General features: G+C 41.6%; 8 protein-coding genes and 1 non-coding gene across 18 annotated transcripts; 3 read left to right on the top strand and 6 right to left on the bottom strand.

Annotated features, from left to right (window-relative positions):
• Positions 1-9,680: 9,680 nt before the first annotated feature.
• Positions 9,681-14,391, bottom strand: RTL5 (retrotransposon Gag like 5). The gene is made up of 2 exons (XM_044235752.1): positions 10,737-14,391; positions 9,681-10,282 (listed from the first exon to the last, which is right to left on the bottom strand). The coding sequence occupies exon 1, from the start codon at positions 14,069-14,071 to the stop codon at positions 12,386-12,388; it is 1,686 nt and encodes a 561-aa protein (XP_044091687.1). The 5' UTR covers positions 14,072-14,391; the 3' UTR covers positions 9,681-10,282; positions 10,737-12,385.
• A 245-nt stretch (positions 14,392-14,636) lies between these two features.
• NHSL2 (NHS like 2) lies at positions 14,637-35,997 on the top strand (the record flags this gene model as incomplete). The annotated part of the gene is made up of 7 exons (XM_044235751.1): positions 14,637-14,796; positions 17,854-17,981; positions 18,287-18,482; positions 20,179-20,310; positions 21,525-23,852; positions 25,572-25,704; positions 26,654-35,997. Coding segments are annotated over 7 exons (3,402 nt in total), but the record flags the coding sequence as incomplete, so codon positions are not given.
• Positions 35,998-64,004: 28,007 nt separating this feature from the next.
• Positions 64,005-117,340, top strand: PIN4 (peptidylprolyl cis/trans isomerase, NIMA-interacting 4). Of its 2 annotated transcripts, none has more exons than XM_044234465.1 (4): positions 64,005-64,180; positions 66,490-66,563; positions 71,806-71,925; positions 117,251-117,340. In XM_044234465.1, exons 1-4 carry the CDS (start codon positions 64,138-64,140, stop codon positions 117,338-117,340), a joined length of 327 nt encoding a protein of 108 aa, XP_044090400.1. In that variant the 5' UTR covers positions 64,005-64,137. The 2 variants fall into 2 exon arrangements, with proteins under 2 accessions (XP_044090400.1, XP_044090399.1); XM_044234464.1 differs by lacking the exon at positions 117,251-117,340 and adding an exon at positions 72,538-72,715 and having other exon boundaries at positions 64,010-64,180.
• On the bottom strand, positions 77,740-103,134 carry ERCC6L (ERCC excision repair 6 like, spindle assembly checkpoint helicase). Its single transcript, XM_044234463.1, has 3 exons — positions 103,068-103,134; positions 97,677-97,822; positions 77,740-82,369 (listed from the first exon to the last, which is right to left on the bottom strand). The coding sequence occupies exons 2-3, from the start codon at positions 97,742-97,744 to the stop codon at positions 78,730-78,732; spliced, it is 3,708 nt and encodes a 1,235-aa protein (XP_044090398.1). The 5' UTR covers positions 97,745-97,822; positions 103,068-103,134; the 3' UTR covers positions 77,740-78,729.
• Positions 117,341-126,363: 9,023 nt separating the features above from the next.
• RPS4X (ribosomal protein S4 X-linked) lies at positions 126,364-131,883 on the bottom strand. Its single transcript, XM_044234937.1, has 7 exons — positions 131,816-131,883; positions 130,519-130,596; positions 129,863-130,043; positions 129,395-129,492; positions 127,924-128,095; positions 127,076-127,233; positions 126,364-126,530 (listed from the first exon to the last, which is right to left on the bottom strand). Exons 1-7 carry the CDS (start codon positions 131,816-131,818, stop codon positions 126,429-126,431), a joined length of 792 nt encoding a protein of 263 aa, XP_044090872.1. The 5' UTR covers positions 131,819-131,883; the 3' UTR covers positions 126,364-126,428.
• Positions 131,884-155,226: 23,343 nt separating this feature from the next.
• On the bottom strand, positions 155,227-160,652 carry CITED1 (Cbp/p300 interacting transactivator with Glu/Asp rich carboxy-terminal domain 1). Of its 4 annotated transcripts, none has more exons than XM_044234601.1 (3): positions 160,499-160,652; positions 156,442-156,566; positions 155,227-155,861 (listed from the first exon to the last, which is right to left on the bottom strand). In XM_044234601.1, exons 2-3 carry the CDS (start codon positions 156,499-156,501, stop codon positions 155,307-155,309), a joined length of 615 nt encoding a protein of 204 aa, XP_044090536.1. In that variant the 5' UTR covers positions 156,502-156,566; positions 160,499-160,652; the 3' UTR covers positions 155,227-155,306. The 4 variants fall into 4 exon arrangements, with proteins under 4 accessions (XP_044090536.1, XP_044090537.1, XP_044090538.1 ...); XM_044234602.1 differs by lacking the exon at positions 160,499-160,652 and adding an exon at positions 159,968-160,048; XM_044234603.1 differs by lacking the exon at positions 160,499-160,652 and adding an exon at positions 159,318-159,395.
• A 21,486-nt stretch (positions 160,653-182,138) lies between these two features.
• HDAC8 (histone deacetylase 8) lies at positions 182,139-403,672 on the bottom strand. Of its 2 annotated transcripts, XM_044234952.1 has the most exons (11): positions 402,996-403,639; positions 402,437-402,489; positions 399,439-399,569; positions 397,736-397,877; positions 340,961-341,073; positions 337,055-337,132; positions 336,347-336,455; positions 313,546-313,718; positions 310,939-311,033; positions 209,414-209,519; positions 182,139-182,702 (listed from the first exon to the last, which is right to left on the bottom strand). In XM_044234952.1, the coding sequence occupies exons 1-11, from the start codon at positions 403,218-403,220 to the stop codon at positions 182,680-182,682; spliced, it is 1,248 nt and encodes a 415-aa protein (XP_044090887.1). In that variant the 5' UTR covers positions 403,221-403,639; the 3' UTR covers positions 182,139-182,679. The 2 variants fall into 2 exon arrangements, with proteins under 2 accessions (XP_044090887.1, XP_044090888.1); XM_044234953.1 differs by lacking the exons at positions 182,139-182,702; positions 209,414-209,519 and adding an exon at positions 308,106-309,001 and having other exon boundaries at positions 402,996-403,672.
• Positions 284,612-284,718, top strand: LOC122897785. Its single transcript, XR_006382627.1, has one exon. It is a non-coding gene; the product is annotated as a U6 spliceosomal RNA (small nuclear RNA).
• Positions 403,673-410,382: 6,710 nt separating the features above from the next.
• Positions 410,383-552,814, bottom strand: PHKA1 (phosphorylase kinase regulatory subunit alpha 1). 5 transcript variants are annotated; one of them, XM_044236021.1, is made up of 33 exons: positions 552,403-552,814; positions 551,436-551,594; positions 544,228-544,275; positions 542,227-542,395; positions 521,557-521,639; positions 518,680-518,760; positions 508,858-508,956; positions 507,719-507,865; positions 506,699-506,752; positions 504,662-504,784; positions 500,673-500,768; positions 499,652-499,759; positions 497,671-497,749; positions 485,644-485,778; positions 462,970-463,079; positions 461,851-461,995; positions 448,113-448,191; positions 445,594-445,760; positions 442,959-443,135; positions 441,254-441,345; positions 440,602-440,741; positions 430,065-430,221; positions 428,770-428,849; positions 427,443-427,521; positions 427,203-427,332; positions 421,911-422,012; positions 420,880-420,995; positions 420,708-420,746; positions 419,036-419,086; positions 416,366-416,536; positions 414,180-414,233; positions 412,093-412,293; positions 410,383-410,888 (listed from the first exon to the last, which is right to left on the bottom strand). In XM_044236021.1, exons 1-33 carry the CDS (start codon positions 552,478-552,480, stop codon positions 410,715-410,717), a joined length of 3,723 nt encoding a protein of 1,240 aa, XP_044091956.1. In that variant the 5' UTR covers positions 552,481-552,814; the 3' UTR covers positions 410,383-410,714. The 5 variants fall into 5 exon arrangements, with proteins under 5 accessions (XP_044091956.1, XP_044091959.1, XP_044091957.1 ...); XM_044236024.1 differs by lacking the exon at positions 442,959-443,135; XM_044236022.1 differs by lacking the exon at positions 420,708-420,746 and having other exon boundaries at positions 552,403-552,813.
• Positions 552,815-576,716: the final 23,902 nt, after the last annotated feature.

Here is a 576,716-nt window from a genome sequence, read left to right as displayed (position 1 = left end):
CTTGGGTATATGCCTAGGAGTGGAAGTGCTGGGTCTTGGGACAATTCCATATTCAAATACATCGGGGAACTGACATTTTCCAAAGCAACCGCACCATGTCACATCCCCACCAGCAATGTGAGAGAGTACCAGTGTCTCCACGTCCTCATCAACATCAGTCTGACTCTTTGATTCTAGCCATCACAGCGGGCGTGAAGTGGGATCGTGTTGTGCTTCTTGTTTGCATTTTCTGAATGACTGCCAATGTTGATCATCTTTTTATTTGTTTGTGGGCCATTTGTAAATCTTCGGAGAAACCTCCTTTGCCCATTTTTTAATTGGGCTCTTTGTCTTTTTATTATTGCTTTGTAAGCTGTGTTTATATGCTCTAGATACAAGTCTCTATGTCATTCTGTAGGTTGTCCTTTTGCGTTTTTCTTGGTGTTGTTTGTAACACAATTTTGTTAAATTTTGATGAGTTCCAATTTATCTATTATTTTCTTTTGTTGCTTGTGCTATTAGTGTCATATCAATGAAATCATTGCCTAATTTGGGGTCTCAAAGATTTACATGTATATTTCCTTCTAAGTTTTATAATTTTAGCTGTCACGTATAAGTCTTTGATCCATTTTGAGTTTAATTTTGTATGAGTGTGAATAAACTTCAACTTCATTCTTTTGTGTGGGGAAATCCAGTTGTCACAGCACCACTTGTTGAAAAGACAGTTCTTTCTTCTTTGAATGGACTTGATACCCTTGTCAAAAACCAATTGGCAATAGATGTGTAAGTTTATTTCTGGACTCTCAATTGTGTTTCATTGATCTATATGTCCATCCTTATGCTATTAACACACCAGTTGGATTACTGTAGTTTGTATAACTTTATTTATTTATTTTTAAAGATTTTATTTATTTATTTGACAGAGAGAGAGGGAGATCACAAGTAGGCAGAGAGGCAGGCAGAGAGAGAGGGAAGCAGGCTCACTGCTGAGCAGAGGGCCCTAAATGGGGCTTGATCCCAGGACCCTGGGATCATGACCTGAGCCGAAGGCAAAGGCTTAACCCACTGAGCCACCCAGGTGCTCCTGTATAACTTTATTTAAAGATTTTATTTATTTATTTGACAGACAGAGATCACAAGTAGGCAGAGAGGCAGGCAGAAAGAGAGTGTGGGAGAAGCAGGCTCCCCACTGAGCAGAGAGCCCTAAGTGGGGCTTGATCCTAGGACCCTGGGATCATGACCTGAGCCGAAGGCAAAGGCTTTAACCTACTGAGCCACCCAGGCACCCCAAGTTCCATCTGTATAACATTTTGAAATCAGGAAGTGTGGGAGTCCTCCAACTTTGTTCTTTTTCAAGATTATATTGGCCATCCTGGGCCCCTTGGATTTCATATAAATTTTGGTATCATCTTGTCGATTTCTACAAAGCATCTAGCTGGACTTCTGATAGGGATTTTATTGACTCTGTGGATCATTTGGGGGAGTATTGCCATCTTAACAATATTAAGGATTTCCACCCATGACAATGGGATATCTTTCCACTTGTTTCAGTCTTCCTTAATCTCTTTCAACATGTTTTGTAAGTTTTCAGTGTACGAGTCTTGTACCCCTTTTGTTTAATTTATTCTAAGTGTTTTATTCTTTTGATGATATCTTAAATAATTTTCCTAATTTATTTCAGATTGTTTATTGCAAATGTATAGCAATAAAAATTTTTATATTGTGGGTTGGCTGTGTGGCACAGTCGCTTTTAAGTGTCTGACTCTTGGCTTTAGCTTAGGCTGTGATCTAAGTATGGTGAGATCAAGCCCTGCATGGGGATCCATGCTCAGCATGGAGTCTGCTTATGACTCTCTCTCTCCCTCTCCCTCTGCCCCAGCCCCCTGTGCTCGCTCTCTCTCTCTCAAATAAATAAATAAAATCATTAAAAAATTTATATTGACTTCATATCCTGTAACCTTGTTGAACACAGTTATTAACTCTGTCTTCTAGCAGATTCTTTAGGATTTCTATATATAAGATCATGTCATCTGTGCAGATAATTTATTTCTTTCTTTGCAATCTTCCCAATGCCTTCTCATTCTTTTTCTTATCAAGTTGCTCTAGCTATAACCTCCAGTACCATATTGAGTAGAAGTGGTGAGAGTGGACACCCTTGTCTTATTCCTGATTTTGGAGGGGAAGAGCTTCTAGGGTTTCACCATTATGATGCTATTGTGGGTTTTTCATAGATGCTTTTTGTCAGTTTGAGGAAGTTCCTTTCTATTACTAATGTGTTGAGTGTTTTGGTTTTCTTTTTTCATTTTTATCATAAAAGGGTGTTGGATTTTGTCAAATCCCTTTTCTCTGTCTATTGAGGTAATTATGTTTCTGTTTTTTATTGTACTGATATGCTGTATTTCATCAATTGATTTTCAGATGTTATTGCTTTCCTGGGATAAATCATATTGGCCATGGTTTATGATCTTCTTTATCTATTGCTAGATTTGGTTTGCTAGTGTTTTGTTGAAGAATTTTGTGGTCATATTTATAAGAGATATTGGTCTGTAGTTTTCATTTCCTGTGATGTTTTTGTCCAGTTTGGGTATCAGGGTAACATTGACCTCATAATGAGTTGAGAAGTGTTAGACTATGAATGAGTTTGTGAAGAATTGATGTTAATTCTTCTTTCAGTTTTTGGTAGACTTCACAAAAGAAGTCATATGTATCTGAACTTTTCTTTGAAGGTAGTTTTTTTTTTTAGATTTTATTTATTTATTGAGAGAGAGAGAGAGAGAGTGAGCAGTCACAAGACAGTCACAAGTAGACTCCACGCTGAATATGAAGCCCTACAGGGGCCACGATCTCAAAACCCTGGGATCACGACCTGAGCTGAAATCAAGAGTCAGAGGCTTAACCGACTGAACTACCCAGGTACCCTTCTTTGTGGGTAGTTTTTTTTTTTTAAGATTTTGTTTATTTGAGAGAGAGAGAGAGACAGAGTATGAGAGAGAGATCATGAGCAGGAGGGAAGGGCAGAGGGAGAAGCAGACTCCTTACTGAGCAGGGACCCTGGGATCATGACCTGAGCTGAAGGCAGCTACTTAACTGACTGAGCCACTCAAGGAACATTTTGTGGGTAGTTTTGATTACTAATTCAAGCTCTTTACTTATTATAGATTTATTTGGAATTTCTATTTATTCTTCAGGCATTTTCAATAGTTGTTGTCTTTCTAGAAATATATGCATTTCATCTAAGTTACATAATTTGTCGTACAGTTGTTCATAGTTATTCTTTAAAATCCTTTAGATTTCCAGTTTGACTGTAATGTCCCCTCTGTCATTTCCGATTTTAGTAGCTGAGGTCTTCTTTCCTTTATTCTTAGTCAATCTGGCTACCCAAAGATCTTTTGTATCTTCATTTGGTCCTCAGTCTCCTTCTGCCTTGACCAACTGAAGAACATACTCATATTTCTTTTATAGTAAATTTAAGTCTTCTTCACATTCCAGTATATGAAGCTCTCAGCCTGCCCCCTGTCCCCAAAGCATACTGTTCTATTCCCTTGAATAACTGAGGTAGATTCTTTTTTTTTTTTAAACTGGCTTCTTTATTAGCCAATGGCTGTAGTTCATAAGGCTATCATAATTTGACCCTCTCACTTTGGAAAATGAGCTGCAGCCTTTTAATGCACATGGCCATTGACCAAGTGTTGCTAATTTCTGAGTACATATCAGGGCCCAGGGAAGAGAAGAAGGCAGCAGACCCTGGCCAGCGGGGACCCCCAAGCAAGGTACTGTGAGTAGGCTTGGGGCCTGGTTTTTCTGAACAGTGCTCTCGTCGAGTCTTGAATGGGAATAGAAGCAAGTTAAAAAGGCAGAAGCCTACTGCTGTTCTGACCATTTGTCTCCTTGGCCACAGCGCCCAGGACTGTGCTGCCGTGATTGGCGTGGACTCAGCTGACAGGTGGCAAAGTCAGGAAGTCAGGGGGAAAAAAAGCATTTGGTATTTTGGGAAAGTGTCGATTCTGACTGTTGTTCTGGGATTCACGGCACAGTTCGTTGTTTTTCCCCTTCCTCTCTGTGAGCCCTAAAGCCTGGCCGGGATGCTAGGGCAGAAGAATCCATGAGCTCAGAAAATGTCTTGGGGCTTATTAAATAGCCACTGAAAGATTATTTCCAGTCTAATGAGATATCTGTGTGTGCAAGTGGGTCCAAATCATAAAATGGAACAAAACCCACCAAGATTTCACTGGTAAGGAAGTGGCCACAGATCAAGTCTTTGGGATGAGTGTGTGGTGAGCTTTAAACTCGAACCAAGTGTGACAGCCTTGGCCCCACCCTGGGCTGCTGATTTAGGACCAAGAGGAAAAGGGAGCTGCCAGACTTCATGATTTCTGTAAACACTTCTTGCAAGACACACATTGTCTTTCTGCCAGCCCGCAGCTTCTCCTCATGACTGACAGTCCAGGCATTATTTTTTCCTCTGATGTCCGAGGGCAGGGCTCCTTAACTTGAGCTCCATGCCCCTCAAAGGGCCGCGTGGAGAGAATTTAGGGGACATCTATGAACTCGGATGGGAAAACTATTTGATCTTTTTTTCCCCCACTAAGCTCAAACGGAAATTTAGCATTTCCTCAAATTTGGAGTGTGGGCAACAAGCCATAATAGTATTAGCATTATCTGTTACTTTAGTGCCGATAGAAATCACAAACATCATGTCACATTACAGTCATATCTCCAAAAAAAGCTATTTATGCTCGTCATCTCTTCGAAACTTCTACCTCTAGCCATGCCACTAACTCTTGATTTGATGCCTTATTAAAGCAGTCGTATAGCTCAACCACAATTTCTTAAAAACATTTTAGAACTGTTTCAGTATGATTGGTTTCCCTTGTAATTCCATGTATTTTATTTTATGCACCTGAACACATTCTCCTGAAGAGCGGCTTCACCAAACTGCTGAGAGAGATCTTTGACTTGAAAGAGATTAAGGCCCCTGCCCTGGATCTTGGCGCTCTCCTGCTCTGCTGGCCTCGTGTTACTGGAGGGTTCATAGCACTTGCATGCTAGTGCTATGGCATTGTGCAAGTTAGACTATCCATGCCATTTCTTTTTTTTTAAATTATTATTTATTTATTTGAGAGAGAGAGAGTGCACGAGCGCATGCGCAGGGAAGGGGGTCAGTGGGAGAGGGAGAAGCAGGCTTCCCGCTGAGCCGAGCAGGGAGCCCAATGCTGGGCTCCATTCCGGGCCCCAATCCCAGGCCCCTGGCATGATGATCTCAGCTGAAGGAAGACACTTGACCGACTGAGCCACCCAGGCGCCCCCATTTCCAAGCCATTTCTTAACCCGCCAAATGGGGACTAAGAACACTACCTACTTTAGATGGTTGTTGTAATCATTCAGTGAGATAATAAGTGGAAAGCACTTAGTCCCCAAGAAGTAATAAGTGCTAATAAGTATTAGCAATTTTTATTGTTGTTGGTTCATATCAATTATTTTGCCAGTGTATACTATTAGTATTTCTAATTTCAGAAAATGGAAATGGGAAATGAGGTGAAATAACCAACCCACGGATATCCAACAAGGAAGTGGCAGAGCCAGGGTTCAAAGGCAGATCTGTGTGATCCTCAAGGCCAGTGGAGGCTCCTCTCCACCACACCGCTGAGAGGGAGCGAGATGGGGGCCACCAATAGGTGGTCAGTTGGGAATGAACAACAAGCTTTGCAAACACTTGCTTTCTCTTACTCAACTCGTTCCAACTGTCCGCACATCCAGCTTGATTGGGATGTGGGGGAACACAGTGCTTGCCTACCCTCAGCCCTCAGCCAGAACTCTCCTAAGAGACCAGTACTCCTTCCAAAGTCTACCTCCAAGGTAGCCCCCACTTGCAAGGGGGATGAGTGCATGTTCTCACACTAAACAGCGAGCAACCTCGCAGCAACAAATCTACTTGGGATTGTGAACCAGCCTCCACTCCCAGCTGGAACTTGAGCTTCACAGAAGGGTCGGGGGCAGGGAGGCAAGGGAAGGCTCAGAAGGGCAAGAGTTTGTGTGGGAAGCGAAGGCAGCTTTGTGGCAGAGGTGGGCTTTGAGCTGAGAAGATAGCCAGTTGGAGTGGGGCCAGGAGTGCTGATGAATTCTTAAGGCAGAGAGTATACAGCGTGCAAAGTCCCGGAGGCATGAAAGGGCCTGGTACATAAGGAAAGAAGAGAGTGTAACTCAGGATGTCTGGAGTTTGAACTGAATGTAAGAGGGAAGAATGATGCCATGGGTAGTTTACGACCAAGCAATGAAGAGTGCCGGAATCAGATCCCCAAGTCTTCCAATAGAGGAAGGAGATCCCTTGAAAAGTTTTTGAATAGGAGCACCAGGACCAGATTTGTGTGTTCAAAGAACCATGCCCACCCACCCCTGAAGTGTATGGGAAGGTGGATTGATTAGAAGTGGGTAGAGACTACTAGAAGTTGGTGAGACTGGCTGGGAGGCTACCTCAGTAATCCAAGTGAGAAATGAGGAGAGGCTGCACTGTGGGAGAGAAGTCTGGAACTTCTGGACATTCTCTCTGGTTCTTGTGTCCATGGTTAAGTGGTGAGAAACAGGTAGAACTGCAATTGCTGGGGGGCACTTGCCCTCCTCATGTTTGGTTTGTGTGTTTGTTGGGGGGGGTCTCATGAAACAGGGCTTCCTTAGAACAGAGGACAATTGCCATGAATTCACACTCTGACACCTTCCCCTTGAGCCTCTTTCTCCTGTTAACAGCCCACAGCAAGAGCAAAATAAAAAATCAGGACCCTACTTTCTGGCACCGCTGTCTCAGGGGAATCGCTGAGGTGAGGCCTCTTCTCCCCCCCCACCCCCGCTTGGGGTGACAGGCAGGAAGGGGCGAGAGGACGTCAGGAGCAAGTCAGAGCCTGAGCTCTGTCAAAGGAAATATCCACCCTCCCGGAGCTTTTCAGCAGACTGTTTTCTTCCAAGTACGTCCCACTGTTACCATGACAACTGAGATCCCTGGGCTTTGTGTTTCTGTGTCTATTGAATCCCCAGGGAGAAGTGGCCTGCTGAGCTTTCTCTCCTCTCCTCAGGATACAGGAAGTGCTAGCCAGAGGTGGAGCCTCCCAGCCCCATTTAGGGGGTAATCTCTTGCTTCCTTAATGCCCGTCATACCTGGGGAGAGGCCAAGGCTCCACACGAGTCAGTTCTGGTGGTCAATGTTAAAGGCTTAGGCTCCAGTGAACCAGATTTCTCAAGGCTCGAATTCTGCATCCATCCTACAGCACATCTCTTTCAAATGTGCAGTCTGAGGTCACCTGAGTGACTTAGTGGGTAGAGCGTCTGGTTTCTGCTCAGGTCATGATCCCAGGGTCCTGGGATCAAGCCCCGCATCGGGGGCTCTCTGCTCTCCCCTTCCTCCTGTTTGTGCGCTCCTTCTCTCTCTCTCAAATGAACAAATAAATAAAATCTTTAAAAAAAAATACAATCTCCAGAAGGGCGAGCTCACACCAGACCATGGCACACGCTGGGGGACTGTTGCACAAATATTTCGTGATCACTTACTATGGGCTAGTACAGGATCTCCAGGCTGGTTTCTGCTCCAGGGAGCTCTAAGAGAAGGCTCAAAACCAAACTGGCCATTAAATGTTGCCTGGGATAGTTGTCCCCAAGGCTCTTTTCTGCAGGAGGCTAGGCATTACCATTACATTAACATTGCCTAGGGAGCTTTTTAGAAATAGAAATTCCTAGAGATTCTGATTCCATCACTGAGGGCATGAGTGAGTGGAGGGTAGAGGTGAAGAGTTCTGGGTATCCAGCCGCTGGAGCTCACAGTCCAAGTCAAATGAGTGACCTTGAGCTGCCATTTCCTCATAGAATGAATGATGGAACAGTGGGGCCTGCTTTACAGGCAGCAAGATGCTCTCTGCCTTCTTCCACACCTTGGCAACAGGGTTTTTAAAAATTTTAATCCAGCAGCCCATTTATTCACTCAAGCTATGCATCAAGCTAGGTTTGAGATCCTACTGTGTACCCAGACTTGTGCTGGGCACAAGGGACCCCTCAGTCACTAGACAAATGAGGAAGCTGTGGCCTGAATAGGAATGGGATTCATGCAAGTCCCAAAATGAGTCCGTGGCAGGGCCGATAAGGAATCCTGGGCTCTTTCCCCTACACTCACAGGGCTTGTGGCTGCAGGGGTATGGAGCAAGTCTTCCCCTATTCTTATTTCCCCCCACCTGCTCTGATGGGCCACGACACAATCTGGGCTCACCTATCCCTACTTGTGATGGCATGAGAAATTCTGGGGGTGCTAGAGACCTTATCTGGCCCCCTGAGGCTGAATGGGCAGCCCCAGGGCTGACTGAGGCAGCCCAGGGTGCCACAGCCCTGTCTCTCCCCCAGAAGGGGCAGTCAGCCACACACTCACACATACTGCCTTATAGTCAGCACCTTACTCTGCAGAACTTTCCCTGCTGGGCAGAGCTCGCCACCCAGCTGGTTCTCGCAGAGGCCCCCTAGAGACAGTGCCCCGATGCATAGATCTGGCTGCTTTGGCAAAGACCCAGTGTCCAGTCAGGTTGAGACCTGAGCTCCTCAGCGTGCTTCCTTGGAATCAGCATGGCGTTATTAGAGGTGAGAAGGTATGGTTTTGGGAGTCACAGAGGCCCAAGTCCCTGCATGGAACCTAATATCGCTGAGATTCAGATCCTTCAGCTCTCAAAGAAGACACATTAACCTGCTGTACTGGCTTGTGGGAATGAAATGAGATTTGTTGTCGAAAGTGCCTGCTACATGCTGGCTCCTCGCTCCCTCCATGCCTTCCTCTGTCTTAAAGGGGCGAAGCAGATGTGCTTCTGAAACAGGGCTTTGTTTCTCACTGTGCTCTGAAAGCAGGGGAGGCCGTGGGACCGAGAGAGTGGAGGCAAAGAGCTCTGACTAATGGGCGGCTGTGGAGCTATGGGAAGGCCACTAGCCCCTATAAACCTTGGGCCTGTGACTGCCCCCCTCTAAGCCTTTGTTCCCTCATCTGTAGGAGGAAAAGACAGCGGTTGTGAGGTGCCCGGTGTTAACACTGGTACCTGGGAGGGGGCTTAGTAACATTCCCACCCACTGTCCCAGGGCTGGGTGTGGGGGAATTCCAATTCATAGCTGGGAAACCTTAGCAAATCCAAGAAGGGGATTCAGTTTCTTCTGACCCCAGAGTCTTGGAGGAGCAGTGAAATCTTGCTGGGAGGGAGGGTCTGTGTGTGAACTGCTCTGGGCAAGCGGATTCAAGAATCGGCAGCCGCCAGCCCGGTTATGTCCGGTAGCACCACCTAGTGCCCCAAAGTGGAAGGGCCCCCCCGCCTCACTGGCCCTGGCCTCCCACCCTCCCTTCAATGTCGCACGCCTGTGTGTGCGTGCGTGTGCATGTGCATGTGTGCGTGTGTGTGTGTGCTGGCGGCCAGGAGAGGTGCCATTATAGGGTGATAGGACCAGGGGAGAACTAATGCTATTTTACAAGATAACTAGTCTTTTTACCTCCCTCCCTCCCAACAACTGCCATCCCCAAGTGCGCAGGACTCTCTGCAGGTCCCTGGGGCCTGGCTGGGCCTTAGCTTCCTCATCTGAAGACTGCAAGGCTTCGGGCTAGGGCTGATTCAGGCAAGGTGCCTGGGAAATGATCTCTGATGCCTACTAAGTGCCCACCTATGTCTGTTTGCTCAATAATCCGGAGAGACACGGTCTTTACACACCCTTTATATTTTTATTGAGGAGAAAGCTTTAGCATACAGAACAATTTCTTATCTTCACAACACAGTAATGCAACAATAACACAATAACGATAACACATTTGTTTCAAACGGGTTTCCTCCCGAGTCTCTGGGAATCCTTGGGCTGCCTTTGTACCCCTGCATGCATTTCCCTCCCCACCCCCACCCCCCACCCCACCCTTCTTTCAACCCAAGAAAGCACCCAAAGCCCATAGTTCCTCTTACAGCTCTTGTGGCTGTTACGTCACAACAAATATTAAAGATCTAGGAAAGGTGGGGCAAGAGGGTTAAAGGGAAGCCCAAGGCCCCCTGCCACCAAAGGGCCAGAAACCAGCTCACTGCTCATCAGCTCTTTCCCTGGCTGAGGCTACAGGGGCTCAGGGTGAGAGGCACCACGGGAACAGCAGGGCCTATGCCGAAAGGGTCCCTGGAGGTAGGGGTGCAAGGCACCTGTCCTTTGCACTTCTCCGGCAGGGATGCAGGCAGCAGGCCCAGCGCATCGACTGTCAGCAAACAGGATCCACAGCCTAGAAGGATAGCCGTTCCCATTCTGGAACTCTCTCCTGAGGAAACAGCTGAAAAACAGACAAAATTTTCTTTACACGGTTGTTGACTCCTATACTGGCAGGAATGGAGAAAACCAGGCAATTAAAACGTCCAACAAATTAGGAGACTGCTTAAATAAATTATTCAGTATGCATGACTGCATAGGTGGCAGCCATTTTAAATCCTGCTGATCAAGAGCTTACAGCATGATCTCAGCTTTGAAAAGACAGAGGGAGAACATGCTAGAAAGGCATCAAAGTGTTAACAGCACTTGCGTTCGTGTGGCCAGATTCTGAATGCCTGGGGGTGTTCGGTCCTTAACAGTTTTCTCTATTTTCCAAAATTTCTGTTATGATTATCTGTTACATTTCCTCCTTGGAGGAGAGGAAAGCCTTTTTAAAAGGCAGCAACAGGTTCTAGGAACCCGGCTCCCTGAATTCCCCAGGCTGCCAAGGGTGTTATAAAGCAAAAAGGGCTTCTTACCTCCTACTGACGAATAGAGACCTCACCAGAAACCAGCCGGAGGACTGGGTTTCTCTGTGACTCCTCTTCCTCCAGCTCCTTCCGCTTGTCTCCAGGCTCAAAATCTTAAGGCTGTGCTGAGGTTCTATGTCAGACTCCAGTGAGGAACAGAAGCATAATTTACTCTGTTTTCTTCCCTCAGGCCACAGACACTGTGGCTGCACTCGCCCAGCTGCCAGGCACTGCGCACGAAGCTCAGTGCTAAGGGCAGTTCAGGCCAGCAGTGGATCTGGCTGGTATTCTGGGTCCAGAGTGACATAGTATTTATTTTTCACTGCTGAAGCAGTGTTTTCTGGACCCAAGAGAAGCAGCAGGATTCTTGGCGGTGGGGGGGCGCTGGGTTTGTACCCAGAAGTCCTAGGAGTTACTAGGAGGCAGTCACCCTCTTAAGCCTCATTGTCTACTCAAAGCCCGGCACCTGGCCATGGCTTGGCCCCCATGTGAGAAACAGGAGGACGTCCCAGCTGCAAGGCTGGAGACAGAACCTTCCTCTCTCCTCTCAGAACCAAGGAATCCTTGAAGTCGAAGTTAAAGAGCAGGCCTCAGGCCCTCTCTCTCTCTTTGGCAGTCCAGGAAAGAAAGGCCAGTTGGGCCTCCTCTGGTACCTCAAGGATGGTGAGTCTCCTGCAAAGACCTTTGGCTGGGGGCTGCAGTCCAAGGCCTGGTCAGGGAAGGAGACCACTGTCCCTAAGGAAAGAGTCACTCCCTACAATTTCAAGCTGAGTTGTTGCTGCTGCTTCGTCCTCCTCCTCCTTCCATCCTCCTCTCCCCACTCCTCCCCCGCCCCTCCTCCACCCTTTGGGCAACATGGAGAGAAGGGTTAGAGCCTGTAACCTTGGGCTCTGTCTCCTGGGGATGCCTGGGAAGGCAGTGTGGTAAGAGGAGAGGGTCCCAGACTTGGTGAGTGGGTCCAAGGGCCCTGATACAGGAGTCTGTAGGGAGGAGGAACCAGCTTGCTGGGTCAGTCAAGAGCAGATCTCGGCCATGTTGTCCATTTGACATATGGTTTTGTGCATGCTCACTGGGCTGGATGTAGGGTTCTCTTCAGGGCCCTTCTGCGGGACGGGGGACTTGAAGCCAGCATCGGCTTTTCGTACGTCTCTTGATACCATCCTGCTCTCCTTCAATTATATTGTAAGTGGCCTCAGTGGCTTTAGGAGTTCGCTTTAGCGAACTGGGGGCAGTTCAGTGAGGCATTGGGTGAAGTCCTGGTGAGCCAGTCCGAGGATAAAACCGTAGAACACAGGGTGAATAAACGCAGGAGAGGTGAGGGTTAGGACAACTAGAGGGGTATTACAAGAGGGTGACCAGTTCTTTTATGGGAACAGGCCCAGAACCCTGCTCTCTAGCTTGTTGCAAGACTGAGCAGAGTGTGCTCCAAGAGGACAGCTATTGGTGACCCCTTCTTTCTCAGGTGGCCTTGCTTGGACACGGGTCCCTCTCTGGTCATGGCTGCAAGACGAACTGGAGTTCTGCAGGTCTTCTGTGGGCTCTACAGGTCTGGAACTCCCTCAAGTACTGGTCAGCAAATAGGGCAGGTGTGGCAGCGATAGCAGGGGCAGGGGACGCTGTCGAAGGGTGTGTTCTGCACGGCGAGCTCGCCCTGGCGCTCACACGCGAATTCGGCCACGTGCGGCCCGGTGGCCCCCCTGTCGGGGAGTGAGGCGGAACAGCACAGGCGGGCGTCTTCGAACTTGGCGTTGCCCCAGGCGACCTGCGCGGCGAATCAGCGGGGGCGAGCTGTAGAACGGCGAATTAGTGCCCGGAAGGCCCTCCAGAAGCGGGACGCGATTCTGGTTCCTCCTCCGGCTGGGCTGAATGATGGGAGGCGATGCGTCTAGGAAATTCTCATGGTAGTAGCCAGTGGTCTGAGATGAAGCATGGGCGACAGTTGGCTCCATCTCCATCATCTCATCCATGTCATCGTCTTGGGTCTCATCCTCGGACTCCGGTTCTGGCTCCTGGTCCCCATCCTGGTCGGCGTCGGGGTCTGGCTGCGGGACCGGGCACACAAAATCGCCCTTATTCTCTTCATCCTTGACTGTCTCCACGTCCACCTCCTCGTCCACCTCCTCGTCCTCTTCGTCCTCCTCCTCTTCCTTCTCTTCCAGTTTCTTTCTCATCTCCTCCATCTGCTTCTTCCGCATCTCTTCCTGCTTCTTCCTCCTCTCCTCCTCCTCCCTTGTCTCCTCCTGAACAGCTCTCACGCGCCTCCGCTGCTCCCTGTCGTAAAGCCTGCGCTTGCGTGTCTCTTCATCTTCGTCACTGTGGAAATCTTCATCATCAGTGTCTGCGTTGGGGTCCGCAGCGAAAGGGAAGAAGATGTTGCGGACCCCGGGGAGTGGGATTGGCTTGGGCACGCGCACTTTTCTTTCTATTTCCACGCATTCGAGAATCAGCTCGTCCAGGTCGGCCATTTCAGTTGACCATAAGAGCTCCTTGCGGAAGAATTCCGACAGGCCTTTAAGGAATTGGTTTTGAAGGCGGCAGTCATCCCAAGACAAGAACTGGGCCAGGAACTGAAAAGCATCTGCATAGCTGCCTAGGGTACAGTGCCCCTGCTTGAGCTTGCGGATGGCCTTTTTAGCCACGCTTGGGGGGATGGGGCCGCAGAATTCCTTGCGGATCTCATCCAGGAAGCGTGGGAAGTTGGCACGCAGGGGGCTTCCCTCCCGAGTGACAGAGATGGCCCAGTTCTTGGCTTGGCCAGCGAAAAAGGTGATCAGAAAGGCCACCCGCTCAGCGCCCCCGGGGAAATGATCCTCGTGGTCCGCTATAAAGGTCTCTAGCTTCATCAGGAACTCGGCCAGGTAGACCGGGTCGCCCGAGAAGGGCTCTAACTCCGGCCGCTCCAGAGGCGGCAGAGGAGGCTGCGCGGGCTGCTCCTTGGCTGGGGGCGGGGGCAGCGCCGGCGGGGGCGGAATGGCCCGCGGGGGAGGGTCGACGGGCGCGTCTGAGGTACCGCAATCTTGGATCACGCTAATCAACAGCTCGTCAGAGGCGTACTCGGGCTCTGCGCGAGGGGGAGGCCAACACAGGAAAGGCAGATCCCCCTCGGGAACTGCGTCGATCTCGCTGAGCGGGAAGTCAAAGTTCTCCTCGGCAAGGACGGGCACCACCGGCACTGGCCAGCGGATGTAGCTCGACACATTGCCCCGCAAGGAATTAACCTCGGCTAGGGCTCTGCCGAGCTGAAGGCCCAAATTGGCATTCTCCCCGCGAAGGGCATTTAATTCTTCTCGCAGGGCCACGTTCGCCATGCGCAGGCTGTTTAGATTTCCTGCGGCCTCGGACATTAGGAGTAGCTCAGGGGCCCTGGGTCTGAGGGCGGGGGCGCGGGTGGGGGTGGGGAGCTGGAGGCCGCTACAGGAGGCTGAAATGCCGCGGTGGGGCGCGTGCGGGGGGAGGGGACCGAAGTGTCGCGGCTGGGCGCGGGAGAGGCCGAGCCACACCCACTGGGGCGAGCACGGAGGGTGGGCGCTCGGGCCGGAGGGCCCAGCGGCTCAGCCCGGGGCGCTTTACCTCGTCCCGGTGATCAGAGAGGGCGGGCGGCGGCGGGAGCCGGGAGGCGCTGAGGACGCGGGCGGTAGGCAGCAGGCGGCAGGCGGCAGGCGGCGGCGGGGCGGGCGGAGGCTGGCGGAGCAGGAGGGAGTGGACTGCGGCAGGATCTGTCGAGGAAAAATCTTGCGGCTGGCGAGTCCCCGCCTTTTAAACGCAGCCTCGCACCGCCCCCCCCCGCCCCCGGCAGGGCGGGGCTTAGGGAACCGCGGGCGCCCACTGGCCACCGCGCGCCGCCCCCCCCCCGGCCCCTCACCCCCCCACCGGCCCCCAGCCTGCGCCTCTCACTGACTCTCTCCTTCCCTAGCTGCAGCTAACTCGGGTCGGGAAAATGCGACAGCGACTGCCCACTCGAGGTCGTCATGGCGACAGCCAGTGAACGTGTTCCTCTCCTCGGGCAGGCCCCCGAGTGTAGAGGAGCTGCTTCGAGAGGCGCAGCTCAATCTCCAGAGCCTGTTGCAAGGTACTGAGAGGGAGGGGGGCTGCGGCCGGAGCCCACAGGCGAGATGCGCAGCGGCTGGAGGGAGGCGAAGAAGAAAGAGGACAGGGACCAGCAAGAGGAAAAAAAAAAGAGAGAGAGAGAACAGTTTAAACCCCACTGAAAAACAAAAAACCACACATATATCCCCATCTTTTTACCTTCCAGACTAAATGATTCGAGAGGGCTCAATTTCTCGAGCTGTTGACTCTCCACCACTCCCCCCACTCCACCCCCACCCCTTTATTTTTTGGTTCAGGAGGCCACGAGGGAGAAAAGGGAAGAGGCAGAAGCAGGGCAGTGGTCAAGCCACTTACAAAGGGAGCCGGGGGAGAAATTCCCACAGGGTGGGCTCACAGACCTTCTAGACCCTCTCTTGCCATGTTGCTCATGCCTTTGGAATCCTGGCACCCAAGGACAATGAAGGCATCTGCAGGGTCTCCCCCCCCTCGGGGCTTCACCCATTCTGCTCTTGCCACAACCTGTCCATGTATCTCCTGGGGAGCAACTGCCTCATGAGAGTAAGCCCGACTTTCAGTTGGTTGAGCTTGAGCGACCAACTGTTGATCTCAGAGTAGGTTTTTATCTCAGAATTGTGGGTTCAGTCCCTGCGTTGGGTTCCATGTTGGGCGTGAAGCCTACTTTAAAAAAAAAAGTAAGCCCAATACACAACACCCAGAGGTCTCCTCATCCCCAATTTGCAGCCCAGTGTCTTTGGAGTATACAGAGGAGCATGCTGTACAAAAAGCTGGGTCCACATGACCTGGACAAACAGCCCTGTCATGGTGCCTGAGCAGTCAGACTGCGTGCACTGGGCAGAGTGAGAAAATCCAATCTCTGAAATCAGACAGAGCTAGAATCTCATTCCCATCCCTCACCTAACTAGCTGTGGGACATTATGCAGATTACCTAAAGCTTCCGATGAATCAGTCATCTTTAAAGTGAGATTCCAGTTTCCCATGTGGTACACAGTTTTGTGAGAATTAAAAGTGGTATGTCACTTGCTCAGTAAGAGTATCTTGCAGCTGGAGAGACCCCGATAAGATGCACTGTCAACTCCCAATACGTGTCCTTTGGAACACAGGCTTAGCTGGGCACCGTATTAAAGTTAACACCAAAGAGAGAACAGTGTGGTCGCTGATAGGACCTTACAATGTGAAAACCATACACATTGAACGGAGGGATTAAGGCAACGTAAGTGGCAAAGAGATTAAAACTCAGTGCTGTGAAAGAGACAACTGGGGTTTTACAGTACCTGGACAGAGGTTACAAGGGCCGTGCATATGTCAAAATTCACTGAGCTGTGCACTGAAGTTGTTTGTACACCTTACTGTAGGTAAGTTATATCTCCATGAAGTAATGAATACAAATAAAATCTCAGTTGTAGTCACAAACTCCATAGTCACAAACTCGCTGTCCCACTGAGGCCTCTCTTCCAGACCCAGAAGCCCTTCCTCCATGTCTTCCAACTTCCAGTCCTTACACTTTCTTCACAGTTCTCTTCTTGCCTCATTCAAAACGCTTTAACACTACTTCTACACTTTGCTCATTCCCTTCACCAGTGTTCCTGCGAGCCATCTTGGGCCATCCAGCTCCAGAGGACTTATATAGTTCTGAACTGCTTTTTCTATCATTTGTTCATTCATTAACTCATTCACCTACTGGTACTGGGCTTATCGTCCGTCCACCTAACCTGACCGACCAAGCTTCTCGACAGAGAGAATCACATCTCTTAGTACCCTCGTGTTTCCAGAAGCACCCGGCACAGAGCTGGATTCCCCAAGAGGTGCTCAGTAGGCATTTGTTGAGTGAACATTAAGTGCGAAAAGAAGTCTTGTCAGCTCTTGTTTACCCATACCAATGAAGGTCAACTCTTATGGAGAGTAGAAAATGGTAGGTGGGCCACCCAACTGGACTCTAGCCCAAACCCTCGCCTCCCTTGCCAGGGCAGTGGTAACCTTAGAGAAGCAAGATTTCAAAGGACACCACGAGCCTTGTGTTCAGATAAGAGAGGAGCTGCCATGCAGAAAAGGAGTCAGTGTGCTCTATGTTGCCACCATGGCAGATTTGGGACCAGTGGGTGGAGGAAACATGGAGGGAGGCAGATTTCACCTCGAGATAAGGAAGAGCTTTCCTGCCACAGCCCCAACTGTCCTTGGATGGAATGAGCTGCCTTGGGAGGACGGCAGCTCCCCTTCTCTGCGGGTCTGTGTGGAGGCTGAAGAAGCATCTAAAAGGGCTATTGAGGAGGAACTCTGAGCCCAGAATGGGGTGTTGAACCAGAGGACTTTGGAGGCCCCTCAGCCTCCAAGTTTCTATGAGTCTTAAAGTCTTTGTTCAGATGAGCAGAGAGCCCCACCCCCATTGGTTCTTTGCTCTCTCGTGTTCTTCATTTACTCATCGAACTCATCACTTCAGTGAAGGCCATTCAAACCCTGTGCATCCCTCTTATTCGCTGGCGATGCCCCTCAACTTCTCCTTCCTTCTCTGCCACTACCTCTGCCTTCCCTCTCCCTCACCTAAGCTCCCCTGGACCTGACAACCACCCACAGTGGGACGAAGGTGCAGGGAACCAGGCCCTCGGAAGCTCAGCTGAGAGTTCTTGAGACCCAAGGGAGCACTGCATGTTGGACTTCCCAGTGCAGATTTCTTCATGCTTCCGACAGGTCTTTTCCCTGGTAGGCCTGCAGAAACCCTGAGGAGCTGCAGGGCTTCAGAGAGAGGATAAAGGACCAAGAGGTGTCTGCACCCTGAGCCTCTCCTCCAAGTCAAGCACCTAAGGTGGGGACCATCAAGACACAGGCTTGGTCACAGAACCAGCGCAACTCGACTCGACCAACTTTTCTCCTCAGCCCTTGTAGTCCTGGAGAGTAGGCATTTTTCCGTTTCCAAAGCCAGAGGCTCAGACACCGGGCCAAACCACAAAGAAACAAGGCAAGTCAGGCCGGGCAGCTAGAGCAGGAGCCCCAGCTTGCGGTCCTCTCCCAGCCCAGTGCTTGGCCGTGGCCCCCTAGAGTGTGTATCCACTGTGCTATTTTTCAGAAGAATATGAGGAACAGTACTCGGAGGCCAGACTTCTGGGGCAGACCTTCCGCTCTGCTGATGAGGCCCCTGAGCCCACTCCTAGCCCAAGGCCTCAGGCGGGCAGGCGTCTGGAGTTTGTATCGATGGTGAGTTGCCTCTTCCCCCACCTGTGAGAGCCAGCAGGGCAGAGCTCTCTCTGCGCTCATTGATGGGGGACCTCGAGCCGCGCACCTTACCCACCGGAAGCTGCTGCTCACCTCTCCTCACCAGCACAGCTACCCTGAGGCCCTGCCGAGAGGGGCCCTAACCAGCAGGTGTCTGACCTGGCATCCCGTCCACACTTCCCTGCCTCCCAGACGAAGCCTCTAACCACCCTGTCTAGATAGCCATCCCATGGGCATGGCTCATCTCGTCGGGAGCACACCCTTCCCATCACCTTCTTTCCCAACAGCCTACAAAATGGCAGCTGAGCGAGGATGAGACCACCACCCAGGGTGTGAGGGCCCCTGAGGCCTCCCTGAGCCTGTTGACCACAGCCGACAAGCAAGCTGCCTGGAATAGCCCCTCCCCTCTGCCCATCCTAGAGGAAAAGCGGTGGCTTCAGCCTTGCTCCACGCACTCTGACATTGTGCCCATCAACATCTCCGGTAGAGTCGATCAGCACCACCTCCGTTTGCTTCCCTCCATGCCAACTACAGACCATCCTCTCCAAATGCACTGGGACTGGGGGAGGGAGCGAGACTTTTCTCCGCTGCTGGCTCACCCTGAACTGTCAAGGTCATGGCTCTTGCGGGAAGAGGGGGGCAATGGAGGCATGCAGGCGAGGGGGGCTCTGGCTGCTCTTTCTTCACTCTCTCCTGGCACTGCCACACTAACCGAGCCCATTTGATAGCAAATTCCTCTTAACAGAAAACGCTAGGACTCTGTGAACGCGTGTGCTCTTTGGAATGTCCATGGGAATTTCAAGTTTGTGAGTTAGGTTTGGTTTGGCAAGAGAGAACTTCTTGTGCCGGAGGCAAGGTTTGTAGCACACAGATAGGAGTCGGAGTGGAAGTGGGAGGTTTGTGGTGCTGGCATTCAAAGGGAGGCTCCCACCTGGGCCACAGAGCCAGGGCCTCGGGGCATGTTCAGTAGCCACTTGGTCTGCCAGGGAGGTGGGAATCCTCACCTTGTGCAGCAAGTGTTTGAGAAGGGAAGTATTGGAAAGAGACCAAGGCAAATGCGGCTGAGCTGGCTGTGGCTTTGGGAGCCCAGGGCACCCTAGACCATGCCCATTATTAACTCATGTTCCACACTCCACCAACTGTACGTGGAAGAGGAGGAGGGTCAGTCATGTCAGAAGGAGCTAGGGCCAATGACCTGATGACGGGAAGCCCTCCTAACTTGAAGGGACCAGAGGCCCCCTGGAAGCCAGCACTGGTCCGTGGTATGCTGGAGAAAGCTGCTGAAGGCCATGAGGGCAGGTCTGGCTCCGTGTGGTAGCACTCCATGAATATGGGGTCATCGGGCACCCCCGGCATCCTCTTGGCAGGCAAATCAGAGGCAGAGCCCAGAGCCTAGGGAGATGTGCCAAGGGGAGTGAAGGTCTGGAAGAGAGACTCATGAAGGGAAGGCAGGCACTTTGTCTCTCAACTTCCACCTCACTCTCAATGAGCCTGGCCCTGAGTTTTGCCCGCAGGCCGCTTGCTGGGGGCAGGGTGGACAGTGGGTACAAATGCAGCCATGGGGCTGAGAGGGCAGGGTCTGGTGAGCCCGCTGCCACAGCGGAATGAGGGACAGCACGGAGGGCAGGGGGTGGGTGGGGAGCAGTGTGCCTCACCCCACCCTTGCCCCAGAAATTCCCCTGGAGAAAAGACTGACCCCGGGTTTCAGGAGAAATAGATCTCAATCGCTACACAGGAGTGAACATTGATAAGATGTGATCAGGTGACTGGAGGACAGCCTGTCGGGCAGCTTCCTGGCTGGTGGGGGACAAGTGGGGCAGCTTTTTGGAAGCCCTGTCCTTACTGGCCCATACAAAGGCTTTCTTTGAGAAATGATTACAATCAAGCAACATCTAGTCTCAACCTGTCTCTCTACACCTGTGGTTCTCACCCCGGGCTGTACATCTAAATGATCAGTCACCCGGGAAGTTCCAGAAAAATGCTCCTGCCGGGGCCCTACAGCCAGAGATTTAAGTGTCCTTGATGAGGTTGAGGTCCGAGGGTTTCAAAAGCTGCTCAGTTGGTTCTCTGTTCATGCTCATTGCTACCGCCATCACCCCTCCTGTGTGCCTCAGACCGATTTCCACTGCGCTGTAAACAGAAACCAGGATGCACCCAAGTGTCTTTATTTTGGCTACAGGGCAGCAGTTTGATAAACACGCAAGTTTGCGACACTCGTTGTTTAACACAGAGACAGCCGTGAACCCCAAATCCACCCTGAGGCGGAGGCGGACCATTATTGGATTCTCTAACTTTTCCCAGCGAGACCAAGGTGACCCCATCACAGCTGATGCCCCAGACCTTTCCACTTTTCCCTTCCACCAGCCCTGCCACCCAGGAGTAATTCAGTGTGTGTGGGGGGGGGGGTTGGGGGGGCTTTGGATGTCCTAAAAAAAAAAAAAGCAGATGTGGTAATTAAGGATAACGAAGGGCCCTTTGTCAAGGGCATCAACTGAGTATGGAAAACAGGCCTCCCAGGCTGGTAAATTCATTATGTTATTGCCTCCCATTCTACATGGAATAGAGGCACATGTGTCAGGTTTAGGCAGATGGATCAAGGCAGGAACCACTGCAAAAAGCATTCTCTTAACAGAGCATTACTACCACTAAATGGAAGCCAGCCAAGGGGTGTAGACCAGAGAGATATGGATGCAAGTCCCGGCCTCTCCACTTAATAAAACTATGAGGCCTTGTCCAATCTTCAAAACCCCTCTGAGCTTCAGCGCCTTCGTCTGTACAGTAATACCAAGCTGGCAGAGCCGTCACGCGGATTAGAGTTGTTACATGTAATCGGCCTGCTGTGTGCCTGCTACATGGTGGGTGTCGAGCAAATGGTGGCTGCTCTTATACATTTATTATAGTCATAGGAGCAGCAATGATGTGACAGTAATGATTGTTGTAGATGAGAACATCTTTGGGGACTTTGGACATCACAGTGGTTTCCCCGCATCTGTGGTCACCCTAACTCTTTTGTATAGGGGTAAAGCTAGAAAGTGCCAGGTGCCAAAAATGCAACCAGGCTCTGAACTTGCCAGCTGTGGCCTACTCCAGGTTCATTGCCAGGGCTGCAAGTCCCACACGCTGTCCTTTGGCAGTTCTACAGCCCCTACTCTCGTCTCAGGAGAGAGTGAGCACTGAGATCTGGGACGGTTCATGAGCCTGGGCCGAAAGCTCCGGGGGGTGGGGGAAAGCCCCAGGTAGCCCCACACGCCATTTGAGCTCCCAAAAGGAATAATTAAAGCCAGCAAGGCCTTGGCAGGATCCTGGATAATTCAAGGGCAGGCACCCCGTGACTCACTGTGTGTGGTGATGGGCAAGGACCCAACTTCCCCAGCATCCTCATGTAGGGAGAGGAAGAACCAAGGAATCCCGACCAAGCTGTTGGCAGATGCTTCTTGGCAGAGCCTTGGTGCTCCTGTCTCGAGAGGACGACCTCGAGGGGGATCCCCGGCGGCAGGACTCACTCTCTGTGTTTACCTTCTCCAGGTCACAGCAGCAGGCTGGCAGGCGGCGTGGCCCGTGCCACCACCTCGGACATCAGGCCCAGTCATTCTGCCCCAGAAGGTGTGCATGGAAGAGTTGCAGTCGGCCAGGAAGCGCAGTTCCCAAATCTCACCTCCCCAGTACTAAGGAGTCCTTCTAGTGAGCCGGAAGAACCTCTCCAGGTGTGCAGTGCCACAAACCGCCCCGGCATGGAGAGCGTGGGAATGGTGTACAGCGTCCCCAGTTCTTGCAACGGGCCAACAGAATCGACGTTCTCTGCTTCCTGGAAGGGAGATACTCTTACCTACATGACTCCAAGCACTGCCAGCCAGAGCAGTCGAGTCGGCGAACACGGAATAAATCCTTCCTCAGGCAATGCTTGGGTCTCTCTGCACTCGCTGCCCCCTTCGGTTCCTAAGGAGGCCACTGCCCTCTTGGTCACTCGTGATAACCCTGCAGGATGCAGCGGGTCGGCTGTCTACTCCGAGCACCCTTCTCAACGACAGCAAGCGTCTGAGCGACCCTCCAAGATGGGCCTTCTCACTAGTGGTACCTCGAGGCTGGAGATGGGCCCACCGGGGGCCAGCAGGTTCCGGGAGCGGTCGCTGTCTGTGCCCACAGACTCAGGCACTGTGGAGGTGGCCTACGAGGAGGAGCAGAAGGCCAGCGAGGCTTGTGCCCTGCCTTGTGTCAGTACGAGTTCTGAGGGCAGTAACAGTGCCGACAACATCGCCTCCCTCAGTGCCCAGCAGGAGGCCCAGCACAGAAGGCAGAGATCCAAGAGTATCTCGCTCAGGAAGGCCAAGAAGAAGCCTTCCCCACCCATGCGCAGCGTCTCGCTGGTCAAAGATGAGCTGGCCCTCTTGCCAGAAGGTGGGTCAGCACTGCCCAAGGACCAGAGGCCCAGGAGCCTCTGCCTCTCCTTGGAACACCAAGGACGTCACTTGTCCCACCCTGATGCTCAGGGTCACCCAGCTGCGCCAACTTTCAAAGATCCGGAAGGTCCACAATTCTCCCACCACTGGTATCTCACTGACTGGAAGTGTGGCGACACCTACCAGTCCTTATCTAGCTCCAGCACCGCCACTGGCACCACAGTCATCGAGTGCAGCCAAGTTCAGGGCAGCTCAGAGTCTCTCGCCTCCCCTTCCACGTCCAGAGCCACAACACCATCTCAGCTCTCCATCGAGGTAGAGGCCAGGGAAGTATCCTCCCCTGGAAGGCCCACTGGGCTGATGTCACCCTCCAGTGGCTACTCCAGCCAGTCAGAGACCCCGACGCCCACTGTGTCCCTGTCCTTGACCCTGGGCCACCTGCCGCCTCTGAGTGGCGGCGTCCGGGTGCGTCCGGTGGTCCCTGAGAGGAAGTCGTCACTCCCCGCAACCTCGCCTATGGAGAAAATGTCCAAGTCACGGCTGTCATTTGACCTGCCGCTCACCTCTTCCACCAACCTGGATCTGTCTGGGATGAGCATCTCCATCAGAGGCAAAACCAAGGTGAGCCGGCATCACTCAGATACGAATTTTGGGGCCAAGCTGGCCCAGAAGACGAGCCCCAACCAGCCTGTTATGCCTATGGTCACTCAGTCGGACCTCCGTTCCGTGCGTCTGAGGTCTGTCAGCAAGTCTGAGCTGGAAGATGACGTGGAGAGCCCTGACTATGCTGAGGACCCCGCCGCGGAAGTCTTCACCTTGCCCGAGAGGAAGATGAAACCTCCCATAGCCGAGAAGCCCCCCGTGGCCCGAAGGCCTCTGAGCTTGGTCCATAAGCCACCATCTGTCCCCGAGGAGTGCCCACTCATCTCGCCGACCTTGGCTATGACTCCCAAGAGCTCAGCTCAACCCACACAGCCACTCCCTCCCGACATCTACACGGTGGTGCGGAAACCAAAGCCCTCCAGTTTCCCCGAAGGCAAAAGCCCCAGGGAGACGCCAGCGCCCTCCTCTCTCGCTCTCACACCTTTTGCCAGTTCCTCTGGTGCTTTCTTCTCAGGAACACAGCAACCTCCCCAGGGCATGATGGAGGATGGGGGCCCCAAGGCGAGAGCCCTGCCTGAAAGAATCAGCTTCCAGAGCCAGGAGGAAGTGGAGAGAAAGAAAGGCAAGATCCCGCCTCCCGTTCCCAAAAAGCCCAGCGTGCTGTACCTGCCTCTCACCTCACCCACGGCTCATATGGAGGCATACGGGGCCGAGCTGAGGCTGCCTCTCAGCCCCATCATCACCCTGCAGGAAGAGGCCAAGGGTCCTCCCACCAGTGACCACCTGCAGTCCCCTGGTACGAGGACGACTTCACCACTGCTGGCTGAAGGTGAAAGGGAGGCCAGTCCTCTAGGTTAGTAAACTGTCTGCTGGCTTTTCCTTTCAATCCCAGGCAAGATGAGAGTGAGCACAGAGTGCCGAGACAGGAGCAAATGTCCCTGCCCCCAGTAATGATCCTGAGTCCCGGACAAGTGGGTCAGTATGAGGCATCTCTTGAGAGTTGGGGTTCTTCCAAAGAGACCTCGCTAGCCCTTGGGATCAGGAGTGACCCAGGAAGGGGTGGATCTCCAAGGCCCAGTTTGGGCCAGTCCACCCTGGAACCCCCAGGACTGAGCGAATACAATCAAACTAGGTCTTCGCACCCTAGGACCTTTGGAGTCCATCTGTCTGGTCAGGCGCACATCCCCCGCCCTGGGAACTCTCTCTCTGCTTCACTGGACAGCACTTTCCGCTAGCCACACTCATTTCAGTTTCACGCACAGGACTCAGTACGCTCCCAGACTGCCATCCGGTGCCACTGCCGGCTTGCAGGCCTCTGAAAACAATGGCATAGGTTTCCAGCGGCACCCTTTCTTAGTGCTTTCTAGAGGAAAGGGAGCTCACTTGCTTGGATTCTTTGAGGCTGGCGCTTCCCAGGACACTAAAACTAGGCTAGATAATCTTTCTCATCCTTTTCTGAGGTCGTTGTTTCATGTCCCCTTTTTGCTTCAGTTGTGGTCAAATACACATAACTTGAAATTTACCATCTTCACCACGTTTTAAGCATTCACCTCAGTACCGTTGGGTACATTCTCAATGTTGGGCCACCATGACCGCCCTCCCTCTCCAGAGCGCTCTTCATCTTGCAACACTGAAGTCTGTACGCACTAAACAATAACTCACCACTCTTCCGTCCCCCTAGCCCCTGGCAACCAGTCTTCTACTTTCTGTCTCTATGAATCTGACTCTCTCTAGGGAGCTCATGTAAGTGGAATCACATCGCACTGGTCTTTTGTGGACGGCCTATTTCACTTAATAGATTGTCCTCCACACCCATCCGTGTTTCTCATCCTTTTTTGAACCCGTAACACCAAACATCAAAATCTTATCACCTTCCTGGGGCGCCTGGGTGGCTCGTCAGTTAGGCGTCCAACCTTGGTTTCTGTTCGGGTCATGATCCTGAGAGGTCGGGGTGCTGGGATCAAGCCCCACATTGCATCATCGGGCTCCTTGCTCAGCGCAGAGTCTGCTTGTCCCCCTCTGTCTGCCTCTGTTCCTACCCCCATGCTCGCTTGCTCTCTCAGATAAATAAGTAAAATTTTAAAAAAATCTTATGACCTTTTGTAAGCTGATTTGGGCTTTCAGCACAAGTTAAATCACACAGACTAGAACAGGCAAACAAGTCAAAGCCACAGGTAATTTTAGATTATGCTTTGTCAAACTCCACAGGCTGCTCTGAGATTCAGCTCGGCCCCACTCCCACCTACTGCTTGAATCATTGCTTTAGATTACTCTCAGCTTCTTGATTTTTGAAAAATGATGCATTCAAAGCAAGAGAATGCTCAGGGAACCTGTTGTAATGGAAAAGGCATGAGAAAACAAGGACCCATGCTGATCTTCACTGGTCAGGCCACCTTGGCCAAACACTAACCTCTGGAACATTGTGTTCCTCAGCGAAATGGAGACATTAAGGGTCTCTGCCCAACAGCCCTTTTGGAGTTGCTTTGAACATCGAATGAGATTCATATGAGAATGTGCTTTGTCCTAACTCTTGTGGTCGAAGTATTTAATTCCTTCTGGTTCTTGTGCCTAGGGAGCTCTGTGGAACCGAGCACTGCAGAAAAAAGTGTCATTAGTGATAAAACAGCCGAATGGATCGCCGAAGATGACGATGATGTGTTTGTGGCTTCACGCACAACGGAAGATTTGTTTACTGTGATACACAGGTCGAGACCCATTTTCTTAATTCTTATTGGAAATGCCTACCCTTTTGAGACCTCTAAGCAGCCATGAGCACTGAAAGCTGGAGACTAAGTTCAGATACTCACATGTGGCAATGGCAGTCTGAGGCCTCGCAGATGCAATTTGCTGACATCTTTGGGTGAAGTGGAGGAGGGGCGCGGGAAGGGAGGACCAGGTGCCGAGTGAGAGGCCTCTCGTCTCCTAGCAACAGCACGGCCTATTGTGGCTCCATCTGCTCTCTCGCAGCTCTGTCTACAGACAGAGACATTTAACCCTTCACAGCCTTCGTTGTACCAAACAAATCTTAGCAAGAAGTGCTGTGGGGATGGGGTGGCTGGGTGATGGACACTGGGGAGGGTATGTGCTGTGGTGAGAGCTGTGAATTGTGTAAGATGGATGAATCCCAGACCTGTACCCCTGAAGCAAATAATACATTCTATGTCAATAAAAAATAATTTAAAAGGAGAAGTGCAGTGGGGCACCGAGCCGGGTATCAGAGCACGAATGGAGGTGAAGGGGGACCGGATAGGGACCCTCTCTTCTTGGACAAGGGCAAAGAGCAAGGGCTTGCTGGTGAGAAAAACTAGAAAGATCCCAGTTCCCAGAGGTGCAGGAGCATCAGTTCCCTCAGGCTGTCTTGAATCAGAGTCACTGAGCAAATAGCCTTGACTCCTTAAATTCTCCCTTGGTCCCAGAGCCCTGCAGGCCCTCCAGCTGTGGGCACTGAAAGGAGGGTAGAGCCAGGGAGCCAGACAGCGGACTCTGAGGACTTAGCAGTGAGAGAGAGAGGGAGAAAGCTGGTCAGTGCAACTGCTCACGCGGCTGCTGTGTAGAAGCTTCCAGATCATGTCACTGGCCTTTGTGAAGTTATATGAGGCATTAGGAAACATCTGCCGCATTGAATTCACTCAAAGAAAACTTTTTCTTATTTAGGTCCAAAAGAAAGCTGCTTGGCTGGAAAGAGCCTGGGGAGACCTTTGCAGGCGGCAGCAGACCAAGCTCCCATTCACCAGGGAAGAATCCAGCTGATTCTCCAGTCAGTGAGTCAGCTGCCTCTGCGGGGTCAAGCGGCAGTGCTAACCTGGATGCTGGCAGAAACGACGAATTCAAGGCCTTGCTGCAGAAAAAGGGGAGCAAGGCAACCCCAAAGTCCCGGCCCTCAGCAGCCGAACTGCTGAAGACCACTAACCCACTGGCTCGGAGAATTATTGCACAATTTTCAAAAGACTACGAAACCACCGATAACCCCAGTACCTAAGGCCAGGGTTCAGCAAACAGTTTAGTCACTAAACTTGAGTAGACGAAGGGGAAGAGAAAGGGTTTTAGAAAGGAGTCATGGAAATAACAAAAGAGCTTACATGTCCTTTCCATCCATTCACCCTCTGGACCGCAGGAGAGAGGCCACTAGATTTAAAGCTAAAATCATCAGGCACTTTAATCACCTTCGGACATTTTGCATTTTCACACTTAATAATCTTGCCGTTACTGACTACCGATTTTCTCCTTCTTTCCCCCCAGTGCTGTGCCCTGAGGAGAAATTCTGAGGCGCAAGAGCACCTGCGCCATCTTTTCGGTCACTGACCGAGCTGCTCTGACCCTGACTTTTGTCACCAAGGAGCACAGTGTGAGGGCCAACCGGTGCTGCCAAAGCTGGGGGTCGTGGGGTGCCGTTGCCGATGATTCACTTTTGGGGCAAGGCCTTGCTGGCCCCGGGTGGAGAAGCAGAAAGACTCTGAGGCCTCTTCAACCACAGTCAAGCTGTCTGCACCCCGCCCCCCAGAGAGCTTTGGGGGTGTACACTTATTTCGGCATGGGGTTGATTGGCTGGCTTTTGTCACGCAAAATATGAATGTGACTCTGTCTTGAAATTCATGCCTTTTTCAGTTTGATTGTCTACACGGAGAACAGGGTGATGAGTTTCGATGAACCTGTAGCCCCTCCCCCCACCCCTTTAGCTAGGAAAAGTCAGGACTGAGTTCCTTTGGGTGAACCAAGTTCAGCTCCCAAAAGAGGCAGCCATGTGTTCTCTCAGATCCAGCCAAGGCGACTCGCGCGTGCGCCTTGAGATTCTTCAAGTGTCTGTCAACAAGGATAGCTAGGATCGGTGCCCAGCTCATGCTGCATTCTAAGAACCCTCGTTTCATTTGCATATAACCTTCATTACAGGAAGTAATTAGCTGAAGGAACAGCGTCATCAAAGTCTCAAGGAGGAGAGAAAGTAAGTGTAACTTGTCCACCTCCATTCAGTTTAGACTGTGGTGTGTGGTTGCTTTTGTTCTGGTTAAAGGAAGTCTTACTCTGTTCCAAAACTAAGAATGTATGGACTAAAAAAAGGATATATCCCAAACCTAAAAGGCTGCCTTGCAAGTTGCTGTGGCCCATAACGCCAAAAAAAGGGCTATCTTTTTTTTTTTTTTTTTTTTGCCATTTATGTTCCACCATGTGACCAACTTCCAATTAACTATGCTGTGGGGGAGTAGAGGGGTTGGAGGAAATAGGATGCTGACAGAGCCCCAGAACAATCCCTGTGACACCCCCCCACACACAACACACACACAAGCTTATAGGCACTTGTCAGTTCAATTTTCTAAGCAGGGCAAGAGGAGTGATTCATTTGATTTTCATATGTCTGGTTGCTGGGAGTTTGGGGGGAAAAAAACAGACAACGCATTAAACAAAAACTGGCTGACCATTAATGGAGGGTTAATTGTCCATATTCCCAAGAAGGGAAAAGCAAAGTCAAATGAAATTGTAGCCTGCTTCCTGGACCCCTTCCTCCTTCACTACCGCCATCCCCCCGCCCCAAACGGATTCATTGGCCAACCTCCTGGAGGAGGCAGAAAGTGCCCCAGAGACAAACAGTTCTTGATTTTGATAGGCCGCCTCGCTCACCAATGAGAAGCAAGCTCTTAGCTCCACAGCTCACACTCTAGCAGACTGAGCAGCTGAAAATCTACACTGAGAGCTGAGGAGACTTGGGCCTCTTGCTTAGAAGCCTTAGGCCTAGGCCCTTGGTTGGTACAGTTCTGAATTCTAGACTTCTGAGTACAGGGCAGGCTCACCAACTTCTTCGCAATCTGCACTTGCCCTTGGTTTAGGCAGAGCCGCTTAAAATAATAAGCAGCGAGTACCCAGTTGCTTTCAAAAACATCCCAACTATTTGGTTTGAAGGTCCTGATCAAATTTCAGAGGGGTTGCCTGACATAAAATAGACTCATTCCTGGCCTGAATTTATATATGGACGCCACACTTGGTCTGCCCCAGCCTCAGAATTCCAAAAGATGGAAACATTTTCCTCTGTAGGGAAATGAAGGGGTGTTTGTGCCTTGGCCTAACAAAAGTGTAATGCTGCCAGGGCCTTCTCCTTGGGAACGACTTTGAACAGCTGAACTCAAGCTGAATATGAGACTCACATAGTATAGGATTTGTTACATCTGCTGGTTTTTCTGGAAGCTTCTCGTTTGCTACTTCTAAGCGGGTTTTGCCTCTCCCCTCACCTTGCTATTCCTGATGGTTTCCCCAAAACAGTCTAAAGCTGAATGCCCAGATGCCATTATGTTTTAACATAAAGTCTTGCTTTCCTCTGCAGCAGTCTGTATACCTGTATATGGGATTCTTAGAACGTCTTCTGCATCATTATTATGGCCCTCAAATGCCCAGTGGCGTTTTCATTAGCACAGGAGGATTTGGGGTAGTGATGGTGTGGCTAGAGGGAACACCAAGGACTAGAAATATTCCTTTACTATTTTGCAGCAGGGGACCTAATCCCAAACAAACCACCAAACTGTAGACCTTGTTAGTCCATGAGGGCCATAACATCAAACATCTTCCTGCTCTTAACAGTCAACCTGTTTCACGCCCGTGATTATCGTAACACCAACTCGCTCTCTCCCACCGCCGCCCATAGCCCAGTGTTCGCTGTCTTGTACACCTACTCTGCTAAGACTGGAGAAGACAGGCTGAAAGCCCCTCCAGGGAGGCTTTCAGAGAACCTCTTCCTGCCACTGTTACTTGTGTAGATAATAACGATAACAAGTGAAGTGAAGTTGACCCCAAGAGGTCAGCTTCCAATTCAAGTTGTTTCCATCCTTCTTGCTTGCTCTGATTCCAGCCAATAGCAGCAGGTGGCTCTGCTGACTGACCTCAGTCTAGTCACGAGTAGAGGGAGTCATGCCCAGGATTGGTTAATGGGTAGCTAGGAGTGCTTTGCTCTAGGTGGGCATGTTTGTGATTCAAATGTTGAGGGGAGATAGCAAGCCATTCTTGGTACAACAGGAAGTCTTGCTAGTGCCTCCTCTCCTTTGCCTGCCTTATCTCTTGCCTGGCTCCCTCCCACCCCAGCCCAAACTTGTCCCTCAGTCCCAACTCCCATGACCTGCCTATAGCGTACACTTTGAGGAGGCGGGACCACAGGCAGCGAAAGAGTTTGCATTAGCCTTATGACCAGAAGTCGACCAGTTAGTCGGAAGGCATTACCTCGAGTGTGCAAAGATGGAGGAAATTCTACAAGGCTTACAATGTGCATTTCATCAGATATCCATCTTAATTAACTCTCTAGACGACACAGATCAGCTCGCAATCCCACTGTACCTATCTGTCTGAGCAGATGTGTCCATGCACCTGCCCTCTTCCTCACAAACCATCCTGAGAAAAGATGAGTTCATGGCCAGGGCTCTCTGGTCCTCACCAGGGCAGCCTTCCATCCTCACCAAGTGTATCAATGCAGTAGCAAGCTTTCACTTTAACCGGATCTGCCAGGGCCAGGACCAGAGTGACGTGAATGAGGTGCCTACTCTCGGGAGCGCGCACATGCCTTACCCTCGTCCCAGCCCTGCACTTTGCACTCTATAAATATCGGTTTATCTACTGTCCGTGCACAAGTGTGGTTCCATCGACGACTCCCTATCTGCCGTTGAACCAAATATTTTATTACCATTTCTTTTCCCATTTCTCTCAACCTTTGTATGCCTGTATGTCAAAGAGCCTTCAGTATGATCAGAAAACATGGTTGATTCCGAAGCAACCTGCTCTGAGTGGCAAGTTAGCCCCCATTTCGGTAGGGATGCAGACAGGGGCTGCCCTTCAGCAAGATGGTGAATGAGTTGGAGGCCTGCCACTGGGACGCTCTCTGTCCTCTTTCTGGTCCATGTTCCCCAGACCTTGGTTCCCAGCACCAACTCTCCTGAGTGCCTCCTCATTTGTTCTTCTCACTCAGAAAACCATGCTCTCAGGAAAGGGATGAAGTCCTTTACTATGACATTGTAAGGCTTAATGCTACCTTTTTTGAGGGTCACTTGCATTGTAACAGGGGAAAAGCCTTAAGCCAAAGGAATTGAAGTTCTACTTGTAGAATGTTAGGCACCAGTTAGTTGCCAAAGTGTATTTTTCACCACGGAAAGGCCGAATTCCCTGACAGCTAACTCCAGAATATAGAAAATACCTTAGTCTCCTGGAATTATTTCATTACATTGCCGGTGGTTGGGTATAGAGTCCTGATCCCCAGAGCTGTCCTCTTGGACAAGGGACAAAGGGACCACATCTACCAAGAGGCTCTCGGAAAAGGCTCCTGAAAGCCATGGAGAAGGCTGAGATTCTTCATATTGTACAGTGACATTTTGACACAAATAGAAGTCCTACGAATCATTTTAGTGAAAGAACACAAGGAGTTAGAGTTTGTGAGACTGTGTCCTGCTCGTGAAAGGTGAAACTGTCCAGTCAATGTCTGATCGATGTCGGTTGCCCAGTGTTGGTGGTGATTATTAAACTTCCTGGAGGTACAATGTTACTGAAATCAAGCCTCTGCTTCCCCTACCCTTATTTATGTTTTGTGCTATCACTTACGCTTGGTGTGAGAAAGACCAGATCTCTGCCAGGGCATGCAGTCCCTCCAAAGCCTTTGCCTGTGTTTCAGCCGTAAGTCACAAAGATACTAGCAATTTAAGAGGACAAGAGAGTAGGAAAGAGGTACAAACAGCTGCCTTCATCAAAGGACAACAAGAATTGTAATTTAAACAATGATGTGAAATGAAGTCCTAGAATATTCTGAAACATAGGAATATAGTAGTAAATGGTTAGAGACAAATATTTGAGGCGCTTTTAATAAGTGTAGCAAAAACACATTGGCATAAGTAATGGGTTGTGTGAAATGCGTGTATATGTTTGCTCAGCAAAGCCCAAAACCGAGCATGATCTCAGAACTAGCAGCAGCAGCAGCCCTGGGATGTGTGCCTGCGTATGTGTGTGTTCGCACGCGCGTTGTGTTTATTCCAGTGATGTTACTTCTTCATGCCCCTGAATCCCTAGCACTCCGACTGTCCAGATGGTTCCAGCCTTTCCTGTCGTTTCTGCTGTCATTAGAGTGATCCGTATCTGGCCAAGTGATGTACATTGTCGTGTTGGTCGGGTGTACATTTATTTGGTATTAAGAAATGATCAGACTGAATCAACTACTTGCTTACCCTGCAAAGCCTTTGATTTGACTTAGCTGGGACATCTGGCCTGTTTGGGGTTTAATTTTTTTTTTGTAATTCACGAATAGGAAAAAGGAAGAAGTGTTCTATTTGTTTGGTATTGCCGACCCTTAAACACCCATCTTCACCGTGGTGGCTGTTCTCGACGAGGCTCTGATTTTAAGATTTTTGTCTACGTAGTGGAATTGGATATCAACAGATCCACCGACAAAATCTGAACTGGAACAACCAGTTAACCCCTCTCAGCTTCTCCTTCAAGCCAAGCTTTATAGGAACTTATTCCCTACGTGGTGTTCAGCTTTTTATTTTTTAACGTCCAGTTTTGTAAGATGTTATGCATGCGGACGCAGCACTGTGCTCATTGTAGAAGTCGCCCCAAACGCATTTTCAACTCCATATGCCTGATGGTGAAGAAGTATCAATCTGTGTGTTCTTACCTCTCCCGATCAACTGTAAATGACAAATCTTTTCATTAATTTTTAAAATGAGATATATTTACTCTGGCTAGTAGTTAAAATTTTCTTCTTTTTATTATATTTCAGTGCTACTGTTTTCTACTCATTCCAAAGCTTACCTTGGGGAATATTTCTTATTTCTAAGTTGTTGTATTGCTCTGATTTTTATATTTATCTGTAATCCTGGAATGTTAGAACTGAAAGGGACCAACCTCTCATTTTACACATGAGGCCCAGAAAGGTCAAATAACTTACACAAGGTCATGTATACAGTAGCAGGGTCTGGCCTCAATCCCAGGTCTCCTGTCTCTGGGGCCAGTGTGTTTGCGTTTAAAACACTGCATTTAGAGATGACCCACAGCTGGCTTCTACTTTTACAACATATGAATTTCCCGGATAGTTAAGTGAATTAATTATCTATGCTTTAATGGAAAATGCTCAAGATTTCTTTAGTTGAATCGAAGACAAATCTCATTTTCAATTTAGGAACATTCATTTCCCCTCCAAATTCAATATAGGTTCCCTACTTTGTATATGTTTTCCCTAAGAGATGTTTGAAAATGAATTTTTGTAGATCAAATTCCACTTTTTGGTAAAAAAGTCTCTTATGTGGGGGAATCCTCTGGTGACTTCTTTTGAAAAACAAAGAGTCCAATGTCCCCTAATGTCTCTACTTCTTTTTAGTGTGAACTTTTATAATTGGTATTTACTTAAAGTGGGGAAAACCAACATAGGCTTTCCTAGAATCTACTTTATCCTTCCCTTCTTAAACTTTATGAGGTACTTTCAGGCGGTAAGATGCTCATGAAGTCTTTAGTTGCGTTCTAGAAACTTCACCTAGCTTGATGTTATGTCAGTCCCTGGGCTCAAACTCCATCTCCATCTTATCGGAAAATAATAGAATTCCATAATCAATACTGAGCTCTGCATGCACTCTTTTCTGAAACATTCTTTGCCCAGTGTGACTCTCTCTTTGCCTATTCTTGGGCTTTCTTTTATGGCTCATGCATACCTTATTATTCGTGGACCTGCAGGTGGTGTCCCTTTAGAGCCCTGCCAGTCAGTTGGAGTGGTATTTCCAGTTATTTCCATTGTTCCCTTGTTTCTACTGGACCTCCTATGGTTTCTATTTTCAGGAATGCTCAGAGATTAGTGGGATCTCAACCCGAAGGGTTGACACACTTTTTTGGTAAGGGGCCAGAGAGTAAGTATTTTAGGTTTTGGGGGGCCACACGTGGGCTTGCTGCCTTCCCATCTAATTACTACACTGTCACACCAGTCGGCACAGAAGTGGGTGGAGGAGGGCCGCGTATGTCAACCCATGAATCTTTAGAAGGGTGCTCTTCATCATGGTGTCTCTCTCTCTCTCTCTCTCTCTCTGTGTCTCTCTCTCTCAGTGACTACCTTGGTGTAGAAAGCCTCATTCATTTTCCCAGACCTCCTGTCCTAGTTATCCAATGTGCCTCTACTTCCTCAAGTTTAGGGTAAACTGGCAGGGAAGAATGGATTTCTGAGTTTTCTTATTTCTTTTGTCCCATTACCAGTCTCCCAAACTGTGACCGGGCACCCCTGCCCTGGGTCATCTGGCCTGCCCTGCCCTATATTACCATTGTGGGTTTAGGGCTGTCTCTGGAAAGTCTGGTGGCCCAGGTCGTGAGGATCCAATCCAGTCTACAATTTCCTAGGAAAATCACCAGCCCTCTTGGTCCCCATGGCTGTTTTTAAAACCCAGAATGTCCGTGTGTCCATTTTCTATTAATTCCATTTGGATCTGTTCTATACTTAGGCCCAGCAAGAAAACCAACAAGGTATAGAAAGTATTCTGCTCCCACAGTGTTTACCTGCCTCAACCCCTTGCCTCTTGGGCCCCCAGTCCCAAGGGGGGATGGACTCCTTGGGAAACCCGGTGCCTCCCCCCACCCGGCCCCCAGCAAACATGTGACACACCACTGCCTCCTGTTTTCTGAACCTTTAAAAGGATTCCTAGGGGTGCCTGGCTGACTCAGTTGGTAGAGCATACGACTCTTGATCTTGGGGTTGTGAGTTCAAGCCCCTTACTGGGCCTAGAATTTACTTTAAAAAAGAAGAAGGAGGAGGAGAAGAAGAAGATTCCCTAAAGCTTCTTCACAACTCTCTCCATCTCAGGCCCATCTCTACCTCTCATGCTACTTGGAAGTCTAAACCTCAGATTCACATTTTCCCATTTGCTCACATAAGCCTTGAGGGGCATGAATGAGGAAGGCGTGTGCCTCTGCATGTGAGCATAGTTTCTCCACTGGGACTGTGAAGGCCCTGTTGACTAATTCTCTCTCTGTCTCTCTCTCTTTCTCTTTCATACACACGCACACATACGCACACACACACCATTGTGCACAAGCACACACTCCATCCAGTGTTCTCATCAGGTCTCTGGTCCAGCTCTACGTCTGGTCAATGAGAAGGGGATTGTTGGGGCTCCAGTGGCATTTCCCTTTTTCTTGTCTTTTGAACACTTCTTTCTGCTTCTCTCAGGAAGCCATTAGAAGAAACTCGTCTGTGACAATTGTGGACAGGCTGACATACAGAGTGCTAGGACTTTCATTCAATAGGCACTCGGTCACTCAGACATACCTCTGAGGCTGCAGTTTTTCCTATCGAAGCAAATTGCTTTTTAGGACCTTTCTACTTGTTTCCTGTCGTTTGAGCCCAGGGATCTCCCCCATTACTAGAAACTAAATTCCTAAAAAGTCAGAGGCATGAGCTAGTACCTTTCAGGATCTCCCTATGTGAAAGCATCTGCAAAACAGTTTCTTCCCACCTTTGGTTTTAGATTGCCAGACTGAGGAGGGGAACCATGCTTATACCTTGATCTCTAAGGCAGCAAAAGAACTATGCACCTGCCGAAAGCAAAATAAGGAAGGATTGACTGGTCCTACTGTGCATAGTCAGGAGACAGACTTTTGTCAGGTCCACATGCAGTGCTTACTAAATGCCAACAACGCACTTAAGAAAAATAAGGGAGGCTGGAATTTACAGACCAATGTCCTAAACTGGAAGGTGGAGATAAGGCCATTCCCCCAGTGAAGAGACAGTGTCCCTGGATAAAAATTTCAGGAAGCTGCAGAAACTAGGAGAGATCATCATCCCAGTCTTTTTTAGAATTCTAACACACAGTGGAAGGAAGCCCTCTGCGGGGAGATCAGACAAAGGTTTTTTCTTGTCTTTCTTTTCTTTTTCTTTTCCTTTCTTTTCTATCTTTCTCTCTTTCTTTTAAGCATTCCATACTGGCTTGCTACCAGCCATTGAAGCGTATTCTTTATATAGCTAGAGCTGTTTGTGTCTTCTCAAAATAAATTGTTTCTGTTCAAAATCATTTTCTGTCTCACCCTCTGGTTTTCATTGTAGCAGTGATGCCTTTATTCAGACACTAAGCCGAGGTCGTGAGCCTCTGTCACTGACCACACAAGTGTGGGACCCCCACACAGGGGGTTTGATTCTCACAGACCCCTGAGAGCCCAGAGCCAATAATGCAGGACATGGTGTCTCGCAGGTACCTTGCCCACCCAGCAGTGAACCTAAGCTACACTGGCAGGTAATTCATGTTCGAGGACTTCATCTCAGGGATTTGAATACAACCGCTTATGGCCTGCAGACAAGGTGAGGTTCTGGTGAAGTGGGCAGCCGTTTCCAAGCTCCCGGAAGGAGGAGGTTGCCATGGCAACTGTGCTTAGGGCACGCACTCTCTCTTTGTTCTCTGGCTTGATGAAGCTATTCAACAGGGCAGAGAAGAGGAGTCTGGGCTGGGAGCAAAAAAAAGAAAAAAAGAAAAAAAGAAAAGAAAAGAAACAAAACAAAAAACCCACGAACCAGATGTAGCCCCCGTCACTTCCCATCACCATCCCTCAAAAACAGTCAGATCCCACCCTGCAGGTAGCGACAGCTGAATTTCAGGGTCAACTTGCATCTGAAAGGAGCTTTGCTGTCTGCTCCCCACTGGCCCGTGCATGTAAAGTCAAGGCCCTTGCAGCCCGCATCCTTGTCTCTTCAGGCCCTGCGTTATTAGCTCATGCCCTTGACAATACCAGGCTGTTCTTCCAAAAAGACACAACAGAGCTGGAAACAATCTAGAAGGTGCACAAGGGAAGGGGGAGGAAGGGCAAGGCAACTCTCAGACCATGGCAGATGTTAGGATTTAAGATAAAGGTCAGAGACAGGCTGGCTTGAGGTGGGCCTCGTGGCAAGCAGTACCTCAGTGGACCCTGTGGTTCCAAGTCAAGTGATCACCCTGGCAGGGTCGGGGCCCCCTTGAGCTACCAGACCATGAATTGGGAAAGCTTTTAGGGACTGACCCACACTGACCAAACTCACAAAAGACATGTCAAAGGCAGGATATGGTATATTAATTTACCAAGAAGAGAACACACTTTTAAAGCAGAGGTTGTGGGGGCACCCTCCTGGCTCAGTCAGTAGAGCACATGACTGCATCTTGAGCCTGTAAGTTTGAGCTGCACGTTGGGTGCAGAGATTGCTTCAAAAGAAAATAAAATCTTGAGACGCCTGGATTGCTCAGTCGGTTAAGCGTCCGACTCTTGATCCCAGCTCAGGTCTTGAGCTCAGGGTCATGAGTTCAGGCCATACCCAGTGTGGATCCCACTTTTTTAAAAAATTAAACAAACAAATAAAATCTTGAAAAAATAAAATAATACAGCACAGGTCATAAACAGGAGGCCTGCAGGCTGGATTGAGCTCCCATACACTGTCTGGAGTACACTATGTTCTTTTTCAAAAATTTTTAAAGATCTTATTGATTTTATTTGAGAAAGAGAGCGAGAGAATGGGTGTGTGCACGCAAGTGTGTGCATGCGAGTGTGGGGAGGGGCAGAGGGCAAGTGCATGCGAGTGGGGGGAGGAGCAGAGTCTCCGGCAGACTCCCTGCTCAGTGCAGAGTCCCACATGGGGCTTGATCCTACCACTCAGATCATGACCGGAGCTGAAACCAAAAGTCATATGCTTAACAGACTGGGCCACCCAGGCGCCCCTCCTTGTTTTTCAATTTTTGAAAATGTAGGTGGGACACAATTTTTCCACTTTACCTAGTTCCCCACCACTCCCTGTTGTAGTAAATCCAACCAGCTTCATCCACATATACTGCCTGCTATGGCCCTGAAGGCATGTGAGCCTGTGAACCTTGCATCAAGGCATAGCTGTGGGTTGGGGTGCCCCCAGGAAGCACTCTGGGGTGGAATTTGGTGAGCAGGATATTTATTAGGGAATGCCCCGGGGATCGACATCTGTGGGAGAGAGGGAAGGCAACAGGCTTCAGTAGAAGGAGGAAAGGGTGGCAATGTGGTGACCACAGAGCCCTCGGCTGACTTGATGGCGAGCTCGGGTATCACACTGACCCATCAGAGCTGTCCCGCCCTGGGCCAAAGGGAGGCCTTCATACATAGCCCTACTCCAGTGACTGGCTGTGGGCCGCCTGACCAAGGGCCTGACCTCGGGTGAGGTGACCCTCTCTAGCTGAGGTGATCTCCAGGGGAGCTGATGGCTAAAGAAAGGTTTTTGCCGACCGCACTCCCGGCAGCCCGAGAAACAAGTCTGCCCTTGAAGGGAGACCTGGGCCGCAAGGCTCTATGTCCATCACAGGTGTCTCTCCCAGAAACGGGGCCAATTAAACACAAGTTCTTATTTTCCGACTCCCACTCCTTACCTCAGACAAGAGTACAGTTCATGGGATGAGGTTTGTAGCTTTCTTAAGTTGGAGTCACCTGTTGACTGTTGGAGAGCCTTAATTGGACTTCGGGTTTTCCCAAGCCTCATTAATGCCTGGTAACAAACCCTCTCCAAGGACATGTCACCTGTGCTATTAAGTAAGCCAATCCATCATAAAATGCCAGGAATAAAATGGCACTGGCATGTATCAAGCACCCACAATGGGCCAGGCGTTGTGTGCTCCTCCGTCCAGTCAGCAGGACTGTCACGAGCTCCGTCTATGTGCCCAGCAGAGCCCTAGGCGCTGAGGGCCAAATCGTGACCAACAGACATCACACCCAACCTCACAGAGCTTGCTGTCCAACAGGGCCATGGCTGAGACTAGTTCACTGGGTAGTCCCGGGGACCGGGACCAACGGGCCTCATGGTCCTATTATCTAGGAGTCACCACCCTGGAAATGAATGCCTCTGGTCATCTCTTTTCTTTTTAAAAAGATTTTATTTATTTTTATTTATTTGAGAGAGAGAGAGAGAGAGCATGAGCATAAGCGGGGATGTGGGGGGGCAGGGACAGAGGGAGAGGGAGAAGCAGGCTCGCCACTGAGCAGGGACCCCGACGTGGGGCTCAATCCCATGACCCTGGGATCAGGACCTGAGCCAAAGGCAGACGCTTAAATGACTGAGCCCCCCAGCGGCCTCTGGTCATCTCTTTCAGTACTTCCTTCACATTGTTCTAAGCTTCTGCTCTGCTACTCAACTTTCCACTCCTCCCCTCCCGTTCTTTTCACCTGGGCCCACTAGAACCCCAATTCTAGAGATTAATAGCCCTACAATCCAGACAGAAGGCCCCACTTTACCTTCTTTAACTGAAAACTGGATCACTCTTGAGAACTCCATTTCTCCTGTAGGCCTCTCCTCAGAGATCCTTCCCGTCCTCCCCACCACCCACAAGTACGTTTGCATCTGGTGCTGGAGTGGGTCCCTTCCTTACTCCCCACCGCTGCAACTTTCAGACTGTAGTTGCTGAATTTCTCAGTCTGTCATCCCACTTCTAGACTTGCCAAAATCTGGGACCACTTGAATATTCATGTAAGAGCCCCATTGTAAATCCCTGACTTCTCTTTTCTTTGGCCTACTCATCTCTGATGACCTCCTTTTCTGCGCCAATCACCCACTCGCAGGGTCACAAATGGACCTCGTTATCCCCCAGAATTGCCATCTCACTGACATCTTAACTTTAATCTCCCACTACCTCACACCTTCTTAACTCTCTCTCTCATTCAATTACATTACACTGTCGAATTTCACGAGACCTCTAATAGCTTCATTCATTCATTCATTCATTCAATATTCAGTAGGCTTCTACCACAAACAAGGCAGCAAATACTGGGGATACAGTTTTGAATGGGATAAATGTAATCCCTGCTCTCGTGGAGATCAGCCTACTGCTCCATTATCTCTCAGCCCTTGTCTGTCTTTTAACTTCTTCACCAGTTAGTTCAGCTCTAGCATTTTGACCACTCTCTTGCAAACATCCTCAACTACTTTTGTTCTGTTGTCCTTCCACCCCTCTGCCAGACACAACCCCACCTGGATCAATCCAATTGTCCACAGTCTCTGCTCCTACATCCAGGCTGCTGGAGAAGACACTGGTTCTCCTACTAAAAAGGGGCCTGCAGCTCTACTAAAAAAAAAAAAAAAATCCTTCTCTGGTTCCATGATCATCCTTCTTTCCTATTCATCACAACTTCAAACTCCATTCTCTTCAGACTCAAAGCCCTCCACTAGCACCTCCCCCTGCTACTTCTCTGGGAAATGACTTCTCAGTGGAAGTAGAAACCATCAGACAGGAATTCCATTACTGTCCTAACAGCAAATCCGCTATCCCATCTGTATGTGCATGCTTCCTTATCCCTTCTCTACCTCCAACTTCTCCTTTCCAATGAACATTTATTCAACAAATACTAATTAAGCACGTACTGTGTGACAGACACTGTGTTAGGAGCTCGGACTATAATGGTAAGCAAAACAGTCAAGGCTCTTGACTTTCAGGTGCATACATTCCAACATGAGGGAACAGACAACGTGTTAATAAACTAACAAGATCATTTTAGGCTATTGGGGAAATACAGTCAAATGTTATGATAGAAAGTGATATGAGAGAACTATTTTGAATATGGTGGTCCAGGAAGGCATTTCTCAGGAGGTGACTTTTGAGCTGAGGAGAATGAAGTTATGTTTTGGACACATTAAGTTTGAGATTCCTATTAGTTATAGAGCTGGAAATATCGAGTAAATAATAGGTTATACCTGGAGCTAAGGTGAGAGGTCAGAGCTAGATATATAGATCTAAGAGCCATAAGCATATAGGCATGTTTTATGCCTTGGTGCCAGATAAGCTCACCTACGGAGAGAGTGTAGATAGAGGAGAGAATTGAGGCAGAGATGTAGGGCCCCCGAAAACTTGGAAGCTGGGTAGAAAAGGGAGTCAGCAAAGAGAATTGAGACAGAGCAGAAGGAGAACACCTAGAGAATGTGGCATCATGAAAGTAAACAAGAAAGGTTTTCCAAGAAGGAAGGAGTGATCAGCTGTGTCCGGTGCTGCTGAGAGATCAAGTAATACGAGGACTGACATGTAACCACTGGGCTGTCGGATGGGTGAGGAAGGTAGTTTCAGCAGAGTTGCAAAATGGAACCTCAGCTGGAGCTAGTTGGATAGAGAATGGAAAGAGAGGGAGTGAAAAGAATGATGACCGACCAGCCTTTGGAGAGTTTTTGCTGTGAAGGAAGGCACAGCAATAGGAGCATTATTTGGTGGGGGAGACAAAGTGGAAAGAGTATTTTTGAGGATGAGAGAGATGGGTGCTCATTGGTATACCGATAGAAATCATCTGAGAGCAAGGAACTATTGATGAAGCAGAAGCCCTTGAAAAGATAAGGGCTCCTGGGTGGCTCAGTCATTAAGCATCTGTCTTCGACTCAGGTCATGATCCCTGGGTCCTGGGATCAAGCCCAGGGTAGGGCACCCTGCTAAGTGGGGAGTCTGCTTCTCCCTCTCCAGCTGCCCCTCTCTCTGCTCATGTTCTCTCTCTCTCTCTCTCTCTCTCTTCAAATTTTAAAAAAAAGTGAGAGGGGCGCCTGGGTGGCTCAGTGGATTAAAGCCTCTGCCTTCGGCTCAGGTCATGATCCCAGGGTCCTGAGATCGAGCTCTGCATCGGGCTCTCTGCCCTGCAGAAAGCCTGCTTCCCTCTCTCTCTGCCTGCCTCTCTGCCTACTTGTGATCTCTGTCTGTCAAATAAATAAATAAACTCCTTTTTTTAAAAAAAAAAAAGTGAGAGTGAGTAATATCCTGAACATAGGAGGAAGGATTGGATGACTTTTTATAGGTGTAAGGGACATTTTCTCCATAGAAACAGGACAGAAGGCAGAGTGTTTGGGCACAGAAGCAAGTATAGGACTGCTGCAGATGTTGGAGCCTGGGAAAGTTCATTTCTGGCTGCTTCTAATTTCTCAGCGAAATAGGAAGAAAAGTCACCAGCTGAGATGGTATAGACTTCTTGGGGAAGGAGGTCTCTTTCTCTCTCTGGAAATAATGAAGCAATGTGGAGGTCCATGAGTTGTCCCAGGGGATTCTTTTCTCCTAACTCCTTCTGGTTAGAACAAAAACTGATCCACATCTTTCCATCTGAAAAATCACTCTTCCTGGACCTCACATCCCTTTCCAGCTACCGTCCGGTGCCTCATCATCTCTTCTCTTTAAGACTAACATCATACCGGGTGCCCAGGTGGCTCAGCTGTTAAGCCTCTGACTTGGCTCAGGTCACGATCTCGGGGTCCTGGGATCGAGCCCTGCATTAGGTTCCCTGCTTGGCAGGGAGTCTGCTTCTCCCTCTCCCACCCCCCTGCTTGTGTTCCCTCTCTTGCTGTGTCTATCTCTAATAAAGAAATAAAATCTTTAAAAAAAAAAAAGACTAACACCATAAAGTAATTGTCAGCACTGACCACATGCCTCTCACCACTTTCTCTGATCTGATGTCTGCCTCCATCCCTATACTAGGTCTGCTGTCCTGAGAACCACCAAAAATCTCTGTGTCAAAAAAATCCAGTGAGGCTTTTGATCCTTATCTTGTATCGTTGAAGCACTTGGTACTATTGATCACTGCCTCCTTCCCCCAAAGCCTCTTCTTTTGACCTCCTTGACGCCACACTCTTCTGGGCTCCCCTCTCATTTATCTGACAACTCCTTCACAATTTCTTTTGCTTTGCCCTCCACTCTTCCTTTAAGTACTGGACTCCTCAGGCCCGTGTTCTAGGTATTCTCTCCTTTTCCTTTGCAAGCTTTCCCTGTAGTGTCATCCACTTCTACTGCTCCTCTCCCTGTTTCCTACCTAGGTGAATCGTATCACCACCCACTCATTTGGCAGAAACCAGAGGCCTGGGCATCTCCCCAGATGTCTCCTTCTCTGCAACATCCAATACACTCTGCCGATTCTGCCATGTGAATTTCTCTTGTATCCCTTTATGCTTTGTTTGACTTGTTGCCGTAGGAGCTCAGTAAATGTTGAGAACCCTATCATCCTATTTCATTTATTTCACATGATAAAAAAGGAGCCTCATACCATACTAAGAAATATCTCCAGATAGATAAAAATCTAAATATGAACAGCAAAGATATAAGACAGGAGAATATCCTCATGACCTTGGAGCAGAGAAAGATTTCTTAAACAGGACACAAAACCACTAACTATAAAGGAAAAGTGTTAAAATTCAGCTCCTTTAAAACTAGGAGACCATTTATAGAGTGAAAAGGCTAGCCACAACAAAGTAAAGATATTTGCCATGCACATAACCAACACAGAACTAGTATTCAGAATCCACAAAGAACTCCTACAAATTATAACAAAAAGACAGTGAACTTAATAAAAAATGGGCAAGAGACTTACATGGGTTTGTGGTAAAAGAAGAAATCTAAATATCCAGTAAGCATGGAACGATGCTTAGTCCCATCTATCAACAGGGACATGAGGAATGAGGGAGGATGGATTACAAAGGGGCAGAGGGAAACTTTCTGGTGTGATGGTTGTGTTCATTATCTCGGTTTCTGGTTTTACAGATGTTTACCCATCAAGCTGTCACTCTAAATATGTGCAATTTGTTGTACATCAATTATAGCTCAACAAAGCTGCAACGCACATGCACACATGATGACATACCATTTCGTACCCCCAAACTGGCAAAACATTTTTAAGCCTGGCAGTAACTAGTGTTGAGGAAGACATGAAGGAACAGAAACTGATAGGATGCCGATGGCCATCTAAATTGATTTCAACCACTTCGGAAAACAGTTTGTGTTTATCTGTTAAAGCTGAAGACACACATTTCCCAGGACCCAGCAATTCCACTCCTAGCTATTTAACCTAGACAAATGTGTACATCTTTTCCAAAAGAGATATAGGAGATTCACAGCACATCCCACATAACCGGACAGTCCATCAAGAGGAGAATGGGCAAACTGCGGGATTCTTCCTCTTTTTATTTTTTGAGAGAGAAGGGTGGGGAACATGTGCATGCAACTGGGAAAGGGGTCAGAGAGAGAGAGAATCTTAAACAGGCTCCACACCTAGCTCAGAGCTTGAGCTCATGACCCTGGGATCATGACCAGAGCCAAAATCAAGAGTCTACCGCTCAATTGACTGAGCCACCCAGGTGCCCCCAAACTGTGGGATCCTGTACAGCAAAAGCAATTAAACGACAGCACTTGTAACAACATGTGTGGAGCATGGGAATATAAAGTTGAGCAAAAGAAGGAAGATGCAAAGGAACACATACAGGATGGTTCCGTTTGTATGAATGCAAAAGCCAAGAAACGAAATTCTTCCTTAGGGATGCAGAGGTAGGTGGTGAAACAATAAAGGAAAGCCAGGAGATTGTTATCCTAAATGTTAAGAGAGTGGCTCCTTGGACGTGGAAGTGGCAGCTGCAATTGGTGAAGACACAGGGGAGGATTCTCTGGTATGGGCAAAGTTCTATTTTTGGACCTGGGCGGTGGTCACACTTGTGCGCACTTGTAACTATTTTTACAAGTCTACCAGCTGTCCATTTGTCTGAAGCACTTTTCTTCATGTGTCTATGTCCTATTTCACACCAAGAACATTTTTTAAAGACCCGGGACACAAGGGTGAGTTACACCAAGTTTACGGGAAGGGCTGAAAGAAAAGGAGTCTAGGAAAAAGACCGCAGGCAGCCAATCAAGAGAGAAGCAGCTCCCAGATTTCCAAAGAGGGTGGACAACAGCTCCAACCCTCACCCAGCCCCACTCTGCCCGACACATCGGAGCGGGGCTGGGAGCCGCCAGCCTGTGTCCTTGCAGCCGTAGCAGGAATATGCTCGCGCAAGAGAAAACTGAGCGAAGGCACAAACAGATGAGAATAAATACTATTAGAAGGCAAACATATGGGAAAATGTCTACTCTTCCTTAATGAGCAAAGACATACAAAATTTTAAAACCTGAATGGCCATTTTTTGCCTATTATAGTAGCTGAAATTGAGGGGAGGCGGAAGAAATTACAATATGTCAGGCTGAAAGAGTACCAAATTGATGCCTGGTTACTGGAGACTCATGCTATGAATAAATGCCATCCCTTTAAAATAAAATCTGGCAATATGCATCAGGAAATTTCACATGATCATACCATTTTACTCGTAATCCTACTTCTGGGAATCTATGCTAGGAAAATTATGCAAAGGAAGGAAAAGTCTCTATGAATGAGTCTGGAAGTGACTCAAGCATCCCTCAACAAGTAAACCATTGAAAAGCAACTTTGAGTCCCGCTAAGCAAAAATCATAATTATGATAATGGGGAAGGAAGGAAACTAACACTTACTGAATGATACTTTTTGACAGGTACTCTATCTATTAGGTGTATTACTCTATTTAGTTTAATACAATCACCTCCGGAGTCTTTGTACTGTTTCTTACATTTAACCATAGACAAACTAATAAATAAAATCTTTTTTAAAAGTTGGGGAGTTCCTGGATGCTGCAGTCATTAAGTGTCTGCCTTTGGCTCGGGTCATGATCCTGGGGTCCTGGGATCAAGCCCCGCATGGGGCTCCCTGCTTGGCAGGAAGCCTGCTTCTCCCTCTCCCACTCCCCCTGCTTGTGTTCCCTTTCTTGCTGTGTCTCTCTCTGTCAAATAAATAAATAAAAATATTTTTTTAAATTAAAAAATAAACAGAGAAACTGAAGCTCAGAGGAATGACACAACTTGCCAAAGATCATACAGTTGTGGGTAGAAGAACCAAGATTTGAGTACACATCTGTCTGAATAATAAGCCTCTGTAATTTTCACTCCATTACACTGCAATGTGAAAAAAAAATACCTCTACTGGAATTTCTTGAAGTATTTTGAATTATGAATAGGTTTTCTTTTTTTAATACCAGACATAAAAGGTTTCTTTACCCCTGGATTTCTCAGAGCTTTTATCACGCTTTCACTCATTCAACCAGTAATTACTGGGTGTGTCAGACACTTAGGTGTTGGGGATACACCAATGAAACCGAAAGACAAGATCCCTGCCCTCATGAAGCTTATATTCCAGTCAGCTGAGGCAAAATGCAAATAAATATCCCCTAAGTTACCCCAGATTGCAGCAGAATTAACAGGGTGACATGATAGATGGGCACTGGGAGGGGAGCTAGTCCAGATGGGTTGACTGATGGCAGAAGGTTCCTCTGCGGTGACTTTCGAACGGAGGCCTCAACAGGCCTGCAGAGAGACTCTTCCAGGCAGGGGGACAGCAAATGCAAAGACCCCGAGGAGGGAGAGAGTTTGCTGTTTTCAAGGAATCGAGAGGAGCACAGCATGGCTGGGGAATCCGGAGTGAAACCCAGGGACCACACTGAGGAATTTGGATTCTATTCTAAGAGCAAAGGAAAGCCATTGGTGGGTTTTAGGAGGGTCACTGACATGCTTCAATTAAAAAAATTTTTTTTTACTCTGGCTGCTCTGTGGCTAATAGATTGAAGCAACAACGAAGGCAGGAGACCAATGAGGAGACTGCTGACCAGGGAGAAGACTGCTAAAGCAAGCTAACCGGGGAGAACAGTGGCTTGGCCCTGGGTGGTGACTGCGAAGATGGGGAGAAGCAGAAGGATTTGGGTTAGATTTTGAATATTGAGCCAACTGGACTGGCTGGTGAATGGGAAATGGGTGATAAGTGAAAGAGAGGAATCCAGAACAATTCCTAGGTCTTGGGTTTCAGCAGTGTGTGGATGGTGGTGGGATGGTAAAGATTTGAGGAAGAGAGGGTTTGAGAGGGACAGAGGACTGAGTGGTTATGAAATCTGATGTATATGAAATCTGAGTTGCCCATAGGACATACAAGTGGTGATGCCGGGTGGATTGGCAGTTCAGGGCTGGGGAGAAATTTGGGAGTCCTTGGAACCTCAATGGTTTAAAGCCCTGAAACCAGATGAGTTTCCCTAAGGAGAAGAGAAGAGGACCCAGGATGAGCCCTCGGGCTCTCCAATGCTCAGGCGGCCAGTAGAGAAGGAAAACCCCAGATGGGCAATGGAGTTGTGGACTGCCAAGAGGAGGGCTCTTACGTGCAGTGTTCCCAGGCCTTCCTGACCATGGAACCTGTTTGTCGTGAGGCAGCTTGTACTCATCAAAGCACAAGGAGATGCTGGCTTCTGCTACAGCGAGTGGAAAGGCAGGCTACAAAATGGTATGCAATTTATGATTGCAACCATGTACACCCCGGACAGAACATGCCTGGCATATGTGCTCAATAAGTATTCCTTGAATAAATTAATGAATGAAAAGGAATATGCATATGGACAAAAGCCACAACATGACCGCTACCAGGGAATAAACAAAAATGACAGTAGTTGCTAGTTCCGAGATATGTCTAGAGATAGCTTTTCCAACTTGTCTGCAATGTTTCGTTGCCTATTTTTTCCTAATGGTGTTTTGCCAATTCCGTGCCTCCATCTGTCTCTGCTGCATTCAGGGATACTATTCCCAGACACTCTATAGAAATCCACTCTGCCTGTGTGCTCTTGCTCGTTTTGAAATCCTTGACACCATTCTTGGACTGTTTAATTCCAATTCCATTCAGTTCCAGTAACAAATATTTACTGAATCATCTCCAGCCTAAAGACATGGTATATATGAGGCCTGGCTTTCATGTTGCTCACGCTCTAAAGGGAGATGGATCTGCAAACCTTACTCAAAATCCATTTCTCCTCTAGTCCTCTGTAGTCCACTGTAGTCTTCTTCAGTCTATCCCTGGACTTTTTTTTAAGATTTTATTTATTCATTTGACAGAGAGAGAGAGAGAGAGCACAAGCTAGGGAGCGGCAGGGAGAGAGAGAGGGAGAGGGAAAGCAGGCTCCCCGATGAGCAAGGAGCTGGATATGGGCTTGATCCCAAGACCCTGGGATCATGACCCGAGCCAAAGGCAGACATTCAACAGAAGGAGCCACCCAAGTGCCCCATCCCTGAACTTTGACCCCTATTTGTTCATGCTTTCATGCTTCCAAATCAGTCCCCTCTACCTTCCAGCTGTAGTCTTACCCCTGCCCCTCCAACTAGCCCACTGAAGAACCCACTCAAGGTAAATAAGCCCCATTGGCAAATATCTGGAATAAAAGATTACAATGGAGTTTCCACCACAAAGTGATTCCTTTGAGTTCCTGTGTAAACTGTCTTTATGGACATTTGCTCATTGTTGTTAAACATGTCTCTGTGTGTGTGACTGTTGCTTCTCTGTTTTTGGAAGGACTCCTAAGGATTTTCATAGGTTTTGCTAAGAGAAGCCACCTTTATTTTTATTTTTTTAAGATTTTATTTATTTATTTGACACAGAGAGACAGCAAGAGAGGGAACACAAGCAGGGAGAGTGGGAGAGGGAGAAGCAGGCTCCTCGTTGAGCAGGGAGCCTGATGCGGGGCTTGATTCCAGGACTCTGGGATCATGACCTGAAGTGAAGGCAGAGATTGAACCCCCTGAGCCACCCAGGCACCCCTAGAAGGCACCTTTGCCCTGTACACCTCACCTTCCAGCCGGATGTCATCACATAGAGCTTTGAATACGTGAATTGATACATTTTACCGAAAAAGGAAAAAAACACTGGCTCATGCAAACATAATAGTTGCTTACATTGGTTGAGAGTGTGTCAAGCATTGTTCCTAAGGGCTTTGTTCAAATTCATGATTTAATGCTCCCAACACCCAGTGAGGAAGATATTAGTGGTACCCTGTTTTACAGAGGAGGTCCAGAAATGTTAAGTAACTCACCGGTGATGTCACAGCTAGTAGGTGACAAAACTGGGATTCATACCCAGACAGTTGGGTTCCAATGTTACCCTTACTGTAGTCACTACAAACTTACTCACGTATATGGATACATCATACATCACCTTCTATGTTGTTTTAAGTCCATTAACATGGATTACTATCTGGTCCATAGGAGTCTCTTAAAGCAGACCGAGCAGATGTTCACCTCATTAAGTTAGAAGGGGCAACACTTTGAGACACTACAATGACCTCCTCGACCACGTGAACTTACATCCTTTTTGGAGCAAGAGTTTTGTTGAGGTTACAAGAGAGTAATGGGTCTAACATGGCTAAAACAGCTACTATCTCGGAACATTTTAGCTGTAATCCTAATCTCAAAGGGAAAAAGCCCCCCAAAGGCCTATAATTCATTTACTTTGCTTAAGAAATGTCGTTTCAGCAGAGCAAAGACTACCACTTGGGAACCTTTCCATGGCACTGTTCCCTAAGCCAATTTAGTATCAGACCAGAGGCCTTGGATGGAATCCAAAGGAGGTTTATTTCTGAAGTAATAAGATACCCTTGCTAGATGGCAACTTCCCTTCCTGAGGCAGTTTTATAGTCTGGATACAGAGAAGAAAGTTTTATAGGAAAATCTTGTTATACTATTAGCTAATTAAGTGATCAAGGCACTTCTTTCAAGAATAACAAGTCAGTTGGGACGCTTGGGTGGCTCAGTGGGTTAAGCCTCTGCTTTCGGCTCAGGTCATGGTCCCAGAGTCCTGGGATCAAGCCCCACATCGGGTTCTCCGCTCCACGGGGAATCTGCTTCCTCCTCTCTCTCTCTCTCTCTCTGCCTGCCTCTCTGACTACGTGTGACCTCTGTCTGTCAAATAAATAAATAAAATCTTAAAAAAAAAAAGAATAACAAGTCAGTGAAGAAAAACAGGTACCCTTACGCAGGATCAACGGGAGTATTGGTTGGTCTTCCCTCTTTGGAAAAAAGTTTGACGATTAACTATGCAAAACTTGAAGTTCAAAATCCTTTGTCCTGACTGTTCTGTGTGTGGGAATCTATACTAAAGATATCTCACATCTGTGCATGATATACATTCAAGATGTACATCACAGCACTGTTTGTCATAACAAGAGACCAGAAATAATCTCTTAAGTGTCAATCAGTAGGAAACGAGTTAGATAAATTATGATATAGCCATGTAATGAAATTCTATGCAGCCATTAAAAAAAAGAGAACTATTGGGGCACCTGGGTGGCTCAGGGGGTTAAGCCTCTGCCTTCGGCTCAGGTCATAATCTCAGGGTCTTGGGATCAAGCCCTGAATCAGGCTCTCTGCTCAGCGGGAAGCCTGTTCCTCCTGCCCCTCTGCCTGCCTCTCTGCCTACTTGTGATCTGTCTGTCAAATAAATAAATAAAATATTTTAAAATAATTTTTTAAAAAGAGAACTATTCATACAGTGGACTACTACCAGCAATTGAAAAAGAAACAAACTGCTGTTACCACTCACAAGGAAGTCAGATATACAGAGGAATGCCTACTACATGCTTCCATCTCACAACTTCCAAGCTCACAACTTAACTTCCCTTTCTGGCCAAGATGGAGTAATAGGGGCTAGATTTGTCTTCTGGTCTGAAATAACAACAACAAAAGTAGACTATATGGAACTTTGAATTACGGTTTTCAAGAGACTGGACGTCAGTAGATGAAAAAGAGCAAATCTCGGAGATCCCTGAGGGACCGGAAACAAACTAGGCGAGCCCTGCAACTGCCTGGGCTTCCTACTACAGGAAAGGCTCCAGGAGACGATGCAGGGAGGGGGAACCCAATTAGAGCCCAGTGGACATTCCGAGTTGAGTAAATGGGGCTGAGAGTCCAGGAAGACCGAAGCAGCTAGAATCAGCCGGATGGCATTCCGAGAGGAAGGCACTTCATGGGAAGAGAGAACCTCAGAAATCTGGAAGGAGGATTTCCTCAAGTATTCAGATGAGTACTAATTCATTTGAAGGAAACTGCCTAAAAAGAACAGAGACAAAAATTGCCGGAGCTCACCTAGGGTGATAAGTAGATGATGTTCTTCTCAAATAAGAGTTGAAAACCCCTAACTTGTGGGGAATTCATTAGAGTCCTTGGAAGGCTATTGCCTCAGTAGTGGGGTCAAATTAGATCTAGAATGAAGTCTGTTATGAGCCTCACTTAGCAAAACTTGAAAATGAACCTCAGGTGCACCTTGGGTGACTTGGTGGGTTAAGCATCTGACTCTTGGTTTTGGCTCAGGACATGATCTTGTGGTCGTGGGATCAAGCCCCCCACCCGACTCTGAGCTCAGCGTGGAGTCTGCTTGTATTTCTTTCCTTCTCCCTCTCACTCTCGCTCTCTCTCTCTCAAATAAATAAATAAATAAACAATATCTTTAAAATAAAATAAAATGGGGCCCCTGGGTGTCTCTGTTGTTAAGCATCTGCCTTCGGCTCGGGTCATGATCCCAGGGTTCTGGGATTCAGTCCTGCATTGGGCTCCCTGCTCAGCAGGGAGCTTGCTTCTCTCTCTCCCTCAGCCTCTCCACCTGCTCGTGCTCTCTCTCTCTCTTCTTCTCAAATAAATAAACAAAATCTTATAAAATAAAATAAAATGAGCCTCAAAGGAATCAAAATGTTTCCAAGTAACTTAACTGCATCCCAGAATAAAGCTCAAGAATCCTTATAGGAATACAAAAATCTAGCACACACAACATAAAATTCACAATGCCTGGCATCTGATCAAGTGATAACATCCGATCAAATGATAAGTAATTCTGTGTAAGGCAGAATTGCAAAACGGGCCCCCAAGACTTCCTGACCTAATCCCAATAACTGTGAAGATGGTCTGATAATGTGCCCATAATTATGTTAAGTTTGAAGACAAAAGCCATTTGGGGGATGTAATTAAGAATACTAATCTGTTGATTTTGAATTTATCAAAAGGGAGATTATCCTGGTGGGTCCAATCTAATCACTGAGATCATAAAAGCAGAGTGTTCTCAGGGTGCCTGCTGGCTCAGTGGGTTAAAGCCTCTGCCTTCCGCTCAGGTCATGATCTCAGGGTCCTGGAATCGAGTTCCGCATCGGACTCTCTGCTCAGCGGGGAGCCTGCTTGCCTCTCTCTCTCTCTCTGCCTGCCTCTCTGCCTACTTGTGATCTCTCTCCGTCAAATAAATAAATATAAACTTTAAAAAAAAAAGCAGAGTGTTCTCTCTAGCTGGTAGTAGAGGAGGAACTGAGAGAGATTCCAAATGTGAGAAGGATTCAGCACACCGTTACTAACTTGAAAATGGAAAGAGCCAATTGTCCAGGGATGAAAGTGGCCCCAAGAGACTGAGAGTGGCCCAAGGCTGTCAGCCAACAAGAAAACAGGTACCTCAGTCCTACAAGTGCCAAGAAATCACTTGAATGGGCTGGGAAGCAGATTCTTTTCCAGAGGCTCCAGATAAGAGCCCAGACCAGCTGACTGCTTGGTTTTCAGTCTTATGAGACCCTAAGTGGAAAATCCAGTCAAACCTACCCAGACTTCTGACCTATAACACTGTGAGATTATACATAAGTATTGTTGCTTTTAAAGTGCTAAGTTTATAATAATTTGTGATTAAAAAAAAAAACTAATACAGGGGCGCCTGGGTGGCTCAGATGGTTAAGTGTCTGCTTTCAGCTCAGGTTATGATCCTGGGGTCCTGGGATTGAGCCTCATGTCAGGCTCCCTGTTCAGCAGAGAGCCTGCTTCTCCCTTTGCCTCTGACTCTCCTGCTTGTGCTCTCTTTCTCTCTCAAATGAACAAATAGAATATTTAAAATAAAAAATTAAAAAAAAAACTAATACATCACGTAAAGTTGCAAAAAAACAACCCACAGAGGAAGAAAAATCAACCAATATAAACAGAAAGAACCAGATGATATATTTAATACACAGGGATGTTAAAACTGCTATTAAAAATATCTTTCAGGGGCGCCTGGGTGGCTCAGTCTGTTAAACGTTCAACTCTTGGCTTCAGCTCAGGTCATGATCTCAGAGTCCTGAGATCCAGAGTCAGGCTCTGAACTCAGCAGTGAGTCTGCTTCTCTCCCTCTCCCTCTGCCCTTCCCCCAGCTCACATGCCCTCTCCTTCTCTCTAAAACAAATAAATCTTTAAAACAATATATTTCATATACTCAAGAAGACAGAAGAAAGAATAGCATAATAAGAAGAGAAATAAGTATTTTAAAGTACCCAGATAAAATTTCCTATAAATAACTGAGATGAAAATTATATTATGTGAAAATAACAGAGGATTTAATACTGCAAAAGACAAGATTGGTGAACTTGAAAACAGATAAAGTAAACTTCAGAGGGAAAAATTATTACCAAGGACAAAGAGGGAAATTACATAATGATAAAAGAGTCAGAGAAGTGGTGTCAACAAAACGGCTATGAAGGCAATTCCAAATGTCCATCCCTCCACAGAAACCTCAAAAAAAGAAGCAGAAACTGTTAGAATCAACTTTGTCAGAACTCTGGAAAATAGTTTTACAGCAACTAAGCAAATGCTGAATCAAGAAAGAGGAAACTTGGGATGCTTGAGTGGCTCAGTTGGTTAAGCATTTGCCTTTGGCTTGGGTCCTGATCCTAAGGTCCAGGGACCGAGTCCTGCATCAGGCTTCTTGTTTGGTGGGGAGCCTGCTTCTCCCTCTCCCTCTGCCTGCCCCATGCCTTGCTTGGGCCCTCTCTCTGACAAATAAATAAATAAAATCATTAAAAAAGAGGAAATATAAAAATGGTAAGAAAACTTTCTGGCTTTGCCCTTGCCCCACTCCTTCCCTGGCTGGGTGTTGGTGTTGAAGATGACACTCTAACCTGTGCTGTGTGGCCCTGCTCCCTGGTTTCAGAAGGAGTAGAGAAAACCTCATTTGAAATTTATTTTGTTTGTTCTAAGCTGTCTGGGGACTAGCTAAAGGACTGACTGAAAATGCTTATTTCTGGGTTGCCTGGGTGGCTCAGTGGGTTAAGCCTCTGCCTTTGGTTTAGGTTGTGATTCCAAGGTCTTGGGATCGAGCCCCGTGTCAGGCTCTCTGCTCAGCAGGAAGCCTCCTTCTCCCTCTCCCACTCCCCCTGCTTGTATTCTCTCTCTTGCTGTGTTTCTCTCTCTGGTCAAATAAATAAAATCTTTTTTTAAGAAAAGATCTGAAAAGACTCTAAAGGTTTCATTTCTGGGTGATCTCAAAGCTCAGTGTGAGCAGTAAGTAAAGGCTACGATGGAGTTGCAAATGGTCTGCCTAAAAATTGAAAGAGTGATCCTGTACAGAGCCAATCCACAAATACTAGGGAAGGAGCTATCTGCTTGTTTGTCTTACTTCCTGATATTCAAGGAAACCTGTTAAAATACTGGTGCACACAAGCTAAAGGAACAGAGAATTCAAGAACCCCACAAGAGGAATACAGTCTTTCCAAAAATAGTTTGGAAAAGTAGCTCAATGAATGGATAACTATAGCCTTCAACAATCAAGAACAGCAAAGCCCAAAGAAGGACAAGAATCTGGTTTCCAGAGTTTCCACATTATAATATCCAAACATCCAATTTCAACCAAAAACTACCAGGCAAACAAGGAAATAGGAAAGTATAGCCTAGTCAAATATAAAATAAACTGAGAGAGATTGTGCACAATATCCAAGTATTAGACTTAATGGACAAAGACTTTGAAACAACTCTCTTAAATATCTTCAAAGAGCTTAGGGAAACCATGAACAAAGAACTGAAGGAAACCAGAAAAATTTTGTATGAACAAAGTAAGAATATCAATAAGGAAACAAAAATTTAAAAATGATGTTTAAAAAATTATAAAAAGGAACAATTAGAAATCTGGAGCTGAAAGTACATGATGGTCTATATAGAAAATCACAAGAAGTCTATGAAACAAAAACCAAAAACAACAACAACAAAAAACTCCAACATCCTAGAACTAATAAATGAGTTCAGCAAGGTTGCAGTATACCAGATCAACATAGAAAAGTCAATTGTGGGGCACCTGGGTGGCTCAGTCGATAAAGCATCTAACTCTTGGTTTTGGCTCAGGTCATGACTTCAGGATCATGATCGAGCCCTGTATCAGGCTCCACACCTATGGAACCTGCTTAAGGTTCTCTCTCTTTCCCTCTCCCTCTGCCCCTCCACCTCCCCCATCCCTGCTCAAGTGCTTGGTCTCTCCCTCTCTCTCCCTTTCTCAATAAATAAAAGAAAATAAAAAGAAAAAACTCAAGTGTATTTCTAAATATTAGAAATGTACATGTGAGGGGGGACCTGGGTGGCTCAGTGGGTTAAGCATCTGCCTTGGGCTCAGGTCATGATCCAAGTGTCTTGGGATCAAGCCCTACATCAGGCTCCCAGCTCAGCCTCTCCCTCTGCCTGCCGCTCCCCCTGCTTGTGCTCGTTCTCTCTCTCTCTCTCACTTCTCTCTCTCTCTGTATGTCTTTAAAAAATGGACAATATCATCCACAATCACTCAAAGAAAATACATAGATATAAACCTAAGAAAACATGTAAAGGACTTGTACACTGAAACTACAAAATACTGATAGAAGAAATCAAAGATTTAACTACATGGAGAGATATACTGTGCTCATGTATTGCAGGACTCAATACAGTAATGATATCAGTTCTCCCCAAAAGATTATACAGGTTTTACAACATTTCTATCAAAATCTCAGCAATATTTTTTGTTGATACAGACAAGATTATTCTAGAATGTATATGGAAAGGTACAAAGAACTAGAACAGCTAAAACAATTTTGAAAAAGAAGAGGGGCACCTGGGTGGCTCAGTCGGTTAAGTGTCTGCCTTTGGCACAGGTCATGATCTCAGGGTCCTGGGATCGAGTCCCATATTGGGCTCCCTGCTCAGAGGGGAGCCTGCTTTTCCCTCTCCTCTTCTTCTCCCTGCTGCTCCCCCTACTTGTGCTTGCTCACTCTCTCTCTGTGTCAAATAAATAAATAAAATATATTTTTTTATTTTTTAAAAGATTTTATTTACTTATTTGACAGAGAGAGATCACAAGTAGGCAGAGCAGCAGGTAGAGAGAGAGGAGGAAGCAGGATTCCTGCTGAGCAGAGATCCCAACTCGGGGCTCGATCCCAGGACTTTGGCATCATGACCTGAGCCGAAGCCAGAGGCTTAACCCACTGAGCCACCTGGGCACCCCAATAAATAAAATATTTTTTAAAAAAGAATAAAGTGGGAGGAATCACTGTATCCAACTTTAAGACTTAGTCTGTAGCTACACTAATCAAGACTGCATAATACTGTGTGATATTGTGGAAGGATAGACACATAGACCAATGGAATAGAATAGAGAATATAGAACAGACTCACACAAGTACAGACAACTGGTTATTATTAACAGAAGTGCAAAAGCAATATAATGAAGGATAATGCTTTCACTAAAAGAGGCTGGGGCAATTGGACATCTATAGGCAGAAAAGAATGGACTTCAATCTAAACCTCACATTTGCCACAAAAATGAACTCAAATGGATCATAGATTTCAGTGTAAAACATAAAACTATAATACCTTTAAAAAATGAATTAGGAGGGGCACCTGGGTGGCTCAGTTGGTTAAGCGACTGCCTTCAGTTCAGGTCATGATCCCTGGGTCCTGGGATCGGCCCTACATGGTGCTTCCTGCTCAGCGGGGAGCCTGCTTCTCTCTCTCCCTCTGCCTGCAGCTCCCCCTGCTTGTGCTTGCTCTTTTTCTCTCTTTATCTCTCTGACAAACAAATAAGTAAATATTTTTTTAAAGAAATGAAATAGGAGAAAATCTTTGGGATCTAAGGCTTGATAAAGAGTTCTGAGACATAACATAAATAATCTATAAAAGAAAAAACATTAAGGACTTTTTCTCTGGAAATAAAAACCCTCTAAAGAGGATGAAAAAATAAGCTCAGAGACTGGGAGAAAATATTTGCAAACTACATATCCGACAAAGTACTTATATTTAGCATATATAAAGAGCTCCTGAAACTCAACAATAACAAAAAATCCAATCAGAAACTGGAAAAAAAAAACCACATGTTTCACTGAAGAGCATATACAGACAGCAAATTAACACATGAAAAGATGTTTAACGTCGTTAGCCATCAGGGAAATGTACATTAAAGCCACAATGAGGTATTAGTACACACCTATCCAAATAGGTAAAATAAAACATTGTGGCAAATTGAAATGCTGGTGATTAGGCAGAGAAAGATCACCCATACATTTCTGGTAGGAATATGAAATGGTACAGCCACTCTAAAAAAGGGCATGGCAATCTCTTAAAAAACTCAACATGCTTACCATGCATCTCAGCAATAACACTCTTGGAAACTATCCTAAAGAAATGAAAACTTGCATTCACCTAAAAACCTGTATCTTCACTAAGATCAACTCTTCTGCACAGCAAAGGAAACAGTCAACAAAACTAAAAGGGAACCTATGGAGTGAGAGAAAATACTTGGAAATAACATATGAGATAAAGAGCTAGTATCCAAGATCTATAAAGAATTTATCAAACTCAACCCCCCAAAACCAAATAATCCAGTCAAGAAATGGACAGAAGGGGCGCCTGGATGGCTCAGTGGGTTAAGCCACTGCCTTCGGCTCAGGTCGTGATCTCAGGGTCCTGGGATCGAGTCCCACATCGGGCTTTCTCTCGGCAGGGAGCCTGCTTCCCTCTCTCTCTCTGCCTGCCTCTCTACTTGTGATCTCTGTCTGCCAAATAAACAAAATCTTAAAAAAAAATCTAAAAAAAAAAAGAGAAATGGACAGAAGACATGAACAGACATTTCTCTAAAGAAGACATACAAATGGCCGATGGACCCATGAAAAAGTGCTCAACATCACTTGGCATCAGGGAAATACAAATCAAAACTGCCATGAGACATCACCTCACACCAATCAGAATGGCTAAAATTAACAAGTCAGGAAATGACAGATGCTGGCGAGGATGCAGAGAAAGAGGAACCCTCCTACACTGTTGGTGGGAATGCAAGCTGGTGCAGCCACTCTGGAAAATAGCATGGAGGTTCCTCAAAAAAGCTGAAAATAGAGCTACCCTATGACCCAGCAATTGCACTACTGGGTATTTACCCTAAAGATACAAATGTAGTGATCCAAAGGGGCATGTGCATCCCAATGTTTATAGCAGCAATCCACAATAGCCAAACTATGGAAAGAGCCCAGATGTCCACTGACAGATGAATGGATAAAGAAGATGTGGTATAGGGCGCCTGGGTGGCTCAGTGGGTTAAGCCTCTGTCTTCGGCTCAGGTCGTGATCTCGGGGTCCTGGGATCGAGCCCCGCATCGGGCTCTCTGCTTGGCGGGGAGCCTGCTTCCCCCTTTATCTCTGTCTGCCTCTCTGCCTACTTGTGATCTCTCTCTCTATCTCTGTCAAATACATAAATAAAATCTTAAAAAATAAAAGAAAATCTGGTGTATATATACACAATGGAATACCACTCAGCCATCAGAAAGAATGAGTACTTACCTTTTACATCAATGTGGATGGAACTGGAAGGTATTAGGCTGAGTGAAATAAGTCAATCAGAGAAAGACAATTATATGCCTTCACTCACATGAAGAATATAAGAAACAGCACAGAGGGGGAAGGGAGGGGAAAACTGAATGGAAAAAAAGCAGAGAGGGAGACAAACCATGAGAGAATCTTAAGTACAGGAAAGAAAGAGGGCTGCTGGAGGGAAGGTGGGTGGGGGGATGGGGTCACTGGGTGATGGGCATTAAGGAGGGCACATGATGTGATAAGCACTGGGTGTTGTATGCAACTGATGAATTACTGACCTCTACCTCTAAAACTAATGATGTACTCTATGTTGGCTAATTGAATTTAAATTTTAAAAAGAAAAAAAAGAAAATCTGGTTTACAAATGTTGATAGCCACTTTGTTTACAATATCTCCCAAATGGAAACAACCCAAAGGTTTTTCAACGAGTGAATGGTGAAACAAACCGATCCATCTATGGCATGGTCTCTTACTGAAAATCATACAAATACTGGAGATAAGCGTAGGGTGGTTTGGCAGCGGAAGGAGGGAAGTGCCTAGCTCATCCTGGGAGAATTAGAGAAGAGAGGGAAGACTTCCAGGAGGAACTGGCCCCTGAGCATGGTCTTGAGAGGTAAATAAAAGTTAACTAGGTAAGAAATGGGGGAAGAGTGTTCCAGGAAGACAGAACACCATGTGCAAAGGCGTGAAGTCTTCAGAGAGCACCATACATTTGAGGGCCTGCAAATGGCACCTCCATATGGTTGAAGCCCCCTGGAATAAGAGATGAGGCTGCAGTTGTCAGCAGAAAGGACCTTAGGTCTCCAGGCTAAGGAGCCTCTCAGACCGCAGGGAGCCACTAAAGGGTCTTCACTGGGGGGAAATGAGTGTCAGACCTGTGTTTCTGAGAGCTCTCTGCCAGACACCGGGGAGCAGAGCTCGGAGGGGATGAGACCGACGGCTGAGAGACTACACATGGAGTCTTTTCCAATGGTCTGGAGAATGTGCAAAAGGCTGTGGCAGGGGGGCGAGGGCAAGAGATGCCTGGTGAATCTCCACAGAGTATTCGCTGTTCACTGTACAGCAATGAGGGGCAGGGAGATGAGCTGTTCAGAAGGCAGAACCCATAAGACACGGAGACATGTTTCTGAGGGGGAGGACAGAGAAGACCTCTTCCCCACTGTTCCCCTCTTACCGCCTTGGCTATAGTGCTTTGCCCACTGGCCCCCACCCACACCGTATTCCTTCTTGCCTCTGTGTTTCTGGGCTTGGGAGGTCCAGTAGGCAGAGGTGATCACCTTCTAGACTACTCAGAACAAACACACTGATGCATAAACCAGAGGTGAATTGATTTCTGTATGGCGGAGGCATAACTTGGCCCTGGCACCTCCTGGGCGGAGTGCCCCCTTGGAAGGCATCAGGTGTCTGGGAAACTGACTTGAACATGCACTCAAAACAAAGGGAACCAGGTGTTTCTTGGGCTTTGCGTAGGGGAAGGCAAAGCCTAGGGCAGTGGCATCATGCCAGAACAACGGACTAGCTTGGATGTAAGACAGATCTGAGTTCAGAGCCCAGCCCTGCCCCAGTCCCCAGATGTGCAACCTTGCACACATCTCTTAACTCCTCTGAGCCTGTTTCTTCAGCTCTCAAATGGCAACAGGGAGTCTCTGCAAATAAGACTGTTGTGAAAACAGGGGTGCCCAGCTGCCTCTGCTGGTAGAGCGGGCAATTCTTGATCTTGGGGTTGTGAGTTTGAGCCCCACGCTGGGGAGAGAGAGTACTTAAAAATAAAACCCTGAAACAAAAGACTGTTGTGAAAACTCAAGGAGATAACAAAGGGAAAGAACCTGGCTCATGCTATGTATGCCACTTGCATTACTTGTTTTCCACTGTCTCAAATGAACGCTGCCTCAGAAAAAAAGGAAAAAATTCACCTCACAGGATATCGGAATATTAATGTACTCCAGCAACTGCAGCTCTCACTTAGATAATGCTGGGCGGGGGGAACCTGGGTGACTCAATCATTAACCGTCTGCCTTTGGCTCAGGTCATGATCTCAGGGTCCTGGGGTAGAGCCCCACATTGGGCTACTTTCTTGGCGGTAAGCCTGCTTCTCCCTCTCCCACTCCCCCTGCTTCTCCTCACTGTGTCTCTCCCTGTCACATAAATAAATAAAATCTTTAAAAAAAAAAAAGGACAATGCTGGACAAACACAGATGGAATCTTCTTCGCTGAAGCCCTTTTATATTTTTACTTACTTATTTCTTTTAGAGAGAGAGAGAGAGTGCGCATGAGCCTGAGCAAGGGGAAGAGGGACAGAAGGGGAAGGAGAATCCTAAGCAGGCTCCACACCCAGCACAGAGTCTGATTCAGCAATCGATCTCACGACCCTGAAATCATGACCTGAGCCGAAATCCAGAATCGGAAGTTCAACCAACTGAGCCACCCAGGTACCCCTGAAACTCCCTTTTAAAAACCAGTTGTTCAAAGTTTCATTATCTCCTGCCACACATGTTAACAATGGCAAGAGGAGGATTAGAAAGGTCTTTGGCCATCGGCTGTGCTCAGGAGACACATCCATCCCATGGGCAATATACTTGCACCCACTGGCCACGATGGGTGGCTACTTTTGCAGGTGGCTGATCTCATCCACCATGTACTGATTTTCCTTGCTTTCAGTGACCTTTTTCTACCCTTGTCCCCAGAAGCTGGGGCCCAGAGCTCTCCATGGATTGACACCTCTGAATGGGATCAACAAGATCTCTGTGCTCTGTTGCTTTAAGCACCCCCTTTTAACCTTTGTTGGGGAGGGGGCTCTAGGATGGAAAAGAAATTGCAGCCCTTGGCTGTGGAGCAGATAGGGCAGGACAGGGAGTCTCAGTCAAGGTTTATGAACTGTCCTGGGCAGAGGGCTGTCAGCTTCCCCTTCCCCATTTTCCTTGTTTAAGAAATATGTAGAAGAATCAGTCTGAGGAGATAATTAATAGAAAATACAACTGGCAGCTGTTCCTGGCTCTGACTCACTGTGCACACTCCCGCAGTCGTTACCATGGTTTCAAGGCTGAAGTTTTCTCCCCTCTGCCCCCCTGCCCGCTCTTATGTTCATTTGTCACTCCGCTCCACAGACTCCTCCACAGTTGGCCTCCACAGGCTGGTGCAGACTTAACCCTATAGAGAAGCTAGCTTTTTTGGGGTGTTTATTTTACAAATAATGTTTATTGCTCTCTTTTTTTCTTGAATAAAATAAAAATGCAGGCCAATGGATATAAACAGAATCTAACATAAACAGAAAAAAAAAGGAAGGTAGGCACAAACTCACATTCCAGACAGAACACTTAAATCATTTTAAAGATGTATTTATTTTAGAGAGAGAGAGCAAGAATGGGAGAGATGTGGGGCAGGGGGAGAGAGAAGCTCTCTCCAGGCTCTGTGCTGAGCGGGAAGCCCAACATGGGGCTCGATCCCACCACCCTGAGATCATGACCTGAGCCAAAACCAAGAGTCAGATACTTAACTGACTGTATTACCCAGGTGCCCAAAGAATTTTTTTAAAGATTTAATTTTTTAAAATCATTTTTAATTTAAATTCAATTAGTTAACATGCAAATGTATTATTTGTTTCAGGGTACAGGTCTGTGATCCATCAGTCTTATATAATACCCAGTGCTTGTTACAACACATACGCTCCCCAATGTCCATCACCCAGTTACCCCATCCGCCACCCCCTTCAGCAACCCAGTTTATTTCCTGAGGTTAAGAGTCTCTTATGGTTTGTCCCCCTCTAAAGACTTAGTTTTTAAGTAATCTCAACACCCAACTTGGGGCTCAAACCCACAACTCTGAGATCAATAATCGCATGCTCCACAGACTGAGCCAGCCAGTCACCCCGAACACTGAAGATTTTATCGTATTTCCTTCCCCATCTTTTTGTGACGCATACTGCATAGTTGAGATTGTACATGATTTTGAATCTGACTGTCCTATAGTGCTTTTGACCTTGAAACCCCCCCAGCAGGCCTATGTCCATCCTCTTCTTTGAAATGCTAGTCTCTAGGTACTGCTTTGGGTAAGTTCAGCCACTTAGAGGCTTGCTTGTTATTATCGCTGCTGTTATCTGCTGGAACACGCAGAGCTCTCACAATGTTCCAGGCACTAAGCTTCTGTCAGGTGCATCTGCCATTTAATGCTGGCTCTTCACTGGGAACTGAACTCTGCTTCATTCCCCCTCTTCATGCCATAACCAGTGGTCACAGGAAAGGCTGTTACTGTGGAAAACCAGAAGTAAAGGGGCTTCCTGGGCTTCTTCCCTGTGGATAAGCTGATGAACATGAGGCCACACTGTTGCTGCCGAAACCCAACCCCCACCTTCCAGCTGAACTTGAAAAGTCAGTATATGGGCAGGATTCACCTCGGAAGTGGAGGACCAATGATCCTCTCAGCACTGGATGCGTTTCCCATCGTTGATCACCCCCAAATGGAAACAAGGAGTGCCCGAGATGTCTTGTGTCCAAATGCCACAGCAGGGGGCTGCTTGTTATGTATGAGTTGGGGGTGGGCACAGTCTCAAAAATGCCTGATCCTTTGGGGTGGGAATGAAGCATCCCAAGCGCAGCAAGGCTGTATCCAAAAACTAAACTCTGAACTGGAGGACCTGTATATTCTGGCCGGCAGTGGCAAACTACCAGCAGGGTAGCTTAAGATGGCAAGGGACAGCCATCTTATGGATTAAAGAAAAGGCCCCGACCTTACATACAAATTGGGAGAAGAGGGTTTGCAGGTAAGGGAAGAAAGTGTGAGGACACAAATTCGAAACTCATTCATCCTCAGCTAACATTCTATGAGTTAGTCATTGGTTTATGTGCTTTACAAATTTGAACTTGTTTAATTCTCTTAACATCCTGTAAGTAGGTACTATTATCAACGACTCCATTTTACAGATGATGAAACTGAGCCAAAGAGGGATGAGGTAATTTCCTCAAGGTCACAGAGCTAGTAGCCAGATGGTGGCGCAGGGATTGGAGGTGAGGCGGGCTGGCTCCAGAATGCATGCTTTTAAGCATAAAAGCTGCACCATTACAGAAATTTGGGAAAACACACAGAAACACACACAACCTGTACTAGCACCACTGGTCCCATTTTGCTGGATAGCCTTCCTGTCTTTCATATGCACGCTTTCTCTTTTTCAGAAAAATGTACCCTATTTCATAGCTTGGTCTGTAACCTTCCTTAAGGCCATTTCCTGTGTCTCTACAGACAGCTTTACACTCGTTATTTTAAATGGCGCATATCCTTTTGTGTGGTTGAGACATTATTTAAGCAATACCCTATGGAGAGACATTTAGCCTGCTCGCAATTTTTCCTCCATGACAAGAGGCAGAGGGGTAATAGCCTTTTTAAATAAAACTACCTTTTAAATCCAATCACCTACAAACGCAGACTAAAATTTCAAAATGAAAAAACCGCAACGGAGGGCAGGTCTGTGCGTGGGAGGAAGAGAAAAGAGGGAGCCGCCACTGCGGTTCTTCCTCTCTTCCCTTTGTCTGGAGGCCCCACGGGATTGGCTAGAGCCGGCGCCAAGGGACTGCAGAGGCCCGCGCCATCCACTACGCACGCGTAGAGGAGCCGGCCGAGAAGTCGGGGAGCATGGGAGCAGGCGCAAATGAGTGCGCGCGACAGAAAAAACAACAACAACAAAAAACCGCATAGGCGGGGTTTCCCGCCCCTTGCTCTACCTTTGGCTCCGCCCACCCATGACCCAAACTTCTTATTGGTCAGCCATCATCAGCTCCGCTGGTCCGAGGGTCCAAGGACCGCGTCTGCCCCAGAATATGCCTGCTTCCAGGGCCGCAGCAAAAGCGGTCCGTTTGGGTGCCGTTTTCAGGCATGTGTTCCGGACATGCCCGTGGGGCCTGAAGGGGCTTTGTGCGGCAAACGAAGACTTTGAGGGTTCTGCCGCAAGTTCCGAAGATGCCGCCCAAGGGGAAAAGTGGTTCCGGGAAAGGGGGGAAAGGTAGAGCGGCTGGAGCAACCAGAGATAATGGGGTCGGGTGAGGAGGAGCTCGCAGACCGGCGACTCCCGGGGTCCGGGACGGGGGCAGCTGGTGGCCAGTGACTAGAAGAGGGTTGACCGGGAAATGAGAAGTTGGAGGCAATCAGTGCGGACTTCTTTGGAAAGCCTTAATTGAAAAAAGCATAAAAATTGGGTGGTAGATAGGGGAGGACAGAGAATGAAGAGAAAGTTCTGTTTGTTTCTTCAGAATGGAGAAAACCTGAGAGTGAGGCTGACGTGAAGGATCCAGTAGAGTTAGGGAGGTAAGGGTTTAGAGGAGTGAGATTTGAGAAAATAGGGTCCAGGACAGAGGTGGAGAAGTTGATCTTTGAATAGGAGCAAGGTCACGTTATGCTTGAGGTCATAGGGAAAGAGACGAGGATGGGCATGGTGGTGGTAACGGGGGCCGAAGTGGGGGTGGAGTTGGTCGGGTATCATGATTAATGGCTTCAATTTCTTATTAAAGTGGAAGGCAACAGTAATTTTGTAAACTGAGGGGCAGGGACTGAGTGGGGTTCTTGAGAGTGGTAAAGGTTTGGAGTGGCCATTGGGGGTGATGGGAAAGGGAACAAAACACTAATAAAAGGATCAGCCCTCAAGGCTGAGCGCCTAAGGTTGGAAGCCCATGAATTTGTAGAAGACACAATCTACATAGTCTTGATTTACCTGGTAACCAGCAACTGCCATAATATAGGATTGAAAAGAGCTAGATGGAGCCCTGAGCCAAGGTTGAGGGTTTGTTGGACTATAAAAGAATAGCAAAACAAAGTAATTAAGGGTGCCAATGGAAACACAAATGATCAAGCATGGGGTCCAGAAATTTCATAGTCTAGGAGAACATAGCAGGATAAAGGTACAGAAGTGGGGAGTGCTTTCTGTGAAGCCCAAGAGCCAGGGTTGTGGGAGTAAGGCATGAGAAGACCGGAAGAACATGAAATTGTAGGCAGCGACTGAACTATTAGTTTTTGGTGGCATGGTTCCATCGTGTGCTCTTGGGAGCAGGTGGCCCAGTGTAGAAGGCATGGACATTCAGGAGGGAGGTCCTAGAGTGTGAAGTTAGGCTATTGGATGGTTCCTCAGCATAGGTGGTTAGGTCATTCAAGGTGATGACGAGAGTGAGGGTGGAAAGGAATCCTGAAACTGCTGTTAGAATCCTCAGTCGGAGGGAGTGAGGTGGCAGTCAATTGGCAGCATCCAGCAGGGGAGAGGATGGGATGACCGGAAGCCATCATCATTCAAGAGTGAACATACAGCAAACCCACTTAAAATTTTGGTGTAGTAAAACTCCTTTGGCAGTAAGATGTTCTTAGGTGTTTGGTGGTTGGTGTTTTGGGTTTTCAGTTTAGTTGGATATTGAACAACTGTTGTGTGCCAGGTACTTTGCTAGGCATTGGAGATACTCAGACAAGGAACATGAAGTCTCTTGATTAAAAACTTTTCAGTGGCTCCCTTTTCTAGGATAAATTCCAGGTTCCTTAGTGGGATTCATGTGCCCCAGCTCTCAGCCCCTCCCCTGGACTAATCTCATAACGCTCCCACCTCAGATTGGGCTTCATCCGTAATTTCTGACACATCCCGCATTGTTCCACCACCCTGTGTTGTCCCTCATCCTTGTCCTTTCTTCCTTTGGTCAGCTTCTGCTCATCCAGAAAACCTTCCCTGGGTGGCCGAAATGGCCCTCTATGCTTCTACAGCCTTCTGTCCATAGATTGTAGGTCATTCTCCTAAAGTGATCTGTTTACATGTGTCTTCCCCAGTAGACTATGAGGTCCCTGAAGGAAGGTACCATGGCTTTTTCATCTTTGTATCCCCAGTGTCTGGAACTTAGTAGTTATTTAGGAAATGTTTATTGAACCAAATATTTAATCCAGCAATAGTTCTTACGAACATCAGCCCCTAACAGTAAGTACGCTGCTATGAACACAGAAGTTGGCTTATTCGACATCTTACAACAGCTCAGGGATTTGCTCTTAGTGGGCAGGATTTCAAATTGGGTCCAGAGAATCTGGATTGGGCTTTTGGCACTCTCGTTCACCCATCAGCACACTCACTTGTCTATCCCTTTCCCATGAAGGGTTTCTGTAAGGCACACATTTCTTGTTTTAAGAGAGGTGAGTCACAGACGAGTTCAGCCACATGTAGTAGGGTGTCTGGCAAAGGGCCCTTTTGAAGTGTGGTGCTATGATGGATTATCGGCTCCTATTGTCTTGGCTCTTTGTGTAAGTATCAAGATGCATTTTAAATGGGTACCTGTGATCTCTTCTCTAAAGGGGGAGCAGCCTCTGGGAGTGACAGTTCTGACAAGAAGGCTCAGGGTCCCAAAGGTGGTGGCAGTGCGGTAAAGGTGAGTCACTCGTTCCTTTTTCTTTAATGTTGAATATCAATAACATATATACACATGTTACTTTGGAATCCAGGAAAGGAAAAAGACAGTATGCTGAACTCATTCTAAGAGGCTAGCCTAATACGGCTATAGGATCTATATAACATAAAATTGGAAGATAGGGACCAGTCTCATGTATGCAAGGTAATTCCTTTTAAGCGTTTTCTCAAACATCCCACATTTCTTCATACTTTGTATTGCTTCTTGAAATGTACACTTCATACATTTTAAGAAATGATAGAGTATTAACAACACAAGAAACAATACAAAGTACGAAGAAAATAAGTAAGTGAATGACCTCTCTGAAGAAAATGATATTTTATAAAACCAAGGGCTTAGATAAACAGGCAAAGGCACAGGTGTCCTCAGAAAGCTCCCCCACGGGTAAGCTACAGGCCAGGGCCCTGACCATGAAAACCGGGGTGGGAGAATAATTACAAATCATTACTTGAAGTACTTGACCCCATCTCAGAGGAGTGTCTGCCCTGGGAAAATACAGTCTGTGAACAACCATACTGCTTTGTGCTATGCAGCAAGGCAATATCCATATTTCTGTCAGTACATGGGATCCTATACTTGGGTTTATTCATTCAGTAAGGATTTAGTGACAACCGCCTGTCCACCAAGCAGTGTCCAAAGTTCCGGGTATGTGTAAAAACAGGAGGTAAGAGACGGTTTCTGTTGTCACACGGCAGCTGGAGCAGTGAGGTAAGGAATACATTTCATTGTGCAGTAAGTGCCGTAGTGCATTTACATCCTATAAATCCAGCCAGATGTGCAGCCAGAGAGAGGAATATAGTGTGAGCCGTTCTACTTACGTTTCTACTGCGTGAACCAGGAGTAGAGATGGGAGATGTGAATCTTCTTTTCCATAGTTGATCTCTGGTCTCGTATGAGCATCCAGTTATGTGAAGTGGGATTCTGGCATCCGAAGATAGGTTTTCATGAAGCATGTTCCCTAAAAACCAACCAAGTACTTCATCTGGTTTTCAGCTGAAGAAGCGGTCATTATTGCCATGGGTTGGAGAGACGGATTCTGTTGGGTTTAATGAGGGCTGACGTGTTGCTGTCCAGTAGGGCATCTTCATAAGAGATGTCATAGGGTAATTTTAGCCATGTGCAGTTTTCACCTCACATGCTGACTTTTCCAAGCACCTGGCCTAGAGATTGCTCTACTGCATATGAATTTCAAGAGGTTCCTTGCCCTTTCTGGAAAAAAAATAAGTTCAGTGTGGCTGTGCATGAGGTATGTGGAAAGAAGTGATATGTAATCAGAGCTAAATTCTCTTGTTAACAGACAATTTTAGACTCACCGTTGTTAAAACAAAACAAAAACTGTGTACCTTTTACCCTATTTCCCCAATGGTGGCATCCTACGTCAGACTCTAGAACAATAGTACAACCAGGAAATTGACATTGATGCAGTAAAGATATTGAACATTTCCATCACCCCAAGGATCCTTCTTGTTGCCCTTTGATAGCCATGCCCACGTCCCTCACCTACCTTCCCTCCATCCTTCACCCCTGACAGCAACTAATCTGTTCTTTCTGTTTATAATTTCACAAATGTTACATGAATGGAGTGATGCAGTATGTAACCCTCCGGCTTTTTCTGCTGTCAGTGTAATCCTCTGGAGAGCTCTTTCAAGTTGTTTTATGTACCAGTAGTCTGTTCCTTTCTATGGCTGCGTAGTGTGCCATATGATGCAGTGTGTCAGATTATATGGAACGGATGTGCCATATAATGTTTAACTGTTCATCTTCCAGAGGACATCTGGGTTGTTCCCAGTGTTTGTAAAGGTCCCAGCCGGGAGGGGACCCTGGAATCCTCCTGCCTTTCAGGGGCTGTGCTCCTTCCACATCCTGCCCTTCTGCTTTCAGCCCCCTTCTGAGCCCACACCCTGCCCTTTCTCTGTAGAGCTGTACAGATTCTGAAATCTACCCGCTGAACAGCTTCCGTCCTTTCCCTTCACTTCCTGCCTCCCCCAATCTTGTTCTCTTCTTCTCTGCGTGCAGACCTCAAGCCCTCAAGCCCACCTACTCTCCCCACCTTCTCCCCAGCTTCGTGTCTATTGTCCAAGCCCCATGTGTCCTGTGAGCTGGAAATTAGATCAGAGAGCTTGACCACTGGGTCTGGGAGCCCCGACTCTTTTTCCTTGTGGTCATCTGCTGCATCCACCTGCCAAACTACAACTTGGGATCAGTCCAGTGGTCTGCTTCCCTCACCTTTAAGCCCAGAGGTGCTGGACCCTGCCGGAGAGTCACACAGGCTCGGGAATTGGGACCCCTCCACACTCCTGGTCTCTGATCTTCCATGCCCTCAGTTCTGCGCAGTGATCTTTTGCCGCTCACCTGCAGCCACCCACTACCCTGCTCTAGTCAGTCAGCAGATAACCGTCCAGTGGTTCTGAACTCCAGTGTATGTTGGATTCCTCTACTCAGCTTCTAAAACTACCAGTGCCTGGGGTCCCACCCCAGACTGGCTGCCTCAGAATCTCCAGGTGCTGGGGCCTGGACCTTGATGGATTTTTTTAGCAGCGCTGAGGATGGTTCTGACGTGCTGCCAGGATTGAGAAACACCGATCAGTCTCACAGGATTGGTGTGAGGAATTCATGCGAGAACGCACAGAAAGTGCTTTGCACAGTACCCAGCAAATACTAACTTGTAAATATTGTTAAATTTTCACACAAAAATGGAAACCAGACCTGTCGACAGGAACTCAGTGGCCTTCCAGGCTCCTCCCAACAGTTCTCTTCACCCATACCTTCCTCTGCTGTCTTCTCAGCTTTTTTCCTCTAAGGCCAGTGAATTTTCAAGCAGTTCTCTGAATGCCACACAGGCTCCTTCATTAGCTCCATGCTCTTTTGTTGCTATGTCTTAAGCCTTTCCCTCTTTACTGCGTCTTTCCCTTTATTCTGAGATTATGCCCAGGGACCTTAAAAATAGATACATGTCTGTGACCTTTCTCTCCTAAGAGCCCTTTCTCCTTTTCTGACTTAGCTGGGGGAGACTGCCCCCCCACACCTCCCATTACTTCCTTCATCTGCCTGCCACAGTCTGGCTTCTCCACTTTCTGCTCTTCTGAAACTGCTTTTGCTAAAGTCATCGATCACTCAGTGCTAAATTGATTTACTTCTTCCCTGATCACTCCGCAGCATTGAAGCCTGTTGGCCATTTCCTTCTTGAAACCGTCTTTTGCGGGGTGCCTGGGTGGCTCAGCAGGTTGAGCTTTTGCCTTCAGATCAGGATCCCAGGGGTCTGGGATCGAGTCCCGCATCGGGCTCCCTACTCAGTGGGGAGCCTGCTTCTCCCAGTCTCTCTTCCCGCCCCTCCCCCTGCTTGTGCTCTCTTGCTTTCAAATAAACAGATAAATAAATAAAATTTGAAAAAAGAAAGAAGTGTCTTTTGCCTTGGTTTTGTTAACATGCCTTTCCTGCCCATCTGGCCTTTCCTTTGTGCTTTGCTGTATTGATCAGCTTTCTTGGCTTATGGCTTAAATGTCCATATTCTCCAAGGATGTCTTTAGCTCGCCGTTTCTCCTCTTCTCATTTTGTGTAGCCTTCCTGGGTCGTCTCCTCACCTCCTGTAGTGTCCACATACTACCTCTACGCTGATCACTTCCAGGTCCTCTCTAGGGGTTGGCTCTCTCCAAGATGCTGTCCTCCACAGTTGCCAGTCACTCAGTCACATTGCAGAGCCCACAGGTACCATGGACTCGGTATGTCTAATCTGTCAGGCTGTCCAGATTAGAATACTTGTTTATTCATTTATGACATGTTGGGTGGTACCCTTCTCTGTGATCATCCATGCTGTCATTCAGTGTCCAGCAACTGAACCAACCAGAAGGTTGCTTTGTGAGTATGGAACCATAAAGAAGGAAGCATTCTCGAAGCGGTTGTAGCTAGGCCAAGCTGAGGTCTGATGAACCATCCTTGTTTCCTAACACGTATCTCTCCAGTGTCCAGACGGTCTCTGTCTTCCTGGACAGTACTGGGCACATTCTATAGAAGTCTGCCTCTCTGAGCCCTGCCTTTTGACAGATTCTTTCCTGTGTAGCTCCTCCAGTCAGGAAGTACTCCTTTGAGCCTAGAATCCCCTTGCCCCAATTTTAGGAGTCGGACCCTGAGGCCAACCATAATTTGCTTGTCTCTGCATTTATAAGGGAGAGAGCTCTATCCCCCAACCTGGTGTATCATTTACAGTAGGAAGCCATGGATTATCGTGTTTGAATGAGAAATTGGGAATCCTGCAGAACAGCTCCCTTGACAAAATCATTTCTAAAGATAGAGTGTTGTGTTTTTTTGTTTTTGTTTTTGTTTTTGTTTTTGTTTTTGTTTTAAAAAAAAACAGACAACATGGCTTTGGGGCGCCTGGGTGGCTCCGTGGGTTAAAGCCTCTGCCTTCGGCTCAGGTCATGATCCCAGGTCCTGGGATTGAGCCCCGCATCGGGCTCTCTGCTCAGTGGGGGGCCTGCTTCCTCCTCTCTCTCTCTGCCTGCCTCTCCACTTACTTGGTCTCAGTCTGTCAAATAAATAAATAAAATCTTTAAAAAAAAAAGAATAAAAAAAACATGGCTTTATGTAAACATAGGTCAAATTTAAATACTTCTTTAGGGATGAGTATTGTTAATCAACATACAATTCTTTTTCAAAGTGCCGAATTGTGAGGCTTTATACATTGGACCTCTTTTGGTAAAAAAGGATTTCCTAGTGGGTTTTTTAATGTCTTCCCCCACTCTGATGAAGTAATGGCTAACCTTTATTGAGTACTAACTGTGTTATCTCAGTCTTCACTACCCTTTGAGAACACGAAGGAACTATTATTATCTTGGGGCACAAACAGGGAAACACTTGGAGGTTTAAGAAGGTGCCTACAATCATACAGCAGAGCTGGGATTTGACTCGAGGGCCCGAGCTTTCAACCCTTACATCTCTTCCTGTTAACATTGAAGTACATGGTAAAGATGGGAGCTTCCCCCAGCCCAGTGCCCACTTACCATCTCAGTCAGAGTTCCGAGATAGTGTCTTGACATGAGAAATGGGTTTGTGGCTGTCATTCAACTGAGCAGACTGCCAGGATTCTGTTGCTGTGAACCTGATGTATGTTTTCGAGAATGTGGGTAATCCAGACGTGACTGCTGTACATTGAGAAAGGGGATCATTTGGATCTCCCAGACTATGTGAACATACTTTCTCTTTGCAGGTTAGACACATTCTGTGTGAAAAACATGGGAAAATCATGGAAGCCATGGAAAAGTTAAAGTCTGGAATGAGATTCAATGAAGTGGCCACACAGTATAGTGAAGATAAAGCCAGGCAAGGGGTATGGTGCTGTTGTCATTTAAAATGATCTCTCCCCGGGGCGCCTGGGTGGCACAGTCACTTAAGCGTCTGACTCTTGGTTTCAGCTCAGGTCGTGATCTTGGGGTCCTGGGATTGAGCCCCGCGTCAGGCTCTGTGCTTAGTGCAGAGTCTGCTTGAGATTCACCCTCTGCCCCTCCTGCTTGTGCATGCTCTCTCTCAAATAAATCAATAAATCTTTAAAAAAAATCTCTCCCCCATGGAGGATACACAGCAGTAGGGATTATTTATGTTCTGCCATTAATTTTAGCCATATCTTGGCTTAAAGTTCTTACAAAGCAGAAATGTGCGACTTGTGAACCGTTGTGTACAGGTTACCTGTGTCTAAAACTAGGCATTACCAAATGGGCACAGCTAACAGACACCCAGCAACGTTGTGAGTGTGTATTGTGTTCAGTCCGGGGTTGGATCTCTTCCACCCCTTTGTCCTTGGTGAGCCCACTTCTTTGCACTCCAGGTGAGCGAACCTAGGAACCTTACTATTCGTTTTGGGAAATTCTCAAGGTACGGTAGTACAGTAGAACTGTTTCCTCTTTGGGGCCACCTGACCTCACATATCTTTTGGGTTTTTCAGGGCGACTTGGGTTGGATGACCAGAGGTTCCATGGTGGGACCATTTCAAGAAGCAGCATTTGCCTTGCCTATAAGTGGGCTGGATAAGCCTGTGTTTACAGACCCTCCAGTTAAGACAAAATTTGGATATCATATTATTATGGTTGAAGGGAGAAAATAAAATTATACAAAAGACTGAATGTGTTTTATACGTTCTGTTTGTTTCTTTAAAAGGTGTTGAGTAATCCTTGTATTTTATGAACTTTGTCATTATGGCTTTGTAGGCACAAAACAGGTGCAGAAGGGTTAGCGTACACTGTAGCAGGTGTTCTCACAGGGGCGCCTGGCTGGCTCAGTCGGTAGAACATGTGACTCGATCTCAGGGTTGTGACTTCGAGCCCCACACTGAGCATAGAGTTTACTTAATAATTAAAAAAAAAAGATGAGTCAAGCAGACTCCTTTTAACCTGTAGTCTCTTCCCTCCCACAACTACTCTCTCTTGGTTCTCAGTATATCCTATAAGTTAATTTAAAAACCATCTCTAGGGGTGCCTGGGTGGCTCAGTGGGTTAAAGTGTCTGTCTTCTGCTCAGGTCATGATCTCAGGGTCCTGGGATTGAGCCCTGCATTGTGCTCTCTGCTCAGTGGGGAGCCTGCTTCCTCCTCTCTATCTACTTGTGATCTATCTCTCTCTGTCAAATAAATGGATGAATCTTCAAAAAAAAAAATCTCTAGGGGAGCCAAATACTAGTTCACACTATTCACACGTTGAGTTGGATATCAAATAGATGGATTAGCATATGAAAATCAAAATAAGTTCCTAGATACTTGTTTTCCAAATTAGCCAATTTGGATTTGCCAGGACAGTGATTCGCTCCTTTGTCTTCATACTATACACTATATAATGGCCATTCAATATGAACTCTTTTATTTAATTTTTTAAAAGATTTTATTTATTTATTTGAGTGAGAGTACACAAGCAGCGGGGAGAGGAAGAAGCAGGCTCCCTGCTGAGCTGGGAGACCGACACAGGGCTCGATCACAGGACCCTAGGATCATGACCTGAGCCAAAGGCAGATGCTTAATCAACTGAGCCATCCAGGCGCCCCTGAATTTTTTTTTAAAGATTTTATTTATTTATTTGACAGAGATCACAAGTAGGCAGAGAGGCAGGCAGAGAGAGAGGGGGAAGCAGGCTCCCCACTGAGCAGAAAGCCTGATGTGGGACTTGATCCCAGGACCCCGGGACCATGACCTGAGCTGAAGGCAGAAGCTTTAACCTACTGAGCCACCCAGGTGCCCCTGAACTCTTTTTTTTTTAATGAACTCTTCTTTTTAAAATTTTTTTATTTAAATTCAGTTTAGTTAACATATAGTATATTAGTTTCAGGGGTAGGGTGTAGTGACTGACTCATCAGTTGCATGTAACACCCAGGGCTCATTCCATCAGGTGCCCTCCTTAATGCCCACCACCCACTAACCCCATCATCCTACCCTCCTCCCCTAAAGCAATTCTCAATTTGTTTCCCATAGTTAAGACTCTCTTATGGTTTGCCTCCCTCTCTGCTTTTATCTTACGTTTTCCTTCCCTTCCCCCGTTTTTCTTAAATTGCACGTATGAGTGAAATCATTATGAAATCTTCTTTTTAAACAAGCCTTTCCTGAAGGAAAGAGCAATCAGTTCTACCAGTTGTTTGTACTAGACTAAGCAGCCAGTGTTCTGTGTATCTGCATTTTTAAATTTTACAGTGCCATATTTATGACCTACAAAAGAGTACAAGTAATATTATAAATACTAGACTGCTTCAAAAATAAAATTTTGCCGGGCGCCTGGGTGGCTCAGTGGGTTAAGCCGCTGCCTTCAGCTCAGGTCATGATCTCAGGGTCCTGGGATCGAGTCCCACATCGGGCTCCCTGCTCAGCAGGGAGCCTGCTTCCTCCTCTCTCTCTCTGCCTGCCTCTCTGCCTACTTGTGATCTCTCTCTGTCAAATAAATAAATAAAATCTTTAAAAATATATATAAATTTAAAAAAATAAATAAAAAATAAAATTTTGCCAGGGGTGCTTGCATGGCTGTCAGTCAAACATCCAGCTCTTGATCTCAGCTGAGATTTCAGTCTCAGGGTCCTGAGTTCAAGCCCTGTGTTAGCCTCCACACTAGCCCACCTAAAAGAAATAAAATAAAACTTGTTTTTAAATAAAATAAAACTTGGCCAATACCACATGTGATTCTTTACAGTGATTTTTTTTTAGAGATTTATTTATTTGACAAAAAGAGATCACAAGTAGGCAGAGAGGCAGGCAGAGAGAGGGGGAAGCAGGCTCCCTGCTGAGCAGAGAGCCCGATGCGGGGCTTGATCCCAGGACCCTGAGCCAAAGGCAGAAGCTTAACCCATTGAGCCACCCAGGCGCCCCAACAGTGATTCCTTTAACACACTGTTCTCCTTTAGCTGCATTTGACATGTAAGTTTCTAATTTTAGAGGAGTTTCTGGGCATCTCCAGAAGGTTATACATAACTCTGTGAGATTTTCCCCACCAAGGCGACTAACAAACAGATGCACCAGTCCCGGAGTACAGATAAACTGGTATGATACTGAGACATGTTCAAAACAGTAGGCATAAGATGATGAAATGGTTTTAAAAACCCCATTCAAAACCGTGTCTCTAAATAAGGGCCGTAAATTCTGAAATCCTTATATGCATGAGACATGATCTAGTTGGCATCCTTTTCTCAGGACATTGGTTTACCCAGGATACTAAGTAAATGCCTTTTGCATAGGTGTCACTGACAAAAAGAAGCCAGAGTGCTGGAAAGGTAAAGTAGAAAAAGCAAACTAATTTGTGGCATGGAGAAAGAAAGAGTTGAGCAGGAATGGGTCTCTGACAGCAAGCAAACCCTTGGGAAGTTAACTTTGAACTGGCAACTAAGGTTCTAAAACATGCATTCAGTCCTGCTTTAAAACTGCATCTTTTTCATGAAGTTTGATGCTTAATGAACCAACTTCATTCAGGGTAAAATAATTGCAAATTAAATCCAAAAATGTGATCTTGCTTTTTACCCATGAGATTGGCAAAGTTCAAAACATTTAACATATTGTTGGCAAGAGCATGAGGGAATAGGTCTTCGTGTTGTAGAAATGTACATCATAACCTCTATGGAGAACAGTTTGGTAATACCTATCAAAATTATAAATACACCCCTTGACCCAGAAACTCCATTGCTAAGAATTTATCTGTAGGTATAATCATATGTATAAAAGGTACAAGGATATTCATCAAGTGTCCGTTGGAAATAAACTGAAGATCCATCAATAAATGATAAATGATATACCCATTCAATAAGATATACAGCTGTGTTAAAAATTAACAACTATGACGCAGAACAGGGTGTATAGTGTACTATCATTTGGGTAAAAACCTATATATACATATGTGTACTTGTGCTTGTCCATACATAGTGGGTCCTTGGGAGTAGCAATCCAGAACTGGGGGGCTGGGGTAGGTAAGAGACTTTATCTCATACCCTTGGATCAGGGCTCTTCATCTCTTTTGTGCCATGGAGCCCTTAGGCAGTTTGCCTTCTCAAAGTTGCTTTTGAGTAAAGTAGGGGCGCCTGAGGGGCTCAGTTGGTTAAATGTCTGCCTTTGGCTCAGGTCATGATCTCAGGGTCCTGGGATCTAGCCCCACATCAGGCTTGCTGCTCGGCAGGGATCCTGCTTCTCTCTGTGCCTGCCACTCCTGCTTTTGCTCTGTCAAATAAGTAAAATCTTAAAAAAAAATAAAATACGTAGGATTACAAAAGATACCAATTATACTGAAACAGTAATCTAAACACAGTTGACCCTTGAACACAGATTTGAACTGTGTGGGTTCACTTACACAGATTGGGGTTTTTTTAAAATATTTTACTTATTCATTTGAGAGGGAGAACTAGAGCATCAGAGGCAGAGGGAGAGGCAGATTCCCCGCGGGGCAGGGAGCCCAACATGGGGCCCAATCTCAGGACCCTGAGATGGTGACCCAAGCCAAAGGCAGACGCTTAACCATCTGAGCCACCCAGGCGCCCTGTTTTGTTTTTTTCTTTGACAAACATAGTGTAGTACTATAAATGTATTTTCCTTATGACTTCCTTAACTTTTTCTCTAGCTTACTTTATTGTAGGAACACAATATATAATACAGATAACATGAAAAATACATTATTCAACTGTTTGTGTTATCAGCAAGGCTTGAGGTCAATAGTAGGCTACTAGTAGTTAATTTTTGAGGCATCAAAAGTTGTATGTAGGGGCACCTGGGTGGCTCAGTGGGTTGAGCCTCTGCCTTCAGCTCAGGTCATGATCCCAGAGTCCTGGGATTAAGCCCCACATCGGGCTATCTGCTCCGTGGGGAGTTTGCTTCCCTCCACCCCCCACCCCGCCTGCCTCTCTGCCTATTTGTGATCTCTGTCAAATAAATAAATAAATAAAATTTTAAAAAAAAGTTGTATGTAGATTTTCTACTGTGTGGAGAGGTTGATACTGCTGACACCCCCGTTGTTGAAGGGTTAACTGTAGTTTCTAAACTTTTTATATACAATTCATATATTTATTGATCGACTTTTAAAGATTTTATTTGACAGCAAGATAGAGCCAGAGAGCACAGTAGGAGGAATGGCAGAGGGATAAGGAGAAGCAGGCTCCCTGCCTAGGGAGCTCGATGTGGGGCTTGATCCCAGGACCCTGGGACTATGACCTGAGCCAAAGGCAGATGCTTAACTGAGCCACCACGGCGCCCCCAACTAATACATTTAAATTATATATATATATCTCATCTCAGCAAAAAAGATATGTGTGTATATATATATATATGTGTGTATATATACATACATATATATACACACACATATATATATGACACATTTTCCTGAGTTCTGTGTGCTATTCTAGCAAATTACTGAATCTGAAGTACAGTCAGGGGAGTCCTCAATTTGTAGCCATCCTGGACGGAAGTATGGATGACAGGGGGACCCAGTACTAGCAACTGGCATCAGAAGCAAGGGCAGTTTTATGAGAGTGAGCCTTTAAACCTGTGGAATCTGACCCTAACTCCAGGTAGTGTCCAAACTGAGTCGGACTGTGGGACATCCAGTGGCTCTCTGCAGAGAACCAGAGAGGCTGTTTGGTTTGGAAAACCTCCACCGATTTGGGGTCTGAAGTGTCGTCAGTAAAAACAGCTCAGTACATTCAGTGCAGTAAAGACAGTTTATTATAATGTTCCACTAGGTAACACATGGTTTAAAGAAGAAATCCATTTCACTCCCTGCTATGTGATCTTGGGTGGGTCACAGCCACATTGAGCCTTAGTTTCCTCAACTAAATCAATGTAAATGCCACTGTCAAACTCAAAGGATGATGGCGAGGATTAAACAAGAAACCCGTGTAGAGTACCCAGTACACAGGAGGTACCCCACAAATGCTAGTTCCGGGTCTTGAGTACGGGGTGCAGAGTGCTACACTGGGCTGGGGTTTCTGAGAGGCAACCAAACTCCTTCTCAGACCACCACCCAAAGACACAATGCACTGGCCTGGGACAGAGCACAGTTGGTGGTGAGTGAAGAATGGCGAAGTTGACGGCAAAGTGACTCCAGAGTAGGGTGCCAGGGAGAACAGAGCCTAGCCCCAGGGACCCGAGCCCAGCCTTCTGCTGTATGGGCATGAAATAGCACGGTAATAAGCCAGTCTTAGATTTAGAATTCTAGTAAGCTCCTGCTTCAACTCAGGAACTTCTGTATGCCTTTGCTTGTGCCATCTCAGCGAAAGAAAGTGAATGGAAAAGGAAACACTTGAGGAGAATAACTTTACTGTTCTTATCTGGACAGAAGGGACCCCTTCCAAAATAAAATTAAGAATAGCCAGAATAACTTCACAAAAACTTTTCTAGATATAACGGAGTTGAGTGTATCGAGTGTGTCTAAAAGAAAAAGGTTAAGACTGTTCAAGGAAAGTGGTATTAACCTAGTGTTCAGAATTCCAGAATGTATGTATGGAACGGGGGAGGTAGGAACGAGTACAGGGTAAAGGCTGAATGTACAGAACAGTTAAAAAAAACAAAACCTTGCTTTTCAAGACCTCTCTCACCTCAAGCCTAAATGCTTCATGCTCCCCAAGACCCCAGTCACAGGAATGCACGCATTCACACTCAGCATTTCACTTTACCAACATACAGGTTAGTCTCAGGTTTTATTGAGTTGCTTATACAAACTTAACGTCATGAGCATGACTTCCGGGTCGGCACTTTTTATGTCAAGCGCTTTCACGAAGCAGTTTAGGGCCTCCTGTATTTGCCCACGCTCTTTCAGTTCTTTCCCACGGACTACAAGAGTCTCGTAGTCAGTCCCAGACTCTGCTGCCTCCTTCTGGGGAGAATCACGCGACTGCCCACTGGACAAAGGCTCGGGGTCACCAGGAGGGCTAGTTAACCGGCTGGACTCGTTCTCTGAAGGCAGCGTTTCACCAGGAGGCCCTTCTGTGCTCTCTGAGGCTTCGCCACTGCTCTCCTCTGCTCCTTCCTTGGAATCACCTGCTGCAGCCTCTGTTCCACTGCTGCTGTCAGGCTCTTCCTCCATATCCTCCACGTGATCTAAAACCACATTGACAAGAGACCTCCTAGAAGCCAGGGATCGTCTAGGGTGGAGGGACTTACTTACACTATCAGGGATGTTTGGTGAGAAGAACCTTCCTGAGGGACTGATGTCACTTTTGGGAGTCGAAGCATCGAACTGTTTCATAGGTAAGAACAGAAAGGGAGAGGTGGTGAGTGCATCTGTGCTTGAAGTATCTTTAAAAGTATTGTCTTCATCTTCACCATCTGAAATGATCCTTCTGGCTTTCCTTCTGCCTCTCACGTTACCCACTACTTCTTCCGGCTCGTCATCGGTCTCCAAAAGATCCACACTGAGATGTGCTTTGTCCCACTCAAGCTCTGCCTGAGAATGTGCTGCAGAACCACACAAGCTCTTTTCGTCCTCAGCGTGCTGCGAAGACTGCCTGGAAAGATTTTGTCTGCTGTCTGCAGAGTCTTCTAAAAAAAGATTGAAATCACATGCATACTGTGATGAGGAGGCTATACGTTCCTCTTCCAACTTGGTCACATTTGCTTGAGTGTCCTGCAGCACACTGTGGGATGCTGACAAGTCGCCATTGGCTCTTCTGATTACAGATGTGTTAGGTTCTGTTTGACTTTCAAGGGTCATGGGACTCACGGGCCAGAGGTTGCAGTGTGGTAATGTCTCAGCAGCGTTTGGTTGCTTTGGATCTGGTCCCAGATCAGCTCCAACTGCTTTGCTCGGTGTTAAGTTAAAATCTCCCAGAGGGTTCTCTTGCAGCGTCCCCCGTGTTGGCCCCTCTCGCAATGCCTCCGTTTGTAGAATCATTCCCAACGAGTTGGTCCAGATTTCATCTACACTCCCATAACCCTCAGGTAAAGCAGCTACAGAACCAGCATCGGATGTCCTTTCGGGGGGGTGACTACCGTCTTGTGAGACGGTAACATTCATCTTTATACTGGAGATGTCTTGATTCTCACTCTCTTCAGGCAGATCATCAATGATGACACTCGCCATTTGGGAACTGATTTCTTCTTCCTGGGTATGATAAGTGGGTAGAAGTAGTGAGTGTCGAGGCTGCAGTTTATTCAGTTCAGGGCATTTATTCTTCATTTGAGAAGGGAAGAGGGGTTCTGTCAGCCAAGTCCCCTCATTTCCAGCTCTTTGTCTTCCGGTTAAAAGCTCTATATTTTGAGACTCTAATTCCACAAGGAACTGAGCTTTCTGAACCCTTTGTTGAATATAGTGGGATTCTTCAATCATGTCGAGCTCTTCTTTAACAGACAGATCACGTGTGTACATCAAGTCATGGTCTGAGATTCCAGCTATCCCCAAAGAGTGCAGGTAGGCAATATGTTCATCCAGTATCTTATCAGATCTCCTCTGGGCAGCATGCAAAGATTGAAGCTGCAGCTGGGTTGCAGAGTGCTGAAAATCCTCAATGGTGAAGAGCTCTCTTAATTCTTGTTTCGTAAAATACCGGAAAGGGTTCTTCTTGTCGCCAGTAGTTTGCCTTATTAGTGAGTCCTTGAAAACCTGTCTTCTGTATATTTTTTCCTCTACAGTCCCACAAGTAATCAGCCTATAAACTACAACATTTTCCTTTTGGCCAATTCGGTAGACTCTGTCCACAGCTTGAGCGTCAGTTGCAGGATTCCAGCTCGGGTCAAAAATGACCACTCTGGTTGCTGCAGTCAGTGTTAAGCCAACACCACCTACCTGAGTGGTAAGCAGAAAAACAGAGTACTCTCTATTTTGCTGGAATAAGTTAATTCTTTTTTCTCGTTCCACAAGATGAGTAACTGTCCCATCGAGTCGCAGTATCTTAAAGTGCCGATTCTTTAGCAGGTGTTCGATGATGTTCAGAATCTGTCTTGACTGGGAAAACACCAGAGTTTGATGCCCTTCATCTCGCAGTCGCTTCAGCAGCTCTATCAGAAATATCATTTTTCCAGATTCTTCCATCAGTGCATCATCAGTTATCTGATCAATGTGGCCCACATCTGAGGAATCTTCCCCTTCATTTTCACCTTGAACAGAGAATTGCACAGACCCTAAATTCAACAAATGACAAGCCCGTGCAGAGAGCAGCCTAGGATGATCACACAGCTTCTTTAAGACACCTAGCTCAGCCAGGGGTGAGCGTGTCTCCATTAATAGCTCCTTGATATGATCTAGAGACACAAATTTCCTGTATATTTCTTCTTGTAAAGGCACAAGACGTATCCAAATAATAAAGTCATTTTTCCTGGAAAGAGAGGGCATTTCACAAATGGCACCAACATCTGGATTCTCTGCACTAAGTCTGACCTCTGGGGTGCTTGACTTTTTCTTTTGTACCTCTTCTTTTGTCCTCCTGAGAAAATAGGGTTTTATGATTGCCATCAAGTTTTCAGATATTTTAAATCCTAAGGCTTTTTCCCCTGGGGTAGCATCCTTCTCGCGTGCTCTCGTAATAGGATTTTCATACTCCATCTTAAAAGTTTTTAATGTTCCTAGCAGGGACCCTTGACAAGCAAAATCAAACAGGGACCACAGTTCTTGTAAATTATTCTGGATTGGGGTTCCTGTGAGGAGGATGCGATTCCTGGCAGGGACAGCGCGAGCACATATCGCTGACTTAGTGGATGAGGTTTTTATTTTATGTGCTTCGTCAAGGATGACATAGTCCCACACAAACTCTTGGCCATTCAAGCTTGAAAGCTGCTGCCAGTTATTGATTAGCATTTGGTACGTGGTGATAATGACACCATTCCTTTGCTGAATCCGACTGAGGTTTCTGGTACGTTCATCCTTACTCGGACCGTGAAAGGTTTTGACTCTCATTCCTGGAGTCCACTTAACAAACTCTTTTATCCATGTGCTAATGAGATTAGTTGGCATAATGAGCAGCACGTGATTCACAAGTGTAGCATCAAACATACCAGAAAGGAAAGCAATGATTTGAACAGTCTTCCCTAATCCCATATCATCTGCTAAGATGCCTCCTTTTCTTCCATCCCTATATAGGCTATAGAGGAAAGCTACACCTTCCTTCTGGTGCTCAAATAGTTGGTTGTGCAGTTCTCGATAAAGCAGCAGGCCAGAGTTGCACACATCTGTGAATTCATCATCTCCATGTTCTGCCAACTCCTCCAAGGCTTCCTGTATTTTTTGGATTCTGCTCATCACCTTTTCATTGGGGAAAATGTCCTTTGCCAAATTGAAAAGTTTAAAAGCTTCTTCCAGATCCCCATTCTTAGTTGCTTCTTTGGCCTCTTTCACATATCTGTTTAAAAAAAGGTAAATAAAAGATATAGATAAAGATATAGGGAGAGAGAGATTAGAGAGGAAGAAACAGATTGAACATTCAATCTAAGAACACTTTAGGGTCCATTTTGGAATCAGAACTGCAGTTGGGCTTTTAATATCCTCAATTCAGGATGGGAAAGATTAGCACAGAAGATGCCAATGAAAGCTGACATCACTTAAGACACACACCCACCAGACACCGCCAGCAACAACTTCAGGCACTGCTTGTGAGAAACGTATGTGCAAAGGTTATTGGTTCCATGGTATTTAAGAAAAAATGCCACCCATAATAAGTATGGAGTGATATTTTCTTGTAAAATCAAGCAGCCAACCCAAATCGTGGGAGCATGGAAACGGGAAAGATACCTGGGCACTCATTTCTCAGTCCTTATTTCTCCGGACCTCTGGGATACATTTGACAATCAAGATCATTCCCTCAAAATTCCCTCCTTCCACTGGATTCCTCTAGATTCCTCCTGGTTTCCTCCCCCATCACTGGCCATTTCTTCTGTGTCCTTGGGCTCCTATTCTTCCAATAGGCCTGGCCCTTCTCATCCTTTTACTTTCTCTTCTGGCTTTCCACCCCCACCTAATGTGCTCATGAAATCACTCTCCCCATTCCAGGGCTTGCCCACAAACACTAGTCTAGACCCACATTCCAGCTGCCTTCCAGACATCTCCACTTAAAAACATCTCAGAGGTACCTCAAGTTCAATTAATCCCAAATTAAACTCATTATTTCCCCTCTAAAAACATGTGCCCCCACCATTTATGTGGTAGTAAGTTGACACTACCATCAACTTAGATGTACAAGCTAGAAATCTGAAGATCATCCTTGACTCTAATTCACATGAGTCATCCTTAACCCCTCCCCTCTTTTAATCACCCCCTCCCACAGCCAAACAATCCCCAAACCCTACTAACTTTATCTCCCAAGTATAACCTGTGCCTCCATCTCCACTACTACTACTGTCGTTCAAGTCACCATCACCTCTGACCTGGGTAATGGCAACTTCCTATCACTGATCTCTGTACATCCACTCTTGGCCCCTCTAATGCATTCTCTATACAGCAGACAGTGATACTGTCTTAAAATGTAAAAGAAATCATGTCACTCCTCTGCTGAAAATTCTCCAGTGGTTTATAGTGAACTGATGCTGAAAGGATACCAAAATAATTCACTGAGGAAAGAATAGTCTTTTTGACCAATTATCATGTGCAAAAGGATGAAACTGGTTCCCTACCTCACACCATACACAAAAATTAATTCAAAATGGATCAAAGATCTAAATATAAGAGCTAAAACTACAAAGACCATAGAAGAAAATATTGGCATAAATCTTTTCAACCTTGTATTTGGCAATGCTTTCTTAGATATGATGCCAAACACACAAGGAACCAGAAGAAAAATAAATTGGGCTTCACCAAATGAAAAACTTGTGTTTCAAAGGATACCATCAAGAAAGTGAAGACAGGGGCGCCTGGGTGGCTCAGTGGGTTAAGCCGCTGCCTTCGGCTCAGGTCATGATCTCAGGGTCCTGGGATTGAGCCCCGCATCGGGCTCTCTGTTCTGCGGGGGGAGCCTGCTTCCTCCTCTCTGCCTGCCTCTCTGCCTACTTGTGATCTCTGTCTATCAAATAAATAAATAAATAAATAAAATCTTTAAAAAAAAAAAAAGTGAAGACAACCCAAAGATTGGGAGAAATATTTTTGAATCATGTATCTGATAAAGGATTTAGACCTACAACATATAAAGAAATCTTACAACTCAATAATTAAAAGACAATTAACACAAGGGCATCTTGGGTGGCTCAGCTGGTTAAATAACTGACTCTTGATTTTTGGCTCAGGTCATGATCTCAGGGTGGTGAGATGGAGCCCTGTGGCAGGCTCAGCAGGGAGTCTGAGATTCTTTCTCCCTTGGCCCCTCCCCCACTCATGCACACACACTCTCTAAAATAAATAAATCTTTTTAAAAAGACAACACAATTTAAAAATGGGCAAAGGATCTGAATAGACATTTCTCCAAAGAAGATCTACAAATGGCTAATAAGCATAACATAATGCTCAACATCATTAGTCATCAGAGAAATGCAAACCAAAACCACAATGAAATATCCACTTTATGCCCATGAGGATGACTAGAATAAAAAGGCAAGGAAATACCAAGTTAGTGACAATGTGGAAAAATTGGAACTCTCATGATGCTGTTGGCGGGAATGTAAAATGGTACAACTGCTTTGGAAATCAGTTTGTCAGTTCCTCAAAAAAGTTATACATGGAGGAACACCTCAGTGGTTCAGTGGGCTAAGTGTCTGCCTTCAGCTCAGGTCATGATCCCAGGGTTGAGTCCCACATTGGGCTCCTTGCTCAGCAGGGAGTTTGCTTGTCCCTCTCCCCATAACTCATGCTAATGTTCTCCCTCTCTCTCTCTCTCTCAAATACATAAATAAATAAATAAGAACTGAATAATTAAGTAAATGAATGGTGGATAGTGGAAGCCAGGCTTCTCACCTGTTAGAAAGGAGAAGCAAGAGGAGACAGAATGATCCATGTGGTAATGGATCAGAGTTAGAGACATCAGTATAAACCCAGGTTTTAACACAGAAACAGATGGTTACACGGAGAATATTTACAGTGGTCTATATACAGAGATTAGTATACACATGTATTTCCTTGCTGTCAGGTGAGAGGGCCTAGAAGCATGGAAACCCCAGTAGCAACAAGTGCGCCTAGTACCCAGATCTTGTTTTGTTTTTTTTTTAAGCTTTTATTTATTTATTTGACAGAGAAAGACACAGTGAGAAAGGGAACACAAGCAGGGGGAGGGGGAGAAGGAGAAGCAGGCCTCCTGCCGAGCAGAGAGCCCAGGACCCCGGGATGATAACCTTAGCTGAAAGCAGACGCTTAATGATTGAGCCACCTGGGGCACCCCCAGATCTTGGTTTCTAATACCATTCTCCAATAAAAGAACGTGGGCTCCTTGGAAAAAGGACCTGGGCTGATTGTAGGACTGTGGCAGGAAATATGTCAGAAGAGCCTGGGGCATCTTGTAGGGTCAGAAAGTGAGGAAGTGCTCAAACAACCCCCCACAATGATGTAAGTCTGGCAGAGACACAGGAGCCAAATGAAAGCACTCCCAGTGGTCAGAGCTGGAATAACCTGAGCAACAAAATAAAGTAGTATTCGATTAGAACCCAAAATATAAAATAAATGAATCCACAGTGTTAAAAATGAGTGAACAAAAAAAGAGACAAATCTCTGCCCTTAGGGAGATGAAGCATGACTCCTATTCCTTAAATTTGTCCTGCATACTAACATCCTCCCAAAAAGCACAGAGTGGGGGCGCCTGGGGGGCTCAGTCGGTGAAGTGTCTGCCTTCGGCATGATCCGGGGTCGTGGGATTGAATCCCGCATCCGGCTCTCTGCTCAGCGGGGAGCCTGCTTCTCCCTCTCCCTGCCCCTCTCCCTCCTTGTGCGCTGTCTCTAACAAATAAATAAAATCTTTAAAAACAAAAAAGATAGTGTGGAAAGTTATGGTGGGGCGGGGGGGGGGGGGAAGGGCACAACAAGTACCTTTAAAGAGAAATCTGGCAAAAAGTAACTCAGCCCAGTGATTACAGTCAACATCAACAATCATCTATCCCATTAACAGTATGTGCCCCTGATAACAATTTGATGAGAAGGGCACTTTATTTCTGTAGTCTTTGCCCACAAAACCAAAAACCCCAGTCTAATCATGACAAACAACGACAAATCCCAATTGACAGAACATTCTAGAAATACCTAACCAACAGTCCTCAAAACTGTCAAGGTCATCAAAAACAAAGTCCAAGAATCTGTCACAGACAAGAACCTAAGGAGACAGATGACTGAACGTAAAGTGGTGTCTTAGATAGGATGCTGGAATGGAAAAAGGACTTACATGAAACTATGGAACTCTAAAATGATGGGTTTAGTTAATAATAATGTATTGGTATTGGTTCACTGACTGTGATTACTGTACCATACTAATGTGAGATGTTAACAAGAGGGTAAACTGGGTGTGGGCTACGTGAGAACCCTCTGCACTTTACCTGGAATATTTCTGCAAATCTAAAACTACTCTAAAATTACCTTTACTGGGGTGCCTGGGTGACTCAGGGGGTTAAAGCCTCTGCCTTCGGCTCAGGTCATGATCCCAAAGTCCTGGGATCGAGCCCCGCATTGGGCTCTCAGCTCGGCAGGGAGCCTGCTTCCCTTCCTCTCTCTCTGCCTGCTTGTGATCTCTCTCTCTCTCTGTCAAATAAAATCTTAAAAAAAAAGAAATTTAAAAAAATTTTAAAAATTACCTTTACTTGGGGCAATCTGAGTGGCTCCATCAGTTAAATGTCTGCCTTCGGCTCAGGGCATGATCCCAGGGTCCTGGGATTGAGCCCCGCATCAGGCTCCCTGCTCAGAGGGGAGCCTCCTTCTCCCTCTGCCTGGCACTCACCCTGCTTGTGCGCTCTCTCTCTCTCTAACAAACAAATAAATAAATAAATAAAATATTTTTAAAACATAAATAAAATTACCCTTACTTAAGCCCCCCTCCCCACCAATCTATCTGTGTTATCTGCCTGAACTTGAGAGTAGGGATAGGGATCAGGTTTTAGAGCACTCAGGGAAAGCCAAGTGAATGAAAGAGGAAGAGGAGGAAAAGAGAAAGAAAAGAGCTTGCTGGCTGCCAAGACTCTGCTATTCCTTCTGTGGCAGGTCAGCTGCCCACCTCCCCAACTCTGCTGGGCTACAGAAATAAGTTACATTCCCTATTCTCTGCTCTTGAACCTGAGGGCATAGCGGTAACCACTGGACTCCTCCATGTTGGTGCCAGCCCCTGAACTTGTTCTCTGCTCTCCCTTTCCTCCCGGCCCTTCCCACCTGCTGGGTGCCTTCACCTGGCCAACCGGTCTTCTGGCTTGTTTGTGGTTCAGAGCTTGAAGGAGAAAATATGTCATTTTTTATTACTATTAGATTGTTTCCAAATCCCTCAACTGGTAACCTACGCAGTATCCTGAACCCCTGTGTAGGCTGGGCCTCTAACCCCAGCCAGACCTCCTCCCCAGAAAGTCAAGCACTGCCCATGAACCCCAACTCTGGGCCTGACTCTCCAAAATCATACACCAACCTTTTAAATGGCAACTGTCTGCCTAGACTTCTTACCACCAGCCTAAGACTCCTATTGCTGGGCTCTACCCATTCTCTGGCATTCCCACATTTGTCAACCTTCTGCCTGAAACACAGAAGGTGCCTATTACCACCACTTTCTGATTGCACCGAACCCGTCAGCCAAGCTGCTTCACAGTCCCTGTTCCACTGGAGTTCGTGGGTCTAATACAACATCTCAGCTCTTCCCCTCTACCCTGTCTGCTCCACCAATGAAGTCAGACCCAGGACAGTATTCTTACCCTATAATGGAACTGGTGGGGGGATGAAATCTGCCTATTACAGCATCACCCTGGATATCTGGTTATTTACAAGACTACAGTGTTTTCTGTAATACAGTTTGATTTAGCCACTCAGCCTCTGATCACTTCCATTTTTCAAGGCTTGAAAGAAAGAATGTCATTTTCTACTGCTAATGCAATCATGTGTCCATCTCTAACACACAGGATGCCTAATGATCTGGAGTACTTAACACTTCATGGGATCAAATTTTTTCTTCTCCAGAATCACTCCCCTGTTCTTCTTGGGCATGGCTGGAGAGAAGCCAGGCCTGCTTGGGAGCCAAGGGGACAAGGGAAGAGTAACCAGTTCAGGAGAAAGAAACTCCTCTCAAGCAGAACAAGGAGAAAAACAGTGCCAGAGTATGGAAGAAGGCCAGTTTTTATTTTCATTTACCAACTTCCTAACTACTTAAAGGTCACTTAACACATGAGGTTCCGATATGTTAAAGAACTACTGAGATGCAAAACTGTCAACCCAACTGTCATTGTCCCTACAATAAAACAAAATCTTTATATTTTCATGAGTATACCTGAAATTACATCCCTAGAACATGATTCCCTTTAAGGATCATTTTAAAGGATATACAGAAAGATTATATAGAGTCAAATACCAGGTTCTGGAGGGTCCTTCGGAACATTCCCTATGATATTATTCTGGAATATGATGGGATATGGAACCGAATGCAAAGACCCAAACCCAGTAAAACTTTGCTTCACATGCAAAGCAACTGAAGTTGTTCTTTTTTTTAAGACTTTATTTATTTATTTAATAGAGAGAGAAACAGTGAGAGAGTGAACAAAAGCAGAGGGAGTGGGAGAGGGAGAAGCAGGCTACCCACTCAGCAGGTAGCTTGATGTGGGGTTCGATCCCAGGACCCTGGGATCATGACCTGAGCCAAAGGCAGACTCTTAATGACTGAGCCACCCGGGCACCTCTGAAGTTGCTCTTTGTTTTCTAACCTATCTAACTTGGATTTTTATGGGATCTCTCCTGATTTTTAAATGGTAACCAATGCATAAGTTTTGTGTTTTAAGATTTTATTTATTTATTTGACAGAGATCACAAGTAGGCAGAAAGCAGGCAGAGAGAGAGGGGGAAGCAGGCTCCCCATTGAGCAGAGAGCCTGATGTGGGGCTCAATCCCAGGACCCTGGGATCACAACCTGAGCTGAAGGCAGAGGTTTAACCCACTGAGCCACCTAGGAAGCCCCACCGATGCATAAGTTTTAAAAACACTGGGCACAGGGTGCCTAGGTGGCTCAGTCAGTTAAGTGTCTGCCTTTGGCTCAAGTCATGATCCTGGGTCCTGGGGTCAAGTCCCACCTTGGGTTCCCTGCTCATCGGAGAGTCTGCTTCTCCCTCTGCTTCTGCCACTCACTTTCCACTTGTGCTCTCTCTCTCAAATAAATAAATAAAATATTAAAAAGAAAAAACACTGGGCAAAACAAATAAAACTTATCTCTGAACATGGCTCATGGGCTGCCACTTTGTGACCTCTGGCTTATTTTAGCTAGAAGTGCCATTGGCTTTGGCTGGTTCTCTCCAAATGCTTCCTCCTAAAAAATAGTAGGCCTGTGGCTCTTTGGATAGGAGCCTACACAAGATTTGGTTTGGAGCTTAACATTGTCCTTCTAGGGCACCTGGGTAGCTCAATTTGTTGAGCGTCTGCCTTTGGTTCAGGTCATGATCCCAAGGACCTGGGATCAAGTCCCTCATTGGGCTCCTTGCTTGGCAGGGAGTCTGCTTCTCCCTCTGCCCTTCCCCCTGCTTGTGCTTTCTCTCTCTCCCGCAAAATACGGATAAATAAAATCTTAAAACAAGCAAATAAAAACAAGACTGTCCATCTACATATTCTGTTTCACCTATAAGACCAATCACTTAAAGAGAGTTTCCTATAAAGTAAAACCTTTTATATAGTAGTTTTTACTATAGAAAAAGGTTTTCTATAGTATTCATTATCTGTGTCACTAGCTTTGGATTCCACAGATGAGAACTATCTGGACCAAACCACATGGTCCCAAAGAGATCCAAGATTCTCTGTGCTCTTTCAGGTCCTTTATATCCTGCCATACAGAGACTGCAAACAGGCAGGGAAAGCAAGACTGATTTCCAAGTGCGTAAAGGCAAGCAGGGATCTAGTCCCGCTCTTCTGTTACTCAGACCTGAAAATTTTGGTTGAACGGGGCAAATATGCTTCTGCCAGAATACACAGGAAGACAGCATCCTCTTACATGTTAACATGCCCTCAGAAAGCAGCTGAACTTGCTGGCTAATTACTCTGGAAAAAAACAGCTAATTAATAATTATGTCAAAACCAAAATTATCTTATTTTTCTGGCCCAGCAGATGTGCTTTGGCACCCAGATGGATCATACTAGCCAATGGTCCTCAGCAGGAAATGGCTTCATCATTTGGAAGAGCATTTGGAGGCTCACATCCTGACCGGCCCTTTCAGATAATCTAACTAAAAATGAAAAATTCTCCAGGAACAATAGTATGTTCTTTTCAAGGAGGGACAGACCTTCAGTACTTCTAGTCCCCAGACTACCAGCCCAAGGTTATCTGGTTAACCACTGCATTGTAGTGCAAAACTCTGGGGCTTCAAGCAAGTACTTATTCCAGAATTTGAACAAACCTGGGCTTGTTTGGAAAGAAGTCCTGAACCCTCAAGTCTGTCTTCAATTCACCTTCAGGCCACCTCAGTGGGAAAGCAGACAAGACCTTCCATTAAGATGAAAACAAAAATCTAAAAACCATTACCTAGGTGATGGTTGCAATAATAATTCATTATATTGAATTTTTGTTTTATACATTTTCCTATATATATCTGGTATTTCAGAACGAGAGTTGTACAATGTTACTTGCCAAAATACAACTGAATTTGAATATTGATCTCATATCTTGCAAAAGTGCTGAACTCGCTTATTTGCTCTTATTTTTCTTTTGTGGATCCATTAGGGCTTTCTACATAAAAGTTCATGTCATCTGCGAATATAGATAGTTTTATTTCTTTCTTTCCAATCTGGATGCCTTTTATTCCTTTTTCTGGCCTGTTTGCCCTGGATACAACATCTATTATAATGTTGAATTATAATGTTGAATAGAAGTGGCGAGAGCAGACATCCTGTCTTGTTCCTGACATAAGGATGGAAAGCTCTCAGTCTTTTACCATTGCTAGCTTCGAGTTTCTGGAGACACCTTTGATTAGACTGAGGAAATTATTTTTGTATTCCTAGTTTGTTGAGTTTTTATTAAAGGGTGTTATATTTTCTTTTTTTTAAGATTTTATTTTTGATTTGAGAGACATGGAGGGTGGGAGGTGGGGGGAGAGTGAGTTCGTATATGAGCAGAGGGAGATAGAGAAGGAGACTTCCTGCTGAGCAGAGAGCCCCACACGGGGCTTGATCCCGGAGTCCCGGAATCATGACCTGAGCCGAAGACAGACATTTAACCAGCGAAGCCACCCAGGGTACCCCCCAAATATAGCACCCCGCCAGGTGCTATATTTTCTCAAATGCTTTTTCATCACCCATTGAGAAGAACATATGGCTTTGTCCCTTAGTTCTGGACAAGTTTGCTCCACCTACTATAAAGCGAAGAGTCAGGTAAACAGTTGGATACAGTTCAGAAGAGGTCAGGACTACAGAAAAAAATGTGAAAATTCTCAGCATAAAGATGGGATTTAAAGCCATGAACTTGTATCAGATCACCAATGGAAGGAATATAATTATAAAACAAAGGAATATAGTTACAAAACAACAAAACGTGGTACTCCAAACAACACTGCAGCAATAAAAACATTTACAGAAGAATTACGGCTCATGAATACAAAAGCAATGATTAAGTTAGAAAATCATCACTTTGCGGTGCCTGGGTGGCTCAGCTGGTTAAATGAGTGCCTTTGGCTCAGGTCATGATCCCCAAGTCTCAGAATCAAGTCCCGCATAGGGCTCCCAGCTCCATGGGGAGTCTGCTTCTCCCTCTGACCTTCCCCCTTCTCATGCTCTCTCTCTCTCAAATAAATAAAGAAAGAAAATCACCACTTTGTAATTTCTAATGAAATAACTCATTAGGGCAATGATTATCAATGGATGAAAAGTTAATGGGGAATGGAGTGACCACAGGATGCCAAAGTATCCCCAACATAGCATTTATTCATCATAAGGGGGGAATGCAGCTTTGCAAAGGACCAATCAGCCTGTGACCACCTGAAACCACCGACCTATCTTAATATTACTAAAAGTAGGGATCTCCGACATTATATGCTTCCCGATACGAAGCAATAAGTACACAGCCTCACCTTTGAAATATTCATTCCAAAAATATTGACCCTTTTTTTCCCCTCCAGAACTGCTTTTTTTAAATTTTATTTATTTATTTGACAGACAGAGATCACAAGCAGACACAGAGGCAGGCAGAGAGAGAGGGGAGAAAGCAGGCTCCCCGCTGAGCAGAGAGCCCGACGCGGGGCTCGATCCCAGGACTCTGGGATCATGACCTGAGCCGAAGGCAGCGGCTTAACACACTGAGCCACCCAGGCGCCCCCAGAACTGCTTTTAAAAGTTTGTCGTAAGGTAGAATTGATGATGCAACATTCTATTAGTTTCAGGTGCAAAACCTAATGACTCAGTATTTGGATATATTGTGAAATCATCACCACAATAAGTCTCGTTAATGTCCATCACATAGATAATTATAGAATTTGTCTTCTTGTGAGAACTTTTAAGATTTAGCAACTTTCAACTATGCAATACAGTGTTATTAACTACAGTTATATGATTAACTATATAACCATGCGATATATTACATATCCATTACTTATTAATTTTATAACTGGATATCTGTACCTTTCACTCCCTTCCCCCATTTTGCCCATCCTCTGGACCTCCATCTCTGGCAATCACCAATCTGTTCTCTGTATCTATGAGCTTGTGGTTTTTTTTTTTTTTTAAGATTCCACATACAAGTGAGATCATATGGTATTTGTCTTTCTGTCTTACTTTACTTAGCATAATGGCCTCAAGGTCCATCCGTGTAGTCACAAATGGCAAAATTTTATTCTTGTTTTAGTGCTGAATAATATTTGTGTGTGTGTGTGTGTGTGTGTGTGCGTGTGTGTGCGCACGTGTGTAGAGCACATTCCTTTATCCATTCCATCCAGCCTTTAAATTTAAATTACAGGAGAGAGGGGCGCCTGGGTGGCTCAGTGGGTTAACCCTCTGCCTTCGGCTCAGGTCATAATCTCAGGGTCCTGGGATCCAGCCCCATGGCGGGCTCTCTGCTCAGCGGGGAGCCTGCTTCACCCCCCTCTCTTTGCCTGCCTGCCTGCCTACTTGTGATCTGTCTGTTAAATAAATAAAATATTTAATAAACAAACAAATAAATAAATAATAAATTACAGGAGGCAGAAGAACAAGCTAATGACATTACAAGGTATTCATAAGACTAATTCAAATCATTGGCATAGAAATAAAAAATAGAAATATAAATTTAAAAAGTCAGTGGGATACCTGGGTGGTTCTGTCGGCTAAGCGTCTGCCTTCGGCTCAGGTCATGATCCCAGGGTCCTGGGATGGAGCCTCACATCAGGCTCCCTGCTCAGTGGGAAGCCTGCTTCTCCCTCTGCCTGCCGCAACCCCTACTTGTGCTCCCGCTCACCTGCTTGCTCCCTCTCTCTCACAAATAAATAAATTAAACTAAAAAAAAGAGAATTTGAAGGATGGAGTGCTGTGATGTCTGAGAATTTATTTTTGTAAGATTTTATTTATTTATTTGATAGCGAGAGAGCACAAGCACCCAGGCACCCCAAGAATTTACTTTAAAGTACATTAGACCAAAAGAAGTGATGCTGTGAGGAGGAATTAGCAGAATCTGAGAAGCAGCAACCTGTAAGGTAAGAAGAAAATCATAAGAATCAGGGGTCCTAGAAGCCAAAGGAATCAAGCATTTCATGGAGAAGTGAGCAACACTGTCAAATACTGCTAGTAAATCAAGGAAGATGAGGATTACGCAGTGACCATTCAATTTATGAACTCATTAGTGACCTTGACAAAATCAGTTTGAGTAGAGTGAGAGAAGAAAGTGGGTGACAGAGAATTGAGAAAGAGAGCAGTGGATGGGTGACGGCAAGAGAGTATGGCCAACAGAGTACAAACAAATGGGTGACAGAGAGAGTGACAAAGGCAGTGAGTGAGAGACAAAAGGTGGGCAACATAAGACAGAGGGCAGGTGACAGAGATAAACAGAAGGCGCATGACTCCACCGGTCATATTTTATTGCTTCTCAGTTCCAAATTCACCCCTCAATACCTGTTCTGGGATAACGGACAGAACTCCTTTAAGCAGCTCCCCTGTACAGCGAACACGATGTTCATCTTTCTCAGTAGAGGGCGCCTGAGGGACGCTGCAGGAGGAAGGGGCTGTCCTCCATATGCCAGCTGCAGCAGCACAGTGGGCCACGGGGTAGCCCGCGACTGCAGGCCCAGAATACACGGTCCCTCCATGACCCTGACACCTCCACCTGGCCTGGCGATAACCTTCTTGCAGCCCTCTCACATGGACACCAGCTCCCCCAGCAGCCTGCCTGTGCCTTGCACCCCCACCTCCCCTGCCCATACACACCAAGACTTGCTGATGGCCCACTCACCACCTGCATTCCAGAAGGTTGCTTCCTGCAGGGCCGGGGAACGCAGACTAACTCTGGCCTGGGCCAGCCAGAGCACTGTTCTACAGTACAGTGGGCTGAACGACACTTTCTCCCATGAGGTCTGAACCTCAGCCTTGGGGTGGGGGAGCCCCTTCCAAGTTTGTCCTGCCTTGGGCATGCTCCCTTAGCCCAAGGACACCATAGAGAGTTTCCTTATTTCTTACAGTCACTCATTTATTCGTTTAAGATTCTATATATTGAAATGCCTGTTTTAATATGCTGTCTGGTTTCTACCTCCTGACTGGACCCAGAACTGAAAGCAAAAGAGGGCATGTGAGAATGAAAAGAGTGGGTGACAGAAAGAAAGTAGATGACAGGGATAAGGGGGGGTAACAGAATGGGTAAAAGACAGAGGTAGAGAGTGGATAATAGAGATCATGGGTGACAGAGGAAGGGGGAAGGCACAACAGTGGGGAGGATGACAGAAACAGAAAGAGGGTGGGATGGCAGAGAGAGTAAGTGGATGAGACAAAAGGGACAACAGTATGGGCAGGTAGATAATAGTGTCGATAGAAGGTGACAGGAGAGAAGGGGGCAACAGAAAGATGTGGTGGGTGACAGAGAGACAATGGGAAAGAGGGAGCCAGAAAATACGAGTGTCAGAGAGGGAGACTGAGTGACAAAGGTGGGTGATACAGAAGGAAAGGTAATGGGTAACAGAAAGAGACAGTACAGAAATGGGGAGAGGGGGAAGGAGGTGGCAGGGGGCATCACCAAGGGAGAGGATGACTGACACTGAGAGTATGTGACAGAGTCACTGTGTATGGCAGAAGATGAAGGTATGTCAAAGGGGACACATGTATGCAGACAGTGTGTGAGAGCAAGTTTCAAAGTTTTCTTTCATCTCTTAGGCAGGAGGGGCAGAGAGCTGAGGACAGAGGGACAGCAAAGGAAAAGATGAGAGAGGGAGGAGGACAGGCAGAAAGACTGTGAGAGGAGTGTGCCAAGGACAATGAGGGGTAAAGAAGGTAGAGAAGGCGATGCTTTGTGCAAGGGGCTCTCAGCATCAGGCAGATTTGGAAGAGGACAGGAGAGACTGAGAAAAAAAATAGGAGAAATAAAAGAGAGATTGTGAGGTGATGGGTCATGAAAGATAGAGAGGCTATGAGGGCAAAGTGAGACTGTGAGAGCAGAAGATGATGACTGTGGGGCACCCAGTGGCTCAGTCAGGAAAGAGCACATGAGAGTAAGTAAGAGACAGGTGCCCATGTGGGAGGTGGTGTCAGAAAATTAGTGCACTGACTAGCTGGGGGTTGGGGGAAAGGAATGAAGGGAGCTGAAGGGCTTGATCCTTATTATTTCCCCCTTTTCCAAATTGAGTCTCAGAACAGTTAATTGATTCATTTGAGGTTTCCCAGCTAGCAAGTGGCAGAGCCATCATTTGAACCCCAAATGGCCTAGCTCTAAAGCTAGTACTCTACCACACCACACTGCCTCACTGTTTCCCCCAAATCTTCTTTAAAGAAGTCTTGTAACACAGTCCAAAGATATGATTTGACTCCTCTGTAAGGAAACCTTTTCGCTTTTAACAGTCTTAAAGCATACATTTATTGAAAGGGAGACAGAACTGTTTCACTGTCCCAATGTGTTTCTTTGTACCACATTAAAATTGAAAACTTCTGTGCATCAAAGGACACTACTAACAGAGTGAAAAGGCAACCTAAAAATGGGAGAAAATATCTGTAAGCCATTTATCTGATAAGGAGTTAGTATCCAGAATATATAAAGAAAAAACAACCCACCTGACTAAAAAATGGGCAAAGGACTTGAATGGACATTTCTGCAAAGTCATACAAATGGCCAATAAGTGCATGAAAAGATGCTCAACATCACTAATCCTTAGAGAAATGCAAAAAAAAAAAATCCCAATGAGCTACCACTTCATTATCATTAGAATGGCTAGTAACAACCACAACAAAACCAGAATAGAACAAGTGTAGATATTGGAACACGTGTACACTGTTGGAGGGAATGTAAAAAGGTGCAGCCACAATAAAAGACCCTAAAAAAGTTAAAAATAGAATTACCACTGATCCAGCAATCTCACTTCTGGCTAGATCTCCAAAAGAACTGAAAGCAGGATCTCTAAGGGATATTTGCACCCCACGTTCAAAGCAGCTGTTCATAACAGTCAAGAGATGAAAGCAACACAAGTGTCCGGCACGGATAAATGGATAAAGAAAATGTGACTTGTGCATACAAGGAAATATTATTCAGTCCTGAAAAGGAAGGAAATTCTGTCACAGACACAGTATGGATGAACCTTGGTGAAATTATGCTATGTGAAATAAACCAGTCCCCAAAAGACAAATATCATATGATTCCACTTGTAGGCGGTCCCTAGAGTCAAATTCAAGGGGACAGAAAGTAGAACGATGTTTACCAGGCCCCAGAGAGCAGGGAGTTAGAAGTTAACAGGCAGTTTTAGTTTTGCCAGATGAAGAGTTCTGGAGATGGATGGGTGATGATTTAACAACAGTACTAATGTATCTAATACCACTGAACTGTATGCTTAAGAACGGTGACGACGGTAAATTTGACGTTGTGTCTGCTTTATCGCAACTTTAAAAAAAAGGTTTAAATCTCATTCGCACATCACCCCACCCCCACCCTTAGCCATATGGTGAACGTTCACTCATTCTTCAACACCAACGTCTCCTCCTCTTGTGGAGCCGTAGTTGGCCACTTCCTCCTTTACCCTTACTATGCCTTGCCCATTATACCTCTTGCAGCACTTATCAAATATTATAGCGATTGTTGGTTTACTTATCCCTTTCCACTACCAAATGATAAACAATATGGGGGGCAGGGTCAATGTTCTACTGATCTGTGTAACCCCCAGGCCTGGTGTTTGTACTGTAACGAGTCGAGAAAGGCTTGATGGGTGGAACTTCTGGCTTTTAAGAGTGCTATTTGGCAAAACAAAAAAGGGGGGGGGCATCGGGAGGCTACCCAGGCTTTCTATTTAGAAATCTGAACAAATTCCCACGCCCTACTCGGGGAACGCGAGGGCGCGTCTCACCAGGCTCCAGGCCGCTGGGAGGGTCCGAGGGCTTCCCACCCCAACTCCCGGCCGGGGCCTGCGAGCTAGACCCGCCCAGCGGCGCAGACATACCTCTGGTAAAGGGCGGCCTGCTCTGGAGTTAAGGCCGCAGCTTCCACAAACCGTCCAGACGCCTCCATGACCCCCGGGTTGAGTTCCAGGTAAATCAGCAGGCAATTGAATTTCGCTCGCTCCCGCCCTACGCATGCGCTGTGCGCCTGGAGGGGGAAGGCGAAACCAACTGTCGGCCTCCGAGCAGGCCAATCCGCAGCGCTGCGCTCGCGCCAAAGCCTGAGCCCGCCCACGAAGGTCGCGCGCCTGCGCCTATGCTTCCTGGAACTCAGAGGTGGTCGCGGCCCCAGCGGAGAGGTTTGGAGTTGTGTCCTCTAGTCTCTCGCGTTTTTAGTCCAATACAAACCGTGCTTCTGCACATTTGTGCGTGTGCTGTCCTCGTGAGGGAAAATGCCTGATATGATCGCAGTCATTTTAGTGGCCCCCAGAGACCTTCTCCATACCCTGCTCCCCCAAATAGCCTTCATTCCATGCTCTCCATTGCCTGGCGGGGCGCACGCTTTGAAGTCAAACACCCTGGGAGCCATGGTCTCCGTGACTTAAAACTCACACTGAAGGTCTTCAAGAGCCAAGCCAAAGTTCTTATTTAAGAAATTAGTAGTGCCCCAGGGTCCTGGGATCGGGTCCCGCATCGGGCTCTCTGCTCGGCGGAGAGCCTGCTTTCTCCTCTCTCTCTGCCTGCCTCTCTGCCTCCTTGTGATTTCTGTCTGTCAAATAATAAATAAATAAATCTTAAAAAAAAAAAAGAAAAAGAAATTAGTAGTGCAAGGGGCGCCTGGATGGCTGAGTGAGTTAATGCCTCTGCCGTTGGCTCAGGTCATGATCCCAGAGTCCTGGGATCGAGCATCCGGCTTTCTGCTTGGTGGGGAGCCTGCTTCCTCCTCTCTCTGCCTGCCTCTCTGCCTACTTCTCCCTACTTGTGATTTCTCTCTCTCTCTCTCTCTCTCTCTGTCAAATAAATAAATAAATAAATAAATCTTTTAAAAAAAGAAAGAAATTAGTAGTGCTGTAACTTACACATGGTCACCATTTCTTTAGAAGCTCCAACTAGGATGCAGTCATTTTGAAACAGAGCTCAGAGCCTGGGGCAGGAAACCCTATAACTGAGTTTAAGTGGTGTCCTGGGGGGATCCTAAATAGCAGGTTGTGAGCCCACAAATATTGCCCTTCTTATACTGATAAAAACATGGACACTGTGATTCTTCAAACATTAACATTCAGTGTTTGAAAACTCACCTATTGACCCAGTCATGCCCACCCCAAGTCCAGAAGACTTTAAGCTTTTTTAAATTTTGTATATCATTGGGAGTTTAAAAAGAGAGCTTCTAAAAAGAGAATATGGGCTATTTTCCTGTTTCACGTTACCTTACGGCATATTTTCATATGGCGTTAAGCCTTCTGTTAAGAGGAGTTTCCGTTAAAGGAAAGAAAGAAAAGGAAAAGAAAAGAACAAAGAAAAAAGTGGGGTTTTAGTATACTATTCTCCCCATTTTCAGACATGAAAACTGACTTTGCCTAAGTTTTCAGAGCTGGGAAACGGCAGAGCCACAATTCAGTACCAGGTCTATATGGACAAAAATCAGTGCTCACTCACCGTGTCCACTGCCTATTGCTGGAAAGAAATGGACAGAGTGGGAAATGAGGTTGATGAGGCAGTGGGAAGTAGGTTTGTGAGAGAGCTTGTTTACCCTGTTGAGGGGTTTGAATCACTTCTTTTCCTGGAGGCAAGTTTGGATAGGGGTGGGTGGAGCATGTAGGTGCACTGGGTACCCAAAGTATGAGTGTGATTAGAAGAAGGGCTGGTGGGGAGAATTCCATAGAAAGGGGAAAAAAAAGAGATGGGAGCATGAAAATCTTCATCACCAGTCCAGGGAAGTCTATCTCCAGTTGTCCTTTGGCTCAGTGTCCACCATCATCGCTTATATATCCTTGGAACAGATGAGAACTCAAAATGAAGCAGAGCGAAACCCTGATTACTGTCTTAGGCAGCTGCCCTTCTGTGGGCTGTGGAGAAAAGCTAGAAGGAACTCCCTTAGGAGCCAGGCTAGCCCCTCCCTGCTTCTCATCTGTCAGTCATCTCCAAAGGCTCTGAATATTAGGAAGAAAGGACCAACCTTCCAGCTTGCCTGCCCTTAGGCTTCTGGATTTTCTCCGTGCCATTTTCACACAGCCAGAGGACTTCCCCTTCTTTAAACCCACTAAGTCCTCCAACCTTCTTTCCCTCTCCCTCAGTCCCACAGTCACTTCCTTTGGACCCTTCTCACTGCCTTCCAGAGTCCCAGCTCTCACCAGGGGGTGCCAATGACCCAGGAAACTCACCACCCTGGACTCCTAGTCCTCCTTTGTAAAAGGTCACATACATTCACAGACCGGAAAAAAGCAAGACGGTGGGGGAGGATTTAGAGTGGATAAATGGAGAAAATGAAGGAGAATCAAAATAATAGTTACTACTATAACAGGCCCTGTTCAAAGCACTAAACTTACATTAATTCTCTTGGCTGTTCCTCATTTCACATCAACCCCAGAGTGACGGTTCCCATTCCCCCAGCAACTCTCAAGGGGATGGAGTTTAAAAAGCCTTCCCTAATTATTGTTATTTGTTTAAGTGTGATAATGGTATTATATTTTTGAAGCCCTTACCTGCTAGAGAAACATAATGGAGTATTTTCAGATAAAATTAGATGACATCTGGAGTTTATATTAAAATACTCCAGGTGGGAGAAAAATGAGAGGAGGAAAGATGAGCAATGAGTGGCAAAATGTTGATAATTGTTGAAGCTTGTTACAGAGGTTCATTATCCTCTTCTCCCTACTCTGCCTGTTTGAAATTTTCCATACTAAAAATATTTTTAAAACTTTGCTATCTAATCTGCAAATAACACTGAGCCACCTGTACTCAAAGACCGGAAATAAGATAATGAGGGAGAGTTCAGAATGGGTAAATGGAGGGAGGGATGGGGCAGAATCAGAACAATAGCTATTACTAATATAACATTTCAGTGCCAAGCCTTGTTTCTACACAGTTTACATATATTACGTCTTTCCAGCCTCACAACAACCTTGTTCGGTAGTGTATGCTATTATTACCCACCCTTTATAATAAGGAAACTGAGGCACAGTAAGATAGAATAACATATACAAGTGTACACTGCTTGTGGGTGGTAAAGCTGGGTTCCAAACCCAGCACTCTGGTTTTTGGCTTTTTGATTCTTTTTTTTTTTAAGATTTTATTTTATTTATTTATTTATTTAAGAAAGAGAATGCTCAAGCGTGCAGGGGAAGGGCAGAAGGGGAGGGGCAGTGGAAGAGGGACAAACAGACTACCTCCTGAGTGGGGAGCCTGACGTGGGGCTCAACGTGAGTCAAAACCAAGAGTCAGACACCCAACAGACTGAGCCACCCAGGGGTTCCTTGACACTTTGCTGTTAAACATGATGCAAGTTAGATGTAGAAAGCAGATGATGGGTGAAGATAAGGGCTCATTCACCCATGTACTTATTCATCCATTTAATAGATATGTATTGAGTCTTCACAAGATGGCCAGGCAAGCATCTGGGTGCCAGGGATACAGTAGTGAGCAAAACAGACTTGTTCTTGCTGTGAAAGAGTTTGGAGTTTGATGGGATTGGGGGGTGGTGCTTGAAATAATGATCATGCAGGCATGTGGAAAATTACAAACCACGATGAGGGCACAGAAGGAGAGCTCCAGGGAGTTCTGAGAGCATATGATGAAGTACCTGGCCCAGTCTGAAAGGGCTGAGAAGGTCTTTCTTTCTTTCTTTTTTTTTTTTTTTAAGATTTTTATTTATTTATTTATTTGTCAGAGAGAGAGAACACGAGCAGATAGAGAGGCAGGCAGAGAGAGAGAGAGAAGCAGGCTCCCGAGCAGACTGCCGAGCAAGGAGCCCGATCCCAGGACACTGGGATCATGACCTGAGCCGAAGGCAGCTGCTTAACCAACTGAGCCACCCAGGCATCCCAAGAAGGTCTTTCTGAGGAAGTAACATTTGAGCTGAGAGCTAAAGGATAAGGAGGAATTAATGGGACAAAAAAAGGGAAGGGAAAAGCATTTCAGGCAGAGCGAAGAGCGCAACCAAAGGCCCTGGAGCAGGAGAGAGCTCGATACACATGAAGAACTGGAGAGGCTAAGGCGGTGGGAGCAAAGCCTAGAAAGCTAGAGTTGGAAGGGCTTTTTGAAGTCCAGTGCAATGTCACAGGTGAGAGAAGTGCCCCTGGGAAAGAATGATCCAAAGTCACACCCTGAATCAGTGGCAGAAACAGGACTCAACCTAGGTTTCTTGACCTCCAGCCCAGTGCTCTTTTCCAGCACAGATCATGGCTTTCCTGCATATAAGGAGAAGGGAGGTAAACTGGGTGTCAGCACAACATTGCTCACTGGGACAGAGAGTGGCAGAGAGTGTTTTTGGAGATAGGTATAAATAAGCAAATGAAGTCTTCATGGGCAAGGAGACCAAGGGTGAGTGAGTTTGGAGCCAAAGAAGAGGGAAGTAATTTAGAAACAGGAAGAATTTAATGTGTGACTCCCAGATCCCTAATTAGGCTTTTCTCCCGCTATTTCTAGCAAGGGTTCTAAAGTGGATGGGATTTGTGGGGGGAGGGTTGGAGAAGAGTACTGAGGCTGAGGTCCTTGGCCCCTCATTTGAGGGGAGGGGAGGATGCTCCGGCTCAGCGGCCCAGCTGCGAGTCATCTCCAGCTCTGCCAGCAGGGGGAGCTGGAAACCGAGCTTCCTAAGAATGGCGGCTGGCTTGGCTGGCGGCTGGCCTGGCCCCCCGCCTGGAGAAATCTTCATGGAAGCTAGTCAAGTCAGTCCAACATGCTGTGGAAATGACAGGAACTGAGGGGAAAGAGGGAGCCAAGAGTTGGGATTATCCACAGGGTCTTTGCACTAAATTGCAGTCTTTGGTAAGTGCCTTCTGAACCTGCCTCCTGGGGTTTCAGGAGAAGCAGGCAGGCACCTAAGGGTAGAGAATCATTTGACAGGAGAAAGCTGCTGCATGAAACATGGCCTTCTAACACTCCTTTTGGACTACATCATCCATTCCCCAAACCTCACAGTTCTGTCTCTAACCTCATCCTTTTCCTGAGTCTCAGACCTAAATGGCCAACTGGCTGCAGGGACGTATCTTCCCAGAAGCTTAAACTCGACATGGCACTGAACTCATCTCCCACCCTCCCCGAGTCTTGTTCCCTCAGTATCCCTCATTTCCGTGAACAGCACTGCCACCACCACCCCCAAATCATTCAAGTCAGAAACTGGGAGGCATCTTTTCAGATCCTGTTGGCTCTACCTCCAAAATATAACCAAAACCCAAACACTTCCCTTCATCTCCTCTGTCACCGTTCTGGTCTATGGCATGGTCATCACTCACCTGGCTCACTGCAATAGCTTCTTGACTTTCTCCTTGCTTTTCTTTGTGCCCGCTCCCCACTGTTTCTGCACCCAGAAACCAGAGTGATCTTCCAAAGACCGATCTGATCATGTCATGGCACTGTCTAAACCCTTTGAAGCCTCCTCCTTGCCCTCCAAATCAAGTCCTGCCTCCTCACCGTGGCTTTCAAGGCCTTCCAAATCTGGCTCCTGACTGCTTCTCCAGCCTTATGACTCAATTTTCCACAGCCGCTAAGCATGTGCGCACGCGCACTCACACACACACACAGACACACACACACACACACACACCACTCGTCTCAAACTGAAGCACTTCCACTTAAATCTTGCTTTGCGTGCTGTTTCCTCTGCCCAGACTTTCTTCCCTTCCTTTTTGTCTCACTATCTCCTCTTCACTGCTTGCCTCTCAGCTCAAGTTTTCCAGGGCCCTTCCATAATCCTTCCCAACAGTCATCCTCTGGGACACAATGTGATTCACCCTGCTTTTATCATTGGATTAGTCCTCAGAATGTGGCTGCCCGGTTACCTCTGGCTCACCCATGATCACGTGAGCTCTGTGAAGGACCCATCAGTCTTTTCTACTTTATAACTTCACAGAGCTTAGCCCGGTACCTACATATAGTAGCCAATAAGGAATACTTTTGGATGGATGATGAATGTGTGGATGGACGAACTTGTCCATTTCCTGGTCTCAAAGGAGAGCAATAGACACCATGTTGGAGGGCTATAGTGAGGTCATGGGTAGGAGTAATAGATCAAAAGCAATAGTGGGGACCAGGAACCAAAGAAGGGAGGAGGTCCAAGCCTGCCTATCCCAGCCACACTTCTTGCCAGCACTGACTCTTTCTTATACCCGCCTCAGGAAGGACTCAGAAATAGCACAGAGCGATCTGAGTTACACCCAGGAATGGGATACTCCTTTCTATTCTCTTCCCAAATCTCGTGCTGGGAGAAAGCCACCCATGTCTGGCTGTGAAATGAATGGGCTCCAGCCAGTGCCTAGTGTTGGTGGATTCTCCAGATGCCCCATGCCCACTCATTCCTCACGTCAAAAGCATTTCTGGAAGCTCCCATGAGTTCCTCCTCAGCTCCCGCACCTTCTTCCTGCAGCCACAGAGAAAGGCTCCCTACGCAGCATGGGCGCCTATCCAAAAAGCTGAAGTCAAGGCTTCTCCCTGATGTCAGCCCAAGAAGGGATCCCTGGGGGCCCCTAATCTTAACCTCTGTGGTCCTTTGCCCTTCCTCCTTGGTACTACCTGAGGCAGGAAATAAAATCTACAAGCTCTTGAGGGGAGGATGGAGGTTTACATTTTTCTACAGCCCTTCAAAGGCCTTGGCCCCCTGCCTAGATGTGAGTCAGGAACTGTATGTCCCAGAGAATTGGCTTCCCAGCCATCTGCTCTGAGCTTAAAGAGCCTAGGGGCCCTCATTGGATGCTCTGTTCAAATTAGCCAAGAAGGGCAGGGTGAGGACAACAGAGCAGGCGGGATCTTGGCCAGTCTAGGCCTCCTAGACTGTGTGTGGAGGAAAGGGGCAGATATGTGACACCAGGGCACAGTGAGGGCATGGCAAGTCCCCAAGCAGAGAGCACCTCTCACAGCCCAGCCACACTGCTCCCAGAGCCAAGCCTTCCCAGCTCCCCTTTCGAGGGAACTCATGGCTTTGTGAACACCTACTTTATGCTGGCCCACAACAAGCAAGAAATTACTGTTCTCCTTTACCAGTCACAGGAACCAAGGCTCAAAAGGGTTAACTGCTTTACACAAAGTCGCACAGCAGGTACGCCTCAGATTCAAAGAGAGCAAGACCAGGACCAGGGCATCAACTCCCAGACCCTTGGTAAATGGTTGCCAAGGCTACTAGAGAATGATTCTCCCTTTCAGTGAGCAGGTAGGCAGTCTGAGGACAAAGGCGGGGAAGGGATACAGAAAGTCACACTCCTTCTATGCCTAGGACATAGCTTGTTCCATCCAGGAGAAAACATGTCTTTAACCCTTTAACGTACATTATATCCGCTAGTAAGAATGGGTCAGTTTCATACATGGAAAATTTTAGGTTGGAGACAATGAAAGACTTACTTAAGGTCTCACATCAGAGAGTAAGAGATAAATGAATCAATCCGAGAAACCAGACAGATCCACTGCAGGAAGCCTGATGAGGCATCCCTCAGTCCCCAAATCCCCTCAGCCCTGTACATTCACAGGATTGAAGAACCAAGCACCAGGCATAGTTGCCCGGGGTGGGGGACACATTTGGCGACTCACAGAAATAGGGAACCCCTGGGTGCCTGGGTGGTTCAGTCAGCTAAACGTCTGTCTTCAGCTCAGGTCATGATACCGGGGTCCTGGGATTGAGCCCCGCATTGGGCTCCCTGCTCAGCATGGAATCTGCTTCTCCTTCTCGCTCGGCCCTTCTCCCTGCTCATGCTTACTCTCTCTTGCTCACTCTCTCTCAAGTAAATTAATAAAATCTTAAAAAGAAAGAAAGAAAGAAAGACCGACCTTCTGGGGCTGATCTTTAGCGTACCAGGGGTTTTCAACCCTAGATTCATGTTAGAGTCACTGGGGATCTTTTAAATAATAATTGTGTTTGCGATATATGTATCCAATAAAGGAAGAGTATCCAGAATATATACAGAGCATTGACAAATCAATAATAAAATGACAACCTAAAAAATACAGGCGAAAGATAAGAACAGACACCACATGGGAGAGGATATATGAATGATGGATAAGCACATGAAAAGATGACCAACATAGTCATTAGGGAAATGCAGTTTAAAACCACAGTAAGAGGGTGGCTCAGTGGGTTAAGCCTCTGCTTTCGGCTCAGGTCATGGTCTCAGGGTCCTGGAATCAAGCCCCACGTCAGCCTCTCTACTCAGCGGGAAGCCTGCTTCTCCCTCTCTCTCTCTGCCTGCTTCTCTGCCTACTTGTGATCTGTCTCTCTGTCAAATAAATAAATAAAATCTTAAAAAAAAATAAAACCACAGTGAGGGATGTCTGCCTGGCTCAGTGGGTTAAGCCTCTGCCTTCGGCTAGGGTCATGATCCCAGGGTTCTGAGATCCACCGAAGTCAGGCTCCCTGCTGAGCAGGGAGTCTGCTTCTCCCTCTGCCACTGCCCCTGCTTGGGCTCTCTCTCCCTGTGTCAAATAAATAAAATCTTTAAAAAGAAAAAAAAAGACAGACAATACAAAGTATTGGCAAGGTTGTGGAACAACTGTAACTCTCATATTTTGTTGGTGAGAGTGCAAATTGGCACAAGAATTTTGGAAAACACAGTCTCAAGCAAGTTCCACATAAATCCAGCAATTTCACCCCCAAAGAAATGAATGCACGTGCCTATGGAAAGATTGGGATGACACAAATATCTCTGGATGGGTGAATGGCTAAACAAACTGGTGTGTCCACACAAGGGAATACCCTTCAGCAATGGAAGGGACTACTACTGAGCAGTGCAACAACTTGGATAGATCTCAAAGGTATTGTGCTACAGGAAAGAAGACGATCTCAAAATGTCACATACAGCTCAATTCCACTTATATGTAGTTCAAGAACAATCAGAATGAATCTATGGTAGAAATAAAAATGGTGGGTTCCTCTGGCAGGGGTGGGGGCATTGACTGGGATGGTGGAAATGGTCTGTTTTTACTGGGGCGATGGATACACACTGCCCACAGTTACCACAATTCGTTGAACTGTATACTTAAGACCTACACATTTTACTACGTGTACATTATGCCTTAATTTAAAATGTCCAGCTCTTAACTATAGAAAACAAACCATGGGTTGCTGGAGGGGAGGAGGTGTGGGGATGGGATAATTGGGTGATGGGCATTAAGGAGGGCACGTGATGTGATGAGCACTGGGTGTGACACGCAACTGATGAATTATTGAACAGTACATCTGAAACGTACTGATGTCCTCTATGTTGGCTAGTTGAATTTAAATACTAAATATATAGTTAAAAATAAAATAGATGGACCATTAAAAATAAACAAAGAAACAAACAGACAAATAAAATACCATGTCCTGGTCTACCTCTAACTAATTAAATCAAAATCTCTAGAGGCGGGGCCTGGGCAAGGACCTTTTTTAAATCTCCCCAAGGGACACTCATGTGCAGCTGGTCAGAGAAACATTGATTAATATTACCACGATCTTTCCCTAGCAACAGACTCTTTCAGCCTCCTGTGTCATGGAGACGTTTCAAAGGTGCCCATCGAAAAGAGTCCATCCTAGGATCAGCAGCAGAGGTAGGCAAGTGGGATAGGTGAGCGGGTGTAGACACTTGCCACATGTCTCAGAAGATGTTTCATATCAATCCATAAAAACACTGCATTTCACACTTTGAAATGGCTAAAGTAGTGAATGTACTGTTTTGTGACTTTCATCTCAATTCAAAAGATAAAAAAATTCAAGACCTTCCTAAGTTTATTTACTTATTTATTTTTAAAAGATTTTATTTATTTGACAGAGAGAGACACAGTGAGAGAGGGAACACAACCAGGGGGAGTAAGAGAGGGAGAAACAGGCTTCCCCCCAAGCAGGGAGCCTGATGTGGGGCTCAAACCCAGGACACGGGGCTCGATTCCAGGACCTGGATATCATGACCTGATCTGAAGGCAGACGCTTAATGACTGAGCCACCCAGGTGCTCCAAGAGCTTCCTTAGTTTTAATGGCTACATATATTCTACTATGAGAGCATACTTTAATTTCTTCGACCAGTCCCCTGTTGGTGGATATTTTTCCAGTCTGCTACTACAAATATCCTGGTACATGCATTCCTGTGAATATGTGTGAATGTATCTGTAGGATGATTTCCTAAAGGTGGAATTGTTGGGGTCAAAGAGTAGGTGTCTTTCTCATTTGGACAGAAACTGCTAAATTGTCTTCCGTAAAGGATGGGCGAGCTTCTGTTCCCATCAGCAAAGTACCAGAATGCCTGTTTCCCCACACCCTTGCTGACAATGGTTTCTTAACCTTTAGATCTTCGCCCTTCTGCTTCTTAAAAAGTCATACCTCATAGTTTTATTTTCATTTCCCCTTAGAGTAGGTCTTCACTGAGACCAGTCAAGTGGAGAACAAGCATGTCATTTTGGGTGTAGAGAGGGAGGCAGTTACCCGTTCTAGCATAGGGTTAGCTTTGAACAAGTCACCAAGAATCCCAAGAATGCTTTCCTGAGTATCAAGGACTCCCAAAGGTCTCTCTTAGGTCCAGACCTCTCACTCAAGCACCGGCCTCCTATATCAAGGCCTCCCTGATATCTCTTACTGAACACACCCAGAAGTATGGGTTCCCAATCCACCTTCCAACCTGAGCTGCTCCAGTCTTTCCCATCTCTGTGAATGGCACCACCATACACTGAGTTGCTGAAGCCCCAAATCTAGAAACTAGGAACGTCGTCTCTTCTCTGTCCCTCACCCAACCCATCGCCAAGCCTTTCAGGCTCTATCTTCAAAATACATCCTGAATCTCTCCGCTTTTCCCCACCCAACTGTAAGCACCCAAGTCTAAGCCACCTGGCATTTGCCAGTGACTTCCTAATGGGCCTCCCTATTCCCATTCTTGTCTCCCAGTCCGTTTTTCTTATTAAGGTAATTAAATCCATTCTTCAATCAGCAGCCAGTAACCTTTTTTAAAAAATAGAAACCAGATCACATCATTCCTTTGCTTAAGACCTTTCCTGAGTCCACAGTGCCCTGAAAATACCATCCAAACTCCCTATGGCGCCCTGCAAGTCCCTAGCGCTCACAAGGGTCCAAATCCCATCCTGTTAGTTCATTTCACCTCAACCGCATGGGCTTTCACTCTCTTCTTCAAACAACCAAGGCCATTTCCACCACAGGGGCTTTGCATTTGCTGTTCCCTCTGCCGGGAACATTTTCTCCTAAAATCTTAGCAAGGCTGGCTCCTTCTTAGCCTCCAGATCTCAGCTCTCTCTCCTGTGAGACCTTTCCTGACCCATCCTCTCTAAAGTAGCTACCCCACCTCCCTCATCCTGTTTATGTCCTTTGGAGCCCTTACCAGTATTGAGACGTTTCTCCTTCCTCTGTTTACTTCCACATTGTCTGTTCCCCTCCAGAACATTAGCTCCATGTTTGTATCTCCAATACCCACACTAGTTCTGAGGCACAGTAGGTGCTTAAAAAATATTTGGAAGGAATGAACTGTTCGGTAGTGCTTTCTTGTTTTCAAAGCCTCCTCCTGCTCTCCGATTTAAAGAGGGAGGAGGCCATCAGAGAAGGAAGGGTTGTTTTTCAACACCAAGAAGGGAACAAAACTGATTTTAAGTACTCGGGGTCCACATCTCTCCAAATAATTAGCAAAAAAAAAAAAAAAAAAGTCTAACCAAAGCTCTCCTTGGAAACACTGGGGAGCCTCCTTTGAATTATCGTGTCTCATTGCAAGCAATAAAACAGCCTTCTTTTGTCAATATTCTCTGCTTCAGATTTGTCACTAATTCCAGCTGGCCTCCTCCCAGCCAATCTGAATGACCGAAATGCAGAGTGAATACAATTTAATCAGCGGCTCGGCCCCCGCGGGATGAGCTGGCGGTGTCTCTGTGGGCCTCGTCGCTAAAAGGTATTCCAGGGGCAGTGATTTTTGCACCGAATAAAGGCGGTCCAGCAGGAACCCCGCTCCTGCGGCGGGGGAATCTGGCAGGCACTGAGGCAGGGCGGGGGCGAGGCGGGCGAGGCGGGCGAGGCGGGCGGGCGAAGCGGGCGGGCTGCAGAAAGGCGGGAGACGAGCAGGAAGGAAGACAATGCACACGCACGAAGGGTCGTAGTACAAACTGTTCCGGCCATGATCTCCTTTCTGCCCCCAACGACGGCCTCGGGGCGGGTTCCTCTTGCCCTAGGACCACGGGGAAACTGAGGCTCTGAGGGCCCTGCCTGCTATCTCAGTGCCCGCCTCATCTCCTACGGTCCGTGAGCCCGGCGGCGCCGGGGCCGTTGCTATGGCATCTCTGGAGTGTCACAAGTGCCCAGGAAGCATACAAATCGACCTGCGTGAGACATAGCCCTGTGCAAAACAACTTCCAATTTACTCGCAATAATTACCACCCCCAGATAATCGCCTGTACCCAGGCGGGCGAGGAGGGCTTGGAGGGGGAAGGGAGGCAAGAGGCAAGGGAGGCAAGAGGTGAGGGGGGAAGGAGAAGGGGGGGAAGCACCAGGCCAGCGGCGGCTGCCCTGCCAAGGGTTTTGAGGGAAGGGTAGGGGGAGAAGAGAGGTGGTCTTCCTGAATTCGGCACTGAGAAAGCGCTCTGTTCTGAGTGGTTCTGGAAACTTGCATGGTCTTCTGGATGGATCCTCTCAGGGCATTGCATTCAGTAGGTACTGGGCACTCCAGTGGTGGGAATTTTGCCTGGCATTGGGGATGCAAAGGCCAGTTCTTGCAGTGGAGGCTCACAGAGTCCTGGAAGCCAAAAATAAAATAAGATAAAATAAAATAAGGCAGCGAGATATGCAAACATGGTGCAATTATAAGGGCCATCATTCATTCAACATGTATTTATTAAGTACCTACACTATGCCATGCACAGCAGTGAACAAAACAGACAAAACTCCTGCCCTCATGAAGTTTCCATTGGAGTGGAAAGAGACAACAACTTTGTAAAAGATAAATAAAAGTAAACCGTTAGTTGGTGTATTTGGGTCCTCTAGAGAAACAGAACTGATAGGGTGTGTATAAACACCTAAAGAAATTTCCTGTGAGGAATTACTTCATACGGTTTGGGAGGCTGGCTAGTCTGGGATATGCAGTGGGTGAGCTGGAGACCCAGGGGAGCCAATGCTGGAAGCTTCCGTCTGAATCCCAAGACAGGAGAATAACATCCCAGCTCCAAGACAGTCAGGCAGAAAGAATTCTTTCTTACTCAATCTTGTATTGTATTCAGGCCTTCAATGGACTGGGGGGAAGCCCACGCACACTGGGGACAGCGATCTGCTTTTCTCCATGTACAGATTCAAATGTTAATGGCATGCAGAAACATCCAGACATAATAGTTAATGAAATATCTGCCCCCCAACCCCTCCCGCCTGTCAAGTTGACACAGAAAACGAACCATCACAACCTGGTGATGAGAGGCGTGGCCATAGTTGCTGACAAGTGAAAAATAAGACAGGAGAGTAGGAATAGAAAGTGTTGGTGGGCTGGGGGTTGCCACTTTAAAGGAGGCGATGGAGAAAGTCTCACAGAGAAAGTATCATTAGAATGAAGTCTTCAGAGAAGTGAGGCAGGGGTTCCTGGATGGCTCGGTGGGTTAAGCGTCTGCCTTTGGCTCAGGTCCTGGCCTCAGCATTCTGGGATCTGATGGGAGCCCCCGCAGAGGCTCCCTGCTCAGTGGGGAGGCCTCTCCCTCTGCCCCCACCCCGCTTGTGCTCTCTCTCAAATAAATAAATACAATCTTTAAAAAATAACAAATTAAAAAAAGGAAAGAAAGAAATCAGGCAGCAAGCCATGCGGATTTCCAAAATCTTCCAGGCAGAAGGAAGAGTAGGTGCAAAGGCACTGAGGCAAGAGCCTGTCTGGTGTGTCGGAGGTACAGTGGTGGTGAGTCCAGGCTACCTGGAGCAGAGTAAGCAAAGTCTCGACAGCAAGGAAAGAGGCAGTGACAGAACACGCGGGCCACGTGGGCCAACATGAGGATGGATACTACCAGTGAAGGGAGAGCCATTGCTGGATTTTGAGGTGGAGACCCAGGATTTGCACTTATGTTTCAGTAGGATCCCGCCAGCTTCTGAGTAATGAATAGACCGTGTGTGCAGGAAGGGTGGTGAGGGTCAAGGGTGAAGCAGGCACACTGCTAGGGGCTATTCTATTGCGGCAATCCAGGTGAAAGGTGATGGGAGCTTAGACCAGGGTGGCCCTGTGGAGATGATAAGAAGTGGTGAATTCTGGGTATATTTTGCAGGTAGATCCAATGGGATTTGCTGACGGATCAGAATGTGGTGGGGTGAAGAGAGAGAAGGGGCACCTGGGTGGCTCCGTGGATTAACCATCTGCCTTCAGCTGGGTCATGATTGCAGGGTCCTGGGGTTGAGCCCTATGTTGGGCTCCCTGCTCGGTGGGGAGTAAGCTTCACCCTCTCCCTCTGCCCCCCTCCATGGCTTGTGCTCTTTCTCTCTCTCTCTCTCAAATAAATAAATAAAATCTTTAAAAAAGAAAAGAGACGAGTCAGAGACGATCAAGAGGGAACATGTCTTGGGACAGGTATCAAGGTATGAACTGGAGAGAGTTCAAGTGCATGGGGACTGAGGAGTTAAATTGAGCTCCCCCCACCCCCATCCTTTTCTGCTGTATGACCTTGGGCGAGTTGCTTGCCATCTCTGAACCCAGGTTCCCTCTCCTGCAGAAACTTACAGGGCTGTTTTGAAGATTTAACGAGGGGAGGGATATAAAACCCCAGGTTCCATGGCTGGCACAGAGTAGGTGCTCCCTGAGCAATTGCCCCCTTGTCCCTCTCTTTCTGAGGAAGTTGGAGAAGCTTCAAAGTAGAACCAAGATTAGGGACCGTAAAGGATGAGTGCTGTTTTGTTGGGGGTAGATCCTGGATGCCTCAGTCTGTAGGGCCTTTGACTCTTGATCTCAGGGACCGTGAGTTCAAGCCCCACGTTGGGGGAAGAGTTAACTTAAAAAAAATTAGAGGGGCGAAAGGGCTCATTCTTCATAACAAGTGGGACATGGGGAATGAAGCCATTGGCCAGGCAGGCCTTAGTGGAAGTCCTGGGGTGAGGAAAGCTGCAGGAAGACAGGGAGCACTGGAGCATGGAGAAAGTATAAGGGAAAGAAAGTCGTGTGCAAAGAAAGGGGATGGTGTGTGTGGGGGTGGGAGGCCGGCCTCCAGCCTCCCTGGTTCTGCCTTAGGCCAGCCCTGGCTCAGAGGACTTTTGAAACCTTCTCAGTTACCGGACGAATTTGGCCGTAACTATGGCATACAAATTCCCAGCTCCGCGAGGGGTTGACTGAGCTCTGTGCTATGAGGAGTCACATAACAAACATCTGGCTTGGCTACCGGCCAAGACAGGGGACCCCCACCCCCACCCCGCCGCCGCCACCAACTCTGGCCATACACACACTGATTGCAAACATATGGCCCCCAAGGAGGGGACTTTCCAAAAGGCCTCAAGAGCCATCTTTCCCTTTGCCTAGGGCCCCTTACTGCCTTACTTCTTGCATGAAAGCACGAATTCCTCTTCCATGGGACAAATAAGCCCATCCCCAGGACCTGGCACCCCCAACCCCCAGAACCATGAACCATCCAATCTCCTCACTTCATGGGAGGCTCTGACAACATCTGCCTGGGTTCCCATCCAGTCCCATGCCTGTTCTTGATCTCTCTGAGCCTTATTTTCCACCTCCACAGAGAAGGATATAAATGACACTTCTTTGCAGGCTTGATGAAAGGCTCTAATGGGATTATCAGAGACTGTGACTCAGAGGCATTAAGTACTGAGAAGAGCGGATTGACCCCCGCCCCCGACTCCACACTTAATGCTACCAATTATCATTAGGTGATTCAGAGGAAAAATTGTACCAAATGTAAAAAGGGGAAGAAAGTCCAACCAAGTTCTGATTTTTCCTGTGATGACTACTTTGATGGAGACCTTTGAAATATCAACTGTCATATGCTTTCTCCCAACACTTTTGTTGTTGTTCCTGCTTTTTGAATGCCCTCAGCATGTTTATTGAGCAACTGGGCCCTGGAGAATATGGATTTGGAAACGGTAATAGGTCAGACACATTCTTCTTGGCCAGGAGCAGGGAACATTCAATAGCGTTTACTACCTGCCAGGGAATGTTCTAGGTCATTTTATCCTCCAAATAGACCCTGTGAGGTTGGTATAATTATTATCCTCCTTTTATAGATGGGAGAGGTAAGACTCAGGGGAGTGAAGTGACTTGCCTACCATTAAACAGAGGGCAAATGCTGCTGGTCAAGGTCTTGTCCACAGGCAGTCTTGCTGCAAAGGCCCTATGCTCCGCTACAATGCTATACCGTCTCTTCAAGCTGTTGGATCAAACCCTGTGAGATCCTCATATCCCAAGGGGAATGGGGATCAGCTGAGGGAATGGCATTGGCTCTCAGCAGCCCTCACCCTGGGTAGAGAGGCAGCCCCAAACCCTCATCCTCACTGAAAACTACACGAGGGCTCAAATCGGCAATGGGGCTGCCCAGCGACTCTCTTTGGGGAGGCATCTCTAAGTCCCAACTCTGTCTCAGGCATACCACCTTTCTCCTCCCAGGAGAGCAAGCAGACCCTCCACAGTGCCTTCTGGAGGCTTTTCACTCCTCCCCCAAACAGTGGTGCTCATCTGCCCTCACCTTTCTCACCCTGCGCACCTGGGGGACCTCATCCCTCCATGACTGGAATCACCTTCTTTATCCTTGGCGCTTGGTCCAGATCCCTTCTCTGAATTCTCAAACCATCTCTCTGACTTTGTGTCTCTCGTGGATCTAGTGCTCCACCTGCAGTGTGAACTCAGTGGGTGTCTTCTTCCTCAGAACCTTCTCCTCCTTCTGTGTCCCTGTTCTTGAGGAACGGCTCTGCCATTTATCCACCTCTTCAGCCAGAACCCCGGGAGTCATCCTCAAGTTTTCTTTGCCTTCGCTGCCCACATCCCATCAGGCACCAGGGCCTGTCAATGTTACCTCCTACCTATCTCGTGAATCTGCTCCCTTCTCTCCATCCCCACCGCCACCTCCCCAGTGCAAGCCACAACCATCAGAGAGATGAAGTAAAAGGCAAAAGCCTTCTCCCTGCACCCCCTGCTCCCCTGCCTCTATTCTCCCCCTTCCAATCCATCCTTCACCCCGCAGCCAGGGTGACGGTGAGTTCTTTTCTAATTTAATTTTATTTTAGATTTTATCTATTTATTTGGGACAGAGAGAGAGCGCACACATACTAGCAGGGAGAGGGGCAGAGAGAGAAGCAGGGTCCCACTGAGCAGGAACCCCATGTGGGGCTCCATCCCAGGACCCTGGGATCATGACCCGAGCTGAAGGCAGATGCTTCACCAACTGAGCCACCCAGGCACTCCCCAGGGTGAATTCTTTAAAACTCAACTTAACACAATAATTGACATTAACAAAAACCCAGAGCTCTTTGATTTCTTTATTTTTATGAGGATTAAGTTGACATTCCTATACAGCCCTGATGCAGCACTGTGCTATTAAGCAAGCCATTTTCCAGGATGGGCTCTGGAGTTTATATTAAACTTCAGTCCTGATGCTAAACCAGCTAGTGTGACTTTTGGTCCACTCTTCACCTCTCTGACCTGCAATTCTCTCACTTGCTTGGTAGGACAGAACAGTTCCTAGGCAGGAGGATGGTTGTGAGGGTGTGAGTCCCATGCTGAGCTCTGTGCCCCACACAGAGGTGCATGAATCAGTCACTGATGGTCAGATCAGAGAAGTATAAAGTCATCCGTACCAGCCATATACACTATTACTGATTTAATCAACTAATGATTAATAATCATTGTTCATGACATCATGGCTCTTGTTAAATTGTACTATACATTATGATTATATTAAGTTGGCTTTTATGATTATCTCTCCAGCTGCACTTCTCCCAACCCCCCCACCTCTCTTCCCTTTCTTTTTGTTGTCACATACTTCGACCCACCCAATCCCCCAGTTTTCTCACTCTGTCTCCCTGTTAAATTTTTCTCTCCCCACCCTGATTCCTCCAACCTCTTTTTGTATTGCTAAGTCCTTTCAGGATCAGTTCAGGCATTGATTTCTCTGGGCAGCCTGCCCAGACCCTCCCAAGACCACTGAAGATGGCTCTTCCATTGGCCTGCGGAGCACCTGCCCTCCCTTTTTAGAGCCTCTGTCATACTGTATGTGTCAGTCTATCTGCAGTTCTGCCTTCCACGGTTTCAGTGACCCAAGGCTGCCCGTGGTCCAGAAGCAGATGGTCCTCCTAACAGCATCAGAAGGTCAATAGCAGCTTAACGCTATGTCAAGGTGCTTACGTCACTCACCTCATTTCGTTTCATCATGCAGGCATTTTATCATCTCACATCATCACAAGAAGAGTGAGTCCAGTACAAGAAGATATTTTGGGAGACAGAGACCGCATTCACATAATATTCATTGCAGAATATTTCCGTAATTGTTCTATTTATTCATTGTTGTTAATCTCTTACTATTTCTTTATGAATTAAACTTTATCATAGGTACATGCAGATAAGGAGGGAATAGGGATGGATGCCTGGGTGGCTCAGTTGAATGTCTGCCTTTGGCTCAGGTCATGATCCCGGGGTTCTGGGATAGAGCCCCGCATCAGGCCCCTTGCTCAGTGGGGAGCCTGCTTCTCCCTCTTCCTGCCTTCCCCTGCTTGTACTCTCTCTCTCTCTCTCTCTCTGTCTCTCTCTCTCACTCTCTGACAAATAAATAAAAATCTTTAAGAAAGAAAAGTTAAGGAGGGACTGCTGTATTTCTTGTCACACTCCTGTAATTAGGCTGTCAGTTTGCTGAGGAGCTCTGTGTCTTATTCACCATTACATACCATGCTCTTAGCACCGCTGGGCACAGAGTAGTTGTCTAATAAATGTTTGCTGAAGTCTGTCTGCATGCCCCCCTCATTAGCCACACCCCCTAACTCCCTTCATGGGGTCCAAGGCCCTGAGCCAAAACTCTTCAGAGCTAAAAGCTGCTACCTGAGAACACAGAATCAGAATGAACCAAAGCAGGTGGTTTAACCAACTGGTCACTGCAAGAACTTTCTGTCTCTGCCCTAGGGGTATTTCTCTCCTTGGGTTCATAGCCATCTCATGCTCTGTGGGCTTGGTGAAGGTATGGGTATTAATGTGTGTGGGCGGGGGAGAGATTTAGGACAAGTTGATTCATCTCAAAAATGAAGTTCAAATGCAATGAACTTCATTTCTGTCATCTTTAAAATGAGGACTAAGGTCCATCTGGTGGGGTCATCATGGAGATTTATTGAGGTAATACATGGAGGTGCTTTGTAAACTGTACAAGACCACATGTGGCGCTCGATGATGATCACGCACAGAAAATGTGTTGCTCTTTGGCTCAAGTCTTTTCAAGACCCCATGGACACAAGGGGCCTCCTGCTTATACAGCATTATCGTTAACAATCAGGTTACAACTGATTGACATTATCACTTTCTTTATATTTGGCAGATCTCCAGCCTGTGGCAACACGCTGATCACCATAGAGACCTGAGAAGTGCCCTCGCCTCACTGGTACCACATTTACAAACCAACCCTTAAAGTGGATTATTTTGTAGATGGCTGCTTTCATCTATTCAATGTTGATTCTATTAGTTCTAATTTCAGAGGGTGACATTTTCTGACCTTGTCCCCTTAAGCACAAGCAAAAACTTTGGCTTCCTTTTTTTTGGAAGTGAAAAATATATAGTGTGCTTGGGGAAACAGTGAGGAAACAAGACAGATGGAGGGGGGAGGGTTTGTAGGGGAACTGCGGGATATACCTCTTCCTCATTTGTTCATTCATTTGTTCAGCACCCACAACACGCTAGTAACTGGGCTAGATAGTAGGGATTACAGTGGGGAACAAGATTAACCTTGTGGACCTCACAAACTCTTGAGGGAGACAGACAATTAAATAGACAATTTTTTAAATCAACATACAATGTATTATTAGCCCCAGGGGTACAGGTCTGTGAATCACCAGTCTTACACAATTCACAGCACTCCCCATAGCACATACCCTCCCCAATGTCCATCACACAGCCACCCATTCCCCCCTACCCCATCCAGTAACCCTCAGTTTGTTTCCTGAGGGTTATGGTTTGTCTCCCTTTCTGGTCCCATCTTGTTACATTTTTCCCTCTCTTCCCTCCATGACCCCCCTGCCCTGCCTCTCAAATTCCTCTTATCAGAGAGATCATATGATAATTATTAAATAGACAATTTTTTTAAGTAAGCTCTATGCCCAATGTGGGGCTTGACCTCACAACCCTGAGATCAAGAGTCACGTGCTCCATCGACTAAGCCAGCCAGGTCCCCCTAAATAGGCCATTTTAATACACCGAGGTAGAATCTAGGATGGGAAGAACAGAGAAATGGAGTGCTGAGGGCACTTCCCAGCAGTTTCCCAGAGGAAACAATACCTCAATTGAGACCTGAAGGACGGCCGAGAGTGGAAGAAGTTCCTGGAAGAAAAAAGGGTCAAAAGGATATGAAAGAGAGGGGCACCTGGGAGGCTCAGTTGGTTAAGTGTCTGACTCTTTTCAGCTCAAGTCATGATCTCAGAGTTGTGAGATGGAGTCCCATGTCAGGCTTCGCGGTCAGTGCAGTGTCTGCTTGAGATTCTCTCTCTCCCTCTCCCTCTGCCCCTCCCACTGCTCATGCTCTCTAAATAGATAGACAGATAGATAGACAGATATCTTTAAAAAAGAGAATATGAAGAGAGATGGAAACAATGTAAATTTGAAGGCCTGAGAGAAAATCAGGGACTATAGAAACAGAAGCACTATGGGGGTGGGAGGGAGAAAAAAAGGATGAATTCTAAAAACAAGCTAAATTAGGGGTACCTGGGTGGCTCAGTTGTTATGCGTCTGCCTTCAGCTCAGGTCATGATCCTGTGGTCCTGGGATGGAGGTCCGCAGCCGGCTCCCTGCTCAGCAAGAAGCCTACTTCTCCTTCTCCCACTCCCCCTGCTTGTGTTCCCTCTCTCTCAGTGTCTCTCTCTGTCAAATAAATAAAACAAAATCTTAAAAAATAAAAAAAATTAAAAACAAGCTAAGTTTGAGATGTTTGGGGATCTTCCAAGAGGAAGACTATGAGGGTCTGATGGTCCAAGAAATAAGTTGTGGTGATTAGGGACCTGGGAATTGGGAGATACTGTGTTGTTCTATCGAGAAAATAGCTTAGGACCACAATGGAGATGGCTTGCAAGGATAGCCCAAGGAATCTGGACCTGAGTCTATAGGCAGTGCTTTTTGTTTTTTTAGAATTAAAATATTGTATTTATTACTTATTTGAGAGAGCATGTGCAAGAGAGAGCACACACAAACAGGGGGAGTAGCAAACTCCCCACTGAGCAAGGAGCCCGATGGTGGGACTTGATCCCAGCACTCTGGGATCATGACCTGGGGTGAAGGCAGACACTTAACCAACTGAGCCACCCAGGTACCCATAGGCAATGCTTTCGAACAAGAGGTTTTGAAGAGGAAGTGACACAATTCAAGCTAGGGTCTAGGAACTGGGCTGCAGTGTGTGGCGGAGAGACTTGGGTGGGAGGAGAGGAAGTTGCCCATGGCACAGGTAGCTGAGAGGATGGAGAAGGAGGGTATGTGTAAGGGGTGGTGGGGAGCACACTCAACAGGACCAGTGCAGCCAGCTGGGTCTTCTGGCATGACCCACATGGTGTGCTGGCTCATACCAGCTCCTGAGAGCTGACTGTTACATTTTCAGGACTTTTCTGAGCCATATGTTAAAAACAGACACTGTTAGAAATGTAAAAAATATAAATATTTAAGCTATATTTAAATGTTAATATATAAACTTAGAATTCAGCAAATTCTATTAAATGCAAAAGTAATAAATAAATACTAAATGCTTATTACTTCCTAATCATTTTACATTTTACTATTACCTTGATGAACTCGAGATTATTTATGCCTATTGTATATACTTTGTGGAAATGCTATAGAATGGGGGGCTGCTGCTCATCTCCACCCAGCTCCCTGTTCAGTGACATCACAGTGGTAGCTTGAAACTGGCAAACGCTATGCTCAGGACTTGAGGGTTTGTTTTGCTGATGGTCTAGAGTTAAGGAAGCAAAGGAGAAAATGTTAAAATACAGATTAAACTTCAAGCGCATTGTATCTTGTAGCCAATACATTAGGACTAGTACAAAAAATTAAGGAGATATTCTCTCCGCATTTGGGAACTATTATCTGAGTCAGCAAAGAAGTTGCTCACGTCGTTGACAAATGAATGACGTTCTTATGAATGTCTTTGTTGTTTCACTTTTGTCTCATGTGTTAACACAGACCGAAATATTTGTCAGAACTACATTTCTTAGTCGATAGTAACTGTAATCGTAGATTGATATGGCTATAAGAAGTTGGCAAAGATCAAAGAAAGCAATCTGTGAGACCCAGCTGGTTATAGTTATATGGAATGCATAATGAAGAGAATTGCCTATTTCATTATTATTTGCAAATTGTGTTATACATCCTTTGTATCAGTGAAACATCATAAACCTGTGTACATGTATATGTACACATTTTTTTAGAGAGTTGGCTGTTAACATTTACAAGCACACCAGTGATTTTTATACCTGTTCATGGTTGCTAGAACAGCTAGGAAAAATGTAAGAGTATATCCCTAGGAAAACCCCAGGAATAAACTGAAAAACTGTTGGCTCTTGGAAAGTTTCTTCTTTCTGTTGTTGTTAAACAATGTTTGTTCTCTTGAGAACATTTCTGTTATTATTATTTATTGTTTAAATAGTATAACATTCTCAAGGTCCCTGGGTGGCTCAGTGGGTTAAGCATCTGCCTTCGGCTCAGGTCATGATCGAGCCCCACACTGGGCTCCTTGCTCAGCAGGGAGCCTGCTTCTCCTCTGCCCGTCACTCCCCCTGCCTGTGCTCTCTTTCTCTGACAAATAAATAAAATCTTTAAAAAAAAAGAAATATTCCAATATTATTTGGGGTGGCAGACATCATACTATTTATTTGTTCCTTTATAAGTTTATTGTGAGAAATGTCAAACATACACGGAAGTAGAACTAGTAAAATGAATCCCATGTAATCACTGCCCAACTTCAACATTATTAGTATATGGTCAATCTTGTTTACTTGGTCTTCCTCACTCACTAGATTATTTTTTTTTAATATTTATTTATTTATTTGACAGAGAGAGAGAGAGAGAGAGAGATCACAAGTAGGCAGAGAGGGAGGGGGAAGCAGGATCCCTGCTGAGTAGAGAGCCTGATTCGGGGCTCGATCCCAGGACCCTGAGATCACGACCTGAGCGGAAGGCAGAGGCTTAACCCACTGAGCCACCCAGGCGCCCCTCACTAGATTATTTTAAAGCAAGTTCCAGATGCTTGTCATTTCTTCTACAAATACTTCAGTATGTATCTCTGGAAAAGTTTTCATGATTATCTCACAAAAAATTAACAATAATTTCTAAATATCACCAAATATGGATTCAGGATATATTCTGAAGGTAGAACCAACAGGATTTTCTAATAAAATTACATGTGGCATGTGAGAAAGGGAGATGAATCAAGACATGTCCAAAGTGTTTGGCTTAGGTAATTGGTTAAGACAGTTTGCCATGACCTGAGATGGGGAAGACTATGGATAGAACTGATTGGAGTGGATCAGGAGGCAGTCAGAAGGATATCATTCTTTCTGTAAAGTCTGGTTTAGAGCAGGAACACGGGATTGAGATATCAAAAAAATCAAGATGACTCTCTGGGCGCCTGGGTGGCTCAGTTGGTTAAGCAGCTGCTTCAGCTCAGGTTCTGATCTCAGGGGCCTGGGATTGAGTCCGGTATTCCGGCATCCTGCTCAGTGGGGAGCCTGATCCTCCCCACCCCCCCCTCTTACTTTCCCTCTTGCTCTCTCTCTCTCTCTCTCTCTCTCAAATAAATAAATAACATCTTACAAAAAATCAAGATGACTTTTTGTAAACTATTAAGTACTACATAAATCCTAGTTGTTTGTAATCTATTTGTTCTCTTTAATTAATTAATTTATTTGACAGAGAGAGACACAGCGAGAGAGGGAACACAAGCAGGGGGAGTGGGTAAGGGAGAAGCAGATTTTCTGCTGAGAAGGGAGCCTGATGTGGATCCCAGGACCTGGAGATCAGGACCTGACCTGAAGGCAGATGCTTAACAACTGAATCACTCAGGTGCCCTGTATTTTTCTTGTTCTCAAAGCTGTGCTGTACTGTTCTCTGACTGAAGCATGAGGCCCAGCCCACTGAAGGCAGAAGGGAAGTAAGCCAAATCCAGTAAAGGTCTGTTTGTCTCAGTCAGTTTCATCTCAATAACCATTTGTCTGCCTCCCAGTTGAAATGATCTCTAAGTTTCCCTCCAGCTCTAAGATTTTATGAATCAAACCGGAAGCCTTAGGAAGGCCTACAAAGACATGAGCCATTTTATTTGGAAATCTGTAGCTCAGTCTTATGATCTTCGGGCTGCTTTAGCGAAGTATACCCATACGACCTGGTTGTTAGGATGGAAATCTTTCCCACATCAGGGCCAGTTGCTAATACAAAAAAAAATTCCTGTGCTACTTTAACAAATAAAAAACAAAACACATTTAAAATGTTGTTTGCTTAAGCACAGTGAAGAGAAACAATCAGCAAAACTAAAAGCCAACCTATGGGGTGGGAGATAATTGCAAATGACTTATCCAATAAATGACTAGTACCCAAAATATGTAAAGAACTTATACAACTCAACACCCAACAACCAAATAATCCATTTACGAAATGGGCAGAAGACATGGACAGACGTTCCTCCAAAGACATCCAGATGGCCAATAGATACATGAAAAGATGTTCATCATCACTCACCATCACTTACCATCACTCACCAGCATGGAAATGCAAATCAAAACTACAATGAGCTATCACCTCACACCTGTCAGAATGGTGGAAACCAACAAGACAAGAAACAATAGATGGTGGTGAGGATGTGAGGAAAAAGGAAGCCTCGCGCACTGTGGGTGGGAATGCAAGCTGGTGCAGCCACTCTGGAAAACAGTATGGAGGTTCCTCAAAAAGTTAAAAATAGGGGCACCTGGGTGGCTCAGTGGGTTAAGCCTCTGCCTTCGGCTCAGGTCATTGTCTCAGGGTCCTGGGATGGAGCCCCACATCGGGCTCTCTGCTCAGCAGGGAACCTGCTTCCCCCACCCCCGTCTGCCTACTTGTGACCTCTCTCTCTGTCAAATAAATAGATTTAAAAAAACTTAAAAAAAATAGAACTACCTTATGACCCAGAGATTGAACTCCTGGGTCTTGATCCAAAAAATACAAAAGCGCTAATTCAAAGTGATATATGCAGCCCTAGTTTATAGCAGGATTATTTATAATAACCAAGTTGTGGAAGCAGCCGAAGTGTCCATGGATTGATGAATGGATAAAGATGTGGTGTATATACACAATAGAATATTATTCAGCCATAAGAAAAGAATGAAATCTTGCCATTTGCAACGATGTGGGTGGAGCTAGAGTGTATCATGCTAAGCAGTTTAAGTCAGAGAAAAACAAATACCATGATTTGACTCATATGTGGAATTTAAGAAACAAATGAGGAAAGGGAAAAAAATAAGAGAGACAAACCAAGAAACAGACTCTTAACTTTAGAGAACAAACTGCTGGCTACCAGAGGGGAGGTGGGGGTGGGGTTGGGGGAAACAGGTGATGGGGATTAAGGAGCACACTTGTGATAAGCAGCAGGTACCATGTGGAATTGTCGAATCACTAGATTGTACATCTGAAACTAATATAACTCTGGTAACTCATATTAACTGGAATTAAAAACCTGACAGAAATCAACTTATATGTAGAGACATTAAAAAAAAAAAAAAGGATGCGAGGGGACTGCAGCCAAACACTCCAGTTCCTCTGTTGTGCAAGATGGCTGGGCGATGAGGCAGCTAGGAAACCCCTGCGCGGGTGGAAAGAACCAACTGGGAGGCCTCTCACTCCCCGCGTTTGCTTTGGTTCCTTAGCTAACATTCAAATCACTTCCATCATCTGCTGGGCTGAGACTTAGAGCGGCCTCGGGGCAGTGAGCCAGAGGGGCGGCAAGAGAACCCACCAGACTTAGGGACTCCTGCCCTTGGGCCTTTCGCTGTCTCCCTGGCTCATTTTTCAAGAGGCACCTTAAGATTACTTCTGGCCTGGCTCATCAGAACTGCCTGTCCTGCTGAGCTCCGCTCCTGACAAGACAACCACACTGAAGAAACAGGTCTGGCAAGCCCACTTGCACAGCATTCCCTGATGTGCTTTGGTTGGACCCTGTCCTCGCAGAAATCCCCTTTCACCTGCTTAAGCTGAGGTCTTGAGGCCCCGGGTTTGACTGCTCTCAAGCCCCAGCCAGTGGTGCTCTGGAGTCTGCAGTATGAAAGGCAGAGAAGCCCTGTGGGGCCAAATCGGCTTGGGAGATTCCTGGGCCGTACCTCTTTTAGCTGAGTGATTAGTTCGTGCCCTGTTCTGTTGACAAGATCGTTATTCTGCTGTTATTCTGCGGCTCCTGACTCCAGGCCCAGGATCCAGTCCCCGGGGATCAGGGTGGGGGTGGGGGGCTAAGACACCGCAAGCCACAGATGTTCAGCAGGCCTCCTTCTCTGTCGGACCACACATCTGGGCACCAGGGAGGACCATTCCCCATGCCCAGTGTTAACGTGCAAAGTGACCTTACCCAGGCTCATCACGCCTCAGATAAAGATGTCTAAAACGGTTTTGACCCCCAAACCTGTCACGGTGGGATCATTTAGTAAGCTTGAGAGGTCGCTGCAACAAGCTGTTAAATAAAAGTGATGGTGAGACAGAGCAGGATCTATAGTATAGTGGTTCAGAACACAGGCAATTTTGCTCCCCAAGAGGGAGCTGTGTCTGGAGTCATTCTGGGATCACAACTGGGAAGAACCGGAAGGCATGCTCTAACGCCCGGTAGTCAGAGGCCAGGGGTGTGGTCTGACATACCACAATCCATGGGACAGCCACCCCCAGGTTACCTGGGCCAACAGTATAAAAGTTGGTAAGCCCTGCTATAGGAGGTAAAGGTGGTTTTTGTTTTTGGAAGGCATGTCTTATAGGGGAACAGGAAGAGAGCTAGCCCCTTGTAGGGAGGGAAACAATCAAAAGAGTGGTAGGCAGGGGGGGCACGTGGGTGGCTCAGTCGTTAAGTGTCTGCCTTTGGCTCAGGTCATGATCCCGGGGTCCTGGGATTCAAGCCCGAATTGGGCTCCCTGCTCAGCAGGAAGCCTGCTGCTCTCTCCCACTCCCCCTGCTTGTGCTCTCCCTGCCTTCCTGCCAAATAAATAAAATATTGGGGGAAAAAATGGTGGGCAGGGCACCTGGTTGGCTCAATTGGTTAAACCAGCTCAGGCTCATGATCCTAGGATCCTGGGACTGGGCCCCAGGGCGGCCTCTGTGCTCGGTAGGGACTCAGAATTTGCTTCTTCAACCTCTGCCCCACCTCTAACATAAATCTTAAAAGATTGGTAGGCAAGGGGCACCTGGATGGTTGCTGTTGGTTGAGCAACTGACTTGGTTTTGGCTCGTCATGATCTCAGGGTCAGGAGACGGAGCCAGGTATTGGACTTTGTGCTCAGCTGCGAGTCTGTCAGAGACTCCTCTCCCTCCACTCCTCCCCTTCTAAAAATTTATCTTAAAAAAGGATTGAGAGGCAAGCCGGACAGGACCCTATACACTCCAGGGAGCAGAACAAGTTGCCTTTCTACAGGATAGTTTTTACAGTCCCCTGGGGAATGGAGGGGAGGACTGCAGTGGCAGCTGGAGACATTAGATTAAGTCCAAGGAAGTGCTCTTATCAAGAGCCTGCGCACTTAGCACTGTGTCCACATCTGGAGATTTCCACCCTGGGTGAGATCAATCTGGGCAAGAATGGGAAAAAGATGAGCCAGTGCAATGAAGACCAGAGGAAGGAGGGCACGGATTATTATTTTTTTAAAGATTTTATTTATTTGAGAGAGAACACGAGAGGGGAGAGGTCAGCAGGAGCAGCAGACTCTCTGAGCAGGGAGCCTGATGCGGTACTTGATCCTGGAACTCCAGATCACGAGCTGAGCAAAAGGCAGTTGCTTAACCAACTGAGCCACGCAGGGGCCCTGATTATTTTTTTTTCAGTGAAGAATCAGTAGAACAGATGAGTTCTCGGCCAACAGTCTGGGCCCTCCTGGCTCTCCCGGCTCCTGGGTTAGTTGCTGCTCCTTCTTTGACAAGACCTTTGTGTTCTCCCTCCTATCACCTGGAGTCCAGTCTAAAAAAAGATAAAGGGGGGGCTGGGTGGCTCAGTGGCTTAAGCGTCTGCCTTTAGCTCATGTCATGATCCCGGGGATTGAGCCCCATGTCAAGCTCCCTGCTCTGTGGGGTGTCTGCTTCTCCTTCTCCCTCCCTGTCTCTCATGAATAAATATCTTAGCCATGTATCACAGAATGCCTAAGCCTGCCTGAGGAGTCAATGTACTCTACAAGCTGTAAATCAAACAGGAGGCAACTATAAATGAACACAAAACCCCAACCCAAACCACAACAAACACCAAAGAGACAATTTATCGTGCTGTATGACCTTTAATTAGGTATAAAGACTTCCAATCACGTCACCTAGGGACCATTCTACCCGCTGCTCTGTTTGGCCGCCAGTCTCTTGTCTCTCTCTTCAGCAATGGTGAGGCGGATACCCTTTCCACGGGGAAGAGAAATCCATGGTTTGTTGCCCTGCGGGAGAAGACAAGGAGCATTACAAGCCACCACACACTAACTCCCACTGGCAGCTTGGCACACACCGCACCTGTCATCTCATTTAAAGAAACAGGCCTGAGCGCCTTTAGCAACAGCCAGGTAGTCTTAAGACATTCAGATGCCCATTCGGCAGAAACATCCACTGCCTGGGCTGCAGGCATCACCCTATTAAACCTGCTGCCCAAACAGATGCAAACTACAGAACCCTTCGTAGTTAATGATTTACAATTACGGAAGCAGGTCCAAGGTGGACTACTAGCACCACCCCCATCCAGCCCCACAGGTGCAAATTAAAGAACCTAAGTATAAGGCATATTCACTCCATCACTGGCACTTTTCACCAAGCAAGGTGATCAGGATTCTGTGATACTGCAAGAGCCCAGGTTGGCCCTGGCCCCGCACTGTGCTGAGCTGAGCCCTACCCCGGAACAGGCTCTCCACTAGGATCAGCAGAGGTGGCTGGGAGCCAGGCGCTGCACTCCCAGTGGTCCCTGCATCTGGGCAGGGAAACCCAGACTTACTTTGCCAATAACAAAAATGTTGGAGAGTCGGGTGGCAAAGCTGTTGCCATTGGCATCTTTCACGTGAACCACATCAAACGAACCAGGGTGTCTCTCTCTGTTGGTGATCACACCAATTCTTCCCAGGTTAGCACCCCCAGTCACCATACACAGATTACCTGGGGAGAAGAAGTAATCTGCTTAGAGCCTGGCACCATGCCAACGCATAACCCGATGTGACAAATGACAAGAGACAGCTTTAAGACAAAATTAGTCATTTTTCCCATTTTAATTTATTCTCTGGATAGATTAGCCAAGCAAGGACTCTCAGGGTTCTCTTCGGATTTACCCCACCCCTCTCCCTCACACCTGAAGATCCGCCCAGAATATTCCAAGCATTAGGGCCTCTCTGGAAGTGAACATACTATACTACACGAATCTGGCTGTCTGTTTCTGCCCTCCGCCCAAGGGAAACCTGTTCAACCCCTCACAGCTCCCCAAGGCCGCCACTCCTCCCATTCAGAACATATCCCATCAGCACCAAGCCATGCTGAAATGACACACCATGAAGTTCTACACATTGCTTGCCCATTTCTTCAAATGTCACGAGTTGCCCCTTCCCCATCCCTTATTACATCAAAAAACCTCCAGCTCTGGTTGCTAATTAGGTCTACATCAGAACCTAAGAGGGTTCAAAACAAAACCAAACCCTGTACCCTAGCCACAGTGCAAATCCTAATGCTTGATTACATTCCTGAGAGAGAGAGAGAGGAAACAACAAGAGTAATGAACAGCTCTTATACCCATGCTTTAAAGGAAATGCCCAGACAAAATAAAGAGAACATCCAGGTAGCACTGAGGCTGCTTACCAGTGTCAAACTTGATGAAATCAGTAATCTTTCCAGTTTCCAAATCAATCTGAATGGTGTCATTGACCTTGATGAGGGGATCAGGATAGCGGATGGTGCGAGCATCGTGAGTCACCAGATGGGGGATGCCTTTTGTCCCCACAAAGATCTTTCTCACTTTGCACAACTTGTACTGGAAACACAAGTTTACCACATTTAGTTTGGCTTACATGCACCACGCTCCACAATGTAGCAAACAGTAATTTCGAAACCCCAAGTCACCGTGTTAGAAATGCAATCAGCAGTTAAAGGCAACAGCCCTACACAGGAACTGCTGGTTTCTCAAAGTACAGAGCGGTGTCTTGGACTTGACTTCCTACCCCCTGTAAATTTCTTTTGTGCTGTCCCTCTCTAAGGTAGTCTTCTTCCTGTTTGGGCTTTTCCTTGTACCACACTTGTTCAAGTACAAGGGATCAAAGGCTCTACAACCTCCTAATTCACCAACAGGGGGACTCCTTCAGTGCATGGGCTGATCACCCTTCTTTCCAGAGGCTGTTTCAGCCTCAGAGGTGACCTGAATTTTCCCCTCCAACTTACCTGCATCAGCCCCCTAACAAGCGCCTCTGGGCAGCTCTTTCTTTCACACAATTGAGTTTTGTCTCACCAACTTCAATTGCATTACCAGTTCCCCTAATCAACAAACATTTCACGCAAGGCATTTGGACCTTGGACTTTCGCTCCCTGACCTTCCGCAAGTAAATCAAATCACCTTGATGCCACTGGACATACCACCCAGCCTGCTGAGAACAAGGCAGCTAAGGCAATTAGGAACTGAATCATCCAATTGAATTAACCTTCATTTATAGCCAGTAATTCAAGGGGCCTTAAACTTTTGTGTAAAACCACTACAACAAACTGGATTAAATAATCAATGTCTATAATCTTTTTTAGGGGAACTATCTCAAACAAATGCCTGAAGGATGACCAGTCTCCTCCATTAACACCTTTCCTTTCCCCCAGAGTAAAGCTAGAGCCACAAATGGAGACATGACAAAGGGCCAATCAGATTGGACAAATATTGGTTTTCTGGTCCTTTGTACTTAAAAGGACCCATACTTTAGGTACTTATAAATCTTAGAAATCACTCTCCTTGCCTCTACAAGACAACCTGGAAGCCACTGTTAAACTAGAAAATTTTTTCTGCCATAAAATAAAACGATCTTTGAAGGTGTTAACTTCAAATGAGGATCAATTATTAGCTATCCAGCGACAAACTGTAATGCCACTCTTAGCAGGACTTTTAATAACATGACACAAACTGCACACACAACAGAACCCCATCCAACTTAACTGGCTATTTTCAGGTATACCTGAAGTTAAGTAATCTTTATCTACCTCACTGCAATGGACCAGGCCCACATACTCACTGCAGGCTCTCACTTAGAACCAAGTCACTTTCTGAATGAAGACCCAGCTTGTTTGGAACGCTCACCTTGGCCTCCTCGAGTGTAATCCGATGAACAGCAAAGCGACCCTTGGTATCATAGATCAGACGGAAATTCTCTCCGGTCTTGTCAATGCTGATGACATCTGACATCAGAACAGCAACTAAGGTTACTATACAGCTCCACTACCTCATGCCGAGTAACCACCACACCACTAGAAAAACCACCCTATGCTTCCCATTTCAAATTCGAACAAGAACTCCTGAGACCAATGATGACAGCTAGCCAATCTATTAATGTTTCAAAACCCTGTTTTCAGGACATGCAAATTTGAGAAATGATTCATGACTCTTTACAGCCCTACGCTAGGTTAGTAACGAAACGGAAGGACAAGGTCATGCTTTACTTCCATGACTGATTAAAAAAGCCCACCAATATTCAATATGACCGCCATTTTGGAGAGGAAGAGAAAACCAAAAGGAGCCAGCACGAAGCGCCCACCACCAACCACTTACCCATAAAACCAGCAGGGTATGTTATATCAGTTCGGACCTTGCCATCAATCTTAATAAAACGCTGCATACAGATCTTCTTTACTTCATCTCCTGTTAGGGCATACTTAAGTCTGTTCCTTAAGAAAATGATGAGAGGGAGACACTCTCTCAGCTTATGGGGACCAGTAGATGGGCGAGGAGCCTGTAAGATGATTTAAAATTAGCTTAAACGTATGTTGGGATTCACTCAAAGCCACTTCCTACGTCCTGAAATCCATTAAAATAGACACCAAGTCTGTTCACCAGCCCCAGAATTTGGGTAAACAAGAGGTGTTCAAAACTTGTAAAACTATTCCAAACCAAAAAGCTTTACAGCATCTTTCCCTTTCAGAGGTCCAGGCCCATTAGGAACATTTGAGTTTGGAGTCCACATAAATGTACTATTGTATATGGAATGAATGAAGCAGCGCTACTAAGAGGCGGAGTGCACTTAGGTAGCAGAATACTTTCAAAAACAGGACGACAAGAACACTCTACCCATAATCCTGTGCCCAAATAATTTACAGATGAAAGTAATCAGGGATGCCTGGTACATAAAGCAGTATAAAACAGGTTCCCTGAATGTGCCTCTTAAGGTACTTACAATTTATCATATATGCTCACAATAGGATACTTACGAACACACCAGTCAGTTTATCCAGCATCCAATGCTTTGGAGCTGCTACACGCTTCAGATGTTTCTTGGGACCACGAGCCTGAAGGAGAATTTCAGGGTTTTAGATTTCATTGCCGTTAAAACGGTTACAAGTTGTTTCAAGAACAGCTTACCAATTCTCTTAACTTCTTCAAAGAACTCAGTCTCCTGCTGCCTCTCCAGCAAAATGTGTGGTTAGAAAGTGTGGGGCCAGTGACAAAATGCACAGAAGCAAAAACGTAGTTATGTAGCAAATACTATAGGTTCCATCGACTTCAACTGCCCCCCTCCGCTGGACAGAGATTAGGAATTACTGTCTTTGCGGAGGGTTCTAAGTATTTTCAAAGTTACCGCTTAAAAGCACGCCCACTTTGGGGCACCTGGGTGGCTCAACGGGTTAAGCCTCTGCCTTCAGCTCAGGTCATGATCCCAGGGTCCTGGGATAGAGCTCCACATCGGGCTCTTTGCTCAGCAGGGAGCCTGCTTCCCCCTCTCCATCTGCCTGCTCTCTGCCTACTTGTGATCTGTCAAATAAATATATACATAAATAAAATCTTAAAAAAGCGTGCCCCCTTCTTGAGGCTATCCCCCCCCCACCTCCAGAAAGCCTTTCTGGCAAAATGGACAAGGGTTGGACATTGTGGCACGGGGCGAGCCGGCAACAGAAATGGGCAAGAGTTCAATCTGTGCTGCTACTCTGTTACATAGCAAAGTTTTCCCAACTTCACCACCTGGTTACAAAGTGTCTGGTGCATGCAACAGTCACCTGCTCTAAGCAAAACCACGTGCTGAGAGCTGCTCTCTCGTACTAAAGGGCACAAGGTGAGAACTGCTTTCACTTTAAAATGCGGAAGCATGTTAACGTCGTGTACACATGCTTACTAGCCACACTACGTCAAGTCAGGCCGTGCCAAAATTAAATAAATAAATGCATAAATAACAGCGACTAAGAAAATGCTTCTTGGCCTGGCTTACCCAGCACCCACCCGCCCCGGACCCATCATCCATCCCCCCACTCCGCCCCGGCCGGAGATGCGATGCGTGGTCGGGCAGGCATCTTGGCCAGGCCAGACACCGAGGCCTTCCCGCCAGCGGCACCTATCTCCCCCTTCCTCCGGCACCGCAGTTCGCTCTCGAGCCCGCCTGGACCAATCCGCAGGTCGCAGTGCCTTCGCCTTCCCCCGACTACCCCCTGCGGGGACCCCGGAGCTCCGGGTAGCCCCAGCTCTGGAAGGATGGAAGCTGATGGACCCCGAGAGCTCGCGAAGAAACCTCCTTACCATGGCTGCGCTAGGAACGAAAAGAGAACCGCCTTCTTCCGGTACCCGAGAAAAGAGGGTCGGAGGCTGCGCGCGACGGAGCCGCAAACGCTCCGCCCAGTTCCGCCCTTTCCCAGAGCACCCGGATTCTATCTTGCCACCTGCTGGTGGGAGGTCATAGGGTCGAAGCTTGGGCGATTTTCTCTCTCTCTGGCCTCCGCTGCAACCAATATTTGCTGAGCGCCTCGGGTGCGCTGTGATTTAGTGTTAGCTGCTGGAAATACAAGATGAGCTAGACATGGTCCCTTCCTTCAAGGACAGGGCAGAGTGAGGCTAAATGAAGTCCCACGTACAAGAGATTGTAAAATCAGTAGAACGTATTTTTTTTTCTTAACATATAATGTATTGTTAAAAGGGTGCAGGTCTATGATTCATCAGTCTGGGTATTCTCAGCAGAATGCGTTTTAATAGATATTTAATATTAATTCTGAAATATATTTTGTTTGTCCTTTTTTCCGAGTTCCCTTGAGCCAGCCAAGCTTCCCATCCTGTAAATTGGGAAGAACCAACATTTTTTTAAAAAAGACATTTATTAGAGAGAGAGAGAGAAAACGCACCAGAGCAGGGGGAGGAACAGAGGGAGAGGGGAGAGAGAACCCCGAGCAGACTGGAGGCTGAGTGTGTAGCCCAGGGAGGGGCTCCATCCCATGACGCTGAGATCTTGACCTGAACAGAAATCTGAGCCACCCAGGTGCCCCCAGAGAGACCCAACATTTTTATTCTCTCTTGCTTCTCCCAGATCGCTTAGGTGGTGGAGTGTAGGGGGGCAGGAGGGTAGGATCCTTGCTAGAACCTTGGCACCCTGCCCCTAACTTCCTATAGCACACTTTTGCTACTTACCATGAAGTCTTAGGGAAGAGAGGAGACATGAGAGACCATCTGGTTATCTTACCAAAACTTAGATCTAATCATACTACTTTCCTACTTTGAAACTGCCCTTGGCCCTCCTGCCTGGTCTCTCAGGTCTCACCGCCTGTCACCTGCCCCTGACTGCCCCTGGACACTCATCGCTCCCTTCCCCCACCCTAAACCTCAAAGCTTAAGCCACTCCAAACTATTTACCACTCTCAGAAAGCTGCCTCTTTCAAGCGTCCTGACTGTGGACCTGATGATTCCTCAGCCTGGACCTGCCATGGGAACAGCCCACTCCCCTTTTCTGGGTATCTAGTCCCACTCCTCAGCCTCAGGGATACCTAACAACTCAAGTCCTTCTGGCTCTGTGAGCCCACAGGCCCCGCAGGCACAGTCAATCCCACATTCCTCTGCCTCAGAGCCCTTTGTTCAAACACGGAGAAAGCACATTGCACATTGCGGTGTAATGAGTAGTGAGTGTCCTCGTCTGTCCTTCACTAGACTGTGAGCATCTCCATGATCCCCATAACAGAGACTGCCCTAATTCATCTGGTCAGGCCCTTTGCCACCTAACAGAGAGCTTGATGCTGTGTCCAGCACTTGTGGTAAATACGTGTTGAATGAATAAATTGAGTCAACAGCCCACTCATTCTACCAAGACTTACTATATTACCCCTCAAGAGTATCCAGCCTGTGCCTAAACTCCTCCCACAATGGGGTCAAGCTCATTACTCAGGAGGTCCTGCTTTATGTGTCTCTACACCGCCCCCCCCCCACTTTACTCCTCAGCAGTCTGCAAAGGTGCAAGAGAGGAAAAAATTTTTGGCTCTTCTCAACCAGACAGTGCTGACTAGGAGGGCAGGGACTCCTCTTTATCTGAAACCAGGCCCACAGTGAAGCATGCTATAAATGATTATTGGAAAGGAGGGACAATGGACTGGAGGTGGGAATTAGAGAGTGAAGGTGATAAGACAATGAATGGTCGGGGAATTCTGAGATTTTCCGTCTGAGGTCATTGCGGGAGATGGTGGTACAGTGAACAGAAATGACGGGATTTGATTCGGGAGTGAGGAACAACCATGGGACTTGCAGCCAGAGAGGGTAGGAGAAATGGGGGCTAGAGCTGCAGAGTTTACTTAGTCAAGATCCCACAGCCAGTTAGGGGTGGGGGTGGGGTGAGGAGCTGGTGTCTTGCCTCCCAGGTCAGTGGTTTGTTTACTTTTGTACCACAGCTTGTCCAAGACTTCAGGGAATCCAAGTACCTTTTTCAGTATACATGTTTTTTTTCCTCTGTCAATTTGTATTTATGCACAAAGACATTCTATCAACAACGAGGGGAATTTGCAAAGAGCTTAAGAAAATCACAAACAGTACCTCCCCAAACACCCTAAATACATCATCTGTATTCATTTGTTCCTTTTCCTCTTCTCATTCTGATCAGTTTGTGTGCGTGCATACTTCTACATAATTTTAGTCCTAGCATACAGACCATTTTGTATTCTGCTTTTATTATATAATAAACACTTTCTGAGTTGCTACATAATCTTCATAATTAGTATTTTAACAGCTGCATCATATTCCGTTAAATGGCTGTCCCGTAATTAATAAAAGTTCTCTATTGTTGAACATTAAGTTTTTTGCACTTTTTCTGTATTATGAATGCTGCTGTAGTGAGCCGTTTTCCTTCATAAGCTTTTTCCTTCTGTCGAATGACTTTTTAAATTTAAATTTTTGTTTTTGTTCTTTGTTTTTTTGTGGGGTTATTTGGGTTTTTTTTGTTTTAAATATTTTATTTATTTATTTGGCAGAGAGAGACACGGCGAGAGAGGAAACACAAGCAGGGGGAGTGGGAGAGGGAGAAGCAGGCTTCCTGCTGAGCAGGGAGCCAGATGCGGGTCTCGATCCCACGGTCCTGGGATCTTGATCTGAGCCGAAGGCAGATGCTTAACGACTGAGCCACCCAGGTGCCCCTAATTTTAATTTTTGAATGATTTCTTTAGAAGAAATCCATTTCTTCACCCAATATTTACTGAGCGCCTACTCCGTGTCAACCTCAGTATTACCAACCAGGGAGGCAGAGATGATTAAGATCTCGTTCCCTTCTTCGGCTTGCAAGGAATTCCCATTACAATGGGAGAGGCCAGCTGGGAGGAGGGGGCAGAAAACTAGGAGAAGCTCACCAGAGAAAAGATGGTGGAGAGGCAGTCTGGAGGACAGAGGGCCGCTAAACCTTAAGAATCTTGGACTTTAGCCTGTAGGTATACAATGGGTGGGGGTACATTGAAAGATTTGAAGGATAACACAGAATCAGCTTCGTATTTTATAAAGATAACTCCCACGGCTCCCTGTAGAATGGCTTGAAGGAAGTGTCAGTGCCTTGGAGGAGATGGGTCAGGGTTATTTCAACAATACAAGCAAGAAACAGCAGGTGAGACCCACATCTGTGACTATGGGGGTGGGGGAAGAGGCAGATTCAAAAGACATTGAAGATGGAGTATTGGCAGGAGCTGATGGAAAAGATGAATGTGCAGGAGTGAGGGACAAAGAGGCAATTAGGATGACTCCCAGGTCTCTGGCTTGGTGACTCAGTGGTGCATTCACTGAGAAAAAGGAGGAGGCGTTCTTGCTTTGAGTGAGATGCACAGCTGAGGAGGGGGCCATCAGATCAGAGATGTCTTATAGGCTGAGGTCTGCAGGTGCACAGTCTGTGCTGGGGACTCACATTTGGAAGAACAGGTGCGTCTGGGCTCAGCCCATGAGAGTGGTTGGCAGTAACCGCTGGAGAAGGAGCACTATGTTAAGAGTCACTTTGCAGTCATGTATGCATATTGCCAAAAACCTTTTTCCGAAGATCCTTTCAATTATACTATCCTCGTGGCAGCCTGGTAATTACTTATTCTTAATTTTCACTAATGTGATTGTTTTAATTTGCACTTAAAAAACCACTTGTGAGGGTGAACATTTTGCCGTATGCGTACTTACCCAGTCCATTTCCTCTTGTGTGAAGTATCTCTACCCATTTATCTTTGGGGGACGTGTTGTGTTTGTCTGATCGATTTGCAAGAGTGCTTTATGAAACCTGGAAGTTCATTTTCTGTCATATTTGAGGCAGATATTTTTACCATTTGGTTATTTTCCTTTGGGTTACATTTTTCTGTGTACATTTTTCTGTTTCAAAATTTTATAGAACTCAATCTATTGATCTTTTCTCTTGCAATTTCTTCCTGTCAATTCAAAGCTTAGAAGGTTACCATCAGTTCAAAGATCTGCTAAATACTCAATTCTGTTTAACAGCATATATTTAATTCTGTTATCAGCCTGGGGTTGATAAAGACAAACAGAAAAAAGAAAAAGAAAAATTCCATTTTCCCCAAACGGCTAACCAATTTTCTCACTACAGTGTATTGAATTATCTTTCTCTGCTCTGTTGTGTTCTAAGAACTGACTTAGCATTAAATGAAATCGCACAGTGCATGGTTCTATTTCTTTAAGTGTGGGCTTGGGAAGTGGAGTCTATGGTAAGGAGAGAACTGAGACATATGAATCCCCAAGTATCCTGTCCCAGGTTACCAGAGGGAAAGGACGTGTATGAGTGGTTCATGGTCATAAGTGATGCTATGAGTGGAGTAGTCCAAACCCCTGCCTCCCTGTCTTAAAGAGTAGCCCTTCATGGCTTATGTTCCCCGATCCACTAATTGTCAGCAACCAATGAGCCAGCACTGTCTTCTCTTCCATTTCTCACACTGCTGGGACATAGTGAGGCAGAGTGGAAAGAGCACAGTTTGGATCTGTCTCTGTGTGCGCATGAACAAGTGGTTTCACTTCTCTGAACATCAGGTTACTGATCAGAAAATAAGGATAACAATCCTTACTCTTTAGTTGGTTGTAAGGATCAGGGACAGTGTGTCAAGTTCACAGAACATAGTAGTGACTCAGTCAGTGAATTCGTACTCCAATTCTCTCCTGACTACTCCTGGCTACTCCCTTAAACTTATTTTTAAAACAGCTTTATTGAGGGATAATTGACACACAATAAAGCACACATATCTAAACTACATGGTGTGGGGGTGCCCAGGTGGCACAGTTGGTTAAGCATCGAACTCTTGGTTTCCGCTCGGGTTGTGATCTCAGGGTCATGATCCTAGGGTCGTGAGATCAAGGCCCTCATGGGGCTCTGTGCTCAGTGTGGAGTCTGATTGGGGTTCCATCTCCCTCTCCTGTCCCTCCCGCTTGTGCGCACTCTCTCTTGGAAATAAATCTAAATAAAAAATAAATGTATTTATTTATTTCAGAGAGAGAGAGAATGCAAACACAGGAGCGGGAGTATAGGGTGAGGGATGGTAGGAGGAGCAGGAGGAGAAGCAGACTCCCCACTGAGCAGAAAGCCCCATGAGGGGCTCAATCCCACAACCCCAGGATCATGAACCAAGCCAAAGGCAGATGCTTAACTGACTGAGCCACCTAGGTGCCCCAATAAATAAATTAAAAAATATATATACAGTTTGACACATTTTTTTAAAGATTTTATTTATTTGACAGACAGAGATCACAAGTAGGCAGAGAGGCAGGGAGAGAAACAGGGGGAAGCAGACTCCCCGCTGAGCAGAGAGCCCAATGCGGAGCTCAGCCCCAGGACCCTGAGGCCAGGACCTGAGGTGAAGGCAGAGGGCTTAACCCACTGAGCCACCCAGGGGCCCCAGTAGTTTATCGTTTTTATTGCTGGATAGTAGTTCATTGTGTGGTAAACCACAATGAGCTCATCCATTCACCTATGGATAGACATTTGGGTTGTTTCCAGTTTTGGCCTGTGAACATTTCCACACAAGTATTTTTATTTTCAAATATTTTCATTTCTCTTGGCAAATACCTATAATTGGAATGGCTAAAATCATATAGGAAATGCATATTTCACTTTTTAAAAAAAACGCCAGACAGTTTTCCAAAGTGGTTATAGTATTTTACATTGCCATGAGCAGTTATGGGAGTTCCAGTTGCTCCACATGTTAAGGTCAGTCTTTTTAATTTATTTACTTTTATTGTGGTAAAATATACACAACATAAAATTTACCATCTTCACCATTTAAATTTTTTTTAATTTTAATTTTAATTTATTTTATTTTTTAAAAAGATTTTACTTATTTATTCATGAGAGAGAGACAGAGTGCATAAGCTGGCAGAGAGGCAGAGGGAGAGGGAGAAAGACTCCCTGCTGAGCAGGGAGCCCAATGTGGGGCACCATCCCAGAATCCCAGGAACATGACCTGAGCTGAAGGCGACTCTTCACTGAATGAGCCACCCAGGCAACCCCATTTTGGCCATTTTTAAGTGTAAAATTAAGTGGTATTAAGTATGTTCATGATGTTGTACAGCCATCACCACTATTCATTTCCGGAATTTTTTTTGTCTTTCTGAACAGAAACTCTGAATGCATTAAACAATTGTTCCCCTTGCCCTTCTGCCCTCAGCCCCTGGTAACCTCTTTCAACGTTCTGCCTCTATGTGAATTTGCTTATTCTAGGTATCTTATGTAAGCGGAATTATATGCTCTTTGTTCTTTTCCATCTGGCCTATTTTACTTAGAGTGTTTTCAAGGTTCATCCATGTTGTAGCATGTCTCATATTTTCATTCTTTTTTTTTAAAGATTTTATTTATTTATTTGACAGAGAGAGATCACAAGTAGGCAGAGAGGCAGGCAGAGAGAGAGAGAGGAGGGAGCAGGCTCCCTGCTGAGCAGAGAGCCCGACGCGGGACTCGATCCCAGGACCCTGAGATCATGACCTGAGCCAAAGGCAGCAGCTTAACCCACTGAGCCACCCAGGCGCCCATATTTTCATTCTTTTTAAAGTCTGAATAATATTCCATTTCAGGTATACACTGCAGTTAGTTTATCTATTTATCTGTTGATGGACATTTGGGTCTCTTCCACCTTTTGGCTATTGTGAGTGTTGCTGCAATGAACACGGGTGTACAGGTATCTGTTTAAGTCACTTCTTTCATTTCTTTTGGCGCTCTGCCTGGAAGTGAAATTGTTGGACCAAATGGTAATTCTCCACTTAACTTTTGAGGAATTGCCAAATTATTTTCCACAGTGGCTGCACCATTTTCCACTCCCAGCAGCAATGGGCAAGGATTCCAAATCTCTCTGTCTTCACCAACACCTATTAGTTTCCATTAAAAAAAAAATAGACATTCTAATTGGTAAGAAGTGGTATCTCATGATGGTTTTGATTTGCTTTCCCCTAATGATTAGTGATGTTGAGCATCTTTTCATGTGCTCATTGGCCATTTGTATACCTTCTTTGGGGAGATGTCTATGCAAATCCTTTACCTATTTTTGGATTGGGCTGTTAGTTTTGTTGCTGTTGAGCTGTAAAAGTTATATATGTATTCTGAATACTTATAGGTCTATGATTTGCAAATATATTCCCCCATTCTGTGGGTTGTCTTTTCACAGTCCTGAGTCCTTTGATACACAAATATTTTTAATTTTGGTGGAGTACACTTATCTGTTTTTTCTTTTGTTGCCTATGAAGGCCAATCTTAATAATTTTGGCCATTCTAATAATGTATAATGGTATATCATTGTGGTTTTATTTTGTCTTTCCCTGATAGCTAATGATGGACATCTTTCCATGTGCTTCTTTGCCATCCAAATATCAGCTCAAATGTTTTGTCTATTTCTCAAACTTGAGTTATTTTCTTATTGCATTTAAGTGTTCTTTATATATTCTGGATGAAAATCCTTTATTAGCTATGTGATTTGCAAATATTTTCTTCAAGTTTGCAGTTTGTCTTTTATTATTTTTAAAATATTTTATTTATTTAATTGACACACAGAGAGAGACAGAGAGAGGGAACACGAGCAGGGGGAGTGAGAGAGAGAAGAAGGCTTCCCATCAAGCAGAAAGCCTGATGAGGGGCTCCATCCCAGGACCCTGGGATCATAACCTGAGCCGAAGGCAGACGCTTAAGGACTGAGCCACCCAGGTGCCCCTGTCTTTTTTTTTAAATTTTTATTTATTTATTTGAAAGATCACAAGTAGGCAGAGAGGCAGGCAGAGAGAGAGGAAGCAGGCTCCCTGCTGAGCAGACAGCCTGATGCGGGGCTCGATCCCAGGACCCCGAGACCACGACCCACTACGAAGGCAGAGGCTTTAACCCACTGAGCCACCCAGGCGCCCCATGTCTTTTTTTTTTTTTTAAGAGATTTATTTACTTATTTGAGAGAGAATGAGAGCATGTGTGTGATCAGGGGGAGGGGCAAAGGGAGAGGGAGGGAATCCTCAGGCAGACTCCCTGCTAAGCACAGAGCCCAATGCGAGAGCTCAATCCCAGGACCCTGAGATCACCACCTGAGCTGAAGTCAAGAGCTGGACACTCAACAGACCAAGCCACAGAGGCACCCCCAGCTTTTCATTTTTTTAAACAGTATCTTTCAAAAAGCCAAAGTATTTAATTATGATGAAGCCCAGTTTATCAGTTGTTTTTTCTTGTATGGATTATGCTTTTGGTATTGTATCTAAGAAATCTTTGTCTAACCTAAAATCATATACATCTTCTCCTACTATTTCTTCTAGAACTTTAATAGTTCTAGATTTTACATTTAGGTTCATGATCCATTTTGTGTTAATTATTGCTTATGGATATCGAAATGTTTTAGGATTTGTTGAAAAGATAATTCCTTTTGGCCACTTCTGGCTACTTCCTCATGAAACTTAAAAAAAAAAATCCTTCTAATCATATAAGTTGCAGATGAATATATTCTCCTTATAAAATATAAAATAATAATTTTTGACCACTTTTACATTCCATCTTGCTTCTCCCAACACTCCCCGCCGGATAGCAACTCTAACAACATCAATTTGAAGTTTATCCTTCCAGATATTTTTCTACATATGGATACACATACACACATATACACACACATACAATATTGTATGCTTTGTTTTGTTTAGATATGCTCATAGTGTATGTATCATTCTGAGCTAGCTTTTTGGTACATGACAACACTTCTCAGAGATCTTTCCATGCTAGAATAGAGCTCTATTTTATTTTCTTTAGCTGATTCATAGTATCCCATAGGATCACTATAACTTACTTTGTTTCATCATTGCTTACTTTTTTAGAGGGGCTGTGCAGAGGGAGAGGGAAAGAGAGAATCCCAAGCAGGCTTCATGCCTGGTGCATGAGCCTGACACCAGGCTTGATGTCACTGAGATCATGACCTGAGCCCAAATCAAGGGTCAGATGCTTAACCGACTGAGCCACCCAGGCACCCTGTACCATTGCTTTATTGATGGATATTTAGGTAGTTTAGCTTAAAAATTTTTAAAAAGATTTTATTTATTTGAGAGAGAACTAGACTGAGAATGAGAGAGAGAAAGAGAGAGAGAGAGAGAGAGAATAAGCAGGGGGGAGGGGCAGAGGGAGAGGAGAAGGAGACTCGCCCTGAGCAGGGAGCCTGACAAGGGACTCAATCCCAGGACCCTGGGATCATGACATGAGCTAAAGGCAGACGCTTAGTTGACTCAGCCGCCCAAGTGCACCTATCTTTAAATTTTTCGATTAAATTAAAAAAATTAGGTAGTTACAATTTTTTTTTCTACTGCTATAAAGAATGTTGTAGACGAACATCTCTAAATCTGCTTTTGGTACCCCTGTGTTTCCCTAGGTAGATACTGAGAGGTAGAATTTATTCAACAAATACCTATATAGCACTTACTATGTGCTAAGCGCTGTTCTAAATGCTTTACATGTATGGACTCCTTTATTTATTTATTTATTTGAGAATACAAGCAGGGGGAAGTGGTAGAGGGAGAAGCAGGCTCCCCCAGGAGCAGGGAACCCGATGTGGGACTCCATCCCAGGACGCTGGGATCATGACCTGAACAGAAGGCAGACACTTAACGACTGAGCCACCCAGGTGCCCCGGTATTTTTAATTTTAAAATACTTGCCAATTGGCCTCCAAGGGGGCTGTATGGATTGCACTCCCACCAGAGTATATGAGAACATTCCTGTCCCTTTGCCCTTACTAACACTTAAAACTTTAAAAATAGCCGTTTTCTCATTACCAACAACGTCTAACAACAACTAATATTTTTGAACACTATGTTCTAGCACTGTACTAAATACTCTATATGTTTTCTCCTCTTTGGCCTCATTGTGATTTACTTTCTCTTAGAGTACAATCTCTGCTGATACACATTAATTGGTGTGTTTGTTTACTGCCCCTCTCCCCGCCCCCACCCCGCCCAGGATGCCTGCTCTATGAGGACAAAGATTTTGTCTCTTTTGGTCAATGCTATCTATCTTCAACACCTGGAACTAAATGTTCGTTGACTGACTGACTGACTGAGTACATGAATGGAAACTTTTATGCCAGAGGAAATCAAGGCTGAGTGAGATGACACCTCTTACCCCAACTCCCACTAGCACACAGTGGAGCTGGGTTTAGAAGACAATCTAATTCCATTGTCAGTGCTCATGACACTTTAGCGCCCTGTGATCTCTTTTCCATTTCTATAATTATGTTATTTCACAGATGTTACATGTGTGGAATCATGAAGTATATATCTTATAGACTGGCTGTTTTTCACTCAACATCATTTCCTTGATGTTCATTCAAGTTGTTCATTTTTTTTTTTTAATAGCTGAATAGTATCCCGTGGTAGGGATGTACCACTGTTTGCTTAACCCATTGAAGCACATCTTAGTGGTTTCCAGTTTGGATCTTTTAGGAAGCAAGCTGCTGAGAATGTTTGTGTATAGGTTTGTGTGAACATAAATTTTCATTTTTCTGAGGCAAATAAATGCCAAGAGTGCAATTGCTGGGTTGTATGGTAAGTTTACTTTGATTTAAAGTGCCATATTCTAGGCCACAGTGGCCGAACCATTTCATAGCCTCACCAGCAATATGTGAGTGATCCAGTTTCTCTGCATCCTTGTCAGAATCTGGTATTGTCACTGTTTTTTATTTTAGCCATTCTGATATGAGTGTGTATCTCCTTGTAGTCTTTTTTTAAAAAAAAGATTTTACTAATTTATTTGATATATATATATAGAGAGAGAGTGCATGAGTGGGGTGAAGGGCAGAGGGAGAAACAGACTCCCAGCTGAGTGGGGAGCCTGATGTGGCATCATGACCTGAGCTGAAAGCAGCTGCTTAACCGACTGACCCACCTAGGCACCCCACTCCTTGTAGTTTTCATTTACCTTTCCCTAATAGCCCAGTGATGTTGACCACCTTTTCATGTGCTTATTTGCCATCTGAATATTGTTTTTAGTGAAATACCTCTCCATGTCTTTTGCCTATGTTCTAATTGGATCCTTTGTCATTTTACTGTTGAGTTTGGAGAATTTTTTTACATACACTGGTTTTGAGAGTGCTTGAAGTATTCTAGATACTAATCCTTTGTCAGGCATATGGTTTGGAAGTATTTTCTTTCAGTCTGTAGTTCGTATTTTCATCCTTTGTACCTAGGCTTTCAGAGAGCACAAGATTGTAAATATCACAAAGTTGAATGTATCCATTTTTCCTTTTCTAGATAATGCCTTTGGTGTCAAGTCTAAGAATTCTGCACCTAGCCCTAGGTTTTGAGGATTTTCTTCTAAAACTTCTTAGTTTGTTTTATAACTAAATCAGTTATCATTTGGAGTTAATTTTTGTATATGATATGAACTTTAGGGTTTTTTTGTTTTGATTTGTTTTGTTTTGCCTATGGATGTCCAGTTGCTCCAGCAGCATTCTTTGAGAAGGCTATCCCTCCTCTTTTAAATTGCTTTGGAAACTTTGCCAAAAATAATTTGGTCCTATTTGTGTGAGTCCATTTCTGGATTCTCCATTCTGTTCCATTGACCTGTTCTCCTTCGGCCACCATCACTATCTTAATTGTTGTAGCTATATTGTAAGCTTTAACATTGATTAGAGTAATTCTTCCCACTTTCTTCTTCATTTTTTAAAAAAAGATTTATTTATTTATTTATTTGACAGAGAGAGAGAGTGAAAGAGGGAACACAAGCAGGGGGAGTGGGAGAGAGAGAAGCAGGCTTCCCCCTGAGCAGGGAGCCCCATGCGGGGCTCTATCCCAGGACCCTGGGATTATGACCTGAGTAGAAGGCAGATGCTTAACGACTGAGCCACCCAGGCGCCCCCCACTTTATTCTTCTTTATCAAATTGTTTTGGCCACTCCAGTTCCTCGGCCTTTCCATATAAACTTTGGAATAAGCACAAATATGTCTACAAAAACTTGCTGCGATTTTGGTAGAAATTGCATTAAATTTATAGAATCATTTAAGTGCTCTATGCTTTCTTTCATCAGCATTTTGTAATTTTCAGATGCAGATCCTGACCAGGATTTATAGTAAGTGTGTGTATATATATATTTATGTATATTTGCATATAAATATATATGTATACATACATATATATATGTATATTTAGTGATGATATATGGTATCATGTCTGAGATTTTGGTTTCCATATACATTACATATATCATATATATATTATATATTTCAGTTTCCACATTTAGATATAAATGTGATTGCTTTTTGTCTGTTGATCTTACTGCCTTTGGACTTCTTGAGCCCATTTATTCATTCTAGGAGTGGCTTTGTAGATTCCTTGGTATTTGCTATTGGACAATCATGCCATGTGCAAATAGGAAAAATTTTCTTTCTTTGTTTCTGATCTATTTTTTATTTTTTTCTTGCCTTACCATAGCGAGTAGGACTCCCAGTGCTATGCTGAATAAGAATAATGAATGTATATCCTTGTCTTGGTCCCCGTCCTAGAGAGAAAGCAGTTTTTCTCCAGTAAGTATGATGCTAGCTGTCGGGCTTTTTGAAGATGCTCTTTATGAGTTTGAGGAAATTCCCATCTATTCCTAGTGTACTGAGAGGTTGTTGTTGTTGTTTTAATCATGATTTGCTCTTGGAGTTTTGCCAAATGCTTTTTCTGCTTTACCTGGTATGATCATATATTTTTTTCTTCTTTACTTTGTTGACATGGTAAATCATTGTTGATTGAGGTTAAATTTTTGTTTAGAAAATCAGAGATATTGGTCTGTAATTTTCCTCTTTTGTGTATTGCCTTTGTCTGATTTTGATATCAGAGTGTTACTTGGGAGGTGTTTCCTCCTCGTATTTTCTGGAAGATGTTGTGTAAAATTGGTGTCGATTCCTCTTTGAACATGTCATAAAATTCTCTAGTAGAAAAAATCTGGGCCTAAAGATTTCTCTTTAGCTCTTTAATTATACAAATTCAATCTCTTTAATGGCTGTGGGACCATTCAGATGAGCCTATTTCATCTTGATAGGGCTCTGGTAGTTTGTGGGTTTTGAGGAATTGGTCCATTTCTTCTACATTGAATTTAGGAGCGTGTAGTTATTTGCACTATTCTCTTCTTATTCCTTTAATAGCTGCAGAACCAGTAGTGCCATCCTCTGTTTCATTCCTGATATTGGTAATCTGTGTTTTCTCTCTTTTTATTTGTGTCAGTCTTGCTCGAGTTTTGTCAATTTTATTGACTCTTTTCTGAAGAACCAGCTTTTTGTTTCATTGATTTTTCTCCATTGTTTTTCTGTTTTCAATTCCATTGATTGCTGCTTCCATCTTTATTTCCTTCTGTTTCCTTGGTTTGGGGTTTATTTTGCTCTTCTTTTTCTTGGTTCCTGAGGTAGGAATTCAGACCATTGGTTTGAGACCTTTTGTCTCTTTCTAATGTGAACATTTAATGCCAGACATTTCCCTCTCTGCTTTTGCTGGCATCCTGCAAAGTTTGATATGTCATATTCTCATTTCCATTCAGTTCAATATATTTTTAAAAAATTTCCTTTTGTGGGGGGCGCCTGAATGGCACAGTCAGTTGGGCATCTGACTCTTGGTTTCAGCTCAGGTCTTGCTCTCAGGGTCATGAGATCTAGCCCCATGTCGGGCTCCACCCTCAGTGGGGAGTCTGCTTGCGATTCTCTCTCCCTCTCCCTCTGTCCCTCCCCTTCTCTAAAATGAATAAGTAAATCTTAAAATAAAATAAAAATTTCCTTTTTGAACCAAAGATTATTTAGAACTATGCTGTTTAGCTTCCAAGTGTTTAGAGATTCTCCTGTTATCTTTAGGTTATATTGACTACTGGTTTGATTCCATTGTTGCCAGAGAACATAATCTGTATGACTTCGGTTCCTTTCCATTCCTTAAAGTTTGGGTTTTTTTTTTAAGATTTTATTTGTTTATTTGACAGACATAGATCACAAGTAGGCAGAGAGGCAGGCAGAGAGAGAGGTGGGTGGGTGGGGGTGGGGTGAGGTGGGGCAGGCCCCCTGCTGAGCAGAGGGCCCGATGTGGGGCTCAATCCCAGGACCCTGGGATCATGACCTGAGCCAAAGGCAGAGGCTTTAACCCACTGAGCCACCCAGGCGCCCTGCCTTAAAGTTTGTTTTTTAACCCAGAATATGGCCTGTCTTGGTCAGTGTTCCCTGAGTATTTGAAAAGAATATGTATTCTTCCGTTGTTGGGTGAAGTGTTTTATAAATGTCAATTAGATCCTCTTCGTTGATGGTACTGTTGAATATTCCTATAACTTTGCTGAATTTGTCTAGTTGTTCTATCAGTTGCAGAGAGGAGATGTTGAACTGTGCAACTGTAATCACAGATCTGTTTTGCCATGCAGTGCTCTCAGTTTTTGCTTTGTGTATTTTTTTTAAGTAGGCTCCATGCACAGCATAGAGTCCAGTGCAGGACTTGAACTCTTAACCCTGAGATCAAGACCTGAGTTGAGATCAAGAATCAGCCACTTAACCGACTGAGCCACCCAGGTGCTCCTGTTTCCTGTATTTGGCAGCTTTGTTGTTGGTGCATACACATTTAGGATTGTCATGTCTTCTTGGTAACTTGATCCTTTTACCATTATGTGATGTCCCTCTTTGTGCCTAGTAATCTTCTTTGCTCTGAAGTCTCCTTTATCTACTATTAATATAACCATTTCTGCTTTTAAAAAAATTACTGTTTACATGGTATATCTTTTTTAAAAAATTATTCTTCTACTTTCAGCCTACCTTGATTGCTATGTTTGAAGTGAGTTTCCTGAAGACAGGGTGTAGTTGAGTTGTGTGTGTGCTTTTTAAAAATCCATTCTACTTATCTCTCTCTTTTGAGAGAGAGAGGGAGAGAGAGGGAGAGAAGTAGGCTCCATGTCCAGCGTGGAACTGACACAGGGCTCAATCCCACAACCCTGAGATCATGACCTGAGCGGAAATCAAGAGTCGGTCTCCTAACAGACTGAGCCACCCAGTCACCCCTATTTATCTCTTTCTTTTAATTGATTTATGTAGTCCACTTATGTTTAAGGTTAATTACTGATATCTCATGGCTTAAGTCTGCCATTTTGTTACTTGTTTTCTGTTTCTCATGCTTTTGTTTCTTTTTGCTTGCTTACCTGTGAGTTACTTGAACATATTTTAGAGTACCATTTGGATTTATTTTTAATGATTCTGTGTATACTGCTTTGTACAGTTTTCTTAGTGTTTGCCCTAAGTAGTATCGTATACATAACAACAGTTACTGCGGCTTACTGCTGTTCAAGTGAGCTCAGATTGACTAAATTCTATTGATCTGCCTTCAGGTTCACTGATTCTATCCTCTGTCACCTCCACTCTATTATTGAATCTATCCAGTGAAGTTTTTACTTCAGTTATTTTTCTTTCATTCTCTAATTTCCACTTCGCTCCTTTTATAACTTCTGTTTTTTTGTTGAGATTTAAAATTTATTTCAAATGAATCTGTAATTGTTTGTTGAAGTATTTTTATGATGGCTGCTTTAAAACCTTTGTCAGTAACTCTAGTATCTGATTTACATTGGTGTTGGTGTCAGTCGATTGGTTGGTGTCTTTTCTCATTTAAATGGTGATTTTCCTGGCTTTTGTTATGATGAGTGATTTTCTGTTGCATTGTAGACGTTTTGGTTGAGTTAGGAGACTCTTGATCCTGGTTCAATCTTCTACTTTAGTAGGCAGTCACCCTGTTTAGGTTTAGCATGTATGTTCTGGTTTATTTCTATGGGTTGTAGTTCCAGTGACCATTTAGTTTTTCAAACACTTACCGTGCTGTTTCTTGGTCTGCTTCATTTTTCTGTTGTCCCTGGGGGCTCCTGCTCAATCCTTGCCTGTGCTGTCTGCAGGGGGAGAAGGTGCTTCCCTGAGCTGCTTGTTTTTTGCTGGGTGATCTTCTGGAGGGACAGGAAGGTTGTTGAAGCCACTGGTGGCTGGATTTCCTTATGCCCCTGGGTAGAGGGTAGGGAGATACCGGGCTTTGTTGCTGCTACTGCTGCAGGCAAGTTAGGCTGCCTGGGGGTGTCCTAGTTCTGGAGTGGGGACTAAGACAGCCCAAGGCTATTGCTGCAAGCAGACTGGACCACCTTCTGGGACTTTGGTTGTGGAGCAAGGACTTTGATCCTCGTAGTAGGTTTCCAGTCCGTGTGTGTGTGTGTGTGTGTGTGTGTGTGTGTGTGTAACTGTTGGTTTGGTGGTTTTGGCTTCTTTGGCACCCAGTTTTCCAGTCCGTGTGTGTGTGTGTGTGTGTGTGTGTGTGTGTGTGTAACGGTTTGGTGGTTTTGGCTTCTTTGGCACCCAGTCCAGGGGAATACACACACACACACATACATATATGTACTTATATACATATATACACACATATACATATATACGTGTATATGTATACACATATACACATACACATATGCATATACACACATATATGTATACATATATATACACATATACATATGATAAAAGGAAAACCGAGGAGGCAGATAGTAACTAGACTTATCATGGTGACCACTTTGTAATGTATATAAGTGTCAAATGCCTATGTTGTACACCTGAAACTATTATTATTTTGCATGCCAACCATATCTCAATAAAAATATATTCTCTCAGGGTGACTGGGTGGCTCAGTAGGTGAAGCAGCTGCCTTTGGCTCAGGTCATGATCTCAGCGCCCTGGGACTGAGCCCCGAATTGGGCTCTCTGCTCAGCAGGGAGCCTGCTTCTCCCTCTCCTCCTGCTTGTGCTCTGTCTTGCTATCTCTGTCACTATCTCTATCTTCCTCTCAAATAAATAAATAAAACCTAAACACACACACACACACACATTTCTTTTATTTATTTATTTAAATGATTTAAAGATTTTAAAAATTTATTTATTTGAGAGAGAGAGAGAGAGAGCATGAGCAGAGGCAGTGGCAGGCAAAGGGAGAGGGAGAAGCAGACTCCCTGCTGCTGCAGGACTTGATCCCAGGACCCTGGGGTTATGACCTGAGACGAAGGCAGACGCTTAGCCATCTCAGCCACCCAGGCGCCCCTGAAATACATTTCTTTTAGTATGAGTGCATTTGAGCATCTTCTGATCAGTTTTGAAGCCATTTTAATTTTTTTTTGTATTTTTTGACTTTATTTGCTCATTTTTATATTGGCTGGTGGTGTTTGAGGTATTGATTTGTAAGAAATGTTCTCATATTCAGTGTGAGTAGCAGATATTTTCCTCAGCTTATTGTTTATCTTTGGATTTTGCCTTTTTTACAGTAATTTTTGCCATAAAGTTTTAAAAAATGTGGTTGAATATGTCAATCTCTTCCATAGCCTCTGAGTTCCTCTTGATTTCAATACTTTCCTTTTATTTATTTATTTATTTATTTAAAAAGATTTTATTTATTTATTTGACAGAGAGAGATTACATGTAGGCAGAGAGGCAGGCAGAGAGAAAGAGGAGGAAACAGGCTCCCTGCTGAGCAGAGAGCCCGATGTGGGACTTGATCCCAGGACCCTGGGATCATGACCTGAGCTGAAGGCAGTGGATTAACCCACTGAGCCACCCAGGCGTCCCTCAATACTTTCCTTTTAAATCCCCTCATATTTTCTTCTAGTTCTTTTATGGTTTCATTTTTGAATTTTTAAATTTTCGGTTTATCTGGAACTCATTTTGGTGTATATTGTGAGGGAGAATATCCAGTTGTTCCAAAGCATTTATTGAACAGTCCACCACTTCCCGTCTCGTTTGAAATGCTATTTTGAAAAAAATTGATAAAACACACACAACATAAAATTTACCATCTTAACCGTCTTTGAAGTATATAGTTCAGTAGTGTTAAGTTATTTACATTGTTGTGCAACAGATTTCTAGAACTTTCTTATCTTGCAAAAGTGAAACTCTTTGAACAACAACTCCCCATTGAAATGCTACCTTTTCATCATAGACTGATTTCCTGTCTTTGTCACTTTTTGCCAACCACTGAACAGCTTTTTAGCATTACCATAATTCCAATCTGTCATGCACACTGTGCCTGATTCATTTTCCTCATGCAAGTTCTGACCACAACACTCTCTCGTTCAAAACCTTCAGAGGCCCTTCCTGATCCCGCAATTGAAATTAAGCCCCCATTCCACTTTCGCAGGGCCTCTCTACTTTTTCTTCCTGTCATGTCTCATGGTTTGTAGTTTCAATGATCTGTGTGATTATTTGATGTCTATCTCCTTGCTAAACTTCAAGCTTCAAGAGAGCAAGGGCCATATGCTCACCACATATTCCTGGTACTTAGCGTTTTCCTGGCCCACAGTAGGTGGTGGTCAGTCCATGTTTGTGGAATGAGAGCTTCCCCTTGGCTTCTGGAATAAAGTAGAAACAACTGCAAGATCTGATTTTTTTAAAAAGACTATTTATTTATTTGAGAGAGAGTGAGAGAGCAGAAGCAAGGGAAGTGGCAGTGGGAGAGGGAGATGCAAACTCCCCACTGAGTAGGGAGCCTGACACGGGGCTCGATCCCAGGACCCTGAGATTATGACCTGAGCCCAAGGCAGACACTTAACCGACTGAGCCACCCAGGCACCCCTCTTTTTTTTTTAAGATTTCATTTATTAGGGGGGCACCTGGGTGCCTCAGTGGGTTAAGCTTCTGCTTTTGGCTCAGGTCATGATCCCAGGGTCCTGGGATCGAGCCCCGCATCAGACTCTCTGCTCAGCGGGGAGTCTGCTTCCCCCTCCCCCTCTTCCTACTGCTCTGCCTACTTGTGATTTCTCTCTCTATCAAATAAATAAATAAAATCTTTAAAAAAAAAGATTTTATTTATTGGGGCACCTGGGTGGCTCAGTGGGCTAAAGCCTCTGCTTTCAGCTCAGGTCATGATCCCAGGGTCCTGGGTTCAAGCCCCGCATCGGGCTCTCTCCTTAGCAGGGAGCCTGCTTCCTCCTCTTTCTCTGCCTGCCTCTCTGCCTACTTATGATCTCTGTCAAATAAATAAAATCTTTAAAAAAAAAGATTTTGGGGCGCCTGGGTGGCTCAGTGGGTTAGGCCGCTGCCTTCGGCTCAGGTCATGATCTCGGGGTCCTGGGATCGAGTCCCGCATCGGGCTCTCTGCTCGGCGGGGAGCCTGCTTCCCTCTCTCTCTCTCTCTCTCTGCCTGCCTCTCCATCTACTTGTGATTTCTCTCTGTCAAATAAATAAATAATAAATAAAATCTTTAAAAAAAGATTTTATTTATTTATTTGAGAGAGATAGGGAGAGAGAACACGAGCAGGGGTGGGGGGCTGGGTTGGGGGTGGGGCAGGATGAGAGTGAGATGCAGACTTCCCGCTAAATGGGGAGCCCCACACGGGGCTCAAACTCAGGATCCTGGGATCATGACCTGAACCAGAGGCAGACACTTAACCAACTGTGCCACCCAGGCGCCCCTGCAAGATCTGATTCTAACTTACCTTCTCTCAGTCCTCTGCCCTTCAAGGAAGTCAAACTGCTGAACTCGCTGCCCTTCCTGAAAGAGCCGCAGGCTTTCTAGTGCTTGGTTCTGGTTTATACCATGCCTTGATTTTATCTTATTTGTACTTCACTTTCTCCCTCTGCCCGAAGGCCATGCCTTCCCCTCAGTCCCCCACAGCATTACTGCCTTATGGAAATCCAATTTATCCTTCAAGACTATGGCTGTCTCCGCCACTGGACTGTGAGTTCCTTGACAGTGGCGACAGGGTCCCACTAATCTGCCCTTAGCAATTAGCAATTAACAACACAGCTCCTGGATTCCAGGGGGCGCTCATGGCCACAGAGTTCCATCTGCTTCCAGGCTGCGGGCTCCTTGGGGGTAGGCAGTGTTCCTTATTGGTGAGCCTCTTGGAGCCTCTGGGAACCTTGCTTCCTGACCCCCCAGGGCAAGACTTAGAGCTGGCCTCAGGAGCCTTCTTGTAACCTACTTAATGTGTCTGGTTGTGTTGGGAGAGGCTTGGACAGGAAGTGGTGGAGCAAGGGCAGAACCTTACCTGCCTTTCCCCAGCTGTGCCCTTGACATTCCCTCACTTCTTTTTTTTTAATGTAGGTTTTATTTATTTATTTGACAGAAAGAGACACAGTGAGAGAGGGAACACAAGCAGGGAGAGCTGGAGAGGAAGAAGCAGGCTCCCCACTGAGCAGGGAGCCTGATGTGGGGCTGTACCCCAGGACCCTGAGATCATGACCTGAGCTGAAGGCAGCCGCTTAATGATTGAGCCACCAAAGCACCCCAACATTCCCTAACTTCTGCCCCTTCTCCAGCAATAAACAATTACTGCCTTGTGCCCCTCCCCCCCTCACCTGAGCTGAGCCCTGGCTCTCCCTAGAGGATGCTCCCTGCTTCTTCCTCCCTCCAGGCTCTCTAGAGGAGGCTGCCCAGTTGGCCACAGTTCCGGCCGGCCCCCTGGCACTGGGATACAGGATTGCCACATCCAAGTTCCTGTTCTCCCACCTCCACCATGCCTTGTCTAGGGATGTCCAGACTATTCCCTGCCACTACGTGCTTCCTGACAGCACCCCTGTCACCTCCACAATTCTAAGGCAGCCCCTCCCCCTCACAGAAGCATTAGCCCCCGGCTTGGGCTTCTCCCTACCCCAAGAGCTGCTAGCATCCTGGAGGCACAAGAGCTCACAGAGGTCAGGGGTAGCAAGCTGAGGCCCATGTGCAGGATCCATCCCGCTAACTTATTTTGTTTGTCCAGAATCGTGTTTTGTAAAGACCCCAGTAGGGGAAGGACCTCAAACTCTCCAGACTTTTAGGGGTTAGGTTCTGCCATTCTGCTTTAGAGTCATCCCTGAGGCCACCCTGACCCTAGAGCTGTCCAGATTCTGAAATCTGCCTGCCGACCACAGGATCCCTCCTTCCTCTTCACTTCCTGCCTCCCCTTTTCCTGTTCTATTCTCCGCACGCAGACCTCCAAGCCCTCAATCCTGCCCTGTTCTCCCAGGCTTCTGTTCCTCTCTTTGTTTTCCTACCCCTGCCTCATGGGTCATTTGAGAATCCCACGTCTCCTTGTTGGAAGCATTAGATTAATCTAACCATCCAACTTCAGTGGGAGCATCCTGAAAATAAAAGTGGGTTCAGGGCACCAGGGTGGTTCAGTTGTTGAGCAGCTGTATTCGGCTCAGGTCATGATCCCAGGGTCCTGGGATTGAGCCCCGTGTTGGGCTCCCTGCTCAGCGGGAAGCCTGCTTCTCCCTCTCCCATGCCCCCTGCTTGTGTTCCCTCTTTTGCTGTGTCTCTCTCTGTCAAATAAATAAATGAAATCTTAAAAAAGAAAGTGGGTTCATTCTTTGCTCTCCTACAAAATTTGAGATTCTTCCCCAGACACAGGGCCGAGGTACTAAAGATACAGACACTCCTCGCCTGGTGTTGAAGGCCCCATGCACTCTGCCCCTTGCAAACTTCCTCTGCATTGTCTCCTGCCAAAGTCCTATCACCCCTGAACTTGTAGCCATCACAGCCCCTTTCGATAACTTGTACCTGCACAACAGTTTTTTCCCCTTGCTCATTCTTTCCCTGGCTGACCTTAGTCTGGTTTTAAAACCTGATTGTTTCTAAGGGTAGATATGTCTTCATGTAAAGGCACAGAGCAAGGTGATCAGGATTGAGGGAGAGAATTGGTCAAAGGGGACTTTGGCCTTATCTGTCAAGTTTCAACTTGCACAGGGTGATTATATCATGTATTTATTACTCGTGAGATAGGAAAATAAATGAATGAAACAGTTCAATACCAGGAAGGTTTCCCCAGACTTCCCAGGCAGATGGAGCTGTTTCCTTTTCTGGGATCAAATACCACTTTCCCAGTGTTATAGCAAATATTGTGTTTTATGGTAATTTGTTGGTGCCTTTCTCATTCTAGATGGTGAACATCCCCTCAAATGGAGAAACTTTATGTCATTCATCCTCCCAGTGTCTAGCAGAGTGCCTGGCCCAGAGCAGGTGCCCTGGGAGTGTGGAACCCAAGGCACTGCTTCCACCAGTGGGGAGCGCTTTGAACACACTTGCTATGGGAAAGGCCTGACACTAGTCCTGAGAAATTGATTCACTTTTACCATATCCAAGGAGGTCTTTAGGGGTCTGAAACATGGGTAGAGGGGCCCCCAGGCTCTCGGGTTGGGCCAACACGGGGATGGGGCCTGGCACCCCCAAGGCCAGGATCCAATTCAGTGCTACTGCCTTGTCACTTGTCACTTGGCATGCTTTCTTTTTTTTTTTTTTTAAGATTGTTTATTTATTTGAGGGAGAGAGAGAGAGCACAAGCAGGGGGAGTAGCAGGCAGGAGAGGGAGAAGCAGGCTCCCCATTGAGCAAGGAACCTGATAGAGAACTCAATCCCAGGAGCCCAGGATCATGACCTGAGCTGAAGGCAGAAGCCCCACCGACTGAGCCTTCCAGTCACTCCACTTGGTATGCTTCTGAAGCCACTGCCTAAGAGCAAGGGCTATGTTGCTCAACGTTGAACTTGTCAAGCCCAGCCCTAATCTGTATCTCTAAGAGGAAGAGGCCAGCTTCAAGGAACAGACTATCCCCATACCGGCTGGGCCAGGAAGCCCAGAGGCAGGAGGACACTCACGCCAGCTATGTGTCCCGGGCTTGGAGGGAAGGGTTGAACAACTGTCTGGGGGACTTAAAGAAGGCACCTAGAATCCCAGTGTAATCATGGGAATCTGCTACTTCTGCAATTTTCCAGAGAAATCTGAACTCCCAAGTCATAGGATGCTTCTTAGGTCCCATCTCTGGCCCAAGGGCAACAGGGCAAAGGAGTGGCCTTAATGGTTAGATTAGACAGGGGCCTAGAGAGTGGGTAGGGTGGCTTTTAGAGTTTTAGATGGGTACCATGTGGCCAGGGCAACCCTTCAGGCTTGGATGGGCCGGTGGCAAGGAGGCCGTGGAAGGGTCTGAATGAGTCTTTCATCTGAGACTGCCTCCCACCAGTGCCCATATTCAACCTTGACTAGGACAGCATTTCTGGGGTCTTAGGGTGGTGAGGACAGCTACTTGGGCCCCTGGAGAGATTAAGGGCAGTGGCGGTGGCAGGCGGAATTTGGTGAGCCGTCCCCTTTGTGCCTCCCCATTCCTTGCACCCCATCCAGCTCCTTCCTGGCTAGCCACGCATAACCCCACTGTGGGCCTCCGAACAGCTAGAGGTAATGCCAGACCGTGCCGCACACCTTTAGATCTCAAGGAAGAACGCCTTCAGCCGGCCCAACTCTCTGTAAGTAACTTTTATTTTTTATTTACAACAGAATCGGTGGCTTTGTTCCTCCATCTTTAGGGACAGTGAGCATCATCAGCAGCCAGATGGAAAGTCCGCAGTGAAGTCAAACTCATTCTGCCCCAGCCACAGCTCCGGAAGCTCATTGGCTCGGTCCAGTCCCAGTTCCACCACCAGCGACATCAGCACCTCCTCATCCACGGGGTCCGAGTCGATGATAGCAGGGCTCTGGGCACCGGTAGAAGGAGAGAGTGATCCCGCCCCTCCCGCCTGAGCCCCAAAGCCCCAGTTTTGTAGGGGCCCTGCCTCCCCGGGTTGGCCCGGAGTGGCGGCAGCAGCGGCGGCGGCGGCGGCGGCGGCGGCCATCCCATGATACTGGCTATTAAGTTTCTGCAGCTGCATACTGGCCAGCAGATGTGGGGCAGGGTGCAGGTTGAAGGGTGGGGGTTTAGTGGGAGGGGTGGCAGTAGGAGAGCCTATTGGAGATGGCGATCCCGAGGAGCTAGTGGGAGCCCCACTGGCCTTGCTTCCGTTCGAGGCTACCCCAGGGTAGTGCAGGATGGCCACTGCTTTGCGGTCTTTTGTGCCCAGGTTAGAGTAGGCCAGCGAGCTCATCTCAGGGTTGGCATCCTACAAGACAGAGAGAGGCACAGCTTGGCATCCCCATTGCCGGTGGCCTGTCACCATTCATTGGGCTCAGGAAAAGCCCCTGCATGCCCTTCCTCTGGGGCTAGTGGTGGGGAGAGAGCAACAAGGGCCCCCTGGCAAGTTAGGCTCCCAGCTCGAGTGTCCTCTTGCTACCACCATCCTGAGCACTGAGCTCAGACCCAAGTGCTCGGTGCTGGGTGTCCATTGTCCTAAGTGGGTCCATGGCTTTCATCTCTCTCCCCCTGAACCTTCCTTCATGTCACCATTCTGAAAAGGGCACCTCATTGGCTCTCTTCTCGGCCTCACAGCAATCTCTTCAAAGGAGCAGCCTTGTGCCGCTTCTGCTTCTCTGTTCCCTTCTCTGCCATCTTTCCACACCTCGGTGGGTTCAAGTTGACCACACTGAGGCAGAAGCTATTCTCATTCTCCCCTGAGAAAGCCCTGCTATCTCCTCTCTGCTAAAGGACACTAGATACTGTGCATGGGAGGGCCCTTCACAGGGGCCAGACCAGGCTGTCTTTCCGTGCCTCAGTGTCCCCATCTGCAAGATGGCAGAAGTTACCTCCTTCACAGGTGAGGTGCCACCCTTGACATCGAGTGCAGGCCTTGACATAGTTGGCATTTCAGAGCCTTGGCAGAAGTTGGATAAATTGGTGGGAGATGATGCTGTCAGCTGGAGCTTTTGTGCTGTATGTGAGGAAAAAGAAGTTACAAGGACAAAGGCTTTAGTGATCGAGAGAGCACTAGCAAATCCCAAAGCTGGGCAACTCCACACAGCTACAACGCAAGGATGATAATGGGGTTAGGCCCAAGACCAGAAACCACCTGAACAGAGGCAGGAGATCAAGCTAGAACATTTGCCTGAGGCAGGAAAGGGGCTTGATTTAGCTAGGTGCTGCCCCCATCACCAAGAGGGCATACCTGCAACTGTTTCCTAATGCGAGTGACTTCAGAGCCTCAAGTGTGTGCATGAGGTGCACTGTTTCTGATACTTAGGTCAGAGATGTCCCTGAGCAAGTAGCACACTTTCTCAATGGGCCACTGGTACCCAGGCTGGGGACCTGGGGCTCCACTGAGCTTGGGAGAAAGTGGGAAGGACTGAGGGCAAGGAAGACCTGGAAAGCTGGCTGCCTTAGCCTGGGGAAGGAATGAGTCCCCGAAGCTAAGGTCATGGGGCTCCAGAGCCCTGCTTCTAGCACGGTGTGAGAGAAAGCCAGCCGATCGGGGTGGTCTTGGGGCATGAAGGCAGCCAGAGAGCAGCTAGGAATGTCTCATCTGCCTCCATGCCTCCCAGACAACCTGGGCAGCGCCAGACTTTCCCAGGATATCTGCTCTGAGCCCAGCCACACCCGTCTGTGGTGACAGGTGGGAATGATTCTTCCTGGAGGGAAACTGAGGCACAGAGATTCAGTGGCTTTCCCATCAGGTAGCTGTGGTTCTGGGAGCAGGATCTTGTACTCCTATATCCACATGCCTCACCTGACCCCTGGGGCCAAGTCATCATACAGGGAATGATTCAAATGGCTCCTGAAGAAATGATTCCCTAGCTCAAGTGCCAAAGGATAGGGGATGGGGGGGGTAAAAGGGTGCCCCAAACCAGAAAACTAAACATCTCTGAAAAATCTCAAGTTATTTTCCTGGAAGCTTGTTTTTGTTGTTGTTGTTGTTTAAGCCCTCTATATTCTGGCCTTCATGATGAATTAGAGATGTAAAATTTCATTTTTATAAATACCTCTTAGCCTAGAGATTCTTCAGGGCCTTAAAAAAAAAGGATCTCTAATCTGTCCACAAGGTTTGAATTCTCCACACCTCGTTGTTCCCTGTGGTCATTAGAAATCTGTTCAGATACTTCTAGAAAGTGACCGCTCACTACCTCTCTTTCTCATCGCCATTTATATGGGAGGGAGGCAAGAAAAACAGAGAAGGGAAGAAGGGGGTGGGGAGAAAACACGAGAAAATCATTCTCTGGGTTTGCCACTGCTGCTTGATTGGGAAGCCCTGTTTCTTCTCTGAGGCAACCCGAGAATATTTCAAGCCAGTGATCACAAGACAAGGAGTCTAATCCATGTCATCTTCAAGAGCTCAGCACCGTTGGTATCAAGCAATTTCATGTCCAAACAAAAATGTTTGGCGGGGGGGGGGGGCTGTCCATCTTTTCCCTTTCCTATCCAGCCTCCCTTTCTTCTGCTACTAGGTACCCGAATGTACAAAAGAAAAAACAACAGCAGGAACAACAATAATTAAAAGAAATGGGGGTGGGGGGGCAAAGTAGGGAAAAAAAAGAGAAAAAAAGTATCTCTGTTCTGATATCAGTTCCTGGGGAAGACCAATTTTACCATGTCTCCCCCTTCAGGCTGGAAGCTCCCCTAGGCGGGACCCTGCTTGCATTCTGATCTGTGGCTTCCCATCCCAGCCACTTCTCCACCACCCGTCCTGATCCCCGGCCTGGGTCTGGGCTCAGTGGGCGCTCAGTAAGTGTTACTGAATCCGTCTGAAGAGGCGACAGCATTTCCATCGGGATCCCTGCCCCTGCTTCCCCGAGTTTCGGTCCCCATTCTGCCACCCAACCCATTCGAAGGCAAAACTTGACAGCGCGGACACGTCCCAGCCCGCTATCTGAGCTGCGAGCTGACCACCGCGCAACCACTGCGAGAGGCGGCTGGACAAACCCAGAGCAACAAGTGCCTCCGCGCCCGCTGGTGCCTCGCGAGCCCGGCCACCAGTTCCCGGTCCCTACGCCCTCCCTTCTCTACAGATCTTCCCAAGGGCCAGCAGCCCCCTCCCGCCCAGATGGGGGTGGAGAGGGGAGGGGAAGAAGAGAAGGGAGAGGCAGGTAGGGGGCCGCGTCTTTGACCTGTTGGGGGACCAAAAGTTAAAATGGCACCAACCGGATGGCTCCATCTCGATTGCTATTTTCTCACTCAGAAGGAGAAATTTAAAAATCCAAACAGTACTGCGGCTTGGCTTGGACGCGCTCTAACCAGACCAGTCAGTTTCGCCACCTGAAAACTAAAGGCCCGTTGTTTGCGGACGGCTCGGCTGCCCTCCTCGCCGCATCCCAGGTGGATCTGCGGGAGTTGGGGGCGGCTGGGAGCATCCCTGCACGGTGGGCGCCAGCACCCAGGCCACCAGGGCCCCGTCTGCTTCCGCAAGTGCTGTTATCAGGAACCGAACGCAGAAACTGAATGGGCAGGCGGGGAGGGGCGCGGGGTCTCGGCCTCGGCTGCGAGTTTGGGGCTCCGCGGTCTTAACGCGCGCGGGGGCGCACTCAGCGCCAGCGGCGCCCACTCCCGCGCCTCACGACACTTACTGAGCGCCCTCTGAGCTACCCGACGCGGCCGCGGGCTGAGTCTACCCCCTAGCCACGCCGCCCGGAGTCAGTGCTATAAGCCCGGTACGAGAAGAGTGAGAGAGGCCCGGAGAGGTTCGGTAACTTGCCCAAGGTCACAGCGCTAGAAAGTGGCGGAGCCGGGATTCGCAGCCAGGTCTGTTTGACTCCAAGTCCGGCGCTCCGCGAAGCAGAGACTCAGTGCGCGGCCCGGCCCCGCGGCCCTCATTTATAGGGAGAGGGGTGTGTGCGTGGGTGTGCGTGGGTGTGTGGGCGTGCGTGTGGGGGAGAGTAAAGGTCGGCTGGGTAGAAGAGGCAAGTTGCCCAAATTCGCTAACTTCCATCCCGCAATTGGCTGAACTCGGCCCCCAAAGCCCCTCTCGTCTCCAGTCCCCGAAGGAAACCTGAGCTTTGTGCAGCCCCGGAGTCGGAGCGTCCAGATGCGGTCCGGGCGATTAGCAAAGTCGGTGGAAGCCAAGCTGGAGAAAGCGCGGGCGCGGGGAGAAAAGGTGCTGCGGTCTCCCCGGGAGAAGCGGGCGCCTGGCCCGGCTGGCCGGCAGGCGGGCGCGCTTGCGAGCGAACGGGCTCGCTGGCGGGCGGGCGGCGGCCCCTCTGCCCCCAGCAGAACAGCTTTCAAACAGAAAACAAGTCCCCCAGAGCCCCCCGGCCCGCCCGGCCGCCGCCCGCTCCCCACACCCGCTCGGCTGGAGTCCCTGGCCCCGCCGACCAGCCCAGCGCCCTGCCCGCCGGCCCGGCTTACCTCTGCGAAGCCGCCCGCCCTGGAGAGAGGGAAGCGCGGAGCCCGGTGAGCCGCGGGCGAAGCGGCGGAGCCCCCAGCCCCCTGCACGCACGCCGCCACCACCGCCGCGAGCCGGTCGCGCTCAGTGCCACCCGACCCCGGGGCGCCTGGGTAAAGCCCGCACCGCCGCGCCGCCGCCGCACCGCACCGTGCCGCGCCAAGCAGCCCCGGCCCGCGCCCGTGCCCGCCAGCCCGCCCGCCCGCAGCTTCGGCGCCTGACTCCGGGGCGGTGGCGGTGGCGGCCGCCGCGCTCCCTTCCCGGCGCCGGGGACCCGGTTCTCAATTCCCCATTGCCGCCCGGAGAGCCCTGACGCACACGCACGCAGCAGCAGGCTAGACTCGGCTAGGAATCCCAGGAAGGACAGACCCTTTCCCCCCTTTTTTTTCCCCTCTCCCCCCAATTTCCACGTCTTTATAACCGGCTTAGGGCATTATTAGCACATGTCCTGGCTCGTGGGCGAGTTGACGGCAAAATCTGAACTGGATACTCACCGAGGGCCAGAGCGGGTGCTGTGCCTTCCGCAGCCCTCTTCCTCCTCGCCGGGAACGACCCCTCGCGGGCAGGCTGCGGGCGGGCAGCCGGGCGGAGCGAGCCTCCTCTCGGCAGCTCAGCGGTGCCCCTTCTGCAGCTGTGCCGCTGGGAACATTTTATAGCGGCGGCTGGCGTGTGTGGCCCTTTAAAGGCGCTCAAGCTGGTGCAGTCACCGCGGATCGTGTGAAAGCGAAGGGCCGGCTGGGGAACGGAGTCCGAGCGGCCCCGCGGGTCCGGCCGCGCCGGGGACCGTCCGCGGTTCCCGGGGTGGAGCTGGCGGGCTCAGGCCGTGGGCGCTCTGAGCCTGAGCCCCAGGCCGACGCCTGCGCTTCTAAAGCGGCGGGGGGCGCGTGCCCGGGACCCGGTCTCTCCCCACCGCCCTGCATGGACTTGCCCAATAAATTCCACTTAGCAATTTCGCTGAGGCGAGGGAGAGCTGTTAGTGTCTGTTTTCTGACCTAAATCTTGCCGGGTGGCCAGAACAGGCTTCAGGGGGCTGGGGGTGGTGGTGGTGGTGGAGAGCCAGAGAAGCTCAGGGAATGGCCCGGGGGAGGGGGGCGCACACGGGACGGGGCTAGTGCCAGCGGGGCAAGATTGGAGTTTTTTGCAGAGCTTTCTCGGAGCCTGTTTGCCCCCTTTGGACCGCACCATCTTGTTGAAGGGCTGAGGCTGGGAGTCCCTTTCCCCTTCAAAGTCCCCGGATTCCGGGCAGAGCCTGTCCCGCAGCGGCGGCTTCCCTTGAAGGCCAGAGCAGGGGTTGAGTTCGAGGGATTCACTCTTGTGGTCATCCCAGGCAGGAGGCTGGCGGGATGAGACGCTGTAATATGCTGCTCGTCGGGACCCTGGGGCCAGGTGCAGCTCAGGAGGCAGCCCAAAAACCAAGAACCGGCAGCCTGGTTCGAAGAGCTTGCCCCGGAGCCCGAGGGGGAATTCCTTCTGCCTTCCCATGATGTCAGGTTATGTTATTACAATTATATAATCATTCCCATCTAGCAGGAATAACATTTTGCATTTGGAGCATGTACTTCTCAGGTTGGGATACTATCTTACAGATGTTTAAGGGAAAGAGGTCTGCTTCCTCTCCTTCATGTTCGCGTTCCTTGTGGCCAGCAAGCTCCCGTCTCACCTCTTACAGGAAGGCCACCAGGATTGTCGCCCTCTACCAAACTCCCTTTTTTGACCCCTTTCAGCAACTACTCATTTTACACTGTTTATAAAACAAGCTCTTAAAAAAGAAAAAAGTACCGATGTTAAGAAAAAAGAGGGGAGGGAATGTCATGAAGTCATTTCCACTATGTATGTGTTCTGTCTTCTTAATTGGATTTGAAGACCTAAAGGTCTTTTTCTTTTTTCCTTCTTTCTTTTTTTTTTCTTCCTTCCTTCCTTCCTCTCCTCCCCCACCCCCTTCTCCCTGAGCGCTCTGCATTTGCTCTTTGAACAAAGTTCTGTTTGTTGACGGACTAACCGGCTTACTGACAAAAAGATGAGGAGCAAACGGAGGGAAGGGGACGGATCAAGGCCCTTCCTTAACACCTGGAGTATGCTCAGGGCGTGCTCTGATCTCCAGCTAAACCCCTCCCCCCCAAAAAGCTGGCTTGCGGGGCTCCATTCCTTCTCCTCACCTTACCTCAACACAAACCCCAGTAACAGCCCCCGTGCCCCCAAAACCATTTCTCAGTTTGCCCAGAGGTCGGGGGTCGTGTGCCCAGTTTGCCTCCGATAAAAGGTGGGATCTGTCGGAACCCTAAAACCCTACAGAGTTTGCCTGTGAAATACACCCTCAAGCCACCTTGGTGTTTGCCTGAGGTGAGCGACCCTTAGGCTTTCGAATTGTGTGCTGCTAATTTGGCCCTTCGACCTACACTCCCCCTCCGCCCCCTCTCGGTGGCGGGTCTGGAAACAACGGCAGCTGCTCCGCTGCAGGCTCCCGATCCTGGAGGTGTCGGATCCGCCCTCCATCTATTGGATGGTTCCCAGGCCAATTGTTAGAAAGAGGCATATGTTCATCTCGGCTTCTGGAGTGTCTCCGGAGCAGTTGCTCAACAGCCAGCCCCCTCCCCCATCCGGACCATTGAAGGGCAGGAAAAAGGAGCGCCCTCCGCCACAATTCTCTGTGCCCACATGCCAGAGAGGGTCTCCCCACTGGTGACTTCCTGTCATCTCCGCTGTCCACCTCCTGGGGAGCGGGAAAGAGAGGTGCTTCAAGCACTCAGTTGTGGAGCACAAAAGCCACCTCTTTCCTTTTGGGGGAGATGGGAGAGGAGGTTAGTTGCAGAGGCAGGGAGAGAGCAAAGGAGATATTTGCATCTAGCTGCAAATTTGCCCCGGATCACAGACTTCCTAGTCTGCTGCAGCCCAGCTCAGAGCTCTCCGCTGAACTCTTATCTCCAACTTGGCAACTAGATCGCGATCTCGGGAGGCAAGGAGAGGACAAGGATGGTTACCCAACAAGAACACTCTGTGTTCCAGCATTGGGCCTAGCACGTTCTCATCCATCATCTCATTTAATTCCCACGACCGACGGGCGAGGTAGGGTTTACCAAAGGTGAAAGGGAGTCCCAGAAATATGTCCAAGTTCACACAGCCCAGAGGCTGGGTGTTTGAATTTGGGTCAGGCTGACTGCAGAGTCCTTCCTCCCACCCTTACACCTTGCTGGCCTGGAGGCAAAGGTTGCCTTCTAGACTGGCAGTCAAGAATACATGTTAAGGGGTCAGTTCACTTGGAATTAAATTCCTACACTGCCATTTACTAGCTGTATGATCTCAGGCCAAGTGGCTTCACTTTTTGGGCCTCAGTTTTCCTGTCTGTTAAATGGGGATAATAATGATAGCAACTCTACAGCTTTATTGCAAGGATCCAGGGAAAAGCTTAGCCTAGCTGGTGCCTGCTGTGTAGTAAGCTGTCAACAAATGTTGTTATAGTGCCTTCTCATTTTTTTCCTTTTGCCTCCTAGCCCTGTCTCAGCTCATACTCTTCAGTTTCAATAAGACTGACTCATTAACTTAAAAAGCCAGGCTGAGGGGCTCCTGGGTGGTTCAGTGGGTTAAAGCCTCTGCCTTCGGCTTGGGTCATGATCTCGCGGTCCTGGGATCGAGCTGCATCGGGCTTTCTGCTCAGCGGGGAGCCTGCTTCCCTTCCTCTCTCTCTCTCTCTCTCTTTGCCTGCCTATCTGCCTACTTGTGATCTCTGTCAAATAAATAAAATCTTTAAAAAAAAAGCCAGGCTGAGAGGGGATGAAGGGGGTCTATAAACTCAGGAAGGGTTGGGAGATGAAAATGCAGATTTGTTCTCAAAATTCCATCCCATGGAACCCAGGGCTCTCTGAGCTATATGAGAGGAATAAATTAATGACCAATAAAAGAAGATGACTTTTTACAGGACAGCTGGTAAAAACATATAGCGTGGTCTCCAGAAACAGATACTCAGTATGCGTGTAGAAAATTTAAAAAGCACATCTTTGTTCAAGAATGTTGGGGCACCTGGGTGGCTCAGTGGGTTAGAGCCTCTGCCTTTGGCTCAGGTCATAGAGAAGATATGGTATAGATAGATATACAGTGGGATATTACTTAGTCATAAACGAGAATGAAACCTTGCCACTGGAGACAACACAGAAGGATGTAGAGGATATGATGCTAAATGAACTAAGTCAGACAGAAACAAATACTACATGATTTCACTTTATGTGGAACCTAAAAACCAAACCAAATGAACAAATAAAAAACCCAGAAACAGACTCACAAACACAGAGAACAAACTGGCCAGAGGCGAGAGGATAGGGGGATGGATGAACCAGGTGAAGGGGATTAAGACATGATCTCGTGACCTGCCAGGTGTCCTGCCTTGGAGCCTGCAAGATCGGGCTCTCTGCTCAGTGGGGAGCCTGCACCCCTCCCCACTCTCTCTGCCTGCCTCTCTGCTTGCTTGTGATCTGTCTGTCAAATAAATAAATAAAATCTTTTAAAAAAAAAGAATGTTCGGAGCACAATTATTTATAATAGTGAAAAATAAAAAGCAATCTAAATGTCCATGGTAAGAACGTACTTTAGTACCTTGACACACACAAACAATCCTGATTTCTAAAACTCTTTTATTCATGGGAAAATGTTCATAACAAAAAAAATACTGGGTACAAAGTTGCATAAATATGATGCCAAGTTGCAATGAGCACAAAGAATAGAAAATTGAATACTATGTTTCCAACCATGTATGAATATGGGTAATGAAGCAATGGTCAGGAAAACACCAAACCAACAAGAGGGTCAGTAGGGTGGTAGGATTATGAGTGATTTTTTTCCCTCTTTTTTCCATGTTATGCAACATGATGATATTTTTCTTATAATTAAATATAAATTTATAGTTAATGAACTGCATACATAGTACGCTCCCACTTTTGTTAAAATTACATGTGCATAAAAGAGTTGGAAGTAAATACACCAAAATGTTAACAGTGATTATAATTGAGTAATGGAATTATGGGTGATATTTTTCTTTTTCCTTTTTAAAAATTTTCTGCAATATGATTATGTTATTTTCTTGCAATTAAAACAGATTCCTAATTTGAAAAGTGCATGATCAGTACGATCCCACTTGTGTTAAAAGTATGTATATTAGTTGAAAAAAATGGGGAGGAAATACATTAAAGTATTAACAGGTTTTATATTGGAGGTAAAAGATTATGGATAATTTCCATCTTTTCTTCACTTTTCTGTAATATGATTTTATACACTTATAGTTTAAATGAAGTGACACCTACAAATGGTACATACGGTAGGGTCCCACGTTTACTCAAAATGTGTATCTATAATGTATATATACATGTATATACATATATATGCATAGAATAATTAATGGACTACTCGACATGTTACCTGTGGGTGGTGTGGTTATGGGTGATTTTTATTTTCTCCTTTGTATATATATTATTTCTTCTGCATTTTCCAAGTTTTCTACAGTTATCATGTATTTTGTAATTGAGGAAAAAGTAAAAAGCAGTTCAATACTGAATTCTTTATGGAAACAAAAGGCATTTCTGGGATTTATTCTAGAATATTCCAGTGGGGATGGGGGTGAGGTTGGTGGGGATATAAATAAAATAAGATAATAATTGTTGAAGATGGCACATGGGGCTTCATTGCAATGCTTCCTTGTACATGTCTACAAATGTTTACTTGTCGGTGTTTCCATTTTACAGAAAAACTGAGATTCCAAGAGATGAAATCACTTGCCCTCAGTTGAAGAACTGGGAAGTGAGAGTGGGCTTGACCTGGTGCCCCTAATTCCAAGCCCAGGGCTCATCACCACATCCCAGTAGCTTCTTCTTTTTAATAATTAAAAATAATTAACATTTTGTCTGGTTCTAAATGTCATAATTGTTCCCTGCATGGAATTTGGAAATAACAGAAAAGCACCAGGAGGAAAACATAATAACCTAACCACATCATAGTTAACCCTTTGGTGTCTGGCCATGCAGAATTTATCTGTGTGGCCTCTTATTCCAGAGGTGACGAGTGGGGCAAGCATGTTCTCTGTAAGAGTGGTGAGTCACTCCTAATTGGCTAGTGAGTGAAGCTGGGGCCCTTCCAGTGGGGGGGGGAGGTGGCTCAGGAGATCCTAGCTACTCCCCTCCCATTCTTCTCTCATGCCCTCTTCAGATACTGTCATCTGGACCAGAGTTTCTTCCTACATCTTTCCTCCCCTGCCCCCCTATGATCTCAAGGAGTAGAATTCCCTCTGGGGAAATCTGGGTGGCCCTTCTCCCCTTATTCCATCCGGAGACCCTGTCCAGAAGCTCCCATGGGACCCTGAGAGTCTGCATCCACACCTTGTGCCATTGTGCCTCCATTTCCCCATCTGGAAGATGCTAGTGAGAATAGCAGACTGGTCGGCCTCTGCCAGGGAGTGATGAGCTAACGTCTGTAGAGCTTTCCAGCCCCTTAGAGCAAGGTGCCGGGAGGCTCCCCAGCTCTGCACAGCGCTTGCCTGCCTCTGCCAGCCTGAGTGAGTGCCTGGGCCTGGCCGCCCCTGGGAGGGAGTGGCCACATTCCTCCGCCCCAGGCCAGCGGGCTTGGAGAGGCAATGGCTTCTGCTCCTGTGTTACCAAAAAAAAAAAAAAAAAAAAAAATAGGAGGAGGACTGAAAAGAAGAGGAGATGAAGAAGATGAGGGGGGAGGACAAGATTAGTAATGGGAGAAAGGGCCTTGGGAAACGAACACTGAGAAGAGCAGAGATAACAGTCATCCTTGGGCACTCCAATCAGCCTTGTAGACCATAGCCTTGGTTTCCTGTGTACACAAGGGGGTGGGGGAGGCTTTGGAAAAGGCCAAGAATTGGGTCCAGTTGAACTGATTCCCTACTTGATTTCCTGTTATTTATACATAATGGAAAAACCGCAAATATACAAACAAGTCCGGCCACCCAGCTGCGTACATCCTTGGGGACTTGGCTTCACGGCTCTGTACCCACTCCAGCCCCTGGGGGGATGTCATTCTAGGATGTAGACCTTCGAGGATTTGACTTCACAAGAATCCGAGGAAACCGACACTATGATCCCCACTTTAGAAAGAACATTGAGGCACAGAGAGATGAAATTACAAGGCCAAGATCACCAAGCTGGGATTCACAGCCAGCTCTGACTCACTCTAAAGGCCAAACTCTCCCAGCGAGGCTACCTGCTTAACTGTCACTCTGTTTCTCTGCTTTCCACTCTTCTAGAAGGGCTCCTCTCTCTCTCCCAAGGCAGTAAATGAGCACTGTGTGTAGCCAGAAGGCATGCATGGCTCAGACTGAGGGAGAGACCCGGAACAAGTTGCCCATGTAGGCGCTGTCGCAGGAATTTCCATTGTGAGGGGCAGGGTGGTATGGGACTGCAGCCTGGGAATGGCCAGGACAACTGCAAGAAGCAGTACTCAGGGAAGAGCACCGGGTTCAAAGGTGGGGAGGGAGAAAAGCGCTGGTATAGGGGAGGAGGAGAAGCAGCCAGGTCGGCCAGGCCCTGGGCTATTCGGGTGTCAGCAGTGAAGCGAGAGGCCTTGGGAAGGTGTGAGGGTTTGTGGGGGAAAAGAAACTCTGCTTTAGCATGTTTAGTTTAAGCTTGTTGGCAGAACATCCAAGTGGAAATAGTTTGCGCACAGCCAGGAATATAGGACTGGAAAGAAAGTGTGAGGTTGTGTCAGAAAGAGCAATCGGCAGAATGACTTTCAGCCAAACTGTGGAGAACTTTCCTTTGCCTCCCTCCACTGGCACAGAGAGGGGCTTTCTCTCCTAGAGGGCCTGGGACACTGGTTTTTCACCACAGTTCTCCCTTCCTCTCCCCCCGCCGCAGCCCCTCCAACCCAGCACCACCATGGACACATGCTTCAGATCCCTAAAGGGCAGTGGGAGAGGATCTCAGTCCATAAATTCCCCCACACCAGGGAGTGACAGGGGCCTCATTTCACTTTGCTGAATACATTTTGGCCAGGCCTGAAGCATGCCAGGCCCTCCTTAGTTTCACTTCAGCTTCTAGAACAAGCCTTTGGGGGCTTGTTTGCTCTCCCTTTTCAGCCACCCGCACCCGCCACTCGGCCTAGTGGTGTCTCTCAGCTTACTTCATCCTTAAAAAGGTGAAGCCATTTTGGTCTGGCCCTGTTCCCTGCACCATCAGGCTGAAACTGCTCCTCTTACCTGAGCCCTGAGGTGATGTAGCAGCCACTTGGTCCCCAATCTCATCTCCAGACCAGGAACACTTCTTTGTGTTCACCTCTCTGGGGCGCCCGGGCCTTGCCCTCCCAACCTCCCAATCCCATCGCATCAGACACCTAGATGTCCATCCATGGACCCCGGTGTCCCTCCAGTCAGAGCCCCTGCTTGGGTGGGAAAGTCTCCCAGCTTGAATCGCTAGCCCTGTGGCCTCTGTTGGCCCTTAACCCAAGGTCTGGGGTTGGCTCATACAAACATTGCTGTGGACTCATTGACGTGGTTAGGATTCATTTCGTGTGTATAACCCGGGAGCCTGGAAATAGTTCCTTGGGTCCCTGCAGCCACGAACACTTGTCCCCCTGGGGATCATTGGTCAGAGCTGGAGACAGATGGAGGATCAGAGTACCTCAGGTACTGCAGATGCTGCCACTGGCTGTGAGGAGAGGCCCGCAAGCCCAGGGACCCAAAATGTGTCCCCTGCCTCGCTGCAGAGACGGCGACCCTCAGCTGGCACAGACGGTCTCCTCATGCTAATCACAGAGAGGCATCTCCTCTGGGAGGCCTCATTAGAAACAGGGGCTGCTTTCTCTGGGATTGACACGGCCCTCACCCCAGGGCACATGGCTTTCCCAGAGGCACACAAGCGAGCTGAATTTCAGGTGTCCCCGTTTGGGGGCACGACTCGCACAAACACACTTGGAGGCCCAACAGGGAGAAGAGTCCACATCACCACAGGATCTGACTTCCCTGTGGCAGCCCAATGCTCCAAAGAATGCCACCTCTGAGGAGGCTTAGCTTTTGCGCCCCGCCCCCACCAAGCTCTGATGAAAAGCATCGAGGGTAATGCTTCCTGAACGCTTAGTAGGTGATAGACCCTCACTGTCCTCAGTGTCCCACCCTTCTTGCATCTAATCCCCACTACACCCTGACATGGGAGGTGAGTCCTAGTCTTACCTCACTCCTATTTTGCCCTTAGGGAAATTGAGGCACAGAGATATTGGGCAGCTTGCTAACAGGCCACATCTTGTATGTTCTGGGCTGAGGATTCAAACCAGGCCCAGTGGTGCCACAGCCTGCAGTTGACCACTGGGCCTCACAGCCTCCTAAGAACAATGCCCTCTGGGAGCTGCCCCTTATTGTTCAGAAAAGCCTCTCCTGCCCCCTGAGCAAGGTGATTCTCCTCGTTTCCCCTTACCTGTTTATCTCTCCCTTTCCTGCTCCCTCGCCAACCCCCACCCCCAAGTGTCTTGCCTTCCCTCACAACTGAATATCAGAGCCGGTGGGGACCCCCGCATCTGGACCTCTCACTGTTATGGAGGTGGGAGCTGGCGCTGTGTCGTCACCTGGATAAAGTGGGGGGCAGGGAGAGAAAGACAGTCTGCGAAGCACAGAATGTATTCAATGGAGGGAGAAAGAAAAAAAATGAATGAGAGAGAGAGCGAGCGAGAGAGAAAGAGCACGAGAGTGAGCATCCGGGAAGAAAAAAAGGCTAGGAAAAGAAATCAAATGAGAAAGAAAAAGGCCCAAAGTGAGGTGAAGGCGTAAGTGACCAGCCATCTGGAAGCAGCACCGAGCTTGGCGGGGATGTGTGTTTGTGAAGCAGGGGAGCTAGACCGACAGGTGCGAGAGCCCAGCTGCTGCCAGCCAAGAACCTTCTGGGCCCAGCGCCCAACCAGAAAGAAGGCATGGCCCCTGCAAGAGACTTCTCCAGGGGGGCTTTTGGCTAAGGGAATAGAAGAGAGCTGCCCTGTCCTATGAGCCAGGCAGACCCTCAGTGGGCCCAGTGGGGCTTGCCCCTGAAGAGCTCCTGAGAAGCCGGCAAGCAGCAGATTCCCACAGCCTCTGCTTTCATGTTTTGTGCATTTTCTTCAAACTTCTCCCAGGTGTTACCTTCGGAGTCTCAAAAGTGGATGATTCCCTGCCATATTTGAATCTTAGGCTGCCTGGCCCCATCCTTGCCTGAGGGGGTGAGTAAATGCTGACTCGCGCTGCCGTGGGCCCGAACACACAGTAGGGCTAGGTAGGGAAGCGGAAATGGCAGCTGAGACCCCGCTGGCCATCCTCCCATCCAATTTAAGGTAGGGCCTACTCTGATGTAGAGAACGTGGGGCTCTGCCCTCAGATCAACCTCAGTTCGAGCCCCAGGGCTGCCCCTTCCTTGCTGTGTGACCTTGGCCAAGTGACTTGAGCTCATCAGCCTCAGTTTCCTCAGATGTGAAGTGGGGAAAAAAAGAATACCTACCTCATGAGGCTGTGCCAGGGCTGAATGAGATAATGTCTGTGGCTATAAACTCTGAAGGGCTGTACACATGTGAGTAATTACTCTTCCTTGACCTCTGTTCCCTGCTGCTTGGGGGATAGAGTCAGCCTTCCAATCTGAGTTCAGTTCCAAGCCTGACTTCACCTCCTTGAGGGCCATAAACGTGAGCTGAGGCCTTGCTGACCAGAACAGCCCCCTGCTCTGGTCAGCCAGGCCCCAGATGGAATGAAGGTGCTCCTTTGGTCCTCAAAGAGTCCCCAGGATGGTAGTGGAGATAGAAAAACAGACACTAATAAGATGAAGTGGGAGGTTGGAGGAGGTAACATCTGAGCTGAGAGCTGGCATTCACCAGGTGTTGGGGACAGTATGTGCAGAGGAACGATGGGTACCAGGAGAACGGCACAGTAGGGTTTGGGGAGGTACTGGGAGCCACATTTGGAGGGCACGGTAAGAAATTCAGCCCTGATATTGTGCTCACTGTCAGTGACCTGGGAAGACATACATGGTACAGTGTGTTATTCATTCAAGGCTCATTTCTTCGACCTTCTCCATCCGCCTTCCACCCCCACCTGCAAGCAGTCAGGCTGAGTCCTAAGCTTCCAGGAGAGTGCGCAGCCCTCTCCCCTGATCTCAGCCAAATAAGGTACTCAATCGATTCCCTGTCCTCTGCTCCCCGCACCCCAGCTTCCCAAGTTCGGTTATGATAGCTCTGTTCACCGGTTACTCAGGCCAACAACCTTGCCTTCATCTTTTCTTCCAATCTCACCTCGTGTCCTCCCAAGCAGCAAAATCTTTGAGCTCTCTCAAATACATCCAGGATCCAAAACACTCCTTACAGCTTTCACAGCCACCGCTCTGGGTCAAGTGGCTGTCATCTCTTCCCTAGGTCAATGCCACTGCCTCCTGACTGGTCTCTTGGATCCCCACTCCTCTACAGACTCTTCCCCACACAGCAGCCCGAGGGACACAGTCCTTCGCTGCTTAGCGAGCCTCCAGTGGCTCTTCATCCATCCCACACATAGGGGCAGAAGCCAAAGTCCCTTCAGCGGCCTGTGTGACTTGGTCCCTCTTCTCCACATTGTTTTCTTCCCCCTCCCTTTCATTCCCTCAGCTTTATTTTATTTTATTTTTTTAAAGATTTTATTTATTTTTTTAAGAGAGTGAAAGAGAGAGAGACACACACACACAGAGAGAGAAAACAGACAGGCAGAGGGGCAGAGGGAGAGGGAGAAGCAGGCTCCCTGCTGAGCAGGGAGCCCAATGCAGGGGTGGGGGGCTCCATCCTAGGATCCTGACCTGAGCCAAAGGCAGATGCTTAACTGACTGCGCCACACTGCCGCCAGTCATTACCTCAGCTTTAGGCACACTGGCCTCCCTGTCTCTAGGATTCAACTAGGTGGTTCCTGTCTCGACTCTGCATTTGCTCTTCCCTCTGCCTAGAACACTCTTTCCTGGATAGCCGTAGGACTTGGCAGCTCCCTCTATTTAGGTCACCTCCTCAAACAGGTCTTCCCTGGGCACCCTGTCTGAAATAGCAATCCCAGGGGACCCTGGGGGGCCTCAGTTGGTGAAGTGTCTGCCCTCAGCTCAGGTCATGATCCTAGGGTTCTAGGATCGAGTCCCGACTCCGCCTTCCTTCTCAATGCAGAGTCTGCTTCTCCGTCTCTGCTCCTCCTTCCACTTGTGTGCTCTCATTCTGTGTGTGTGTCTCTCTCTCAAATAGAATAAAATAAATAAAATAACGACCCCATTGTATCCACAGCTACCTCTCTTGATTTTCCTCCATAGCACTGATCACTGCTTGTTGTGTTATATTTATTACTCGTCTCCCTGCCCAGAATGCCCAGTCCATGAGGATAGGGATTTCTGTGGTTTGTTCACTTTTGTATCCCTGGTGACTAGTGCATTGCCTGGCACATAGCAGGCCATCAATAAATACGCGCCGGGGGAAGGATAGGCTGAACCCAACAGCCAAGCTTCTGGACCTGGGAGAGAGATGTTGCAGGAGAGACAGGCGAGAGATGGCGCAGAGATGTGCCAAATGGGCTCAGGAGTGGACCACAAAACAGTTTCTGTGGAATATTCCTCGAAGGAAAAAATATACGAGCAAAAACCAGATGGAGGGCGGTAGAGGAAAGCTCAGTAACTCTTGAAAGGAGGGGTAGGGTGGGAAGGCTGGAGATTTTTCTTTCCCTCCAACCTTCTAGGATCATATCATGGAGCTGACTGGAAACTTCAGAGAGGCAGTCCAGCCTGGCAATAAAGCCAGGAGGGGGCACCGAGTGGGGCCACCAGCTTGGCAAATGAGTGAGCCAGAGAGACCTGGTGTAGGCCTTGAGAAGTGACATCTGTCCCCACAGGATACAGCTCTAATTTGGGTAGTTTCTCTTCTGCTTGGGTTCATTTACACACACGTAGATATCATTCCCAGGCCCTAGATCAACCCTCATTCTCGCTGATTCTGCTTTATCGCCATTTCCAACTCATATAAACCCATCCCTTCCATGATGCTGCCAGCGTGATTCCCAACAGCACATTTCTTTTCTTTTTTAAAAGATTTTCTTTTTAAAGCAATCTCTACACTCAACATGGGGCTCGAACTCACAACCTCAAGAACGAGAGTTCCATGCTCTACTGACTGAGCCAGCCAAGCGCCCCTGCTCTAAAGGAAAAGGCATTTGGGTGACTTCTTGGGGAAGATAGAATTGCACTGAATGTCTAGAGCTAGCCTGGGCCCCTGGGAGAACCAGGAGAAGCTTATGGTCTCTGCTTTCCCTTTAAATCCTCACAACATTGACTGAGTCCTATTATGTGCCATTCAGAAGTGCTGACATCAAGAGGTGGGAAAGGTCTCGAATGTAGTGAAAAAGACCCAAGCTCATGAAGATTTACCCTTGTGTTTTCTCAGAGTTTTATGGCGTTTGCTCTTGCATTTAGGTTTATGATCCATTTTGAGTTGATTTTTGTATTTGGTATGATGTAGGTATCCAACTTTATTCTTTTGTGTTGGAAATTCAGTTGTCCCAATACTCTTTGTTGAAGAGACTATTGTTTTCCCCACAGAAATGGATTTGGCACCCTTGTCCAAAATCATTTGGCCATAGACACGTTGGTTTATTTCTCTACTCTCAAATTCTGTTGCACTGATCTATATGTCTATACTCAATGCCAGTAATACACTGTTTGGATTACTGTGGCTTTGTAGTAAGCTTTGAAATTAGAAAGTAAAAAAAAAGAAAAAGAAAAAGAAATTAGAAAGTGTGGAAACTCCAGCTTAGTTCTTTTCTAAGACCGTTTTGGCTATTCAGGGTCCCTTGAGATTCCATATGAATTTCAAGATAGATTTTTCTATGTCTGCAAAAAGTCATCAGAATTGCGCTGAATCTGTGGATCACTCTGGGCAGTATCAACACCGTAGCAAGATGAAGTCTTCCCACCCATGAGCACAAGTGTCTTTCCATTTATTTGTGGCTTCTTTGACTTCTTTTTATTTATATATTTATTTTAAAATATTTATTTATTTTTCAGAGAGAGAAGGAGAGAGCATAAGCAGGGGGAACAGCAAGCAGAGGGAGAAACAGGCTCCCCACTGAGCAGGGAGCCTAATGCAGGACTTGATCCCTGGGATCGTGACCTGAGCCAAAGGCAGATGCTTAACTGACTGAGCCACCCAGGCATCCTTTCTTTAATTTCTTTAAGCAACATTTTTCAGGCTTTGGTATGCAAGTCCTTCACCACTGTGGTTGAATTTATTCCTAAGTATTTTATTCTTTTGAGTGCTATTGTGAATAAAATTATTTCCTTCATTTCCTTTTCAGATTGTTCACTGATAATAGAAACACAGCTGATTTTTTTGTCTGTTAAACTTGTACCCTACACTTTTGCTGAATTTGTCTATTAGCTCTAGTAGTTTTTTTTTTAATTTTATTTATTTGAGAGAGGGAGAGAGAGAGAGCAAGAGAGAGCGAGAGAGAGAAAGGAATTTTTCCCGGTTTTGTCCACAGATATGGTACATAGTGGGTGCTCAAGAAATATTTATGGAATAAATGAAAAAAAGCCTGGAAAGATAAACACTGACCTCTAATAGTGGTTCTTGCTGAGACATGGGGTTATGAAGGAGCCATTATCTCCATCGTTTGAATGTTTTTACCGCAAAAATATATTGCAAAAAAAAATTCTATCACACACACACACACACACACACGCACACACACGCGCGCGCGCGCACGCATTAACACACACACTCCCACTGTTTTTCTTACCAAGTAAATGGTAAGGAGAAAGGCATTGTGGGTCAAGGGAGGAAGGCTTTAGGACTCCAATTGAGGTAAACAGAGGCTTCTCATAGAGAGCCATTCTGGAACGGGACCTCAGCTGGCTCATTTCTCTTGTGCAGTAGCTGTGTGATCTTTTTAAAACACAAATCTCATCAGGCCACTCTAGCTTAAAACTCTCTGATGGCTCCCTCACCTGCAGGATCTAGTCTGGCCTCCCCTGCCTGGCATAGGAGGCCCTTTATGATCTGGCTCCTGCTACTTTTCCTCCTCTCACTCATGAATGTTATTTCACCTTTTTATGATAGAAATTTAAAAAAAAGAAATTTAAAAACACACGAGAGCAGAGAGAATGGTATATTCGACATTGATGTGTCCATTAAATCAACTTTGATCATTAACAATGGTTTTCAAATTTTGTTTTGTTCACGTCCACCGACCACTCACTGCCATATGCGTGCACCTTTCCCCCTTTTGGAGTATTTTTAAATAAGCTGCAGATATATTATTTCACCTGTAAATACTCCACTGTGAATCTCTAACAGACAAGGACTTAAATATATATATTACTATCATGCTGTTACTGCACTTAACAAGATTGTCAATAATTTCTCTTCTACGGGCCTCTCTCTTTTAAGAAAATCTTTATTACTGAAATAGACTTGACATGTCATGTTATATTAGTTTTGGGTGTACAACATAGCTATTAGACAATTCTATACATTACTCAATGCTCGCCATAATAGGGATGGTTACCATCTGTTGCCATGCAATGTTATAACAGTATCACTGACTCTGTTTCCTAGGCTGTGCTTTTCATCTCTGTGACTTATTTTATACCTGGAAGTCTGTATCTCTTAATCCCCTTCACCTATTTCCCCATCCCCTCACCCCCTTCCCCTGTGGCAACTACCAGGTTGTTCTCTGTATCTATGAGACTGTTTCTGTTTTTCCTTTGTTTGTTTGTTTAGATCCCATATATAAGGGAGATCATATGGTATTTGTCTTTCTCTGACTCATATCACTCAACATAACACCCTCTAAGATCCATCCAGGCTGTGGCAAATGCAAGATCACACTCTTTTTTATGGCTGAGTAACATTCCATTACACACACACACACACACACACACACACACACACACACACCACATCTTTATCCATTCACCCATCAGTGGACGCTTTGGGCTGCTTCCATAGCTTGGCTATTGTGAGTAATGTTGCAATAGACATAGGGGCGCATACATCTTTTCAAATTAATGTTTCCGTTTTCTTTGGGTACATACCCAACGTGGAATTACTGGATCATAGGGTAGTTCTATTTTTAACATTTTGAGGCACCTCCATACTGTTTTCCATAGTGGCTGCACCGGTGGACATGCCCACTCACAGTGCATGAAAGCTACCCCCTTTTTAAAATATAAATATCCTCCCCAACACGTGTTATTTGTTGTCTTTTTGATACTTGCCATTTTGGCTGCCATGAGGTGATAACTCATTGTGGTTTTGATTTACAAATAATTTCTTACCATCACCTAGTCCATGCTCAAATTTCTCCTATTGTCTTTTTAAAAATAGATTTTTAAAAAGATTTTATTTATTTGACAGCAGGAGAGATAGTGAGAGAGCACACAAGCAGGGGCAGCAGCAGAAGCAGAGGGAGAAGCTGATTCCCCGTTGAGCAGGGAGCCCGATGTGAGACTGGATCCCAGGATCCGGGGATCATGACCTGAACCGAAGGCAGATGCCCAACTGACTGAGCTGTGCAGGGGCCCCTCTCCTGTTGTCCTAAAGACACCTTTTTACAATTGGTTTGCTCGAATACTGCTTAATAGTCTGTGTTCCAACAACACTAAAGTGCTTGTCACCTCCCTAAATTTTATGTGCCTCTGCCTGGCGTGCCTTCCCCGGGCCCCTGGCCTTAGAATAGCTTGAGTGTCATCACCTCTCTGTGGTCTTCATGATTGCCACAGTCTGGATCACCTTTCTCTCCTCTGTGCCCCGTAATACCCGGGATAAAAGGCACTGCTTTCTCTGTACATTGTTTCTCCTTTCCATAGCTGTGTATTGAGAATTACCATAGTATCACGCTGGGCCCTGGGGATACAACGATGAAACTGACAAAGTTCCCACCCTCCTAGCATGTGTGTAGGAATAAATAAAAAATGAGTAAGAAAATGATAAATGGTATGCTTATTATATTATTATTATTATTATTATTGTTTTGGAATAGAGAGGGCAGTGTGGCTACAATAGATGAGGTGGCTGGTGTATTTTACTGAGGTAGTAACATGTGGCTGAAGACGGAATTCGAGGGAGCCAGTCTGGGGAAGACTGTGGGCATTCCAGGCAGAAGGACAGGCATGCACAGAGACCCTGAGGTGAAGGGTCCCTGTCTTGAAAAGCTCTATTTATGTTTGTCTTTACCTCTGCATCTGTAGCTCTCATCCTTTTGGGGAATCATATCCCTCCTTCCCTGCTTGAGTGGACACCTGAGTGGCTCAGTCCTTTAGGTTCTCAGCTCTGGATTTCAGCTCAGGTCGTGGTCTCCAGGTCGTGGTCTTGGGGTCATGGGATGGAGCCCAGCCCAGAGTCTGCCTGGGATTCTCCCTCTCACTCTCTGCCCCTTACTCTGCTCATGGGTGTTCTCTCTGTCAAATAAAATAAATAAATGAAATCTTAAAGCAACAACAACAAACAATCCTTGGGTGTTGAAAATCTGAAAATGAGCTCTAGCTCCTGGCCCCGAAGAATGTGCAAATGCACAGACCAACAAATTTGCAACCTATTTCCCTATAATTCCTACAGGCAGGGAATTTCAGGAAGATTTCCTGCCCAGACTGGGTTCACCTTCAGGGCAGAAACATACCTCTGATATCTAAAATGTGTGCTACAGTGTGCTTTCCTTCATTGTCTTTCTGATCCCTTGAAACTTCCCCACGCTGTTGGCACAGTATCCTCATTTGATAGATGGAGATATGCCTCGGAGGCGGTGTGTTACTTGGCCGAAGTCACACAGCCCAAGAATGACAGGGAGGGAACTTAAACCCAGGCACTCTGAAGGGGAAGGCACTGCCAGGTCAGCTTGGGGCCCATCACTGAGCAGGAGGTTTAGAGTCTTGTCCCGAGCAAAGGCTGGGGAGAAAGAGCTGCTGGAACTTTCTGTGAGGGGCTTAGAGATGTCAAAACCTGCTCTGTCTAGGTAACTGCTTTCCTTCTTGCCCTTCCTTTTCCTTGTCCTCCTCTTCTTCCTCCTTCCTTTTTTTTTTTTTTTTTTGTTGAATGACGATATTTGATTTTCTTATAAAGAAGTCTTTCTGCCTTAGAAAGACTCTTTTAAATATAGAATTGGAAATATACTTCTCTCTCTGGGACAGCTCACAATGAATAACAGCAGAGGCAGATCCACACCCCAACCCCCAACCCCAAAGGGAACCTGGCTTGGGATTTTTCCATTGGCTTTTTAAAAAGATTATTTATTTACTTTTTTTGGACCAGGTAATGCATTCACACGGTTCAAAAATCAAAAGGTACAAAAAGGAACACAGTGCAAGTCTCTCTCATTCCCCTGCCACCTGCCACCTGGTTTCCTTGCCTGGAGGCAACCGAGGTGCCCTACTTTCTTGTGTATCTTTCCAAAGATGCCTTATGCAAATATAGGCATATCCAATACATACACACGTGCATATATATACACATAAATAAATGCATACATGCATATATATGTAATTTCTTTCTTTAAATGGTTATTTTCTTAACCCTTGAGTTGCAGACACAGACTATACTCTTCTGTCTCTTGTCTCTCTACCCCTGTGCATGCCTCAGAGAGTGGAGACCACAGGGATCCTGGGAACCCAGGGTTTTCCTCAGTTTCCAGGCCCATTTTCATGGCAACCCCTGCCCCTGCACCCCTTGCCCACCACACTTTAGACTCTTTTCAAAGTCTTTCCACCTGTGAGAATTCGCCAAGCATTCACAATGGCCCATGCACTGTATGAACTATTTGCCCCACTTTACCCAGAAGGAAACAGACCCAGAAAAAGTCGAGTAACTTGCTGAAAAGTGCACTACTGATGTCCTTGTGCGGCAAGGGCCGGGGAACAGTGTGGGGCTCGGTCCAGCTTGGACTTTGGAAGCCAGAAGAAAGTTGTTTACTCTAAAGTCACAGTTTAAAAATATTTCGGTGGCACTAGGTGTGGGGCCGTGGAAAAAAAGATAAAAAAAAAGGGAAGGGAATTCGCAGTTTCAGCGGGGCTCGCTTCCTGGCTCTGCCACTTACGACCCGGTAAGGTACTTCGTGGTTTGTAGCCTCAGTTTGCCCATCTAGAAAGTGGGGATGATAATATCCACCCAGGGGGGTGGAGAGGGACATAATATAAGAGAGAGCCATTTGTAAAATGGGGCCTATTCCGAAGCTTGCTTTGCATCATCATCATCATCATTATTATTATTATTATTGCCGCTCCTTGTGGGGGGCGTTTCCTGAAGGGAAGACAGGCTCACACCGGGGTGCAAAGCTGACCCGCCTACAAGTCACAAACCTAAAAAAGACCTTTTCTGGCCTAGTGAATTGTAAATCAGGAGCCCTCCAGCCTGACCAGTCTTCCTTGCCAGCTCGGAACCTCCGGGGTGGTTAGAACAGCCCCAGGGCCTGAGCACAGACTATTCCTCAGTGGGCGTCTCGAATTTACTTTGATCTGAAACTTTCCCTGCAGATCAATTCTTTTTTTTTTTAAGTTTATTTTTCCAATTATAAAACTAGAATGTGCTGACGAGAGAAAATTTGGAAAATATTGAAAAGGAAAAGGGACAAATATGAAACCAATCCTTACACCTTCCTCCTCCGGAGAAGCCCACTTTGGTAAATATTTTGGTGTATTTCTTTCAAGTCTTTTTTACCCTTAGGCACTTATGATAATTTTTTAGCAGAACAATTCTTTCTTCCTTTATTTTTTCTTTTACAGCTTTACTGAGGTAAAATTGTTATACTCAAAGCGGTAAATAATTAAATGTGTAAAATTCAGGGCGATTGGGTGGCTCAAATGTTTGAGCGTCTGCCTTTGGCTCAGGTCATGATCTCTGGGTCCTGGGATGGAGCCCCAAGTTGGGCTCCCAGCTCGGCGGGAAGTCTGCTTCTCTCTCTCCCTCTGCCTCTCCCCTTGCTTGTGCCCTCTCTCAAATGAATAAATAAAAGATCTTTTTTTTTTTTTTTTTTTTTGCTCTGGCAGAAAGTTTTATTTATTTTTTTTCCAATTTATTTATTTTCAGAAAAACAGTATTCATTATTTTTTCACCACACCCAGTGCTCCATGCAAGCTGTGCCCTCTATAATACCCACCACCTGGTACCCCAACCTCCCACCCCCCCGCCACTTCAAACCCCTCAGACTGTTTTTCAGAGTCCATAAAAGATCTTTTAAACAATGTGTGTAATTTGATGACTTCAGACTGTACGCAGTAACTCAGTCTGTCTGGCTGGTTTTGCGAATGCTGTGCCCACCTTTGGGTATTTCTTTCTTTTTTTAAAAAAAGATTTTATTTATTTATTTGACAGAGACAGCGAGGGAGCACAAGCAGGCAGAGCAGCAGAGGGAGAGGGAGAAGAAGGCTCTCCACTGAGCAGGGAGCCCAATGTGGGACTTGATTCCAGGACCCTGGGTTCACGACTTGAGCCCAAGGCAGTAGCTTAATCAACTGAACCACCCAGGCACCCCTGAACCTACTTTTCAAAAAGATTTTATTTTGAAGTGATCTCTGTGCCCAAGGTGGGGCTCAAACTCACAACCTCGAGATTATGAGGTTACGAGTCATTCGCTCACGACTGAGCCGAACAGGGCCCCAGGCCTACTCCTCAACAAGAATTAAGTGAAAAGGAATCCTGAAGGCCATTGAGGTGGTGCACTCTCAGGAACAGGCCAGGCCCTTGGGAGGCCCTGCAGGGGTGGGTTCTAGAACTTGCTCTGGTGCACTTGGTGGCACTGGCTGTCCAGTGGGTAAAAGGTCCTTTTCATTCAGGTCCGTTCTCCTTGTGAAAGGAAACTGGAGCACTAGCATGTTCCATTTTACTGGGAACACCAGCATGTTCCTCTTGGGGCCAAGGCCTTTACAGGAATTTGGAGTGATGGCTTTGGAGGTGGAGACCCTAGAGAGGATTGGAATAGGGGAGACTGCAACCGGCCGGACCAAGCAAGCCTGTGAGACAACAAACCTTGCTGGGTGGTCTCTCATAGGCTAGGAATTTGGAATTCTTGGTTTGCCTTCCTTGGCCTCCCCCACACCCACCTGCCCCATTCAGTGCCCTCCCCCTCTTCTATTTTTTCAAATCCCCCTTATTTTTGATATAAGTAAAACTTCCCTTAAGCTGAGAATGTATAATTAGAATAGCGGGCATTTGGAGTGACTGGTATTCCTAGCCAACCAGGGGCCCCAATGTTGTTTAATAAAAGCTTGGCTATTCCCATCCCGGATATGGTCAAGGCTTTTTCCACTCCCTTCTGCGGAATGCCCATTCCCCCTCTGAGGCCTGGAGAGCTACAACTCACCCTAGGAGGCCTGGCTCAAATATCACCCCCTTTGAAACGCTCCAGGATGCTGTTCTGGCTGGGCGAGTTGCCTTTTCCTAGATGCTCCCCCCAACTCTGGATTCATGTTGGTAGCAGGGTGAGAAATTGGTTGGGATCTGGATCTTCCCTTCCTTTGTCCTGTTTGGGAGTTCCTAGATGGCTAGGATGGGGCTGTGTCCTTGTCTCCTATCTCAGTCCCAGGAGTTGGAGGGGCTTTTCATAAATATTCGGGGAATCAAGTGATCAGATCACAATGTTTCACTGTCCTTACTGCTTCCTCATCTCACTGGTTATTCCCTGTCCCCATTTTGCCACCTTCTCTTCCTCCACCCCCAGATGGCAGTAACAACTGGGTCCCTTTTTTGTCAAGTGCACTGATCATCTACATTCAATGGGGGCAAGTATCCTTGCTATCCATCAAAATGCCTCTCCTTAGATCCACAGGCCACCTACCCTTCCTGTCCCTGACTCTCTCCGCAGGGAGGGGAGAGCTCCTCCCCAGTGTGTGGGGGTACACTCTCCTTTGTTGCAGTGCCTGTATTCCCATGAGGCCTGGATGGGCCCCAGCACAGGATGGAGCTTGGCCACATGTCACCAGGACTTAGCAGGGACACACTAGTTCCTTTGTGAGGAAGGGGTGGTGGTGGGATGAAGTGGGATGGGGGTGGGGCTTCATGGGGGATCCAGTGCTCGGAGAGCTTCCCAGGCAGGTCCCCAACAAACCATGCAAGCAGCAGTGTTATCCTTGATACTTCGGTGAGAGGAAATGTTCCCAACTGTGAGTGCTCTACGGGGCACAGTACAATGAGGACAATGGGACAAAGAGGTAGGTTTTCAAAGATTTTATTAAAAAACAAAATAGATCCACAACCCTAAAAACAACACAGGTAGATTTCTTCCCACCTCCCGGTCTACTTATCAGTTCCCCTCCCCTAAGACTCCATGTGGATGGTCCTGAGGCCCAAACCCTGCCTCTGGGCTCCCCCCACCCCGCAAACCAGTGACCAAAGCATCACGCTTTTCTCCAGCGCCTGATGTTTCCTTTAAGAAAATAAAAATACCCCCTCCCTGACTTGCTTAAAAATAATTTTCGAAGATTAAAAACGGCATTTGTGTGTTTTTTAAAAATAAACACTTTAAATGCTGGAAATCTCTTTCTTCCCCTAGGCCTAGCTGAGGCCTCTGGGGTGCCTGCCTTCCTCACCCCAGGAGGCCAGCTGCCACTTGGTGCCCCTTGGAAATTTTCAGGAAGTAATTTCTTCCAAATTTCCCCTGCAGTCACAAATTCCACACGCTGCTCGCATAAACACGCTGTCTTCATTACAAGCACTGCTCCTTGGCTCTGGAAACCTGATCTCTTTTTGTCAACTAGACCACATGCTTCAGATTCCCTGCAAACAGGAGAGAAAACAAAATTCAAATTCAGGTAACATATGTGAATTATACCTCAATAAAGCTGTTTTTTTTTTTTTTTAAAAAAAGGACTTGCATTTTGGGGCTTGTTCTCTTGCTGCTCCTGGGAACCCAGAGACCTCAACATATGAACAAGCCCAGGCTAGCCTGCTGTATGGTGGGAGACATACGGCTCAGTTACCCTGGCAACTGCCAGTTACCCACTGGATGAGTGAGTGAGGCCTTTGGCAGCCAGCTGGTGGCAGAACCAGGTGGGCGAACCCAGCCAAAGCCAGCAGAAGAACCGCCTGGCTGAGCCCAGCCCAACTGCCAATCCACAGAGTCATGAGCTAAACAAATGATTATTTTAGGCCTCACGCTTGTGGTGCACATGGGCACACCCCCCCACCCCCAACACAGTCAACTTCTTAGACTTCACACTTCACTAACTGTGTCAAATCTTCGTCCACCTTCCTCAAACTTTCTTCCTGGCTTAGCTGTGCACAACCCTCCTAGCATTTTCTCTTGTGACCACATATGAAGTATGAACTGGGGGCTTTTGCCTGCCCTTGGGCCAAAGAGTTTTTCAGGGAAAAGGGAGCACCTGCAATCCTACAGATCTGAGCTCCACGAATGAAAGATGTGCTCACTTGGTCTCTTTCTCCCTGCCTCACTTGCCCAAGCAACACTGGGCTCTACACCCTGTTGACAACTTGTCCTCTGAATCAGGAAGAATGCACCATGAGGGCAGGGACCCAGGCTGTCTTGTGTTTTCGCTGATTGCCAAAGTCTAGCACAGGGCCTCACACACAGCAGGTGCTCAATAAATGGCTGCATACATGGAGGGAGGAAGGAAAGGAAAAAAGCAATCAGCACCCACTTGCCTATCTAGTCTTACTTATTTGTTTACTTAGAGTTTATTTATTTATTTTAGTAATAAAGTTTATTTCTTTCTTTTGTCATCTCAACACCCAACAGGGGGCTTGAACTCAGAACCCTGAGATCAAGAGTTGTATGTTTTTTTGACTGAGCCAGCCAGGTGGCCTAGTTTTAATTTTAATTTTAAATTAACATGCAGGAAAATTGATTTGTATGTGCAGGTCTATGATTTTTTAATAAATGTGTAGATTCATGATACAGAACAGTCCCATTACATGCCTCCAAAATTCCCTGTGTTAGCCCTTGGCAGTCACATCCTCTCCTTTGCTTCTTACCACCTGGCAATCACTGACCTATTCTCATCACTCTAAGTGTTGCCTTTTTGAAAATGTCATATGAGTGGAATAAAAAAAAAGTGTATAACCTCTTGTGACTGGCTTTTTTTCATGCAGCACAATGCCTGGGTGTGTCATGAAAACTTTCATGTGTATCAACAGCTTATTCCTTTTTTGGGGGGGGTGGTACTTAACTTTTTAATTTTTAAATTATCATAGATTTATAGGAAGTTGCAAAACAATGTCAAGAGGTACCCTTCATCCTGTTTCTCTGAGTGGCAACATCTTTTATAATGATTATTTGATATAAAACCCAGGAAACTGACATTGGTACAACATCACAGACCACATTTGAATTTCATCAGTTTTACACACACACACACTCGTGTGTGTGCATATGTGTCTGTGTCTGTAAATGTATAGTTCTCTACAGTTTTATCACATGTAGGTTTGCATAATCCCCTTCACAAGAAGATACAGAACTTCTTCTGTCACCATAAAGAGTTCCCTCCTGCTACCTTGTTACGGTAATTCCCCTCTAATCTCTAACCCCTAACAACCATTACTCTGGTCCTTGGTTTTATAATTTTGTATATAACCTTTTGAGATTGGCTTTCTTCATTCAGCATATTGCCCTGAAGATCCATCCAAGTTGTCATACGTTAAGTTCACTCTTTTTTTTTTTTTTTACCACAAGAGTAGGATTCCATGGTCTGGATGCACCAGAGTGGGTTTAACCATTCACGAACTGAAGGGTATCTGGGTCGTTTCCAGTTTGGGGCTATTACACAGAAAGCTGCTGTGAACATCTGTGTACAAGTTTTTGCATGAACATAGCATTTGTTTCTCTGGGATAAATACCCAAGAGTGCAGTTGCTGGATTATATGGTAGCTGCACGTTTGGTTTGAAAACTGTCAAACTGTTTTCCAGAGTGGTCATACCATTTTGCATTTCCACCAGTGATGTATGAGGGATCTAGTTTCTCAGCAAGTTTTTCCTTTTTTTTTTTTTTAAAAGAGATTTATTTATTTATTTGAGACAGAGACAGAGACAGAGAGCATGAGCAAGAGGAGAAGGAGTAGCAGAGGTAGAGAGAGTATCCACAAGCAGACTCTCTGCTGAGTGCAAAGCCCAACAATGCGGGGCTCGATCTTGGGACCCTGAGGTCATGACCTGAGCTGAAACCAAGGTGAGCTGCTTAACTGACTGAGCCACCCAGGCCGCCCATTTCTCAGCATTTTTGTCAGCATTTGGTGGTGTCACTAGTTTTTATTTTGGCCATTCTTATAGGTGTGTAGAGATCTCTCACTGTGGTCTCCATTTGCATTTTCCTAATGGCCAATGATGTTGAACATCTTTTCATGGGCTTATTTGCTATCTATATATCCTCCCCATGTCTTTTGTTAACTGGATTTTTTTTTATTACAGTTGAGTTTGGAGAGTTCTTTATATATTCTAGATACAAAGCTGCTGTTAGAGATATGATTTGCAAATATTTTCTCTCAATATGTGACTTGTCCTTTCATTCTCTTAACTCTTGCAAAACAAAAGTTAATTTTGTGGATCATGTCTTTGCTGTTTTAAAGCCTGAAACTCATTGTCTCTGGACAGTCTTTTATTCTTCACCTCCTAGTTCAAGCCTCCTCCACATCTAATGAGTTGCCAAGCCTAATCTCCAGATGCCTCGCAACTCTGCCCTCTCCTTCCTGTTCCACTGTCTCAAACTTAGTCACATCTCTCATTAGTCAGATCACTGGTGCTCCTGCCTCTGGAGTTGTCCCCCACACAATCGCAAGCTATGATCACATGCATTCCCTGCTCCCAAAATCCTTCAGCAGCTCCTCACTACCTACAAATGAAGTCCAATCCCTTAGCTTAAGGGTGCCCCATCCACACTTTCCCATTTCCATGGGGGCCTTTGCAACAATACGTTGCCTCTGCTAAGGAAAATCTACAGAGGATCCTGATGCTGAAGCTAGGGGTCCTTCTGACTCTCCATGTAGCCAGAGCTTGACAATAAATGAGTGATTTCATGGATAAACAAAATTCCACGTCCAAGTATTCCAAACACACATGTTCACAGAAAGGAAAGGTGGGTGCTGTACCCTTTGTTGCTCTGTCTCACTCTCCAGTTACATTTGGAGGCAATTAAGAAAAACAACAGAAATAATTTCCGCCAAAAGTTGATGATGAGCAATATTGAGTTTGGGTAACAATAAAAATGTAAGCTTAAATAATGCCTATTGTTTCCCCCTCACGTCTAGCTTTTCCAACAGTGGGTGGCAGCCTGAGAAAATTCTAAAGGCCGGCATGGTCTGGAGCCTGGGGAGACACAGAGTACAGACCAGAGGAGGAAAACACAAATGTTTATAGAGGCCAAGAATGCACTGTATGTGAGTCAAGCGGATTAGGGGCAAGACGTATGGAGCCTTCTTGAGCCTTTATTCTTTTTCTTATTTTGAGTCATGACATGAGTATAAGAAATAGTTCCCTTTTTTCTTAATTCTATTACAAAAGAAAACAAAACCAAAGCAGTGTAAATGAGATGACAAATGAAAATTCACACTTGGGGGCACCTGGGTGGCTCAATGGATTAAGCATCTGCCTTCAGCTCAGGTCATGATCTCAGGGTCCTGGGCTCTAGGTCCATATCGGGTTCTCTGCTCAGCAGGGAACCTGCTTCTCCCTCTCTCTCTCTGCCTGCCTCTCTGCCTACTTGTGATTTTTCTCTCTCTGTCAAATAAATAAATAAAATATTAAAAAAAAGGAAAAAAAAGGAAGTTCACACTTGGCCTAGGGTAGAATATACAAGAGGGAACAGTGGGGCTTGTGGCACAGAGGATGGCAGGAGTTCACGAAAAGGGCAGCAGCGACCTAGTCCCAGACACTGACTACTGTGCAGGAAGGTAGGCCCAGTGTGACCAGATCTTTCCATTTTCCAAGAGAAGGCAGAGATTTCCATTTGTGTGCAAAGTTTCCACCATCTTAAATGCGGATAACTGCTTCACACTTTTTAAAGATATCAATATATGAGGCCAAGTGAAACAATTTTGGAGGCAAGATGTGGCTCATGGGCTCCAGGGCTGTGATCTCTGGGACAGTTCTGACTTAGACCTCAACATCCTCAAATATCCTGGTTTGGACAATACATTGTATCATCATCCTACCTCTGGTGTATAAGAAGGAGTATCGAATTGGGACTCAGGAGGCCAGCGTTCTATTGATTCATCGACTGACTGACTGACTCATTTGTTCAATAAACATTTATGGACTAACTATTCTTTGCCAGGTACTAGGTGCTGGAGAGCGCTGTCTTTAGTCCTTTTTTTTTTTTTTTTTGAGTTAATAGACTTTATTTTTAGAGCAGCTTTAGATTTACAGAAAAACCGAGCAGAAAGCACCAAGACTTCTCAAATCCTCCTGCCTCTTGCCTCCCCTGGCAGGCGGTGTCCACCCTATTATCAACATTTTGCCTTAGCATGGTACATTTGTTTTAGGTGATGAATGAATATGGACATGATTATTAAGTAAAAGTCCATAGTTTGTATTTGGTTTCACTCTTAAGTGTTGTACAATTCTATGAGTTTTGACAAGTGTAGAATTCACCATTACACCTATTCATGCCTTCCTTCCTTTCCCCAAAGCCCTGGCACCCGCTGACCTATCTTTCTAGTTTTGCCTATTTGAGAATGTCCTATGGGTGGTATCATAGAGTACTCAGCCTTTACAGACTGTCTTCCTTGACTTAGCAATACGTGCTTAAGTTTCCTCCTTGTCTTTTTGTAGCTTGAGAGTTCATTTGTGTTTGTGCTGAAAAATATTCCATTGTCTGGCTACACCATTGTGTGTTTATCTGTTTGCTTACTGAAGGACAACTTGGATGCTTCCAGGTTTTGGCAATTATTAATAAAGGGGACATAAATATTCATATGCAGGTTTTTGGGTGGACATGAGTTTTCAACTTATTTGAGTAAAGAGCAAGGAGTATAGTACAGTTGCTGGATCATATGTTAAAACTCTGGAAGAACCTTCCACTTGTCTTCCAAAGTGGTCATACCATTTGGTATTCCCACCAGTAATGAATGAGAGTTCCTATTGTCCCACATCCTTGCCAGCATTTGGCATTATCAGTGTTCTGGTTTTTAGGTATTCCAATAGACATACAGTGATAGCTCATTGTTTTAATTTGCAAGTCCACCCACTTCCCTCCATCCTTCACTGCTATAAGCTTACTCCAAACCACTACCACCCTTTGTGTGGACAGCTTTAATAGTCTCAAAATTGGTATCCCTGTTTCTATCCTTGTCCCCTACAACCTATTTTCTACATAGCAGCCAGAGTGTCTAGTTAAGACTTAGGTCAGAGCAGATCACTCTTCTGTTCAAAATCCTCTATGGCTGCTAATCACACCTGGAATCAAATCCAGTTGCCAAGCCCTGCAGGTTCTGGTGCCTGTCTCATGTATCCTACCAACCACCCCTCCTGCTTAATCTGTTCTAGCCACATGGGGCTTCTTCTTCTTTTTTTTTTTTAAGATTTTATTTATTTATTTGACACAGAGAGACACTCACCCATATGCAGCAAGAGAGGGAACACAAGCAGGCTTCCTGTCGATCAGAGAGCCCAACATGGGGCTCCATCCCAGGACCCCGGCATCATGACCTGAGCCGAAGGCAGATGCTTAACAACTGAGCCACCCAGACGCCCCTCATGGGGCTTCTTTTTGTTGCTAGAACACATGAGTCATTTTTCCTCCACAGGGCTTCCTCCGCTGTTTGCACTTGCTGTTCCTTCTGCCTGGAATGCTCTGTCCCTGGATATTCCCATTTCTTTCTTTCTTTCTTTCTTTCTTTTTTTAAAGATTTTATTCATATTTGACAAAGAGAGATAGTGAGAGAGGGAACACAAGCAGGGGGAGCTGGAGAGGGAGAAGCAGGCTTCCTGCCAAGTGAGGAGCCCCATGCAGGCCTCGATCCCAGGACCCTGGGATCATGACCTGAACCGAAGGCAGATGCTTAATGACTGAGCCACCCAGGTACCCTGGACATTCCCATTTCTGACTCTTCTCATTCGGGTCTCAATTCAAAAATTATATCTGAGAGGCCTTATGACTGCCCCCATCTATGTGGCCACCTCTCCACTCTCCTGCCATCACTTTCTGTCACGCTATCCTGTTTTATTTCCTCCCATGCACTCAGCACGCTGAAAACATCTTGTGTATTGATTTTGATTGTGTTTGTATCCCTTCACAAGCCCTGTGAGGGAACCCTTGTCTGTCTTGTTCATCACTCTACCGTAAGCACCCTCGACAGTTCCTGGTACATGCCAGGTGCCCCAAAAATATTCATTAAAGAAATGGACATCTGTGGAGCTATAGAAGCCGCAGATAAAGCACTTCCCCATTCAGTTCACAGAGGCTTAAAGCTTGGTCATTGCTCTTAAGGCTGTTATAAATGTGGTTGAGGTGAGCCAACATAGGCTTAAAAAGGAAGTGTCCATGCCACCAGGCTAAGTGGCAAATGAGTTCTGAAGACAAGCAGTGTCATGGAAGTTTGGAGGAATGCTAAGGAACCCCAGTGCCCTTGAAGGCTGAGTGGCACCACAGAGGAACAAAGAAGTAAATTTAGGGCTGTTGAAAAGTGTTTCCCAAACTTCCACTGTATGGGTGCCCATTTCAGGAATGCTGTCCTATCTACTTAACATCTGTATTGATAGTAACAATATTTTTCTTTGTATCATTTCACTTTTAAAATTTTAATACTGGGGCGCCTGGGTGGCTCAGTTGGTTAAACGCCTGCTTTCAGCTCAGGTCATGATCCCAGGATCCTGGGATGGAGCGGGGGTCAGGTTCCCTGCTCAGTGGGGAGTCTGCTTCTCTCTCTCCCTCTGCTTGCCGCTCCCTCTACTTGTGCACTCTCTCTCTGTGTCAAATAAATAAATAAAATCTTCAACAAAATTTTAATACCTTTTTGGGTCTCATCTATCCTAAGTAGTAGTAGGTAATCATCATCATCAAAAACAGACTCAATGTGCTTAGTACATTTTGTTTTATTTTTTAAAAGATTTTATTTACTTATTTGAGAGACAGAAATAAAAAGAAATACAGAGAGAGCACGAGTGGGGGGAGGGGCAGAGGGAGAAGCAGGCTCCCCTCTGAGCAGGGAGCCTGACACAGATGTGGGGCTCTATTCCAGACCCCCTGGATCATGACCTAAGCCGAAGGCAGACGCTTAACCGAGGAAGCCACCCAGGTGTCCCTGTTTGGTATATTTTAAAATATCCACTAAAATGAATACAACTATTAAAATGAAAAATATCTTTGTGTCACCTCAAATTGTCTCTCACCCCAAGGGGCAGGAGGCACATTTTGAGAAAAATCACTGCAGGGATTGCTCTGGGACAGCTGGTGCCCAGGCTTCTCTGCTGATTCTAGTATCTGCGAATCTTGGACTGTGCCCTCCCCAACTCTGCCATCCAGTTCCCTCAACCCAATCTGGTCCCCCATCTCTGTCCCTTCATTTCATAAGCCTTTACTGTTGTCTGCATTGGGCAGGGCCCTGTGCTGGGTGCTGAGGTCACAGGGGGAGAGCAAAACATAGTTCTTGCCCTCAAGAAGTTCTCAGTCTAGTTGGAAAGGCATATATACAGACAAACACATCATAGTCCATAACAAGGTGACAAAATACCAGTCTGTGCAGAGAGCTCAGGACATACAAAGAGGGTGTGGAGGGCTTCACAGAGGAGGCAGCATCTTTAAGGGCAAAGGGGGAGAGAATGTTCTAGACACAACTAGATATACAAAGGCAACTGCAAAGTTTTCGTGGCCAGAGCACAGGATGATGGGTCAGGGAAAAGGGCAATGAGGTTGGAGAGGTGGCCAGAGGTCAGGCCATCAAGGACCTAGAAGGCCATGGCCTTATCCTAGAGGCCATAGGGAGCTGATGAATGATTTTAAGATGGGGAGGAGGCCCATGTAGCTTGATCTAGGGCTAGAGCAAGTTTTCTAGTTGCTGCCCCCTCACAACCATGTTTGGGGGTGGATCTCACCCTCTACCTGGGAACAATGGCAGAACAAAAGATTTCTGTGAAGCCTTGGGCATGTGCTGATATGGAAGGCTGATTCAATTTTAGCTCTTAATTGTCAACTGTATTGCTTGCCTTGGAATGTAGATCCCTCCTGTCATCAGAAAGCCTTTCAATGACAATTAAGTATAACCACCAATTACCACTTGTCTGCTACTGACCTGAATTAGAACCTGAGGCTGTGGATTAATCCCACCAAACTTCTGGCATTTACAGGATATCTGCACTTAAAGGATATTACCCTGATGGCTAGGGTGCTCCAGTCTTAGCTTGCAAGGGACTACTGCAATCTCAAACAGAATCGAAGCAATTTCTAAAATAGCTTATGATTCATTTTTTTCTCCCCTCCTGTGCCTAAATCTGCTGGCTCCATGTGGAGGGATAGGCACAAGTAACTGTAGAGGTGACATCACAGGAGTGGGCTGCTTGTCTGCCAGCCAGCCTGTGGAGCCTGGCCTGGAGTGGCTTATCTGCTGGGCAATCCCTCCCAGCCGTTTTGAAGTCACAGTTCCAGGTTCCTTGGTCCATGTGCTTTCTCCATATTTCTTTTTCAGACAAGAATTCTGGGCCGGGAAATCCAGGATAATGGGAATAGCAGTGGCAGGAAGAATAATACAGCCTTACATCTGTATAATGCTTTAGAGTTGTGAAATCCATTTGCTCCATTTTGCTCCACCCAAACACCAGTGGGAAATGGAAGCTGGGATTTTAGTCCTGAACTGGAGATAAATCCTCCTTCTCTTGCACAAAGGAGGTAAATGCTAACATTCCCCATTTGCTTCAGGGCCCATCATGATTAGGCCTTGGATACCACCAGAAGGTCAGAGAGACTCCTTTCTGTGTTTAGGTGCTTCCTGTAAGATATATTTTCCAGCACAAATTGCCTGGCAGGCACAATCTATTAACTATGCCATCCTGATTGAGCCAGCAAGTAGTGCCAGTCTCAGCACTGCCAACTCCTTCTGTACACCCTGGTTTACAGTCCCAATGGTCCCAGAGACCTTTACTAGAGCCAAAGGCATGGCTGTTAACTGTGGAGCCCTGAAGGTAGGGTGTGTCATGAACATCTGGAAGTGCCAACAGCTGCCAGAGCAGCTCAAGGGTCTGTGAAAGGAAAAAGTGGAATCCGAGTCATATTAGCCACTACTGCGGATCCTGAGGTGAAGGGCCATCGAGCCCAGATACGAACAGCTGAGGCACAGGGTGAATGGATTCTTTCCTTGAAGGAGCCGGAAAGATAGTTCTGCATGGATCTCATGTTTGCTCTGTGATGTTCCAACACCCGGTCCCAGCATAGTTTGTTGCCCCCAGTGCTCAACTGCTACACTCAGCATGAAAAGTCTCACAGCCTAGCTTCCCTCCCCTGATCCTCCCCAGCATCATGGCTGCCAAGCTGGAGACTAAACCGGCGACATACTCTTGCTGGGCCGCCCCGGTTTTAGATTAGATTTCAGTGTTGCGCGCATGCGCACGTGTGCGTGCGACGCCTGTGGTTGGAGTGAGCCACAGGCACTCATGAGTATTGCAAGAGTGGCGGGTAATCCTGCTGTTGCTGCTGTAGGCGCTGCTGCCATCGCCACCGCGCCGCGAATTCAGGATGATCCAGTGCAAGACATAAATGCTGGTCAGTGCCACGAAAACGTCATCTTCGTAAACCTAGATGCTGTACTCAGGCCATTCTGTCGGAAATCTTGGCGGGGTATAAAAGTGACCCTTTTGAAAGTTGAATCTGTAAACTTATATGTGGAAAGTGACTGGCAGAACAGAACATCATCACCTCCAAAGCAGAGAGGCCTCCCAGAACTTGTTTTCCAGCTCATGGGGGATATGTGCGCCTATGAAAATAGATTAAGGATCACTGCTTCGGCCTCTTTTAGAGATGTGAATAAAAAATCTTGGCTTGGGATTGCCTCCTCTCTGGTTGACTGATTTTTCAATTGATTTGTATTTATTAGCTAATGAAATTAAAGTTGTAAAAATGATAACAGAAACACAATAAATCTCCCCCACAACTGGCTGTTTCTATGTCACTATGGTACATTCCTCACTTTGATTACTTCAAAGTCTATTATTTTGTTCTCAATTATTCTGTTTTTCTGGCACTGGAGAAAATCAATTTGTTTTATTTTCTCTTATTCATGCACTCAATTATGCTCTTCGGGCACATTTAATCACTTTGATGTTTTCATTTTATGGCCCGTCTCTAGGCACTTCAGCTGCATTGCTGCCAACGGGCAAGCAGGACTAATTTGCATGTCACAATAGACTTGAAATTCTAACTCAATTTCGAAATCTTTATGAAATCTCCCTCCAAAATATGCTTGGAGCTGCAAAGAGGCAGAAGGATGTGGGTAAACCAGAAGCCTATAAAGATGCTTTCCTTTCTCAAAACACCGAGAGCTCTTTGGTGGCCTGACTGGAGCTTGGGGATGTCCTGGTCCAGGTGTAGCAGAGGAGTCTACAGGATGGGATGTCTGTAGAGCTTCCGCTGGGACTCTGTGGTGAGAATCCTGCAAAGACTGCCCCTCAGCATCAAGGCCTGGGAGGCTGGGCCTGCTTACTCTGGCATAAAACGCCTATCAGCACTGCTGGATTTGGCAGCTGTGCTAAAGACAGCACCTGAATCTCAGTTGGTTAAAGGGCCTCCGGGTAGACTGAGGGAATTGTCAACAGTAAGGCATTCCAGAACTCTGAGTGTTTTACCTTATTTTCTCTAATAAGTTCTTTTTTAAAAAAAAAAAAATAGAAAAATGCAGTTTATTTTATTTTATATATTTTTTAACATTTCAAGTTTTTATTTATATTCTAGTTAGTCAACATACAGTGTAATATTAGTTTCAGTAGTAAAATTTAGTAGTTCATCACTTACCTATAATAGCTAGTGCTGATCACTACAAGTGCCCTCCTAATCTCCATGACCCATTTAGCCCATCCCCCACCCACCTCCTGCCATTGGCCCTCAGTTGTTCTCTGTAGTTAAGAGTATCTTCTCTAGAGGTGCCTGGGTGGCTCAGTGGGTTAAGCCTCTGCCTTCAGCTCAAGTCATGATCTCAGGGTTTTGGGATAGAGCCCCACATCTGGCTCTCCCCTCAGCAGGGAGCCTGCTTCCTCCTGCCTCTCTGCCTACTTGTGATCTCTCTGTCAAGTAAATAAATAAAATCTTAAAAAAAAGAGTATCTTCTCTAGTAAGTTCTAACCTCCTTTCTGATCCCTGATTATTTTAGAGCTAACAGCTGGAGGGGAATAAGTGATATAATTGCTTTAGGCATGTACTTTGGACAAACAGGAAAAAAAAGCTTAATTAAACACATTAGAGGCCTCCAAGTATTCTTCAAAATTTCTTGGTTTGGGGGCATCTGGGTGGCTCAGTGGGTTAAGCCTCTGCCTTCGGCTCGGGTCATGATCTCAGGGTCCTGGGATCAAGCCCAGCATCTGCTCCACCCCCCCCCCCCCGCCTGCCTCTCTGTCTACTTGTGATCTCTGTCTGTTAAGTAAATGAATAAAGTCTTTAAAAATATTTCTTGGTTTGTTGTATACTGAAACCAGCAACTCCATCAGGAAGAAGGAAAATTCCATATTTCCTCTTCTAAACCTTGGGCATGACCTTCAATTTCTCAGGTGGAATTCCAGCTCCCTTCCTTGTTCTGTGACCTTGTACAAGCTAATCAACCTCCCTAAGCCTCATCTGTTGAATGGAGCTAATAACATTATCTACCCCAGAGACAGACTTGCTTCCCAAACTTCAATACTGCCAAGAAATTTGTCATATTTATATACCACTTATGTGGAAACCTCTCTCATACCAACTCTGTTTTTTTTTTAAAAAGTTAAGTTTATCCTAAGCAATGATATCTGTGAAATCCTCAGATTTTGATGTGACAGTTATATTTCTTTCCAATACACACTAAAACATACACGGCTGACCCTTGAACAGCATGGTTTGAACAGCATCGGTCACTTATACATGGATTTTCTACAGTATAGTACTGTAAAAATATTTCCTCTTTCTTATGATTTTTGTAATACCATTTTTTCTCTACCTTACTTTATTGTAAGAATACAAAAACACTAGTTCAAAGGGATACATGCACCCCTATGTTTATAGCAGCATTATTTACAATAGCCAAGCTATGGAAGCAGCCCAAGTGTCCAGTGATTGATGAATGGATAAAGAAGATGTGGTATATATATACAATGGAATATTATTCAACCACAAAAAACAATGAAATTGGTGCCTGAGTGGCTCAGTCAGTTAAGTGTCTGTCTTCAACTCTGATCCCAGGGTCCTGGGAAGGAGTTCTACATTAGGCTCCTTACTCAGCTTCTCCTTCTGCCTCCCCCCACTTGTGTTCTCTCTCACACACACAAATAAATAAATAAAACCTTAAAAAAAAAAGTATTACCATTTGCAACAATGTGGATAAAGCTAGAGAGTGTGATGCTAAGCAAAGTAAGCCAGAGAAAGACAAATACCATATGATTTCACTCATATGTGGAATTTAAGAAAGAAAAGAAATGAGCAAAGGAAAAAAAAGAGAGAAACCAAGAAACAGATAGTTAATTATAGATAACAAACTCATGGTTACCAGAGGGAAGGTGGTGGGGGGATGGGTTAAATAAGTGATGGGGATTAAGGAGTACACTTGTGATGAGCACTGGGTGATGTATGGAACTATTAAATCACTAAATCGTATACCTGAAACTAATATAACACTGTATGTTAACTAATGGGAATTAAAATAAAAACTTAAAGAAAAAAGAATATAGTACACAAATACATATACAAAATGTGTGTTAATTGTTTATGTTTCAGTAAGTTTTCTGTCAACAGTAGGTTATTAGTAAAGTTTTGGAGGATTTAAAAGTTATATGCATTTGTGTCCACCCAGGGACACCAAAAAACAAAGACAAAAATTTAAAAGGACCCAAACAAACAAAAGTTATATGTAGATTTTTCAAGTGTGTAGGGTGTTAGTGCCCCTAACTGTCACATTGTTCAAGGGTCAACTGTACAGCAAACATACCAAATTAATTCCTGCCTTAAGGTCTTTGATCTTGCTCTTCTCTTTATCTAGAATGTTTTTCACCCCAATTTTTGCAAAGCTCCTATCCTTACTTCATTAAGCTCTATTCCCAAATGTCACCTCCTCAGGGAAGGCTTTACTGACCATTTACCTAAAATAGCACCCCACTGGAATTTATCAGTAACCAACCTTAAATATTTATTTGTTTATTGTCTATCTTCCTCACTAAAATGTAAGCTTCATGATGGGCAAGGCCTATACCTGTCCTATTTACATCTCTATCAGCAGTGCCTAGAATAGTGCCTGGCACATATTAACACCAAATATGTATTTGCTGAGTGTATGAAACATTAAAATAAAAAATTAGCAGTAACCAGGCTCCCCTTCCACCAGAGAAAGCAGAGTGGAAAGCCAGAACTTTTATCCCTGTTCAATGGCAAGGAAGTTTACCCACTGCTATCAGTAGAGACCACATGGGGGGCAGTAACAAGGTTCCACTCCCATTTCCAGCCAGGGTGGCATCAGTGGAGTTCTAATGGGCAACCTGAATTTCCACTCTTGCCCAGCAGTAAGGAGGTGCCCCACCTCCCTCCAGGCTGTCTATGGCAGCTCAGTGGGGAACCTAGACTTTTATCCCTACTTGGAAGTAATGGGGTGATGCTCCCTCCTCTACCATCATGATGTCAGAGGAAATCTGCTAAAATGGAAGATTTAAGGAAGATACAGATATTGTAAAAAAAAATCTAAAAATTACAATAGAAAGTCACTTATACCAAGAAACAGGAAACTATGAACTCAAATGGGAAAAAGACAACAGATGTCAACATAGCAATGACATAGATCTTGGAAATGCCAGACAAGGAGTTTAAAGAGGCCATCATAAAAATATTTCACTGAGCAATTCTGAACATGCTTGAAAAAAAAAATAAGTCTCAGCAAAGAAACAAAAGAAATAAAGAAAAACTAAATGGAAATTTTAGAACTGAAAAATACAAGTAAAATAAAAAACTCAATAGATGGGCTCCACAGCAGAGTGGAGGGAGGTGGGAGAGGTAAAATCAGTAAACTGGAATATAGAACAACAGAAATTGTCCAATTTGAACAAAAGACAAAAAATCGTCCTGGAAAATGAGAAGAACCTCATGGACCATGTGGAACTACAATATAAGATCTAACATTCATGGGGCATCTGGGTGGCTAAGTTGGTTAAGGATCTGACTCTTGGTTTCAGCTCAGGTCATGATCTCAGGGTGTGAGATTGAGCCCTGTGTCTGGCTCTGCAATCTGTGGGGAGTCTGCTTGAGATTATCTCCCTCTCCCTTTGCCCCTCCCCCTACTCTCTGTCTCTCTGTTTCTCTTTTTCTCAAATAAGTAAATAAATAAATCTTAAAAAAAAAAACCCACCCAAACAAACAGGATCAAGATTCATGTCACCGAAGTCCCAGAGGGCAATGAGAAAGAGGATGGGACTGAAAATGAACTACTTTTTTAAAAAATTAATCAATTAATTAGAGAGAGAGTGCACAAGTAAGCATAGCAGCAGAGGGAGAAGCAGGCTCCCTGCTGAGCACAGAGCCTGAGATGGGGCTTGAATCTAGAACTCTGGGATAATGACCTGAGCTGAAGGCAGATGCTCAAATGATGGAGCCACCCAGGTGCCCCTGAAAAAGAATTTCAAGAAATAATGGCTAAAGATTTCCCAGATTTGGCAAAAGATATAAGCCTACAGATTCAAGAATATGACTGAACTCCAAACTGGATAAATCTAAAGAAATCCACACCAAGTCCTATCATAATCAAATTCCTAAAAAATAAAAAATTAAAAAAAAAAACGGGGGAAAAACTATAAAAACAATTCTGGAAAGCAGCAAAAACAGAAACAAAGTCTACAAGGGAAAGATAATTCAAATGACTGGTTTTCTCATCAAAAACCATGAAGGCCAGAAGGATGGTAAGATATTTTTCAGGTGGTGTAAGGAAGTAACTGTCAACACAAAATTCTAAGTCTACGAAAATATTTCTCAGGAATGAAGGGGAAATAAAGATATTCTCAAAGGAAGGAAAATTAAGGGAATCTGTTGCTGCCAGACCTACACTAACAGAATAGCTAAAGGAAGTTTTTGCAATGGAAGAGTAATAATAAAAGAAGGAATCTTGGAACATCAGGAAGGAAGAAAGAAAATGGAAAGAGTAAAAATATGAATAAATATAAACATACTAGGGTTTTCCCCCTCCTCTTCAGTTTTTTAAATTATGTTTAATGATTGAACCAGAAATGATAACACTGATGTAGTTGTAATGTATGTAGAGGAAATACTTAAGGCAATTATATTATAAATGGGAGAGGGGAAAGGACTTAGAGGTAGGTATGTTTTCTAAACTTCGTTCTAACTGGTAAAATGTTGATACTAGCAGACTGTGGTAAGTTAGGCACATATAATATATATCCAAAGACAGCACTAAAATGCCTACACAGGGGTGCCTGCGTGGATCAGTGGGTTAAGCCGCTGCCTTCGGCTCAGGTCATGATCTCAGGGTCCTGCGATCGAGCCCCGCATCGGAATCTCTGCTCAGCAGGGAGCCTGCTTCCTCCTCTCTCTCTGCCTGCCTCTCTGCCTACTTGTGATCTCTGTCAAATAAATAAATAAATAAAATCTTAAAAAAATAAAATAAAAAGCCTACACAGAGAGATACAAACAAAACCACTAAGGATGAATCAAAATGAAAATTGAACAGAGGTATAAGTTAGCAACAGTAAAGGATGAAGAAGAAAACATAGAAGGAACAAAGGGAACACAGAGAAAACAAAACATAAAGGGGCACCTAGGTGGCTCAGTCAGTTAAGCAGCTGCCTTTGGCTCAGGTCAGGATCCCAGGGTCCTGGGATTGAGCCCCACATGGGGCTCCCTGCTAGGTGGAGAGCCTGCTTCTCCCTTTCTCTCTGCCTGCTGCTCTGCCTACTTGTGCTCTCTCTGCAGCTCTCTAATAAATAAATAAAATCTTAAAAAAAACATAAAATGGCAGATTTAGTCCCTAACATATCAAAACTACATTGAGTATAAATGATCTAAATACATTAGTTAAAAGACAAAGATTGGAAGGGTGACTAAAAAAGTGATCCAACTATATGCTGTTTCTAAGAAGCTCATTTCAAATATGATATTAGCACGTTGAAAATAAAAGGATCAAAAATACATGCCATGCAAACATTAATAAAAGAAAGCAGGAGTGGCTATATTCATATCAGATAGAGTAGACTTCAGAGCAAAGAAAATTACCATGGACAGAAAGGGACATTACAAAATGGTGAAAGGGTCAATCGACCAAAAAGATATAGCAACCCAAAATGTATATGTGCCAAACAACAGAGCTTCAGAATACATGAAGCAGAAGCCGATAGCGTTATAAGGAGAAATAGGTTCACAATTAGAACTGGAGACTTCTCAATATCCCTCTCTCAGCAACTGATGATAGAATAAGACAGAAAATGACAAAGGATACAGAAGAACTCTACAATGCTACCAGCCAATAGGATCTAATCGACACTGATAGAACATTCCATGAAACGACAACAGAATACACCTTCTTTTCTAGCACTCACAGAACATATATCAAAATAGACCATATACTGGGCCATAAAAAACCCCAACAGCTGAACAAAATTGAAATTATAAAGCACATGTTTTCTGACTACAGTGGTATCAAAGTAGAAATGAAAAACTTCCTGAAAAAGAAATCTCCAGGCCCAGATGGTCTCACTGGAGAATTCTACTAGAAAGAAGAATTAACACCAATTCTCCCCTATCTCTTGCAGAAGAGAACACTCCCAAACTCACTTTACAAGGCATTATTGGGCTGATACTGAAAGCAAGTGATGACAGCACAAAAAAGAAAACTGCAGGCTAATATCCCTCATGAATATAGATGCAAAATCCTCAAGAAAATATTAGCAAATAGAACTGAGCAATGTAGATAATAATTGTACACCATGGCCAAGTGGGGTTTATTCCAGATATACAAAGCTGGCTCAAAGTTTGAAAATCAATCAAGCTAAAATACCATATTAAAAGGCTAAAAAAGAAAAATTACATACACATTACTATTAGTATCAAATGATGCAGAAGCAGCATTTAACAAAATTTAACACCCATTCATAACAAAAACTCTCATAAAACTAGGAATATAAAGGAGTACTGCTTCAACTTGATAAGGAAGATCTACAAAAACCTACAGCTAACATCATTTACTATGGTGAAATATGAAATACTGAGTGTTTTTCCTTTGAGGTCTGGACTAAGGCAAGGATGTCTTCTCTAACCATTCTTATTTAATATAATATTGGAAGTCTAAGCCAGTGCAATAAAGTAAGAAAAGGAAATAAAAAGCATACAGATCAGAAAGGACAAAAAAACCCAAAACTGTCTCTATTTGTAAATGAGTGGTGATCTATGTAGAAAATCTTAAGGAATCTATAAGAAAACAGAATTAATAAATGAGTTCAGCAAGGTCACAGAATATAAGTGCAATATACAAAAACTGTATTTCTATACAGTAACAATTTCCACATGGGAACCAAAATGAAAAAAACAATAACTCAAAGAAAAACTTAGGTGAAAAACTTGTTTAGGATCTGTATGCTGAAAATTACCAAACGTTGAAGAAGGAAATAAAAAAAGTCCTGAATAAATGGAGAGACAAACCATGTTCATGGATTGGAAGACTCAATGCAATAAAGATGTCAGTTCTTCCCAAACTGATAACCAGGTTTAACATAATTCCTAACAAAATCACATTAAGGTATTTTGTAGACATAGACAAGATTATTCTAAAACTTATATGGAAAGCAAAGGAACTGGTATAAGCTAAAACAATTTTGGAAAAGAAGAAAGAGGAATCACTCTACCTGATTTAAGGTTTATTATATAGCTATAGTAATCAAGACTGTGAGGAGGAATAATCACATAGCTCAATGGAGCAGAAGAGAAAACTCGGAAAGACTGTTGCCTTGGAGTAAAGGAAGGTTTTGGAAAGGAATGTGGTCCTAGGGAGCTCTCGGGACTTTACACCCTTCTACTAGACAAAAGAGGCTTTACAGCATGAGTCAAAGGAAAATCTGCTCTCTTGAGTGGACAGCTGGAAGCACTTAAGAATTATTAGAGGTACTTAAGAAAGGAAGCAGCACCTGAGACGTAAAATTCTCACTCTCCAGTCCCTGTCTTTCCAGCAGTGTGCAGGTGCAATGACCAGGTTTTGTAAACCAAAAATTAGGAAATAAGTTCTGATAAAATGATAGCAATAATAATAATTAAAAGTTCAAACATGTAGGGGCACCTGGGTGGTTCACTTGGTTGAGCATCTGACTCTTGCTTTCAGCTCAGGTCATGGGGATTGAGCCCCGCATTGGGCTGTATACTCAGCAAGAGTCTGCTTGAGATTCTCTCTCCCTCTCCCTACCCCTCCTGCTTGTGCTCTCTCTCTAAAATAAAAAATGAATAAATATTAAAAAAAAACCCTCAAACACATATTACTTTTTTCTGAATAACAAAGTAATGCATATTCATGGTAGAAATTTTGAAAAATACAGAAAAACAAGAAAGGACAAGTTAAAAAAATACTCATAATCCCAGTTCTACCACCAAAGTAACTACTGTTAGTATTTTTGTTTTATTTCCTTTGGGCGTTTCTCTGTGTATATCCACACACTCACTCATACACACATTATATCCACATAATTGAGACTATATGGTATTAAATCATTTTGTATCCTGTTATTTCTCACTTAATATTAATATCATGACAATAATTTTGTGGCATCCAATTGCTTTTAAAATTTTCTTTTTAATTGGCTGCAACAACTCTTCCATGTAGATGTATTTGAGACAATGTATCATACCTCTAATTCAATATATCAAAACAGAACACATCAAGTATATGTTTCTGTAAAACTATCCCCCTCCTCCAATGGCTCCCCATCCCAGTTGGTATCCAGGCTGGAAAGCTCAGAATCATCTTTACTTCTTCCTTTCTTTTTGATTCCCTATACATGACCCATTTCTAAGTGTTCTTGATACTGTCTTCCAAACAACTCTCAGCCACTTGGGAGGAATAGGATAGGGAATATCCTAATATCACTGTTCTGGTCCAGGCTCTGTCAGGCTCAATCTTGGAATACCACCATGATTTATCCAAATAGCACTGCATCATGTTATGTCCTAATTCCAGAACCTAGAATGGCTGTCACTTTATTGTATCCAATATGGACTACTCAGCCTGAAATTCAAGGGAACTTGCAATCTGCCCCTGGCACTCACCCGAGTTTCCCTAGCTTATGAACACTTCTGCATTCTTATCAATTTAAATCCTCCAAACCTTTTGAAAGCAGTCTCCCTAAAGTCTTATTCCCCCACTTCTACATAGGATCAGCCTTATTATATCCTCATCTGTCTAAGAAGGTTAATTTTGTCTCCTTCCCTAGACTTCTCAGCTGTTTATTAAAGGCAGAGGCCATATTTTAAACTTCTCTTACACCTCTCATGGCACTAAGAACATGGGAAGCTCCAAAAACTAATCATTGATTGATTTAATGGGGCTCAAGTGGAGACATAACCATACTTCTTAAAATTAACCTGGTTCACAACCTCACTTTGGGAGACATTGCAGGGTGAAAAGGGTTTACTAGGGGCAACTGAAAAAAAAATACAGGGGATGATGAGTAGATTTGACTGACCAATACTGTTATAAAGCAGAGGGCACCAGGTCTGGATTCAAATCCTGAGGGCACCACTTACCTGCTACATTAGGCATGGTACACCATGTCTTTGGACACCGGTTTCCTACCTTATGAGGTAATTGTGAGGATTAAATGAGATCACATATGTAAAGAACCCAGCATATGGTATAGTATAGTTTGGCTTTCAATAATAGTAGTTCCCACCTCCTGGATTTATGTAGGTATTTGGTGTCTTCATAAGTAATCTACTGAGGGTTTTCATGGTTTGTTAAAAGCTGTTGTCTAGGGATGCCTGGGTGGCTCAGTCAGTTAAGCGGCTGCCTTCAGCTCAGGTCATGATTCCGGTGTCCTGGGTTAGAGTCCCACATCAGGCTCCTTGCTCTGAGGGGAGCCCGCTTCTCCCTCTGCCTCTGCCTGCCTGTACTCTCTCTAGCTCTCTGACATATAAATAAAATCTTTAAAAAAGAAAAAAGCTGTTGTCTAGGGGTGCCTGGGGGGCTCAGTTGGTTGGGTGTCTGTCTTCGGCTCAGATCATGATCCCAGACTCCTGGGATTGAGCCCCGCATTGAGCCCCACATTGGGCTTCCTGCTTGGTGGGAAGTTTGCTTCTCCCTCTGCCTCTCACCCGGCTGTGTTCTCTTTCTTTCTCAAATAAATAAATAAAATCTTTTAAAAGAATAAAAGCTGTTGTCTAAGTTACTCTGACCTTGGGGAGCAGTCTTCATTTTTTATTTTAGAATTTATAAGATTTTCAGCCAGACACTTTTTAAAAGAGTTTATTTATTTATTTGACAGAGGGAGAGAGCAAGCACAAGCGGGGGGAGTGGCAGAGGGAGAGGGAGTAGGTTCCCCTTTGAGCAGGGAGCCCAATGTGGGGATTAATCCAAGAACCCTGGGATTGGGGCACCTGGGTGGCTCAGTGCGTTAAGCCGCTGCCTTCGGCTCAGGTCATGATCTCAGAGTCCTGGGATCGAGACCCGCATCGGGCTCTCTGCTCAGCAGGGAGCCTGCTTCCTCCTCTCTCTCTCTCTCTCTCTCTCTCTGCCTGCCTCTCTGCCTACTTGTGATCTCTCTCTGTCAAATAAATAAATAAAATCTTAAAAAAAAATTAAAAAAAAAAGAACCCTGGGATTATGACCTGAGCTGAAGGCAGACGCTTAACCGAGTCACCCAGGTGCCCCTCAGCATGACATTTTTACAACTTCTCTTCCTGTTGAACAATGACAGCAACAACAAGCCTTTCCAATTCTTTTACTCTTTAGTGAAACAAGATAGGAACCTGGTCAATGGGGAAGCCAGGCTGGTAGTAGGCTCTTGGAAAGAACCACAGTGGACTGGAGAAGAATAAAAGGACAGGGGATGGCTAGGGGAGATAAGGAATGGACATCGCACAGATCCTCCCCTGAAGTAATGCAAATTGGCTCGGTATTCTCTACAGCCCTGCTCCAAATCCTTCTAAGAAGCCCTAAAGCAGATGGTCAGTCTGTCTTGGGACCAACTCTGCCTTTCAACTTATCCTTATGGCTTCTCAGGAAACAAGAGAAGGTGTAGAAGCAAGTTGAGTTTCCATGGTGTAGAGTCCTGCCAGGCAGGAGCGCTGCTTCAAGCTTGGAGCTTCAGCAGGCCTTGGACATGTCCAGACCTGATGTCCTAATTGCTAGTCCTTAGAAGAATGTCAATCCCAGACTTCAAATTGCCCGAGGAGGGGCAGATTACACTCAGCACAATGGCGTTCCTGAGAATATTACCAATAGATGTGCAAAGGGACTCATCTTGGGGCCATGGAACTGTAAATAGCAGAGTGGGGCTGGTAAACACCACACACTTCAGGTAACAGGAGCTGGATGGGTTAGCTTCTTCCACCTTTGTCCTCTTTTACTTCTCTACTCAGCTCAAAATGGAGTAGAAAGGTTCAATGATAGTATGGTTGCGTGATGGGAGCATGGCAGGGGTAGGTGTTAGAGAATGTTAAAAGGCCTGGGTCAGAGGCCAGGACTGCCAAGTGTTGCTCATGGCTATCTTTCCTCCCATTTCCAAAGAGACATCCAATTTTAGGTGCTTTGGGTCAGCCACGTGGAAGGGGCTGGATATGCAGTGAAGGGTGGGAAGAGTTTACCAGGGGCAATTGGAAAGAGGGGGGTGTTAAAAATGGGATTGAAAAAATGAGGTTTGACAAATATACTTGGCAGGGCAACACTGCAAAGAGAAGAGGGGGGCTGGAAAGGACAAACAGCCTGACTCCAAAGCCCCAGTTCAGAAAGACTAGGGTTCAAGTGTGTGCTCTACCACCTATTAGCACTGTGTGTAGCACATAGTAGGTGCTTAGTAATTGCTTGCTGAATGAATGAATAAATGTGACCTTGGCCAAGTCACTTATCTTCTCTGAGCCTCAGTTTCCTCATCTGTAAAATAAATAGTAGCTATTGTTCTTATTATTTCACCTGTGTTGTCTCTCCCCTATACCCACATCAGTTGGCTAGTCCATCTGCCCAACTCTGCACTGTATGAGATGCCAATTCAGCCTCCTTCTTCAAGGGTCAGAAAAGGCAGATGTTTATAAGGCCTTCTCTTACCTCTTATGTCCTCCCCCTCCTCTTCCTTCTTACCTCTTGGCCCTACCTGTCTCCTTTTCTATTCCAGGCAAACTTGGGGTAAAGTCTGGGAACTCACAGCAAGTGAGTTATAACCTTCAATTACAATGCCAACACATACTTGTGCATGCACAACTCACCCTCCCTCTGCACTCAGCCACAGAAGGTTGCGTCTGGGTTGCAACAAGAAGCTTTTGTCCCCCTAGGGACCTTTACTCAATTCAAATGTCATCAGTACTAGGGACTAGAAAAACTCTACCCCTGTTTCCTCACACAGAGCCAGTCAGGCTTGAGGAGCTAGCCATCCCTGGGGATTGATCACATCAGCACTGTTCCAACTCTGGAAAGTTCAGTGTGAGCCAGCTCTTCTGGAGTACATCAACCAGAGGAAAGGCAAACAAGTCTAAGCACATGAAGATGGTGTGAGGATGATTTTACAGTAGTGGGCATGAGCTAAGCTGAACGATCCACACTTCCTTGTGAGCACTGACACATAACTTCGAGATTCACTGGCACTAGAAGAGCAATTTGTTTGAGCAATACATAGCTTTTTCCTGTATAAAGCTAACAGCTTGAATTGACTCTCCAAGGTTTTTTGTCTTTTTTTTTTTCCTCTTGGAAAGACTAATGGGCAGTAAAGACGGGATAAGGTGAGGTCTAAATTTGCCTTTCCCTCCAGTCAACCTGTGGCACATGTAACGTATCTCTAGAAGATGAACCCCCCCCCCCAGGTTTGATCTTCAGTAGGTTAAAAATCCCATCTTTTGTGCTTCTAGGGGAATGTGATGAGAAAGAGAAAAAAACCCAAGCTCAAAGGCTGAACAAATTCAACTGAGACATACTGGCTAAACTCCCTCCCGTAGAGTGGAGCTTAATCCATCCACTCCATCACGGCCATTGCATCTTCCCAAATCAATTCATGCCTCCCCTGTCCTTTGTTTTTAATATGGGGGAAGGAGGGCAAGAGACACTGTGAGAAATGGCCAGCCTCACTGAGGTTTTAATATGCAAGAACAAATGACAAGTCATGTAGGCAGGTTCAGGAAAATCTTTCAGAATGTAGAAAATTCAGCAGCTTTTCCACACTGACCATTGTCATGGCAACGCACTATCTGATGGCAGCATGCGTCACCAGGCTGGAGGGGCACGGTCTCAGTATAGCAGGTTAGCCTGGCCATTTTTAGCAACATTTGGACTTCTTTCTAGCCTCATTTCTTCTTGGTTTAGCTGAATTTCTTTCTGGTTCTGGACTTGTGAGCTCTGCTCATTTGCATGGCTAGAACACAAGACTTTGTCAATATGAAGGAGATGGCTAAATGGAAAATCTGATAATTCCTAGTATTCTATAGCCATCTACTTCCTGTCTGCCCTCCCTGGCTCCTCCCCACCCACTCTCAGCCATTTAATTTCTTTTCTTCTCATCAGTTCTTCCCTCTACACAGTATTACCTCCCCCCACCCCCGCCCCAACAATTGTGACTCATCTACCAACCCCTGCACTCTCATCATATTCCTTTTATTGTTTTTCTATTTTCTCATTTTTAACATACAGCATCCTAGGATCTTAGGATTAGAAGGAACCTTAATAATCTAGTACAATTGCCCTCCCCCAGTGCAGGAACATGTCTATGATATGACAGTCAAGTGACTATCTAGCCTCTACTTGCAAGTCTCCAGGAACAGAGTCCTCATTCCTTTTTGGGCAGCCTGCTCCAGTTTGGGTAGCTCAAAATGTTAGAAAATTCCTCCTCCTACTGAATACAAATTCGCCTTTTTTATAATATTTACCCATGAGTCCTAGTTCTGTGCCCTGTGACCACATAGACTCCGCAACAGCCTCTTAGAGATAGGAAGTAAAGACCACATCTCCCTGGGTCTTCTTTTCTCCAAAAGCCCCAGCTCCTCCAACCAGACCTCTTGGAGCCTGGTCTACAGTCTTTTCTCCCTCCTGACTGACCAGTAGCATGCTTCTGTTTGCCTAGAGCCCTTTTAAAGTGAGGATGATACTGCATCAGCATGGCTGGAGGCCAACTTGTCCTGGAGACTCACACCAATGTCCGCATTGACTAAAATCCCTAACTCTTTCAGACAAAATGCTGCTGAGTCATAACTTCCCGAATCTTGTGTGTGTCCAATCGCTTCTGAGGACCCAATTCCTGGTCCATACATTTTCTCTCAGCTTAACGTCTTTGTACTGCTATCAGAATATTGTTTTAACCTGTCAGGATCTTCTAAAAACCTTGGCTTACATGTAACTTACACGTCCTCTAAGATTTTTGATGGATTCCCCCCCCACCCCGCCAACCCTCAAACTAATCTTTTATCTCAGATCTTTTAAAAATGTATTCCTCTTTTGGGTTTCTTACCTTTCCTAGTTCTCTTCCCTTTGAATTACCTTCCTTATGTCTTCTCTCACTTGTCATTTTCATTTCCTCAATAGCAAGATGTCACCGCTCTGGAGATATGTGTCTGGGTACGTGTGCAGGAAAGCATGAGGGCATACAGATATCTGCACATACGGAGGTGTGAGCAAGAACCTGCAGAGGCTTGTTTAGTTTATCTGTTTCTATTGCTTTGTCTGTACTCTACCAGGATTTAGAGCCTGGATCAAGGGTGGGGGGAGGGGATGGTAAGGTTGAAGGAAGCGGGGTAAGAAAAGTTAATTCAGGATCAGTCCCAAAGGAAACAGGGAAGGTGTCCTGGGTCTGTGAGGGGCAGGAGGAAATTAGGGTGGGAGCACTAGTGTTAATCAGGGCTGCAGGAGAGTGAGAAGGACTGGCAAAGGGCCAGGAATAGAAAGAGTTGGAAGGCCTTAAAGACTGTACAAGGGAGGAGGATTTGGTTAGAAAGTGAGGATTTGTGGGGTTGGTATCCACCATGACGCCAGAGGGAGGTAGCTTGAAACTACAGGGTCAGGAGAAGGATGAGAGCTATGGGACAACTCACAGAGACAATAAGCCTTGCTGCGAGCATAGCCTTACAGGTCTAGGACTTGTGAGCTTAGGGAATTTTCTCTGCCCAAAGGAGTCTGGGACGTGGAGTCCCTGCCTAAGGACTTGGGTGTTTTCACAGACTGGACTCTACTAGAGGTTAGGGCCTTAATATAACCTTCAGCAAAGATGCCCCCCTAGGACACAGTGTCTTTCCTCAGACTAACGCGGTACAGAATAGGCCTCCCTTTCATGCTGGTTTCTATTGCAATGAGGGAGTCAAAAGTAGGAGAATTGCTGCTATCTTGGTCGTTATATGAATAGACATGGGAATTTCACTCTCTAAGATGGGCAATATGATACCCTTAGCCTCTTAATTGTACAAATAATTAGGACCCCCAAAATATGCACACATACATACAAATTCAGTTAAATAAGAAAATGGGTGCCAAAAAGACTTTCCAATAGTGTAGAGAAAGTGAACTGAGTTATGGAGCAGCAGCTGGGGCTTGGGGAGGGGCTCTACTGGAAAGCTAATGGCAGCTTCCCCAGGCAGCTAGTGGACAATGTGATCAAGATGATAATGACCTAGTTGTGGGCCAGCCGGAAGGAAGGGCAGGGTAGGGCGGCTTCTCCACCTCCAGTGCTCTGGGCAAAGACTGGGGAGCCTACCCTCAGGGCACCGGAATCCAGACTATCCGTTGTCGGCCTGTGGTCTCTCAAGGCCAGATTGGACCATGGAACTATACAGGAACACGGTGTCTGCGAGACCCTCCATCCCCCTCCCTGAAGTCTGAAGAGGCTTGAACTTCCCTCACCTTCAAGAGGGCTTTACTGTTGCTCTTTTAAAAGAAAATGGATTCCAGGGCACACTTGAGAACTGGTTTTTCTCTGGGGGTGCCTCCAGATACAACTTTTGTCCCCCTGAAGGTGACATTAACTGGCCAAATGACCATTCCAGTCAGAGTGGCCAGTGTGGAATTCCAACGACAAGCTATCGGGCCAAGAAGATGTTTCCCTTCTAAGTCAGTGAAATGGTTAGCCACTAAAGACAAATGGTATTTGGGGAAGCCCCCAGCAACAGGCCACTGCAAGCTGGGTGCAATGAGGAGGGCAGAGCTTGAGAGGTGGTGCTCACCTTTGATGTAGTTGAGGATTTGCTGGACTCGGTGGGGCTCATTGCGGTCTGGCCGGCAGCTTGGCGTGATTTCCAACACGTAATCAGGACCATATGCTGTGAAAAACTGTAAGGAAAAGGGAAAGGCCAAAAAACAAACTAAACCACAGCAAACCTCCGAAGCAAACCACATACACACAGAACAACCGAAAGAAAACCACCAGTACTGACAAGGAAAGGGAGGCCCGGGGCGCTGGGCAGGACGATTTGGCAGGAAAGGCCTGTGCCGGTGGTACCACTCCTTTTGTTCAAAAGCCCCAGGGACAGGTCACGGCTACATTATTTAGCATGTTGTTCAAGGTTCTCTCTGCTCAGGCGTCCACTTTTCTCTCCAGCCTTAGTTCTTACTGCACCCTTCTCTCTGGCCACACTGGCCTGCCCTGGGCTCCCCCAAATCCCACCGTGCTTTGCACTCCCCTTAGGATCTCTGCCGTCGCTCCTTGTTCGGGTTGCAAAGGCCCTGCCCTCAATTTCTGCTGCCTGTGAAAAACTTCCCCATACTCCAGGCGGAGCTCAAATGTCACCTCCTTCACAAAGCTGTCCCTTATTTTCCACCAACCCCCAGAATGTTCTTTTGGTACCTTAATTTTTTGGCCCATATTCAACAACGAATGCTTGCCTGCCTGTCACACGTGGGTCACTGTGCTGGCTGCTGGGAAGACCATGAAGATGGCAAGACCTCCTCTGGGATGCACTCGCTCCTCACAGGCGCATTCTGCCCCGGACAGAGTTTTGTCAACAGTGACATGAGCTCCCTGCACTGTCAGCTTCTGGAGGGCAGGTAGCACCTATGTCTTATTACCTCCTTCATCCTCACAGGCTAATGGCAGTTGCCTGCTAGTTTCGGCTGCCTTGAATTCCCTGACCCAGGAATGTCAAGCAAGCCTGGTTTCTCCAGTTTTTCTTTCCTTGTAGCAGAGTTTATTTGTTCTTTAAATTCAAGGAATCAAAATAAAGGTTTTTGAATTCTATTTCTAGCTCACTAGATGATTCCTTGTGACCTCTGGTAAGTCACAGTATCTGATTCAGCTTCTCTATGAGGGCCCGCTTGGGGAAAAACACTCCACGACAAAGGGAATCATTCAATTGGGATAAGTCCTTGAATGGGAAGTATGCACAACCACTATTTCTGTTTAGTTTTTAACAGAAATAGTATTTGTGCATACTCTCTGGAGAAAGAGCATATGGTCCTTAACCTTACGTTACAATATCAATAGTGATATTGTTAGGCAGTAAGTATAACAGGGGGATTCAAATTCCACGGGAAAAAATGGTAGAGAGCACATGAAAAAAGCGATGTGGATATGGGTCATGAATTTGATGTCATTCAGAGAAGCCCAGGGTTATTGCCACTGCCACCGAATTATCCTTGTTAAGAGTCTGGATGTATATCTGGCACCATGGGAGATGCTGTGGAAGCATCTGTAAGGGTTCTAATGGCACCTTTGTGGAATCCATGGGAGTCATTTGACGGGTAGATGGCTTTTGCACATCCACAATGGAAAACTACACATTTAGTTAAAAGGAAAATGCCCAAGACTGTCCCAGTGCTTATTATATTGCCTTTTTTTTAAATGGACTGAAATAGAAAGGGAAGGGGGGCCTTGTTACTTCCTGCTGGAATCATTTACTCTCTGATGCCTGGAGCCCTGAGTCCTGGAGATAGAAGAAGCCTTGAGTGGAGCTCATCTTCACCAAACCAATATATGGAAGAGACACAAGAGGGGTTACCTGGGGGGATACACCCAGAAACTGGCCCCCCAGTATGATCTAAGAAACTTGACGGGTTTGTCAAGTTTTAGATAAGGAGGGCCCCTCAGTCCAAGTTCAAGGATCTCATGGCCTTGGCTCTGGAAGAGAAGGCTTCAAACAGGTGTTGCACTCTCTTCTTAGGCAACCTCTTTTCCTCCAGAGGGTGTCAAGTAGCACACTCATTCCACAGGTATGAAAAGATGGGTTTAGAAAGAGCAATAGAAGAAAGGTAGCTGCAATTGCCTCTAGTGCTTTGATGCTGGGAGTTTGGGTCCTCTCCCAGAGTGGCAACTTAAGTGACCACTGCTGGGACCCAAACTCCCAGCACCAAAGCACTATAAAAATCAGAGGCAGGGTGCCTCACTGAGATACAGGAGGAGAGAATGTTCTGCCTCCATCTATGGAGGCAGAGGCTCACTGCTGATCCTCTGTCAGCGAGACAGGTTGTGAGCTGTCTATTCAGGGCTGAGCGTTTGAAACAATACGTCTGCACTGTGAATGCCTACAGTGTGATTACCCACACCCTTCTGCTTTAGTTCCTTCTTTGACCAAGAGCGCGCAAGGTTGCAAGATGGACAGCTGGGGCCAGAACAGATTCCTATGGAACAGAACTCAGTTTGAATGGGATTGAGCCTTTCAATCTGGCTGCATTAGTACCTGGCTTTAACTGACCCACGAATAACCCCTTCCTTGCTGAGGCAGGCCGGCTGCTGCTATTAACCAAGTCTGGGTTCCTAAACATCTCTCCACCTTGGCCAATGAAAGAGTATTCCCGGGTTCTGCTTATTTGCACTGTTCTTGGGCTAGGGGACACTCAGGATTCAAGAAAGTCCCTGCTTTGTGATCCAGTTCGACATGGCAGCTGGCTGGTCCTAGCTTTGGGAGGCTCTATTTGGGGCTGAGGGAAGTGACAGGCACCCAGAAGTTAGAGGCTTATACCTAAGGCAAAGGTATTGCCCTATTCCCCCCTCCGTCTCCCTCATGGCAATTCTCTGTTTCTGTGTTATATTGTGCTTTTATTTTGGCACTTGTTAGCGCTTTTCTACTAGACTATGAACTGTGCAGAGGCAGAAACTTCTGTCACATTCTTTGTTGAATTGAAGTCAAGTCATCAAAGGTTCTCCTTAAACCTTTATTTTAAAGTTACGTTGAATGAAATTCATTCACAAAAGATCTAGCTGGCTGTTCAGTTAATTCTGTGGAATAATGCAAAGAGCCAACTCATAGCATTAACAGCTTTTCTGGACTCTTGAGGCAGCATGATGAGGTGGAAAGAGCCCTGGCTTCAGAGTCAGACAGAGCTGGATGTTCTGTCAGGGTTGAGTCATGTGCCTCGGGTGGGCCGCTTAATCTCTCTTTTGTCATTGCTACCAGAGGGCTGGCTGGGTTGTTAGAGATAACAGGAACAAAAGGGCCTAGCACAGGGCCCAGACCATAGTAGGCCTTCAGTAAATGTGAATTCCCTCCTCCAGAGGCAAGAGGCCCTTGCCTAACTGAGGTGCCTCACCCATACCCAGGGGGATGTTGGGCCAAGTACTTGGGGTGGCTATGCAGAAAGAAGAACATGTTCCTCCTGCTAGACAAAGCCCAGCTGCCCCAGTGTCCTCTTTACTGGCCTAAACCTTTAGCTCGGCCTAGGGCCTGTGGAGAAACTGACTTCTCTTACAGTTTCCTGCCCTATGCTCCTGCCACTTGTTACTGGAGAGGTGGAAAGGAAATCTGATCACATAAGGCAAAGGAGATATTGGGGTGGAGGGATTTGGCCAGCACTAGAAATAGCTCGAGGCCCCACCCTGAAACTGCCTTGCAGCCCTGAAGAGGAAAGGAAATGGGCAAGCAGCAATCCCATTCCCAGACAGGTGGAGCAGGGATGAAAGAGGCCAGCTGGGCTTCTAGTCAAAATGCTGGCTTTGATCTCAGCAAAGGAAGGAGGGAGGTGCTAACCCTTCTCCACCCCTTCCCCTTTTCCCTCAGCACTCCTTTTGCTTTCTGAGTTTCAGCTGATACATTTTTGAGGGGAACATAGTAGCGGAAAGGAGGCAAATGGAGAGTCCGAAGTGGGGTTGAGGGATGGGAACAGAAGGTAATGGCGACTTTAGGGTAGTTGGTCCTTTCTTGACTCAAGAGTCAATGAATAAAGAAATGAAGTAGCTCAGTTCTCATTCAGGTCAGCCCAGCTCAAGGCCCTTTTCTGGTCACTCCTTTCCAGCTCTCGCTCACACAACGCGAACAGTGTACACTTAGATATTCGGCCAAGAAGATATTCAGAAGAAGTCTTAGATTTGCTTTTATTCCTTCATAGTCCAACTTGGTCACGGGAGACCAAACCTGGAGCTACCAATCCTTTTATCCTTCTTCCTTCAGTGTTTATTGAGTGCCTACTATGTGCCTGCCAAAGTAAGTTCATGAGTTACAAAGACAGTAAGATGTGTTTAGAAGGAAGAATTATTACAGAACATTGTGATGACAGGTATAACAATAATACCAAAGATAAAAGTAATAAAAACATTTATTAAAGGCTTATGCATGTCAGGCACCTAAAGTATCTCAGCACTTTTTATGGGTTGACTAACTTAGTCCTCATAACCAACCCATACGGAGGTACTAGAATTATTTCCATTTTAAGATGAAGATCTGAAGTGTAGAGTAGTCAGATAACTCGACCGAGATCACACAGCATGTGTAGTGCTGAGATTCGAACCCAGGTCATTCTGGAGATCAGCACTACCTATAGGAACCTCTAGATTACCTCAGAAAAAGTGGTGTGTGTGTGTGTGTGTGTGTGTGTGTGGTCTGCAAGTAGGGTATGATGGCTGGGAGGGAGGCATTCCCAAGAGAGCCTTGGGTAAAGGCAGTGAGTGTGGAACAGAACTGTACAGTTTAGGCACTGAAATTAATTTGATATGGCTCGAGGGTAGGGCATAAGGAGAATTAGGACATGAGGCTGGGGAGGCAGGCATGAGTTTCCCAGTGGGTGCTGCCCACTCCCCACACTCAGGCATTTGGCCTTATTCCAGACTGGAAGGTTCATGAGGGCAGAACATTGTTTTACTTCCTGCTGTTTTGCCAGTTCCCAAAACAGTGCTTGCATCTAGTAGTTGGTAAATAACTATTTGTGGGAAAAGGAAATGAAAACTTGGGGGAGCTTATAAATGAGGGAATGGATAGGTCAGCTGTGTCCTTTAGAAGACTCACTGGCTATAGTGTGGAGAATGGAACAGCATTTGAGGGCAGGAATGCAAGGAGGGAGTCCAGTGAGAAGGCTGGTGCTAGAGCCATGATGAGTGGTATCTGGGTCGGAACCGTAACAGTTGTGGGAGGAATGGAGAGATTGAAAAACTGACATGATAGCATTAATAAGACTAACCATGAATTGGGTGTGGAAAGCAAGGAAGGAGAGAAAGCCAAGGATGTTGGACTGGACCATTTAGGAGACGCATTAACAAGATGAGGAGGAGTACAGGCAGATGTCAAGGGCTAGTGGCAAGGTGTACGTGTGGGGGGGGGAACTCAGCAGGTAGCAGTTTGAGGGTCAGGATCCTAATGATATGGTGCTCTGGTATTTAAGAGAGAGGTTGGGCCTACAATATAGGATATGGGCTAGAGATTTCGGAGTTGTCAGTGACATTAAAGAATTGGAAGAGAATTGCCAGGGAAGTGTCTTGGCTGGCAGGGGAGGCTTACTACAGAGTGAGAAGGGAAGAGAGGCAAGGAAAGAATCATGGGGAACAGCCAATACTTCAGAGGTGGACAGAAGGAGTGGAAACAATCCTGGCGACAATCTGAGATATCACAGACAGATTAAGTAGAAAGAGGGCAGTCTTCTGATTTGTCCATGGGAAGGAGAGCTTTGCTGTAGCCAAGTCAGTGGAGGGTGTGGACAAAGACTGGAAAGTCAGAATGGGAGGAAGTGGAGATGAGAATGATGGTACGAATATACTTTTTATTTTAAGAGTTTGACATAGGGGTGGGGTTGAGGTAGGGTGGGTGATTTAAGATGGGAGGGTCTTAAATATATTTATAGGCTGAGGATAAGGACCTTAGAATCTTCGTCTTTCTGGCCCCAGAGCTCCACAAAGGAAGAGTACTGTTTTATTCATATTTATCGTTACCTTCAGCTCCTAGAATGGGGCCTGGAAAATAATAGGTGCTCAGTTCATGTTTCTTTTTTCCTTTTTAAAGATTTTATTTATTTAACAGAGACACAGCGAGAGAGGGAACACAAGCAGGGGGAGTGGGAGGGAGAAGGAGGCTTCCCGCTGAGCAGGGAGCCCGACGCGGGGCTCGATCCCAGGACTCTGGGATCATGACCAGAGCTGAAGGCAGACACTTAACAACTAAGCCACCCTGGCGCCTCTCAATTCATGTTTCTTGAATGAAGAAAATGAAATGTGTTTGGGATTCGAGAAGATTCACATCCAGTAGAGAGAATTAGGGTCTTGAAAGACAGGGTGATTGCAAACAGGCAGGAATGGGGTAGGGTGGGCGATAGTCAGTGGAGGCAAGAGAATGCTGGACAAATCTGGGGACCAGCGAGTATTATAAAGTTAGGTAAAGTTGGTAAAAGAGAGCATGGGAGGCCTGAATCCCAGGTTGAGGAGACAGAACTTGCTGTGACAGGCACTGGGACAGCCTCGATTAGATCTATGCCTTAGGAAACGTGGGAGCAAATGTAGAAAGGCTGGGTGACCAGTGTGGAGGCTTTTGCAATAGTTCAAGGGGGAGATAACAAGAGCCTGAACAAGGGTGATTGCTGTGGAGATGGAAAGAAGGGGAAAGAGACATTCTAAAGGTAGACCCACCAGGACTTTGGTAAGTGACTGGCTGGAGACGAAAGGAGAGAAGAGAAGGGAGAAGTGAAAGTTGACTCCTAGGTTTTAAGTCTGGCAAAGCGGGAGAATTCCTGTGCCCCTGACAGAGCTGGGTTAAATTAGCAGGAAGAGCTAGTATGGCTACGGGAAGGTGATGGGATTGGGTTTAGTGGGGTCTGAGATGGCAGGAGGGAATCTGGGTCACTGTGTCTAGCAGGCAGCTGAAGATGTGATGATGGTGAATGGAAGAGAGGTCATGGCTGAAGACTAAGGTGGTAAGGGGATAAAAAGATCCAGGCAAGAGGCAGAAAAAGAGCAGCTAGAGAAGAAGAAAGGGAACAGCAGAGTGAAATCTCACAGTCTTAGGGATGACATTCAGCATGAGGAAGATGTTTAAAGGAATACATTTGCCATGTTGGCAATGTGCTTCTGTGGCTGAGAATTCTTCTCTCCTAGTCAGTAGGGGGATATAGTGATACTGCTTCTAGACAGCCCTCTTTTTATTACTCCAAGTAGCTCTCAAATATTTTTTATTGTTAACTCAAGGTTTACCTTTCTCTAAAAATTAGACTTGATTCCACCAGGGTAAGCCCAAGGTCGGTGCCAATCCCTCTTATAGAACCCTGAGGCTTTACTTGGCTTTCAGTTGGGGAGGTTGGTTGGTTAGGTTGGCCCTAACCAGGAAGTGCATTTTTTGTCCTGAATTACTCTGTGAACAGAACTCATCACAACCAGAATAACATAGCACCAGCGCTTTGAACCATAATATGGTCTTGCATGATGCTTCTCAGTCTTTCGTATGTCACCAATTACTCCATCAAAGAACCTTGGCCCAACCATGATGGAAACAAAAAAGCTCTCCTTTCCCCAGAAAAAAAAAACATTTCTGTTTACAGGAAGTTCAGTTATTATAGATATCACTTATGGTACATTTTACAAACACAAAATTGTGGTGGCATTATTATGAGTAAATTTTATTGCCCTGGCTCTATAACACAAAGACACAAAAATAGTAACCCCATCAGTTGTTGGACTGAACTGGCAGGAAGCAACTTATCAAAGGCAATTGCTTGTAGGCAGGGAAATGGGGAAGTAGGATCGTCCAGAGTATGACCGAGAGAGGTCAGGAAGATACAGCTATTGGAGATAAGATGTTACCATGGCGGACGTGAGGATGGAAACCAAGCATCCCATCTAGACCACATCTGTCCCACCTGTAGTACTCATCTCATCCCTTGAACACAGAGTCAGTTCTTTTTTTTTAAGATTTGATTTATTTATTTGACAGACAGAGATCACAAGTAGGCAGAGAGGCAGGCAGAGAGAGAGAGAGGGGGGAAGCAGGCTCCCTGCTGAGCAGAGAGCCTGATGTGGGGCTGGATCCCAGGACCCTGGGACCATGACCTGAGCCGAAGGTGGAGGCTTTAACCCACTGAGCCACCCAGTCACCCCCAAAGAGTCAGTTCTTAAGAATTGTTTTATGATGAGGCTCCTATACCAGTGCCAAGAAATGTTTGAATGAATGAGTGAATGAATGAATAGGTCTTGGAAACAGGTTCATTATTCAGATGTTTTGACAGAATTTTAACTATCGGTGTAGAAAAAAGTTTATTAGGCAAAATAATCAGATAAACCTGGGGAATGTTAGTTTATCTGAATACTAATTTAAACAGAGCATATGTCCAGTATTAACTAGTCTTATTTCATTAGCTAAAGTACTTAGAGGCTTTGTGAATACACATATATGGTCCTTTAGTGTACTATGTATTCACTAAGGTCAATCCACAGTACTTTGTGTGTGTGTGTGCATATTCTATTAGGTGCTGAGTAACAGCCACGAACTTTAATCCACGGCTTTGGACTTTCAGCCCAGTGCGCTTTCCATCACACCATGAAGCAATCAGCACACTTAAAAAGTGAGATTTCTGGAGTATTATGGGACGAGCCCTAAATTTTTGCTCCACCCATTTAATAGGCCTATGACCTTAGGCAAGTTACCTGACAGTTATGTCTTGGTTTTCTTTGTAAAATGGGGACAACAACAGAATTTCCTTATAGAGTTGTTGTGACAAAATATGAGTTAATTCATGTAAAGCATTTAAAACAGTGCCTGAAGCATAGTAAATACTCATTGTTATTTAATGCTAATGATATTATTATTATTATTATCTTATTAATATGATTTACCAACTGCGCAAAAAAACAGGAGTTCTGCGTGTAATGGACAGTAGCAAAACTGGATTTTTTTTTTTTTACAAATGCCCCTGGAGACTGAATGAGGGTGAGTTTCAAAGAGCTCATTCTGCATCTACAAACCCTGAAACCAGAAAGTAAGCAGAGAGATCAAGAAGGGAAGGATACCCCCAAATGAAAGGAATTTTAAAAATACAATGGAAGAGAGGAGGAGGTAATGAGAAATTGGAAGTGGCGGGAAAGAGAGGCAGGGGGACAGAGGTGACAGAAAGAAGAGATAAATATGGAGTACATTTGGTGAGGGAAGGAAGGAGGTACGAGGAGGCGGCTGAGGAGACAAGGACAGGGTGGCTGTCACTTGACTAGGGGTCTCCCTACAGGCCAAGGTTTTCCTTCAGGCATAGTTTCAGGGGTTTGGGAGAAGGGTCCTGGCCAAGGCTAATACCTTCCCCACATCACTGCTGATCCTCAAATTTCCACGAGTAGAGAGAATTCCTTCTTCAGAAATATATGCAGGGCCAACTTTGGTTATACCGTATGTCTCTGTTAATCAAATGAATATTTTGGAAACAAGCCTACACATGAAGCTTTTCTTTTTCTTTTTCCTCATTGACTTTTCCTTAAGCCAAGGGTGGGAATGGAAGATGGGAGAGTATAGGGATATTGCTTCGCCTGGCATGCCACTGGACAAGTTATAAGATGACCTTGAAAATGGATTCTACAGGAAGATTAGTAAGTGCTGCCTTGGCTTGATCTTTATACTACTCCAAGCAATTGTCCTCTGTCTATCCTTCACTGCTGAACTTCTTAAAATTTCTTTTTTCACCACCTTGACTGCTTCATTTCTCAGACACTTTAACCTACTGCTGTCTGTTTTCTTCCTCACACCTCCACCGAACTGTTTTCTAGAAGGATGTCAAGGAGATTTCAGCTTGCTGGCAAGTCTGGTTGATTGGTAGTAGCTGCTTGGGTACTGTGTTGGAAAGGATTCTGAGGCTGTGTCTAGATTCATCAAGAAAATGCCATGATCAGTTTGTCATGTAATTCATGGGGTACATGGTATAAGCGTGGGGGCTGGGGAGATGTGTTCATGTGTGTCCTATATTTGCTATACCCACTTGAGGAGGCCAAGGATGATCTCCTCATTACCAATCTACTGTCTTCTTTTCAGTTATCACTCATACTATCTGCTCTTTCTCCAGCACATGTCATCAACTACCCCCTCATTTGTGGCATTATCTTCTCTCTCACTGCCACCTCTCTCCCTGTTCCTTCTCAGTCCCCTTCCCTGAGTCATCTTCCTTCACCTGTCTCTTAAAAGTAGGTGTCCTGGGTTGTGCTCTCAGCTTTTCTTTTTCTCTCTCTCTGTAAGACTTTACAGTCTTTGCTGCTGTTTTAATCACTTCTATGCAGAGATCCTACATCTCTGGGTCCAGTGTTTATCCACAGCTTGCATTTATAACTGTCTGCTGGACATTTCTACCTGAAAAACTTGAATTCTTGGTATGTGATGCTTAATGTGTTCCAAGTGGAGCAAATTCAGTGTAAGTCTTTCCAGAGAGAACATTCATCCTGTCTTATTGTACACTTAGCCCCATAGGTGAGTCCCATCATAGCAGAAGCTCCTCAGTAAAGGTTTGAACTTATGACCCTGAATGGGTCAGTGTGTTTGTGCTTTGTTTAGAGGCACTTGCTTTTGTGCTTTCAAAATACCCGAAATGATATGGGATTCAGGGATAGAGATTAGGGGATCTCTGTCTCCATGAGATATTCTCATTGTTTCATGAGCAATGATTTTTTTTCTCTCCATTTGTCAGATGAAAAAAACCCAAACAAACCATATCTAACCATGTGCAAGAAGACAGAGTCTGGCATTCTTTCTCAGAGGACAGCTGGATAGCTAGCAATATGTTTTGAGTATTGTTTGAAAACACTCAATGGGTTATCTGCTGGGGTAGGAGGCAGGGTGGGAGGTGCTGCAGAGACAATGACGAAACAGACAATCCCTGGCCTTGAGGAGCTTATAGTCTAGTAGAGAAGGCAGACAGCTACAGGAATAACTACAATGAGATGAAAGTTAGAGGTGAATCATTTCTTTAGGGCTACAGGAACTCGAGTGGGAATTCTTAACTCTGAGCGTGGGGGATGGGTGATGGATAAGACTTCATGGAGGAGATGGGAAACAACTGAACTGGCCTTGGAGGATGAGTTAGAGTTAAATAGGAAGGGAGAGAAGGTAAGAAAGGCAGAAGAAGCAGAATGAAGATAACGAAGATATATTTTAGACAAATAATCACAAATTAATTTATGAGAAAGAACAGAGTACCGGGTCATGACCAGCACCAGCCCAGCTCTGTAAGCAACTTTCTTGTCTTCTCTGTATAGCACATCCTTTCTTTGTGATGAACAATGGGCTGGGTAGAGTCAGGGAAAAAGTCATGGATGGACTTGAACATCAGAGTAGGATTTCTTGCTGATGTATCTGTCACAGCGGTTCCTTTGGGTGGAGGCGAATCTGGGTTGCATTTGCTTAGAACTGATCAATTCATTTGTTCCCTCATTCACTTGATACCAATTTCCCTGAGCACTCCTCGGTGGCAGGTTCTGGGCACAAAGAGAGGAATGAGACTCAGCCTCTGCCCTCAAGGAGTAGATGGGGAGACAGCTGTGCAAACGTTAATTCTAATGCTTTGTGGCAAGTGCCAGAATAGACGTGTGGGCAAGGAGATGTGTGGACAAGGAGCTTCCCTCTGGAGTCCAGAAATTGGTCAGAAATTCAGCTCTGATCATGTCATCCCCCTCGCCTAAGAAGTGTACTTGGCTCCCCACCAACTGGAGGACCAAGTCCAAACTCTAAAGCAGGGCATACAAAGGCCCTTACAGTCTGGCCCCACTGACTTCTCCAGTCTTATCTCACACCATGGTCCAGATGATGGGCCCTACACCTTAGTCACACTGAACTGAGTATCTCCCCCTACTCCTCTTTATCTGGTTGACTCTTCTGACTCCCTCGAACCCTTGCTAAATGTTGCTTCTCTCTTGTACCAGCCCAGGCTCCCCCAGAGGGAACAAGTGCCTCCTCTGCATTCCCACAGCTCGCAGTCAGCCTCTCTGTTCTAGCACTTATCACATTACAGTGTAATTGTTTGTTTCTATGTCTGTCTCCCCATATAGGCAGTGTTCTCCCGAAGGCTGGGAACCCAGCCTTATTCTTTTCTTCATCCTCGAACTGTGGTATGGGCCTGGTGCATGGTAGGTGCTCCGTACATCTTTGCCGAGTGAATGAATGACTCGGCCATGTGGACCCTTGGGCCTGGTCATTGTCAGCAGCTGGCATTACTTAACTTGAGAGATGTATAAAAAATGAAGGGCGGCCAGAGTAGCTGAAAAACAGGCGGCTCTAGTGACATCAGGAAAAACAAAACTGGAGAAGGTTGGGACAATGCCCCCACTCAGCCTTTTAACAAATGACTCTCCCTTCTAAGCAGCCCCTCTTTGTCTCCCTCCCATTCACTTTCGAAAACCCAGTCATTGAACCGATCCTAATTATTCACGGTCAGTGGCATATCCAGGAAACACTTTGTTTACAAGCAATTAAAATACACTAAAATAGATTTATGCAGGTTGAACCTGATCCTGCTGGTAAGAAGGGAGTAAAGGACTTCTATCTTGCAGGGTATTTGCTTCCTGAGGTCACTCTTCATCACTCTGAATCTACTGTGCCAGTTTGGTGCTAACACTGCAAACGTCCGGAGGTCGTTCTTAAGGCACCAGTGTGCTGTGAACGGTTCAAGAAGCCTAGAGACTGTGCTTGACCTCAGCCAGCTGTCCCATGAATGGGTGAGCTGCCTCTACTCACATCCACCCCAGTGTGGGTGCCGGGCCGGCTCAGCAGCAGGCAAGCTCTGGGTAGTAGGAAAGCTCCCCGGCACTGAGACTGGCGGCTTGGTTTCTAATAACATGGGACCCACCAGGAATCACTTAACCCTGCGAGGTTTAGCTTCCACATCGGTAAAATGGGAACACAAATCTTTGCCCTGCCAAGTTCAAAGGGTTGTTTATAAGGATCAATGGGAGAAATTTTGTGAAAAGTTCTTGAGGCTGGACAGATGGAGGGGGTTTCACTTCCATTCCAAAAACTGTAACTCGTGGCTGTTGGGCCCCTTTAATGCTCTCCAGCTGATTAGTGAAGGTATACTGGGGCTCGTCCCCTAAATGGCTTATTTAAGACTTCACACAAGGATGATTCATTACCTTGCCATACTCAGACCAACACTGTGTGTGAGTGTTTTTAAAGTTTCTCTACACCCAATGTGGGGCTCGAACCCATGACCCCAAGATCAAGAGTTGCATGCTCTTCCCACAAGACAGCCAGGTGCCCCAAACCAACAGTGTTTTAATGTCCCTCTAATGAAGATGGCAGTCGCAGCTAAACAAACAGGCCATTTGGTTGAGAACTGACACAGGGCAGCAAAGGCTTCGCACATGGCGTTCAGGTGTCCCCAGAGATTTTGTGCTATCCCTCTCCACAGCAGGCCCTGCTTCCTTGGGTTTGACTCCAGGGGAAAAAAAGGCCTCCTTTTGCTCTCTGAGAAACCTAGAGCATACAGTTGAACCACTCAGAGGGCCAATGTGGTCAGTGCAAAATTTAGAACGAACAAATTCAAACGGCGTACTTCAGCATCAACTTTTAAGTTAAATGCAAAGGAATGACAAAAACGCAGGGTGGGGAAGAAAAGGTCATGGCCAATCAGTACACCAGAGTGATGGTCCACCCGGAAGTCTGACTTTAAATTATTAAGGCCTTGAGATACATTAGTGGGAAGTCGTCTACTGTACATCTGCCAAAGGGTCCTGGGTTCCTTCATGCTCCATTGCATCTCCCTGTCTTTTGTAGACAATGCCCGGCCCTCCCCTCTCCGCCTAGACCATTTCTACTCAGGTTTCGAGACCCAGCGCGAAATGTAACATCTCTGAAGGTGAAGTTCCTTGTTCCCTCGGCTGTGCCTCCACAAGGCCTTTTATAGCCCGCTGGCCCACACTGGCAGATTTGTTTCCATGCCCTTCCAAGCTTAGGCTGCGAGTGCAGTTCTCAGGAACAAGAAGCCCAGGGTAGCTTTACTTAGCACAGATCAGGGCACAGAGCTGGCCCTCATTCAAGGCTGGCTGAACAAATGAGCATTTGAGCCTACAGGCACTAATTCATTTCTAGGATCTGCACAGGACCCCAGGGGAATGTTCGTTAGGCAAAGATTTGATATGGTATACGTGCTTCGTCCACACTGGTTTACCTGATTAGTGACCGCCTTGGTGCTGGCAAGCAGCAAGAAACCTGCAGGCAGAGGCAGGCTGACAATGTATCAGGGTCTGGGAGGCCTACGGGTCCAGGCTATCAGCTTGGTTCCCACAGCCTACAGATGGGAGCTCCACCCCTACCCTTAGCTCTCCTGTGCTTGCTTCTCAGGAAGTTGCCCAGCAGTACTGTTTAGTACATTTTGAAAATTGAAAACGCACCCATGGATCAGAAAGGAATGCCCATCGCACAGTCTGACCTGGCCTTCGCTCTCACAGATGCCCCAGCTCAATGGCCATGGCCTCTGGTTCTCCTGGTTCTGTACACGGTAAACTCGGTGACTTTGGATACATGGGCTTATCTTACATTCCCTGTCCCCCCAAGGGAGAGAATAATGAAGATGTGGCATGCGATGAGTCAATAAAAAGCTTGACTGGGGTCCCCGTGGACAGGGAAAGCACCAGTTGATGCTGGCAGGGCTGGCAGCGTTTTGCTGTTTGGGTTGTTTCTGTTTGTAAGTATGAATCATTCTGCCTGAAGCTGAAATGTGCAGCCCTTGGAGGGGGAGAAAGGAAGGACAGGCAGGTGCCTCTAGCCCAGGCTGCAGCAGAACCAGTGCACATAGAAGTAGAAAGGATGGGATGGGATAGGATGGGTTGGGATGGGAAGAGAGGGGATGGGATAGGAAGGGACAAGATGGAACTGGACGAGATGCTCAGCTGCTGGCTCACCGACAGCTGATCTCTTGCAGGGACCGGGGCAACAAGCTCTGACGGCTGTGCGTACTGGAGCAGTTTTGAATGGAAATAAAAACTCGTGACAAAGTCAATCTGACACATCTTTAATGATACCACATAATGATTATTGTGCTGTACTGTAATTAGGCATAATGGAAAGCAGCTCCCAGGAATGACTATAATTACGATTACATTTACACAGCTGAACCAAATATTTCTGAGGTCAGTCCGGATGGGGATAGGGGTTGGGGTAGTCTGGACAGGAGGTAGAGCAGAAGGCTAGTTGCAAGGCATTTCTCTGATTCTCCTTTTTCTCCCCTCCCCATCCCACTCTGAGGTTACGAGTCCCTACATCGCTTATTGGGGAACAAAGTTCTGATGAGGGGTTTGGATGGTTAGCTCCTTCCTCCAGCCAGGGAGAGGCCATCCTGAAGCCCATAGGGTTAGGAAATCTGGGAGGCTCAGAGGGGCTTTGGACTGATTAGTCCTGACTTTTCTATGAGGCCTGAAATTCTATCAAGTGGCCTTAACCCTAAAAAGTATATGCCTAATGTGTGGAACCATGTTTGGATCCTGATTTGAACAAATCCATACAGAAAGTATTTTCAAGACAACCGGGTAAAACTCAACAGTGACTGGCATCAGATGATCTTAAGGAATGACTAATTTTGTTGAGTTTGATATTGGTATTGTAGTTACATCAAGAAAAGGTCCTTATCTGTTGGAGAAACATACTGAAATATTTACAAGCCAGCCATTGTGGAAGGGTATGGTACCAGGGATTTTCTTTAAAATACTTCAATAATAATAGTAATAATAATAATAATAATAAAGGGAGAACAGAAGAAATAAGAATGGCAGAATGTTGGTAATTGTTGAAGCTGGGTGATGGGTACATGGTGGTGGGGGGTGGTTAGCCTCTGCTCTCCGCTATGTATATGTTTGAAACTTCCCATAAGAAAATGTTAAAAAAAACCCGTGTACTCTAGACTGCTCTGGCAAGGATTCACACATCAGCGAAAATTAGTTCAATCACACTAACAATATACAGCAGAATGCAGCAGAAGCAGGTGGCTATTAGGAATGAGACTTTTGGCTAGGCAGAGCCAGGAGAGTGGGCAGATGTATGCTGCAACATGGGCCACTGTTAGGGAGTGTCAAGTCTTGGAAGGGCAGAGAAATGTGTGCAAGGGAATAGGGAATCTGAATGGTCAGGGTATGGTATGAAAGTTCCAGGAGAGAAGGCAGGGGGTGAAAGAAGAGAAGAGACAGGGTGTGACAGGCGTTTACATCCAAGTGTTAGGTCAGCCACTAGCCTGTAAGCTCCTGGGGCTTGGACCTGGATTGTAATGCTCTCTGTCTTCCCTACAGCTCCCAGCTTATTTCTTTTATTTCTCTCATTCATTTAGTTAAGAATGTTTATTGGGTGCCTACTATAGCGAGGCAATACAAATGTGTGCATATAGTAGGCAAAGGAGATAGAAAAGTGAACAGAACAAAGTCTTTGCCCTCTGGGAGCTCACATTCCAGTGGGAAAAGACAGTACAGAAACAATGAGGATGTACATCAGATGGTGATAAATGGTGCAAAGGAAAATAATGTTGGTTAAGGTGGATTGAGGATGCTGGGTAGTTGCTCCAGAGCAAACTTGTATGACACGTAGGCCCTTGTAAACTTTTCCAGGTCCCCCTGGAGCCTGACTCTTGGTCATGTTGGACTCCGTGCCTGGGTTTCACCAAGGGCTCTTGGGCTGGGCAGCCTGTATATACTTTATATATACTTTAACCTCATTCTTGACCTAACTGTCCTCTCCTACACCCGATTCATCCACGTTCTTCTCTAGGTGCCAGTTCTTCCAGGAAGCTTTCATAGAGAGGTCCTTCCTTCTTCCCATATCTCCATTATCCCCTCGGTCTTCTCTGCTTCCACAGTACCCTCATATGAATCTCCACTGCAGTCCTTGCCATCTGGATTATAATTCTCTTCCCTACTAACTTTGAGATCTTGGAGGCCTAGAACATAGTAGGGATCCTTATATGCCTAATGAATACCTGAATGAATGGATGGATGAAAGAATGAATATGCTTCCTAGCAGAACATCGGAGACTTGGGAAGCATCTTTCCCTTAAACCAAATGCTGGGGCAAGGAGAAGTGCTGGTGTGTGCTCAGACACCACAGGGAGAAGTGGGATCAGTATTCTTGGATATGTATTAAACTTGATGATGATTATGATAATCATATTCACATTCAACATTTATTTCAGGGATTTGGGAGCCAGACCACCTGGGTTTTAATTTTGGTGCGACCATTTGATAGCTGTGTGGTTTGAGGCAGGTTACTTATACTACCTGTGCCTCAGTTTTCTCATCTGGAAAATGGGGGTGAGATAACACTATGTATTAAAATGAGATAAAGTTCTGCAAAGCACTTAGAATAGTGCCTGGCATACAGTAAATGGTATATAAGGGTTTGCTATTATTATTTATTACTGTGAGCCAGTGATTGTGCTAAATGCTTTATTTATACATTCATGTACATTGAGCACAAGCCAGTGCTAGGCCTAAGGGAAAGAATGCTATCATGGAGTTTATATTTGACCTGACTTTATCCTCACACAATATAAGGGAGGTCCTGCGCCTAGCCCCATTATAGAAAGAAGAGAAGTGAGGCTTAAACCTGTTAAGACACTTGTCTGAGGTCATAGAGCTCATGGATGAATATTAGGATTCTATATCTGATCTGCGTGACTCCAAAAACCATTGCTTCAGACCAGGGATTGACAACGCCTCTATTTTTTCCCCTTCAGGATATAATTCACCCTTTAAGAATACACAGTTCAGGTATTCACAAGTAGTCTATTCACAAGATTCTGCAACCATCACCACTAATTCTAGAATGTTTTCATCACTCCAGAAAAAAAAAACCCTGTACCCACAAAGCATTCATTTTCCCTTCCCCTTGGCCCTAGCAATCACTGATCTACTTCCTATCTCTATGGATTTGCCTATTCTGGACATTTAATATAAATAGAATCATATACATGTAGTCTTTTGTGTCTGGCTTCTTTCACTTAACATGATGTTTTCAAGATTCATCCATGTTGTAGCATGTATCAGTACTTTGTTACTTTTTATGGCTGAATAATATTCCACTGTATAGATATAATTTGATTATCCATTCATCAGTTGATGAATATTGGGGCTGTTTCTACTTTTTGGTTATGACAAATACTGCTGCTGTGAAATTTTATGTGTCTAAGTTTTCGTGTGAACACATATGGTTAAATATCTAAAAGTTAAATTTCTGGGTCATTTGGTAACTTCATACTTAGCTTTTTGAAGAACTGCCAGACTGTTTTCCAAAGAGGCTATACCATTTTACATTCCCACCAGTAATGTATGAGAGTTCCAATCTCTCCACGTCTTTGCTAACACTTGCTATTGTCTGTCTTTTGGATTATAGTTATCCTGGGTAAGAGTGGAGTGGCATCTCATAGTAGTCCTGATTCACATTCTTTTAATGACTAGTGATGTTGAACATTTCCTCATTTGTTTATTGGCCATTTGTATGTCCTCTGCAGAAATGCTGATTCATATCCTTTTGCCCATTTTAATTTAATTTTATTATTATTATTATTATTTTTTTTATTAATTTTATTATTTTTTAAAAAAGATTTTATTTATTTATTTGACAGACAGAGATCACAAGTAGGCAGAGAGGCGAAGGAAAGCAGGCTCCCCACTGAGCAGAGATCCCGATGTGGGGCTTGATCCCAGGACCCTGGGATCATGACCTGAGCCAAAGGCAGATGCTTTAACCCACTGAGCCACCCAGGCATGCCTGCTTTTGCCCATTTTTAAATTGGATTATTCTGATTTTTAGTATTGAGTTTGTAAGAGTTTGTCAATGTATTCTGGACACGAGTCTCTTATCAGTTCTATGATTTGCAAGTAATTTCTTCCATTCTGTGGGTTGTTTTTTCACTTTCTTGATATTATTCTGTGAAGCACAGAGGTATTTAATTTTGATGAATCCCAACTTATCCTTTTTTTCTTTTTTCTTTTTTTCTTGTGGTAAGAGTGCAATATTACCTCTTTTTTCCCTTTGGTAGCATGTGCATTTAGTGTCATATTAAACAAACCAATTCAAGGTTGTGAAGATTTACACTTACATTTCTTCTAAGAGTATTATAATTTTACCTTTCACATTTAGGTCTTTGCTCCATTTTGAGTTAATTTTTTGTATGTGGTGTGAGGCAAGGGTCGAACTTCATTCTTTTGTATGTGGTTATCCAGTTGTCCTAGCAGCATTCATTGGAAAGACTAATCTTTTCTCAGTGAGTGGTCTTGGGACCCTTGTTAAAAAATCAACTGGACACAGATATATGGGTTTATTTCTGGATTCTCAGTTTGATTCCACTTATCTATATGTCTCTCTGTACGCCAGCACCACTGTCTCGACTATCGTAAGTTTTGAAATCAGGAAACATGAACCCTCCAACTATGTTCTTCTTTTGTTAAGATTGTTTTAGATATTCTGGGTCTTTTGCATTTCCATATGAATTTTAGGATCAGTTTGCTAATTTCTCAAAAAGAAACTAGCTGGGATTTTGATAGGGAATATGTTGAATTGATAGATCAATTTTGGGTTCACTGTCACTTAAGAATATTGTCTTCCAATCTGTGAACACAAGATATATTTCCATACAATGGTGTCTTGTAGTTTTCAGTGTACAAGTCTTGCACTTCTGTTTATTTATAAGTATTTAATTCTTTTTGATGCTATTGTAATGGGAATTGTTTTCTTAATTACATTTTTGGATTATTCATTGTTAATCTATGAAGATACAATTGATTTTTGTATATTAATCTTGTATCTAGTAAACTTGATTAACTCATTCTTTAAAAAAGGCTTAATTTTTAAATTTTTATTTTTTAAAAGGTTTATTTCATTTTACTTTAATTCAGTTAGCCAACACATAGTACATCCTTAGTTTCAGATATACTGTTCAACAATTCATCAGTAGTGTATCACTCCCAGTGCTTATCACATCATGTACCCTCCTTAATGCCCATCACCCTATTTATTTATTTTAGAGATGGGGAGAGAGAGAGAGAGAGAGAGAGAGAGAGAGCAAGTGAGTAGGGAGGGGGCAGAGGGAGAGAGAGAATCTTAAGCAGACTCCATGCTGAGTGCATAGCCCAATGGGGGCTCAATCTCATGGCCCAAAGATCATGACCTGAGCCAAAACCAAGAGCTGGGCATTTAACCAACTGAGCCACCAGGTGCTCCTAAGAAAGGTTTAACTGTTTTAGAGCAGTGTCAGGTTCACAGAAAAACTGAGAGGAAGGTACAGAGATATCCCATGTACCCACTGCCTCTATACATACACAGCTTCCCTCATTAGGATGACAATTCCCTATGAGAGTGGTACATTTGTTATAATTGATAAACCTACATCATTATCACCCAGTGTCCATGGTTTATGGTAGGGTTCACTCTTAGGTGTACATTGTGCAGGTTTGGACAAATGTAACATGACATATATTCATCACAGTATCATACAGAGTATTTTCACTGCCCTAAAAATCCTCTGTGCTCTGCCTATTCATCTCTCCCCCATCCTCAACTCCTGATGTTTTTATGGTCTCCATAGTTTTTCCTTTTCCAGAATGTCATATAGACACTGGCATCCAATGTCAATTGGAATCATATGGTATATAGCCATTTCAGACTGCTTCTTTCACTTGGTAATATACATTCAAGGTTCCTCCAAGTCTTTTCATGATTTGATAGCTCATTTCTTCTTAGCACTGAATAATACTCCACTGTCTTGATGCACTACAGTTTGTTTATCCATTCACCTACTGAAGGACATCTTGGTTGCTTCCAAGTTTTGGCAATTATGAATAAAACTGCTCTAGAGATCTGTGAACAGGTTTTTATGTGGACATACTTTTCAACTCTTTTTGGTAAATACCAAGGAGCAGAGCACAATTGCTGGATCATATGGTAAGAGTATTTAATTTTGTAAGAAACTGTCAAACTGCCTTCCAAAGTGGCTGTACCATTTTACATTCCCACTAGCAATAAATGAGATTTCCTTTTGCTCCACACTCTCTCTAGTATTTGGTATTGTCAGTGTTCTGGATTTTGGACATATGGATGCATTTTTCTTAGCTCCAATAATGTTTTTGCAGATATCTTAGGATTTTTTATATAAAAAATCATATAAAATCATGTAATCTGCAAATAGCAGCAGCTTTACTTTTTTCTTTCCTATCTGGATGCCTTTTACTTCTTTTTCTCAAATTGCCTGGCTAGAACCTCTAGGACAATATTGAATAGAAGTGGCAAGAATGTCTTGCCTTGTCTTGTTCCTGATCTTAGGAGAAAAGTTTTCCATCTTTAACATTAAGTATGATATTAGATGTAGATTTTTCATAGATGCCCTTTATCAGGTTGGAGAAGTTCTTTTCTATTTTTAATTTATTGAGTGGGTTTTTTTTTATGATGAAAGGGTACAGGATTTTGTCAAATGATTTTTGTGTGTGTGTCTATTGAGGTGATCACAGCTTTGTTCTTTTTATTCTATGGATATGGTGTAGTTCATTATTTAATTTTCAGGGTAACAACAACTTTGCATCCTGGAATGAATTGTACTTGGTCATGGTGTATGATCCTTTTCATATGTTGCCAGATTTGGTTTGCTAGTACCTTGTAGAGGATTTCTGTGTAAAAGAAATATTGGACTATAGTTTTATTTTCTTGTGATTTTAGTTTAGTTTGGTATCAGGGTAATAATGGCCTCACTGAATCCATTGGGAAGTATTACCTTCTTTTCTATTTTTTTTTCAGAAAGATTTATTTATTTATTTTTTGAGAGACAGAGAAAGAGAGGAGGGGCAGAGGGAGAGGGAGAGAATCCCAAGTAGACTCCCTGCTGAGTACAATTCATCACTCCCAAGTACAATTCATTCCAGGATGCAAAGTTGTTGTTACCCAACATGGGGCTCAATCCCACAACCCTGAGATTATGAACTGAGCCAAAATTAAGAGTAGGAGGCTTTGCCCACTGAACTACCTGAGCACCCCTCCTCTTCTTTTTTTTTTGGAAGATTTTTTTCATTTATTTGACAGAGAGAGAGAGACAGACAGACGGACAGACAGACAGCACAAGCAGGGGGACTGGCAGGCAGAGGGTGAGGGAGAAAGAGAACCTGAGCAAGGAGCCCGACTTGGGGCTTGACCCCAGGACCCCAGGACCCCAGTATCATGACCTGACCTGAAGGCAGATGCTTAACTGACTGAGCCATCCAGGCACCCATATTTTTTTTTTTAAATGAAGGATTGGTGTTAAGTCTTTAAATGTTTGGTATAATTAACCAGTAAAACCCACATATGCTTGGAGCCTTCTTTCTGGGGTTAAAAATATATGTATTGGGACGCCTGGGTGGCTCAGTTGGTTGGACGACTGCCTTCGGCTCAGGGCGTGATCCTGGAGTCCCGGGATCGAGTCCCGCATCGGGCTCCCAGCTCCATGGGGAGTCTGCTTCGCTCTCTGACCTTCTCCTCGCTCGTGCTCTCTCTCACTGTCTCTCTCTCTCTCAAATAAATAAATAAAATCTTAAAAAAAAATATATATATATGTATTAATTCAATCTCTTATCGTTATAGGTCTATTCAGATTTTCTATTTTTTTCTTGAGTTAGTTTCTGTGGTATGTGACTTTCTAGGAATATGTCCATTACATCTAGGTTATATAATTTGTTGGCATACAGTTTTTCATAGTATTCATATATACTCCTTTTTATTTCTGTAAAGTTTGTAGTAATGTTCCTATTCTCATTTCTGATTTTAATAATTTGAGTTTTCTCTATTTTTTCTTGGTCAGTCTTCCAAATGTTTGTCAATTTTGTTGATCTTTACAAAGAATCTCTTTTTGGTTTCATTGATTCTCTGTATTGTTTTTCTATTCTTTTTCTCCTTTATTTTTGCTCTGATTTTTATTATTTCATTTCTTCTGCTTGCTCTGGGTTTAGTTTTCTCTTCTAGTTTCTGAAGGTGGAAGAGTCTGGGTGGCTCAGTCATTAAACACATGACTTTGGTTCAGGTCATGATCTCAGGGTCCTGGAATCGAGCCCCACATGGGGCTCCTCACTCAGTGGGGGTGTGCTAGTCCTTCTGCCCCTCACTCTGCTCATACACACACACTCTCTCTCTTAAATAAATAAAGATTTTGTTTATTTATTTGAGAGAGAGACACAGTGAGAGAGGGAACACAAGCAGGGGGAGTGGGAGAGGGCGAAGCAGGCTTCCCGCTGAGCAGGGAGCCCGATGTTGGGGCTCCATCCCAGGAACTTGGGATCTTGACCTGAGCTGAAGGCAGATGCTTAATGACTGAGCCACCCAGATGCCCCTAAATAAATAAAATCTTTTAAAAATTTGTGCTGTCTCAAATAAATAAATAAAATCTTAAAAAAAACCTGAACCGCCCAGATGCCCAATTTTTCTTCTTAAAGCAGACATTCACAACTATAAATTTCCTTTTAAGCACTGTGTTCACTGCATTCAGTAACTTTTGGCATGTTTTGGTTGATCCATTCTGAAGTCTTTCTTAACCTTCTTTGTGATAGTTTCTTTAACCCATTGGTTATTTAGGAGTGTGCTGTTTAATTTCCACATATTTGAGAATTCCCCAAATTTTCTTCTTTTATTGGCTTTTAATTTTATTCTTTTCCATTTAATTTCATTTCAAAGTACTTTGTATGATTTCAATCCTTTTAAATTTATTGAGACATATTTTGTGGTCTAACCTATGTTCTGTCCTGGAAAAATTTTCCATGTGCACTTGTGTATTCTGCTGTGGTGTATTCTATACATGCCTGTTAGGTCCAGTGGTTTAGTGCTATTCAAGCCTTTGGTTTCCTTGTTGATCTTGTCTAGTTGTTTCTAGTTGTTTTGTCTAGTTGAAAACGGAGTATTGGGATGGCTGGGTGGCTCAGTCAGTTAAGTGTCTGCCTTCGGCTCAGGTCATGATTCCAGGGTCCTGGGCCTGAGTCTTGCATCAGGCTCCCTGCCAACGGGGAGCCTGCTTCTCCCTATGCCTGCCTCCCCTCTGCTTGTGCTGTCAAATAAATAAATAAAATCTTAAAATAAACAAATAAGATAAAATGTTTATAAAAAATGTTAAACTTAAAAAAAACTGTTAAAAAGGTAAAAAATAAAAAAGAGAAAAGGGGAGTATCGATGTCTCCAACTATTATTGTTGAATTGTTTATTTATTCCTTTAATTCTGCAGTTTTTACTTCATGTATTTTGGGGCTCTGTTGTTAGGTGCATATATATATATATTTGTAATTGTTATATTTTCCCGACACTTGACATTTCACCATCATAAAATATTTTTCATTGTCTCTAGTAATAATTTTTAAAAAAGATTTTATTTAATTGCCAGAGATAGAGAGAGTACTCACAAGCAGGCAGAGAGGCAGGCAGAGGCAGTGAGAGAAGCAGGCTCCCCGCTTGAGCAAGGAGCATGATGCGGGACTCGATCCCAGGACCCTGGGATCATGACCTGAGCCGAAGGCAGTGGCTCAACCAACTAAGCCACCCAGGCATCCCAACAATTTTTATTTTATAGTCCATTTTCTCTAATATTGGTTTGGCCACCCAGCTGTCTTTTGGTTATTGTGTGTATAATATATCCCTGACAATCTTTTTACTTTCAACCTATGTGTGACTATGAATTTAAAGTATTTCTCTTACAAACAACATATAGTTGTATCATGTTTTATAAATCCATTTTGCTAATCTCTGACTTAATTGAAGTATTTAATTCATTTGCATTTAATACAGTTACTGCTGAGGCATGGCTTATGTGTGCCCTTGCTATTTGTTTTCTACATTTTAGGCTTTTCTGTTTCTCTATTTCTCCATTACTGCCTTCTTTTCAAAATCAAATTCATATCTTCTACTGTGCCATTTTAATTTCCTTATTGTTTTAAATAGATTTAAATGTAGTATGTGTGTGTGTGTTTGTTGAGTGTGCTTTTTTTGCTCAGTAGTTGACCTGGGGATTACAATTAACATCTTAACTTCTAACAGTCTAGTCTGATTTAATACCACCTTAATTTTGGTATTATACCAATACTTCACTACTATACTGTTCCATTCCCACATCACCCCTTTATGTTATTATTATCAAACAAATTACATCTTAATACATTGTGTACTCATCAAAAGCAGATTTATAATTATTGCTATGTGCAGTTGCTTTTTAAAAAAAGATTTTATTTATTATTTATTTGACAGACGGAGATCACAGAGAAGCAGGCAGAGAGAGAGGAGGAAGCAGGCTCCCTGCTGAGCAGAGAGCCTGACATGGGGCTCGATCCAAGGACCCTGGAATCATGACCTGAGCCGAACACAGAGGCTTTAACCCACTGAGCCACCTAGGTGCCCCCTGCAGTTGCTTTTAAAAGCATATAAGAGAAAAAGTTACAAATAAAAAATACACTTATTCTTTTATATTTACCTATGTAGTGACTCTTCCTGGTGGTCTTTATTTTTGACATAGATTCAAATGACTATTAGTGTCCTTCAGGATTCCATTTAGTATTTCTTGTAGGGCAGGTTTAGTACTTCTTGTAGCATTAAATTTTCTCAGTGTTTATCCGTGAATGTCTTAATTTCCCCTTTATTTTAAAAGATTTTACTTATTTATTTGACACAGAGAGAGAGAGAGAGCGCACACAAGCAGGGGGAGTGGCAGGCAGAGGGAGAAGGAGAAGCAGACTCCATACTGAGCAGGGGGCCTGATGTGGGGCTCAATCCCAGGACCCTGGGATCATGACCCGAGCCAAAGGCAGACACTTAACCAACCGAGCTGCTCAGGTGCCCCCCCCTTCATTTTTGATGAATAGTTTTGCCAGATATAGAATTCTTGGTTGATGGCTTTTTTTCCTTTCAGCACTTTGAATATCTGGCCTCCATGGTTTCTGATTAGGAGTTAGCTGTTGATCATATTGAGGACTCCTTGTACATGATGAATATTCTCTTGCTGCTTCCAAGTTCTCTCTTTGTCTTTGTCTTTGGGCAGTTATGATGTGTCTCAGTGTGGATGTCTTTGAGTTTATCCTACTTTGAATTTGTTGAGCTTCTTGGGTATATTGATTAATGTCTTTCAGCAAATTTGGGAAGTCTTGGGCCATTATTTTTCAAATATACTCCTTTCCTTCTGGTATTCTTGTTATGTGTATGCTGGTACACTTGATAGTGCCACACAGGTGTCTGAAGTTCTGGTTACTTTTTCTTTATTATCTTTACTTTCAACTCCTCAGACCGGGTAATATCAATTGACCTGTTTCCAAGTTTGCTGATTCTGTCTTCTGCCTGCTGAAATCTGCTGAACTCCTTTAGTAAATTTTTCATTTCAATGATTGTACTTTTCAACTCCAGAAGTAGCATGTGTATTTTATAATTTTTGTGTATTGATATTCTTTGGTGAGAAATTATTCTCATACTCTTCTTTAATTCTTTGCACATATTTTAAAGTAGGTGATTTAAAATCTTTGTCTAGTAAGTGCAATGTGTAGTTACTCTTTGGGACAGTTTATGTTGGTTAATGTTTTCTAGTGTATTGACCATACTCATTTCTTTACATGTCTTTAATTATTGTTGAAAAGTGGATATTTAAAATTATATAATGTGGTAACTCTGGAAATCAGATTCTCTCCCTCCCCAGTGTTTGTGGTTGTTGCTAGTGGTATTTACTTGTTTAGTGACTTTTCCAAATTAATTCTATGAAGTTTGTGTTCTTTGTAATGCGTGGCCACGGAAGTCTCTACTTGGTTAGCTTAATGTTCGGCTAATGGTTGGACAGAGATGTCCTGAAATGCCTGTGACTCTCCCAGTCTTTGCCAAGAGGTTCTGTGTGCCTGTTGCAGGCATACCCTCAACATTCAGCCAGGCAGTCCATCAGTCTGTCTTAGCACTACACTTGAGCAGAGCTTGAAGGTCAGCCAGAGGCCTTTCTCAGGTCTTTTCTGTGCCTGCACAAAGCCCTAGCATGCACACAGTTTTGTGTGTACCTGTCTCCTCCTAGATTCCCAGCAATATGTTGAAGCTTTTCAAAGTCCCTACAGACATCTCATTCCCTAGCTTTTTCTTTTAAGCTTTTTGATTAGCCTCCTGTTTGCCCAAACTGTTATCTACTGCCTCAGGCAGCTGCGTAGTTAATCATTTGCATCTAATTGTTTTTGACAAATGCCCGAGGGAAAAAGTTTTTCACACCGAATAAGCTCTTGAGTCAGGTCTAATAAATAAAGCCTCGCAGGTGGTGTCTTCCAGGGAGCAACCAGACAGGTCAAATAATAATTCTGTGGGAATGAGACTTTGAAAGAGCTCCAGCCTATTAGGCTCCCTCTGGTGGCTGCTAGGCCTCTGCTTTTCACCGTTACTGTGGGCTGTTGGTTTTCAAAGCTACCACCTCTACCTGTTTTCGTAAGTAAAGTTTTATTGTAATCAAACCCAAACTGTTCATTTATGTATTGTCTGTGGCTGCTTTTGCGCTCACAACAGTAGAGTTAAAAAGTAGGCCAGAGACCATATGTCCCAAAAAGCCTAAAATACTTACTATCTGGACTTTTACTGAAAAAGTTTTCAGCACCTGCTCTAAGACTAGAGCTAGTCAGTAGAAATACAACGTGATTTAAAATTTTTTTGAGTGGCCACATCAAAAAGGAAAAAGAAACAGGTGAATTTAATTTTAAGAGCATATTTTATTAACCTACTGTATTTGAGATATTATTGTTTCAACATATAACCGATATAAAACTATTAATGAGATATGTTACATTTTTTCTAACTAAGTCTTTGAAATCCAATCTATTGTACACTTTTAGCACATCTCAACTAGGGCCAACCACATTCCAAGTGCTAGTGGTTACCATATTGAAAAACAGAGCTTTAGGTCCTCCTTATTCAAGTCTGGTCCCTAGACCAGCAACAATGTATCATCTGGAAGTTTAAAGCCACAATCTCAGGTCTCACCTTGGACTTACCAGATCAGAAATTTAACAGGCCCTAGGTAATTCACATGCCTACTGAAGGTTGAGAAATAAAGCTCTGTACCACCTTGCTATTCTACCTTTCTCTGGGATAAAAGCCCAGTGTGCCTAGGGTATTATTCTAATATAAAATATCACCCTATGTTTAACTTGTCATTCTGTTCACTAGATCATGGTTGGATTGTCTGAAAATCAGTCAGGTAAGGTGACTGTGTGACAGACACTAGTGTCTAGGCACTGTGGGATTTGCTATGTGGAGAGGACATGGTTCCTGCTTTCAGGGAGCCTACCACTGCCAAAGGATGCCTGGAGAATAATACTCTACACAAGAAGTCCAGTCTTCCTCCCCACTAAATCCTCTAAATAACTCCTCCATCTCAAATGTAAATGTGGCAACTAGGCACTGGATTGCTCAAGCAGGCATTCAACTCAAGAGGTTCATGGGACAGAAACAAAACAGTCTCACTCCATTTGAAATTGGCTCACGGCAATGGTCTGAAGCAAACACTCAGGCTTTGGGACATGAACTCAATGGGTTCTTCTGAAAGGGTAGCAACCCTGTGTTTGTATAACAGGAAAGTTGAAACATTCATCATGCTCAGATTCAGGAACTGTGCACTCAAGTCAAGAGAAACCTGACAGTCTGATTTCCAGGTTCCAGTGACTTAGAATAGGAATTCCTATTTAAAGCAAAGAAAATAAGAAATGAGGAAGTGCCAGTCCTTGTTATTCTGTGTAGGTGTTGACAAGCTATTAAATCATTAGGTTGTCCCTTGCCAGAAGCAGCAGAATAAATCTTCGAAGTTGACAAATGGTCAGCAGCTCTGTGTGTGCCGGCACACTCAGAGGCACACACAAAGGGCACACTGTTTCCCTTGGTTTATCTCCTGGCTGTGTAAATATTTCATCTGACATTTGGATTGGATTCTGAGCTAGTTTCCCACCAAGCTGATGGTTTTTTAATCTGCTTTCATCAGCCTACAATAAACTGTCTAACCTGTCTGTACAGTGCAGTGTATTCTGCACACTGGCAAACAGAACAAATGGAACCAGGAGATCCCCGACATACTTTTCTCAGATGTCTGAAGACGAGGAATTGCACCCAAGCTCCGCTCAAGCCAGAAACACAAGCTATGAGGCACTTGCCTCATCCCGTTATACCAGCACCCATGAACCCTCCCCACACTAGACCACTGCCAGCAAGAGGTCACAACACATAACGTGGACCTGCCATCTTATTAAGACAGATCTTTGGCTTGGCATAATTGCGTCACTGCCAAAGATGAGGATGGCTGTAATCTCATTCATTCTAGGTTGTATTCATGCTGGCTTCCCTTCAGTTTCAGATGAATTCCTTTGGTTGTCCACAATGTAGGAAATACTGTGATAACTTAAACCACAAATTACTGACTCCTAAAGCTCCTATACAGTAATAAAGAAAAGAAGAGATACTAATATACACTGCAATGTGATGACCGTTGAAAACTATGCTAGGTGAAAGAAGCCAGTGATAAAAGACTACATACTGTAGAATTCCATTCATATGAAATATCCAGAACAGGAAAATCTATAGAGATAGATAGAAAATAGATTAGTTGTCCCTTGGGTTTCTGGGGAGAGAAATAGAGACTGACTGCTAGTGGGTATGGGACTTCTTCTAGAGGGGGGATGAAAATGTTCTGGAATTAGATAGTGGTAATGATTGTACAACTTTGCAAATATACTAAATACCACTGAGTTGCACACTTCAAGTGGGAAATTTTAATGGTATGAGAATTAGATCTTGATAGAGCTGTTTCAAAAAAAATTAAGGCCATTAAGTGATCTCTTTTCTCTACCCTCCCCCCAAAGCTCCTATAAATCAATATTCTCAGCTTTGCTATTTTGTATTCTACTTATAGGAGAGAAAAGCAAAAGGAAGGCATGCAAACTGGTACTAGGAAAGGTATAGGCTCAGAACAATCTATTCATTCTACTGTTACAATCTCCTACCATTCATTCGCCCATCCAACCATGCATTCACTCACTGAAAATCTGCTACATACTAGGCATTGAGGATAGATACAGCATGAATAAACCCTGCCCTTGGGCGCCTGGTGGCTCAGTGGGTTAAGCCGCTGCCTTCGGCTTAGGTCATGATCTCAGGATCCTGGGATCGAGTCCCGCATCGGGCTCTCTGCTCAGGAGGGAGCCTACTTCCTCCTCTCTCTCTCTGCCTGCCTCTCTGCCTGCTTGTGATCTCTCTCTCTCTGTCAAATAAATCAATAAAATCTTAAAAAAAATAAACCATGCCCTTTATTATTATTATTATTTAACCCTGCCCTTTCTATTAGGGGTTTATGATAACAATTTTCTTTCTTTTTTTTTTTAAAGATTGTATTTATTTATTTGACACACAGAGAGAGATCACAAGGAGGCAGAGCAGCAGGCAGAGACAGAGGGGAAGCAGGCTTCCTGCTGAGCAGAGAGCCCGATGTGGGGCTTGATCCCAGGACCCTGAGATCATGACCTGAGCCAAAGGCAGAGGTTTTAACCCACTGAGCCACCCAGGTGCCCCGATAACAATTTTCTTAACATGAGCCCTAGATACCCAATTCATGAATTGCCTTTTGAATAATCAAAATTAAAATGTTAATTACAATGTTAGTGTTGTTTATATTCCATTGTTTTTTGAAATTGGGAATTCATGGATGATACTCTACTTTAATTTTTAGTACCTGAAATGTGAACTGAAGCAAAATATTTAAAGAGCAAAGAAGGATGCAAACTTGCTGTTTCCCCAAGATGTTGTAAGCAAGAGTACTTAATGAATAGCCAAACCAGAAAGGTGATAGCATGTATTCCAAGGATTCCTTCTTTAAAAGGAATTGTTTTTGTGAACCCACAGTATTTATTAAGAAGTGGTCTTTTCCTTTTTATTTCAATGTAAATGAAATTGTATATCTGCTGTAGTACTTCCAGTGTTAGTGTTGTGAATGCCAGTACAAAGGAATCCTAATGGCTCATTTCTTCAGGCAGTGTGTTATATGGAGAAATAACATTTGATCTTTGGAGTCAAGGCAGGCCTGGATTCAAATCCTAGCTCACATTTTAAATTCAGGCCTTTATCATCTCTTACCAGAGTCTAAGCTGTTCTTCCTAGCTCTCAAAGTCATCCTTTGTACAGTAGCCTCACGTAAACTCTCAAAAATACATACTGGATCTTGTCATTCTCTTGCTGTAAATGCTTCAGTGACATTTTATCTTTGATGAGAGGGTCTGAGCTCCTCAGCGTGACTCATAAAATGTTGGTTCCATAGCTTGGCCCCACCATACCTTCTTAGTTACTTCTTTTACCATCGTCCATCTTACATTTTTTCACGTAATTGTTTGTAGTTACACACACACACACACACACACCCACAACCATTCCTCTACTTGGGCTGTTATGCCCTTCTAGAACCACTTTCCACCCTTCTGTGTCTGATTGGCTTTGAATGAGGTTTGCACTGGGGGTGAGACAGCAGTCTGGCTGGTGTTGAGTACAGGATTTCCAGCCAGATGCCCTGATCTAGCTAGCATTCCCCCCGCCTTAACTTTGGAAGCTAGACTAAAGGCAGTTACAATATTGACAATAACCACAAAAAGCCCCATTAAATTCTAACATAAGCTACTTTAGAAACATTTTATTTTAAAAATCCGAGTAAGTAACAGATGCATACAATATGAAATTCCAAAGATGGAAAAGGATATTTAGAAGCAGAATAATCTCTGACGTGCCCTAGACACCCAGTTCCCTTACCAGAGTGTTCCTGACTCTTTCAAGAGGTAGACTGCATACGTAAGCATAAAAAATACGATTTAACACAGTACGGTAACACTCTACCCAGTGTTTTGTACTTGCCCTTTTCATTTAACCATTTTATCTTGCAGATCCTTCTACAATGTGTTGTATTTAACCAATCCTTTACTGGTAAGCAGTTAGATTGTTTCTAAACTTTGATAAAGCTATGTCTTAAGACCTCTTTCACTACTCTTGTAGTGAACCTGCCCACCAGAAGGGAATTTATTTTTTAACCTCAATTCCTTTATATTCTTTTTCATTAAAAATTGCATTTACTGTGATTTTGCTTTCTAACACAAAGGTATACATTTCATTTGTAGAACACTTGAAAGTTATAAAAAACACACAAAAACACAAAAAAGGTCACTTACATTTCTAATACTAGTTAGCATTTTGATGAATGTGCGTCTAGTGTTTTTTCTATTCACATATCTATACTTTACAAAAGGTCCACTCCCACATTTGTGGGGAAAGAATGATGCTTTATTGTATTTAATGCACACAACAACCTTAATAGGTGTATACCATTCTCTTCATTTTACAGATAGGGAGACTGAGGCACAAAGAATTGCTCAGAGTCCCGCAGCTTAGGAAGTAAGAGAGCTGGGATATGACCCTAGATTTGGCAGGCCCCAGGTCATGCTCTTACTCACTGTACTCACTGCCTCTGCCAGACTGCAGTGTCTAGAGAAGTTGAAAATGGATAGACCCTATGACCCAGAAATTACATTTGCAGCTCTGTGCTCTACAGAAACTTGCACATGTGCCAGAGGAGACAAGGACAAGAATGTTCACTGCAACTGCCTGAATTCAGTGGCAAAAAACACAGACTGATTCAAATGTCCATACAGAAATGAAAGGATAAATAAAACAGGATATTTGTGTTACAGGTATTATGGATATCTCTATCTATGGATATTATACAGTGGTTAAATGGACTGAACTAGATTTATATGGATAGATCTCAAAAACAACATTGAATGAAAAAGCAGGTCACAAAGTATGAATACTACAATACCTTTTGTGTAAATAATAATAAAAAAAACCCCACCGGGCCACTCACCTTCCTTCCCTATATCAAATCTTATTTCTGATTACTGCGAAAATGGACTGGAAAGATAAACATCAAATTCATGACAATGGCTGCTTTTGGGGAGTCAGGAGCAGAATAGGACTGGGGATGAGGGTCACAGAATATTCAACTTATCTATAATAATTTATTTTTAAGAAAAGACATAAAGCTAAGATAAAATCTTTTTTTTTATAGCTGTGTGTGTTTTGTTTTGTTTTTAAAGATTTTATTTATTTATTTGCCAGAGAGAGAGAGAGAGAGAGAGCGTGAGCACAGGCAGGCAGAGTGGCAGCAGAGACAGAGGGAGAAGCAGGCTCCTGCCGAGCAGCGAGCCCGATGTGGGACTCGATCCCAGGACGCTGGGATCATGACCTGAGCCAAAGGCAGCTGCTTAACCAACTGAGCCACCCAGGCGTCCCAGCTAAGATAAAATCTTAACCAATTTTAATTCTGAATAGTGGGGACATGTGCATTTGTTATATTCTTCTGTTACTGTACTATACTGTATTTATGTATTTATTTATTTTAAAGATATTTATTTGAGAGAGAGAGAGAACACGAGTGGGGCTGAAGGGGCAGAGGGAGGAGAAGCAGAGTTCCTGCCGAGTAGGGAGTCCATCGAGGGGCTCAATCCCAGGCCCTTGGGATCACAACCTGAGCCAAAGGCAGATGCCCAACCAACGGAATTACCCAGGCACCCACTATACTGTATTTTAAAAATATTTTCAGCTAATGTTTACTGGGCACTTACTATGTACCTGATATAGTTCTAGATGTTTCACATTGGTTGACTCATTAAATGCTTATGAAGTAGGTGCTACATTAGCTCCATTTTACAGATGAGGAAATCGAAGCACAGAGGGGTTAAATAATTTCCCTGGGTCATACAATGATCAAGTGGTGGCTGTATCTGGCTTCAGGAACCATGCTTTTACCCTTTACCCTTCCAAAAGTTCTCAAAAACTAGGGGTGCCTGGGTGGCTCAGTGGATTAAGCCTCTGTCTTCAGCTCGGGTCATGGTCTCAGGGTCCTGGGATCGAGCCCCGCATCAAGTCCTGCACTAGGCTCTCTGCTCAGCGGAGAGTCTGCTTCCCCCTCTCTCCCTGCCTCTCTGCCTACTTGTGATCTCTCTCTCTGTCAAATAAATAAATAAAATCTTTACAAAAATAAATAAAAAAATAAAAATTCCCCCAAACTAAACAAAACAGCACAAAACTAAGTACCTGAATGCTGAGGAAATGCGAAGTGGGAGAATGAACACAATTGTGTAGTTATTACCCCGCCTGCCACTTTCTCTTTGTACTTGCTTTATTAGTCTGGGGATGGTGGTGAAGGCTTCATTCTGGAGCTAAGCTAGTGCTAGCTCAAAGTAAAACAGCAGGCACCTCTCTCTCTTGAGGGAATCAAAACCAAAACTCCACTCCCTCTTAAAACCAAAGCCAAACAAAACAAAATATCAGGCAGAGCAAAATGAGATAGGCCCAGCTGGGGGCATTACAGGGCACACACTCAATTTGAGCCTGTGTGTGAACTGGAATTTGCAGGAGTTAGCTAAGCCTAGTTCCTGGACTACAAAAGGTTGGGCCGGGAGGAGCTGGCAGCCAAACAGGGTAGAAAAATGAGACTGGGAGGAAAGAGGGCAAGCCTTTGCTTCTTTCTAAGGCAGAAGGAAACAGGTATCTGGTGCTTGAGGAGTGGGATAGTAGGATAAAAGGTTAGGATAAAGCAGGGGAGGGCATAGTTTTGTAGTTCTCTTTCTGCTATAGTCTCTGGTTTTAGTAGAGTAACACACCCCCGCCCCCCGGGCAAGGTCCTCATCAAAGCAGATCCCAGGCTCCAGGTAAATAACAGACAAGAAAACAGTGGGGTGGAAAGAGATGAAGATGGCCCTGCTGGAAAGAGAGTCTCAAGAGTAACAGCCAATCATTTGTGCAACAAAAAAACACTGGGAGGCTGGGCAGTGCAGTGGTGAAGAACTCAGATTCCAGAGCCAGCCTACCTAGATTTCAATCCTGGTGCTGCCACTGATTCATTCTGCCAACATGGGCAATCCATCTGTGAAATGGGGATAATACTTGAATTGCTGGGGAGACAACTGTTGAGCATCTAAAGCACTTAGAACAGTGTCAGATACTTGGTAATCACTCTTTGAGTGTTTGCTATTATTACCATCATTGTATCTCAGTACCTACTTGTTTCCAGGCACTGTGGTGGGAACTGGGGATGGACAGAAGTATCAAACAAGTTTTCACCCTTGTATTTAGTTTAGTTGGGGAAATAGATGAGGAAATGCCTTACAGTGCAGTATGATAAGGTCTCAGATAATTCTATGCGTTGGGTTCTTAGAAAAGGAAGTGAATATGGAGGGGAGGGGTGGCCAGGGAGGAATTCACAGATGACACTGGAATTGCAGCTTGAAGGAGGAGTAGGATTTCATCAGGCAGCCATATGGGAGGAAGGATTCTGGGTAGAAGGACTGTCTTGGTCAAGGGTATGGCTAGAACCATGGTTCAAGAGGTAGGGCAGGTATAGTGGGAAAAACAGATTAGGGCCCAATCTAGAAGAATCCTGTGTACTCTGCTAAGAATTTTAGACCTGTAAGCTCTGGGAGGTTGTGTGTGTGTGTGTGTGTGTGTGTGTGTAGCAAGGGGTAGCATGATTAAGGCTGAATTGCTCCAAAATAACTGATATGAAGGATAGATTATGGATGGAAAAACTGGAGAGAGGGAAACCAGTTGAGCTGCCCTCATGGCCACATCCCCAACCCCCACCTCCTTCTCCAGGGTTCCCTTTATCAATCAACCATTCACCCAGTTGCTTAAGAAAGAACCTTGAGGTTCTCCATGACACTTTCCTCTTTTTCACCCCTACATGTAATCTATCAGTAAGCCTTGTTAGTTCCACCCCCAAGGTGCATTTGAGATCTAGATTACCGCAACAGCCTCTTAAATGCTCACTCTGTTACCACTGGAGTTTTCTCTAATCTACTGTCTATCCAAATGCCAGAGTGATTAAATATGTGCACACACACACACACACACACACGTTAGGGACTGGACTGTGTCCCTCTTAAATTCATGTTAAACCCATAACCCCTCATGTGACTATATTTAGAATAAGGAAGCAATTAATGTTGAATGAGGTCATAAGGGTAGAGCTCTCATCCCATAGGATTAGTGTCCCTATAAGAAGAGACATCTGAGCTCGCCTGCATGCTGCATCTCTCTCTCCTCTCTTTGTCTGTCTCTCTTCCTCTTTCTTTGCCCCTGTGTTCATGTACTGAGGAAAGGCTATGTGAGAACAATGCAAGAAAGTGGCTGTCTGGAAGCCAGTAAGAGAACTCTTACTAGAAACTGATGCTGCTGGACCTTGATTTGGGACAACTGGTCTCCAGAACTGTGAGAAAATAAATTCTGTTGTTTAAACCTCCCGACCTGCGACATTTTGTTACAACAGCCAGAACAGATGACTATCCACACACACGCACAGGCACATGCTTGTGCACACACACATCATGCACATGTCTAACTGTGGTTTTCCCTTGCTTAAAACCCTTTCCTAGTCGCCTGTTACTTGGTGCTTGGAAGTCTACATCCTTGCCATGGCCTGTGAGGTCTTGTTAACTGGCCTCATGGCTCCCTTTCCAGCCTCACCCCCCATTTCCCAGCTCCAGCCCTTCAAAGGAGCACTGCTTTATTCTCACCCAGGGCCTTCACACAGGGTGCTTCCTCCACCAGGAAAGCTCTCCTTCTGGGCTCTCTGCCTACCTAGTTGCCTCCACTTGGACTTGAGAGCTCGGCCTGAATTCCACTGCAGTCGGCCTGCTGCTTTCCCAGATTAGGGCAACTTTCCATGTCATGTGCTTTCAACTTTCTCTACTGCTACTTGGTAGCACTCATCTTGGTTGGATTTAAATAATTAATTTGGTAAGTGAGTTGTTTAACGTTGTCCATTGACTAAAATGGAATCACTTAGGCGCAGGATTTATGCCAACCTTTTCAGCCACTGGATTCCTGAGCGCGTGACACAGAGTAAGCACACATTACTTGTATGTAAGAATGAGTGAATGAGACTATTGCAATGGTCCAGGCGAGAGCTGATGTGGGTATGAACCACAGCAGTGACACTACGTTGACTAGAATACAATTGACAACTTGTTTCCCCCGCCCCCGCGAAAAGCTTCAATGGTTATATTCTGTATTCTGTATTTAGTATATGTGCTGCCAAAGCGAGCACTGTATTCTGTGTTTAAAAATGTTAGTAGTGTCAGGGAAAAAAATTTTTTTTGGTGGGGGGGCGCCTGGGTGGCTCAGTGGGTTAAAGCCTCTGCCTCCTGCTCAGGTCATGATCTCAGGGTCCTGGGATCGAGCCCCGTGTCTCGGGTTCTCTGCTCACGAGGGAGCCTGCTTCCCTTCTTCTCTCTCTGCCTGCCTCTCTGCCTACTTGTTTGTAGTCTCTGTCTGTCAAATGAATAAATAAAATCTTTAAAAAAATAATAACAATAAAAATTTTAAAAAAGGAAAAATTTTAATTAAACAGAGAAAAGTCGTCTTCTCATGGTCCTAACACTTGGAGAGTGCTAGGGACTGAACCGTGTCCTCCCCCAAATTCAGTATGTTGGAGCCCTAACGTGCAGTGTGACTATATTTGGAGATGGTGGGGGACGGTCTTTGTAAGATACTTAGGTTTAGATGAGGTGACAAAGGTGGGATCCTCATGGTGGGATTAGAAACCTCCTAAGAAGAGACATCAGAGAGCTTGCTCTGCCTCTCTCATTCCTTCCCATATGGGGACAGAGAACGAAGGCAGCTCTAGAATAGCCAGGAAGAGAGCCTTCACCAGAAACCGATCATGCTGGCATCTCCATATCAGACTTCCAGCCTCCAGAACTGTGAGAAAATAAATTTCTGTTGTTTAAGCTACATAGTTTATGTTACATTGTTATGGCAGCCCAAGCTGACTAATATACTTCACTTTGGCTTTGGCATTTGTCCTCGTTTATCTACTGTCTTGTGTAATTTTTCTCTAATTGTTTTTTGAGTCCAGCTTCTGCCTCCCCACTAGGCTAAAAGTTCCTAGAAGTCACGGACCATGTCCTTCAAACCACCAGAAGCATCTATGATCAAATTGGACACACAGAGCTAGTCAGTATGTGCTTATAGTAGGAACGGATGTAGTGGCTCAGGGAGGCCTGCTGAGTGTTTATAGCTAGAAAAGGTTACTGTGACTCTGGAATTGGTGTCAGCTTTGTCACAGATGTCCTAAGTGTCTCTAAACAAATTAGGATGTTTCCTGCTTTCTATCCACTTGTCTCTTCAGCTGTGGTGTGTTTCTTCCCTCCCTTACGGAGTTTTGGTATGTCTTTCTATAATCTAGCATTTTCAGATCCTTTGTGAGGAAGCAGGATGACGAGGTTTTTTTTCTGAGTCAGAATGACCTGGGTTCAAAATCTCGCCTTGTCACTTACTAATGCCTTGTCACAGCTGCCCTGCAAAGTGCATATGAGGATCGCTGTTCTAGGCATGAGGAAACTGAGCCTCTTGAGAGACTGGGTAAATTACCCAAGGTCCCACTGCTATTTAGAAGATCAGAATCCCAAGCTGTTTGGCTCAAAAACCCACGTTCTTTCTACGGAGTTACAGGCTCCGAAAGAGGATAAAGGTTAACAGCTAGAAAGAATAACTTCTTACACTGGATTTCACAAGACTCCATTCATCAGGGACAAAAGTCCTTGCCTTTCTTTGGGGGGAAAAAGAAAGCTGCCATCCTAATATTTAAAGTAATGTAAGGGCAGTTGCAATCAGATTTTTAAAAGGGACCATGACCTCAAAAAGATTAAGAGCCATTTCGCTAGGCTGAGGGTACCATGATGGCTGTCTTCTTTACTTCTGTATCCTTAGAACTTACTGCTGTGCCCGGCTCTAAGAGACACTCCACAGCTATCTGTAGGAAGAATTTACCTAGTGCAGAGGGCAGGGGCTGAAGGACGGTACATCCTGTGGCCTGGTGCTGGGGCCTTTAGAAAAGCGTAGCTATAGAGATTAGGCCAGAGAGAGCCAGTCACGTAGCTGCCACTGTTTGCAACTGAAAAAGGATATTTCTGATACATTTTTAGATTCACAGTGAAACAAGATTCCCTGGTGGGAATTTCCCCAAAGACAGGATCTGAAAACCCAACCAGAGGGTTACAAGTGTACTTGTATATAATTCGCAAATGGTTTGTGTCTACCTACATTCTTTGTCATCTATTCCCTGGTGACTTTCAAGGCAAAAATTTATTACTGCCCTAAAGGTTACTGCATAATTTATGAAAGTAGTAAAAATTTATCCTCTCTTTTTTAACCAAAAAAGAATAGGCAGTACCATGTCACGCTGTCAAGGCTATTCAGTGCAGACAACTCGTATCTTTATTATCGTCATAGAAAAGGTTTGATCGATCATGTTTAGGTACCACTATAAAACCTGTTTATTTATTTTTTAAAGGTTTTATTTATTTATTTGAGAGAGAGAGAGAAAGAATGAGAGAGAGAGAGAGACCAAGACGGGGGAGGGTCAGAGGGAAAAGCAGACTCCCTGGCTGAGCAGAGGCCCGACTCAGGACTCGATCCTGGGACTCAGGGATCATGGCCTGAGTCAGAGGCAGTTGCTCAACCAACTGAGCCACCCAGGTGCCTAGGTTCCATTATGAAATTTAAAATGTGAAGTGTACTTGTCCATATTAGCCAGAATCACTGAAGTTCCTGGGACATCAACCCCTATCTCATCAACACGAGGACTAGCCTGTTCAAATGGCACTTCGTGGGCTTTCAGTTACATAGAGGTTTTTCAGATAGAAAGCTCTGTTACTGAGGATTCAGATCAAGGGCAGTTGTCTCTGCTTCTTGTAAACACAATTAAGGTCCAGTAGCAGAGACATACTTCTTGAGAGTTGAGGAGGCTGGGGTGACAGAGAGCAGAACTATGAATACCCATTCCTAAGCCATGGGCAGAAGTTTTGCTTTGTAAGCTGATCCTTGATAGAGGAGTAATTTATAAATGGAAAGAGATATGGGATTCATCATTCAGCAAGCATTCATGGAGAGCTTGCTATGCGCAAGATACTAGATAAGCATCACAGCTTAATAAGGAGAACTTTCAAACCTATCAGGATTTTCTCATCATTGCCTTAAAATATCATGCCCTATATTTAAAAATGGCAATGTAATCATGAGAAAAAAATCCAAACTCAACGTCAGTACAACTTATATTTGTCCTCTCAAGTGACGATAAAAAGAACTTTCCAACATGCTTTAACGAGCTTTTGCACATGCTGTTCCCTCTGCTTGGAATTCTCTTTCCTTCTCTCCTGTCTGCCTGGTGAAATCTTAACCATCCTTTAAGGTACAGCTCAAATATCATCGCCTCTGTGACCCTTCCTGTTGCCCTCCTGAGAGAATTAATCGTTCTTTTCCCTACACTCACAAAGCCCTTCACGGGGAACCTCTACTCTCACACTCCACTGTAATTTTTTTTTTCTTTCTCACACTTTACACTGAGCTCTGTAAGTCAGGAAACACTTCTGATTCATCTTGGTGTTCCCAGTACCATGCCCATATGTAGCAGTAGTCAGTAAGTTATCAGTGAAATTCCCTGACCACTTCGAAAAACAGATATAGTTACACACTACATAGAATGTTCTGGAAACCTAACAAGACTCTGCACACAGTGTGCACTTAATGAAGGTCTGCTGACTTTGTAGTAAGAGTGGTGGTGCTTCTCTTAGATAAAGGCTATAGATAGAAATTCTTGCTAGACCCTTCATGGCACCAAACAGCAAGCACCAGCCCTACACAGAGAGACATCATGGTGATGTTCCAGGCACTGAATGGTACACGTGCCCCAAACCGTCACCCCCACTGGCTTGCTAGAGGGCATAAAATGCCCCATTATTAGTTACTTCTTGGGGTTAAGACATTTGTTACAGAAGTTCCCTGTTGCATTGTTTTCAGACAATACAAACACATCAAAAGACCCCTGGAAAGACTGCACCTTTCAGAGGACCTGTAGGTCATTCATGCCCCTCGTCTTCCAACCATAATCTGTAGTCCAGAGAGAATATGGAACACATAGAAAGGTCCTAAAAAGAAGTCAAGACTGAGCCCAATTTAAATTGTACCTCAAGGGGCGCCTGGGCGGCTCATTGGGTTAAAGCCTCTGCCTTCGGCTCGGGTCACGGTCCCAGGGTTCGGGCTCTCTGTTCGGCGGGGAGCCTGCTTCCTCCTCTCTCTCTCTCTCTCTGCCTGCCTCTCTGTCTACTTGTGATCTCTGTCTGTCAAATAAATAAATAAAATATTAAAAAAAATAAATTGTACCTCAAAATCATAGTAGACAATCCCTGTCAGAGAATTCTAAATTTTGGTATTTGTGAAGTCTTGTGAGGCACAAATTCAAAGGATTTTAAAAAGATGGGTAAACATGAACATTTGTTTTGTATCATGGCACTAAAACATTTTACATACATACATATATACATATACACACACACACACACATATATATATTTGCAAATACATACATATATATGCATATATATGCATATATATTTGCAAAATCTTACTATGTTTCTCTGGTTGTGGGAGAGAGTAAAAACCCTTTTTTCTATTCTGACAGGGTATCTGTAGAAGAAAACTCATTTTGTACCCTGAAAGTTCTACATTCACGGGAAATATATCTATCTCATACTTTCACTATGTAAAGACCAAATACTTTTTTTTTTCAATGTGGGTACAGAATGGTCAATTACTCCCTTGTGAGCTAGAAACCAGTTAGGCAGACATCAGATTCCCTTAGCATGTTAGTGAAGAGTAATTGAGATGATCCTTCCCTGATTTTCGAAATCAGGATTTTTTTTTGACTCATCAATCACCTAGGGAATTCTTATTCAGTGTAAATAGTTTAACAAATTGGGTAGAAGGACAAAGCTAAAATCTGTTGAATTTAGCTGGCACAAATAAGACTAGTCTGACTTTCTAATCATTGTTGGTGCTATTTGAACAGTAAAACAACCAAGAGTCCAGAGATAAGCAAAGTTCCTCCAACCCTCTTTTATCTCTGTTAGCTTGGGGATGGATGGGTGAGAGAAGGACAATGCCAACACAAGCAGAATTGTACAGTGAAGAAAGAAAAGGAGGGCCAGAACAGTGGGTAAAAAGTTAACTTACTTCACTTAGACCACCATATTAAAGCCAGATGTGTCGACAATGTTGGATGAGAAACACTATTGTTACTGATAGTGTGAACAAACCCCTTTGTTCTTTCCTCCCAATCTAGTATCATTATGCTGCGCAAGAAGTGTCATTTTATTTCATTCCACATGTAGCACATTCTCAACAAGCTGAACCGTTTCTAATCTTATGTAATTAGATAGGTCTCACTACATCCCGCAGTTGAAGGATTTTATGAGCTGCCTTGTTCTGTCCCCCTTTTGGGACAGCTTCTTTGGGGCTGGAAACTAACATTTGCTAACATTTCTTTCCTTCTGGCACCTGTCAGCTGGATGGGCTCTGGGAAAAGGATGACGGGGAGGGAAGGAGTGTAAAGTTCCTCCCCCTCCCATGCCCTGGTATTAGAGTCATCTTTGTTGCTACGTGGGGATTACTCTGTTCTGGAAAGTGCTATTAAGTACACACTCAAAATAAGCAATGGGCAGATGGGTGAATGGGAAGACGGAGTTCTTGTTTTCTAATTTAATTTATCACAAATTTCAAGTTCTTCTGTTTGTTAACAGTAGAGCCCAGGCGAGGTGCTAGCCACCGGTGGATGTCCTTTAACCTGGCCCAGGGATGTGAAGTGGCTGGGGTCTGGCTCATTGATCTTGCTGTCCAGTCACCGTGGGCAGAGCCTGTCACTGTAGGCAGTGACTACGACACAGCTGCCTTTTCCTCCATACAGAGCAGAGTCGTAAGGAGTCATCAGGTATCTGACCTCTGAACCACAGGCTGTATGAACACCAGGGCTTCTACTCCAATGCAGAAGTCATAAGAGCACGTGGAAATTGAGAGTCTGTCCTTCAAAAACACTTTATAGCTCTCCCTCTCCCCCCATCCCCTGAAGCTCTCTTAGGGTCATTTCTTGACCATTTTGTGAGGTCTCTGTGAGGTGGCTGATTGGCGAATGCTCTCCATGCATAGACTGGGAAATCCGAAATTAAGGCTCATTCCTGCTTCCCTTCTTTGGGACTTGTGCATGATTGATGATATGCAGGGCCTACCCTCTCACCACAACATTCTGTGGTTTTTGTCCGATAATGAGAAAAGACAACTGAAGGAGTGCAGTCTACAACAAAAATGGGTGAGTGACAAGGCCACCTGACCCTCCCCCACCCCCCGCCAGTACTTTACAGTTTATAAATTGCTTTCAGAGTGGTTCTTTCATGCCTAGGCACTGAACACTCCTATTTCACCAAAGCAACTGGACTGCAGAAATAAGAGCCAGGGTGCTGGCACAGTCGTGGAGGCCCTGGATTTCTCACGCTGGCGGGGGGGTGGCGGGCAGCGTGTGGATAAGCCCTTTGCCTTCCAGGAATAGTACTGCTCTGAGACTCCTCTGTAGACTGACTGGAACGGAGATTAAGCTCAGGGTTCTCTTTGCATTCCATTTAGCAGTTTGCTCATGCTTCCCCTGCAGATCAGGCTCAAGAATTCTCTGCCAGCTGAGAATCTGAATGTTGCTTTGGCTGGAAGACAGTATCTTATTTATTCACAGAAATCCCCTCCTCTTCTTGTCCCTGATCATTTTCACCCTAAAATGGGAAGGGGGGGCGAATTATGGAGCACTTGGGGACTGGACTGCAGCCACCCTTGGTAATCTTTATTCATCTTTGAGATTCTCACCAGCATCAACTCAACAACAGTGACTCACCCAGAGTAACACATAGTCTCTCTTTCCTTTAGAAAAGCCGTTCCTCAAAAGCGCTGCTAAGAAAAACAAAACAAAACAAAACAAAACAAAATAAAACTACAGCTCAAGGGAGACAAAAAGCACTAAGGGCAAAATACCGCTTCAACAAGCCTGGAAGATTTCGAAGAGGGAGAGGATGATCATTTCAAGTGAGGAAAAAGTAGCTTGTACATTTTCCATTTCCTTTCCAGTTCCAAACTTGAGACTTAAACATCTTTCAGCCAAGGGAAGTTATGACAGAGGAAGTGAGGTGATCCGAGCCCCAGCTCACTACGTGCAACTTCCCAGGAGCTCAGAGAGGTTTGCAGCTTAGAGGGGTGGAAGGGGGACAACAGCGGGAAGGAATACAAGCGAGAAGCAGCTGGCCCAAATGCCAGAGCCCCTCGGCTCATTCTAGCCAGTTGTATAGACAGCTGTCTCTTTAATTTAACCCTTGGTCCATTCCCCAAATGACAAAGCTCATTTGGCTTATGCAAGTCTCCTTTGATAGAGATAGTGGCTGTTTAAAGCAGAAAAAGATGTAGAGGTAAGGGCGGTTATGTGGGGGAAAACTTGACAGAGACATTTTTCCCACTCCCAACAGACACAGAAGGGAGGACGCCTAAGGGAGGCTTATGTAGAAAGAGATAAACCCCTCCGTAATCAAAGGTAGTCTGGAGGAGGGAGAATGGGCTACACAGGCTTGGGGACACTTGACTTCTACTTCTATTTATATTCTCAAGGCTAATTGTGTAAATGGAAGTTTCTTACTGCAGAATGGCCAACTGTAGATGCACGTTGGTTTGTTTTTTTCCACACTACGAAGAGAGCCAATTCAGCAATACTTTCAACAACTCCGATCGATAGAGAAGAGCTTAATTATTCACCAACCTGGAGACCAGGAGTGTAGATAGGCAAACCATTTTCCCCTCAAGTGGACTTAAATTGCAATCTTTGAGTGTTTCCAAGGGCAGTGACTTTAAACTGCATTCTAGTTAAGGGGACTGGGGAGGAATGTGAGCCTGAAGCAGGGAAGTGAATCGCCCAGGGTCACATGAGCTAACTGGGGATGCCATTAGAAAGCAGTGGCCTCTCTTTCACTAGCCTTGCGTTTTCTGTCCACCCTCCCACCAGCCCACCCTCAGAGACCCCCAGATGTACCTACGCACTGGGGCAAAGTCTGTGCTTTGCTCCTGGCTATTTCCACTGCTACCTCATGACACTGCTGGCAGGCTCCGTGGCTAAGCACACCCTTGGTCATAAGAGAAGGAGTGCTTCCTCCTAAATTCCTGACCTAACGGAGGAAGATCCATACTCCTGTCCGCAGCCTGCCTTTGGCTCCATGCCTGGCAGACAAGACTGGGGAGACACAAAGGCAGCCCTGGCTCTGTGAACAGACGCGGCTGTTTACAAGAGTCTTTTTCTCTTTTACAGGACCCAGCTTGAAAACTTCAGGAGAGAGTTCTTCTCCAGTCTTCATTTAAAGAAATGATGCAATTTCACAAAATGCTTAATATATGTAAATCAGGGGCGCCTGGGTGGCTCAGTGGGTTAAAGCCTCTGCCTTCAGCTCGGGTCATGATCCCAGGGTCCTGGGATTGAGCCCCACATCAGGCTCTCTGCTCCGCAGGGAGCCTGCTTCCTCCTCTCTCTCTGTCTGCCTCTCTGCCTACTTGTGATCTCTGTCTGTCAAATAAATAAATAATAATTAAAAATATATGTGTAAGTCATATCTGTATGCAATTTCTACATGAAAAATACTTAATACATAAGTTATAATAGGATAAACACCTGTAAGCCCACCATCCATCCACCTGAACAGACTGCAGCTCCCCGCAGGCTTCTCTCCTGCCCGCCACCCTACCTACCCTTCTCCTGGAGGTACCCACTAGCATGACCTTTTAAGTCACTCTCTGGGACACGGCAGCGGGGGTGCTCAGTTGTTAAGCGTCTGCCTTCGGCTCAGTTCATGACCCCAGGGTCCCGAGATCGAGTCCTGCATTAGGCTCCCCGCTCGGTGGGAAGCCTGCTTCTCCCTCTGCCTGAGTCTCGCTCTGCTTGTGCTCTCTCTCTCTCAGGCAAATAAATAAGTAAATTCTTAAAAATAAAAAAAATAAAGAGACTCTACCATCTTGTGTACAAATTATTAAAAAAAAAGTCACTCCCTTGCATTTCTTTGTAGACGTCCTACATATAAGTAGCCCTAAACAATATACTCTTTAATTCTGCTTGCCTTTGAAGTGTAAATATGGGTACTGTAGTAAAGTTTTCTGCAATTTTGCTTTTATTCAAAATTGTGTCTGAGAAACTTTCACATTGGGATGTGCTGCTGTGGTTCATTCATTTTCACTGATGCCTAGTACTTCGTTGTGTAAGTCTCCCACAACAGAGACACACAGCTGCTGCTGAACATCTGTTGATTCTGGTTACTTTTTTGCTATGCTGAACAGTGTTGCTCGAAACTTTCTTTACAATACACTTGCCCAAGTTTCTCCAAGGCCTGTTTCTAGGAGTGGAATCAAGGAGTTGTAAAGTATACACATGTTCAAATTTGTTAGCTAATGCCAAATTGTTTCCCAGACTGGTTACCCAACACACACTGCTGCCAAAAGTGTATGTAAGTGTTCCACATTTTCACAAAGTGCTCCACATCCTCCCTCATGCTTCCTATTGTTTAATTTATTTTCTTCAATCTGGTGGGTTAAAATGGAATATTGTTTTGGTTTTCTTTGGGTCACTCAATGTGGTTTTAATTTGCATTTCTTCGATTACTAATGAAGTGAGCATCTTTTCTGAAGGATTTCCTCTTCTGTGAAAGGCTTGTTCATATTGTTTTGCCCACTTTTGCCCCAGATTTTCTTTTCTCTGTATCATTACATAAAGTTTGTATATTCCAAATATTAATAAATTGCCAGTTATATATGAGTGCTAAGTATGTTCTTCTACTCTGTGGCTTGTCTTTTCACCTTATGATTTTTGGTAAACAGAGGCCCTTCATTTTAGTGTAATTAAATTTATTACTCTTTTCCTTTAGGGTTGGCACTTTTTACATTTCATTCTAAAAATTCTCCCCTATCGCAAGATCACAGCGAAATTTTTCTTTTTTGCCCCAATGGCTTTATCATATTTTTTCATATTCATTTTTTATTGTGTTATGTTAGTCACTATACTGTACGTCACTAGTTTTTGATGCAGTGTTCCAGGATTCATTGTGTATAACACCTAGTGCCCGTTATAGCACGTGTCCGGTGATGGGTATAAAGGAGACATTTTTCTCTATCAGTGTTTCTTTGTGAGTGGGGAGGTGGCTGGCATATAGGGCATACTTATGTGGGGCTGACTCTCACATTGCAGGACACTTTAGTATCGTTTCCATCACCATAACAACCCCAAACATCCCTATACATTTTCAAATGTTCCCTAGGTGGAGGTACTGCTGGTTGAAAACCCCCAAGTATATTTTCTTCTAAAAGTTTGAAGTAGTTCATGCACTCAGAATGGATTTTTGTGTTTGATGTGTTTATTATTTTATTATTTCTTTGTGGATAGCCAACCTCCCCAACACCAGTTATTATAGAGTTAATCCTTTCCCGCACTGATCTGCAATGCTACCTGTTATACATCAAATTTCCAAATAGGTATAGGCCTATTTTTGAGTTTTCTATTCTGTTCTCTTGGCCTATTTGTCAAACCTCTGTCTTAATACTACACTCTTTTAAGTACTATAGCTGTATTAGAAATCTGAATATCCAACAGAGTAAGTTTTTCTACTGTGCTGCTCTTCAGGAATGCCTTGGCTTTGTCTTTGCACTCCTGTATAAATTTCATAACTGGCTCGTCCAACTCCATGAAAAACCCTGTCGAGATTTTGACTAGAATAACGCTGACTGTGGTTGTTTCAGGGAGAAAGGATATCTTTACAATATTGAGTAGCCCTACTTGTGAACAGGACACAGCTCTGCATTTCAATAGTTTTAGAATTTCCTCCATAAAGCATCTCTGGCACACCTTTTATTAGATTTTCTTCATAGATAACTTCTATTTTTATTGCTAGAGTATCTTTTTAAAGAGGTATTTTTGGTTCTCGTTGTTGGTGTATGGAAATGAGACTTATCTTTCTACATTCTCGCCGAAATGTACTCCAATCAGACTTTTCCACTTAGCTCCATCAAAACTGCTCTTGGCAAGGTCACCCATGACTGCACTGTTGCTAACCCCAACGGTCAAATCTCAGTCCTCATCTCCCTTGGTTTGTCAGCAGCATGACACAGTTGATCATGACCTTCTCCTTAAAACACCTTCTTTACTTTGCTTCCAGGAAAGCCCACAACTTTTGATTTTCTTCTTACATCACTGGTTTTTCCTCTCTCAGTCGTCTTTACTCATTCTTTCTCATTTCTCCAACACATCAATTTTGGACTGTCCCCAGGGGCCAGGCCTGAAACCTCTTCTCTTTTCTAGCTATCCACACTTCCTTGGTGATCCCATCCATTCTCATGGTTTTAAATTCTATCTATATTTTAACACCCAATTTTGCAATGCTAGTTCAACTTCCTGTCTGGATTTACCATTGTATGTGCTGCGTGTATATATGTATATATAGGTATATACATACACACACAGATGACTGATACACATACCCACACACACACAAATTATATTATATATATATATATATATATATATATGTATTCCTTTGACCTACTGCAATTCAACATGTCCCAACTGAACTCTAACTTACTACCTGAAACTGAGCCTCCCACAGTCTTCTCTACCTCAGTTGCTCACTCCCATCATTCCAGTTGCTCAGAGCAGTATCTTTGAATCCTTGCTTCCTCTTGCACCACTCATGGTATGGCAGCAAATCCTCCTTACTCTACCTTCAAAATATATAGAGATTCATTACACATCTCATAATCTACACTGATACCATACTAGTTCAAGCCACAATTCCCTTTGCAAAAACAGCTTTATTGAGGGGCGCCTAGGTGGCTCAGTCAGTCAAGCGTCTGCCTTCAGCTCTGGTCCTGATTCCAGAGTCCTGGGATCAAGCCCCACATAAGGCTCCCTGCTCAGTGGGGAGCCTGTTTCTCCCTCTCCTCCCCTCTTGTGTGCACTCTTTCTCTCTCTTTTGCAAATAAATAAATAAATAGATAACCAGCTTTATTGAGATACAATCTGCATACCATATGATCCACCCACTCAGTGTACAAGTCAATGTTTTTGGTATATTCACAGCGTATGGGCCCATTGCTACTAATTTTGTATCTTTGTTCCCCCTAAAAGAAACAAGGATTCATTAGTGGTCTCTTTAGCCCCTCACCTCATGTTGCCCTAGGCAACCATTAATTTACTTTTTGTCTTTATAGATTTTTCTATTCTGAACATTTCACATGGAGTCATATAATATATGGTCTTCAGGTACTTCATTCCTCTTTATTGCCAAATAATGTTCCACTATATGGATATATCATGTCTTATTTATACATTGATCAGCTGATGGACATTTGGGCTATTTCCATTTTTTGGCTAATATCAATTATGCTGCTATGAACATTTGCTTACAATTTTTTTGTGTGGACATGTGTTTTCATTGGGTATATGCCTTGGAATGGAATTGCTGAGTCATAAGGTAACTCTACGTTTAGTATTTTGAAGAATTACCAGCCTGTTTTCCAAAGCAGCTGCACCATTTTACATTCCCACTGGAGATGTGTGTGGCTTCCATTTCTCCACATCTTTGTTACCGCTTGTTATTATCTATCATTTTTACTGCAGCCATCCTAGTGGGTATGAAGTGGTACCTTGTGGTTTGGATTTGCATTTCTGTAATGATTAATGTTGTTGAACATCTTTTCATGTCCTTATTGGTCATCTGTATATCTTTTTGTATCTACTTCTTATCCAAATCCTTTGCCTATTTTTAAATTGAATTGTCATTTATTATTGAGTTATAAGGGTTTTGTTTTTTATATTCTAGATACAAGTCCTACGTCAGATACATGATTTGAAAGTATTTTCTCCCATTCTAGGAGTTGTCTTCCCATTTACTTGAAGATCTCATTTGTAGCACAGAAAAATTTTAATTTTGATGAAGTCCAATTTATCTTTTTTTTTTTTTGCTGCTTATGTTTTTGGTACTGTATCTAGGAAACTGTTGCCTAATATAAGGTCATGAAGGCTTATGCCAATGTTTTCTTCTAAGAGTTTTATAGTTTTGGCTATTATGTTTAGATATTTGATACATTTTGAGTTAATTTTTTTTATAGCAACAAGTGCATTTTTTAAAATTTTATTTATTTATTTGAGAGAGAGAGACAGTGAGAGAGAGCATGAGCGAGGAGGAGGTCAGAGAGCGAAGCAGACTCCCCATGGAGCTGGGAGCCCGATGTGGGACTCGATCCCGGGACTCCAGGATCATGCCCTGAGCCGAAGGCAGTCGTCCAACCAACTGAGCCACCCAGGCGTCCCTGAGTTAATTTTTATATGTGACGTGAAGTAGAGATCTAACTTTATTCTTTTGCATGTTGTCTCAACATCATTTCTGTGATTTCTGAAAAGACTGTTTTTCTTGTACTGAGTTGTCTTGGCACCCTTGTCAAAAGTCAATTGACCATAAATACGAAGGTTTATTTATGGACTCTCAATTTTATTCCTTTATTTTTCTATCTATCCTCATGTCAATACCACACTATTTTGATTACTTTAGATTAATGTTTTAAGTTTTGAAATCTGAAATAATTATCTCATAAATTTTTTAGGAGGGTTCTTTTCCTTTCTATTTTTTTTGGAAGAGTTTGAAAGGATTGCTTTTGATTTTTCTTTAAACATTTGGTAGAATTCACCAGTGAAGCCATCTGGTCTTGCACCTTTCTTTGGTGGGAGGGTTTTGAACATTAATCCAATCTATTTAATTGTTACAGATCTCTGCAGTTTCTATTTCTTCTTGAGTCTTCAGTTTTGGTTGTGTATGCCTTTCTAGGAATTTTCTCATTTCATGAGGTTATATGATTTGTTGGCACACAATTATTCATAGCATTCCTCTTATAATTTTTTTTTTACAAAAATTTTTGCTTGTGATGACTTTTAAGATCTACTGTCTTAGGAACTTTCAAATATGTAATACAATATGACTAAATATAGTCACCATGCTGCAAATTTATCTCCATGACTTATTTATTTTATAATTTGAAATTTTTACCTTTTGACCCCCTTCACCCATTTTGCCCAACCCCCTCCTCTGGCAACCACCAATCTGTTCTCTGGAGTTTATTTTTTTTAAAAAGATTCCATGCATAAGTGAGATCATACGGTATTTCTCTTCCTCTTTCTGACTTATTTCATTTAGCATAATGCTCTCAAGTTCTATCCATTGTGTTGCAAATGGCAAGATTTCATTCTTTTTAATGGCTGAATAGTATTCCTACATGCACGAGCTTGCACATGTGCGGATGAACAACCTAAGTGTCCATTGATGTATGAATGGATAAATAACATGTGATACAAATATTCAAATTAGTGTATTAATTTTCTTCATGTAAATACCCAGAAGAATACCCATGAGTTGCTGGATAAAATGGTAGTTCTATTTTTATTTTGAGGAATGTCCAAGCTGTTTTCTGTACCAACTTCCATTTCCATTGAGAGTGCACAAAGGTTTCCTTTTCTCCACATTCTAACACTTGTTATTTCTTGTCTTTTTGATAAGACATCCTAACAGATATGAGGTGATATTTCAATGCAGTTTTGATTTGCATTTCCCTGATGATTAGTGATGTTGAGCACTTTTTGGGAAAAAATGTCTATTCAGATTCTCTGCCCATTTTTAAATCAAATTGGGCTTTTTTGGCTATTGAATTGTAATATGATCATTTTATTTCTGTAAAACTTGACTTTCATTTCTGATTTTAATAATTTGCACTTGCATCATTTTTCCCCTGGTCCATCTACTTAAATGTTTGTCAATTTTGTTGATACTTTCACATAATAAATTCTGTTTTCATTTATTTTCTGTTTTATTTTCCTATTCTCTATTTCATTTATTCTCTCTTTAGTCTTTTTTAAAAAGATTTTATTTATTTATTTATTTATTTAACAGAGAGAGAGAGAGAGAGAGAGAGCGCACGCATAAGCACAAGCAGAAGGAGTGGCAGGCAGAGAGACAGGGTCTCTTCACTGAGCAAGGAACCTGATGTGGGGCTCGATCCCAGGATCCTGGGATCATGACCTGATTCAAAGGCAGATACTTAACTGACTGAGCCACCCAGGTGTCCTCACCCCCAACCCCCAGTCTTTTTAATATCCTTTCTTCTGTTTGCTTTGGGTTTAGTTTGCTCTTCTTTCTGGGGTTTCATAAAAGTGAAAGGTTAGGTTGTTGATTTGAGATATTTCTTTTTAATATAGGGGTTTATAGCTACAAATTTCCCTCTGAGCACTGCTTTGGCTGCATCCCAGAAGTTTTGGTATGTTGTTTCTTCATTTTCATTCACCTCAAAGTATTTTCTTTCTTTTTTTAAAAAAAGATTTTACTTATTTATTTGAGAGAGAGAGTAAGCAAGAGAGTGAGCACAAGGAGGGCAAAGGGCAGAGGATGAGGGAGAAGCAGACTCCCTGGCTGAGCAGGGGGCCCAACGTGGGGCTCAATCTCAGGACTCTGGGATCATGACCTGAGCGGAAGGCAGATGCATAACTGACTGAGCCACTCAGGTGCTTCTCAAAGTATTTTCTAACTTCCCTTGTGATTTCTTCTTTGACCCATTGGTTATTGAGGTTTCTTAATATTAGTGCTGTTTAATTTCCACATATTTGTGAATTTTCAATTTCCTTTTGTTATTGCTTTCTACTTTCCTTCCATTGTGGTCAGAAAACATAGTTTGTATGATTTCATTTCTTCAATGTTTTATGACATAGCCACTATTTTTCAGTGGAGTATTCTTAGATGAATGTCAGGTCTAGTTTAGTGTTGTTCAAGTATTTTATTCCCTTGATCTTTTACATGGTTATTCTATCCATTATTGAAAGTGAGTATGGAATTCTCAAATTATTATTGTTTGTCTATTTCTCTCTTCCACTCTGTCTGTTCTGTCAAGTATTGCTTCATGCATTTGGGGGCTTTGTTGTTAGGTGCATGTTTTTATAATTGTATCTTCCTGACAGATTGACCTGTTTATCATTATTTCATCAACTTTGTTCCCATCCCTCTCCTTTATGTTGTTATTGTCAAATATACTTTATTTCTGCATATTACAGTCCCAACACTTTTATGCAATTGCCTTTTAAATCAGTCAAGAGAGGGAAGTGGAAGAAATATGCAATTATATGGTTTTTTCTAACCACTCGCATAATTAGTTTCACTGATTTCTTTGTTTTTCGGATGGATTCACATTACTGTCGGACATCACTTGCTTTTAGCCTTGAGAAAATTTAGTATTTCTTTTAAGAAAGGTATGCTAGCAGTAAATTCTCTCAGGTTTTTTTTTTTTAATTTGGGAATACCTTTATTTCAACTTCATAATTGCTCAACATATAATTGTTGGTGCTTTTTGAAAAATTTTCAATGGTTTGACTATTCCATCCTATTGCCTTCTTGCTTCCATTGTTTTTTTAATAGGAAGTCAGTTATTAATATTATTGGGGTTCCCTTGTATGTAATGAGTCTCTTTTTCTACTCCTGCTTTCATGATTTTCTCTTCATCTTTCAATATTTTACTGTGATGGCTCTGGGTATGATCTTTTTGTCTTTACTTAGAATTATTTGAGTTTCTTGGGTGTATAGATTGATTTTTTTCATTAAATTTGAGAGGTTTTTAACAATTATTTCTTTGAATATCTTTTCCTGTCCTTTTTGTACTCTTCTCTTTTTCTAATACTACCACTATGCATATGTTGATGCACTCAGTTGTATCCCACATTTCTTTGAGGTTCTGTTCATCTTCATTTTTTTCTCTGTTCTTCAGATTGCATAATTTCTGTCGCTATGTCTTCAAGTTCACGGGTTCTTTCTTCTCCAACTCAAATCTACCATAGATCTCCTTCTAACAAATTTTTATTTCTTATTATACTGTTCAACTCCAGAATATCCCTTTGGTTCTTTTTATAATTTCCATCTCTTTATTGATAATCTATATTTGTTGAAACATTGCCATCATACTTCCCTTTACTTCTTTAAGCATGGTTATGTTTGGTGCTTTGAACTTACTTTTAAGAACTCCTTTATAATCTTTGTTTGCTAAGTTTACTGTCTGAGCCTCTTCAAAGACTGTTTTTAGTGCTTCTTTCTCTCTTTTTTCTCTGTGTATGAGTCACACTTTCCTGGTTTTTTTTTTTTGCATGTCTTGCAATTTTTTTTCAATTTATTTATTTTCAGAAAAACAGTATTCATTATTTTTTCACCACACCCAGTGCTCCATGCAATCCGTGCCCTCTATAATACCCACCACCTGGTACCCCAACCTCCCACCCCCCCCACCACTTTCAACCCCTCAGATTGTTTTTCAGAGTCCATAGTCTCTTGTGGTTCACCTCCCCTTCCAATTTACCCCAACTCCCTTCTCCTCTCTAACACCCCTTGTCCTCCATGCTATTTGTTATGCTCCACAAATAAGTGAAACCATTTGATCATTGACTCTCTCTGCTTGACTTATTTCACTCAGCATAATCTCTTCCAGTCCCGTCCGTGTTGCAATTTTTTGTTGAAACCTGGACATTTGAGATAATATATGGTAGGAAGTCGAGGATACTGATTCCCCACCTTATCCCAGGGGCGGTAGTCATTAATTGCTTGGTTTTTTGTTTAATACCTTGAATGAACTTTGTGAAGTTTATCCTCCCTGAAGTGTGAAGCTTCTGATGTTTCTGCTCAGATTTTCTCCCTTTAAAAATTTTTTTTATCTATTCATTTGTCAGAGAGAGAGAGAGAGAGAGAGAGTGCACGAACAGGGGGAGCAGCAGGCAGAGGAAGATGAAGAAGAAGGCTCCCCACTGAGCAGGTAGCCTGATGTGGGGCTTGAGCCCAGGACGCTGGGACCATGACCTGAGCCAAAGGCAGATGCTTAATCAACTGAGCCACCCAGGCACCCTCTTCTCCCTTTTTTTTTTTTTAAAGATTGCATTTATTTATTTGACAGACAGAGATCACAAGTAGGCAGAGAGGCAGGCAGAGAGGAGGAAGCAGTCTCCCTGCTGAGCAGAGAGCCCGATGTGGGGCTGGATCCCAGGACCCTGGGATCATAACCTGAGCCGAAGGCAGAGGCTTTAACCCACTGAGCCACCCAGGCACCCTTCTCCCTTGTTTTTATCTTTTAGCCTGACTATATTGGGTTGGCACAAGCCACTTATCATTAAGGTTGTGCTTAAGTCTCCTAAACTGGTTTGATTTTTAACCTTCATCATTGGATCTTTGTGGTTTGGAGGCTGCTTTAATAGTCCAGGGGGTTTATACTTTTTGCCCCCTGTTCAACCAGGGACTAGCAGAGTAAAAACTAAAGTTCTTAAGGTAATCTACATGGCCTTACATTTCTGGCTCCCTGTTTAATCTTTGACCTCACCAACTACTACTCTTCCTCTCATTCACTCAAACCCAGACACACTGTACTTGCTCTTCATCCAACAAGTCAGGCACACTTCCAATACTACCCTTGTGTGGTTTTGGTATTAAAGTTATATTAGTCTCACAGAATGAGGTTGGAAATGTTCTTTTTTCCCCTACTCTTTGGAACAATTTTCACAATACTGGAATTAATTCTTTTTTGAATATTTGACAAAACCATCTAGACTTAGTGGTTCTCCTTCTGAGAATATTTTAACTATTGACTGAATTTATTTAATGGTTATATAACTACTCATGTTTTCTATTTCTTTTTGAATCAGTTTTGGTAGTTACCTTTTTCTATTTGTTCATTTGATCTACACTTAAAAAAAACTTTTTTAAGATTTTATTTATTTATTTGACACACAGAGAGATCACAAGTAGGCAGAGAGGCAGGCAGAGAGAGAGGGAGAAGCAGGCTCCCCACTGGCCAGGGAGCCCGATGTGGGGCTTGATCCCAGGACCCTGAGATAAAGACTTGAGCCAAAGGCAGAGACTTAACCCACTGAGCCACCCAGGTGCCCTAATTTTTCTTTCTATTTAACATTCCTTCTTATAGCTCAGAAATTCCTTTTTGGATAATTTTTCTTATTTAGTAACAAATGGTGATAACATTAAAAAGTTTTTAATATTAAAATGTGTTCATGTTGCCTTTATCCTCTCTAAGATAAAAATTATTTTCTCTAAGCATTTTCAATTTTATATTCTAACCTGTCTTCCATTGTTGCTATTAGTCTAATTGCCATTCTTTTGTACATGATTGGTCTTTTCCTTCCAGCTTCTTTTAAGATTTTTATCTTCGTCTCTGGTGTTCTGCAGTTCAATTCCGTGGCATGTAAATATTAGTTTCTTTTGCTTATCTTGTCTGGAATTTCTTAGGCTTCCTGAATGTTCAGATTGTTGCTTTTTGAAAATTTTGGACATTTTTCAGCTATGATTTATCTGAACATTTCTTCCCCTTTTTCTATTATTTCTTTTTAGAATTCTAAGAGATTTGTGTTGGACCTTCTTGCTCTACCTTCTTTATTTCTTAATCACTTATATTTTTATCTCTTTTTATCTCTGTGTATATTCTGTGATTTTTTTAGATCTATTTTTCAGTTTCCTAGTTTCTCTCCAACTGATGTGTAAACCTTCATTGAGGTTTCTAAGGTCAATTATATTTTTCATTTCTAGTTATTATATTTTGTTTGTTTTTCAAACCTAGCTGGTTATTTATTTATTTATTTATGTCTCTTGCTCTTTGCCCTATACTTTCATTTCTTGAAATGTGCTTAACATATATATTTTATATTCTGTATATAATTTCAATATCTAAAATCTTTGTGGGTCTGATTGTTTTATTTTTTTTCCCCCTGTTGATTTCTCCCCACTGGTAGCTGGTTTTCGTGTGTAAATTGTGACTCAATTGTGAAGTGAGGCCTGTCAGAACTCTCTGAGGGATTTCCATGAGGCCTGGGAGAAAGGCTGCTTTCTCCCATGAAAGATTTCCATTTGATTTTTCCTGGTGCTTGAGATTTCTCCTGGTGCTTGAGATGTCCACTTTAAATTATAATTCTTGGCTTGTGGCTTTTTGGGCTATTCACATGATATATATTAAGACTCCAAACTCAGGTGCCACGAATTCTCAGGAAGGTATGTTTTTATTTTTAATATTTTTAATTCTACCTAAGGCTAATACTTAGACAAAAAACTTTCCTTATTGGCTATTCCTTCCCTCCAGCTCTAGACTTGTGCTGTCAAATCACTAGCCACACATAACATAAGTTGATTTAGGTTTAAATCAACTGAAATAAAATAAAAATTTAGTTCCTCAGTTTCACTAGCCACATTTCAAGTGCTCAGTAACCACATGTGGCTAGTGGTTGCCAGATAGAGGACATCTCTATCATCAGAGAAAGTTTTACTGAATACTGCTGCTTTAGAATATTTTGATCTACATATGCCCCCAGGGTGTGTGGTGGCTTCAGCACTAGGTTATACATCCTTGAACAAACTCTTGGCAATTCGTGTTCTTAGTCTGTATGCTCTCAAAGATGTCTAAGTCCTAATCTCTAGAACCTGTGAATATGCCACCTTGTAGACGTGATTCATTTAAGTATCTTGAGATAGAGAGATTATCCTGGATTATATGGGTAAGTTCAATGTAAACACAAGTGTCCTCATAAGGGAAATAAGAAAGCAGAAAAGACACAGAGAGGCGATGTGGTAATAGAAGCTGAGGTTTGAGTGATGCACTTTGAAGATGGAGGAAGGCACAAGTCAGGGAATGAAGAAGGCCTCCAGAAGCTGGAAAAGGCAAGGAAACAGATTCTTCCCTAGAACCCCCAGAAGGAATGTAGTCCTGTGACCATTTTAGATTTCTGGCCTCCCAAACTATAAAAGAACAAATTTGTGTTGGTTTAAATCATTATGTTTGTGATGATGTTATAGTTGTGATAAGAGACTGAAACAAACTATGAAAGGGGCCACTTAAGAAAGGCTTTGTTTTAATATACCAGAAACATGTGTCTGCCTGATGGCACTAGTTATCATTTTAACATCTCATTTCCCCTTCCTATACTTCTTTTTGGCTCTAAGGGTACAAGGCCCATGGCAAACAGAAATTCTAAGGGGAGAATGATATAGGAATCTATACTCTCATTCATTTATTCAATAACTATAAATATATACTGAGCACTTATCATGTTGCAAGCACTGCTTTTGGTGCATGACATACATTAATGAATAAGAAAGAAAAATTTCTGTCCTTAAGAAACTAAAATTCTAGAGGAGGGACAGATTGATGAATAATAGACATAATAAATAAGTAAATTACACAGTATGTTGGCAGATGATTAGTGCCACAGGTGAAAAAAAATAGTAAAGGGGTGATTGTGAGTGGCCAGGGGGAGAGGATGAGCAGCTGTAGTATTAAATACGGTAGTCAGGGTAGTGTCATTGCAAAAGCAGCAACAGAGCAAAGATTTGAAGAAGAGAGGGGCTTTGTCATGCAAATATCAGGGGGAAAACAATTCTAAGCAGAGGGAACATCCGTGCAAAATACTGAAGTGGGAGTGTGCCTGGTACCTTCCAAAAACAGCAAGACCAATGTGGTGGAAAACAGAGTAGTAGGAAATGAGGTCAGAGAAGTTACAGAAGCCAGATCATGTAGGGCCTTGTCGGCCATTGCAAGGACTTAAGTTTAACATAGAGAAGGACCCCAGAGTTTTTGGGTAGAGAAGTGTACAATTAGCATAAGTCTCAGAATACATAGGAAAAGATATAGCTACTAAAGAATGAATAAGTTTCTAGGTGCTTTGAGTGGCAAGCTGACTTGGTTCTAAGCACTGCACTTTTTATATCCACTAGTTTCCTGGACTTTTCTACTTGCATATTAGTGAATCAAACTCAAATTGCTGTAAAATCAAGTCATGATTGTCCATCCTAAATCCTTTCCTCCTCTTCTGTTCCCTGTCCCAGTTAATGCTAGCTGACTGGAAATCTTGGAGTCATCTCCTGACTCTGCTTTCACCCACCTTGTTGTGTCAAAATAGATGCCCAGCATTGTCATATAGATGCCCAGATATGTCCTCTTCTCTGTTCCATCTGCCTTTACCTTGGTTCAAACTCTCATCTCTCATCGGACCACTGCAGTCACCTCCACCATCCTATAACCTGTCTACCAGCTTCACTGCAGCTACCACAGGGCCCAAAGTGATCATATCACCCCCTCTTTTAATGATCTCTACTGGTTCCTATTGTTTATAGAATCTTCTCCCAACCTCTCCCCCAGTCTCATTTTTCAATATGCTTCTTTCCTTCCACACACTGTACTCTAGACATACTGAAGTTCTCATTGTAATTCAAGCATATTACGGCCTATCACACGTGAACATGTGCCTGAAAACCAATATATGCTAGCTATTATTATCATCACCACCTAACAACAGGCTTCTTCTTCTAGGAATGCCTTTACTCCCTTTCACCAACTGAAAAAATACTTATAAACCCTTCTAGTAAATTCAAATGCCACTTCCTCCATGAAGATAGGTTTTGTTACTGCTCCCTATGTATACCTTCAGCATTCTGTATTTACAGCCCCTGTTCCATTTAATACAATGCACTGTGATTATTTGATTACAGATCTGTCTCCTCCATTAGATTGTAAGCTCTTTAAGGGCAAGGATCATATCCTATTGATTTTTTAATCCCCCAGCAGCTAGCAGTGTCCAGCCCAAAGGAGGTACTCAATTATTATTTGGTGAAATAAAGATAGATTGAAATGATTTGGGAAAAATATCTGACCGTGCTAGTCAAGAAGAAAGAACAGAAAAAGGGACAGAATTTCATATACAAAGTAGCTGGCCTAAAAGCTCAGAGGTGGGAGGGATATCTATAAAAAGGCTAAAATTGAAGGTGGGGGCTGGGTTATAGTGGGAGACAAGAGTAAAAAGGAAGGGTTGGGTGGTGCTAGGTGGGGAAGTGCTGTGAAGCCACCCCCAAAGCCTGGGTTTGCATTTGAATGAGTATGGAGTTCTTGGAGAGTTACTAGAGCCACAGTTGAAGTGAAGCCAAGGACCTGTGCTGCAAGGCTGGAAGGAGGCAATGAGGCCAGCCAGTAGGCAGTCACATTAACCCAGAGCAGACTGGGCATGGCAAGCATAGTGAGAGCTTTAAGGAGATACAGAAAAGGAGGGGGATGAACTTGGTGAATGATTCCGTATGAGAGAAGATACAAAGGTAGTGAGAATTGCTGAAAACGATGAAAAGTAGAGTGGATGCAGAGAATGAACATGAGACCAGGTGTTAGATAATCAGTGTTGCTATGGTACAAAATTATTCCCTATCAATTTGGCCTTTCTGTACCTTATCTTCTTAACCAGTAAAGCAAAGAGGTTTCATATTTAAATTATCAGCAAAGCCTGTCAATTCTCTCAAACATATCTCTTGGATCACTCTTTTCATCTTCACTGCCACCTCCCTAGTCCAGGCCCCAACACTTCTCACCTGGACCACTGTATTAGTCTTCACAGTGCTCTCCCTGCACCCTGTCTTGTTCCCACACTATTTGGTTTTCATACAATAGTTAGCATCATCTTTTAGATTATGTTATGCCTCTGTTTAAAAACTCATTGGCTTCCACTGCACTTAGAGTCAGATCACACTCCTTACCTAGGCCAACAAGATTCCCCAGTGGCGAGGCTCCTGCCTGCTCTCTGACCTTGTCCTGCCTTGCTGGCCCCTCACTCAATACACCTTAGTCACATGACCTTTCCCCTGGAATGCAGCTTTGTCAGGCAGGGTTCTTTACATCTTTGGTACTTTAGACCTAGATTTGATCCCCTCAGAGAGGTCAACCCTGATCTCTGATCATTTGTTTATTTTCTTCTTAGTACTTATCACAATCTGTAATTATTATTTGTGTACTATTGATCTCCCAGGAGATTACAAGTTCTAAAAGATAGGACTCTTCTGTCCACTTTACTATTTTATCTCCAGTGTCCAGCACAAAATGAGAGGTCAATGAACATTTGTAAGTGAACAAATAAATGAATGAATGAAAAGGGTGATAGAAAAAGAGTTCACCAAAAACGATGTAGTGAAGAAATGAGGATGAAGGGAGATTTTGAAAAGAGTTCCACTGGGTCTTGAGAATAGCAAATCTGGTTTCACCCAGCTTGTACTAATAAACTATTAGAAGGAATTGGAGACAGGAGACAGAGGGCTCAGGCACCAAATCATGGAGAATCACAGAAGCTGCGGCCAGTGGAATTCAGTTCAATTCACCAGAAATTTAATGAGCATTTGCTATGTGCCAGGCTCTATGCTGGGCACTCACTGTTGGGGATATAAAGATGTGTAAATGCACACTTCACGAATTTATATTTGAGAAACCAAAGGTAAAAGGAAGTGCAAACGATGATAAAAAACAGAATTTAATCAAAGGACTCTGAGGGCTCCTAAGAAGGGGTTCAGAGAAGGGTTTAAGGAGTTACTATGACAACGAAGTCAGCAAGTTCCAGTCCACAGTGCAACAAGAACACAGACACCATCTTCTGCTCTTCCTTACAAAATACTTAAAAAAAAAGATTTTATTTATTTATTTGACAGAGATCAGAAGTAAGTAGAGAGGCAGGCAGAGAGAGAGACAGGAGGAAGCAGGCTCCCTGCTGAGCAGAGAGCCCAATGTGGGGCTCGATCCCAGGATCCTGGGATCATGACCTGAGCCGAAGGCAGAGGCTTTAACCCACTGAGCCACCCAGGCACCCCCAAAATACTTTTTTAAAAGTAGGATGAAAAGCAAAATATTTTTTAAATTAAAAAAATTTTAGTTAACACATACTGTATGCTTAGTTTCCAGAGGTAGAATTTAGTGATTCAATAGATGCATACAGGACCCATTGCTCATTACATCACCTGCCCTTCTTAATGTCCATCACCAGTTACCCCATCTCCCCACCCCCCTTCCCTCCAGCAACCCTCAGTTTGTTTACTATAGTTAAGAGTCTCTTATGGTTTGTCTCCCTCTTTGCTTTCATCTTACTTTAGTCTTCCTTTCCTTCCCTCACCTTCATTTGTTTGGCTTCTTAAATTCCACATATGAGTGAAATCATAGGGTATCTGTCTCTCCCTGACCAACTTATTTCACTTAGCATAATACCCTCTTGTTCCATCCACGTTGTTGCAAATGGCAAGATTTCATTCTTTTTGATGGCTGAATAATATCCCCCCCCATGTGTGTGTATATATATATTTATATATTTTTTCCATATATATATATATGCCACATCTTCTTTATCTATTCATCTGTCAGTGGACATCTGGCATCTTTCCATATTTTGCCTATTGTGGACATTGCTTCTATAAATATTAGGGTGCAAGTGCCTCTTTGAATCACTATGCTTGTATCCTTTGGATAAATACCTAGTAGTGCAATTGCTGGGTCATAGCATAACTCTATTTTTAACTTTCTGAGGGACCTCCATACTGTTTTCCAGAGTGGCTGCACCAATGAAAAGCAAAATATTTTTAAAGATGACTTCTGAGGCATTGTGTTAGAGGATAAACAACCAAGTGCAGGAGTTTTCGCCCCGCTAATCACAATTTGTGACATACTGACAATTTGCTCATTTCTTTTTACAAACTATTATTGAGAACCTACTATGTGTCAGGCCCTTCCATATAAACTATTTTAGTGAATTATTTATCTTTTCTAAGGTTCATTTTTTTCACCTCCCTTTGAAATATAGCAGCCTAGGTTTCTGGTTCCCAAACAAGTGGTGCTTGTACAGACCTGTAGATATTTCTTCTTGCCTGTAGGTAGCACCCACAATTTTGCACTATAGCAATAGGCTGATATTTTGGTAATATTACCAAAGGCACTAGAGTGTGCTTTGGCTATTTATGAGATGGGGAAAGTGGATGAATAAGCTTAAGAAGTACAACATAAGTTTCTTTGTAGCACTGTTAGATAAGCAAATTTTGAAGTGGTGACCAATGGGGCCTGTCTGCTACAGTTACCCATTGTATATTGAGAATTGGAGACATTAAGGTGCCAAAAAATGACCACCCTAAAATGTCACTAATGTTAAGATAAACTGTAATGTGGGAAACTGTAACATGACTGCTTTGAGCTAATGGTGTAAAGACAGATGCTTTAGATGATGGGGAAAGCAGTATGGGTGGAGGAGAGAAAATCTATCAGTTCATTTCCAGTAATGACCCCAGAGAGGGCTGTCTATTTCTGAACAATGGCTTCTCTGCTTTTGTAGACTGAACTGTTCCTAGTATGGAGGAGGGCAATTTCTCTGGTACGTAGGGTTGATTAAAAAAATCTGGAGAATACCCAATCCTTTTGGTTTACCAAGCAGCTTTCTAGTCTATAACTGGTTTTATGACTGAAATGACCCCATCAGCCAGGAGAGCCTTATGCAGATGATGAAAGCTGTGTCTTGCCCGATGTATTGCTCATTATAAATGACCCACCTCGAAGTCTGCTTTATACATCAGTCTCCGTGGCTTTGGTTGCCCATTCTCTCATTACCCAGAGACTCATCATCCCGGGGGGGGGGGGACTGAAAATAGGAGTGAAATGTGAGGTGGCTAAACTACAGAGCAGACAGGCCAGAGTTTCCCCAAGTGCTGTTCTCCTATGAGGTCTGGTCTGAAGCAGCCAGTGACTTCACCTATTATATTATAGGAATAATCTTATATTTGCCCAGTGCTTTTCATTTTCAAAGCACTTTCTTATATATTATCTAATTTTATCATTTTATTTATTATAACTTCTCTAGCTCATACTGCTTGTAAAAACAATAGAATAGTGTAGAATAGTGACAAAGACACCAGAAGAAGCAGTAATATTGTCAGTATGTTGGGGGGTAAAACCTACCTATGATGGGACCTTGGCAAAATAAATCAACTAAAGAAATAAATGTAGTCAAAGTCTAGACTGCAGTAAGGCCCAGAAATTTAGGGATTGGCTTAGAATGACTCTTTGAGTGGAATAACACAAAGCCATGGTTGTAGATATGTTACTGATGAAGACTTGTGAAACATCCAAGTGTAATTAAGGTGATCAGGGCATATCTGAAGGATCAGAATGTACTCAAAGAAAGTTGCAATCTAATCATCTTTACTGTAAACTGTCTAAAGAATAATATGTTACAAAAAGGTGGTGTAAGACTTATTTTTTTAAAAGATTTTATTTATTTATTTGACAGAGAGAGATGACAAGCAGGCAGAGAGTTAGGCAGAGAGAGAAGGGGAAGCAGGCTCCCCGCTGAGCAGAGAGCCCGATGCGGGGCTCGATCCCAGGACACTGAGATCATGACCTGAGCCGAAGGCAGTGGCTTAATCCACTGAGCCACCCAGGCGCCCCTAAAAGAGGGATTAGATAGTGAAGATAGGCTACTGTTTGTCCAGCAGTCCCCATTCCTCGCTATGCAGAGTATGGGGGAAGGATGGAAGAGGGAAGTATATGTACTGATCAGTGGCTGGAAAGCAAAGGGAGCTGGGTGGACCATGCATATGACAGACACACATACTGTGGTCCCTAAGGATGTAGACTCAATTCTGAAACAGTCCTCTCTATTTATGATCTTTACTATTCCACTTCCTTCATTCTGAATCCATGCTTTATCAAATAACCCTTTGGTTAGTAACCCCAGGTCCCTTGATCCTGGGAAAGAAATGTCCTTGGAATAGATAAGACTACTGTGGTTAGCTGGCAGTCATATTCTTATGCTGTAAATTTATCTAATTGCAGTATATTTTACATGTCTCTTCCCATTTTTTTAAATTGTGAAAACTTTCAGATCTATGGAAAAGCTACAAATGCAGTACAGCAAATTTCAACTTCTTCTTAAACTAAATTTACCAATCTACTGATGGATGCCTAAATACTCTAGCACTATCTATTGAAAAGGCTGTGTTTCCTCTATTGAATTGCTTTCAGATCTTAATAAAAAGTCAATTGGCTGTATTTGTGTGGGTCTGCTTTTGGGATCTCTATCCTGTTTTCTTGATGTATCTATTCCTTTGCCAATACCACACAGTCTTGATTACTGTAGGTAAATATTAAGTCTTGAAATTAGTTGAGTGATTCTGCCTACTTTATCCTTCTTTTGCAAAATTGTTTCAATTATTCTAGTTCCTTTGTTTTTCTATACAAATTTCATAATAATATTGTATCTTCAAAAACCATGCTGGAATTTTGGTAGGAATTGTATTAAACCTATATATAAATCTGGCCTCATTGAATGGGTTTGGAAGTATACCATCATGCTCAATTATCTAAAAAGTTTGAGAAGGATTGCTCTTTCTTCTTCCAATGTTTCATAGAACTCACTGGTAAAGCCATCTTGTCCTGCACTTTTCTTTGTTGGGAGGTTTTTCATTACTAGTTTAATTTCTTTACTTGTTACAAGTTTCCTGAGATATTTTACTCCTTCCTGAGTCAGTGCAGGTAATTTGTTTCTTTCTAAGAATCTCATCTAGGCTAGTTTGTTAGCATACAATTATTAATTGTATTTCCTTATGATCTTTTTTTTTTTAATCTTTGTAAGGTTCGTAGTCCCTACTTCTAATTCTGATATTAGTTATTTGCATCTTATCTTTTTTTCTTTATCAGTCTAGCAAAAGTTTTGCCAATTTTGCTGCTGTTCTCAAAGAACCTACTTTTGGTTTTGTTGATTCTCTATATTGTTTTTGTATTTTCTATTTCCTTTAATCTCTGTTCTAATCTTTATTATTTCTTTTCTTTTTTAGATTTAGTTATCTCTTTCCAGTTCCTCAAGGTATAAACGTAGGTTACTGATTTGATGTCTTCCTTTTATTTATTTTTTAAATTAAAAAAATTTTTTTTCAGTGTTCCAAAATTCATTGTTTATGTACCACATCCAGTGCTCCATACAATACGTACCCTCCTTAATACCCACCACCAGGCTCACCAAACCCCCCACCCCCGCCTCCAAAACCCTCAGTTTGTTTCTCAGAGTCCATAGTCTCTCATGGTTTGTCTCCCCCTCTGATTTCCCCCAACTCACTTCTCCTCTTCATCTCCCCATGTCCTCTGTGTTATTCCTTATGCTCCATAAGTAAGTGAAACCATAGAATTGACTCTCTCTGCTTGGCTTATTTAACTCAGCATAATCTCCTCCAGTCCCATCCATGTTGATACGAAAGTTGGGTATTCATCCTTTCCGATGGAGGCATACTACTCCATTGTATATATGGACCACATCTTCTTTATCCATCCATCTGTTGAAGGGCATCTTGGTTCTTTCCACAGTTTGGCGACTGTGGCCATTGCTGCTATGAACACTGGGGTACAGATGGCCCTTCTTTTCACTAAATCTGTATCTTTGGGGTAATTTCAGGTCATAGGGTAGCTCTATTTTTAATTTCTTTTTTTTTTAAAGATTTTATCTATTTATTTGAGAGAGAGAACGAGAGGAGAGAGCATGAGAGGGGAGAGGTCAGAGGGAGAAGCAGACCCCTCACTGAGCAGGGAGCCCAATGTGGGATTAGATCCTGGGACTCTAGGATCATGATCTGAGCCGAAGGCAGTTGCTTAACCAACTGAGCCACCCAGGCACCCCTCTATTTTTAATTTCTTAAGGAATCTCCACACTGTTTTCCAAAGTGGCTGCACTAACCTGCATTCCCACCAACAGTGGAAGAGGGTTCCCCTTTCTCCACATCCTCTCCAACACTTGTTGTTTACTGTCTTGTTGATTTTGGCCATTCTAACTGGTATAAGGTGGTATCTCAATGTGGTTCTGATTTGAATCTCTCTGATGGCTAATGATGATGAACATTTTTTCATGTGTCTGTTAGCCATTTATATGTCTTCTTTGGAGAAGTGTCTGTTCATGTCTTCTGCCCATTTTTTGACGTGATTATCTGTTTTGTGTGTCTTGAGTTTGAGAAGTTCTTTATAGATCTTGGATATCAGCCCCTTGTCTGTAGTGTCATTTGTGAATATCTTTTCCCATTCCATGGGTTGCCTCTTTGTTTTGTTGACTGTTTCCTTTGCTGTGCAGAAACTTGATCTTGATGAAGCATTACCCTGATCCCCATACCAGGCGAAGATCCCACCAAAAAGGAGAATTTCAGACCAATATCCCTGATGGATATGGATGCCAAGATTCTCAACAAGATCCTAGCTAATAGGATCCAACAGTACATTAAAAAGATTATCCACCGGGGCACCTGGGTGGCTCAGTGGGTTAAAGCCTCTGCCTTCGGCTCAGGTCATGATCTCAGGGTCCTGGGATGGAGTCCCATGTCAGGCTCTCTGCTCAGCAGGGAGCCTGATTCCCTTCCTCTCTCTCTGCCTGCCTCTCTGCCTACTTGTGATCTCTGTCTATCAAATGAATAAATAAAATCTTTAAAAAAAAAAGATTATCCACCATGACCAGGTGGGATTTATCCATGGGATGCAGGTGTGGTTCAACATTTGCAAATCAATCAATGTGATAGAACAAATCAATAAGAGAAGAGAGAAGAACCATATGGTCCTCTCAATTGAAGCAGAAAAAGCATTTGACAAGATACAGCATCCATGGGGCGCCTGGGTGGCTCAGTGGGTTAAGCCGCTGCCTTCGGCTCAGGTCATGATCTCAGGGTCCTGGGATGCAGTCCCGCATCGGGCTCTCTGCTCAGCAGGGAGCCTGCTTCCCCTCTCTCTCTCTGCCTGCCTCTCCATCTACTTGTGATTTCTCTCTGTCAAATAAATAAATAAAATCTTTTAAAAAAAAAAAAGATACAGCATCCATTCCCGATTAAAACGCTTCAAAGTATAGTGATAGAGGGAACATTCCTCAACTTCATAATATCTATCTATGAAAAACCCACAGTGAATATCATTCTCAATGGGGAAAAGCTGACAACCTTCCCTTTGAGATCAGGAACACGACAAGGATGCCCACTCTCACCACTCTTGTTCAACATAGTATTAGAAGTCTTAGCAACAGCAACAGCAACAACAAAGGGAAATAAAAGGTATTCAAATTGGCAACAAAGAAGTCAAACTCTCTCTCTCTTCGCAGATGACATGATTCTTTATATGGAAAACCCCAAAGACTCCAGCTCCAAACTACTAGAACTCATACAGAAATTCAGTAATGTGGCAAGATACAAAATTGATGTACAGAAATCAGTTGCTTTGTTATACACTAACAATGAAAATATAGAAATGGAAATTAGAGAATCGATTCCATTTACTATAGCACCAAGAACCATAAGATACCTGGGAATAAACCTAACCAAAGAGGTAAAGTTTCTGTACTTGAGGAACTACAGAACACTCATGAAAGAAATTGAAGAACACACAAAAGGATGGAAGAGCATTCCATGCTCATGGATGGGAAGAATAAACATTGTTAAAATGTCTATACTGCCTAGAGAAATCTATACTTTCAATGCCATCCCAATAAAAATTCCACTGGCATTTTTCAAAGAGCTGGAACAAACAATCCTAAAATTTGTATGGAACCAGAAGAGACCCTGAATTGCTAAGGAAATGTCGAAAAAGAAAAACAAAACTGGGGGCATCACATTGCCTGATTTCAAGCTTTACTACAAAGCTGTGATCACCAAGACAGCATGGTACTGGCACAAAAACAGACACATACACCAGTGGAACAGAGTAGAAAGCCCAGATATGGACCCTCAAATCTATGGTCAAATAATCTTTGACAAAGCAGGAAAAAACATACAGTGGAAAAAAGACAGTCTCTTCAACAAATGGTGCTGGGAAAATTGGACAGTTATGTGTAGAAGAATGAAACTCCACCATCATCTTACACCATACACAAAGATAAACTCAAAATGGATAAAAGACCTCAACGTGAGGCAGGAATCCATCAGAATTCTAGAGGCGAACATAGGCAGTAACCTCTTCGACATCGGCCACAGCAACTTCTTTCAAGACATGTCCCCGAAGGCAAAGAATACAAAAGCAAAAATGAACTTATGGGACTTCATCAAGGTCTTCTTTTTAATGTAGACACACAGGTATAAATTTCCCTCCGATTATCTCTTGCTGCATCTCAGAAGTTTTGGTATGTTGTGTTTTTGGTTTTATCTATCACAAGGTTTTTTCTAATTTGCATTGTGTTTTCTTCTTTGATCCACTGGTTGTTTTAAGATTGCACTGCTTAATTTCCACATATTTTTGAACTTTTTACTTTTCTTTCTGTTATTGTGGTTTAGTTTTATTCCATTGTGGTTGGAGAAGAAGTTTGTATAATTTCAATCTTCCTAAATTTATTAAAACTTCTTTTGTGTCCTAACACAAAATGGTTTATCCTGGGGAATGTTTCATGTGCCCTTGAAAATAATATGCATTTTACTGTTATAGAGGGGAATTGCTCTCTATATGTCTGTTTAATTGGTTTAAAATGCTGTTCAAGTCCTCTATTTCTTTACTGCTCTTATGTCTAGATGTTCTACTAATTTTCAAAAGTGGTGTACTGGATGTCTCCAACTATTATAGTACAACTATTTCTCCTCTCAATTGTGTAAATGTTTGCATTCTATATTTTGAGGCTCTGTGTATGGTGCACATAGTTTATAATTGTTATATCTTCCTGATGAATGGATCCTTTTATCACTACATAATATCTTTCTTTGTCTCATATAATAGCTTTTGACTTAACTTCTGTTTTGTCTGGTATTAGTATAGCCACCTAAGCTTTTTTTGGTTACCATATTTGTACGAAAAATTTTTCCCCATTCTTTCACTTTCAACCTACTTGTGTCTTTGGATCTAAAGTGAGTTTCTCATAGATAGCATATAGTTGGACCATGTTTCTTTTTCAAATTCACTTTTTGTAATCTGCTTTTGGTTGGAGACTTTAATCCATTCATATTTAATATATTTACTGATATGGAAGGATTTCTGCCCTTTTGTTATTTGTTTTTTATTAAAACTTTGTACATTTTTGTCTCTCATGTTCTCCACTACTAGTTTCTTTTGTATTTAACTGATTATTTGTAGTGAACCTTTTTGGTTATCTTCTCATTTTCAGATTAAAAATACATTTATTTTGTAATTACCATGGAGATTACATTTAGCACCCTAAATTTATTACACTGTAGTTTAAATAGATACCAACTTAACTTCAATAGCATATAAAAACTCTGCTATTATTCACTTCTGTCCCTGTCCTTATGTTGTTATTGTCACAATTTACAACTTTATATACTGTGTGTTCAGTAACATAGATTTGTAGGTATTTTCTATGCATCTGTCTTTTAAGTCATGTAGGAAATAAAGAGTGGACTTACATACCAAAAATATAATAATACTGGCTTCTATAATTGTCCATGTAGTTCCCTTTATTAGAGATCTTTATTGCTAAATATAGAATTCTTGGTTGACAATTTTTTTTTCTTTTGGTATTTCAAATATGTCATCTAACTGTCTTCTTGTCTCCATGGTCTCCAATGAGAAGTCAGCTCTTAATCTTATTGAGGATCCCTTGTATGTGACTAGCTGCTTCTCTCTTGCTGCTTTCAACATTCTCTATTTGTCTTTGTCTTTCAACTTTGATTATAATGAGTGTTGTTCTAGATCTATTTACATTATCCTACTTGGCATTCATTGAGATTCTTGGATGTGTAGATAATGTCTTTGATCAAGTTTGGTAAGTTTTTAGCCACTTTTTCAAATATTCTTTTAAGTTTTTTTTTAAGATTTTATTTATTTATTTGACAGACAGAGATCACAAGTAGGCAGAGAGGCAGGCAGAGAGAGAGGAGAGAGGAGGAAGCAGGCTCCCTGCTGAGCAGAGGGCCCGATGTGGGGCTCGATCCCAGGACCCTGGGATCATGACCTGAGCTGAAAGCAGAGGCTTTAACCCACTGAGCCACCCAGGCGCCCCTTTTTCAAATATTCTTTCTGACTCTTTCTTTCTCTCTTCTACTGGGACTCCCATGATTTATATGTTGTTCCCCTTGATGGTGTCCCACAGGTCCTTTAGGCTCTGTTCACTTTTCTTTATTCTTTTTTCTTTCTGAACCTTGAACTGGATAATTTCAGTTGTCCTATCTTCAACTTCACTGATTCTATCTTGTGCCTGAATCCTCTACTAAATTTCTAGTGTAGATATTTCCTTGAATTCTAGGAGTTTAAAAGAGACCAACAAATAAAACACCTTTCTAATCTTTAAGGTTCACTCAGGTCTTTCCTGAGCATGCTAGCCTCCTTGGGCATTTTTGCTTACACATAGGTGCTTTTGATGGCCTTAATTTTCAAAGAAGCACTCCTTGGCTTTTCCTTCTAGGCCTCAGGTTGTCTGTTGCATGTCTCAATTATAATCTTTTCCCTCAGACATCTGTGGGTTATTCATCTACCTTAAGATGTTTCCAAGCAATGCCTGCCACTTTTCTGACCCGAGTTCCAAGTCAGGAAAACAGATAAGTGCCTGGTGTCTTTCACTCAGGTAATCCTTGACAGATTAGAATAGATTTACACAATGATTTTCAAATTAGGTGTGCTCGGGGGGACAAGATGGCGGGGGAGTAGGAAGAGGCACCTTTTTCAGCCTGTACCCCAAAGTGAGCTGATTACCTACCAAAGAACTCCATTCACCCATGAAATCAGCCTGAGATCAGAATTATACACGTCTGGATCTCTACAGGGGCAGAAGACACCAGTGGGCAGGTAAAGCGAAGTGGGAATGGCGGACTGATATCAGAAGATAAACAAAAGGGGGAGGGAGCCACCAGAGGCGACTGGTTGGAAAGTAATACCCCAATACGAGCGAGAGTGCCCTGTGTCTGGGGACCAGCATTAATTTGGAGACTGGTTGAAAGCACTCCAAAAGAGCAAAGGATCGCGGGGGGAAATTGTGGGAATTGGGGCGGCTAGGGACAGGCTTAAGTCCCCGGTCCCAGGACAGCCTCCCCGGCACTGAGGCAGAGAGAGTGTGGCGGAGAAACCAGGTCTTGGTCCCTAAGCCACCAGTGCGCCCAAGAATGCATGGGTTCTAGCTCCTGTGAGGGGATGGGAGCCACGCCAGTCGGCAGAACACGCGAGCCCCACTACAAAGCCTGAGATACATGCGCACATCCCTCATGCTCCCCTGAGAGAGTCACAAAGGCCCGGCCAGCGCTCTTTGACCTGCGCCATTGTTTCAGAGCCTAAGCCGCGTGCCCCAAACTCTCTCCCCTGACAGAGGTGCGCAAAAGCCCAGCCTGGTGCTTTTGGACCTGTGCCCCGTTCTCAGTGCCTGAGATGCGCACGCGGCCCATAGCCACCCATGAAAGAGGTGCGCGCAAGCCGGGCACTCTTAGACCCAGCAAGACCAGGCACTCCCAGCCCGGGCCAGCGGCAAAATCTCAGTGTGCGATTGCTGCTTGGAATCTCTCTGGCGGTCCAGAGCTCCCAGACAGCTGCCACTGCCTTGGCTTTGGGTACAAGCAAAAGATCCTGCATCCCCAGGGTCTGCAACTTGGAACCTGCTCTGCCAGCGGCCAAGGGGGAACTTATTTAGGCTCTGCACCCAGACTGAGGCCTCTCTCTGAGAGGGAGATCAGGGTGCGGTTTGTTTTCCTCTAAAACTACAAAAACCATCAATAGTGGTCAAGGTGAGAGAAAAAAAAGGTGAACAAACATAAAAACCACCAGAGAACAAAAGCCTGAAAAAAAAACCAGTTTCCTCAGAGCCCACCCCCTTGAGGGGGGCAGGACGACTTAACTAAGGAAACATCATTGACTGACAACCCACGTGGCAGGCCCCTCCCCCAGAAAACAAACCAAGAAAGAAGAAAAAAAAAGAGAAAAAAAAAAGGACTACAAGAGAACAACCACTACTTCATAGGAAAACTTTTATTGTTCACTTGTTCCCACTATTCTGGTTAATTTTTTTTTTACACATAGGTAATTTTTTTAACCTATTTACCATCACAGCGAGCTGTACAGTACATCAAATTCCATAATACCCTTCTAACCTGAACTTTTTGATACATACACCTATGTTTTTCTTTTGCATTTTTATTTTTTGAATTCCTTTTTAAAAAAATTTTAGTTTAGTTTAGTCTAGTTTATTCCTTTTATCCAAATTAGGTGTGCTCTATTCCCTCTGAAACCATGTCCTACATGAGGAGGATAGGCTACTGTTTTCATGACTGCTGCCCAACCAGGGGCTAGAATACTAGAATACTAGAAAGCTTTCCTACCATTAAGAAAAAATTAGGTATCTTTTTATTTGTACCATGAGCTGTTTCTTTTTCCTTTAATAGTATCCTAGTGGGCATTGCATATGGATTAACATTACATGGTACACCTTTGATTTGACCCTGAACTTTAATTTGTATTTTGATCAAAGTAGTTTAACAACATGAATATAGTTTATAATGTCAAACATTACCTAAGTCTTATGATGACAAATAGCAATTCTCTACCTTCTCCAATTTCCAATTTCCACTTCCCAGAAACAGCCACTTTTCACTCTTTAAGCTTTTCCTAGTTTTCTTCTCTATATGTTCAAATAACAGAAGAAGGTTGCTAATTATTTTTCAACTTTTGATAAGCTCTACTGGCTCCCTTCTATGGAGGATTAGGATTCAATCCTACTACTGTCTTCACAACCATCTATACACAATTCACCTTATCTCATACTCTCTATTTATTTATCCTAGATTTCTTGGCTAAATTACCATTCAATGTTTAAATTATAGTGACAACAAATACTGCCACAGCTGAATGACTACTTTTTCTTCCTTGGAAATTATTTTTCTGGGATTAAATATTACCTTACCTTGGATATGTTGCTTAGCTTTCTATGTACTCATCACTATTATGTATCCATGTCTGTGTACTTATTCCTAACTCATGCAACACTCTGACAGAATAGTAATAGTCCTTTCAGTACTGTCAACCATACCATGCAATTTGTAAATCTCATTTTCTCCTCAAGCCTTTCCCTTGGAACTCTCCAATCTGTACTGTCTGAGTTCTAGGCCTTCTGCACAGCTGGTATCTGGGAGTTTCCCTTTACTAACACCTTAAGAAATTCCTGCTGTTCTTTTCTGCTTTGGATCCTGTTTCATGGATCACAGGTCTTCCTTTTTTCCAGATTTATTGCCCTCATTTTGTTGGACACTTACTCCAAAGTTCCTGACCTTGCATGTCTGAAAATGTTTATATTCTATCCTGGAAATTGATTGATAGTTTTGCTGGGTATAGAATTCAAGCTTGTTAAAGATATTGGTTCAGAGTCTTCAAACTTTCAGTATTGTTGATAAGTCCAAAGCTACTCTGATTTCTGGAACTTCTAATGTGAAACTTTCTCATTGGGATCTCCTGCTTTTTAGATAGTTTCTTTTCCCTCTTTGTTCTAAAGTTTTATATGCTGTGTCTTGAGAGCTTTTTTTCCTTCATGGTGGTAGGCAACCAATAAATGAACCCTGTCTGTCTGGAAAGTTGTGTCCTTAGGTTTGGGGTGATTTTTAAAAATCACTTTTTTGATAATTTCCTCCCCTTAATTTTCTTCGTTCTCTCAGGAATTATTCTTATTGAATGTTGGACCTCATGAGTTGATTCTCTAACTTTCTTATTTTTCTCTGTTCTATTTCCCATTTTCCTACCTTCTAGTTTTTTTTTTTAAGAGATTTCTTCAACTGTATCTTCCAATTCTTGGTTGAAATATTTTTGTTTTGTTTTGTTGAAATATTTTAATCATTTGGAATTGTTCAGTTCAGTGGCATTAAGTACATTCACAATACTGTATAATCATCACCACTATGCATTTCCAGAACTCTTCCATCATATTAAGCAGAAGTTACATATCCATGAAACAATAACTCCCTATTTCTCCCACCCCACATCCCCCAGTAACCTGTAGGGTAACTTTTGTCTCTTTGTATTTGCCTATTTTAAGTACTTATTATAAGTGGAAGCATACAGTGTTTGCCATTTTGAGTCTGGCTTATTTCACTTAGTATAATATTTATATCTGTGTTACAGTATGTATTAGAGTTTCATTCCTTTTTAAGGCTGAATAAATTACTATTGTATGCATATACCGTATTTTGTTTATCCATTCATTTTTGATGGAGTTTTTGGTAGTTTTCACCTTTTGGCTTTCTTGAATAATGCTGTATCAAATAACATTAATATTTGCTTTCACTTCTTTTGGGTATATACTTAGAAGGGGAATTGCTGGATCATACAGTAATTCTGCTTTTTTATTTTTAAAGATTTTATTTACTTCTTTCTTTATTTATTTGAGAGAGAGCGAGAATGAGTGAGCACTAATGGAGCAAGGAGCAGAGGGAGAGGGACAAGCAGACTCTGAGCTGAGCACAGAGCCCTATGTGGGGCTCAATTCCAGGACCATGAGATCATGACCTGAGCCAAACTTAAGAGTCGGATGCTTAACTGACTAAGTTACCCAGGTGCCCCAATGTGCTCGCTTCGGCAGCACATATACTAAAATTGGAACGATACAGAGAAGATTAGCATGGCCCCTGCGCAAGGATGACACCCAGGTGCCCCAATTCTATTTATTTTCTAGGGGAACCATAAAGATGTTTTCCACAGTAGATGTACAATTATATATTCATACCAGCAATGAACAAGAGTTCCAATTTCTCCATATCATCACCAACGTTTGTCATTTTCCAATTTTTTAAATAACAGCCCTTAAGATGGGGTATAAAATGGTAACACCCTGGTTTCTTATCATTTTTAAGTGTACTTTTCCTTGATCTGGCATTTGCTTGGCTGCTTATCAATTTTTGATTTTCTAGGGTTCTGACAAAGTTGTTTCTGACCGTTTTTGTTTGCTTCTCTATGTTTCTGTGGGGGGATGACAGTACCTTGGGGTTGTCTACTTCATCATTTTTTATATGATCTTTGTTGGTATATGTTCCATGAGTGCTTGAAAAGAAGTGTATTTTGCTGTTATTGGGTAGTATGTTCTATAAATGTCAATTAGATCCTCTAGGTTGGTGGTAGTAATGAGTTCTTTATCTTTCCTGATTTTCTGTCTTGTTATTCTATTATACCCTTAATAGGAACAGATAAAACTAATTTCTTGCTCCCAGTGAGGATCAGAGAACTTAAGGTAGCTCAGGAAAGGATGTAAGCACAGCTTTCCATGACTTTCCAAGTTTGATGTCTTTCAATTGCAGGTCTGCCTCTCTGCTGCCTCATCTCCCACCAGACCCACAGATGCCCTACAGATGTAGTAAACTATTTATATTTCCCCAAGACCATGTGTTCTTTAATGCCTCTCTAGATTTTTACATGCAATCACTTGTCTTAAAATGTCCCTTCCCTTGAGTACCTTTAAAGATCCAACTCAAATATCACCACCCTTGTAAAGCTTTTGCTGATCACCTAAAGAAATTTGAATATATCTTTCTTTGGAGGTTAATTTACCATGAAGCTAATCATAAATCTTCACAGCCCCTCACTTGGGCAGACCCCTTCTAAGGTCCTGGGAAGGGCCCTAACATTATTTTTACAATTTTTTTTTCTAATTTGCGAAGTAAGATACTTAATCACATTTGGTTAAGATTGTTTTCCTCTATCAGACTTCCCCTCTGTGTTGGGTACCACTTGAATAGCTAAAAGGAAGTTGAGTTGTGAACAGATTTAGTGTGAGATTAGTGGGATATTATTTATGTGGTTCACAGTAACTTATGTGTATAGTTAATGTATTGCTAGTGGTAAAGGAATGGCTTCAGGGATGTTCCTGTAGCCCAGTATCCTGACTCACCCAACATCTTCACCCAAAAATGACAGAGCCAGAGGCAATATTGTGATGTGAATGTATTCTATAGTGCCTGGTCTTCGACATATTGGGTAATAGAGGAGACATAGTGTTTGAAATGTACAAAGTCCAAAGTTAGTCTTTGGAAAATTCTTCAAGTCACTGCATTTAAATTTTAAGTGGAGGATTTGTTTTTTAATGATGCCTAGTCAAAATGGAAGTTTTCTCCTTTCAAAAATATAGTCAATATATCATATACAATTATAAATGAACTGTGATTTTTTTCTTTTCTTGTTGAAATTGTACAACACAGAATTGATCATAATTCCTGTTTTTTAAGGATCCAAATCTAGCAGTATTACAGAGAGTATGGTTGTGTGTATAGTCACATGTTTTATGCATCCCATCTGCTATGGACTGAATTGTGTCCCCCTCTCACCCTCAAAAATTCATCTGCTGAAGCCCTAACTCCCAGTGTGACTGTTTTTGGATAAGGCCGTTAGTAGGTAATTAAGGTTAAATGAGGTCATAAAGGTGGGGCCCCAAGCCAGATGGATTGGTGGTTTTTTAAGAAGTAAAAGAGAGATTTTTTACTTTTTCTCCCTCATTTACCATGTATACTCAGACAAAAAGCCATGAAAGACTCACCAGAAACCAAACACTGCTGGACCTTGATCTGGGACTTCCAGCCTTCAGAACTGTGGGAAATAAATTTCTATTGTTTAAAGCACCCATTCTCTGGTATTTTGTTATGGCAGCCTGGGCACATTAATACACCACCTATTAATAATAAAAGAACAAATCTTGATCAAGCATGCTAAAGGAATGATTGAATTTTCTTTCTATTCTTTCTATGAAAACTAACATTACAGGGGCACTTGGGTGGCTCAGTGGGTTAAGCCGCTGCCTTCGACTCAGGTCATGATCTCAGGGTCCTGGGATCGAGTCCCGCATCAGGCTCTCTGCTCAGCGGGGAGCCTGCTTCCCTCTCTCTCTCTCTGCCTGCCTCTCTACCTACTTGTGATCTGTCTCTGTCAAATAAATAAATAAAATCTTAAAAAAAAACTAACATTACAAAAACACCTGCAGCTAAAAAAATTCAGGAGAAAAGTACTACAGTTGCATCATACATTTAACTAACATGACACATTGGAATGGTTTTGGATTTTGTGAGGTTTGTTGTATCTTTCAGCTTAAAAAATTTTTTAAGTTGTTGCAGTTTCTTTTATCATTCTAAATATTCACTTGTACCTAATTTTATGTTCTGTTTCCTAAATAGCAATCCCCCCCCCCAAAAAAACCCGTGTGTACTTCAGACCTACAAAACTTGGATCCATCATTTCTCTCTATAATAGGATTTAAACCAATGTTTCTACGCCTGTGGCCCCCTTTAGATTGTGAATCTTTCTAGAGCAGAAACTGAGTTTCATTTTTGCTTTTCTAGCACCCACAAGAATCCTGACATATAGTAGTCATTTAATAAATGATTGTTGGTCGAATAATGAACAAACAAATAAATAGAAAGAATGGAGAATGTATGTTAATTAGTTGAGGAAGTGACTAGTTTGGAAGATCCGCTTGGAGGATTTGAGAGAATGAACATGGAGACAAGAGGGAAATAATCAAAATGCCCAAAGAACGCTAGCTCCTTTTTATAAATGATGATTAACCTTCCAGTCTAAGGTCACTTCAGGAACTGAGAAGTACTGCCCACTGACACAATGAGTCTTTAAAAAAAATACAACTAATCCTCTAGTTTCAAAATGGGGGTAACAGGGATCCACTCTCTTGCCTAAATATCTTTGTAGATCTTCCCTTATTTCCCTTTACTACTCACTCATTAGGCCATGTCATCTTGGACCAACCAGCTAACCTTTTTGAGACACAGTTTTCTATAAATGTAGATAAATACCTCACAAGGTTGTTGTGCAGGTTAAATGAAATAAGGCCTGTGAAAACATCCAGTGTAGTACCTGGCATATAGTAGGTGCCCTATAACTATTAGTTTCCTTTCTTTTTTGCTTTTCTCAGTGAGCTCTGTTATTACCTTTAAAGGAGCAGAATCTCTTTACCTTCCTGGGTCCTCATCCTCTATGGTACTCCTTTAAGGGGAAATTGTTTTCTTTGTCACATTGGAAGAAACTCTATCTCCTTACAGGGATACTCTTCCTCCCTTGGAATTTTTTCCTGGTTATAAAAAAAAAAGTCCTAAAGTTTACAAGGCCAACGTGTGATCTAGCAGGAAATGTAGACATCTTTCACTTAATAGTAAAAGGACAAGGAGTCTGGTTCCAATTTGAACAGACATTTTGTTACCTTGGCATGTGCTTAGAGTAGAAGCAGGAAAGCAACAATTAACTAAAGGCGTCCTCCATGCAGTTTTAATTAATTCCTCTGATTTTATTAAATGGTGCAATTTGAAGAGGTTTTGGGCATAAAGCAGCTGGAAAAATTCCCAGTGCCTGGGCCTACCCCCTACTATGTTCTTACTGGGGCTAGGCAAAGATGCTAGCTCCACATCACAGCTAGCAAGCCTCCTTTCAAAAGGTCTGCTTCCTGGAGGTACACACCAGTGAGAAGTAATTGTGGGACAGTATCCCAGAAAGGGGAGTCACTGGCTGCAAAGGTTAGGCGAGAGCACAATGCAGCCAAATGCTTTTGCGTCCATTAAGCCAGCACAGCTGCCGTGTGTGCTGCCAATTCTATTCATAAATGGGCAAAATTCAGGTTGGAAAATTACTTCATGTGGCGTGCATGTAACTGGACTGGAGAAAAAAAAAACAAAAAAACTAGAATGGGCAACAGGGTTTCATGTAGTCACTTAAGAACTGAAGGTGAAAGCAAGTGAGAAGAGGTTGCTGCTCCGTGTCATGGTCCTTTCCTACTGCTGCAGCAGTCAGCGCCCTCTTTTTCCATGTGCAAAGGGGGAGGATCTTTATTTCTGTTGCTTCCATTTCACCAACAGGCAAGTCCATTAGTTGTAGGACTTAGTTCCTCAAATTTGTTGTGAACATATTAAGGACATATTCTTGGTTTATAAAAATCAAGAAAAATTGCATATAGATAGAACACGATTTCCACAAATTGACTTCTTTCCTTTTTTTAGATGCAAGTTATCTGTGTCTATTTTTATCATTTTTTCCTTTCTTCTCATTTTAGAGAAGGGGCCATTTTGTATCCTGTCTATGAGTACATCCCTAATATGGGTTCCAGATTTTAGCTCCTCTGGAACCTTAAACTCCTGATTATTTCCTTTCCTCTCTGTCACCTTAAATTCTTTCACTTCATTACATACTACTTGTCAGTTAACAGACCAGCAAAGGTCATTTTCCTTGAATAAACAGTTCTCTTGAACCTGTTGCCCCTTGGAATACTATCTAGGAAAATAAAAGCAAAAGCTTCTTTGCTTTCCCCCCTTAAAGTGTCATCTACCCATTTGCTGCTACTTTCTTTCAAGCAACATTAGAACTAAAAATTGGGTCTGTGAATTGCTTTGCATGGAAGCCTTCGTGCACTATGATCACATCTTCACTGGGTTCCCACAGCTCTGTGTTCATACTGCTTATTGTACATAGTAACTGAAGCTATAATTGATCAGTTACATTGTATTGTTATTTTCCTCTTTGTATTTATATCACTTCTGCTAAATCATGAGTCCCTAAAAGGACATGAAGTGACTTTTACCTTCATGTCCTCAGAAAACAATCTTTCATGATTGGTGCCCAATAAATGCTGAGTGGGAGAAAAGGGGGCTAACAACTACTGTACGATGTCAACGTGCCAGTTTTTCTGAGAAAGGTGTCATTATACTTTTTTTACCACATAAGGAAACAAGTTTACAGAGGTCAAGGAACTTTTCTAAAGTCATGTAAATATTCGAACTGGAGCTGCAATTCAAATTCCAGTCTGTCTGATTTTAAAATCTATGCCTTTTCTTTCATGCTGCCTCCAATGTCTTATACTGAGTCCAAGTTCTGGTCCCATCAATTTTCTGACCTCTCACAGAGATACCCCAGTGCCCTGAACCCTACTTTCTCCTGGTTTGTCCACCTCCTTTTGGCCTCACATCCACATGTGAGGCCAACACATGATTATACACTGGAACCCTCTTTCAACATCACTTTCAACCTCTTTTGCCTCATATGTCTGGCATAATCACCATTCCAGATCAACCTCTGCACTTTTGCCTTTGCCTTTCCTGTCCTGTCACCACTGAAGGAAACTATCACTGGATAGACAGGTATCACCAATCAGTTTTGAACTTGAGACGCACTTTCCAAGCTTCTTCTTTTTCCTTTTACTCATTTCTGGTCAGCTCCTTCTATTCTCAATTACTGATCCAATATTCACCATTTCCCCCAATCCCACTATTGACCTCTCATTTCCTTACTCTTGGACATTTAAGGAAGTTTCATGTTTTTCTATCAAAAAAGCTGAGATGAGCATCCTTATACATATTTCTACTTCACTTCAGAGTTTTTCTTAAACAGCAAGCTCCCTGAAAGAGTTAGCCCTGCATTTGTTGTTATTTTCTTTACCTTCAATTTACCACTCAAACTACTATTATATCACCTCTGCCCCGTCCACTGTATTGAAATTCCTTTCATCAAGGTCACCAAAGCTTTTGTTTTGCCAAATATAATGCATATGTGTAAGTCCTTAGCTTATGGGACTTCTCAGCTGCATCTGACACAGCTCAGAATTCTCTCCATCTTTTAAACCTTCACCTTTAGTTTGCATGATTCTACTCTAGTTTTCTTCCTGTAAGTATTAGCTAATACTTACTATGTGTTTATTAGTCACTATTCTAAGGGCTTTCATGCATTACATGTACATTTAATCCTTAAACAACTAAGGCTTAGAGAAGTGAAGTAACTTGCCCAAAGTCACATAGCTGGCAAGTGGCAGAGCCTGGAGGATATAAAATCTGGGTCTAGAGTCCATGATTTTAATTTGTGTTATACTGCTGATCCTTAATGTACTTTTAGTCTCCTTTGTGAGCTCATTTTTGCTGGCCCCTTAAATCCTGAAATTCTCCAAGATTCCTCCATTGGCCCTATGGTCTTCTTGCACATTCTCCATGGTAATCTCATTTACTTTCTGGTTTTAATCACATGCTTGTAATATGCAGATCTATAGCCAGTCATGACATATCCCCTGGACTTCAAACTCATATCCAACTGCATCTTGGTTAGGATCCACTTGGGTGTTCCATTGACTCTTAATACTCAATGTAAAAAAAAAAAGGTTCACTTTTAATGCTCTTCCTCCTGTATTCATCATATAGTAACATCATCTAGTCATCTGAACCAGAAAACATGGTGACATTCTAGATTTCTCCTTCTCCTTTACCCTCAGAATACAATTAATCACCAAGTTGTGCTAATTTTGCTTCCTAAAAATTTCTTAAATCTTTCCCTTGTCTCCATCCCTATTTCAAACTCTCTTCATCACGTGCCTGATGTATTGCAACAGTCTCCAGCCTGGCCTCTCTTAAACTTATCATGAGTCATCTCAAAACATAGATCTGACCATTCACTGCCCTTCCATGACTCAGTACTGCCAACAGGTACATTCTCAGTTCTTTAGCATGATACTTAACAACTTTCTGTAGTTAAAAAGCACTGCCCCTGGAGTTAAACTGCTCAGTCTGAATCTCAGCTCTGCAGTGTGCAACTTTGGGAAAGGTACCCGATCTCCTTCTGTCTTAGTTTCCACATCTGATTACATGAGATATCCATGTTAGGCACTTAGAACACTGCCTGGCATGTAATAGGTGCTCAATAATTGTTAGTTGTTGTCAGTGGTATGTATCTGGTCTCATCTCCTTCCATTTCCTACCTTAAAGTTTATGTTCTAGTAATATTGCATTGTTTAAAATTTCCTAAAGGCATCATGCTGTTTCATGGCTGTGTGCCTTTCCTTTGTTGTTTCTTTAATCCCCTATACTTTCACACATTTATATACCTGGCTAATATTCAATTCAGTCTTTAGCTTTGACATCATCTTCAAGATATCTTCTATGACTCCCACACCCCTGCCCCAATCAGACTAATTGTCTTTCTTCTATGACTTCATAGACTCTATGCAGGTCTTTATATAGTTTGGATACTAACCCTTTATTAGATGTGTCATTTGCAAATATCTTCTCCCACTCCATAGGTTGTCTTTTAGTTTTGTTGGTTGTTTCCTTTGCTGTGCAGAAGCTTTTTATTTTTATGTAGTCCCAATAGCCTGTTCTTGCTTTTATTTTATTTCCCTTGCCTCAGGAGACATATCTAGAAAGATGTTGTTATGGCCAATGTCAGAGAAATTACTGCTTGTGTTCTCTTCTAGGATTTTTATGGTTTCAGGTCTCACATTTAGGTCCTTAATTCAATTTGAGTTTACTTTTGTGTATGGTGTAAGAAAGTGGTCCTATTTCATCTTTTTGCATGTAGCTGTCCAGTTTTCCCAATACCATTTGTTGAAGAGACTTTTTCCCACTGCATATTCTTGTTTCCTTTGTTGAAGATTAACTGACCATATAATTATGGATTTATTTCTGAGCTTTCTATTCTCTTCCATTGATATATATTTCTATTTTTGTGTCAGTACCATACTTACTGATTACTACAGCTTTGTAATATAACTTGAAATCTGGAATTTTGATAGCTCCCATTTTGTTTTCCTTATTCTTTATTCTTATGCTTTGGTTATTCAGGGTCTTTTGTGGTTCCATACAAATTTGAGGATTATTTTTGCTCTGTGAAAAATGCTGTTGGATTTTGATAGGGATTGCATTAAATGTGTAGATTGCTTTGGGTAGTGGAGATATTTTAACAGTATGTTTTTGTCCCATCCATGAGCATGGGATGTCTTTCCATTTCTTTATGTCATCTTCAGTTTCTGTCATCAATGTTTTATAGTTTTCAGCATACAGGTCTTTTACCTCTTTGGTTAAGTTTATTCCTGGATATTTTATTATTTTTGGTGCAATTGTAAATGTGACTGTTTTCTTAATTTCTCTTTCTACTGCTTCATTATTAGAGTATAGAGGCATTTTTTTGTACATTGATTTTGTATCTTGTGACCTTACTGAATTCATTTATTAGTTCTAGTAGTCTTTTGGTGGGGTCTTTAGTGTTTTTTAAAATTGGTCATTCTTTCCATCTCCACTGCTACTGCTATCATCCCTGAACAGTCATCAGCCTCCTAACTGGTCTCTATTAATTCCATTCTTGACACCTCCCCACTCCACAAAACACTTGGAATAGTTTTAAAACATACTGAATCACAGCACTCCTCCTGGTTAGAAGCCTTCGGTAACTTTCCACTCTATTAAGAATGAGATCCAACCTCTTGTCATGGCCTATAGGGCCCTGGACAGTCTGGTCTCTGGCTATTCTACCTTATATCCCCTGCTCCTTACTGACTAGCATTAGTTACAGTGACTTTTGTTCAGTACCCAGAACACACTAAACTCTTTCTTAACTCATGGTCTTTGCATATGGTTGCCTACTCTGCCTCAGACACTTGCTCTCTGGTTATCTTATTTTTTTTTTTTTTAAGATTTTATTTATTTATTTGACGGGCAGAGATTACAAGTAGGCAGAGAGGCAGGCAGAGAGAGAGAAGGAGGAAGCAGGCTCCCTGCTGAGCAGAGAGCCCGATGCGGGGCTCGATCCCAGGACCCTGAGATCATGACCTGAGCCGAAGGCAGCGGCTTAACCCACTGAGCCACCCAGGCGCCCCTGGTTATCTTATGTTTTAACTTGGCTGGCTTTTTCTCATCCTTCAAGTTTAGCCTTAAATGTCACATCTTCAGAGAGGCCTTTCCTAGTGACCCTATATACATCCATTTTTCTCTACCTCTGTACTCTTTGTGCTTCTATCATGGCACTTATCACAATTTATAATTATTTTCACTTATTTTTTACTCACTGGATTGCACATTCCATGATGCCAGAAGCACAGCTACACTGCACACCAGATAGCCTCAGCACCTGGCATAATGCCTGACACATTGTTAGCATTCAATATATATTCCCTGAGCAGACTTAATGACTCGACAAGTCAATCATTCAATTAACAAAACAGAGTGGTGATATCAACTTTCTTGCTGGTCTCTCAGGTAAGAAAAACTGTAACTTCAGCTAGCAACTTAATTGTTGAGATGAATCACCTTGCTTAATCCAGTTGAGAAGTACTATAGGAGAGCTTAATTAAGCAAGAAAAAGATATACTTTTAAAAAGTCTGGTTCTTAGTCCCTTTATCCTTGTAAGTAATTCAGGAGTGATAAATGTAATTACTATAAACCAGTGGTTCTCAACAGGGGGAGATTTTGCCTCCCCCTAGGGGACATTTGGCAATGTCTGAGTATATTCTTGGTTATAAAAACTGTGCAGGGAGTGTGCTACTGGCATCTAGTGAGTAGAGGGCAGGAATGCTTTAAGAGAAGGGCAGAAATGCAGCATCCTATGAATGTATAGGTCAGTCTCCCCATAACAAAGAATTATACCACAAGAAAAGACAATAATGCGAATGCTTTAAAAAAAAGAGAAATAGGACTACCATTTAACTTTGTGAAACATAACAGAATGGCCAAATATAGGTGTTCTAGAGGATTTGTAAAACTTAATAATTGAAGCCATTAATAAGCTCTCATTTCCTAAGATTTACTTCTGTTCTTTAGAGCACATTTCTGTTAGTTTGGTGGTTGTTTTAAACGATGGATCCATTCATTGATGGACTTTAGGAAATTGCTCAGCGTTCTAAACTTGTATCCAATATCATGTAATTATGAGCATTTATCTGGGAGGAGAGACCATCAGGGGTCCATGACCACCCAAAATCCCTGGTATAGAGAGACATTTGTGTTGTGTAGATTAGACTTTAAAAAGTTATGTTTTGTGGAATATGTGTTCAGCAAAATGCTTAAAAATGCTTAAAAATACAGCAGTCCTTTAGAGGCAGGCAAGTGTGGAAGCTAAGCTTGGTTTCCACCTAGTGGTGAGGGCAATACAGGTTTCATTGGGTTGTTAGGAGACCCTATGGAGTAATTTATATAAGTCCTACTGAGGTGTTAGGCACACAGCAGGTGCTCAAAAAATGTTATTTTACTTCCTTCTCAGAGTTACTGTGAGGATTGAATAAAATAATGTTTTGAGAACTAAATAAAATAATGCATAGAGCACATTGTCAGTGAGTAGATGTTTAATAAATGGTTATTTTCCTCCTATGTATCCTTTATGCCAAAATATTGGGTCTTATTATTCAAAGTAGAGAAAAAGGATAAGCCCAGAGATATGAAAAATTTGAGTTTTAATCCTGGCTCTGCTATTTTTACTAGGTGATTCTGGTCAAGTTATTTTCTGAGTCTTACTTTTCTCACTGGTAAGTGAGGGATAATGCCTACCTCCCAGAATTGCTAAGAGGCATAAATGAGTTAATTTGGATAAAGGATCTAACATATAGATATACTTACATGGGATATAATTGGTACTTAATAAATGTTAAGTTCTTTTCTCAAACAGTTCTTAAATTCTACCTCTATAAAACCTTTCTGCAATAGGAGGATTATTTGCTGAATGTCTGGCACAATGACGTTATCTAAATATACAACTCAAATATAAAATTTCTAGTATTCATCTATTTATACTCATATTTGTTCATATAAAATGATAATAGTTCATTTAGATATGTTTTTAGCATTTTTGTTCCAGCGGTCTCTGTGTCAGCAAGGGCTCTCAGGCTAAATCTGCACAGCATCCAATACAACAGCACAATGTTCATTTTTAAAAAATTTATTAGGTACTTACTGGGGACCAAATTCTCAATATTGAGGGAATAAAAAGAAACAGGTCCTTGGCTGTGAGTTTTACCAATGTTTCTGACATTAATAATAATAATGTCTAAAATTTAATTTATATTAGTATTATTTATTTATTACATATCCATGGACATATTTGTATATATTACTTAAATATGCCAGCCACTGTTCTAAGCATTTTGTGTAGACCAATACATTTAATCCTCATAATTACCCCTTATTTTATAGGTGAGGAAAATGAGGGACTGATTGGTAAAATAATTTTCTCAACTTGTCTAGTATATATTGTTACTATGATCACTCCCTGGTGCTGGTCTATGAAAGCAGATCTGTCTGATAAACATATTCATTTAATCTTTATATTTTAATTTCAATAATGTATTTACATTTTGAAAGAAGTTATACATATATGGTAAAAACTTGAAAAGGCACCAAAAGTTATACTATAAAAAGTAAGTCCCGACTTCTGAATTCTGGTAATGATAGAATAGTTTCTATCAGACTAACCATCATGATAAATGGAAGGTAATAGAGAGTATCCCCAAACAGGCAGAAGCTAGAGGGAATTCAACCCTCAAAAGAAAGGAGCTACACTGGTAAGAGTCACAGTTATATATATTTTATGTGATGTGTGGTAGAGCTCAGGCAGATAGCTGCAGGCTTATTAGCCTAAGGATTTAGAGCACAGAGTTCAGAGTTGCCAGAGTCTCATAAAATAAGATCCAAAATCTCCAGATTCACATAAAAACCCACTTATCATACCATATTACGAACCAGGAAAATCTCAACTTGAATGAGAACACAATCAACAGATGTTAAGACCAAGATGACATACATGTTAGAATTATCTGACAAGGATTTTAAGGCAAACATTACAAAAATGTTTCAAGAAGCAATTACAAGCATGCTAGAAACACAATAAAAAAATAGAAAGTATCAATCAAGAAATAGAAAACATAAGGAATGGAAATTTTAGAACTGAAAAATACAATAATCAAAATAAAAAACTTCCTAGATGGGCTTAATAGAAAAATGGAAATGATAAAGAAAAGCATCATTGAATTTAGAAATAGAGCAACAGAAATCACCCAATCTAAACAACATAGAGAAAACAGTAAAAATAAACAGAGAGTTAGGGGCCTGTGGGACAAGAACAATGTATCAAATAATTTATGTCATCAGAATACCAAAAGAAGATAAAGGTGACATTTAAAAATTTAAAAAAAATGGCTAAAATCCCAAATTTGGGGTAGGTCTAATCCTACACATTCAAGAGGCTGAATGAAACCTAAAAAGAATACCCCCCACCAAATCCACTCTTCCAAGTCACATCATACTTAAGTATCTGAAACATAAGGAGAAAAAACAAAAAAAAAAAACCTGAAAGCAGGTAGAGAGAAATGATGCATCACTTTACATTCTCACCTATATGGAAACAATGATTCAAGTGAAAATGGATTTTCTAATCAAAAGCCATGGAGGCCAGAAGGAAAAGGCACATTTCTTAAGTGCTAAAAGAAAGAACTTCCATCCCCAAATTCTATAGCCAGTGAACATATCCTTCAGTAGAGAAAGAGAAATCAAGCCATTCTTAGGTGAAGGAAAACAAAGATAATTTGTCTTCATCAGATCCATCCTAAAAAAATGACCAAAGGAAATGATAAAAGAAATCTTAGAGCATTAAAAGAAGGAAGAAAGCACAACAGAAATAGTAAAAATATGGCTAAATATAGCACATTTTCTTTCTCCTCTTTAGTTTTAAAATTATGTTTGATGGTTGAAACAAAAACTGTAACAATTTCTAATGTGATTTTCAATGTATATAGTGTAAAATTTTAAAATATTATATTAGAGAGGAAGGTAAAGAGACATAATTCAGGTAAGGTTTCTACAGTTCACTCAAAGTGGCAAAACATTGATACCAATAAATATATATATATTTTATGTATATATTTTATGTGTTTATGTATATATTACATATAAGTTAATACACCTAAAGCAACTACTAAAAAAATCTATACAAAGTGATATACTCAAAAACACTGTATGTAAATACAAATGGAATTTAAAAAAAAGTCCAAGTAATCCAGAGGAAGACAGGAGGGAAAAACAGGGAACAAACAAAAAACAAATAATAAAATGGTGGATGTAAGTCTTAACATATCAATAACTACATTAAAGGCAAATGATCTAAACATAATGAAACAATTAAAAAATAGAAATTGGTAGAATGGATAAAAAAATGACTGAATTATATTTTGTTTACAAGAAAGTCACTTCAAATATGATATATGAGAAATTGAAATAAAACTGATGAAAAAAGATATAATGTGTAAGTGGTAATAAAAAAGCATGAATGGCAGTTTCATAAAAAAGTACTTTATGCTGGTTAACTAAACATAATAATAAAAGAAGTAAACTTATTCTTATCATATGATTCAGCATTTACTTTCCTGGTGTTGATTGCAGACACATGAAAACTTACATCCACAAAAACTGTATAGAAATTTTAATAGCCATGAATCAGAAACAACCCAAAATTGTTCTTAAATGGATAAATGATTAACGAACTATAGGACCTGTATACCATGGAATACTATTCGGCAATAAAAAGGAATAAAGTACTGAGGCATGGAACAACTTGGACAGCCACCAAGGGAATTATGCTGAATGCAAAAGCCAATCTCAAAAGGTTACATACTGCATGATTTGATTTATATCACATACTCTAAATGAAAAAGCTGTGAACATGAAGAAGAGATTAGTGGCTTCCATGGAATAGAGACTGAGTTGATGGAAGAGAAGGCAGTTATGGTTATAAAAGAGTAGCACATGGGAGGTCTTTGTGGCAATGGAACAGTTTTGCATCCTGACTGTGGTAGTGGTTACATCAATATATATACATGATTAAATTGCACAGAATTAAGTGTGTGCGTGTGCACACACACACAAGTGCATGTAAAATTGATGAAATCTTAGTAAGTAAGGTCTGTGGACTGTACCAATCTTGATCTCCTGATTTTGATATTTTACTATAGTTACATAAGATATTATTATTGGAGGAAACTAAATGAAGGGTACATGAAACTTCTTTGTACTATTTTTGTAATTATCTGTGGATCTAAAAGTATTTCAAAATGAAGACGTTTAAAAAATAATTGGATGGAATATGATAAAAGATTAATTGGATGGGGTCAATTCAGACTAAATACTAAAGAAGAAAAGAGTAGTAAACTTGAAGCTGTAACAGTAAGAAATTAAGCAAACTGAAGCATAGAGAAAAAAATTGGAAAAAAATGACAAGCACTTTAGTGACTTATAAGACAGTATCAATCAATCTAACACATGTGCAACAGGAGTTTCAGAAAGACAGGAGAGAGGAAAAGAAGGCAAAAAAACAGTCAAGAAATACCAGCCAAGAATTTTCCAAATTATGTCCAAAACTGCAACACACAGATCCAGGAGCTCAGGAAATCCCAAGTAGGATAAATACAAAAGTACACTGGGCCACACCATGGTCAATGTTCTGAAAACCAAAGATAAATTTATAAGGGCAGCCAGAGAACAAAGACATACATAAAAAGAACAAGACTGACTTTGCATTAAAAAAATGGAGCTAGAAAAAGAAAACTGTCCATCTATAATTTCATATCCAGCAAAAATATTCCTCAAAAATGAAGGTAAAAAGAAAACGGAAGCAGGTAAGTAAAAGGGTTCTGCATCTGGCTATGAGGGGAAAGAGGATGTGAAATTATTTTCTCTTTAGAAAAAACTGGAAAATTTACCAAATATAGGAAACTTTTTTTTAGACATTGGACAATATGCAACACGAGACAGTAATCAGAGAGAAAAGAAATACAAATGAAATACCTCCAGCTTTCTGCCAGGAGGTAATCCTTGGACTATGTATGATGAAGGGGATGGGGGAGATCTAAACAGAGTGTAACTGTCTGAGTAGAGGAAATAGAGATTAGAATTCACAAGGACCAGGGTGGTTAGAAATTGTGGGGATGGAGCTAAGCTATAAAAAGTGTACTAGAGGGGCACCTGGGTGGCTCAGTGGGTTAAAGCCTCTGCCTTCGGCTCAGGGTCCTGGGATCCAGCCCCGCATCGCATCGGGCTCTCTGCTTGGCAGGGAGCCTGCTTCCCCCTCTCTCTCTGCCTCTGCCTGCCTCTCTGCCTACTTGTGATTTCTGTCTGTCAAATAAATAAATAAAATCTTTTAAAAAAAGTGTACTAGAAATATGCAGAGAGGTTCCCCTTGAGTCTTTTGATGAATATTGATCTGAACATGGATAGGTTAAAACTTTACAAAGACAGTCTAGAAAAAATTTCCCAGTTAACAATTCCTAAGAAGTTGTACGAGGAATATTTCCTAGAGTTCACATGAACTCAAAGAATACAGGGGGGCATCTGTAAAGACTTCAGAGGGGGCATTTCTTTCAAAATGGGTTAAATTAGCCCTAAAGACTACTCAAGACATACTCTGAGCTTAAAAACAAACCTCAAAAGGATCAAACTGATCCACACTAATTTGTCTATCTGAAATAAGTACAATCCTCTATAAATAAATAAAAAAAATCCAGCACTCAGCAGTGTAAAATTCATAGTTTTGGACATACAGTTTAAAAATTACTAAACATACAAAGAAGCAGGAAAATGTGATCTATAACCTGGAGAAAAATCAGTCAACAGAAAAAGACTCAGAAATGATGAGATAATGGAATTAGTAGACAAGGACCTTAAAACTACTATTATAATTATGCTCCATATGTTCAAGGATGTAAAAAAAATGAACACAGTGAAGAGAAAAATGGAAGATTTTTTCATGCTCATATATTTTTTAAAGATTTTATTATTTTTGTAATAGAAATTCTAAAAATGAAAAATACAGTATTTGAAAGGAAAATTTCACTGGATAGGATTAATAGCAATTACATACTGCAGAAGAAAAGATCAATGAACTGGAAGGCAAAGCAATAGAAACTCTTCAGTATGAATCACAGAAATAAAAGAAAAAAGGGGGGGTCTCAACAACCTACAGAACAATAGAACTGGTCTAACATGGGTTTAACTAGAGTTCTAGTAGTAGTGGAGAGAAAGGACAGAGAAGAAATAATGGCTGAAATATTTCCAAATTCAGTAAAAATTATAAACTGTCAGATCCCAGAAACTCTGGGTTCCAAATAGGATAAATACACACACACACACACACACACACACACACACACACTCCACACCACACCAGGGTAAAGTGTAATCAAGTTGCTAAAAACCAGTCACAGAGAGAAAAGTTAAAAGCAGCCAGAGGAATGGATGAGTGCTTAGGACTTCTCATAAGGAAATATGCAAGCATAAAGACAATGGAATGATATCTTTAAAGTTCTGAAAGAAATAATTATCAACCTAGAAACTATACCCAGTGAAAATATCTTTCAAAAATTAAGAAAAAATGGGCTTTTCAAACTGGGAGGCTGAGAAAATCTGTTGCTAACAGACCCACATTAAAATAAAAAATTAACTAAAATTCTTAGGCAAAATGTAACTTTTATCCAGATGGAAACCTAGATCTACACAAAGGACTTAAAAATGCTGGAAAGGAGAAATATACAGGCAAATGTAAAAAATATTTCCTTACACATCTTTTACTTTTTTTAACTGATAATTTAGGGCCTTGTTGGGAGCAGCACATCCAGTGGTGGTGGCTTATGTGCTGACTGCAAATGTCACTGAAGGCCACAGAGGAGTGAGACAGGCTGTCAGCTGGGTGGCAGACACAGAGGAGTGAGACAGGCTGTCAGCCGGGTGGCAGAGTAAGTGGAGCAACATAGTTCAGCCAAAAGGTGGCATTGCCCAGGTAGGCGGTTAGGGGAAGAGCTGCTCATAGCTGGGACATCCTAGCCTGAGGATTACATCCTTTGCTTCACATGCATAGCTGCCTAGCCTCCCTGCGCCCCCTGCTGGGGCCCATACAACAGGTTTCCCTACTATGAGACCTGTTGCCTGGTCAGGTTCTGGATCTACTCTTCCAACACTTTAAGCTTTTCAGTTCTTTCCTCTGAAATGCTGGCACCATGATGAGTACTTATAATCCCCAACCACAAGAGGGACATGAAAAAAGTACCCTTAGTTATGCCTGCTATAATCTCTATAACTTTATTATTGTTTAGATAATAAATGAGCTTCTACCTAGATAGAAATATAACAAGAATATGGACTGTTGGCCTAATAAAGTGAGATTAGAAGGCTTGCTTTCTCAAACCAGAGCTCTAACATCTATGTTTAAAGAAGCTGAAAAAGGGACGCCTGGGTGGCTCACTTGGTTGGGTGGCTCACTTGGTTAAGCGGCTGCCTTCGGCTCAGGTCATGATCCAGCGTCCTGGGATTGAGTCCCACATTGGGCTCCTTGCTTAGCAGCGAGCCTGCTTCTCCCTCTGCCTCTGCCTGCCAATCTGTTTGCCTGTGCTCACTCTCTCTCTCTGACAAATAAATAAAATCTTAAAAAAAAAAGAAGCTGAAAAAGATGAAACTGAAGTATCAGGGAGGGCTCTGACTAATGGTAGGAAGACACTTACTTCAAAGACACGGTGAAGTTGTAAGCAAGAAATGAAAATATGTAATTGATTTATATGTGTATGTAATATATATGTAACTGATTTTCCTTACAGTGTCTTAGGCACAGATCATTTTATATAGCTTCAGAATAATTTGCTATTTAAGTTGTGACATCATTTTCAGACCATTCATAGGTAAAGGGAAAGAAGCTGAGTAATTTAAGTATAGACATGATGAGTTTATTAAAACCTAAAAGTTGTTTGTTAGAACTTTTCAAACTAGAAAAAGTCACTGAAGCATCTTATGCATAAGTTATTGCACTGCATGGACTGGGGCAATGGACATAATAGTCTAGAGATTAATAAAGGCCTGAACAGTTGACATTGCTAAATGCCTACTGAATGAAAAGTTACTAAAATAACTTGTAGTAATGCCTCTTTTCAATGGCACAGTAACTTGTTTACTTAAACATTTAGCTCTAAACATGAAGACTTAATTATTTGCATAATTGTACTTTCACCTTACAGACAAGTCTACAAATGTGTCTGGACTAGCTGTTTTGCTTGTAGTCATGTGGTATCAGCACTAACTAAATCTTTGAAGAAGCCTTTTTCTTTGTGAAGGGTTGACAACAAACACAAGTGGTACTGAGATATTGAGAGTGCTGAATAACTTCTTTGAATCCCATGGTTTCTCCTGGAGCAATTTTGTTTATATTTGCATGAAGGTACAAAAACAAGGTAGATAAAACTTCAGGCACCATGATGTAAATTAAGGCAGTACCATCAAAGTATACCAGTAGTTATTGTATTCTTTATACCACCAGTAATCACATTAAAAATTCAATTTCACTTAAGAATGTCTTTGGTGAAGCACTAAAAATTATTAAATCTTGATCCTGGGTTTAATATTCTATGTGACAAAATAAGAGTTATGAAAAAGTGCTTCTGTTATAAACTACATTATGGTGATTGTATTGAAAAAAAAACACATCTGTAATTAGGCTGTGGCTTAACTAGCCACTTTTCATGAATACCATTTTTCCTTGAAAGAACAACTGATGCAAAAACTGTGATTCAATACTGGGGTATTTGGTAAATAACTTCTCAAAAATGAAGTGAGCCTTTAGGGTAAACTGTTGACATAATTTGTTGCCAATAATGGTATTTACATTTTTGAGTGAAAATTAAAATACTGGAAAACTTCATGCTTGAGAGTTTCCCCAGACTTAAGCTTTGTTCCAATGGGATTAGTGCTGATATCAATGTGATTTTTGATAGTGCAAAGTATGTTTCAGCATTTATAATAATCACATAACTTGGTGAACCAATATTTTCCAAGTAATCAGTATGTACAAGATGGGTCAAATATCTATGCAAAGTACAAGATGATCAATGAAATTTTAATGCAACAGTATATAAACATTTCACTGATAATAGCTTCAGATTCCATATGGCATTAACCTTTAAGAAACTACCATTTGTAGAGTTTTGTGTAGTATAAAAGAAGAATATCCACAACTATCTATAAAGGCTATTAAAATACTCTTCCCTTTTCCAACTACATATCTGCATGAAGCTGGATTTTCTTCATATACTTTAGCAAAAACATCATAACACATTGTAGAGGTCAGCATGAGAAGTAAGCTGTCATTTACTATGCCAGACATTATAGAGATATGCAAAAATGTATAGCAATGACATTCTTCTCATGACTTTTTTTTGAAAATAGAGTTATTTAAAAAAAATCACAACATGTTATCTGTGCTAATGTATACTGGGTTTATGATTCTAAGTAAATTAATAAATGTTTTAACTGACTGAGCCACCCAGGCATCCCTTAATAAATGTTATAAAATTTTAGAAATATACTGTTTAAAGCAAGACAATAAAAATGTATCACGGGGTTTATAATATATGCAAAAGTAAAATATATGACTACATTTGCACAAGGGAAGAAAAGGGGAAAAATGGAAGAACACTGTAATAAGGGTGCTATATCGTACATGAGGTAGTGTAATACTATCTAAAGGTAGAATATGATAAGTTAGAAATGCATACTGTAGACCCCAGAGCAACCACAAAAAAACCATTTACAGGTAATAAGCAAATAAAGGAGGCAAATGGAACCTTAAAAATACTCATTTAATTAAAAAAAGACAGGAAAATAGAAAGAAAGAAGGAATAGATGGGACAAATAGGGAACAAATAGGAAAATGGACTTAAACATATAAATAATTTATGTAAACATAAGTGGTGTAGGCACTCCAACAAAAAGGCAGAGATTGTCAGGCCAGACTAGATAAAAAATCATGACCCACTATATGTGGTCTACAAGAAATTCAATTTAAATATGAAAATACAAATAGGTTTAAAAATAAAGAAAAAGATGAAGATATCTACACAAATAATAATAATAATCACACCACTCAATAATAATCAAATTGTCACAGATGTGACAATACTGAATCAGACAAAGTAGACTTCAGAACAAGGAATATTACCAGAGATAAAGAGCAATATTTCATAATAATAGAGGGGTCAATTCATCAAGAAGTTATAATGACCCTAAATGTACCTACATCTAATAACAAAGCTTCAAAAATACATGAAGCTCAAATCAACATAAGTGAAAGGAAAAATAGCCAAATCCAAAATCATGGTTGGACATTTCAACTTTCTTGGTAATTGACAGAATGAGCAGACAAAATCCAAGGGATATAGAAGATATAAACAACACTCTCAACTAACCTAACTGATAATGATAAAATATGCTATCGAATAATAGGAGAATACACATTCTTTGCAAATTGCACATGAAACATTCATCAGGATAGATCATATGCTGGGCTGTAAAACAAATTCCAATAAATATAAAATGACTGAAATCATGCGAAGTATGTTCTCTGAGCACAACAGAATTAAAATGAATGTAAATAGAAAGACATCTGGAAAGTCCTAAAATATCTGGAAATTAATTTTTAAGAACCCATGCTTCCAAATAACTCATCAGTTAAAGAAGAAAATTAGAAAATACTCTGAAGCAACTGAAAATGGAAACATCACAGTTTGTGGTATGCAGCTAAAGTAGTGCTTAGATGAAAATTTATAGCGTAAAATGTATTAGAAAAGAAGAAAGGGTTAAAATCAAACTATGTTTCTATCATAAGATACAAGAAAAAGAACTAAAACCCAATACAAAGTAAGTAGAAGGAACAAAATAACAAAGATATGATCAGAAATAATAAAATAGAGAAGAGAAAAATAAAGTCAATGAAACTAAAAGCTGGTTCTTTGAAAAAAAAACAACAGTTCAATAAAACTGATAAGCCACAGGCTAAAATGATCAGGAAAAACAGAAATTAGCAATACTAGGAATGAAAGAGGGGATATCACTACAGCTTCTACAGACATTAAAACAATAGTAAAAGAATATTATAAGTGAATGGGCAAATTCCTCAAAGACAAATTATCAACATGGAAGACAGAAGAAATAGAAAATCTGAATAGTTATATAACTTAAAGAAATAGAATTCATAATTAAAAACCTCCCCACAAAGAAAACTCCAGGCTCAAATGTTTTCACTGATGGATTCTGTCAAACACTTAAGTAAGACAAAGCATCAGTTTTACATAAACTCTTTCAGAAAAAAAGAGGAGGTGGGTTCACTTTCCAAGTCATTTTATAAGATCAGTATGGCCTTGATATCAAAACCAGACAAAGACATTACAAGAAAACAACAGGTCAACATCCCTCATCAACACTGACACAAAAAATCCTTGAGAAAATTTCAGCAAACTGAATCTAGCAATATATAAAAAGGATAATATACCACGACCAACTAGGGCTCATTCCAGCAATGCAAGGTTTAACATTTAAAAAGGCAATAATTAATGCAACTTACTGTATTAACAGAACAAGAGGACAGCATATGATCGTTTCAATAGATGGGGAAAAAGCATTTGACAAAATTTAACACTCATTTGTAAGAAAACTTCTCAGTAAATTAGGACTAGAAGGGATCTTCTTCAACCTAATAAAGAACATTTATGAAAAAAAAAAACCCTACAGCTAACATCACACTTCATAGTAAAAGATTAAATGCTTCCCCCTATGATCAGGAATAAGACAAGGATGTTTGCTCTAACCACTTCTATTTAACATCAACTTGGAGGTCCCAATCAGTGTAATAAGGTAAGAAAAAGAAACAAAAGTCATAAAGATTGTAAAGGAATAAGTAAAACCTTCTTTATTCACAGATGACATGTTTGTATACATGAAACATACTAACAAATCTACAAAAAGCTGCTAGAGCTAATGATTTTAGCAATGGTACATTATTCAAGATCCATATAAAATCAACTAGGTTTCTATAGTCTAGCAACAAACAATTAAAACTGAAATTTTAAAATAGCATTTATAATAACATCAAAATCATGAATTACTTAGGGATAAATATAACAAAATTTGTGCAAGATGTGTTCACTGAAAAGTATAAATGAAAATTTGAAATTAAAGACTTAAGGAAATGGAGAGATATAGCAAATTCATGGATTGAAAGCTTAAATATCGTTAAGATGTTATTCCTCCCCAAACTGATCTATAGATTCAGTGCAATCTACAGATGCATTGCAAGACTCTTTTACATCAGTAACACACTTGCATATAAATCTACTTGAGTCTTTTCAGTGGCTACATATATTCCCTCATATGAGTCAGGCACAGTTTATCCAACCAGTCCATCAGAGATGGTCTGGTTAAGTAAGTATTTTTCATTCACTAAATTTTGTTAATAAACCATCTGATTCAGATATATACATGTATCTGATATATCTGTACATACATATACATATATGTATATATGAATACATTATATAACATAACTGCCATACTCTATCCTGGATCACAGGATCCAAATAGTATTACTGGATTAGGGAACATTCTTGTACATGATAGTCCATAAGCTTTATTATACAGAGAAGGTGATTTGCTAAGTTAGAAAATCTTTTTATGGGACCTCATGCCTTCTTTGGGCTTTCTCCATGGTAGACATACCTGAGCCAGGCATATGGGCAGGTTTCCTTCCTCTTAGCTTTCCAAGCTGGGCCCAACTCTTCTTCCAGTTGGGATTGCTTCCTTATTCCATGCCTGGCTACCCAGTTCCTGAGCTGGGACAAACTCCCTGATCACTGGCTTTATGACATCACCTGTTTTATATCTCATGAGTGCTATGATCGAAATCTCACCACTAATGACTTGTAATATTTGTGTTGGGCTTGTCTTCTCAACTCCCTTCCCTCATTGGCAATCTAGTGTTTTCCCATGGACACATCTGTTTCCTACAGCTGGGATACCTGGTACTTCTTGCAAAGGATGGGTAGTTGCTACTGGTAGCCTTTCCAGCAAACTGCTTCCCATTCTTCTGTCTTAAAAAGAGTTTTCCAGTGTGAACACTAACATGCTTATTACTCAAACACTAATTTATTCAGTTGTTCATTCAGTGAATGAACACCAACAAGGTGTGTAGCTAACACTGTGCTAAGCACCGAGGGAGAATACAGACAACCAAAACACAGATGACCAAATGAATGCTACAGACTGTTACAGGAGTGTACTTGAACCTCTTAACAGGTTTGCCTTTCTCAAGTCTCTCCCTTTCACAATCTATCTTCCAGGTGCTACTGAGTAAGCTGTCTAAGAACCAAAGCTCATCTGTTTTCACAGAAACAAGTATAAACTCTTTAGCGTAGCAGTCAAGTCTCTAAATAATCTGGCTCCAATTTTCATTCAAGCCTTAATTCTCCCCCACTTTCTCTCATAAATTTTATGTTCTACTACCATATCAAACTTCTCACTTGTCCCATGAGGGACCAGATCCTTTTCAAACCTTATTCTCTTTGCCTAGAATGTGTTTCGCTCTTCTTCACCTGGCAAACTCTGAACAAACCTCCAAGATTCAGTTCAAAGTCTTGGTGAAACATTTCTTCTATTCACAACTGTCCTGGATTTGGGTACATTGTTCCGTCACCTTTATTAGATGGTGAAACTTTTGAGGGCACTGGGTTGACTTGCTAGTCTTTGAATCTCTGAATTCAAGTCTGAATAAGGGCCTGGCAAATAGTAGGTACTCAATGAATATTTGTTAAATGAATGAAGGAATAAATGAATGTGAAGGAAGAACTCAAAGGGCCTTGGTATACTTAGGTAAGGGATTTTTAAAGGCACAGGGCTTGAAGCTGCCACTAGGAAGACAAGAGATAGATGGGGAAAGAGCATCTGGAGGAGGAAGATTATTACACTAGGACACAGAAGAACACAAGTCCAAGACTGAAAGTGAAGACAGTGGGGTGTCAGCCAGACTACAGCTGACTGCTGCACTATCTTGACCTTTTCACTGACTAGATTTCTCAATTATATTTTCAGCTCCTGGAGGGCAGAGTATTTTGTACACTCCTTAGTATCCCTTTCATTTATGATGCCCATCTCCACAGTCATTGTTCCTGCTGTCTTGTGGTTCTTACTCTGCTCTGTAATACAATTATTTGTATATCTACTTGTCTCCCTAGAACTTACACTAGCCTCCCTCCCAGGCTGCTTGAGGTAAGGGAAGAGATGTGGTCTTAGTGTCTTTGCATCTTCTAAGACACCTACCATGGTGCCTGGCACACAATGGGTGCTCAGTAAATATTTTCTGATCCACCATCTGTTGATCTGATTACAGAGAACCACAAGGATATTTGTGTGCAACTGTGTATTGTGGTACAAAACTTATATATGCCTTCACACTGTGCAGTCTATTTTTGGCAATTTTCATTAAAATGTTATCTTATTGTACATGGAAGACTGTCATTTCAATTTTCTTCTTTGTTCCTTCTTGGATGACTCACATCTCTTATACCAGAAGGATATGACAGAAGGGACTCAAAAAGGGTTTGGACAATTTATGAATGACAAAGTCATAAATGTCCGGGTATAAGGAGCTGTTGGGAGCATGCAAAGGGGAAGGAGAAAGCTTGCACTTCAAAAGTGCCTAATACGCACCAAGAACTGTGCTAGGCAATTGGCATACATTGTATATTATTTAATCTGGCAGAATATGTAGGCATAAAGACCGGGCATGCCTATCTATAAGGCCAAACCCATATCTATTCAGGCACATAGCTTCTCCAGGTACCAAAGGCAGTATTTATCTTATTAAAATTTTATCAACCTTTTAAGACAGATGAATCTAAGGATTTGCATTGTTTCCTAAGAACATAACACTCATTCTCAATTTAAGCTCCTATTGTTTAAAACTCCTTTTTGGAAAACAAAACAAAAAACCCAAACCAAAACAAAACAAACAAAACAAAAAAACCCCAAACTCTTTGACATAACTTGATCAGTTTTTAAAGTCTCAAAGCTTTAAATTACAATGCAATTGGAGATAGTCTCACAGCAGTAACAGCGATTACTTTTGTTCACAAATGTAAATTGTTTGCTTATCTTTATATTTCATAAAGCTTCCAAATACTGAACAAAGGTAAATCAAGTCAAGAAAAGAGCCTTCTATTAACCCTGACACTAGCAAATTGTCTCAGATTATAGCATGCCTTCTATTTGTATTCTAGACACATAGAGTGGTTTTTTAGAGATACATATTTTCCCTCATTTGTGGCTAGAAGAAAATTGGAAGGGAATTCGTTTCAGTTGTTTCTAATTTTTAAAAAAAAATAATAGTAACTTTAAAAAGAATAATGTTCCCGAGTGTACAGATCCTGCATCTGATGGGAATCAAAACATACCCAAAGTACCATTTCTACTCCTGGGAATGGCTTGAGAAAGTGCGGCTGCAGGTACTGGTTCGTACATTGGTTTTATTGTAAGTCACACTATCCAAGGCCTAGGACTACACATCTTGATCTGTGATAACATACTTCCTGCCAGGTGTGGGGGTGGGTGGCAAGAGAAGGGGTACACCTTCAGATAAGGGATAAGCAGCACACTCAGTGGGCTCAGACAGCTTTCTGTTAACCTGCTTTGAGAGAGCTAAAATAGACATCCTTGCTTCAGAAAGTGTAAAGCTCATCTCACATGACTAGAGAAAACGGCAAAAGTTCAAATGAAGTTTCACATTTTAGATGGTCTTCCCCCAACCTCTGTGTGCCACTAATTGCTGGAAAAATGCCAGACATGTCTTTGTGGTGATTATGTGTTTCTTACATTTTACATTAGTCAAAGGAAACTGAAAGACCAGGACTAACCCCAAAGAACACAGGTGTGACATACCTCCTATGGAACTTTTTAAAGATAGACAAGAATTCAGTTTACACATTTAAAAAAATTGCTCCTTCTGTTTTGAAACTAGGGGATGAAAATATGCACATATTCCAAAGAGTTCTTTGTGTGAACAGGTGACCCCTTCCCACAGTCTCTGCAATTAATTGAGAAATTAAAGTTAGTTGGCCTTTGAGATCTCTTGTAAAAAAAGGCAGAAGGTCTTGGATATTTTGGAACAAGAGTCCACTATTCTGCCAAGACAGTGTGTTATTGTTATTGGAGTGTCTCTCAACAAAACGGTATTGAGTGGTGAGGACGTGATTTTGATTAGGTGGAATGACTCAGCTCTTCCCCTTAAAGAAGAGAGGACTTGTCAGAGCCTTACTTACCTCATGATCTGGGATCTCAGAGGATAGTGTTTTCCCTAGGATGACCCCGGTCAAGTATGTCCAGCATCGAGCCGTGTTGGCAAGGTTATAGCCTCCTGTCTCCATCAAGAATTGTGAAGTTAGGAAAGAACAGTCACAAAACAGCAGGAGAGGGAAGGAGGGTAAGGAAGGAGAGAAAAATGTTTTAATAAAAGGGCTAAAAAGACAACTCCAACTTGCAGAACTTTACCTAAATATCCCTTTTTGATGTTTTTGAACCACCTAGTAGGTGGACTTTAGTGGGTTAGTCAGACCATGCACAGTGTGGAACTAGGAAGTCTAAGGCCTGCAAAGATTAAAGAGGTTCTCGTCTATGAACAAGTATGTATCCGAGGATTCCAAGCTCCTCAATTTCATCAAGTCATCAGCAAGACTGAGATCCCTGGAACTTGGATCCCTGGAACCCAGCAACCCACCCAATGTCAAGGTTTCTGTGATGAATTTTGGAACAATCCTATAAAATGGCTGCTGGATGTAATTCGTATGTTAAAGCCATTGGCAGATATAGTCCTAGAAATATCCAGGAAAGAGAAACAGAAAACGCTGACAGAAATAGACTTCCTTCTTCCAAGATCAGCATTCCTTTTCTCCACAAAACACAGGCCTAGTGGCAGAGATCAAAGAGAATGAGATGAGGAAGGGACTGTTGATTGATGCTCTGACCCATCTCGTCAGGTTCTGTCACAGTCACCCAGCAGCCATATTATACTGGCTAATAATCAGCATATTTTTGCACTGAATAGATGTGTTCTGCCATGCAAGCATTAGAACATTGGCCTTTAGCTAAATTCTAAGAGTGTAAGGATGAAATGGAATGATTTCCTAACTTCAGTGCAGCCTGAGGGAAATAAAAGCTGGTCTATTTTAGGTAGGGTAACCATATAATTTATTGTCCAAATGGTACATTTTAACAGTTAAAGGGGACACTATTCATAATTACACAGGGATAGCATATATAAATTGGGACATATGGTCACCTTTCTCTTAAGCCCTTCTTGAAAGAAAGGCTTTCTCCTTGAAAGGTCAGGGATACTGGGGATTTTGGAATTCTTTTAGGCCTTAGTGGGGTCCAATGAAGCTTGGGGATACGGCCATATCCATTAGTTGTCTATGTCTTATTGGAGATTGAGAATTTAAGTGAAATAGTACACTTTATTACTTTAAATACTCCTGATGTGAAAAATCTGAATTTAGAAGATCAACTTATTGGGTATGATTATTTGATTTCAAAAAGATTCACTATAGATCTGAAGTAGTAAGCTCTCTCTGGTAAATATACAATACGATTTGATTTGCAAAAATTCCATTTACATATAGGAGTTTTCAGGAATACACATACTGCACAAGAAGGGTTATATATACAAAAGCCAAAACTTTGCGCTGACAAAGCAGAAAGACTGAAAATGCTAAGCAAAGGCTGTAGCCACAAACAAAAGTTGAATTTGCACAGATGTATGTTGTGGAAAGGGCTTTTTTCCTCCCCCTAGCTGTACCTGTATCATCACCAGCACCCTTAGTACTGTCAAGGAAAGTAATACGTCATACAATATTATCAATTTCATCTTTTCCCTGAGTTGAAGTTAATAGATGTCTTGCCAGCTTTTCATAAGAGGTTGCCTCTTGTAAGCACCTGTAATTTTGATCCTTCTAGGATTTGAGGCCGCCAAAGGACCAGGCTTGTGTATTTGTGCTGAATGCCCACTCATTTTCATAAGGCCTTCCCACAGCCTCCTCTGATTTGGTTTTTACAAAGTTTGTTGACAAAGCAACAAACTATTAGCTATTCCATAATACATGCACTTTAAGCTCAATCTGCTTGACCATGTTATTTTAACACACCAATCCATTCACCCAATGAAATAAAGATTGTGCCAGATAGAAGACTCTTAGCAAGGCATCTTCAAAGGTAGTTGAGGTTGTAAAAAGTACCTTTCACAAATGCGTAAATGCTTCTATTGAATAGACCCAACTTTCTGTTGATTAAGTAATACAAAATGTCAGTACACACTGAAGGCAAGGATGCCCAAGAGACTCCAGGTCTCTCAGTTCTGCTTTATTGTAACAAATCCATGCTTCTTTTGTTGGGGGCCGGGGCGGGCTTGGGGGGAGAAGTCATTCTTGAATTCAGCTTAGATATTTAATTAGTTCGTATGTTCACTACTTATATATGAGTAGAGAATTTTAGTGGTATGTTTCCAAAGGATGATTACTAGAACTAAGAGTCAAAAACTATATTGAGAGAAGATGGATTAAAGTCCACTGAGGTTAATATCCGCTATTCTTAATAAGATTTGATGGCACCTTTAATAAAAGGACCTTTGCTTCAGGAAGTGAAACTTAGACTTCACAGTGCCAAGGAGTCAATACACATGCCAAGATGAGGAGAAGTGTGTTACAGTATTTCCTTATGCTGAATCGTGAAGGGGGCAGAGTTCTCTGACTCAGGCTTCTGGATCATGGGCAGGTTGGTATTATCCAATCTAAGAAAGCCAAGTTTTCCTCAGTGTCAATGGACAAAATGTGGAAGAAGGTCAGCAAATTCTCCTGGTGACCTCCCTTTGTACTCACCTCCTCCCAGAATGAGTGTTGCCAACTGCCACTGAAGAATGTACTTAAGACATTTGCCAATTCCCACTGGAGTCATGTTAAAGGAACACATGGGATCCCCAGCAATCGTATCAGCTCCCAGCTGTAAGACCACTGCTTTTGGATTAAAGGCTATGTAGACCTCCTTTAGTACACTGTAGAAAAGAGAAAGGATAGAAAATGTCAGAAAAAGATAGGTCAGTTTGGTGGTGGTTGGGGCGAAGGCAGCTGGAGATATAGCTGAGTCAGCAAACAGTGAAGGAAAAAAAGATCCAACTCATCAACTCATCAAACTTTCCATCTAAAAAAGGTGAATCAGACTGTATATAAATTAAGCCTTAAAAACCCAATTTACAAAAAATATCCCCCCCACTTTCATGTTACCAAGAACCAAGTTTACCCTTAATGTTTTGGAACACAAACTTCCCTTAAATATTCATATTCACTTAACTTCAACAGCCACAGGACAGAGTATACATGTTTACTCCATTTTACAATCTGGGAAAATAAGACACATACACTGAACAGTTCTGATTATTTAAGACTGTCAACATACTTGGAGTTTATTATCTAGTTATCAATGGAAACTACTGAAGAGAATTAACATGCCTTTGAAAGCACAGATGTTATCAGCTTACTTTCTATTATGCTAAAGGACTTCTGGGTTATGAAATATAGCCCTCCTTAAATCATATGTAACCAGAGTCTTCTTGAGCAGGAAATGATAACCACTGATCCAAAATTATAAATCTGAAAGCACCCTAAAGAATAAGTTATAGTGAGAAATAATGAGGATAATTTGGGGGTAGAATCACACAGTGCTATTAAATCAACCTAACAGCTGTTCCTTTTCCTGACAGAAGCATCATAGATGAAAAAAAAAAGTTGTCAGTGTGACAGATGACCTTAGTCAGGCTTCTCCTATTATCATTAACTGAACACTGACACTGTCCAGAATACATTCTTAGGAGTTATAAGGTTCCTGCTCTCAAGGGGCTTACAATCTAGTTTCCCGACAAAACATATACCAGTCCTTACGGGACTGAGGAACTCTTACAGAGACACATAAACAAGTGTAAATTAACATACTTCAGAGTTGAGAAAATGCAGAGTCAGAAAGTGATAAAAAATGTTGGGGTTAATGACCCTTCATAATCAACATGTCAAATTATACCAGTGCAGCAAAAACAGAAAAATTCCAGATCCTTCTGAAACTGCAAGAAGAATTCAAGGGATATAAAATGTCATTCTCCCAAATTCATATGTAACCAGTGTATTGAAACTATTGAAAAGTGCTCAGCTGCAGAGGCATTCTTTGACTCAAAAGACTGTTCTGTTTTGATTTCTCATCTATGCAGACAAATATTGTGTGATTGTGGAGATTATAAGAATATTATAAAACTTACGGCATATGATCCTTAATAGAGAAATAGTCAAGCCTATTCTTTCATGTGCCTATCTCCTGTACAGAGGGAAACTAAGCCACCTGAATATTCAGCTAACATTTATTGAGCATCTACATGTACAGGGCACCCTATTAGCTGCTATTAGGAGACACAGAGGAAGGCATGATCTCTGTTCTGAAAAGGTTTATAAGTGAAGAGGAAGAAGGTGGAGGCAAGGAAGACTAATGTTTCTTCTTTCATTCTTTCTCTCATTTTGCACATATTTACTGACTGCCCTCTGTGTGTCCAGCATGTAACTGCACCAGGAACATGCTCCAGGAACAAAGATGAATATGACACAGCTCTTATTTTCATGTGGCTCAGATCACAGGGGAAGGTTCATACTATGATAATCGGTAATTAAAATATGATAAATGAAGTATTAGAGATGGCACACAGAGAAGGGAGTAAATGACTTTTCTAGAAGATGTCAGGACAGGCTCTACAGAAGTAACTTTTGACTTGGGTCTTAAAAGATAAGAACCACAGTGAACCACCTATTGAAATGGCTAAAATGAAAAAAAAAAAAAAAAGCAGTAACTTCAATTGCTGGTGAGGATGTGGAGAAACTACACCGCACACAGCTTGTGGGTGGGAATGTAAAATGGTATAGCCACTTCAGAAAATAGTTTGGCAGTTCCCACCAAAATTAAAAATAGACTTACCATATGACCCAGCAATTGCCTTCTTGTGAATTTATACCAGAGATATTAAGACTTATTTTCATATAGGAACTTATACACCAATATTCATAGCAGCTTTATTTGTAATGATCCAAACTGGAAACCACTCAGATGTACTTCAATAAGTGAATGGTTAAACAAACTGTGGTACGTCCATACCACTGGAATAGTGTTTATCAGTAAAAAGAAAAAAAACTATCGATAAATGCAAAAAACAAAACAAAACTTGGATGGCTTTCAAAGGACTTATGCTGGGTGAATAAGGCCAATTCAGAATCTATACTGCATGATTCCATTATATACCATTTGTTAAGTAACAATTTGAGGGGTGGCGAACAGATTGGAGGTTTCCAGTAGTTAGGGATGGCTATAAAATAGTAGTATGAGACAGCCTTGTGGTGATGGTTGTGGTTCTGAAAAGCTACACATGTGATAAAAATCTCATAGAGCCAACCTCCCCATACACACGAGTGCATGCATAATGGGTGAAAACTAAGTAAGCTCTATGAATTGTACCAATGCCAACTTCTTGATTTTGATGTTGAATTACAATCATGCAGGATGTCAAGATTGGAGGAGGCTAGAAGAAGGGCGTATGGGACTTCCTTGTACATTTCTTTGCAATCTCCCTTGAGTCTATAATTATAAAAAATTAAGAAGAAAGATTAGGAAAAGTTTTCAGGCATGTCGGGTGAAGAGAGTGGAGTTGGCAACCGGAATGGTTGTGAGGGTTATTGGTAGGAGATGAGGTTCAGAGAAGGAACTGCACACACAAGAGCATGATGGCTTGAAACAGGCAGTAGTGGGAGGGAGGCTAGTGAAATAAACGTGGGTTAGGGTACTCAGGGCCAGATATGCCGGGCAGGCTAACAAGTGGGGACTTTTACTTCAAGAGTATGGACCATCTCAAACATTGTGCGTGTCTGTGTCTTTCCATTCATGTACGTGTGTTGGGGGAATGATCAGATTTACATTTTGAAAAGCTACTCTAGCTATAGCATAGGATATACTAAAGGTTATCAGGGGCCATTTGCACCCATCCAGGCCAGTGGCAGCAAGGGAAGGGAAGAAAAGATGGATTTGGGAGATACTTCCAGGATAGAATTGATAGGGCAGCACATACTGACACACAAGAAAAGCATCTACATACAACATTCACGAGCGTTTTGTACAGGGAGAGAGGAAAGGATATAGGAAGGCAGGTGCTTCTGGGATAGCTGTCTGAATGATAGCCAGGGAGAGAAAACGAGTCCCCAGGGAATTCTGATGAAGAGGGCTCTGGATGGCTAGAGAAAAGGGTAACTGGAAGCTTTGGCAATGGTAAGGTATTTCATACACAGTGTAAACATCAAGGCCACTGCAAGTGAGGACACCTTCCATGTGAGGGCTACATGGTGAACACTCTTAAATTAAAGATCAAAAGTTTTCCTTTAGTTTGACAGTCAAACAGGAGTCGCTGGAGATGCATAAGGACCAATGTTGCTGAAAAATGATGCTTAGGAACTCTGATTTTTGCTGTTGCGTGGAAGGCCAAGGAGAGAAAGTCTGGAGGCAGAGGGGTTGGCAAAAAGGGTACTGAAGCATTCTAAGCACAAGAGCATCAGGAAGCAAGGTAAGATACCCTTGGGGGGGAAAATGAGAGGGCTAGGTGACAGACTGGGTGGGGGTTGGGGTGGTCAGAGTAGAAAACACACTGTGCTGATTCCTCCAGAATTCGCAGGAGGGGGAAAGCAAAATCAAAATATTCCTTTGGAAGTGCAATTTCCAAATCCGGTGTTCCTTCCTCTCATCAATTTCATCTCCTTTGAGTCAATGTCATTTGCTTATACCACTCAAACACTAGCAAAGGTCCTAGCTACAGACCTTCTACAAGGTACTCTTTCACCTCCCTTAAGGACTTAAGCACCTGGAAATTTTTCTGTCTCTCCCTTTCCCAGTCATTTGTCTTTGCCATTCACTATTCACTTGCTTACTCACATCTTGATTCAAGCACCTGTTCTCACCCATGCTGGGCACTAGAGATACAGAAATAAGTAAGACCCAAGGAGCATGTTGCACAGTAGGGAAGGAAGATAGGAAAGCAAATAATTGTGATAAGTGCCATAATACCCATCCACTCATTCAAACAAATCTTAACTAAATGCCTACTGTATACGAGGCATTATGTTAGGCAATGGGTTTACTGTCCTGAACAAAAGAGACCTGACTCTTCCCCCTGTGACCCTTCTAATTCTCTGAAATCACAGTTTCTTCACCTTTTGAACAACAGAGATGTCCACCTGCACTCCACTTTAGTTATCTCCAGGCATAGCCATGCTTTAGGGCCTGGTGAAGAAGTGCTTGGAAATGCTCTACTTCTAACACCCTGAACTCTGAACTGCTTTTTCTGTGTACAATTTTCTATGTTCCAATTGAACTTGTTCTTTATTCTCATTTTAACTGCCGTTTCCTTGTCTTTCTATTTTCAAAGTCTACCAGTTTATCTTTTGACCTCATTTGCTTCACTACTCATTTTGCAGAATACAATTAGTCATTTCAAAAACTCTTATTAGCACACTTAATTCCCTCACACCTTTGTGGTTTTTGCCTTGTCAATCCTTAAGCCCTTGGATAAACCACTCTGTCAGGATTTTCTTCTCTGTTCTGCTGGAGAAAGCTGAGAACTCAAGCCAATTGCTTCCTATATAGTCTATGCTTATGACTCCAATTCAACAAATTCCATAAACGTTTATTGAGTGATCGATATATGCCATTCCCTCTGTGCAGCTTGGCAATCATTTGCTTCACCTCTTGTTGGTAAACAATTACATTTCTTGCAGCATCTAGTCTAATTAAAAAAATACAAATTCAATGAGTGTACATTCTTTAAAAAAATATTTATTTGTCAGCAAGAGAGCGAGAGAGAGCAAGCGAGCACACAAGCAAGAAGAACAGCGGCAGAGGGAACAGCAGGCTCTCTGCCAAATAGGGAGCCTAAAGCGGGACTCAGTCCCAGGACCCCAGGGACCATGACCAGAGCCAAAGGCAGACACTCAACTGACTAAGCCACTCTGAGTGTACATTCTTGACGCTCAAAAAGAAAATCAAATAAATATGCAAGTCTATCGAAGGGGTGCCTGCATGGCTCAGTCAGTTGAGTATGTGCCTTTGGCTCTGGTCATGGTCCTGGGGTCCTGGGATGAAGTCCGGCATCGGGCTCCAGTACCGCATGGGGCTCCTTGTTGAGCAGGAAGCCTGCTTCTCCCTCTCCCTCTGCTCCTCCCCCTGCTTGTGCTCTCTCTCAAATAAATAAATAAAATCTTAAAAAAAAACACCCCAAAAGTCTATCAAATAAAAGTGAAAAATCTCTCTCCATCCCCATTCCCTCTCCAGAGGTGACTGATGATTCATTACACATAGCTTCAACCAGCTCAGTCAAGAATGAGACAAAGTTTGATGTATATCTTTCTAGATCATTGTAATAAATGCCTTCTTCTACCTCTTTTCTTTACCTGACAATGTCTTCCCTCATATTCCTCCTTTTCCTTGAGGATAATTTCACCACCTAGGCACTAGATCTACTGCCTTATTGCTCTAATGGCCATGTATCACCAATGACCTCTTTCTTACATCTTTAGCCTCTGTCTTCCCACTAATTCTGTTCCTTTAGGTTACAAGTTGTCTACTTCCTACTCCCCTTCTCAGCACTGCCAAAGTTACCTACTTACAGGCCACCTATACATCCTTCTTGCAATCTAGTTTCTGATCTTACTGCTCTCAATTTCTTTCTTGAAGGGAGAGAGACCTCTGGGTTATGATATCCAAAACCTCTTCTCTGTTTTATTTTTTAACTTCTCAGAAGCAACTGACAGTTGATACTACTCAAAAATCTGCAGTTGGTCATCAGTGGCTAGCTACATCTCCTTAAAAAGTATTTTTTAGCATGGAGGACATGGGGAGTTAGAGAGGAGAAGGGAGTTGGGGGAAATTGGAAGGGGAGGTGAACCATGAGAGACTACGGACTCTGAAAAACAATCTGAGGGGTTTGAAGGGGCGGGGGGTGGGGTGGGAGGTTGGGGTACCAGGTGGTGGGTATTATAGAGGGCATGGATTGCATGGAGCACTGGGTGTGGTGAAAAAATAATGAATACTGTTATGCTGAAAATAAATAAAAAATAAATAAAAAAATATTTTTAAAGTCTTTTAAAAAAGCAACTTTACTGATATTCATGTAACATACGATTCTCCTATTTAAAGTGTACAATTTGGCAGCTTTTAGTATATTTATGGAGTTGTACAACCATTACCACAATGAATTTCAGAACATTTCCATCATCCCCCAAAGAAACTCTGTACGCATTAGCTGCTACTACCCATTTCTACCATTCTTCAATCCCCAGGCCCTGGCAACCACTAATCTACTCTCTGTCTCTATAGATTTGTCTGATTTTGACCACTCATATAAATGGAATTATATCATATGTGGTTTGTAACTGGCTTTATCTGGTATATTATGTTCACAGTTCATCTGTATTGTAGCATGTATCAATACATTATTCCTTTTTACAACCAAATTATATTCCCTTATCTGCATACACCAAATTTTCTTTATCCATTCATCAGTTGATGGACATCTGGGTTAGTTCTACTTTTTGGCTAATATGAAAAATGCTGCTGTGGACATTTGTGTAGAAGTTTTTGTGTAGCAGGTTTTCATTTTTCTTGGTTACATACCTAGGAGTAGAATTTCTGGGTCATGTCGTAACTCCAGGTGTAGAAAGGTGACTTGCAGGCAATGGAGGTTTATGACAAAGAGCAGACTTTCTGGGTGAGGTGACTGAGGCAAACCATGAACAGTGTAGTTTGCCTGATTTATAGGAAATTTGTTTTCCACAGTGGTAGCACCAGTTTACATTCACAACAGCAATGTAGAATATATGAGGGTTCTAATTCTTCCACATCTTTTACCAATACTTGTTGTTTTCTCTTTTGTTTGACTGTAGCCAACTCAGTGGGTGTAAAGTAGTATCTCATGGTGGTTTTGATTTGTATTTCTCTAGTGACTAATGATGCTGAGTATATTTCCATGTTCTTTTTGGCCATTTGTATTATCTTTTTAGAGCAATGCCTATGCAAGTCCTTTGCTCATTTTTAAATTGGGCCATTTGCCTTTTTCATATTGAGTTGTAGGTATTTGTATATTCTAAATACAAGTCTCTTATCAGATACATGATTTGCATATTTTTCTCCCATTCTGTGGGTTGTCTTTAAAATTTTCTTGATAGTATCCTTCGAAGCACAAAAGTTTTCTTATTTTGATGAAATCCAGCTTATCTATTTTTTCTTTGGCTACTTGTGGTTTGGGGTATTATATTAAGAGAACATTTTTTAATTCAAGGCCATGAATATTTACATCTATGTCTTCTAAGAGTTTTGTAGTTTTATTTCTGTAATTTAGACTATTTGGACATAAGTTTTGTATATGGTGTGAGGTAAAGGTCTAGATTCATCCTTTTGGATGGTGATAACCAGTAGCCCCAGCACTATTTATTGAAAAGACTATTCGTCCCCAGGTGATTGTCTTGGCACTCTTTGGGTAAAATCCAAATGGGTAACATTGACTGCACAGACTTCTTGACTCTGAACTACATTCCATTGCTCATATGTCCAACCCATGCCAGCACCACACTGTCTTGATTACAGTAGGTTTTTAGTAAGTTTTGAAGTTGGGAAGTGTAAGTCTCCCAACTTTGTTCTTCCTTTTTAAGATTCTTGTAACATTCTGGGTTGAATTCTCATATAAATTTTAGGATCAGCTTGGCAATTTCTACAATGTCAGCTGTGATTTACAGCTCCATTTTGACTATGCTGAACCTGTCATCTTACCTCCTTCTCTATTCCTTGTCTCTGCTATTGACAGCCCATCCTTTCAGTCACCCATGTTCAAAACTCTGAGGTTCTTTGTGATTCCTCCCTTTCTCTTCTCCTTTTCAGTTACCAGTCTTGCACCAATCTTTCTCCCACTGCTTTCTCTCCACTCCCACAGCAGTACTGGCCCTTATGACCAGTGGATTACATCAATAGCTTCCTAATTAACTTTCCTGTCTCAAGTCTCTTACCTCTCCAATCCATCATGCACACACTCTAACTACCATCAGATTAATTTTCCTTAGGGATTGTTTTGATCAAGTCACCTCCTTACTCAAAATCCTTCAATGTCCCTGTATTGTCTTTAGATAATGCTTAAAATTCTTAGCCTAAATTTCAAAGTCCTTCATGATCTGATTCCAGCCTCCCTTTTCATCTTATTTTCCAATAGCCCCTTAACCCCTATTATTCTGTAGGCAGACTACACTGTCCATGGTTCACCTCAGTCACCTCGCCCAGAAAGTATGCTTTTTGTCATAAACTTCCCTGTGCTTGCAAGTCACTTTTCTACACATGTACATCATATTTACTCTTTCAAGGCTGGCTCAAGTCCCATCTCCCTCATGGATAAAAAACCGATAGTAGTAGCAGTTAACATTCATTGGACACTTTATTCAAAACACAGCACTGTTCTATGTACTTTACATGTATCAGCTCATTTGACTCTCTAAACAATTTATTAGATAGGTATCCTTATTAATTCTATTTTACTGATAGGGAAGCTACAGCACAGAACGGTTAAAAAAAAAATCTGTGCAAGACACACAGCTATTAAGTGGCAGAGCTGGGGTTTGAACCCAGGGATCCTGGCACCAGAGTCCATGCTCTAAGCTACTACTTTTCAAATGAATATCATGTGTGTTTTAGGGAAGTCACTAATGTAGTGTAATGAGATGCCTGTCCGTTCTCCCCACCCCTACCCCAACCCATGGAAAATATCAGAATGATATTTTATTTATCTAGTCACAACGTGCCTGCTTCCATGACTTACTATCAGGTGCTGGTGCAGCCACTCCACACACATTACTCTGTATCTCAGCAGTAGCAGCCACAGCATTAATACTTTTTGAGTGTTAAACTTGCTGAACAAGCTCTGATTGTATTATTCCCTCATTCTAAAATCTTCAGCAGCTCCCCCAATCCTTACAGAATATGGTATAAAGTTTCATAGCTAAGAATTCCAGCTCTTGCATGATGTGATTCCCACCCGCTTTTCCAATCTTCTTTGCAACTTGTCCCTCTCATGCATTTTACAGTCCAGCCAAACTAAACTGATGTTCTTTGTACATAGCTTAGCCTCTCCTGACTTTGATCATTCTGTATCCTCTGTACAGAAGATCCTTCCCTCCCTATAATCTGTCTATTTAAATTTGACCCAGATTTCATCAATACATACATATTCACACTTTGTAAAGATATAGCAATTAGCTACCCTTTAGAGCCCAGATCAAATGTTACCTCCTCAATTAAGTCTTTTTCTGAAGTATTTTCTCCCTTTGAGTACCAATAGCATTTTGTTTTTTATGGTTCCTATAACTTTCTACATTTTATTCTATTTAGCTGTTTGATTATGAATACATATGTATATTCCTTTATGTATCTATAATGTTAAAGTTCCCATTAACTTCCATGCAGGTGGAATCAATATCTTATACATAGTAGGCATTCAGTAAATAATCATTAAGTGACTAGATAAATAAAATATCATTCTAGATTGCTTTTGGGAAAGTTTCCCTAACCACTGTACTATTTGCTACGCTGCAAATCATTAATTTAAGGTTTTGGAAAAGTCTAAAATCTCTTTCCCAGAAAGGAGGTGGGTTGGGGTAGGGGTGGGGAGAACGGACAGGCATCTCATTACACTACATTAGTGACTTCCCTAAAACACACATGATATTCATTTGAAAAGCAGTTTCTTGATGAGAAACCTAATCCTTCAGTATTCGGCAGTCTGGATTTCAGACAAGGCTATGCAAATGAGGAAGAGAAGCTGGGGCAGTTGTTTCTACAGGCATTGATTTGAGGAAGGCTGTGGTTGCCTGAGGAGGATAAAAGCTAGGCATGATGGCATTAATGATGTTTTCACATAAAAGGGAAAGCCCGAGAACCAAATTGTAGAGCTATACCCCCTTCTCTTATTACATCAGGGTAGATCACTGTGTCTATGGTGTTAATTCACTTGTGCAACTTTACCTCTAAATACCAAGGGCAGGACCTGGTTTGGTTTGTTTGTTTTTAAATACTCAAAGTCCTAAAAGATTCAACTCAGGGCAATGGGATGCTAGAGAGTGTTACAGTTACCCATAATCAATGCTGATGGTAGGATCAGGTAACCCAAATTTGTCATTCTACCCAGACTTCTGAGGGGGCAGGCTGCTGACTTTCTAACTTGCAAACCAGCCTAGACCAGTCTTATCATCTTTACGTATTCCAACAAGCACTCTCAGCATCCTCTAGAGACATCCTCAACAGAGTCTAAAAAAGGAGGAATTCAAAGTTGAAAAACCAAAAAGGGTAGCATGGGGAGGGAGAGAAGAGAGAAATATTTGTTACTAATGCTGTTCACTCCCAAAATCAGCCTGAGCAAAGTTATTGCCAACAGTGACACATTTTCTATAATATAAATTTTAAACTGATTGCATTGGATGGAACTCAGAGGGTGATTGTGTTAAGGACCCAAAGTATCACTAATCAAGTCCCAAATGGGAACTCTTCAACTTTTCACAGGCACAGTTTCTCTAAAGTCCCTCAATCCTATCTCAACTCAGGTACTGCTGACTCATTCTGCAAAAACTCAACCTGCCAGGGGATGCGGCATATGGTAAATGCCTCAGTGATTCCTGAATATTTTTTACAAAGGGTTCAGGGATGCAGAGAATTGGGGTGGGGAGCTCCCTGTAATGAAGATGATGTGCCATTTTGTTTGGGGCCTCTTGGCCATATCCAGAAGACATCTAATTTCCTATAAGTTTCTCTTTCTGCTTTTGGCATCAGATAAGTGGTACTGGTTTCATTAACATCTTCAGTACAAAAAACAAAACAAAAAACCCAAAGCCACAAAATAAAGCAATCCTCAAGCCCCGAATCCCCTAACTACTACCCCCAACAAACAATCAATCCTTACATCCCTTTGGCTGTTTTAATTTTCAAGATACAGTTTCTTAAGCATTTTACATGGGCATCTTTTCTCTCACTGCTGAGTCTATTATATAGAAACATGAATTCTAATTGGCATTTCTTTCTTTACTATGTGCCTTGTAGTAAGTAATTCTACTCATCAATTATATGTCATCTTGGCAACAGAAAGGGCTGTGCACTATTTTTAGTTTATTATTACTTAATCTCTTTACCTCTTTGAAATAAACCATTCTCATTCTCACAGGAGAGAGTGAGTCATTCAGAATTAAAGGACCTTACCAGTGGCAGAGAGTGAATCATCAGAGTTAGAATTAGAACACTAATTCTAATTCGAATCCAGTGCTCTTTTCCCTCAACCCCAGTGCTCTTTGGCTCCTTTCGTTCTGAAAGGTCAGAGGGCCCAGCAAGCAGAGTATTACTGGCCAGCGGGTAGGGTAAGGAAGAGGCAGGCTAGTTTGGAGAGCTAAGTTAGAACAAATAAACAAAGAAAAAACTCAAACAAAACCAAAATGGTAGAAGACCTAAAGAATATGAATCCTAAGGCTAAATGGGCTAACAACTTTTCTTTTTGTTTCCAAAAAAAAAAAAAAAGTTTTTATTTATTTCTCTGACAGAGGGCGAGAGAGAGCACGGCACGGGGAGGGCAGGCAGAGGGAAAGGGAGCAGGAGACTCCCTGCTGAGCAGGGAGCTCCATGCGAGGCTCCATCCTGTGACCCTGGGATCATGACCTGAGCTGAAGGCAGACGATTAATGACTGAGCCACCCAGGCGCCCCTGGACTAACAGCTCTTTATTTCCTCTCAGGTAGGGCCTGTCACTGCTCTGTCACCGCCAGGACTGCGCATACAGCACAGACTGCATTCAACTCTATGTCACATTATCTGGGTCTATGTCTCATCCATTCTCTATGTGGCCTCCAAGCAAGGGTTCAGGGAGAACACTGCACTTGGCATCAAAGTGTCTGCCCCAGCAACTTGGACAAATAACTTCACTTCTCTGAACCTCAGTTTCCTTTTCTGTAGAACCAGAAGAGTATTTTCTCCCTCAAAGGGTTCTTCTGAGGATTAAAGGATAGAACATTTGCAAAAGTCTTCTCCCAGCACCAGGCCCATTATAAGCACTCCCTGATGAGTAGGTAAATGAATGGCCTGAAATCAGGCCCTTTGAGTGCTATGCTAATTCTCTCAGCCCACTGAGATATGGTTGAGTTCAGCACTGCACACCATAGCAGTGACTTCCCAAACAGGACTCGAACATTCCCCAAAGGCAGAGAGCAATTTCATAGTGTCACTGCCTGGTTATACCTGTTCTAGGAATACAGTAATTCCTTTTCCAGGGCTGCCAATCTATTACCTTTCACCAAACACAAAATTCACTTTAAGAAGGGACAGGAACACAAATGCCTTTCTGTTAGATAGAGGTTGGGAGAATATATTATTAAAATTGAAACCGACTTCTCTGATTTCTTGGGCAAAAAATCAGATTGGAAGCCAAACAGCTATTTGGCCTTTGCAGACCCTGGATAGGGATGCCCTTGGGGGAAAGGAGAGAGCTGGAATCATTCCAAACTGTAGTTGCAACATTTGTGTGTATATTTACTGCTGGTGCTTGCTGCTTAGTTTTTACTCTCTAAGCCTTGCCGACTTTACAATTTACCTAGAGTGTAGTTTAATACGTACGGGTAGAAATACAGGCCTGTATCTCTGTTTCTCATTTCCTAATCATATTTTCTACCCACCCCATACACCTGATACGTTGTTTTCAGTTCGACTGCTCTGATTTTCAAACTTAGATAGAAAATAATGATTTGTTAACAATAAACATGCCCCTAGCTCTTCCCTCACTCTTCTTTACCAAGGAGGCCCTCCCTATGATTCAAAGACAAAATCCTGCCATATAGTTAGCACCTGGTGCAGCTCATCAAAACAAAATATCATTTCCCAGATGATTGGAAATTTCTGCAATGCCGTCACACAATGAGGTGTGTAAGAAAGAGTTTGGGGATTGATTTTCATCATTAACTTGATATTGCCTGGTTTTCGTGGGACTTAAAAAGAAATGCGTTTTTATTACTTTTAAGTACTGCACACAGAATAACTCCAACTCATCATATTTTAACAGTTATTTTTCTGGGGCAGGATGTATTTTAAACATGCCTATGTTAGAGTGTCTGGTGGATCATTCAGGATCAGTGTCCTGTTGCTTGATGAAATCCAGATCACTTCAATGAGATCCAGATGGGGAAACTGGGTCTCTGGCAATGGCTGCCAGATCTTCTCCATATGAAATCTCTCTAGTCTGTATGCAAATTCAAAACTCCATATCCTGGAAATCCCAAACCAATCAAGTGGCGCTCCGCTTCTTAGTTACTGGACTAAACACAGGGAAGCGATTCATTCTTCCCTGAGGAAAAAAGCATGTCTTACATACATCTATCTTGGCACAAAAAGGACTGGCTAAGCAAATTAATAGTGTAAACAGGATTGCACTGGGGAATGCTTGTCCTACTTAAGAGAATAAACTTTTTGTGCACTTTGTGCACATCCACTTACATACAAATAATTGATATGCTAATTACCAATGATTCTTAAAGCTCCTTCCCTGAGGTGCTGTATGATGCTGTTAGTCTAGTCTGAATTACTAGCATGTCCAGTGCTTGAAAGTAATAAAAACGCATTTAAAAATATTCCATGATTCAGACTGACTTTCTTCTAATTAGGCTGAGTCAGGGGGCATGCCTATATTTAAATGGGATAGATACTTTTCTACTTTCATTACTAATATATTTAAGATGTCTGCTCCCCCCCCCCGCCCCCACCCTACTGCTACATCCCTTACCTTTCTCTTCAGGATTCGTCTGCTTGGACTGGCCACACATAAACCCCTTGCCCTCTGGCTCACTCCTCAGCTGCACTATGTAGTCTCTAGGCAAACACGTTACCTTTAGTACCTGGCACACATATGTACCCTTTCGCTTGTTAACTCAATGGCTGGTTGTTCAGTATGGCTTTTTCTGAGGAATCTGCTCTTTGGTCCAATGGGGTATGCCTCTTGCCTAATAGCATAGTGGGTAGCAGTGCACAGAGAGCAGAGCTCAGCCCAACTTAGCATTGGGCCTTTTTGTCATGGGGCGGGGGGGCACCGGACTTGACTTAGTCTCTGTACGGTCCATGTCAACAGAATACATCGAGGCAGCTCATCGGTGCTGGCAGCTGCCGGGGGCACAGCAGTGTCAGGCACTGTTAAAACATGTGAAAGCAAAGCCTAAAGGGTAGTTTTGTTCTGCTAGACTGAAGGGACAGAGCAGTGATAAGAGAACATCGGAGTGGGGAGGCTTAGGTTGGGGGTAGGGGGGACACGGTGGATAGCAGCTGAGAGGAGTAATATGAGTTTGATGTCAGAATGTTCTGTCAAGCACAGATCTTGTCAATTTTAGAATTCTTTTCAGAGCAGCCCTGCACGAACGGATATAATTCTCAAGATTTCCATTTATGAGCACAGTCTTCCTGTCTCTGGATAGTTTCAGAGCATGTTCTAGTGTCAGAACTTATTAAACTGCTCTGGAAGAATCAGGTCACTTTCTCCAGGGGGTAGGGATCATTTAGCACTAAGAAGAGAGAAGAAAAAGTGAACACTGGACTGACAGAACAAATGCATGGAATTCCAGGAGATTGGCCTCCTTGACTTAAATGAAAAAAATATCACCTGTGAAGACTGCTGGAGGAGGGGCCTATCAAGGTGTCAGGGCTTACTTGACCTGGGAGTTTAGGAACTCCTGGTCATGAAAGACACTGGCCAAGAGGAAGAGGAGAAGAATATAAGAACTGTCCTCTAACCACCTGGATGTATTTATTTATTTATATTTATTTATTTTTTAAAGATTTTATTTATTGATCTGTCAGAGAGACAGAGAGAGAAGTGGCAGAGGAGGTGGGGGAGGCAGGCAGAAGGAGAAGCAGGATTCCTGCTGAGCAAGGAGCCCAAGGTGGGACTTGATCCCAGGACACCCAGGGATCATGACCTGAGCCAAAGGCAGATACTTCACCGACTGAGTCACCCAGGGGTCCCTAACCACCTGAATTTGAAGCTCAAAGGATCAGAGATTGGGGGAAAAAAGCAGTTCTTCACTGCAACCCTAACTAAGTACTAGGGACAGGCAGGGTGAGCTCACTGACAGAGGGTACAGGACAATATAGATAATTGAGCTCAGCATCCTCCCTCCAAATTATCCCATATTCATAGGCAGTTAATATCTTTTGAATGTAATATTTTAAAAGAAACATCAAACTAGGAATAATAAATGAATGGCCCATTTTGGCCTCATTTACACCTGTGGCTAACATTAACAGCAAATTTAATTAGTGTCTGAGTCATCCATCTTCCAGAAACAATAGGCAATTTTGCATCTGCCATACCACATAGAGGCAGGACAGAAGCTTACCAAATAGAACAAAAGCATTTAATACAAATATCTTATAGCAGGCTGAGTTCAAAGTGTGAGGCTTAGAAAATGAATTAGCAGATTCTGTTGCCTTTATCACTGGGCCAAAGTGAGCTAGGCATGATCACGTGGTGTAGCCATGACCCAGCTGAAGAAGGGGAGAAAAAGTATATAAAGAATTCTGACCAACTCTCAGATTGTGATCAAAATGTAAGTACAGTTATCTGGATATTTTTTCTTAAATGTAAATTTCTAGAGGATTCTTCTCTTCTCATCAACTGAAAGAGAATTTCAAAATATTTGTCATGCTTAAAATATTTATGTGTGAACATGTACTTGTATTGCTTTTGCACATCACCAAGACCAGAGCAGTAGGCAATACTTGTTGGGTTCTCTTTCACCAATGATCTATCTACCTGATTGTAAAATTGAATAAGGAGTTTAGAGTCCCAAGTCGAAGATGAATTCTAGATGATTTATCATTACAGTGAAAGAAAAACCTATCATCATTAAAACATCTCTTCTTTAAATATTAACATTAAAAGTCAACAGTGAATGGAAACATTTCACTTAAATGTCCTTTCGTGATGTCCCTTGGTTCTCATTTTATTCCATTGGTAGTGGATGAACGGCTTATAGCATGGATGAAGAATCTCTACTCTGCATGTAGACACAGCCTTCTGCCAGAATCAAGAGATGATATAAATTAGGCCTACAGTTGCAAAAATGCATCATGTTAAAAATCTTTAGCAGTACCAATTTAAAAAAACACACATGAAATGCCATGTAATACTATTTACTTTCTAAAATAGAAAGTCAGGATTTCCTCCATTGAAAATAAAGGAAAAAGCAGATTTACAGAATCTCCACGTTTCCAAACTTTAGGAATTTAAATTAGGAATAGTAATTAGGAATTTTAACACAAGAAGTAAAATCTGGCAATAGTTATTCTTATTTTCTATCCATAAAATTACAAATGAATTCCTCAGGATTAGGAGATTCTATTTCCCACCCCCCAAACTCCAAGTCACACTTGCACGAACATAAACACGATGAATTATGTATACTATAAATCATGTGGCTCATATGCATAAACCCAAATGGTTTCTTTTATAAGGGGTTTTCTGTAATCTCCCGAGATAAAATTTTCCAAGAAGTCTTGGGGATGGTATTTTTTTCCTTGCGAAAAAAATTCATAATTCTAGGTGACACTTTGGGGACAGGGTAGCTGATGGTTAGCAGGCAGACAGATGTGGATTTAAACTCTGGCTTCACCACTTACTAGTTGCATGACCTGAAGCTAATCAATTTTTCTAAGCTCTAGTTTTCTCATTTGTAAAATGGGAATCAGATTACCTACCTTTGTAGGCACTCTAGATTATATGCTGTCATAAGGATCAAGTGAGAAGGATCAAATAAATGTTCCGTGCAATTCCTGACACAGGCAAGTGCTCCCTTGGAGCTAAGCTCCAGGGTGGGAGCCTAATCCATCTTGTTTACCACAGTCAGCACCCAGATACAGTGCCAGCATAAAGCAGATGCTCAATAAATATTTGCTGAATGAATGAATAAAACAGTGTTATTATACTTAAAGTTATACAAACTCCCTACTTGCGTGGTAGCTCCCCACTTTATTTTTGTTAATGTTTTAAAAATCTGATAAGGTGACTTGAGCTGCTCAGTTCTTTTTGTAGCGAGGTCGGAGTGGCTTCAGAGAGGTGAATTTTGGCTCACACCATAAACATATACTACTGAGACATTATCTTAAGAATTAGTGATGGTGTCTTCTCTTCCTTGTTGGATAGCACTGGAGCTCCATATAGATGGACAAAAGGAATTCCCTAAAGGAATAAAAACTTAGGCTTAAATGAGCTCTTCCTTTAATGAGCTTGTCGCTGTCCTAGAGAACAAGTTCTTTCTGGGTAGTCTACTCTGGTTGGCCCGTGCACAGCAGAATTAACATTTGCATTTAGCAGTTGAAGAGCTATAAAAAATTATTTACAATAAAGTAGTATAATTTTTCTCCCATAAAAGAAAGGAGGCAAAAATAATAAGTTTTTTTTTTTCACTTCTGGGATCTTGACTTTTTTTTTAGGTTAGTGGTCATTGAGGGGGAAGAAAGGTTTCTTTCAGTTTTGAGCTATAGAATGTAAGCCACAGGACTCAAGGTAGACAGGCCAAGGACTGAATACACGTAGATTTTTACTTTAAGAAACTACTGTTAGGAAACTTAGTTCAGCAGGATAAGATCATTTCCTCAGTTGGGTTGATAAGCTCTCACTAGCAAAGTTTTGCATATGTGGATATAAAGACTGCTCTCGTGAAAAGTCCTGTTTAAAAGAGCCTCTCCTTAGTCCTATTCATTGTGAAGTTTCTTTAACAGTGTGTTTTTCCTTTTGGTGAAATATTTATGCGGTGGCTGTACTTAACTATCTTACCAAGTTAACAGTTTAATATTCTTAATAAAATGTGAGGGTGTTTTTTTCCAAAATGTTGAATTGTCCACTTCAATATATTTTGTATCCATACACACCACATAGATACATATATATGTGTATATCTATATATGTACAGATATATAGCTTTCCTATGAGTTATATACTAATTGGATATTTAATAAAGGATGTTTTCTGGCTATTGGGGCTATAAAATGACAGGTAGGATAAAAACTAAAAAGCTTAAGTACAGCCCTGAATTTCTTTTTCAAACCACACATATGTCATAATAGTTCACAGTAAGCAAGTAGTTTGGTCATTTTGCAAGATTTGAGGTTTCAGATCAAAACCTCTCTAGAACCCACAGCAAGGAAGTATCCTTCTGTCCCATAGTCCTCAACTACAAATGCTCCCAACATCATCAAAGCAGTGCTTTGGGTAATAGCTTAAACATTAATAAGACTATCTCAGGGGTGCCTGTGTGGCTCAGTGGGTTAAAGCCTCTGCCTTCGGCTCAGGTCATGGTCCCAGGGTCCTGGGATCCAGCCCCACATTGGGCTCTCTGCTCAGCAGGGAGCCTGCTTCCTCCTCTCTCTCTGCCTGCCTCTCTGCCTACTTGTGATCCCTGTCTGTCAAATAAATAATTAAAATGTTAAAAAAAAAGACTATCTCACGTTGCATTCAGATACAGTTAGAAAGCACGAACAAGTTAAACATAGGTAGAGCAGTATTTCATCTTTCAGATGACATAGTTTGGAAACCAGCAAAACCCTCCCTTTAGCAAATCAGCCTTCTTCACCCATCAAACTTTGTGTGTATGTGTTCATGTGGCCAAGGAGGGGGAGTGGGCTTTCATGTAAATCAAGAATATAACCATTGTCTCTCTACTGGGACCACAGCTTCTATTTGAAGGAGGTGTGCTTACAAGAATGATGTTAATATTCTTTTAGGTTAGTTAAAACAGGCTTCTACTTATAATACCAACTCTAGTAGCTCCCATGAAAATTATGGGAAGATTTTAGGAATCAGTGACCCTTACCCTTCCAAATGAGTGTTGAATGACCTAGGTATCTCTGACTAAGATGATCTTTTACATAAGATGGAACTCAAGGTCTTTTGGTGCTGAAAAATATCCCTGTAGATTCCTTATCTAGTCTATTAAAAAAAAGAAACCCTAAGCCCCCTCCCCGTTTTTTTAAAATTAAGAGGGTGTGCCTGGGGCACCTGGGTGGCTCAGTGGGTTAAGCGTAGGTCTTCGGCTCAGGGGCTCAGGTCACGATTCCAGGGTTCTGGGATCAAGCCCCACCCCCATGGAAGGCTCCTTGCTCTGCGGAAAGTCTGCTTCTCTCTCCTTCTGCCCCTCCTCCCACCTGTGCTCTCTCCCCTCCCTCTTTCTCTCAGATAAATAAGATCTTCAAAAAAAGAGGGTGTGCTCAACCTTAAGATGAAATCATTAAGTCAGACTAGCTAACAAAGTCAAAGGAGGCTATGGCAGAGGAAAAAGCCACACAGGAAGAAGAGATAGGAAAGACAAAAGGGCTCATGAATCCCACAGGGAGCGGCAGTTCAGGAGCAAACTAGAAATTGAATGGCAAACGAAAATTAGAGCATCTTTTAAGTGAACCAGCAATAAGAGATCTTTTATTTTATCACAGGTAAGGAGCAAGCCAAAAAATCAGTGGGCTCATGGAACATAAAGGATTAAATGGAGATAGCAGATATACTACATGACTTTTTTTTTTAACATGAGTAAGCCATTCTATGTTGACTCTATCTTTTGAGGTAGGCAGATGGGTCAGAGGTCATAGTAGAAAAAGGGCAAGAGACTCTGCTTCCCAGCAGCAAGCTACAAGTAGTCAAAAACAGAATGACGAACTAAGTGATATAGTTACCAGGGCTGAACCTCTATAAAACCACTTAGTTGGCAAAGAGTGTTTTTTTTTTTTCTGTGCCTCTTTCCCTCTACTGCTCCACTAACCCAGTTCCGGCTCCTCTGAACGCTCAGAGTGCTCGTGCTCTAACCCTTTCAAAACCTGCTATCAAGAGAGCATACATCTCTGGCAGAGTGAAGGTTAGGAGGAGGAGTTGTGGCAAAACTCCATTTTAAGGCCTATCTCTCATTGTAGAATGAAAGTGCATTTCCTGTTAAAGGAATTTCAGGCGACAGATGGGAGAGATGTTTGGGTCAGGAAGCCTTCTTGGCACCCTTGGAATCAGAGCTGCCTTCACGTAACGCCCTGAGCACACTTGACTTCTGAAAGAAATCAAAGGGGACAATTATTGTACCTCTAATGAAAATCCGGAACCTGTTCTCCTGGATGATCAGTGTGTAGATTGGTGGTGTGCCTCCACAAGGCAAAAGGGGCCCTGGGAACCATGAGGTGATGAGTGTCTGGTACTTTAGGAAGCAAGCTGGAAGAATGTTTAGTCAGTGCTGGCCTCCCATACACTACGGTGGGGGCAGCAAGATGGTTTCTATAAAGGGAAGTCATATGTGATCTCCCATGGATCTTTTCTTTGGGGCTAAATTCGCTTCTTATTATTTATTTATTATTTATTTTTAAAAGATTTTATGTATTCATTTGACAGAGATAGAGACAGAGAGAGAGAGAGAGAGAGAGAGAGAGAGAGAGACAGCCCGAGAACACAAGTAGAGGGAATGGCAGAGGGAGAGGGAGAAGCAGGTTCCCCAACGAGCAGGGAACCCAACGTGGGGCTCGATCCCAGGCCCCTGGGATCATGTCCTGAGCTGAAGACAAATGCTCAACCATCTGAGCCACCTGGGTGCCCCTAAATTCACTTTTTAAAAAAAGGATTTTATTTATTTATTTCACAGGGACAGACACAGTGAGAGAGGGAACACAAGCAGGGATAATGGGAAAGGGAAGAGCAGGCTTTCCGCGGAACAGGGAGCCCCAATGTGGGGCTCGATTCCAGGACCCTGGGAATCATGACCTGAGCCGAAGGCAGATGCTTAATGACTGAGCCACCCAGGTGCCCCCCTAAATTCATTTTTTAAATGCTTCTAATTAAGTCTGATACTGAGGCTATATTAAAACAGGAATTACTATGGGATTAAACATTTTTTTATCCTGTAGTAGGAACTGGTTTAGAGAAAGAGAAAACATAAGGGAGCAACAGACATTATGCTCATGGAAGGAGGGTGAGTAGGAGATTTCCTTGGGAGTGGACACTCCCCAGGTCGGCAGACAATACTTAGCTCTTCTAGGTAGTGAAATGCCAGACTGATGGGGGGCTAAAGGTAGATCTCAAGAGGTTTTATGATTGGCAGATGGGCTTCAATAGGGGCACGTGTAAGGTAATCTATTTAGGGAAGGCCAGATACTACAAACTCTCCCTGCAGGATGGTGGGTGCTGACTTTTCATTTAAGGCCTAGGAACTAGCAAGCTTTAGGAAACCCCATGGACACAGACAGCACTGAAGAGAAAAACCGAGTTTCTTGCTATGGTGAAAAAAGGATAGCAAAGTGTTGAACACTCACAAGAAGGGGATTAAAAGACAAACAAAATAATTCTCCTTTTACACAGCACCACAGGATATCTTCATTGGTGAAGTTACATAAGCAGCTCTGATCTGCACATCTCAAGAAGGACAGAACAGAGCCTGAGGGGAACAAAGAAAGGCAATTAAAACCATCAATGGCAGGCTCCAAAAATAAAGGCCTTTTCAGTCTGACAATACAGAGGTAGCCAGGAGACATGATCAAAATCATGAAGAGGCTAGAGCTGCTGCTTGAGGACTTGGCTTGCCAAATCCCTTGAGCTAAGAGGCACCTTTGAAGCATACAGTTTTTATTTTTTAATACTTCTGCTTTGTTTTTACAACTGCTGGTGATGATGGCCAGTGCAGGCTCCTTTGGGAAGCCCCTGTTTCCACCAGAGGGTGGGAGAACTCTGAGCTGAGTGGGGTAGAAATCAAAAGCACCTCCATCCCCATTACTTACCTTAAGTAATATTGACTTGCTGACTTCTAGTCAGACCTATACTTTCTCTCCTGCCAATGTCAGCAGTGAATTTGTACTGGCCAATTGCAATTTTTATGAATAGGAGTTTACCCCCTCCCCCTTCCCCGTTCTGTAGGGCTTTTCAGCCCCAATGGTCTACACCAAACTGTCTACCTACAAGTGGCTGTAATTTGATCCCTAACCACAGTGTAAAAAGAACAGATTTCTGACCTCAACTGTAACACAAAGAATAGAACTCAAGAATAATTTGAACCTTAACCACAGTGTAAAAAGGACAGATTTCTAACCCCAATTGTAACACAAAGGATAGAACTCAAGAACACATAACGAAGAACTTTCTAATATTCACACCAGTGGATGCAAGCAGATCTCCATAATGGGAAGTGGAAATGAACACTGCCAGGCTAATGAAATGACATACATGCAGGTTTTAGCTAAGAAAGTAGCAGACAGGGGATAACCCAGGCCAGATTGGAAGCTCTGCTCTTGGGATGACCTTAGTCAGATGGGGCAGCAAGTCAGAGCAAACCAAGAGTGTGGCTCTGTTCCAAACACTCAGCTCTCCTAAACAAGGAATGGCAACCTGATCGATGAAGTATAATGAGCAGTGTACAAAAGCTACATAGGTATACCGTGGTGCTCCCCCCCCCAAACTCTTCCTTGAAGACAAGAATGCTGTGAGATTGGGGGCCCTTTCATCCTAAAGAAATGTGATGCACTTGTTACTGGCTCAGTGCTACTACTGTACCTTTCACAGATGTGGTAATACTTCTCGTCCTGTATGCCGTCCTGAATGGGTACGTTTACACTGTAGTACCGTCCCTTCCCTAGGCCAACATCAGACACGTCACCTGTTCCTGTGAAAGAGAGGAGCATCAGGAGCGGTTTTAAGGGCACGAGCATTAGAAAACGCGAAGGATTCTCTGACAGGAGTCCAGGACAATAAAAGGTCAAGTAGAAGAATGGTCCTGGATTCATGATGTTTCTAAGGAAATGAACTTAAGACAAATAATTCAGAGATGTAGCTGTTGTAAACAATGTTGGGGAAAGAGGAACACCATAAGAAAATGGAAAAACCTTAGTTTCCACTTGGCTAAATCGAATTAAATAACAGAAAAAGATGCACTCCTTTGCTTGGTTTTCCATATGTCTTGGATTGATCTAATATTAGTATGTCATTGCACTTATCAGGATGTTAGGAGTTACACAGGGTATCTGATAGGACAGTAAGTGTAAGTGAGCTGTCTGTTGACAGTCCATAAAAGGCATCTGGAAAAAGAAACAGTATTACATTCCTATCACTGTCACCCGAAAGGACCTGTGTTAAAATTCTGCACAGAGTAACATCAATAAAGTACCACTGGTACGGAACTCTCCAAATACAAAACGTAAGGATGCAGAGAAGAGCTGCAGCATTTCTTCTTCAAATGTGATACTGAACACACAGATTACTTGCCTGGGAAAAATCCCGGGGAGAATTTGTGCAGGGACACTGTCATGACTTTGGAGGTGAAACTGAAGGCATCTTCTACACCTATCAGAGGGGGAAAAAAAAACAGCAGAAGAATCATTTTATATATGCAACTCCCGGTTTGCGACAACTGAAATGCTAGGAAGCAGCTGTGGAAAGTAAGAGAGAGGATAGCAATAATAAAGCTAACAAGCTGAGGAGTAAAAGGAACAAGACCCTTCAGTCTTTGATCTCTGTTGTTACAGGATGAGGTAGAACTCTGGCCCCAAGGGAAGTTTTGGGGATCCTTTTCAAATGCATGGCAAGTTGTAATTGGACTTGCCCTTTCCAAGCAACAGGATGTCCAGGCTCCCTTAGACAACCTCTTCTAAAAGGTATGGAAGGCTTGAGCTCAGAATTGAAGCACTATCAATAGAGCTGAATAGAGGGAACTGGCACCATCTTGGAAGTTTTATGTTTTGTTTTGTTTCAGTGGTTCTAGTTAAATTCTTGGGATTCCCCCTCCCCAAAGAAGTACAATGTGGCAATCCTTTGAAAAATCTGACCAATACAAACAGTAAGCATCATGTAGTGAAAACCTAATGATAAAGTGCTTCTCTGTGATACAGATTTGGCTATAAATGCAGTTCACCCAAAGTCTAAGCAGCTTGGAGTACATCTTTCTTGCCAAAACATGGAAGGCTAACGGTCCTGGCTCCTCCCTTAATAGCACCTTTATAATTGTAAAGCTTGAAGGAGGAAGGCTGGGGAGGGTGCTTTTCTAGAAAGGAGTCTCCTTTCCATCTAAACAGAGGCAGAAATGAATAGAGGCCTGGGAGAAGGAAGTAACTGTTACGAGCCACTACTTAATTTCAGATAAATGCACTGCCCACCTCCATACCTTTCTTCCCAGAATCACATATGGTCATACTATATTCAGAGAGTCCATTTGTAAAATGGAAGGACTATTAGCAAATTCATGTACTATCCTCTTTTATACTTCAAATAAAGAAACTGTCGCTGTGTTTACTTAATGCTTTCAGTCTTCATTAGAGGCCAAAAGAGACCTTAGAAAAATAGTAACTGTATTTGTGTATCACAGGTATGTTTGAATTTCCCAAGCCTTATGTTTTGCCCTAGGGAGGCAGTTAAAACCAGTTAAAGGCTCCAGGCACAAGGCATTAAGTAAACAAAATAAAACAAAACAAAACATATTAAAATTGCATTTTAACTTAGAAACTGAAGTATAAACAAGGACAATTCATAAAAATCCTGATTATTTCTTGATCCAGAAAGGTGGTACCAATTTATCCTTCTATCGGTGGTGTATGAGGAGGGTTCCCATTTTCTCACACCCTGACTAGCAGTGGGTGCTATTATTATTAAACTTAGGCAGAAAATAGGCTCTTGTTTAGTTTGCATTTCTCTGAGTGTTAGTGTGTTGAGGACCTTTTCGTATGTTTAGTAGTTCTTTGTATCTCCTCTCATGGGAAATGCCATTAGGTATTGTTAGCAAATCATACTTTAAAAAGGGACATAGACAGATAGGTGGAGGGTTATGGGGCTTGGCGTGAAAGAGAACAGTGGTTAGGTAAACAAAAGAAGGTGAAAGAGAGTGAGGACAGGCTAAGAGAGCTGGTGAAGCCACCACAGGATGCTGGTTATGGAATCATGGGAGATTGAAAATAAACCAAATGTGTAAGAGTTTGGAGGCAGGGCAGAGGTCACTGGAAGGGAGGTGCTGAAGAGGGGAAATAAACTGAAATGAAACACACCATAAAAGTTGGCTAAAACAGGAAACTCTAAATGGTGTAGAAATAACATTGCAAATGGAAAGAACGGTTTCAGGTGACAGTCATTTCATTCTTACGTGGTTCAATAGAGTTGATTCTATTCTTGAGCTCTGATACTAACAGTTTGAATTTCATACTCATTCATTCATTCAACAAATATTTTACTGAACCACTGCTATATGCATAGTTCTGTTTGTTCAAGCCATTGTGCAGGACAGAAAGAAGTAAACAACTTGATCTCTGCTCTGGAGGAACTGAAAGTTTCTATGGGAGGAGAAGACATAGACACATTAAAGATTTAACTAACAATACAAGACAATATATAATTAAATAGCAAATCAGCGATATAAACAATACAGGACTTGAGGAGGGGAGAGAACTTTCTCGGGCTGGAGTGGTTAGGGCAATTGTGCTACTGTTGGAACTTGAGCTCCCGGAGAGAACTTGGAGAAAAAAGCAAAACTAAGTTAGGAAAGAATAATGCAAAGTCAGGGATGGGGGCAGGAGCACTGAGACCTGTCTAGGGATCACTGAGTGGAGCAGCCTGGACAGTAGGTAGTGAGTGAGAAGACTGGAGAGAAGAGGCAAGGTCTCTTTCAGGCAGGCCTCAAAAGACAGGGCAAAAAGTGCGGACTTTACCTCGAGGAGCATTGCTTTTTAAAGTGTGGCCTGTGGACCAACTGGACTGTGACTAAAATGTAGCTTCTTGCGTTTCGTAACCAGACCTACTGAATCTGAGTATTTGGTGGACGTGGTCCAGGAATCTGCATTTTAAAACAAGCTTCCCGGTGTCACCACGCTACATATGTGAGTTTGAGAACCAGTGCTACAGGCCAAGGGTTGGCCAACCAAGGGGCTACATGGCAAATATTTTAGGCTTTGCCAAGGATTCATGGCCTTGATTGCTTTTTTTTCCTTTATGACCTTGTAAGAATGTAAAACATTTAAAATAAAATAAAATAAGATAAAATTCTTAAATTGCTGGCCATACAAAAACAAGCCATGGGCCAAATGTTACCCTTATTATAGGCAATAAGGAGCCTCTGAAGGTTTTTGAGCAAGGCTGTGTTTGGTGTTGGCTGAGTATTCAGATATTCAATGGGCATGGTTCTCAGAGTAGTATGTTGGTTGTTTTAACTCTTTTCTCTGTTACCTTTAATTTTCTGTCACCATTCCATGGTAGCATCCATCTAGATGAACTCCTTGGGGAGGTCTCCCCCACAATTTCTTCCTTCTTTTTCTGTTTTGGCAGGAGAGCTGATCCTATCCTCTGTCATATACTATTCTTTTCCTCACTTATGCCTTGATTATGTTAGTTTGTCTCCAAAAATCCCTGGAAACAGGGAAGCAGCAATCACTGGTGTGGGGGAGAGGAGGGAATATCCTTAATTAATTTTACCAGATAAGTGTTCCTAGGTCAATGGAAACATGGGTCACACACAGGATTTATTAAAGAAACAGCAAGTGGGTAACTGTCCCTGAAGCTCTACATTCTAGATGGAAAGTACACACGAGGGCTTGGGTTACACCCTTCTGGTGGAATCTTCTAAGGGGCCATTAATGGTCTGAGGCAAGTAAAGATTCTGCTACTGTTAAAAGTTACAGGAGATGCCCTGAGTTTGGGCAGCACTAAATATTTTGACATTACAAAGAAAGTGGCACAGATTCTGTTCACTGCATGAGTTGATATTCCTGTTGGTGAAAAATTCAGAGTGTTAGGCAAGCATACACTCGTTCAATCTTAAGAGAAGGAACGAGACTGTCAGCTGTAGCTGCCAATTTCACTTAGAATCTATGCAAAGGGCCTGAGGGAGGTTACTGAGCACTGAGTATACAGTGGACAAGATTCCTACTTCTTAACGTTCTCTACTGGAGAACTTTGCTGGTGGAAGAGAAGGGAGGGGAAATCATAGGAACCTGGTATTCTAAAGCATCTTGGTCAGCATAGGAGGAATTACATTAGTTAGAAGAATCTTTCTTCTACCTACATTAGGATTCTCAATTAGAAAAATTTCAATTGCAACAGGCATTTCTCCTTTTACCAGTCGCCTAGAAGCAGCTTTACTGATAAAAACCTTCTGTCCTAGCAGCAAAGCACCTTTGAAAGTGAAGGGCTTACCATCTCCATGGTGCAGATCCAAATCCACATAGAGAATACGGTCAAATTTCCGTCGCAATCGTAATATTCCCAGGACAGCATCATTGAGATAACAAAAACCAGATGCTTCATCTCTGTAAGAAAACAAGTTGCTATAGCCAAGAGCCAAAAGCAATCCAAGGGAGTCTTTACAGCCAAGGATCTAACCCTTGAGATCTATTCCCTTACAATTCCCCCTTCTTTAAGAAAAACAAAAATCTACCTACATAGATTACAGAGTAAAATGGCTCAGAATGATCAGAAGATGGAGTGTTTGGGTAAATTACACATTCGAGTTGATTGGTAACATTTTCCAATTTAGGATCTCAGATTTTCAAAGAATTAGAATATTATAACTATATTGGACAAAATAGCACTTTTCTCTAATCATTCGGGAATGATTGTAAAAACCTGTGGTACCCTGGGGTCATCATGATGAATGCTGATTATCACTTACAGGACTTTAAGAAAGCTAGAATCTAGAAAGGGCTTTGAAGATCATCTTGCTCAGCCAGATGTATAAGATGATGGAGATTGGAGTCTCTGTACTGAATCTATGACATAACCTAGAAGTTGTTTCTTTCTTGTTTGAGTAAGTTTTAAAAGCTGAATGTACAATGTACAAAAGCATAACCTCCTGGGCGGCATGTGGTTGCCTTTCGGTAAATGTGATTATTACAAGAAAACTAAAGCAGCCTCCTCTAAAGCTACTGTTTCCTTCACTAAAATTGTCTTCGGTGACTTCACTGGTGTCCTTTAACTTTTCCGCTATTGGTGATACCATGTCACTTTAACCTCTTGTCAACATTCACCTACTCTTTTATTAAAGCGTGACCCTCTCTTATTAGCCTACTCTTTTTTATTAAGTTGCCATTAAGTCTTATTGAGTAAATGTAAAAGAGCATTCTTTATCATCAAAAGTGTATTACAGCTTATTTTTAAGGCCTCATCCTAAATGCTTCAATCTCTTCAGCTTCCACAGACATTTTAAATACTCAGCCCATCTTCCCCTCAAGTTCTCCCTGATATTTGACTTGAAATAGAATTCTAAGCATAAGCATCATTCAAAATAGCATTTTTCAGTACTACGAGATTGTAAGACCTTCATAGTACCTACAGAATGCATAAACTTCTTCATGAAATCTCTTCCATAATAACATTTTCTATTCTGAACAATACCCTGGTTCACAGGCTGAATCAATGAGACATGTACAATTGGCAAGCAGGAAGTTGGTAGAAAATATCACTAAACATTGATTTTTCTCATGAAAGTGAACTCAGTGATCACCTAGCAAAAAATAGCTTGGCCTTAGATATGCAACCAGGAAGAAACCAGTATGAGAAAAAGATTCGGCCACCCATAAATTCTCTGTAAATAAGAGTTAAATACGTGACTTTGAAAGTTCCTGGATGCTGTTTTCCAATCATGAAAAGCCTACATTTTATAAGTCTACTGTCTTAGCATATCAAAAAAGAGAAACATCAATAACTTTTGGATAGGTGAGATGGGACATTGTTAGGCAAAAAGAGGAGTGTACAGCATAGGGAATGCAGTCAATAATATTGTAATAACTTTGTATGGTGACAGACTGTAACTTATTGTGGGGATCGTTTCGTAGTATATAAAAATGTTAAAACACTATCATATATACCTGAAACCAACAGAACACTGTATGTCAATTATACTTTAACAAAAAATAAATAAATAAAGAGGAGGGAGGGGGGAAGAGGAGAAATGCAAATTAATACAGCACATACCTTTCCCCCTCAGAGCCCCCAGTTAAGTCAGGGAGACAAGTCGTAAGCACAGGAAAACAAAGCCAAAAAACAAACAAGGCAAGCAGAAATAATACAGTATCTAAAGAAGAATACCAGTGTCTCTAAAAACCTCCTGGCCTCCTACCTTTCCTCTGAGATGTTATTTGTTACTGATCATCCTCTCTATGACAATAGCTTAGATAATATTAATAATGATGATGTCTATAATTTAGAAAGGCCTTTGCATGTACTATTTTCCTAATATGTTCTTAAAGGAGCTCTATTCTCACTGGATTATAGAATTAAGTGCTTAGATAAATAGAATATTCCTAAAGTTCCCAGAAAATAAGGAAATTAAACTTTGAATACTTTTAATGTGCCAAAAGAATATTCCTATAGAAACAAACTCCAATGTTTTAAGAATTCAAGTTGGCATAATTTAGGTAAATCTTTGGCAGACAAGATTGATTTAATAAATTTGGTTTACTATAAAATCAGTTATGTCTTTTCTAATTTATCAGGGTTAAGTATAATATACATGTAGATTTTTATTCTATTTGAGTATATTCCTCCTAAATTTATACAGGTTTACTAATTAAATGAGCTAACATTACTTCTACTTAGTATTTGAGACTATGATAAATGTAAATTTGTTCAGCCTAATTGAGTCATTATTCTAAGGAACTTTATTGCAACAGCAATTATGTTTTGTAGTACGTCAGCTTGAAGATAATTTACAAGATCTTTAAGTAACTGAAAACTCTGGACTGATATTAAATGAGTTAATTAATGGATATTCATTAGATACCTAGATCATTTCTAACTAAGAGAATGCATTAATTACTAAGCATAATTTTGGGTTTATATGCTTTTGCTTCTTTATTTTTACATGCTACAGAGAAACTATGTATTTGGGTCTGTTAATGAACATGTTCTTTTTGGTCACTTATATAAGTTGTACTATAGAGGATATGTATGCATACAGAAAATGGTAGAAGACTGACAGAAAGGGAATTTTATTTGTTGAGATAAAAGTTGGCTAAGGTTTGATGAGCTTATTTATCAGATTTCCAAAAAGAATTTCACTATCAAATATTATATACTGCTGCAAAACTAGAATTTGGTTTTCTCTTTGCTAAAACATATTTTTTTTTACATTATTGGTCTTCTCTTAATAACAGGTTGCAAAGGTTTTGCTTCACTAAGTAATCCTCAATAACAGGCTGCAAAGGTTTTGCTTCACTCTTTAAGTAATCTTCTTCAATAAAAAAGATTTTGTGTCTTACTAAAATAAACTTACATGGGTTATGCTCCCTTTCTTATGGCCTTGATTACTTAAGAAAGCAGTCTTCTTACTTAGGAAAGAGATGAGGTTCTTTTTTTCTTTCTTTCTTTTTAAAAAAAAAATTATTTATTTGTTTGTTTGAGAGAGCTGGAGAATGAGAACCTGAGAGCAGGCCAGTGGGGGCAGGGAGCAGAGGAAAAGGGACTGCGCTTAACAATGGAGCCCACTGTGGGCTCCATCACAGGACTCTGAGAACATGACCTGAGCCAAAACCAAGAGTCGGTTGCTTAACCGACTGAACCACCCAGGCGCCCCAAGATGTGGTTCTTCATGGTCATATTCCCTCCTATGTTTATGTTAAAAATCTTTTATCATGGTTTTGGTTAAGTAGAGAACCAAATACCATTTTTCAGTAATACATCATCTTATCTTGATCGAATCCCAGAAGGCCCTGGAAAATCACAAAGGATTTGTTCTTTCACCTTATAAACAGAGCCGTGCTAGAAATAATTGTCTTTATTTGATATGTTACTATTGATGAGATGCACGGGAAGAGTTGCCAAATCAAAAGAGATGCTCAGCTTTCCCTGGGGTAGACTGGTATTAGGCAAATTGTTATTAATATAAATATTTCAGAAATTGTATGTTGTATAGGAAGTTCCTAAAGACCCATCAATGTCCTCACTAGCAATGATTTGTTTCTATTTGTCAGAGTCTTTATGCTGCTTTGTCAGATTTTAGATGACTACAGTATAGTGTTTTCAGTTGTAATTTTAAAATTTTTTAAATGTTAACTTGGTTTCAACTTTTCTTCTTTATTGTGAATCTCACATCTGCTAGGTCATTAGTTTCAATTGGGGGGTTCCCAGCACTTATCTATGGAATTTTATTTAATATATAGATGTTTAAGACCTATTCTGCTTAACTGAATCTAACTTGATATTTTTGATATATTTTGGGGATATTCTAACTGTATGCTCAGTATATTCATGATATATTGCATCAGGATTATTATAAGTTACATTTAAGGGTTTTGGGGTTTTTTTGTCTCTATAGGGATTATGTTCACCCATTTTTATAAGTTAGATATAATACCCTGTCTTCTTTGAAAACAGGGTTAATCATTATGTTTATGGACATTCTGTCTAAAACCTTTTTGGGATTGACTTTTATGTTGTTTTGCATGACACAGAAACAACTACATGTCCTTGTCAGTTGCATTATTGTTCTTGTAATGAAGTCTCATCAGATCTTTCATTTTTAAAAAGGACCAGTAGCAAGTTAACCAAAGCTTTTGTACGTCTTTTGCTACTTACAGATGGTTTTGTGTATTTTCATCTGATGCCCCTGAGAGCACTTGCAATCAGGTACAAGCTAGAGTGCTTCATTCTCAACAAAGGTTATCTCAGAGCCCCATGGAAAATGATTTTGCCAAGTATCGAGTACAGGCTTTAAAAAAGTATATAGTTGAAACAACTTTGAGACCATATCAACGAACTGAGTCAGGATTTCAAGAACTCTAGTTGACAAGTAGACGGGTTAGTGAGACCGCTGATGCAAGGTCGAGTGGAACAAAAACTAATTACACAGACCTGAATGAAACTGATGAGGGATGATTATGGATTTTGTTTAGAATACTGCTGATGTTTTAAAGCAGACAGACCCATAAATACAGAGAACAAGCTGATGGTTGCCAGAGGGGAGGGGTGTGGGGATGGGCAAAATGGGTGGAGTGGGAGGTACAGGTTTCCAGTTGTAGAATGAGTAAGTCATGGGAATAAAAGGCACAGCATAGGCGATGCAGTCGATGATGTTGTTCAGTGACAGATGGTAGCTAGGCTTGTGGCAAGCAAAGCGTAACCTATGGAGTTGTGGAATCACTAAGTTGGACACCTGAAAGTAATGTAACACCACAGGTTAACTATGTTTCAATTAACACAAAGAATATTGCTGATGTTTTAATGTTCTATTTTCTGGATGCATAAGGGACTCATTTCTTTTTTTTTTCTTGCGCTATCTATAACTCATAATAATTTAGCAAACCATGCTTTTGCAAACAGAAATAACACACTCATAAATGATACCTCACTGCCCCTGCCTGAGCCCTCCAGGATTCAGAAACTCTTGTCAAGCATTCTTATTTCCAGAGCAATATAATTATCTGCATAGGCTCAATAAGAATGATCTGTCCTACCTGTTATCAGCACATGATTGGAAACATTGGTTATATAACCAAGGCTGTGCCTGGAATGTCCTACTTGCCAATGATGCTCACTGAATCAGAGATGATCAGACACTTTTAAGGAACTAAATTTGGCTTTATTGAGCAATGCATACAAAGCCCTCTTGGGAAGACTAGCCTGGTACCTGGTACCTGGCTTACAGAGTTCCCAGTCTTAGAAGCGAGTAAGGTTACTTCCTGGCAAGCCCTGGAAGCTTAGGATGTGTTGGAGACCCCAAGAAGAGAGGAATTGCCCCAAATTTATAAACACCACAGATAAAATCTCCTTAGCTTGGGTTCCTAGCTTTAACAGGCTTTAAAAATTTCCAAGTGAGATTTCTTATGAAAACTTCCAGCAAAACAAGCTTAAGAAGGTCTAAATGGTAAATTGCCATTCTTGCTGCACCTTGATAAATAATCAGGCTAAATCTGATGAGGCCGATTTTTATTTTTAAGTATTTGTTATTGAGGTGAAATGTACATAATATTAAAATCACCATTTTAAAGTGTATAACTCAGTGGCATTTAGTACATTCATAATATTGTGCAACTTCCACCTTTATTTAGTTCCAAAACATTTTCACACCTCAAAAGAAAACCTTGCACTAATTAAGCAGTCATTCCCTATTTCTCCCTCCCACTAGCCCCTGACAACCAGCAATCTGTATTCTGTCCCTACAGATTTACCTATTCTGGACATCTCCTGTAAGCTACATCATACCCTATATGATCTTTTGTGTCTGGCTTCTTTCTCTTAGCATGTTTTGGGGGTTTGTCCATGTTATAGCATGTGCCAGTGCTTCATTCCTTTTTATGGCTGAGTAATATTCCATTGTATGTATAAACCACATTTTGTTTATATATTCATCTGCTGATGGACTTTTGGATTATTTCTACTTCTTGGCTCTTGTGAATAGTGATGCTGTGAACATGTGCGTACAAGTGTTTGAGTACCTGTTTTCAATTTTTTTGAATATATACTGAGGAGTGAAATTGCTAGGACATATGGTAATTCTATGTTTAACTTTTGAGGACAGCCAAGCTATTTTCTATGGCAGCTGCACCATTTTACATTCCCACTGGCAGCATACGAGGGTTCCAATTCCTCAACATTTTCATCAACACTTGTTATTTTCTGTTTTGTTTTTTCAATTCTAGCCATCCCAGTGGGTGTGAAGTGGTGTCTCATTGTTAATTTGATTTGCATTTCCCTGGTGACTACTGATGTCAAACATCACTTTGTATGCTTGTTACCATTTGTATATCTTCTCTGGAGAAATGTCTATTCAAGTCCTTTGCTCATTTTTAAATTGGGCTATCTTTCTGTTGTTGAGCTGAATGAGTTCTTTATATATTCTGGATACCAGACCCTTATGATGAACTAAAGTTCATCAAAATTGATGAAATTCAATTTATCTATTTTTTAATTTTGTTGCTTGTGGGACCAGCCTTATTTTGAGTTCAAGAATAATCTTTCTTTGAGATTATCTCTGATCAAAAGGGATGTGACTGTTTAGAGAAATTTTGTGTTTCAAAGGAAAACTCACCTACAGCACACCATTCCAGGTTATCAGAAACTATTATCTCTGAGCTATCATCTCTTCATAAACTGCAGGTTCCTGATGAGTATGCAAACTTTGTCCTCTCTGGTAGAGATATAATTGACTTCCTTCCCTATGTGGAAGAATCAGTTTTGGTATCTACTTGGAAATTGGACTGGACCTTGTCACCCTGCCCGAATTGTTTATCCTTAACCAAATTTTCTATTCTTCCACTGTTCTTCAATATCTGGCTAATATCCTCCAAATGAACTTTTCCAATTTTTCTTCCTCCCACCTGACTTGAGTCACCAAGAACTAAAACTTGATGGCCCAAGTCCTTGTGTTGCCTTATAGCTTCGTCTCTTCTCTGGGATCTGAAGCAGTCCTGCAAGCTAAAGCTCAATGAGTTGACATAAATCTGGAAGAACTGGTCACCACATCAGACCACGTATGACTGGAATTCTCCTTGAACAAGCTGCCACCTAGAACATGAAGGCTGTCTGAGGAAATGCTCAGGTCACGCATGTCCTTCTATGAGAGGTAACCTAGACTCCGGATAGTGTCACCAAGAACACTGACATCTTTGCTCCATGAGTGGTGCTGCAAAATGGATTTTCCTCCATTGGTGTCTTAGAATTCACTTGACTGGTTACCTTCAGATTTTAATTCTTGGCTGCCTCTTTTGTGTAATAGAAGCTTTTATATATTTTTTTCCATTTTAGTTTTCCCTCTTTTAAGATGTCTGAACTCCAAACCCTACAACAACTGACTTTTGCAAGTACCTCTTAACAGATGGTTCAACTGGTTTTAAAGGAGCAGCACTAAGAGTGCTCAAGAGACCATTTCTTAGACCCTGCTTCACCATCTCAGGAGGGTTACCATTGCCTCTGAGTTGCTTGGCAATAATACTCGCCCTGAACAGTGACATTGTTGAAGTTTATCTGAGCCCTGTGCTTCCCAGAAAGCAGTGATGTTTAAGAACCTTGGCCCCTTTTGTTTTCCAGGAAAAGGTGAATTGCAAGATACCATCCCACCCCAGTATATTATTCTAAAATAGGACTATTCTAAAATTTCCCAATGACTCCCATAAGATTTGCAAGGGACTCCCTTGTTTACCTGTCTCTGTAAAACCCCAGGCTCCCTTACTTTTCTTTGAGATATTTCTCATTAATAAATGTTCTCCTTATTGCAATAGCTGAATAAAATCATTTCCTCATTGTGCAGGGCATTTCTCTTTCACATCAGCAACACAAATGTATTCAGAGGATAGACCAGGTTCAGCAAACATACTTCTGAAAACTCTTGAGAAATGGGTCTGCAGCATTGTGGTTAGGAAATTTTTTAAAAAGTAAGCTCTGGGTGGCTCAGTTGGTTGAGCAGCTGCCTTCGGCTCAGGTCGTGATCCCGGCGTCCTGGGATCGAGTCCCACATCGGGCTCCTTGCTTGGCAGGGAGCCTGCTTCTCCCTCTGCCTCTGCCTGCCACTCTGTCTGCCTGTGCTTGCTCTCGCTTCTCTCTCTATGACAAAAAAAAAATCTTAAAAAAAGTAAGCTCTACACCCAACATGGGGCTTGAACTTATGACCCGAGATCAAGAGTCATATATTCTACCAACTGTGACAGCCAGGCACCCCAGGCAATATTTTTTTCCTTTACCAGAAATATCTAGCTTCTTAAATGCCCTGGTGAACTGTAAACTGTGAAGTCAATTTTTAAGAAAAAGCACATGGCCCAGTCAACTGCATTTACTTGCATGTATTTGCTGTTTTTATGTCCATTAGGCCAGAGATCAAGGATGCCTGGATCATGAATGGTATTAAGACATTTTTTCAAAAACATCATATGGCTACCTCACCCAGGCAGAGCCAGATACCTGCACTGTTCAACAGCTGCACTGTTACTGGCAAAGATTTTGCAACTTTTTTTTTTCAGTCCTGGTATCAAAATTCAGCATCATAGATTTCCAGGGTTTACTTATTTGGCCCTTCCTATTTTCTCTTTTAGTGTTAGCATAACTCTTATAATTCTTGACTTTCATTATAGCTATTTTGGAACCAGCTGGTAGTATGGTTTGGCTTTTCTCTGTTGTTGGCATATAATAAAAATAACAGGCAACATTTATCAAGTGATGATCCTGTGCCAGGAACTGTCCTAGGTGCTTTCAATGTGTTAACACAATCAATTCTCAGTGAGGTTGATACTATTATTATTTCCATTTTAAAAATGAGGAAACTGAAACAGGGAGATTAAGTATCTTGTTCAAAGTCACGTAGATAGGAAGCAGTTGGTCTTGAATTTGAATTTAGGCAGTCTGGCTCTTCTGCATATAAGCTTAATCACTTTGGTAAACAGCTATGATATTCTTCTATCAACATTTGTTGCTTTTCCTCTCCTTCATAATTTCTTTTACCTCTCCTTCATGCCTATTTCTGTCTTCATTTCATTTACAATGTTGCTGAAATTAGTCTATCAAGTCGGTTTCCTCCCACCTCTTCACCTGTCTTTCACGCACCACTTTTCTACTTTCTCTGCTAGCCTCTCTCCCCTTTGCCATTGTCTGACTTGAATTTAAAAGCTTTTTGGTCAAAAAAGGAACCACCACAGATCCTTCTAGTAGCAAATTTTCTTTCCAGATTTCTCCTACAATATCCCACCAAACTTTAATCATTTCAACTTTCAGGTTATGTGAATTTGGGACAATTTTTAAAAAGTCCCCCCGCAAAGGCAAGTAAATGACTACGGCCAAATTTGTACCAGTTGACTTTGTGGTGGTCCTCTCCTATATAAACCCAATTTAGCTACTGTCTTAGCACCTTTGAATTTAGAAGTTATACAGGAATATGTGTGAAAAGGGATTAGGTCAAGAAGGCTCTACTTGTTAATAGAAACAAATCCATTAACTGTGTGACAAAACTGAAAATGTTATCCAGGAAATAAAATAAATGTGACAGTAGCTAATTCTACACAGTTCTCACTCTTTCCACATCATTTGGCATGATAAGCAGTCTCTATTAAAGACAAATGAAGGCTTGGGAGAATAGAAATAAGGTAATATTTTCCTGAAAATGAATCAAGAAAAGGGACTATGAATTCATTATGGTGAAAAGTGCTGGAAGGCCACTTTCAGAATTCACAGACCACATTTCCCTTTGGATAATTACATATTCCAAGGTAAACGAATGGGAAAAGTGTAAAGCAGTACTATTTACCACTAAGAACCTTAGCTAGTTTATAAACAAAACATAACATTTGCACTACAGAAGAGTCAAAGTGGTGAGTAAGCCTCTGATAATTGATGTAAGATTAATTCCGTTGGGGAATAAATTGAAGAGACAGGTCAAGATGAACTCAATCCACTTGTTTACTTTGGACATGCAAAGTCCCATTTTTTGGATCTAAACTTTTTAGCACAGTTTTCTCTGATGACATAGAATTTTCATGTTCTAAACTATGGTTTTACTCAGTAAAGTATAGATTAGCAAGTCAAAGTCTTCACTTGGCTAGTGAATTTTTCTTTTATATCATTCTGCTTTCAGGGAAGGAAGTAAATGAGAGGAAACCAAACAATTTCCCAAAGTAATTTCTCAGCATATACCCCAGGTTCAGTCCAGATTTAGTCAATATCTGGAACTTTTGGTGATCTTATCCAATTAGAATCAAGGGTGCAGAAGAACTGTGTAACTCTGAGTGCTAGTAGCAAGTTTCCATCAGGTCCATTCTTCTGTGCTTACTAAGGCAGAAATCTATAGACACATTTTTTAAAAGGTTGGAACATAAAGAATAGCATGCAGGACATTAGGAGAAGGAAAAATGGTGGGGGGATCAGAGGGGGAGAGACTGTGGACTCTGAGAAACAAACTGAGGGTTTTGGAGGGGAAGGGGTCGGGGGTTGGGTGAGCCTGGTGGTGGGTATTAAGGAGTGCACATATTGCATGGAGCACTGGATGTGGTGTATAAACAATGAATCTTGGAACACTGAAAAAAAATTAAATAAAAAAAAAAACGTACTGGCCATATAAAGAGGTCCTGTGGTGCCCCATAGGGCAATACTAATACAAACTCAATAAAGGTTAACTATTATTATTATTTAAGATGGACCATGGAGCACAGAAAGTATTTCAACAGGTGGAGATAGGAGAGAAGGCAAATGAAGCAGGATAAACAACAGAAACAACTGTTTGGAGGCAGGGAAGATCAAGACATGTGAAGAGAACACAGACTAATCTGGATTCTGGAGTACAGTTAGGGAAAAGTGGAAGTTAAGTTTGCTGTGGTAGATTTGGTGGCAAACTGGAAAACTTTTGGAGGCTAGACTTTCTGTTTGATTGGACAAACACTGGAAAATCATTAAAAATTTCTGAGCTAAAGAAAAAGAGTCAAATTTATGTTTTGAGGGAAAAAATCTGGTAAATGAGTCAGCTGGTTTGCAGTAGAAAAGCATGAGAAGTGGATAAATGAGATGCAGAGAGGGGATGGGACCTGGAGCTGAGGTGGTGGTTTTGGGACTAGAAAGGAGGGTGAGCCTGGTGGTTGGTATTAAGGAGGACATGTATTGCATGGAGCACTAGGTGTTGTACATAAACAATGAATCTTGGAACACTACATCAAAACCTAATGATGTACTGTATGGTGACTAACATAACATAATAATAAAAAAAGCTTAAGAAATATGTATAAAACAAATAAAAAGGCTGGTGCAACTGTTCCCTAAACCAGAGAGTTGATTAACCAGAACATTCCATTCCTGAGCATTCTGATTAATCAAAAATATAACTTTTCACTTTAAGCTCTAAATTAATGGACTTAAAAGCCTCAATGGTTTAGAGTTGAGGAATTAAATGTACTCTCTTCCTCCACAAGAAAAATAACATTTATGTAAAACTGATGGAAACCGTGCCTGCTCAACCTTTCTAGTTAAATAGAAAAAACACGAAAGCACTGGCAAAGCAGCTGTCTCAGGCTTAATATATATGCATTTGTATTTCGGCACCTGGTCTTGGCACATAAGATGAGTGTCTCAGGAGCCAAAGACTTTATGTGCTTGCATCCCCAACCTACGTAATACACCCCATTAAATTGGCTGGAGTTTATATTAGGTGTGGATAGGAGGAAATGCCATTCTGCTCAGTGAACTGATCACAACCTCTGCCGAATCAGGAGAGAGAGAAGAGTGCTTGCTTTAAAAATGCAGGGAATACTTTTCAGACTTTCTGGCTTCTGCTGATGCAAATCTAGGGTAGTTTTTAAAAAAGATTTTATTTATTTATTTGACAGATAGTGAGAACTGGGAACACCAGCAGGGAGAGGAGAGAGAGAAGCTGGCTTCCCACCGAGCAGGGAGCCTGATGTGGGGCTGGATCCCAGGATCCTGGGATCATGACCTGAGCCGAAGACAAGACACTTAATAACTGAGCCACCCAGGTGCCCCATAGGGTAATTTTTTGACATACAAGAAAAACATATGGGAGCTCCTCAAACGTCCTTTTGACTATAGGATTAATGACAAATTTTACCATGTATTACTCAAACTGTTCAAAACCTGGACTGAAAACACCTATGGTTTTTCCTCATGTTATATCTATGTTAATTACAATATCAAAAAGACAAACTATAAAAGGCGTAGCATTATTTTTCACACCTTTTCTGCAAACAGATGACTAGCTACGTTCTGAAATTTTGTTCACAATTATAATATACATATATTCTACTCAATATTTTTCAGCTGTAGATTGTGACTTCCTAGCAAATTGATAATTATTTCTCTTTAATATGGAGGGAACTTTCATAATTTGTCTCATTATTTACAAGAAGGTGTTAAGCCCAAGCAGGGAGTAAAGGGGCCTGGCTGGCACTCAGAGGTTTGGCTGCACAAGACTCAGAATCGCTTTGGCCATCCCTAGGAAATGAGCCTTGAAATCAAACATGATTCCTAGTCCCCAGCAGTACTGTGGCCTTCTTCTGATACCTCAGTCTCAGGCAGTCTGCCTAAGAGGGGACTCTGTATGCAGTCAATCTGCAGAAAGGTGCTGAGGACTCATTCTGTGCTCTGTCTCTGTATTAAGGGTTGTGGACAATGCAAGATGTCCTGGACCCTGCCCTTCAAAAGATTGTGACTCAGTAGAATTTAGCTGTAAAAAAGGACAAATACATATTTTTTTAAAAACCCATAAGGTGTGCAGGAATAAGCATTAAATTATATGGTATAGACTAAATTTTTTTCAACTTCCAACCACCTAGCCCTAACCTGGGAGCTTTCTTCTAAGAGGCTCAAAGGACATATGGTCTCATTTACTTGTATTAGCTCCATGTAAAGTAAGGGAAGAAATGGTTACTCCCAGGGTACTTAGGGAATTGGCCACATACAACAGAGCTTCTAGGGGTCCTATATTCCTCCCAGTGTTCCCTCCCTATCACATAATTTACATTGCTTATTCTAAGTTTCTAAAGCACAATTCTGACAATGCTATTACCCTGCTTAAAAACTCCTCAATGAGTCCACGTGCCTGTAAGAAAAAAAGACCCTTTGTTTAGCATAGCACATACACAATGCCCTTCCTGGTCTTGGCCCTGCCTACGTTCTCAAGCTTCTTATCTCACCATTCCCCTCAAGTACTTAGAATTTAACCACACTAAACTTTTCTCCCTATCCCAAACATAGGATATTCTCTAAGTCTCTGGGGCTTTGTGCATATGTAGTCTTGGATGCTGAATGACTTCCACCTCCTCTGCCAACCTTTACTTATCCTTGAAGATCTGGCTGTGAAGACAGCCCTAAAGTTCCACACTCCTTTCCCAGGCAAAGAAAGTTGATACCACTTTTGTACTCCAGCAGTTTATTCAAACCTCTACCACAGTACTTATCAGACTGGCTTGCAAATGATTACTTCCTGTACCTGTCTCTTCCACTGAACTATAAACTCTTTGAGAGCAAGGACTGTATCTCTTACTCATCTTTATACCTTCAATATCTAGCACAGTGCTTAGCACATGGCAGGCTCTGAAGAACACTTTTTTTTTTATTTTAAAGGTTTTATAGGAATGATGAAATGTCTAAAGAATGAAGAAAATGATTTTTATTTTTTACCTTGGATAAATGAAAAATAATGTTCAGATTATACATTTACAAATTCAAATGTGATAAACTAGAAAAACTTTGGACCAGATCACTAAAATTGGACTGATCAGTACCCAAATCAGGAAACTTTAAGGCTCTGTGACTCATTGCTCCCCCCACCCAAGAACAAGCAAACAAACAGAGAAACAAAGCATGGATTTACGTAGAAGCTGGTTCTAGATCTACAGACATGTCATTAGTTTTTTTTTTTAAATGTGTGATTAAATAGGGAACTTCGCATTAAATATATCCAAAATATAAAGTTAGATGTGGCAGTTTTGTTTGGTAGACACACTTAAAATGGAAATGACCTGAATCAATTGGCAAAGTGGGTGGATATTACTAGGGTAAAATTTAATATCAAAACGAAGAAGGTAATTCACTGATGTGAAACAAACTAGGAAAGTGGAAGATACCCTGTAAGGTCGTATTTGAACTGGTTCTCAGTACTGTAACACAGCGACAGACTCCTGGGAGACTGCACAGACCATCTTGATGCGTAGCCTCAAGATCAATTTATGAAATAAACACCTTATTTAACTCATGGCTAGTGCTTCAAGCCAATGGATGGCTTTACATGTAGAAAGAACCATTTGGTGGTATGTTTGTCTTCGTAGTGACAAATACATGCACAAATAGCATTTGCTGGCAGTAGTGTCATCTTTAAATATTGAAGACAGAGATGTAAAAATGGCATGAAGGAATATCAAGATATGCATGTTCAGGCATAGATTAGATCTGTAGTTCTTTTTTTTAAAAATCAGCTCGATGCCAAATGTGGGGCTTGAATTCATGATGCTGAGATCAAGAGTCACATGCTCTACTGACTGAGCCAGACAGGTGTAGTTTTTTTTAAAGTTCTCCTCAGCAGCAGTCTGTTGTTTATTTTTTTTTCCAAATGAAATTTTATGTGAAATCCCAATATAGAAAATAAACAAAATCAACACCGCTCTGGTTAAAGTGTCACACTTTGGGGGGGGGGCAGTTCCAGAACCCTATATACTTAGTTACCCCTTTACTTCCTGTAGTTGCCACTGAGGCATCTTAAGGAATCCTGGGATAGATACTGCGGAAAGGTCTCTACATGGAGAGAAAGGTTAGAATAGATGACTTCTGGTTCTTCCTGACTCTGAAAGTCTATAATATGATAATCCTCTCTCTAATATTTAAGATCAGTCAGGAAGTCAGGATTTTATTGCACTTATGGAAGAGTCCAGTGGAGGACAATATAAATAACTAAAGGTTCGAGAAATAATAATTACTTATTGGGCACAGGTAACAAAAGAGATCTATCTCTTCCTTCATCCCTCAGCATATAAATTTGTATTGAGCACTCGCTCTGGTCCATAAATAAAGATGATACAGATCATACAGATAAGCCTATTCTCAAGGACTTCACAGTGTGTGTGTGTTGGGGGGGTTGGGGGTACGTGGAAGCGATGAAAAACATACAAAAAAAACAAGAAAACCACATACTCTGACAAGCGACATCACAAAAATAACACAGGAATGTGATAGAGAGTAACAGGGTGTGTGTGGGTTACTTCAGATAGGTTGGTCAGGAAAGATTCTCTGAGCAGGTGATATTTAGACAAAGACCTGAAAAGTGAAAAGAAACTCACCCATACTGAGATGAAGTCTTCCAGGCAGAGAGAACAGCATGGCAAAAGCTCTGAGGCAGGAAAGAACTTCCTTGGCCTATTTGAGAAGCTGAAAGGCCAGTGTGGCTGGAACACAGTTAATGAAGGAGAGTGGTACAAGATGAGTTCTGATGGGACCAAATTACAGGGGCCATCACAAGGAGTTTGGACTTTATTCTCAGTGCGATAGGAAACCTTTGGAGGGTTTTGAGCAGAGGAGGGGTAGGATCTGATTTAAACTATCGTTTCTTCTACGAAGGGATGTTGTATAGGTGATCACCAGCACAAGGAAAATGAGCGGAACTTGCATCAGGAGAAATTTGGTAGCACAGAGGAAATTTGGAAGAAATGTTGCCAAAAGAGGTTGAAGAGTTTTATTTTATGGCACAAAGCTAATTTCTTGGCATGATTTAACAAGCAGCCAGAAAGATAATTTCTTTAGCCTTCTTACAGCTGTCAGCTTTGACAATTTATCCCTGGTGTCAGAGTCACTGGGAGAGCTGAGGCTCCATTTAAGTCTCCTCTCGATGCTTCTTTCCTTAAATTAATTGCTTCTAAATTGCTTATAGCAAAGCAGCAAAAGATGGCAAAAGGCAGAAATACAGTACTTCCTTTTTCCAAAGACGCCTGGAAATGTGATTTTTCTCTATAAGAACCTACCTTAGTACTTACTTATGAGTTAGTTTACCAGCAAGTTTCCTCCTGGCATCTGAACCTCAAATCCCAACCTTAAGTCAGTCTGACCACCTGTTTTTTCTGTTCCCAAAGCTAGGAAGGTCAAGTGCTGCTGGAACAAACCATGTAACTGCATGATGTACACCATTATACATTTATGGTTCCTGATCACAGGTGGGCCTTCAAGGCTGCTCAGTAATAGTTTACTTCCCTCTTGCTGTCTCTTTTTCACTCCTTACAATGGATACTATAATCTCACTCAGACCCAAGAGCTCCTGATCAAAATTCCATTGCATTCCCAATAAGATCCAAAGTCCTACCATGGTCCACAAGGCCTTGCATGACATGCCCTTTATCAATTCCTTTGTCCTCTCCTGCCCTTGTCCCCATTACTGACTTCGCTCCAGCCACATTGGCCTTCTTGCTCTTCCTAAGAACATCAAATGGATAATGGTGTGCATCTGCAGTTATACGGTCTGCTTTTGAGGGACTGTCAAGATTGTTTTCCAAAGTGGCTGTACCATTTTACATTCCTACCAGCAGTGTATGAGAGTTCTAATTTTGCCTGTTCTCACTTGCATTTGTCATCATCTGTCTAGTTGATTTTAGCCATCCTGGTGGGCGTGAAATGGTATCTTATTGTAGTTTTGGTTTGGGATTCCCTAATGACTAATGATGTTGAACATCTTTCCTTGTGTTCATTGGTCATTTGGGTATCTTCTTGGTATAAACATCTATTCAAATCTTTGCCATATTTTAACTGGGCTATTTGTATTTTTATTGTTGAGCTGGAAGAGTTCTTTATATATTCTGGACACAAACCTCTCATCAGATACAGGCCCATCCATTTTATTGTAATTTACTTTATTGTGCTCCACAGATAGCGCTTTTTTTTTAAAAACAAACTGAAGGTTTGTGGTGGAAACAGCAAAAGAACTTGTATTAGAAGTGGAGCCTGAAGAAGTGACTGAATTGCCACAATCTCGTGATAAAACTAATGGACAAGGAATTGCTTCTTATGGATGAGCATAAAAAGTGGTTCCTTGAGATGGAATCTACTCCTGGTAGAAGATTCTTGAAATGGCAACAAAACATTTAGAATATGATATAAACTTGATCGATAAAGCAGGAGCAGGTTTTGAGAGGATTGACTCTAATTTTGAAACAAGTTCTACTGTGGGTAAAATGCCATCAAACAGCCTCACATGCTAGACACATTGTTGAAAGGAAGAGTCTGTATGTGTGGCAAACTTCACCATCGTCTTCTTTTAAGAAACTGCCACAGCCACCCCAACCTTTAGCAACCACCACCCTGACTGGTCGGCAGCCATCAACACTGAGGCAAAACCTTCCACAGGCAAAAAAGAGTATGACTTGCTCAAAGCTCAGATGATTAGAATTTTTTGGCAATAAAGTATTTTTAAATTAAATATATACTTTTTTAGACAGAGTTTGTTATTGCAAGCATGGAAGATTACAGTACAAACATACATTTTTATATGCCCTGGGAAACCAAAAAATTCATTTCACTCACTTTATTGTGATATTTGCATTATTGCTGTGGTCTAGAACAGAACCTGCAATACCTCCACGGTATACCTGTGTATGATTTAGGAATGTTTTCTCTCATTCTGTTGGCTGTTTTTTCACTTTCTTGATGATGTTCCTTGAAGCCCTAGAGGACTTAATCTTGATGAAGTCCAATTTATTTATTTTTTTCTTTTGTTGCTTATGTTTTTGGTGATATAGCTAAGAGGGCTTTGCCTAAGCCAAGGTTACGATGATTTACTCCAATGCTTTCTTCTACAAGTTTTATAGTTTTAGCCCTCACATTTAGGTCTATGATCTATTTTTAACTGTTACATATGGTAGGAAGTAGAGGCCCAAATTCATTCTTCTGCATGTGGATCCAGTTTTGCCAGCACCATTTGTTGAGAAGACTATTCTTTCCCAGTTGAATTATCTTAGTACCTTTATCAAAAATCAATTGACCATAAATGTGAGGGTTTCTTTCTGGACTTCCCATTGATCTCTATGTCTAACCTTATGCCAGCACCACACTGTCTTGATTATAGTGTGAGTCCTTCAACTTTGTTCTTTTTCAAGATTGTTTTGGCTTTCTGTAGGTTCCCTGCATTTCCATATGCAGGGATCAGCTTGTCAATTTCTACAAAAAGCTAGCTAGGATTTTGTAGGAACTGTGTTGAATCTGTAAATCAACATGGCAGCATTGCCATCTTAACAATATTAATTTTCTGGTCAATGAACATGGGATCCCATTATACATTATATATATGATTCACAGTTACAAGGAACTCAGGCCTAACATAATTTTTAAAGGTGAGATCAAATGAATTTTTTGTAGCTTTATTAAGGTATGATTTAGATACCATAAAATTTACCCATATTAAATATAAAATTCAATGATTTTTAATAAATTTACTGAGTTAGGCAGCCATCACCATAATCTAATTATAGAACATTTTTATCCCTCTAGTAAGATACCTCATATCTATTACAATTAATCCCTATTCTAACCCCAGAGCCAGGCAACTACTAATCTACTCTCTGTCTGTATAGATTTGTCTTTCTGAACATTTCATATAAATGGAATTACACCTTACATGGTCTTTTCTATCTGCTTCTTTTACTTAGCATATTTTTTTCTTTTTTTTAAGGATTTATTTTGAGGGAGAGAGAGAAAGAGCGCGCACATGTGTACGAGCGGAGGGAGGGGCAGAGGGAGAGAGAGAATTGCCAGCAGACTCCCAACTGAGCATGGAGCCAGATGTGGGGTCTGATCTAATAGCCCTGAGATCATGTCCTGAGCTGAAACCAACAGTCAGATGCTCAACTAAATGAGCCACTCAGGTATCCCTACTTAAGATAATTTTTTAAATTAATAGAGCTTTCTAGGACAGTTTTAGATTTACAGAAAAACTGAACACATAGAACAGAGAGTTTCCATATACCCGCTCCCCCACATACAGTTTTGCTTATTAACATCTTACACTAGCCTGGTACATTTGTTGCAATACTGATATATTATTATTAAAGTCCATAGCTTACATTAGGGTTCACTCTTAGTGTTGCATGAGTTTTGACAAATGTATGATGTCATGTATCCACAATTATAGAATCATAAAGAATAGTTTCACCATCCTAAAAATTCCCTGTGCTCTGCCTAATTATTCCTCCCCTCCTCTCTGAGCCCCTGGTAATCACTACTATTTTTTTTTACTCTCTCTATAGTTTTGCTTTTTTTCAGGATGTCATATAGTTGAAGTCATACAGTATGTAGTATTTCCACGTTGGCTTCTTTCACTTAACAATATGGATTTAAAATTTCTTCATTTCTTTTTGTGGCTTGATAACTCAATTTTTAAAATTTCAGCTTTATCGAGGTTTAACTGACATATAAAATTGTAAGATATTTAAAGTGGACACTGTGGTGTTTGGATAGTCATACACACTGTCAAAGGAGTGCCCCCATCTAATTAATTAACACATCTATCACCTCACATATCTTTTTTTGGTGAGAATATTTAAGTTCTAACCTCTTAGCTAATTTCAATCCTACACTACAGGACTTTTTTTTTATAGTGGAATAATACTCCATATCCATTGTATAGATAAAACAGTTTACTTATCCATTTACCATTGATGGACATCTTGATTGCTTCTAAATCTTGGCAATAAAGAAAAAAGCTGCTATCAACATTTGTGTGCATGTTTTTGTATGGACATCAGTTTTCAAGCCAATTGGGTAAATACCTATGAGCATGTATTGCTGAGCATAACATTTTTGAGGCTCATACACATTGTAGCATGTATCAGTATTTCATTCCATTTTAAATCCTTTAATAGTATTCTATTATATGGATATACCACATTTTGTTTATTCATACACTAGTTAATGGAAATATGGCTTGTTCTCACTTTCTGGTTATTATGAATAACCAAACAGAATAGAAGAGAATTGATGTGCTATGAACGTTTATGTGCAAGTCTCTGTATAGACATAAGTTTTCGTTTCTATTGGGAGTAGAACTGGTGGGATGTATGATAAATTTGTGTTTAACTTCTTAACAAACTGCTAAACTGTTCTCCAAAGTGTTAAAATAAGCCTTGCAAATTTTCAAAGTGATGGAATGATGGAACAAACAATCCTAAAAGTTGTATGGAACCAGAAAAGACCCCAAATTGCTAAGAAAATGCTGAAAAAGAAAAACAAAGTTAGGGGCATCACGTTGCCTGATTTCAAGCTGTATTACAAAGCTGTGATCACCAAGACAGCATGGTATTGGCATAAAAACAGACACACAGACCAATGGAACAGAGTAGAGAGCCCAGCTATGGATGCTCAACTCTATAGTCAGATAATCTTTGACAAAGCAGGAGAAAATATCCAGTGGAGAAAAGACAGTCTCCTCAACAAATGGTGCTGGGAAAATTGGATGGTTATGTATAGAAGAATGAAACTTGACCATTCTCTTACACCATACACAAAGATAAACTCAAAATGGATGAAAGACCTCAATGTGAGACAGGAATCTATCAAATCCTAGAGGAGAACACAGGCAGTAACCTCTTTGACATCAGCCACACCAACCTCTTTCAAGACAAGTCTCCAAAGGCAAAGGAAACAAAAGCAAAAATGAACTTTTGGGACTTCATCAGGATAAAAAATTTCTGCACAGCAACAGAAACAGTCAACAAAACAAAGAGGTAACCCACAGAATGGGAGAAGGTATTCGCAGATGACACTACAAAGGGCTGATATCCCAGATCTATAAAGAACTCAAACTCAACACCCAAAAAACAGATAATCATGTCAAAAAAAGGGCAGAAGACATGAACGGACTTCTCCAAAGAAGACATACAAATGGCCAGCAGACACACGAAAAAATGCTCATCATCATTAGTCATCAGGGAAATTCAAATCAAAACCACATTGAGATACTACCTTATACCAGTTAGAATGGCAAAGATTAACAAGACTGGAAACAACAAATGTTGGAAAGGTTGTGGAGAGAGGGAAATCCTCTTACACTGTTTGTGGGAATGCAAGTTGGTGCATCCACTTTGGAAAATGGTGTGGAGATTCCTTAAGAAATTAAAAACAGAGGTACCCTATGACCCTGCAATTGCACTACTGGGTATTTACCCCAATGATACAAATGGTGAAAAGAAGGACCATCTGTACCCCAATGTTCATAGCAGCAGTCCACAATCCATAGTCCACAATCGCCAAACTGTGGAAAGAGCCAAAATGCCCTTCAACAGATGAGTGGATAAAGAAGATGTGGTCCATATATACAATGGAATATTACTCAGCCACGAGAAAGGATGAATACCCAACTTCTGTATCTACATGGATGGGACTGGAATAGATTATGCTGAGTGAAATAAGTCAAGCAGAGAAAGTCAATTATCATATGGTTTCACTTACTTGTGCAGCATAAGGAATAAAATGGAGGACATTAGGAGAAGGAAAAGAAAAGTGAATTGGGAGAAATTGGAAGGGGAGACGAATCATGAGAGACTGTGGACTCTGACAAACAAACTGAGGGTTTTAGAGGGGAGGGCGGTGGTGGTGGGGATGGATGAACCTGGTGGTGGGTACTAAGGAGGGCACGTATTGCATGGAACACTGGGTGTGGTACATGAACAATGAATTCTGGAACAGTGGGAAAAAAAAGAAGCCTTTCATCTGCCATAGCTGTCTCCCTCCAACCATGGAGATCCTTCTAGTCCTCAGATCAATTTACTGGGTGTTCCAAGTGATCTGACCTCAATATAGCTATGTTCAAGGGACAAGGAAAGCTCAGGGTCCTCCTACTACTCCACCATCTTAACTCCCTCCCCTTAAACTGTTCTCTAAAGTATCTGTACCACTCTACATTCCCCCCAGAAACATATAAAGGTTCCTGTTTCTTGACATCCTTGCCAACATTTACTGTCTATCTTTTTTATTACAGCCATTCTAGTGAGTGTGTCGTAGTATTTCATTGTGGTTCTAATTTGCATTTCCCTATGATTAATGATATTGATCATCTTCTCATGTGCTTATTGACTATTCATATATTTTCTATTCCAATCCCTTCCCATTTTTAAATTGGGTTGTCTGTGTTGTTATTATTGAATTTTAAGAGTTGTATATTCTGGATACAAGCCCTTTATCAGATACATAATTTGCAATTATTTTCTCCCAGTTTGTGAGTTGCTTTTTTATCTTCATAATGATGTCTCTTGAAGTACAGAAGTTTTCAATTTTGATGAAGGCCGGTTTGTCAATTTTTTTGTTATTTTATGGATCATGCTTTTGTTGTTGTACCCAAGAAATCATTGCTTTACCAAGGTCTCAAAGGTTTACTCCTACATTTTCTTTTATAAGTTTTATTGTTTTAGCTCTTCCGTTTAAGGCCCCTTATCCATTTTTAAGGTAACTTTTGTGTATTGTATGAGGTAAGGGCCTAATTTTATCTTTTGGCATGTGTGCATCGAATTGTCCCAGCATCACTTGTTGAATCTCATCATATATTTTCAAAGGCTTTAAAAAGAAGTGTTTTTCTAACTTTGATTTTGAAAACTTTCAAGCCTACAGATGAGTTAGAAGAACTGTACAATAAGTAGTCACTTGTCTTACACTTAGAGTCATAAATGGTTACTAATTTCCCATTATTTGTTCTCTCTAGACACACATGCGCGTGCGCGCGCACAATCACACACACACACACACACACACACTCTTTGCTGAGTCATTTGAAAGTAAGCTACAAACATGAGGACACTTCACTCCTAAATACTCCAACATGCATCTCCTAAGAAAAAGAAGTCTTCCACACTGTCATATCTAGGAAATCAACATTAATTTAATAATGTCATCTAATAATATAAATTTAAATTTACCAAGTTATTCCAAAAATGTCTTTCATAGCTCTTTATGATCCCCTCCTCCATTCAGAATCCAATCACAGTTGGCACACTGTATTTGACTGCTAGAGTTCATGGTTCTTTTTTCAATCTAGAACAATTCCTCTGCCTTTTTTTGTATTTCATGATAGTGGATTTTTGAAGAGTTGACTTGGTGGAAGTCTCACACTCTAGGCTTGCCTAACTGTGATTTTCATATTTAAATTTCAAGTTAAACATCTTTGGCAAGAATATTTCATAAATGGTGCTCTGTACCTCTTATTACATTACATCAGGAGGCACAATGTCAGGTTGTCCTGGTATTGACAATGCTGAATTTAATCACTTATTTAACCTAATGACTGCTAGATTTTCCCATTGTAAATGGACATTTCCCCTTAGTGATTGAGCAAGGAACCCTGCGGGGTGATAATTTGAGACTGTGTGAATATCCTGTTCCCCAAGAACTTTTTACTCAATAGTTTTAGCATCCATGTGGTAAGCATGTCAAAATCAATTAATATACTGGGAGTTGCAAAACAGTGATTTTCTATTCTATCTTACTATTATATTAGCTAGTATTCTGCTAGAAAAAAGATCTTTCTCTCTTTTTCCCCCTCTCTCTCTACTGAATATCACTATGGACTAATGGATTATTATGATTATTGTTGCTACAGTCCATTCCCATTAATAGTTTCACAATTTCAAAAAAATACATATTTCCTAGCTCAGTAGACAGAAAAAGCCTAACAGTGATGTGCATCAGTAGCAATGAGCATACCTAGTGCCAAGACTGTGGTAATGAAATATTGTTTCCTACTAAGAGGAACCAGGGCTTTGAAGAGAAATGGTTGATTCTGGGGCTGGAGTGGGAAAAGTTCAATGTGAACTGGGGAAATTCTTTTTTTTTTTTTTTAAGATTTTATTTATTTATTTGACAGAGATCACAAGTAGGCAGAGAGCCAGGCAGAGAGAGAGAGGAGGAAGCAGGCTCCCTGCTGAGCAGAGAGCCCGATGTGGGACTTGATCCCAGGACCCTGAGATCATGACCTGAGCCGAAGGCAGTGGCTTAACCCACTGAGCCACCCAGGCGCCCTGAACTGGGGAAATTCTGTTCACCAGAAAGCAAAGCTGCATTAAGGGAAGTGATGGGATCATGTAAAAAATACATAGGAGCTGGCTCGGAGGAGATCTCACTGGCCAAATTTGGGATAATTTGAGCATTAAAAAGAGGGGCGTCTGGGTGGCTCAGTCTGTAGTATCTGCCTTTGGCTAAGGTCATGATCTCAGGGTTCTCAGATTGAACCTCATGTTGGGCTCCTTGATCAGTAGAGTCTGCCTCTCCCTCTCCCTCTGCCCCTACCCCCCAACTTGTGCTCTCTTTCAAATAAATAAAATTTTTCTTCAGGTACTGCTGCTTCTTTTTATTTTATTTTATTTGATTTAAGTAGGCTCCATGCCCAGCCTGGAGCCCAATGTGGGGCTAGATCCCCTACGGTCAGATTAGGACCTGATCCGAAATCCACTCAGACGCTTAACTGAGACACCCAGGCGCCCCCTGGTGACAACTGCTTAAAACAAAAGAAAGAATGAAGGTATGTTTACCAGTATCCAATGCTGGTCAAGTAAGAGGAAGATTAAAAATTACTTGTCTCTCGTGAACCTGGTAAAAGGAGTTCCAGTGGAACAGACAGTTGCCGAGTAAATGGGAAAGAAAGAAATGGAGAAAGTAGGCAATTTTATGGAAAATGGAAGGGAAGAAATAGTAGCTTGAGGGAGATAAGGTCAAGGGAAGTTTAATTTAGGGAGGTTGGGAAAAAAAAATACCAAACAAAGATAACATTATAAACCTTTTTACTTATGTTTGAATAATCTTTAATCTTTAAGGTTCACAATATACAGGCACATGGATGTTCTTCAAGCAACCCTTAGGGTTGGTATTATTATCATTCTCATTGTATACATGTGGAACCTGAGGCTCAGAAAGATGAGATGTCTTGCCCCAGATGTCACAGAGACTGAGCCACATTTGTGTGTGCCTGCTGAGTTCCACCCATGGGTTAAGCCCTAAAATTACCAAGATAGATAAAATGTGGCCACTAACACATACACCCTGACTCTTCTCCAATCGAGGTCTTCCTCTCTCACAGTTTTATGCTCTTTCTCAGCTTGTCCTAGGCAGGCCACGGTAAGCCACGAACCTTGTTTGTTCTTGTTTGGGATAAGAGAAGAAAGCTTAGGGCGCCTGGGTGGCTCAGTGGGTTAAGCCGCTGCCTTCGGCTCGGGTCATGATCTCAGGGTCCTGGGATCGAGCCCCGCATCGGGCTCTCTGCTCAGCAGGGAGCCTGCTTCCTCCTCTCTCTCTCTGCCTGCCTCTCTGCCTACTTGTAATCTCTCTCTGTCAAATAAATAAATAAAATCTTAAAAAAAAAAAGAAGAAAGCTTAGCAGGAAAGGGGAAATAGTTTTTAGTAACAATGAAGTTGAGTATGCTGAGGACTGAGAAAGGTCTGTTGGATTTGGCAATCAGGAGATTACTGGTATATTTTCAGTGGTGTCAGAAGAGCAAACTGGGGAGCAAATGAATGATGAGAGAATATAGGCGTAAAAAGAGAGAGAGAGAGAGGGAGAAGGGGAGTTATAGGTGAGGCTTTGTACAATATGGATAATTTTAAAAGCACTTCTTTTTAGGGGTACCCGGGTGGCTCAGTGCCAGTGGTATGTCAAAACTGCTAGTGAGTGCTGATTATTAAATAGTCAGGAATTTTGCAAGTCCTTCAGAGTATATCATCAAAATTAGCAAATGCTACAAATTTAGGACTTTATTTTTTTCAGAGATCTGGGTTGCCAGCATATTATTTGTTACTGTTTCTATAAAATGACACATGTTCAGTAAAATATATTCAACTATTCAAACTTTAACAAAAAGTGCAATGACCTGAAACCTCACTCCTGAGGAAAAAAAAAAAAACCAAAACACTGTTAGCAAGCAAAGTCTTCTTTAATGGAGAGAATATTACACTGCTATATAACCTTCCATAATGTGCCATGTACATCTTTCCATGTCAATTGAGTTTTAATGGCTGTATAGTATTCCATTGTGTGTATCTGGCATAACTATTTTATTGTTGAGCATTTTAGGCTGTTTTTGATATCATGATGCTGAGACTAACACCGTTACAAGTAATTTTTACAACGCACTTGTATAATTTTCTTTCTCCTTTGGGGTAAATTCTCAGAAGACTGCTATCTCACAAGATACGCTTATTTTTCATTTTGCTATATATTGCTTAACTCTCCTCTGTAAAGTCCAAAAAAATTTACATTCCCACCAATAAGTACAGGAGAGTGCCTGTTTCTCCACAGCCTTGGTAACTTGGTGTTACTCTTCTAAATCTTTGCCAATCTCACAGATTAGCAACAAAAACACATGTTTTTCTTGTTCATGTTCTTGATTATCAGTAAAAATGAACATCGTTTTATAATAAATGTTTATTGCCCACTTGTATGTCTTTTGATAACTGCCTTTCATGGCCTTTTCCCATTTTTCTAAAGTGGAAGACTTTTTTGCTTTTTGCCCTTTCCCTAAAACAGTTTCCTTCCTTAGATTCCTATACATTACAGTTGACCCTTGAACAGCATGGGTTTGAACTGTGTGGGTCCACTTATATACATATTTTTAAAATAAATATAGTATAGTATTATAAATATATTTTCTCTTCCTAATGATTTTCATAGTAACATTTTCTTTTCTCTAGCTTATTTTAAGAATACAGTATAAAATGCAAACAACATACTAAAATATGTGTTAATTGACTGAGTTCCACCCATGGGTTATCAGTAAGGCTTCTGGCCAACAGCTGGCTATTAGTAGTTAAATTTTGGGGAAGTCAAAAAAGTTATATGCGACACCTGAAACCAATGTAACATTGTGCATCAAATACATTAAAAAAAAATCCATTATATGTAGATATTTGGCTGTGCGGGGGGTGAGTGCCCTTAACCTCCATGTTTTTCAAGGGTCAACTCTACTTCTTTCTGGGTCCTCTCTTACAATGTGACCAGTTCTTTCTCTCTTTTCTCCTCCTATGTTTGCTCCTTAAATGTTAATGCCCTCTTTCTTCTGTTCTACCCACTTTCCCCCAGTGTCTCACGCACTCCTATGATCTTAATTAACATCTCTAACAACATGAACAATCCCAATACTAATAGTGATATTTATAATTTTAAACATTTATTGAGTTCTAGATACTGTAATTACTGCTTATATGGAATAGCTCAGCTATTCCTCATAGGAAGCATGTAAGGCAGGAACTAGCATGAAGCGCCATCTTACAAAGGAGGAAACAGCATCAGGAAAAGTTTAACTGGCTTGCCCAAAGTCACAAAGTTAGTAAGTAGAGAGCTGGGACCAAACTCAAGTCTCGTCTGGTGCCAACTATACTTTATTACATCCCATGATGGTATGTTATGTCCTGTCAACATTAGAGGTTGTCAAACTATGGCCCACAGGCCAAATCCAGCCTAATGTGTTTTTGTTAATAAGGTGTTATTGGAACACATCTATACCCATTCATTAAATAATATCTATGGCAGCTCTGAAGCGACAAGAGCAAAGTTAAATATGTATGGATAGAGACCTTACAACCCACAAAATTAAAAATCTTTACTATCTGGAGCATTACAGAAAAAGTTTATTTATTTCTTTTTTTTTAAGTTTATCTATTTCTGATGTATACATAGATAACTCCAAAATTCTACATCTTCATCACTGTCCTATCTTTTGAGCTCTTGGTTTGCTTATTGGCTAGACATCTCCAGCCCATAAGTACTTCAATCTCATCATTCTCAAAACTGGACTCTAATGTACCAGTTCCTGCCATTCCTGACTTCATACTCTATGCCCTGGGATGTGACTGCATACTGCCAGTCCTTACGTTCATACCCATGGCAGACATTGTTAATTGATCACATTACTCTTTCCCATTAAGCCCAGAAAAGGCTTCAGAATATCTCCTAACATAGCCCTTTATTAAGGCCTGGCATAGACTGGCAGTGGTAGGTACAAAGAAGGGGCTGGAGTAAAAAACCATTTTGGAGGTAGGATGATTAGGAGGTAGAGATGATGGAGGCCCGTGTAGATGGTGATATCTTTGATTGGTAGCTACTATCAATCAAATGGGGTAAGCACATGACATAAAAGTTACTTGCCCTCACTGTAGCAGTCACACCCAGATTCTCACTGGTCCTGGAATCTGAACAAGTCTTTCACAATTCCATGTACCTGCACATGATTCTTCACCCCCTAATGAAATACTCCCCTGCTCTATCTGGCAATTCCTTCTACCATGTCTGACAATCAGCTCAAATGTCACTACCATGAAGCCTTTCCCCATATGGATCAGTTGTTTCTACAATTAGTTGTTCAGAACTCTATTGTAGAACCAATACATAATATATATATTATACTGTATCTGTCTTTCCTAGATTGGTCTGTCCAATCCATGAAGAAACCGAGAGCTTTCTAAAAGCACGACACAGATCTTACTTTTCTTTGTGTCCCTGAGATCTAGCAGCATCCAGAACATAGCAGAATGTCAGTATGTTAAACTGAAAGGATAAAATCATGCAGATATCACTGTCTAGCCAGACCAAAGCTTGGAACATAGTTCTTGACTCCAGCACCTTCTTTGTACCTCCCACTGCCAATCTTAGGTCAGGCCTTCATTTTCACACTCTGGATTATTGCCAAAATTCCCCTGCCCTTAGTCTTGGCCCCTCACATTGATTCCCCTATGTTAATTCCCTCATTGAACAAATATCTATGAGTGTCTACTAGATGTTCTTTGTTCCAGGCGCTGAGACAAAATCCTTGTCCTCACGGAGCTTATATTCTAGGAGAGGGAAACACAACCATCAGAACGACCCACTTGTATGCAGCTCTGACCATGTCATTGTCCTTGAAAACTTCACAGTCTCTTCCTTGTTTGTAGTCCAAACTCTATGAACATGGCACATAAAGCCTTCCATGACCCAGCCCTTACACACTCTCGTTTCACCTTTGTATTCTGTATTCTACCAATACTGAAATGCATACACCAAAGCCTCCCTGACTTTGTTTTTGTTGTCACCTTTGCCTGGAATGCCCTCCCTTCTTTCTTTCTTTCTTTTTTTTTTTTTTTGAACACGGTTAACTCTTATTTCTTCAAGATTTAGCTGAGATAATAGCACTTAATTTAGAAGGTCTTCCCTCTTCTTCCTCAGGTTAAGTGCTTCTCGTCAGTGCTCCTATTAACAACACCCTGTGCAGACCTCTGTTGCTGTGTTTCCACACTGCCTTATCTTTGTTTGCTTCTACCTCTGTTTTCCTGATGAGGTGGGACTCTTGGGGGGGGCAGAGACCATCTTACTCATCTTTGTAACCCCAGGAACTTCCTCTAGTATGACACATATAGGCACCCAATAAATACTTGTTGAATTAAGAACTGTATTTTCCACATGCCATGCTAGTTTACGCCCAGACACCACTGCATCCCAGACTTTGATAACTGTTTACTAGACGTCTTTCTATCTCTCAGGTATCCCCCAAACCCCAAGACTAACAATGAACTCATCACCCTCTGAAATGTACTCTTCCTTCTGTATTCCTATCATGATTTTTTCAAACTGGCAACCTTAGTGTCAGTTTTGATTACTCGGTCTTCCTCTTCCTGATAATTTTACTTCATAAATCCTCCCATTGGCCCCTCCTTTCTGTGTCCTCTGCCACTGCCGTCATTATCACCATGCCGGCTGACTGTAGCAGCCTTCTAGCCGGTCTTCCTGCCTCTAGTCTCACCCCTTGGGTTTAATCTTCCACACTGTGGCCAGAGTTCTTTTTGTCAAAGAAAAATCTGATTGTGTCACTTCCCTGGTTAATGATCTTTTCTGGCTCCCTACAGCCCTCAGGATAAAGTCCAAACACTTTAGTACAGTACACAGGGTCCTTAAGGATCTGGCCTCATCTAAGTTTCCAGCCTCATCTCCTGCCACTGGCCCATACAAACTTTCTGCCACAGCCATACCGAACTCTTGACAAGTCTTGTCACAATTGTTATTCTCTCATGCCTTCCCACCTTCACCCGTTCACTGCCCTTTCCCTTATTCCCCCCTGCATCCACCTGGCTTCTAATTTTTTGCCCCTAAAGGCTCAGCTCAGGCATCACAACAGCCTCAATATTTTAAAAAATCCTGCTCTGAACACAGTACCTCCCCACACCCTTCCTGAGCTTAGTGTCTTTATTATGTGCCTCCCTAGTGCTCTGTGCCTATTACAGCCATTCATCACATTGTGTCAGAATGTTAGTTTACTTGTCAGTACATCCCCGTTGATCACAAGCTTCCTGAAGTCAGGGACAGTGTCAGGTGTGGTTTATCTCTGTATCTCCAGTGCCTACTATCTTTGCTTCAAACACAATAAAAAGCCGACAACCAAAACAAATGTTTAAATAAGTGAAAGCCTTCTTGATTTTGCAAATGCTGATCCCTTTGCCTGCCAGAAGATTCCCTTCTGCCTGGTAAATTCCTAGGTCACTCTTATGTCCCTGGCACCCAGCAGAATTCCTGATGTGCAGTAGGTACTCAATTAATACTGACTGACTGAGGCCAAGCTCAAATATCACCTTCCTGACCTCTTAACAGCCCTATGTGTAGCCGGTTGGTCTCCACTCTCAGCTCCTTCTCCTGGAATACTTGTCATATTGCACACACGACTGCTTCCCTGCTAGATGGGGAGCTCCTTGAGGACAGAATTTTGTCCTACTCATCTCCGTATGTGCAGTCCACAGCACAGTGGCAGTCATATAGGAGATGTTCAGAGACCATTTGTTGAATGACTAAATGGAGGAATAAGAAAATAAGACTTAGAGAAGCCTCTAGAAATATCTGGATGGCTCTTCCAGACTGGGGAAGTGCATTATTTTGTGTGGCTGCAGGAGGCAGAATGGCTAGGAAAGAGCAGTGGCATTATTTCAGCTCAACAGAAGAAAGAATTTTGTTAACTTTTTAAAATGGCTTGAGGATCAAATGAGCTGCCGCTGGGGAAAGTGACCTCCCTGTGACAAGAGGTGGACAAGTTGGAGAATGCTAGACAGTGCTATCGGAGAGGGAATCTCATTAGCAGACAGGAATGTGAATATGGAGTGATGGTTGGAGTGATGGTGGTGGTGGTGATAGATGACCCTTGGGGTTCCTTCTAGATGGCTCATTAACCTGTACCCCTAAGAGGTGCCTATAGATTGGGACATGGCTGCTCCACCAACCAGACCTTTCTTAGCGAGCCTGGGCACACAGCTGCTCATTATTTCTTCTCAGGGGCAGGACTACCTTACTTCTGTCCTTATCTTTAATAACTAGCAAGTTATCTGGCACACAGTAGGAGCTCAACTATTTCCTGGATTGCATCTGACTATCCAGATATCAAAGACCCTTCCCCAATGACTGAATACATATTTTGTGAATGAAGTTAACTTAAATTCCACTATGTGACAGGGTGTGGCTCATACCATTCATTATTCACCCGGTATCTACTGTATATAAGCAAGGCCAATTTACAGTAAGAGAGAGAAGCTATGAATACAGTAATTGTAGCAGAGATATAAAGTGACTAGATCGGTGCCTGCTATTTAGTAGATACTCACGGAAGGCTCAGTAGTAGCCCCCAAAGATGACCATGTCTTAATCCTCACAACTTGTGAAGGTTACATTTTATGGCAAAAGAGACTTTGCAGATGTGATTAAATTAAGGCTCTTGAGATGGGGAGATTATCCTGGATTATCTTGGTGTGCCCTTAATGCAATCATAAGTGTTCCTTAGAAGAGGGAAGCAGAGGGGGATTTGATACAGGAAAGAAGGTCACATAAGGGAAGCAAAGTCAGAGAGAAAAGCCTCACTGCTGGCTTTGAAGTTGGAAGAAGGGGCCACGAGCAAAGAATATAGCTCTAGACATTGGAAAAGGCATGGAAACAGATTTTCCCTTTGAGCCTCTAGAGTGCAGCCTGGCTGAGTGTAGCCTTGCTGACACCTTGATTTTAGTCCCATAAGATTCATTTCAGACTTCTGGCCTCCAGAACTGTAAGAGAATAAATTCCTGCTGTTTAAAGCCACTAAATTTGTGATCACATTATAGCAGCAATAGGAAACTAATACAGCACTCAGTAAATATTTGTAAGTGGATTTTTAAAATCATTTAAAAAGATTATTTATTTATCTGAGAGAGAGAAAGAGAGAGAGAGAGAGACAGAAGGAGCAGGTGAGAGGGATGGGGAGACTACCCTCTGAGCAGGGAGCCCGATGTAGGGCTCGATCCCAGGACCCTGGGATCAGGGCCTGAACCAAAGGCAGATGCTTAACGACTGAGCCACCCAGGTGCCCCCAGATATGGTAATTTCTTTTTTAAAAAAAGATTTATTTATCTGAAAGAAAGAGAGAGAATGAGAGCACAGTGGGAAGGGCAGAGGGAGAGAGACAGAATCTCAAGCAGACTCCCCACTGAGAATAGAGTGCACCGTGGGGCACGATATCACAACCTCAAGATCACAACCTGAGACTAAATCAAGAGTCAGATGCTTAACTGACTGAGCCACCCAGGCACCCCAGACTGGGTAATTTTTAATGTTCTATTTTCAAGTTCACTGATTCTTCCCTCTGTCTTCTCCATCCTGTTGATAAGGCCATCCACTGTTTTTTCTTTTAAGATTTTATTTATTTATTTGGCAGAGAGAGAGATCACAAGTAGGCAGAGAAGCAGGCAGAGGGGGAGGGGGAAGCAGGCCCTTTGCCCTTCAAGCAGAGAGCTGGATGCGGGGCCCGATCCCGGGACTCCGGGATCATGACCTGAGCTGAAGGCAGAGGCTTTAACCCACTGAGCCACTCAGGTGCCCTGGGTTTTTAAAATTTGTTTCAATCTTGTTTGTAATTGCTCACTGAAGCTTTTTTTTTTTTTAAAAAGAAAACGTTTTTTAAAAAGATTTTATTTATTTGTCAGAGAGAGAGCGCACATGAATGAGCACAAGCAGGGGGAGCTGCAGCCAGAGGGAGAAGCAGGCTCCCCGCTGAACTTGGAGCCCCATGCAGGACTCGATCCCAGGACCCTGATCAGGACCTGAGCCGAAGGCAGATGCTTAAATGACTGAGCCACCCAGGCGCCCCAATAAGTGGATTTTTTTTTTTAAAAAGTTCCATAAAAGAGGTAAAGATATAGGGATTCCCTTGAGTGGAAGAGAGTGTAAAAAGCTTAACAAACACTCCAAGGAGCCACAACTCACTTTTCCCTTGACTAGGCTAGCTTGGGGATTGTTTGCGCAGTTTACTTGCTTGCCCACCATGCTGCTGGTAGCTGTTAGCCTCGTATGCCACTTTGGAACTCTAGGGCCCTTCTGTTGTCCGAAATGCCATGTTTGCCATGCGGCCCTAACACCTGAAGACAGAACCAAGTTTTTCCCTGAATTCGAATAGCTATTATAATCTGCTTTAAATTACTGAGCTCTCAATTGTAATGTTATTTTCTGTTATCTTCTAGTTAACATCAAACATCTGAGTCTGTCCCTTTAATTACAGGAGCTCCTTAAGGGCAGGGACCATGGTTTATGTATATTTTTGGATTTGCCAAGATACTAGACATTCCACAGGGACTTGGTAAATACTTATTGCCGACAATCAAGAAGCTGGGTAATGGGAGAAGTGTGGTTTTAGGCTTCCTTTTTTCCAGACTCCAACCAGCAAGCTGACTCAATTAGACATCAGATATCTATCTGTCTGTCCGTCCATCCATCCATCTACCAGTCAAACATTGCTTGTTACCTTACAAGCCAAGCATATACTTACTTGGTACACTGAATGGACACAGAAGTAAACACTTGGTTTTTGATACTAGAGACGTGGCTGACAAAGACTGCTGAACTAACGTTAAAACACAATATGCTAGGGGCAAAACCAAATATAATTAAAACAAAGGCAAGAGCAATTAATTCTGTCTATGAGAGTCAGGAAGAACTCTAGGAAGGTGAAAATGAAGCTATGCCTTGGAGGAGAAGTAGTTTTCCAGGAAGAGAAGTGGTATATAGGGCATTCTGGACAGAGGGAGAAAGTGGGAAGTAAAAAGACACCTGTGAAATGGAAAACTGGCTAGAGCAGGGAATGATAGGTGATGAGGCTAGGAACACAAGCTAAAGTCAGCGTTTTAAAGCCATCATGGGGAGTGTCTGGACATGTATTTTATATGTGAAGGGTAACCGATGATCTGATTTCCACTTCACAAGAAAAGCACCCCTCAGTAGAAAATTTGCACTGTAAAGAGGATGTTTTAACTGTGAAATTACTATATAAAATCTATTATTTAAAGAAGTAAAACAATAGTCAGAATCTTTCTGAAAAGTCCAAGTTTGGAGGTGTCCCTGAGCTCATTCCTGTTGCCCTATCCTTTCCTTCCAGTGCATAGAAAAACAGAATGTTGACTATTCAGGAAAAAATTATTTTCTGATCACTAAAATGCATATCTATACTGTAAGACCCAGAATTTCCTTTTTTAAAAAACTGTTTTGGCTTTTTATTTTTATTAATTTATTTGAGTATAGTTACCACACAATGTTACATTAGTTTCAGGTGTACAACATAGTGATCCAACATGTCTATACATTATGCTATGCTCACCTTTTTCCAGCTATCATCTGTCCCCATACAACACGATTACAATATCAACGACTATATTCCCTATGCTGTGCCTTCTATTCCCATGACTTATTCATTCCGAAACTGGGAGCCTGTATCTCCCTCTCCTGTTCACGTTTTTTTTTTTTTCCCCCAATGCCCGCACTTCCCCTCCTCTCTGGTAACCATCAGTTTGTTCTCTGTATTTATGGGTCTGATTCTGCTTTTTATTTGTTTGTTTCGTTTGTTAGATTCCACATGAGTGAAATCACATGGTATTGTCTTCCTCAGTCTGACTTATTTTCACCCAGAATTGTGTTATTATTTTTCTCCTCCTCCTCCTTTAAAAAACAGCTTTAATGAGATCTAAATCACATGCCATACAATTCACCTATTTAAGGAGTACAATTTAATGCTTTTAGTAATGTTCACAGAATTGTGTTTATCCATCACTACAATCAATTTTAGAACATTCTTATCACCTTTAAAAGAAACCCTGTGCTCATTAGCAGTCACTACACCTCATTTTTCCTGAGAGCTCCTGGGCCCTGGCACTTGCTAATCTACATCCTGTCGCTACAGATGTATCTACTCTGGCTATTTCATACAAATAGAATATGCAATATGTTTTCATTGCGACTACCTTCTCTAAGTCAGCACAAGGTTTTCAAGGTCATCTACATTGCAGCTTACCTCAGTACTTCCTTCCTTTTTATTGTCAAACAATATCTCATTGTGTGGATATACCACATTTTGCATTCATCAGTTACTGGACATTTCTTTTCCCCCCATCTTTTCACTATAGTGAATAATGCTACAATGAACATTAGCATACAGATTCCTGTGTGGACATATACTTTCCATTCTCTCAGGTATATGCCTAGAAATAGAAGTTCTGGATCATATTTTTTTTTAACTCTATGTTTAACTATGTAGAACTGCCAAACTGTTTTCTGAAGTGACTGTATGATTTTATATTCCCCCTAACAAAGTATAAGGGTTTCAATCTCCTCATACCTTCTTGAATATTTGCTATTGTCCATTTTTTTTTTTTGATGACAGCTATCCTAGTGGGCATGAAGTGGTATCTAACTGCAGATTTGCTTTGCACTTCCCTAATGACTAATGTTACTGAATATCTTTTAATGTTTTTATTGGCCATTTGTATATCTTCTTTCAAGAAATGTCTACTCAAATCCTTTGTATATTTTTCTATGGGGTTATTGTTCTTCTTATTGCTAAGTCGTAAGATATTATGTATTTTCTGGATACAAGATATTTATCAGATATACGATTTGAAAATATTTTCTCACATTCAATGGGCTGTCTTTCTACTTACTTGAAGATATAACTTGCAGCACAATTGTTTTTAATTTTGATGAAGTCCAATTCATTTCTTCTTATGTCTTTTGTGCTTTTGGTGTTGCACCTTAAGCAGCTAATGCCTAATCAAAGATCACAAGGATTTACTTTAGGTTTTCTCCTAAGAGGTTTATCTCATACATTTAAGTCTTTGATCTATTTTGAATTAATTTTTATATATGGTATGAGATAAAGGTCCCACTCCATTCTTTTACATGTGGATACCCAGTTACTGCAGAACCACTCATTGAAAAGGCTCATCTTTCACCATTGAATGGTTTTGGTATCCTTGTCAAAAATCAACTGACCGTGGCTGTCTGCATTTATTTCTGAACTCTCAATTGTTTCCATTGATTCACATATCTTTCCTTATGCCAGTTAATGGACTGTTTTGATTACTGTGGCTTTGTCGTGGGTTTCAAAATTGAGAAGTATGAGTCCTTTTTGTACTCCTTTTTTGACATGATTTTGGTTATTTGGGGGTCCCTTGCAATTCCATATGAATTTTAGGATCCTCATGTTAATTTCTGCAGAAAAAGTCCAAGCCCAGATGATATCACTAGTGAATTTTACCAAATGTATAAGAAATAAGTAATACCAATTATCTATAATGTCCAGAAAACAGAAGCAGAGGGAACACTTTCCAACTTATCTTATGAAGCTAGTGTGACATTATCTTGTACATAGAAAATCTCAAGGATTTTACTGAAAAGCTGTTAAAAGCACTGAGAGTTTAACAAGATTGTAGGATATATGATCAAAATATGAAAGTCAATTATACTTCTCTACCATAGCAATGAACAATCCAGAAATGAAATTAAGAAAATTCTACTTGTACATTACAGTATCAACAAGAATAAACACCTAGGAATGAACTCAACAAAAGCAGCACAGACTTATATACTGAAAACTATAAAATACTGTTGAGAGAAGTTAAAGATCTCAAGAAATGGAAAGAAGTTATGATTCTTTTTTTTAAAGATTGTATTTATTTATTTGACAGATAGCGAGAACAGGGAACACCAGCAGGGAGAGTGGGAGAGGGAGAAGCAGGCTTACCGCTGAGCAGGGAGCCCGATGCAGGGCTTGATCATGGGACCTGGGGATCATGACCTAGGCTGAAGGCAGACACTTAATGACTGAGCCACCCAGGTGCCCCAAGAAGTTAACGATTCTTGAGTTCCATATTTCCAAGGGGCCTGTCCTAGTAGAGCTAGGGATGGCAGCTTCAGAGCTTAATATATGCTCATTATTACACGAAAGGATAAAGAAAGTAGCTGATATCTTTTCCTGATGTGGGAAGATGCCCTTTAGAAATTTGCTTCCTTCATATATTTTGGGTGTTTACGTATAATTAGCTAGAAGTTCTGAAATGTGTTTTTATAATTCTGCCCACCATTTTCTATAGAGCTGCAATTGTTGAAGCTTCTATACATTTTCATGGTTGTTAGTACTTTCAGAAAAGGGCAGTTTTTCTAGCTATATCTTTGACATGAAGGAGCACCCCATCTGAGCCTGCAGGCTTTATGACCCAGGGCTGTGCTTGCAAAGTTATACTCTCACTTTCAAATAAGGTACAAATAAGGTACTTTCCCCCTTATTTTCAGTATCAGCTGATCAAACCTCTTAATCCTCCCTTCTAATTTAATATAGCTAAATAAATCAGCTTTGTGCACACCTGCTTCTCTCCACAGAAAACACACATATAAAATACATGCACCTGATTGTAGGAAGCCAGAAATTAGTCCCACATAATAGATTTTCCTTTAACCACATACTCTACATTTATAGTCCACTTTAAGGGCTCTATGCCTAGAGTTGGCAGCTCTAAGAACAGTGAGATCAGTTTGTCTACAGTTGTTCCCAACCTTTTTTGGCTCTGGTACACCTACACTTGCTTCCAAAAATATACCCCACAGTCTGGTGCTCAATGGAGTGAAGAACTTTCCTGAGCTAATAGGATATAAAACAAAGAAGGCAATGGGCACAGTTCTACATTTTAGGGTGTGCAGAACAACACAGTAAGGCAAACCAGTGGAAATGATGCAATTGACTCCTCACTGGGAGAAAGGGGGTTTGGGACTGTTTTTTTTTTTTAAAGGTGGGAAAGATTTACACTTATCAATCTGCATCTCCCAGCTCAGCCTCCCTTGTGACTGAGGATATGCTTTTCAAGAGATGGCTGGCCAAAGTAAATGGTACAGCCAATAGCATCGGACTCAGCAAAAATTAACTGTCTTTGTACAAAGATCAAAATCAAGGTCCTAGTCTTATTAACACTGTATTTAAACTGCTTGAGCTAACTAGCCACCGATATTGCCTGCAAGAAAACCAACTTAAAAAAAAAAAACATTTTGGGGCACCTGGGTGGCTCAGTGGGTTAAATCCTCTGCCTTTGGCTCAGGTCATGATCCTGGGGTCCTGGAATCGAGCCCCGCATCGGGCTCTCTGCTCCACGGGGAGCCTGCTTCCTCCTCTCTCTCTGCCTGCCTCTCTGCCTACCTGCGATCTCTGTCTGTCAAATAAATAAATAAAATCTTTAAAAAAATTTACTCACTTATTTGAGAAAGAGCACAGAGGAAGAGTGAGAGGGAGAAGCAGGCTCCCCACTGAGCAGGAAGCCTCATGGTGGGGCTCGATCCCAGGACCCTGAGACCATGACCTGAGCCAAAGGCAGCTGCCTAACTGACTGAGCCACGCAGGCGCCCCTAGGAAAATCAACTTTCATCAGAAACAAAAATGCACTTGAGTACTAACATAAATTATTCAGTCTCCATGATCTGCATTCAACATTGAGCCTATTCCAAAGTTGCCATCTAATAAGGTAGAAAGGCCCCTATTTACCTGAACAGTTTTGAAAGTTTCATAATTTGTATGATTACCTCCAATAATCAATTTTATTTCATGCAAATGGCTTCAATTCCAATCATTTACACTATACTCTTATAATTAGCATGAATTTCTGAGAGATTTTTAGTAAATGTTGATATTGTTTATATGAGTAAGCTCTGAAGGGCAGGCAGAAGTCTCTAAATTTAATTAAGCTACCTACTTTATGGATGTATATCTTTCTTAAAGGGGGTTCACAGATAGGGATTCCTGGTAAGGACATTAATAAGAGCTTAACAACCTTCAAGATACTTCCTAGGGGAATCTGCAAACCTCTTATAAAGGTTTTATTAGTTGTCTGGCATAAAGTCCATAATTTCCACTTGACTCAATCTACCTTTTATGATTTATTATTACTGTTGTATTCAAGTACATCAAGCAAGATTAGTGATTTGCGCTCCTTTCAACCTCCACCTCACCTTGATTTGCCCCTATCTCCAGAAGAGTTTATTTTTTTACATTTTTAAAAAAGATTTCATTTATTTCAGAGAGAGGGAGTACAAGTGTGTGTTGGTGGGGGAAGGGACAGAGGGAGAGGGAGAAGCAGACCCCCCTGCTGAGCAGGGAGCCTGACGTGAGGCTCGATTCCAGAACCCTGGGATCATGACCCAAGCCTAAGGCAGACGCTCAACCGACTGAGCCACCCAGATCCCCCTAGAGAAGAGTTTAAAGAGCAAGTTTTACTAAATTCCAAAGACAGTTCAAAAGGCATGAAAAATAAAGATTCTCAGAAGAAAAATCCACTGAATTCTAGCAAAGGCCAGCGAGGAAGTGAATGTAGCTTACTGGCATTCCAACTAAATTTAGTGGTATCATCGTGTAACAATCTGGGTGGGTATTTGTATCAAATATTTGAAAATATGTGAAAAGAGAAAGAAAACTGAGTCTTATCTTGGTGATAACACAGTTTATAGTAAAGACAGGTGGGAGGAGAAAATGAAATTAAGGTAAAGTTATAGAACGATATGTGGCCCTACCCAGCATTCCTTCCTATTCTCCTCCACAGAACTCTTGGTTCTTATATTTAAACAGTAAAACTGCAAAAGAAGTCTCTCACTATAGTTCAAACGTTACCAAAAAAATGAAGACCAATTAGTCCTAGATACATGCTGCAAATTTGCACCTTCAATTTCAATTTAAGTTTCCTGAGACAAGATAACACCAGCATGGATTTAGTGACTATGGACAATAAATAAAAAGGTTTACTCTGAGTGTATGCTATATTAGAAAAAGTCACCAATGCTATAGACACTTACTCTCCTCTAACAAGGACCAGATTCTCGAACTGTGGATTGCAAAACTCAGTGCTGGCTAAAAAGATGGATTGTATTTCTCGGGCTATTTGAAATGAGTCCACTCAAAAGCCTGAAAAACACATTAAGATACATAAAATAGACTGAAAGATACATATTACCAAATATTGTGACCAGTACCTCTCAAAACGTCAAGGTTATCAAAATAAGGAAAACCTGAGAAAGTGTCACAGCTTGAAGGAGCATTAAGAGACATGACAACTGAATGTAATGTGGTATACTGGATGGGCTTCTAGGACAGAGAAAGGACAAGAGGCAAAAACTGAGGAAATCTGAGTAAACTATGAATTGTAGTTAATAATAATGTGTTGATATTGGCTCATTAAATGTAACAAATAAATCCATGTAAGATGTTAATAATAGGGGAAATTGGATAGGGGGTACATGGAAACAGTATACCATTACTCGTTTTTTCTATAAATCTAAAACCAACCTAAAAAAGCCTATTAAAAATAGTTATATTTCTCAGGCTATTTGAAATGAGTCCACCAATGAAAAACACCTAATACTGAGCGCCCAGTTCATGGGCCTGAATCAAGGGTGTTCAGAGACATCAGTTCTCAGCTGACAACAGGAAAAGGTTTCCACACCTCCACCGTTATCTAGCTCAGAGAGCTGCAAATCCAGATACCTCAAGACCCCTTCAGAGAATTTCAACAGCAACAATGGACAATTAAGACAATTAGCAAAGCCTGTTTAACTTTCTTCATCCCAGACAACCCTACAGCTCCCAAACACACTGTGGGCAGCAGGTTTCAAAAGCAGTGAGATTGGGGCGCCTGGGTGGCTCAGTGGGTTAGGCCACTGCCTTCGGCTCAGGTCATGATCTCAGGGTCCTGGGATTGAGTCCCACATCGGGCTCTCTGCTCAGCGGGGAGCCTGCTTCCTCCTCTCTCTCTCTGCCTGCCTCTCTGCCTACTTGTGATCTCTCTCTGTCAAATAAATAAATAAAATCTTAAAAAAAAAAGGCAGTGAGATTGGGGCACCTGAGTAGCTTAGTTGGTTAAGCAACTGCCTTTGGCTCAGGTCATGAACCCGGAGTCCCAGGATTGAGAGTCCCCCATCAGGCTCCCTGCTCTGCGGGAGTCTGCTTCTCCTTCTGACCTCTCCTCTCTCATGTTCTCTCTCTCTCTCTCTCTCTCAAATACATAAATAAAATATATTTTTTTAAAAAGGCAAAAAAGAAAAAAAAAAAGCAGTGAGATCTCCATTTGCAAAATTCCAGCTAACAGTTCTAGAGGGTAGGGAGTGGGCAAGCCAGCCCAGGTAACCAGCATCCTTCATCAGCTGCCAGCCTCTCCTGAAAGAGGGGAGAGCTGGTATTAGAGCAGAGGCAGCTGGGGCCATCAGGGACTCCTAGCTCAGGCACTACAATGTGCACTGTTATCTAACACTATTGTTTACACATACAAAGCACACAAATGCCAAGTCAGACTCTTGCCCTTCTCTTGCCTAAGGATTCTTTAAGCACAAAGAACCATGAATTCTATATTTATCAGCCAGGTTACGAACTCTGAAGGACAGTTTCTTAATGGAAATACTGAGCACAGTTAATTAGTCAAATACAAATTTCAAGGTGAAGGGCTCCTGGGTGGTTCAGTGGGTTAAAGCCTCTCTGCCTTCAGCTCAGGCCATGGTCCCAGGATCCTGGGATCGAGCCCCACATTGGGCTCTCTGCTCAGCAGGGAGCCTGCTTCCTCCTCTATCTCTGCCTGCCCCTCTGCCTACTTGTGATCTTTGTCTGTCAAATAAATAAATAAAATCTTAAAAAAAATTTTCAAGGTGAAAATCCATTCTAAATATTCATTCTTTCGTTCAAATTATAAATATTTATTGAAGAACAATTATGAGACAGATTCTGAGCTGATGGAAAAAATTAGCTCAGGAGAACACTTGGAACTGATGAAACAGTTTATATGAACATCAGATCAATAAATAGAAATGTGGATGACGTTAAATAGAAGTTCATCAAGCGGAAAGCAGTCTTGATTTAACCTTGCACGCCCTCTAGTGGTCGCTGGGTCAAAATGCAAAGCTTATATAACAGCCCACAGTTTCATATGTTCCACATGCTGGAACTCTGACATATTGACTATGTATTCAACTTTGTGAGCACTTGAACTTCTGACAGAAGTATGGAATTTCCTCTCTTTCTCCTTGCCTTCCTCTATAACTCTCTCTCTCTCCTGTTTCTTATAACTTCAAAAAACCTGGTAAGATATCATTAATTCATTCAACAAATGTTTATTGAAGGCCTACCTTGAGAAGGAATTGACTCATCTTTCCAACTTAATAACTTTTTTTTTTAAGTTTCCCAAACATTTTGACATTCAATAAATCAATTGGCAGTACTATGAGGGACACTCCCCCAGATGGCTGGGAATCAATGTAATCAATGTTTCCCACTCCTCTTGCCCATCCATTCCAACTTTCATACTTGACCCAACAAAATTTTATTGAGGGTTTACCATGTGCCAAATAGAGCTCTAGGCAGTGGAGCTGTAGTAATGAACACGAGAGATAATCCCTACCTCCTCTAAAGCTTATATTCTAGTGGGAGCAGAAGACAGACATAAAATAAACAGGAAGTGAATTAAATAATTTCTTAATGATTAACAATATGGAGAACTATCAAACAGGGAAAAGGCAAAAAACGTTTTTGGCAGTGGGAATCTTAAAACATAGTCAGGAAGCCTTACTGAGGCAGTGATTAATCTGCAAAGACTTGAAGGAGGTGAAGGGTCATTAGCTGGGGTAAGAGTATTTCAAGGCAGTAGGAAAAGCAAGGCAAAAGGCGTAGAGGTGGGAACACACCTGGTAGGTTCAAGGGATATGATAAGTTCAGGGGCCAGAGAATAGAAAGAAAAGAAAATAGTAGTTCTACAGTGAGAAAGGGGAAAAGGGAGGAAGGTGCAGGGCTCTGTGGACCACGGTAGGGACTCTGGCTTTTACTCTGAGTGAAAAAGGGAACCCATGCAATATTTTGTTCTTTCTCCTTACCCCCAACAGACAATTGATCACCTCGTTCTGTCAGTTATGCCTCTAAAATCAGTCTCACGTGCTTTTCTTGCTTTCTACATCCTCTGTCACTACAGTTGTTCATACTTTTAAGATCTGTTCCCTGGGCTCTGAGCATAACAGTCTGATCTTATCAATGAACCTGGGTAGAAGGGTCCCACTGATCTCAGATCAGGAGGTAGAGGTAAATACACAGTCCCGGTACCAGGACCTGAAAGCAAACACCGAAGTTACATTTAAAAGAGAATGCTGGGACACCTGAGTGGCTCAGTTGGTTAAGCGGCTGCCTTCAGCTCAGGTCATGATCCCAGCATCCTGGGATCGAGTCCCACCTTGGGCTCCCTGCTCAGGAGGAAGTCTGCCTGCCTGTGCTCACTCTCTCTGACAAAAAAAAAAAAATGTTTACAAGAGAATGCTGAGGTTGAGCTGGGAACATGCCTCTAACAGGATTATAAGACCAAGGTGCCTGTGGAGGGGGGGCTCCTCCCAACTATTTCCTTATCAACAACCTTCCAGTGAATCAGACAGTGGACCAATCATGATGTTGCAGGTGTGAACTGAGGTACCAGGGAGATGGTGTGAGAGACCCGTGCTAGTAAGAAGGTGTTACTGATGTGGGAGGATGAAAGATCTGCACAGAAGTTCGCTGGGACAATGTCCCAAGAGCCTGAAGTTTACCTTGGTCTGTTTGTTTGTTTATTTATTTATTTTTTAAATTTTTTATTGTTATTTTATTTTTTTTTTAATTTTTATTTTTTTATTGACATATAAACCTTGGTCTGTTTTTGCCTCAACTGTAATCCTTATAGAGGTAAGCTAATGGTTAGGTCAGAGTGGGGCAAATAGAGAAACCTTTAGATCTGTTTAAACTGTGCTGTGTATCAGAATCACCTTGAGAGATGCTGGTGAAAAAAATGAGTATTCTTGCACTCTGCTCCTGGAGGGTCTGATTCAGGAACCTTCATTTTAGGATTAAGATGCAGGTGGTCTGCAGATCACAGTATGAAACAAAATCCATGAGATTATAATATGCAAAGTTTGAACAGGCTGTCTTGGCCTTTTGGAGTGGTACCCATGAGCACAGGTGAAGCCTGATCCTAGTATGAGGCCCCTTGGAGCCACATAAACCTCTAGGCTGCCCCAGAATGGGCTTGGATCTTTACGTTCCACACATGCATCTGCCTGTGGTAAATGGCTGTGACATTCTCAGCCTGAAATCCTGTTGATATTATGAATTCTGAAATAGGATGGGTACTCTGGGTGGGGTCTATTTCACTTGGTATGGGCTAAGTTTACACGTCTGCTCTAGCTGGCTACTCTGGCATACAGTGCTTTGAGCTCATGATCACATAATGCCTGTCCTTCTTTAAAGACATGTCTCCTTGTCTTGAAAGTGGCCTTGATCACTAAGAGCTCTCATTCCCACTTGGGTAAGTGACCTTGGTTAGGGCCAGCTTCCTGGAGATATGAGTGCAGGGGCAGAGATCAAAGTACGCAGGTCCTCCTGCGACAGGACAACAATTCCAACCCATCACCACCCCTTCCACATCCTTCCTGGATGCTGAAGGCATTAGGTACAGGCCACGGCTGGGGGTAGAAGGCCTTCAGCACTGGAAGGTCATTTTTGTGTCTGGGGACCATATTCCTCTCTCTTAAGGGTAATGGGAGAGTGAAGATGCAGAGGCAGTAGATGAACTGCTGGTGGTATCAAGGGATTGCTGATGTCTTCAATCATCCCAGGGGGCTTCATTTCAGAAAGGCTTACATCTTACCCAGCACTATGCAAACTCTGTGCAGAAACACCACTTTCACACTTCGGGGCTTAGCCTGGAGACAGTGCTACTGTAACCATTCCACTACCATATAGCTCAGAGATCCTGTGAAGTCACATGAAATAAATAATCAAACTATTGCCCAGATAAATAACTATACTATGAGGTGCTGTATGATCTCATTTGCTGGAAGAAGGCAGGAAGCACCACCTAGGAATTTTTCACATGTTATCTTTCTTGAACTACATGAGGATTTTGGTGCCCTTAAGGTGCAGATAGCTCTGTGAATGCCAGAACCTTCTGGAACTACATTAGGAGGTCCCAGGTTAGCGGAAAGGATTTTGAATAGTGATAACAATGAGGATGGAATAATCTTGACAAGAAGTATTCCCTGCATTTTATTTTCAGAAAGAGTCTCAAGGCCAATGCAGAAGAAATGGAGGATCTGATGAAACCTGCTGCAAGCTGCTGTCCCAAGTTTTTATTTTATAGAAGGCCTTGGTTTTAGACTGAGAACATCCTCTCCTTTGGTAGTAAGAAAAGTCCGGGGGCTAGCAGCACTAGTGCACAATTTGCCAACGAGGGGCAGTCTCTCTGTCTCTTAGTAGAGAGTATCTTCCTTTGCCTTATGGGTCTGGGTTAGACCTAGCAGTGTAAAGGGTTGGTTGAACAGGGAATTCTATGTGATGTTTGGGAGGGCAGGGGTATAGGGAATATGGGTGGCAAAACTCTGACAGAGCAAAGGTCCTAAAGGCAATAGTGACTAGTCCAGTCTCAGCCAGGAGCAGCTACGGGACAAAGGGGAAGTGTAAGCACAGGGGATGATAAATGATACCAGGGCTGACTTCAGCTGGATAGGTAGTAGGAACTTTTCTGGACCTTTTCTAAGAGGCTACCTAGGACCCCCTGAGCCTAACCCAGTCTAGATATTAGTGACTTTTATCAAATACTATGTGCCAGGCTCTTTGCTAAACTCTGTATTGCGAGTATTAGATTTAACCCTTATAACCCTGTAAGATAGATATTTTATTCTCTCCACTTTTTGAATGAAGACACCGAGGCACAGAGGTTTTATAGCTAATAACTGATGAAGCTGGGATTCCCTGGGTAACACTGAACCACTGTGATTTATGTTCTGTTGGAAGCATAGGAACACATCTCATCCCCCTAGAGGTTAGGGGTGGGGATGACATAGGGACAAAGCATGTCTTGGCTGCTTTCTACTTTGCTGCCTGGCTGGGCAGTCTTCTGATGGAAGGGCTGGTGCCTTATAGGCTGGACATGTATTGAAAGAATGATCTGGGCTACTGTGGTAAAGGCTTGTCTGTTTTATCTTGTCATGTGTCTGTTCTGTAGGTTCCGGCGCTGAGTAGGTATAAAGAGAATCTGGGCCTCTATTTTCATGTGGTTATCTGTTTGTCAAGGCTGGAGGGTGGGCAGTGCAGACACAGAGGGGGGCTGGCTGCTCAGTTAACAAGTTGTAGTGTTCACACAGCCCTTTGGGGAACTGGATCTGTAATGCAATTCACTGTCACTCACTTTATATCCATGTAAGGAACTGGAGCTCTTGATAATACAGCTCTAGTAGCTTTGATCTAGCTTACAGGTGGATAATGACTAATAGCTAGAGGTCTAGTTCTACACTCTTCCTGGAGAGCCTGCCAAAACACAAGGCCGTTTTATGCCTCTACCATTTTCTGCCCCCAGGTAGAAGTAGCAGAAACCAGCAACATTTGAGGACATACCTCTCCTTCTCTAGCAGGGAAGCAGGACAGAGGGAGCCTAGATGGCACAGATCCTGCATTTCCAGGTGGTAGGTAGAAATGTCAGGGGAGAAGAGGGCAAATAACAGAACCAGGGGAGGAAGAAGTGCATGGCTGAGCTAGATATGTAGGTCTGAAATGGACTATCGGAATGAGATAAAGGAAAACCCTGGGAGCTGAAATGCAGAGCCAAACAGGTAAGACACACCGGAAGAGGCAAGAAGGGGGAAGAGCCAGTCAAAGAGGACAAATCAGGTATCTCTTGGCAAATGCTGGAGGTTAGGAGTCACTGTTCTGTGTTGGGTTTTAGTATCTCCTCACACATATTTACATGGATAGGGGGAGTCCTGTTTAAGGGATTCTGGCTGGGACAAGATGACTTCCTAAGAGACTGACTACAAAAAGCAGAATCAAAGGATTCAAAGCAGCCTGTGAGCAAGTGATAGAAGAGGGCAAGGGCATTTTTTAGAGAAAGTAGAGGTCATCGGCAGGTGCTTCCTCGGTTCACTAGTACGCAACCCATACACTCATCTGTTATGCCCTCCTTCATTTCCTTTGCTCTGGCTTTAGAAGCGTTGGTTCTCCTCCTCCCAAAGCCACTCACCCCATCTTCTCCTGCCTCCTTTGAGACTTTGCTCCATTGCTTATCCTTCTCATATTTCCAAGATTTCCCTTTCAGCCCATAAGTGCTCTTAAATCTTTGCGAACAAATCCAACAAGCACCCTCAAGTCTTACTTTCCCTTGGCCATTGTCCTCCTCTTTCAGTTCTTTCCCAAACTTTTGGACCATTTATGTTCCTTTCTTGCCCGTTTCCTTAATTCCTACTCAAGCCTCAACAGTTTACATGCTCCTCACTCTCCAGGAAGTTATCTTACCAAAATCATTATTGGCTACATTACTTGCCAAATACGACTGATACTCTTTAGTACCTCTCTCGATTGACCCCTCCCTACTGAGAGCTCATTTCTTCCTGAAACTCTTCTGCTCCTCAGGGGATTCCATGGTCCCTTTCTATTCTGGTTATCTGGCTAGCCCTGACTGTTGCTTTCCGGCTGGATTCACTGGGGCCTCTTCTTGTACTCACCCATTACAAGCTGGTATTTCCTGGGGCTCTAGGCTCTACTTTCTTTTTCTAACTCTCTGCCTTTTCCCTCAGCTTCCACTTCCATCTCCAAATCTGAGTACCTGGTTTCCCTGGGTATTACCTCTGCTGCACGCCAACTCCTCCTGTTGATTTACTGAGGTATACAAGGGTTAAGCGCACAGGGTGATGAGTCAGACAGCCTGGGTTTGAATTCCAACACCGTCACTTACCAAGCTTGAGCCAAATTGTTTAACCTCTCTGTACTCCCAGGTGTAAAAGAGAGACAATAACAATATCCACTTCTTCATTCCAAAATATACGAGAAATAGGAAAATCTCTGAGAACAATGTGTGTAAGGCAGCATCTAGCACAGAGCTCAGCACATGCTGGCTACTGTTACCAAGTCCTGTCTTGTTTGGGACTCTGCTCAAAACTAGCCAGGAACTTGAGTGATCTTCCTCATCTTTTCTCTCCACCCATATCTACTAATCACTGATACTTGATTTTCTCTCTTAAAGCTGTCTCAAGTCAGCCTTCACCATCCCCCATCCCCCAATCTCACTGCTGTGCCTTAGTTCAGGTCCTCATCACTTGTCACTGGAACTGATGGTACCCTATTCAGTCTCCCCACCTCCAGTCTACACCTCCGTCAATCCGTCCTCTAGGACCATGGTCAGAGTTAAGTTTTCTAAAACACACATCTAACCATGTTACTTCCTCATTGATTTTGTAGCAGCCTCCTCCATTTCCTACCACAGAATTTCCCAAAGTGTGCACAGCAGAATCACTCCTGGAGTTTCAAAGTTCAGGTTCTGACACTCTACTCCAGACCTACCTGATCAAGATCTCTAAGACAGAACTAGATAGCTGCATCTATAAGTTTGGCGATTCAGATATACATGAAGCCGTTCAAGACCCATTTCCTACTTTTCTACCTCATCTTCTGCCGTTATCCACTTTGTACTTCAGCCCTCCAGCAAGAGTGGGCCATAGGTCGTCCCCCAAATCCACCAAGCTGCTTTATTTATACTGCTCTGGTTTTGCAAAGGAACCTGAGGCCTTTTGAAATGCTGTTCACTTTCTCATCCCCCTGGCACACTCATTCCTCTGCATCTTTGAAGTCTTCTTCACCATAACCACCTTCTTGACAAATCTTACTCCTCTACAGTGCTGTTTCTTAACCATTTGCTTGTTATCATTTCCTCATCCAAGGAGCCTTTTTAGATACCTTTTCTTAACTGGCCACTCTGCACGATTTGCTACCACAGATAGACTGAACATTTGCTTATGTACTGTGACCCTTTCGAGGGCCAAACACCCTGTAACATCTAAGTTTTTTGTCTTCTCCCACTCCCTCTAAGAATCAGTTTTTCCTCTGGTGGCAGATGTTGCTATCTGAATGGTTTTTGGTTTTGGAACTGGTCTTCTTAAGGTTCACCTTTGGTTTCCATGATCAGTCTTTTCTGATTCTCTTCCTTTGACCATTTCTTCTTAAGATTCCTTTGTAGGCCTTTCTTCTTCTACCTGTCCTGTAAACACTGGCATCCCACAAGGCTCAGTATTTCTTTTGTTTTCCATATTATCCTATAGATGCTTCTCAGGTGATTTTATCTATTTTCTTAGTTTTAATTACCACCTATCATGCTGTTGACTCCCAGATAGGTATCTTCAGTGGAAACAGTTCTGAGCTCTGGCTTCTTACTAGTGCAAGTCGGGTTCACAGATTGGCAGCATTTAGTATCATCTGGGAGTCTGTCAGAAGTGCAGGTTCTTAGGTTTCACCCCAGACCTCCTGAACAAGATCCGCATTTTATCAAGATGCCCAGGTATTTCATACATGCATTATAGGCTCCAAAGCCCTGATCTGGACCCAATTACCAGCTCTCTAGCAGACATCTTGAATTACATGTTCCAGAAGCACATCGGTTCTCATCCCTACTCTTCCTGGTTAATGGTAACCAAATTTACTCAGTCATCTACACAAGAAATCTAGATTGCTCCTTCCCTATCTTTGGTTACCATTCCTATCTATTCTAGCTACTAAATGGCTCTTGAATTTATTCTCACTTCAATGCTCATCATCACTGCTTTCACCTCCGTTTGGGTAGATTATTACAGTCAAGTCCTAATTGATTTCTCTATTGACATCCTCCCCACTCCCACTCCCCACCAGTTTATCTGCTGACTTGCTAGACTCTCATTCCTAAAATGCAAATCTGATCATGTTACCTCCTCCTGGCTAAAACTTCCTTCAGTGATTTATCATGGTCCAAAGCCAGGGTTCTTAACCAGGGATCCATCCATTCATACACGGGCTTTAAGAGAGTCTTATGTTTTCTGAAGTTACAAGGAAAATTTTGCATATGTACACTTTTCTAGGGACAGTATACATAGCTTTCATCAGATTTTCAGAAGGTCTGTGACTGAAACAGGTCAAGAACCACTGATCTGAAGGATCAAGTTCAAACTTTCTAGCTTGGCATGTAAGGACCCTTTACACCTCCCCAATCTTACTTCCAGTCACTTACCTACAGAAGTTCCAGCTTTAATGACAGACTTGGAAGTCCCCTCAGCTCTCATGCCTCTCTGCCCCTGCACATGCTGTTTCTGGACTAACCCTCAAGTTATCTACATGGCCAGTAGATGGTGCAGCCTGGATTTGCACCAGTGTCTTACTTCAGAGTTCACAGTTATTCCACTCTACAGTGACTTGTCATTTTCCACGGTGGCCTAGTATACACAAATAAACACACATACACTGAACAAGTTTCGTGAAATCCACCTTGCTTTCAAAAGCTGTTGGTTGCACTGAATTGATACCAGGTTCTATTAAGGAGCTGCAACTCTCAGTTTGAAAAACACCGCGCTAGACCTTTGCTGATACAGGAAGTTCTTACTACTGAGAATTAATTATCTTAGTCCCAGAAGCATCAAGGTTTTGAAGTTTCCTAGGGATGCAAACGCTGTCAATAGCATGAAAGTACTTGTTAATGAATCAAGCACTTCTGTCAGTCCCCATTCAAACAAGTTACTCCTCTAAACCCTAGCACCTATTCCTCCCCATCTATTCGATCGCTTTGTCTTTCATGGATACATCAGTGAACAATTCACTGAAAATCTATTACAAAGTGAAATTACAAATCTTACAAAAGGATGCAAGATACCATGAAGTCAACACATAAAACTGGCAAGGACCAGTTTACAATTGAAGAGGAGAAATATAAATAAGGATAAGAATAAGGATTTAAAAAGTGGTTCGAAAGAGAGCAATTTGAATGCCAAATGATTAAGGAGAAGCCCTCAGAAAAAACTGAAAAAGCCCTTGAACATTTTGACAAAATCAACCCTCTTAATGATCATGCTGTAAAAATCTCACAGAAACGTAAATGTGCCATCTTGAAATATCATGCAGTTTTGTTACAGAAATTAGGCCCAAACAAAAACAATCAATCCTTGATATATTCTTTGTTTGAAGAATTACGTAGCATTCAATTTTATTAAAAGAGACAAAATAAACACATTTCGATAGTGTTTTAGTCATTCCAGTTAGTATGCTAATCAAGTCCTGCCCTCTCTGTTATTTACTCGAAAATTTTTGTCCCCCTTTCAAATAGATTCACTTGGTGGTCTTCTGCCTGGTACCAATTGCCCTCAAATAATAAGAACTTCCTGTGTAATCCTTTGTTCCCTCATCACCTGACATACAGCAGGAGCTTAATAAAAGTTTGTTAAGTGAATGATTCAGGGATGGCCTTCTCCTCCCTTATTTAGTCTCAGTTTCCCCTGATCCAATCAGCATATTGCCACCTTCTCTACAATTCTTTAGTAAATCCCCACTGGCCCCAGAAAAAAAGTCCAACTCCTTAGCATGCTGACAAATCCTTAATAATCTGCTCTTGCTCTATTTGCTCTCACATCCTGGGCACATTTAACTTTTGTAATTCTCTATAACTAATTCACCGTAACTACTTGTAATTCTCTCATACCTCCCACTGCCATGCTTTTTATTATTCCCTCTGTTTGGAATTCTCTATCCCCACCGAAGGGAAGGCATGCTCCTTCTCCTTCTTCTGTACACTCCACTACCTTGCACTGAATTGTAGCATACACTGACCATATTGTGTCTGTATTGTAACCACTTCCCACCTTGTTCCAAGCTGTTTTTACTATAAAACGTTCTACTGATAAAACTAATATACATTAGAGAAAATACAGGAAAAATATAGGAAACAGAAGAACGATGTGTGTGTGTATACCTCTTTATCTCTCACAGCCTCATCATCTTCACAAAGTCATTGGTTTGTTGTATTTCCTTCTAAGAGTTTTTCATAAGCATCTATTTTTTACATGACTAATTGGAGTTAATGTGCAATGTTGTAGCTACCTGCCCTTTAAAAACAAAGCCAACATTACAAAATAGGCATTTTTTTGGTTACATAGTCATCCTAATTATCACTTGTTAATGGTTATATAATAGCCTATCAAGTGAGTATCTTACAGCATACTATCTAAACATTCTGAACATTCTGCTGTTGTTGAATATTTAGGTCTCCCTCTTTCCCCCACCTCTCCACTTTTTTTGGCTATTATAATTAAGAGAGAAATTACCATCTTCATACACACAGTTTTCCAATATTTTTGGATTTGTTTATTTCCTTAGAACAGATTACCGAGAGTAATAGATATGAGTTGAGAATCTTTCTTCTTTCAGCTCAAATTTGGGAGGAGACAAATACATACAGATGTATATTATGTTTCAATCTCCCTTCCTGTAATTTTAGTAATGCTAAATATTTACTCATGTTTATTTACTATTTGTTTCCTCTTTGGTGAATTGTTCCTGTCTTTTGCCCACTTATCTAAATTTCAGTGTTCTAAAAAATCAATTAAAAGAAAGATTTTATTATTTTTTGGGGGGAGAGATGAGAGTGAGAGGGAGAGAGGGAGAGATGGAGAGAGAGAGAGTGGGGAGGGAGAGAGAGAGAGAATCCCAAGCAGGCTCCATGCTCAGCACAGAGCCCGATGCCGGGCTAGATCCCACAACCCTAAGATTACAACCTGAGCAGAAATCAAGAGTTGGAAGCTTAACTGACTAAGCCATCCAGGCGCCCCTAGAATAAAGATTTTAACCCTTTGTAGTATTAACTATTTTTTCCCTCTTTTTGTCTTGGTAATATTTAGCTGTAAAAGTAATAAAATCTCATTACAGAAATTTTGCAAACTACAGAAACATAGTTTTAAAAAAGTCATCAATAATTCTGTCACCCTGACATAGCCACTATCATTATTCCCACTGCTTTTTTTTTAAATATGTGTGTGTTCTACAAAGTTGTAGTTGTGATGTGCATACAATTTTAAAACCTGCCTTCTCATTAACACAAGTCTTTTTCTGAAATGCCTTATACAGTCTTCACAATAATCATTTAAAATAATACATAATATTCTATGGAGCAGATTGACCATTTCCTTATTACTACATATTCATTTTATTTCTAATATTTCTGTTTCACAAAGAACACTGATAAGCACTTCCACGCAAATAGTTTTTTAATATTTTGACTGTCTTCTCAGGAGTAGGATTAAAGGGCATTGATCCTATCCCTAAAGGAGACAGCGGGCACTAATAGACCTTAGCTACCAAGTTACTTTCTTAAGAGGTTGAAACAAACCATGCTCTTACTAGCCAACTGAGTACCATGTTTTTCAATTCTGGCTTAAGAAGGGGCCACCTAGTTTAAATTTGCATTTCTTTGACCAGTAGCAATGAACACTGCCCCAGGCTTTCCCATGGTACTTAAACGCCTTTGTAAATTTTCTCTTCACGTTCTTTGCCCATACTTCTTTTTATACATCATACCACAGGAGTGACTTAGGAAATACAAACACACTTTGTCATATTTATGTCAAATATGCCTTTTTAGTCTGTATTTAGATTTTGTGTTTTAAATGGCCACAAAACTTTTAAAAGTGATTTTGGTTTTAAAATTTTATGCAGCTAAATTTGTTGAGCTTTCCCTTTGGGAGATTTTTTTTTCCTATTACTTCCTAAGTGTAAAAAAACTATTCTCCATGAGAAGCTTGATAAATATCCATTCATTCTAGTTTTTTTTAAATAATTTGCTTTTTTTACATTGAACTGTTCAATCTAGCTGCCACTTATTTTAGTTTATTATAGGAGATGAGGGTATAAATGCTACCAGCTGTCACAACATCATTTACTGGATAATCCTTTCCACTCCCATCCACTTGCAAAGCATCTTTTACAATAGACTGAATTCTTATATATAACAGTCTCTTTGGGGAGTGTAGTATAATATCTTCTGTCTCATCTTATACCAGCAGTACTGGTGTTTTCATTAGTCTAGTTTTGTACTAGATATGCTTAATATCTAATAGCATTAGTCACTCATCACTCTTCTTTTAAGGAATTTCTTTGAAAATCATTGTTCTTTAGTTTCCAAATGCAATTATTTGCTGTCTTACCTCTAAGATACAAATTTTGTGAAGGCTGGATTGGTTCATTTCCTTAGAATAGACAAGAACAACAGTACAGGGTCATACAGGTAGGAATATTTTCCCCACTCTTTCAACACCATTTCCCAAAGTTTTCAAAAAGAATGTACCAATTTCACTGTAATTATGCCAGCATGAGGATATTTTGAAGACTTTTTTTTTCAACATTGGTAAGGGAGAAAGATACCATGCTTCAATTTTTATCTCTCTGCTTATTAGTGATGATAAACATGTGCTTGGCATACAGTAGGTGCTTAATCAGTGCATGTTGAATGGCTAAATGGCATGTATGAATCTATACATGTATTTGGGGATGGCAACGTTTAAACAAATATTGTGCTTATGATAGATAATGCTGGCTAGATGTCGGTTCACGGGCTCAATACCTGTGGTCCCCCTGCAGAGACATTCTAGAAGTGCCAAGAACCCCCTAGAATTTGGACCTGAATTGGGGAAAGCCCTAGAAACTCTCTGTAATTTATATCCACCACAGTGTCTGTTTCCAGGTAGGATCAGCTGAAAACCGTCTGAAACAGTTAAGATAATACCTACCTACACGCAGCCCAGAAGCAGCCATGATTGGCTCTAGATAGAGTATGCTTCATTTCAAAGCAAAATAGTGAGAAGAAGTGGCAGGTATCTGGGTAGTCCACTGGAAACTGACCCAGGCCCTTGCAGGCCTTAAGCAGGGAATTTAAGTATAGAAGATCCTCCAGTGCCCCACGCAGAAAGCAGATCTGATTAACAGGATCAGGCATTTTCCATGAAAGCACACTGCCTTTCTTCTCAACTGGCTAAATGCAAAAGGGAATAGAGGTCCTTGGTTTGGTTCAGAGAGGCTTGTTTTTTTTTTTTTAACCCCCTCTCCCACCTTTCATCTGTAGTTTAAAGGCGAGAAAGTTATTTACTTATTTATTTTAGTCCTAGGGATCACTGTCTTTATTTTGAAATTTTTTAATGGAGCAAGAGCTAACAAAGGTAGGTAGTTTCTCTTTGTTTCTAAGGCCACATAAAACTCATTATTTAAACACTGGTTCTCTCTGCTCCATCACCTCAGTAGTAGATTCTAGTAGTAAACTTTCTCAAGGACTTCCTTTGTCATGAAAGCTTTCGATATGATGAAAAGAATTCCATGTTCTTATCTTAACCTCCATATGCTGAAACTATGCTCAGGGTTTTAGTCTGAGAAATAAAGCACCATTTTATCTGGACGCAAGAGCACCAAGGATGATCAAGCTCATGGCCAACAGTATGAACAACTGGCATGTGAAAGATATATCACCAGTTACTACCTCCGCTGCTTCATTTCACTCACACAGCCCATAGAGCAATTCAGAGTTTTAAAAATTCCTCTCCTCCAGTCTGTATTAAGTACTACCCACATAGCAAGCTAAAGCCTATTAAGCAAGATGACAAATGCCATCCCTGCAGTCCTTGTCACACACAGGATGGAGCTGTTTGAAATGTCAACATGAAACTCCAAAAGGACTTCTCTAGCTCCAAGTAGCACCTGAGAACTGCTGTTTCAGAAGCCCTTTCTCCTGAGTGACACTTAATTCTCTCAGTCAGTTGCCACTTGCCTTGGAGATGGCAGCAAAAGCTTCCTCCTTGATTTGTCAGCCTTTTATTTTAAATCTATTCTCATCAGTTTCCCACCTATTTGGAAATCTGTTTGCCACCTCTTTCAAGGACCAGCTCTAAAATGCACCTCTCCCAAGACTTCCACGATTAACTTCTGCATAGCGCTAAAATCTCAGCTCATATACATATTCTGTTGGTACCAAAACTGATGCTGTTCCCTAATTATTCTAGTTCTGTGAGTGTCTCTAAAGCATAAGTCCCCTGAAGACAGGGTAATTTCCAAAAAGCTGGGAAAGGAACGTAGAGACTGTCTAGTTAGATCCTTCGCCCCCGCCCATTTTCCTGATGAAGAAACTGCGTCCTAGAGAGGTTAATCTTTCCAAGTCAGTTAGCCAAGTCTGCGGAAAAACTGGGCACGGGGCCCAGGTATCCTGACTTTCAATAGAGTGCTTTCCACTATAATGTGTCACCTTCTTCTGCTCCACTTGTATCTCCTCAGAATGCCTCGTAAAGTGCTATATTTGTGCACAGATCTCTCAGTGAATGCGCAGACAATAAGCAGAAGAGTTTACATAACTGAGAAACTGACTCAAGGAAAGAGGCAGAAAGCAGAAAGGTCATTTTCTTACTTCTTTGCATGATGCCACCCTCCGGACCAGTTAATTGCTACTTTGCACATTCCGTCAATCAGGCATTGCGCAGCTGTGATGGTGGCCCCTCCTACAGCTGCTGCGTAGTCAAATATTCCTTCAGTGGCTGGGCAGTCATAACCTTCGGGCAAACATCAGAAGAGCTTGTTACAAGATGAAGTGGAGAAAGAAGAGGTGTGATACTGTGATTTACATAATAAGAAATACCCCTAGGTGCTCTTCATCTGCCACATCTGACACTCAGCTCCTCAAACTGTGGGAATTTCCTAAGTGAGGAGAGCAGTAAAGTTGTCCCTGTTGTGTTAATGAGACGACTTGCGGATCACACCTCAGGATCAGGGTGGGGATGAGCAGTGGGGCAAACCAGGTGACTGGAGGTTGGAATTACCAGTTCTACCCCCTGACCTCCTCCTGTGAGAGGAAGGGGCTGGCGATTCAATGGCCCATGGGCCAAAGATTCAATCAGTCATGCCTATGTAATGAAGCCTCCATAGAAACTCAAAAGGCTGGCTGGGAGAGGTTCTAGTTTGGTGAGCGTGCAGATGTGGGGGGAGGATGATGCCTGGAGAGTGCGTGGAAGCTTCCACACCTTTGGTTATCCTTTGCCCTATGCATCTTTTCCATCTGGCAGTTCATGGTTTACCATGAACCAGTAAGCTAGTGAGTAAATGGGTTCCCTGAGTTCTGCACCCTGCCCTAGCAAATTCAACCCAAAAGAGGGTGTTTGTGGGAAACTTCTGATTTATAGCCAGTCAGTCAGAAGCACAGGTAACAAGCTGGGCTTGTGACAGGCATGTGAAGTGCCGAGCAGTCTTGTGGGAGGGAGCCTTTAACCTGTGGGACCTGATGCTATTGCCAGGTAGACAGTGTCAGAACTGAGTTGAATTGTAGGCCACCCAGCTGGTGTCCTGAGCATCGCAGGTGGTGTGGAGGGAAGCCCCACCTCCACACACTGGAACTGGGTTTAGAACCCTACTGGGAGGAGTAGTTTGAGGTGCAAAAACAACATATATTACCAAAAAGCTACTGTGCTAACATCAGCTTCCAAATGAGAGATAAACATCTCCAATGTTTGGCAAAGAATTTTTTGAAGTGTTGGAACTAGAAAAGCTAAACCTTCAAGATTAGCTAGTCACATCCTACAGATGGAGAAACTGAGTCCTGAGAGGTGATATGTCTTCTCTATGGTCACACAAAGCCAGGCCTGGGACCCATGTCTCTTGACTCACCCATTTCCCAGACCAGGGTTCTACCAAACCATGGTGTTTCTCTAGACTAGCCTATTGGCCACCTACAGTTTTTTTTTTTTTAAATACAACTGTTCAACCTCAAGCAGGGTTGAAAACTTAGCTGGAACATAAATATGTACTCAAGTTAAAATATAAGGTCATGGGACAGTTACATCAGCATACATGCAGCCAGACCCAATCTGGGCACTACTATTAGGGCTTCGGCAACTAAAAGATCTTCCCCCATCTGACCCACCATTCAGTTTTGCTCAGTTCGTATGGTTTGCTCCGTAAGTGAGATATGTGTATCTAAACTAAGAGATTAAGATGGTGGTTAACACATTAGTTCTTAATTAACAAATATGAAAGACCATCATGCAATCATAAAATAAGTGGTTACAATTTATAGATGGAGGTCATCTACCTCCCATCATTACCCGGTAATGACTTTACCTAGCCCATATTCTATGGAGTCTGGATGATCGTCATCTCCTTCTTGGCTGACCTTCTGGAGATGCTGCAGATAGGCATCAGTGTGGAAGGTGGCCATCTCCTCCATGGAAGCTACTTTGGGCTTAACTATCCTAATAATAACAGAGAACAAAGAGAGGTGAGTGACTCAGACCCAGAGTATGCCAGAAACTGGAAGCAGGAGCCAGCAGTCTGAGCAGAAAATACAACTCCCAGCTTCCAGTTCCAGTGGGCTGAAATATAGAACACCTTCTGTTCTCCTACTGCACCATCTAGTCCTCACTTCCTCACATCTATATAATGATTTCATTAATAAGGGGTGAGAGGGCAGATCTTCCCCCTAAGTTTAAAGGTAGGTTAAAAAAAAAAGTGAGTAATTATATTCAAGTTAAACAGATACTGGACCAACTTCACTCTGTGAAGTTACAACTTGCATGACAAACTAGTAGGCGGAGATAGTCTCATTTGAGTCAGTTCCTAATTGGTATATATAATCCTTTCAGCTATATTTTTACTTTATTATTTTTTTTTACTTATTTTTTTAGAGAGGGAGGGAGAAAGGGGGGAGGCAGGGGGGAGGGTCAGAGGGAGAGGGAGAGAATCTTAAGCAGGCTACAGGCCCAGTATGGAGCCCAACATGGGGCTTGATCTCACAACCCTAAGATTATGACCTGAGCCAAAATCAAGACTTAACTCTGTATTTTAACTTTAGTAGGCAATCGTATTTTCATGAATTTTGAATTTGGAGCCAGAGAACTGGGCACCTCTTTTTAACTCTGTACTTAACAGCTTCTCATCTATAAAGTAGGGAGATCTAATGGGACATATGTGAAGACTAAATGATAACATGAAAATGCTTTATGGATAACTATCATTATTATTAATATTAAAAGATAAAATGTGGCAACTCAAAACATAAAAGTTCCTCTACCTGGTGTGCCACATCTACCTCTGAGAGGAAAAAGAGAAGGGGCAAACTGGTTGGAAGTGGGCTTCACTCAGAAGCTCTCAATCAACTTCTCACAACAAGTGACAAACAGAGGTGACTGAAAGAGGGGCACCTGGGTGGCAGCTGAACGTCTAACTCTTGGTTTCGGCTCAGGTCATGATCTCAGGGTCATGAGATGAAGCCCTGGGTCAGGCTCTGTGCTCAATGGGGAGTCTGTTTGAGATTCTCTCTTTCCCTCTGCCCCTCCCACCACTCTCTCTCCTTTTCTCTCAAATAAATGAAAAAATCTTTAAAAGAAAAGAAGCGACTGAAAGAATACAGGGTGACTTTAAGCTTACAGCAGGACTTAACCTCTAGCTTACAGCAGGACTCTAACCTCTAGCTGCCTACTCCCCATCTCCTCTCCCTGACTCTGCCATTGCCACTCAAAGGGTAGTCTATGGACCAGCAGCAGCAGCAGCAGCACCTAGAAGCTAATTAGATATGCAGAACTTCAGCCCCCCAACCCCGCCGCTGATTTCCTGAATCAGTATTTAACAAGGTGATTCATAAGTACATTCAAGTTGGAAGAGCAATGACCTAAGTCACAGGGAGGTAGCAGTGTGGTGGTTTTTTATGTTTGCTGAATGGGAACTCAGCCATGAGTTTTTCATGAATTAATATGATCATAGAGGCTACTAGTATCACAAAGCAGGTCAGAAAAATCCTGTAGCCCAGTCTCTAAAAAATCATGTATAGGGTCAAGAGCCAAGGATTCCTGCTTCTCCTTCAAGAAAATATGCCTACATCCTCAGAGGTGGCAAATCTGCACATTAAAATATAAATGCTACAGTTTTTTGGACCATGTTTCCCAGCCCTAATAGGTATCTTTTCTATCATCCTTCCTCTTGTTTAACAAATATGGAAAGCCTCTCTGCTTAATAGCAAGGGAATGGGACAGTTTTGCTTTGCATTGATTTCTTGTTTGTCTTAAAGTAACTTTTGAAAAGTTAAATAACTGTGGGATGCCTGAGTGGCTCAGTTGGTTAAGTGTCTGCTTTGGCTCAGGTCATGATCCCAGGGTCCTGGGATCGAGTCCCACATTGGGCTCCTTGCTCAGGGGAGAGTCTGCTTCTCCCTCTCTCTCTGCCTGCCTCTTCCCCCTGCTTGTGCTCTTTCTCTCTCTCTCTCTTGCAAGTAAATAAACAAATAAAATATTTTTTAAAAGAAAAGTTAAATAAATGGAAGGCATGTAGTTCTTATGTCTAACACACATACAGGTTAAAAAATATGGTACTCCATAAATGATTTTGTTAATAATAAGAATAAAATTTGAAAGCCTATTACACAAACTTCTGGGAGATAAATGAAGCATACCACACAAGCCTGTGCAGACACTCACCTATTTGGCCAGACAATGTCACAAATAATCCTACAAGACAGGGTTATAATATTTACTCTTATAAAGATTAACAGCGAGCTCATTTTTTTAAAAAAGAAGCATTTAACTCTGAGTTAAGCACTTAAAAGAAGCACTTAACTCAGAACTGTTAGCTGAGTTCTGGTCTGGTTGCAGTTTTGCTTTAGTCTTGATTTGTCTCCAGGCTTACTAGTAGCTAATAGTTTGGTGGTGGTGATGGGGTGTCTAAAAGTCTGAAGTTGAACACACACCCTCACATCTGGCTTGGAAACAAATACACACAAACCCCAGAACACCTCCTAGCCAAACATCTATTCCCCCCCTTCATCAGATGGGTTTTAGTGTCCTAATGTACTCTAGTCAAAAATCTCCACAGAGCACCTATCCCTAGAATACTTTCCCTTCCAGCAACCAAGTCTTATTTCTAATGGATCTTAACTACTTCAGGCATTTTTCTTCAGGTCTTCTTAATTCTTCAAGAACTATCACTAGGTTACAGATAGATTACAAATATTGATTACAAAAAAATTGAAAAAAAAAAAAGACTATTCTCCTAATTTGCTCCACTGTGAAGTAGGACATTAAGGTTAGAACACTTAGGTTCGGGGCTCTTTTCATGAAAGACAACTTACCTCATTTGCTTATGCAGTGCATATGCTTCAATCAAAGAATGTACCATGCTGGCCTAAAAACATCAACAAAAAAGAAAAAAATAGCAAGAGAAAGGGGCAGAATACAAGTCTCTTAAATGTTTAATTCAGAGAAATACCATCGACTTCATCATCCTGAACAAAGAAACTAACTTTTAACCCTCGTCTTTTTACTTAACAGTTACAATGCACTTTAGGCAAATTGCTAAGGCGAAAGCTACCGGGCCTTACGGAGGCAGGGGAACATTTCTCTCCTGCAGCGTCTTCCCCACTTCAGGGATCCCTTGTAGTAGAGACACCAACCCGTCAGTGCCATCCCCTCCCCCGCACTCCTACCCCAACCGATGCATTGGACGCCCCGCAGATAAATGCTGCGCTCTCAGAAACTACAAGGGAACACTTCCCCCATCACCTGGTGCAGCTGCCCAAATTTCTGCTGATTTTCCCCAGCCCAATCCTCAACCCCTTCCGAATGCATCGGGTCCAAAGGCCCCCACCCCCACTCCAAAAGCCCACGGTCTTTTCCCCCCACCTCTCTTACCCGTTTGGGGACTTTGGCCAGGGAGTCGCACATGCTGACATACTCGGGACTGTAGATGTAAACTGGAGGCAGCGACTGCCCACTGTCCGCCGGTTCCTCCGGCTCCTCCATCTTCCAGTTGCAGCCGTTCCGGAGTCGCCGTCTGGATCCGGCTTTTTTCGGACTCAACCCGGGCTCCGGTTCCTGCTCCTCTGAACGGCCGCAGCGGTGCTCCCTGGTCAACATTCCCTCCTATTCGCGCTGTCGCCAGAGACACTGTCCCTGCTCCCCATCCAATTGAAGGAATGCATGGGCCTTCCCAGGCCAGAATCTCTTCATTTAGTGACCACGGCTCAAAAACGGGAGGCCGGCAAATATAAAAGCCCAAATAGCAGCCAATTAGGATCAATATTTTATGGCACAAATAAGCACGGTCAAAACTAACCATCCTTGTTGCCCTACGGGGCCATTTGAGATGAGGTCAGACCAGCTTTAGAGCATGCTGGGAGATGTAGTTTTGAGGGGTTCGGGTAGCGGAAGAGCCCGGCTAATTACTAAAATAGCCGCGAATGTGTGTTAGCGCTTAGAAAAAGAAAAGAAAAAAAAAAAAGAAAAAAGCAGGCTCAACTCTTTACGCATCGTTTCAATCTGCAAATACAGCCATATAAATATTTAAAAACGACACAGTTTGATCATCAGGAGCCCATTACCACCGAGCTACATTAGACAGGCTTTTGGGTGAGTGTGGTGGCGGTGGCGGGTGTATGTGTGTGTGGGGGTGGGGTGGGACTAATTAATGGTGCAAAGCGTTGGGAAAGTTTGCATAGTAAATTCTGTACCACAACTTTAGTTTATTCCTTTTCATCATTAATCCATGTCCATGTAGGAGTTAACAATATCAATAATTTACTCTGGCAAAGCCCAGAGCACTTTCCTAAGAGGCTGGACGGTACTCTGGAAATTGCTTTGTAGATTTCAATCAAGTAATGATGTCAAATTACTCTTTGAAAATTCATGTGGAGTAAGGGGGTAAGCAGATACTTTCAGTGACGTTTGGGAACTGCAGCTCCCCCTCGCTCCCTGCTTTTGCTTCTGTAACTATACAAGGGTTACTTATATATTTTAGGTTTAGTGTGAGGGTCTACATTAACAATATCCTGAAGCAGTTCTAGAATTATCATCAGTATTTCTGCATTCCTGGCAGCCCCTATGATATGATGCAAGCTGGCCAATGCTCAAGCCTCCACCTCTCACATTAACCTGAAGTGACCTAGGAACACCCCTCAGACAATCCAATATCCTTACCTCCTTTAAAATCTAGCTTGCTTTTTTGACTCTTTAAACCCTTATAAAGCATTGTGATATGCACTTGGATATTTTATCTCATTTCATTTTGCAAAAGATGAAATCCTATGAAGGATGTTGTAATATGCCCATTTTACAGAGGCAGTTTAGAGAGAAAAAATAATTGTTCAACATCACACACTAAGCAGAAAAGCAGGAATTCAAGACCGGGTCTGCCTGACACCGAAGCCTTTGAACATTCCCTTTACTATGTAAATAAACTTCATTCCTTCAGGATGACTCTGTGTTAAATTTAACTTTGCTCAACCCTCTATTTAGTATTGCCTGAATACTTAGCATTCTGGAAATATTCTTCCCCCTGTGATGTGTTCTTTAACTTATGCTTCTTTTATATATTCCCATAACAACTAGTTCAAACTTCTGTGATCATTCAGTCATTCATCAAACATTTATCTGACGTCAGCTAAATGTACACTACAGCTAAGGATTCAGTTCTCAAGATGAATTACAATCTGATATCTGCTCTCAGGGAATATGCATTCTTGTAGAGATGAGAGAAATACACAAGAAACTGTATGCAATGCAGCAGAGTCAGATAATGAATATAGGATGCTTATATTATTTAATAAATAAACATTGAGTATTTAATAAATGGCAACTAGGATTCCTACTCAGTGGCATTTGAGTTGGTCTTAGTGCGTGGATAGGATTTTACTTGGTGGGGATGAGAGCCAGGGGAGGACACACTGACTAGAAACCACACACGCATAAGCAAAAACAATAAGGAGACCATTTCTAGTCGAGTAAAGGGACTGGATCATGAAGTGTTTTTTTTTTTTTCCCCCATGAAGTGTTTTGAATGCCAGACTAAAGAGAATAGACTTCATTCTGTGGAAAATGAGGAGACATTTAAACAGAAACCTTAAAAAAAAAAAAAAAAGATATCCACAGCAGTGGCAGGTAGGAAAGATTAGTTATTGAAAGACTAGAGGTAGTCAGAGTGTTCCAGTGGTCCATATAAAAAGTAATGGATGGTTCAAACTAGGGTATGGGCCACAGGAATAGAGAAGCCACTACCCGCTTCCCCCACCCCCCGTCCTGGATTGTCATCTCTCACACAGACTTTCTGCAGTATCTAACAGGTTTCTACTTGTACTCTTGCAGAACTACAATCCAGTCTTTTTGCAGCCACCAGAATGAACTTGGGGGAAAAAAGTAAATCAGATCTTGTCACTTTTTAAAGCCTCCCCTACCTCATGATGACAATCTTTTGAGCCAGGAAGAAGAATGTAACTTTTGGGAGTGCCTGTTTGTGGAAGTTAGGAGGAGAAAAAGATGCCAGAAAGGAGACAAAAAAGAAATAGTTGGTTGAGAACAAGTGTAGTACAGTTTCACAGAAATCGAGGGATGATGTTATAAGAAGGGTTATAAGAAGGGAGAGGTAGTAAAAACGTCATTGCCATTAGGAGCTCACTGATGTTCTCCAAACAAAACAAAACAAAATAAAACAAAACACCAAAAAACCAAAAAGCCAAACCAAACCAAAAAAACCCACCGAACCAAACCAAAAAACTCTACCAAACACCACAAGGCAGGGGAGGAAGCCAGACTGCAAGGGATTAAGGATTAGTGTCAAGTGTAGCTTCCTCTTTGAAGAAATTTAATTGTGGAAGGAAGGAGTTAGTATATCAGGGGATGTAGAACTCACGAATGATTGTTTTTAGGACAAGAGAAATGCATATGTTTACAGACAGAGGGGAAGGAGTCTGTGGGGCTGTAAGAGTTCACTGAAAGGTGAGATCATGACAGGTTGGCAATATAAACAAGAAATGAGATTTGCCCTGGGTCTTCATGGATAGGCAGTGAGAGGAAGAGGGCAGGATACAGGGTGGCCAACTGACACTCTAAAATCTAGACCAAAAAAAGATGACATGAAAATGGATTGTTCTATGTATTCTTTCAGATCCAGCAGCAGGTAGCTGAACACTTCAATGCACTTCTAAACTGGAAACAGTATCCTCATTTGGCATACAATGTGGCAAGATGATTCAAGTACAGAGAAAGATAAATTGTTGCAATGGGGCTCTGAAATTGGCAGCATATTCTTGCAGCAAATCTCGCAGGGTGGCAGGGTGGCTGGACCCTTGTCTATGATTAAGATGGAGCACAATCCATGCCACAGGTCCCTAATCTCAATTTGCCACATGCTTAAGCCCCAGATGGTCCTTAAATTGGGAAGAAAACCCTTCGCAAAGCACTGGATTTGTAATTGGAAGACTTTAAGTTCAAAGGAAGGAGGTTGAATTTTGGCTCCAAAGTTTACTGCTGTGGTGACCCTGGGTAAATTCCTTGACTCACTCTCTTCAACCATTATTGTTAAAGCTAGTTTTTGAACCAGCAAGGTCAGGTTGGGCTGTGCCACTTCTTTTAGTGATCTCTCCTGTTTTCACTTGCTAGCAGAAACAGGCAGAAGGGGAAGCAAACACGTTACAAAGGCACTACTCCTCTGGCTACCTTCTTTGTTCATTTCTGTCCATACAATCTGTCCACCGATGCCTCAACTGTACTTAACAGACTGACCCTTGTTTTAATGTCTTTTCCTTGGAGAGTTTCATTGTTGAGAACGTGAACTCTAGAGTCAGACTGCTTGGGCTCAAATCCCAGCTGTACCACTCACGAGCTGTTTGATCTTGAACAGTTTGCTTAAGTTTTCAGCACCTCAGTTCCCTCCTCTGTAACATGGGAATGACAATGGTCTCTAATCTCACACGGTAATTGTGAAGATAGAATAAGGTGGTTCATACCTGCTGCCTTATAACAATGTCTGGCATTTGGTAAGCACTCAAATATTGGTTATCATCCAAGAGATATTATGCCAAGTATTCCCTAATTTGGAGGAAAGTCTCCCCGCACTGTTTCCTTACCCCACACCACTACTGCAAGAGTATTGCTTGTGGTTTGAGAATAGGTCCTTGGCTTTGAGGCCTAGCCTTAAAAGAAATCAGACTTCTGCTAAATATAGGGCAACCATATCATCCAAACTGGGACACTTTTGAGAGTGACAAAGAGTGCTATTAATAATTATGCCAGGACAACAGGCATAAATGGAGACTGTCCTGGGCAAACCAAGCCCTAAGGTCACTCAGGTTTAATAGGAAATGAAGACTAAATGTGGACAACACTGTATTTATCTCCACTGCATTAGTGTAGGTACATGGTAAATGCAATGGGGGATAGTAGAAGTTTTTGTGAGCTGTGGCTAAGAACAACAACTTTTGCCCCACCAGATGCATGAAATTCCCACAGTGTAGTAAAACTTAAAAATTCCCATCCCATGTAGGATGGGACTGGAGACTGGTTCATCCTTGCTGAATAAACCCTCACTTGTTACACAAAGGTTAATAGGTAGTATAAAGAAGATTCTGCCAAGTATTTATAATACTTAGGAGACCAAATTATCTTTAAGTACCCTCCAGTGGTACAGAAGCACCATTTGCACACAGTTGTAATTCTGAGTAAAAATCAGTCTTATTCATTCATCAGAACAGGTCCCCTATCATTATGATGAGCTCTGGGTGTTATATGTAGTGATGAATCACTAGAATCTACTCCTGAAACCAATACAGCACTGTAAGGTAACTAATTTAAATAAAAACTTGGGAAAAAAAAAAAGAACAGGTCCCTTAAAGATGTCACTAAGCCCATTTTAATTTAGTGAACCTAGTTTTGAGTGGGTATGTGTTTGAAAGATAAAAGTGCATTTCTTTACATATATTATCTAACATGTTATATAATGTAAAATATAGGATTTCTGTGTTAATATTATTCCACTTTGACCCAATTAGTGAGCTTTGGCTGTACTGTACAATTAAACAGAGTATGTAAAAGAGAGCCACCAAAGAAACTCCAATCACAAAAAAACACATAAAATTTGGCACACTGGCATCAGATGTGATTTAATTGGACATTCTAATTTTTAATTCTATTTTCAAAACATAAGAGCTTTTTAAAAAAAGGTCCAAGGTGTCTTTTAGTACCACATGCTTAAAATGAAGAAAACACAAATAGAGTTTTCCAAAAAGTTGCTTTCAGTGTGAAGTAGCACTGTTTGGAGAGCATAGTGATGGACAACTTAGTAAACCCTAGGGGACTGCAGCCATCAGGGTTAGTTCAGGCAACTTAGCTTAGCAGGGGAGAGAGTGGCAGTTTTCACCTGGTGCCTCTCCAGACATACTTCCTGTGGTTTGCGCATGCTCGCAGCCAGCGAAAAGACCAACAGTTTCAGAACAGGTTGTAAATTCTCTTTATCAGCGATCAGAAAATCACGTGATCCGAGAGCTACGTACTGTGTATTTCCATTTGTTCTAAGAGACCTACTAAAGAGGTCAGCCATCCTCTCCCATTTCCACTATCTGTTTAATCTCACCCTATTTCCTATGCTCACTTATTCATGTATTCAAAAGATTGTCACTGGTTCAGTGAGAATTGTTTAAAGAGCTCCGTGTCCCCATCCCCATTCTTGGAGAAAAATCTGAAAACTCTGAGAGAAAGGAAAGGATTGTGTAGGCAGTTACTTGAGTGCAAACAGGGAATTTAAGTAGAGTTTTTACACATAAATAAGGGGAAGGAGAGTGCTATGGACTGAATATGTATCTTCCTCTGATATTCATACCTTGAAGTCTTATCCCCAGTGTGATGGTACTTAGAGGTGGGAGCTTTTCGAAGGTAATCAGGATTAGATGAAGTAATTTCGTCCCATGACAAAATTAGTGCCCTTATTGAGAAGCAGAAGAGATGAGAGTAGCTGCCCTGCCCATCCCTTTCTCTGCCATGTGAAGACTGCAGGAAGGTGGCCATTTGCAATCCAGGAAGATGGTCCTCAGCAGGTGCTGAATCTGCTGGTGCCTCCACCTTGGACCCCTCAGCCTCCAGAGACTTGGAAAAATGAGTAGTTGTGGTCTAAGCTACCCAGTCTACTGTCTTTTATTACAGCAGCCTGAACTAAGGAGGAAAGTTAGGAGAAGCATTCTTCAAACAAGGCTACTTTAACATGGGACTAGGGAAAATGACTTAAGGAGCCCTCCATTACCCTGGATACGTCAGCCTGGAGGCCACGGTCACCCCCCATCCATGTAACAAACACGTATTTACATAGTCTGCCCCGTGTAGATACAGAGAGATATACAGACACATCGAAACTACTTATATTTAGAAAAATTGCCATGTATGCTTAGACATGTACCCAAATATAGGCATTTACAAGAAACAGATAGAAGCCCACAGACACCAAAATACACATAGCTATGAACACTAACTAGAATCAGTGAGTGAAAATGCAAGTGAGGAATTTCAGAACAGATAGGAAGGCAGGGAGTTGCTGGCGGGTCTAGGGCTGGATGCTGGAGAAAGTGAGTAGGCGAGTGAGACAGAGATACAAGTAAGGACCACCAAGGAAGGACTGCTTGGTAAGGCAGCTGTAGACTGGACTGCCGGGTTCCAGTGTGCCAAAGACAGAGACTTCAATTGCCATGCGTGCTGTGTGTCGGCCCACTCTTCATAGACAAAGGTTGGAGCACAAGGCTCTCTTCAGGGCAATAACCTGCTTCTGATCCCTTCTCTACTCCCCTGGTGTAAGATGCCACACAGGCATCTTCTCTTCTCCTTTCCTTTTGGGAACTGGGCTCCTGGCTCCCAGGTTATTCTACATTTTCTGCTACAAATACATCTGAGTACCAGTCATCTTCACATGATGTGACTTCCGTAATTAATACAGAAATTCTTAAATATAGATGCTGCACTTGCATTTTTTGATATTTCCCCAAAGGGAGAGTAGCAATTATGTATGCAGATACAGAGAAGACAAAAACAGGGAGGATAATTCTACACAGAAAGGAGTTCACCACTCTGTGGGAGGCAAAATGTGAGTAAAGAAGGAAACAACGATCTGGTACTCTCTTTTCCCCAGAAAAGGCACTTAGAATAGGTATTTCCAAGTTATGGCAGTATAAAAATCCAACAATTCAGGGTTTACCCACTTGGAAGAATGTCCCAAAGCAGCCCCCACTCATTCACACAATAAAACTACACATGAGAAAAACCAAACTTCAGCGGTAAATTATTATTGATACCTGCTCTCCAAACAGTAGTTAGAAAACTACGTTTGTAATAGATCTAGAGAATAAAAACACATGCAAACTCTCAGGAACTGTGAAAGAATTAAGGCCTAGGACAGAGGGGGGGGGCAGCTTATCCCCCCAGGCCATGGTTCACTTCTAAAGCAATTAGTTTATCAGAACTTTCCGCTCTTCTTGGGTGGGATGGAATGGAAAAGGGCAGGGGAGGAGTGATCAGGCCGACATGCTTCAGTCTCATGCACGATCAATGGAGGCAGGAACCAGCTGTCAAAAGGCTCCCAGCAGCAAGGGCCCAAAGGCCTCACTGCATGGCGCAGATGCTGTGGGGCAGGAACTCCTGCACGTAGGTGGCAGCTGCCTTGGAGAGGTAGGTCATGGTGCCAAACCTGCCACTGGGTGCACTGTCATACAGAAGAGTACAGATGCCAGACGCAGGATCCTTGGCCAACATGGTGTCATCTGCACCGAGGGTTTTCTGTTTGGTTTTTAAGGGTGGGAGAACACAGGGGAAAGGCAAGATTACTAATCCTACTGATTAAAGTCCTGATTAGGATAACTCAGAGCCTCCTCCCCATTGCCAACTAGTTGGGTCTTAGGCTGTTTAGGTGGGAAGGGATCAGAGTTTGGCACAATATGTTAAATATGAATTTCTGTACATGCAGTTTTCACTAGGTCCCCCAGTCCTATAGCACTATTTGTATTGATTGCTTAGAATTCTTGAAAGTTAAAGATAACAGTTAATTAAATGAGTTGTATCTGTTAAATGCCAAATGTTAATAATAACAAATCACCCCAGAAGGACTTTGGTCTGAATCTTTCTAGTACCACTGATTTCAACCCATATTATTTTATCTTGCATTTGATCCTGATTTCTTTCCAAGTCAACTTAATTCAAATAGACTGTAAGCTTTCCAAGCTAGAGTTTATGCCTAAAAGGGATCACATTTTTTTTGACATGTGGACTAAAAGCAATCCAGAATATTTAAAATTAGGACTGTCCTGGAAAATAAAAATAATTTTGATTTCTTTTGCATTCCCCCACAGTGCCGAATAAAACGAAACACCCATTAACACATTTTGGAGATCTTCCCATTGACAACAGTGCATGGCCTTCACCTTAGTATTCCTACTCTTCATCTAGGAAACATTTGGAAAGCTTTCAATAAAAAGTTTGCATTTCTTAAAGGGGGTTAATTTCCTGAAGAAGATCTATTGAGAAAAATTTTAAATGTAGAATTAAAAGTTTCACTTTAATATTGTCCTATAGGTAAGTAGTGAATGCAAAAACAAAACCAAAACCAGGGCAAAAATCAAACCTCTTTTCCCTAATAGTCCAAAAAAGGATATGCTATCCCACAGTCTCTTACTAAGTCCTTCTTGCTACAGAAAATCAATTGATAAGAATGAAATATGATGAAAAGCATAAAAACCTCATGAGTTCTGGGCAACTTTACCATCTAATACAATAGCAAAACACTTGGTGAAAGACAGAGGTCCTCCGACCACCTACTTCTTTAGCCCTCAGAGCTCAAAGCCACTCACTACAAAGGGGGCCCAGAAGAGAGCTATGAGAAAGAGAGTGCAAGAGAGTGACCTTGGCTTCATGAAGCGCTCTGCAGTCAGGTTAGTGTCAGACATTCCCCTGTGAGGAAACAACAGGGTTGTTGCCGTTTGCTTACCTGTTCTTGAAGGAATAAGTCATTAGCAATATGTACTATTTTTTCCACAGCAATGATGCTTCCTATGCTATGAATTTCAATATCTGCCATCATGGTGAGGACAAGGATGGCTTCAACCAGAAGCTGGCGGTACTCGGGCTGAGGTACACGATTCAAGACCGACTCCACATGAACAGAGAATTTAATCTCGCCTGGAGTCATCTGTGATAGAGAAAAATAGAATCAATTCCTAAGAGCCCATCATCCGGGAGGCATCAATCGCCTATTCTGAAAGGCAGTAAAAACAGAGTAGCCAAGAGCACTGCTCAGTCTCCTTCAAAGTACCTGAGTGAGTAAATTGGTTCAGTCTTTTTGGAAGGCAATATGGCAATGAATAACAAGAATCATAAAAGTGTCAGTGCCCTCTAACCCACAGTCCTATTTCAGAGCCTTCATCCTAAGTTAATAATTCAAAAGAGGAAAAAAATGGCCCCATGTGCAAGAGTGTTTACAGCAGCATGTCACAAGTGTAAAACCAAACGTAATCTAAACACGGGAATGGTTGTGTAAATAATGGCACATCATGGGACAGCAACTTCATGAGTTTTTATAGAGTCATTTAAGAGAGTAAATATGACGACTGTGCATAAAAGAAAAATCTAAGTGGAACTTAAAGTTGTATTTACATGATGACTAGAATTATGTAGAACATTTATATACTGTTAGATTAAAATGGGCAGGCAGGAAGAAATAAAAAAGTTACTTTAGGGTGAACAGGATTGAGGAATATGTTTGGGTAAAACTGTATTGAGTATATGGTGGCACTGGAGATTTGGACTTTATTTTTGTTTTTTAAAAGATTTCATTTATTTATTTGACACACAGAGAGAGACAGTGAGGGAGGGAATAAAGCAGGGGGAGTGGGAGAGGGAGAAGCAGGCTTCCTGCTGAGCAGGGAGCCCGATGTGGGGCTCGATCCCAGGACCCCAAGATCATGACCTGAGCCTAAGGTAGACACTCAATGACTGAGCCACCCAGGCAGCCCAGAGATTTGGGCTTTAAAGGCCAAGGTTCAAGTCCTGCCTTTGTCAGTTACTAGTTTTATGACCTTGAGCAATTTGTTTCCCTTAATTTGTTTCATTTTCTATAAATTGGGAATTACGATCCCTTCTTTGGGCTGTCTCCTATACCTGTGTTGAAGATCAAAGTAAAGAACATGTGAAGGTACTTTGAAGACTCGTAAAGGTACCATTCAGGTATGTATTGTTATTAATTACACTAATATTTCAATCTTGCTTAAAAGCAGAGAAAGAACAAATAGAGGACACGGTGTTCTTTATTAGAGAAGAGGCCTCTAGGTAAGAGGGAAACCCTGAAGCATAGCATTAGCTTTCTCCCCTGGCCCCTCCAGCCATTATCTGCAACAATGCCAGTGTTTTTGAGAATTTTCCACTATCCAATCTTACTATTCCTAATTTGCTAATTCTAGTTCCTTTGTTGGTTTTGTATAAAGGCTATTTTTATCATTTCAATGTGATTGGGCCAGAAGGGAAATATAAAGGCACCTGATAACATATGTGTGTAGTTCATGGCAATGTTTTCCAACCATAGTTACATATTAGGCTCATTCTAAGGATTTTTTTTTAAGTACTGGTGCTCAGGCCCCATCCCTGGAAATTTTAATCTGCTAAATTCGAGGTGGGTGCTCAGGTTGCTGTGGCATACAGTTTGAGCTGAGGACCACTAGTTCATCATCTAAAAGTCTACAGGAACCCTACTAGAGAAAGGTGGGGATGAGAAGGATGGGAACATGAGAGGTCATCCATTCTTAGATCTCTATCTTGTCTGTCCTCTCTGACTCTGGCCACACTTACACAAACCAGCCTAATTTAGTCAACCACTAAATGAGGCTGTCCTTATATAATTCATAAAATATGTAATTACTCTCTCATAGTCCCATTCTGTTTTCAAAAAACATTCTCTCTTTTCTTCCAATGCACCCCACATTTAGTTGATTTGGAGACATAGAACAATTATTTTAAAAAATGATCCCTGAAATACTTTAGCTATACAATCAGTCACATAAATGTGAAAGCACAAAATCTCACCTCTCTAGTGGTTGAAGAAGGAAGCACAAAACCTTCCACAGAGAGTCCGTGACACTGCAAGACAGCAAAAACATGTTGTCACCAAGGATATACTGACAACTGGGGCCTGTAAGGAGACACGTAGTATTTCTAAGTATGCTCCATTGGGTAGATGCTGAGTAATCCCAGACCAGTGAAAGGCCCTGCAGCCCAAGTGTCCTTGCCAAGGGGTTGTAATTACTGTGTGTCAAGAAGCACGGGTGGACTATAGGACATGCAGGGTTTACCCTCTATTTAAAGGAGTGGGAAAGATAGAGAAGGTCTACCTTCTGGGAGAGACTAGCCCAAAGATTCAGAGACTATCTGAGAGGTCTCATGCTAGGTCCCAGACGCACCACTAATTGGCTTTCAGAAAGATTTTTAGGCTGAAGAAAACTCAAAAGCTGCACTTGCAGACATGTATAGTTGCCGCAGTTTCTAGTGAAGCATCCCCCGTCAGCACTGTTGATGATGCCCTCATCTCGCAGTACTTTTCCCATAGTACTTATCATCTTTTAACATTCTAGATAATTTACTTATTTATTATGTTTATTCTCTATCGTTTGTCTCTCCCTGGGGGAATGCAAGCACCATAAGGGCAGAGATTGTTGTCTATTTTGTTCTTTGCTCTTTCGCTGTTAACACCTAGGACTCTGCCTAGTGCACAGCAGATGCTTAAGAAATACTACATAAGTGAATGACATTTTATCTTCTCTCTCACCATCAACTCATTTATTAAAAAGCAATGGGAATTAATGACTTGCCATTTTAGATGTTACCTAAGTCAAAACAGTATATAGTAAGCCACAAAGATTCCAATCCCATAGGTTTACTGACTCTGGTACCAGATACTTCCATCCCATGTTTCATATGCCAAATGACAGTCTTTGTACAGAGAATTACCAGCCTGCAAGCATATGTGCAAAGTAATTATGTTACATTCATCCTCTAAAAGGAGTGGAATGACAAAGCAGAGGGCATCTGTTTTTCCTCTTACATGAGGGTTCCAAGTCCAGGGTTTGATTCTGCCACAAAATAGTCAATCTTCCTAGTCATTTAAATGTTCCTTTTCGTGCAGTCTCAAGGCCTTAAGGTTTTGCACCTTTATCATAACACATCTTAGCTTTGCATTATCGCTGCTATTTAAGAAGGTAACTATGGATTAAACTCCCTGATGACAAAAACACATACCTTCCATGTATCTGGGGTAGAACAGCACTTACTACATGTCTGTGAAATAGAATTGCCACAGCGCAGGCATAACTGTACAGATAAAATACCTGTCTGTAGAGGTTAGAGAGAGGAAAGCAAGTTTTAAGTACTCTTTGAAAAGAAGATTGCCAGAGCTGGTAGTCTGAAGAATCAACTTTTACCTTTCCCAAAGATCACCTGTTTCTGTCCCTAGAAGAATGAATATCAGTATACTAAGGGGAGAAATGTAACTAAAGGGTTTGAAGTTCTGGATGAAATTTTCTTCAGGTCCTTGTCAAGGGTAATGAGGCAGAAAGTGGCATCTAAGAAACTATAAATGAGACCCATGAACGAGTACAGTGGACTGCCTGGCCCTCTAAAGTTGTCACAGTCATAATGGTGTGAGGTCCCCTTAACTATCTTTGGCAAGCTAAGCCTTTTAAAGAAAAACAAAAATTGGCCATGCCAACAGAGTCTTTGGGCCATTAGCATCACTAGGATCTTGGATTTATTTGGTAGTTTTCATCCAAGAAAAGATTTAATAGATTCTTACACTAACTCCTCAGATACCACAGTCATTTCACAATAGCGTCAGCACATTGCTACAAAAAAACATTTCCACTCTACAGTAGCTACAAAGAAAGTGGGCTCTTTGTGGCCAAATTTGATAAGCAGCAAATGTATCACAATGTCCGACAATGTTCAACTATGGCCAACATCAGAGAAGCCATGATTTTTGAAATCTAATTTATAAACAAGACTATAACAACAATAATAGAAAGAGACTGAATCATAAATAATACCAAAAAAAAACCCCCAAATAACTTTGCTAATGAGGTCTTCTTCTATGTTTTGTCCATAAGAGCATATGACATTTATATAATTGTGGTGATGTCACAGTCATGTCCTATCCCAACCAAGGGGGCCTGAGGATACCAAGGGGGAAAATAAAGAGATGTCTACAATGTTATTCTCACCTTCTGTAAAACTTTCCATACTTTTTGATAAAATCCAACTGGCACTCTGTTCAGTGCTCCATCTAGCCTTCTTCGACGTTGCCACTGACCTTGACGATTATCTTTAGATGTCTGTTGACCAAATGCACTAGGAAAAGACCCACTACTTGAAGCCACAGGTGTTCCAGGTGACTTGGGAGAAAAGGGGAGGAAAGAATGTGAAGAAAAAGTCATCTCTGTTCCTCTGAACAGAATAATAAACACACTGTAGAATTAGAAACCACATATTGAGTGTAACTTCCAAGATAAAGAGGTTACAGTGAAGCCAGTAGAATTGTGAGTAGCTAGCAACAATGTAAACAGATACAATCTTTTTAGAAAGCAATCTAGTGATACTTAAAAGGAGCCATAGAAATATTGATCATCCAGGAGGTTCTTAGCTGTCTCTATTCTTGGTTATCTCTGTTAAACTTCTAGCTGGTCTATGCCTTAGTCTGGTGCTTTCAACATAAGCTTCAATCAAATTAAAAGAATTGAAATCATACCAAGCATGTCCTCTGACAACAGTGAAATTAAATTAGAAATCAGTAACAGAAGGAAATTTAGGAAATTTACAAATATGTGAAAATCAGATAATATACCCCTAAATAACTGGTGGTTTAAGAAAGAAATCACAAGGAAAATTAGAAAACACTCTGAGATCAATGAAAACACAGCATAGAAAAACTTAAGGGATGCTAAAGCAGTGCTTAAAGAGAAATTTATGTTATAAATATTTGTATTAAAAAAGAAGTAGGAATGCCTGGGTGGTTTGGTTGGTTAAGCATCCACCTTTTGATTTTGGCTCAGGTCATGATCTTGGGGTTGCAAGATCAAGTGCTGCACCAGTCTTCGTGCTGGAAGTGGAGGTGCTTATGATTCTCTTTCTCCCTCTTCCCTTTGCCCCTCCCCCTCTCCCCACCTATGTTTTCTCTTTCTCTCTCTCTCAAAAAAAGATGTTTTTTACTCTTGCTACTTCTGATCAGCATAGTAACAGAGTTACTATGATATTAAGCAAGAAAAGGAATAAACATCATCCAGAATGGAAAGGAAGAAGTAAAACTATATCTGCAGGTGACATGATCTTATATAGAATGAATTCACAAAAAGCAATTAGAACTAATAAATGAGTTCAGTAAAATTGTACAATATAAGATCAGTATAAAATCAACCATATTTCTAAATAGTAGCAATCAATAATCTGAAAATGAAATTAAGAAAACAATCTCATTTAAAATAGCATCTGAAAGAATAAAATATGTAGGAATAAATTTAATGAAGGATAAAATGTATACTCTGAAAATTTTAAGACACGTTGAAAGAAACTACAGAGTGGAAAGAAATCCCATGTTCATAGGTCAGAAGACTTAACATTGTTAAGATGGCAATACTCTTGAAATTTATCTACAGATTGAACACAATCATCATAATCCCAACTGGGTTCTTTGCAGAAATTGATGAGCTTATCCTAATATTCATATGGAAATTCAAGGGACTCATGATAGCTAATACAATCTAAAAAAAAAAAAAAGACCAAAGTTGGAGTTGCCTTAATATCTTCAGTTTAAGAAATCTGAAATCATAGTCCACTACATTATGACTCATTGATTTAAACCAACGACATTTAATCGAAGATCAGTCTTCCTAAAATGTAACCTTCATGGGGCACCTGGGTGGCTCAGTGGGTTAAAGCCTCTGCCTTCGGCTCAGGTCCTGGTCCCAGGGTCCTGGGATTGAGCCCCGTGTTGGGCTCTTTGCTCAGGGGGGAGCCTGCTTCCCTTCCTCTCTCTCTGCCTGCCTCTAGGCCTACTTGTGATCTTTGTCAAATAAATAAATAAATAAAACATAAAATGTAACCTTCATGAGTGCAAGGACCAAATATGTTTTGTTCTCTATTGTATTTCCAGTGCCTGGCACAAAACTGGCACTCAATTAATATTAACTAAATAAATTAATAATCAGAACAATAGCCAATCCAGTGGTTTTCAGACTTAAAAGTGCATCAGAATCACCTAGAAAGTTTATTAAAGCACAGATTGCTAGGCCTCACCCAAGCCTTTCTAATTCAGTAGGCCTAGGGTAGGGATCAAGATTTTACATTTTTAATAAGTTCCTAGGGGTTGCTGATACTATCCAGCACAGTGCCTGGCGGATAGTAGGCATGCAATTAATTATAGTATTTGCGCCTGGGTGGCTCAGTGGGTTAAGCCGCTGCCTTCGGCTCAGGTCATGATCTCAGGGTCCTGGGATCGAGTTCCGCATCAGGCTCTCTGCTCTGCAGGGAGCCTGCTTCCTCCTCTCTCTCTCTCTGCCTGCCTCTCTGGCTACTTGTAATCTCTCTCTGTCAAATAAATAAATAAAATCTTAAAAAAAAAAAAAGAAAGAATAAGTGTATAAACAGACACTTAGCAAATACTTATTAAATTGAATTTTGCTTTCTGAAATAGAAAAGGCTGGAGTTGAATCTCCTTCCCTACCCTTTTGGGAAAACAAATAGAAAGATTTTATTCCCATACATGAAGTTGATTTATATACTTATTTTTTTGTTCTTGATTTATTTGTTTATCTTTTCAGTCAGTCAGTATATGTCATGACTTACATAACAGCACACTCAAAGCACTTGTGATTGGTATATAATATAACAGCAGTTACCAGAAAAGACGATGACATCAAATCTATACCCGAGGGATGACCACCATTGGACTATAAAAAAAATTGACAAAATAAGATTTTCAAAGGGATGAGGCAAGGCAAACATTTGTGTTTTTAAAAGTTATTAGTAGAATAAAATTACAGACAATTCAAGTAACTAGCCAGCATGTTATTTAAAACGCTGATGCAATAGCCTTACTCTAGAAGTCATGGTAAAGGGTAAAACCAAAACCAAAACCAAAACCAAAACAAACAAAAAAATACCGACCCTTAAAAATATTTTTTCCATGATCAGAAAAAGGGGCATTGGTGAGTGGTAGAGAAAAGGATTTAGAACAATACGAAATACCAGAGAGGCAGGTAAAGACAGAAATCAATAATTAGAAATTAGAAAGTAATGAAAATTTAGCACTCTCAATCATCAAAATTACAGTCCTAATGATTTGGGCTCTCTTGAAGTCCTATAGGTAGTGGATGTGTAAAAAAAGAATTAAATGATATAGCTGCATAGGTCAAGTCCTTAATATCATAGTAATCTAGCTGGGAACATGTTCAAGTTCTAAATATATAATGAACTTGTAGGTAATACTGTGTGACTATAAACAACTGTAAAATGGTTAGCCAATCACCCTTGGCCAAAACAAGGATTGTTTGACAACAACATCAGTTTAACTCTTCAGTATGAAGCATAGTTCTTTCACCTTTCAGATAGAAAAATGTTCAGATTATCCAAATTATCTGCCAAAAAACCTGTAGAAGTGACCACTTTTCTATTTCAAAGCCGTTTCTTATTCCATTCAGTTCTTGCCCTTGCATAATATAAATCTGAATAATTTCCTTCAAACTGAACTTCAAGCATTGGCCTCATTCTTGTCCTTAATGGTTCTGATTCCTACAAAACCCCAAACGAATAAAATTTCCATTTTGTTTCTCCTCCTCTGGATGTGCTAATTCTGCAAGCTACCATAAATCAGTTTGGAAGGCAGGAGGAGTAGTTTTAAGATTTTCATAAAAAGCTCCACTGGGGAGACCAACTCAGTACTTTCAACTCAAAGACTCTGAAATTACATGATTTCCCAGAGTTTTGAAAGAAGCTATGGAAGTTTATGTTAAATATTTCTTTCTAGAGCACAATAATCTGCCTATTCTCATATGCAGGGAAAGATGAGTAAGAGGCTACAGTATGATGTTCGAGGACTCCCACCAACTCCCAGACTGATTTAGATGTTTTTTCCTCTATGTGTCCACATACTTTCCATATACCTCTATCATGACAATGATAAAAATCTAATTTGGGGACAATGTCTGAAAGTAGATTTTTTAAAAGGCCCTCACCTCATCTCTTGTTCTCTCTAATACCTGTTCTTAAAAGTAAGGAATTGGAGACTAGTTTCATAAAGAAAATTCATTCCAAAATTATATGTTAATTTAAACAAGAAGAATTCAGGGTTTCAATTTCTTGTTATCAGAAACAAATTACCTCCCTCCTCAAATTAGTAAAATAGTTTGGTCTAGAAGAAGAAAATGATCTGCAAAATGAATGTTACAATGGAGAATCAAACAAGCTGCTGTGTGGTTTATTATCTTATTTGTAAAACGGCCATGAACTCATGCATGTTATACATGCCTAAAGGCAGGTTAAATTATGTTAAAGGGTCCCTAATTGTTTCACCTGACTCTCAGTTGAGACAGATAGTCTACGAAATTCCACCTGAAAAAAATGGCTCTGATTAAATGCAGGATATGAAACAAAACACACCATCCCAACAAAGTCTGATTCCAAAAGAAGATTCTTAAACATGACAATATCCTAGCTCATCTCCCGAGATATCAAGATGTCTTACCTGCTTTATCTCACTTTTTAACTGCATTATCCCAGTTCGTTCTGTTTTGGTTGCCCCAACAGCACCAATCTCATGGATAGAGATAGCAGGGCTAACATTTGAATCAGTGGGACGAACTACATAGCATGACAGATTAAAGAGAAAGAGAGAGGATAATTAGGTTCAAATTATTTTCTCCACCACGCTTAAAAGACTTGGATATGTGTCCTCCTTTTATGTTAATAATAATAAAAAACAACCAACCAACTATAACCTTGCTATTCAAAGTGTGGTCCACAGACCAGCAGCATCAGCATCTCCTAGGAGCTTGTTAGTTGAATCTTGGGTCCCACTCCAGGCCTACTGAAGCAGTTTGCATTTTAGCAAGTTTCCCAGGTTATTCTTATGCACAGTAAGGCTTGAGAAGCACTGCTTTATATCTTTTTTATTTTTTTTACCACTCTGGGGTCTAGTATCCATCCACCTGACATTGTATATTTCTTTATCCTAAGCCTGAAGTTGAGCATGAGAGATAAACTTTTTCATTTGCCCTGTTTTAGGTGCTTGATACCAAATTCCACAGACAAACCACCAAGTGCAGGTGGAGGATTAATTTGTGATGGACTCCAAGATGTGTCTGAATGCAAAGGTGAAAGGATGTGTCAGATGCACTATAACAGCTTCATACACATAGGCACACCACTGTAAATGCTATTGAATTATTGCCAAATGGAATACAAGAAAGTTTCAAGTGATATGGGCTGCTGGTTGTCCTAAAGTGGACATTTAGGATAATGTAAAGGAATAGATAGAACAGTTCAAAACAAAACATGGTAGTAATCTACTTAGGGGATATATCATTTAAGGAGAAAAAAAGAGACATACAGTAGTTTCCAAATCTTGTTCCAGAAGACAGCTTTGCTTTTAACTGTTTCGTATATTGGGTTTCTATTTAGTTGGGGGAAAGGTTCCTCTGATAAAAGAAAAACATTTTAAAATCAGTGGGATAAAACTAACACTCTAAAATGGAAATGCCATTACTCAAATCTTACCACTTCGTTCTACTCCAAACTCCTTGCCGCTGAGAATGTGATGCAGGAGGTTCTTCATGGCCGAAGGACTGAGATTCATGAGGCTGTCTGTGGCTTCCTCAGCTAGTCATCAGAAATGTTAGGACGTTGTTAGTGTATAGAAATGCAACTGACTTCAGCGCAGTGATTTTATATCCTGCCAATTTGCTGAATTCCTGTATGAGTTCTAGCAATTTTGGGATGTAATCTTTTGGGCTTCCACATAGAATGTCATGTCATCTGTGAACAGTGAAAGCTTAACTTCTTCTTTGCCAGTCTGGATGCCTTTTATCCTTTTATTTCTTTTTGTTGTCTGATTGCTGAGTCTAGGACTTCTAGTACTATGTTGAATAGCAGTGGTGAGAGTGGATAACCCTGTTGTGTCCCAGACCTTAGAGAAAAAGCTTTATTTTTCCCTGTTGAGGATGATATCTGCTGTGGGTTTTCCACATATGGCTTTTCTGATACTGAGGTATGTTCCCTCTATTCCTACACTGTGGAGAGTTTTAAACAAGAAGGCATGCTGTACTTTATCTAATGCTTTTTCTGGATCTATTGAGAGGATCATATAGTTCTTGTCCTTTCTTTTATTAATGTGGTGTATCACATTGATCAGTTTGCAGATGTTGAGCCACCATTGCAGCAAAGGCAAGGAAAGGAAGCAAAAATGAACTACTGGGACTTCATCAAGATAAAAACTTTTGCACAGCAAAGGGAACAGTCAACAAAACTAAAGGCAACCTACAGAATAGGAGAACATATTTGCAAATGCCTTATCAGATAAAGCGCTAGTATCCAAAATCTGTAAAGAACTTATCACACCCAACTCCCAAAAAACAAATAATCTACCCAAGAAATGGGCATAAAACATGAAGAGACATTTTTCTAAAGAAGAAATGGCAAATGGCCATTAGACATGTGAAATACATGTCTAAATACAGAAGAAATACTAATGGCAAATGGCCAATAGACATGTGAAAAAATGTTCAACATCCCCTGGCATTGGGAAAGTACAAATCAAAACCACAATGAGTGGGGCAACTGGGTGGCTCAGTAGGTTAAGCGTCTGCCTTCCAGTCAGGTCATGATCTCAGGGTCCTGTGATCAAGCCCCGAGTTGGGCTCCCTGCTCAGTGGGGAGTCTGCTTCTCCCTCTCCCCCTCCCCCTCCTTGTGAATAAATGAAATCTCTCTTAAATAAATAAAATCTTTAAAAAAACCTATAATGAGATACCACGTCACACCACTCAGAATGGCTAAAATTAACAAGCCAGGAAACAACATATGTTGGTGAGGATGTGGAAAAAGGGGAACCCTCTTAACACTGTTAGTCGGAATGGAAGCTAGTATAGCCACTGTGGAAAATAGTTTGGAGGTCCCTCACGAAGTTGAAAATAGAGCTACCCCAACGACCCAGCAATTGCACTACAGGCATTTAACTGAAGGATACAAACATAGTGATTCGAAGGGACACCTGCACCCCAATATTTATAGCAGCATTATCAACAAAAGCCAAATTATGGAAGGACCCCCAACGTCCATTGACTGATGAATGGATAAAGAAGTGGGGAATATATATATATATATATATATATTTTTTTTTTTTTAAATTTATTTTTAATTTAATTTATTTTCAGCATAGCAGTATTCATTGTTTTTGTACCACACCCAGTGCTCCATGCAATCCGTGCCCTCTGTAATACCCACCACCTGGTTCCACCAACCTCCCACCCCCCACCACTTAAAACCCCTCAGATTGTTTTTCAGAGTCCATAGTCGCTCATGGTTCACCTCCCCTTCCAATTTCCCCCAACTCCCTTCTCCTCTCTATCACCCCTTGTCCTCAATGATATTTGTTATGCTCCACAAATAAGTGAAACCATATGATAATTGACTCTCTCTGCTTGACTTATTTCACTCAGCATAATCTCCTCCAGTCCCATCCATGTTGCTACAAAAGTTGGGTATTCATCCTTTCTGATGGAGGCATAATGCTCCATAGTGTATATGGACCACATCTTCCTTATCCATTCGTCCGTTGAAGGGCATCTTGGTTCTTTCCACAGTTTGGTGACCATGGCCATTGTTGCTATAAACATTGGGGTACAGATGGCCCTTCTTTTCACTACATCTGTGTCTTTGGGGTAAATACCCAGGAGTGTAATTGCAGGGTCATAGGGAAGTTCTATTTTTAATTTCTTGAGGAATCTCCACACTGTTCTCCAAAGAGGCTGCACCAACTTGCATTCCCACCAACAGTATAAGAGGGTTCCCCTTTCTCCACATCCCCTCCAACACATGTTGTTTCCTGTCTTGCTAATTTTGGCCATTCTAACTGGTGTAAGGTGATATCTCCATGTGGTTTTCATTTGAATCTCCCTGAGGGTTAGTGATGATGAACATTTTTTTATGTGTCTGATAGCCATTTGTATGTCTTCATTGGAGAAGTGTCTGTTCATATCTTCTGCCCATTTTTTGATATGATTGTCTGTTTCATGTGTGTTGAGTTTGAGGAGTTCTTTATAGATCCTGGATATCAACCTTTTGTCTGTACTGTCATTTGCAAGTATCTTCTCCTATTCCGTGGGTTGCCTCTTTGTTTTCTTGACTATTTCCTTTGCTGTGCAGAAGCTTTTGATATATATATATTTTTAAAAGATTTTATTTATTTATTTGACAGAGAGAGGTCACAAGTAGGCAGAGAGGCAAGCAGAGAGAGAGAGAAGGAAGCAGGCTCCCTGCCGAGCAGGCAGCCCGATGTGGGACTCAATCCCAGGACCCTGAGATCATGACCTGAGCTGAAGGCAGAGGCTTAACCCCATATATATGTGTATATATATATGTATATATGTATATTTTTTATATATACATATATATAAAAAGTGGAATATTACTCAGCCATCAAAAAGAATAAAATCTTGCTTTTTGCAACGATGTGGTTGGAGCCAGGGAGTATTACGCTAAGCAAAACAAGTCAGTCAGAGAAAGACAAATACCATATGATTTCACTCCCATATGGAATCTGAGAAACAAAACAGATGAACATGGCGGGGGGGAAAGAGAGAGAAAACAGACTCTTAACTATATAGAACAAACTGAGGGTTACTAGAGGGGAGGTGGGCAGGGGGATGGGTTAAATGGGTGATGGGAATTAAGGAGTGCACTGGTAGTGATGTGCACTTGGTGTTGTATGTAAATGATGAGCCACTAAATTCTAGACCTGAAACTAATATTTCACTGTATGTTAACCAACTAGAATTTAAATAAAAACTTGAAAAAGAAAAAATAATAACCACAGTTAGTAAGACCTTACTACATGTAGGTCATGACTTTAGTAACAAACAGTTATGACAAGTACTTGACCTTGAGAAGTTTAACAGCTATTTGGGAGAGATTACACATGTAAACAAGATAAATAATAAAAAAAAAAAGTCTAGACTAAGTACCAAATGAGAATTGTAGACAATTAATGCTTTGGAAATCAGAGGAGACATCAGTCTCCAAGGATGGTAACTGAAAAAATTAGTGGGAAATACTGTGAAAATAGGAGGTAGGACTGTTGACGTTTCGAGTATCAGACCCAGGGATCTTGATTTCATTGTATAAGAAGTAAAGAGCCATGGTTTTGATGAATCCACAGGGGAAAAAAATCAGTAATAGGAAATGAAAGATAACTGAAGAATGGGGTTTATGATTAAATTAGACCCTGGGGCGCCTGGGTGGCTCAGTGGGTTAAAGCCTCTGCCTTTGACTCAGGTCATGATTCCAGGGTCCTGGGATCGAGCCCCGCATCAGGCTCTCTGCACGGCAGGGAGCCTGCTTCCCCCTCTCTCTCTGCCTGCCTCTCCACCTACTTGTGATCTCTGTCTGTCAAAAAATAAATAAATAAATAATCTTTTAAATAATTAGACCCTAATAAAACATCCCTGCATATGTGTGCAAGTGTATATGTAATACATTTATGTATATGTGTGTGTATATATGTAATACATGTATATATGCAATACATGTAATCCATAACAATGTGCTGAACTGGAAATCATTTGGAATCAGGCAGACTTCGACTCAAATGGTACTATTTACTAGGCAAGTAAAGTTACTTTAGGCAAGTTATTTAATCTTTCTGAGATTCAGATGATTTATTTAAAAGTAGAACAAAAATATCTTCTCCAGAGCATGGTCATAGGATTAAATGAGATAATATATGTAAATAGAAAGCAAAAAAGCCCAGAGTCTAACATATGGTAGGTATAAAATAATCATTAGCTCTTTTCCTTCAAAAGGTTATTTTAATATTAATTATGTAATTTAGGTTAGACTCAAGCCAATAAATTTAGCTACTTGTTAATAGCTCAATTAAAAGCCTTTCGGGGAAAGGTAACAGAAATAATGGCTAAAATTGAGTTTTGCAACTTTACTTTCATTTTTGTATACAATCTCTATCTCTGTTATTTCACCATTCTTATTGCAATCAAACAAATACCAATGAAAAAAAAATAGTCACACCATGGCAGTCCCTTTCCCTCCCTCACACTTTATACAATTTTGTGCAGCTTCCATAGGCCCCTGCTTTTCTTCTAACTAAACCTGTTATCTTGCCAATATACCTACAGTTAATTTCAAGGAGAGTACTGTCAGGTAAATATCAACAGAAATATGGCATTCCTTTATTCCATCCTGTTATTGACTAGACAGAATACTGACAATATGATCAAACTGATGTGGTGACTTAATCTGGGGTCAAGAAACTGCACTGCCAGGGTGCCTGGATAGCTCAGTGGGTTAAGTGCCTGCCTTCGGCTTCAGTGGGATCGAGCCCCACATCAGGCTCCCTGCTCAGCGGAGAGCCTGCTTCTCTCTCTCCCTCTGCCTACTGCTCCCTCTGCTTGTGCTCTGTCTCTTTCTGTCAGATAAATAAATAAAATCTTAAAAAAAAAAAAAAGAAACTGCACTGCCCGAGTCAGAATCAAAGCCAGTCTGTCACACTCAATTTGATGCATACTTAGGCTCACACTAGAAGTTGCAAAGAATGTAATTTGGAGTGCAGAGCCCCCAAGAGGTGGAATTGTAAAGTTGCAGAACAAATACATAAATCTGTGATAATACCAGTCTCGTGATTTGTAGAAATAGAAGTTGACTAACATGGGAACAAGATTGCTATATGCAGCTTCTGAGCTGCTAATAAAATGTTTTCACTTTCTTTCCCTCCCGATCCAAAACACAATAGCCCTACATTAATAGTGAATTCTGCCAAAAATAGTTACTAAAATGAGTACCTGAGCATCGGAGGGAGTGGGCCAGTTCTGTAGCCATAACTTGTATGATTAGACCAATTCGAAGTCGAAACATTTCGGCAAAGAGGCTAGGCTGAGTTCGCATATACATGGCTAGATATACCATTATTTCCTGTGCGTGGAATGAATATAGAAAAAATTATGGTCCAGGTCTCACAAAGCACCAGATCAAATGAAAACAAAAATATCAATCACCATATTAGATGTCATAATTCTGCTCACCTGTGTAAGGATCGAGATGCTCATGTCCCCTTCACTGGCTTCATCTATCAGCTGAGTGAGCACTTCATAGGGCAGAGGTCTGAAGGAGAAGATGGTGAAAGACAAAATTCTGTCACTGTTTAAGCTTCAGTACACAGAGAAAATAAAAAACCTTCAGTGTTTAAAAAAGCTTCAGTGTTTAATCATTGTTGGTAGCATTTGGTTCTTTCAGTCCTTAAAAGTTCATTGCCTCCCCAAACCACTTTGGCCTCTGTCAACTCAGGAGAGCTCTCCTCTTTCCTCTCTAAAGCTAGATTGCCTTTCTTCTTCAAACTTTTATTTAAAAATCACCCACGAGGTCTTTCCACACCAGTCTTTCATGGTTAATTCTTAACATATGACAAGTAACCATTATGGCCAGAAAGTAATAAACTAAATTTAAGCTTTGCCTTTTGGAAACCATTTTGTTATTTTATGATCATACCTTAGTTATATTGATTTTATAGTTTCATCAGTTTACACACACACACACACACACAGAGAAATAAGCATACCTCTTCCCACACTTTTGACTCTCCTTTGATACTAATCACTCTGGAGGAATGGGGCATGGACAATGCCATCTTCTTTTGGATTGCCACAGTAGTGGCAAAAATTGATCTGATTTGTGATAAAAACGTTCTGTTTGCTAAGAGTAAGGTATTATGGGTTGAATTGTGTGCTGTCAAAGTTCATATATTGAAATCCTAGCCTAGAGTCCCTCAGAGTGTGACCTTATTTGGAGATGAGGTTTTTACAGAGGCAATTAAGTTCGAGTAAGGTCATTGATTGGGTCCTAATCCTTTATGCCTGGTGTTCTTATATAAAAATTTGGGAAATCTGGACACAAAGACACATATAGAGGGAAGAATTTGTGAAGAGACATAAGGAGAAAACAGCCATCTATACGTCAAAGAGAGAGGCTTGGAAGAAAGTCTAGAGTATAGCAAATATTTTGTGGATGCTAATTCTAGTTGCCTGCCCTGTTTTGGACCGCCTTTGGATGTAAGGCTCAGGAAAGCCAATAAGTAAAAAACAAGTACAAAAACAAAAACCATCACCACCACACACACAAAAAAAACCATAAAAAGCAAACTACATTTGCATACTACTTCTTGTGGATATACTCTTTCATTCACTCATGCCCTGTCATTATCAACATTCTCATGCCAAGTGTCGCTGACAGAAGCCCACACAGGTAGGCCATTATCATTCAGTAACAGATTAGGGAAAGAGAATTGTGGTCAGTTCACACAGCTCCTTAAGGTCTCAGAGAAACTTGATCAAACCAACCAAAAACCATACTCACGCAGAGATGGTCTTCTCTCGAGGTTCTGGAGGGAGTCCCACTGTCAAATGTTTCTGGTGGGAGAGAAGGGCTGTGCAGGCCTAAGAAGAGAGAGCATAACAGCATTATCCTTCCCATACCACTTTAGCTTTCCATGACAATTACTCTCGGCCCACAGACCTCTGCTTCCCCTTAATTTATTTGAGACACCAAACCATCTTTTTCAGGAAATATGTAAATCTGAAGAGAGAGATTTTTAAGAAGAAACAATGAGGTATTTTTATCTCCTAAGAGATAGGAAGTTTAGCCTACTGTAAATTCATTCTTCTTTTTTTTTACAAAGGAACTGTTTCTTTAATCTAACGTAGTTTTTTTTTTTTTTTGGTATCATCTATAACTATTTATTTTTTTCCAATTTATTTATTTTCAGAAAAACAGTATTCATTATTTTTTTTCACCACACTCAGTGCTCCATGCAAGCCGTGCCCGCTATAATACCCACCACCTGGTACCCCAACCTCCCACCCACCCCCGCCACTTCAAACCCCTCAGATTGTTTTTCAGAGTCCATAGTCTCTCATGGTTCACCTCCCCTTCCAATTTACCCAAAAGCACATACCCTCCCCAATGTCCATAACCCTACCCCCCTTCTCCCAATCCCCCTCCCCCCAGCAACCCACAGTTTGTTTCGTGAGTGTAAATTCATTCTTAAGCTGTAGAATTCTTGTCATTTATAACATCTTATCATTTATAAACTTCGGTATTGTGCACTTGACATTCAGAGACAAAAAAACGAATTGAGTATCAGGAACTTTATGCCAGGATTAGATGTTGTGCTTGCCTTAAAAATCAAGTATGGGGCTGGGGTGCCTGGGTGGCTCAGTGGGTTAAGCCGCTGCCTTCGGCTCAGGTCGTGATCTCAGGGTCCTGGGATCGAGTCCCGCATCGGGCTCTCTGCTCAGCAGGGAGCCTGCTTCCCTTCCTCTCTCTCTGCCTGCCTCTCTGCTTACTTGTGATCTCTCTCTGTCAAATGAATAAATAAAATCTTTAAAAAAAATCAAGTATGGGGAACTTGGCTGGCTCAGTCAGTTAAGTGACTGCCTTCAACTCAGGTCATGATCCTGGAGCCCTGGAATCGGGTCCCCACATTGAGCTCCCTGCTTGGCGGAGAGTCTGCTTCTCCCTCTGACCCTCCCCCTTCTCATGCTCTCTCTTAAATACATAAATAAAATCTTAAAAAAATCAATTACAGAAACTGATTTTTAAAAAGCACCTCCATTTAGATTTGGTATCAATTCAAGCAGAATTTATAGTACCTCATCAAGTGCTTCCACCTTTTTCCTTAGGATTCCAGAGATGTGTCGTGTCAGGCCCCAGTGACGGATTTCTCCAACTCTGACATAGAGCTCAGTAAGCAGCTCTCGGACTGTCGTAGCCCCTTCATCATATAATTCAGGGTCCCAGTCAGGTCCTCTGGAATGTTAAAGAGAGACCTACATTAGTTTAAGTAAAGCTGCTGGCAACAATCATTTGTTTCAGTGTTATAACAGACACACCTGTTTTTGATAGGTCTTCCTCATTAGGCAATAAAAGTTATTTACTAGGAATCCTTATAAATGTATGATTAATAGTTGCCCCTGAACCCCAAATACCTAGATGAGAACAAGTCTTAGTTTCAGGTGTGCTTTGACAAAACGCGTTCTTTTACCCTCTTCACAGGCTTTGACGTAGCTGAAAACAAAGTCAAAGACTTATTTTAACTATTGAAAGTTCAGGAAGTACACTACACTTAGGAAACTAATAGAGATTTAAGAAAAAGATGTGTGCGGGACGCCTGGGTGGCTCAGTTGGTTAAGCAGCTGCCTTCGGCTCAGGTCATGATCCCAGCATCTTGGGATCGAGTCCCACATCGGGCTCCTTGCTCAGCGGGGAGCCTGCTTCTCCCTCTGCCTCTGCCTGTCATTCTGTCTGCCTGTGCTCGCTCTCTCTCCCTCTCTCTCTTGACAAATAAATAAAATCTTTTAAAAAAAAAGATGTGTGCTTATTTGTAAAGGATACATACACATTATTGTTGTAGAGATTACTATAACACAAGTCAACTGTGAAGTATCATAAAATATATGTAAAGTGCTATGAAATTGAGAATTTAATTTAAGATGAAGGTATATTATTTATTAAACAATGTTAAGACAATCAAGTAGCCATCTGAAAAAGAAGCTGGATTCATGCCTTACATCAGAATTCCATCAGAATTCTGAACATCAGAATTGCATCAGAATTCTGAACATTTGATATACTTGGAATTCTGAACATCAGAATTCCAAGTATATAAAAGATTTAAGCGTAAAGGTACTAGAAAAAATTTGGGAGAACTACTTTATAACTCTGGGGGAAGAGTACTATTTAACTATAATCTATAAAAAGAAGCCATAAAAGAAATAGTGATTTATATACATAAAAACAACAAAATACATTTTGCAGAAAACCACTGTAAGCAAAGTTGTCAGACAAACTACAAATAGAAAAATATTTACAATTCATAGGCCAATTTCTCTCATATAAAGAAATTCAACAAAGGAGCCCGAGTGGCTCAGTTGGTTAAGCGTCAGATTCTTGATTTTGGCTCAGGTCCTGATCTCTGGGTCATGAGATCGAGCCCTGAATTGGGTTCCACGCTCAGTGGGAGTCTCCTCCCTCTCTCTCCCTCTCCTTCTGCCCCTCACCCCGCTCATGATCTCTCTGAAAGAAAGAAAGAACTGCAACAAATAGATAATAATAATAAAAAAAGAAAAGACAGATAAGAAAATATGGTCAAATACTCATGGATTTATTAATTTATTTTTTATCATGACCTGAGCTGAAGGCAGCTGCTTACCTGACTGGGCCACCCAGGCGCCCGAATACTGATGAATTTTCTCTTACTATGTGTCTGATCACACACATAGTAAGAGAAAATCAAAATTTACACCAAGATAACACTTTTTAAAGTCTATCATGTTGTCAAAAAAACCCAAATTTGATAACACTGCATTGGTAAGGCTTTGGGAAAGTAGGTACTCTCAATATCTTGCTGGTGGGAGTGAAAATTGGGGTACTCTCCCTGGAGAGGTATTTGAAAATATGTATTAATATTAAAAATCTATATTCTAAAAAAACTATATTCTTTGATCTAGGAATTTTAATTCTGGCATATCTGGAGGATAGACTCCACACATGAGAAATGATACACACGGTGAGGATATTTGCTATAGCATTGTCTGGGATAGTGAATCATGGGAAACAATCCAAATGTCCCTCAGTAGGAGGCTGGTTAAATTATGGTATGGTCACAAACAATGGAAGCTGTGGAACTATTAAGAAAATATGATGTAGGTCTAGATTGTGACAGATTTTATGTTTTAACATGACTCCAACAATGTTCCATCTAACATGCTCTTCTTACAGTGTGACTTTTATAGTCTTCCCGTGAAGAGGGTGGGGGGGTCTGTGTTCTCTCCCCTTCAACACAGGCATGCTTGTGGGTAAGTTGAAAGTGGTGCTGTATGATTTCTGAGGCTAGGTCATAAACATTAAGGCAGCTTCCACTTGGTCCTTTGATGGGGCACATACTCTTGGAACCTAGACATCAGACTGTGAGGAAGTAGAGAGATGTAAGGGGGAGGTCATTTGTAGGTGTTCTGGATGACAGCCCCAGGTGAGGTGCCAGTCAACAACCAGTATGAACCCCTAGATATATGAGAGGACAACCTCATGGTGACTTCAGCCCCAGATGCTGTCGGACCACAGCTGAATGAGATCCCACATGACAACTGCCTAGTTGAGCTTGGGACAAGCTCCAGAGCTGTGACAGATGATTTAAACACTTTTTGCTTGTATTATCTTAAGCCACTGAGTTTTGGGGTTATTTGTTAAGCAGTCACAGATAAATGGAATATATATGTAATGAATTTCAAGAAAAATAGTTTTAGGGATAAAAAAGCAAGGTACAGAACAGTGCATATACTATGCTCCCATTTGGTGAAACAGGTGTGAAATTACATGCATATATGCTTTATTTACCTACATATGCACAAACTGTCCCTGGATGGATACACAAACAACCAATAACACTGACTGCCTATGAGCTGGGGAACCAGATATCTGGGGACCAGAGGTGGGAAAAAGACTTTTTATCCTCTCCCTGTATCCTTTTGCACTTCAAAAAGTTTGAGCCATGATAATGTAATATCTATTCAATATGTTAAATTATAGGAAACATGTACTATATAACATATTTACTATGCTAAATATATTAAAATAATAACTATGAATTTAATATATTAAATATATTTTTAAAAACATGAAATACAAAGTACCAGAGGAAGAGTCAACAATGGATTAAAAAAACAGTGAATGAAAGTTTGAAGAGTAACAGGATATTTACAGTTCCAAAGTATATCTCCACACAACACTTTTTTTAAAAAGATTTTTTATTTATTTATTTTATTTATTTGAGAGAGAGACAGTGAGAGAGAGCATGAGCAAGGAGAAGGTCAGAGAGAGAAGCAGACTCCCCGTGGAGCTGGGATCCCGATGTGGGACTCGATCCCAGGACTCCGGGGTCATGACCTGAGCCGAAGGCAGTCGTCCAACCAACTGAGCCACCCAGGCGTCCCCACACAACACTTTTTTTTTTTTTAAAGATTTTATTTATTTGACAGAGATCACAAGTAGGCAGAGAGGCAGGCATAGAGAGGGAGTGGGGGGAGCAGGCTCTCTGCTGAGCAGAGAGCCTGATGCGGGGCTTGATCCCAGAACCCTGGGATCATGATCTGAGCTGAAGGCAGAGGCTTTAACCCACTGAGCCACCCAGGCGCCCCACCACACAACACTTTTTAATTACAAAATGCAACATAAAGATTTTACAGTGGAGGAATGTGGAAGATACTACCCTTACCAAGTGATAAAACCAGCAATGGGACTCATTGACACCATGTGCCCTCCTGATATGAAACACTGAGAAGAACTCAGCATGACTGCAGTGGTATTCCTGCCCAAAATGCATAACCTGAATTTAATTATGAGCAAACTCCAAATGAACCATAATTTAGGGACATTCTATAAAAAATAATTCATCTGTGTGCTTCACAAATGCCCCTAATATGAAAAATAAAGACTCAAGAACTGTTCCAGACTAAAGGGGACTGGGGACACATGAGAATTGAATGAGATGCATAACTTACATTTTCTTTTGCTGTAAAGACATTCCTGGGACAACTGGCAAATACAGTCTGTAGATTAGATAGTATCATTTTTTAAAAAAGATTTTATTTATTTACTTGTCAGAGAGAGAGAGAGAGAGAGAGAGAGAGAGAGAGAGAGAGAGAACACAAGCAGGGGGGTGGCAGGCAAAGGGAGAAGCAGGTTCCCTGTTGAGCAAGGAGCCCAATGTGGGGCTCGATCCCAGAACCCTGAGATTATGACCCAAGCCGAAGGCAGATGCTTAACCAACTGAGCCATCCAGGCATCCTGGTCATAGTATTGTTTAAACATTAATTTCTTTTTCTTTTTTTAATAAAAAATTCTTTTTTAAAAAAAGATTTTATTTATTTATTTGACACAGAGAGAGCTCACAAGTTGGCAGGGAGGCAGGCAGAGAGAGGGAGAAGCAGACTCCCTGCTGAGCAGAAAACCCAATGTGGGCCTCAATCCCAGGACCCTGAGATCACGACCTGAGCTGAAGGCAGAGGCTCAACTCACTGAGCCACCCAGGTGCCCCCTCTCTCTCTCTCCCTTTTTTTTTTTTTAAAGATTTTATTTATTTAGAGAGTACAAGAGTGGGGGGAAGGCCAGACAGAGAGAGAGAGAATCTCAAGACTCTGAGCTAAGCAGGGAGCCCAATGTGGGGCTCCATCCCAGGACTCTGAGATCATGATTTGAGCTGAAATCATGAGTTGGACACTTAACCAACTGCACCACCCAGGAGCCCCTAATTTTCTGATTATCGCAAATGTACTATGCTTATGTAAGAGAATTCCTAGTCTTTAGGAAATACACAATAGCCACTCAAATTCTTAGGGGTAGAAGGGGATCATGTCTGCCACTTACTCTCAAATGATACAGAAAAACATATATCTATATCTATGTCTATATCTATATATGATGACAGAGAGAATGAGAGAAAGAGAGATTAAACCTGAGGAATATGGGTGAAGGACATCCATAAATTTTTTTGTACTATCCCTACAACTTTTCTCTACTTTTGAAATGGTCAAAAAAATAGATAAATGAATAATATTAAAGTACATGCTTTCACTGTACTGTCATTTGCAAATATCTTCTCCCATTCCGTGGGTTGCCTCTTTGTTTTTTTTATTGTTTCCTTTGCTGTGCAGAAGCTTTTGATTTTGATGAAGTCCCAAAAGTTTATTTTCACTTTTGTTTCCTTTGCCTTTGGAGACATATCTTGAAAGAAGTTGCTGTGGCTGATATCGAAGAGATTACTGCCTATGTTCTCCTCTAGGATTCTGATGGATTCCTGTCTCACGTTGAGGTCTTTTATCCATTTTGAGTTGATCTTTGTGTACGGTGTAAGAGAATGGTCGAGTTTCATTTTTCTACATATAGCTGCCCAGTTTTCCCAGCACCATTTATTGAAGAGACTGTCTTTTTTCCACTGTATATTTTTTCCTGTTTTGTCGAAGATTAATTGACCATAGAGTAGAGGGTCCATATCTGGGCTCTCTACTCTGTTTCACTGGTCTATGTGTCTGTTTTTATGCCAGTACCATGCTGTCTTGGTGATCACAGCTTTGTAATAAAGCTTGAAATCAGGTAACGTGATGCCCCCAGTTTTATTTTTGTTTTTCAACATTTCCTTAGCGGTTTGGAGTCTCTTCTGATTCCATACAAATTTTTGGATTATTTGCTCCAGCTCTTTGAAGAATACTGGTGGAATTTTGATCAGAATGGCATTAAAAGTATAGATTGCTCTAGGCAGTATAGACATTTTAACAATGTTTGCAAATGACAGTACAGACAAAAGGTTGATATCCAGGATCTATAAAGAACTCCTCAAACTCAACAAACACAAAACAGGCAAACATATAAAAAAATGGGCAGAAGATATGAACAGACACTTCTCCAATCAAGACATACAAATGGCTATCAGACACATGAAAAAATGTTCATCATCACTAGCCCTCAGGGAGATTCAAATGAAAACCACATTGAGATATCACCTTACACCAGTAAGAATGGCCAAAATTAGCAAGACAGGAAACAACATGTGTTGGAGAGGATGTGGAGAAAGGGGAACCCTCTTACACTGTTGGTGGGAGTGCAAGTTGGTGCAGCCTCTTTGGAGAACAGTGTGGAGATTCCTCAAGAAATTAAAAATAGAACTTCCCTATGACCCTGCAATTGCACTCCTGGGTATTTACCCCAAAGACACAGATGTAGTGAAAAGAAGGGCCATCTGTACCCCAATGTTTATAGCAGCAATGGCCACGGTCGCCAAACTGTGGAAAGAACCAAGATGCCCTTCAACGGACGAATGGATAAGGAAGATGTGGTCCATATACACTATGGAGTATTACGCCTCCATCAGAAAGGATGAATACCCAACTTTTGTAGCAACATGGATGGGACTGGAAGAGATTATGCTGAGTGAAATAAGTCAAGCAGAGAGAGTCAATTATCATATGGTTTCACTTATTTGTGGAGCGTAACAAACATCATGGAGGACAAGGGGTATTAGAGAGGAGAAGGGCGTTGGGGTAAATTGGAAGGGGAGGTGAATCATGAGAGACTATGGACTCTGAAAAACAATCTGAGGGGTTTGAAGTGGGGGGGGTGGGAGGTTGGGGTACCAGGTGGTGGGTATTATAGAGGGCACGGATTGCATGGAGCACTGGGTGTGGTGAAAAAATAATGAATACTGTTTTTCTGAAAATAAATAAATCAATTTAATAAAAAAAATACAAAAAAAGTACATGCTTTGAGATCTCATAATCAAGGATGAATCTTTTTATTTCTAGAGGTCAGAGAAAGCTTTCGGAGATGACAGATGAACTAGGCCTTGATGGACAGCTAGAATTCCAACAAGGAGAGATGGGGTGTGGTAAAGGAAAGAAGTCCAGGCAGAGGAAAGAACATGAGCCAAGGTGTAGAAAGAAATCTTGTATGGCCTGTGTTTTGGATATGACAAACAGTGGGCTATTTTGGTGAAAGTATTCACATTGTGAGGGGGGAACAATGGTAGATAAAGGTTGAAAATGGAATCAAAGAGGATGTATATTTGGCCACTGATTCCCAAGGGTAGTGGCGATGTTGCAGGGAGAGGCAGGAGATTAAGAGGAGTTGAAGATGACAACACAATATCAAGTCTGGGTGACTAAAAGAATGTTGATACTATGAACAGGGTTAGGGAGCAGTAGGTTTCTAACCAAGACAGTGAAGTGGAGTTTAGTTTAGACATGCTGAGTAAGAAGACATATATAAATTCCAAATAGAATTAAGGACATAAAGATAGCTTTTTAAGAAGAATTTATTTATTTATTTATTTGAGAGAGAGCGAGAGTGAGCACACATGGGGAGGGCAGAGGGAGAGGGAGAAGCAGACTCCCTGCTGAGTAGAGAGCCCCAGGCCTCTGAGATCATGACCTGAGTGGAAGGCAGTTGCTTAACTGACTGAGCCACCCAGGTGCCCTGACATAGAAATTTCTTTAAAAATTATTAAAGGTATTTAAAATATTTTTAAAATTCTGGGTGGGGGGGAATGCATGAAAAGAAATCCAAAAGCCAAAAAGGAAAAGTCTGACAGATCTGATGATATAAAAAGTAAACCTCTGCATAGAGAAATGTATATAAGTAATTAGCAAATTAATTGGAAAAATATCTGCAGCAAGCATAACAAACAAAATAGTGATATATATTATCAATAAGAAAAATATAAATAACTCAATAGAGAACAAAGAAAGGTTATAAACAGACAATTTGCAGAAGGAATGCTAATCAACAGAGATAGGAAACCCCACCTCCCCACTTCCACTCTTAAATCCATGAGGAATATTGGGCAGAATTCCAAGTGTGTTAAAACCCATGCAGCACATCTATATAATCTACTCAGGTGGTTTGACATTACCTGGAATACTAGTTTTAAAGAGACTGCAGGTTCAATCAGATGTTATGGTGAAGTTAGTAATACAGGGTTAGATGAAGAAAACCCACGTTAGGAACAGAAGAGCTGGCAGTCAACCGTGGATGATATGACTTGGTGGGAAAGTAGAAGCTTCTCAGGTACAACTCCCTTTGTTTGCTGGTATCAACTACCTGACTGAATCTTCAGTTTTCATTCAAGCTACAGTCATTCTGTCCTTACCCCTTATCTCGTTTAACCTTCTCTATCTTTTCATTATTTTCCATTTAGCCTTGTGCCTGGCACATAATAAGCACTCAACAGGTATTTGTTGAAAAGATGTGCCTCACCCTAGAGGAAGAACGAAAGAAGCAGAGGTATCAAAATAATAAGACCCCATGTCATTTTTTTGGGCAGAAGCACATAACAAGGTTTATTGGGTGGCACTTAGGGTTGTATGAGAAGCGAAGTCCCTCACAGCAGGAGACTGTCTAGAGGCTTAGCTAGAGCACCAGCTCTACCTTCCAGAAGGCGTCAGGGCAAGGAAACTCCCAGGGGAGAGGGGAAGAGGAAGTTACACATCTAGGTTATGTCCTTCAGTAGCACTGTTGGGGATTCTCTAGGGTAGAGAGCAGTGGTTTGGGGTATTTGTGGCCCTGGGCTTAACTCTTATGGCAGATGTGGAGTAGGTTTCAAGGAGTGTGAAGAGCAGGCAGGCCCCGAATGGCTAAAAATACATTTGGGCTGGTTTTGATACAATTGGTTGTACAAAAATTTGATTCTGGGGCTGGTCGGCTTTTCAGATGTATTTTTCACTTTCTCATTAACCACCAGGATCTGATGGAAGCAGCATGGGGTCTGGAGTCAGACAAATCCAGGGGACTTCATTACAGCCTAGAGGGTCTGAAAGTCCCAGATCCCTACCTGGTCTTCTTTGACACCACCCTGGCAGTAGGGGAAGGTAGAGGAGACAAGTCGGTGCTGCAGATTTTTCTATGGTAGGAGCAGTTATTGTCTAAAAGTTGTCTGTCTTGCTAGTCTGCCCTTTCCTGGTCCTTTGTCTAGAAAGAACAGGTTTTTCTGAAGGCTCCGGTCATCTGTGCCCATTGGCGTTTTCAAGGTGCTGGCTTCTCCAGCATCTGACGCAGGATTATATGAGATGACAAAAAAACCTGGGTACGTAATGTGGTAATCACCTTGTCAATCCTCAGAGCCTGATATCCTTAACCAGTCTTCTTTCTTCTTTCTACCTTTTAACACCTTGTTATGTTTGTTTTCTAAATAATGTCCTCTTGTACTTAGCAGAAGGAACAGAGAGAGATGCATGTATTCTGTCTTGTCTGGAACTAGAAGTCCCATTGTGGTTATATTTTAAGAGCTTCATTGACTTTTAGAAATAATACTGAAATATTTAGGAATGAAATGATAAAGCATCTGATCTCTTTTTCAAAATAATCTGGGAGAAAGCGAGAATATAGATGGGACAAGATTAACCACATGTTTATCATTGTTCAGGCTGGGTGATGTGGCCCCAAGTGTTCATTATGCTATTCTCTCTATTTTTGTAGAAATTTAGACGTTTCTGTCCTAGAAAGTAAAAAAGAAAAGTTACTCTCCTCTGTGGAGGCTGGGATTGAGGAGAACAAGGCAGAAATAGGAAGACTTGTTAGAAAACCATAGCAAGAGTCCTGGTGAGAGACACAGACGTGAGTGAAGGTAGCCATGCTAGCGATGCAGAAGATAAATACTTAGAGGAAAAACTGAATAGCCTTGGTGCTTAACTGGATATGGGGCGAAGCTTGCTGATTAGGTAGGTGTTGATTTCAACCACAAGGATGTAGAATTTCAGAATGTGACTCCACTTTTAATGTTTGACTGCTGACTGCTTACAAGTCCTACCACCCCTCTTTCCTTTCCAGCCTACACCTGGGCAAGACGTCAGGGAAATCCAAGGGTTCTGTCCTTCGGTGCCGGTTAAGAACCTTTTCCCCAGCCTCACCTCCTAATCATAATAAAAGCCCAACACAGCCTCCTTTCCCTGCTCACTTAAATCTTTTTTTTTTAACCAACCTGGGAATCTGTTCCACTCTTCCAAGAAGTCTCATTATGTGAGTAATAAACATTTTACACTCTTTTGGTACATGGTTGGTATCATCAGTCTCAATATCCAAACCAAATTTAGGGGAGGGGAGCCCATCCTGCTTCTTCAAGTTGATGACTACATTAATAAATGAGAAGGTTCAGGTTATATTTGGAGGGGAAGTGAGGGATAGGAGGGAGTTCAATTTGGGCATACTGAGTTTGAGGTACTTACATATAATGTACCTAGCAGGGTTCTGGACACATAGCAAATTACTCAGAAATGCTAGTTTATTGTTTTCTGTAAGCCTCTGTGTTCATACTCCTTTTGAGTTAAGAATTTATTTATCTTTGGATTTTTACCAAATAACGGAGGCTTGAAATAACCATAAATAACATAACAGTTATTGGTCACCTACTATGTAACAGGCATTTTATCAGAGACTTTGCATATATTGTATCTTGCTTAATCTTTACAACAGTTCTATGAGGTTGGTATAATCCAAATTTTATAAATGAGAACAGCTGAGACTTGAGGTTACACAGTGTGTAGGTTGCAAAATTCAAATCCAGACACTCCAAAGTTGAGCTGTGTTTACTATATTTTACTTCCTCTCCATGTGAACATGAAAGGAGACAGAATATTTATCACTTACTTCAGAGTATACAGCATGTAAAGGATATCAGCTTGTTCCTGTAAGCTGGAGGTCTCCTTCAACTGTAAAACCAGTGCCTTGAAGTCCACCTCCCCAGACTGGTCTCTGGGAAGATGCATTTCTACACGAACAGAGGGAACCTTTAGTTTGAGAAAGGATAAAAAGAAAAAAAAATTAAGTCCACAAGTGTCCAACTTAAATAATGCCCTAGAGTATTGATCTTTTCACCTCTAAACCTTTTCCATAAGAATTCCCTAAATTTTGATAAGAAGTAAAACAAAAACAATGAAACCTTCAAAATGAATGATGTAGCAATTCAGTTTTCTTAGAGCCTGGCTAGAAAAGGCCGCTAGAGGGGAGTGAAGTTGGGGGATGGGGTAACTGGGTGATGGGCATTAAGGAAGACATGTGATGTAATGAGCATTGGGTGTTATATAAGACCCCGGAAAAAATAATACAGTATATGTTAATTAATTGAATTTAAAATAAAAACAAAAAGAAAGTGAAATAAAAAGGAGTATACCTTCACCAGGGTAACATTTTGCCTACCACCAGTTACTAGCAGAAATCATAATGGCTTGTTCTGTTATTCACCATATAGATGGCAGTTTTGCGAATGGCTGACAGAAAAAAATCTCATGTGCAAGTTTACCTGGTCCTCTTGTGGGCAATGAGGTGAGTCAAGTAAGTTGAATGAAGGCCGGGAGGCCTGAAATATCTTTGTAGGAAGATACATGTGAACATCTGCAAGAGGTTGACATTTATGGGAAAGGTTAGATAACTTAGGAGACTAAAAAAATAATTCACAGTTATATGCAACTGATAACTTCTTGAACACTACACCTGAAACACATAATGTACTATCAGTCGGCTAACTGAATTCAAATAAAAACAATTCAGTTCCCCTCAAAATGAAGTTGCACAGGAGCTGTTCTCTATAGAACAAGAGTGAGAAATTTATCGTTTCTTGCTAATATCACAGAAAAGAAATATGAATGTCAGATAATTTAAAGATTGTTCAATCAAACATACTTTCAGTGGAATGCCTAGAACTGTAGCATCAAATGGCCATTTAAGATATTAAAGCCTATGAATGTAATCAATATCACAATGGTGCTATTACTGATACTTTGATAGAATACCACATGTAACAGAAAGAACCCAATTCTGTTTTCTATTTTCTGGACTGCCTTGGGAAAATATCTGGCTGTCAGCAGTTGGGTTTTCTTGAGAATAGACAAATGGATGAATCTATGTAGGGAGTCAGAAAATGTAGTGGCTGACCTACTTTGAGATATTCCTAATATTTTTATTTATAGTCCAAATACTTACCATAACCTCAAAGGAGAGACTGTCTTGTCACTTTCACCATTTTACAGATACAGAATGAGGGATACAGAGCTCAAAATATTGTTCAAGCAAGTAAGTAGCAGAGCCAGGAATTAAGCTCAAGTTTCCTGATTCACAATCTAGAAGTATAATTTAATAAAGCTGATGTCTTCAAATAAGCCCTTTGTCAAGGCAGCATCCTTAAAGGGTATGCTGAGCTCTTCCCTGTTCTCAGTGTTAAATGATTCATGTTTAATATCTGTGGTTAGTAATGGTCAATCAAGTTTTAGACAGCAAGAACATGCGTCTCAATCATTCTCATCATCTGTAAAATGTTACCATTTAGGTCCTCTCGGTGTGGCCAAGGAGCCCTTCTTCCCTTCATATGCAGCTACCATAGAGGCACTGACTACTCTTAGGAACCATGACTACTCCTAGCCTAGCAGTGTGTAGTAGAAGACACCCTTCATTCCCAATACCTACCAAAGGGGGGTAGTGGTCACGGGGAGGACAATGACAGAGTTGTTGAGGAATGAGTACTGTAGTTGACAAACACAGCTCTACACTGTTGGAACAACTGACTGTAAATATCACAGCTGACCTAAGGGAACCAGATGGAGCTTACTTAAGGGAGAGTATCTCCCTCTTCGTTGCGAGGTTAGCTTGTAATAGTTTTCAGTGCTTTCTCTTTAAATAAAAGTGCTTCCGAAGGAGTAACTTTCCCAAAGGAAACACCTTCTTCCATCATTTAATACAGATGTTAAAATGCTCCATGTCTCTTGTTCTGGCTGCTTTTCTTGATGTAGTGGTTAAATCAGACCGCATAGTGCTATCGATAGCAAAATTATACCCAATTCACTAACTTTCCAAATATTTGAGTGCCTGACATGTCCCTTCTGTCTGAGATGCTGAGGATAAAGCACTGAACAAAACAGAGCTTCTGCTTACACTGTAATACAAACCCCACCCCCATCCTGGGCTGCACGTCAATCCTGTGCCTGACTCCAGTGAGTCATGGCATTACTCACTCTGTACATGCAGCTCCTTGGCCTTGGTCACCAAGGACATTAAATCGCAGGTTGTTTGCACAGCAGCTCGGAACAGATCTAGCCCTCCCTTCTGTGAGGTAGGGGCTAGTTTAGCATGGGGAGTAGTGTGCGCCAAAAGGTGATCTAAATAACGAGCAACTTCATCACCACAGTGAGCTGCAAGGTTAGTGGGGGTAGGGGGAAGAGAAAAAAAATGAACATTTTAGTTATTTCACAATCTGCCCCACCAACTAGAATGCTCAGCTCCTGTGCCCATGACACAGCACCGGAAGTAGGTTGTTTTAGATCATGGCGCGGGTCAAGGTTGTGATTACTGTACTGTCTTGCAGCTTTACCTTTTAGAAACTAGGGCCATTTATGAGGACCTACCTGTTCTTCAACTTTGCTTTCACAATATTAGGGCCCTTGAAAGCAGTATGAGCTTATTATAGGACAGGTAGGGCAAAGATTTCACAATCTGCGCCTGTATGTGTGATGGGGCTGGTGGTGGTAGCAGTGGTGGCAGAGGAGCGGAATAGGGCCCTTGGAGTCTCACTGGTAGGAGGAGACTTTGGTGAGCAAAGGCAAAAATCTTCCACTAAACACTGAACCTAGCTAAAGACAGACAAATCCCATAAATGGCGGCTACAGTTGCTAATGAAAAGAACAATCTCTGCGTGACCTTGGTGTCAAAAGGATTACTGGCCACACACTGGTCCTTTTCATTACTGTATTCATTTATTCACCAACTATTTATTGCCCACAATGTACTGGGGGTATATAGGTGCTGAGGTTTCAGTGGTGAAGAAGATAGATATGTTCCCTATTCTCTTAGACTCTCACACTCCCATATACCTCCTATAACATTCTCTTCTCATGGATCTTGATATTTCAGATTGTACATGAGCATTCGCGAAATTAATAGCTGGAAAAGCACGGTATTTGAATTACTACTAAAGTCTGTGAGGCCAATTATGCCTCATCTTTTTTGATCATCTTCAGTGATCTCTCCAGATGTTTTTCTGTGTTCTGATGTGATTTTTTAAAAATTATATATTTATTGGATAGAGAGAGCATGAGAGGGGGGCAGGTCAGAGGGGGAAGGAGACTCCCTGCTAAATGGGGAGCCTGATGCGGGACTTGATCCTGGGACTCCAGGATCGTGACCTGAGCCAAAGGCAGACACCTAATGAACTGAGCCACCCAGGGGCTCCTGTTTTGATATGATTAATGGAAACTAGCAAAGCTGTAAAAATGGAACTCATTCTTAGTGAAATCCTAATGACAATGAGTATAACCTTGAGCAATATAGATACTTGAGTGGAGGATTATGAGTAATATGGAGAGAAGTGTTCTTGGTACAGCAGGGCTGGCAAGTGATAAGCGCAGCCATTGGGAGACCCCTGATGAGTAAAACCAGAGAGTGACTCCGAATACATAACACCAAATATAGTAATACATATCATTACAAAGATAACATTTTAGAAAGTAATCTAAAAGAATAAGTGCTACAGAGGAAAGTCACAACTACCCATAGAATAGCAAACAATATGATTATTCTGGTCTGCTTTTCAAAATATTTATTTATGCCAAGATGGATATCTTAGATATTTGGTAATTATTAATGACAGGAAATAACTTTGAATTTAATGTATTTTTCCAGTGAAGAGATTCATGGTTTTCGATCTTACAGAAACAAATGCAGAGTGAATTAAATGGTACTTAGGTGAGTAAATGCTGAGCCCAAAAAATAAAATCATCCTCTGACTGAAAATGTATTGGTTTATTGTATATGAGATAATGCTTGCCACCTCACTAAGGAAAGCCAATTCATTTTTTTCTTTTCTCTAACACTCCACTCTCAAGATAAAGAAATTTGCTGCCTTAAGAAACAGGCTAATAGGCAAATACCCAGACAATGAAAGCAGGCAAACTGTACTTCAGATAGCTAGAAGAATTTGCTCCCATTGGCCCTTCTCCCTTTGGGATTCAAACAATGTAATTCTTGCCTTGCCTAGGTTAGTGTTTTAACACTTTAGGGTGTTTCTCAGCCATTTAAATATATGTCCTTATGATGTTTTCTCACTATATCATCCTTGTATTCTTAGTAGTCAATTATGTTGGTTGTGTTTTATTTGTCTAGTTTGCAATATGAAAGCAATAGGCACACCGAATAGGCTTTTTCAAACTAAGTAGACCTCCCTAGAGATTCCCATCGGCCCTGGTAACATTATATATAAAAAGCACTCTGAGTTTCTTAATTTTATGCTTTTAAATGTCAAAAAGCAGTACTCTATACATATAGTTCTCCTACTATGTACCTGATTAAACATCTCTCACTCCCCACTGCTTCCTCTCATTTTGAAATCACCAGCCATTTCATATATGCAGCATGGAAATCTTCCCTGACCTTAGTAAGAGATAGTCAAACTCCATACTCCACAATCACCGCAGGGATATTAGACCAGAAACCAAAGGTAAGTAGAAAGATGAAAAGTGAAGCCAAACAAAAGTAGAAATCTAGGTGTATTAAATAGGAGTGAGACTTCTGGCAGTGAGAAATATTAAGGAGGATGCTCAACACTACTTCGTATTCTTGCCCAGCAAGGCCATTGCCTTTATGATGCTCCCTTACCATTATGGGTTGAATCATAGTCATTCATCCAGTCGCCAGAGTCCAGCTCATTGTAGTTATCATCATAATCTTCACTGTACAGCTTACCCTCGGGTCCAGGATCCATGAAGCTCAAATGTGTGCAGCAAGATGTTGTTAAAAACTCTGACAATTTACCCGTTTGAATCCTGACAATTACAGGGCAAAGAGAAAACAGAAAATGAGAGGAAATCATTTTAAAACAACACATTTCAGTGAGAAAAGGGATACCTAGAATGTTTTTGGTTGGGGGACTGCTAATGCTTTTATATATTACTATAAATTTTGTAAATATAAAATTTTATGCACTCCTCAGCATGGTGTAGTATAGGCTGGGATGCTGTGTTAATGAAGACCACAGTTATGGGTTCACAATCTATCAGCAGATCAGTTTTGCTCTCCTTCACTTCCATATATTATGCTGTTAACTATGTTAAATGTCTGGCCAGACTCTCCATTAGCTGCAGAGAAGCTGGGACAGAAGGAAGAGAAATCATCACAAATCTATCACATCATTAAAAAAAATACTCAAAGATCATTTTGAAATTGAAAGATGATATTTGAAAATCTTATGAATTATAGAGGATTGTAGGCTATATCGCCCCTACTTAAAAAACTGATTGCAAAACCCAAAGTGTAAGTTAATAATACTGATTTTCTCAAGAACACAGTCTAGCACTGGGCGGAGAACATTATTGCTATGGCTGTTACCAACATCCTGTATCTATTCAGGACAAAATCAACTAAGGAATCTAGCACAAGGACTAAGTCTGGTCGTTTTCTCAAAGGAAGGGACATTGTCCTCCTCTCCATGAAGAGGAGTACTGCGCTTCCCACTTCCTTTCACAGACTGGAGGGGCTGTCCTTCTGCCTTCAGCAAGGCAAGCCATGGGTCACTGTTCAAGCAAAAAACCCACTGAAAGCAGAATTGGTGGACAGACTTAATAAAGGCCATTATTCAAAACAGATGTAAAAAAGAAGAAAAAGAAGCCAGCTTGAAGGTGTTCCCAAAGGCCAGACCTTGGATAATTTGAACATTGAAATAAACAATGACAGAAATGGAGCATAGCTTATTGAATAAAATCAGAATCCATGAATCTGGGGCGCCTGGGTGGCTCAGTGGGTTAAAGCCTCTGCCTTCGGCTCAGGTCATGATCCCAGGGTCCTGGGATCGAGCCGTATTGGGCTTTCTGCTCAGCAGGAAGCCTATTTCCCTTTCTCTCTCTCTGCCGGCCTCTCTGCCTACTTGTGATCTCTGTCTGTCAAATAAATAAATAAATACACTTAAAAAAAAAGTCCTTTAGAATCCACGAATCTATGCTACACTAAAAATACAAAATAAAAGGGGATATTCTAACACATATATATGCACAGGATGATAGAGACAGAGAATCATCACTTTAAAACCCCATTAGTAATAATGGATTCACCAATGGAAGATAAAACTGGGTCAAGACTATCATAGAAAGGATATGGAGAAACCTACCAGATACCTCTTTAACCAAATTGAAAGACATTCTGCATTATAATTGACCTTTCTTTTTCAAAACTGTGTTGAAAACTGTCATGAAAGGTTCACAAAAGCCTGGGGAACTGTTCTAGATTAAAAGGCATTAAGGAGATATGATAACCAAATGCCAATGTGTGATTTTTGATTGGATCTCAGAATGGGGAAAAAAAGCTATGGAAAAAATATTGGGAAAATTGGCTAACTGTGAATGTGGACTCTAGATTAGGTAATAAGAGTAATTTATCAATATTAAATTTTGTGAGTATGATGATTATATTGTAGCTATATGTGAAAATATCCTTGTCCTCATAAGACAAACTGAAGTGTTTAGAGTTGAATAGTCATGATGCTTCTGGCTAAATCTCATACTTCAGCAATTAAAGTGTATGCATGTGTGTATGTGTATGTGTGTACATTTACACATATGTATCTGTGAGAGGGGGGAGAGTAGAGAAGGGAAGGGAGGGAGGAGTAAGAGGAGAGTAAGGAAGAGGAGGGAGAGAATGCACAAGTGAGACAGATGTTAACAACACGTAAATCCTGAGGAAGGGTATATGGTGTTCAATAACCATTCTTGCACATGTCTGCAAGTTTGAAATTTTTCAAACTAAAAACTTAGAGAAAAGAAAAGCAGCCAGAGTTGAATAGTTCAGTAACTTTTTTGCTTTTGAAAGAAATTTTCCAGTCCACTGATTTATGAGGTTTGGGCAAAAAACAGGGTGTGAAATATTCTAAGCCTTCTCTATAACATTAAATTCCTTGATTTGATCTATCAAAAATGAGTTCTTCTAAACTCATTGGATGGGGCTATACTGCACAACTGATGAATAGCTGAACACTGCATCTGAAACTACTGATATACTATGTATTGGCTAATTGAATTTAAAAAAATTTAAAAAGACACAGAGAGAGGCACCACAAGTCTACCATTACTATATCCAGCTTCCAAATTTCATTTCATTTCACTGAAAGGTGTGTAAAGGTTACTTACCTTGCTCCACCAAAGTAGCCATCTTGCATTTTTCGGAGTGCCGCTAGAATACTTGAATTCAAGCTGGTTCCATCTTCATCTTGAAATGAAGAGAATTTTATTTTTAAATTATGTTATGTTAATCTCCATATAGTAGTACATCATTAGTTTTTGATGTCGTGTTCCATGAATCACTGTTTGCAAATAACACCTAATGCTCCATGTGAAATGAAGAGAATTTTAGAACAATTTTTTTTGCGGTTTTAACTTTGAAATACGGGGAATATTTCAATTATTTCAAACCAACATTCTGGTAGTAATGGCACAGATAAGATGCTCCTCATTGTGTACCTTGTATTTCAACAATTGATCTGAGAGCTAACAACATGGTAGAATGGGCAATTCTACCCATTGGGGCATTCTACCCATGGTGAGGGCGATTACCAACAGAGTACCTCAAAGACTACTTAGCACAGTGCCTGATGGCAGAATACTTAATGGTTACTGAAAGTTGACAATAATAACAACAACAATAGCCATTTGTTTAATGTTAGGTGCCAAGCCCTGTGTTAAACATTTTATATATTATCTCATGTAAACAGACTTGGTTTGTGTATGTGTGTATGTGTGTAGGCATACAAAATAAAGAAGGCTAACAATTACCTGACTTTATGTGCAGGGGATCATACAATACTTACTCTTTTGTGATCCATTTTTTTTCTAACTTATCCTTTGTAAAAACTAAAAAAAATTCCATAGCAGACATTTAGACTGTTTTTGTATTATAAGCAACACTGTGATGAAGATCACTATACTTAAATCTTTATGCACCTATTCTGTAATTTCCTTAGGATACATTCTCATAAGTAAAACTGTTAGGACAAAGGGAACACTAAAGATTGTATAGAGACTGTCAAAATTGCCCACTAAAAAAGTTGTGCCAGTTATATTTCCACCATCGGTATAGAAAGCAGCTGTTTTCCCATATCTTTAATAATGATCTTTTAAATCTTTGTTTACCTGATACTTAAAAGATACTGTTTTTATTTTTTTATTTTATTACTAGTAAGATTGAGCATGTTTTCATGTATATACTGGCTATCTGTATTTCTTTTATGCTTTGCCTGTTCATGTCATGTTCCCTTGCTTCTATTGTTTATCTTTTTGTTAATTGACTTTCAGAGGCTCTTTATGTTTTGTGAATATTACCATTTTCTCTGGCATATGTATGGAAAATGCCTACTTTGTTATTTGCCTTTCAACCTCAAACACAGTTCATTTTTGTATAAAAGATTTATTTAAATTTTCATGTTTTGGGGGAATTTGCCAATTTTTTCCTTTTTTGTGTCTTGCAAAGCATAGTTTTCTTTAGCTCAAGATCACAAAAACATTCTCCCATATTTCCTTGTAATACTTTCAAAGGTTTATTTATTTATTTTTGCTTAGATTTTTAATCTATCTAGAATTTAATTTTGCATAAAATGTAAAGTAGCAGGCCTTAATGGATTATTTTCGCAAATATATTTATTTATATATTTTTTCTCATGCTTTTATTTAGATTCCAGTTAGTTAACATACAGTGTAATATTAATTTCAGGTATAGAATTTAGTGATTCAACACTTCCATACAATACCCAGTGCTCATAATGACAAGTGCCCTCCTTAATCCCTGTCACCTGGGTTAAATAAACCCAGCCCCCCACATCCCTCTGGTAACCATCAGTGTGTTCGCTACAGTTAAGAGTCTATTTCTTGGATTGCTTCTCTCTCTCTCTTTTTCTCCCCTATGCTTGCTTGTTTTGTTTCTTATATTCCACATATGAGAGAAAAATAATATGGTATTTCTTTCTCTGACTTATTTCACATAACATTATATCCTCTAGCACCAACCATGTCTTTGCAAATGCCAAGATTTCATTCTTTTTGATGACTGAGTAATATTCCTCTATCTATCTATCTATCTATCCATACCTACTACAACTTTTTTATCCGTTCATCAGCAGATAGATATTTGGGCTCTTTCCCTAATTTGGCTATTATTGATAATGTTCTTTGGCCTCTATCTGGATTGTAAGCTTTATCATTAATTTAATTAGAGTGGCTGTCTTCTCTCATCATTTTTAATTTTTAAAAAATCTGATTATTCTTGTACATTTTCTCTTTCATATGAAATTTAGATTCAGTTTGTTCATAAAAATTTGAGTTCTTATTTTGATTTGGAATTGCACTGAATTGATAGATTAATAAGAATTGACATCCTCTCAATATTAACTGTTTCCATCTAGCAACATGGTATGTCTCTCTAGCAATTAAAATCTCCTTTAATGCTCTTCATTAGTTTCATAATTTTTCTCATGATTCTATGCATGTCTCTTATTAAGCTTATTCTTATATGATTTACTTTTCTAGAAAAGTTGTTAATTTAATCTGGATTTACAAAATTAAATTAAATTATTCTCTTATAATTTTATGATTTTTATAACTATTTTTCTATTTATTTGAAAAAATTGGTACACTTTGGAAATTTAGCGGCACAAGGTATATTAGCATAGCTTGAAGGACATTATACAGTTTTTTTAAAAAAGGAAATAGGGCAATGTCCAAGATGCAGAGGAGTTGGTGATCTTAGTCTTATCTGGTCCCAGGAATTCATCTAGACAGCTATCAAATCATTCTGAACACCTTGAATTCAACCAGAGATCTAAGAAAAGAATAGCTGCAACTCTACAAATAGAAAAGTGACTACTTCTCTGCAGGAATGACAAGACAAAAAAACTCACCTTGGAAAAGAGAACAAAAGTCAGTACTGACTGCCAGAGGCCTAATCAGTATGGACATAAATAAGATGTTGGAACTAGAGTTCAGAGTAATTATAAAGATACTAGCTGGGCTTGAAAAAAGTATAGAAGACACTAGAGAATTCTTTTCTGGAGAAAAAGGAGGAATTAAAATCTAATCAAATTGAAATAAAAAAAGGCTATTAAAGAGATGCAATAAAAAATGGAGTCTCTAACTGCTAGGATGAGACAGAAGAGAGAATTAGTAATATAGAAAAAATGATGGACAATAAGTAATCTGAGAAGAAGAGAGAGAAACAACTACTGGATCATAAGGGGAGAATCTGAGAGACAAGTGATACCATAAAGTGAAACAATATTAGAATAATTGGGATCCCAGAAGAAGAGGCAAGAGAGAGAGAGAAAGGCAGAAGGTACACTGGAGCACATTACAGCAGAGAATTTCCCTAATCTGGGGAAGGGAACAGGCATTCAAGTCCAGGAGGTGCAGAGAAACCCCCTCAAAATCAATAGAAATAGGTGAACACCCCGACATATAATTGTGAAACTTGCAAATCTCAAGAGACAAAGAGAAAATCCTGAAAGCAGCTTGGGACAAGGGGTATGTAAGCCACAATGGTAGAAACATTAGATTGGCAGCAGATGTATGCATAGAGACCTGGCAGGCCAGAAAGGACTTGCATGATATATTCAGGGTGTTAAATGAGAAAAATATGCAGCCAAGAATACTTTATCCAGCTAGGATGTCATTTAAAATAGAAGGAGAGATAAAAAGCTTCCAGGACAAACAAAAAACTATAAGAATTTGTGATCACTAAACCAGCCCTGCAAGAAATATTAAAAGGGATCCTTTATGCAAAGAGAGCCCAAAAGTAACACAGACCAGAAAGGAACAGAGACAATATATAGAAACAGTGACTTTACAGGTAATACAATGGCATTAAATTCATATCTTTCAATAGCTACTCTGAATGTAAATGGGCTAAATGCCCCAATCAAAAGACAGAATATCAGATTGGATAAAAAGGCAAAATCCTCCTACAAGAGACTAGTTTTAGATCCAAAGACATCTCCAGGTTGAAAGTGAGGGGCTAGAGAACCATTTATCATGCCAATGGACATCAAAAGAAAGCTGTGGTACAATCAACAACAAGAAATAAAGGGCATCTGAATGGGCAAAGAAGTCAAACTTACTCTCTGCAGATGACATGATACTCTATGTGGAAAACCCAAAAGACTCTACCAAAAAATTGTTAGAACTCATACAGGAATTCAGCAATGTGGCAGGATCAAGATAGAAGAAAGAGAAAAAAAAAAAGATTGAAGAAAGAGAAATTAAGGAATTGATCCCGTTTACATTTGCACCAAAAACCACAAGATACCTAGGAATAAACCTAAACAAAGAGGCAAAGGATCTGTACTCAGAAAACTACAGAACACTCATGAAAGTGAGGAAGACCCAATGAAATGGAAAAACATTCCATGCTTATGGATTTAAAGAACAAATATTATGAAAATGTCTATGCTACCAAGAGCAATCTATATATTCAATGCAATCCCTATCAAAATACCATCAACTTTTTTCACAGGGCTGGAACAAACAATCCTAAAATTTGTATGGAACCAGAAAAGTCCCTGAATAGCCAAAGGAATGTTGAAAAAGAAACCCAAAGCTTGTGGCATCACAATTCTGGACTTCAAGCTCTATTTTAAAGCTATAATCATCAAGACAGTATGGTACTGGCATAAAACAGACACATAGATCAATGGAACAGAATAAAGAGCCCAGAAATGGACCCTCAACTCTACGGTCAACTAATCTTTGACAAAGCAGGGGAGAATATCCAATGGAAAAGAGACAGTCTCTTCAACAAATGGTGTTGGGAAAATTGGACAGCCACATGCAGAAGAATGAAATTGGACCATTTCCTTACACCATACAGAAAAATTAACTCAAAATGGATAAAAAAAACCTCAATGTGAGACAGGAATCCATCAAAATCCTAGAGGAGAACCCAGATAGCAACCTCTGTGGTCTTGGCTGCAGCAACTTCTCACTAGACACATATCCAAAGGCAAGGGAAACAAAGATAAAAATAAACTATTGGGACTTCAAGAGAAAAGTCTTTTGCACAGCAAAGGAAACAGTTAACAAAACCTGAAGACAACTGACAGAACGAGAGAAGATGTTTGCAAATGACTTTACAGATAAAGGGCTAGTATCCAAATTCTATAAAGAACTCGTTAAGCCCAACACCCAAAGGACCAATAATCCAATCAAGAAATGGGCAGAAGATATGAACAGACACTTCTCCAAAGAAGACATCTAAATGGCGAAGAGACACATTAAAAATGCTCAACACCTCACACCCGTCAGAATGGCTAAAATTAACAAGTCAGGAAACAACAGATGTTGGCCAGGATGTGGAAAAAGGGGAACCCTCTTATACCGTTGGTGGGAATGTAAGCTGGTGCAGCCACTCTGGAAAACAGTATGGAGGTTCCTCAAAAAGTTGAAAATAGAGCTACCCGACAATCCATGAAATGTACTCCTAGGTATTTACCCACAAAATACAAATGTAGTGATCTGAAGGGGCACCTGCCCCACAATGTTTATAGAAGCAATGTCCACAATAGCCAGACTATGGAAAGAGCCCAGAGGTCCACTGACAGATGAATGGATAAAGATGTGAGATATATATATATACACACACACAATGGAATATGACTCAAGCTGTTAGAAAGGATGAATACTTACCATTTACACTGATGTGCATGGAACTTGAGGGTATTATGCTGAGCAAAATAAGTCAAGCAGAGAAAGACAATTATCATACAATCTCACTCATATGTGGAATTTAAGAAACAAAACAGACAATCATAGGGGAAGAGAGGAAAAAATAAAACAAGATGAAATTAGAGAGGAGATAAACCATAAGAGACTCTTAACTATAGGAAACAAACTGAGGGCTGCTGGAGGGGAGGAGGGCGGAGGGAGGGATAACTGGGTGATGGACATTAAGGAGGGCATGTGATGTAATGAGCACTAGGTATTAAAAAAGACTAATGAATCACTGACCACTACCTCTGAAACTAGTAAGATATGTTAATTAACTGAATTTAAATAAAAAATTTAAAAAAAGAAATAAGGAAAAACTCCCATTTGAAACACTGCATTACGTAACTGTACCTGTCCAACCAGACCATTTAGCAATATTAGGTCAATAAACTGCTAATATCCATAAAAAGGCAGCTTTATTACTAAAATGTAAGAATTTAAAAGATTGGTATCTAAAAAAAAAAAGAAATGACAAGAACAAATTGCAATGAAAACACATTTAAAATTAGGGCTTTTCGTTTGGGCCTTCATACTCTTCTCTCCCTCTGCCACATCCTTCTGTATTTCTAGGCCTCATTCCTTGAGGACCCTGTCCACCCACAGGTCTCACACCTCTCTGCCCCAAATGCTAAGTACATATGCTGCTTCCCATCATGGCGCTATTCATGGTGGCTGGTGGAACTCCAGGATTAGCTTCATAACCTATGCCAACCACCACCATCTAGAGGCAGAAATTTCTGGGCTCCCAAATCACAGGGCTTTCCTATGTTCTTTGTTTCTCCACCACCCATTCCCATGTCTCCTTTTCTTACTTAGATCCTTGTAGGCCATCTGGCTATAACTTGCTTCTCCTTAATGTCTCATTTGTTCTTCCACTTCCTATCGACCAGTCTTCATCTCTTTTCCCTTCTATGTCAGTCTTTCTCTTGCTTTTATTGCATTTATTTATTTACATTTCTTGATTGTAAATTTCTTCCATACATCTTAATTCCTCCTGGTGCTCTATAATTACATCTTCAAGTTCACTCTATCATCTCTTTTTTTTTTTTTAGATTTTATTTATTTATTTGACAGAGAGAGGTCACAAGTAGGCAGAGAGGCAGGCAGAGAGAGAGGAGGAAGCAGGCTCCCTGCTGAGCAGAGAGCCTGATGCGAGACTCGATCCCAGGACCCTGAGATCATAACCTGAGCCGAACGCAGCGGCTCAACCCACTGAGCCACCCAGGCGCCCCCACTCTATCATCTCTTTTTGGCTACTGAGCTTATTTAGTGAGTTTTTCATTTTAGTTATTGTCATTTTCAGTTCTAAACCTTTCCTTTGATTCTTTCTATCTTCAATTTCTTTGCTGAGGATTTCTATTTCTTTGTTGAGACTACCCACTTTCAAGTTTCAAGAGGAATGCAGTCATAATTTCTTGTTAAGCTATTTCTATGATGACTCCTTAAAATCTTTGTCACAGTTCCAACAACTATTATTTTGGTTTTGGTGTTTGCTGATCAATTTTTCTCATTGAAGTTAAGATTTTCTTGGATATAGGTATAAAAGTGATTTCTACTGTATTCTGGAAATATGGGGTATCATCTTATGAGACTTTGAATCTTCTGACTCAGCAGGTCTCTTCTGATACTGTGCAGCAGGGAAGGGAGCACTGCCTTGTTACTGACAGTGGGTGTGGAAGGAGGTTCCTCTATTGTTGGGCAAGGATGAAAGTCTAAGCTGCCCACTAGCACTTCTCAGACACTACCCCTAAGGAAGAAGAGGGGTGCTTCTTCACAGCTCTGTGAAGGTAGAAGTTTAGGGTCTCTTTTGGGGACTCAGTCTTTAGTTATAGAAGTGGGGTGGGGCTGCAGTATTTTTCTATGGTTTTGACTAGAGGAGGACAGTTACTGTCTGAAAGTTTTCGTCTGGCTAGGTTGCCCCTCTCCTGTTACTTTGGCTAGAAAAGAAAGGTTTTTCTTGGGCCTTTTAAAACCTGCACCATTTGGATTTCTGGGATAAAAATTTCTCCAGCATCCAGTCCAGAATATATGAGACAGAAATACTCACTGTTTTGTCATTTCTCAGGTGCAAAGTCCCTAGTCAGTCTCCCTTCTTTTTTCGGACTTTCAGAGTTTTCTTACATTTGTTTTATAGATAATGTCCTGGGTTTTTAACTGTACTTAGCAGGAGAGATAGGGCGAAGTGAGTCTACTACATTTTGTCTAAAAACTGGAACTCCTTTTTTTGCCCCAAAGTGTTTACAGATATGAAAGTTTCCAAAGATGACTCCAGTCAAATCTCTTAAGTTTTGAGAAGTATTATTTTTTATTTTAAAACACTAATTTCATATTTGATGTCCTCTTTAAGAATCATTTGTAAAAAAAATTAATTGGAAGGGGAGGTGAACCATGAGAGACTATGGACTCTGAAAAACAGTCTGAGGGGTTTGAAGTGGCGGGGGGTGGGAGGTTGGGGTACCAGGTGGTGGGTATTATAGAGGGCACGGCTTGCATGGAGCACTGGGTGTGGTGAAAAAATAATGAATAATGTTTTTCTGAAAATAAATAAATTGGAAAAAATATATATAAACAAAAAAAATACTATAGAAATACTATTCAAAAGCTAAAACAAAAATAAATTAATTTCTTCATGGTCATATTTTTCAAAATTACTCTTGTGTTAGTTTTATGCCTGTCTGGCAATATCATCTATATGATTTCTTCTTTTTAAAAAATAAACATCCTTTGTGTATTCTTTTTGGATATGGTTTTATATATACCCATAAATACAAAAATCAGGCTTGTTAACCCTCTATATCTTTAATTATTTTTTTTACAATTGATCTGTGACATTCTGATATAAATATGTTATGGTTTCCCACTATGACTGAACAATGGTTTTATCATATTGTCTTTAAGTTTTCCTAAATATCTGCTTTATACACTTCATTGATATTGTATAAATAAAAGTTTAAAACTATTATATCATCTTGCTATACTGTAACTCCCTTTATGAGTATAGTTGGTGCACAATGTTACATTAGTGTCATGTGTACAACTCAGTGATTTGACAAGTTTATACATTATGCTATGTTCACCCCAAGTGTACTTACCATCTGTCCCATTACATTGCTATTGCAATATCATTGTCTGTACCCCTTATGCTGTACCTTTGATTCCCATGACTTATTCATTCCATAACTGGGAACCTATATTTCCTTCTCCCTTTCACCCATTTTGTCCAATCCCCCAATCCCCTCCCTTCTGGCAACCATCAGTTTTTAATCAGTATTTACAGATCTGATTCTGCTTTTTGTCTCTGTAACTCTTATCAATATAAAATATCCTTCCTGTCCCTTTTACTGACTTGTGTCTTGAATTATATTTACTGTTTTTAATAGTGTTGTCACCAATGCTTTCTTTTTGTTAGCATTTACATGATTTATCTTTACACAGTCCTTTATTTTCTGTTTTTCCCGTATAACCTTAGGGATATCTTTTGTAAGTAGCATCTAGGTAGATTTTGGTCTTATATGTATTTTGGAAATATTTATCATGATAATTTAACTAATTCACATTTAAAAAAAAGATTTTATTTATTTATTTGAGAGAGAGAGAGATCACAAGCAGGCAGAGAGGCCGGCAGAGAAAGGGGGAAGCAGGCTCACTGCTGAGCAGAGAGCCTGATGATGTGATGATGATGTGGGGCTCAATCCCAGGGCCCTGAGATCATGACCTGAGCTGAAGGCAGAGGCTTAATCCACTGAGCCACCCAGGCCCCCCTAACTAATTCATTTTAATGTGATCACTAGCATATTCATTCTCATTTCACCAGCACAAAATTGTCACTGACAAAAACACAGAGCTGTTGGTAATGTAGGCTTTGGGGACCGACAGACCTGGTTAGAGGCCTGACTGTTATAAGCTTTGTGACTCTATAAAATGGGGCTATTAATACTACCTACCTGAATATAATTGTTGTAGAGATTTCAAAATGATGCATTGAAAGCACTTAGCTCAGTGCCTAGCACAAAGAAAATGATAAAGAAATATTGTAGTTACTACTGCTATTATAACTGCTGTTTTTGTTGTGTGACCAAGTACCAAGTATCAAAACTTTGTGATTTAAATCTATATCTTTAGTTTTATTTTTCTTCCCAAGCTATGGTTGTGTATCTCACCCTACTTGTTAGATATTTCAAGTTTGAAATGTCTTTGTCACCATAAATTCCATTTGTCCCTTTACAACTGGCATCTTCCTATAGAATTTCTCTGCTTCTATCAATGGCAGCATTATTGACCTAGTCTCTAAATCTTCACATCACCTTGATTCATATCCCGTGTCTAGTTAGCCAATGTTTGACTTGCAGGTGTTGTCTAAAATGACTCCCGTATTTTTTCTTTCCCACTCTATTGTTATTACCACCAATCCAATGTATCTTCTCATCATCTCAAACCTAGATTATTTTCTCTGATATCAAATTCTCCTCACTACAATGTATACTGTCATCAAATCGATATTCTGTAAATACCACTTTCATCATGTCACTCCTTGCTCAAAAACTTTTGATAATTTCAGACTTCTGAGAAAATCTCATTAGATACCTCAGCTTACTTTCAATGCCTTCACAATCTGACCTCATCTCATCCAATTTTGTTGATAATTATACTCCAACATGCAAAGCCACTCTGTGCAGGCTGGCCTCTCCACTGTGCACTCACAAGTCAAGCTCATCCCTGTCTTTAGGTATCATTCATGGTATTTTCCCCTTACCTAAAGTGCCTTTCCTTCTTCGTCCTCCGTATGAATTCTACCCATCCCCAGAAGCCTTGATAAGTCCCACCTCAATCAAGAAATTCTCTTTAACAGTGTGATCAGTTCCTGATTAAAACGCTTCAAAGTATAGGGATAGAGGGAACATTCCTGAACCTCATCAAATCTATCTATGAAAGACCCACAGCAAATATCATCCTCAATGGGAAAAAGCTTGCAGCCTTCCCATTGAGAACAGGAACAAGACAAGGATGCCCACTTTCACCACTCTTGTTCAACATAGTATTAGAAGTCTTAGCAACAGCAATCAGACAACAGAGAGAAATAAAAGGTATCCAAATTGGTAATGAAGAAGTCAAACTCTCTCTCTTTGCAGATGACATGATTCTTTATATGGAAAACCCAAAAGACTCCACCCCCAAACTACTAGAACTCATACAGCAATTCAGCAACATGGCAGGATACAAAGTCAATGTGCAGAAATCAGTGGCTTTCTTATACACTAACAATGAAAATACAGAAAGGGAAATTAGAGAATCGATTCCATTTACTATAGCACCAAGAACCATAAGATACCTGGGAATAAACCTAACTAAAGAGGTAAAGGATCTGTACTTGAGGAACTACAGAACACTCATGAAAGAAATTGAAGAAGACACAAATAGATGGAAGACCATTCCATGCTCTTGGATCGGAAGAATAAACATTGTTAAAATGTCTATACTGCCTAGAGCAATCTATACTTTTAATGCCATTCCGATAAAAATTCCACCGGCATTCTTCAAAGAGCTGGAGCAAATAATCCTAAAATTTGTATGGAATCAGAAGAGACCCCGAATCGCTAAGGAAATGTTGAAAAACAAAAATAAAGCTGGCGGCATCACCTTACCTGATTTCAAGCTTTATTACAAAGCTGTGATCACCAAGACAGCATGGTACTGGCATAAAAACAGACACATCGACCAGTGGAACAGAGTAGAGAGCCCAGATATGGACCCTCAACTCTATGGTCAATTAATGTTTGACAAAGCAGGAAAAAATATACAGTGGAAAAAAGACAGTCTCTTCAATAAATGGTGCTGGGAAAACTGGACAGCTATATGTAGAAGAATGAAACTCGACCATTCTCTTACACCGTACACAAAGATAAACTCAAAATGGATAAAAGACCTCAACATGAGACAGGAATCCATCAGAATCCTAGAGGAAAACATAGGCAGTAATCTCTCTGATATCAGCCACAGCAACTTCTTTCAAGATACGTCTCCAAAGGCAAAGGAAACAAAAGCGAAAATAAACTTCTGGGACTTCATCAAAATCAAAAGCTTCTGCACAGCAAAGGAAACAGTTAAAAAAACAAAGAGGCAACGCACGGAATGGGAGAAGATATTTGCAAATGACAGTACAGACAAAAGGTTGATATCCAGGATCTATAATGAACTCCTCAAACTCAACCCACACGAAACAGACAAACACATCACAAAATGGGCAGAAGATATGAACAGACACTTCTCCAATCAAGACATACAAATGGCTATCAGACACATGAAAAAATGCTCATCATCATTAGCCCTCAAGGAGATTCAAATTAAAACCACATTGAGATATCACCTTACACCAGTTAGAATGGCCAAAATTAACAAAACAGGAAACAACATGTGTTGGAGAGGATGTGGAGAAAGGGGAACCCTCTTACACTGTTGGTGGGAATGCCAGTTGGTGCAGCCTCTTTGGAGAACAGTGTGGAGATTCCTCAAGAAATTAAAAATAGAGCTTCCCTATGACCCTGCAATTGCACTCCTGGGTATTTACCCCAAAGATACAGATGTCGTGAAAAGAAGGGCCATCTGTACCCCAATGTTTATAGCAGCAATGGCCACAGTCGCCAAACTATGGAAAGAACCAAGATGCCCTTCAACGGATGAATGGATAAGGAAGATGTGGTCCATATACACTATGGAGTATTATGCCTCCATCAGAAAGGATGAATACCCAACTTTTGTAGCAACATGGACGGGACTGGAAGAGATTATGCTGAGTGAAATAAGTCAAGCAGAGAGAGTCAATTATCATATGGTTTCACTTATTTGTGGAGCATAACAAATAGCATGGAGGACAAGGGGCGTTAGAGAGGAGTAGGGAATTTGGGTAAATTGGAAGGGGAGGTGAACCATGAGAGACTATGGACTCTGAAAAACAATCTGAGGGGTTTGAAGTGGCAGGGGGGTGGGAGGTTGGGGTACCAGGTGATGGGTATTATAGAGGGCACGGCTTGCATGGAGCACTGGGTGTGGTGAAAAAATAATGAATAATGTTTTTCTGAAAATAAATAAATTGAAAAAAAAAACAATGTGATCACCTTCACTTTAAAATACTAATCTAATGGTTTGACACTTCTTTATAAGCTGTCTTCAATTGTTTTCTATCATTTCTCTGTATCAGCTTTGCCTCTCCAATTAGACTCTATACTTTCTCAAGACAATTCTGGGAATATAGTATTTATTAATGAGAGACTTGTTAATTGGCTTACATAAAGAAGAAAATCAAAAAGAAGAAAGACTACCCTACTTTCTACACTTCTCTGTTTTTGAAGCACTTTAGAGATGTGACCAATATCCCTAACAGTCTGACTGGACATTGAATGATTTATGAGAAGGGATTCTTCTCTAATGAAAAGGCATTCTATGTACTCTGGCAGTACAAACAGGCTTTTGGAAGTGATTGCAAAGACACAGAAAGGAAGCAGAGCTTCAGTATTGGCTCTAGTTCTCCAGGAACTGAGAAAATAATAAATCCTTTCACCTAGTTTCAAATAGGCAATGTCAGGAAGCCCAGCCAATAAGGGAAAGATAAACTGAAGGCCTGTTCACTTCTCCCTGTTAAATTTTACTGCTTCAGTTAGGCAAGCCTTGGAAGGATAAGGCTGGGAACTCATCTATAAAATCTTGATGCTCCACTGGAGTAAGACAAATGGAGAATGTATTATTACTATCTTTAAACTGAATTGCATTAATAACGTTTTGGCAAAATTGACCTAAAAACCGATTAGTCCCCAGGTAGCCCCCAAGTTATTCTGTTACATTTTTTGAATTATAGCCCTCAAACCATCTGGTATATTCGTGTGCACTGGTTCATGTTACATATTTATTTTAAAACATAAGCCCCATGAGAGCAGAAACCTCATCTGCCTTATTCACCCTTTGTATCCCCAGTGCTTAAATAAGTGCCTGGCACAAAATAGGGACTAATATATAACCATTGAAAGAACAAATGATAATGAGTAGCTCTCCAGTGACTCTAAGCATTTGAAGGGCTAACCACATGATTTATTCCAAAAATACGTTTGTTTCTTGCCTCATACAACCTTACCAAGCATGGTATGTGAGACGGGAAAGGTGATGGTGGGTTGGCCTGTCATCCTCCAGCGGCTACAGAGGTAGGAGAGATCTGTTCTAAGCATTTCTACTATCATCTTGTTGTCCAGAGCCAGGTAGAACTGTTGCTGGTCTATAAACTGAGAAAAAGAGGAAAAATGACAGCTCAGAATAATTTGCTCTTACAACTGTCCAGTAATATTTTAAAGTACTCACATATTCACAGGGCTATAGAACATGTCACAGAGGCAACAATATCCTCAACTTTTAGTGCCTCGTTCTTTCCAAAGAATCTGATAGTCCATTGGTACATATAATAGTTTTTGGCATTTTTACAGTGTAGTTTACAAAGTGTTTTCGAGTACAAAATTTTAGCTCATTATATAACAAATGAGTCAGGGCTTATCTTTTAATAGATGAAAATAAGGCCAAGTGACATTAAATAGATTAACAAAGTCACATGGCTAGCAAATAGCAAGGCCAGAAATACGATCTGTAGTCCATTACTCTTCTGTCTATACCTCAGCAGCACAATTTCAGATTTATGATGACAAATGGGGAGCTTCAGCTTTCAGTCCAGAAAATAGTTTCTTCTCCTATGCACACATATAATTTGGCTTATTGATGTAATATGGCTAATAAATATCAGGCCAATAATGTGTATAACCATGGCTAAAACAGTACTGACATATTTGTTTGAATGATTTCCAGGCATGTAAAAAGGGCCCCTGCCCTAAACAAAGAGAACACATAATTCAGTAGCTAAATAAAAAAGATTATATTTTGTTAATAAAGGGCAAATACAGTCTGAATTTTTAACATTTAAAAGGAGTACTTTTGAAAGTACTCCAACATTTATAAAATCCCTAGTCACTGTTTCTGTAACAGTGACTACTATCACCAGGACTACTCTTGGTAGCCATAATCATCTGGCATTATTCGGTGCTACAACTCCAATTCAGTCCAACTCAACAAATATTTATTAAGCAACTTAGTATGGACAAGGCCCCATGAACCTTAATACTTGTTCTAACTCTAATAAATGGTTTATTTCTGTAATGTTTCTGTTTCACTTCCATTCATCTCAATTCATACTAAAGCTCATTCCACCCACCTGTGGAGTAAAGGTGAAGATAGTTTTCCGAATGTCATAGAGTTTTGAAGTTCCAAGAACTCCCATATGCCTGTATGGTCGTCCACTGAGTTTCATTCTACTGTTGCATCCTGAGATTGAATTGAGAAATGCTCAAGATCTTTCTAGGGCACAAATCCAATCAACAAATAGGGGTTTTTTTTGTATTAGGTTTAGACTTTCTGACTGAACAAACTAAGTTCTGTGTCTTAAAGTTAGTGTCCATGTCACATACAAGGCCATACAAACCACTTTCTAAGAGAAAGAGTATGCATTATCTCTGTTCTTAAAGGACTTTATGCTCTTATAAAGAAGTCACACAGTCTTATATATGAGATAAAAGAATGCACATGAAAATTAATAGTTCTATGAATGATAGAATTCTATTACTGATATTTATATGCTGAATTTCCTTAAGTCCCACGAAAACTTGCAAAAGCCATACTATCAAACATTAATGTAAACTATGCTTCAATAAAGCTAAACAAAACCTCATCAACTTAAAGATGGCATACTAAACTGAAAAATGGAAATGATTTTATCTTGATCTCCTTTAATTGCATAGTACTAACATGTTTTAATTCAATGAACAACACATCTTATCCAAATAAGTAAAAGTATTTAATATGATTATGTCTCATAGGAAGTTTTGTGGAAGGAAACTTATACACAGAGTAAAATTCACTTGGCAGAGGAACATTTCTGAAAACTTAAGAAAGGGAATACATGAACTATCAGACAGCTATAAAAGACATAAATTTAATGAAAGTTTAAACAGAATGTGTTCGTGTGTCTAAATATCATGTATGTGTGTATGTATGTACACACACACACACACACACACACACACACACACCTTACTTCCCTGAGTATGTCTTCTTTTTTTATAGTTTAGCATTAGAATCTGAAATTAGAATCTATCTGATAATTAATGTTTATGTTACATGTAGTTGAATTTCTTGTCTTTCAAAAGGCAATTATTACATCAATACCTCTTATAATGAAGAAATACTTCAATTATTCACACTTTTTCCCCTTTTATAACACAGGATATGCTGTATAACATAGGAGAGTACTATACACAAAGAGCTTGTTCTCAAACTCCTTTTCCCCAAAATATATTGAATATCATTTCGTGTTAGTACTGACAGAACTTTATCCCTTTTTAAAAATTGGAACACATTTCTCTTGGGGATTTTATTATTGCCCCTGCTTTATCCTAAGTATGAAACTTATCAAAGATGCACATTTTTAGTGCTGCTTCACTTTTAGGAACAGAGCCAGAGAGCTGTCAATGCTTTGGTCATATTCCAGGATCCACTCTGGAAAGCACACATTTTACCTTAGATTGATATCACAATCAGGTTTATCCACTGCTCCTTCTATTTTGTTCTTTTTTTTTATTGTAGTAAAATATACATAATATTACCATTTTAACCATTTTTATTCTTTTTAAATAAATCTTCTATTTATTTGAGAGAGAGAGAGAGAGAGCGCGCAAGTGAGCATCAGCAGGGGGAGGGGCAAAGGGAGAAGCAGACTCCCCACTGAGCAGAAAGCCTAACACAGGGCTCAGTCCCAGGACCCTGAGATCATGACCTGAGCCCAAGGCAGATGCTTTAACCAACTGAGCCATCCAGGTGTCCCATTTTAATCATTTTTAATAAGTGGCATTAAGTACATTCACAATGTTGTACAACTATCACCACCACCCAACTTTAGAACTTCTCCATCTTCCCAAACGGAAACTGTACCCATTAAACAATAACTCCCCATGCCAGTCCCTGGCAATCACCATTCTTTCTGTATCTATAAATTTGCCTTCTCTTGGTACCTCATATATGTGGAATCATAAATATTTGTCTTTTTGTGACTGGTTTATTCCATTTAGGATAATATCTTCAAGGTTCATCCATTTTGTACTATGTGTCAGAATTTAATTATTTGTCAAGGCTGAAAAATTTTTCATTGTATGTGCATACCATGTTATGTTGATCTTTTCATTCATTACTGGACACTCGAGTATTTTTGGGGGTAATTTCTTATCGTATAATATGCATGAAGTTAAGTATATAAATCTTAAATTTAAAAATTAATGAATTTTTACATAGTAAACACACAACACAAATCAAGATATGGAATTAAAGAGGGAGACAAACCATGAGAGACTCTGGACTCCAGGAACCAAACTGAAATTTACAGAAGGGAGGGGGTGGAGGGATGGGGTAACTGGGTGGTGGGTATTAAAGAGGGCACATGTGGTGATGAGCACTGGGTGTTATATGCAACTGTGAATCATTGAACACTACATCAAAAACTGATGTTGTACTACATGTTGGCTAATTGAACATTAAAAAAAAGGATATGGGGGCACCTGGGTGGCTCAGTGGGTTAAAGCCTCTGCCTTCGGCTCAGGTCATGATCTCAGGGTCCTGGGATCAAGCCCTGCGTGGGGCTCTCTGCTCAGCGGGAAGCCTGCTTCCTTTCCTCTCCCTCTGCCTGCCTCTCTGCCTACTTGTGATCTGTCAAATAAATAAATAAAATCTTAACAAAAAAAAAAGGATATGGAACATGATCAGCACTATGGGAAGCCTCCCTTGTGCCCCTTTCCAGTTATTGACATCCCCCAGCTCCCAAGTTAACCACATTCAAACATCAATCACCATAAATAAGTAGGTACATTTATTAGCTTTATATTAATAAAATCATAAAATTTGTACTTTTTGTATCTGGCTTCTTTCACTCAACATTTTATCTATGAGATTCATTCATATTGGTGTATGTACAACTGATTCATTTGTTTTCATTGCTGTATAATATTCCAGAGTATGAATGTATCATTATTTGTCCATTCACTTGTTGATGGACATTTGAACCCCCCCATATTCTATTATAAATAAAGCTTCTATGAACATTCATGCCTTGCTCCACTGGCTATGCACATCAGTACAATACCAAAAGGAAGTGGTGGTGGTGGGCATTTCAGACATCTTATTGATGTCTGAAATGGGGTTAATGTGAGAAAACTTTTAATATTTTACCACTAAGTGTGATGTTAGGTTTTCAGAATATATCCTTTATTAATAAGATTTAAGGAAGTTTCCTTTGACTCCTATAATATTTTTATATGAATGGCTATTAAAATTTACCAATTTTTTGCATCTATTGAAATGCTCACATTTTTTCTCCATTATTCTCTCTTTGTGTTGGGATATATTGATTGATTTATAAATGTTAAAACACCCATGCATACATTTAGTTGAAAATGATCTCTAAATCCCCATCTTCTCATTTCTCCTTTAATCCATGCATTATTCGTAAGTAGTTTTTCTCTTTTTGGGGGCTATGTATATTTTGAGGTTATGCTATTATATAAATAAAAATTAAAGATTAAGGTAGCTCCTGTTAAATTGACCCTTTACTACCATAAAATGTTTTTCATTGTTTCTACTAATATTTCTTGCCTTTTGTATACTTTGACATTAGCATAGTTACATCAGCTTCAGTTTGTTTACTATTTGCATGGAATATTGTTTTATATCCTTTTCTTTTTTTTTACAGATTTTATTTATTTATTTGACAGACAGAGACCATAAGTAGGCAGAGTGGCAGGCGGAGGGGGTGGGGAGCAGGCTCCCCAACAAGTAGAGAGCCCAATGCAGGGCTTGATCCCAGGACTCTGGGATCATGACCTGAGCCGAAGGCAGAGGCTTAACCCACTAGCCACCCAGGTGCCCCAATATCCTTTTTTTTTTTTTAAGAGCATTCTATCTTTTATTTTTTTTTATTTTTTTTCTTCAATTTATTTATTTTCAGAAAAACATTATTCATTATTTTTTCACCACACCCAGTGCTCCATGCAAGCTGTGCCCTCTATAATACCCACCACCTGGTACCCCAACCTCCCACCACCCCCGCCACTTCAAACCCCTCAGATTGTTTTTCAGAGATTATGCTGAGTGAAATAAGTCAAGCAGAGAGAGTCAATTATCATATGGTTTCACTTATTTGTGGAGCATAACAAATAGCATGGAGGACAAGGGGCGTTGGAGAGGAGTAGGGAATTTGGGTAAATTGGAAGGGGAGGTGAACCATGAGAGACTATGGCCCCAATATCCTTTTATTTTCAATCTGTATCCTTATACTTCTGGTAAGACTCTTTTATGTAGCATAAAGTTGGGTTTTACCTTATAATCCAGTTTGACAAATCTCTTTTAACGAAACATTTAGTCCATTTACATTTAACATAATTGCTGAATGTTTGGGTTTAAATCTTACATTTTTTCATTCTTTTTTTTTCCAATTTATTTATTTTCAGAAAAACATTATTCATTATTTTTTCACCACACCCAGTGCTCCATGCAAGCTGTGCCCTCTATAATACCCACCACCTGGTACCCCAACCTCCCACCCCCCCGCCACTGCAAACCCCTCAGATTGTTTTTCAGAGTCCATAGTCTCTCATGGTTCACCTCCCCTTCCAATTTACCCAAAAGCACATACCCTCCCCAATGTCCATAACCCTACCCCCCTTCTCCCTAGGAGAAGAATCCATGAAACAAGATGGGATAGGGAGGGAGACAAACCATAAGTGACTCTTAATCTCACGAAACATTTTTTCATTCTTTATTTGCATTTTTAAAAAGTTTTATTTTAATTCCAGTTAGCTAACATAGTTATATTAGTTTCAGGTGTGCAATATAATAACTCAATTCCATAAATAACCTGGTGTGCTCATCATGACAAGAACACTCCTCAATTCCTATCATCTAGTTAACCTATCACCCTACCTCCCCTCTGATAACCATCAGTTTCCATTCTGTACTTAAGAGTCCGTTTCTTTCTCTTTTTTGCATTGCTCATTTGTTTCTTAAATTCCACCTAAGTAAAAACATATAGTATTTGTCTTTCTCTGACTGACTTATTTCATGTAGCGTAGTACTCTATCTCTGTCCATGTCATTGCAAAGGGCAAGATTTCATTCATTGTTATGACCAACTAATATTCCATTGCATATATACATATATCACATATTCTTGACCCATTCATCAGTCGATGGACACTCGGACTGTTTCCATACTTTGGTTATTATAGATAATGTTGCTATAGACACTGGGGTACATGTGTCCCTTTCAATTAGTATTTTTAAAAAAAATTTTGGGGGTAAATAACTTGTAGTGTGATTGCTGGGTTACAGGGTAGTTCTATGTTTAACATTTAAAAAAATATTTTACTTATTTATTTGACAGACAGATCACAAGTAGGCAGAGAGGCAGGCAGAGAGAGAGGAGGAAGCAGGCTCCTTGCTGGGCAGAGAGCCTGATGCAGGTCTTGATCCCAGAACCCTGGGATCATGACCTGAGCCGAAGGCAGAGGCTTTAACCCACTGAGCCACCCAGGCATCCCTATGTTTAACATTTTGATGAAAATCCATACTGTTTACCAAACTGGCTGTACCAGTTTGCATTTCCACCAACAGAGCAAGAGGGTTCCCCTTTCTCCACATGCTCACCAACACCTGTTGTTCCCTGTTGATGTTAGCCATTCGACTGGTGTGAGGTGGTATCTCATTGTAGTTTTGGTTTGTATTTCCCTGATGATGAGTGATTTGAGCATCTTTTCATATGTCTGTGGCCATCTGGATGTCTTCTTTGGTAAAATGTATATTCAAGCCCTCTGCCCATTTTTAATTGGATTATTTGTTCTTTAGGTGTTGAGTTGTGTTGGTTTTTATATATTTTGGATACTAACTATCAGATATGTCATTTGCGAGTGTCTTTTCCCATTCTGTAGGTTGCCTTTTAGTTTTGTTGATTGTTTCCTTCGCTGTGAAGAAGCCTTTTATTTTGATATAGTTTCAGTGTTTATTTTTGCTTTTGTTTCTCTTGCTTCAGGAGACATATCTATAAAGAAGTTTCTAATGTTGATGTCAAGGAAATTCCTGCATGGGGCACCTGGCTGGCTCAGTCAGTAGAGCATGTGACTCTTGATCTTGGGGTGGTGACTTAAAAGCCCACATTGGACATGCAGCTTACTTAAAAAGTGTGAAAAAAAAAAAGAGAGAAGTTGCTGCCTATATTCTCTTTTAGGATTTTTATGGTCTCAGGTCTCAAAATTAGGTCTTTTTTTTCCAATTTATTTATTTTCAGAAAAACATTATTCATTATTTTTTCACCACACCCAGTGCTCCATGCAAGCTGTGCCCTCTATAATACCCACCACCTGGTACCCCAACCTCCCACCCCCCCACCACTTCAAACCCCTCAGATTGTTTTTCAGAGTCCATAGTCTCTCATGGTTCACCTCCCCTTCCAATTTACCCAAATTCCTTTCTCCTCTCTAACGCCCCTTGTCCTCCATGCTATTTGTTATGCTCCACAAATAAGTGAAACCATATGATAATTGACTCTCTCTGCTTGACTTATTTCACTCAGCATAATCTCTTCCAGTCCCGTCCATGTTGCTACAAAAGTTGGGTATTCATCCTTTCTGATGGAGGCATAATACTCCATAGTGTATATGGACCACATCTTCCTTATCCATTCATCCGTTGAAGGGCATCTTGGTTCTTTCCATAGTTTGGCGACCGTGGCCATTGCTGCTATAAACATTGGGGTACAGATGGCCCTTCTTTTCACGACATCTGTGTCTTTGGGGTAAATACACAGGAGTGCAATTGCAGGGTCATAGGGAAGCTCTATTTTTAATTTCTTGAGGAATCTCCACACTGTTCTCCAAAGAGGCTGCACCAACTTGCATTCCCACCAACAGTGGAAGAGGGTTTCCCTTTCTCCACATCCTCTCCAACACATGTTCTTTCCTCTTTTATTAATTTTGGCCATTCTAACTGGTGTAAGGTGATATCTCAATGTGGTTTTAATTTGAATCTCCCCGAGGGCTAATGATGATGATGAAGACCTCAACGTGAGACAGGAATCCATCAGAATCCTAGAGGAGAGCATAGGCAGTAATCTCTTCAATATCAGCCACAGCAACTTCTTTCAAGATACGTCTCCAAAGGCAAAGGAAACAAAAGCAAAAATAAACTTTTGGGACTTAAAACAAAGAGGCAACCCATGGAATGGGAGAAGATATTTGCAAATGACAGTACAGACAAAAGGTTGATATCCAGGATCTATAATGAACTCCTCAAACTCAACACACGCGAAACAGGCAAACACATCAAAAAATGGGCAGAAGATATGAACAGACACTTCTCCAATCAAGACATACAAATGGCTATCAAAATTAGGTCTTTAACTCATTTTGAATTTATTTTGTAAGAAAGTGGTCCAGTTTCATTCTTTTGCACATTGCTGCCAAGTTTTCCCAACAACCTTTGTTGAAGAGACTCTGTCTTTCCCATTGGATATTCTTTTCTGCTTTGTTGAAGATTAATTGACCATATAGTTGTGGGGTCTTTTCTGGGTTTCCTATTCTGCTCTACTGATCTATGTGTCTATTTTTTTCTGCCACTATGATACTGTTTTGATCACTACGGCTTTGTAATATAATTTCAAGCCCACAATTGTGATGTCTCCTGCTTTGGTTTTCTTTTTCAAGATTGCTTTGCCTATTTGGGGTCTTTTCTGGTTCCCTACAAATTTTAGGATTATTCTATCTCTTTGAAAAATATTGCTGGTATTTTGATAGGGTTGCATGAAATGTGTAGATTGTTTTAGGAAGTAAAAACATTTTAACAATATTTCTTCTTCTAATCCATGATCATGGAATGTCTTTCTATTTGTTTGTGTCATCTGCAATTTCTTTCATCAGTGTTTCACAGTTTTCAAAGTAGCGGTCTTTGCCCTCTTTTTTTTTTTTTTTTTAGGTTTTCTTAGGTATCTTTTTGTTTTTCGTGCAACTGTAAATGAGACTGATTCCTTAATTTCTCTTTCTGCTTCTTCATAATTGGTATATAGAAATGCAACAGAATTCTGGACATTGATTTTGTATCCTGTGAGTTGACTGAATTAATTTATCACTTGCAGCAGTTTTTTAGTGGGATCTTTTGGGTCAGTTTGACTTCTTCCTTGCTGATATAGATGCTTTTATTCCTTTGGGTTGTCTGACTGATGTGGCTAGGACTTACAGTACTATGTTGAAGAAAATGGTAAGGTGAACATCCTTGTTCCTGACCATTGAGGAAAAGATCTCAGTGTTTTCCCATTGAGGATGATATCTATTTTTTTTTCAAATATGGCTTTTATTATGTTGAGGTATATTTCATCTAAATCAACTTTGTTGAGGGTTTTTTTTTTTTATCATGAATGGATGTTGTACTTGGTCAAATGCTTTTTCTGCATATGTTGAAATGATCATTTTGTTCTTATCCTTCCTTTTTTTTTTTTAGAGGGAGGGGAGGGGCAGAGGGAGAGGGAAAGAGAGAATCTTAAGCAGGCTCCACGTCCAGTATGGAGCCTGATGCAGGGTTCAACCTCACAACGATGAAATCTTGATCTGAGCTAAAATCAAGAGTCAGAACCTTAACTGACTGAGTTACCCAGGTGCCTCCATCCTTTCTTTTTTAAAGTGATATGTCATTTGCAAATATTGAACTAGCCTTGCAATCCAGGAATCAATCCAAATTGACCATGGTGAATGATTTTTTAAATGTATTTTTAGGTTGGGTTTGCTAGTATTTTGTTGAGGATTTTTGCATCTATGTTCATCACTGATATTAGCTTGTAGTTCTCTTCTTTTGTGGTGTCTTTATCTGGTGATAGTATCAGGGTAGTGCAGGCTTCATAGAATGAATTTGGAAGTTTTCCTTCTTCTTGTATATTTTGAATAGTTTGAGAAGAATAGGTATTAACTCTTCTTTAAATGTTTGGTAGAATTTGCTTGTAAATCCATTTTGTCTTGGACTTCTGTTTGTTGGGAGTTTTGATTCCTGATTCAATTTCTTTGCTGGTTATTAGTCTATTCAACTTTTCTATTTCTTATGGTTTCAGCTTTGGTAGTTTATATGTTTCTAGGAATTTATTCATTTCTTCTAGGTTGTCCAACTTATTGGCATATAGTTTCTCATAATATTCTATTATAATTATATTTCTGTGCTGTTGGTTTTTTTTTAAAGATTTTATTTATTTATTTCACAGAGATCACAAGTAGGCAGAGGCAGGCAGAGAGAGAGAGAGGGAAGCAGACTCCCTGCTGAGCAGAGAGCCCGATGCGGGGCTCGATCCCAGGTTCCTGGGATCATGACCTGAGCCGAAGGCAGAGGCTTTAACCCACTGAGCTACTCAGGCGCCCCTTGGTTGTTATTTCTGCTCTAATCTTCATTATTTCCTCCCTCCTTCTGGCTTTAGGCTTTGTCTTTTGTTCTTTGTCTAACTTCTTTAGGTGTAAGTTTAGGCTGTTTGAGATTTTTCTTGTTTTTTGAAATAGGTCCGTGTTACTATAAACTTCCCTCTTATGAATGCTTTTGCTGCATCCCAAAGGTTTTGGACCATTGTGTTTTCATCTTCATTTGTTTACATGTGTTTTTAAATTATTTCTTTTATTTCCTGATTGACACATTCATTGTTTAGTAGGGTGTTATTTAACCTCCCTGTACTTGTGGTCTTTCCAGTTTTTGACTTCTACTTTCATACCATTGTGGTCACGAAAGGTGCAGGTATGCCTTCAAGCTTCTTGTATTTGTTAGGGCCTGTTCTGTGGCCCATTATGTGATTAATTCTGGAGAATGTTCTATTTGCACTTGAAAAGAATGTTTTTTTAGGATGGAATGTTCTGAATAGATGTGATAAGTCCAACTGGCCCAGTGTGTCATTCAAAGCCATTTTTTTCCTTGTAGATTTTGTTTATATGCTCTATCCATTGATGTGGGTATGGCGTAAAAGTCCCCTACTATTATTGTGTTATCAATGGGTTCCTTTATGCTTATTATTAAATATTTTTATATATTTTGATGATCCCATAATGGGGGCATAAATACTTATAATTTGTATATCCTATTGTTGGATTGCCCCTTTGTGATTATATAGTGCCCTTCTTTGTCTCTTCTTAGTGTGTCTATTAAAATCTAGTTTGTCCAATATAACTATTGCTACTTTGGCTTTCTTTTGACATCCATTTGCATGATAAATATTTCTTTATCCCTTCACTTTCATTCTGTAGGTGTCTGTAGGTCTAAAATGTATCTCTTGTAGACAGCATATAGATGGGTTTTTTTTGTTGTTGTTTTTTATCCATTTGAGACCCTATGTCTTATGATTGGAGTATTTAGTCCATTTACATTCACAGTAATTATTGATAGATATGTACTTAATGCCATTTTATTACTTTTTGCCTGTTTCTGTATATTTTCTCTGATCCAATCTTGTCTTTCTTGTGTTGTTGATTTTCTTTAGTGATATATTTGGATTTCTTTCTCTGTATTCTTTGCATTTATGAGTGGTCTTTGATATATGGTTATCCTTAGCTTTGTATATAACCTCTTTTGCAAGCAGCACTCTATAGTAAGTTGATGTTCAATTAAGGTTGAACCCATTCTTTTCTCCTCTACTCCACACATTTTAAGTCCAAGTTATTATATTTTATATCCTTTTTTAAATGGGTTCCTTGAATGATTTTTTACAGAACTATTTATTTTTTACTGCTTTTTTTGTTCCCTGCCTTTATACCATCACTTTCAGTCTCTCCTTTCCATTCAAAGTGTCCCCCTTTAATATTTCTTGAAGGACTGGTTTAATGGTCATGAACTCCTTTAGTTTTTGTTTGCCTGGAAATCTCTTTCTCTCTCCTTCTATTCTGAATGATAGCCTTGATGGATAGAGGATTCTTGGCTGCAGATTTTCCCCATGTAGCAATCTGGATATATCATACCTCTCCCTTCTGGCTTGGCAAGTTTCTGTGTGTATTGTGTGTGCTCTACTATTGTGTCTGCTATTGCTCTATCCTTCTGGCTTGTCATCTGCAGAGGCTCTCCTTGCCTTCTGTGGATATTGTTACCTCCCTGGATTGAATGTGATGAGTTTTAACTGGTGTGCTCTAGTCCTCTTGTGAAATGAGACCTGACACCGCTTACATGAGAACTGAGGTCCTGTAAAACTCTCTGTGTGGGACATGTGGTGTGGGCAGTCTTTTGTGCTGGTCTTCTGGGGGAGGAGCCAGCTGTGTTGGGACAGAGGAAAATGTGGCTGAGAAAGGCAGTTCCACTGTAATGCAAGGGGTTGGGTATCCAGTATCTGCATGGCTGTTTCCAGCCAGTGGCTCTGTGTTTATGCTGGGGGATGGAGGAGGGAAATGGTACCAGCCAGCTTTTTCCTCAACAGATTTCTCCATGAATGTTGCCTTTCAGGGACACTCAAGAAGGGCAAATAATGTCCCCAATGTGTGCGCTAGGCAATTTTCACATCATTATTTCCATGCTGTATTCCCCTGGGTTGTTTGTCTGCCTTCTCTCCAGAAGCAGCACAGTGCTCTCTGGAGTCTTATCCCAGCCTAGCCTGCTGACACTTAAAACTCCAGGCTTCAAGCTCTGCTAGTTCTAAGAACCCACGAAATTTAGCTGCTCTAGCTTTCTAAGCCAATGGCTATGGGGAAACATTCTTCTTGTGCATTCCCTTGTGAGCTCCCCTCCCTCTCATCCTTCTCCAAGACAATGGCTCCATTCCCTCTGCAACAGCCAGGATCTGTTTCCCCCTAAACAACATCTCCACATTTCCTACCTACTTCAATGTGGCCTCTTTACTCCTTTTAGTTATGGAGTTTGTTCTGCCAGTCTTCAGGTTGATTTCTGGGATATTTAGGATGATTTAATAGTGATCTAGTTGTATTTGAGGGGTGAGGTTAGCCTAGACTTTGCTGTCATCCTCCTCTCTCCTATCTTATCTATTCATTTACCAATGGAAATGTGGCTGCTTCCATAATTTTGCTATTGTAAATAATGCTGCTATAAACCTAAGTGTTCATGTATCACCTTGAATTAGCATTTTCCTATTTTTTAAGTATATACCTAGTAGTGTGATTACTGGATCATAGGGTAGTTTAATTTTTAATTTTTTGAGGGTTCTCCATACTATTTTCCACTGGTGGTTGCACTAGTTTGCATTCCCACCAATAGCGCACGAGAGTTCCTTTTGTCCACATCCTCACCGACACTTTGTTTCTTCTGTTGTTGATTTTAGCTATTCTGACCGGTGTGAGATGAGAGCTCATTGTAATTTTGATTTGCATTTCCTTGATGGGAAGTGATGATGAACATGTTTTCATGTGCCTGTTTGCCATGTGTATGTCTTTGGACAAATGTCTATTTGTCTTCTGCCCATTTTAAAATTACTTGTTGTTTGTGTGTTGAGTTTTATCAGTTCTTAAATATTTTGGATACTAACCTGTTATCAGATATGTCATTTATAAATATCTTCTCCCATTCCATAGGTTGCCTTTTAGTTTTGTTGACTGCTTCCTTTGCTCTGTAGAAGCTTATTATTTTGATGCAGTCCCAATAGTTTGTTTTGTTTTTGGTGCAACTTTAAATGGTATTGTTTCCTTCATTTTACTTTCTGCTGCTTCATTATTAATGTATAGGAATGAACAGATTCCTGCACATTGATTTTATCTCCTGAGACTTGCCCGAATTCATTTATGTGTTCTGGTGGAATCTTTATTGTTCTCTATATATAGTATCATGTCACCTTCAAATAGTGAGAATTTAACTTTTCCTTACCGACTGGGGTGACTTCTCTTTTTGTTGTCTGATTGCTTGGCTAGGATTTCCAATACTATGTTGAATAAAGTGGTGAGAGTGGACATTCATGTCTTGTTCCTGACCTTACAGGAAAAGCTCTTATTTTTCCCCCACTGAGTATGATGTTTGCTGTGAGTTTTTCATACAAGGCCCATACTATGTTGAGGTATGTTCTCTCTAAACTCAGGTTGCAAGAGAGGTTTTTAAAAATCATAAATGGAAGTTGTACTTTGTCAAATGCTTTTTCTCCATCTATTGAATTATGGTTTTTATTCTTTCTCTTATTGATGTGATGCATCATGTGATTCTTTTGTGAATATTAAACCACCCCTGCATTCTAGGAATAAATCCCACTTGATCGTTCGCTATGATTTTTAATGTTTTGTTGGATTTGGTTTGCTAATATTTTGTTGAGGATTTTTGCACATACATTTATGAGAGTTATTGGCCTATAGTTCTCTTTTTGTGGTATCTTCATCTGATTTTGGTATTAGGGTGACACTAGCCTCACAGAAAGAATTTGAAAGTTTTCCTTTTTCAATTGTTTTTGAATAGTTTGAGATAAACATGAATTAACTTTTCACAAATTTTTGATAGAATTTGCTTGTGGAGGCCTCTGGTCCTGGACTTTTATTTTTTGGGGGGGATTTTTGACTACTGATTCAATTTTATTTCTGGTAATTTGTCTTTTCAAAGTTTCTCTTTCTTCCCGCTTCAGTTTTGGTAGGTTACATGCTTCTAGGGATTTGTCCATTTCTTCTCAATTGTCCAATTAGTTGGCATATAGTTTTTCATAATATTCTCTTGCATTTATGTGGTGTCAGTTGTTATTTCTCCTGTTTCATTTCTGATTTTATTTGGGTTCTCTCTCCCCCTTTGATGAGTCTGGCTAGAGGCTTATTAATTCTGTTGATCTTTCCAAAGAATGAGCTCCTGGTTTCATTGATCTGTGTCATTGTTTTTTTAGTTTCTATATAATTTATTTCTGCTCTCATCTTATTTCCTTCCTTTTGCTGTGTCTGTGTTTTGTTTGTTCTTTCTTTTCTAGCTCCTTTAAGTGTAAGGATAGGTTGTTTCCATTTGACATTTTTTTTTCTTCTTGAGGTGTTTATTGCTATAAACTTTCTTCTTGGAACCACTTTTGCTGCATCCCAAGTGTTTTTTGGACCATTGTCCTTTCATTTTCATTGTTTCTATGTGCTTTTAAAAATTTCTTCTTTTATTTCTTGGTTGACTTATTCATTATTTAGTAGCATTTTTTTAAACCTCTCTGTTTGTGTTCTTTCCTGATTTTTTCTTGTGTCTTCTATTTTCATAGCATTATGTTCAGAAAAGCTGCATGGTATGATTTTGATCTTGTTGAATTTGTTGCAATTTGTTTTGTAGCCTAATATGTGATCTATTCTGGGGAATGTTCCAAGTACACTTGAAAATAATATGTATTCTGCTGCTTTAGAATGGAATGTTCTGAAAATATCTGCTAAATCCATATGGTCCAATGTGTCATTCAAAGCCCGTTTCCTTGTTGATTTTCTGTTTGCATGATATGCACATCAGTGTTAAGTGGAGTGGCAAAATCCCCTACTATTGTTATATTAATATTCATTATTTCCTTAATAGTTTTATGTATTTGGTTGCTCCCATGTTCAGTGCCTAAATATTTACAATTGTTAATATGCTCTTATTGGGTAGTCTTCTTTATCAATATATATTAGAGTTATATATATTACAGTTATAGTCTTTGTTTAAATTCTATTTTGTCTGATATGTTTGTTATATATATTATAGTTATAGTCTTTGTTTAAATTCCATTTTGTCTGATATAAGTATTGCTGCCCTGGCTTTCTTTTTTGATATCCTTTGGACCAAGGCCAGCAGGACTGGCTGGGAAGCTTAGATATGCTGACACATTGAGGAGGGAGCCTGTGTAAGAAAGTTAGGTAACGAGTGTCAGTGCTGTGCTGGTTTCTACAGGTAGCCAATGTTTATGCTGGCTGGGGGAGTGAAATAGCACCTGCCAGCTCCTGTGTTCCTGAAGGGGTCTCCCCATGATCCCTGTCTCTCCAGGCCACACTTCAAGATAAGCAAATCACTCACCATCCCTTCTGCCCCTGGTGTTTTTCAAACTGTTGGTTCTATGCTGTATCACCATGGGCTGTTTGTTGTGCTGCCTCTTTGGCAGCAGGGCTGCAGAGAGGGGGGGCGCTCAGCTTCCTATTGCCTTTGGGGCTTACCCAGAGACAAGCCTGCCAATTTTTACAATTCCAGGCTTTAAGTCCCACTGGTTTTAGGAACTAATGAAATTCAATCCCTCTCATTTTCAAAGGTAAATGTTATGGGGATTTGTACTTCCTGTTGCATGCTTCCCAGTGTGAAAATCTGTTTCTTGCTCTTCTCTACACCATTGGCTGTATCCTCCCCACAGGTAGGCATGATCTGTCTTCACCTAAATCATATCTTTGCCCTTAATACTTCCATGATGTGCCCTCTTCTCTACCTTTAGATGTGGAGTTTGTTCTGCTAGTCTTTAGATCATTTTTCTGGGCTACTTATGGTGATATGAGTGTTATCTAGTTGCATTCATGGACGAGGTGAACTTTGGGGTTCTCCTACTTCATCTCTGAGCAAACCTAAATCTTAAAAATTACTACAGAATTTCCATTTGTTCTTTTTATTCCTTTCTTTTCCTCATTTCCTTTTGGATTAATCACAAAATTTAATACATCATTTTAACCCCACTAGCTTGTAATTCTTTCATTACTCCTTTGATGGTTACTCCAGAACAGCTCTTCTCAACCAGATTCCACCAGAGTATTATGCTCTAATTTTTAAGGCATTGATTGTCTGTATTAACTTACCTTCTTTGCATTTAAAAATGGAACTAGTATGTGCAACCCATAGCGGAACTGAAAAACCCCATTTTCTAGTAGTTTAATTTTGTGGAAAACTATTTGAGAAAAGCTGTCCAAGAGATTAAAACATGCATCCTTCACTGGTTAGAGTGGACCTTAAATTTGTACCTTTACTATTCCTTGAATAATGCAAGAATCTTACAACACTAACTCCATTCATTTTCTGCCTGCACTTTTTTTTTTGCCACTTGGGTCATTTATTTCATCTCTACTTTTATTTCATCCACAAAGCACTGTTATTAATGTTGCTTTAAACAGTCAATAGTCTTTTATATTTACTATTTCTTTTTCTCTTTATTCTTTCCTGCATTCCTATTCTTCTGTCTGGGATTTTTTTGGGGGGGTCCTAAAGAACTCCCTTTAGTATTTCTTTTGCTATGAGTCTGCTAGTGATACATTTTCAATTTTTACTTACCTGAACATGACTTTATATTGTTTTCATTTCTTCTTTTTAAAGATTATTTATTTATTTATTTTTTTGGGAGAGGGATAGAGAGAGAGAGCATGAGCAGGGGGTAGGAGCACAGGGAGAGGGAGAAGCGGATTCCCTGCTGAACAGGGAGCCCAATACGGGGCTCAATATCAGGACCCTGAGATCATGACCTGAGCCAAAGGCAGGCATTTAACCAACTGAGCCACCCTGGCACCCCATATCATTTTTATTTCTGAAGGATATTTTCACTGGATATAAAATTCTAGTCTGGCAGTTATTTTCTCCAAGTAATTTATAGGTGTCATTCATTGTCCTGTGGAATTCATTGGTTTGTTGAAAAGTAAGCTATAAGTTTGATCATTGTTCCTCTGAAAGCAATGTATCTTTCCTTAAATTTGGCTATTTTTAAGATTTTTCTCTCTTTCTTGATTTCCAGAAGTTTGATTATTAAAGGCTTAGGGTTTTTTTCTTTGTATTTATCTTGTTCACAGATTTTTAGCATTTTTAAATGTGTGAATTAATATCTTTGGTCAGTTTTGAAAAGCTTTTAGTCATTATTTTTTCAAATACAGTCTCTGTTCTATTATTTCCTCTTATTCTTGGGCTCCAGACCCTCTACTATATCTGTCTTGTAATGCTTTTACAATTTTCCATTCTTTTCTCTCTTTTGGGCTTTAATCTGAATATTTTCTACTAGCTTATTTTTCAGTTCACCAATCCTCTCTTTTGCTGTTTCTCATATGGTGTTAATCCCATCTATTGCATTCCCAATACTAGTTACTGTAATCTTTAGTTTTGGAATTCTATTTGATCCTTTTTTACATAGATGAAATTATTCTCTTAATTTTCCTTTTGGATTATTTATTAATGCCTAAAAATGCAACTAATTTTTGCATGTTGCTTTTGTATCCTGCAATTTTGCTGAATTTGTTCTTTTTTTTTTTTTGGGAGAATCTTCAGGGTTTTCTACATATAAGACCATGTACTCTGCAAACATTTTTACTTTTTCCTTTCTGACTTAAATGCCTTTTATTTCTTTTTCTTGCCCACTTGCTCTGGTTAGAACTTCCAATACTATGTTAAATAGAAGTCTGTATATCTGTTTTGATTGTATTTTTTTTTTGCTTTCGTTTATTTGGTTTCTTAGCATATCTTATTATATATTTTCAATGCTGAACACATTGTACAAAGAATTGTAGAGGCTCTAGATAATATTATTTTCTTCCAGAGGTGATTTAGTTTATTTTGGCAGGTAGATACACCACTAGCAGATCACCTTAGTCCATTCAGTGACTGAGAAGATTGTGTTTTAGGCTTTCTGGAAACTGGTCTGTTTGTGATTTGCATTTACTTTTAGGGTGTAGCTCACCCTTCAGGGACTCAACTGAAAAACTGGAGTGTTTATCACAGCTTCTTCCACAAAGAAAGTTCCTGAAATAAAAGTTTTGTTTTCCTAGCATGAGACTTTATCCTTCATTTCTTGGCCTCTCATCCCATGCAAGCATAGCTCAAGAAGAAGCAAATGCCTCAAAGGGAAACTGCACAAAGAATAAAGAATATTGCTTACTTTGCTGAGGTACTCTTCTCTTCAGGGTTTTGGCTTCTCAAGTCCTGGCCACCTTAATTATTTTCTAATGCCCTTATTTACCTATATCTTTTAAATACAGCCATTATAGTTGTTCTTAGTATGAAGAGTAGTCTGATACAAACCACTTCACAGCTGGAAGCTGAAAGTCTACCTTATTCTTTTTAACTGTGGCACAACATATCATACATAATTCAACCATTCTTGTTCATACATATTAGGTTGCTCCTAATTGTTGTTTTGTCATTACAAATTATGTTGTAATGAATAGCTTTGTACATGTATCCTTGTTTACATGTGTGAGTACTATATAGGGTAGATTCCTATGAGTAAGGTTGTTAGTCAAAGATATGTGTATAAAATTAAAAAAAAATTATAGGTAATGCCAAATTACCTCCGATTTACACTACTACCAGGAGTGCTAAGAGTGTCCATTTCTCCACATATTCACCAGTAATGGGTAATATCAAACTTAACTTTTGTAAAATTGATGACAAAAAGTTTTTATTTCATTGTTGTTTCATCTTACATTTCCCCAATTATTAAAGAGGCTGAAGGTTGAAAACTTAAAAAGTGTAGTGCTAAGAAAGGAGAAACTGTGACCAACAGCACCAAAAAGTAACATACACACATACATGTATTAGAGAGTCTATATATGTACAGTAAATGATTAAGGTAACATTTCAAAACTCTTTATATGAACTATTCAATCAATAGTGCTGGGAAGACTGGCTAAGTATTTGGCAAACAAATTATGATTCTTACATCATAAGATAAACTAAAATTAAAATTCTAGTCTAAGAGCTAAATATAAAATTGTAACTGTAAAGAACTAAGAAAATATGGTGAAAATGTATATGACATAGGGATGAATCTATCTTTCTAAGCATAACAGTAAAGAAATCAAAAAGGAGACGATTATATTATGTAAAACTTTAACATATCAAAATTAAATATAAAATTAAAAGGCAAATAATAAAATAGAAAAGTACTGCAATAACATATGGAAGAAAAAGTATTAGCATCCCTAATATATAAAAAATCTTATTTAAAGCAATAAGAAATTGATAATTTTCCAATAGAAAAGTGATAAAGGAATATACATAATTTACAAAATAAATAGAAAAAAGTCTACTTAATTTATAAAAACAATTTATTATCAAGGGCATTAGAAAATAATTAAGGTGGCCAGGACTTGAGAAGCCAAAACCCTGAAGAGAAGAGTACCTCAGCAAAGTAAGCAATATTCTTTATGTCTAAAAAACCGAAGTCATGCTAACACAAATATTAAAATAGCATTGTAAAAGGTTATTTAAAAAAAGATAATAGGGTTCATCATACATTATTACTATGTTGCAAAGTACAAATAGCAAAAACTGTTCTTTCTGACACTGTTTTTCTAAAAAACAAGTGTGTATTTATTTTACAAAAAAAAATGATTGGAAGCAAATATTCCAAAACATAAACAGTGGCTTCCTATGAGTGTTAGAATTATAGGTGACTTCAAACCCCTCAGATTGTTTGAAGTGGCGGGGGGGTGGGCGGTTGGGGTACCAGGTGGTGGGTATTATAGAGGGCACGGCTTGCATGGAGCACTGGGTGTGGTGAAAAAATAATGAATAATGTTTTTCTGAAAATAAATAAATTGGAAAAAAAAAGAATTATAGGTGACTTTTATCTTTTTCCTTTGTGCCTTTTTCTACTTTCCAGTTCCCTTCATTCAACACATACATTTCAATTTGTAATCATAACTTACTATTTATGAAAACTGAAGAAAATGAGAATAGCACATCTATTCAAATGAAACTAGGAGATAAATTTACAGTTCCTGAAGAAATGAAAGATATATCTGATAAAATGGATGTATTTGATGTTCAAAAATTTGCACAAAGGCAAGAAAATAATTATCTAAAGAAAGTTACAGAACAGAAAATATATACTTCATTGATAAAAGCTTACCATAAGGTATACTTAAAGAAGAGATTATGCTGAGTGAAATAAGTCAAGCAGAGAGAGTCAAGTATCCTATGGTTTCACTTACTTGTCGAGCATAAGGAATAACAAGGAGGATATTGGGAGATGGAGTGAAGAAGTGAGTTGGGGGAAATTGGAGGGGGAGACAAACCATGAGACTGGACTCTGAGAAACAAACTGAGGGTTTTGGGGGTGGGGGTTGGGTAGGCCTGGTGGTGGGTATTTTGGAGGGCACATATTGCATGGAGCACTGGGTGTGGTGCATAAACAATGGATGCTGGAACACTGAAAAGAAATAAAATAAAATGGAAAAAGAGAATTGTTAACTATATATGAAAACGTGCAGATCCTGCTAGATATGCAAGCCATAGGAAACACAACTTCAAAAAAAAAGTAGAGCAAAAGTGAAGAAATGCATATCCTCACTGGGAATTAAAGAAAGGCAATTAAAATAGCATGTGTAGTAATACTACTAATCTAACAAAAACAAATGATAAAAATTCAATGTTGGTGGGGTAGTAAAAATAAAAAGGTATAATTTGTATTTACTGATGCCACTAAAAATTGGTTGGTATTTCTAAAGAATAATCTGGCAACATAAAATAAGAACTACAAAGTTGTCCATACTCTTTTATCCAGAATCCCTTTTCTGAGAATATACTCCAAAGAAACAGAAGTATACGTAAGAAAGCCTATACAAAGGCATTCATAGAATGACAAAAACATTGGAAACAATTCAAGTACCCAATAATTAGGGAATAATTAGTTTAGCTTGAAGGAATAATATATAGTTCTTTCAGTATGTAAAAATACTCACATGAAAGAGTAAGTGAAAAAACCCACAAATTAATATGCATATACTATAACTGTAAATGTATCTATGTGCACTAACAGGTTAGAAAAGAATTAGAATTATATAAAGATCTAAGTTGAATATTTATGAAGTTCTTATGTTCCTAAATTTGATTAATCTCGTATTTTTGTTAAAGAAGATTTATTTATTTATTTATTTATTTATTTTAGAGAGAGCAAGTAAGCGAGCACGGGTGAGCAGGGGGAGGGCAAAAGGAGAGGGAGGAGAGAAGCAGATGCCCCAATGAACATGGAGCCCAATGGGACTCCATCCCACAACCATGAATCAATGACTTGAGCTAAAACCAAGAGTTGGAACCATCTGAGCCACCAGGTGCCCCAATTAATCTTGTACTTTAAAAATGTTTTAAAAATATATTTTGGAACTGAAATACATGAAATGCAATATTTGAGGTGAGGCAAACATTCCCATTTAGTTAACATATACATATATATGAACACACCTGGTGAAGAAATCTCTCTTTTTTTGTATTATAGTTGTCACTCGATGTACGCTTAAAGCAATTTTGTTATTGTGAAATTTTAACTATGATAAAATTTTGAAGATTCACCCATTTGATAAGTTATCAAATCATGATTTTTATGACTTTCCCAGATCTATCCTCTTTGCCCTGTGCTTTATACATAACACCATTCTACAACATTTATAATATTGTACTATAATTAGCCAGGCCATGATTTCAACACTTTGCTTGAAAATCTCCTTCATATCCAAGGATATTATTATCCTTATATTATATTATATTATATTATATATATCCTCATATTATATTATATTATGCCCATATCCATATTAATATCATAATTTATAGTTGTATTTTCCACATAAAACAGGACACAATTCAGCGAACAATCCTTCTGTCACTACAACAAGGATCCTTTTCCTCAAGTTTGCAATAACATGTTTCTAATTTCTTTCTGAGCCCTCACTGGCCATGCCTTTAGCATCCTTATTTCTACCAACAGTTTGTTTAAAGCAATATCGATTTTTTCTATCATGTGACTCAATTCTCTCAGCCTCTATCCATTACCTGATTCCAAAGCCACTTCCACATTTTTAAAATATTTGTTACAGTATCACCCCACTTCCTAGTACCAAAATCTGTATTACTTTCCTATTCCTGCTGTTAATAAAGTACTACAAACTCAGTGGCTTAAAACAACACATATTTCTTTTCCTACAATTTTGGAGGTCAGAAGCCCAAAATGAGTCTTTTAGGACTGAAAATAAAATCAAGGTGTCAACAGGGCTGGTTTCTTCTGGAATCTCCAGGAGAGAGTCTCTTCCTTGCCAATTCTAACTTGTAGGGGCTGGTCATTCCTTGCAAATCTTTGGTTCATAGCTATATCACTCCAATCTCTTGCTTCTGTTGTCACATGCACTGCCTTTTATTGTCTGAATTCCCTCTGCTTTCCTTTTCTAAGGATACTTGTGATTACATTTAAGGTCTACCTGGAAAATCCAGGACAGTCCTCCTCATCTTGAGCTCCTTACATTAATCATACCTGCAAAGTCTCTTTTGCTATATAAGGTAATATTCATAGGTTCCATGAATTAGGACCTATATGCTTTTGGGGACCATTAATCAGTCTTCCACAAGAGTAGTTTTGAAATTTGCAGAGCCTTTTTTAAGTTAAAGGTGCAGTGATTTGTTTAATGTCAAATTTGTAATAAATTGTATAACTTTGTAATTTGTAGTAATCTGCTTAATGTGTTTATTATTAAGTTTAATAAATTAGATAAATATTGAGTAATAATTAAATAAGTATTAGATTAAGTTGAATTTTGTAATACTGTCAACCAATTCATTACATGACATGGTATAAAAGACCTAAAAAACATTCCTTGGCTATTGCTTTACATAAAATTAACATGTATTCAGAATGGAAATATATGCTTCAAGAAAGGGGAGAACATGTTAGCTAAGCATGCACTTGGAATGAAGATACAGTATTGTTTGCTAACAGTCACACCCTATATACTGGATTCATAAACACATTCAAAATTATCAAGCTTGCTCAGGATATACTGGGTTAGAAACTTAGGTTCCAGAGACTCTGAATTCCTTCTCAGATCCAGTTTAATAAAGCAGTACAAGATTAAAAAAAATAAAAAGAAAAGAAACCAGCCTGTACCGAATAATGCTTTATTATAATGACTGATTATTAAGGCCGATCTCCTTACCTAGGCTGGAATAAATGTGGCTGAGAATACGGGCTGGTTGTACTCTGATAGGGTATACCTCAGCAATGGTCTCCACATCAATCCCCTTGTCCTTCAAAATGGCCTTGATTTCTTCTGTCTCGGCTAGAATGGAAACTACAGGAAGGAAAGAAGATGAGGTCAACAGAAACTTTTATTTCAATAGGAACCTAAAAATCTCTCAAGCCACATAATTTCTTTTGGAGGGAAGGGAATGAAAATGGGAGGAAATTAACAGTTATTGAGGAAGTTTGATGAAACAAGTATCATGCTAGGTACATAACACAATTATCTAAATGGAAAAGGAAAAAGGACTCATGCCTAAAGTATTAGATTCTGCTTTTTTGGCTAAGTGCAATGTGTTCCTAGAGAATGCCATACTCTTTATACCTGAGATTCCACATTTAATAGGGGAAAAAAAATCCAACACAAGGTATGTTACAGCTTTGGTTTCAAGGCTCTTTCATATCCTTAAGACCAGACAGGATTTTGAGGGTAATAAAGAACACCCAAATAATAAGAATTATTCTATAGCCAGAGAATGGTAGAAGACAAGGGAAACTGGGAATAAAGAATTGAGATGCCATAGTTAAAACTGCATATGGTTGTTTTGGGGTTAGGGGGGTAGGCTCTAGATTCTGAGCCTGCCAAGCCTGGACAGCTCCCTTTTATTCCTGTTATATTCATTTTTCTGAAATGCTTATCACAGTCACAAGGGAGAAGGCCATGCCAGCTCCCTGACTCTTCTGTTTACTTTCTCTCTAGGGGACAAATACCTGGCTGGGGGCTAATAATCTGAGTGGGGCCTCAGTTAGCTTGACACTAAGGACTGAGAGCAAATATGTGCCCTATTTCTGTTTCTCCAGTGCTGGTGAATGTGCTGAATTGGGTTTACGTGAAAATGAAGGTACCATTTGGTTCATTTAAATTTACTAGTATTTTCTATGTTGAATGTTTGGAACAAAAGCCGAGTTAACAGAGTGCACTTTCTTTTTCTTTGCTATTATCTTTCCTGTATATTTGTGTGTTTGTGTGTGTTTGTGTGTGTGTGTGTGTGTGTGTGTATGTCTTTCTATCTTGGGAGCCTCATGGTATTGTGTTGCTGTTGGTCTGGGTCAGGATATGCAGCTTATGGCAATCATAGGGCCCCCTGGACATAACACAATCTCGATTACTTATAACTAGAAACATGAAAATGACAAAGATTCTCCATGGAAAAGAAACAAAGGAAGAATGATAGTGAGCTAAGGAAAGCCCAGGAAAACACACGTGGTCATCCATTCATTCATTAACAAACATTTGCTAAGCACCTAAATGGACAAAGTACTATTTTGGCTTTTATTTTTTAACTTATAGTTAGTCTCTCTCTTTAAGAGCTTACAGTGTGATGGAAGTGACATACACATAAGCCAATTATAAAATAAGCTGCTAGGTAACTAGAGAGATGCATAAAACACTGTAAGCCCTGGAGAGTGACACCTATCAAGTCTGGGGCAGGAGGAGAGTGCTTTCAGAAAAGGCTTTCTGAAAGAGATGATGTCTAAGCTGAGTTTGAAAGAATGAACTTTTGTCAGGAGAAAGAAGGGAATAGGGATGGGGAAATCCATTTTAGGTATAAAGTATATGATAATCACAAAACATGGAAATGAAAAAAGAATGTGTGTTTGATGAATGTTTGTTTAAACAGTGGTTTAAAAAAGAAAAGAATCCAGAAAGGCAGACAGAGGCTAGATCTTTATGGAATGCATATGTTTCACTTTGAGGATTTTGTAATTTATCTTTGGGCAATGATTACCCAACTGCATTCTACTGAGCTTCAGGGCTCTGCAGAGGGCAATGCATTGAAAGAGAATCAAATGAACAATATTTTGGGGTGCTAGGAACACTTTCAACCCCAACAGCGGAGCTTTTTTTTTAAAACTTTATGTTTTATAAAATATTTAGGAAATTCCACCTACGTGCTAAGTAGAGCCAAATGCAAGGAGTATAGAGATAGACAGGATCCCTGGAGAAAATGACGCTGATACTGAGTTCTGCTAGAAGGCTGAATAGAAATTAATCTGGCAGAGGAGAAGGTAAATTAAGGGAGTTGTGAGCATAGACAAAGGTTCAAGGGCGACATGGAACAGGGCAGATCTAGGAATTATAAAATGTTCTTTACAGCACAAGCATGGAGTGTGAAGGGGTCATTGCAAAAAAATGACAATAGAGACAGGGTCAGGCACAGATCATAAAGGGCCTTATAAGCCATGTGAAGGAGGTTGGCAATGAAAACCCTTGGAGAGTTGTAATCAGGGGATGAATATGTCTATAACTGTACCTTAAAAAAGAACATATTCATGTTTGATGATTAAAGAATAAACTGATAGACTGTTGTGGGCCTAGACTGAAGACAGGGATACCACTTAAAAATTTATTGCACTAAGGCAAGTGAGAGATGTTGATTACTTAGATTAGGATCATGGCATTTATACTGGAGAGGACTAGATGGATTTCAGAGTCAATTAGAAGGTAAAGAAATCAGGATTTGTTAACTGATTGAATATAGGAGGTGAGGGGGGGAGATACTGAGAATGATTCCCCAGGTATTTATATGTGTAACTAAGAGAATGCGTAAGAGAATGCTGTGCCTTTAATGACACAGGCACATAGGGAGAAAAGCAGGCATGGGTGATATAATAGTAGGAGGGTGTAGCTGGAGTAATTTTAGACATGTTGAGTTTCAAGTGCATGTAAAACATCCAAGTGGGGCTGTCTTAAAGAACAGTGATATAGACTCAGGAGTCATTAGCATATAGATATGAGATGGGTCAAGGAGAATACATAGAGATAAAGAAAAGAGATCCCAGAATATAAACTTGAGGAAGCTCAACATATAAGAAATGGGCAGATGAAGAAAAGCCTGGTGTATAAATGAGTTTTTGTCCCAAGGCTTATATTTTCTTTATGGTATAGGAGGTGAAGTCATCTCCTGAGAGCGAAGAATCAAGGAGATAAGAAAAGGGGGAAGATTTGGAATAGGAGGAGACTGAGAGACAAGAACAAATATTCTAAGTCAGAAGGTCAATGGACAGAACTAGAAATACCAACACTTAAGGGGCAAAGAAAATAGGAAGCCCAGATTGAGACAGAAAATTGCAAAATTTAGGTTGAAGGTGATCCAAGGGACGGTATCACAGAAGACATGGGAGTTAAGAGTTTCCAGAAAGATAAACAATAAGTGAAACAGAAAGATCTACTAAGATGTAGGTTGAAAGATACCTACTGAATTTTTCAATAACTTAAGCAAAAGCATTTTCAGAGGAATAGTAAGTAGGACTGGAAAGGATTGTAGAATGCATGGAATATAAAGTGGAAATTCAGATGAGAAAGGAAAGAAAGGATAACTAGAGGGAGATGAATATGTAAATAAACTAAAAACCGGAACCAACAGAGAGGAAGAATTTGAAGAAACAGGAAAGGGTAGGTTTCTAGGAATGCTGGGGAAGAGGATAGGATCAAGCATTAGAAGGAAACACCCTTTCTAAGACCAGAGAAAAGGAGACAAGGATGAGTGAAAATATAAACAAGATTGTGGTGGGGGACTGGGAAACTGACAACAATCAGAATATTAAGATTATCTAGCTAGATTAAGATAGACCAAAGGAAGGAAGGAAGGAAGGAAGCTGCTTTTAAAAGCAGGCTAAGAAGAGGATGAAAGTAAGGGATGGGGCTGAAAACAGATTTGGAATCCTGGTTGAAAAAAAATGAAAATGCTGAGTAACAGTAAGAACAAGGAGCAGCAAAAGGCACAACTCCTTGAGTTGGAGACTGCAGAATCACAGTGCAGAATTACAGTGCAGAATTACATCTGCTAATTTGTGTGATTTTTTTTCTAGTAGTTTTAGCAGGCCAGGTACAGAATCAGAAAATGCAGAATGGAAGAGGGTGGGAAGATGACAGAGTAGGAGGACCCTCAGCTTGTCTCATCCCATAGATTCAACTAGATAACACTCACATCAGTGTAAACAACCCAGAAAACGATCTGAAGACTGGCAGAATAAACTCTGCAACTAAAGGTAGAGAAAAGGCCACACCAAAGAAAGTCCAACTTTCTTCACTACAAAATGGGCCATGGCCATCTACAGTGGGGAGGAAGCTGGCGGCACAGAGAAGGGCAAAAAAACAGACTGTTACACTGGGAAGCCTGAACAGGGAAGACAAATCTCCATGTTTGGCTTTGAAAGTGAGAGGGGCTAAATTTTGTGAATTCTTACAACTGGCAGGACTTAAAGCCTGGAATTTAAAAAATCAGGAATCTTGGTTCTGGGAGAACCCAGAGAGCATTAGGAAGTGGAGTCCCTGCCCTTTAAAAGACTACAGGACAAGCAGCCAGCAGAGATACAGCATGGAAGCAGCAGTTTGAAAATGCTGGGGGCAGATGGGAGGGAGAGTTATTTACTCATCTCAGAGCATGTCCTGGAGAGGCAGGGATCACAGAGAGACCCCTCTAGGAATGAAGGAGGTTCTACCCCTCGGCAAAAAACATAACCACACGCCCAGGAACCAGCACAGCTCTGAAACTTGCTACCTAACTTGCTTACACCAAACCCTTTCACTCCTGTGCTGGGGCAGATTTGCCCTTTCCAGTCACCTTTGCCTCAGTCATGGTGCTGCAAGTCTCCTCCCCCAGAATACAAGTGCAAACCCCACCAACACCTTATCTCCCAATCCACATGTTCTGTGGGGCTGAGGTTCCAGTGGTTGTGGCAGGTCTCATTTTGCAAGCTGACAGGTGTGCACCTTGTTAAAACATGCCCCCACCCAACTGAGGAGCAAACACTGACCACAAAAGGCAAAGAGAGCCTCTGCAGACAACTGGACTGAAGGAAAAAGAGGCCAGGACTCAATAGCAGGGCATACAGCACACATAGAAGATACTCCCTGTAGCGCCAGTTCCTTGGGAATGTGACACTACTCTGCAGGGCTCTATAGGACCTCTTCTTCATAAGGCCAATATCATTAAGAGCAACAAAAGTAGCTGACTTTCTTAACACAGAAACAGAGAGTAGACAAAATGAGGAAACAGGAATATGTCACAAAAGAAAGAAAGGGACCAAACCATAGCAAGAGAGCTAAGTGAAACAGATATAAGTAGTATGCCTGATAGAGAATTTACAGTAATGATCATAAAGGCACTCACTGACCTTGAGAAAAGAGTAGAGGACATCGGGGAGACCTTTAACAAAAACATAAAAATGAACCACTCATAGGTGAAACAAACAATAATGGAAATTAAAAATACACTTGATGTAATAAATGGCAGGCTAGAGGAAGTAAAAGAATGAATTAATGACCTGGAAGACAGAGTAATGGAAAGTAACCAAGCTGAGCAAATGAGAGGAAAAAAAAGTATACAAACAGAATAATTTTAGGGACCTCAGTGATGGCCATCAGTGTAATAACATTCACATTATAGGGATCCCAGAAGAAAAGAGAGAAAAGGAGGTATAAAATCTATCTGAAGAAATAAGAAATTCCCTAATCTGGAGAAGGAAACATCCACATCTAGGAGGCATAGAGATCCCCACACAAAAACCAACCATAGGAAGTCCACACTGAGACACATACTAATTAAAATAGCAAAAAGTAGTATTAAAAAAGGATTTTAAAAATAGCAAGAGGGAAGACATTTATATGGAAAACCCCATAAGTCTATTAGATTTTTCAGCAGAAGTTTTGCAGTCCCAAAGAGAATGGCATGATATATTCAAAATGCTGAGAGGAAAAAATCTTCAGCCAAGGTTACTCTATCTAATAAGGCTATCATTCAGAATAGAAGGAGAGATAAAGAGTTTCTCAGACTAATAAAAACTAAAGGAGTTCATGACCACTAAATGAGCTCTACAAGAAAGGAGTAGAAAGGAAAGACCGTGAGAGTATCAAAAGTGAAAAACACAAAAGCAGTAAAAATAAGTATTTCTGTAATTAACAGTCAAGGGATTCATAAAATAAAAGGATGTAAAATATGATACCATATACCTAAAATGTGGGGGGACATGAATAAAAAATGGGTTTAAATGTAAACAATCAACTTAACATAGACTGCTATATGCAGATGTTATATACAAACCTAATGGTAATTGCAAATTCAAAACCACTGATATGCAAACAATAAAGAGGAAGGAACCCAAGTGTCTCACTAAAGAAAGGCAACAAACCATTAAAGAAGGCAAGAGAAGAAAGGATCAGAGAAAAACCTACAAAAACAACCACAGACCAAGTAACCAAACTGCAATAAATACATATCTAACTAAGTACTTTAAAAGTAAATAGACTAAATGCTCCAATCAAAAGACACAGGGTGACAGGATGGATAAAAAACCAAGACCCATCTATAATCTGCCTATAAGAGACTCCTTTTAGACCCAAAGACACCTGCAGATTAAAAGTGAAGGGATAGGGAAACATTTATCATGCAAATAGAGGTCAAAAGGAAGCTGAGGTAACAATATTTATATCAAACAACCGAGACTTTAAAACAAAGGTTGTAACAAGTGACACAGAAGGACACAATTTAATAATAAAGGGGACAGTTCAAAAGAGGATATGACAGTTATAAATATTTATACACCAAACATTGAACACTCAAAAACATTAAACTATTAATAACAGACATAAAGGAACTAACTGACAAGAATACAATAATAGTAGGGGACTTTACCATCCCACTTGCTTCAATGGACAGTTCATCCAAACAGAAAATCAACAAGGAAACAGTGGTTGTAAATGATACACTAGACCATAAGGTTTTAACAGATATTTTTGGAACACTCCATCGTAAACATGAGAATACACATTCTTCCCAAGTTCATATGGAACATCCTCCAGAAGAGATCACATGTTAGGCCACAAAATAAGTCTCAACAAATTTTAAAAGGTCCAAGTCATACCAGGCACCTTTTATGACCACAACACTATGAAACTAGAAATCAACCACAAGAAAAAATTTAGAAAGAGCATAAATACATGGAGATTAAATAACATGCTACTAAATAATGAAGGGTTCCACTAGGAAATCAAAGAAGAAATAAAAAATTCCATGGAAACAAATGAAAATGAAAACACAATGGTCCAAAATCTTTGGGATGCAGCAAAAATAATTCTAAGAGGGATGTTGACAGCAAGAAAAATCTCAAATAAACAACCTAACCGTACACTTACAGGAGCTAGAAAAAGAACAAACAAAACCCAAAACCAGCAGACAGAAGGAAACAATGATGATTAGAGCAGAAATAAATAATATACAAACTGAAAAAAGAATAGAACAGAACAATGAAAGCAGGATGGTCTTTGAAAAGAACAACAAAATTGATAGACCTCTACCCAGACTTATCAAGAAAAGAAGAGAAAAGACCCAAACGAAGAAAATCAGAAATGAAAGAGGAGAAATAACAATCAACACCACAGAAATATGAAGGATTGTAAGAAAACATTATGAAAAACTATATGACAACAATCTGGACAAGTTAGAAGAAGTGGATACATTCTTAGGAGTATATAACCTACCAAAACTGAAGCAGGAAGAAATAGTAAATTTGAACTAAATCAGTAACCAAATAAACATAACAAACAAAAAGTCCAGGACCAGAGGGCTTCACAAGCGAATTCTACTAAACATTTAGTCCAGGACCAGAGGACTTCACAAGTGAATTTTACCAAACATTTAAAGAAGAGTTAATACATACTCTTCTCAAACTATTCTGAAAGTTAGAAGAGGAAGAAAACTTCCAAATTCATTCTGTGAGGCTAGTATCCCATAATACCCAAACCAGATGAGGACACCATGAGAAGAGAACTAGAGGCCAGTATCTCTCATAAATATACATGCAAAAATCCTCAACAAAATATTAGCAAATCGAATCCAACAATGCATTAAAAAAACCATTTACCATGATCAATTGGGATTTATTCCTGGGAGGCAAGCATGGTTCAATATTTGCAAATCAATCAATGTGATACACCACATCAGTAGGAGGAAGGATAAGAACCCTATGACCATTTCAATAAATGCAAAAAAAAAAAAAAAGCATTTGACAGAGTATAACATCCATTTATGATAAAAAAAAAAAACCCTCAACCAAATAGGTTTAGAAGAAACATACCTTAACATAATAAAGACCATTTATGAAAAACCTATAGTTAATATCATCCTTAATGGGGATGAACTGAGAGCTTTTCCCCTAAGGTCAATAAAAAGATAAGGATGTCCACCCTTACCAGTTTTATACAACATAGTACTGGATAGTCCTAGCTATAGTGATCAGACAACAAAAATAAATAAAAGGCATCCAAATTGGTAAGGAAAAAATAAAATTTTCAGTATGTGCAGATGACATGATACTCTATATAGAAACCCTAAAGACTCCACCAAAAAACTACTAGAACTGATAAATGAATTCAGAAAAGACGCAGGACACAAAATCAATGTACAGAAATCTGTTGCATCGCTCTATACTAACAACGAAGCTACAGAAAATGAAATTAAGAAAACAGTCCCTTTTACAATTTCACCAAGAATAATAAAATATCTATGACTAAACTTAACCCAAAAGGTAAAAGACTTATACTCTGAAAAGGTAAAAGACTTATACTCTAAAAACCTAAAACACTGATGAAAGAAATTCAAGATGATGCAAAGAAACTGAAAGACATTCCATGCTCATGGCTTAGAAGAACACATATTGTTCAAATATCTATACTATCCAAAGCAGTCTAGAGATTTAATGCTGTCCCTATCAAAATACCTACAGCATTTTTCACAGAACAAGAACAAACAATTCTAAAATTTGCATGGAACCACAAAAGACCCCAGATAGGCAAGTCAAACTCAAAAAAAGAAAAACAAAATGGGAGGTATCACAATTCCAGACTCCAAGTTGTATTACAAAGCTCTTGTAATCAAAACAGTATGGTACTAGCATAAAAATAGACACATAGATCAGTAGAACAGAATAGAAAGCTCAGAAATAAACCCAACTATATGGTCAATTAATCTTCAACAAAGGAGGAAAGAATACCCAATGGAAAAAACAGTCTCTTTAATAAATGGCACTGGGAAAGCTGGATGGCTACATGTAAATGAATGGAACTGGATCAGTTTCTTACGCCATACAAAAAAATAAACTCAAAATGGATTAAAGGCCTAAATTCGAGACAGGAAACTATCAAAATCCTAGAGAAGCACACAGGCAGCAACCTCTTTGACCTAGGCCAGAGCAACTTCTCTCTAGATCTGTTTGCAAAAGCAAGGGAAACAAAAGCAAAAATAAACTATTGTAACTACCTCAAAATAAGAAGCTTCTGCACATGGGATAGGGAGGGAGACAAACCATAAGTGACTCTTAATCTCACGAAACAAACTGTGGGTTGCTGGGGGGAGGGGGGTTGGGAGAAGAGGGGTAGGGTTATGGACATTGGGGAGGGTATGTGCTTTTGGGTAAATTGGAAGGGGAGGTGAACCATGAGAGACTATGGACTCTGAAAAACAATCTGAGGGGTTTGAAGTGGTGGGGGGGTGGGAGGTTGGGGTACCAGGTGGTGGGTATTATAGAGGGCACGGCTTGCATGGAGCACTGGGTGTGGTGAAAAAATAATGAATACTGTTTTTCTGAAAATAAATAAATTGGAAAAAAAAAGAAGCTTCTGCACAGCAAAGCTAAAAGACAAGCTACTGAATGGGAGAGGATATTTGCAAATGATATATCTGATAAAAGGTTAGTATAAAAATATATAAAGAACTGATATAAGTCAACACCCCAAAAAACACATAATCCAATTAAAAAATGGGCAGAAGACATAAACAGACATTTCTCCAAATAAGACATCCAGATGGCTACCAGACACAAGAAAAGATGCTCAACATCATTCATCTTCAGGGAAATGCAAAGCAAACCTACAATGAGATAATCACCTCATACCAGTCAGAATGGCTAAAATAAAAAACACAAGAATATATATATATATACCACCTCTTCTTTATTCATCTATCAGTAGACATTTGGCTGCTTCCATAATGTTGCTATTGTAGATAATACTGCCATAACACAAGGGTGCATATATCCCTTTGAATTAGTATTTTTATATTCTTTGGTTAAATACCCAAATATATATATATATATATATATATGAAATACCATATGATTTTACTAATACATGGAATTTAATTACTAATACATGGAATTTAATTTCTGAATTAAAGAAGCAAAGGAAAAAAAGAGAGACAAACCAAGAAAGAGACTATAGAGAAAAACTGATGGTTACCAGAGGGGAGCTTGGTGGTGGTGGGGGAAATGGTTGAAATAGGTGATGGGATTAAAGAGTACACTTACTGTGATGAGCACTGAGTAAGGTATAGAATGGTTGATTTATTATATTGTAATCTGATTCTAATATAACATTGTATGTTAACTATACTGGAATTAAAATAAAAAACTTAATAAAAAAAGAAAATACAGACTATAAGATTGATTGATATGTTTTTTCTGGTGGGTATAGTAGAATTATGGTGCATGGGTGATTAAGATATTTAAATGATCAACAAATAGGGAAAAGCAGACTCAGAGACAATAGATACAGTGCCATGGGCCAGAAAAAGAAAACTGAAATAATGTATAACTATGACCATAAACTGGAATTTTCGGGAATGGGAGATATATGAGGTGGAATAGTTCTAAAGTTTGGTCCTCAAAATGAGTGGATAACATAGAGGTGGAGGGAAAGGCCACTAGATTCATGGGTATCCAAGAATTTTGAGGCTAAAATGTTAGTACTTATTATGATGCTGAAATCTAGCACTATGGCAGGAATTGGGGAAGAAGAGGAAGGCTGTATGCTAAATGAATGAATTAGAGCAACCAGGAGATCAATACAGCCAGATGGCATAAGCCTTGAAGGAGAACAAAGTGTCTTATGGAAAGGGAAGAATAAAATACACAGGATTATTTCCCATATAGCACCAACCCAGAAGTCAAGTGACCAGAGACATTTTATAGGAGCTTAGTACTGGATTGGGTCGCTGGAGAGTCAAGAAGGAAAAAATGAAACAAGATGGGATCGGGAGGGAGACAAACCATAAGAGACTCTTAGTCTCACAAAACAAACTGAGGGTTGCTGGGGGTGGGGGGGTAGGGATAGGGTGGTTGGGTTATGGACATTGGGGAGGGTATGTGCTATGGTGAGTGCTGTGAAATGTATAAGCCTGATGAGTCACAGACCTGTATCCCTGGTGCAAACAATACATTATATGTTAATAAAAATAATTTAAAAAATCACTTGGAACTTTATATCCTAGGAGTCTAAAATAATAGTGACAAGAGATAAGGAAGGTAGAAAGATCTACTTATCATGAGAGAGGGGAAAGGATGGGATGGAGACAAAAGAGGTCAGTTTTACATTTGAAGTATCAGTGATAAAGATGTTTCATAGATATTGGGACTTGAATTTATAGACCTTAGCTCAGTGTTTTGCATAGAGTAGATACCTCAAAATTTAAATTAATTGTTAGGAACAAAAAATAAAGGTTTTCAGTACTCTCCAAAGAAGGAATAGTTGAATCCATGGAAGCAAATGTATTTTGAAGGAGGCAGCACTAGCAAACTAACATAGAGTGTAAATACAGAGACAACAATGTAAGATTAAGTATACAACCATTAAAAGGGCATGAGAAGAAAGGAGTATTAACAGAAAAAGCACAGAAGGAATGTTCAGAAAGAAAGAGAGAATCTAAAGGCTACAATATCATGACAACTGAAAAGAGTTTCTAGAAGTAATAAGTGGTTAAGAGTGTCAACATCACTTACAAAGCATTTTGTTCATGATTAATAGCAATCTTGAAACCAAAAAGAACTGAGTTCATTGTATACTTTTTGAAGCCTAACAAAACCAATGATAAACAGCAAAGTCTTCATTTACTAGTCCAAAACAGATCGTTAATATAAAGTTTCTGCTGCTGGGAATAAAAATCCATACCTTGAACCACAACATCTGGCTTTGGTACTGTAGAAAACCTTCGATTTAGGGGATCAATTTCTCCAGGAGCTAAAAATCCCTAAAGAAAAACCATAAAAAGACAGATTATTATTTCTCAAAGAAAAAGCTAATGTTTGAGGAGAAACAATGTACCAGTGCCAAAAACCTGCCCTTTAACATGTAAGAGGCAGGTTGGAAAGGAAACAAATAGCTTCACTATATAAAAAAGTCTGAACCCCGAATTCACATTCAAATTAATTTCTTCTGGAATTAATTTCTAGTGGTGGCCACAAGTTCTTTGTTGGAAATACAAGTGACAAGCAGAAAGTTTTTTTTTATTAGTTATACCTCCACCTTCTCTGGATGTATATAATCAGACAATCAGATCACAATGCTTATCATCAATAATTTAAGTCTTGTTGTTTTCTCATTTGTTCATGTGACTGCTATACTTTCTGATCAGCAGATATCTTTTTTTTAAAAATATTTATTTATTTGTGTGTGAGAGAGAGAGAGTGCACAGGGGGAAGAGCAGAGGGAGAGGGAGAGAATCTCCAGCAGACCCCGGGCTGAGCACAGAGTCCAATGTGGGGCTCGATCCCAGGACACTGATATTATAATCTGAGCCAAAACTTAAGAGTCAGATTCTCAACTGACTGTGCCACTCAGGCGCTCCAGCAGATACATTTTGACTTGAATTTATGTCCTTGATGAAATGGGATGAATTCACCCATTTTACCCTTAAAAACACCATTCACCTCCTCCTTTTTCACACATTTAATTTAATGAGAAAGTCATCAGGTCAGGATTACTTTAAGCAGATCTTTCTGCTCATTATTGGTATATTATTCATAATATCAACTAAAGATAATCAAACCCTTTTGCTGTATACCTGAAATTCACATTAATATATGTCAATTATACCTCAATAAAACTGAGAAAAAAATCCAAAACAGTGAACAAAAAACAGCTGCAGAAAATAAACAGTCATACATAAACAGGTCAAAGAATATGGCTCAGAAAGGATAGCTAAGTACCACCTCGGATCTTCTAGGAGCCTCACTTATAGGTTACCATAAGAACCTACAATGGGGAAATAGATTTGTCTATAAATCTGGAAAACTTTGAGAAAGAGAGCCCTTACTATAGCTGACAATATAAAAAATAAGCTGGACGTTAAGTATGAAATTCCCAAGTGCTTCACTAAGAGCTGTTTCAACCAAGGGGCACCTGGGTGGCTCAGTCATTGAGCATCTGACTCTTGATTTTGGCTTAGGTCATGATCTTGGGGTCCTGGAATCAAGCCCTGTGTGGTGCTCCACATTCAGCGGGAAATCTGCTTAAGGATTTCTCTACCTCTCCCTCTGCCCCGCCCCCTGCTTACACACGAGTGCTCTCTCTCAAGTAAAGAAATAAATAAATTTTTTTTGAAAAAGGCAAAAAGGTGTTGTTTCAACTGAATTTAACATAAAAAACATTTAAAAAGCCCCACAGCAAAAAATACAAACAATAAATTTTTTAAAATTATGTTCCCAACCACTTTTCATGGGACCTAAAATTATCTAATCAGTTTATTCAATTAAATAATGAAACATTATACTTCTTGAAAAAGTTAATACTTAAATCCATTATCAGTCATCATTACCATCTAAGCACAAGGCATGCATCCATCACCAGGCAAAGCACTGTGTGTGTGGGGGGGCTGTTCTGAAAGGGCAAGATCTAGGAGAGCAGCTCCAAGTCCGGTGCCAAAGTAAGACGCCCTGGGCAGTATGAGAGACATGGCTGCCAGGGGGAAAAGATTTTAGTCAAGGATTGGTCATGCTTCCACTCTAAGGACCTGACCTGGAGGAAAAGATATAATTAAGGCAGAATATAAAGGACAAAAGAAAGATCCAGATTTAATGAGCTACTCACAAATCTGATTATTATAATGACTAAAGAAGAAAAAAAGTGGAAGTGCCTTGAAGTTTCCCCTTACCTCTGCCATCAAGCTTCCTAAGATGTACAGAGACTGACCCCACATATGTGGCAATTTGCCCATGGGGACCCGGTCCACAGTGTGAGGATTTTGATATTCTTCATCAACCTAAAAGAAAAGATAAAGAAGCCACACAAAAGGTGATGGAAGGTTAAAGATACTGGACAACAGAAAGGCTGAATCTGGATTGTGACTAATACCCTATAGAACAGTTACAAATACAATTCACTGAAAAGTCAAGCCCTATGACTCCAGTCTAGGGAAAGGCTCGTCTAAATGTGTATACATACAAATCACCTGAGGATTTTGTCCAAAGGCATATTCTGACTGAGTAGGTGTGGAGAAAGGCCCGAGAACTGCATTTCTAACAAGCTCTCAGATGATGCTGCTGATGCTACTGGGAGCTTATTCCAACTATCTCCACCTGAATGGAAGACAGAGACTCTCCCATGGCTAATGCTTCTTTGGAATGGAGAAGACGAACAATGGTGCTCCCAACTGGCATTGCAGGAAAATGAAGACATACAAGTATGTTGTAAACAATCCCAGATTACTGGCCTCGAAGCAGAGAATACCAAATCCTGAGAGTTCACACAGAACTTCACTCTAGTTCTGCCTACTGAACTCTGTATCACTCTCAGCCTTAAGGTTTTTTTTTTTTTAATCGATCTCTGGACAATTAATTTTTGAAAACTGAGGTATGGTTGACATATAAAAAGGCCCTATATATTTAATGTATGCATCATGATGAGTTTGAGGATAAGTAACACACCCATGAAACTACCATTGTCACGTTTGGTCTTGCCCTTGTCTTACTATGCAATGGCGCCATACCTGAGACTGCTTTAAAAATTTATTTTCAAAGGCCTAAAATCACATTTTCATCATCTTATACCAAAAGACTCACTTTGAGAACATTAAAGTCAGAAAATTAGAAATTATTTGACCCAAATGGAGCAGTCCCATTGAGGTATGGCCCTCTTTCTCCCAGCTCCATGTTACAAAGGCATGTCCAACTCACCCTGTCTGGAGGAACACTGTACAGCTCTGGCAGAAGTGGGACTCCATTTTTGCCCTTGATGAGGACTGCTTCAAGAGCCTCTCTGTATTCTTGAACCTGTAAATAAAAGAAAGGGAAAAAAAGTTTATACTGTTTCCTTTGGGGATCTCAGGGAGGGTTAAAGCCAAAGAAGTTCTATTGCAAAGGAGCATATTCACCTAGGGCAAGGGAGAAGAAAGGAGAGTAGCATTTAGTAAATGTGTATTACAGGGCAGATACTGTGCTAGAAATTTTGTGTGCTTTAACACATTTAATTTTTTCAATTTAAATTCAATTAGCCAACATATAACACATCATTCGTTTTTGATGTTTTGGTCAATGATTCATTAGTTGCATATAACACCTTTAATTTTAGTAACCATCCTAGGAGGTATATGCAATTAAAGTCTTTTTTACTGAAAAAAAAAATAAGGCTCAAAGAGGTTATGAACTTGTGGAAGATCACACAACAAGTATAAGGTTGAGCCTGGATTTGAGCCCGAGTCAGCCTGCCTCCACTGGCCTGTTTTTATCCACTACTCAAAATCGAGCTTCTTACATTTACATGTACTGGCTTTTAAAACTGCATTTAACTGCTAAAATAAGTTTCCATTGTAGTGAAGTTCATTGTTTTTTTTTCCAATTTATTTATTTTCAGAAAAACATTATTCATTATTTTTTCACCACACCCAGTGCTCCATGCAAGCCGTGCCCTCTATAATACCCACCACCTGGTACCCCAACCTCCCACCCCCCCGCCACTTCAAACCCCTCAGACTGTTTTTCAGAGTCCATAGTCTCTCATGGTTCACCTCCCCTTCCAATTTACCCAAATTCCCTACTCCTCTCTAACGCCCCTTGTCCTCCATGCTATTTGTTATGCTCCACAAATAAGTGAAACCATATGATAATTGACTCTCTCTGCTTGACTTATTTCACTCAGCATAATCTCTTCCAGTCCCGTCCATGTTGCTACAAAAGTTGGGTATTCATCCTTTCTGATGGAGGCATAATACTCCATAGTGTATATGGACCACATCTTCCTTATCCATTCATCCGTTGAAGGGCATCTTGGTTCTTTCCATAGTTTGGCGACTGTGGCCATTGCTGCTATAAACATTGGGGTACAGATGGCCCTTCTTTTCACGACATCTGTATCTTTGGGGTAAATACCCAGGAGTGCAATTGCAGGGTCATAGGGAAGCTCTATTTTTAATTTCTTGAGGAATCTCCACACTGTTCTCCAAAGAGGCTGCACCAACTTGCATTCCCACCAATAGTGTGTGTTTTTTGTTTGTTTGTTTGTTTAACAATTTGTTGTAGATTAGATTAGTAATACATAAAAAGCAAAAAAAAAACCACACACACACAAAAGCACTATAATTTATGGTGGAAAAAACCGTTCTGCTATCACAGTTGTTTTGAAAATACAAATTGATTCCAATGTGTTTGATGTAAGAGGGACAATTTGAGCAGAACCCGGATTCGACGTCTGCTTATGCACAATTTTGACATGAGAGTACACTCAGCTGAACTGAGCCCAAGTAAGAACACCCAAAACACACACATGCACACACCTCAGGAGGACAATGAACCACACTCATGCATATTCCGTGTTAGAACTTTCTGTCCGATTTCAGGTAACACTCCTACTGCTTCAAAATCACTCCTGAGCTGCTCCCTTCCCACAGCCAGCCTAGCTCCATGACTCTGTGTACCTTCCCTTCTCTTTCCTTTCTTCCCCTTTCTCCTCAATTTGTTTTGTATTCATCCTGCCTGTTCTATGTTCTTTTTCTCCTTCTCCTCACTCTTTTGCCATCTTTCTTGTTCCTTTCCTCTGGCATGCAGGGTGGTGGGCATGGGAATCCATTAGATGAGCTGGCAGGAACATGGGTGTACATTTATCTGTGAGCAAACATAAGGTATTTTTCAAGGTACAAGTGCCATATTTACTGTGGTATTTATGTATTTCTTAACCATTTCATGTGCATAAAGTTATAATGCTGTGTTTATCAGGTTCCTATAATTTTGTATCTACTTTTAACTTTTTAAATGTTGTGTCCCAACCTCATTTTCCCATAAGACCTATAGTTTTTATTTCTCAAATATGCAGAGATGGTGATTTTCAAGAAACATATATGTCATATATGTAGTATATATGACATATATATGACATATATATTTCAAGAAACATATATGTCATTATAGCTGAACTGACTGTCTCTTGTGCGTATGGTATATCTTCAGCTGTGAAGTTAAAAAAAAACAACTTTAGGGACATCTTCTTCTTCAAAGAAGAGTGAAAAACTATTTCCATTGTATACAGAGAAACCAAAGAATTCAATGACTATATTTGGGCTACTCAAGTGTCAGGAAGGAATCGGGCACCTCAGTGGCTCAGTTAGTTAAACCGTGCCTTAGGTTCAAATCATGATCCCAGGGTCCTGGGATAGAGCCCTGCACTGGGCTCTGTGCTCACTGGGGAGTCTGTTTCTCCCCCTCCCTCTGATCCTCCTTCCTACTTGTGCTCTCTTTCTCTTTTTTCAAATAAATAAATAAAAACTTTTAAAAACAAGAGTTAGGGGGAAGCAGGAAAAAAATGAGTAAAAAAGAATCCAGGTTTCCCAACTCTCCCCCGCCCCGAGTCCAAAAAGCCTGAATGTGCTTTGTACTGAGTAGGCACATTTGATAAATGCATCTTTCTTTGAGGAAGAAAAGTTTCTTATAAAAAATTCTGTGGAATTTGGGAAGGACTGAGAAAAATGGTAGAATCAAAATAGGGTGGGTTATTTCTATTACCGCTCATTTGCTTTCTTTAAAAGGGCTTTTAATTTACTGAAATTTAGAGTAAAACAGCACTTTGCGGCCCATGAAACTTTGGTGTAGCCCTATTATTTAAGTGATATTGGCAGTTACAGATAAATATTGGCCAAAGCATTAAAATTACACAAAATTGTGTTTTATGTAGCCAAGTATAAATGACTTCCAAATGTGTTCAAGTTTAGACCATAGCCAATTTGTAGAATGCCTGACTCTAAACTTCCTTGATCAAATCTCCCAGTCTCACTATTTTCCAAAGATGGTTTCTTTTTTTTTTTTAATAATTTTTAATTTTTTTTTATAAACATGTAATGTATCATTAGCCCCAGGGGTACAGGTCTATGAATTGCCAGGTTTACACACTTCACAGCACTCACCATAGCACATACCCTCTCCAATGTCCATAACGCCACCACCCTCTCCCTTCCTCCCTCCTCCCGGCCACCCTCAGTTTGTTTTGTGACATTAAGAGTCTCTTATGGTTTGTCTCCCTCCCAATCCCATCTTGTTTCATTTATTCTTTTCCTACAGATCATATGATAGTTGTCTTTCTCCAATTGACTTATTTTGCTAAGCATAGTACCCTCTAGTTCCATCCACATAGTCGCAATGCCAAGATTTCATTTCTTTTGATGGATGCATAGTATTCCATTGTATATATATACCACACTGCTGATGATTTCTAAAGTACTTTATTCATATAGCTCAAAAAAGTGATGATGGTCATGTTTGGGGGGGGGCAAGGACAAGACAAATGGGTCATTGTTTTGGGTTTTTTTTTGTGGGGGCTAAAGTCAGAACATCATTTCCAAGATTTTATATATATATACATACACACACACACACACACACACACACACAGAGCCAGGAAGAAAAGTCAAGTACTTCTAACAACTGAAGCGAGTGGAAAGAGCTTGCCATTTTGCTCTCTATATTTGTTAAAAGCCAAGTCTGAATGATGGCAACATAAAGGCCTTCCAACTCTTAACCTAGTGCCCTCAAGTATCAGTCTCTAGAAGACTCTAGAAGACTCTGTCTCTTCCCTATTAGGGAAGACTTCCATTTGGTCACAGGGTCAGCACAGCCATTAACTGAAAGAGGAAGACATACTAAAAACATTCTGCTGAAAGTCTCTTTCCCCAGCATATTACCTGTGCTGCATTGCCACTGAAGACCCCATCGAGGATAAAGTATGTCCAGAACAGTGGCCATTCACACTCAATGTTTTCAAATAACTTCAGCTCAGATGGTTCATAGTATAGGCGACTGGGATCCTGGTAAAAACACAATAAAGTTTATCTTATCACTGCAAAGTCAGTCATCTGTCTTTAATTCAAAGGTATCACAATACAGCTTTTTGCTTCTGATTATTTCAGAGAAGGCAGGGCATGTACAGATTCTCCCTCCCTTTGAGAGTACTTTGTGATGTGACTTGTAACTAGTAGAACTGGGATAACAATGATACCATGGGTAGGTATATGTAGAAGTGAGATTCATTGTGATTTTATATTTGTTAAGTTGGGGGTAGCAGCAGAACATACAAACAGAAATGTTTACAAGGGTTCAGGAACCATGCTCGTCGAGGTGACACTTGAAGCACAAGTTACAGATGTAATACATACATATAGTGAACAGATTACCCAAGAGCAGAATCTTGGTAAACCCTCATAGTATGGTGAGGAAAGAACAAAAAGCGAAGAATTAGGGCAGTGTAGTGTTGTATAAACTAAATGGGAAGAGAATGTCAAGAAAATGGAGGACAGGTAGGTAACAGTACTGTACTACAGAGAAGTCAAGTATAATAAGGATGGGGTAAAGACTAGTGGATTGATCACTTAGGAGATTTTGATGATATTTTGAAGCATAATTTTAATTGGTTGGTAGAGATAGAAATCAATAGGGCTAAAGAATAAAATGGAAGAAGGGAAGTAGACCAGAAGAGTTTGAGCTCAATGATTTAAAAAAGCCTTAAACAATGTTTACATTGCCAGTGAAGTGCTTCTTCTTGACCATTCATTCCCTTTAATAATAATTTTCTCTACTGACAGTTCTGCAGAGAACTTCTAATTAGTGGAACAGAAGATATTAACTTTTCAAGATCAGGTACTATTTAGAACTAACCAACTGCAAAAGGTGGAAAAGGGCCAGAAAGATCTATCGAAGGAAAGCCTTTCCCCCTTAGTAATCATGAAATATTTGGAAGGGAGATACTTTGAGACTATTCAAATATTCTGTTTCTGCTTAAACTTTCATCCACTAATTTAAGCATCTATCAGTAGCTCTTTCCTGAAACCAACCAGCTGCAAGAAGTGAAAGAACTGGGGGCACCTGGGTGGCTCAGGGGGTTAAGCCTCTGCCTTCCGCTCAGGTCATGATCTCAGGGTCCTGGGATCGAGGCCCGCATCAGGCTTTCTGCTCAGCAGGGATCCTGCTTCCCCCTCTCTCTGCCTGCCTCTCTGCCTACTTGTGATCTCTGTCAAATAGATAAAATCTTTAAAAAAAAAAAAGAAGTGGAAGGACTGCACCTTCCTCTAATTTATTTAATCCACAAAGACTCACAAATCGAACTTGGCAACTAAGCCCAACAACGGTAGCAAACATGAGTTATTTTGATCCTATTGTGTGATTATTTTGAGTATCACCAGCGAGCTTAGTATTTTGTCTTGAGTACTTTTTTTAAAAAAAATATGTTCAGGGGCACCTGGGTGGCTCAGTGGGTTAAGCCTCTGCCTTCGGCTCAGGTCATGATCTCAGGGTCCTGGGATCGAGCCTCACATCAGGCTCTCTGCTCAGAAGGGAGCCTGCTTTCCTCCTCTCTCTCTACTTGCCTCTCTGCCTGCTTGTGAACTCTGTCTGTCCAATAAATAAATAAATAAAATCTTTAAAAAAAATATGTTCAGGGGTGCCTGGGTGGCTCAGTGGGTTAAAGCCTCTGCCTTCAGCTCAGGTCATTATCCCAGAGCCCTGGGATCGAGCCCCGCATCGGGCTCTGCACTTCTCGGGGAGCCTGCTTCCTCTTCTCTCTCTGCCTACTTGTGATCTCTGTCTGCCAAATAAATAAATAAAAAATCTTAAAAAAAAATATGTTCAGGTAGCCAACGTATAATACATCAAGTATTTTCTCTGAATGGACTGCAGAGAGTAGTGACCATTCTATCGTGGACTCATTTTGGGTAAAAGAAATCTACCTCTTTAGGAGTTTTATATCCATCTCGTAGAAAGCGACAGCAACCATAACGGCCCTAGGAATGCAGAGAAAAGAAGTCAGAAGCATGTACGTTGGTGCAGTCATATAATGCATCAGAAATACATCCTTTGCAACAGCTACACGTGCCGACCTATCACCAACACAGATATAGTATTTAAAAAAATAATAAAATGTAATTAAAAAAAACCTCTGATATCAGACCAGCAGCAGAAACTGATTTCAGCAATCAATGTGAGTTCAAGTGAGGGCTAAGTTACAGGCTCTTCCCTAAAGCAGAGTTTCTAATACTATCTTCTCCATCACTTTCCACCACAGTGTAAGTCTATAACAGCCCAATTACTAATCTGTGTTGTCCTGCTCACAGAGCTCATAAGAGAGCAACTGGCTTTTTTAAAAAAGACAACATATATTTTTTTAAAATTTTGAGATAATCTGAAACTTACAGAAGAGTTGCAAAAACAGTACAGAGAATCCCTGTTACCCTTTATCCACTGTCCTTCTATATTATCAAAGCTAAAAAATTAACCTTTGTACAATACTATTGACCAAACTAGAGAACTTATTTGGATTTCACCAGTTTTTCCACTAATGGCTTTTTTTTTTTTTCTGTTCCAAATTCCATTTCAGGATCTTACTGCATTCAGTTATCATATCTCCTTAGTCTCTTCCAACCTGTGACAGTTCTTCAGTCTTTCCTTGTTTTTTATCACCTTGATGCTTTTGAAGAGCTCATAAGTTATCTGTAGAATGTCCCTCAATTTGGTTTTGTCTGGTGTCTTCTCATGATTAGACTGAGATAAGGCATTATTTGCACGGACACCACACTGGTGCTGAGCACTTTTCAGGGCACTGTATCAGGGGTACATGGCATCAGTATGTTTTATTACTGGTGGTGTTAACTCTGATCATTTGGTTAAATCACTGACTCAAGGCCCCCAACAGTATTAATTTGTCCTTTAAGTCAAAGCCTTAAAGAAAAGAAGGGCACATATGGACATACCTGAAGCTTGGTGATGATTTCTTGCTTTGTGAGCTCTACCAACTGGCTATCCTCTACTGCAAAGGCTGGGAAGGAAATAACTGAAAGCAGACTAGCATCTACCTCTTTGGATGTTGAAGCACGGGGGAGTATTGAATTAAGGATAGACTGAAAAGGAAGAAAAGAAGTCAAAAGTGGCACATTAGCAAATAACTTGGATTATAAAACTGACAGCTTTAGTCAAAAGATCAATGTGGAAGAGGATCATCTGGGAGAAAATCTACCATAATAATGATTCAATTATATTCAACGGTGAATTCCCTAATAATTCAATAATACCTTCTAAGTGAGAGCTTAGAAAACTAGCTATTTCTGTACATCACCCTTTGTCTTAATACTGCTCTCAATGGTTCCCAATCCTGATTTTGAAACAGCTGCTAATGGATAAAGAACACTCTATACATCATCTGTCCACAATCCCCTTGCTCCATTAGCAACCACTGAAGTGTAAAGATAAGAGAAAATGTAGCTGCTGAGAAAGCAGGATGTGGAAGGCTCAGCTTTTACACTGCAGACATTTATCTTTTCCAGGGAAAATTTCACATTTTTAAAATGAGAAGATGAGTTTATTTTCATTATTGTTATCTAATCAGGGGTTGAAGATGGAAAAAGACATCTCGCCAATGAGAAGAACCTTACTCTTTCAATACAAAGAGTACTCCTAAACAAAACTAAAGATACATATTTACCACTTAAACAGTCTAATCTCCAAACATCTAAACCTAGAGTCAACTGGGGACAAGAGAATGTTTCAAAGCCACTATCAAGAAGAACTCTCAAAATAAGTCACCTCTTGTTCTCTTGGTGTATTTAGAAAAGAAGGAGACCCCATAGGCGCTTGGTAGGACAACAGTGGAGAATTCCACATACTATGATGGGATCCTTTTATAACCATGGATGAGAGAACAGTACTATAATCTATGTTATAGTTCATGCTATATCAGGCTTATTCTTAGCACAGGAAGATTGGAGAAGACATTTTTGGCACATGGTAATAAATCAGATTATGTACTCTGAAGTCTCTTTATTCTCAAGGCTATGCTCATTCTGAGTCTGGGTAAGAATAATATTTTCTATAATGTTGTTCATTATTCTCTTACTTGGCAGTGCTGCACTTCATCAGCCAGGACATGGATAACTGATTGGGGTCCACCTTTCACACCAAACAGGTCCAGTTCATCCAGGGCTTCCAGGGCTGCCTATGAAGAGCAAAGAAAGTACGTTTTCCACAAAAATTACGGATTTCTTCTCCCTGTACCCCAGTATCATATCAGTGCATATGAAGTCATTTTGAATATGTTTAGGAGAACAGAAAAAACAATGTAGCATTCTTTATTTCCAGTGGCCTCTGAGTTTTTCTTTGCCTATCATATTATCCCAGAGACAGTTAAGATGGAGGTTGCAAACATCCCTTCGTGATAAAAATCCTTAACAAATTCAGTATAGAAGGAACATACCTGAACATAATAAAGGCCATTTATAACAAACCCTCAGCTAGCACTTGCTGTGATGAGCACCGGGTGTTGTAGGTGTTGAATCACTATATTGCACACCTGAAACTAACTGGAATTCAAATGAACACAAAAAAAATCGTGAAAAATTGAAAGCTTTCCTCTAAGATCAGGAGCAAGACAAGGATGCCCCCCCATACCCTTATTCAACATGATATGTGAAGTCCTAGCTAGAGCAATTAGGCAAGACAAAGAAACAAAAGGCATCTAAATAAGAAGGGAAGAAGTAAAACTGTCATTATCTAACTCCAAAAAGTATTGGAACCAATCAATGAATTCAATAAAGTTGTAGGATGTAAAATCAACATATAGAAATCAGTGGCATTTCTGTACATTAACAACAAAAAAACATCTGGAGAAAGAAATAAAGAAAACTATCCTACTCACAATAGCATCAATAATTATATGATGTGACAGAGGTGTTACCTAACACTTTGGGGGTAATCATTTTGCAATAAAAATGTACTGAATCAACATGTTGTACACTCCAAACTTAAACAATGTTATATGTCAATTACATCTCAATAAATACACATTTTATTTTATTTTTAAAATCTTATTGTTTTATTATTTTTTCTCCAGTGGCTGAATTCTTTAAAAATGCATTTTAAAAAAAGATACAACATAGATAGATAAAGTTATAGCATTATCAAGCCAAGCACCATACTTTAAAAATAATTTGAATAAGGCACAGATGAATTCACAGTAAACCACTCTTTTGGTGGGGCAGCTGCAATTATGACACAAGCACATAAAAAATGCTAGAAGTTGTGTGGATATAAGATATTAAAATGCAACAGACATTAGTTATCGGCACATCACTGAGTTTGCAGAGAGAAGTGAATACCCTAAAAAGATACCATGACTGGGGGAGAGGAGTCAAGATGGTGGAGAAGTATTAGGCTGAGATGACATCATGTAGCAGGGGATCAGCTAGATAGCTTATCAAGCCATTGTGAACACCTACAAATCCAACAGGACATAGAAGAGAAGAAGAGCAGCAATTCTAGAAACAGAAAATTGTCCATTTTGTGAAAGGTAGGACCCACGGAGAAGTGAATCCAAGTTGACAGGAAGATAGACTGCGGGGGGAGGGGCCGGATCCTGGCAAGCAGCAAAACAACAGAGCACAAAATCAGGATTTTTAAAAGTCTGCTCCACTGAGGGCCATTGCTCCAGACACTAATCCAGGGTGAAGCCCATGCAGGGAGAGCATGGCCTCAGGTCCTGCGGGGTCACAGAGGGATCAGGGCTGAGTGTCGTAGAGCTCACAAGTATTAGAGTGGGGAAGTGGGCTACAGAGACGGAGCTGAGGAGTGAGCTCTCAACTGGGGGTTACCTTATCATGATCCGTGGCACAGGCCACTGCTCTGTGAGCAGGGACCCCACAAGATCCGGGGAGATCCCCCTGGAAGAGTTCAGGGATCTGTGGGGTTCAGAGACTCCAGGCGGGGCTGTGTGGCAGAGACAGAGAAGCTTGGTCACAGGCTGGGGTGAGCTTGGAGCACAGCCGGAGGCCAGGGAGACGGGAGTGACTGAACGCTTTTCTCTGAGGGCACACTGAGGAGTGGGGCCCTGAGCTCTTGGCTCCTCTGGGCCGGAGATTGGGAGGCCGACATTTTCAATCCTGTCCTCTGGAGCTCTATGGAAAGTGTTCAGGGAACAAAAGCTCCTGAAAGCGAACCTGAGTGGATTACTTAGCCTGGCCCCTGGTAAGGGTGGTGCAATTCCACCTCGCGCAAAGACACTTGAGAATCACTTACAACAGGTCCCTCCCCCAGAAGATCAACAAGAAATCCAGCCAAGACCAAGTTCACTTACCAAGGAGAAGAGCAGAATTCCATAGGAGGAGAAAGCAAAGCATGGAATTCATGGATTTTTCCCCATGATTCTTCAGTCTTGTAAAGTTGATTTTTTTTAATTTTACTTTTTCTCTTCTGCTAAATTTTTTTAACTTTTACCCTTTCCTCTTTTAATGTTTTTTAGCTAGTTTATCCTAATAATACCTTTCATAAAAAAATCTTTTTTGAATTTTCATTATTATAGTCATATTTTATCCTTAATTGTATCTAACTTTATTTTTTGTATATACATAGGGTTTTTTCTTCTAAAAAAATTTGGGGTACAACTTCTACTAGATCAAAATACACCCTAAATCTAGCACAGGGCTTTATTCTAGTCTCCAGCCTGAGCAAATTCTCTCCACTTTTTCTTTATTCTCCCAACAAACTTATCTTATCAACTCCTTTTTTAGAAATTAAAAAAAATTCATCTTTATAGTCATATTCCATCCCTTCATTGTGTTTACCCTTATATATGTTTTTCATTCTTTAAAGTTTTGGGTTTCTTCTAAGAGACCAAAATACTCCCAAAATTAAGTGGGTGATCCTGTTCTAATCATCAGTCTAATATATATATATAATATATATATATACACATTGATTTTATATTTTTATGTATATATATATATATATACACACACACACATATATATTTATATTTTTTTCTTTATTTGTTTTCTTTAAAAATTTTTTTTTCTGAACTTCATTTTACCCTCTTTCTTCCCCCCACCATTTGGGGTATCTTCTGATTTGGTTAAAGCACATTTTCCTGGGATCTTTGCCACCCTTTTAGTATTTCATTTGCTCCTTCATATATTCTTATCTTGACAAAATGACAAGGCGGAAAAACTCACCACAAAAAAAAAAAAAAGAGCAAGAGGCAGTACTGAAGGCTAGGGACCTAATCAATATGGACATCGGTAATATGTCAGATCTAGAGTTCAGAATGATGATTCTCAAGGTGCTAGCTGGACTTGAAAAAGGCATGGGAGGTATTAGAGAAACCCTGTCTGGAGAAATAAAAGCCCCTTCTGGAGAAATAAAAGAATTAAAATCTAACCAAGTTGAAATAAAAAAAGCTATTAATGAGGTGCATTAAAAAATGGAGGCTCTTACTGTTAGGATAAATGAGGTAGAAGAGAGAATTAGTGATATAGAAGACCAAATGACAGAAAATAAAGAAGCTGAGCAAAAGAGAGACAAACAACTACTGGATCACAAGGGGAGAATTCGAGAGATAAGTGATACCATAAGACAAAACAACATTAGAATAATTGGGATTCCAGAAGAAGAAGAAAGAGAGAGGGGAGCAGAAGGTATATTGGAGAGAATTATTGTAAAGAATTTCCCTAATATGGTAAAGGGAACAAGCATCAAAATCCAGGAAGTATAGAGAAGCCCCCTCAAAATCAATAAGAATAGGTCCACACCCAATCATCTAATAGTAAAATTTACAAGTCTTAGGGACAAAGAGAAAATCCTGAAAGCAACCCGGGACAAGAAGTCTGTAATATACAATGGTAAAAATGTTAGATTGGCAGCAGACTTATCCACAGAGACCTGGCAGGCCAGAAAGAACTGGCATGATATATTTAGAGCACTAAATGAGAAAAACATGCAGCCAAGAATTCTATATCCTGCTATGCTATCATTGAAAATAGAAGGCGAGATAAAAAGCTTCCAGGGCAAACAAAAACTGAAAGAATTTGTGAACACCAAACCAACTCTACAGGAAACATTGAAAGGGGTCCTCTAAGCAAAGAAAGAGCCTAAAAGTAGTAGACCAGAAAGGAGCAGTGACAATATACAGTAATAGTCACCTTACAGGCAATACAATGGCACTAAATTCATATCTCTCAATAGTTATCCTGAATGTTAATGGGCTAAATGCCCCAATCAAAAGACACAGGTCATCAGAATGGAAAAAAAAAACCAAACCAAAACCCATCAATATGCTGTCTACAAGAAACTCATTTTAGACCCAAAGACACCTCCAGATTTAAAGTGAGGGGGTGGAAAACAATTTACCATGCTAATGGACATCAAAAGAAAGTTGGGGTGGCAATCCTTATATCAGATCAATTATATTTTAAGCCAAAGATTATAATAAGAGATGAGGAAGGATGCTATATCATACTCAAAGGGACTGTCCAACAAGAAGATCTAACAATTTTAAATAACTATGCCCCAAACATGGGAGCAGCCAACTATATAAACCAATTAATAATGAAATCAAAGAAACACATAGACAATAATACAATAATAGTAGGGGACTTTAACACTCCCCTCACTGAATTGGACAGATCATCCAAGCAAAAGATCAACAAGGAAATAAAGTCCTTAAATGACACACTGGACCAGATGGACATCACAGATATAGACAGAACATTCCACTCCAAAGCAACAGAATACACCTTCTTCTCTAGTGCACATAGAACGTTCTCCAGAATAGATCACATCCTGGGCCATAAATCAGGTTTCAACCAGTATCAAAAGACTGGGATCATTCCCTGCATATTTTCAGACCACAATGCTCTGAAGCTAGAACTTAATCACAAGAGGAAATTTAGAAAGAACCCAAATACATGGAGACTAAAGAGCATCCTTCTAAAGAATGAATGGGCCAACCAGGAAATTAAAGAAGAATTGAAAAAATTCATGGAAACAAATGATAATGAAAACACAGTTGTTCAAAATATGTGGGACACATCAAAGGCGGTCCCCAGAGGAAAGTATATAGCAACCCAAGCCTTTCTCAAGAAACAAGAAAGGTCTCAAATATACAACCTAACCCTACACCTAAAGGACCTGGAGAAAGAACAGCAAAGAAAGCCCAAGCCCAGCAGAAGAAGAGAAATAATAAAGATCAGAGCAGAAATCAGTGAAATACAAACAAACAAACAAACAAACAAAAAACCCAATAGAACAAATCAACAAAACTAGGAGCTGGTTCTTTGAAAGAATTAATAAGATTGATAACCCCCTGGCCAGACTTATCAAAAAGAAAAGAGAAAAGACCCAAATAAATAAAATCATGAATGAAAGAGGAGAGATCACAACCAACACCAATGAAATACAAACAATTATAAGAACATATTATGAGCAATTATACGCCAGCAAATTTGACAATCTGGAAGAAATGGATGCATTCCTAGAGACATACAAACTACCACAATTGAACCAGGAAGAAATAGAAAACCTGAACAGACCCATCACTGGTAAGGAGATTCAAACAGTCATCAAAAATCTCCAAACAAGAGCCCAGGGCCAGATGGCTTCCCAGTGGAATTCTACCAAACATTTAAAGAAGAATTAATTCCTATTCTCCTGAAACTGTTCCAAAAAACAGAAATAGAAGGAAAACTTCAAAAGTCATTTTATGAGGTCAGCATCACCTTGATCCCAAAACCAGACAAGGATCCCATCAAAAAAGAGAATTTCAGACCAATATCCTAGATGAACACAAACGTGAAAATTCTCACCAAAATACTAGCCAATAGGATCCAACAGCACATTAAAGGATTATTCACCACGACCAAGTGGGATTTATTCTAGGGCTGAAAGGTTGGTTCAACATCTGCAAATCAATCAAAGTGATACAATACTTTAATAAAAGAAAGAACAAGAACCATATGATACTCTCAATAGATGCTGAAAAATCATTTGACAAAGTACAGCATCCCTTCCTGATCAAAACTTTTCAAAGTATAGGGACAGAGTGCACATACCTCAATATCATCAAAGCCATCCACGAAAAACCCACGGCAAATATCATTCTCAATGGAGAAAAACTGAAAGCTTTTCCACTAAGGTCAGGAACAGGGCACGGATGTCCATTATCACCACTGCCACTCAACATAGTACTAGAAGCCCTAGCCTCAGCAATCAGACAACAGAAAGAAATTAAAGGCATCCAAATTGGCAAAGAAGAAGTCAAACTATCACTCTTTGCAGATGATATGATACTATATGTGGAAAACCCAAAAGACTCCACTCCAAATCTGTTAGAACTTGTACAGGAATTCAGTGAAGTGTCAGGATATAAAATCAATGCACAGAAATCACTTGCATTTCTTTACACCAACAACAAGATAGAAGAAAGAGAAATTAAGGAGTCAATCCCATTTACAACTGCACCCAAAACTGTAAGATACCTAGGAATAAACCTAACCAAAGAGGCAAATAATCTATACTCAGAAAACTACAAAGTACTCAAGAAAGAAATTGAGGAAGATACAAATAAATGGAAAAATGTTCCATGCTCATGGATTGGAAGAACAAATATTGTGAAAATATCTATGCTATGTAAAGCAATCTACACATTTAATGCAATCCCTATCAAAATCCCATCCATTCTTTTCAAAGAAATGGAACAAATAATCCTAAAATTTATATGGAACCAGAAAAGACCTCAAATAGCCAGAGGAATATTGAAAAAGAAAGCAAAAGTTGGTGGCATCACAACTCCAGACTTTAAGCTCTATTACAAAGCTGTCATCATCAAGACAGTATGGTACTGGCACAAAAACAGACACATAGATCAATGGAACAGAATAGAGAGCCCAGAAATAGACCCTCAACTCTATGGTCAACTAATCTTCGACAAAGCAGGAAGGAATGTCCAATGGAAAAAAGACAGCCTCTTCAACAAATGGTTTTGGGAAAATTGGACAGCCACATGCAGAAAAATGAAACTGGACCATTTCCTTACACCACACATGAAAATAGACTCAAAATGGATGAAGGACTTCAATGTGAGAAAGGAATCCATCAAAATCCTTGAGGAAAACACAGGCAGCAACCTCTTCAACCTCAGCCGCAGCAACGTCTTCCTAGGAACATCGCCAAAGGCAAGGAGACAAGGGCAAAAAGAACTATTGGGATTTCATCAAGATCAAAAGGAACATTGCCAAAGGCAAGGGAAGCAAGGGCCATCACCAAAGGAACATCGCCAAAGGCGGAAGCAAGGGCAAAAAGAACTATTGGGATTTCATCAAGATCAAAAGCTTTTGCACAGCAAAGGAAACAGTTAACAAAACCAAAAGACAACTGACAGAATGGGAGAAAATATTTGCAAACGACATATCAGATAAAGGGCTAGTGTTCAAAATCTATAAAGAACTTAGCAAACTCAACACCCAAAGAACAAATAATCCAATCAAGAAATGGGCAGAGGACATGAATAGACATTTCTGCAAAGAAGACATCCAGATGGCCAACAGACACATGAAAAAGTGCTCCACATCACTCAGCATCAGGGAAATACAAATCCAAACCACAATGAGATACAACCTCACACCAGTCAGAAAGGCTAAAATTAACAAGTCAGGAAATGACAGATGCTGGTAAGGATGAGGAGAAAGGGGAACCCTCTTACAGTGTTGGTGGGAATGCAAGCTAGTGCAACCACTCTGGAAAACAGCATGGAGGTTCCTCAGAAAGTTGAAAATAGAGGTACCCTAAGACCCAGCAATTGCACTATTGGGTATTTACCCTAGAGATACAAATGTAAGTGATCTGTAGGGGCATGTGCACCTGAATGTTTATAGCAGCAATGTCCACAATAGCCAAACTGTGGAAAGAACCTAGATGTCCATCAACAGATGAATGGATATAGAAGATGTGGTATATATATACAATGAAAAGCTATGCAGCCATCAAAAGAAATGAAATCTTGGCATTTGTGACGACGTAGATGGAACTAGAGGGTATAATGCTTAGCGAAATAAGTTAATCAGAGAAAGACAACTATCATATGATATCCTTGATATGAAGAAGTGGAGATGCAGTGTGGGGGTTTTGGGGGGTAGGAAAAGAATAAATGAAACAAGATGGGATGCGAGGGAGACAAACCATAAGAGACTCTTAATCTCACAAAACAAACTGAGGGTTGCTGGGGGGAGGGGGGAGGGAGAGGGTGGTAGGCTTATGGACATTGGGAAGGGTATGTGCTATGGTGAGTGCTGTGAAGTGCGTAAGCTGGGTGATTCACAGACCTGTACCCCTGGGGCTAATAATACATTATATGTTTATAAAAATTTTTAAAAAATTATTAAAAAATGATGAAGACAAAAGATACTATGATTGACTTAAAGATGAAGGTTACTAGTCATCAAGGCAGAAGATTTTTTTAAAATAGAATTTGTTTATTAATTTCTCACTTTTCTAATTATAAAAGTAAAACATACTTGTTATAGAATATTTTGAAAATATAAAAAATTATAGAGAAGGCAAAAAAATCACCCAAAATAATGTTAATATTTTTGACAGTTTTCCTATTAGTTTCCTTTATGCAAATCTGCATATAGTTGAGATCATGTTTCATATAAAATGTGGTTAGAATATTAGAGCATAAATGTTTCTCCATATTATGAAAGTTCTTTATTTCAACATAATATTCTCTCACTTATTTAACCATTTAACTGTTGTTGGAAATTTAGGTTGCTCTTCTTGTGTGTTTTTAACTGTTTTGATTTTTAGATTCCAGCTATAAGTGAAATCATATGCTATTTCTTTCTGTTTTATTTCACTTAGCATAATACCCTCTACATCCATCCATGTTGTCATGAATGGCAAGATTTTATTTTTTGCTATATTTGGGTAATATTGCATTGTGAATGTGTGTTATATGTGGGGTGTGTGTGTGTGTGTGTGTGTGATCTTTATCCATTCATCTATAGGTGGACACTTAGGTTGCTTCCATATCCTGACTATTATAAATAATGCTGCAATAAACAAAGGGTATATTATCTTTTTAGAATCAATCAGTATCTTTCAGCGGGGGAAGTTTCAATTAGGTCATGCATATTTAACATTATAATAGATATGTTTGATCCTATTCCTGCTATTCTATTGTATTGCTTCTTGTTGTCTCCAAAAATAAGAGCTGAAATTAAGGTAGTGGCAATAGGAAGGAAAGGATGTAGTGAAGTGGAAATTTACTAATGATGATAATTATGATGATGTGTGGGATGCAGGAGAATGAGGGGGAGTTCAGGATTGGCAGAATGTTTCCTGATAATCAAGTTTTGTCAACTGGTGTATGGGCATGGCCTCTTTTTGTTTTTATAATGGTAGAAAAGATGAGTTTAGTTTAAGACATGTTCTCTGGGGCACCCGGGGGGCAAAGTTGGTTAGGTGTCTTGACTCCTGATTTTAGCTCAGGTCATGATCTTGGGGTCGTGGGATCAAGCCCTGATTTGGGCTCTGTACTCAATGGGGAGTATGCTGGAGATTCTTTCTCTCCCTCTGCCCGGCCCCCATGTGCATGTGCACTCACTTCTCTCTCTCTCTCAAATAAATGAATAAATCTTTTAAAAAAATATGTTCTTGGAGATCTCTGTGGTATATGTAAATAGAGATATGCTACAAAAGCAGTTGGATACGCAAATATGGAGCTAATGAAATAAATTTTTCCCTACATGTCCATAGTTCTATTGGAGAATCTGAATTTTGCCTGTGTCTTAAAAGAACAATTTGATAATGATCCAAATTCAGGTTAAGCCTTTATCTATGGTAAAGGTGTATTTCCTTACCCCACAGTTGGTACAAACAAAGCAAGGAAAATTACCTTTGCCATGCCAACTGAACTGGCATTCAATTCTGAGATCCCTTGGTTGGTTTTGTCTCCACGTTCCCATATCCCAAAATCCTAGCATAAAATAATGAACATACCATTAGCAAGTCATCACTACTAAATGCATACTAGACACATAACTCTTGAATAAAAGACACACATAGTAGTTAATTCACCATACATATGTGTACCCATGATGCTCAATAGGGAGATACCAATGAGTTGGCTGCCCCTGTAGCTCTTTTCCTAGTAGCTTCAAATTCTGTTGGCACCTCTGATAAGTTGGAAGACTCCTCAACAGTTGATTGGGCCTAAGAACTATAACTCGGTCCATGTAGAGAAATACTTCTCAAAATTTTTCAAGGCAGGAACTCAGGGGGTCTAGAAAGCAGCACCCTAGGTTTTCATCTTAAATATCTATTCTAATTTTACTCTTGATTGGCACTGACAATGTACCATACACTAACCTATGCACTTTACACCACTGTCTTCCTTAACCCTTGTATTTTATAGATGATGAAACTAAGGTGCAAAGAGAGGTTAAGTGACTCACCCAAGGCCACACAGCTAATAAGTGACATAGCTAGGATTAGAGTCCAAGTACTCTCTGTCCAAAGTGTAAATTCTTAACCATAGCTGTATATGGCCCCTTGATAATATAAAGATGACATTTTCTATTACTTTTTAAAAAAAAACATTTTATTGAAATAACTTTAGATTTACAGAGAAGTTACAGAAATACTACAGTGAGTTCCCATATACCTTTCACTATACTACCCCTAACATTAACACCTGACATAATCATAGTACACTTATCAAAGCTAAGAAATTAACATTAGTATAATCCTAGTAACCAGATTATGAACTTCATTAGGATTTCACCAGTTTTTCCACTAATAGCCGTTTTATGTTCCAGGATCCAATCCAGAATATCATGCTGCATTTGTCATAACTCCATGGTCTTTTCCAATCAGTTACAGTTTCTCAAGTCTTGTCTTTCATGACCTTGACACTTTCAGAAGATCAGTGGTCAGATACTGTATAGATTTCTCTCAATTTAAGTTCACCTGATATTTTTTCTTCATTAGATAAAGATTGTGCATTTTTTGTCAAGATTTCTATAGATGTTATGCTGTGTCCTTCTCACTGTATCATATCAAGGAGTACATGATATTGATATGTCTTATTATGGTGATGTTAACCTTCATCATGTGGTTAAGATGGTGTCTGTGGGGTTTCTCTGTTCTACTGCTACTATTTTCCCCCTTGTGATTAGTAACTATCTTGAGAAAGATACAACTGTGCAAATACCCTGTATCTCCTCAAATATCTACCCACTAATTTAGCATCCCCTGGTAAATCTTGTTTGCAACAATTATTACAGTGGTGTTTCAGTGGTGGTTTTTTAGTTCCTTCTTTACGTCTACAGTCATTAACTGCAATCCTTCTCTAACAAAGAGCTTTTCTTTCTCCCTCATTCATTTATTCACTTGTTTATATCAGTATGAACTTAGAGATATTTAGATTATTCTCCAGGTTATAATAAAATACTATTGTTATTTGTTTTGTTGCTTAAATTATTCCAGCTTTAGCCATTGGGAATTCTTTCAGGTTGGCTCCTGCATCCTTCAGACATGCCCCATTCTTTCTGTACACTTCCTCACTTTCTGTCACTACAAGATACTGTCGTTGATTTTGTATTTTCCTCCCCCCAGCCCTAGAAACAACCACTTTTACAAGGAATCCTGATTTCTTTTGTTACAGAATGAATAGTTACAATCCAAGACCTAGGTACTGGTGCTCATTGTCACTGTGGTGTCATTGCTTCTAGGCCCTCCCATTGAACAGAATTTGGCAATATAGATGTGTACACACACCCACACACACCCCTATATTTGTTTCTATATTTACCTTAAATTACTTTTTATATCAAATCTCTGAGTTAAAGTGAAGCTTCTGGAAGGTAAGTCATATTTATCCCATGGCTAGCCTCACTTGTCCTCAAACCCAGCTCTACCCTAATCTATGTAGCAAGATTAGAGTACAAGAAGGCACATATCATTAATTCTACTGCTGCAACCCCTGGCTTCAATGGAGAGGTGAGAGAACACTGACCTGTACCCTGGACCATAGCAGGCTTATGGTACCAGAAGGCAAAGTGATCAGTCAACAAATACTGTCCTCTTGCATCAAATATGTCTATGCAAACTTATTGTTCTAACAAATATGAAGTGACAGGTCACAAGTTTACCCTCCCATCTAAAATAGCTAAAAAACAACTAAACAAATTAAACAATAGAAGACTAAAAAAACTGGACTATTTGTGACACAGCCATTTTCAAAACAACGAACACTATGCACTGAAGAACACTGATCCCTGAAAGAGATGTTAAATACATTATGATTTAATATAAACCTATCTCATATAGTAGTTGTGAGAAAAGGAACTATTTTTTGTATAGTAAGCACTGAATCAATGTCTACAGATAATATTAAACATATGACTACATTTTCTTTCTAAGTAGCTAATTAGCCCATTATACTCCCTAGCCATCTTGCTCCTATTTAAGACCACAGACCATTAAAATAAGACCACAATTTAGTTCCAGATTCCCAAATACATGACATGAGATATTACAGAATTTGACAGGAGTACAAGCATGGCATCTTGACACTTTTTCTCTGTAACTTCTTTGGAGAGAAGGCAAACAGGATCACTGAGCTTAGCAAAGAAAGAGGCTGAAGGCAATTTCTGCCAGAAGCCTTATAGATTGGTTCACTAGAAGGGGCAGCATTAGGAGAAGGAATGGATTGTTCAGCATTTTTAGAAACATCATATGTTTAAAGTCAATTCCCATTATGAGTACTTACAGCAGTTTTATATGCAGCTTCAATGTAAAACACAAGATTTTGTATGAAATTGACTTCATCTAGGCTGTGGATGATATGAAGTCCTGAGGAAAAAAGACAATAATTTTATATAGCTGGTCAATTATCACTACAGGCTTTATAGGCAGCCACAGGAACTAACTGATCCCATTACTTTTTAAGTAATGGAAAAATGAGATGCACTTTGATTCCTAAACCATAAAAGCAAAACCACAAGTCAGACCTAAGCTAGTCTTTGATTATGTGAGATACCAGCATATTAAAACATGAAAGTATTTTAACTGTTATTTGTAGGTCTCCACAGAAAATCTTAGACTCCTAATTCTACAGGGAATTAATTTATAATGTGCCTTAAGGTATCTGGAAGAAGAAAGACAAATATTTCAAAAAAGAGTTGGAGAGAGTCTAAATACTAAGCAAGAAGTAGAAAAAGATTATGATTTTAAGAAAAGCTTAAAACTATACTTCTTGGAGTAAAAAATGATAATTATTCTAAATGTAAACTATACAAGATAGTTAAACCTTACAAACTGAGTATTTTGCATGAATTATCAATTTAATTTTTACATCAACCCTAAGAAGTGGGTACCTCTATTTTCTCCATGAGGCTTAGAGAGATTAAATATTTGCCTAAGACCATTTAACTATAAATAGTGAAACCAGGACCCAACTATCAACTTCTGTTTCACTTCAGAGACTGAGTTCCTAACCAAGATGCTCTACTGCTTCCCAATATGTATAGTATGATACATTTCATTAAAAATGATATCCTCTCAAACAAAACAAAACAAAAGCAAAACTCCTCTCCCCTCTTCTGTCCGCCCCCCCCACAATAAAGAAATACCAATAAGCATACAGTGAAAGTTTTTCTCCCACCCAGAATCACATCAGTTTCCCCCTGCCAAATCTCTTCTCTGAAAGAAGTCAGAATGGCTAAAATTAACAACACAAGACAGAACAGGTTTAACTAAACATTTGTTAAAACTCATTGAAATGTACATTTTAAATGGATAGATTTTATTGTATGTAAATTATACTTTGATAGACCTGAAAAAAGAGATCCATTTATATGTTAAAAGATTGAAGTGCTGCATGAGGTATTCCAAATGCTAAGATTTCCAGGGAGGCAGGAGTCTGTGTTTTCACATTTTGTAATGTTTGTGTGATATGTGAAGTGATCCTGTCACATAATTTAATATTTAAATGATTATTTAATTATGTAATACTTAATAAAAATCCTGTTACACAAAAAAAGAAACCATTCTTACCAGTTTCCTCTGTATCCTTTCAGAGAAATACTACACATATATAGAAAGTATCAAGGAGCTGTATACTATACTGTACTTTGCTTTTTTCATATATATCTTGGAGACAATTTTAAAGATATTTGCCTTATTTTTTTTAATGGCTACATGGAATTTCACTAAATGGCTAATTATATAACCATTTCCCTATTGAAAACATTTAGGTTGTACCTAACGCTTCATCACTATAACTAATGCTGTAATGAATATATATATATATATGAATAAATACACATATGATACATATGATATACATGAATATGAGACACATACATGAATGATACATATATACACACATACATATATGTATGAGTATGTATACATGTGTGTATACACACATGCACACACATATACATATGTGTGTATGTATATATGTACATACATATATCTATATGTATGTATGTATATGTATGTATATCTTTATGCACATGTACCAGTATATCAAGATAAATTCTTTTTTTTCCCAGGGTAAATTCTTAGAAGAATTGCTGAGTCACAGACTTATGCATATTATTTTTCCCCAACATTGTATTGTGAACATTTTCAAACAAACAGAAAAAATGACAGAATTTTACAGTGAACATCTGTATGCACATCATCTGGATTCAAGCATCAACATTTTACTATAATTTTCTATCACATATATATCTATCCATTAATCCATCTTTTTTGATACATTCAAAGTTGCAAATATCAATACACTTCTCCCTAAATACTTAACCATGTGTATATTAAAGGTTAATAATCATCACCAAGTTATTCTGCAAAGAAGTTCCACAGTTTACATACCAATCAGCCCTGCCCACCTACTTCCTATGCCCTTGTCAACACAGGCTTTAATAAAAATTTTTTATCTTTGCCACTGTAATGGAGGAGAAATAAAACCTCTGTAGTTTAATTTGTAGTTCTTTTAATTGTGGGTCAGGTTGTGAGTCTTTTTATATGTTTATAAGCAATCCACATTTCTTTTCCTATGAACTGTTTGGTTGTGTCCTTCACAATTTCCATGGAATTGCTGGTTTTCAAGTTACTGACATACTGATGAATATTAAGGAAATTATCCTTTTATTCATCATATCTGTTGCAAGTATTTTTCCTAGTTTGAACTTTGACTTTGTTTACAGTATATTTTTCTTATCAGAAATTTTTATTTATTTATTTTCCTTAAGATTTTATTTAAATTCAAGTTAGTTAACATACAGTGTATTCTTAGTTTCAGGGGTAGGATTTAATGATTCACCACTTAAATATAATATCCAGTACCAATGCTCATTATATTCATTAATTCAAGTACCCTCCTTAATACCCATCATTCCATTATCCCATCCTCCCACCCACCACCCCTCCAGCAACCCACAGTTTGTTCCTTATAGTCTCTTCTGGTTTGCTTCTGTCTTTGTTTTTATCTTACCTTATTCTTAGACTCTTTAATTAAGAAGGTTTATCCCATGACTGTTTCTGGTACTTCTATAATTTCTTTTTAAGAAAATTTATTTATTCATTTGAAAGAGAGTGAGTGGGGGAGGGGCAGAGGGAGAGAATCTTCAAGCAGACTCCCCACTGAACATGGATCCTGATGCGGGGATCGATCCCATGACCCATGTATGATATCATGACCTGAGCTGAAACTAAGAGTTGGACTTTTACTGACTGAGCCATCCAGGCACCCCTATAATTTCTTTTTTTTCTTGCATTTAAATCTTTGATCTATTGACAGATGTTTTAGATCACAGAACTCTAACTTTAGAGTCAAAAAGGAGTGTATGATCCATATCATTAGCTACAAACTCCTCCTGATCTCTAACTTTAGAGCCAAAAAGGACTGTATGATCCACATCATTAGACTACAAACTCCTCCTGATGCATGGCTCTGTCAAAACTAGCAACTGTAGCACAGGGCAGTTGCATTAGCAATGTGTCTTTCTTGTAGCAGTAATGACCTTAACCTCTTTGCTAGAGAGAGGAAAAAGAGATGATAGATATAATATTGGACATCAGCTTCACAGTTTTATCTTGTCCCCTTTGTGTGCCAGAGTGCTTGCTCAGAGACAGAGAGAAGGCAGAGGGTGTGAAAATGGTTTTGTCCATCTCTTAGACTTGTGTCACAGCTAACAAATCACTATACAATATATTTATTTATTTGACAGAGATCACAAGTAGGCAGAGAGGCAGGCAGAGAGAGAGAGAGGAGGAAGCAGCCTCTCCACTGAGCAGAGAGCTCGATGTGGGGCTCAATCCCAGGATCCTGGGATCATGATCTGAGCTGAAGGCAGAGGCTTTAACCCACCGAGCCACCCAGTTGCCCCCACTACACAATACAAAAGTCACATTTTTATCATCTGTCCCTTTGTTCATGATATTGTTTAAATTGCCTCATCCAAATCTTGAAATCCTAACTGTTCTTTCAAGACCCAGCTCAAATTGTATCTCCTTGGTGATGCTGTCACTGATTCCTCTCTCTGTGTTTCACAGAATTTTATTTTCCTTGCTGTAATGAACTTACTTTTTACTTTGTACTATAAACAAATCTATATCTAAATTTGAAGGAAAGAACCATTTCTTATTTATATTTATAGTCCCTAAAAGTATCTCACATAGTCTTTGAATGGTATTAAATAATATTGAACAGTAAATGTTCATTCAATAATGACTTATTGAATGCTCTTAAACAACCCTGTTAACCACAGGAGAGGGACCTGTCTCTTGAGGCAACACTATACATTCAGGATCTCTGCATCCTGTCCCCTTTGTGGAGCCATGACATTACTTGAAGTACAGAGGATACACAGAAGTGAAATGAAGTAGAGCTGGGTAAGGCCAAAGATGGCAGTGCTATTTAAAGCATACTAAAGCATGCAGAGCTCAGAAATGAGGCCAACTCAGTGTTCTACTCCACTTACATTGACTTGTACTCATCTATCAATAAGCCCCTCTCCTTCATTTTTAAAAATGTTATTGAGATATAATTCATATGCCATATAATTCACCCATTTCAAGTATATAGTTCAAAGGTTTTTAGGTTTGCAGTGTTCAGCAACCATGGCCACAATCAATTTTACATTTTCATCACTCCTAAAAGAAACCCTGTACCCATTACCAGTCATTTCCCATTTCCCTTCAAGACTTTCTCTCCCTCTCCCTCCACCTAAGCAATTGCTAATCTACTTTGTCTCCATAGATGTGCCTTACCAGACGTTCATATATACACAATCATACAACTTGGGGCCTTTTGTGTGTGAGTTCTTTCACTTAGCATAATGTTTTCAAGGTTTATCCATGTTGTAGAATGTATCAATGCTTCTATTTTTTCTATTGCTAAAGAATATTTCATTTTGTGAATGTACCATATTTATCCAATTATCAGTTGATGGGACATTCAGGTTGTTTTCACTTTTTGGCTCTTATAAATAATACTGATATGAACATCCATGTATCTACACAAGCTTTTGAGTGAACACTGTTTCATTTCTTTTGGGCATATACCTAAGAGTGAAATTGCTAGATCATATGGTAATTCTGCTTAACCTTTTGAGAACTGCCAGACTATTTTCCAAAGTGGCTGCACCACTTTACATTCCCACCAACAGTGTATGACGATTCCAATTTCTCCATATCATCAGGAACATCTGTTGTTTTCTGTCTTTTTGATTTTAGCCATCCTAGGGGGTGTGACGTGGTATGTCATTATTGGGATCTGCATTTGCCTAGTGACTAATAATGTTCAGCAGTTTTTGTGTACTTATTGCCCATTTAAATATCTTCTTTGGAGAAATGTCAACTCAGATTCATTGCCTATTTAAAATTAGATTATCTTTTTATTATTGATCTGTGGAATGCTTTATATATTATAGATACAAGTCCCTTATCAGATATGTGATTTGTCACTTTCTATCATATTCTGGGTTGCTTGTAACTTTTTTGAAGAGATCCTTTGAAGCACAAATGTTATTAATTTGATAAATTCCAGCTTGTGTTTTCTTTAGTTGCTTATGGTTTTTGATGTAATGTCTAATTTGGCTTTGTCTAATTCAAGGTCAGGAAGATTTACTCCTATATTTTCCTTAAGTGCTTGCTATGAGCTCCATTGTGTCACCCTGAAACCGAAGTGTTGAAGCCCTAATCCCCAAAGTGACTGTATTTTGTATTTGGAGATAAGACTTTTAAGGAAGCAATTAAGTTTATTTATTTTTTTTCATTTTCATTTTATTTTTGTTGATTTTTTAATGTCTATCCCTATTTTCCATTTTTTTCTTTTTTTTTTCTTTAAGTTTTTATTTAAATGAACCTGGTGGTGGGTATTAGAGAGGGTACAGATTGCATGGAGCACTGGGTGTGGTGCAAAAACAATGAATACTGTTACGCTGAAAAGAAATAAAAAAAAATTCTAGTTAGTTAACATACAGTGTAATATTAGTTTCAGGAGTAGAATTTAGTGACTCATCACCTACATATAAAACCCATTGCTCTAACAAACTGTTGAACACTGCATCAAAAACTAATGATGTACTACATGTTGGCTAATTGAACATAATAAAAAAATTAAAAAAATAAAACCAGGTGCTCATCACAAAAGGGCCTTCCTTAATACCTATGACCCATTTAGCCTATCCCCCCACCCACATCCCCTCTAGCAAATGTTTGTTCTTTGTAGTTAAAAGCCTCTTATGGTTAGCCACCTTCTCTTTTTTTCCCCTTCCCATATGTTCATCTATTTTGTTTCTTAAATTCCGCATATGAGTGAAATCATATGGATCCATGTCATTGCAAATGGCAAGATTTCATTCTTTTTGATGGCTTTTGATGGTATAACATATACCACATCATCTTTATGCATTCATTGATCAATGGTCATTTGTACTCTTTCCATAATTTGTCTATTGTTGATAATGCTGCTATAAGCATCAGGGTGCATGTATTCCTTTGAATTACTTTTTTGTATCTTTTGGGTAAATATCTAGTATTGCAATTGCTGAATCATATGGTAGGCTTCTTTTTTTTTTTTTTTTTAACTTTTGGAAAACCTCCATACTGTTTTTCAGGAGTGGCTGTACCAGTTTGCCTTCCTAGCAACAGTGCAAGAAGGTTCCCTTTCTCCACATCCTTGCCAACACTTGTTGTTTCTTGTGTTGTTGATCTTAGCCATTCCCAGAGGTGTGAGGTGATATCTCATTAGAGTATTGATTTGTATTTTTCTGACGATGAATGATGTTTAGCATCTTTCATGTGTCTGTTGTCCATCTGTATGTCTTCTTTGGAAAAATGTCTATTCATGTCTTCTGCCCACTTCTTAACTGGCTTATTGGTTTTTCAGGTGTTGTGTTTCATAAGTTATTTATATATTTTGGATACTAAACCTTTATCAGATACGTCATTTGCAAATGCCTTCTCCCATTTTTTAGGCTGCCTTTTAGTTTTGTTAATTTTTGTTGAGCAGAAGCCTTTTATCTTGATTAAGTCTCAATAGTCATTTTTGCTTTTGTTTTCCTTGTCTTAGGAGACATATCTAGTAAGAAGTTGCTCTGGTTGATGTCACAAAAGTTACTGCCTGTGTTCTCTTCCAGGATTTTGATGGTTTCCTGTCTCACATTTAGCTCTTTAATCCACTTTGAATTTATTTTTGTGTATGGTGTATGAAGGTGGTCCAGTTTCATTCTTCTGCATATTGCGGCCCAGTCTTCCCAACACCATTTGTTGAAAAGACTGTCTTTTTTCCATGGGATATTCTTTCCCTCACTGTCAAAGATTAACTGACCATATAGTTGTAGATTCATTTCTGGATTTTCTATTCTGTTCCATGATCTAAGTGTCTATTTTTGTGCCAGTACCATACTGTTTTGATCACTACAACTTTGTAATATAACTTGAAGTCTGGAATTGTGATGCCTCCTGCTTTGTTTTTGTTTTTTTTTTTTCCAAGTTTACTCTGGCTATTTGGGGTCTTTGTGGTTCCATACAATTTCTAGAATTGTTTGTTCTAGCTCTGTGAAAAATGCTATTGTTATTTTGATAAGGGTTGCGTGAACTGTATAGATTGCTTAGGACAATACAGACATTTGAATCATGTTTTTTCATCCAATCCAAGAGCATAGAATGTTTTTCCATTTCTTTGTGTCATCTTCGATTTTCTTCATCACTGTTTTATAGTTTTCAGAGTACAGGTCTTTTATATAAACTCTTTGGTTAGGTTTATTACTAGTGGTTTTTGGTGCAATTGTAAATGGGAGAGATTCCTTGATTTCCATGCTTCATTACTGGTGTATAAAAATGCAACAGACTAGGGGCACCTGGGTGGCTCAGTGGGTTAAGCCTCTGCCTTTGGCTCAGGTCACGATCTCAGGGTCCTGGGATCGAGCCCCGCATTGGGCTCTCTGCTCAGCAGGGAGCCTGCTTCCTCCTCTCTCTCTCTGCCTGCCTCTCTGTCTACCTGAGATCTCTCTCTGTCAAATAAATAAATAAAATCTTTTAAAAAAATGCAACAGACTGCTGTATGTTGATTTTTTACCCTGTGACTTTAATGAATTTCTATATCAGTTCTAGCAATTTTATGGTGGAGTCTTTATGGTTTTCTTTTTTAAAGATATATTTATTTTAAGGGGTGGGGAGCATTAGGTGAGGGGCAGAGGGAGATAATCTCAAGCAGACTTATCACTGGGTGGGGAGCCTGATGTGGGGCACAATCCTATGACCCATGAGATCATGACCTGAGCTGAAACCACAAGTTGGACACTTAACCAACTGAGCCATCCAGGTGCTGCTAAGGCTTTCTCTATACAGTATCATATCACCTGCAAGTAGTGAAAATTTTATTTCTTCCTTACCAATTTGGATGCCTCTTCTTTCTTTTTATCATCTGATTGCTATGGCTAAGATTTCTAATACTATGTTAAATATCAGTGGTGAGAGTAGATATCCCTGACTTATTCCTGACCACAGAAGAAAAACTCTCAGTTTTTCCACATTGAGGATGATATTAGTTGTGGTTTTTTTTTCCACATAAGACCTTTATGATGTTGAGGTATGTTCCCTCTAATCCTACTTTTGGAGGATTTATCAATAAGAACGGATGTCATACTTTGTCAATTTTTTTCTGCATTTATTGAAAGGATCATATGATTCTTATCCTTTTATTAATGTGGTGTATCATGTTGATTAATTTGAGAATTTTGAACACCCTTGCTACAAAGGAATAAATCTCACTTGATTGTGGTGAATGAATCTTTTAATGTACAGTTGGATTTGGTTTGCTAGTATCTTGTGGATAATTCTGCATCAGCATTCATCAGGGATATTGGCTGGCACTTTTCTTTTTTGTGCTGTCTTTATATGGTTTTGGTATCAGGGTAATGCTGGCTTCACAGAATGAATTTGGAAGTTTTCCTTCCTTTTCAGTTTTTTTGAAGTTTGAGAAGAATAGGTATTAACTCTTCTTTAGATGTTTGGTAGAATTCGCTGGTGATAGCATCTGACCCTGGACTTTTGTGTGTAGGGAGTTTTCTGATTATTGATTCAACTTCTTTGCTGGTTATTGGTCTGTTCAAGTTTTCTATATTTTCTTGTTTCAGTTTTGGTAGTTTATGTGTTTCTAGGAATTTATCCATTTCTTCCAGGTTCTCCGATTTATCGGCATATAGTCTTTCATAATATTCTCTTATAATTTTTTGTATTTCTGTGTTGTTGGTTATTTCTCTTCTCTCATTTGATTTCATTTATTTGGGTCCTTTCTCTTTCCTTCTTAATAAATCTGATTAGAGGTTTGTCAATTTTATTAATATATTCAAAGAACTGGCTCTTGGTTTCATTGATCTATTGTGTTTTAAAATTTTCTATATAATTTATTTTTGCTCTGGTCTTTATTATTTCATTCCTTCTGCTGGTTTTAGGTTTTGTTGTTCTTCTTTTTTAGCTCCTTTTGGTAAGGCTGTTTGAGATTTTTATTGCTTCTTAAGTAGGCCTATATTGTTATATACTTCTCTCTTATGACCATTTCTGTTGCACCCCAAAGGTTTTAGACCATTGTATTTTCCTTTTCATTTATTTCCATGTATTTTAAAAAACTTCTTTCTTTTCCTGGTTGACCTATTCATTGTTTAGTAGCATGCTGTTTAACCTCTGTATTTGTGGTCTTTCCAAATTTTTCCTTGTGGTTTACTTCAAGTTTCATAGCCTTGTGGTCAGAAAAGATGCATGGTATGATCTCATTAGTACTGCCTAAGGCCTCATCTGTTACCTAGATCTGTTCTGTATGTGATCTGTTCTGGAGAACATCCCATGTGCACGTGAAAGGGATGTATATTTTGCTGCTTTGGGATGGAATGTTCTGAATATATCTGTTAAGTCCATCCTGTCCAGTGTGTCATTCAAATCCATTGTTTCCTTGTTGATTTTCTGCTTAGATGACCTGTCCATTGACATAAGTGGACAGTTAAAGTCCCCTACTATTATTATCAATGAGTTCTTTTATGCTAGCTATGAATTATTTTATATATTTGGGTCCTCCCATGTTGGGTATGTAAATATTTACAATTTTAAGATCTTCATGTTGGATTTTCCCCTTTATTATGATGTAGTGCCCTTCTTCATCTCTTGTACAGTGTTTAAAATCTACCCTCTCCAGCATAAGCATTGCTACTCTGGCTTTCTTTTGATGTCCATTTGCATGAAAAATGTTCTCTATCCCCTCACTTTCTTTTTTTTTTTTTTTTTTTTGAAGGTCAAGCAAAGCTTTATTTTGCACCAGGCATCAAGAATCAAACTGACAGGCCAGGGCTGCACCTCTTACAGAGAGCAACCTTTCTCTATTTCACAGACTAGCTTTTAAGGGCAAAGGCCATGTGGTTGGGCCTGGCCACACACAGGTGGCCAATGAAACTATAACACACAGAGAAAGCTGTACAGTCATGCTAGGTGACCAATCAAATTACAATTTACCCCAGTAGACATCTGCAGGTGCCTTTAGGTCTAAAATGAGTCTCTTGGAGGCAGCGTAGATGATTCTTTTGTAAAAATCCATTCTGACACTTTGTCTTTTGATTTGAGTGTTTAGTCCATTTACATACAGAGTAATTATTGATAGGCATGTATTTAGTGTCACTTTATTACTTGTTCTGTCATTGTTCCTGGAGATTTTCTCTGTTCCTTTCTTGTGTTTGTGACTTTTGGTCTTTCCTTTCCACTCAAAGAGTCTCCCTTTCATATTTCTTGCAAGGCTGGTTTAGTGGTCATGAACTCCTTTAGTTTTTATTCCTCTGGGAAACTCTTTCTCTCTCCTTCTATTCCGAATGATAGCCTTGCTGGATAGAGGATTCTTGGCTGCAGATTTTTCCCATTTTGCATTTGAATACGTCATGCCACTCCCTTCCGGCTTGCCGAGTTTCTGTTGAGAAATCTCCAGCTAGCCTTATGGGTCTTCCCTTCTAAGTTAAGGACTTCTTTTGTCTTCCTTTGTTATTGTTGTTGTTGATTCACTTTTAATCTGGAAACCCAGAGGTCCATTCTGCCTGTAGCCTGTGAGGTCTGAGAGTGAGAGAAAGCATGTTGGATAGGCTTATGAGGGAGCTGGGGGGATGTGGTCTTAAGTGGGGTTGGTGATGGGTTCTTGTGGGGAGTCCTGTGTTCCTCTTCCTCCTCCTCCATTGCAGGTGGCAGGAAGAAGGCACTTCAGGAAGAGACTCAGAGGCTGTGAGATGATAAGGTCTCCCTTACTTCCAGAAGGGCAGGCCCAACCTCTGCTGCAATGGAGTCTAAGCACAGGGCCCCATGCTCCCTGCATCCCTTGCTGCTTTAAAGATTCTTTTCTTTATCACTATATTTTGCAAATGTAGTTACAATACGTCTTGGTGTGGACCTGCTTTTGTTGATTTTGATAGGAGTTCTCTGTGCCCCTTGATCTAGATGTCTGTTTCCTTCCCCAGATTAGAGAAGTTTTCAGCTATTATTTCCTGAAATAAACTTTCTGTTCCCTTCTCTCTCTCTCTTCTTTTGGCACTCCTACATTATGAATGTTATTACATTTGATGGAGTCACTGAATTCCTTAAGTTTATTCTCATGTTCCATCATTTTTCTTCCTCTCTTTTGTTCAGTTTCATTATTTTTCATTATTTTGTTCTCTACATCATTTATTCATTTCTCTTCTTTTCCAGCCTTGTGTTCATTGCATCAAGCCTATTTCCATTCTCAGTTACTGCATTATTTTCTTTCTGATTCTTTTTTACTTCTTTTATCTTTGTGGTAAGGGCCTTCCATTCTTTTCTCAGGCTCAGCTAGTATCCTTATGATTTTTGCTTTAAGTTCTCCATGATACATGTTACTTCTATTTCACTTAGATCTCTGGCCATGACCTCATCTTGTTATTTCATTTGGGATGAAATCCTCCATCTTGGTATTTTGTCCAAGTCTCTGGCTTTTTCTGTCTGTTAGACAAGCTCGTATGTTTCCTGCTCCTGAGAATAATGGCTTTATGAAGAAGAGGTCATACAGTGTACAGGGCCCGGTGCTTCAGGATATGTCTCTGGTATGTATTGCATGCATCTGCTGTCATGTTTTGGTTGCTCTATCCTTCAACCAGGCATCTGCAGAGGCTCTCCTTGCCTGAAATGGGCAGTGTTTGGTTCTTGACCATAATGTGGCATGTTTTAACTAGTTTTAACTAATGCTCTCATCTGGTTGTAAAATGAGACCTGACACCATTTCCAGAAGAACTGAAGCCCTGCTGAACTCTGGCTGGGTGACATGGTGGGGGCAGATTTTTCTGCTGGTTTTCTGGGCAAGGGACTTGCCATGCTGGGACTGAGGCAAGGCTGACTGAGAAGGGCAGTCCTGCAAGAACACAGGGGAGGGAGGGCTTGCTGTAAGCCTGTTTGGCAGCCAGTGTGGGTGATGCATTGCTTCCCACAGGTGGTTCTATATTTATGGTGAGGGGCAGGGGAAGAAAATGGTGCCATACAATTCCTTTGTCCCCACAGAGGCATCTCTCTGAACTCAGCCTCTCAGGAACATGCTCCAGGAAGTGAAAATTGTCTCTCTTCTGTGTGCCCCCAAGTGTCCTTCAGATTGCTGTTTCCATACCATCTGCCCCCCTGGGGTTATTTGCCTGCCGCTATCCAGGAGAAGGGCAGTGCCCTCATGGCTCCATCCTAGCCAAGCCTGCTGATCTTTAAAACTCTGGTCCTTAAGCCCTGCTGGTTGCAACAACTCACAAAAGTAAGCACTTCTCATTTTCCCAGCCAATGGCTTTGAGGAAACGTTCTCCTTGTGCATTCTAATGTGCTCCTCCCTCTCTCCCTCTCTCCAACCACAGCTCCTTTGGCAGCACCCCATGATCTGTTTCTCCCCTAAAGCATGTCTATACATTTCCTACCTTCTTTGATGTGGCTTCTTCTGTCCCTTAGTTGTGGAGTTTGTTCTGTCAGTCTTCAGATTGATTTCCGGGGTATTCAGAATGATTTGAGAGTTATGTAGTTGTGTTTGTGGGATGAGACAAGCTTAGGGTCCTCCTTCTCAGCTGCCATCATCTCAAATCTCTTTATATAATTTTATATCTTTTTAAAAAGTTGAGAGGAAATTAGATATTTATATTTTATAATATTAATAATGTAATTTACCATTTCTGGTGGTCTTCCTTTGTTCCTGTGGATTTATCATTTGGTATTATTTCCTTAATTCAATATTGCTTTGTTCCCCCACACTTCCTTAATTCTCTCATTATCAAATATATTATAGATACTATAGCCACAATGATACAGTTATACTATTTTATACAACTGATTTTAGATCAGTTAAGAAAGAAGAGATATGTAATTATATTGTATTTTATAATTATTTTTACCACTGTTTGTTTCTTTTTTCTTTTTTCATTTTTTAAAAAATTCAAGTATAATTAACATACAGTATTATATTAGTTTCATGTATACAATATCATGATTCAACAAGTCTATATGTTTCTCAGGTCTCATTAAGTGTACTCTTTAGAAAGTTTTTTTTACATATATTTTTTAAACAAGCTCTATGCCCAACATGGGACTTCAACTCATGACCCTGGGATCAAGAGTCCTATTCTCTATTTACTGAGCCAGCCAGGTGCCCAAGTTAAGTGCACTCTTAATCCCCTTTATCTATTTCACCTATTCCCACCCTCAGTCAACCTCCCCGCTGGCAACCACCAGTTTGTTCTCTGTATTTAAGAGTCTGTTTGTTCATTTTGTCTGTTTCTTCATTCATTTGTTTTTTTAAGTTCCACATATGAGTGAAATTATATGGTATTTGTCTTTCACAAGTACTTTGGTTTTTTTGTACAGATTCCAATTACTATCTGGGGTCACCTGATTGCAACCTGAAGAACTTCTTTCATAATTCTTATGAGATAGGTCTACCAGCAACAAATTTTCAGGTCTTATTTATCCGAGAATGTCTTCATTTCACTTCATTTCTGATAGTTTTGTTGGATAAAAGTTCTTGGTTGACAGGTTCTTTTTTGAATAATGCAATATTCTACTTCCTTTGGGCCTCCATTTTTTCTTTTTGAAGAGAAGTCAGCTAACTTTTATTTGGGTTCCCTTGTACATGACAAGTCATTTTTCTCATATTGCTCTGAAGATGTTTTGCTTTTTAATATTTTTACTATTATTCTTTCTGGGTGTGGATCTCTATTTATCCTACTTGGAGATCATTAAGCTTCTTTGATGTATAGATCAATGTTTTTCAGCAAATATGAAGTGTATTCAGCCATTTCTTTGAATATATTTTCTGCTCCTTACTTTCCTCTGGATACTCTCATTACACATGAGTTGATGCTCTAAATCTTGTTCTACATTTCTCTTGGGTTCTATTCATTTTTATTATATTTTTCTTCTGTTCTTCAGATTGAATAATCTCTGTTGACCTATCTTCAAGTATGCTGATTCTTCCTCCTGCCAGCTCAAATATGTTTAGCCTCTCAAGTGAAATTTTCAAAAGTATCACCAGCATTTTTCACAGAGCTTGAACAAATAATCCTAATATTTGTATGGAACCACAAAAGACTCTGAATAGCCAAAGCAGTCCTAAAAAAGCACAGCAAAGCTGGAGGCATCATGATTCCAGATTTCAAGCTACATTACAAAACTGTACTCATGAAGAGAGTATGATACTGGCACAAATACAGACACACAGATCAATGGAATAGAAATTAGATATAGAAAACACAGAATAGAAAACACAGAAATGGAACCACAACTATATGGTCAACTAATCTGCAATAGAGCAGGAACGAACATCCAGTGAGGGGAAAAAAACAGTCTCTTCAACAAATGCTGTTGGGAAAACTGGATAATAACATGCAGAAGAATGAAACTGGACCACTTTCTTACAGTATACACAAAAATAAATTCAAAATGGATGAAAGACCTAAATGTGAGACAGACCTAAATGTGAGACATCAAAATCCTAAAGAACACAGGTGGCCACATCTTTGACTTTGGCCACAGCAATTTCTTACAAGACACATTGCTGGAGGCAAGGGAAACAAAAGCAAAAATGAACTATTGGGACTTATCAAAATGAAAAGCTTCTGTAGAGAGAAGGAAACAATTAACAAAACTAAAAGGCAACAGGGGCACCTGGGTGGCTCAGTCAGTTAAGTGTTTGCCTTCAGCTCAGGTCATGGTCCCAGGGTCCTGGTACTGAGTCCCGCATTGGGCTCCCTGCTTAGCAGGTGAGTGTGCTTCTCCCTCTCCTCTGTCCCTGCTCGTGTTCTCTCTCTCATTCACTCAGTCTCTCAAATAAATAAATACAATATTTTAAAAAAACCCTAAAAGGTAATATATATAATGGCAGAAGATTTTGCAATTTACTTATCTGATAAAGGGTTAGTGTATTATATGGATAGAGGTTTCTATGATTTCTTTTGTATAACTGACTACCCCGACCTGCACCTACACAGGTTGGCTAAAGAATGTTATTTGTGATACTTGTGCTGCATAAGTAACCTTGGGAGCCTGATTAGTTGACATTAGCTGGACTCCAGGTCAGCTAATTGGCCCTTCTGGTCTGGATCCCAAGAACTATAAATTTTGCCTTACATCCTTTCCAGCTCTAGGCTGGGCTGCTGCCTCCCAGTGGAATCTGGGATGGGAGGCAAGCACACCTAGCCCAGGATCCTTGACTATGTAAATAAATGATAACATAGGAATGCAGCTTGCTCCAAACTGCACATAAGCAAATGATTGTCTAACTTCAGACCCCCATCACTTGCCATGTCATTTGACCTATAAATACAGCCCTTATGGGGATGGTCAGTTGGAAGTCTCAGTTGAGACTAAAGTTGAGGTAAGGACTCTGTCCAGGTCTCTCAATAAGGTCACCAGCCTAGCTATATCCAAGGAGATTCCCCAACTAAGGAGATTGGATGTTGTAAGTACTCAATTTGATATAACTCTGTCTTATACTCCTTTATTGCTTACTATTGCCCTCATCTCTGTGCAGATTTCCCTTTTCTTCTTTCTGTTTCTATTAGATTTTTTATAATATCAATGGTGTTTTTTCCCCTTTGAAACTAAGAGTATGGTTGCCATGAATCTTTCCTTTAGGACAGTTAGTATCCATAATCTATAAGGAATTTATCAAACTCAACACCCAAAAAACAAATTAATTCAGTTAAGAAGTAGGCCGAAGACACGAATATACATCTTTCCAAAAAAGACATACAGATGGGCAACAGACACATGAAAAGATGGTCAACATCACTCATCATCATGGTAATACAAATCAAAGCCATAATGAGATACCACCTCACACTGGTCAGAATGGCTAAAATCAGTAAGTCAGGAAACAACAGATGTTGGTGAGGATTTGGAGAAAGAACACTCTTACACTGTTGGTGGGAATGCAGGTGCAGCCACTGGAAAACAGTATGGAGGTTCCTCCAAAAGTTAAAAACAGAACTACCCTATTAGCCAGCAATTGCACTATTAGGTACTTACCAGGGATACAAAAATACAGATTCAAAGGGGTATATATACCCTGCTGTTTATAGCAGCATTATCAACAATAGCCAAACTATGGAAAGAACCCAAATGTCCATTGACTGAAGGATAAAGACAATGTGGTATATATACCCAACAGAATATTACTCAGCCATCAAAAAGAATGAAATCTTGTCATTTGCAGTGAGGTGGATGGAGCTAGAGTGTACTATGCTAAGTGAAATAAGCATTTTCTCTGACTGCAGAGAAAGACAAATACCATATGATTTCACTTGTATGTGGAATTTAAGAAACAAAATGGAAGAACATATGGGAAGGGAAAAAAGAGAGGGAAAGCAAATCATAAGAGACTCTTAACAGAGAACAAACTGAGGGCTGATGGAGGGAGGTAGTTGGGAGATGCATTAAATGGGAGATATGTATTAAGTAGGGCACTTGTTATGATGAGCACTTGGTGTCAGATGTAAGTGATGAATTATTAAATTCTATCTCTAAACCAATATTATACTATAGGTTAACTAACTGCAATTGGAATAAAAATTTGGAAAGAAAATAAGTTACTATACTTTTCTACTACAAGATTTTCATTTGGATCATTTTTATCTCTTTATTGATATTCTCTATTTGATGAAATGCTTTCATCATATTTTCCTTCACTTTGTTGAGCATGGTACCCTTTAGATTTTTGGACATTTTTATAGTAACTGTTTTGAAGTCTGTCACCTAAATTCAACATAATGGTTCCTCTCAAAGGCAGTTTCTATTACCTGCTTTTTGTGTGTGTTGACTCAGACTTTCCTGGTTTTTTTGCATGTGTCATACATTTTTGTTGAAAACTAGATAATGCAGAAAATATGTTGCAGAAACTCCTTAGATATATCAATACCCTCCTGTATGGGGCTTGTTTATGTTTACTTGCTATTTGATTAGTGACTTGGCTGGACAATTTCAATGAAATCTATTTTTCCCACAGTACGGAGCCTCTGATGCTGTTCCCTGGAGGATGTAGCCTTGGGCATACACACTGTCAACCAAGGAAGACCGCAGTTTTGTTTTAGTCTGTGGTGTCTGCCTCTGTTGGTATCATACTCAGTTGTTAAACTCCACCAATTGCCAGCTGACTGCTCTATTATACTGTATATTGTTCTGAAGTAAAAACTGTCCCACAGTCTCATCCAATTAAATTCAAACCTCATTTCAGGATTTTGAGACCAGCCTTTGACAACTGTTCTAACCCTAGGATAACTCTTTTTAGCTGTCTCTGTCTCTGGCTCTCTGCTAAAACTTCTAGCTAGGCTATGGGTTAGTTTGTTGCTCTGATTGAGCTATAAAACTCCTCTTAATTTCTTAGAACAAAAAAACCTCCAGTTTTTCAATGCCCTTTGACTTGAACTTTCCCACAGTCAGTTCCAAATAAAGTCAGTTTTCTTGGGAAGGACTATGGAGCTTTTCTGTCTGTGGCCTGTCTGTCCCTCCATGCTACAAGCAATGTGGGCCAAGCCTATTATTCTTGGACTGCTCTGTCTGGGGTTAAGCTCCATGGGTGGGACTGAGGAGTAGGAGTAGAGTTCCACATCCCTTAGTTATTCTTGGCTGGACCAGAGCTTCCGTAACACAGAGGTGGGGAGAATGAGAAATGCTGGAAACCTCTCTCGGGGAGATATCATAGCCCTAAACTGGGAGGTAGGGGAAGAGGAAGCCTTATATTCGTGGCTGCATTCATGCTGAGTACTGCTTCTGTCATGGTGAGCGGGGAGAGGGAGGAAGTAGGTTGTGGTCTAAATGCTACACTCTTGCTGCTCTTATCAAGATTCAGATTGGGGGGGCGCCTGGGTGGCTCAGTGCTTAAGCCTCTGCCTTCGGCTCAGGTCATGATCTCAGTGTCTTGGGATCGAGCCCCGCATCGGGCTCTCTGCTTGGTGGGGAGCCTGCTTCCCCCCTTCTCTCTGCCTGCCTCTCTGTCTACTTGTGATCTTTGTCTGTCAAATAAATAAATAAAATCTTTAAAAAAAAAAAAGATTCAGATTGGGGCACCTGGGTGGCTCAGTGGGTTAAGCCGCTGCCTTTGGCTCAGGTCAGGATTTCAGGGTCCTGGGATCGAGTCCCACATCAGGCTCTCTGCTCAGCAGGGAGCTTGCTTCCTCCTCTCTCTCTCTGCCTGCCTCTCTGCCTACTGGTGATCTCTCTCTGTCAAATAAATAAATAAAATCTTTTAAAAAAATATTCAGATTTGCTTAAATAAATGTTTTTCTGCTTGCCCTATGCCCTTAGGACAATGTCCAGTGACTAAATGGTTGGGTTTTTATAAATTTATTTTCACAATTTATGGTTATTTTGCTGGGGGGAAGGGCAGTCAGCTTCTAACTAAGCCTCTCTTTTAATCAAGGTTTTAAGAGTCCAAACATGTGCATAGAATTACTTACATGAAAGATGAAAATTTTCCATGAAGATCTTTCATACATTATCTACTGATTACCTCTCACATCTACCTTTTTCAACCTCAAGGGTACTGCCTTACATGTGTTCTCCATCATTTCTTGCCTAAAGTATTCCACTAACCTCCTGACTAGTCCTCCAGGTTAATTTTCTCATCCATTCAATCTATCCTCCTGCTACCAAGCCAATCATCTGAAAGTTTCTTGATTATTTGCCCTGAGTAGTTCTCTAATGACTATAGACTAAACTCCAAACTACCTAGCATGATTTACAGACCTTTAAACAGCTAGCTCCAACTGTCTAGCTTCACCTTTTGGCATTTTTCTAGATCTATCTTACTCTCTAGCCATAGAAGATAACTAGTATTACCTAGGTGGCCAGTATCTTTCCAACTTTTGTGCTGTTGTCATGCTATTCCCTTTCCTTCTCCGACTTGTGAAATTCTACTTATTACTATTTATTCTGCAAAGGTCTGATCAACCTTTATTTTTTTTAAGATTTTATTTATTTATTTGAGAGAGAAAGAGAGAGAGAGAACATGAGAGAGCACGAGCAGTGGAGAGGGGCAGAAGGAGAAGGAGAAGCAGACTCCCCACTGAACAGGGACCCTGAAGTGGGACTCAATCCCAGGACCCTGGGATCATGACCTGAGCTGAAGGCGGATGCTTAACCAACTAAGTCACCCAGTCGCCCAGCCCAATCAAATTATATCCATCTTTTTCCAAGCACCTATCAAAGTCAGCTTATTGAGGTGAAAATCAAATATTAAGTCAGAAATCAACAAATACTTGTTGAATGAGTATGTCTTATATAAGTCTCTTTAGTATATTTCTACTCCTTCTGGACTCAAAATCAAAACTATAAGAAATATTTAGACAATTTGCTTTGTAGAAAAACACTTCAGAGTGAGTTCTAAAAGAATGCTGGAAATGAAGTTATAGCTGCCATTCTATATAAATGTATAAAATCTGAAATATATATTTATTCATGGAGGAACCTCCCCTCCAAAATATGGGAATATAAGGATAGCCATGTTATCATTTTAATAAAAGGTATTTCAGCTTCTGGTCTGTGCATTCCAGAGGGTTTAGAAAAAAAAGGAAGGCTTTATCACCAAATATTTATTTATGAAAGAAAATGAGAACAAGAATTTTCTGGGGCAATTCTTGCCCCGAATGCCCTTAGTACTCAGGAATTCTATAGCCAGATAGGAAGACAAAGAAATTCGAATGTCAAAAAATGTGGTATTCTGAGTACATTTACTTACTCAGGAAGATCTGGAAAAGGTCCTGTTTAATTTACAAACAGAGTGTGATCAGATTCATCATCCTCCCCAAGTTAGGAAAAATAAAAGGGAATTATGTTGGTTCTTACATTTTCCTTTTTCAGGTAAAGACCTAAACCTAATAACAAAACCATCTGAAAAGAGTGTATTATTCAATAATAAAAAATAAATATTTGAATTCTGATTCCTAAGTTAATTCCCTTTAACGTAATTTAGATGCGTTTAGACAGATACCTTGTTTATAATACATATATAAAGAATAGTAGAAAGTAGTTGATTCAGTTTATGTTAGTACTTACTAAAGGCTGTTCAGTGTATAGCATGAGAACAAGCAATAAACCCTAGCCCTTCTTTCTGATCTCACCATCTCATGTTATCTGAGGATTAATGAAAGACAAAGAATACCCATCTAAATAAAATAGACCCCGGATTTCCTGGTTCTCCGTTTAAAAACAATTGCTTAGTACCCCAGACTTATTTTCAAGGGAAAAGAATATTAACTAGATCTCAGAGAGTTGGTTTCTCTGTAAAAACTGTGCAAAGTATTGTATTTCCATTGGGTGTCTTTGAGAAAGGTCAATGGCTATGTCGTTTCCCGGAGAAGCCACAGGTGCAGGAGCCAGTGCTCCTCACTGCAGTTGTTCCCAGCCACTCTGTCCTGCTACTGACCTGAGGCAGTCATTTGTGCTAAGAAGAGCAGGTACACGGAGGTAGCGTCCAACTGCAGGTGTCCCCACTGGTCATCACCCACTACAGTGGCACAGGTTTTAGTATTGTACTTGGCATGGAGGCTATCCTTGGTACTCTGACTATACTTGAAGGATTCGACTTTATCCACCTGAAGAAAACAAGAACAGTAAAGGCAGGCAATGCAGAAACATCATCCCACATGCCATCCTTCTGCAGCACTCAAACATATCTCATTGCGGTTGGTTTACAGGCGATGGTGAATATTTAAAGTAGATTGTTACTTATTTTTCCCTATACTAAGGCAACCAGGAAAGTTTGCTGTTGTTGTTTTTTTTTAATTTAAGCAATTTAATTACAAAATCAGGTCAGTTAAGGCCAACTATTTCCTACTCACTACCTCCCTTTCACATTTTGGATGGTTGTTTTGCCACACTGCAGATATCCACTGAGATGCAGAGGGGTTGAGTGTGAACAGCCTAGTAAGAAGAGCCAGCTGAGTTGTAAAAAAGATACATTTGTTCCTGAAACAGAGGGAGGAATTTGGAGGGAAATTAGGATAAGGGGACTTATTTTGAAGGAGTACTGGAAATTGCTGGAGAGAGATACATGGAGTGACAAAGAAAAATGTAGGAATGAGGGCTGAAACCAGAGGTCAGAAAGGAAACATCGTGCAATGGACAACTGAAAGACTTTGTTCCTGAAACCGAGATTTGGTTATATGTGCATTTGATATGTCGTAGAAACTACTGTACCTTTAAATAAGGTTCATGAAGTTGGTGGCTTTAAACCTGTTTGGTAAGGTAGAAAATCGAAAATTCAAATATTTAAAATACCAAAAAAAAGGAGCAGAGAAGGGGAAAAAAGAAATTATAGCAATGAATGATAGCCATGAGCTAATACAGGCAAGAGCACTGACAAAGAAGCTCAGAAGTCTGGAGTTGATTTCTTTCTACTTTAGATTTGTGGTGTGCCTGTGGATAGTCATTTTACTAATCTGGGCCTCGACTTAATAAAATGTGATCTTGGTCTCAAGAAAGTCAGTTTAGATTCAATGTGTGCAACATGTGTAAAGATCTCCTAGGATAAAAGTAAAACACTTTCTTTTTCAGTAAAATCCTTTTGAATGAAAAAAAATCATTAGCAAACCCAAAAGATAAACCACAGGCTACTGAAAAAATTTGCAGTGTATGTGACAAAACATTAATATCCATAATGTATAGCAACTCCTCAATAGTCATGAAAGAGACAGCCCAAAAGAAAAATAGACAAAGGACCCAACAGGCAATTAACAGAGGAAATGCAAGTTTTCAATCTACACAGGAAAGGATGTTCAACTTCATTCAAGGTCAGGAAAATGCAAATTAATCCAAGCAGATAAAAGCCTTTGGCACTAATCTCTAATCCTAAAATCTAAAATATTGCCATAAAGGTTCTTCCTCTCTAAGTTCTGTGCCAAAATTCGTTTGATGGCAACATTTGATCCAAATTGACATTTGTAGTCTTTACTTATTTCACTGAGTGTGAAAATGCATGTTTCCCTATGGAGAGATTAATGTTTTTGATGATGCAGTGCTGTTCTGGACCTGCTGAGAGCACAATATTCTAGTATTTGCACTGTACGGAAAAATCTGAAAAAATCTGTATTCTAAAATGTATCTGGTCCCAAGGGTTTCATATGAGGGCTTATATGCCTGTATCATCTTTACTCAATGTACTTAATTGCATGTACAGTCATGATGAAGTATATCAAAAAAGGCATTTGTACAGGGGGAGAAAAAGACTGGAAGGAAACGTTCCAGTGGTAACAGGGTGGTGAGATCATGGGCGACATTCCCCTCCTCGATTCTATAAATTTTCTAAAATCACTGTCTACTATTTGTGAAATCGAAAGAATATAAGCTGTGAACATTTCCTAAAGGGTGGTAGAGATACTATTACAATGTGCTTTTACTAGAAAGGGAGCTGTTAACAATGCCATACCTGTCTGATCATGCAGTGCAGCAGGCCCCTCATCAGCTTCACTACGCTCTGCAGAAATAAATGGGAACAAGACTGTTATAAACACCCCTAGCTGCAGGAACATTTAGTCAGCAACTGCAGTTGGTACATGACCTTTTCAGAACAAGTAACCCTATCCTGGGTTCCTACTTACATGGCATTTACTTTATAGGCACACAGAAGAGCTAAATTGCAGCTAAAAGTGGAATCAAAAGTGGCAGTTGATGCCTCTTTCAGGTCAAAAAAAAATCCAAGCTCCAAGAGGTTTATACAAAACCATGCCAACCATCCTGTTAGAGGACATTTTGCTGGGAGAAAAGACAGCTCATAAGCCCTAAAGCTATGAGGATATTTTATCATAGATCCTATGCCCTAAAGATGCCAACATCATCACTTTTTTTTTCTCCTAAAGTAGCCAAGACTATCTTCAGGAGTTCACAGAAATATTTATCTGTATATTTTCCTTAAAGAATAAATGAACTTCAATTCAGAATAAGTGCAAAGGGGAATAGTTAGTGCAACTCAACCTCTTTTCCATGAAAAAAAAAAAGCTACAGTCATTCTTCAGTCTCAAGTCATCACTCTTTCTCTTACCAGGGCTTGGCAATTTCTAACGCACTCAGTTTTCCATTCACATTCCAAAATTCTGATCACCAACTATATACTGTACTAGTTGACATAATATAACATAGTAATAATAATAAAATTACAATATAGTAGAGAAATAATATGCTATACTAGTTATAGTACATGACACTAGAAGGGCTCATCAACAGCGGCAAGGGTAGGCAATATATTTTGGAAAAACACAGTATCAAACAGTTTCTCCATTTCTTTAAGCTTTCTGTTTCACAGTCCAAAAGAAATACAAACAGGTTACTCCAGGGAATGCCAGTTCAGAGGTGGCCTCAGGACATCTCTGAAAACTAATCTGCTTGGGAGCCAGGTCATTCTGTCATTCCTTCAAAACACTGAAGTGGGACTATAAGCAATAGGCATAGTAAGGATAAGTATCTATTAAATTATGCTCAAGTCTTTATGTAGTCTTTTATTGAGAACAAATAAAAGGTGTTTCCTTGGGAGAATTCCCTTTCTTAAGTTATTTCTGTCTACAAGTGGTGCCCTCCCCTTACAGATCAAGGGATGTATATATACGTGGGGGGGGGGAGTGAGCGAGTGCGTGTGTTTACACATAAGAGAGAGCAGGTAGGCAGTATATGATCACGTCACCCTTTAGAGCATGAAGCATTTATTATAAATAATGAAACTGACTGCCACCCCATAAGAAAATCCCTATCACAAAAAAGAGGGGGGTCGCCTGGGTGTCTCAGTCAGCTAAGCGCCCACCTTCAGATCAGTCACGATCCCAGGGTCCTAGGATTGAGCCCCGCACTGGGCTCCCTGCTCAGCGGAGAGTCATCTTCTCCTTCTCCCTCTGCCCCTCCCCCTGCTTGTGCATTCTCTCTCTCTCTCTCTCTCTCTCTGTCACAAAGTTAAAAAAAAAGAAAATCTCTATCACTACTTTGACCCTAAAAAAAGAGACCATCCTTTTAATACACGCTGTTAGAGACACAGCCTCCTCTGTGGGGAACTTGATTCAATTCTGAATTATCTTCTGTATGTCACCACATACTCACAGGTTTCTATCACATTCTTTCAACTGTCTTTACCATCAAGCCCTGCTACTGCTACCTACATTTTCTTTTTCCTTTTTTTTTTTTTTTTGAGAGAGAGAGAGAGAGAGAGAGTGAGCACAAGAGCACAGAGGGGGAGGGGCAAAGGGAGCAGAGAGAGAATCTTAAGCAGGTTCTATGCCCAGCACAGAGCCCAACAGGGGGCTCGATCTCATGACCCAATGCTGAGATTATGACCTGGGGTGAAATCAAGAATTGGACACTTACTGCCTGAGCCACCCAGTCACCCCTATGTTTTCTTTAACTTAAATAGTAAACGTGGGAATCGTGGACCCAGTGGAGAATTCCTGGTTTTACTTTTGTCCTCCTGGAATGGCCACTGTCAGTCATTTCTGTTCTCAAGTTCTAACTTGAAAGTCAGGATTAAATTAATAGAAAGCATGGGGAAGAAAAAAAAAGAAAGCATGGGGATATGGGAATGAGGGAAACTATGTGTACTTTGTGTTCCCCCAAACTGGCCATTTGCTGTTTCAGTGCTCTAGTTAGCATTAATTATACATGTTCATTCATATAGTAGAGCTTATAACTACATCAAGTGACACCTTCTCACCTACTCTTTTTGAGAATATGGATCTATATATTTGTAAATTGACATATAAGGATATATAACTATACTCAAACATATATATGTAAGTATTCATCTCTATCTCTCTCCAGGTATATGTACAATCAGATGTTTGTTGGTCATCTAAAATATATAAAGCACTCTACCAGACTTTGTGGAACATAAAGAAAAGGGGGAGACAGAACACAAGAGTTAAAGAAAAAACTAAAATATAAACACAGTCTATCTAACAACTCCTAGTTATCCTTTAAAATCCATTTCCTCTGTGTATCCTTCCTTGCTTTGTTCAAAGTAAAAACATTCCTGCCTGTGTCCCATAAAACTTTCTACTGTATTTCTCTCCTATAGATACAGTGTAATGTATTGTTTAATTATTTGCTTATATATCTGTCTCCCTCATTAGATTATAAACTCCTTAAGAAAAAGGGGCAGAGACCAGGTTCAGAAATAAAACTTTGAGTCAGGGGTACCTGGGTGGCTCAGTCATTAAGTGTCTGCTTTTGGCTCAGGTCATGATCCCAGGGTCCTGGGATCAAGTCCCACATTGGGCTCCCTGTTCAGTGGGAAGCCTGCTTTTCCCTCTCCCACCCCCCCACTTGTGTTCCCTCTCTCACTGTGTGTCTCTCTGTCAAATAAATAAATGAAATTTAAAAAAAAACTTTAAGTCAATGGACTGAGTGGACTTTATTATTTTATTATTATTATTATTATTATTTAGAGAGAGAAGGAGCAGGAGAGGGGAAAGGGAGAGAACCTTAAGCAGGCTCCGTGCTCAGCACAGAGCCCAATGTGGGGCTCCATCTCATGACTTTGAGATCCTAACCTGAGCTGAAGTCAAGAGTCAGATGCTTAACCTACTGAGCCACCCAGGACCCAAGCAGGCTCTATTTTTAAAAATGTATATTCCATGTTTGCAAGTAACTCGCAAATTGCTTATCAAAAAAATCATGTGTGTGTATGTGTGTGTGCATGCATTTTGAGAGAGGGAGGATGCAAATATGACAAAATGTTAACAATTTAGTAAATCTGGATAAAGAGTGTATGCAAATATGCTCATTTTACTATTCTTTAAACTTTTTTGTAAATTAAAAATTTAAAAAAAATAAGAAGTTAAGAGCTAAATATAAGGATTTTGTCCCATTTTGGTTTTTATATATAGTACGGGGTCTCACTTATGACAAATTACAGAAAGTCTGCTAAATGAAAAAGTGAACATGTTGAGTGGTACAGACCGCAAGCGATCTAGAAGTTCCAAGACAGCAGTCCTGGGAAAGAAGTGGTCACTGTACACCTGAGTGGTACTCTTAGGACAGAAACCAGAGAAAAAGTAGAACTGGTGCTGGGCTTTGAAACAGGAGCATTAGTTCAGATTGGAAGAGAACAGGCACTGTGGGTGGAAGAAACAACCTGTAAAAAGGTTCAGAGGTGAGAATGTCCAGATTTCCATGTTGGAAAAATTCACAAAGACTTAATCTGCAGTCATTAAGTCCAGGCTGTGTTCATGGCACCACCAAATTCCAGCCTCATCTCCAAGCTTCAGTCCATTCACTTGTAAATTGGAGTAGATAATACCTAAATCACAGGGTACTGTGAGAATAAAATACTAGTAATTATGGGGAAGTATGCAGTACAAAAAAAAGTATTTACACAAATGTCAGGTATTCTCATTAAGGGATTGTTAGAGGAGTAATGAAGACACGAACCTGGTTGGAAATGGGGGTGACAATGCAGGGCACCAGAATGTAACGATACTGAAAAAGCAGGGTAGGACCAAGCCCTAGAGAGTCTTGCCTATCAATCTAAAACATCTGGATTTTACTGCTAGGAAAATGAAAGCCACAGAAAAATTGCTGAGAATGCAAATGATATAATTTAAATCTTCACAACAGTGTTAAGTGATGAAAGTCTAGACTGTGGTTGAGGCAGAAGGGAATAGTAGGAGGAGATGAATTCAGGAAAAATTAGAAGAATCAACAGACTTTGGTCTGCATGTATCAAAAGGCAAAAGGGACAAGTCAAAATCACCCTAAGGGCAGTGTTTTATAGAACACTAGTCAGTCCAGGAAATTCTGGAAAGACTGCAAAACCCACTCTCATGTTAGATTCCAAATGTGCATTAATGTATCAAAGATTCTGAGAAATAATGGAGTAAAGAAACCCACTGTTTAATGTATTCCCAAACCTACTTGACCTAATGTTCCACAAATACACTATAGGAAATTCTCTAAATAACATTGCCCAGGTGGATGTAGGCAGAATGAGGACACCAATAAGAGAATAAAGGCTGTATACTGAGTTGCTGTTTTCGGTAGTCTCTTATTTGTTTTTATATAGAACACAGGGTTTCAGATATTCTGAGCTTGAGAAGCCAGGTGCAACTGAACAGAAGACAATGAAAATCAGGTTTTGAAACAGAAGTGAGACCAGAGTTGAAGATGCAGTTTGGGAAGTCATTCTTACAAAGGGTATGGTTCAACTCCTGAGAAAAGATAAGAGACTACATAAAGAGAACAAAACTGAGGAGGAAGCAGAACTGGAGTTATCCAAAGAGCTATGTCTATTTGTGTGCTTATTTATTTTTATGGGTGTATTACTATATCTATATCTATGTGACTAAGAGCAAAGGGCATTTATATATAGGGCAAAGGGCAACATATATGTGCATAGTTATATTCTATGCACATATTCTATATCTATATTCTATATCTAAGAGCAAAGGGCAACATATATGTGCATAGTTATATTCACAATCTAAGATAGAAATAGTCCCCTAAACCCTTGTCTCCTAATTCTTTTTAGTTCTCTGACACTGTTTCTTAGAGAGAAACCAAGGTGAGAGTTGGAAGGAAAGGTAAAAATGTTTAACAATCAGTGGTTTGGGAAAATCCACACAGTAATGGAGAGTTGAGAGTAGATGGGAATTTAATTTATGGATTTCCTGGATTTAATCTATACTCACTTATTGGCCACAAATCAATGGTTATTACCCCAGCTGCACTTAGAATCAGTTTTTTAAAAAATATTAAAGCCCCAAGACTTCACTTTCAGAGATTTATCTAAATTGTGGGGTCCAGTAAGGGTATTTCTTAAAAAGCTTCCCAAATGATTCCACTGTACAGCCAGAGTTTAGAACCACTCGCATAGATTAGGGACAAATCTAGCTCACCATGTGTTTTGTAAATAAATCTCTGGCTGCTTTTGTGCAATAACTGAAGAGCTGAGTGGTTGGGCAGAACCCACATGTGACCCACAATGCCAAAATTACTTCCTATCTGGCCCTTTACAGAGATGGTTTTCTAATCCCTAGTCTGAATTAACTGAGTCAGATTTGAGGAAAAAAGTTAATGAGACCTAATAATAAAATCTGTTTTAATTCATGATGAAAGTTCATAGAAATTTTATGATTTCCAGAGAAATGTTTCTTTTTCTTGAAGATGCTTCCTATTGCTGTAATGTTTTTGAGATATTTCAAAGTTATTACTGAGATAGTATGAAAAATATTTTGGGGCCATGTTAAAAACTATTTAATGAAACATTAAAATTTTAAAGTAAACAATTCAATGTTTCCTTAATTTTTCCCCCTTCCTCTGTTAAATTCTTTCTTCCTGGACCATAGAAGGAAAAATGTTAACTTCATAGAATGACTAGTCAACAAGGAGATAATAGATTTATTCCAGTGGTATTGAAAAAAAAATTGGTCCAATGGTACTAGGTATGGAATCCTGGGTACTGATATTAATCTCTAGCAAAACAAACAAAATACTGAGATCAGGATAGCCAAACATTACAGTAGGATGCAGGATTTCAGGGGTGGAAGAGTAGGATTACAGGATTTTTGGAACACTCTTCTATATTTTCCAAATTGTTACAATCGCTATGTATTATTTTTATAAGTCATAAAAATATTGGTCTGTACTTCCTGAGCTACAGCAAAAACTCCAGCAGTTTTTTTCTGAAGGGCCCAAGTCCCTCTCAATAACAGCTTGAAGGAATAATGAATACCTACTGTTGCAGAGGACAATATGATAAAACTTCCCTATTGCCAAGAACTGCAACCCCGCAATATGCTGAAGCTCTTAAAAAATAACTAAATCTCAACATTCTGATTTATAGATGAAGACTACAGCTCAGATTGCCCAAGTCTAAGGGATACCACTTGAGCAAATGGCTGGTGTAGAATCTTCTCCACTAACTAGAGGAAAAGAATTCACATGTACCTTACAAGAGACAGCAGAGTATCACAACATTAAGAGACCCTATGTAGCTCAGAATATCATTTTTTGGGTCATTAAAGAGAATGAAGCACCCTCCGTCGAAACAGTGCTATAAAGGATGTTATTTTCTATAAAGGTGAAGGGCCTTAAAAGTTGGCTTAAAGGCATCTGCTGACTCTGTCCTTATTTTGCTGAGGGAGGGGTACAGGCTCTGAAATAGAGGTCATGAGTATAAAATTCAACAAATAAATTCTTTACTCGTGTCTAGTTTGAAGGTCTGCAAATTTGTGTCTGTTACCCTCATACAAATACCACCTATCATTTAAAAGAAATGAAGTAAACTGATAGACACCTGCCCCCAAATATTCTTCTCAATGAGAATAAATATGCTCAAGGCTGCAAAATACTGTTACTTAGAAAGAGGATTATAAATTTCAGCAAAGATCCCAGGATAGGTTTTTCCACTGTAACAGAACAGACTGTGCCCTTTCTGTCCTGAATCAGCAAGTTTCATGTTTCCACTACACCAAAAAAAGTTAGTACAATACAGGAAAGCTTTTTGAAATGTAATTTCAAGAAAGTGAAGAGGGTGGGAGAAAGGCAAAATACAGTTCTTTTAGCTCCTTGGAGCTACATTTCCTTTAATCCCTGCTCCTCAATCCCCTTCCCCACTACCACACACAGCTCCAGATCTCCCTGTATATTTATTCTAAGTACCTGCTCCAGTTCATAGGCCTTTGCTTTATCCTCGTCCCGGTCTGCATTCTTCCGATAGGCCAGGCCCAAACCCCACACAGCCAAGATACTGTACACATTATCTCGGACCCAGGCATCTTTCTGGTCATAGCTGGCTGGAAGCAAGCCAGTCACTGGATTCTGCAAGACCAAGAAAAAGAGGACAGGCAGGTAACCACAATGTGTTAACATGAGGAGACCAAACCTATCAAAGGGGTTACTTAGGGACTTTGGTCTTTCTTCTACTTCACTACTCCGGAGTTTTATAACCTCTTCCAATCAAGCGCAAGCAACTGCTATCTTAAATAAGCGGAAAAGCTAGCTGAAGCTTAATGAGTCTGAAATGTGAGTATTGTTAAAAGAAAAGCAGTGTTTTAACTTTCCAGTTAGAAAGAATAAACTATCAACGAAAAACAGCATCAAAGGACAAGAAAAAATATATATAATTAACAGTATTTACAAGGTACCTCAAATCTTCACATTAATCTAGTCTTAAAATGGCTAAATGTTCCCCTACTTCTCTTCTTTGGCTGGAGGGTAAGAAGATGACGCCCAAACCTGGGTCAGGGGAGGGAGTTGTCAATAATAAACAAGCTTCAGCACCTCTTTCAGCAGTGCCCCCCTGGAATCCTGCTGTGGCTTGGATGACCAGGGAGGAGGCGAAGGGGAGGGGGCGAAGGGGAGGGCTCAGAAGCCAAGGCTCAGGGCTCCCCACTAACTGTGCTTGTCCATAGTTCGGTTCTCGGCCCAACACCTAGCTTCAGGCTCCCCTAACGCTTCCCCAGCTTGGGGGGTGGGGGGGTGTAGGCGGCGGCGGGAGAACCTGCTACACGCACGTACACACACACACACACACACACACACACACGCGGGCGTTCCTCCAGCGGTCTCCGTCTAGGCTAGCACACTGCACATCCTCGATGATTACAAGCGACACCCCTTCACCTACCTGATGGCACAGGATGGTCTGATGCACCAGGCGAGCGTAGCCATCCAGTCGGACCCCAGAGTTACTCCGGCTCCTCATCGTGCCGCGTTTCCAATGCCCTCAGACAAACAGCCTGCGTGCCACAGGGGCCCTCGGCCCTCCAAGTCAAGAGGCTGCAAAGCAGCTCCGCCCTCGCGGTGGGAAGCCAGAGGGCCAGACCCCGGCTGAGCCCGCCCACCGCCCACACCCGGCGCCGGCAGTTCACGCGACCGCTGCCCCTAGGGCTCCACCGCACGCCCGCAATTGTTCGAGACTCCCGCGGTTTCGGCCCAGCCGCAGCTCCCCCGCCCCGGCGTCTCTCTGCCACCCTTACTCCCGTCCGGCCTCCAGGAGAGGATCCTGTATCCTCAGCCGAACTCCCGGACACGGCCGTGGGCCCGAGGTTCCCGCCCGGAGGCCGGCAGCGGGTCACCGGCGGCTGCGCCCCCCCTACCCTCCCGGAGACGCGAGCCGGAGGCGGGGCGGGCTCCGCGGGTCCTGGCAGCTGCGCGCTGCGACCTCGGAGTTCGGCTCGGCGCGCCTGGCCCGCGCCGGTCCTCGGCGCCCCCGCCCGCTCCGCGGCGGAGAATGTGTCACCGTAGGCAATATGTTTTCAGAGGTTTATTTTCAAAACACCTCCAATGACTATTTCAGTTTTCCACGCTTGCTGTGCATGCAGGATGTTGAGGCGGCAGTTACATCGGCCGGCTTAGCTTTTAGGAACCTAGGACCCTCTTCAAACTTACTATGGCAAGAAGCGCGCTCGCGGCCGGGGTCTCGAGAATTAGAATATCCGGGATTTTACTGTATTTTATACTTTTGAGTTAAAGTTCAGACTGAACTCCTCACTCTGATCCAAACCAGACAAGAAAAAACTTCCTAAGGTACTTTATTCCTTAGAAACTGGTGACTAGCCAGGCCTGGGAAGGAGGGGCCCGTGGTGTGCTTTGAGCAAACTAGTTCCCCGGGTGGGGGACTGAGCAGTGACGAAGCAGTGCCTCGGGACAGCCTTGGCTGGAGAGGAGCCAGAGGAGGTTGTGTAACTACTTTGGAAGGCTTCCCCGTGCGCACGTAGGTCACAAGGCTGAGGCAACAAAGACTCAGCTGAATATAAAGGGGCTAAAGAGAGGATAGAAAAGAAGCCTGTAGGTAACACCGATCATTTGCCACGGGGTACTCTCGGTCTGCACCCCGCTGCGTGTCCTGACTCCAAGGCCATTGCTCACTGTGTTTGCTCTCCTCAATCCCCACGCTTAACCTCTGCTGGTGCAAAGTCTGCACGCTTTTCAAAGCTCGTTTTAAGTACCAACTGCTCTCTGAATCTCAGTGTAAGAATTAGACTGCCCTTTCAAATCCAACTCTGAGAATCTCTAATTCTAAGCCCTCTCTAGCCACCTCGCCCAGCCTACAGTGATTTTGCATTTTCATTTACCTTTTTATTTCTGTAAATTTAATCTCTTCTCACAAGCTCCCTCCCTTTCAACACCCCGCACACCCCTGCTCAAATTAGCATCAGGCTTGGAATGAGGAAATGTTCAAGAACTCAGATCTGGAACTTTCAGTTTCAACAGCCAGTAAACGATACAATTAGGTACAGTGATTCGCTTAGAATTCCCAAGCAAATAGTTTCCATTGCAGTCACTTGCTAAGCATATGCCAGGACTGGCAAATAAGCCATTTCAAGGCCCAAGTGCGCTGGGGAGAAAAAGCCTTTCCAGAGAAAACGACTTCATTTTCGACTAAAGAGTGCTTGACCTTCCCTGCTCTGGCTCCAACTCCCTGACATCTTCCCCCCAGCTTGTAGCCTCGGAAGCCTTGTCTCTGTCCTCGTTCCCTTCAAGCTACTGCCCTTTTTCTTCCCCTTACCATCATTTAAAAATGTTCTAAAAATATTAAAATAATAAACGCTCACTAAAGAAAACTTGAGAAGTATAGAAAAGTAAAGCAAATCACCTTCCTTCACACACACAGCCACCTGGTAATATTTTAGTGTAACTTTTCTAGTCTTTCTATTCCTTCTGCACAGACTTCTCCCACCCCAAGTTATTTAGAAGTATGAATAGATTAGGAATACCAAAGTTGGGTGACACCAAGAAAGGTAACTGGCTGGCTAACAGGAGGCCTGGCTGGATGGCATTACTTTGGTGCTTTCAACCTCAGTCGGGGCTGGGTATTTAGTCCTTCAGCCTCAGAAACTTGATCTCCTCAGTGCCCCAGAACTCGTCAGAGTCAGGAGGCTAACTCATGCCAATTATCTTAAGAGACTGACGCATGAGAACCAGACTGCTGGTTGATAATGAGAAATAGAACTATGATGGTTTATGTTGGCCTCATTAGCACGGGTCTCTCCTTTAAAAAATGCATATGCCTTATTCCTTCCCAAGTACTATTTTGTTTTATACAAAACCATATGAAGTAAACACTATTATTTTTTTAAGATTTTATTTATTTATTTGACAGAAAGATAGCAAGAGAGAGAGTGCACGTGCACCACCCTCTAGAGCAGCAGGCAGAGGGAGAGGGAGAAACAGGCTCCCTGCTGAGGCTATATCTTTTCCATCATTTTCCATTCACTCTCTTTCAATTTTTTTTTAATTATATTGCATGGAGCACTGGATATTACATGTAAACAATGAATCTTGGAACGCTACATCAAAAACTAATGATGAACTGTATGGTGACTAACATAACATCATAAAAAAATAGAAGTACTATATAAACACATTCTTCATGAAAAAAGTTAAAACATTACAGGTAAGGTTGAAGTTCCCCTGTCTATCACCCACAGTCACAGGCTCCTCTGTCTCCCTTCCCAAAAGTAACCACTGTTGTGAGATTGGTTTGTATCCTTCCAGATTTTTTTTCCCCTATGGATTAAGATATATACATAGAAAGGCATATAAAGTATTCTTGTTTTCTGTGTATTCTTTTAATATAAACAATATTATACTCTACCTCCTTTTGTGCAGATTGCTCTAGTCGTGCAAAGTTGTATCATGGAGATCTAGTCATGTTATCATAGACCATGGTTTATGTAGGCGTTACTCTTTTTTTTTTTTGCAGGTGCTAAGGGGGCCATCTTTTAATAAATACTTTGTTAAATATTTTATTTCTTACCACAGCAGAAGGCAATATAACTGAATCACATTAGCCCAGTCTCACCAAAAAGGAACAAAATAACCCCATAACCCCAAACCCCCAAATCAGCCAACACTTTCATTAAAAGACATTCTCAAGGATGCGTTAGGATATGAGGAAAACCTCTGCAGCTTTTGCAAAAGTTCTGTAGAGGACATTTTTCCTGGATAGGTAAAAACCATGCAAGAAATACTTTTCAGAATTTAGGATGAGAAAAAGAAAAGAGTTGTCAGGTCTAATTAACTTGGGATAGTCCCTCTTTATTCAGTGCTCCTACCAGGAAGTTCAGAGCTAAATTTAATATAAGTAACCAAGAAATAGGTACTTTCCCACTCAGAACCCCTCCTTCACATATACTTATATGAGTTGAGTTATTTTTAATTGTCTCATATACACTAATTTTAGAAAGCTTAATCTTAGGGGTGTCTGGGTGGCTCAGTCGTTTAGTGTCTGCCTTTGGCTCAGGTCATGGTCCCAGGATCCTGGGATCGAGCCCCATATCAGGCTCCCTGCTCAGTAGGAAGCCTGCTTTCCCTTTCCCACTTCCCCTGCTTGTGTTCCTGCTCTCATGATCTCTCTCTCTCTCTGTCAAATAAATAAACAGAATCTTTTAAAAAAAGCTACCTTAAAATCATTCGGGAAGTAGGCAGGGTATAAATTTTAAAGAAATACAACTGAGAAATGTGAAGTAAACTAACTCATGCAGGAATAATTTCAACATGAAGAAATGACGGGAAGCTAGAGATTTGTAGTGGTATTTTTTTTTTTCAAAATGTAATTATTTCAGGCACAGTTGGTAAGTATACCTGTCATATATCCTTCCAAAACTGTAGCTCAAAACTATAACATACTGAGAGAAAAACAAATCTTGGGAATAAAAATTCATTTGTTATAACCAGTTTTGCTTATACTGTCTCAAAATAGCCATCTGTACTAATGTGTGTACATAACAGAACAACTTGCTATAATACAAAAAGTTCATATATATTTAGACCTTGGAACTTTCTAAGGGATTAAAACTTTTTTTAAGATTTAATTTGTTTGAGAGAGAGAATGAGAAAGAGTATGAGAAGAAGGAAGGTCAGAGGGAGAAGCAGACTACCTGCCAAGCAGGGAGCCTGATGTGGGACTTGATCCCGGGACTCCAGGATCATGATCTGAGCTGAAGGCAGTTGCTTAACCAACTGAGCCACCCAGGCATCTGGGATTGAAAACTTTTTTTAAAAAATCTCTCATTTTTTGCTGTGAAGTGTGTAAACCTGGCGATTCAAGACCTGTACCCCTGGGGATAAAAATATATGTTCATAAAAATAAATAAATAAATAAATAAATAAATATTTTTAAAAAAAAACTCTCATTTTTGCTACAGAAATAGGCATTTCTCTATTGATGAGCATTTACATAGTTATTTCCAGGTATGAACTCTTAAAAACAGTACTTCAGAGAATATACTCATATCATCTTGTGAATGATGTTTTAGAAATGGTCATTTAAAAAATTTTGCTATAACCAAAAAGCCATTTAAATTATCGGCACCCACCAGTAATGAATGAGTCTCCACTTACCCATTCTTACCAAAACTTGACATTAGACTTTGATTTTGAGCAATCTAATGGGTACAAAGTGGTATCTTACCTAAGTTTCATTTGCCAGAATACTAATGTCATTAACCATCTTCTTGTGTTTTATTATACTATATTTAGCTAGTTTATAACTTCTTTATATACTTAGTCATTTCTCTATTGGGCTTTTTTTCTTATTGATTTATAGGAATTTCATAAATATATGTATTCTGCATTTTAGTTTTTGTAAAAAAAGAAATCTAAAAGATATTGTACTTGTTTTGCCATAAGTAGTCTGTCTATTCTCATTTTTATGGTGCTTTCATATAGTTTTCATTTTTAATGAAGTCAAATTTATGAGCCTTTTCATTTTTGTCTTATTTTAGAAGGCCTTTATATGAGGTTGAATGTGACTCCCCAAAAGATATGTCCACCCAGAACTTGTGAATGTGACCTTATTTGGAAAAGGGGCTTTTGCAAATGTAACTAAGGTTCTGGAGATGAAGTCATGCCGGATTTCCTACTAGCCCCTAAATCCAATGACAAGTGTCCTCATAAGAAAAGGAAAAGATACATAGGGAGGAGAAGGCAATGTGAAGACAGAGCCAGAGATGGAAGTGATGCATTTACAAGCCAAAGAATGCCAAGGATTGCCAGCAACCACAAGAAACTAGGGGAGAAACATGGAGCAGATTCTCCCTCAGTACCTCTGTGAGAAGCCAACCCTACTGACACCTCGATATTGGACTTCTGGCTTCCAGAATGTGAGGGAATAATTTTCTGTTGTTTTAAACTGCCTAGTTTGTGGTAATTTGTTATGGCAGCCCTAAAAAACTAATAAAGCCTTTCTGTGTCTGAGATCATTAACACATTATCAAATTTTCTAATACTTTTATTGTTTAGCTTTTTATCTGTTACTCTTTTAATTCCTCTATAATTTATTTTTAGAAGTGGGTTTAAATAGAAATTTAACTTAATATTTTCCTAAATGGTTAGCCAATTGCACTAACACCACTTAATGAATTATTATTTTCCTATTGATTTAAAATGCTACTTTGATTATAACTATGGGTCTTTCTGGATCATTAGTCTGTTCCAGTAATCTGTTCTTCCATTCCTTCATTAATATTGCAGTGCTTTAGCCATTATCAAGCTTTAATCTTTCATATGAACTTTAGAATTATCTGATTGAGTTCTAAGGAAAGTCCTGATTTTTATTGTAATTGCATTAAATTTATAGACTTGTTTGGGGAGAATGGACATATTGGTAATATTTAGCTTTCCTGTCTACAGACAATGTATATTTATTCAGGACTTCTTTTACTTCTTTTAGCAAACTTTGTAGCTTTCTCCATGAAGGCTTTGCACTTTTTTTTTTTTGGCAAGTTTTATGTCTTGGTACTTTGTAGTTTCTGTTGCTATTAAGATTTTCCCCATATATTACATTTTAATTAGTTATTATGTATAGGGAAATATTTTCTGTATGTTTATCTTATATCTACTTCCTGTGTTAATTCACTAGATGTCTGAAGGTGATGTTTTTGGATTTTCTAGATTGACAGGCATATCATTTGCAAATAGTAACACTTGTATCTTTACCTCCCAAATCTTTAGAACACTTACAGTGGGTATACTTGGCTATCCTTTCTTGTTCCTGACTTTAATGGACTGGTTCTAATGTTTCTAATGTTTCATATTAAATATGTCTTTGGTAGGTTTCCAGAAGATACTATTTATTACATTAAAATAATTTCTTTTGCTAAGGTTTTGTTATTAATATTATTATGAATGAATGTTGAATTTTATTGAATGATATTCCTGCATGTATTGAAAAGAATCATTTGTTTAGTGTGAATTATATTGATAGGCTTCCTTATGGCAAACCATATTTTTACTGCTAAGAGAAAGCACACTTGGTCATGATAGACCCTCCTTTTAATATGCACTAGATTCAATTTACTAATATTTTATTTAGGATTTTTGCATTTTTGTTTTTACATTATATTGGCTTGTAATATTATTTTTTATGCCACTCAGGCACCCTATAAAGCTGCTTTTAACTTTTAAGTTGCCTCTGAATCTGGATGATGTCATTCTTTGTACTCCTGATGTACTTTCTTTGTGCCTCCTCTCCTTTTTTATAGAATGAACCTGCTTCAAAGTTTGTCTATTTTATTTAGTTTTTCCTAGGGCCAGCTCTTAGCTTTATTTATTGATTATATCTTTATTTCTATATCCCTTTGTGACTTAATAATTGGATACATTTTTAAGATATTTTATTACAAGAACAGAATTATAATACAATAAATCCTACCACCTAGCTTCAACAATAATCAAATAATAATCTTGTTTCTGTCATTTATACTCTTCCCTTCTTTCCCCCCTGTATTATTCTGAAGCAAATCTCAGGCATATCCATTTGTCCATAAGTAGTATGTGCCCATAAAAGATAAGGAAGTTTTATTAAATGTAATTACAAACCATTGCATCTCAAATAAAAGTCCTTTATATCATCAAATATTCTTTCTTTCTTCAAATTTCCCAGCTGTTTCAGAAATGCTTGTGTGTGTTTTGTGTGTGTGTGTGTGTGTGTGCATGCATCTGTATGTGTGTGTGAGAGAGAGGGAGATAGGCAGAGTCAGAGATGGAGATAGAGACCGAGTAAGAAAGAATGAATCAGGGTCCAAACAAGGTCCATGCATTGCATTTGATTGATATGGCTCATGAATCATTTGTCTCTTTTAAGCCGTAGGTTTCTCCTCTTTTCTTTTTCCCTTGCAATTTATTGAGGAAATCTGCCTGTTTGTCCAGTAGTACTTTGCTGATTTCATTGCCATGGTATTGTTTAACATATTCTCTGTCTTCTGTATTTCCTACAAACTGGTGCTTCACTTTAGAGGCTTAATCAGTTTCACGTTCAGTTTTCTTGGCTAGACAGCTCATATGGAGGTCTCCCATCAAGAGGCACATAATGTCTAGGTGTCCCTTAATGGCTAGATCCACTAATTCATTTAAAGTTGCAAAACAGTGAAATTCCATCATTCCATGTTCATTTTTTAGCTGAAATTATTTTTTTTTAAGTTCTCTGTAGAAGTCTGTGGGAGGAGCGTGGTGTTTATTTATTTATATTAGTTTTTATTTAAATTCCAGTTACTTAACATACAGAGAAATATTAGTTTCAGGTGTGTCCAATTTAGTGATTCCACATTTACATACAACACCCAGAGCTCATAACAAAAAGTGCACTCCTTAATCTCCATCACCTATTTAACCCATGCTCCCACCCACCTTCACTCTGGAAACCATCAGTTTGTTCTCTATAGTTAAGAGTCTCTTTCTTGGTTTACCTACTCTGTTTCCCCTGTGATCGTTTGTTTTGTTTCTTAACTTCCACATGTGAGTGAAATCATAGGATATTTGTTTTTCTTTGACTTATTTCACTTAGCATAATACTCTCTAGCTCCATCCATGTCATTGCAAATGACAAGATTTCATTCTTTTTTGATGGCTGAGTAATACTCTTTTGTGTGTATACACACCACTTGTTTATCCATTTATCAGTCAATGGACATTTGGCCTTGCTCCATAATTTGGCTATTGTGGATAATACTGCTATAAACATTGGGGTGCATGTATTCCTTCAAATTACTATTTTTGTATACTTTGGGTAAATGCCGTGTAGTGAAATTACTGGATCATATGGCAGTTCTATTTTTAACTTTTTGAGGAACCCCCATACTGTTTTCCAGAGTAGCTGCACCGGCTTGCATCCCCACTAATAGTGAAAGAAGAGTCCCCTTTCTCCACATCCTTGCCCAACACTTGCTTTTTCCCTGTGTTGTTGATTTTAGCCATTCTGACAGATGTGAGGTGATATCTCATTGCAGTTTTGATTTGTATTTCCCTGAAGACGAGTGATGTTGAGCATCTTTTCGTGTGTCTGTTGGCCATCTGGATATCTTCTTTGGAAAAATGTCTATTTATGTCTTCTGCCTGTTTTTTAACTGGATTATTTGGTTTTGGGGTGTTTTATAAGCTCTTTATATACTTTGTATACTAAACATTTATCAGAGTTATTTGCAAATATCTTCTCCCATTTCATAGGTTGACTTTTAGTTTTGATGATTGTGCAGAAACTTTTTATTTTGATGAAGTCTCAATAGTTTACTTTGCTTCCTGAGGCAAGGAGACATATCTAGTAAGATGTTGTTATGGCCAATGTCAAAGAGGTTACCACCTGCATTTTCCTCTAGGATTATGATGGTTTCCTGTCTCACATTTAGGCCTTTCATCCATTTTGAATTTATTTTTGTGTATGGTGTAAGAAAGTGCTCCAGTTTTATTCTTTTATTGTTGCTGTCCAGTTTCCCCAGCACCCTTTATTGAAGAGACTGTCTTCTCTCCATTGGTTATCCTCTCCTCTTTTGTTGAAGATTAATTGACCATACAATTGTGGGTTCATTTCTGGGTTTTCTATTCTGTTCCATTATCTATGTGTCTATTTTTGTGCCAGTACCATACTGTCTTGATCACTACAGCTTTGTAATATAACTAGAAGTCTAGAATTGTGATGCCTCCAGCTTTACTTTTCTTTTTCAAGGTTGCTTTGGCTATTTGGGGGTTTTGTTGTCCTGTACAAATATTAGGATTGTAATTGTATTGGTCTTTCCTTTAAGTTAAGGACTTCTTCTGTCTTGCTGCTTTCAGGGATTTTCTTTATCACTGTTTTGCAAATTTAATTACAATATGTTTTGGTGTTGGCCTGCTTTTCTTGATTTTGATGGGAGTTCTCTGTGCTTCCTGGATTTGGATGTCTGTTTTCTTCCCCAGATTAGGGAATCTTTCAGCTATTATTTCCTCAAATAAATTTCCTGCCTCCTTCTTGCTCTCTTTTTCTGGGACTCCTAAAATATGAATGCTGTTACATTTGATGGAGTCACTGAGTTCCCTAGGTCTATTCTTATGTTCCATAATTCTTTCCCTCTTTTGCTCAGCTTCGTTATTTTCTATTATTTTGTCTTCAAGGTCACTAATTCATTCCTCTGCTTCTTCCAGCCTGCTGTTTATTGCTCAAGCCTGTTTCCAGTCTCATTTATTGCATTCTTCATTTCCGATTGATTTTTTTTTCATCTCTTTTTTTCCTCTGTGGAAAGGGTCTCCCTGGGGAGAATGGAAGAAGTGTCTCTTTTGTTCTTTTCTCCGGCTCAGTGTGTATCTGTATGACTGTTGCTTTAAATTCTCCATCAGGCATGTTATTTATATGTGTTTCAGTTAGATCTCTGGCTGTGGCCTCATCCGTTCTTTCATTTGGGATGAATTCCTCCATCTTGGTATTTTGTTTAAGTCTCTGCCTTATTTTCTATGTTAGAAAAGCCAGTTATATTTCCTGTTCCTGAGGACAATGGCTTTATAAGGAAGAAGACATGTATTGCCCAGGGAATGGTACTTCAGGGAGTGTCTCTAGTGTGTGCAGCATGTGCTCTGATGTTCTGTTTCAACTGCTCTATCCTTCAAGCCAGTCATCTGCAGAGGCTCTCCTGGCCTGCTATGGGCAGTGTTTGGTCCTGGGCCAGAATATAAAGAATTTTAACTTGGTGGGCTCTGTTCTGTTCATTAAATGATGCCTCATATACTTCCATGAAAACCAAGGTTCTTGCAGAACTCTGTGGTGGGGAGATGTGGTGTGGGCAAGCATTTGTGCTGATCTTCTGGGTTAAGGGCCCATTGCACTGGGACTGATGCTTGACTCAAAAGGGCAGTGCCATCAGGGTGCAGGGCTGTGGGGCTTGGTGTAAGCAAGTTAGTCAATTCAGTGTGGGTGCTGCCCTACTTCCTGCAAGTGGCCCCGTGTTTATGCTGAGTGACCAGGGAAGGAAGTGGTACCAGCCTGCTCCTTTGTATCTAGAGAAATATCTCCATGAATGCTGCCTCTTAGGGAGACATTCTGAGAAGAGTGAATAATCTCCCACCTGTGTGTCCCATGTGTTTTTCAATTGCTGTTTTCATGCTGTCTGGCTCGGATTTTTGCCTGCCTTCTCTCCAGGAGCAATGGTGTGTCCTGTGGGCTCTATCACAGTCAATCCTGCCAACCTTTAAAACTCCACACTTTTTAAAAAATATTTTATTTATTTATTTGACACAGAGAGAGAGCAGGATTACAAGTGGGGGGAGTGGGAGAAGGAGAAGCACGCCTCCCGCCAAGCAGGGAACCAGGACCCTGGGATCATGACCTGAGACGAAGGCAGTTCCTTAAAGACTGAGCCACCCAGGTGCCCCAAACTCCACACTTTAGAGACATGGTGTGCACAGGGGCTTATGCCGGTCTTCTGTGGGAGGGACTGGCAGTACTGGGACTGAGGCAAGTTTGACTTATAATGGCAGTCCTACCAGAGCATAATGGTGTGGGTCTTGGTGTAAACAACTTGGGCAGTCAGTGTCAGAACAGTGCTGCTTCCTGAGGTGGCTGTGTGTTTATGCTAAGAGTGGGGTAGGAAAATGGTATTGGCCAGCTCCTTTGTTCCCTGAGAGGTGTCTCCATGAATGCTACTTCTTAGGGACAGGCTCTGAGAAGAGCAAATAATCTCCCACCTGTGGGTCCCAAGTCTTTTTCAAATCATTGTTTCCATCCTATCTGCACCTGGGTTGTTTGCCTGCCCTCTCTCTGGGAGCAGGGCAGTGTCCTCAGGGGTCTATCCCAGCCAAACCCCCTGACCTTTAAAAGTCAAGGCTTTAAGCCCACTGGTTGTAAGAACTCACAAAATCCAGCCCCTTTCATTTTCCAAACTGCTGGCTTTGGGAAAATATACTCCTTGTGAATTCTCCTTTTTGGCCTTCTCTCTCTTGCCCTATTCCATGACCATGGCTCCCTCCCCTCTGCAGCACCTGCAATCCATTTTTCCCCTAAACCATGTCTCCACACTTCCTACCTTCTTTGATGTGGCCTTTTCTGTCCCTTTAGTTGTAGTTTGTTCTGACAGTCCTCAGGTTGGTTTCTGGGGTATTTGGGGTGATTTGATAATTATTTAGTTGTATTTGTGGGATGAGGCGAGAGTCCTACTCTGCTGCCATCTTCTTCTCACTTCTTCATTTCATTTAGTTCATTATTTGAGGTTTTGTCTTATTCTTTCTTTCGGAATATATTCCTCTGTCTTCCAATTTTTCTTGACTCTCTATGTTTGCTTTTATGAATTAATGGGACAGCTACTTTTCCTAAACTCGAAGGTATGGTCTTGTGTATGGTTGTCTCTCATGTAAATTATGTATGTCTGCTGACTTTTGCTGGCTGGCTGGAGCTGTGACTAGTGTGAGGAGGGGTTCCCAGGGATTTCAATTCAGTGAGAGCCCTGGCAGGATAGCTAAAGCTGAAGTAGGTGCAGATCTGTGCATGCCCCGGGCTCTCCATGCAGCGGGTACCCTGGCAGGACAGATAAGTCTAGTGTGTGTGTGCAAGCCATGGTGTCTTATGTGTGCAAGCCAATGGTGTCCCAAGACTACACACAGAGGGGACTTCAGTAGGATAGCTGAATCTGAAGTGGGTGCAAGGTATGGATGGTGTCTCTGGGTTCTGTGCACTGAGGGCACCCTGGAAGGACAGCTGAAGCTGAAATGGATATAAGCCAGAATGTCCTTGTGTGTTCTTTGCAGGGGGTGATGAAATCCAAGTGGGCACAGTCTTGAGGTCCCAGGGCTCTACTCAGAGAGGGTACATTGTCAGGATAGCTGAAGCTCAAAAGAGTGTAAACTAGGGTATTCTTGGACCCTTCACACAGTGAGTGTCCTGAATGGGTATTTGGAGCAAAGGTGGGGTATAAGCTAGGAAGTCTTAGAGGGCACTCCATTCAAGGGGCACTTTGGCAGAACAGCCAAAGCTAAAGTGGGCATGGGCTGGTGTGATCCCTAGGCTTTCTGTGTAAAATGTGCCCTGGCTGAATAGCTGAAACTGAAGTGGTTGGAAGCTGGGTTGTCCCAAGATGCTCAGCACAAGGAGGACCCTGTCCTGTTGGTTGGAGGTGCACTGAGGTCAGTGCAGGTGAGTGTGTTCTAGGTTATGCCATGCAGAAGATGCCTTGGCATAGTAGCTAAAACCAATGCAGACCTGACCCTAACGTTCCTGGGGCGCTCTATTTAGGGGTCACCATGCTAGGGTGGCTGGATCTGAGGCAGACATCATCTGAGAAGTTCTAAGGCACTCTGCACTGTGGGTGCCTAGTAATCCATCTGAAGCCAAAATTGTGTAGGCCTGGAGTGTTCCAGATTGCTTTGCACCTGTGTCACCTTGGCACAAAGACTAGAGCTGTAGTGAGCACTAACCAGGAGTGTTCTCATGTCCACTGCCCTGTGGTCACCTTAGTGGTTGACTGGGAATAGTGTGAGCTGGGGTCTGTGCCTTCAAGGTGGAGGGATAGTGTAAACCTGTCTGCTTCGGGTGAGCATTCCAGCAACCCCTCTGCCGGCGGGCTGAAGTCTGGCTGGCTCTTTTATATGTTAATTACTGTTTCAACCACAGCTTTTTTCTGTGCCCCTGTGCAACTGGAGCTGGTGTGGGTCTGCAGACATGGGCTCACTGATTTGGCAGACCAACCAGTGCACCTGGGCTCTGTTCTTCACATTTTTAAGGTGGAGGGGGATCATAAACCATACTGCCAGCTCCTCCCCCCAGAGAGTGTTCCAGCAGCTTCCCCACTGCTTGGCAGAGTGCTAGCTCTTTTATGCGCCATCTGTCCTTTTAAACCATGGTTTTTATGTATGTGTATGCCCTAACATCAGATCTCGTTTTATTTTCTTTAATGAGAGTATATTTCTTTAATTAGATTATGTTTTCTTAATATAGGTCCTGTGTCTTATTAGATTTATTTTTAAGTATTTTATAGGCTTTGCCATTATTTGAGTGAAATATTTTTTCCTGATTTCTATTTTTAAATGTTTAGTGTTAGAAGAGGCAAGCTATTGATTTTTGCATTTTTAAATTTTAAATTAAACTATCAAATTTTGTTATTTAATCTAGTAGAATATTAACAACTTGATTGAGATACCATGCAATGCATTCATCCATTTAAAATACACAATTGAGTGGTTTTTAAACCACTGAACAAAGTTGTGTTACTATCACTATAATCCATGTTAGGAAATTTTTATCACCCCCCAAAGAAACTCCATACCCATTAGCAGTCATTCCTGATAAGGGTTACCTATTCTTAAAAGTTAAATTCTACTGTGAACTCATATAGTCCTCATGTCTTTTCTCATGGTAGATTTCCAACAAACATTCCAATCTCCTGTATAGTAGTTTATTCAAGTTTTTCACTTTAGCTTTTCATCTTTGTCATTTATATATATATTTTTAGGAATGTCCATTTCTTTAGAGTTTTTTGAAATTGATCATGGATGAGTTACAAATGCTATTCTCGTGTAATTCTTTTAGTGTCTAGTATCTATGTTTGTCTCTTTTCTTGTTGCTAATCTATATATTTTTCTTGCCTTATTTTACTTAATCAAGTTCTTTTTTTAAAAAATATTTATTTATTTAGAAAGTGTGAGTGGGGGAAGGGACAGAAGGAGAGGATCCGCTAGCAGACTCCCTACCGAGCAAGGAACCTGACTTAGGGGTCATTCTCATAACCATGAGATCATAACCTGAGCAGAAACCAAGAGTTGGATGCTTAACCAACTGAGCCATCCAGGCACCCCTTACTTCATTAAGCTCTTGAGAAAACTAACTATTTGAATTGGAATGTAAAAATGGTTTTATATTTTATTTATTCTACTATATTTTATTTTCTACATAATTAATTTCATTTTTAAAAAAGATTTTATTTATTTATTTGACAGAGAGAGACACAGTGAGAGAGGGAACACAAGCAAGGGCAGTGCGAGAGGGAGAAGCAGGCTTCCTGCTGAGCAGAGGGCCCATGACCTGAGCTGAAGGCAGATGCTCAACTACTGAGCCACCCGGGGGCCCCTAATTTCAATTTTTTTACAGAACTCCTTTGCCAAGTTGTTATTCATATACCACGAAATTCACATATTTAAAGTATATGATTCAATGGTTTTTAGTATATTTACATATTTGTGCAAATTTATAACAACCAATTTTAGAAACTTTTCATCACTGGCCAAAATGGTTAAAATGCTAAATTTTGTTATGTATATTTTACCACAATCAAGAATAATTAAAGCATTAAACACAATGAAAATAAAACCTCCTGGAGTTTGATTGGGATTATGATAAATGTATAATTTGGTACAGGAATTATTGACATTTTAACATATTAAATCTTCCAAACAAGGTGCAGTCTTTATTTAGATTTATTTTAAATTTTTTTTCCAATTTATTTATTTTCAGAAAAACAGTATTCATTATTTTTTCACCACACCCAGTGCTCCATGCAAGCCGTGCCCTCTATAATACCCACCACCTGGTACCCCAACCTCCCACCCCCCCCACTTCAACCCCCTCAGATTGTTTTTCAGAGTCCATAGTCTCTCATGGTTCACCTCCCCTTCCAATTTACCCAAAAGCACATACCCTCCCCAATGTCCATAACCTTTCCCCCCTTCTCCCAACCCCCCTCCCCCCAGCAACCCACAGTTTGTTTCGTGAGATTAAGAGTCACTTATGGTTTGTCTCCCTCCCTATCCCATCTTGTTTCATGGATTCTTCTCCTATCCACTTAAGCCCCCATGTTGCATCACCACTTCCTCATATCAGGGAGATCATATGATAGTTGTCTTTCTCCGCTTGCCTTATTTAGATTTTCTTAAATCTCTCAGAAATGTTTTATACTTTTTGGTCTACAAATGTTGCATATTTTTTGAGAGATTGATCTCTAAGTATTTAACATTCTTTTAAAAACATTTTTTATTATCATCTTATTTTATTTAAATTCAAATAATTAAACATAAAACATATCATTAGTTTCAGATATTGAGTTCAGTTATTCATCAGTTGCATATTACACTCAATGCTCATTACATCACCTGCTTTCCTTTCCTTCCTTAATGCCCATAACCCAGTTACCCGAACCCCCCCCACTCCCTTTTAACGCTATTTTTATTTTTAAAAATTTTTAATTTAAATTCAAATTAGTTAACATATACTGTATTATTAGCTTCAGGGGTAGAATTTAGTAATTTATCAGTTTGCATACAACCACTAGTGCTCATTACATCAAATGCCTTCTTTAATGCCTATCACCCAATGACCCCATCCCTCCACCCACCACCCCTCCAGCAACCCTCAGTTTGTTTCCTAGAGTTAAGAGTCTCTTATGGTTTTCCTCCCTCTCTGTTTTTATCTTATTTTATTTTTCCTTCTCTTCCCCTATGTTCATCTGTTTTATTTTTTAACTTCCACATATGAGTGAAATCATATGATATTTGTATTTCTCTGACATTAATTTCACTTAGCATAATACTAATTTCATTTTTTAAAAAGATTTTATTTATTTATTTGACAGAGAGAGACACAGCAAGAGAGGGAACACAAGCAAGGGCATTCATGTTGTTGCAAATGGCAAGATTTCATACTTTTTGAAGATTGAGCAATCCCATTGTGTGTGTGTGTGTGTGTGTGTGTGTGTGTTTGTGTATGTGTGTAAAAACATCTTCTTTATCCATTCATCTGTTGATGGACATCTGGGCTCTTTCCATATTTTGGCTATTGTGGGTATTGCTGGAACAAACCTTTGGGTGAATGTGCCCCGTAGAATTACTATGTTTGTGCCCTTTCAATAAATAACTAGTAGTACAATTGCTGGATCTTAGGGTAGTTCTATTTTTAACTTTTTGAGGAGTTTCCACACTGTTTTCCAGAGTGGGTGTACCAGTCTGCATTCCTAACAATGATGTAAGAGGGTTACCCTTTCTCCATATCCTCACTAACATCTATTGTTTCCTGAGTTGTTAATTTTAGCCATTCTGACTTGTGTGAGGTAGTATCTCATTGTGGTTTTGATTTTTATTTCCCTGATGCTGAGTGATAGTAAGCATTTTTTCAAGTGTCTATTAACCATTTTATGTCTCCTTTGAAGAAGTGTCTGTTCCTGTCTTCTGCCCATTTCTTGACTGGATTATTTGTCTTTGGATGTTGAGTTTGATAAACTCTTTATAGGTGTTGGATACTAGCCCTTTATCTGATATGTCATTTGTGAATATCTTCTCCCATTCCATAAGTTGGCTTTTAGTTTGTTGACTGTTTCCTTTGCTGTGCAAAACATTATTTATATTTTTAAAAAAGATTTTATTTATTTATTGTAGAAAGAGAGTGTGTGTGCCCACATAGGCATGAGATGGGGAGGAGCAGAGCGGGAGGGAGAGTGAGAGGGAGAGATAATCTCAATCAGACTCCATATTGAGCCCAGAGCCCAGCATGAGGTTCAATCTCAGGACCCTGAGATCATGACCTAAGCTGCAACCAAGGGTCTGACATTTAAATCCTGAGCTCCCCAGGCACCCCTAGGTATTTAACATTTAAAAAAAATTTTCAATTTCTAATTACTTACAGTATAAAGACATAAAATTCATTTTTTGTATCTTGATTATGTATTCTGAAGTATTGTTAATTTCCCCTCTTAGTCATATTAGCTTGTTTTGTGGTTTCCTTTGGATTTTCTACATAGATTAATGTGGTGTCTATGAATAAAGACATTTTTATTTCCTCTTTCCAATCTGGATGCACTGTATTTCTTTTCCCCAAGCTTTATCGAGAGATGATTAACATATAATGTATAAGTTGAAGTTGTACAACATGTTGATTTGATATATTTAAATATTGCAATAGATTACAACAATGTTGGCGAACACCTCCATCAACTCAGATAATTATAATTTTTTGTAATGAGAAGATTTAAGATTTACCCTCTCAGCAACTTTTAAGTGTATAAAATAGTATGATTATAATAAAAATGTTGTGCTTTATATCCCCAGAATAATGCATTTTTCTAACTGGAACTTTGTATCCTTAGAACAAAATCTCCAAATTTTTCCCAAACCCCAGCTCTTGTGATCCACTCTCTGTTTCTATAAGCTCAGCTTTTAAAACTCCACATATAAGCAATACACAAAGTATACATTTTATTATGTCTGATTAATAAATAAGTCCAGTATGGGACGCCTGGGTGGCTCAGTTGGTTGGACGACTGCCTTCGGCTCAGGTCATGATCCTGGAGTCCCGGGATCGAGTCCCACATCGGGCTCCCAGCTCCACGGGGAGTCTACTTCTCTCTCTGACCTTCTCCTCGCTCATGTTCTCTCTCACTGTCTCTCTCTCAAATAAATAAATAAAATCTTTAAATAAATAAATAAATAAATAAATCCAGTAATCAATAAAGTTGAAAACAGAAAATAATAGAGAAAATCAACGAAACAAAAATCTGATTCTTTTAAAAGATCCATAAAACTTATAAACCTCTAACAAGACTGACAAAGTTAGCCTCCAATGATTCACTGCATTTGCACATATTTAATGAATGACATTAATAGCTCTGTCCGTGATACTTGACATATACTCTACTTTAGAAACCTAAGTAACAATGTTCTTAATATGAATCACACAGTGGAAGAAAAAATAAGAAAAACATTGGATTCTTGATTTAAAACACCGATGAATTTTATTTCCAGCCTAACAACTAGATTGTTGTCTTCATGACAGAAACTATTCTTTCATAATTAGCTCAAATTTTTTTGTAATTGATAGAACGGATTCCACAATATCTGTGCCATGAGTTCAATTTTTTATACTATAAATCATGTCTTTGCAAACTGGAAAGACCTTGGAGACAAAATGTACCTAAAGTATTAATTCGCCAGGGTTTCAATCTCACAACTCCTGTGATGGTGAAAATAAGGTATTTGAAAATTTTTTAATATTTTGAATCAATTACCCCTCCACATTGTCAGAAAGGTCTTATTTTATATAGACTTAAAGGAAGATCTTCTGCTTTTTGTAAAACGTAATACATGATGCCAGAGTTTTCTAACATACATTCTGAACTGAAATAGTGTTTTTTATTTATATTTTTTAGCATATGCCCATCTAAAATGTTTGTGTATGTGTGTGTGAGAGAGAGTGAGAGAGAGAGAGAGAGAGAAAGTGTGTGTGTGTGTGTGTGTTTGTGTGTGTGTGCATACACAAAGGATCCAAGCCATCTTACAGCTGACTCAATTTATAACTCAGGTCCTCTTAATCATTGTTAAAAACTTTGCTGTTGTTAATTTCAGGCAATAGATTTTGTCACTATGTTCGGACTGTTAGAGAAATTCTTGCCAAATTCATCTTAAACTTGTTTACATGTCTCCTAATATTGTCCACTTTATTCTCTTTATGTTTCTTTGAACACAACACCTGAATGGCTTCTCATCTTTCTCTGCTACTACAAACACAACAGCAGCAACAGCAACAAGGTGGGGGTTGGGGGGCTGGGATGTTCATCTTTACAGCAAAATGTCCACCAGTAAATGTAGAAAGTTATGAAAGCAAATAAGAAGTCACCATTTTTCAACCACCAAAGTAATAACCCAATCAGACAAGAAGCAGGAACAAAAACCAAGGCCAAGAGGTGAAATTCTGTGGGGAGGAAACACACAATATAACCACATGGTATCAAAATATCATGCTACAGACTCCTTATAAGTCACAGAGGGACAAAGGGATGTTTACAGTGGATTGATCTGTCCCAACAATACCATAAATAAGTGATCAAACTGAGTAATGCCAATAGCAGCACCGACTGTTAGACAAACCGACCTTAGGAGCTCCCAGATGTGATGTCATGTGAACTATGCAGCACCTATTTAACATCCTTGCCAAAAATGTTAAACAGAAATCATCCGAATGGGAGGAAAATATCAGGCAAAGCCATATTGTGGACACGTTGGAAGCAAACAGGCCGAGGCTCTTGGACAATGTCATGGTCATGGAAGATTTAAGTTGAGGGCCTGTTTGGGACTAGAAGATACTAAAGAGACATGACAACTGAATGCAATGTATGATACTTGATTGAACTGTTGACCCTCAAAGGGATATCATTGGGACAACTGGGGGAAATTGGAATATGGACCGTGTATGGACTTAGATGATGTTATCATGCCACTATTAAATATCTTCAGTGAGACAATAGTTATATGGTTAGGAGAATATCCAAGGTATTAGGAGCTACATGTGGAAGTAATTGGATGAAATGTTTGGAACTTGAGTAGTTAGGCAAAAAGAAGAAAAAGGAGATAGAAAGCAACGGGACAATATGAAATCTAGGGGAAAGAATGTTCACTCTTCAACTTTGTGTGTTTTTAATCTATTTTCAAAAAGACAGTTGAGGAAAATGCATTGCTCATATTTTAGAGTTGTGTGATGAAGTGTTCCACAATAAAATGAGATGATTTCTGGTATCTTCTTGAAAATAATCTGGAAGAGACAGAGGGGAGAAGATATAAATGAAATGAAATTGGCTGTGAGTAGTTAACTGTTGTAGCCCAGGGATGGATACTTGGAGGTTCCCTCACTATTCTGTCTTGTACAGTGTTCTCAAAGTCTGTTTCCGCCAGCAGCAGCATCTAAGTCACCAGGGAACTTGCCAGAAAAGCATACTCTGGGTCCCACCCCAGATTTTTAAATCTGAGACCATAGATGTGGAGCTCAGCAATCTGTTTTCACAAGCTTATTTGGATTCTGATGCAAGCTAATGTTCCAGGAGCACAGCTCTACTGTGATGAACCTGGAAATTGTTAAGTTTATATGCAAACCCTGTTTGTATATGTTTGAAATTATCCACATTTTTAAGGGGAAAAAATGAAGAAAACAGGTACATCAGCTGTTTAGTAGTCAAGTTTTAATAAAGTCTCAAGACAGGCAATCCCAATGTTATACAAAAACTTCCAGAGGATAGAAAAGAGAAACTATTGCCCAACTCAGGCTGTAAGACTAGAAAACCTTGACGCTGGAACCAGCAAGGAGTGTACGAGAAAGAGGAACTTCAAGTCAATCTTGCTCATGAGCAGAAGATGTAAAAGTTCTAAACAAAATTTTAGCAAACTGAACCCCCCAGCATCTACAAAAGATGATCCACCATAACGAAGTTACATTTATCCTAGGAGGGCAAAACTGGCTTCACATTCAGATAGATAGATAGACAGACAGACCGACAGATAGAGTCATGAGAGAGGTTTGTGTGTTGCCAACATAGTCTGTTGCTAGCTCTAGGTGCTAACTGAATGTGTATGTTTAATTTTTGAAAACTCATTAAGATACACACTTGTGAATTTTGTCCTTGTGTGATTATAAGCTTCATTTAAGATTTTGAAAAAAGCATCTACAAATAACACTGTATTAACAGAATAAACTAATGGACTCTTGATCATTTCAATAGAGACAAAAAACTAAGATTCATTACCTATTCATGATTTTTAAAACAAACTTATTAAACTGGAAATATAAGGAAAACTCCTTAATCTTATAAAGAAAAAGAAGAAAGGAAGGAAGGAAGGAAGGAAGGTGAGAGAGGGTGGGAGGGAGGAAGGAAGGATGGAAGGAAGGAAGGAAAGAGGGGGAGAAAGAAAGAAAGAAAAAAAGAAAGAGAGAGAAAGGAAAGAAAAGGAAGAAAAAAGGGTAAAAAGAAAAGAGAGAAAGGAAGAAAGAAGAAAAGAAAGGAAGAAAAGAAGAAACAAGAAAAAGAGGGAAGGAATGGAGAGAGGGAGGAAGGAATGGAGGAACGAAGAGAGGAAGTGAAGGAGGTTGAAAACAGTGAAACACAGCAAACACCTTTTATTATGGAAATGTAGGCAGCATTCTATTTAATATTAGGGACACCCTGAAGAGGTCGAATTTGGTCATGTATGTTCGACCTTGTAGTGGATGTCCTAGCCAACCAGTACAGGTTTAAGCAACCTGTAAATTGATTATTGGGCTTCTGTAACTCACAGATTCATGAAAAACTGCAGAACATCTATAGACAAATGATTAGATATCACAGAGTTTAGCAGGGTGGCTGGCTTTAAGGTCAGTATAGTTTTTAGAAAGTCAAATGGATTTCTCTAAGTTAGATACAATTAGAAAATGTCATTTTAAATGGATAACAAGCACAAGAGCAACAACACTCTAGCGCATCTTGGGATAAATGCAAGAAAAGATGTACAGGATCTGAATGTACAGAAAGACGAAATTAAATACTAAAGATGAAAACGTTAAGGAAGTCCCACATAAACGGAGAGACATGCCATGTTGGTGTCCTAAAGATAGTCAATACTGGGTGTCCTAAAGATAGTCAGTACTCCCCTAACTTATCCGCAGATTTAGTGAAAATGCAACTCAAATCTGAGGCAAATGAGTTTTCAAGGAACAAGGCACGCTGATTCCGATATTTATACTGGAAGGGCGAAAGGCAAAGGATAAGGAAGATACGTTCGAAGGTTATGAATAAGGTGTGGGGACTTGCCCTACGGTAGATCAAGATGCCTTATCAGGAGGTAAAAATGGAGATGATATAGTACTGGCACAGAAATAGACAAATTTATCTGTGGAACAGAAGAGGGAGCTCAGACACAGAGACACGCGAAGATGGACCAAAATAACTCCAAGCACTGCCAGATGTTCCCTGGGGGTGCGGAATTGCCCCGCCCCCTCCCATTGACAAACCCCGACATAGAAATATGGTTGAATCTTAAAAACACATGCTGAATTTCATAAAAGTCAGTTACAGGATACCAAGGACATGAGTTAAATATGCATGCACATATTGTATTTCACACCCAAAGAGAGCAAAGTCTGGGAAACAAGGTTTAGGGAGCACAAAGTTTCACTTCACTTCACTTCACGACTTACTGACTGTCTTAGTAAAGCCAGCACACGGAAAAGTGGGAGGAAGGCGAGAGGGGCGGGGCTTTGGTAGGTGCACTTCGATGGAACTCGAAGCTCATTGGTCACTGGTCACAGCCGTGGGAGGGGGAAGGCAGCGCTGGAAGCTCATTGGCCTTTGTGGGAAGGGCGGGAAAGGGAGAGAGCGCTGGGTCTTCCCTGCCGCCTTCTGTCCCTGCTGTTGGATTTCGACTTGCGGGAGGCTGAGGTAACCACAGGCTGGCATCAGGAATAGGACCCTCGTTCTCCACACATCTTCTTTCCTCCCTCCCTCCTGCTCGGGATGACCAACTCCTTCTCCTCTCCTCCAACCTCAGTGGAGTACCTCCTGATGTTCCACTCCGCCCCGTCCCCTCTCCACCACCAACCCCCATGCAACAACCATGGAATGGCTGTGGGAGGAAAACCCTTGCCTCAGCACCTGAACCCTGGTCTCTGGAACCTGAGGCAGGACTCATGCCCCTGCCTTTGATCCTTTGAATCTGATGTGGCAGTGGCAGTGAATGACTGGGTGGCCTGAGCTGAGGTGGTGCACCCCAGGTGTGAGGGGTGGGGAAAGTGTACCCAAGCCTGACCGTTGAAGTGTGAAGAGGAGCGTGGAAGATTGTTGGGAGGCTGAGCAGGGAGTACATGGGTTTGCATGAGAGCACAGAGGGTTCTGTTGGTGGAAGAAAACAATTACTGCAGTGAGGGGTTGGCTGTTGACTAGATCAGGGTCTGGCATTCGATAGGGGGCTCAGCGAGGATCTAGTCAATGAATAATAGAAGGGATGCATAAAAATACTTATTGAAAGAGGGGCTTGGGGTCCAGAAGCATAATGAAATTTCGTGGGGGTACAGATTAAAGTGTTGGGGGGCTGAGAGAAGAATTAAGATTACAGTGGGGTGCAGGAAGAAAATCAGGATGGGGTGTGAGAAGAGAGTTGAATGTAGGACATACTAATAATAGAATTGAATGGGGGGAGCAAGAATCATGAGTAGGGAGTGAATGAATGCAGGAGGTTAGGAAGGTGATCGTGGAAGTACATGACAGGAAAAATCATGAGGAATGGCAGAGCACAGGATGATACACGAGAAGGGGAAGGCAGTAATTGAAGAAAGGGGGCACACGAGTGCATGCGTATGCCTGAAAAGGGGGTCTATGTAGAGGGAAGGGAAGCAAGGAGAATAGTGATTTGATTGAAAGTTTACAGGAGCCATGCCAAGAGTTCTTAGAATGAGGCTATGCGTGAGTCGGACTTCCTGGGAAGGAGGCTGCATGAGTGAGAAGGGTGGGTGCGATCTGATTTCAGTGATGAGCTGGGTGAAGAAGAATCCTGGCACCTCAGGTGGGGTTTTCAAAGGGCAGAGGAAGTACGTTCAGGTTAGGGGATCATGTGGCCATCCTGACCTCCACTCCTGGCCCTAGGACGATGGATCCCAATGAAATGCCTGCTGTGCCCTGCTGCCCCTCTGATCCCCCCACAGGGCTCGAAACCGGAGCCCCATGGGAGATTGAACATGGCCCCAAAAGAGCTGTGAGTCGCTGTGCCCGCTGCTACAACCACGGCTTCACTGACCAATTCAAGGACCAGGATCACTTCTGCCTCTTCAAGGCCTGCGAGTGTCACATGTGTGCCTTCTTCTTGTGAGTATAGTGTCTGACAATGGGGGGGTGAGCCTCCCCAAAATGTGACTGACTGTAGACCTGCTATTTCCCACTTTAGGGAACACCACAGTGTCTTGCCTGCTGAGAGTGCCTTGAAGAGGGA

The sequence above is a fragment of the Neovison vison genome, chromosome X, assembly GCF_020171115.1.
Source record: "Neovison vison isolate M4711 chromosome X, ASM_NN_V1, whole genome shotgun sequence".
Lineage (NCBI taxonomy): Eukaryota > Metazoa > Chordata > Mammalia > Carnivora > Mustelidae > Neogale > Neogale vison.
This window is presented reverse-complemented; position numbering and strand designations above follow the sequence as displayed.

Coding starts and splice junctions, on each gene's coding strand:
- HDAC8 (XM_044234953.1), bottom strand. CDS start 403,220: ATGTTGACCAGGGAGCACCGCTGCGGCCGTTCAGAGGAGCAGGAACCG. Junction 397,878..399,438: donor CTCCATAGAATATGGGCTAG/GTAAAGTCATTA, acceptor GTTTGCCCGAAG/GTTATGACTGCCCAGCCACT. Junction 337,133..340,960: donor GGATCTGCACCATGGAGATG/GTAAGCCCTTCA, acceptor CCCCTCTGATAG/GTGTAGAAGATGCCTTCAGT.
- CITED1 (XM_044234600.1), bottom strand. Junction 155,862..156,441: donor GCACCTCACCTGTGAAGGAG/GTAACTTCTGCC, acceptor TCTGTCTTGTAG/GATGCCAACCCTGAGATGAG.
- ERCC6L (XM_044234463.1), bottom strand. CDS start 97,744: ATGGAGGCGTCTGGACGGTTTGTGGAAGCTGCGGCCTTAACTCCAGAG. Junction 82,370..97,676: donor CAGGCCGCCCTTTACCAGAG/GTATGTCTGCGC, acceptor TTTTTTAAACAG/ATATGTGAAAGAGGCCAAAG.
- PHKA1 (XM_044236021.1), bottom strand. CDS start 552,480: ATGAGGAGCCGGAGTAACTCTGGGGTCCGACTGGATGGCTACGCTCGC. Junction 441,346..442,958: donor CAAGGAGCTGCATGTACAGA/GTGAGTAATGCC, acceptor AACCTCTTGCAG/ATGTTCACATGTATCTTCCT. Junction 422,013..427,202: donor CCACTCCCTCCGATGCTCAG/GTACTCATTTTA, acceptor TCTGATGACTAG/CTGAGGAAGCCACAGACAGC.
- PIN4 (XM_044234464.1), top strand. CDS start 64,138: ATGCCGCCCAAGGGGAAAAGTGGTTCCGGGAAAGGGGGGAAAG. Junction 64,181..66,489: donor TTCCGGGAAAGGGGGGAAAG/GTAGAGCGGCTG, acceptor TCTTCTCTAAAG/GGGGAGCAGCCTCTGGGAGT. Junction 71,926..72,537: donor AAGATAAAGCCAGGCAAGGG/GTATGGTGCTGT, acceptor TGGGTTTTTCAG/GGCGACTTGGGTTGGATGAC.
- RTL5 (XM_044235752.1), bottom strand. CDS start 14,071: ATGTCCGAGGCCGCAGGAAATCTAAACAGCCTGCGCATGGCGAACGTG.
- RPS4X (XM_044234937.1), bottom strand. Junction 128,096..129,394: donor TTACACTCGAGGAGGCCAAG/GTGAGCGTTCCA, acceptor TTGTGTTTCCAG/TACAAGTTGTGCAAAGTGAG. Junction 127,234..127,923: donor TTTCATCAAGTTTGACACTG/GTAAGCAGCCTC, acceptor TCTTCTCCCCAG/GTAATCTGTGTATGGTGACT.